This window comes from Delphinapterus leucas, chromosome 15 (genome assembly GCF_059928025.1).
Source record: "Delphinapterus leucas isolate spDelLeu-1000000601 "Yukka" chromosome 15, BTC_Dleu_Yukka2, whole genome shotgun sequence".
Taxonomy (NCBI): domain Eukaryota; kingdom Metazoa; phylum Chordata; class Mammalia; order Artiodactyla; family Monodontidae; genus Delphinapterus; species Delphinapterus leucas.
In genome coordinates, this window is record NC_143143.1 from 29,033,239 (window position 1) to 29,577,839 (window position 544,601).

Sequence of the window (544,601 nt, forward strand, 5' to 3'; positions counted from 1 at the left end):
ACTTCCTCACCTGCCAAATGGAGAAAATAGGGCACCATTCAGCAGCATGGTGAGGATCAAGAGGGAGGTTCAATTGTTTTGCTTTACCATCAGTTAAATTACTTTATCAAAAATTGTAATAAATACACATAACATAAAAGTCATCATTTTAAAGTGTGCAGTTTAGTGGCATTTAGTACATTCCCAAAGCTATACAACCATCATCTCCATTTAGTTCCAGAACATTTTCATCAGCCCCAAATAGAACCCTGTACCCATTAGCATTCATTCAACACACCCCCCTGCTCCCAGCCCCTGGCAACCACTAACCTACTTCCCTCTGTGGATTTGCCTATTCTGGACGTTTCATACGAATAGAATCATACAGTCTGTGGCCTTTCGTGTCTGGCTTCTTTCACTTAGCATGGTGATTCCCAGGTTCATCCATGTTGTAGCAGGTGTCCGTACTTCTTTCCTAGAATCCATCAATTATTTTTTAAAAATGATTTTCAAAAGTGTTTATTGGGGTAAAACACACAATCATAGTGTGTGCTCATACAAAGTGTCCAACTTGATATATTTTGACATAGGTGGATGCCTGTGGAACTACCACCTGGCTTAAGATACAGGACATTTCCGGTACCCAAGAAGGTTTCCTCAGACCACCCTGACCCTCCTCCCCGCAGACGTAGTTACTGGTTCTGGTTTCTGCCACCGCTGATGAATTTTGCCTTCAGATAAGTGGAATTATATGGTGTGTGAGGTTTTACGTCGGACTTCTTTCACTCAACACTGTGTCCGTGACCTCCATCCATGCTGTTACATAAGGTGGGAGTTTGTTCTTTTTCTTCACCAAGCAGTGTTCCGTCCGATGGCTGCATCACACTGTTTATCCACTGTCCTGCTGGGGGACACGTGGGCTGTCTCCAGGGACATTCCCTGAGTGATGCTGCTGTGTGAACATCTGTGCATCTGCCTGTGGGGGAGGGCCCCTGGGGTCTCGGGGTTAACCCCCAGGAGTGGGATTGCTAGGGCCCGGGGGCTGTGCAGGTTTTCTGGGGTGGGGGGCGGTTAGTGACTTCCATTTCCCAGCAGTGGGCCTGAGAGTGCCTGGGGGTCTGCATCCCCTGCAGCCCTCGGTGTGGTCAGCCTTGCTGATTTTAGTCCTTCGGTTAGGGGTTGTCATCACTCCTTTAGATTAGATAAATACAATGATGAGAGAAAACGACAGGATAAAATTCTGCACCTCTACTGAAGCAAATAGACAATTGTTTCCAGAGTGAGGTTTGAAACTGAGGCGCTGGCAATAACAGCAGTTAACGCCTTCCATGGTTCCCACACCCCGGGCCCCGGGCCCAGCACTTTCTAGGTAGCAACCCTGGAATCCTCGCAACCATCCTATGAGGCCCGGGTATTATTCCCATCTCACTGATGTGCAAACCGAAGCACAGGAGGGGTTACGTGGGCCACCGAGGTTACACAGTCAGCAAGAGGGAGCTTAGTCTCAAGTCGAAGAACCCCAGTCCCCAGGCCCCCCGACTCTGCCCCGAGACTAGGGCATGGCACGTGTGGTTTGGGGGTGTCTCAAAGAGCTCCTCTGGAGCTTGATTTCAGAAGGGTGGAGTGCCCAACCCTCACCTCACAGCCCCACTCACACCCTCCGCACGGCCCCACACACCACACACACTCACACACACACCCTGGCACAAGTACATTCACACCCACCCACACACCACACACATACACATCTGACACCACACACTCCACACACTCACAAAAGACACACACACTATACACTCTTACACAAACGCCACACACCATACATGCTCACACACTCTTACACACACACACGAATACGCTCACACACACCACACACCCTGACACACATACTCACACACCATCACACATGTCACATACCCATACACACCACATATACCCTCACGTGCACGCACGCGCACACACACACACAGGCTTTAGAGAGCAGAGCCTTGTCCGGGACACCTGCATACAAAAGGCGGGTGATAGGTGACACGTTGCTGCAAAGCAAAGCTGGCCCCCCTTCCCAGACCCTCCTGTCCTCAAGTCTGACCTGGGTCCTCTGGGAACAATCCGCTGGGGCAGCACGGGTAACTTCCTGACAGCCCCCAGGCCTGCAGGGCTCACTGACCCCAGGCCAGGCTCTGGGCCCGGAGATTTCCCTGGGTTGTTTCTCTTGACCCTCACGTGAGTCTGTGAGGTGGGATGTTATCCCCCTTTTCAGAGGAGGAGGCCAAGGCCCAGAGCAGGAAGCCACCTGGGCGGCTGTCTCCTGCCCGGGGTGGCACTTAGAGACAGGTGTCAGGCACTGGTCTGCTTGCTCTCGGAGCCATTCCCGCTCACCTCTGTGTGGCGAGAACTGACACTCCCAGGCTGCCTTGGCCCTGGTTTCAGCTGGGTTCCGCCAGCAGGAGACTGGAGGGTGGACGAGGGGAGAAGCGGGGGGTGGGGGTCTCCCTCTGCATCAGGTGGCATCTTTGGCAGGAGCGGGGACTTGTCTGTGGCACCAGCTCCCGTGGGAAAGTCCTCCCCCTGAGCAGTTCCACGGCCACTCCTCCACCCACGGGTGGCCCGGCTCCTGGGCTCTGGAAAACCGTCTCTCCGTCTCCCTCCCATCTCGCGAGTGCTCAGGGTGCCGTCCTATTGGTGCTCATCATACCCTGATTTGCCCCATCATTCAGGTAACCATTTTCCTTTGCTAGAAACACCTGGTGTGGTTTCTGTTTTCCTGACATATGTCAGGGCGGGGATTTAAACCCAGAACACCTGACTCCTGAGACGGCCGGTTTCACCGTCAGGCAGCACTGCTTCTTAGTGGAGCCTTCCTTGGAAGTGGGTCTCCTGTGTAAGCTGCTCTCACCTCCCTGTGGTCTGAGCTGAGCTGCAATACCACCCACCACCAGTAGGGGAGAAATCACCCAGGGATGGGGACTCCCACCTACTCCCCAGCAGAGTGCTTAGACAGAATCCCACGTTTGGAGAGCTTTCTTCCCACTAAAGGAAGTAATATCTTCATTTGTTTGTTAATCAAAGGGGTTACTAACTGCTAGAAAAAACCTCTGACCCGTCAAGGTTCTCAATGAACAGAATTCCTGGCAATAATAGAGAGCTTACACAGTCTTCCCTGACTAAACCACACTGGCAGAGAGAATAAACACACAATTTCCATGGGGTTATTGCCAAAAATAGCTCCCAAAGGTCCCAGGCTTGGAACTTCTAATCTAACCCAGTGTGTTCTTCAGGTCTAGGAATTCCACATGGTTAAGACTGAAAGTTTGCTACAGTGACTTGCTTCTCTCCTTCAGCAGACAGCCCTGTGACCACATAAGAGGGTGGGTCTGGAGTCAGACAGACCCAGGTTAGCATCTCAGCTCTTTGAGTCATCTGCTGTGCGGTTTTAGGCAAGTTGCCAAATCTCTCTGAGCTTCAGTCTCCCAATCTGTAAAATGAGGATGATAATACCTGCCCTGAAGGATTGTTAGGAAGATGAAATGAGCTAAGGTGTGTGTTAAGTGCTTGGCACAAATAAAAAATACCCACCCATACCCTTTATTCCAGTTTTCTACGGTTAATTTCTGCTCCATGAAGTCTAAGGCCTCAGCTGGGGGTGACTCAATGTCTGGAGGCTTCTTCTTCACTCTCATGAGTGGCATCTTCGCTGGCATGACTCAAAGGCTGGGTATCCCTGGGACTGTTAATTCATGTGCCAACATGTGGCCTCTTCATGTATCTTGGGCCTTCTTACAGCTTGGCAGCCTCACACGGTGGTTCAGGGCTCCAAAGGCAAGCATTCCAGCAAACAAGGTGGGAACTGCATGGCCTTTCATGAACCAGCCTCGGATGTCACATAGCATCATCGCTTCTGCAATACTCCCTTGGTTAAGTTCATCAAAAGCACTTGGTGGGCTTTTTTCTTTTTTCTTCATCAGAAATTTTATGACTACATTTTCAAAGCACCACACCCTTTGACTTAGCCATTCCATCCCTGAGTATTATTCCTCCAAATATACTGGAAATAATTCCTGTACAGAAACAGTCATTGCAGCCCTGAGTGTAACAGCAAAAAATCAGGAACAACCGCAACAGAGACCTCAATACAGGACTGGGTAAATATTGGGTTGACCAAAAAGCTCGTTCGGGAAAACCCGAATAAATAAATAAATAAATCATGGGGCACCCACGTGCAATACCACGCATTTAAAAAGATGAGGTCACTCTATGTGTATTGATATGGAACTATTCTGAAGACCACTGCTCAGTGAAAAAAAGGAAGGTGCAGAACAATATGTGTGGCAGGCAGCCTCCAGGTGAACCACAATAATTCTTGCCTCCCATTATTCACGCCCTTGTGTGGTCCTCTCCCACATTAACCAGGGCTGACCTGTGTAATCAATAGGATATGGCAGAAATGTGTGTCTTTCGAGCCTAGGTCATAAAAGAGAATGCAGCTTCCACCTTGTCCCCTTTGGACCACTCACCCGGGGGAAGCCAGCTGCCATGTTGTGAGGACACTCAAGTATCCGTGTGGTGGGAACTGAGGCCTCCTGCCAACAGCCACATGAGTGATCCATCTTGGAAGTGGGTCCTTCAGTCCCCGTTGAGCCCTCAGATAATTACAGCTCCAGCCGACAACTTGACTGCAACCTCATGTGAGACTCTGAGCCAGAACTTCCCAGCTGAGTTGCTCCCAAATTCCTGACCCTCAGAAACTGTGAGGTAATAAAGATTTATTGATATCTTAAGCTGCTAAGTATGGGAGTAACTTGTTACGCAGCAATAGATAACTAATACAGTATGTACAGTATACTAGGATTGGGGTGAATGCATTAACTATCTCACCAATGAAACTTAAGAAACTTGCATCAGAGAGGGTGGCTGAGGGACAGAGGGGTGGCGATGGGAACCTCTTTGTCCCTTTGGCATTTTGAACCATCTTTTCAAAAAGATCACCTGAATGGCAAATAAGTAAATAAAAACGTAGGCAGCCCTCAGAGAGTAGCAGCTATGATTATTCATTCCATGGATATTTCTCAAGCTGCCAGAAGCCCCCCTTGAGTATGCATGGCTGAATCTACAACATGGGTTTATGAAGAATACAAAGGCCGGGGATTGAGAGTCGCATAGGAGTCCCACCATGTACTAGCTGTGTGCCTTGGGGTAGGTTGCTTAACCTCTCTGAGCTTCAGTTTCCTTATCTTAAAAATGGGGATCATCAGTACAACGACAAGGGGCCTAATGTTCAGCCAAAGACCAGGCATGGGGTAAACACTTAATAGATTTGGTTGTTATTGATAATAAGCTTCCAGGATCCTGACCTGGGCCAGGAGACTGGAGACCCCACTGAGTCCCTTACCCCCAGCTCTGGAGGCAGGCTAGGGTAGGTGGCCTACAGGGGACAGCCGAGCCAGCCTTCCAGGGTAGGAGCTGGGTGAGAGGGCTTTGAAGGCCAGGAGAGACCAGAGGGAGAGAGAGACCCCACTCCAGGATCACCTGCCCACCCAGCCCCCCATCCTCCCTGTGCATGTTCTGGCCTTGCCCCAGGACTCACAGCTGGGAGCGGCAGAGCAGAGGCCCACCAACCACAAGGCATCACTTGGAGGAGTGGGAGGGTCTAGGGGTGCAGGGAGGGGCTGAGGGGTCCTGAGGTCAGGGTGCCCTGGGCTTCAGTCCACCCAGAGCTGGACTCTCTCCCTGTCCTGTGCTGGGAAGGGCGTTCGGATGACTGGTACCCACATGCCACATGACTCTACAGGGTGCCGGCTCAGGGGGCGGGGAGGGGCCCTGGGGAATTCGTATGTGGGAAACCGGAGCATCAGCTTGGTCGAGCAGAAAGGTGTCAGGAAGCTGGCTGAGGCTCTGTGTCACCGTGTGAGCCCGGTGAGTCCTGAGGCCCAGCCACCCCACCTGCTGATGGGTACGTCCTCTGGGCCCAGTGGGGTCTGTGGGCTGCCTGGGATCAAGGCAGAGATAGGAGGAGGGGTCCCCATATCCGTCCTGATCTGAGGATGACAGGGAGGCTGAGTCCCTTTGGGGCAAGTGCCTGGGAGGCACTGCCTGCCCTGGCCCCGGGGAGGGGGAGGGCGGGGGCCTGACTGAGTTGCTTTGCTCATGACTCACGCTTTCTGGGACCAGCCCTGTCCCCGGGAGGCACTTTCCAGGAAGGCTCCCTTTGGCCCCCTCTGCCCTGTGCAGATGTCCGGGGCTCAGCTGTGCCCGCCCGTCCAGGCCAGGAAAAGGCTATTCAGCCCCCGCTGGGAGGGGAGCCTCACTGGGTTGGGGCACCTTTTTTTCTGGATGGTGAACTGCCCAGTGCACTTCTGGCAACGTGACCAATATAGCAACTTGTCCACAAGGAAACCTGCACCCCTGCCCTTCCTCCAGCCGGGGCTCCCAGTCCAGTGTGCCCTGTCTCAGGACGGCCGCCCTCGTAGCCTGGACTCAACGTCTCCCCTCCTCTCAGCCCCCAGATCTGATCAGCGACTGTCCTCAGTGTGGGTTCCCTGGAAGCAGACCCGAGGTGAGGGTCCAGCTGTGTTCCCAGGAAAGACATGGGTGGGGGGAAGCTCGGCAAGGGGGCGGACCCCGCGGGGGCCTCACGCTGGAGCAGTGAGGGCCACCCCGCAGGGGACCTGATCAGGCCAGCGAGGTGGAGATTTTTTACCTCCACCTCCCGGGGCTGGTAGGGGCAAACCCCTTGCGGGAATGGATGCCCAGGCTGTTCGGCTCTCTTGGGTGCAGGCAAAGCTGGTGCTGCCAGTGAATGGTGTCTGACAGAAGGGCAGGTGCTGACTGCTGCAAAGGAAGTTCCTTGAGAGGAGGCAGGAGGCGGTGAGGGGCTGGGGGGCGTGGACGGGGCACCCACGGCATCTGCGGCCGCCGCTGAATACTCCTGATTTGCCTCCTGTTTCTGGAAAATGTTTGCTTCTCTCTATCCCCACAGCTACCTTCATGTCTCGTGGGGATGCCCAGGGGCCTCCTGACGGGAGTTGTGGCCTCCCTCCGGCCCCGCTGTCCACACAGAGCTGGTAGATAACACCCTCCTCTCAGGTGGCCCCCAGCCCTCGGAGGTTGCAAACTCAGCTGCCTCTAGGTGCAGGGAAGTGACATAAATGAATGAACCAAGAGTGGCCTGTACCAGCCCACCGCCCTCCCCAGATACCCCGTTTGATGGAGACCAAGGATGAGAAATGCACCTCATGTCTAAGAAGACGATAAAACAAGTGCCATGATAGATCAGGGGGTGGAGGCATGGGGAGCAGAGGGCCCAGGCTGCCCAAGGGGAGAGCCCCTGCTTGACTTCAACTAACCAGTCCCACAGGGCCGAGGGACCAGCATGTGTGAAGGAGGCAGGGGGGTCACAAGGATTCAGAGGTGCAGACAGGGAAGGCAGGTGGGGTAGGAGCATGGAGAGGGGTGGGCGGGGAGCCCCACGCAGGGGTCCTCCACCTGGCCTTGCAGGCCCGGGCCTGGACCTCGTCCTGACAGCAGGCAAAGCAGGATGGCAAGTGGAACAGTGGAAGAGGGGGGTTCAGGAGACCAGGCTGTTGCCACGAGCAGTCCAGGTGAGAGAGGGGGCGCCTGGACCAGGGTGGTGGCTACAGGGATGGAGAGGGGTGTACACACATGGCCAGGAGCCCTTGCTGAAGGGCTGGGTGTGGGATGGGGAATAGCCACCGCTAAGTCTCAGGTAGGAGGCTTAGAGTCAAGACCGCCCATCCCAGAATGCCCCTTCCCATTGCTTCCAGGAACCCCCAGGGTGCTCAGGCAAGGAGGACTCCTGGTGGATCTAAGAGGCGTTCCAGAGTCCCAAAGCTCCCTGGGGTGGGTGGGAGGGAATCAGGCTTGGTCCAGTCTGAGGTCAGGCATGTCCCACACAGGTTCTGTGGTGCAGCAGGCGGGGAAGAGGAAGAGGTAAAAGGTCCAGAAAGCCCTTCAATATCCAAGAAGTGATGGAGTCCCTAACAGCTCCCAGTGTCCGCATCCAGGTCCTACCCTGGGTTTGCTCATTCCCCGGCAAGGTGGTGCAAGGTGGAGAGGGGGTCCCCCATTGTCCAGGTAAGGCTCAGAGAAAGCAGGGGGGGCATGCCCAAGACCACCCCGGTCTAGCTTCCCCCGAGCAGCAGAGTGAGTTTTCTAAAACACAGATCTGATCAGCACACCTCCAGTTAAAGCAGTCATTTGGTCCGTACTGCCTGCAAGACAGCATCCACGCTTCCTCTTGTCCTGGCATTCGGGGCTGTCTTGGATCTGACCCCCGACATCTCCTACCTCATCCTCCACCTTGAACCCCACATTCCAAACCCAGATGAGCCGTCACCCCTAACACTCCCTATATGTCCCTGAAGCCTGACCTTGACCCTGGTCAGCTGTTCCTGCACGCGAATGCACTTCCTGTCCTTCCAGAAACACTGACTCCTCCTTCAAGTTGACTCCAGTGGTGCCCTGTCTCCCCAGGGCAGAATCCAACAGAATCCAACCGTGGCTCATTTAAACAGAAGAAGAACATACTGAACAGATATTGGGGAGCTCACCGAAGGCCTAGGAGGGCAGGCAGCCCACATGAAGAAGCCCAACTCCAATGCTGCCACAGAGCCAGCCTGGCGATGCCCACATTCCTTCACAGCTGCCCCAGGAACTCCATGCTGCCCAGGCTTCCTCCAAAAAGACTTTCCAGACCCTTCCTTTGCATGGCCAGCTCCTAGTGCTAACTCCAGAGCAGGTGCCTCTGATTGGCTGAGCCCAGGTCACATGGTCACAGCAAGGGACGATGGGAAAGTAGGTGTGGCCTATTTGTGCTCCTCCAATGGGAGGCGGCTCTGTCCTGCCCCAAGGCCCATGGTAGGCAGGACAGCGAGATTCCTAATGTGGGAAGGGGGATCGGACGGTGGAAGGCTCTAAGGTGACCAAAGTTTCAGTGTCTTCCTGACCCCCAGCATTCTGGCAAAGGAACAGTGCAATATCCTGTCACTCCTTCCTTGACACCTCCCTCTACCTCCCACCATGTCCAATCCTTCATCAAACCTGTAGGCTATCTCCCTGCCTTCTCTATGCCAGCTCCTCAAGGAGCCCCCAGGTCAGGGGAGGAGACGGGAGCTAAAGGGGCCATGACAGCCCAGCATGACACATGCGGTGATGGAGGGACATGCAGAGTTGGGGGAGCCCAGAGGAGGCACCTGGTCCTGCTGGGGGTATCTGGAAGGCTACCTGGAGGTGGCAGTGCTGTCTTAAAGGATGTATAGGAGTTAGAGAAGCAATGGTGGAGGAAATGCCATCCCAGGAAGAGACGACAGATTGAGCAAAGCTACGGAGGCTCAAGAGGGACGTCGGAGGAGTTCTGGAAGCCTCCAGGGTATGCATGAGGCAGGGGTGCTGAGAGATGAGGCCACACAGAGTGGAGGGGCCTGATGATGGGCCATCTGTGGGGCCCGGCTTCGAACGAGGACTTGATGCCAGGGTGGAGGAGTGAAATGGTCAGATGTGAGCTTGAGAAGGACCCCTTAGACAGCCTGACTGGTGCGGGGTCGGGGGGCAGCCAGGGGTATGGCAAGAATCCCAGCTAGCCAGGTTTGGGCTGGCCCACTAGGCTGGTGAGGCAGCAGAAACCAGAAGACGGATTCAGAGGCCCAGTAGGCTTCTGGTGGCAACCAGAGGTTTGCCACGGTGCTGGGATGTGTCCAGGTGAGTGAGAGGGGAAGAGATCTGGGCAAGTTCCCAGACCACCCTGGGGTCCTCAGTTTCCTCATTTGTAAAGAGGGAATTGGCTGTGGCCGTCTCTGGGACAGGGACCAACAGCCAATGAGGCCACCTCTGCTTCCTGCTCCCCCGCTTCCCACGAGCTGAGGACACAGTGCTGAGATGTGGAAGCTGCCGCCCGGCTCTCCCGGAAGGCTGGGCCAGGTGGGTTGTGGCCACGTGATTAATCCGCCCAGGTCCGAGCTGAAGATGCTTTCCCAGCAGGGCAGCAGCCCAGCACACAGCTCTGGCTCCTGCATCAAGAGCTGCGCCAGGAGAGAAAGGGGTCTTAGCCATTTACACCCTCCCCCTCCCGTGGGGGCCCCACTGGGGCCAGGTTTCTCAGGACAATCAATGCCATCATTCCGGGAAGCCTGCTCCAGGAGAGGCCCTGATCACCCCCTATTTGCATAGCCACAGTAACAGGAAACAGGACTCACATTGCCTCATCGGCAGGGGCTGGGCCCCGGCAAAGCCAGCTCAGGGCTCAGCTGGGATGACCTAGCTGGGGCTGCCCACCCCAGCTCCCCGCTCCCCAGACAGCTGGCAGAAGCCCCAGCTGAGTGCCCTGTCCAGCAGTCAGACAAGCGGCCAGACATGTGGCCGGATAGGCACCCCTGGATTTCAGACTCCAAGCAGGCCAGCTGTGCCGTCAACAGTGACCGCTGGGTGCTCCTCTGGGGTCAAAGTGCACCATGCTATTGCTGAGCCACTCTGTTTCCCAGAAGTGACGGGCAGACTTTCTTCCAGCAGGAAGTACGCCTGCCTGCTACCTGACCGGCTCCACATCCCTTCCCAATTCCCCCAGCTCCTTTCCCAAAAGCAAACTGGACTTTGAGCTGGAAGCCGATTTCTCAGATGCCTCTCAGCAGGCGCTGGACGGGGCTCCGTGACTCCACGTACTGAGCCAGACTCAGAAGCCAGGAGTTCAGGGACCATGCCAGGGCTTATCCTCATCGGAGCCAGGTAGCCTTGGAGCCCTGGATGGCCCCCACCCCAGGGCCTTAATCTCCCCATCTGTACAATGGGGATATACGTGCCTACCTCTCATGGTTGGCAAAGAGGAGAACTGAGGGAGGGCACCACAGACATGTGAGTTACTGCAAGTCTAGAGCTCACATCTGACCTAGGCTGCTATGCTTTGGGCCTCTTCATGGCAGCTATAGAACGAGAAACCAGATTCTAACATTTTCTGAAGGTGTAGCATGGCGAAGGAAGGTTAACCCCCTGAGACACCCTGCAGACACAGCCCGACCCAGGTTTGGATCCTGGCTCTGCCACTTGCTGGTTGTGTGACCCAGGGAGAGTTACTTAGTTTCCTTGAGGCTCGGCTTCTGCATCTATAAAATGGGAATGAACAGTGGTATCCGCCCCTTAGGATGGTGGTGAGAACTGCATGAGATGAGGCATGAAAAGGGCCTGGTGGGAGGAGAAGTGCAATTCCAGGTGGCCATGAGCCCACCAAGCTCCACTCTGCAGAAGCCCCATGGGAGGGGCTGAGATTACAGAAATGAACCCTACATGGCTGCGTCCATGGCTCTCAGAGAGGTCAGGGTTGAGGGGAGGAGGCTGGAAGCACCAAGTCTCATATGAGAAGTCCAGAGAAGGGCTAAGTGGGGATATCCAGGGAGGCTTCCTGGAGGAGGGGATAGCTAAGCTGGCCTCAAAGACTGACAGGTTTGACAATGAGGATGGAAGAGGAGATAGCCCAGGCACAGGAGTCAGCCTGGGCACCAATGTGCCTCCCCCAAGCCCCTCCCACCCCACCCACAGGGCCCCTGAGCCTCCCCACCTGGACACTGCCACTCTCTCCCTTGCTCTGGGGTCCTCAGACACCCATTAAAGGGGATGTCCCCTTTCCCAAGACATGGGAGCTCTTGTCACAGATAAGGCAGAACAGCTTGGTGGCACCATGCCTGGTGGGCTGCGCCCCACCCTTCCCCGTGGGACCGCTCTCTCCCTCCTTCAGGGTCACTGCTGCCAGCATTGTAACATACAACTGTTTTCTGCTTGTTTTTCTATGCAAACACTTTCTAAATGAACGAAAACAGAGTTGTAGTTTTCAAACTCTTGCAACTTGCTTTTTCCTTTAATGAAAGACCATGGGCATTTTCTCAGAGCAAACAGATTTTCCAAATCATCATTTTAATGTGGAGAGTCCATGGTATGGACAGACTGTAATAAACTTAACCAGGTCTGTAATTTCAGCAAACATTTCTGGAGGCAGCTGAGGTGTGTGGGCCAAAAGAACAAGGGCCCAGAATCCTTTGGTTCTGTGTTTTGATCCTGGCTCCACCTTCCAGAGCTGTGCAACTCTGGACAAGTTACTCAGCCTCTCTGGTTGTCCTTGGCTTCTTGGAAGATGGGGAAAGAGCAGCCTCTGCTTATTATGCTTTATGGTGGGACTTCTGGAGACCCTGTGTAGGGGGTACTTAATTAAGCACAGTGCCCTGTAGACAGAGGATGCCCCATCCACGGGGTAAGGGGCCTGAGTTCACAATCTGGGGGGTGAAGGGTTCCCTTGTGACCACATTTCGAAGCAGAAGGAGAAACTCTTCAGGGCTGCTTCCTCCCCTCCCCACCCCCTTTCACGGAAAGCATCTGCAGCTCCTTGAGGTTGGCCGGATTCCAATTCCCAGAACCATCTGGGGCTGGTTGGCCCACAGACCGATTACATGGGTGCCATCTGCCCAGAGGGTTACCGAGTTCTAGAAAGGCCTCCCCATCCTCCCTGCCCACAGAGGAAGCCGGACTCAAGTCTGCCTGAAGCACCATCATCACCAGCCCCTTCCTTTGGGTTGGCATTCCCCTCTGCCTTGGTCCCCTTTTCTTAGGCAAATTAATGCCCCAGGGAGGCACCGTAGACTGCTTCAGTGAGGGTCACCCCTGGGGTGGGGATGGAGGCACAAGCACCCCACTCCCCAAGGGGCCCCAGAGGAAGGGCCAGAAAGCCCCAGCCTAAGACTCCAACTGCTCAAATCCCCAGCACCAAATTCCCCTGCGGGGATCGCCAGGGGCAGCCTTCCATCCCCTGAGTCAACACCCAGGCCTCCTTATTCCTGCCCCTCCTCCCCAAGCGCTCCCGAGGGTCTCCCCCCCTCCCATCCCCCTCTCCAGGCTGCTAGGCTACCCTGAGCCTCAGTTTTCTGCAAAATGGGGCTATCGAGACCACTAGATGAAGGACACCCAGGACTGTCGTTTCTAAAATCAGTGGCCCGTCGGCTGTGCCCTGGGGCTCCATCATTTCCACCCTTCCCCGCCACCCCATAGGTAAGAGAACTGGATGAAGAAATGAGCGGCAGCCCTTGGCCCCGTGCCTGGCTCCATAAACCTTTCATTGCCATTACTATTATTTCTTGTGGTGGGCAGGGCTGACTGAGAGGTGTGACCTCAGCACCCAGAGGCTCATCCCAGAGCAGAGGGGCGCAGGCGGACCACGCGGTCCCACCCCAGGGACCTCCAAGCTCTGCAGCCATGGGAAGGGGTCCCCTACTCCAGGGAGGGGCCAGCCTCTGACCTGCTGGGACACTCTTTGCTGAGTCTGGATTTTCACCCCTCCCCACCCCTCAAAAGCCCCGATTCAGTGTCTGCCTGGCCTGGGGTTGGGGGCGTGGGGGTTAGTTGAGTTGCAGGCCTGGAGGCCTGGCCTGCAGGAAAGGTGATTCAGGGGGATCCCGCTAAGGCCCTTGGCATGTTACCACGGGGGAGTGATTAAGTGGGGTGTCATGGGTGTGTGCCCTGCGCTGTGGGGAGCCATCATCTGACCTCTGGCCAGGTTCTAACTCAGGGCTGGCATCTCCTCCCCTCCCCGGGGCTAAGATCCCCTCTCGGCAGGCAAGTACCTAACTTTTCATTCATTGATTCATTTCTCTCATCTGCCCATTCATTGCATCAGATCGATCAGGGTGGCTCATTTGGGTGACTCATTTTCATTCATTAATAATAAGCCCAGCCATCCTTCTGCAGGCCTGGGCTCCCAGCAGCTTCCCGGGCAAGTGCATTATCTTTTACAATCCTCCCAGGGCCCCGGAGGAGGGCTGTTATTACCCCCATTACACAGAGAGGAAAACTGAGGCACATGAAAACTCAGCACCATTGTGTGGAGTCAAATTTGAATCCAGGCCTGCCACCGTCTCTAGAAAAAAATGTCACTGTACCTCTCAAGCCGTGCCTCCGCCACTGGGTTGGGGACCCCTCCTCTGTTCTCCTGTACCAGCCCCAGGGCACCCCACACAGCTTGAGTCGTCTGCCTCGCTCTGGGACTGTGACGGCAGGGACCTGGTTGACCCCTTGGGTTTCTGCTCCGATCACGGGCATCTTCACACTCATGGAGATTCACAAGCTCCCCCATCCTGCATTCAGCCCCTGCGGGAGGCCCCGCAGCTGTCTCCAGTTCTCTGAGGACTTCTAGAGGCTTCAGTGCCTGTGGTCTCCGCACTGCACACTGCACCTGGGCTCTCTCTGTCTTCACTTCGTGTACCCAGGGGAGACAGCTCCTCCCGCACCCCGGAATTCCTCAACATGAACCCCAGGCTCCCACGAGGAACTGGCGAGAAGCGTGGTTTCCCATGTTTGGGAGTGTAGACAGGCAGGGGGTTAGGGCAGGGGATGGCAGAGCTGCTGACTGCTCGACGGGTAAAGACTGCCCAGGTGAGGCTCCTCCCACCAGGTGGGATTCCTCTGGTGGTTTCTAAGGTTCACTGTGAGCTCATCTTCAGTGGGAGGATCTTGAGCTTGCTTGTGCCTGTGAGGGCGGGCGTCCCACCTGCCTCAAGATGAGAGGCTTCCCCAGAGGCCTGTTGAGGCTGCTCTGCTGATGCTGCAGGGCGCTCGCCAGCTGGAGACAGGTCTTCATAGGATGCTCTGGTTTGAGACTGTAGTGACCCAGGGCAGCATCAGTCCGGATCCCAGACCCACCTGCCCCACTCCCACCCTCCCAGTCTCAGACTTTGAAGTTCTCACCAGATGCTTCAGCCCCCTTGTCTTCAGCTGCATCCCTGGGTGGGTGGGCAGAGTGCAGCCCCCTTTCTTGGAGGGGCGGCCTCACAGGGTCCTGCGTCATGCTGGTTCTCCACCCCTGGCCCCCTCCAGGCTCCGTTCCAAGATCCCGTCTGCCAGCCCCAGGTGGGCAGGAAGTTCCAGCGTCCACCTTAGGTCATGTGCAGCCTACCTTGAATTCCCTCTTTATTGCTGGCCCCGGGGATTTGCTTTTCTTTCTTCTCAGCCTATCAATATGTATTTTAAAATTTGTTCTATTTATTACATTTTATCCCCCTGAAAACTCCACCGGGGCTTCCCATGGGCTCATGACGAAGTCCAGGCTCCTTGAAGCAGCCCCGCCAGTCTACACATGATTTCACTGAATTTGCACAATCCCAGGAAGAAAGTATTACCGTCTCCGTGAATCAGATGAGAAAACCGAGGCACAGGGAGGGGAGGAGGAGGCCTGCCTGGTGCAGGGGTGGAGGGGGAAGGGGACCTCCGAGTCAGAGCCTCCTGCTTTTCCCACCTCCTGGGTGCCAACGGGAGGGCGGATTCACAGGAGCCCTGCCCGAGGCGCCCTGACTGCTGGCTCTCTCCCCTTCGGGACACGTGACAGGGCCCGCCTGGCCACGGGCACCTGGTGCCAGCAGGTAAACGCTGGGTGAGGCCCTTCCTTCTAGGAACAGGCTGCCTGAAGGTTTCCTTCAAAGGTGTCCTGCCCATCATGGCCATCCCCATGCTGAGCCATTCTGTGCCGGGGCTGTACGGGCAGAGAGCACTGGCCATCCTCGTCTTGGTGGTGACCATTCGCTCGGTCGGAGGGTGAGAGCCTAGGCCGAAGCTGGACGTGTGGCCGAGTGAGACCTCACCCTGGCTGCATTCAGCCACTTGTTTCTCGGCAGACCCAGGCCGAGACCTGAGCCAGGTGGACACACAAACCCTCGAGCCTCTAGCTGGATTCCGGAATCCTTAAGACCTGGGCGCGTGGGAACTTCTGGAGTTTCTGCAGTCCCTTCACAGGTTGAGGACACCGGGGTGGGCACAGTCTCAGGCCCTCCCTCGGCTTGTGTGTGTGTCGCAGCCACGTCAACCTAGATGCCACCCACATTCAGCTGTGCCCCCTCCGTCCTCTCGGGGTTTACACAGTCCCACACCCATCCTCCTGGGCTGAGCCAGAGCTGGTCTCCCTTTTTTCACCTGGTAACAACAAATCTGATCTCTGTTTCTATGAGTTCATTTGTTTGTTTAGATTCCACATATAAATGTGATAGGCCGGTATTTGTCTTTCTCTGACTTATTTTATTTAGCATAATGCTCTCAAGGTCCATCCATGCTGTCTCATGTTGTGGCAGGATTTCCTTCTTTTTTTGTGGCTGAATAACATTCTATTGTGAACATATACACATCTTCTTTATCCATTCATCCATTGACAAGACACTTAGGTTGTTTCCGTGTCTTGACTATTGTGACTAATGCTGCAAGGGGCCGCGGGCGTGCAGAAATCCCTTTGACACAGCGCCTTCATTTCCTTCAGATATATACCCAGGAGTGGAACTGCTGGATCGTATGGTAGTCCTAGTTTTAATTTTTTTTGAGGAACCTCCATACTGTTCTCCATAGTGGCTGCACAAATTTACATTCCCAGCAACAGTGCACAAGGGTTCCCTTTTCTCCACACCCTCTCCAGCGTTTCTTATCTTTTTGATGACGGCCATTCTAACAGGTGTGAGGTGATAGCTCACTATGGTTAACAAATTTATTTTAAAAGCTAATTTTAATCAAAAAGGACATTTCACAATATCACCACAAGAGAAACACCAGTCCAACTTGCCATAAGTAGAGGGTAACTGTAAACAAGCACAATGAAAATAAAACAGTTCTGGCTCCAGAGGTTGCCAGTTGAAGACTGGGGGTGGCAGGAGGGGGGTTCTTTCTTTTGCAAAAAGGGGAAATCAGGAAATGTTCAAAAGGCTGTCAAAGATAGACAAGCACCCAATGGAGGTTTTCTCTTTGCCTCCACCTGAAGGACCAGAAGGGAATAAGAAAAGGGGAATCACTTTCTCTCCTGTGATCTGAGGTTATTTGAGACCCCAAGGCATCTCTCTCACTTGGGGGGACCCAGTGGAGACATCAAGAGCCACTGGGGGAACTTGAGGGGGGTGGAGGGTGGTTTCAGAGGGTCCCTGGAGGCTGCGGTGGAGGGGAGTATGCTCCGTGGTTGGTAACACTGTCCCCAGCCTCACAGGCTGCCCCCCTCTCACCAGCCCCCCATGGACGCAGTGTGGGGAGAGGACTTGGGTTTGAATCCTGCGCTTACTACCTGAGTAAGTCTGCCTCTCCCCACCTCAGTTGCCCCCTCTGGGAAGCAGGGCCGATCCTCCCTGACCCAGGGAAAGGGAAAGCCCTGAGGGAGAGGCAGGGCATCAGTGCAGACGTGGACGAGGTACAGCGACCCCAGCAAGGGCAGGGCCTGTGTACAAAGCCTGCCAACAGGGCCCGGGCCACGACTGGGGCTTCCCCACTGGACTGGGGTCAAGGTCAGGGCACTCAAGCAGGCCTATGATCGTGGAAATCAATCCCAGCTCTGTCCCCCAGACCTGTGACTTTGGGCAAGTCTTGTAATCTGTCTGTGCCTCCGTTTGGAAAATGGGGAGATCATAGCGCCCACCTCGCAAGGTTATTGAGAGGATTAAATGAGATGGAGCGTAACAATGTGCTCGGCACAGGGCCTGATGCAGAGGTGACGCTCTGTAAAGGCTGGTGAAGGCGATAACGAGGGTGAGGATTTTGACGACGACGAAGATGAGGACGAAGAAGATGGTGATGAAGGTGAGGATGAATGTGAAGAAGATAAAAAAGATGAGAATGAAGAAGAGGATGCTGAGGGTGAGGACGAGGATGAAGGTGGTGAAGGTGAAGATAAAGACGACGAGGATTATGATACATGTTTGTGGAGTAACGCAGGGCAGGAAAGTGTGGGTTCGACCTTCGGAACGTGCTTCCACGTGTGTTTCTCACGGTTACCTTCTCACAATTTAGAAGCATCCAAGGTGGATCTGTGAGCCTGGAGGGGCCCGGACCCTTGGCTGGACCCTGTGGTGGGCTGTTCATGGGGATGCCTCCCCAGAGGCTGGGCACTCCCTAAGGGCAGAGGTGGTCCCTTGCAGCTCCCTGCCCAGCCTGGGACAATCCTGACCAGAGGCACCTTCCGGCAGCCACTCCCTGGAGTCAGAAGCCAGGGTAACCAGTTCATTCACCATCCACGGCACGTCAAGGAGAAAGGGTCATTGTGTGGGTGCCGCTGGGGGCCACCCACTCGCCATCCCTCCTCTCGGCAAACTGCAAATTTGCCCATTGGTACTTTGGGAAGAAGGTGTCTGAACTTCCATCTTCCAGGAGGGGAAACTGAGGCTCAGAGATGGGAAGATGCTTGCTCTTGGTCACAAAGAAAGTTGGTTGTGGAGTCAGGGGTGGAGCCTGCGTCTGTGTGGTCCCAAGGTCTATGGGTGTGTGTATGCACATGCACATGTGTGGACATGTGCACATTTACATGTAAGCGTGTGTACACGTAGCCCTAGGGGCAAAGCTACAGGGCCTCGTCAGATTGGTGAGCTGGATTTTTGCCAATTGCCTCCATTCTTACCCTGATCCAGAATTTTCTCCAAGAAGCAGTCTGGGTGACCCTGTTAAAACCTAGGTCATGACATCGTCCTCCTCTCTGACTCACAGTCCTCCCAGGGCTCCCCATCTGCCTCAGAGAAAAGTCCAAGGGCCCCCGTGGCCTCCCAGGACCCCCAGTCCATCCCATTATCGCTACTCATCTCAGGTTTCACCCTCCTTGAGTCCTCCCCAGCCACACCAGTGCTCACAGTTCCTCCAATGTGCCCCAGGGCCTTTGCACTGGCTGTTCCCTCTGGCTGGGATACTTTAACCCCAGATGTCTGTCCCTCCCTCACTTCCTTCCATCTTTGTTCACATGTCCTTTCTCAGCACAACCTTCCCTGATTTCCCTGATTAAGTTGCAGCAGCCCCTTTCTTCTTCTCACCAGTTGGCCTGAGACCCCTACCTCAGCTCTATTTGTATCTTCTCACGCACTCAGTACTTTCTAGACACTACGGAATTTCTATACTTTTTTTTTGTTGTTGCTGGCCTCCCCCTCCTGGGAGGTCTGCTCCAGGGGCACGGATTTCTGTCTGACTTGTTCACTGCCGCCTCCCCAGTGCCTGGTACACAGTAGGTGCTCAATCAATGTTTGTTGAATAAATGTTCAAACGATGGGGGAAGTGAAACCTTTCCTCCTTGGCCACCGGGGCCTCCCAGGGAGGGGCCAGAGGGAGGTGGGGCTTTGAGTCACCTCTTCTCAGTGACAGATGCCACCAAGGCCAGGCAGACGGTGCAGTTTCCAAGGTATTTGGCAGTGGGTGCCCCAAAAGGGCTGTTCCTGCCCAGGTGGATTGGCAGGAAAGCCAAGTCAATAAAGTGCAGGAGATAAGCAGGTTCAAGAGAAGATGCGGAGATAGGGCAGGATCCAAGCAGTTCCTGTGAATTCGCTGGAGTTGGCAAGGGGCCTGCTTGGCCTGGCCCCTCGCACGTGGTGTGGTGGTTCCTGGCTTTGCTCTCTGAGAGGCGAGAGACGTGACTGGAAGCCTAACAGACTCCGGCTTGAGGCTCCACCACTCCTGAGCTGGGTGACCTTGGGTCTCGGGTTCCTCATTTGTAAAATGGGGATAATAATTGTGCCGGTCGGGTAGGGTTGTTGAGGTACATGAGATCAGGCATGTACCTCGCTTAGCTGGGCTTGGCCTGAAGAAAGTGTCCGTTAAGCAGGAGTTGTTGCTATTCGAGCCCCTGCAATACCACTTAGCAGCTGTGCAACCTTGGATAAATCACTTGGCCTCTCTGGGCTGCGTCTCAGTTCCTCCTCTGTAAAAGAGCGTAATGCTGACCTCATAGGCTGTTGGGGAAGCTTCTTTGCATCTTACAGCGGCTCAAAATGTGCTGGCTAGTTGGGGCCAGGAAGCTGGGTGGGTGGGGGACTCATCTGCCTGATGCCTGGGAATATCAGACCAAAGTCAACCACAGCTGGGATGGACTCGGGGCAAGTGGAGGGAGGGGAGCGACTGGCCTCGGAAAGTGGAGGATGGAGAGGAAAAATCCCAGGAGGCTTTGCAGAGGAGGTGAGCTTTGAGCTGGGCTGTAAGAATGGGGAGGATTTAAAAATTGGCAACACGCAGGCAGAGGAAGCTGTGGTGAAATGGCACATGGCTGGTGGGAGTGTTGATGGGCCGACCTTTTCTGAAAGCCACTTGGCAGTTTACAGCCAGAGCCTTAAAGCGATTTATGTTTCTATGACCTATGCTCGGAACTTCTTCTAGGGATTGATAATATAAAACATGGACAAAGGTTTATGTGTAAAGGTGTTCATTGCAGGGTAATTTAAAATAATGAAAGTGGAAGCAACTTTAAGGTCCACCCCTGGGCAACAGCTAACCCGAGGGACACGTCCCCCCACATTTTATACTCTTTGGAAATGGAGCTTCCAGTAACATGGGAAATGCTGACACCAGGGGGCTAAGTGTCAAAAGCAGGACATGAAATCACACCCACGGTATTATGTCAATTGCTAAAATGCATAGAAAAAAGACTGGAAGGAAGTCTGCCAGCGTGCCGACAGGAGCTGTCCCTTCATGGGGGAATTGTGGAAAATACTATTTTTCTGTGCTTTGCCAAATTGTCATCAGGGTTCTGCAATCCTTTGGCAATCAGTGGAAGCAACAGAGTAGAAGAGAAGCAAACACATCAAAGAAGAAAGGAGTGGAGAGAGGAGGTGACAGCTGGCTGTTTGGGGGACACTGAGCTCTCTCCCCTGTGGCCAGTCCAGCAAACCTGTCGGTCTTACCTCCTAAATATGCCTCGGGCCACCCACTTCCCTAGCGACCCCTCCGCACTGCGATGGGCCTCTCCTGACTGTCCTTCACCTGCAGACCCAGCGATCTCTTGCAACACGCATCAGATTACATCACTTTTTGGCTTTTAAACCCCCACTGCATCCACTGCTCTCAGCACGGAGGCTAAAGCTCCTGGAACAGCTTCAGGGGCCTCGAGTGGCCGCCCAGGCAGGTGCCTTGGGCTGAGGCTCACATTCAGTATGCCCTCCTGCCTTTCTTTCCATCTTATTCACCATCATTTATCTATGCAGAGCCCAGCCCGGCACAGAAGCCATTGCAAATCAGGGGCCTCGGCACGGATACACAGATTGAATGAACTAGGGAGATGGTTTCAGGTGGCAGTGACATTCAGGTGTTGAGCCTGGTGTGTCCAGGTGGGCACCTGCTACTGTTCTGGGGGGAAACCAGGCTGGGTTGGATGGCTGTGGCCCAGGAGGAGGACTGGCAGGGCCAGAGGAGGCTGAGCTGGGGGAGTGTGGAGTAGAGGTTCTGGTGGGGGGTTTGCGGGGAGGCCTTGCATGGCCCCATCTGTACTCTAGTAAGTTCCTAGGAAGCCCCCGCCTGTTCCCGGTTTGGTGATTCAAGCCTATCTTCCTTTGGAGAAAAGCACTTCAGATGTTGAGGGTTTTTTTCCCACTGCCCTTAAGGGCCGTGAGGAGGCAGGACAGCAGGGGGAGGGGTTTCCAGCCGGCGGCCAGCTGGGAAGTGGTCATCCTGTGCGGGATGCAAGGTCACTCACAGGCAGAACACTGCCCGCCAGCCCTCACCTGCCTTTCCACTTTCTAGGTACCGTCAGAGGAGGCTCGGCTAGGCCTGACGGGCACCTCCCCCAGGGCAGAGCCCCAGGGGAACACTGGGCCACTTCCAGTTGGAGGGCACACGTGGCCTGGGGGCTCCTCAGCCTGCCTTACAGACAAAGAACTGGAGACTAGGAGAGGCAGTGACCGGCCCAAGGCCACCAAACAGGCCACGTGCCGTTCCCAGGAAGAGGGTGGTGGAAGCTGCCACTGAGGGTCTCACACCAAGAGCCCGGGGCCCCCAGGCCGCCTGCCCTGAGTCGAGCACTAAGCCTGTGAGGCTCTCCCCATCCGAGCCACCCACGGGTCAGCCTGTTTCTGTCCCTGCTTTGCAGACAGGAAACCCAAGCATGCGGGGGTGACCTGGCTCCAGACTCTGCCTCCTGAAGAGAGGCCAGCATTTCCCTAAGAGCCGGGAGGCCCTCTGTGCCACGCTGTGCAAGGGTCTCCTGCCGGACACCATCTCGGCTCTCACTGACCCCGTCTGGGGCGGCACGTGGTTCAAGATGGTGGACAAGTGTTCCAGATGATTCCGACAGCCATTCACGTCCCAGAATTGCTGCTTGCCTCCTTCCTGTAAACAGCCTGGGATGCTCGGCCCAGCAGCCTGGGGGTAGCACAAAGCGCAGGCTGGCTGTGCTCCAGGGCCGGTGCGTGGGAAGGTTGCAGAGCCCTGCTGGGCTTGTTTCCTCACCTGTGCGAGGGCAGGGCTGTGTTGCAGGAGAGCGCCTGCCCGGCTCCTCGCCCCGCTCCCCTGACCTGTCGCCCCCTCCTCCCACCAACCCCGAGGCCTGGCCCTCAGCTGACCCAGCGAGGCTCTGAGGCACTCTGGAGGGAGCCCTGGGGCAGGAGGGAGCCGAACCCCCAACAGCTGCTGTCCCTGGTTCTACCCGTCCTGAGGCCGGTCTTCCACCTTTTCCCTGGGCATCCTTCCAGCGAGTGCCTTTTTCTAGACCAAAGTCGTCATGACACGAGTGTCCACGTGCCTGCGAGGCTGCAGGCCGGTCCCGGCCCAGCACCGGGCACCCAGCAGGCCCCTGGTGCAGAGCGGGGTCCAACCTCAGCTGCAGGCCTCATGGGCAGATTTCAGAGGAACTTACCGGGGCTGAACCCCTGCTGGCGGCCAGTGCGAGCCTGGACGCAGAGCAGCGGCCCACACTTTCCACCGACATCACCTCAACCCTCGGCACGAGTGGGGTGCCCCATTCATGCCTTGCACTCAACTCAGGTTTTACCTCAAGGCCCAGAAGGTCCGGCTGTTTCTGGGCCAGGCTTGAGGTGGAGAGTCAGAAGTTTCTGGAAGAACCGTGATCCCATCTCCAGGGATTTCCAGAGCTCATGCTGGTGCACGTCGGTGTGCTCAGGAAAGTTGCCCGCCTCAGCACGACTTCACCTGACTGTCCTCAGCGGGGAGCCCTTCTCGCTTCCCCTGGCGTGGCAGCGACATCGCACAGGCTCCCCACGCCCTGGTGCGCCGGGCTGTGCTTGGCCTGTGAGACAGGAATGTAAGGAGCCCGCCCTCCAGGCGTGGAACCTGAGGCTCATTGGAGCCCAACAGCTGAGGGATGGAGACATGGACCAGGCTCACGGCACCTGCCTGAAGCTGGGGCCCTTTCTGAAGGGAGCACCTGAGGCGTTCTCCCAGCCCTGGGTAGGAGCTACGCCACCTCCCTTTAAGGAAGTGGGGATCCCGGGGCCCAGCTGCTGCCCCTCGCCAAGCAGCTGCAGGCGGCCAAGGACCTTCCCCTTTGCCTGGCCGTGGCCTTCCCGCCACAGAGCCATGAAGCAGCAGCCACACTCTTGGTAACTTTTTTTCTTTTATTGCCAAGTTCAGATTTACAAGGAAGTTCCAGTTTTCATTTCCACTCTCGTGTTCAGTACCCACGAAACATGAGTCATGCTTGCGAGAGCAGGTACTTCCCTGGAACAGTCCCGTAGCCCAGAAGCATGAGGTTTCCCAACCCCGCTCCTCCTTGGGACAAGAATTATTTACATATTTTCAACTCAGAGGAACTTAAGGAACCCTTACAGTTTATGCCCAATATCATCATGACTACATTAAATATTTCTTATTTATTGCGTCTAGAAAAGATGAGAATTGGTTCACCCTGTGCCTTTTTGAACAGTGCATCTTGAGACCTTAGAGAAATCTTGGTGTATGCCTGTTAAGAGGTGCATTTCCTCGCTCACCCCCAGGTCACAGTGCAGGTGCTTGGGTGGGAGCTGCCTTCTGCAGAGAGCAGCAAGCAGGGCAGGCTTGATGGGGGGAAGGGCAGCACAGAGGGCCTGCCACCCAGGAGGACAATCCCTCCCACCCGCCCCCCCGGGGTGGGGGGCACGTACCTGTCTGACTTTGAGAGGCGTCCTCGCTGGCTCAAAGTCCCAAACTGGAAAGGACATGTGCTTCTCCCCAGCAACTTTCAAAGCTGACGTTTGGGGGTTCATGTGGCCAGCCCTGCCCCTGACTTGGCAAACCCAGTGGGCCCGATGTGGACTTGGGGAGGGTCTCTGCGGGGACATGGAGATAGCGGGCTGGATGGGCCTGCTGAGGCCGATCCCAGAGATCCGAATCTGGTACTCACATGTCACAGGCCATGGCCCCTGCCCCGGGCTCGCCAAGGATTCCTGGCTCTACCTCTCTGCCCCAGAGTCCCAGCACCTGCTGTCTGGACGGGCCCCTCTGGAGGTGCCCCCACTGTTAGATTTTCTGGGGGCTCCTGAAGACATAGCTGTGCCACTGCTGCCAAGACAGTGGAGACCTGGCTGCCAGCCGGCTGTGGGCTGCCCACAACCAACCCCTTGAGCCCACCCGGGGAGAGGCCTGCCCTTGGGCCAGACGTGGGGCGGAAGCTTGGTCTGATCGCACCTGCTATTCAAGAGCCCATGGAGACTGGGCTGTGTTCAGCTCTCCTGCCTGGGTGATACTGCTGCGGGTCCTCCTGGGCATGCTGTCCCCCGGCCGAGACTTTCCTCCCGTAGAGCTTGAAGCCACCTGGAGCCACTGGATTTCAGACAGCAGGCTGGTGGTCCCAGGGCAGGGTCCACATGCCTCAGCTTGTTCCTCATGATAATGCCACCGGCTGGGAGGTCACTGGCCTCTCATTTCTGCTGCTCCAGAATCGTTTCAAAACCGGCAGTGAGTGGCTCTGGGGCTGGCCTGCCGCTGCATCCTGGCAGAATAACCAGGGGGCCCCTGTCCCTGACAACATGGACTTTCTCCCTCTTTCCGTTCCCCCTGCCTGTCCTTTCCAGGGGACTCTCCTGAAAGTCATGGCTTGTCCCTCCTTGCCAGGGCCCCTGGAATTTCTGCCTAAATGGCTGCCTTTCTGAGCTGGGTCTTTCCCCTGTTGGTGCTGGCTGGGCTCACCTGCCCAGAGGGCTTCTTAAGGCTGGAGAGATCTGTCCCGCAGGCGCCACTCCCCTTCCTCAGGGGACCAGTGTGTTCTTCAGGAGGCTGAAGTCTGGCCTGGGCAGGCCCTGCCTGACAGCAGATTGGGGGAGGTACTGGGGAGCGGGTCCTCTAAGAGGTAAGCGTGCGGAGCATTTCCTGAGGCCACCTGATAACCCGGACCGGCTGACACTGACACCATGGGTGCTGGCACTCCTGGGGGACACGTGGAGGCAAGTTTTGGAAGGTCTGAGCATCAACCAGAGAGGTGAGGGTCGATTGGCCTTGCCTGGCTGAGTAGAAAGAACATTTTGGGAGCTTTATCGGATATAGCGGAGACCTGGCCTGCACACACCCAGCCCAAATGGAGAAGGAACTGGGGGTTTCCATTTTAAAAACGAGCTTGCATCTTTACAGCAGCAGCTGAGAGGAAGAGGGACAAACCCCGAGCTCCTAGGATGGCCCTATGAGCTCGGACGTCACGTCCTTGCAGCTGGGCGGGGGCTGGCTCTCGGGATGTCCCTGCATGCAGGCACCCACACCACTGAGCAGCAGGCAACGGACTCAGAGGATGGTTTCCATGGCCCTTCCTTTCCATCACGGCCACAGGGGCTCGAGTGTCTGCAGTCCCAAATCGTTCTTTCTTAGACAAATAGAGAGATGGGGACAACCGAAGGTGATGCCGGAAAACCGTCCTGTTTGGTTTCAGTCCGGAGAGACGAGGAATGGTCCTGAGCGGGGAGCTGACCGCACTATCCCCCTTTCATGGAAAGATCTTCTGGGTAACGCAAGGCCCCTGGGCTGCCACGGCAGAGAAACTTTCGGTCCTCCCAGCTCTGTGTGTACCTGAGAATATGAGTCTCTCCCTTATTTTTGCTTAAAAAATACTCTAACCTTTCCAGGAAGGGACTTTTATCATTCCACAGGCTTGCAGAGTTAGTGAGTAATAAAGAAATGGAATCCCTTAAGACAATGGAGAAAGCCAGACTGAGAACTCTAAACCCAAAACGCTGGGAAGTTCAAGGCAAAATGAAAATGAAATCTCAACAGTAATATTACACTTCTAACATGACATCAAACCTCAGGGTGGAGGATTTTTTTTGAACTTTTAAAATAGATGTTTTTCATCTGCTGCCAGAAGCAGGAATAAATATCCAAAGGAGATGTTTATCGAAGTTTGCTTTTCTACAAATTTCTACACAAAGTGACCACGTCCGCTTCTTCTGTGCTCACTGGGGACGGTGGCAGAGGACCTTCGAGACTGGGGAGGGGCTGGCTGATGAAGGGAGTGTTGTCGGTGGGTCCTGCTGCCCTGGGGCCGTGGGCTCTGCCACCAGCCCAACCTCCTCTGCCTCAGTCATCTGGGTTCGCTGGGGTGTCGCCACTGGTCCCAGCCTGCTCTCAAAGAGGTGTGAAGTAAAAGGGGAATTCAAATGGAGCAAAGGACTGCAAGGATGGTTCGAGGCGGTTACTGGGGCCGAGGAGAACTTCAGACGCTCCCGAGGTGTCTGTCGTGTCAGCTGCTCCGGGTCCCTGCCAGCGGGGCCGCACGCACGAAGGGAGGTCAACTCAGTGCTCAGCGGGGCCCGCTGGCTCTGGCTGCGCAGCCCCCTCGCCCGGGGTCCCTGTGCCCACCGCGGCTGGTGTGGGTGGTGGGGGGATGCCGGTGAGGGTGCGGAGGCTATGGGGGTCGACGGGCGGGACGAGGGTCAGTGACTCCACGCTCAGCGTGTCGGCAGTGTCCTCGCAGAGCAGGGAGATGGTGGGCTGCTGGGCGGGGATGAGGCTGGGGCACAGGCTGACTGTCTCCACGTCCGTGCTCCTCGCCAGGCTCTTGCTGGGCCTGGCCTCTGCTTCTGTTTCACTGATGATCACCAACTGGTCGGGAAGGTTAGGCTGAGGCTGTTCCATAGTCATGGAGTCATCTGGGTGGGGGGTGGGGGCGGGAGAAAAAACAAAGGTATGCTCAGCTCTGAGATGCTCTGCTCACGCAGGCACCCTCTGTTCCCCTGCTGAACAAAGGCCCAGGGAGGTCTGGTTGGGGGATGATGTGCTGGGGGAATAGCTTGTCTCCACTTCCTCCTGGGGACACAGAAGCTGGTAAATCCAGCCCTACCTAGGCCTGGGGGAAACCTGTCAGGGCCCATGGTTACTCTGACTTGTGATGCAAGGGACACATTAGGGGCTTGTGCAGAACCAATGAGTGGGTTCCAGAAGCCCAGTTCCTGGTGCCAGGAAACAGCCCAGACAGGCTCTGTGTGTGAACCACCTCCCTGATGATAAATATGCATTTAGGTAGAGAACAGGCTTGGGTGTGCTTATCACCTCAGGCCATTCCCAGAGTCTATATTTGGTAACATTTCCCCAAGAGGGAACTCACTGCAGTATTAAAAAAAAAAAAAAAAAAAAAAAAGGAATTCTATACAATTTTTCAGCTTTGCAAAGCTGAAACAAAACCTCGGACTGTGGTTTTGTCGCCTGGTCCTCCTCTAAGTGCTGAGTTAGCACCCAGAAAGGGGCTGTGATCGCTCAGGCCATTCTTATCCCGAGGGTCTCCCCCAGGGGCCACGGAGAGAAACCACGTCACAAGGGAGGAGTGGCCCAATGCAGTTATTTTAGGAGCAGCAATTTCATTTTTTGGTGCTTTTCAAAATCCGTGATTAGATTACAGACAAGTGGCCTATTTGCTTTCCAAAGACGAGCTGGCTTGGACAGAGATACCAGCTGCCACTGGGGTTCCTCGTGGGAAACATCTTCCAGGACTTTATGTGCCAGTGATTTGAAAACATGGGTACGAAGGCCGTGGGCATCTCGCTTGGAAAGCAAATCTCCTCTGTTACAGATCTTGGGGCCAAAAAGGCGCTGAGGACACTGTGTGGACAATGAATCTGAAAGCACTCTGGGCCCTGGGACGATGGCAGACATTTTTTGGTTCAATGTGATTCCACTTAAATCAGTTGTATTTTTTTTGTTTTTTCTTAAGTTAAGCCAAAACAAAACAGAACCGCAAATCGAACACAGAGCAAAAGAATGGAAAAACCAAGAGCAAAATAAAACCGAAGGGCATACAGAATGGGAGGAAGGAGAGGAAGAGGATCCCCAGCATGGAGAGGAAACTCAAGCAACAGATCAAGTCTCCCAAAGGACACGTCGTAGCTTCCCACAGGACTCCCGGGCACGGTGAGCTCAGAAAGGCCCCAGGTCACTTCTTCACAAGGCCTTTTTTCTTCTTTTTGTTCTTTCTTTCTTTTTTTTTAGAGAGAAATAAGGCCCAGAGAAAACCACTGCATGGGGCTTTGGGTCTGTCCTCGCTCTGAGAGGGTGGCAGTGGGACATGGATGAGCACTAGTGGAAAAAATGATTTGAGGTGTGATCTCAGCCCACAAATGCTGAGTAAACACCCCACACACTTTCTGGTTTCTCTGAATTTCAATGAATTTGCTCCACTCAGGACGCCTTGTGGTGACAGGCTGGTTTCAAGGCATGGGCTCAGGTTGTGACCCATCGCAATCTGAACGTGGGGCTCTGAGTACAGGCTCACCTTGCTTCAAACAAGCGTGTCCAGGAACTTACGTACATAAGGACCCACGTGTCAACTTAGCTGCTGACGAGGCAGTTTAGAAATGACTGATTCTCCAAGGGCACTTTTGTGCCACCTGGAGACAGAGCTTCAGAGCATTTCTTTCACGTTTTCTCCAGACTTCTCTGTGAGAATTCCCTCTTTGCTCAGGTCTGCATTTGCACGCAGATACTCAAAAGGGCCGACAAACCTCTTTCCCTGATCCCTAATGGGGTTTCTGGTGATAAGAATGATCAAGTGTGTGGGAAAGTTGCTATCAAATATATTAGAAAACAAATAAACCAGCGAACGATGCCACACACACAAAACTGGTTCCTTCTTTAGGAAAAGAACCAACAATTTTATTAAAAGGGTTGGTTTTTCCCCTGAAAAACAGACTCTTCCTATTTTTTTTTTAATAGGAAAAATAACCTCCTCTTACACTGTTCTTTCTACCTATTTATCTATCTACCTACCTACCTATTAAAATTTTTTTATTTTTGGCTGTGTTGGGTCATCGTTACTGCGCGGGGGCTTTCTCTAGTTGTGGCGAGCAGCGTCTACTCTTCGTTGCAGTGTGCAGACTTCTCATCACGGTGTTGTCTCCTATTGCGGAGCACGGGCTCTAGAGCGCAGGCTCAGTAGTTGTGGTGCACGGGCTTAGCTGCTCCGCGGCATGTGGGATCTTCCTGGACCAGGGCTGGAACCCGTGTCCCCTGCATTGGCAGGCGGATTCTTAACCACTGCGCCACCAGGGAAGCCCCCTACCTACCTATTTTTAAACCAAGAACTGCTTCCTGAATGTTAGCTACAAATTTATGCATTCAAGAGGCAGAAAAAAACCAAGAACTCTGCCAAGTTCCCACGGGGGGAAAATTACCTAGCGAGGACACAGTTTATGGTCAGTGTATGGTCAACCCACAGCGGCCACCGCTGACCCTCTGGCCTCGCTCACCTGCTGGTGTTTCCGAGCTCTGAGGGCACAGGTTGGGGCCTGACCCAGGAAACGAGTGGAGGCTGGAGCGGGAAAGCCCGACGTCCAGGTTCCCGTGAGGGATGCTCGGCCTCCCCATGGTGCTGCCTCAAGTTGACACCAAGGCAGCGGGTCCCCTGAGTCCCTGGCTGGCACCCTCGGAAGCTGATCTGTGGCTCTAGGGCAGGGGCTCAGCTGACCCCTGGCGAGTGAGTGACAGTTTCCAATAAAAATGAGGATTGGATGTACTCAGGCCAGGGGAGGTGGGACTGAGAGACATGGGGAAGAAAAGGACAGTGCAGCACAGCAAGTTGGAGGGCAAAGCTCAGAGGAAGCAGCTTTTAAACACAAGAGAAGGCAAAGGCTCCTGCCTGGCAAGTGCAGCTGCCCAGCGGGAGGGCACAGGTGGGAAACCTTACGAGAAGCATCGCGGGAGGGTGGCAGTGACCACGGCCCACCCGCGGCCACTATTTGGAGCTCTAAACGCAAGAAGGGGAGATGATGGAGTCACATCTGCCAGTGCGCTTACAAGTGAAATGACTTGGCCTCTGGCTGGAACGTGATGGAATCTACCACTTAGCTTCGAGCAAGGCTGGGGAATAAAGGGAAAAGGAAAAGAAAAAAAGCAACTAGTTGACTTCTTTGTGGCTTTTTGCAAATTCCACTGCCCAACCCTTGTGGCCTAAACTGGGGGGGGCCCTGTGGGGATGGGGCTGGAGAACCCCCCTAGCTCAGGGCCTGCACCGAGCCTGGTGCGGAGGACAGCGTTTCCAGGCTGCCCAGGGCTGCCTCGGAGGAGCTGACACAGGGGTGAAGGGCCGGGGCTTTGGTCCTCAGGCGGGATGAGGCCAGAAAGGGACTGGAGCTGAGGAAATGGCTCGGGTTGGTGGCCCGGGCTCCCCGTGCCCTCGCCTGGCATCCTGGGAGCCTGCTGGTGTGGAAATGCAGCGTGCAGGGGCGTCGCGGGCCGAGGAGGCTACCGGAGGAGACCTGCCTGCAGTGACCGTGCCAGAGGTGCCGTGACAGCTGCCGATCGAAGCACTAAACCCAGTGGCCGCCGTGACTGTCGGCCTCCGACAGGCTGAACACTCGCCGGCGTCCTTTCCTGCCACTCCTGACTAGAGGGAAACACAGCGACAGATCATAGAAAGCCTTTAACAACGGGACGGAGAAGGTGACGTGGAGAGGGGACACAGAGCAGCGATGGACGCGAAGCATCGACGAGAGCGTGAGGCAGGGGGGCCTGACCCAGCGGGTGCTGGTGACGCTGCCCCCATGCAGGTAGGACACCCCCATTCCGCCCCCCACGATGAGGCGGTGTTGGGGCAGCTAAGAACCAGATCATCCGCTCGTGGGACTCAAAGACGGGTAAAGACGGCGGAGGTCAGTCCTGTCGGGAAGGAAATTCTTGGGGTCATCGGCGACACTTGGTCTCGGTGAGCACCCTCGGGGGCGGAGGAACAGAACTGCCTGTCGGTGAAGATGAAAACCCTGCATCCACGGGCCAGTCTGAGGAGGGAAGGGTGTGTGGTTGGGGGATCGGAGCCAGAGCAGTTATAGGGAAACAAGCAGATTTCTGACCCCAACTGATGAGGCCGAGGGCTCTCAGTGGCAGCCACCGAAGCCACCAGTGTGGCTCTGGGAGAGCCTCCCGTGACCCCCTCCCTAGTCAACCCCTCCCCAGCCACGAGGTGACACTCTCCCGGCCACACTCTGGTGATCCGCACCTTTGAAACCAAGACTGAACCACAGCAGCAAGATCTGAGGGCAGATGCCAAGCGGCTGCAACAAAAACGTTAGGAGCATCTCCCTGGGGAGGAACCACCACCTCTGAGACACAATCGGGATTACAGCAGAGCTTAAGATGAGTGCCACGGAGCACAGCAAGGCGAATGGACTGAACTGTAGGCTGAAAAATGGTTAAAATGGCACATTTGATGTTACGTGTATTTTACCGCAATAAAAAAAATTAACGTCATGGATAAAACTGGGGAGAAAAGAGAACACGTTTGGCTTGGGGTTTTGTCCTTAAAAGTCCCACCTGACCACGGTGCCCGGGTTCAGTAACACGCAGGTCGGTCCTGGGCTGTCTGGTGCTCAGTTGGCCCAAATGGGATGGTGCTCTGGGGTGAAGGTCATACTTTCAGACAACCGTCTCAGGGAGCAGGTGAGGATGGGGGAGGGAAGGCCCGTGTCAGGCTCCCAGGACAGGACAGGGGCCACCAGGAACCAAGCTCTTCCTTCTTTCTATAAACCCTTAGGGGAGAGTCAGAGTGGCCCCAGCTCAGAACTCCCTGGGTCTGAAAATGGATGCTGGAAAGAGCAGCCTGGCCTTTAGTCTGACTTTTTTTTTTTTTTTTTTTTTTGTGGTAGGCGGGCCTCTCACTGCTGTGGCCTCTCCCGTTGCGGAGCACAGGCTCCGGACGCGCAGGCTCAGTGGCCATGGCTCACGAGCCCAGCCGCTCCGCGGCATGTGGGATCTTCCCGGACCGGGGCACGAACCCGCGTCCCCTGCATCGGCAGGCAGACTCTCAACCACTGCGCCACCAGGGAAGCCTATGACTTCATTTTTTAACAAACAATTTTCTGTCATCCTCCTCAAAGTGGCTCACCCAGAACACCTGTGAAACGCAACAGATTGGAGATTGGAGGCAGAGTGGCTGTTTGAGGAACTTGGTGTAGGTCACGGAGCTCTTAGCTGAGGAGACGGCTTTCTTACTAGAATCCCAGGCTGTGTGTGCGTGTGTGTGTGCGCGCACGCGTGTGTGTGTGCGCGTGTACAGGCATAACCCAGAAGATGTTTCTAAAGTATTCCTACTGATCCCACATTTGGTTCTAAAATTGGATCTATTTTCTCTTTCCCGCCATATGTTTTCTGCAATTTCAGCTTCTCAAAACCATAAAATGTTTAAGGAAAGAAAAATGCCGATTCCAACCCCGTAATTTTCTACCTGGGGAACAAGCCGAGGCCCACGAGGCTGGCTATGCCGGATGAGCAGGCAAGAGGTTCCTGGACTTTTCCACAGTGTGGGGCGCCCAGCCCTCCCCGGAAAGACTAGAGGATTTCAGGGCACTGTCTTTAAAGGACAATGGGAACAGGTGGGCTCATGCATCAGGTGTTAAAACCAGACGGTAAACCCTGTTGGGCACAGCTTTAACAGGTAAATAATCGACAATGAAAATAAAATCCCCTTGCCCCCAACTCTTTCTGGTTGGTTCCTTTGGTTACCACAGAATTCAGTTTTGACCTTTCTGTCTGGGGTGTCTCTTGGCCCCGATTTGAGGGCCTGTACTTGCTGAGAAGCCACTCACAAGGGTCTACCATGTGCCTTTGGTGTGTGAAGGAGACTCAGAAGCAGCGCAGAGGGTGTCTCTGGGCGACTGGCAAAGTGGTGACGCCTCTAGGCGGTGTCCCTTCCCCCTTCTGGTGATGGTCCCTCTGCCTGCGCTGGGTCTGCAGCCACCACTTGGGCCTCGGCCCTGATGGGCATAGGGGCTGTTTCTCAAACACAGACCGCCCCCTGGGTCTGTATGTGGAAGAGTGGAATTGATAGGTAAATCCCAGTAAGATAGGGAAAAGGAATCAACTTGTCACCAGGCAGTTTCCGGGCTGGGCCTTGGTGGATTGTATGACACCCAAAGGCCACCTTCTTCAGGGAGCCCTGGCTCAGTCACCCCCTCATCCTCGGGCTTTCACCTCCAGTGACACCTTCTCTGGGAGTCTCTGGCCCCGCCCGCAGCCTCCAGTTCACAGCTTATAACTGGACACTTATCTGTGTGGTCCTCCCCTGCCAGCCTGTGCCTTCCATGCTTTGCTACCCTCTGTGCCTAGGACATGTGCATAGTAGCGGGTGGCGTGGGGTACCAAGGCCGAGGTAGTAAGAGGCAGAGAGAAGAGCTTCTTAGGTGGGGTGTCGGGGCTGGCAGGTGGAGGGCCACGCTCAGAGGGACGCTTCTGAGATCAGGCCTGAGGCGCTCAGACTAGAGGCCCCATGGGAAGCTGAGGAAATCTGTATTAGGGATAAGCGTGGGCCTCTTTCAACCCCAGGCAGGGAGCGCTAAGGCCCCCTGGGCTGGACAGAGGGCGGAGGCGGGAAACACAGCCGAGCATCAGAACAGCTTCACACCCTCATCGGGGGGTGAACCCATCTGGGCAGGCAGAGGCGGCTGTCTGGGGTCCATTTTGCTGCTGATTTGGGGACCACTGGGCTTCCCCCCACCTGGAGCTGCATAGCCCTGCTTTCGCCGGCTGGGGCTGCACAGCCACCTGGGCCTCTGCGAATGGGCTGAGGCTCTTCATCTGGCTCTAGAGCAACCGTCGTGTGGGGAGGAGAGATGCGCGCCCTTCATAGGCGGCCCCCAACCGCGATCGGAACCCGGGGCCCAGGTCTCAGGGACGCCCCATGGAGGCACCTGGGACAGACTTAGGAACCGAAGCGATGCTCCGCTGGGCTGTCTCAGGAGGCGGAGTAGGGCTCTGGGTTGCCAAGGCTGGGTCCCTATCTGGGCCCCCCTGCTACCAGCTGCAGCGCATGGCCAAGCTGTGTGGCCTCTCCGAGCCCCCGTGTTTTCAACAGCACAGTGTGAGGCGGGAGGGCGGTAGGACACAACAAGGGGGTGTCTGTAACGTATTTGTGAGCACCGTGCCTGACACGTGGGTTTTGGGAGCAGTGCCTACCGGGACGCCCCGTGGTGGGTGCACACCCAGAGGGCTGGGCGGGGTGGGAGGGGGGCAGGCCACATCAATGGCTGAGAGTGCGAGGGTTGCCCCTGGCTTTTACGGGTATCCCTGCGCGATTCCAGGTTTCGACCCAATGGAGCAGAGACATGGAAAACTGGGCCTGTCTCATGCCCTGGTAGATGGTATCTCTCAGGTGCTTTCCTGACCAAACCCTGACGTGCAAAGTGTGGCTTCAAGAGCAAAGAAGCCCCTGGAGTTTGCTAATTCCGGCTGCAAAGGGCCTGGTGGCTGCTCTCCACTCTAAGAACTTCCTGGACTCCGGGAAGCTCTGGAAACACAGGGTCAGGAATGCTTCTGATTCTGCACTGTGTCCTCCAAAACCACTTTGAGGACAAGTGGCTCCGTGGCTGGGCTGCAGCTGTTTGCCATCCAGGCTGGGTGGGCTGTGGAGGAGAGGTCCTGGCCCATCCTGCGGCCCCGGCTGGCCCTCCAAGGATGCTGCCTCTGGCAGGTGGTGGCCAGGCCCTGCGGTGGAAAGTCTGGTGGCTTCCAAATCAGACGCCTGAACACTGGGCCACCACCCTGGGCTGACGTCAACCAGGGAACGGGCAGAAGGGCACCTGTCCCAACAAAAACCTGCCTCTCTTCTTCCATCCAGCATGGCTCGGTAGGACACCAGGCAGATGCTGGAACCATCTGGGTAGACCTGCCCTACAGGGAACATGGAAACCCCACGTGGTGTTCTCTGGATGCACCCGGTGGCTGAAGGCCGGCCTGCAAGTTTGGCATTGAGAGGAAGCGACTGGTGGTCCTCCTGAGATCTGCCGCCCTAGCCCGTGGGCACCAATGCTCTCTCCTTCCAGGGATCAACAGCTGGCTCCTCAGTGGAGAGGGAAGCACCAGCCGCCCAACAGGACGGCCCTGCATCAGGAGGTGAGTTATTTCAGTGTCTACGGAGATTTGGACAGGCAGGCTGGGCCCCAGGCTTTTACTGTCAGGCAGCATAAAAAATGGGGCCTTGCACGCTTGCCTCCGCAGGCCTGCCAGGGACACACCGATCGGGAGCAGACACCCGGGGGCCTGACCATCACTTATCGACCTGACAGCCAGGCTAACAGCTCCTGCATTTCTGAGTTGAGAAGACATGTCGTTGGCACCGAGCAGGGGATGGTGGGGGTAGAGACAGAGGGGCTGAGGGAGGCCAAGAACAAAGAAACTAGTGTAAGGTGCAAGGTGAGCAAGGTGCAGAGCCCCAGGGCCCACAGTCAGGTGGACAGCTGCACACCCAGGCACGATTTTGATAATGTGGGTCTTTGCTGGCTTCAGTTTTAGGCAAAGAAGTGTATGGCTCATTGGTTCGCTTAGCTGTTGGCTGTGCCTCCTTAAAAATGAAAAAAGGCATACACAGCGGCACCAGGAAGAGACCTTTCACCCAAAATGCATTTGTAAGTATGTGTGTGTGTTTGGGTCCACACAACAGAGACACAGAACTCCGTGCACATGCAGGCAGGACGCGGGTACAAACGTGAGCACATAAACACACAACCCTGCACTCTGGTTCCCAGAGCCAGCATGAGACCAGGCTTCAGGGGGAGGCAGAGGGCTGATCTTGGCTTCTGAGGAAGCTCTGTCTGAACTTCCCAGCTACGAGCCTGGGAACAGCAACAGCAACTGCTTGGATACACAGCCAACCTTAAGTCGGGCTCAGAAATAGCTCAGACAGGGCATTCATCTTCCCTGGGCTGGGGCAGGGAGGGGAGCAGGTGCCGAGTGGACGGGGGTCTATGGGAGGTGGCTTGAGGGTCACCTTGCTGCCGGGGCCCCATGAATGTCAGTCGGAGATGGAGGTAATGGATGCTTGTGGGAGGAGGAGGGAGGGGCTGCAGGCAAGAGGTGCCCTGAGCCACAGGCACAGAGACCAGGCGGGGTTAACCCTTTGCTGAGAAAAGTGGAAGCTGAAAACTCTGCAGAGAGGTGCGGGAGCCCAAGGGGATCTCTGTCTCTGGTGCCGAGTGGACGGTGGCCAGGGGCCCCCAATTTCCTGGTGCCGTGGTGGCTGCCGCCCTGGAGCACCGCTTTTGTCAAGACCCATCGATCCATCACTTAACAAGAGTTTGCACAGGTGTCCCTGAAATATGATGGGTGAGGGCTCTGGATGGGACCCTGCAGGAACAGCAAAGGACACTGAGGGTTCCCAAATGGGGGCGCAGACCAGAGTTATGGGGTGATCTCTCAAATCAGAGATGTCCGGGGCCCTCCAGAACCACGGGTCCCCCGCCGGGGTGCAAAGCGTCATGTGCTCTCAAGGCCCTGCTCCTCTGGCTGCATTTTGGGGCCGCGTTGCTCAGGAAATAAGCCGGCATCTGCACTCCCGGGATCTCAGGCACTGCGGCGAGGGGCTCACGGCAGCTCAGAGCACAGGGTGACCACGCACACATCTCACTCCAGGCTCCCTGCTCATGGGGTCTCTCCGTGCCACATCTACATTTGTGACAGTTACAGGAGGGCAGGATGTGACTCTAGCCCACCCTGACAGACTCTCAAAAGGGCGGCAAGATGCACCCCCTCGTCACAGACAAGTGGACTGCACCAAACATTTAAAGAAGAAACTGGTGTGTTATGGAGGAGAAAAAAAAATTAGCAGAGACACGGTTCTTTCGCCAGAGTTCAAACAATCACGTCTGGGAGACCCCTCCTCGTGACACCTAAGACTCCGGAGGTGATAATGGGGAGAATTTAGGCTCAGCTACCTGCCGCCGGGGAGGCCTTCCAGTGGGCCAGCCTGCAAAGGGAGTGATTCCTCCCCTGCGGGGAGCCGAGCCAGCCGCCTGCTGCCAACAGCCACGTCCCAGTGGATGCGGAACCCCGAGTGGCACTGTCCCCAGACACGGTGGTGAGGAGCAGCTGGGGGTCAGGGCTCTCAGGTGGAGGGGTCGCAGGGTTCCCTCAAGTCCCCCCATGGCACCGTGTCCGTGGCCAATACCTGCAGGGCTCTGGGCGGCCGAGAGGCTGGACGACGAGCGGGCGCCCCCCGAGTCGCAGTGACTGGCGCTCCCACTGCCGCTGGGGCTCCCGCTGGCAGACGGCGACGGCGAGGACAGGGAGGATGAGCTGTGCTGGTTCATGCACTGGGCCACGGCGAAGCCTGCAAGACAAGGCGGGGACGTGACCCGGCGGGACGGACAGGCGGCCTGGCGGGAGGGGTGCCACCTCCCCCGGGACGGCGCGTGTGGCCCCCTGGGAAAGCTCCCACCGCGAAGGCTGGGCTGGGGGCCTCCGCATGAGGGTGGCGCTAAGCGACACAAAGCGGGCTCCTTCGGAGTCTGGGTCTGCTCCCCGTTATCAGCTGAGCTCGCCGGGCCTGGGACTGACCTGGACACGCTGCGAAGCTGTTTCAAGGGAAAGGGTGCAGCCGCCATAGCCGGGGTGCGGGGGGCTTGGGGCGGGGCTGAGCCGTAAATCGGTGCTGATGCTGGCTCTGCACCGCGCCGGCTGCGCCCTTGAAGGGGACACACAGCCTCGGGGCTCAGAGGCGTCCTGGTGAAGTTCACAGAGGGACTTGGGACATCCTCACGGCCGAACCTCGGGACCTTGGCTCACACACTCAAGTTCTGCCAGGGGCTCTTAACGCCGCACTGGACGGGAGGGGAGACCCTGAAAACGCTCCCTGCCAGAGAATCTGCTCTGCCCTGGCAGGTCTGGTGGCGAGTTTGGTGGGAAGAAGGAAAGCTCTGGTGAAAAGCTAGCAATCACAGAGATTCACTTGGCCCTCAGAGCAACTCCAGGTTTGGAGACAGGGACCGCACATTTCTGGGGCCTGCAGCCTTTCCAGCCCGGGAAGAGCCCGGGGGAGTGGAGGAGCCTCACAATTTGGAGACCTGCAGACCTGGGCAAACCCTGCTTCACCAGCAGAAGCACTAGGACGCGTGCCCAGTGTCGTTTCCCAGCTGCCGGTGGGCCGTGTGTCACCGGCCTCTCCCCACCCCGCTGCAGCAGGGGTACAAGGGGAGAACAAGGGGGGTACAAGCAGGCCCATCCAGCCTGCTCGGCGCTTGGCACACGGTGGGAGCAGGCTGTTCTCTAAGATGGGAGGGGGCCCTTCTGACCGAGCCGCGCCGGAGCCCCTCCTCCGGTAGGCATGTGCCTTCCCAGACCGTGACTCCTGCCCTTGGTACAGCCTGCTTTTCTAAAGGGCCGCGGCTTCTGATTTCATCCACAGAACACGGGAAAGCTCCCAAGGAACAAACTCCTCGTCGACGCTCGCAGGAGCCTGTGCAGACTGTGCTGGTTCCCCAGGAACTCTGTGCTCTGTGCCCCAGCCTGTTCCTGCACCAAGTCAGGGCAGGGATGGGGGCAAGTCCTCCTCCCACCTGAGAGTGGGGACCCCAACCCTCCTGGCCAGTCACATCAAGCCTTGCCACCCCAAGCACACTCAGCCTGGCCCCAAACCTCATGCTCTCCATCTGCGCCGCCTGCACCTCACTCGGCCCAGAGCCCACTGACACTTCTTCCAGCAGGTTCTCCAGGCCTGACCACGCCTTTCTCAGAACTCAGGAAGGCAGCGGGGTGTCGAGTAGGGGTTGGAGAACTATGGCCCTCTGACTGGAGTTTTACTGGAACACAGCCATGCCCTTTGCTTACATTCTGCCTGCGGATGCTTTCAAGCTACAACGGCAGCACTGAGCCGTTGCAAGAGAGGCTGCAGGGCCCACAAAGCCTGAAATATTGGCCCTCGATGGAAACAGTGTGCACAGCCTGGAAGAGGATGGGGGCACTGGCTCTGGCACCAGGAAAGCCTGGGCTCCATACTGATCCGTTCGCTTACCAGCCGCGGGGTCCTGGGCAAGTCTCCCCACTTCCCTGAGCCTCCTTCCCTCCACCCACTGGTGGGCAGGCCTGGGGGGGCGGCGCATGCAAGGGGACCCGATGCTCTGTCCCCACCTCAGGACTTAGGGGAACCCACACCCAGCCACCGTGGAGAAGCTCTTTTGTACTAATGTTTGTGTAAGATTATTTTTGTCTAAGGATCAAAAGCTGGGTCTATTTATACCCCCAGCCAGGCCATCCCGGGTTCCAGGCGATGTGACTGCATGCAGATGCGAGGCCTGGAGGGAGCACGGTGGGTGAATTCCCCGCACCCACTTACGGCGGACGACAGCAAGATTACCGTGCTGGAGTTCTCAGGAAGAGGCATCATGTGATATACTGTGTGTGTGGTGGCAGGGCCTCTGATTAAGCACGGCAAGCATCAAGGCGAATCCAAACACCAGTCAGGAAGATTCCCAGGGGGCAGGCAGCCACAGCCCCACAGAACCAGCCTAATAGCTGCTTACTTCTTAATCACTTCAAGTGGTAAACCCCCAAGTTTACAAGCTGTTTACTTGCCTTGAAAATGAATCACTCCTTAACAAATCAAAATGTCAGGACAGTTTTCCCTGAGCTGCTTATTTATCAGAACCGTGAACAGAGGGGCCGGAGAGTGTGGTAAGGGAGTTGAGACTAAGCCGACCCTGTTACATTCCCGACAAACGCCCCAGACAGAACGAAGGAATGACGTGGCAGTCACCAAGGTGGTCACCCACCCCTTCTCTTAAGACACACATCTTGGGACTTCCCTCGTGGTGCAGTGGTTAAGAATCTGCCTGCTAATGCAGGGCACATGGGTTCGATCCCTGGTCCAGGAAGACCCCACGTGCCATGGAGCAACTAAGCCCGTGTGCCACAACTACTGAGCCCGCACTCTAGAGCCTGCGAGCCACAACTATTGAGCCTGTGTGCCACAACTACTGAGCCCGTGTGCCTAGAGCCTGTGCTCCGAAACAAAGAGAAGCCATTACAATGAGAAGCCTGCGCACCGCAACGAAGAGTAGCCCCCACTCGCTGCAACTAGAGAAAAGCCCACACGCAGCAAGCGAAGACCCAATGCAGCCCCCCCCCCGACAAAAAAAAAAGACACACATCTTCTCTCTCATGCACTTTAACGCCCTGGTTTATTACTGTAAGACATGTGGGGTGGAGTGCGTGGGGTAGCAGACGAGATGCTGAGACTGAGGTCAGGATACTCAAGTTCCTTCATTTGGAGAACGTATTAGGGGTCAAGCCATAGGTTGACAAAAAATATGGTGCACCTTCTGTAGGTGCTAAGAGTTAGAGAGAAAAAAAAAATCACCCACCGCTGATACCACCCATTTGAGGGTCTAGCTGAGCAGAGGCAACTGAATGCATCTTTCCCTTGTCTGCTGCTACTAAAAATCCACCTCCCTTCTTTCCATGGCATGGGGACACAGAAAGGCTCAGCGAAGTTTTTTGTTTGTTTTTTAGCTCGGTGCCCAGACTCCCCTTGCAATTTCATGGGGCTCCTCCCCAAATCGAGGTGGCAACACTTTGAGAGCCAGTTTGACATGTCAGGGGTCAGGAGGGCTCTGCAGAGAACTCAAGACAAGCACCTGGCCCCCTGCTCTTCTCCCGGGGAGGCAGTTCTCGATGAAGTAGCTTTGGCGGGGGTGCCGAGGGGTTTTCTGGGCGCGAGTCAAACACACACACAGGCTGCCAAGTACTTGCAAACGCACAGATGCGCCAGAGATCATGGGACAAGTGCACAGGCAAACAGGTCTCCCTGAGAGCTCCTCCAGCAGATAAAATTCTTGGCCGTCGCCGAGTATGTCTCAAGAACAGCCTGTGAGATGCGTATCAAAGGCCGTATGGGTTTTCACACTAGCCGGCTGATTTCCCATCTAGAACCTGACTGATGCTGCGGAAGGCGCCGTGGGTGGGTCCACAGATGTTCAAAGCACTGGTGTGTGTGACAGGGAGGTGGAGGCACTCGGAACATCCACCAATCAGGGAAAAGCCAAATCGAGTCTCCTACGCCGGGTTGACCAAATCCTCGGCCGCTGTTAGACATGCTGGCGTAAAAGCAGATGAAGTGGGGCTTCCCTGGTGGCGCAGTGGTTGGGAGTCCACCTGCCGATGCAGCGGACACGGGTTCGTGCCCCGGTCTGGGATGGTCCCACGTGCCGCGGAGCGGCTGGGCCCGTGAGCCATGGCCACTGAGCCTGCGCGTCCGGAGCCTGTGCTCCACAATGGGAGAGGCCACAACAGTGAGAGGCCCGCGTGCCGCAAAAAAAAAAAAAAAAAAAAAAAAAAAAGCAGATGAAGTGCTGAGGGAAACGCTCAAGACATAGTAAATAAAAAATGGTTAGAAAGAGCACGTCCCACCTGCTCCCACTGTTGTAAAAAAATAAAAGGTAAAAAAAAAACAAAAACAACAAAATTTAGGCTCTGCCTCCCTCCTTGTACAGGGAGCAAAGCAAATAGATTGGAGGGATTGAAGCAGAAGTCGCGGGAGAACCAGGTGGTTTGCTGTGGTGAGTTTGTTTAATTTTTTCAAGCTTGTCTGAATTTTCCAGGACTCCTACCACAAATAGTATCTTGAACCAGAAAAAGAATGGAGGATGAAGGAAGGCACACGAGCCGCCTGGGAGCTGGGCAGGCTGAAGCTGCTGGGTCCCTAACACAGCCCTGGGATCTGTTCTGGCCTCCAAAGCTCTCTCCCCTGGACCCACTAAGAACCTCCCCACAGCTGGGGCCAGACGCCAAGCTCCATAGCAGGCGGGCCAACGGTGAAATGCATCCCTCACTTTCCAGGAGCCCTGGGCTTCACAGGGTCAGGCTGGGGTCTTCCTGCTGCCCTTTGGCCCCATTCTGACAGTTATTCTGTGAAGGTGAACTCATGAGTAACTCCCCATTGTTTGTCAAGTACAAAAATACCACAAAAAGGTCAGCCTTCTATTTTAGGTCCACTGGTAGAGGGAGCACCCGGCTGGGAGTCAGAACCCCAAGTTCGAATTGAAGCTCTGCCCAAACGGCCTTGTGACCTTGGACAAGCCCCCTCTTCTCCACGAGTCTTCACGTCTTTATGCGAAACACAGTACCGTGAGTGAGGGTCTCCTGGCTTAAATGGCCAGTAGTTTTCTTTTCACCTATAAATCTGAATTTGACTTGAACCCCACAGCCTTTTTGGGACGTAGGCAAAGGAGAAGACGCTGAAAAGTGCACCCCAAATATACGTTGGGCACACCATTGTCTTTGGGTGGAACACCCACGAAGCTTTCCCCAGGAGAAGCAGGATGCCATGGCAGGCAGGGCCCAGTGCCGGCCAACTGCAGCCCAGAGGCTCGCAGATCTGTCTGGCTTTGCTCACATCGTGTTTGTGCTTGTCTGCTTGTTTTAGGCACCGCCATTCACACACTGGGAGACTGTACATACAAGTCTGGATTTCTGGCTTCTTTAAGAAAGATCTGGCATCGCTGGGCCCCATTTGCGTGTGGCAGCAACTGGAGGGAGGGGGTGAGCTGGCTCCTTCCCCTCCCCAACCTGACGCGCCTGGTGCTCGTCAGCATTTCAGTTATTAATCTCTTGCTCTGTATCCTTGGATTCTTGGTCAGATCCACAGGACTTAGGGACGTTCCAACCTCCAGCAACGTTTTGTCAGCTCCTTCCTCAAACCCTACCCTCACCCCGCCCCAATCAGTGGGGGTGAGGGGACGGCCAGTGGAGATGGGGCCGCCTGCCTCTAGCAGCTCAGACAGGTCTTATCTCAGACTGTGTGACAAGAACCACTTGCTCTTGGCCTCAGCTGGGCAGTTCCGTTGGTCTGGAATTCCCTCTTGCCTCTTTCCTGTCTTCACAGATCCCTTCCCTATCTTTTAAGGCTCACACAGCTCAGGGCCAGCTTGGGCAAGAGTTTCTGCAGCCAGTGGGGTTAACGGGTTCTTTCCCCTGTGCTCCCGAAGCCTGCCCTGTCCAGCCTTGGGGCCCCGTCAGCCCACGTAAGGCATACGCCAAAAGGGCATAAGAAACTTGACTGCAAAGATGCTTTGCTATTTTGGGAAACAACTGTCATTATTTTAACAGCTAGCACCTGGAATCCTCTGGGGTTCAGAGGGTTTTAGAAAGTGTTTCTGATATTGTGAGCTGTCTCCCAATACCCATTCTCCCCTCCATCTGCAATTACAGAATCTGGCAGCTAGGCACAACCCTGTGGCGAAGCTGTGGCCAATGAGATAGAAGTGATATGTTTGATTTCTAGGAAGGCTTCTTAAAAGGAAGGAGGTATGCTTTCCTCCATTCTGCTTCCTGAAACGTTAATGTGATGGCTGGAACTCCAGCAGCTGTCATGGCCCACGAGGATGAATCACATATTAGGGACAGCAAAGCACTGAGCAGGAAGGATCTTGGGTCCCTGATGCCTCTGTGGAGCCCCTGACCACCTTCATACAGGCTTCCTCTCTCTGAGAGGGAAATAAAACTCTTTGGGGTTTTTCTCTATTATGTAGTTGAACCTAATCTTAGCTGACAATTGGGAAAAAGCTTTGTTAAGGCAGGGATGTGAGCTGAGCTCTGTAGGGACAGGGACTAGCCAGCCCCCAGAGCTTCCAGTGTAGGGAAAGCTGCCCTGCACTTCCTGGGGGCAATCTGGGAGAGGTGGAGTGAGGAGAAAGAGGAGAAGGGGTAATTGAGATAGGGGAGGTGACCCCCACGACCCCCAACATCTTTAGGAAATGCTCCTTCAACTCTTTCCTTGTGTGGTGCAAGTGGACTTTTTTTGGTGGATACAGTGAAGGAACTGTGTTTCCATCTGGGTTCACACCAGGCCACACAGAGACTACACGTGAAGGCCAAGACCTGGAAACAGCCGGCACCACGTGAGAGTAAAGGGTGGGAAGGCTTGCACGTGTGCAGGCAAGGGAACTGGGGGTCTGAGCCAAAGGTTTCCTAAACCTCCAAGGAGCAGGGAGGCCTCAGCTGACCTCTTCGGTCTGTCCAGAGCTTGTGCTGCTTTGCACACTGTAACTAGATATAACAGATACTGGTTACGTGACTGAAATGCAACTATTTCAGGTTAAAAACTGGAAAGTGTGAAAACTACCTGAGCAGGTAGGGGATTCCACAGGGACCTTTTAGAGAGCTGAAGGGGAAGGAACCCCACCGGCTTAGACTTCATCTTGGGGACTGTGACCGCTGAACGGCACCAACCTCACCCCACAGCCTTGCCCCTACAGACGCTCCTACAGACCTCCCGCTTCCAGGAAGGATTTGAGGTGACTGGTATTTTAAAACCCAAACCCAAATGCCATGGCTATTAAATAATGAAAATACTAAATGCTGAAAGGCACGAAAACACAAACTAAACGGTGAGAGTCCAACAATAAAGGTGGGTGGAAAGTGAAAAGTTGTACCAGAACAACTTCCAGGGAGGGGAAGCTGAGGTTACCACCTGGCTCTCGCTTCCCGGGAGCCAAGACCTCTAGGAACACTGTCCCAAGTGACCGAGCTCTTGTGACATCCCAGTTCATGTGCAAGATTCCTGTCCCATTACACCCTCCTGGGCAAGGTCCCTGAGGGCAGCTTCTCGGAAGATCCAGCTGCCTGGCTGGAGATGGGGCCTCGTTCTGGAAAGATAACAGCACATCACAGCACTTTGCAAACTTTTTTTCTCGACAGTGAAATTCTAGTTTATATGCAAGATGAAAACAGAACTGCCCTGGCTGCACGGTGCCTGATCAAGGGTGGGCTTCCCGTCCCCTGTCTTTTCTAGAACCTCTGCAGAAGCTACCTTTGAAAATCACAGACATGTCAGGGGGGAACCTCAAAGCCTCGAGCCTACAGGCTGCAAACTCGAGCACCAAGGGCTGGACGGGTAACACTGGTGAAAGAGGAGAGGCCAGGGGTGAAAGGCAGACAGTCCCCCCACTCGCCATCTGTTTCCCCTTGTTGGATTGTGACATGGGCACTGACAAACCGTTCTCTTCTATCAGGAAAATAAACATGATACATGGGACATTCAGCCTGTGTCAGGGAGATGATAGGGACTGGTGGAGACTGGAGAAAACTGGAAACTGCAGCTCCGCAGCCTCTCCTGACTGCTGCTACCTGAGAACGTGGCCATGGCTCCCTGTTCTTCAAGAGAAGCTGGATATCTGGATTTTGGTGTAAAACCTCCTGATTTTTTAAATTGCCGACAACTCGCTTCACCTCCCTTTTTTAAAAAAAGAAGCAGGCAGCCCCAGGCAAGTCAAACCAAGCATGTCTCCTGTCCACGTGGGCCTCTGCTCCAGGCTGAGACCGGGGCCATCACAGCCGAGGCCACCCTGCCCAGCTCCTGAAGTGTGTGCCTTCTGAGTCTGAAGGACATGACCCCAAGCCATTTAAGGCTCACATGGATGTGCTTCAAAGAAGTCCACTTTTCAAGAGACATCTTTTAGGAAAAAGATCTAAGATTTGGAGGGGAGGGCTGTCCACCCTGACAAAACTCGGGCCCTGCGTTTCAAGTCTCGGCTGGAATGAGGACCGTGGGGTGGGGGTGTACCCCGGGTCAGCCTTTCATTAGAAAATTCATCCTGTGGCTGTGGTTCAGGTTGTGAGGATGCAGTGTTCGTATTTTTCTCACCACTCCTCAATGCTGGGAAACAGTAAAAAAATCAATTGGCCTCGTGACCTCGCGCACAAAGCCGAAGACGGCAAGCGCAGCCGTGGTCTTATTTCTCCCCTCGCTGGCTCCTTCCTCGGCTCTGCCCTTTCACCTCCCAGCACAGCCTGCCTGGGCCCTGGGGCCAGAGAGGAGGTACTGGGCTGGGACTGAGTGTGGGACTCAGCCTGCAGCCCACAGGGTCTACAGGCGACACAGAGCTTTCTCGTCCACGTTTCTGACTCGAGAGGCTGGCTCTAGAGCCCATCCCTGCCCCCCGGCAAGATGACAGCGATGCCCAGCGATGGGGGCTGGAAGCCATGGAGTTGGGGGCCACACCAGAAAAGCCAAAGTACCCTCAAATGTTCAAAGAACATGGGGGGCGTGGAAGCAGGGTTCAGAGTCAAGTCCGACAGCGGTGCACCCACTGGGCCAGGCGAGGCCAGGTGTTCACGCAGGCCTCCTCTGAGGAATTCGCACAAAAATAAAGGAATTCACCATGGGTCAGGGTTCAGAATGGCAGAGACCCTGCAGCCTGGCGGGACCCTGGGGACCCCCTGCAGTCCCCTTACTCCCTGCTAGGACGAGCCCGTGGCTCTCACATGTAAAGCGGGGGTGACAACAGCTCACCTCACAGGGCCCACGAGGACTGAACAAGTTGCTATGGTCTAAGTGTTCAGTTGGCGTTAGCTCTTCTGACTACTTAGCTGGCATGTATGGTACCTGGAATTTGGGCCCAATGAGGCAAGAACTGGGGATTTTCATTTTTATGAGGGTCTCTACACATGGGGTATGTGACAGAAGAAACGGCTCAGCTCGCTAGAGAAAACAACACAACACAGAGCAGAATCGTTCCTCGTGTTAGCTGTTAGGAATGAAGGTTTTAGGAGTTAACAGAGACAGGGCTTTCTTTCTTTTATTTATTTTTGGCTACGTTGGGTCTTCGTTGCTGCACGCGGGCTTCCTCTAACTTGCGGCACGCGGGCTTCCTCTAACTTGCGGTGCACGGGCTTCTTATTGCGGTGGCTTCTCTTGTTGCAGAGCACGGGCTCTAGGCACGTGGGCTTCAGTAGTTGTGGCTCGCAGGCTCTAGAGCTCAGGCTCAGTAGTTGTGGCACACAGTCTTAGTTGCTCCGCGGCATGTGGGATCTTTCCGGACTAGGGCTCAAACCCATGTCCCCTGCGTCGGCAGGTGGATTCTTAACCACTGCGCCACCAGGGAAGTCCCAAGACAGGACTTTTCTAAAGGAACTTTAAATATCTGAGTTTAAAGGATTTATATGAAAACAGTATATGAGAAAATGGGGTTCCTGTTACTTTCACCTAGATTCTTAAAATCTCATCTGTTATGTTTGGGTTCAAGACACACAAGACAGTGTTCTGTTTGTTAGTATTTCTTCACTGGAGAGTTGAGTGCGTTGTGGAACCATATGAAATTGCCCCTATTTCAACCAACATGACCAATAAAATCAGAAATTTCCTATGGTTCAACCTAATATGAATTCGTCCCTCTTAAAGACCTCCACTGGAGTGATTCCTGGAGGAAGGGGAGGGGAACACAGTCGGCTGGGTACTGTGTAGTCAAACAAGTGGCTTTCCCTAGCTCTCCCTTCTCAGTTGCCATTACAGCTGTGTGTGTGTGTGTGTGTGTCTGTGCTCACATGTGTGTGGCCCTTTCTCCAGCTCAGATTCATCTTTTCATTTCCAAAAGGCAGTGGCTTTAACAAAATGTTCGGCAATGATGTTGGGGCTTAAGGAGAGGTGTGTGTCTTCTTGATGGAAGACGTCTGAAAAGGAGGCTTACAGGGGCTTGGAGAGGCTTCTCAGGTGGGTTCCTGTTTTCCCCTTGTGCTTTTCCTTTGTGCTTCCTTGCAAATGCTAAGCTAACGTGTTCGTTACAATCATCCCGGCTGTTCTTCATTTGTAGTTCTGACTTATTTTTTTTAATATTATTAATATTTCATCATAAAAGTATTGATTTCCTTTAACCAAGAGACTTTAAAGTTTGCTGCATCCTTAAGCATGATTTTATTATGTCTTGGGGCCAAATGTTTTTTGCCTCCCCCCAAAGGAATGCTTTTCCTTTTATGTAATGTGTGTCAAGCAGAAAAAAGGAATTGATTCACAGAATTCTGCATCATAGGCAACTTTTAAGGAACGTATCCAGAAGGGGGTACTTGGACAGACATTTCCTAAACATGACCACAGTGTCTCACTGTTAAGCCAGAAATAAGAACCAAAGCACAAAATTTACGTTAAAATACAAGACAGCTCCAAGAGAAGCTAGTATGGGAAAATTAAAGACAACTCGAGACATGACCCCAAAGCTTAAAAACTCCTTTCGAGCACCTGAAGAGTTATAAAAACCTCAGTCTCCACACTTTCATCTCTCTTCCCGCCCTTCAGAAAGCCAGCAGAAAACAGGCAGAAATACTGCCGGTTTGGGGTTGCCTAGAGAAGGCTCCGTTTCCCTCTCTCTCTAAATCACCAGCATCAGATGCCAGTTGTAGAGTTAGGGAAAGGATGCTCGGCTTTACAGACCCGTCCAGGAAATGTGTGGAGGGCAGTGACTGGCAAACCAAGCGAGGCGCTCCGCAATGTTTAAATATTGAGCATCGGGCTTCCCTGGTGGCGCGGTGCTTGAGAGTCCGCCTGCAGACGCAGGGGACGCGGGTTCGTGCCCCGGTCCAGGAGGATCCCACATGCCGCGGAGCGGCTGGGCCCGTGAGCCATGGCCGCTGAGCCTGCGCGTCCGGAGCCTGTGCTCCGCAATGGGCGAGGCCACAACAGTGAGAGGCCCGCGTACCGCAAAAAAAAAAAAAATTGAGCATCCTTTTTCCTCCCTCCACATTTATTATTAACTTGGACCCACATCACCGTTTACATTGACTTCATTTCTTCCCAAGAATCTGAGACACAATGGACAATGAGTGGGGGTGGGGCTGAGATTTGGGTTTCTTTCTTTCATATCCTCCCTGGATATTCTTTACGGTCAGCCCCACGTCTTTAGAGCCACGAATTCCTGGAAATGTCTCAGCCTCTCAGTGACCCCTGGCGCCGGAATGCAGATCATTAGTGCCCCAAATATTGACAGACTGGACTCTCTTCCCCTTCCAAACAAGGGAGCAGTGTCAGAGTGAGGCTGCATGAAAGATGCTGTTGCCACCGGGCGAGCGAGGTCGCGGAAACATCATTCAGACAGGTGCTCTATTGCTTGGGACGAACCGCGGTTCCCTCAGCTTGGCCCAGGTAGAAGCGATGCCTGTGATGCCACGTGAATGTCAGAGGTGTCCAGTTTAAAAAAAACAAAACCTGTCTATGGCCACCAGAAGTCCTTTGCTCAGTGACGGGACAACCGGGACGGGGGCTGGCGGTGGCCCTGCTCTGACACACGAGCCACGTCGGATGTCAGCAGCCTGGCCAGCAGCAGAGCAAACTCGGCGCCTGGGCCTTGCGTCACTCATTGTGAGGATGAACATCTGGGACTGGAAACAGAAACCTCAAATCTTGCCAGAAAGCAAAGCAGCACCTTTTCTTGGGAACGAGCAAGGGGGGTTGGGGGTGGACCATCCATCATGCCCCTGCGGAAACCAGCTGCCTTCCTGTCAAAAGAAGATCCTCTGGATCTGCCAGTAGGAATAAGCCAGATACAAGTGTTCCTTTTTCCTGGGCTTTTATCTGTTCAAGAGAAATTGTCCCAAATGACCGGCCTGCAGCTTCCACTTTCTTTTAAAAGACAGTACTACATTTGAGATCGATGTTTTCCCCTGAAACGCCGGCTAAATTTATCCTTCCCTGCATCCTGCTCTCTGGTCTCTGCACTCAGCTGGCCCTCGTCTTGCTAAGTGAAGCGTCTGCCTTCAGACTCCCACCTCGCTGGTGGTACTCAAGCACCTGGCCCTGTCCTGCTGTGCATCAGGCATACAACCCCCCTGCCCCCAATTTCCTCCAAGAGTCCTCTGCTGCCTCGTTCCCTCAAGTCCCTGTGTATTAAACCCCAACTACCCGAGGTCTTCACCCGGCTCCAGCTCTCAAAAATCTACCCCAAAAAGCCTTCAGGTTGGCTGGCTTCGAACGGCTCATGAGCACCCCCTCCCCGGCCAGTCCCGCACCCCAAAGTGGCTGAGTGCTTGTTATCTGACTGCTGTTAGAGGGAGTGAGGTGATGTAGACTGCCAAGGGCCTTATGGACTGAACTGACCAGAGAACTTACTTCTCTCTCCTGGTCTCTCTTGGCAAGCTGTCCTGTGAGTGAAATTTCACTGACTGATTTCATGCCTGATGCCCAGAGAGCCCAGTATTTCTGAAACCTTTATTCGTATACATGGTTGCAAGAGAATGTGCCCTAAACAGACATTTGGAGCTATGGTTTCCAGTTTGCTGTTAACCTGTGGACTCTCTCTCTTTTTGGCAGGAATAAGAAACAAAATAAAATCCTTGCTAGAAAGGACGCACGGGCCCATGCTGGAAGCACGTGCACACATGCTGTGGAAAGGATTTTGACCTGAAGTGCTGAGCAGGCTGGCAGCTCTGGAGAGCCCGGGGGATGAACATACGGGGTCCAGGTGTGGCCAGATGGGCATCCCCCACTCTGCTTTCTGGAAAGCAACCTAGCAAGGGGCTATCAAGAGCCTTAAACATGGGCATTCTCACTGATCCTAAGGAATGCTTTCTAAAGAAATCACTGGAAACCCGGACAAGGATTTCTGTGTAAGGAGGTTCATCACAGGGTGGCCCATGACGCAACAGAAACAACGTAAGTAGCCAAATACGGGGCCTGGCTAAGTAAATATCTGCTAAACTCCAGACTCCTCAGGTTGGATTATGTGTCCTCCATATTCTTATGTTGATGTCCTAACCCCAACTACCTCAGAACGTGACCTTATTTGGAAAGAAGGTCATTCCACAGATGTAATTAGTTGAGATTAGGGTGAGCCCTAATCCAATGTGAGTGGTGTCCTAATGAAATGGGGGACATTTGGACACAGGCATGTGCAGGGAGAACACCACGTGAAAGCAGAGATCGGGCTGATGTGTGTAGCAGCCAAGGAACAACAAGATCGCCAGCAAACCACCAGAAGCCAGCAGAGAGGCCTGATTCCTCCTCATGGCCTTCAAAAGGAACCAACCCTGCTGATGCTTTGATCTCAGACTTCCACCCTTCAGAACTGCGAGACAATACATTTCTGTTGTTTTAAGCCACCCAGTTTGTGGTACTGTATTATAGCAGCTGTAAGAAATGAATACTCAGACCCAGACTATACGTAGCCATGAAAAATGAAGTATTAGGAAGAGGTATTTGACAGCACAGGGAAATGCTTCTGGCATGATAGCAACATTGTTAAAAACAAAACCCTTACACAACAAGGAGTTACTGTAGAGCACAGGGAACTACATTCAATATCTCATAATAACCTATCATGGAAAAGAATCTGAAGCTGTATGCCTGAAACTAACACAATATTATAAATTAACTATAGTTAAATTTTAAAAAAGGAACCCTCTGTTGTATAGGGAATAGCAGGTGTGTGGGGACAGGGAGAAGGGAAAAACAAACAAACAAAACAAAAAACACCCCATGACCCAGCAGTTCTGATCTTAGGCTGCACACGCGTCCAAGGGTGCCCACAGCAACACTGTCTGGGGTGGCAAAAACCAGGAAACACCTAAAACGCCCAGCCAAAGGAATACGTGGATCCACACTATGGAATATTACACAACCCTGAAAAGGAATGCGTGCCATCTATACACATTAACACAGGAAGATCTGTGATTCACAGTGGTGTCTGAAAAGCAAGCTGCAGAAGGGTATGCAGAACGATGATTCTGTTTAGGTTAAAAAAAAAAAAAAAAAAAGAGCAGCCCAAATCATAAGACAACCATAGATCCATAAGCCCTTATCCTAAACCTTTGAGGCTGGATGTGTTCTAGACTTTAGACCCTCAGCTGGGTCTTAGGCAGCTAAAAACTAAACCTATTAAATTTCTGCAGGAAAAAACAAAGTCAATTCACAATAAATGGTATCTGCAAGTCTTTTTTTTTTTTTTAGTATTTATTTATTTTTCGGCTGCTTCGGGTCTTAGTTGCGGCACGGGGGATCTTTCACTGTGGCACTCGGGCTTCTCTCTAGCCGTGGTTTGCAGGCTTAGTTGCCCCACAGCATTGGGATCTTAGTTCCCTAAGTAGGGAGCAAACCGGCATCCCCTGCATTGCAAGACTGATTCTTAACCACTGGACTACCAGGGAAGTCCCTGCAAGTCTTATACATAGCCTATAAATAGTTCAGGGCAGGTTTTGCCACCAAGTGAGTTATAAAAACTCTTTTGGTGCTCAGTGCTGTGTGGATTTCAGAACTGCAGAGAAGGGCTGAGGCCCTGCGCTGCCCACTGGCTATGGGTGCACATATGGATGCAACTGCACAGAGAAGGTTCTGGAAGGAGATGAGCCAAACTGTGGACGTCCAGGGAGTGGGGGGAATGGGGAGTAGTCAAAGGGGACTTAGGTCCCGTTTGTAACATTTTATTTATTTTTTTAATAAAGAGTCAACTCATGCATTTCTTGGGTAATTAAAGATTAGGGAAAAAAGAGAAAATAAAAAACAGAGAAAACACAGATAAGAAGTAAACTGAAATACTAGTGATGGTTTTTTCCTGGGGTGGAGGGACCATGGTGATTTCTTCTTCTTGTAGCCTTACAGTTTCCACTGACAATTTTCTACATGCATGCGTTAATGCCACAAATGCATACAAGGGGCCTGCAGCAACAGCTGACACATGACTGGTTCCATCCATTCCTGTCATTGCCAGCTCATCCCCAGGGCCCTGGTGACCTTACAGGGCTGAGTCCCACTCTCTCTGACTCACTGCCACCACCACCCCCTTTCGCTTGTGCTCCGCTCGGCTGCCACACCTCCATCACCATGAAATACGGCCCCTTCCCGGGGCGCTACTCACATACTTGCCACTTTGATTCATCATCTCTCTTACTCTCTCCATCCTTTATTTTTCTTTGGCCTTTGACTGCTTTTTGGGAGTTTATCATATTGAACTTTTATCCCTTTCCAGGAAACCCTATTCTTTTTTCTTCCCTTTCACAATTAATAAATAATCGTAAGAGCACTTCTTTGGACAGAAGCACATCCTGCCTCCTAAACAGAACTGCTGGAGCGTCTCTTTTGGGGACCCTCCAGGCCTGTGAAGGGCACATCACCTGTCACCAGAAGGAGAGCATTTTGGTCCCTCACTGCCATGCATGGGGGGAGGGTGCCAACAGTGTTTTCAGTATCTGAGCTGCTCTCCATCCTACAAGACTGCTGCGCTTTCACAGCTATCCTCAGAGAAGGGACGGGCTGGCGGGTCTAAGTGCCAGGGTATGGACAGGGAAACAGAGGTAAGGCGAGTGCGAGTGTGGGCTTTGGAAACAGACATGTTCAAGTCCCAGCCCTGGGATGCTGACCTCCTGTGGAGCCTTGAGCCTTGGATTCCCTGAGTACAATATGGAGGAAAATAATCCCTACCTCATGCATTGTTGTGAGGATTAAATGAGAAGAATACATACAACCGTGCTTGGCATAGGGGCTGATATATAGTAACTGCTCAATTAATAGGAGTTGGCATTATTAAGTCATAGCACTAGGCATGGCTCTGAGCCAGGGCTCCAGACCCCCTCGCCAGTTTCAACCACACAAAAAGAGGAGCACAACTAGCCCTAAGCATCTCCCAGAAATAACGTGGGGCATTTAGGATCAAATTTTAAAAGTCACTGGAGTGAGCTGGAAAGAGTGGCTGACATGTCATCTACCAACAGCAGGAAGTGACCTGCAGAGCGACTAGCAGGTAGTATTCACCTGTTTTCTGTCTCAGATCTACAACGCAAATGAACCCTTGCTACTTCAGAGGTTTTCAACAAATGCTTGCAGCAGTGATTCTAATACCTACTTTCTTTCCCAGAAGTCATGATTCTGAGGTCAGACCACAATCAACAGAGATTTCTGGAAAGGTATGAAATGCAAACTTATCTCATAATTTACAGGAAAGGGAACAGGAGGCTATTTTACCAGCAAGAACAGAGTCATTTCTTCAAAGTCAAAAAGAAATGGAGAAAAGGCAAATTTTAGGGAAGAGGAAGGGTGCCAGGTGAGACTGGATTGCATGAAGGTTTCCAAATTATTCCAGAATGTTTTGCGGGTTCCAATTTCTTTTTTCACAGTTGGATTGCTTGAAGGAAAATGTTGCATAAATCGGACTGTTTTATAATTAAATGGGACACAAATGAGATAACCTGGTCGTCAGAAAAAGATGACAAAAACTTGTGAGTCCTACTAGTTTAGAACTCGTTTTAAAAATACAACACCTTTATTGAGGTATAACTCACATAACTGTATAATCTATACATTTAAAGGTATAATCCAATGATTTTTAGTCCATTCAGAGTTATGCAGCCATCACTACAATCAATTTTAGAACATTTTCATCCCCTGTGTAACTAGTTGTGAATTAACTTGGGGGTTACAAACACATGTATCCCCGACTATGCTGAATGAGCCCATCACCTGACCTTTTCAAGAAACTCCCACTCCAGATTCTGCCATCTGTTCTGTGAGTATTATAAAATGTTTCATTCTTCACATCAGGTTCGGCGCCAAGAACTATCCCTTCCAACAGAATTCATCAGAAAAATGTCCTAGGTCCAGTTTCTCCTTCCTCTTCACTAACGAGGGGAGGAGCTGTTTCTGGGGGCCTGGGGCTAAACACCTTCCTGGGAAGCAGGACCAAGGTCTTGGGCCCCACTTATGTGGCCACGGTGGAAACTGATCACAAAGGGGAATTGTGTGTCCAGCCAAACTGGCAGCAGGTGTCACATAGACAGTAATGTTTTTATTCCTTGAGGATCTGGGCAGCCTGTGGGACCAGGCATCAACAGCTCTCCCATCTGTGTGGGCTCCTGTCTGGGATGGATTCCTACCCTCAGGAATCCTGTCCAGGTCAGATCCCTCTGTTGCACACTGTCCCAGCTCTTGGCCGGTCCCTTCAGGGCCCCGATCACGGTCAGTGTTCTGGACTATCTACGGCATCCACATGGCCTGGGAGCTCCAAAAGGACGGATCTGTTTTGCTCACCCCTGAGTCCACAGCGAACAATGTCTAGCATGTAAAGGGGTACTGGAGACTTGTTGGCTCCATCCATCCATCGATCCATCGATCCATCCATCAATCCATGCACCCATCCATGCATCCATCCATCCACCCAATGCTTTCTAAGCAACACCTATATACCTCCCGGTACATCTCCAGGAGAGCTGGGCATTTAGCAGTAAACAAAACAGTGTCTGCTGTCTTGGAGCTTCCAGTTCAATAATGGGATGGGGCAGGATTGGGGGTGGGGGGCAGACAATGAAGAAACAGAAACTGTTGGGAGGGAATGAATGTGACGAAGAGAGTTAAGCAAGGCAGGGGGCGTCTGGAGGGCTGGGAGTGGGGCACAGGATGGTCAGGGAAGACCCCTCGGAGATAGCGAGGTCTGAGGAATGAGACAGAGGACAGAGCCAGGCAGGTACCTGGGAAGACAGTGCTCTAAGCAGAGGCCAACCCAGTGCAGGTGCTGCAAGGCAGAGGCATCTGGCACAGTGGAGGCTCAGCTGAGGCCCCTGCGGCTGCCTTGGAGTGGCCAGGGGACAGTGGGAAGAGGCAAGGTCAGTCTTAGGAGCAGCAGAGGGAGCAGACTGTGTGGGACCTCGGGAGCCACTGTGAGGAATTTGGCTTTCGTCCTGAGTAAAATGGGAGACAGTGACGGATTTAAGCAGAGGACACACATGATCTGACTTACACCTGAAAAGGATCTCTCTAGTTACGGTGCTGAGAATACCAAATTGGCCATGGAGAGAAGCAGCACGACGGATTTTGAAGGCCAAGGTCAGGAGGCAGCAAACAACCTCCGGAAGGCCAAATCCCCAAATCAGGCAATGGGCCTGGTTTTATAAGTGAAGGCCCCGCCTGCTCATTTGCATATTGTCCTGCGAGGCTGCAGGTGGAGCCTCCTTCTGACAGACATCACACGCCCCTTTAGGAAAAGTCAGTGAACCCCTGGCCTAGGATATGGGGTGCAGTGGTGAGAGGGGACTGGATTGGGGCTGCACTTCCCGGACAGTGCTTGGGGCTGGGTGAGCTCTGGCCCTGGAATGGAGAAGTGGTTTGGTCTCCAGCTGCTCTACGTGAAGACATGTTTTTGGTTGCATCTTCCTTCCAGCTAAGTGTGGGTCGTGGGATCCCGTGGGCAGCCCAGCCTGGGGCCGGCCCCTGGGGCCGGCTATTTGTGGTCATTTAGTGGGCAGCCTTTAGCCCCCCTGCTTGAAGCCCATCAGTGCTTCCCTGGGTCCTCCGAGGAAGTCCAGGACAGTCGACAGGCACAGGGGGTCATGCCTGCGTGGGCCTCATCTCCTGCCGCCTCCTGCCTGCATGGCTCAGGCTGCTTGCAGGACGCACATGCACACCATGGTTTTTACAGCCTGGGTACTGCCGCCTGCCCGGGACGCCCCACATTTAACCTAGCCCATCCGTCAAGACCTCCCTCAGGAGCCCTCCTTGCCCTCCAGTTCTGGGAGGGCCGGTGCCCCTGTCCTGGGCTCCCACACCATCATGCATGACCAGACTACATAGCAAGAGTGGGTAAGGCGTCATCTTCCTCAGGACACTGTGAACTCCCTGAGGGCAGGGTCTGTCTAGAACCTTCCACTCCCCAGTCTTGGCAGAGCGTGGCGCAGGGCAGTGCTCATAAGGTTTCCCGAAAGTGGGACAAGTTTGAAGAATTGGCCTCTCCTGAAACAGGGCCCAGGGTATCGAATACATCCTGCTCCTATACCAGACCCCCTGGTTCCCCCAAACTCGCTAAGCAGCGGCTGCTCTGATGGAGGAGAGCTCCTGACTAAGCACCCCGCAGCCTCAAGCTGTCAATCCATCTCTAGGCGACCACCGAGGCTGCTGGCCCATGGAGAAGGGATCTCGGTCATGCTGGGCCCCGTGTCGTGCAAGCCCGTGGTAGATGCTCAGTGAGCATTTGAGGGTTAAAGGAATGACAATCAGGACACAGCATTTGACCCCAGTGGTCACCGAGAACCCTCTTGTAAAGCCACCTAAGAGGACTTTGTCTCCGATTGTGTTCTCAAGACTGGGTGGACATTTGAACAAGTCCGGGTGAGTCACCGAACACAGTGATCCTCGCCTCACTGTTTTAACTGGGCTGCACTGGGCATGGACACTGGGGCTTCTCAAATGCTCTCCAAGGCGATTCTAGAAACACGCAGCCAAGATGGAGGGCACAGGGGTAGGCTGGCTTGGGCCAGGGCCTCAGGCGGGAGAAGATCTTGCCTGGGCTGCGACTCCATGCTTCCACAAGGGCTATGCCTCTTCCCCGGGCACCGTGGGGGCAGTGCCTGTGTGCCTCTCCAGCTGAGTGTAGGGGTTCTAATCAACTGACTTCCTGATCACCTAGTTGGCCACCCCATGGAAGGTGCGGAGGTACAGGACCGTGGAAGGACAAGCCCATGTGTCTGGAGGACCAAGGAGCTGAGCCGAAGGCTGTGCTGAGCTGAGGAGGCCCCATGACCCCAGTGCCGGTGGGAGAATGAGGCCACTCTCTAGCCTGAGGCTGGAGGGATGCCCTGGGATGCTGGACAGTGCACTCGGCCCCCTTGGCTCCTCAGGCACGGCACCGCTGCCCCTCGTTTGGATGTGCTTCCTGACGGAGATTCAGGGACGTGCTTACTCTAAGATGGATGAAGTGAGGTGCAGAGTCAATCAACTGAGTGGTTTGCTGAGAAAGTGCCACATGCTGGGGACAGGAGACACTTTCAAGGCACAGATTTGAGCTTCCGGCTGTTTGCAGATTTGAGGTCAATAACTTAGAAGGAATTCTCCTCCAGTGGGCTTGTTAGTTATGGGGCTCTGAGCCTTCTGGCAGGCCCCTGAGCCATGTCAGTAATAACAAAGATAGGGAATAAGAGTAAAAACGAGAACACAGAAAGTGAGGCTATGAGCTGGAGTCAGAGTCAGGCAGAGGTAGGATGGACACCTGTGTGGCTGACTTGCTGTGCAGGTCCAGGTAAGTTACTTACCCACCCTGAGCCTCAGAAAACCTCAAATGCAAACTGAACACGTGCCTACCTCTCCCCAGGAGGTTCTGAAGGTGAGATAATGAATCCGTGAACATGCGTGGAACAGACCTTGAAGCACAGGAGGTGGACCATTGATGGGGAGCCAGTGGAGCCTGCCCCCCTCACTCTGTGGCTCAGTCCCTTCCTGACTCGGGGCCCCCGCACATGCTGTTCCTGCCTGGAACACCCTCTTACTTCCCCATCCAGTTTATCCAATGAAACCTTCCACTGTCAACACGCACCACCTACTCAGGGAAGGCTTCCCCGATCCCCATTAGAGAAGGCCAGGTTCCCCATCATCAACCAGTTATTTACTGGTAGGATTCTATGAAAAATGCCTACTATTCTTATAAGATTGCAAGCTCCATGTGGCAGGGCCATACATGTCTTGTTTGCTCATGGCTGTCACCTCAAACCCAAGCACAGCGCCTGGCACACGGTGGATGCTCGATAAATGTTTATAGAACAAAAGAATGAACGAAAAGGTGAACTCCACTGCTTTCCCCAAAACCCACCCATCTTTGTGGCTTCACGAAGGCAAAGAGCTAAAGAAGTCCCCAGACTCACATCGCTGCAGGGCTTGACTATATTCTGCCAGCCCCAGAACTTTCCAGAAGGTTTCTAAATGTATCCTTGACCAGCAGACCTTAAATTTCTACTGCAGAGGCTTCTGTGCTTGGCTGGTGCACCAGCATTTTCCATTGCAGGTCGGCACCTTACTATATACTTTCTAAAGAGTTCTGGCTGAGAGAGCCAGCCCGTGCCACAAAAAGTAGGAGAAAAAGCTGTTGATACATCACACCTATTGGGCAAATGTCAATTGGCTTGAGGAGACCTAGACAACCACTTAGTGCTGCCAGCCAAACACAGGCATCTCAGGCCTGATTTATCAGCAAGCTCTGACAGGTGTGCTCAGAAAACCCTTCTTGGCCTAGTAGTGGAAACTGGAGCTCAGGAACCACGTGTGAGGGGACATCACGTGTGAGTTGAGATCACGGTGTCTCAGCTTCCAACTGTGACTCCTCCAGGGTGAGGCCAAGAATTTCTTCAGGTCCCCAAGCCCTGAGCAGACTGTGGGGTGAGATGGCCTTGGAGTGACTGACAACACCACGTAGTCACTGTGTGACTTAACCTCTGGGCCTCAGCTGCCTCACCTGTTAGGTGGGGATGGTACAGGGCCTTCCCCTGCAGGCTGCTGTGACCCCTGAGTATGGAGACACCTAGCCTGAGGCTAGCAACGTGGCAAGCCTCAAGAAACCCTCTTCAGTGCTGCCCGAGCCGCTGAGACATTTCAACCTCAGAACGGCTCAGCGGGGCAGAGATCCAAGCACATTACTGCTTCTTGGAGGTGCGAGCTGGCTGGTCACCTCGCCTCTCCAGCCTCAGTTTCTCCATCTCCCCCCTCCTCGTGGTGTTGCTGAGATCACGAGTGGGAAATGCTCTGCCAACCCTGAGGTGCTAGATGACGTGCGGGGAGAGCACCATCCTCAGGGGAAGATCTGTCACAACCTGGCAAGCTGTACCCAAACCCATCACCGACCATGCCAACTAAGGGTGTACCCCCGCCCGCCTGGCTCCCGGCTCCTGGGTGGACCCCAACGGCCCCCGCACCGCTGTCTCCAATCCACTCCCCACCCAGCTGCCACACAAGCTCAGACAGACATGAATCAGGCGCAGCCCTCCCCTGAGTGCTCAGTATGAAATCCACACGCCCTCCCCAGGCCGGCCCCCTCCCACCTTGGCCACCTGCTCCCCTACCCCCGCACCTTACTTCCTGCATTCCAGTGCATGGGTCTTGTAGGCAACACCCCTGTGGTGACTGCCCCCATGATCTCTAGCACAGTGGTCACCCCATTTCTATGTGTGCCTCCCAACGTGGCCGTCAGCTGCAGGAGGTGCTGGAAGAGTGCACGCCGCCTACGGGGGCTCCTTCTTTGGTGGCTCTATCAGGGAAGCTGCCCAGAGGTGCCCTTGCCTGGCAGAGCCTGAGGGCATTGGGGAGATTACATGCAAGCTCCCTGTGGAGTGGCCTGGAGGAGCTGGGCCAGCTGCCCTGCGAGGGGAGGGGGGGCGGGCTGCTCGAGCCCTCTGGCTCCCCCCCAGCCCCTCAACAAGCAGCTGTTCAGATACTGGGACAGCGTGAAGCACCCACAGGGCTGAGCTGCCCCAGTGAGGCAGGTTCTATCATCAGCCCCATTTGACAGAAGAGGAGACTGAGGCTCAGAGGCCTTACGGAACTTCCTGACATCACACAGCTGTTGATGGGCAGGTACCGAGTTAAACCCAGATGGGCCGACTCCAGGACGTGTGCCCCTGACTTCCTTGTGGCAAGGGCTCCCTGGCAAGGACGTGGCAGGTTTGAACAGCATGGTGGCACACACTGGTGCCCAAATGCTGGTATCCTTTAAGTGGCTTGAGGCCAGGAGCTTCCTGTGGGTGTCCCAGCTGGCATGGAGGGCCCCTCTGCTGACAGTGGGGCCAGGAGTCAGTACAGGGTGGTTTCTGCATTTGCTCTCTGCTCAGGGTGGAGTGAAGAGATCAGAGAGGGGACGATGAGTGGGCCACAGCCTCCCCCAGGCCCGGGCACTATTACAGGGTGCTGGGATGCTGCTCTGAGTGGGTGGGCATCTCCCTTGGGCATCGGGCAGGAAATCTGGCACACACACACACAAAACGTTTTTCCAAAACACCTAAGATTTTATAAATGTCAACTATTTCAGAACATTCTCCAGTTTACTAAGAGTGAGGGGGCAGGGGGAGGTTTAGGGGAGGCTCCATCACATTGACAGGGACCTGCTAGATTCAAGAAGCTGGAGGGTGCATGGGACCCAGCATCTGAGGCCCAACTGTAGCTCATGAAGTCGACACGCTCAGAAAGCCACAACAAAGGGCAGCTTTACCCCAGAAGCACCACGGAGGCTTCATGTCAACTTAGCAGGAAAGGAAAGAACACTGAGCAGGAGATAATCTCTTTCTCAGGAAGCAGGTAGAAGCATTAGAAAGAGCAGGAATCTGAAACCAGGCTCAGTCTCTCTGGGATATGGGGCAAGTGACTCTGCTTTTGACTTCTGCTTGCCCATCTGCAAAAGTGGGATTAGTCACAAGACAGTTTTCACATATTTACCTCCTGATTTTCTGTAAAGCAACTGGCCTAGTGCCTAGCACATAGCTGGCATTCAATAAAAGGGACTTTTATCCTGGGGCCTTAAAAAAAACCTGTGACGCTAGAAGTACGTACCACACACACCACGCACCTGAATTTTTATCAACTCACAAATATTTTGGGGGGAGTCACTGCAAAGCACAGTCTGAACTTAGTATTTCACACAGTTAAAGTGTCTACTCTCAAATCATGTTGTAAGGATGCAGCTTTCAAGGACTTGAGTTCACAGCAGGCAGAGACGGGGACAGAGTAAAACAATTCATCAGCCCCAATTTGATGGGCTTTGGAATGTTTTTGTGATTACTCTGGGGCTTAAAGGAAGCAGGCTGCTTAAGTGTGAAAGATGTCACAAAGCAGCCATTCCTGTTATGCTGGGATAATATTGACTTCTGGTCCTTTGGGGATTTGAGATGTTAAAAAAAAAATACTGTGTGTGTGTGTTTTTGGAGAAAAGCACACTTATACAAAATGCCATGGCTGGACAGCCACAAATAAAGGAAGCTGTATTTCAGTCATGGGATGCTGGCTACAGACAGAAAAGTATCCCAGAGAGCCGGACCCTCAGCAGGGGTGCCAGGAGGTAGGGGCAGACCCCACTGGTGGCTCCGTCCTGCCACCACACTCTGTCTGTGACAACAAGCCATGGGTGCGCCGTCCCTTGGAGACCCCTGCCAGCCCCTGGGAACTTTTCCAATCATCACAGCTCCTGAAGGCCTCCTGGACAGAAAAACATCCACAAGTAATGAGGATTTTCCTGGGTCAGAAGTTGGGATCATCAAAATGCCCTTGTTAAATACACAGAGAACATTCCGAGAGAAACTGAGGCTCCTTGATATTCTGCCTGAAACTAGCCCTGTGGCCGTCCACCCACCCACTTCACTGGTCACCAAATCCTGTCAGTTCCACGGCCTAGCTATTTCTTCTGGACTTGCTTCATGTTTCTTACCCCAGGGAAACCCTTGTGCAAAGGGCCAGGGAGGCGCTCCTATTTGTTAAAGACAAAAAATTGGCCACAAACTAAACATCCATCAATGGGAGATTGGCTAAATGAACAACAGTTTGCCCGCATGACAGACCGCTCCGCAGCAGTCAAAAATGAATGAGGGCGCTCTTATGAACTCACGTAAAACAAAGGCAAGACATACTGCTGAGTGAAAATAGCATCCATTTAGGTTAAAAAAAAAAAAGACAATACTATAGTACAAGTATAGTATGTAAATGCCCTGAAAAGGTATCGAAGGATATATACCAAGCTGAGGAAGAGGGTACCTCTGTGGAGACTTGTTCTCATCCATAAGACGGGCACAGCCTCAAACTGCACCGGTGGTGAGCGCCAAGGGAGGGGCTGAGTGCGCGTCGCCCCTTTCTGGCACCCCCGTGTCCCCTGCCCTTCTGACTCCGGTCAATCAAACCCCAAGCCTCCCGGCTCAAAACTCCTCTTCCTTAGTCCCTTCCCTATTGCTTCCAGGGTAAAAGTACAACCCTTCGGCAGGCCCGGAAGCCCTTCACCATCTGACCCCGCCTAGCTTTCCAGGCTGTGCCTAATCACGTCTCACGGCTGTGACATCAAATGTTACCTGCTCCCTCAAGCCTTTGCACGTGTTAGCCCCACCATGCCCGCCTCTTTGCTCTGCACGACCTGTTAATAAGTCCTACTCCCTGATCTGGTCCTCTTTATATGTAGCTCTGCACAGCATTTATTTACTTCACGAGAGACATCAGAAAGATCCTCCCTTTCCTGACCCTAGTTAGTGTATGCATCATGTAACTTCCTTGGAATTTTTAAAGTCCTTAAAAAAAAAAAATGCCAGTTCTTCCCTCACCTGCCCCCCGCCCCCAATTCCTTCTCTCCTGGTGGTCTCCTACCCTGGCCCCTAGGAGCTGCCGTGCTTTGAGGGGGCCGTCTAGGGCACAGAGGAGAGAACATGTGGAAGACCCAATGACTTAGGCCTCTGTGAACCTGTGAGTGCTATTATTGTGTCCCGTCCCCACCTGTTTTGGTTCTTCTCCTGCTTTGCAGGTCCTCGTGAATTAACAACTCTCCTTCCAGCCGTCTGTACGCTAAGCAATGCCGCTTACTTGGCATCTCATCCTCTTAGATCTCAAGGTGGGCACTATGACTGATTCTTGGGAAGTGGTAAAGTGGTTCTCAAACCCGGTTCCAGGGGGAACCCTGGGGTTCCTCAAGCTAGTTGGGAGACATTTTAAGGCCAAAAAAAAAAAAAAATCAAATCAAATCAAAGTGGTCTAGAATTCAAAGGGCTAGAATTTTCTCAGTTTCTGAGTTTTATCCCACAAACGAGCCTTCGATCCTTAGCATTTGTAATCACTTATCTGCTAATGATAACTTGCAGTTAATAAAACAAATGACTCAGCAGAAAAAAACATCAATGGGAAAGAGCTTGGAAAGTTTCTTCAAATAACTTTATGGACTTTCCCTTTAGACGTGGAGACTTGCATCCACAGAACACTGTCACATTCTCTGCTGGTTTCTGTGCTCCTGGAACGGGAGACAGCGATGGTTCCCAGGGTTCCTGAAGCACACCTGATCCTCAGGGGTTCTGCCACCGGATAATCTTCAGGACTGAAGACACAGGGGTTTGTGGAGTCGGAAGCCGACGGGCCAGGTGCTCCCCTTCTCCAAGCTCCGGTTTCCTGGTCAGCACACTGAGGAAAGGCGCCAGCCCCCCAGGGCTGTTGCGAGGCTCAGTGGGAACTGCCCGGCTCAGGCAGGCGTGGAGTCAATGATGGCAGCCAGTATCGGGTGCACGGATATGTGCTGGGGCCGGGGCTGCAGGGGACATGTCTCTGTTTGTCTCTGGCCCTGGCTCTGCCTCTAGAGCTGTGGGACCTCAGGCAAATCATGTGACCAGAAATCTCATGGCCCTTCTGCAGGGGAAAGGAAACTCTGCCCTGGTGTTTTATCAGCACCTGATAAAAGCCTTTCTGAAATGAGCAAATCTGTACAACTGCGGGGTTTTTTTTTGGTTATTTACAGCAGGAGGGGCCCCTGGATTATTAACTTTGTGCAAACTGATTTAACGTGTAGAAAGGGAACTTATCATTTGGGGTCCCAAGGGTCAGCCTTGACTAATAACAACGACCATAAAAAATACTGAGATAACCTTTACAGCACCCTGCACATGGGGAGGCAATCGTTCCAGGCACTTATGTGAATTAACTCATTTTATGCTCACGGGAGCTTAATGAGGTAGGTGACATTTCCATCCTCACTTTTTTTTCCTTTTTAATTGTGGTAAAATACACATAACATAAAATGTACCACCTTAAATATTATTTAGCACGCAGTTCAGTCATGTTAAGTACATTCACACTGCTGTGTATCATCCCCATTTTTTATATGAATAAACAGGCCCAGAGGGGTGACTAACTGTCCCAAGGCCACGTAACGAGGATGAGGTGGAGCCAGGACTTGAACCTGACTGTCTGTTCCAGGGCTGTGCTAAGCTGCCTCCTTCGCTGACTCTCACCTGGGCAAGCACTGCTGCTGAGAAAAGAAACCCCACAAAGGATGAACAGAAAGAACAATGGGGCAGGACACCGGACAGTCTATCCTTTCTATCTTTCCTTGGTACTTTTCCATCCTTCCAATTGTTCTGCAATAAACGTACTTCACTTATACTAAGAAGTCCGGAGTCAAGAAGTGACAGGAGCTGCGTTCTGGGTGCGGGGACAGGCATGCACACGAGTAGCTGTGCTGCTTGCTCTGGAACACGCCTGCTTGTCCTGTGCTACCAGCGAGGCTGCCCCGTGTGGGCCTGCCTGAGCCCACAGAACAATCCAAGGTGTAGCCAAGGTCAAATGGCAGCATGAAGCTGGGGTTTTGGTCTCTTCCCACACCCCACTGCCTAGGCTCCCAAGCTTTTCTCTGCTGGCAACACGCTCCCTGATGCACTGTTATTGCCAGAAGGCTCCAGGGCACCCAGCTGCTTCATCATCTGAGGTGGGTAATGACCTCAAGAAGTGAAGCAACACTCAATTCTTCGGAACTCCTTTCTCCTTCCAGCCTCCGCGCCGCCCGGAAAAGCCTGTCTGGAGCACGATGGCTGGCTCTGCCTACTGAGTGCTCATTTCACAAGAGGGCTCCTCAGACAAGTGCTGGTGTGTCTATTGGGAAAGTGTCTGTGGGGGGTGCACATTCCAGGGGGAAACACTGTGGGCCCTGGTTTGGGAACGTGGTTCCTTCCGAGGCCTGTGTGCTCCCAGCCTGGCAGTATCCTCAGGCTCTCTCTTCACAGCTGCCCTGGGGACACCGAGAAGCAGTCTGGCAAGCAGGAACCCCATGGACTCAGCTCAGCCACTTGAACACTGATCTCTTAGACACAATTGCCAGACAGCTTTGAAAGAAGCACAAATCCTGCTACTTTTGCTCAGGCAGGATTCTGAAATCTCGTTTCTGCTTTTTGTTCGTGAAAGATCAGGAACAAATTTCTACGAGGATGGCCTTTGAGTGACCCTGACCCCTAGCCTGGTTTGGAAGCGGTGGCTCTGGGAGAAGAGTGTCTTTCTGCATCACAGTTTTGCAGGTTTGTCCCTGATCCAGTGGAGGCGGGCTTGGAGTGTGAGGACTCGGGAGCAGGTGTGTCACACAGAAGACAGGGATGCGGAGCGGTCTGCCTGGGCCAGGGCCACCCAAGAGTCCCCTCCCTCCTGAGGCTCTGTCCTGCCAACCTCTCACGTGGCAGAGCCGTCAGGTGGAGCTCCTCAGCCATCACCAAGCCAGCCTTGAAGCAAGTGGTCTTCAGAGGCAGGAAGTGGAGGTAGGGATCTCGGCCACCCGTGGGAGCTCTGTGGGCTTGGTCTGAGCCTGTTTCCTATCTGTAGAGCAGAGCAAGTGCTACTTGCTTCCAGAGCTGTGCAGAGGATAGAATTAATGTATACAAAGTGCCTGGCACAGTTAATTCTTCCAGTCAAACTGTACCCCACACTTCCAGAAATAGATGACTTTTCTGTCTGAAACATGCTGAGGGCTGGAGCCAGCAGTGTGATTCTGCCCGATACCACTGAGGCCTCAGGTGGGGAGAAGTCACTTCGGGAGCATCAAAACTGAGTCAGGAATGAAAGGGACTGGTGGTGGTGGCAGTGGGGGCTCAGGGTGTGATCTGGGCAGGCCTGTGTTCAAAGCCTTGCTGTGGATGGGTATCGGGCGTGTGTGACCTTGGGTGGGTGGCTTCCTCGTATGTAGAAGAGGAAAATGGTAAAAACTTCCTCTGAGGCAGATCAAATGAGAACCCTGCATAAAGTGCTTAGCAGCTCTATATATTTTGCTTTAAATAAAAAAAAACAAAGGCCTCTTGGGGTCAGATTCAAGTTTCTGTAACTCACCAACCCAGTGGCCCGAGGCTCTGACCAGGGAGCTGGTGGCTGGGAGGGGTTGACATGGGGCTAGGGAGACTGGAGGGGGGAGGGGAGGGCTCTCCTTCCCATGTGACTCCAGAAAGGGTATTTCTTCCCCTTGGTCAAGCTGGTAGGAGAGAGCTGGCTCCAGTTTTATAATTAGAAACAAGAAAAATAACAGGCCTAAATAATTAGTTTCTGGAGAACACTGCCATGAGATGACATTAGCACCTAGTATGTTCTCCCCAGGGGAGAGTCAGAACTGAGGTCTATGAATTAAACATTGATTCTTTTTCTCCCTTTCTTTTCCTTTTTTTTTCTTCCGGATGTCAGTCGAGGCTTTGTGGTCAGCTGGGCTGGCACTGTAATCTTGCATCCTTCCTCAGTTCCTCAGCTGCCAAAGGCTGGCTCTGGAACCGCACTGCCTTTCCACAGAACTATGTAGTATTCTGGGTCAGTGACTGATAAGGCCGCTGTGTTTGCCTTTGACAAAGATCACACCCACGGAAAGCACAGCGCTTGACAAAGATCACACCTACGGAAAGCACAGCGCTCGCCCTCGTGCTCAGTGATTCCGACGTTTGCCCAGAGAGAGATGGCGCCCTGAATCCAGTGGGATAAGAAGTGAGGGAAGCTGACTCTCCCACTGGCACCCCGAGCCCCTACCGACTGGGGCCGGAGCCAGACCCAGGTGCGAGCGAGGCAAGTAAGTCACAGTCTGCTGGGAACAATTCACCCGTCCGAGCCTCGAGCTACCAATCCACGTCCCCACCCGCCTTCACCTTCGACAGTCACTGAGCACCTGCTCGCTCATGAAGTGTCAGCCATCGAGGGCAGGACGAACAGGGCCCCAGAACCTTCTATCCTAGCGCAGGGCAGTGATGCAGACGAGAAGACAAGTGGGCAACTTCAGTGAAAGGTGAGGGCTCTGAAGACTGTGGGAAAGCAGCTCCTCAAAAAGTTAAATTCCTATTCGACCCAGCAATTCCACTCCTAGGTAGATGGCCTAAAAGGCTGAACACTGGTGTTCAAACAAAAACTCATACACACACACTCGTAGCAGCACTATTCACATTGGCTAAAAGGTGGAGACAACCCCATGGCCGCCAACAGGTGTAAGAAGGATAAATCAAAGGAGGTCTATCCACACAATGGGCTGTTATTCGGCCATGAAAAGGGATGAAGCTCTGACATATGCCACAATGTGGATGAACCTCCAAAACATCATGCTAAGTTAAAGAAGCCAGAAACAAAAGGTCACACATTGTAGGGTTTGTATGAAATATCCAGAAGAGATAAATCCAGAGACAGAGTGGATGAGTGAGTGCCAGAAGCCTGGGGGGAGAGGGGATGGGGAGTGACGGCTTAGTGGGTACAGGGTTGACTGGGGCTGAGGAAAATGTTTTGGAACTAGTAGAGGGGATGGTGGCACAAGACTGTTAAGGTACTAAATGCCACTGAGTTGTATACTGTCAAATGGTTAATTTCACGCTGTATGAATTTCACCTCAATTGAAAAACTAAGACCCAGCTGCTGCACAGAGGGGGACTGGGGTGGGTGGGGCCCCTGGGGAGGCCTCCGAAGAGGAATGTGAGCAGAGCGCTGAACGCTGAGAAGGCACCAGCCTCACAGAGGGTTTCAGGCTCCAGCCACAGGGCAGCGCGAGGACAGAGGTCCTGAATAGGACGCGCCTGGCCCTCGCTAGGTGCAGACAGAAAGCCAATGGGGCTGAAATGCTGGGTTGTTTTATTATCTGCAAAGAGAGCCCAGGACAGAGAAGAGAGAGGAGCTGATTGTGGAAAGGGGGCAGGGGCCAGATTGCAACAGGACTGTCCTGAACAGGGTAGAGGGCAGTGAAAGAGGCAGACCGTCCTTTCCCTGGAGCTAAAAGGCTGGTGGGGGGCAGCTGACTGTCCTCAGCTGGGGAAGGGTCACTTTTTTAAACATGTCACTGAGCCCTCGTCAGTAAGGGCCAGTGGGTGTCAACCTGCTTGGCTGTCCCACTCCAATCCCCGTAACACGCTGGGTTCTAAGAGCCCTTCTGTTTGGGTAAGAATTAGGAAGGGCCTGGGTAGGACCTGAGCCAGAGGGACGGTGGTGTTCTGTCACCAGCCCTCCCACCCCCAGGTGAACGCCTGTGAGCAGCCTCTGGGCCACAAGGAGCCCAGAAGGGGTCAGGAAGGCCAGAGCCCCGGCCCGTGGACTGGAGCCCACTGCCCCCTGATGCCCAGGCTTACTTCCGGGAATAGCCTCTGCTCTGGGGTCTGCTGGTCCACGGGTGTTCATGGGAAGACTGCACCCCGCCCTGCCTTGGCAGATTCTGGCAATCAGCTGTCACTGTGCGTCGGTGGAACGAATCCTCGAGGGCACCAGCCATGGAGCACCGCACCTCAAAGCCGGACTCTAGAGCTGGCCGCGCCTGCCCGCCAGACACGCCGGTCACTGCTGACCCCTCCCTCCCCGGCCATGCGCACACCAGCCTCTGCCCTCGTGGAGCTGAACATTCTATGGGGGCGAGAGCCATAAACATAAAGCCGGCCAATAAACAGAATTTGTGGTTTCTTTCCAAGCCAAATGGAAGAAGAAAAATATACCAAAGTGGCTACTCGCCTATTAGTCCTGATTTATATTCTACTTTAATATCTCTTCCAAGGAAATGAAAGGTATATTTTCATCAAATATAATCATGTATAGCTTGGAAAGGGGGAGACAAATGGCTCTGTGACAATTACTTGGACCTGCAGATAAAATTGGAAGATGTGTCACAGTAGAGCTGCCTCTTCCCGCAATCTCCCAGAGGCAGGTGGTCAGCACTGTTTCTTCCCCTGTGAACTGTTCCCAGGCAGGAGCAAGGATCCCACCCGGCCTGGGATGTTGCAACAGTGTGGCCTATGGCAAGGGGCACAGAGCAATACCCAGATGGCAGCTATGGGTGCCATAGCATTGGAGGCCAATCTGGGCCGGGCTTCCGATGACCCCTCCAGCAAACTCTGAGTAAGGTGAGCGCGGTGAAACTGATGTGCAACCAACCCAAGTCTTATCACCCGGGTGCCCGGGACGCACATCTCACTCACTTTGTGACAGGAGTTAAGCCGAGGAATGCTGCTGAAGATCTGGGGGCCGCCGTTCCCTCGTGTTCCCTTGTCAAAGTGCCTCAGCCTAAACCACCCAACGTCTGGGGCCCCTGTGGGAATTGCTCGTCTCCCTGGTGTCCGCACAGGGAGAAGGCATCTGGCGGGATCTGCTCTGAGGCTGTGCGGAGAATAAGAACAAAGCCTCAGTCCTTATGCAGTGAAGACTGAATGAAGGTACCGTGCTAGGCGCTGCGGTACAGCGGTGAAGGGGACACTCCAGGTCCCCGTGGAAGTGACCCTCTCCATGGGGGAGGAAGGTACACAAATACGTCAATTAGGTATGGAGCCCCAGGGCCACGGAGAACATAAACCAGGCTAATGTGATGCGGGGGGGCTGGGGGTGAGGGTGGGGATCAGGAAAGGCCTCTCTGAGCAGGTGGCACGCAGACTGAAGCCTGAGTGATTGGCAGGAAGTAGCCACACACAGATGTAAGGAAGAACATTCAATGCAAAGGCCCTGGGGCAGGAGAGAGCACAGTGAGTTAGGGTAGTGGTTCTCAAAGCATGGTCTGGGGAACCCTGGGGGGCGTCCCAGGGTCAGAACTTTCATAAAAATAATGTTGGCATTTTCCTTTTACACTCATTCTCCCAGGAGTACACAAAGGAGTTTTCCAGAGCCCACGCTCTCACAACAGGTTGAAAGCAGAAGCAGATACGAGAATTCAGCTGTCTTCTATTAAGCCAGATATTAAAGAGACTTGCAAAAATATAAACTTTTTTTGTTTTGGAAAACAGTTATTGTTCATAAAGAACTATGTTATTTATTTTTACATAGGATGGCTCATTATTATTTTTTAAACGAATAAGTAAATACTTAAAGTATTTCTCAGTTTTCCAATACCTGAAATATCAATAAACATAATCCATACAAACTGAAGCTCTGTGAATTCCTCAATACCTTTCAAAGAGTATGAAGGGTCCTGGGACTTCCCTGGCGGTCCAGTGGTTAGGACTCCGAGCTTCCATTGCAGGGGGCGTGGGTTCGATCCCTGGTGGGGGAATTAAGATCCCACATGCCGTGCGGCCAAAAAAAAAAACAAAAGAAGAAGGAATCCTGAGGCCAAAACCTTGAGAAGTGCTGACTTGGAGGAGCAGCAGGGGTGGTACAGCCGGGGCAGGGACAGCACGAAGGCGGGGGGGGCTGCGTCTGAGAGGCCGGCTGGGGCCCATCCCACAACGATCACACAAGGTCAGAGCGAGAGATCTGGATTTTGTTTCGGGCGCAACGAGAAGCTTACTGGAGAGCTACAGGCAGAGGCATGATATGATCTGACTTATGTTCTAGAAAGATGCCTCTGGCTGCATGGAAGGGAGGGAACGAGGCTGGAAAACAGGGAATGCTGCTGATGCTGCTGCCACAATCTAGGAAGAGATGCTGGTGGCGGGGGAAGATGGTGGGGTGTGTTCTGGAGGCAGAGCAGCTCTGTGGGTGTGGGAGAGCAAAGGGAAAACGAAGGATGACCTCAAGATGCTGGGCATCTGCGGGGCCAAATCTGAGCTAGCAGGTGGTGAGGAGCGGGGCGGGTGGGTTCCTTTCCCTCTCTCGAGTCACGCTAAGGCTCACTCTTCAGGTCACATCTCTGGCCCAGGCGAGGACAGGGGGGCAGCGAGCCCTCTTCACCCAAGGCCCCAGAGCAGCTGCCCTCTGGGACACAGCTGAGAGAATGTCCCCACCACCAGGGGCTGTCGGGGGGGAGACACTGCCAAGGGGTGGATGGCTGCGTTCAGGCGCCACCTTTGACTTCCACAGTCCCAACTGGCCCAGCGTCACGTATCCCGACCCTGGGACCAGCAAGAAGACACTGGGCATTCCAGCTGTGCCCCCCTGCCCACTCCCCAACCCGTGAGGCAGCAGGCCCGGGCCACTGTCGGCAGGGCAACACCCCCAGCACTGGATAACCTCACTCTTCCCCTGGAGCCCAGGCAGGATGGGAGAAGTAAGTAATTGCAAAGCCTTCTGCAAACAGAGGGGTGGCTATGCAGAGGCCGAAGAACGTGACATTCGGCTCTGTTTATTAATTTACACTTGCCTTGTTCCAAAGATGGGGGAGCGGAAACAAGGACCAAGCTTTTCTCCTTAACCCATTAGTTCCTGAGCTCAGAGAAGCCCTGATGACCCTAAAGAACTGATTTCTTAAGTAATATCATCTTAAATGTCAATTATATTTCAATTTAAAAAATTACGAAGCGGTGCTTATACAAATGTTATAATAAAATTACAACTGTGTGTTTATTGATTTTTTTTTTTTTTTTTTTGCAGTACACGGGCCTCTCACTGTTGTGGCCTCTCGCGTCGCGGAGCACAGGCTCCGGACACGCAGGTTCAGCGGCCATGGCTCACGGACCTAGCCGCTCCGCGGCATGTGGGATCTTCTCAGACCGGGGCACGAACCCATATCCCCTGCATCGGCAGGCAGACTCCCAACCACTGCGCCACCAGGGAAGCCCACAACTGTGTGTTTAAAAAAAAAAAAAAAGGAAGAAAGAAATGATTTCTTACCAGGCCAGTGTGTATTTAGTTAACCTAGACTCATGGTCATCATTTATATTTACTTAGCAACCATCTCTACAGGGCAGAAAGCAACCTGGATAATTTTTAACAAAGAAGCCTCCAGACCCCTGAGCAGGCAGAATCATCTCATATTGCATGGCTGAAAACAGAGGCAGGGCTACAATCAGTCTTGTAGCCTAAGACTGGATTTAAGAATGAAAGCAAGATTGCTTTGGCTATTTGGGGTCTTTTGTGTTTCCATACAAATTGTGAAATTTTTTGTTCTAGTTCTATGAAAAATGCCAGTGGTAGTTTGATAGGGATTGCATTGAATCTGCAGATTGCTTTGGGTAGTAGAGTCATTTTCACAATGTTGATTCTTCCAATCCAAGAACATGGTATATCTCTCCATCTATTTGTATCATCTTTAATTTCTTTCATCAGTGTCTTATAATTTTCTGCATACAGGTCTTTTGTCTCCTTAGGTAGGTTTATTCCTAGATATTTTATTCTTTTTGTTGCAATGGTAAATGGGAGTGTTTTCTTGATTTCACTTTCAGATTTTTCATCATTAGTGTATAGGAATGCAAGAGATTTCTGTGCATTAATTTTGTATCCTGCAACTTTACCAAATTCATTGACTAGCTCTAGTAGTTTTCTGGTAGCATCTTTAGGATTCTCTATGTATAGTATCATGTCATCTGCAAACAGTGACAGCTTTACTTCTTCTTTTCCGATTTGGATTCCTTTTATTTCCTTTTCTTCTCTGATTGCTGTGGCTAAAACTTCCAAAACTATGTTGAATAAGAGTGGTGAGAGTGGGCAAACGGAGCTGAAGGAATCAGGCTCCCTGACTTCAGACTATACTACAAAGCTATAGTAATCAAGACATTATGGTACTGGCACAAAAACAGAAAGATAGATCAATGGAACAGGATAGAAAGCCCAGAGGTAAACCCATGCACATATGGTCACCTTATCTTTGATAAAGGAGGCAGGAATGTACAGTGGAGAAAGGACAGCCTCTTCAATAAGTGGTGGTGGGAAAACTGGACAGGTACATGTAAAAGTATGAGATTAGATCACTCCCTAACACCATACACAAAAATAAGCTCAAAATGGATTAAAGACCTAAATGTAAGGCCAGAATCTATCAAACTCTTAGAGGAAAACATAGGCAGAACACTCTATGACATAAATCACAGCAAGATCCTTTTTGACCCACCTCCTAGAGAAATGGAAATAAAAACAAAAATAAACAAATGGGACCTAATGAAACTTCAAAGCTTTTGCACAGCAAAGGAAACCATAAACAAGACCAAAAGACAACCCTCAGAATGGGAGGAAATATTTGCAAATGAAGCAACTGACAAAGGATTAACCTCCAAAATATATAAGCAGCTCATGCAGCTCAATAACAAAAAAACAAACAACCCAATCCAAAAATGGGCAGAAGACCTAAATAGACATTTCTCCAAAGAAGATATACAGACTGCCAACAAACACATGAAAGAATGCTCAACATCATTAATCATTAGAGAAATGCAAGTCAAAACTACAATGAGATATCATCTCACACCAGTCAGAATGGCCATCATCAAAAAATCTAGAAACAATACATGCTGGAGAGGGTGTGGAGAAAAGGGAACCCTCCTGCACTGCTTGTGGGAATGTGAATTGGTACAGCCACTGTGGAGAACAGTATGGAGGTTCCTTAAAAAACTACAAATAGAACTACCATATGACCCAGCAATCCCACTCCTGGGCATATACCCTGAGAAAACCAAAATTCAAAAAGAGTCATGTACCAAAATGTTCATTGCAGCTCTATTTACAATAGCCCGGGGATGGAAACAACCTAAGTGCCCATCATCAGATGAATGGATAAAGAAGATGTGGCACATATATACAATGGAATATTACTCAGCCATAAAAAGAAACGAAATTGAGCTATTTGTAATGAGGTGGATAGACCTAGAGTCTGTCATACAGAGTGAAGTAAGTCAAAAATATAAAGACAAATACCGTATGCTAACACATATATATGGAATTTAAGAAAAAAAATGTCATGAAGAACCTAGGGGTAAGACAGGAATAAAGACACAGACCTACTGGAGAACGGACTTGAGGATATGGGGAGGGGGAAGGGTGAGCTGTGACAAAGCGCGAGAGAGGCACGGACATATATACACTACCAAACGTAAGGTAGATAGCTAGTGGGAAGCAGCCGTATAGCACAGGGATATCAGCTTGGTGCTTTGTGACCGCCTGGAGGGGTGGAATAGGGAGGGTGGGAGGGAGGGAGATGCAAGAGGGAAGAGATATGGGAACATATGTATATGTATAACTGATTCACTTTGTTATAAAGCAGAAACTAACACACCATTGTAAAGCAATTATACCCCAATAAAGATGTTAAAAAAAAAAAAAAAGAATGAAAGCAGTTGCAGGCAGTGGGTGGCAGCGTGAACTGGTGCACTTTTTCCAGAGTGCATGTTGGGACTACATATATTAAGATGAAAAAACCTCCCCTTTGACTCAGCAGATCCACCGCTGGGAATTTATCCCATAGACACGTGAGATTTGCACACTTACACAAAGATACCCCGAGGAGGTTCACTTTGACAATGGAAGAGCAAGACACTGGAAACGACTCAAATGTCCGTCAATACAAAATGTTATAAAAGACTCTTTTGTTCCGTCCATATGATAAAACACCACACAACAGTGAATGAGCGTTAGGTCGATTTACATGTGCTTACACGTAACACTGACTTGTCAATAAGTGAAAACAGCAAGATGTAGAATCACACATATGGTATAACCCTGGGTGTAAAAACAGACAAGCAAAACATTTCTGGAAGGAAATGCAAGAAACTGTTAACCATGGTCACTTCTGGGGCCAAGTAGTCTTATTTTTCATTTTATCATGTCCTGTTTGGGTTTAAAGAAATCATATGCTTATAGTATATACTATATTTCTGAAATGAATTAATCAAATCGAAGAATGAAATCAGAATGAATCGCGGGGTGGAGGGGAAACAGGGATCCTTGTTTGGGTCAGGTTCTTTTCACTAGATTTTGTTCTTAAATGTATAACTGCTTTTGAAAACATTTTGCCACATTTGCAATTGAGGTTCGAAGCCCTAACTGCGGAGAAGTGAAGTTGCAGGGGACAGCTTGGCCAGTTTTCTGAAGCTTTGTAACCAAGGGCAAGGTTGTCTTTCGAGGGGTTGGGATGCATATGGATTTACTTAAAGCAGACATGTCAGAACAGGAAGGGGGAGCCTGCCGGCCCTTCTGGAGAACCAGTACTTTCAGCTTCACCAGGCGACCTTGAACTTTCTATTCATGCTTCTCTTTTGGAGAGGCGGGGAGGAAAGTTAGAGATGCGCTTCGGGGAAAGTGGGAAGAGAGGCTCCCAGAAAGAAGAGAGTGGCAGCTGCCCCAGGGGCAGCGGGACCTTCTTCTGAAGTCTCACTTCTTCAGGGGCTTAAACAGGAACTGCACACACTAGCCCTTTCTAGTCATCCTACATGGAGGAAATGAGTCTCCCACAACCTCGTTACTAATAATCTAAAGTATTTCCAAGAAATTTCCAAGAAATTTTTAGCCTTAATTCTGAGAAGTTCTTCCACACCCTCAAACAAATCTCTGGAAAACCAAACCCCGGCGGCAGAACACCAAAGAGAAAGCCAAGATTTCTTTCTGGGGCTTGTGTTTAATCTTGTGTAGCACTTTGATAAGTTCTAAGAAACGGGGTTTCTGAGAGGGGAAGGAAAGCCTACACAGGCTCAAGACAGAGAGGGTCCTGGAACCACCCCTCTCCCGCTCCCCGGAAGGGACAGGAGGTGGCACAGGGTGGGGGCCGGCTTACCTGGCACCTTGTCCACCGACGCAAACACAGAGCGCTGTACTGTGGGGTCGCTGCTGCCCCGGCGGCACTGGTCGTAGAAGCGGAAAGGCAGGTGCTGGGTGGAGGACGAGCTGAGACCAAACCCCAGGACTTCAGTTGTCGGCTGGATCGGGAGGTCCAGGAGGGCTACGTTCAAACAAACCCGTGGTTCAAGCTCAGCACGTGCGTGGGATGGGAATGTAGGTGACAAGATTTTGGGTGGCACGGCTGTAGCAGGTGTGGCCACATCCCTGCCAGGCACATCCCTCGGACAATGCCAAGCAGGCAGCCAGCAGCCTCGAGCTGGGGAGACCAGCGTGACACCAAGGGTCCCGCCTGAGGCTCATAACACAAGCAGTGCCTACAGAGTGGTTCAGGGATGAATGCCAGGCCCATCTTCACCTCGGATTCTTGGCTTCCATACACTAAAGACCCTACCAAGGCTTAGCCCTGGGTACAGTTTCAGACCCCAAAGCAAACGGGGCCAATTCTGCTGTGAAAGTTCATAAATCTATGTGTGTGGGGAAGAGTGTGTGAGACAGAACTTACACGCACGTGTGCCTGTGTATTTATGAGTGTGTGTGTCTCTGTTGCTGTCCTCTCTTCCACGCAGAAATCTCACGATACAGCAATTTGGAGGGGCTTTTTAAAATCAATGTGAGAAATACCCAAGGCGTTAGTTCTAACAGCCACTTTACGGCATAATTCTCAATTTTCAAATGAAATATTTAGCCTTCATGCCAGCTGTGAGAAATTGCTTTACATTAAAAAAAAAAAACAACCCTCCGGAAATAAATCTTAAGAGAAAGGACTGAATGATTTAAGTCACTTTGCACATTACAAAATGCTTCTGTAATGATTTTGGAGGCCAAGTTTCAGCTAAGTGAGAAATAAGATGAGGACTATATGGGATGCAGGCCTGCACAAATCAACGGGGCACGTGCAGGAAATGACTGAGTTCGCGATATCCAGAAACCCTGCCCTCCAAGTGTTTCTTTTTAGGTGACCCCTCGAGAACGCTCCCCTTCTCTCCCAGTGGACTGGAAAGCCTCCCAGTGACCACAGCAGAACGACCACTGGTGCTTGAGCTGAAAGGCACTGGTTTCTTGTGAAAGGCTGTTCGTGATTTTAGGAGTTGACAGAACGCCTTTTCCCCGAGGAGGACGCTGTGCCTTCCACCCTGATGAAGGGAATGCCCTCATTTCAGTGCCTTCACTTCTAAGAAAGCTGGGGCCTTCCTGACACTGGGCGGTGTAGGGCCACCTCACAGATTCACCACAGTCCCGGTGCAATGTGCAACAACACTTCCGAATCAAGTGCTGGGTTACGGCCCCTCACCAGGCAGGGCTGCCTCTCATGAGAGCTGGGAACGGAGAGGAGGAAGGGATGGGCTTTAGTGTAGGAAGTTCTGTGTTTGGGTTCTGCCAACTAACTGCCTGCGTGGCTGTGGGCAAGTCACTGAGCCTCAGTTTACTCTTCTGTAAAATGGGCAGAACAGGCCCTACTCATCTCAAGGGTTGTTTTAAGGGTCAGAGGTGGCAGAGGAACGTCGAAGCGCTTTGCAGGCATACGCTAGAGAACGTCCGTGTGCGGGAGGGAGAACCGTCGTCCCACACTGACAGCTGCCTCTTGCCTGGGAGGGAGGGCTTGCCTCTTACAAGCAGCCCTAGACTTGTAGAAATCAAACACTCAAGGTTCTCCATTCTCTCACCAAAACACAACTCATTCCTGAACCATACGTTTCCTCTTCTAGAGGAGTCACAAGGGTTCTCAAGGTCAACGTGAGAGTCATGCTGATGGCCTGCGGCAGCTGCTGCCCCACTGCCGAGAGGACACCCGCCGGGGCTGCACTCACCAGCTATTCTCTGCATCTTCATGCGTCTCGCCTGGATGCGGCCCTTGGCCAGGCGCTGCTTGGCGATGATGCAGCGGATGTGGTCCGAGAAGACGAAGGTGGCCTGCAGGATGGGGAAGGGCTTGGAATGGGGGCTAGATGCAGGCTTGTGGATGGTGATATTCAGGGCGCGGCTGTCGTCCTCCACGCCAGTCACCTGCATGTCCTGCGGGGGGAGGAGGCCAAAGAAAGGGTGTCTGTTAGGTTCAGGGGGAAGGTAGCTGCTCGGAAGCTGTGGATTCACGTCTCATCTAGAATGAGGTCCCCCAGATTGAACTTTGCTTTTGCTCTGGAGGAGACCATCAGCCCCCCAAGTCTGAGAGAGTCAAGGATGGGCACAAACCAGGCCAGGCCTGGCGGGAAGTGAGGGGTGGGAAGCACAGACAGCTCAAGTGGCTGATGCTGGCCGTGGTGGCCGGTTCCATCCCCGCGAGAACTTGAGGCAGCTAGTAAACACACGGGACACCAGCCTCTACATGGGGCCTCAGGGAGCCCAACAGACTCCAACAATTCTTGCTTCGGAGAACTAGAGATAACAAACCCAAGTTCCTAGTCCTTTCCAGTGTGATCTGCTCCAGCGTAACAATTCCTTCCTTGCTTCTCTTAAGAAGGGGGCATCCTTAGCTCCCATTTGTATGTCTCTGACGAATTCCTGGTCCCTAAAGGAAATAGCTAACTCTGAGAAAGGAACAGGGGAGGACCACTTAGCAGACGTTTGAAGAAAGTTACACTTGAAAGGTAGAGGAGAACTCAGGTACAGCAAGTATCCTCGGGACAAATCCAATCTAAAACCTCAGATTGGATTCTGTGCAAAGAATCTGCTTCCCACTAAGTAAGGTTTGAGATAAAAGCAGGAGACAGGAGACAGACATGAAAGTCAGAAAGGTGGGGAAAATGTTGAAAAGGCTCATGAAGCAAGACAGATACTGTTCACAGGCATTCAATCTGGCACAAAATGTTGCAGTGGGAATTAGATGAGATAGTACGCTTTTAAGACGGAGAGAGAGGCTGGCATGTAATAATGGCCTGACAAATAGAAGCTACTGGAAGACAACTAAAAGAAAAGGTTTATGTGCCTTTCATTGTCTGAGGGACGACATGTATTAATCCTTTGAGGGATAAAAACACTTTCCTGACACTAAATTCTAAAGGAAATTGATCATAAACCTAGATAAAGAAGAAACACTAAGTCACCTAATGGACAGTCTCGTACGCGGAAGTCTTTTTCTAAATGAGAGGTTCTTCAGATAGCTGCTTCTCACACCACCTTCTGTAAAAGACCTTTTTTAAATGGAAAGATCTTGAAAAAGAGGAGGCTGGGAAATGGTTGCAACAGCATCCTCAAACACGTGGGTGGTCCTCTTGGGGAGTGGGTTGCCCTGGAGAGGTGGATGTGGGTCGCCCCAGCAAGGCCTTGCCAGCAACCAGGACTGCCCAGCAAGGAAACGGACTCAGCGCAGGGCAACTCAGGGCCCAGGGGTCTGACGGGGGTGATGGTTGGGGAGGGCGTGAGCTGGAGGCTGTTTTCAACTCATCTGGTTCCACGCTTCGTTCGACCAACTAGCTGGCATTAGTCACCCATCATTTAGACAAACATTAAGAAAACCCATGCTCCAGCTTGACGTTTGGCAGTTTAGAGCCCAGGCCTGCTGGAGAGGTGGAGGACACAGGAACGTCCATAAATCACCAGTGGCAACAATCATTCTAGAGAGGAAATAGGCACAGCCCAACTTCTTGGTATCTTCCCTAGGGAAACGTTGGCCCAAGTGCACAAGGAAGTCAGGACAATTCTGTTCACGGCAGCACTGTCTGTAAAGGTAAAGAGCTGGAAGCAGCCACAGGGTGCTGGCTAACTCTGCCTTGGCGTGTGGTCAGGAAGCAGTTAAAAGAACACCAGTAAGCCTGCAGAGACTAACACGGTCAGTTCTCCAAAACATTAGTTGAGTGAAAAAAGCAAAGTTTACAATACATTCAATGTGACAGGATAAAAAATACACACACACACACACCCCATTCCAACTATATGTTGTACAATTTTTAAAAACAGTACATGTAGTTATAGTCATACACATATTCGGCAAAGCACCGTATCTGATAACGGATGAGAGGAGTCAGAATTGGGTTTTGGTCAAAGGGGACTTGGCTCTTATCTGTGAGGTATTCTAACTTTTGTCAATGATAATCTGTTCACGTGGCCCTTATGTCATTAGAACTTGACCGTAAAGATGACACTTTTGTGGGTGTTTGTACAGCCAACCGAGAAGAGCTTCCGGAGCTCTCGGCCATCGTACCTGCAGAAGGCCTGCGAACTTGACCACTCCCCAGCCCAGCCTGGACACGTCAGGCTCCACCAAACTCATCTGGTAAATGTCGACAGCCAGGAACCGCTGGAGCATGCTGCCATCCTTGGTGATCACCGTGCATGCGATCAGGTCGCTGTTGTCTGTGGTAGAGGGGGACAGAGAGCATAGTGAGGTGCAGTCCGCTGCCCAGCTTGACGGACACACTCCAGCTGACTTGTGTTCTGCCGGGCAATGCAGCTTGGCACCAGAGCCTGGGCTGGAAGTCACACACACCTGGGTCTGAGTCCCTCCTCCAAGTCACGCTAGGCAACTTACTGTACCTCTCTGGGCTTCAGATTCCTCATCTGAAAAATGGGGATCATGCCCCTCCCACTCAAAGCACTGTTTGTGAGGACTAACTCAGATAAAGTACATAAAGCATCAGTACAATGTTAGCTGTGGATTAGGCACTGCACCTGTAGCTAAAAAAATAACCAACAAATCCGGAATCCCAGTAACATTTCAGTGCTTCCCTGCAGGCGTTGGTGGTTTACACCTGTGACGGTGTTCACCTAGATTAAGTGAAGACAGGAAAGGAAGAGCCCCTCGCTCGGTTATAGAATCACCAAGACCTCAGTTTGGTGTCTGACAACTTAGAGCCGAGCTCTACACTAGATGATGCGCCATCTGGGGCAAGGCACTTGGCCTCTCTAAACCACAGTTTCCCATCTGTAAAATGGGAATAATGTCCCCTACCTTGAGATGTCTGATGCCTTAAAATGAGAACAGGTAGGTAAAGCATTTAGCAGGGGGTCCTCAGCTTATGCTTGGTCCCTTCTCTTAGCTGGAAGTTACTCCCAGATTTGAGGTCTAATTAACTGCTTGTCCTTGATGGCTTTGAAATCACCAGAGTAACGCAGGGCCATTAAATCTACAGTCTGCTTTGAGTTCCCTCCAGTGAAACCCTCTGTAACATGTTGTTTTTTTTGTTTTTGTTTTTGTTTTTGTGGTATGTGGGTCTCTCACTGTTGTGGCCTCTCCCGTTGCGGAGCACAGGCTCCGGACGCGCAGGCTCAACGGCCATGGCTCACGGGCCCAGCCGCTCCGCTCCGTGGCATGTGGGATCTTCCCGGACCGGGGCACGAACCCGTGTCCCCTGCATCAGCAGGCGGACTCTCAACCACTGCGCCACCAGGGAAGCCCCTCTGTAACATGTTTTAAAAGAAACAGCTGAACTAGGAAACAACCTAAATGCCCCCAAATAGGGGAACCACTTGAGTATGATTTTTTCCCATCATATGGAAAATTATATACCCATTTAAAAATTATGTTTAACTAAACTGTGAACTGTGGTTACCTATGCGGAGGGAAGTGAGAACTGGGGTGGGTGGGAGAGAGTGTGTGTGTGTGTGTGTGTGTGTGTGTCTGTGGTATCAACAGGAGAACTTTAATTTTTGCCCTCTATACCACTGTATTGCTTGAAATTATTTTAAAATGAGAAAGTATTCAACATGTACTTTTGAAATACGTATTAAAGACCCAAGTAAAAAATCCTATTTACAAATAACTGCAATGGCATTGGAAAAGACATTACAATTTTAAATGAACAAGGTGATAAAAACTTTATAACTATGATGTTGATATGTTAAAAAAAAAAAAAGTATCCCTACAAAGAAATACAAGCACAGAGAAATATACTGAAACATTAAAAGACAGTCCTGAGGGCTTCCGTGGTGGCGCAGTGGTTGAGAGTCCACCTGCCGATGCAGGGGACACGGGTTCGTGCCCCGGTCCGGGAAGATCCCACATGCCGCAGAGCGGCTGGGCCCGTGAGCCATGGCTGCTGAGCCTGCGCGTCCGGAGCCTGTGCTCCACAACGGGAGCGGCCACAACAGCGAGAGGCTCACGTTCCGCAAAAAAAAAAAAACAAAAAAAACCCGACAGTCCTGATTAGAAGAATGGTAGGTGGGTTTTTTTTTTCGTAAACAGCTTTATTGAGGGATAATTTATATACCATAAAATTGTCCCATTTTAAGTGTACAGTTTGAGTTTTAGTAAATTTACAGCTGTGCACTGACTGTGACACTCCAGTTGTAGAACACTTTCATCACCCCAATACGTTCTGTGACCTAATATTTGGCTTCATTTTATTGGTGGCCGGTTGGGGGGAAAGGTAACACAGATAGTAACACTTCTGGCCCCAAGCACATGTGATAAAGTTGGGCTCAGGGGCTTCCCTGGTGGCGCAGTGGTTAAGAATTCACCTGTCAATGCAGGGGACACGGGTTTGAGCCCTGGTCCGGGAAGATCCCACATGCCGCGGAGCAACTGAGCCCGTGTGCCACAGCTACTGAGCCTGTGCTCTGGAGCCCACGAGCCACAACTACTGAGCCTGCGTGCCGCAACTACTGAAGCCCGCACGCCTGGAGTCCGTGCTTGGCAACAAGAGAAGCCACTGCAATGAGAAGCCCGCACACCGCAATGAAGAGTAGCCACTGCTCGCCGCAACTAGAAAAAGCCTGCATGCGGAAACGAAGGCCCAACGCAGCCAAAAATAAATAAATAAAATAAATAAATTTATAAACAAACAAACAAAACAACAACAAAAAACCCTTGGGCTCAGGTATTTTGCCAAGGTTTCGCCACACACCCCCTCTCCATTTTTACTTTTCATTTAGATCTAAGGGATGATAGGTACATTTCTCCTCTGCCATCTTCTTTTCCCCTCCCACCTCTTCCCCCTCCCCCCTCTTCCCCCTCCCCCCACCTCCCACACTACCTCAGTTTAACCCTCTGAGAGCATAATCCGTCTGAGATCCTGGCTTCATGGGATGCCTTCCGGTCTATCGTCTCAGCTTTGAAAGACCTTGTGTTTCTGTCTTTCCTCCCCAGCATATGACCACCCGGCACAGCCAGATACCCCATGGCAAACACCAGCACCAGACAGGCTCAACGGTCTGGATTGCACATTCTCTTATTGAGGGCAAGAAACTTCCTCCCTTTCCCGAGGGTCCAGCCAAGTATTTAAGAAGAGTTCTAAAAATGACTGTATCCAGGATTTCTAGTTCCACATGGAAGACACTAGTCTTCTGTATTATCAGAAATGGAAGTCCTCACACTCTTTCTTACAAACATTTTCTTTGTGGTAGGTAGAGTTTATTTTCTTTACTCAATACTTAAAACATGTTCCCCAATTAGAAACGTTTACTTTTTAAAAAGAGAAAACTAAACTCATAAAGGATGCCTTTTCTTTCCTTTTTCCTTTCTCTTTCTCTCCCCCTTCCCTTCCCCCCTCAACAGGACAACCTGGCTCTTCTTTCCCCACATTCACAGAAGAGGTTCATGTGCGGGTGAGAGCCGGGAAAGCGGGCACAGCCAGGGCGTTGGTGTCAGTGGGGTCTGTCGGCAGGCAACCCCCTTTACAAAGCCCAGGGGCCTTAGGGACTTCAGGGGGAAAAATAGACCTACCACCTCTGCCACAAAGAACAAAAAAGGAAGGACAAAACCCCAAAGTGGAACAACTTTCAGAAATGCAATTGAGACATCAAAGCCCCGTGAGAGATTTTGTAAGAAAACTAAGAGGCAACCGTCACCAGTGAGACAGGATGGCTCCAAGAGGGAGGGAGCCCTTGGCTTTTCAGCAGCTGTGGGGGCAGTTAAGGAGAAATGAAGCGGCTTCCGTGGACTAACAGAAGGGCATATGGGCACCCTGCAGAGAGATCAAGGGAGTCTGGCTGGGGTGACATCTGCGGGCCCCTGGGGCAGCATCTCAGGAAACGCCTTCACCGCCTGGGCTCTCCCCTCAGCTGCTCCACATGCTGGCTGTGAGCATTCCCGTCGGAGGAGGACCCAGGAGAGAGAGCTGTGGAACGGGGCCCAGCTCTGCCCACGGTCCAAGTCCTTCACCTGCTGCCTGCGAGCAGGCGCCCGTGGATTTCACTCTGAGCCGGCGGGAGGCGTGCCGGGTACCCAGGTAGCGGAAGGGAGGGATGCAGGCTTGTGGGGAGGACTCAGAAGCGGGCGGCTATGTCGGGGTGCGTGGCGGCCTCTCAGGATTGGCCTGTGGTCGGGGGAGGCCCGTGCAGGTGACGGGCCACCCCTACACTGGCACTGCTCAAATCTCTCGGCCCACCTGGGTCTCCCGCGTCCTTCCCCCACCAACTTCACTTCAAAAGGGGTGGGGCCGAGGGCTTTAGTTTTTAAACTGACAGAAATTTATCAGACTATCCATATGACCTTAGGGAAGGATTTCTCTAAAAAAGAAATGAGGATCCATACATATGAATAAATAAGTGTAAGGTTGATAAACTGACTACCTCAAAATTAAAATTTACCTCATGGGTAACAAACGAGCCCATAGACAGACTAGGGGAAATATTTGCAAAATACCTTTAAAAGGCAAAAGATGAATAAAGGAGAAAATATGAAGAACTCCACAGGCCATTCACAGACAAGAGAATGAACACACACACAGGTGCTCCCCCTTGTGCTAAATCAGAAGACAAATGAGAACTGGATCCCACCGCACTGGCAAAAATAAAAATGTCTGATAACATCAGGTACTGGGGAGGCCACAGAAAAACTGACGTTCTCAAACGCTGCTTGTAGAATTAATTAACATAGCCATTTTGAAGGGCAAATCATTATTTATTAAAACTGAAAGTTTCATACTTTATGACCCGGCAATTGGTATGTTCCCAGGAAGACATACGCGTGGGCTGAGAGACAGGAACAAGGATGTTGACAGCTGGATTTGGGTCTGTAATGACCCAGATGTCCGGTGAGAAGAGAAAGCTTTTTTAAAAAATGTATGTTTATTCGGTGTAAAAACATATGACAGTAACAAGGAAGGAATGAGATCTCTAGATGTTTCAACAAGGTTTAGTCTCAAGAACGTGCTGCTGAGTGGAAAATGTTGCAGCATGACACATGCAGTATGACACAATTTGTATAAAATCAAACCACACAAAATGACACTGTATATTTTCTATGGACTCAAGTATGTGTGTGTAAAAGAAAAGTTTAAGAAAATGTCTGGCAGGGTGCAGAGTGATTACCTCTTTGGAGGGGAGGAGGTGGGACTGTGGGTGAGGGGTCAAGGTCGTTTTAATTTATATGCAGTGTTCTGAATTTTCCAAGAGGTATGTTGTTTGTGTACTTAAATAAAAAAAAAAGTGACTCTCCTACGCAAAGGGCCTCAGGTCCTTCTGGGGCCCAGCCAGGGTTGGGAAGCAGCACCAGGTCCAGCTGTCGGCCGGCCAGCTCTCCCTGATCCCGAAGTGCAGTGACCATCATTGAGACCAGGGCAACGGCAAGAAACCGGCAGCGCCTCTGGGCACACAGGTGTGCACGTTTCCAAACTGGCCAGATGTGTGAGCTGAAGAGCTCTGGCGTCCAGTTCAACAAACGTGTGGGTGTTAGATCCTGTAATAGGGAACCAGACCGTGAAGAATGAGGCTTGGCACTGCCGCAAGAGGCTTGGGGGCCGGCAGGGATGCTGGGTCTCGGGACCACAAACCATAATGGAGACCAAGTCTCCATGTGGGGAGGGACCGGGCCCTAGGGGCAGAGCAGGTGGGATGACAGACGTCTCCACTGCACCCCAGGACCAGAAGGAACCTCCCTCCAGGGAGGGGTGATGTGTTCCTCCTACCTTTAGGCACTGCCTTTCGGTTCATTTATTTGAAAGGGGGAAAGATCTGTCACTTTATTCTATTTGAAGACATTAAGCTTATCGATCTCTTTGAATAGATAACACATTAGCATGTTCCTATTTTAAAAGGTGTGGAATTTTTTCTTTGCTTCTGGGCAGGGGACTCTGGTCTTAGAATTTAGATATAACTGAATTGTAGATGGCAAAACAAAAGAAAACGAAACAAAAACCCAAAACTGATGTTGTGTCATCGAAAGGGATCAATTTTCAAAAAAAAAAAAAAAAGATGTGGAATTTTTTATAGTGGATGGTAGATCTCCCCAGTCCTCTTCTGCAGAGGCAACCACTACTGATGTCTTGTCATCTGTCCACTCTGCATTTCCAAGTGTACATGTAGCTGTACCCCCCACCCCCTGCCTTGTCTTTCACAGATGCCACATACACCCTTTGCTTTTACCAATGAAGCCCGCGTTTTGGTGATACATCAGCACCCAGGGGCGCGCCTCACTATTTTTCATAGCTGCATTCTCTCCCACTGCGGTCGTGACTCCTAATGATTTCACAGCTCCCCAGCTGATGGCCATTCAGGTTGTTTATAAACTTTTGCTACAACAGACAAAGGAACCTCCTATTCATATGCTCATGTGAGAGTAAATCTAGAGCAGCAAAGTAGAACTTGTCCTTAATTTTTCTCTTGAAAGCACTCATGTTTTACCAAAATAAATTTATTTTAAAAGTTAACTTCCTATCATTACAATGAATGGAAAAGCGGAATTACTTACAATAAATAAGGTGATCATGAAAATAGATTGAAAAGATCTTTTTATTAAATTATAGCCTAAAGCCTGCTCTTTCGATAAAAAGGGAGTCCCAGGAGTTAGAGAAGTTCTAAGACAAACGAGTACCAATCTGAGACCTTCTCCTTGATGCAACAGAAAGGACCCGAGGGGCACTGAAACGTATTTTCTTGTGGACTATACTTTCTATAGTTGGCCACAGCAATAGCTCCCCCACTATGTGCTCTTCTTACAGTGTGACCTTGACCCTCCTCCCATCAGGTGGTAGTGTCTGTGTCCCTTCTCCTTGAACCTGGGTGGGCCTCTGTGATTGCCTAGACCAACAGAGTACAGTGGAGGCGATCCTGTATGATTTCTAAGCAAGGTCATGAAAATGCTCTTGGAACCTATCCGCCATGCTGTGAGGAAGCCCAAGCAGCCATGGAGATACTGACTGAGAGAAACCAAGGCCCTGGACCCACAGCCCCCAGCTGATCCTCTAGTCCCCAGCTGGTACCATGTGTAGCAGAGATGAGCTATTCCCACTGAGCCCTGGGCAAATTATAGATCTGTGAGCAAAGTGAATGACGGTAGTTGTTTTAAGCCACTGAATTTTAAGGTGGTTTGTTACTCAGCAATAGAGAATTGCAACTGTGATTTAGTGTAATTTAGTACTGTATCCAGGCACACTTAAAATTCTAAAATTCTTCCAGCACCACCAAGGGGCTGCACACCACACCATGGAGAACCAGCCTGGAGAAACAGCCCAGGGCTGATGTGGGTGCACGAAAGGTCCTGCAAGTGTTTAGCAGCATGAAGGGAAAGGAGTGCAGCCATTTTCCAACAGAAGTTTAAGATGCTGGGAGAGAGGAGGAGAAGAGGAAAAAGCTTGAAAGAGCCAGCTTGCCATTAAGTGCAGAATCAGGGCAACTTGTCTGGATAAGAACGGCTTGGGTTTTGGAGCTGTAGAGACCTGGGTTTAAATCCCAGCTCTGCCATTAAAAAGCTGTGTGGCCCTGGACAAGCCACCTCCCTCTCTGCATCTCAGGTTACTTATAACCCTGGCAGGACCATCAAGATATCTGAGGGAGGCCTGGGGCCGCACCCAGCACAGCAGTGGTTGTTGCCTGGAAGTGCCCTGACTTTTTCTGGAGCCCTGACTCACTGGTCAGAACCCCTCTGCCTGAGGTAAAGTCACACTTGCTGGATGCAGGCTCTAGACTAAGGCTCTTCAGAGGGAGAAACTAAATCATGGCTTTTGGCTGTTTCTCAGAACTCCTGTGGGTGATGGGCCCAGCCACCCCTTCACTCTCCACCACATCTACCCACCTTAGCCCCCTGCTGGTCCCTAACGCCTGCCAGCCTCCAAGGGTCCCGTTTACTCCTTCCTCCCTGGTTGGGGCCTGCTCCCTATCTGGACAGAAGCCCCAGGAAGGCAGGGCCTGACCTGTCTCACTCACTGTTGTACCCACAGGAGTGGGGCTGTGCAGTGGCAGGCGATGAAGAAGTATTTGTCACTGGATGCAGAGATGGTAACATCTTCTGGTCCTCCCCTACTGAAGGCAAAGGACTTTGCAACGGCTGTCCTCTTAGCCCCCCTGGGCTGAAGCCTTCTTCCTCCACAGCTCCCTCTGACAGGCCATAGCTCATTACTGAGCAATAAATGGGGCTGATGGACTTTTGCTATATTTAAATGATCCCTTCATAATAAAATATGGATGCCAATACCGTAATTTAATTCTTGGCTTGGTGGCTCCAGATACATTTAGAATCGAGGTCTTTATCCTTACAGTGGGATTTCTAGGCCAGCTGAATTCCAGCGCTTTGAAATCCAATACCCTGGGCTTTAGGGCCAATTCTTGGAACACCACCACAGCTGGAGTTTAGATTACCAACTCTGTAAACACTACCAAGTCTTTCAGGTGCCTTCTGTTAATCAGAGGTCAGGAAGGGCTGGGAACAAGGTACAGATTCCTTGAGAAAGGCAGGCTTACCCTGGGATTCTAAGATAACAGGCCCACAGGGACCTTTCACAGCTAATAGGAGACCAGGATTTCCTTTGTGAGCAGAAAAGCATCTGAGTCCTTTTGCAAGGAATGTGTGGTCCTGGCCTCTCTCTGGATCCAAGAGCAGACTGGGTTTCTCTTCCAGACCTGCAGGTGTGCCAGGGATTAGTGAGGAAGAAACTGCAGGGGACTGTGGGCCCTCGCAGGGAGAGCTAAGACATGGAGATGCCTGACTTCCCTGGGAGCTGGTGGCCGCGTCCGGTGGGGATGCCGGGCCATTCGGGCCTGTGGTTCTCAAAAACCACATGCTGAAAGACTGTCAGGGCTGAGTCTCTGGACAGGGGCCCCCTCCCCTGCCCCCAGCAGTTCTGTGCTGACACCACAACCAGTGCTTCTGTGGGCCAGGCACTGAGCTCCAACTTGACAAGTTCCTGGGATCCTATGAGGGGGGTTCACTGATTCCCAAGGACACAAACTGCAGGATGTCAAGTAACATCCCCAATGGCACATGACTGACACAATGTGATGAGCTATGAAGCCAGAGTGAACATGCAGCCTTCACAGCATCCTGAACAAGCGGATTGTGACCTGGGGTTTTAGTCTTCAGGATGGGGCCAGAGAGAGGAGTGACCCCCGTTTCCCTCAGAGAAGGGGGCACCCCTGATCCCGGCTAGATCTGAAGGGTGAAGGATGCTGGTTGGGTCCAGCAGGGGGACAGTCAAATGACCAGAGCTCTCTGCAGGCAGGTCCCAGGGGTTTGATCTCATGGTGGCTGATGGCGTGAACCTGATGTGTGCTCCTGGGCAAGGTCCCCCTTCACCAGGCACCTGGCGGCCCCTTCTAGTGGCAGCCCTGGGACCTCCTCTTTCTGACACGCTGGGTACCTGCCGCCCTGGGGCTCCATTCAGGTGCAGGGATACAGTGCGAGCAGGATGGGCCGAGCCCCTGCCCTCATGAAGCCTTCAGACTGGTGGGCAGATGGCAGCCCTCTGAGACAGAGAAGGTACCCTGTGGCACTGAATACAGCTTTGACAGCCACTCCAGGGAAAACCAGCCTGGCGTGGCTCTCTGATGACAGGATGCAGCTGAGGGGAGAGGCCGTAACTGACCAGTACTGCAGGGCTGGGAAACAGTTGATGAATCGTCGGGCCCCATCAGGCTCTCTGGGGGAGGTGTGGGAGGAGAGGGAGGCACAGGCGGTACACGGCAGTCCATCAGATGCCCGCTGGGAAACTGCAATCCATCTCCCAGATGTCACCGCTCCATCAACATCTGCTACAAAACTGAAAACGACAGCCGCTCTGGGGCATGAGAAAGTCACTGCATTTCCCTGGGAGCTACTCCGAGCGCCAAGAAAAGGAAGTCCTGTGCTGATGCAAATGTAACCGGCAGAGCTGGGTGACACGGAACCGGGCCCTGGTGATTCTACAGACCCAGCAAAGGAGGAGAATGGTCCTGCACGGGTGACACCCAGACCTTCTGGAGCCTTCTGAGCACCAAGGGGAGACTCCACGCACGGCCCATGACATTCCGAAATCAAAAGGAGAAAGAGATGTGACGGTTCCCACTTAGGGTGTGAACCAGCACACACTCAATTAGGTTGGCTGCGTCTCCTGACGGTCCAATCAATCCTTTGAAGAAAATTAAGTAACTGTTTCTCCATCAACCCAGCAACAGGCTTGTGGGTTATTTGCTGCAAGTAGCAATCAATTACTGTGTCTTCTTTGAAGCTCCCTAAAGCCTTCCTTCCCAGCACAGCACAGGGCAGACGTAAAGTGTGATATTTCCTGGATGGAGAGCAGGTCTTGGCAATTTCTACTGCCAGGTATATGAGTCTTGTCCCTCCAAGAATAAAGGGGGAAAGGTATAGGTGTTCCTCGGGTTTGCAAGGGGGTGTAGCAATCAGGGATGCAGGTCTTAGGATATGTACTGAAACCCAACCACCCAGGGAAACTGTGACCTAGTGCTCGGCTCCAATATTTTATCCATGATCACCAGGCTACCCCAAACCCACACTGATGACCTGGCCTTCGGTGTCCTTGCCACCGGCCCCTCCCCCAGAGCTCCAAGAGACAATTGCCTGAAACACTCCCAATGCACCTAGCTCTGCTCCCCACCCCATAACTACAGCTCGTAAGGCAGGGATGGCTGCAGGGAACAGTCACGAGCCAGGCTGCCTGAGGTTGAGATGTGGCCCTGCCACTTTCTAGCTGTGTTGACCCTGAGCTCCTGACTGCTTTGGTTGCCTCATCTGTAGGCCAGGGTAATAAAAGGCCTGTATTGCTCTACTTTACCATATGTATGCTGATGTTTTTAGGGAGAAGGATACTGATGTCTGCAGCTGACTTTGCAAAAAAGAAAAATATAACAAGGAAAAAGAAAGAAAAGATGGGCTGATGGCTGGATACAAGAGTAGACATGTGATAAAAGTAGTACAGTTGATCCTTGAACAACAAGCGGGTTAGGGGTGTGGACCTCTTGTGCAGTTGAAAATCCACTTAGTGCTTTTTCTGCCTCAAAAACAAAGGAAGTGGGGCTTCCCTGGTGGCGCAGTGGTTAAGAATCCACCTGCCAATGCAGGGGACATGGGATTGAGTGCTGGTCTGGGAAGATCCCACATGCCGCAGAGTAACTAAGCCCATGCACCACAACTACTGAGCCTGCGCTCTAGAGGCCGTGAGCCACAACTCCCGAGCCCACGCACCACAACTACTGAAGCCTGTGCCCCTAGAGCTCGTGCTCTGCAACAAGAGAAGCCACCGCAATGAGAAGCCTGTGCACTGCAACGAAGAGTAGCCCCCGCTCGCTGCAACTAAAGCCCGTGCGCAGCAACAAAGACCCAATGCAGCCAAAGATAATTAAAAATGAAAAAAAAAAAAACCAAACAAAGAAAGTGATAAATGGCACCCAAGGACAGGAAGCTAGCTGAACACTGGATAGAATCAGGACTTAAACCCTAGTTCTTTTGATTCCACATACTGTGATCTCTAATCCAACACAAACTTTTCCCCACACTTAAAGATCTATAAAATGAAAATAGAGGTAGTACTTATTGAAAAAAAATCTATGTATAAGTGGACCCACCGCTGTTCAAGGGTCAACTGTACAGTACATTGTTAGTGGCAGAATGTGGATGATGGGTACAGGGTGTTCCGTATACAGTTCCATCATCTTGGTTGCATGCTTGAAATTTTTTAAAAGAAAATGTTGGGGGAAAAACTGACCACCTAGGGTTGTTGTGAAAGGTGCAGAAGTACACAGCAGCGTGCGTAACACACTCAGGCTGGGCAATCAAAGGTTATTATTAATTCTCGCCGTGAAGATCTATTTGGTTCCCAAGTTTGAATTTAACAGGAAGAGTTGGGGCCTGAGGGGTACCTGTAGTGTTCTTTGTAGCATTTCTTAACCTTGTAGAATCTTAACATCACCCAGTGGATTCCAGGGCCACCGAGGATATTACATCAACACTCACTTTGTTGATATGGGTGGATAAGTCTGCCATTTGTTCATTCAGCAATTATTCAAGCAGTTACCGTGTGATGGGTTGGTGCCTTGGTGACTATTAAGTGACCCAGGAGCAAGAAGTAGCTGGCGGGAGGGCCTGCTGCCATTTTCAGACAAGGAGCTGAAGGCCTCGGGAGGCCAGCCGCACAGGCTGGGGACAGAGCTGGGCTCGGGCTCAGTTCTACCTGCTTCCCGAGGACGAGTTTTCCATGGCTGCTTCCTCACTCTTGGTTGGAAAGCACATGTCATGTTTAGTAAAATAATGTGACTGATTTTCACAAAGTGGCCAAGAAAACCCATCCCCTGTCTGTCTTCACCATTCCCCTTGGAAAATTTCAAGAGACTCTCTTCTCGGGAGAACAAAGGGCAAGAATTTTACTTTTCTTGTTCCACACGTCTGGACGTGTGTGGGGCAGCTCCCTCTGACTGTTCTGAGCCTACATGAGGATGCGCCACTTGCAAGTGCTTTATTCCTTGTTCCTTCTTTGCACTCAACAAAGTTCACAGACAGACGACTCGGTGGAAATGTAATTACCAGAATCTGAATCCAAGTGAGCGGCAATTCCAGGTAGAGCATGGCATATCCCCTTATCAAGTGACACACAGCCTGCCACCAGAGGCACAGCGATCTGATCTTTATAACACATTGGCAACCACACTTATCTTGACACTCACTCTCCAGATGCCACATTTGCATAGGACATTGCATAATTTCCTCTCAGAAAATGGCCCTGTTTAGCATGAGTAAATAAAGTTAACCTAACTCTGAGGCAGCCGAATGGAATACTTGAGATTTCCAAGAAAAGATTTGAATACCTAAGCTCTTCCCCATGCGTTGCAAGACAGACTTGAGATAGACAGAATCGACTTTGGGTGGGGCTCCCTCCTTCCTGCTACTCAGAAGCCCAGCAGCCAATGAAGGAGGGTACCCTGGGCTTCAGAAGCCCAGGTGCCCCCCACCCCCAAGATTTCTCTGCTCTGGGCCCCTCCCCAGGATATAAAGGCTCCGCCTTTCCCTTCCTTCTTTTATTCTTCCACCAGTCTCTCTACCTGGCATTTGCCTGGCGGCCACTGGGTGCCAGGCGCTTGGCTACAGAGATGACGGAGGTCCCTGCTCTGGGTGACCTTTCTGAGCCTCAGTTTCCTTATCTGAAAAATGGATATACCACTTACTTCACAGGGATTCTGTGAGGAGCAGATGAGATGAGGTACAGAGAAGGCCTGTGATTTTCTCTGCTTGGGTCATGTGGGCACATCTCCTTTTTCCCTCTGGACAGAAGGTTCTTGAAGATAGGGCCGAATCTTCTCTTTCCCTCAGATTTCCTCTTTATGATACTTCATCAGAAAAGTACACAGGGTATTCTAGAGAGCAGATCTGGCCCAGGGGATTTTCCCTCCTTGGGCAGGGGTGGGAGGAAGGGGGTTCCTTCTGGCAGAGGACATGGGCTAGAGTGTTTCCCCAAAGTGTTAAAACTGCCAGGATTTATACTATTAACATCACTAGAGAAGACATATTTGGGCGTCACACAGGCATCTGTGGGGGATCTGTGCACCCACAGATGCTGGCTGGACTTCAGGGGGCTCTTCTGGTCAATGGCTCTGAGCTTGACCTTCAAGGCCCTTCTTGGGTGGGGAATGTTCTGTCTTGCTAATATCCAACCAGGACCCTCCTCTCTCAAGACAGGACGGTGGTAGAAGGAAATGGCTTTGTAGATAGAACCATTCATATCCTCTTTCCCCTTCACTGTCTCACACTTTTCATTCCAACATTTCTGAAGCACTTTCCTCCAGGCTGGACCCTGTGCTTGGCAAAGACGTCCACAGAGATGGGCAAGACTCACCCCTCAGGGGCTCCTGTGTTCCATGGGGGAGACCAAACAAGTGACCATTACATTACAACGTGACAAAGGCCGTGGCAGGGAAAGGCCAGCGGCTGCAGGAGGCCAGAAGAAGCCCACCGACACAGGTCGGAGTCAAGGAAGGCTTCCTGCAGGAGGTGAAGTTTTAACCGAATCCCGAAAGAAGCCCAGAAATTGACCAAGCAGGGGAAGAGAGCAGTGCTTCAGGCCAAATCAAGCCATTATCCCTCTCCAGAGGGCTCGCGGGTTCCTCTTTGATACGGTTTTGCATCTGGCCTTTCATGGCCTAGCACTAGCCTCCCACTTTTCACCTGTCCCTTGGGGTTTCAAGCTCTTTGCCTGACTTTGGTCAGAATGTCTGGAGGGGCATCCACACGCATTCCCTGGCCCATCACTTGGGTCCTGCCTCTATACCTGTCTTTCTCTGGGTCTTAGCCTCCTGGGACAGCATAGTCTGGTGGTGAAGAGCATGGGGAAGGGGCCAGACTGCCTGGTGTGGGTCCTCAGCACGCTGCTGTCCACCCTCTGGACCTCAGGTATCTCATCCATCAAATGGGGTGATAACAGTACTACAGTATTGCTGCTGTGGAGACTCAGTGATATTTGTCAAGTGCTAGAATAGTGCCTGTTACCTAGGAATAATAGAATTAGCATTCTAAACTCCTCGGCAAGAGCATGAAGGGTTTGGTGAGAATAGTGAGCTGAGAGCGAGAAGAGGCCTGGGTCTGAATCCCAGCTGGGCACGTACGAGGCTGTGTGGCCTCAGTTAGGGCAAGTGACCTTTCCGGGCAGGCCTCAGTTTCCTTCTCCCTGAAATGAAGAGGTTGGGACTAAACCACACACCTCTTTTCTGATGGGAAAGAACATCTAAATTTCCTACCAGGGGACACATTTACGGCCGTTTGGCAGAAATCAGTTCCCAGAGTGAATGCTTACTGGCACAGCAGCCTGATTTGTAATTAGCTGGTGGGAATTCAGTGCACTTCAAACATTAACAGTAAAATATGGGAGACCTCTGGTGGAGACAAGCCACACCTTTGGGCTTAAACAAACGCTGTATCCTTCACACACCAAACTGTCTGCTTTCTGTTTTTAATCGCTAGTGCTCAAATTGAGTATCGATAGACGTTTTGGCACTGGAACAACACTTCCAAAGCGTATGATTTGAAGTGATGCAGTTAGGCAGAAATAGAGACACAGATGTAGAGAACAAACGTACGGACACCAAAGGGGGAAAGGTGGTGGTGGGGTGATGGTGGTGGGATGAATTGGGAGATTCAGATTAACATATATAAACTAATATGTATAAAATAGATAACTAACAAGAACCTGCTGTATAAAAAATAAAGAAAAAAGAAAAAAAATAAAGTGATGCAGTTAATATGAAACTAAATCTTATCAGCTAACTCTTTATAATCCTAGGCACCCAATCAGATGGCCTTCTTTTAAATTACTAAACTGCGTTTCAAACAAGATAAGAATCAAGAATCTCAACTATTTTTCCCCTCTGAGCTTTTTCTTCTTTTGAAAGTAAACTTGAACATGAACCACTCTATGAAATTCATGAAGAGCAAAATAAGGAAAGCAATTCATTCTTCATTCATTCCTTTTACTTTAGTTTTTCAAGGGGGGTGGGTCCTCACAGACTTTTGAAGGATATGTTGCAGTTGGCAGGCGGAAGTGTGTGAGCCGTGGGTCAGAGACATATGAGAACATGAGGAGTCTGGGAGACTGCTGTCCTTCACTGGGGCTGGAGTACGTGGAACAAGGCAGCAAGGGCTGGTGGAGGGCGGGGCTGCAGGACCTGGGGAACCTGTCAGTAACGGCTGTTTATTAAAGCCATACCAAGGAGTGTAACCAGATGCCCAGAACTGGGGACTCAGGGAAGATTGCCATGGCAACTAAAGGTTTTGCCTGTGGTTATTTGCTGAAACTTAATTCAGGAATTTCATTGGAAGTTTCTAATTAAGACCCAGTTTGGAACTTATAATATACATGAAAAAAGGGGCTTACTAAGGATATGAAAAAAAATTAATAAGATTTCCCAATCGGTCCTTTATTTATCAATTTAGCAAATATTTACTGTGTATTTGCTACAGCTCCAAGTACTAAGGATGCAGGAGTGAAGAAGAATGTCTCCGTCTTCACACAGCTCACAGTCTGGTGGATGCAGACAGACCATAAACAAATAACTTGAATAAACCTATTAGTATAAAGTATGCTTACACAATGCGAAGGCAACGCTTACCCTGCTTGTAAAGAGACTCTTCAAAAGCTAATTTGCAAATCCTGCAAACAGACTATTCAGAAGTTTCACTTGCAAAAAAGGGAACCCTCCTACACTGTTGGTGGGGATGTAAATTGGTACAGCCACTATGGAAAACAGTATGGAGGTGGCTTAAAAAACTAAAAACAGAGTTACCACATGATCCAGCAATCCCACTCCTGGGCATATATCTGGAGGAAACTCTAATTTGAAAAGATACATGCACCCCAATGTTCACAGCAGCACTATTCACAACAGTCAAGACACGGAAGCAACCTAAGTGTCCATCGACAGATGAATGGATAACGATGTGGTATACACACACACACACACACACACACACACGCGCACACAAAATGGAATATTACTCAGCCATAAAGATGAAATAATACCTTTGCAGCAACATGGATGGACCTAGAGATTATCATACTAAGTGAAATCAGACAAAGACAAATATCACATGATATAACTTATATGTGTAATCTAAGAAAAATGACACAGATGAACTTATTTGTAAAACAGAGACAGACTCATAGACATAGAAAACAAACTTATGGTTACCGAAGGCGAAGGGGTGGGGAGGGAAAAATTAGGAGTTTGGGATCAGCAGAAACACACTACTACATATAAAATAAACAAGGTCCTACTGTATAGCACAGGGAACTATATTCAATGTCTTATAATAACCCATAAGAGAAAGGAATCTGAAAAAAAATATATATGTATAACTGAATCACTTTGCTGTACACTAGAAACTAACCCAACATTGTAAATCAACTATACTCCAATTTAAAAAAAAAAGTGCCACTTGCAAATGCATATCTATGCTAATTTCAAAAATTAACAGTTGCAGTTTATTGAGTATTTTAATAAGCGCCTGGCTCTGTGCTTCAAAACAATCCAACGAAGAAGGTACTATTACCTACAGGTCACAGATGAGAAAACAGACCTCACCAGAGTTATCCACTTGCCCGAGGCTGTGCCGCTGTGATTTTCAGTACGGTCAATTCCCAGGACCCCAGGCAGGAAACACCCACGGTGAGCCAGACCCAAGTGCCTCCACACACTTGAAACCACTTAAAACCAAACCCCAATCCTGTAAGAAGACTCCGTGGGTCACACTCTATGCTAAGTTGGATGAATCTGGACCAGCCGGGGAAACGACGTTTGACCACCTGTGCTCAGACACGGCTGCTTTTAGAGCAAGGGCCGAGTGGCTCCGTTTTGGCTGGGCTACATGAACGTCACTGCCTTTGGCTGCTTTGCTGATTTCTTAGCAGAGGAAATCCACCAACAGGGAAAGAAAGGGAAAGGTTAAGAGAGACAGAGATTTGGGCGGGATGGTAGAAGGGAGCAACAGATGGCAAGGAAGCACAGAATCCGGGGAGCTGAGAGCCCCGCACACCCACCTCCTTGCGACAGCACAGCCGGCGCTGAAAACCCCTTGCCTTCCTGAGCCTGATGCAGAGAGCACGTCTGCAGAGCTAGGATGCCATGGATTCAAATTTATCAGGCAAAAGGAAGGCAAAGAAAAGGCGGGCGGTGCCTTTTCTGCTCTCTATGTGGGAGCTAGTCAGGCTGTCCACCAGGAGATAAATAATAAGGCACGGGCCGAGGAAAAGAGGAGACGGCCAGGCTGCGGAGGTCTGCCTGGACGCTGGGTAGTGGGCGGAGACACCTCCAGCAGCCATGCCTCTAACCCCCACGTGCAGCTCTGGCTGGACAAGGCTTGCAAGCCTCACCGTTTCTGCTTCCTGCCATGTGCTGGGGGCTTACAAGCAGGGCAGGCTCTGGGCCTCCACTTTCCCAACTGTAAAGAGGGGCGATAAGAGCACTTAGCTCCCAGGCACTGGAGACTAAACAAGCAGGGGATCAGTGCCCAGTAACCACTGTTTCTGTAATCATCACTGCCTCACCTGCCCTCCAGGCCACAGATGAGGGCACTTGAGGCTCAGCAGGGTGAAAAACACAGAGCCGGGGTTCTGAAAGACCCCAAGACCTGTGCTTTCCCTGTTTCCTGACTTTATCCCCCCAACTGGCCTAAAAGGACTCTCTGCGTTGATGGAAATGCCCTTCATCTGTGCTGTCAAGATGGGAGCCACCCGCACGTGTGGCTATTTAAATGAAAATAAAGTGAAAATTTTCATTCTCTGTCGTGCCAGCCACATGTGGCTACTGAGTACCTGAAACGTGGCTTGTGTGACTGAGGGACAGAATCTTTAGCCTTACTTAATGTTATTTTCATTAATTGAAATTTAGATCGCCATGCGCGGTTCGTGGCTAGAGGGACCCAAAGAGAAAGCAGGGATCTGACCATGGGAAGTGGTCATGGCCTGTGGGATCTGGCCTGTGGGAAGTGGCCCCTCTTCACTTCTGGCAGGAGCTCCGACTGAGAATGACTTCTCAGGAAACCTTGGTGACACCAGGCAGCGTGAGCCAGGGTCTGGGAGCTCCCTGACCTGGAAGGAGTCGGGTGCCCCGGCCACCTGTACTCTTGGCTCCCGGCTCACTCAGTGTGGGAGCCTAGTGCCCATGAGTCACCTCAGGTCCCTGCAGATCCACAGCGGACATGCCCACACAGCGCTCTGCAGCACTAGGGACTCACCGAGGGCAACAGGCTCTGCATCTCCATCTTGCACTGGGTGGGGAGTCCTCGTGGGCCTCCTGCTTCTCTGCAGCCAGGCATCCAAGGACAGGCAGGGTCTGGCGTCCACTGCCAGGCTTTCTCGACGTCCTGGCCCCCACGTATAGGGGGCAGGAAAGCCTCGTGGAACGAATGGGCTGGAAAGTTACTGCTACGCATCTAATACTTAGAAGGGAAGGTTCAAACACCTGAAGAGGCTGCAGCTCAGACACATCACCTTGGGAGTGGGCCAGGGCATCTCACAGTGAGGGCCACTGATGGCCGGGGCACCGGTGGTCAGTGCAGAGCTCAGGACTCTGGACTTAGCGGGTGGAGCCCGGGAGGGTCTCTGGACACGTGATTGGAGACCTGTGAGGGCCCAAATAGCTGTACCGGTGGTTACACGGAGGATCAGCGCTTATGACAGTGAAGTAGCCACAGCCAGGCCGGTTCTCCTTACTGAGAAGCCTGGCAGTTCTCCCAGGAGGGGACGTAGAGCTACCAGGTGGCAATTTAGAACAAGAGGCTGAGAGCTCCTCGGGCCTGCCGTCTGCGTCACGCAGACATCCTCTCCAGCACGCAGGCTCACCCGGCCCTCCCGCAGAGAGGGGCTGAGCAGGACTGACTTCTGGTGCTCCAACTTCCCCCCAAACCAGTTTTTTTGAGGGGTGGGCACAGAGCACCCTTCTGTTAGTCAGCAGGCTAGAGCCTGCCACAGAGGCCTAATTAAACCTTACAGCAGTGGCACCCAAACTCTGTTGCACGTGGAATCACTCAGGGATCTTTAAAATCGCTCATGCGGCTCCCACCCCTGCACATCTGATTTCACGAGTACAGGGTGTGACCCGGGCACTGGGAGTCTCCAGGCGACTCTGCTTTGCAGCAAAGTCCGCAGACCACGGCCTTACAGCATCGCCTGAGGAGGCAGATGCCCCCTCCTTGTCCCCCTGGTCCAGCTGAGGAGACAGACTTGGCCAAGACCACACCCTGACCAACAGTGAACCAGGCCTTGATGAAGAAAGAGGCTTACAATCCTGCTATTAAAACGCAAGGAACTTGCAGCCCATCAATTAATCCAAAACAAAACAAATCACAAAATCCTTTCCCTCATCTTACTCTAAGACACTGGGGCAAGATGTTTTCAGGCCATTCACAAAACAGATGTTCAGCAGGGCCGGAAAGCTGGTGGGGGTCTCACGCACAGGGGAGGGTATGTTGAAAAACACCAGTAAATACATGGGGCTGTAACGCTATCCCGGGTCTGATGGATTGCTTACGGCATCTTCCGGAGTTAATTAGAATAGCCCTGAACTCAGTCTTGTATGTCAGCACTCTTTGCCATTAATGATTCAGGTAAAGAAAGACGTAAAATAATACGGCAGGGAATGAAGTTAATTGAACTAAGCCTTTTAAAAATATTTCTGATACATCAAATTCTAATTAAAGATTAACACACACAATGGAAATATTAAAAGGCACTTACACAGGCCCCCAGAACACAGGGAGAGAGAATGAAATCTGTCAAGGCTGAGGGCACTGATTAAATCGTTCAGATAAAGGAGTTGGTAAGTGATGAGAGGCATTTACTTACAGCTGTGATTTAAATGAGGAAAACCATACTGGTACAGCCTTCCTGGAGGGAAACTTGGCAATAAGGAAGGAAATCTTCCAACTGAGCTTGAACCTGCAAGCCTACTTCTAGAACTGTAAGGTACGGCGAGAGAGAGAGAGAGAGAGAGAGAGAGAGAGAGAGAGTGTGTGTGTGTGTGTTATATAGGCAGTCTTAAAAAATGCTGTTAAAACAGTGTTTCCTAAACCTCAGTCATTTCTTTACCACCCTAGGGATTTTTCCATGGTTGTACCACCATCTGTACCATTTATCTGATATTTTCCTTAAGTTCTGTCCCTCCCTTTTAACTTTATTTTAAAAGGAAACTTTGTATCATTTACAGAAGTGCAAAATTAGCATCATCTGTCAACAGAAGACAGCCATTTAAATGCACAAAATATTCATCCATGCACCACCCCAAACCGTCTCAGGCACCCCCTCTTGAAAAGCACACTGAGAAGAGTGGCTGATATGAGGAAAGGCGTGCCCGTGGGGCCTGATGTGAAAAATGAAGGTGACCAAACAGCACGCACCGAAAGACGTCGTTTTTTGTAAAACAAACTCATGGTTATCTTCGGGTTACGGTACGGTTATAAGTGATTTTTAAAATGCTTCTCTGTATTTTCTAAATTTTCCACAATGAACCGATAAGACTTTTATAATAAATATTTTTATCAAAATTTCAGTGGTCCTGTATTTCTCCTATAGGTCCCCATGTACTTCTTGGGAGGTAGGTCTGGAAGGACACAAGGCCTGACTTATAATCTGTTATCCCTGGGGAAGTCGGAGAGATGTGGCAGGGAGGGAGAGGGGCAGGAGTTACTTAGTTTTGTTTTCTTATGAGGACAGCATATTTGTACGGTATTTATGTAATTAGAAGTTAATGAAAAACATTAACTCCCAAAGCAAAGGCCCCGTTTGGTGGCAATCTTACGCCGCTACCACACCTTGACCATCCAGAGGCGTGTGGCCAATTGCCCGGCCATGTGGCTGGCTCGTTCCCCGTGAGACGGAGCTGGCTGTGGGGAGAAGCCAGGTGCCAGCAAGGTGAAGATGGGTGGCAGGGAGAGCCCCGGACCCAGGGTGAGAACACACTGTGGCCAGGCTGGGATCAGGGCTCACACAGCCTACATCCCTCACGGGGTTTTTTTTCTTACCCTTTCTTGTTCATTCTCCACTCTCCTTTCGGCTACTTGTTCCCCTTCCTGTCTCTCTTCTCTCTGGTTTTTGCTCTTAAAGCACAGCCTAGAAAAGGCAGGCCACGTTCCATAACATTACCGCCCACTTTTTCCTGCTATTTACATCAAAGACCCCAAGCTCACACATTTGAAACTGAATGTCATATAAAAGATTACCAACTTAAAAAAAAAGATTATCAACTATTCAAAGAAGAAACAAGTCACGGAAAATCTGACTTTCATTCTGGTTCTGCTTGATCACACCTCCCAAGAAGACAGTAGAAACTTCAAAGGCATCCCGGGTACTGAGGAAGCCCAGCGGCTGAGAAAGGTTACTTGCTTTTTCGTGGCTGATCCACTGGGGGACAACTTTTTCCATCCCTGACAAGGAGGGGTATGTTTAAAGGTCCACGGCCCTTTTAAAGGGGCCCCCACTTCTTCACAATAAGGATAACTGCATTCATTCTACAGACTTATTGGTTTAAATATGATTCAAGTAAAATTCATGCAAAGCTGATTTTTCATATTTGAGTTATGTTATAAACTCCATGGCAGAGGCAATAGGGAAATGAGAGCAGGCATATTTGGGCAGTGGTGAGGGCCCAGGCAGGCATGCAGGGCCCCAAAAGAAAAAAGGGAAAGATTCTTTCTAAAGAACTCAGATGCAGACAGGACACATGAGGTCAGTTCTCAAGAAAGGAAACGCCGGGTGAACCAGGCAGCTGTGATAAATGGGCCTGGGGGTTGGGCGGGGGAGGCAGAGCCTGCAAAGGCCTCAAACTTCAGAGGGCAGGTCTCCTGCGGGGCTCAGCTGCCCCTGGCCTGAGCAGCTGTGCCTAGAGGGCCCGTTAAGCCACAAGTTAAGCCACAAGTGAGCACTGTCTGCCTCCTCCCACCAACCTCACACCTGTAGGTGAAGGCTGGCCTTCGTGGAGGGCAGGGGCCTCCAGACCGTTTACTGTAATCACCCGTTAGGGCTGGAAACTTCTCCGGCACGGCCTGACTGGGACTGGCGCTCGGAGCTTCTGGGTCAAGCCTATGGAACCCCTGACTCACATCACCTTTCAGTTTCCCTTTGAGCCCCCAGAAGCCACATCTTCTGTCACCAAAAGGTGACACAGCAGCAGGGCCTATTACAACGCAGTTCCTTAGGACACCGGCTGGGAAGGGCCCTGCAGGGCCAGCAAATACCCCGGAGAAGAGGTTGAGACCTGGGCATCACTTAGAAGATTGGGGTCAGTCCTGCTTCCTAACAGCACCGTTATAAAGGAAGGCAGAGCTAAACCACTGTGGCACGGTGTGGCCACAGAGACCTGCCTGACTAACCAAGGGCGCTCGCCCCACGCCCACCCTCTCCAACAGGGCACGAGACCAAAGGACCCTCTCTACCCATTGGGCCCTTGGCCCCATCCCCACGGGCCGCCTTGGTTCGTGCCATCATCCTCTCGCTCCAGATCCAGCAAGAGGCCCCTTCCACCAGCTGCCCACCTAAGGTCTTGCTGCCTCACCACTGCCCATGACCATGGTGCGGCAGGACCTTTCTGGAGCGCACATCCCAGTTTGTCACACCTGTGCTCAAAGCACAGCGTTTCCTTCCTTGTGAGCGGCCCCCTCGACCCTGCCATATTCTCTGTGCGCTCTGCTCTCCCCTCTCCCCTCCCTGCTCTTCGGTCAGTCCTGTGCACAGCCTGCCCTTCTCCACCCATCTGTGCCCTCTGCCTGGTGGGTTTCCACCCTCCCCTGAAGGCCTGGCTGATGCTTACTTCTTCAAAAATGAGTTTACTTTACTCCAAGAGGCAGGTATTTGGTGGCTACCCACTGCCAGGAAGCACAGAGAGAAAGCTGCCCTCCTTCCACCAAGGGGAGCAGAGCAGAAAGAGAAAACCAAGTCTGGGCAAAACCACCCAAGTGCCCGTCAGGGCGTGCTCTACGGCCCTTGCCACCGGGAGCCTGCTGTTCCTTTGGCTGAGCACCACAGGCTGTGTCGGCTGGTCTTTAGGAGACCGCGATGCACTCCAAACACACGTTTTTGAGATGTGGACTCATACTGGCTAAGGGACAGCTGCTTCTTTTCTCCAGAGGCCCTGGCTTCAGGGCCCAGGCTCTGTGTGAGGGATGACAAGAATGAGCCACTATATGCGGCCTTTCCCTCTCTTTGCTTTGCTGAGCAGGTCTAGTTGAGCTCACGTGAGATAAAGGTCACTTTTATGCACTGCTCCCAAAGCTCCATAGGGTTGGAGGGTGTGGGGACTCCGGAGACCGAGAATCCAGGGATGGGTCCTGAGGGAATGGTCCAGGCGAGGACGGTCCTCGCTGGTTCTGGCTCCCCACTGCTGCACGCAAAGCTCAGTACTCTGTGGAGGGAGGCTGCCTGCCTCCTGGCCTGTCTCCCACTGGGCTGGGGACAGTCGTGACAATGAGGACAATAATGACAGCTGACATGCACTGAGCATTATATTACAGGCCAGGTGCTGGCAGGCACTTTCTGGTGTATTAAGTAATTTAATTCTCACCTGTTTTCCAGATGAGGAAGTTGGGGTCCTCCGAGTTTAATGAACTTGTCCAAGGTCATGTAGTTAATAGACAACACAGCTGGTACTCAAACCCTGATACATTCTGACATGGGAGCCCCTACTCTTACCGCTGGGCCCAGAACAAAAGAAGGGAAGAAAAAAGAGAGAAAGCAAACCAAAAGTTTTTGGGGTGAGAACTGGAATCAATTACGTTTGAATTTGTATTTGCAAATCCACTTTCAAGGAAACGCTGGGAGTGCCTGTGAGCCAGGGGCTGGTTTCAGTGTGTTTTTAAAGAGCTTCCTTCCAATCACATACGCAGGGCTCCTGCATATCAGGCCCAAGTGGACCCTGCAGTGGACACGGGCTGGCTGGTGGGGAACCATCCTGACCAAGCAAACCCCTGGCAGTTGTGGGTAACATTGCTCAGAACTGCCCACAGGGGTTCAGAGCACCCTTGTTCAGGACATGCCTTCCCTGCAAAGAGAAGTGGGGTGCTTTAGAAGGGAAAGCTCCGGCCCTGCCTGGGCTGGAGCTTAGTTACCAGAAGCCTAGCAGGTCATCTTGCAGCCTCAGTGGTAACTCTCTGGTTCACATTTCTTAGAAGCCTGCTGTGTTTCAGGCACTGTGCTCAGGGCCTTCCTGACAATTCTCCTCATTTTCCGGATGAAGGGAAGCTCAGGCTACTGTTCAGTGTCTCTGCAAAGTCACCCAGCTGACCAGCGGCAGGGCAGGCTGGAGGGCTGGGGGGTAGGCATTTGGGGTGCACCGCTCCCTCCTTACCTCTCCCTGCCGCTGGGCCAGGGCCCCTCCCTCTGTGGTGCCTGCACCTCCTGACAGCCCTGCAGAGGTGGGTGGGAAGCTCTGAGCCCCGGGGTTGGGTGGGGGGAGGGGGGGCAGGAGCTGCCCAGGGCGCACAGCTCTGCCACCCCAAGTGGCCGGGCCAGAATTCCAGCCTCCAAAGGCCCTACTCTCTCAGACCCCGGAGCACCCCTACAAAGCGAGCCTTCTTCATCGAGTGGCTGACACTGAATAAGCTGAATAAGCCAGTGAGCTTTTACTGAAAGCCACATACAACTTCCCTTTCACCCTTCAGAATAAGTGATACCTTTATGCCAGTTATCAATCTCCTGTGTCTTTTTTTTTTTTTTTTTTTGCGGTACGCGGCCCTCTCACTGTTGCGGCCTCTCCCGCTGCGGAGCACAGGCTCTGGACGCGCAGGCTCAGCGGCCATGGCCCACGGGCCCAGCCGCTCCACGGCACGTGGGATCCTCCCAGACCGGGGCACGAACCCGCGTCCCCTGCATCGGCAGGCGGACCCCCAACCACTGCGCCACCAGGGAAGCCCTCCTGTGTCTTTTAATAGAAGCAGTTCATGGTGTGAGTCAGGGCAGATATAAACATAGGACGGAAAACTGTTTACCTCAGGACTTTACTGAGAAAGGAGGTTGGTAGCTTTTAAAAGCGATGTCTATGGGAGCCTCTGAAGACACGGGGCTGCCGATTCCATGCTGGGGGGCCAGGGTGGGCAGGTGGCTGGGGAGTTAGTGGAAGAGACGGAGAAATAAAACGGTCCGCTGTGGGGACGCAGAGGCTCCATGGCACTATTTGAGATGCCCTCAGACATCATCCTCTGCTCCCTTATCCGTCGTGTAAGAATTCCAGTTCGAGTCCCCCATGGTCCCTTTCCTGACCAGCCCCTAAGAATCATTCAGTGAATCCACAAACATGGGAAAAGGATGAAACATTCTGAAGGCTCTTCTTCAAGCCACATGAATGTTGATGGGTCACCCGTGGGACTGATGAAGCTTTAGTCCTATGAGGCAGGTCCCCTTCTGTGGTTCTTCTGAGGAACCAGAATTCATACAGGGGATGTATTATTTTATGAGATGGAGGCTTGGCAGAGAATCAAATAACTAAGCAAGCATATTTCTGGTACTATGTTAAAATAAACAACTGCCAAGCAGGGGGTTGGGAACATCTAAACAGATACTTGAGTGTGAAGGATGGTGGAGGTTTGAGAGGACACAGCTGCGCGCCCCCTAGTGCACACGGAGGAGGCAGGCTTGCCAAGGGCTGGAAGTCTCTTCTGGCGCCTCTCCGAGGAGCAAAGCGGGGGATGGGAAAAACGGAGCAGAGCACGGGGTTGACTGGTCTGGGTGGCGCCTCAAGGTGCTGGGTGGGCTGAACCAAAGCCGGGAGCTGAGCCTGGGCTCCTCAGTGAGCACCCAGGCTGCCTGGGGTCTGGAAGGCGGAGCTCCTGCAGGCCCCTCTGCCTACTTAACCAGGCTGACGGTGCCTAGCAAATGGCTGTGCTCTTGCCCATCACACTGGCACAAATGAAGAAGGCTGACAGTGGTCACTGAGGGCGAGGGGTGAGGAAATGGGCCCTCCCTATGCTGTCAGCAAGAGGCCTGATGGGTACAGCAGCTTCCGTGGAGGGCAACTTGATAGAAGCTGTCGTACATGGCGAGATACCTAACTCTACCCCAGCGGCTTCACAGCGAAGCAGAGCTGCTCTCCAGGCCCAACACTCCTGGGTTGTTGGGACACTGAACAGCGGGGAGCTGGCCAAACGCCCATCAACGGGAGTGGCTGCCCGAGGACAGCACTTCGGGCCCTTCCATTCAACGCATAATGTGCAAACAAGCTCCATCCGTGTGTCCTGACAAAGGAAAGCCCCACTGTTAATTGCAAAAAGCAAGCTGCAGACCAAGATATGCGTGATCCCATCTGTGTAAAAACGACAGCGATGGTCATGCATTCAACAAGTATTTATCACGTGCCTACTAAGTGCCAGGCCCGTGCCTGGACCGGGGTGACGGTGAAAATGAGGCAGAGTTTGTGCCTACGAGTATGAACTTATGTGCACTAGTGCAGAGAACAAGGTCTGGGAGGAGACATGCCCAGCCCGAGCTGGGAGTTACTGCTGTAGAGGCTGGAGGGTTAGGGAACGGCCGCAGGACGCTGGGAGGGGTGAAAGGGTACTTTCACTTTTTACTCTACACACTGTATTACCTGATCTTTTAATTTAAACAACATGAATGTGTTTCTGTATTATTTGGTGACCTTTAAACAGCAAAGAAAAACATGGAATTACTGACTCAATGGCGGGATCCCAACCTGACTATTCCCATGATGGGCGACCACTCTAGGGGTGGGTGAGGGGCAGAGATGGCGTTAAGTATGAGGCCATTTTCCAACCAGAGCTGAGGTTGTGATTCTGCATCATTTCCAGGCTCTTTGGGAAAAAAAGGTTTGCAGAGCACTGACTCCAGCTGCCCATCCATCTCCTCTGGAGATGCTCTTGGCCATGACTGGGGTCACGGGCACACACTCAAGACTGAGGCTGTGCATCAGACAGCCTCAGCGCTGACAGCGCTGCGCTTCCTCGGCCTGCCCAGCTCGGGATCACTGCGGGCCTTCTATCAGCAGCTCTCTCTCTTTTCTAGGCCCCATCAAGGCCCTTACCCACACCCAGCCAAAAAGTGGTACACGGAGGACAGCCCATGAACATCAGCCCTCCTGGCTAAGGACAGCCTGACTCTGCCTAGGCCGTGAAGAAGAAAGCAAGGAGTCTTGGGGGCCAGGCAGCCAGGGTCCCCAGACTGGTTCTGCTGTGTCTTAGCTGTGTTAAACTTAGGCCAATCACGTGACCTTTGGGAGCCTCAGTCCTCAAAGATGTAAAATGAAGATGTTACCTCTTCAGAGGTGCAGAAAGATTCCACAAGAACCCCCTCCCCACTCCGTGAAGCCATGTAAGGGGACCACTGAAACCAGGTGTGGCCTCCAACGCCCTGGGGAACTTGGTAACAAATGCAGATTCCAGACTAGTTTATCAGCATTTTAAATATATATCCCTGGTGACTGTGATACATAATTTGTTTGTGTATGTTCCCTGATTCCCTGGAAGAAGTGTTGAGACAGGAATAGAACTTTCTTCCCTGGGACGAAAAGAAATCTGGGATCGAAACCCCCTGTATTACGCCAGCTCAGCCTTCTAAACCCACGCTCCACCAAGCAAAATCTGTCTCATTTAATATCTATAGGTGGCCGTAAAAAAATAAGAAGTAGTTTGGGTTTATTTCGTAAATTAAAAATAACAGTACTGAATATTAAATGTGGCTGTACAACTGCCTTACCACCCCACCGCTGTAAGATAAAAATCACAGCCAAGCCCAAGGGAGGGGGTACTACTTCCTGGACGCCCTGGGAACCAGACGGGGCTCTGCAGGCCGGTGGGGTCCTGGAGATGACTAAAAGCACACCTTACGCACAGACCCCGGGGGGGGACGTGAGGTGGCTTTAGAAGGCACACGTGTGAATGGTTACTTTTACTTTGGTCATTCTATATTTATGTTCATGTGTAGTGAGAAAACTATACACTTATTACTATGGATCCCAAGATTTCTGGTAAAAGTTAGGATTAGCTTAACCTAGCCCACCTGGCCCTGCGAGGGAGTTATTGTGAACAGACTCAAAGAAAAAGATTAAATGAATGATAATACACTTGGTTCTTTTACGTGGCAAACACCTCCGAGGTGGTACTTGAATACTTCCCGCATGGGGAACACTGGTACCCGGGTGCCTCTGCTGAGAGGAGTGGACGTGAATTGAACGGAAGAGACAGGGTAGCACTGATTTAAAAGATGACACCAGGCTCCTGGAAGGCAAGCACCGGGGCCGTGTCCAGGCACTCAGGCCTTCACGCCGTCTCTGGGGCAGTGGTATAAAGTGACTCGGCAACTGCCACTACCTGAGGGCCACACGTCTCGGCTAAGTCTTTAACAGGGAAAGTAGCTACCCCTGAGTTACTGTCCCAAGTATTTATTATGGCAAAGCACTGTGAAAACAACATGGATTCTCTCACAGAATCCTCGTTATACCCCCTAGAAGGGGGAAATGGTTACTATCCCCATATCATGGGTGAGATGAAGTCACCTGCCCACGGCACAGAGGTAGCAAGTGGGGACCTGAGCTGGGGGGACGGGCCCAGCCCAGGCTCCTAACCACGACATCCAGGGCCGCCACCTGTCAGGCCAGGGCATGAGCCCAGGGACCCCCACCTGAGCCTCATCCTTGGCTCTGGTGCTTGTGTGCATACCCCAGAAACCAAAGAAGTTTCTCAGGCAAAATCTTCTTCAAAAACAAGCACATCACCAACAACAGCAATAATAGTAACAGTGCACTGCCAGCAAACAGTGGCTCTGTGCTTTACACACGTTATCTTGTTCCATCCTCATGACATCCTGGTTGAGTACCCATGATTTATTATTCTCCCTACATCACAGAGGAGGCAACAGAGGGCTCGAGAGGTGAGGTCACTTCCCATGGCACACAACCACCAACTGGCAGAGCTGCAAGTGGGGCCCGGGCCAGCCAGGCCCCAAACCTCATGTCCACAGCCCCTTCCGGCCCTTCCGCCTCCCAGGCTTCAGCCTTGCCACCCGTGTCATTATCTCCCTCAGTCCACACACTGCTGAAGCCCTGCAGGGGCAGCCGACCAAGATGGTCAAGTGGTGTCCATGCTCTGCCGGCCTCCCTCTTCTCTGGTGGCAGTGCTGGGGGGGGACCCAAGGGCAGTTCTGGAGCTTCCTCTGGTGCCGGATGGTCAGCCAGCAAGAGTGATGGTTTAGGGACATGACCATTTGCAAATGAACCCTGCTCCCTGAGTGGGCCTGCCCCATCTCAGCCCGGCCCAGAACTTGCTAACATCTTGAAATCAGTCAAGGCCTTTTTGCTGAGATTTTCCCTTTGCCTTTCAGCTTTGGTCTTTGCTTCTCCCTCATGGTCAGTCCCTCAGATTTCTTCCTGGCTGAGTAGGGGGTGGGCCCGGGTCCTGCAACTGGTCCCGCAACTGCCAGCTGTCGAACTAAGAGGCTACCAGGGATTAAGCAGGGGATGTGTATTCACCAGCACGGGCAGAGACATTCACTGTACCAAACAGGCACGCCCTCCCATCTCCCCACCCTCCACTGTCTCTCCACCCTCTGACAGTTTGGTGAGGCCACAGAGACAGTGAGCAAAAAGCTCGCCCTTCTGGCTGAAGCAGCTCTGTCGCTTTTCCCTGACCTTCACTGTGAGAAGGGGTGTGCCAGGCGGTGCAGCTATGGGACGGTGGAGCCTCCGTCACCCCAGCCTTGGAGCAATGTGAGGAGCAGGGCACCCCGCTGACCCACGTGGGACAAGCAGCGTGAGCAGGAAACAAATCTTCACCATGTTCGGGAACGGAGTTTCATTGTTCCCGCAGCGTAGCCCGGCCTGACCTGGAGAAAGCGGCACCCGGCACTCGGGGCCACAGACCACGAGATGAAGCCACTTACGAGTAAGCTGCGAGGTTGGTCTTGGGTCTGGCAAGCCAAGACCACAGCACGCAGTGACTGCCTGTAACGCACAGGCGCTGTGCTAAATGGTCTTTAATGCATTTTCTCACCAAATCTTCTTTGCAGTCGTATATTATGTTTTTGGGCCTCCTTATCCTTATTTTGCAGATGGAAAAACAGACACTTGTAAAGATGAAGAGAGAGATCGAGGCCTCGTGGTGACTGACAGAGCTGGGACTTGGCCTGAGCCCGGCTGTGATTGCCAGTCTGCTGCCTCCCAGCAGCTCCCTCCCTGGGGACTCAATCTGAGGTGATAGTTCTCTCTCCTTCTGTAAAATCGCCACACCGTTTGTCTTTTATAAGCCACGGATGTGCCCTCTGACCATCCAACTAAGGCTTGTGGCATGAAAATGGGCCTGTCATGTTCTGCTCTGACAACCAGGCTGAAAGCTCCTTCCCACGATCCCACCAGGGACAAGGATATGGGCTTCTCAGCCCCGTCTGTGAACGAGTCCAGAGCTTGGCCCCAGTTGGGAACAGGTGTCGAAGAGGTGCCTTTCAACCCCTCAGACAACAACGACGAAAGGCTCCCAGGAAGAGGGGTTCTGGAGCTGGCTCCCTTCCCCCACCCCTGCAAAGCCATCTGTTTGCTATCGGCAGAAGAACCGCTGATTTATACGTGAGGCCAGGAGGGGCCTCCCCAAACCAGGGCCCACAACCGCCCTGAGTTATTCCAGCCAATGCACAGCCATCTGGCCACGGGCCCTTTCTGCCTCTGGAATTGATGGCACAGTATTAATTTTCCTCGAGGTAGTCACCATCTGTGCCTGGGCTGCTTCTCCCTAAGCAGTGTCTTTCAGAGCAGCTGCACAAGGGCAGGCATTTCAAGGGACTGGAAGCAGCACCAGGTAGAGAGCGGTGTGATTTACTACACATTTGGACGCATCGATTGACCTGTAGAGTTTCAGATTGCCTCCCTCCACAATGGAGATGACTCATACAGCTGGGCACGCTCAGAAGACGAATGCTGGACCGTCAAATCCAGTCCTGATCTCATTCTAACTCCCAGTGAGCAAAGAGACCAACCCAAAGCCCGGGAGAATGTCAGATGCTGTCAGAACGGAGAGGCCCCCAAGTATGCCCCTGGCCCCTGGAATCACTGTCTGTTTTTTGAAAACAAAGTCAGTGCCCCCATTTGCAGGCTGGACCCTAAGCCACTCTCTTGTTTCCATTCATTCACCTGCGGCAAATCTTCACCCAAGGACCCGTTACGCTGTCAGTCCTAGGATTCAACGGTGAACAAAAGAGTCAGGGTTCCTGCCCCAAGCAGCTTGGTGCCCACATGAATCAAATAGCAGCACGAAAATAGAAAATTACACACAGTGGCCAACGCAATGAAGAGAGAGATCTGGTGGCCAGATAAGGTTCTGCTGGGAAGTGAGCTGTCAGCAGAGATCTGAAGGATGTCAGGGAGTGAGCCAAGCAAAGGGGCCCTGGTGGCAGGAGAGAGCGTCCCAAGGAGAGGGGCCTGGCCTGTGCGAGGGTGAGAAGCACGGTCAGGGAAACTAAAGACGACGATGCAGCCAGGACCCAGGGTGGGTGGTGCAGCTGGAGAGCAGGCTAAGGGCCCGACTGTGCAGGCATGGTGGCCCTGGAGGGCTCAGGCCTTGAACTCTGCTGGTCAACAGCGACAGCAGCAAGGGAAAGCTGAGCTTAGATGTGCTGCTGACAGAGGACAGGGGCCTGTGGTCCCCGCACTCTCTCCCTGACCAGGCCAAAAGCCCACCACTGGTTTCCATCCTGGTAGGTTATCACAGGCAAAGGCAGCTCAGGGCCATCCTTCCCTCTCCCGAGGCAAACTCTACGACAGGTTCCCCTCAGACGGCCTGCCTGGCCCTCCCAGCCGACAGAGCAGCTCGACAGGCTGGGGGAGGTTGGCAGGAGAGGGTCCCCAGGTCAGGAGAGAGGGCTGGGACCCTGGACCAGGGCCTCGTGTTTATTCTGGTCTCCAGGCTCCACCATCGGCCAAAACCAGCACTGGAGAAACTGGAAATGTTATTACCTGTGCTGAGGAGGAATAAGGCTTTAGGGCTGAAGAGCTGGGTGACACAGGATGGGGGAGGTGGTGGTGGGGTTTGGTGGGTGGGAGCCTGGGCACTGGAGGAGAACGGGCCTGGGGTCAGGTGCTAGCTGGGCCCCTCCAGGCTGTGGGGTGAGGCGTCTGCAATAAACCCTCAGACAGTGCCTGGTGTCTGATGAGCTGCCAATGAGGGGCAGCTCCTACCACCCCTACCTGCTCAGTGGCTTTGGGTCTGCAGGATGTCTCAGAGCCCTTGACCAGGCTCTCCAGGGGTCACAGCCAGGAGGATAAGCCGGAGGACTTGCTGGAGGAGGAGCTGCACCCTTAGACCCTGATGGGGAGCTCTCACTCTCTCCCTGATGAGGCAGGGAAGCCATCCATCTGACTCTCCACCTCCCACAATTTTCTGAGTTAAATACAATTTCACACCCACACACAACCAAACAGCAAAACCAGCATATAGATTCACCAAACATGGATATTTTAAAACTTTAGATTCTGGGTGGGAAGGACCTGCTACCCTGGACCCGGCTGCACGTGAGTCTGGCCTTAGGAAGAGTGTGTGTCTTTCTTTTCAAGAGAAGAGGGAAAGCTGTAGAAAGGGACTGAAGAGGCAGGGCCCCCCTGTCTCTATTCCCAGTGACCAGCCTGGGCCCAGCTGGCACGTAGCAGGGCCTCAGTAAATGGCTGCGGAGCCAATGCAGAGTCATCCCTTTGGCCATCTGGACACACAACTCATTCCCAACTCACCCGTAAACCCATCAGGATTTAAGCCTTGTCCAGTCTCACTTTTAATTCCCAACTTTTCACCCAAATGAGTTCCTGTCTTGGTGTCACCCGGTGTCATTTAGGGCATGGGGTGGGGGCTGTCGGTTGTTTTCAGGAGAAACGCTGTCTTCCCAGCAGGAGGAAGTGAAAGCTGGACCTGCGTGTAGGGGTGGGGCAGCCTGGGTGGGGAAGTGGCACCACCCATGAGCACAGGTCCCTGGCCCTGAGGGGAGAGTGACTGTAAATCAGTGGATGTGGATTCCATAAAGCAAGCCACTGTGCTTTCCTGTTACGTACACACAGGTGCTCGCACGCACACATATACACCTAAACACACACGCGTGCACACACGCAGTATCTAAGGTTATGGTGGGTTTTGTGTTGTTTTGTTCTGTTTTTTTTAAACAAGAGCTATCAAAATCGAGGGAGGTGTCTGCACAATTTTGCAAAACCTCAATTCTCATACATATACTTAAGGCCTGAATCAGAATGTTTTTCCATCATGGTCAACAATGTTCTCATTTCTTGAGAAAAACAAAAAAAACAACAACCCCAAAACACATTTATTTTATTTCATTTTTACATCCAGCTAGTTTAGTCAAGGACTAACATTCTGCCACAGACCATTTAATGACCAGAACCCTCTAATCCTTTCCTGGAAAAAGGTCCTTCTCAAAACCTAATAGGGGCTTTTGATTAAAATTCCTCCTGGCCAAAACCGGCTAGAGAGAACCCGCACTCTTAGCACGGCTGTCCTAGGCTAATGGCACGGGGGATGGAACCATAAGGACCCCTGTGGTTTAAGGACCCGAGGGAGTGGTGGGGCGTGTGTGTGTGTGTGTGTGTGTGTGTGTGTGCTGGTCCAGGACTGGGGGGGTCACATGGCCATGGAAGGTGACATTGGAGCCTTTTAGGTCAAAAGGAGAGCTTTGGGGAGAAGGGAGACTGAGCTGCCTGGGAGAACACCAACCACAGGAAGAGCCTCGGCATCAGGAACCCAGAGGACAGAAAGACCGGCAGGAAAGACAGGAAGTGGCAGGGTGCTGGAACCGGGGGGAGGCGACCTGGGGAATGTCAGTGGGCAGAGACCAGGGACCACCTGCGGATGGTGGCAGGAAGTGGGGAGGCATGGAGAGAAGAGTTTTAACCTGTACCACCAGAGTGGGGCCCTGTCGGGCATGCCTCAGCCCTACACGGGGCTGAAGGTTCTGGAAGATGTGGTGGGAGGTGGGGTCTGGTCACATAACCCAGGAGCACCCGAGGGGTAGCTGTCCCTAGCCGGTGCATCTGCTGTTGGTTCTCAGGGACTCCTTAACTGCAGGGTGTCACGCAGGGCCTCCGCCCCATCTGCTGCCAGTTTCCACATCCCACCCGTGGTAGGCAGCATAATGGCCTCCAAGGATGTCCATACTTGAGTCCCTGGAACTTGTGAAGGTTTCTTACAAAAGGGATATCACAGATGTGATTAAATTAATGGCTCTGAGATGGGGAGATGATCCTGGATTATCTGGGTGAGCCCTGTCTAATCAGAAGAGGTCCTTAAAAGTAGAAGGGGGAGGCAGACAAGGAGGTGAGAGTGATGGGATATCAGAATGGTCCAACCCACCGCAGCTGGTTTGAAGATGAAGGACGGGGCCAGGAGCCAAGAATGCAGGCAGCTAGAGGCTGGAAAAGGCAAGGAAACGATTCTGCCCTGGAGCTTCCAGAAAGGAAAGCAGGCCAGTGATTTTAGCCCAGTGAGACTTCTGACCTACAGAACTGTGACATAATAAATGTATGTATCATTTTAAGTCATTAAGTTTGTAGAAATTTGTTATAGCAGCCACAGAAAACAAACACATCACTCAACATTCTAGACACAGGGTATGACCAGGTTGCCATACCACCCACGTCGTCTTCACTTAGGATACCCCCTGCTTGGAACGTTCTTGCCCAGCTTGTCTGCCTTCTGAACACCCACTCAGAACAACACTTAGCTCAATGGCTGGGGCTCTCAGAAGCAATTCCTGTCCCTATTCACCCCCACCCCCAGCCAAGGCCCAACTGCCCCCTGTTCTCCCCACTGCACCCTGCAGTTCCCATCAAAGCACCCATTGTCTATCTGCTGCTGTAATTCCTGCCAGAACGCCGCCAGCTGCCTGCAGGGAGGGCTGTGTCTTATTCTTCTTCCTTCACATTTCTAGCGCCCTGGCAGTGCTTACCACTCTGTAAACGATGGACACGTTAGTGGGTAAGTGAATGGATGGAGGGGTTGTAGCCCAGAGTCAAGTGTTCAAGTTCTGCGGTCTGAATCCTGTGTGTGTGTCCTGGCTCCCTCACCTCCTGACAGAGTGTGACCCTGGGCAGGTTATTTTTACCTCTCTGTGCTTTGGCTTCCTCGTCCATAAGATGGGGATACTAACAAGACCTACTTGGCCAGGTTGTGAGGGTTAAATTAGTTAACCCATGTCAAATACTTACAACAGTGCCTGGCCCAAGGAAATGGACCAATAGGTGGCACCTATTATCATTCCTGTGGGATCCAGCAAAGGATGCTGAGCACGAAGGGAAGAGCTAAAGCCAGGGGCCAGGGAGACCTCAGGGAGTGGCATCAGGCTGCATAAATCTAGTCTAGAACCTTCAGGAGACACTGCCTGGCCCTCATGTTTCTACCTCCAGCTTCCTCTGTATGAGTCTGGTGCTGGGGCTCATCAGGCTGAAGGGAGCAAAGGGAAGGGGGCCCAGCGGGGAACAGAGAAAGCGGTAGATTTTCATCAATTTTGCTGCTCTGGAGAACGCAAGCCATCACTGGGAGGGAGGCACATTTTATGAGGCACCAGTTACAGGCTAAAGGTTAACTGGAGTTATTTAAACGACATGCCTATTTCCTGGCTTTGCACAGCTCTGGAAAACCCCAACTGCACTTAGAAAAATGTAAAGCATATTATAAAATTCAAAGGCCTGGGTACGGGTGATGAAACAGATGAATGCAAAAGATAACCTGGATGTGCCAAACTGAAAACCAGGAAGCTGCACGGGGCTTTTCTGCACAAGGATTTGGCAGGGAGAGGAAAGGTCTACTTCACCTTGAACCTGGTATAAAAAAATGGCGGCCCTGAGCAGACCAAGGGAGGAAGGAAGGGAAGATGGGATGAGGACGTTTAGCTCTCAATTATAAGCAAAACAATTTAAACAGTGGGGAGACCTGGAAAGGCAGGCTCAGTCCATGGCTCCTGAGCCTCCTGGTCTGGCTGTCTGCTCCCAAGGCATTTTTACAACTGTGCCTGAAGCAGAGCAGGCTGTTTCCAGGTCTGGCGCTGGTCCAGGACACCTGGAGAGTTAGGAATGGGCTGGGGCTTCAGTGCTGCAGAGACTGCTGGGTCAGCAAGGGCGGTTCTCGCCCAGCCCGCATGCATCGGATGGAGCAGCAGGGCTGGGCTGGGGTGGCGGTCTAGGAGGCCCAGCCGGTCACTAGGCGCTTCGTTTCTCAAAAAAGGTGCCCCAGGCTGGAGAGGTGACGTGATCTGCCTTCAACTAAGGCAGAAGCACACTGCGTGCACAGTTAACTTACACAAACTCATGCATTCAGGAAGGGAGTGGGGAGAGAAATGTAAGTTTAGATCTTGTGGCTGCTCTGGCCGCCACCCCACTGAAGGAGCACAGCCTGAGGGGCAGGTGAGACTCGGTGCCTCCCTCGAGCGTCCTCAGGCTCTCCTGCCTCTACCCTAGGGGCCCCTCCCAGTGCCCAGCAAGACGCTCCCAGGTAAAGACTTGCGCGCTCACACAGGAAGCCAACCTCCTCTTCCTCTGGTGCTCAGGACAGGTCAATTTCAGCCCTGGAGTGAAGACCAGCTGTGTTGGCTCACTGAGGGACGTGACTCTCCTACGCTTCACCTTCCCAAGGGATCTGTAAGGGTAATCTGCACGGCACAAGCTTTCCACCTGACAAGTGGACTTCAGAACCTAGAGAGAGATGTGGCCGCTGCATCATGCCACAAAGCCAGCCTCCCTGGTGACATCTGGTTGATTAGGAGGTGGACAAGGAGAGCTCCGAGAGGGAACTGGAATTCATGAAGATCAGCAAAGCAGAGACCAAGTGTTAAGTTCCAGAAACTTCCTCATTCTGTCTAACCCAAAGTTTTGCAACACTGGCTATACGATGGAATCCTCTAGGGAGCACTTACAACTAGAGAGGCCAGGGCCCATCCCCAGAACAAGTGAATCAGAACCTTCTGGAGTGGGGTCTGGGCACAGATAGTTTTTGAAACTCCTAAAGTGATTCTGAGGCACATGGTGGGTTCTGATACAGGGAGCCCTGGACCAGAGACTGCCCGCTCCGTCCCCACCCTGGCCTGCAGAGTTAGGGGCAAGCGAGCCACCCCCAGGGCAGTTCCTCTGATATGCAGCCACAGGCAGGGCAGCATGGCAAACCAATTTTCGCTTCTATTTCCAGGCAGGTCAAAGTGGAAATGACAATTTAAGCATTTCAATGTCCCAAGATCAGTACTCCATACATTTCTCGAAAGCTCAGCAGAGCAAACTACATTTGACATTCATTGGAAAAATCAGTGCAGACGGCTTGCTGTGCTGGGAAGAGGGCGGTCCTCCTCATGGGACTCCTTCAGTCTTTAATCAGGACATTCTCTTAAGGCAGATTCAACGGTCTAGTCTGTGTTATTCCAGTTGCTTCCCATGCCTTGACTTCAAAACATACTTAGGACTCTAGGTGTCAACCTTCCTAGTATTTCTGCCTCATCTGAATGCAACACATCTCCCTCCTCAGCAAGAGGTGGAGGAAGGTGCTGGTCCCTTTCCCCCCATTCCTGGTCTTTAATGGGGGACGGGGGTGGGCTTGAGGCTGAGGATTGGCTGAAAGCAGAGCAGGGTTGGCAGCAGGACAGGTGCTGGAGACGGTGGCACTGGTGTCCTGGGCCGAGGGAGATGGCAGGCTCAGGGCAGGCGCCTGCGCCTGTCACAGACCTTTGGTAAAGGTCGCGCTGTCTGTCGCTGCTTCAGTCTCCCCAGAGATTTGTTTTGGGGGTTCTGTGGTTAATCAGAGAGCAGGGCCAGAGGCCAACACTCCGCTCCAAGGCCTGAGCAGTCACTGGATCCCGTACGGTCCCTGGCGGCAAGGCAGGGCGGTGGAGGTGAGCAGGAACTGGCGGCTTCGGGGTGGGGAGGCCTGTGTAGGCAGAGCCCCAGACAGTCTCGCCGAGCGGGCTGGAGTGAGGGATGTCTTGAAACTCAGTGTTAACCCTCAACCTCACTACCCCACGAATTTCTGTTTCCTGTGGCAGCTCACTGCCACCGCTGTGCCATCAGCTAGAGTAAAGAAGTGATCACAGAGGCTGGCTTCAGTGCCCAGGGCAGGACTCACCTGTGAGCCTTGTGACTGGAGGAGCACAGGAGGGAGAGAAGGGGAGGAGGGCGGGGGCCTCTTCATGAAGGCTCTGAAGAGCCCAGGCAGGACTCTGGAGGGAACACTTTACGAAGGAGAGGGGAGAATGGGCAGTGGAGGAAGATGCACGTCAGTCACAGGGCGGCTTCCAGAGTTCAGATCAGGGTGGAGGTGCTGAAGCTCTAAGCAGGAGTGAGATTCTGGATCTATCTGACGCCTGAACTGGCAGAATTGGCAGAGCTTGGTTGAAGGGATGAGAGGAGGTAGGATTCTCCAAGGCTTTTGGCCCGAGTGACTACAAGGACCAAACTTCCGTCTGCTGACAGGGAAAGATGGTCAAGTACGAGGGGCTACTCTGCTGGCCTCTGCTGGCTGGGCCCCATAAAGTCGCCGAGCACTGTGCTCAGCGCGGCAGGCAGCATCTCTCCCGTGAGGTACAGACAGAGATCTGAGGTTAGGGGGACATGGTCATGTCTGACACAGAGTGTGACAGTGCTAAAGCTGGGACCCCACCACTACCTGGACGCCCATCCACTCTCCCGGCTGCCCTGAGATGCGGCCGCAACCACTTCCTAAGGGCGTGACATGCCTCAGAAGATGTTCCTTTAGCAAATCTAAGCCACAGGTCCCCTGTGATCAGAGAAATCAAAACTGTGGCCCCGTTTTCAAATGCCTGGGAAGGACTGGGGTTTGGAAAAAAAATACTTAAATTGTAGAGTGCCTTCAGCAGAAACGATCATTTTAACAGGCAAAGAAGGAGAAAGCTCAGAACCCAGTCTCTACACTCATACAGCTCATCTCCCCAATGCACAGAACGGAATCTAGAAATTCTGCTTTGTAGAGGGAAAAAATAATAATTTTTGTCTTCTTCAGAACTGTCTAGGACTACTTTAATACATAACCAACAACAGAGGGCACAGCCATTAGGTGACCTTGTGATTTCAGCAGAACATGTCTCTCTAATGTAGCTCAATTATGACTGTAAGTTTATAAAACAGGGAAAGATTACAGGAATATACATTAAACCACATCAATGAGTGCTACTGAGGAAAAAAAAAGGTCCAGCAGACAGGTACCAATCAAATAATCAATACGTAGGAAATGGCTACATCACTCTGCTTTAAAAGAAACAAATAATGCTGCAACTGGATTTACTTTAAAATTTTCCACTTGAACAAAACTGACAGCTATATTATAATCACATTTCCAGTCACTTTATAAGATACAAATTTCATTTCTCCATATTTCTACTTCATTTCTGAAAAGGGGCCAGCAACATTATTCATCAAGCACACGGAGAAGCAGCCTAATTCATGGGGGGGGGGGCGGGAAACGCTGTTAATTCCATGTTTTCCGTTTCCTTAGAGAATTGGTGGTTTAATTCAAACGTGACTTTTTCTGATCAGTCTAGTTCAGGGTTCTAGTTTCAAAGAAGGACAGGGAAAAAAAGAGCAGCATGTTATCCCTTAGGTAAAATGAATTGGAATAGCTCAACTGTTGAAATTAGGACAATCTACATTTTTAGAGAATACCAAGGTGGGTTTAAGATTCTTGGTATATTTCAACAGGGGGGGAAAAGCCTGCATTGGGAACCTGACTATTCAAATGTTATGGTAACGATGAACAAACATCAGGCTTTCAACTCACAATCCAACTGCCTCAAATTACTCAAGACAACCTTTAGAAATGCCACTTTCATGTTAATGAAAGTGCCTTATGTGTGTATGCATAATTTAAGAGAGTGCTAAAGCTTTAATCAGTTCAATCCAACAAGCCTTCTTTGAGTGCCTACTATGTGCCAGGCCCTGTGCCAGGTACTAGGGATAGAAAAACAAAGTGCTAAGTGCATGTTTGAGGTGTGCCTGGGGAAGGTGGAGGAGGAGGGCTACCCAACCCAGCACTGAGGAGGAGGGAGGCTGGGAGCGGGGCTGGGAGGGCAAGCCTGGCAGAGGGGCCACCTGGGCAAAGGCCCAGCAGAGGGGAAAGGCAGGAAGGCTGTGTCTAGGAACCTGCAAGCAGCACCACAGGCAGGTGGGCTCAGACGCAGGGAGACATAAGGCAGAGGTGGAAGGCCAGGGGCTCTGAAATCTACAAGTGAGGAAAGTGACGTGTTAAATCTACAAGTGTGGGCTAGATTTGCCTTTCAGACACAGCAGCAGGGTAGATGGACCAATGTGGAGCAAGACCATGGGCTGGGATCCCACATGGAAGACACTGGGCACAGAGAGTCTGGGCTGGGGAGGGGGCAGAGCTGCAGAGGTGGGATGGCTGCTGACCCCCTGGCCCTGGGGTTGGAGCAGGGTCAGCAGTGGTTCCAAGTCAGCAGGTGGGGATGTGAAGAGACCCAGCTTGGACCGTATTCCCTTTAAAGACAAAACACTGTGGGGGAGTGCAGGCCGAAGAGCCACAAAACCCCACTTGCCTGAGATGGGACTTCAAATGCCACATCCAGACTTGCCTCTTGGGTTTCAGGCTAACAACATTAGTCCTCTTCAGCGTTAGCACAAAACAAACCAGTTCTCCGGAGCCCCAGGCCTGAATGCTTGAACTAAGCTGTCCCTGAGGAGCCATCTGGGTCTGAATCAAGCCTCCCCCTACAGGTTTCAGTTCTTCTCCAGTTAGCGGGCACCCACTTTCCTGAAAGTCATCTCTCCAAGAAATTTATCTAATTCACAAGCTTGTGTGACCTCCTCCACTTCTCAGTGCATCCCCTGGATGGAAACAGTCATGAGGCTTTGCTTTCTCAGAACTCCTAAAGAGCACCTGCTAGTTCAGAAGACTCATTCCGTGCCCAGTGTGCCGTCCAAACAAAGAATGCTAATGACTGTTTCCACTAGGAAAGCCTTCGCACACTGAGGATGATGCTGAGCATTTTTTGATGGATTCACTCTTTATCAACAGAACAATTCTGAAGCAGGCAGTATCATCTCCCCACTTTCACAGATGAGGAAAAGGCTCAGGGAGATTAACTAGTTTGCTCAAGGCCACACAGTGGGGATTCAAACCCAGGTTTTTCTGAATCCAGAGCCCCAAATCCTAAACGTTACACTCCTTGTTAATTAAATGTCGGACTTTTCAAGGACTTGATTTCTCTCTTTCCACTTCATTAAGCTTTTATTTTGAAAAATTTCAAACTTTCAAAAAAATTTAAAGAACAGTACAATAAACACACATATGCTCTTAACCTAGATTCATCAATGGTTAACATTTAGCGGCATTTGCTTCCTCCCTCACTATACCCACACACTCACACATTTTTATCTTGTGAATCATTCCAAAGTTGTAAGCAGCATGGCACTTTACTCCTAAACTCTTCAGCCTGTATTTCCTAAGAACGAGGACATTCTCCCACAGAACCACAATGCCATCAACATCCCCAAGAAAGGTAATACTGATCTCGATTATGTTATCCAATCGCAATCTATGTGCAAATTTTTCCAATTTCACAAAAAAAGCCCTCTAAAGCCACTTTGTTTTTATTCCTCAATCCAAGATCCAATCTCAGGCGACAGTTGTCATGTCTCTTCCATTTCAGTAATCTAGAACAGTACCCTGGCCCTCTCCATTCCGTTTGCTCTTCCCTGACACTCCCATTTGTGAAAAGTTGTCTAAATGTCCCGCATTCTGGGTTTGTCTTCAGAGTCTTTATTATTTATGCTCTTTTCTCATTTTTGCCAAGATGAGGCACATGACAGTGACTGGGCCATCACCAAAATAAGGCAACATAGAGGATTTTGCAGAACTGACAGGACCACAAAACTAGCCTTGGCCTTGCAAGAGAAGCAAATCAACGAGCTCACATTTTCACGGACTTACAATCAACAACCACATAACTTGCTTAGGGAGCTTCACAATACTCCTGCTGGAAACGACTCTTTAGGCATTCAGATGAGCACAGCCAGAGATGTCCACTTTGTCTAAAAGCTCTCGCCTGCAAGGGCGTTAGGACGAAGCACACAGAGTGCTGGAAACTGGGGAAACGGAATATATAACATTCACATTCACATTCATTAACAAGAGGATAATAAAGAGAGTGGGGCTTGGTCCAGAATTCAAACGTAGATGGAGAATTTGGAGTACGATTGCCACATGTGGGTGTCGTGGGCCTTGTACGTGCCCATAGCTGTGCTCGTTCTGGGGCACGAGCAGTCTGCAGGCGGCGGCGGGGGTGGACACAGCCAGAGCAGAGGCCCATGGTGGGAACATGCCTGGTGTGTCTGAAGAACAGCAAGGACGCAGAGAGAGCCAGGTGGTATCGGGTGATGCCCAGCCTCATAGGCCCCTGTAAACATCTCTCCTCTTCGTCAGAGTGGGATGGAGGCCACTTTGAGCAAAGGAAGGACGTGCTCTGACTTAACGTGTTCAGAGGATGACACTGCACACAGTGTCAAGAATAAACTGTAGGGGACCAGGCAGAAGCCAGTGACCAGTTAAGAGGCTGCTGCCAACAGTGCAGGCGAGAGATCATCGATGGCAAGCCAGGCACTGAGGGGTCGAGCTGGGAGAGACGGTCAGATCCCGGATATATCTGGAGGGAAGCGCGACCTAGGTGTGCTGACCAACAGGAAGTTGAGTTTGAGAGAAGGAGGGGAGACAAGGAAGAGCCCCAGGTGTTTGCCCCCAGGATGGAGCGGCCTGCTCCCACGTGGCAGGGGGGAAGGCTGCGTCCCCACGCCTCATTCCCCACTGCCACTGGCCCTATCACAACCTCTTAACTGGCCTCCCTATGACTGTGCCAGGCGCACCACATACCCTGACTCACTGACTCCTCCCAACAGCTCTGATTTACATGCGACGAAACCGAAGTGCCAAGAGATTAAGTTACTCGTTGAAGGTCATACGGTGGCAGGTGGCAAGGGGCCGAGCTGGGATTTCTCCTGGCACAGCGTAGCTCCCGAGCCCACACTCATAACCACTAGGTTACATGGCCTCTCCAGACGCTTGACATGGCTCATAGGCCTCTGCTGGCACCGTCTGACCCAGCAGTTCCGGTTCTAGAAGTGAACATTCAGGATGGCTGTCCCCGTGGACGCCCTTTGATGGCTTCCCACTGCACTGGAGTTGAGATCCTGCTCATCGCAGCCGCTCTCTCCTCTGCTCCTTTCCTGCCAGCCGCATGGGCCTCCTCCAGGATTCTGGGAGGCCGTAGCAAGCTCACGCTCGCCTTCGCCTCCCACTCTGACATCTTCTCGAACTCCCAGGCCTCATCGCTGCATTTTCTCATGCAATCTGCTGGTCCCTCCTTGCCTGTGCCTCTCCAGAGAGGCTTCCCTCGCCAGCCTGTGAGCCCTCTTCTCCTAGTTATTCTCTAGCCCTGGACCCTGTTCATCACCTCCACAGAACCACCTCAATCAACCTGTGATTGTGCCTTTAGTATTTACTTCCTCACCTGTTTATGGTCCCTTCCCCTTGCCCCCAACTGTAAGCACCACAGAGCAAGTCTGACTTCAGTTCACTATGACATCCTAGATCCTAGCACTGTGCCTGGCATACAGCAGGTGCTCAGTAAGCTGAATTAATGGATGGGTTTCGCTGAATGGATTTAAAGAACCAGAATACAAGATTAGGTGCGTGCCGCAAATGGCATGGTTACAACTATGTGAATGTCAAGTGCCCACGTGGATGCTTCCTGAGGATGCCTGGTGGCTGCCGGGCATCTCTTTTGGGCGTTTGGGTAAGGGGGGAATTTCCCATACTGTCACTGCCCATGTTATCTGGACTCAGGCAGACGGGCAGGAACCTGGCTTCTCCTCTGCTTGTCCTCAGAACACTACTGGGCTGTCGGTCAGTAGGCCCAGCGGTGACTGTGCAGCAGTGCCCCGCCCTCCTGGATGCCTGGATGCAGTACAGCGCCCTTCATCTGGGCCCATGCAGCCAGAGCCATCTTTATTACCCCCCAAAACGGCACCATCATACAAGTGATGAACTGATGTACATATTTCAGGATGCGCTCCTCAAAACGTTGTCAAAGCAGAAAATGCCAACCCCTCAGCATCCCGCAGTATGAGTTCTCTCTCGCTGATCCAGCAGCTGCTGAGGCGACGCCAGCTCTCACTCACCGAGCACCTGCTACGCACCAAGCTGGGCGCCGTGTGCTTCACGAACGTGATCTCTTTTGATCTTCAACAGCCCTCCTCGCAAGGTCTTTTAGAACCATTTTAAAGGCAAGGCCACTGAGCCTCATGAGCATTAAGACCCTGAGCAAGGTCACAAAGCTGCTTGCTTCCAACTACAGCAGGGGCTGCAAAACCAAACGTCAATGGGGCCAGGTGGCTGGAACACAGGAGAGCGCGCCCCGTCTCCGGGCTCTACCCAGAGCAGCGTCGGGGCTGGGGAAGCTCACCATCTGCAACGGTGGCAACCAATTCAATCAAGGAGAGAAACCCAAACTCCTTAACTGTTAGAGAGAAGTATTTATAGACGCAGTAACACGATGTCTTCCCTTTGCTTTAACACACTGGGGGCGGCGGGGAGCAGGGGTGGTTAAAAGAGAAACGGTGGAGCCAAGGAAATGAGGCTTAGCACAAGGCACAAACTACTGAAGCTGAAGCCTGCGTGTACAGAGACTCTATGTTCCCTCTAAAATCGAATCGACTTTACCTAGTCAAGTCTACTCTAGTCTTCCCTTCCCCTCTCCCTTCCCTCCCTCCCTACCTCGCCTTCCCCTCCTTCCTTTATGGCTGCCAGTCCTGACCTCCTCCCCACACCACACTTTTTTCCAGTGAAAACGAAACAGGCTTTCAGCACAGTTCACATTTTTTCCGAAGGGGTGATGGCCTCTTTGATGCTCTTCTTTGGAAGCCACCTTGACAGAGCTCACCTGCCATACCTGGCCCCCCAGCTGGCTGCTGGACATGTGGGATGGCTTCTGAGTGCTCTTATGCTGTGGTTTCTTATCAAAGTGTGACAAGTTTAGCAAATACAGTTAAAGTCTCTTCCTGCTGCAGAGCTGGCATTCCTTTAAGCAGACCCTATCACCTTAGATAAAAGTTGACCAACCCCCAAACACTTCTCCCTGAGTCAGCTTCCTCAAGCTTCAGGGAGACAAAACACGGCCTCATAAGAAGCAAGCCCAGCTTCCAACATTCAGCAACTATGAATGCCTTCACCTACATTAGGAGGTTTCCTACCTTTAGTATACACAGGAAGGCATTTTGTGAAGTGCAAAGCATGTTAATTTTTCCCCAGTGGAAGGTGAGAAGCTCCAGCATTTAAGAATAAACACCAAAAAGAAAAGTCAACACGTGCGTATCTTACTCTAGTACCATATGCTCATAAAATCCATAATTCATAGTATTTTCTGGACGGCACCCTCTTTAGCAAAGACATAATTTGCAATCAGGTTGGGTAAAGACAGACAGCCATTACTTTCTTTTTTGTTTGTTTGTTTGTTTTTGCGGTACGCGGGCCTCTCACTGTTGTGGCCTCTCCTGTTGCGGAGCACAGGCTCCGGACGCGCAGGCTCAGTGGTCATGGCTCACGGGCCCAGCCGCTCCGCGGCATGTGGGATCTTCCCGGACCGGGGCACGAACCCGCGTCCCCTGCATCAGCAGGCGGACTCTCAACCACTGCGCCACCAGGGAAGCCCCAGCCATTACTTTCTTAATGGCCAACTACCCAAAAAGGCTCAGTTAAGTGATCTCAACTAGCAATCTAATCAATTAAAATTGATAAGTGAAATACTTTTAACCTTTGTTTCAGCAGGCCATTCCTAGCGGGCAGAGGGAGGGAATACGAATTCCCAGCATAAAATTTAATTCCATTTCAGGGATGCAAACATTCTTGCTGCCTTGATGGAGTGGCCCCCTTTAAAGCACACTGTTTCTCTCTCTTTCCTTGAATCCAATCAGAGAAAGATGGGTTTATGGGTCTCTCCAGCCAATTCCATCAATTTAAACCTTTACAGAAACCCCTGTGACCATTTCTCAAGGGGGAAAAGGGCCAAAGAAGATGGGCATAGAGCACAGAGGGAACGTAGCTTCCTTGTTCTTCTGAGAGAGAAGGAAAAAAGAGCATAAACCAAGAGGAGGCAAGAAAAAGGAGTCGGACAATCAGGTAAAACCCATAATAATCATTTACCGAGAACCTTCTGTGTGTCAGGCAGCGTGCCCTGCTCTTCACAGGCACCACCGCATTTGATTATTGGGTAATGCTCCGGTAATTATTGGGTAATGCTCCGGTCTCCTGAGCATATGCGAGGCACTATGCTCGGTCATATTCTATTTCATATTACAGTTCACTCAAGTCTCAAAACAGCCCCGTAATGTAAGGAAGATCATCCTGATTTTACAGGTGAGGAAACAGAAGCTGTGGTGGTTTCAATCATTTGCTCGAGGGAATACAGAGCAGGGCAGGGGTACCTGGCTCAAAAGCCAGCCCTCGATGGTCTATATCATAATCGCTGGTCACACAACTGAATGAGTTTTGTTAAAACTCATTCAGTTGTACACTAAAACTTGGTGAATTTTATTGGATGTAAACTATATTTCAATAACGCTGATTTAAAACAAGGGCCCTCTCATCACTGCACACTACAGAGTGGCCATCTGCTGCTCCTGCCTCTCCAGCTCCCATCTCTTCTTTGTGATTTTCCTTTGAGGGCCCCCTCCTTCCTCATCCCCAGGTGATGGGGTTCAAAAGGAACAGGTCCCACCTCCCAGCACCACAGCTGAGCATGTGACCTTGGCCTAGCCAACTTCTAAAAAGTTATAGGGAAAGAGAAGCTCTGTTTTTGTCAGCACTGCTTAGCCAGTTCAGCAGATCTTGGCCATCTTGTCACTACTTGGTGAGAGCCCTCTGGAGGATGAAGCCAGAACAAAGGAAAGCAGAGCTGAGAGATGGAGGGTGGCAGCTTCCTGATGACACTGCTTGAGTCCCTAGATCTAGCCATGCCTGAAGGCAGAACTACTTCTGGTTTTACAGTGGTTATCAGCGAATTCCCCTTTCTTTTTCCTTAGGCTAGTCTAAGTTGGGTTTTCTATCTCTTATAACCAAAGAGTCCTAAAATATCATAATGTCTTTAAGAAACAAAAAACTATCTTGCCCATCAGTGTGCACGTGCCCCACAGCAAACAGAGGAAAAAGAGAGTTATATGAATATGAGAAGGGTTACGGGAACATGACCAGGCTTTATACCCACTGTCTCCTTTAAATCTCAGCCTCACACTGCAGGGTAGAGCACTGAGGCACTGCGTGGTTAAATAAGAAGCCCAGGCTTGCAGGCTAAGCACATGGTTCTCTGGCTTCCAAAGCCATCATCTTTACCTAAATGCTGGTGATTTGCATTTTTGAAAGTTTTCTTTGTTTTAGCAGCAGAATCCTTTAGAATCCTCATTAAAATCATACAACCTTTAATACACAAAACCAATCAGACTGGTGCTGCTATGACTATACGGAGGGTAGGGACCCTGGAGCTGTGCCCACCCCCGCTTGAGACCCCAATCACTGTGCACAGATCTTTCAGCAAAACCCCCGCACAGCGCCCACTGGTCTCCAGAAAGCAGGGCCCACAGACTGACTTCAAGGTGCCCAGAATCTAGGGCCCTTTCTACGAAAGTTTCGTGTGACAAGCACACTCTGTTAGCTCACGGTCACGAATCAATCCCAGTACAACATGCAGGTCGCACATGACCCTCCGAGCGACGCGTGAGCCAGCCTGGTGGTGCCCCCCCCACCCCCGCTGTGACTTGGGGTGACCAACTCACTCAGATCAAGGACGTCATCCGTTTTGATCAGGTCTTCCTCCCGCGTCAGCGGCAGCTGGGTCTCGGGCTGCCCTCGCAGTTGCAGTGACAGGGAACGGAGCATGAAGAACACCCGGATGGCCTGGACCAACAGTTCGGAGAGCAGAGAAGATGGAAACTGAAGTCATTTTGGTGAGATGCTCCATATGGAGAAATCACACAGTGACTCTTGATTTACAACAAACAAAATAAAGCCCCCCTCTCTCAGTATCATGGTTCTGGTGCTTTCAGAGCCAAGATAAAAAACAATCAAGGATGCGCCCTGTTTTCAATTATCCACAGGTTCAGGTTAGGGCCACTTCACCTCACTGAGCACCTGTCACTTGCCAAGACCTTTCCTCTAGTGTCATGTGACCTTCATGGCACCCCTGCTCAGCAGGCAGCCCCGCTTCGCAGATGAGGCACTGAGACCCAAGGAGGCCAAGTGACCTGCCCCCTGCTCACATCTACGGAGGGCAAGAACCAGGCCTCTTCCAACTAAACCAGCACGGAATTTGGAAATCCAAATCATGAGTGTTTCAAGGACCCACCTACTGAATGTGGGGGTGAGGGAGACAGAAGGTGAGATGCTGGTGGGGTTCAGGGATGGCCAGACCCGGCAGCCCTTCACCCAGGAGCCTTGGCCCCTTGGCCTTACAACAGGGGCTGTGCCACTGACAGGGCAGAGGATCTGCCACCTGGCAAGTGTGCAGTGATGTCAGTGCCCCGAGAGCCCCTCAGACTTCCCCAGCCAGCTTTCTGGGGACAGAGGTGGCCCCCATCAGCACAGGGATTCCTGGCCCATCGAGGAGTCTTGGCAGACTCCAGTGTGAGCAGGCATTTCCAGAGAGCAGAAACAAAGCAGAATCCCAGGCCTTGGAAGCCAGACAAGTTTGTGCAGAAAGCAGCCTTCACCCTGGGGTTAGCCTGCTCTGGAGGTACCCTCCGCTTGAGTCCTAGATTGGGGCTGACTTGCCCACCACCAAGAGGCCAGGAGGGGGAGGGGCAGCCACAGGGGAGGTGGCCTCTGGGCTACTTTCCCTGACTCGTAGCTGGTGGGCCTGCCCGAGGCAAACGGCTCCTGAGTCAGACATACAGGTCCGCATTGGACTCTCAGCTCCACCACGCTGGGCAAGGCCCCTGACCCCCACGAGCTTCCATTCCCTCCTGCGTGAAACGGGGGCGGGAGTCTCTACTGCACGGGGCTGCTGGGAGATTGAGATGACCCTGGCGGGGCAGCAGCCAGCACAGGGTCCGTAAAGGGGCAGCCACCCTTTACTCCCGCCACTCAACATCTGGGCACAGGGTGGCGATGGGGACAAACCACTGTCGCCACTGGTGAGCCATGCAGCCGCTTTTGGGTCCTCTTTTGTTTCCAAGTTCTGAGGCTGTAGGCCTGGGTCAATGAGACGGGAGGCTGCCCTTTATAAGACAAAGTGCCTCCCAAAGCAAGAGGCAGGGGGGACAGATGACTGCTCGCAAAGAGCCAGGCTTGCACTGGCTCCTGATGACCCAGACAACCAGGGTGCCCGTGGGCACCTCTAAACCCTAATCCTGCCTTGGCTCAGAACTGGCAGGAGACCTTGGGCCAATTACTTAATTTCCTTATGCAGAAAACTGGAAGAACAGTCCTATCTCCTGGACCTATTGTGAGGTCAGGTATTCCCCTGTCAACCAGAAGCACTAGAGAAAAGATAAGCTTTTATACGATAATGATGGTGGTGGTGGTGGCACTGGTCAGATTGTTTTTAATGTTTGAAAGTGCAGTCTTCATAAAGACACCTGTAACAATCAGAAGAAAAAGAGTTGTAGTTTCACTATAAACCCAGCAACACAGGTTTTCTATATGAAGCACCAATTGCGTGCCAGGCACCATAGGCACCTTATTGCAATGTAAAGATTTTAAGCAGGAAGGAATGGAGCTGAGAGGGGCAGGGTGATCAAGTTCACACTTGAGAGAGGTGAGGTGGGGACTGAAACCAGGAATGTTTGATACTTGTGTCACTTAGGCATATACACAAGGGAATTCAAACCCAGCCCAAGTGCAGAAAGCCCAAGATGTGGGTGGTCACTTAAACTACTTGGCTGTTTGAGCTCTCAAGTAAGGAGTCCTGACCTCAGAGATGAGGGGAAATAAAACAGAAAACAGAAATAAAACAGAAGAAGGGTTTTTCTGTGTCAAAAAAACCATTCCTCTCGGAGTTCTGAAGGCAAAGAAATCAAGCAGGAACAAAGCTGGGGGATGAGAAAGGAGAAACGTGTGTGGCTTTCTACAGCCCGATCACTCTGAAAACCAGAAACCTTCCAACATTAAAGGAGCCTGGAATTTGGCTCCTAAGGTAGACCTTTTTGATAAAACATCTGCTTTTGCTCTTCAAGTAACAAAATGGAAGATATTTCCAGGAATACAAATTAATAACAATAATAAAGTAATTAAAAATATAAAACAAAATAAACACCCCCAATAATACTTTTCCTGCGTCCTGCCCCAACCCCTAAGAGAAGGAAGAGCATGTGAGAAGCCCACAGCCATGAATGTGAGGGCATGTTCCCACAGGGCCAAGTACTCCACTTAGGCGAAAGTGGGGCTCCCATGGGCGTCTATGGGGTTTGGCAGGCATGGTGACCAGCCCCACAACTCCGAGAATCCACAAAAGAAAGGTGAGATAGCAGGATAAGGGTCATCAGGTCATCCCACTGTCCTCTAAAACAATAACGGCTCCCTCTGTTTACCCATGGCCTGCCAGGTACAGGTGAGGGCTGTACTGTGTCACCTCGTTCGAGCCTTTTAACAACCCTGCATGGTTCCCATTTTATAGACAGGAAACCAAAGCCTAGAAACGTTAGGCAGCCTGCCCAAGGTGATTCAACTAATAACCAGACTCCAAAGTCTGTGTTCTTCCAACCACATGCCTTTGCCTTCAAAAGACTGAAGGATTAGGGCCCAGGCTTTTATTGAGTGTTTTTCTTGACTTTTCTAAATAAATGTGCAAGTTTAAAAGTATTACTGAAAAGGAAAAAGGCATTCTTATTCTTTGAGATGCTATCACAGAACGATACAAAGGCTGATTCTGGAAGAAGAGATTAGATTTGGAAAGGCGTGATGGCTGACCAAGCTCAAATATAAAGAAGAGACTTTTCCGGCTTGCTTCCATGCAGCTGGGAGTAAGCCCTGGCAAGGAGAGCCCCGTGAGTGGGGTGGGGGATGGCTTCCGAGTCAGACAGACCTTGGTTCATACTGGAGTCAGGTGAGTCACATGGATCCCCCGAGCCTGGGCTGGAGCTCTGGAAATGGAGTGCCCACCACCCCGATCACAGGGTGGGAGATAGTGGAGGGGACACCTTGAGCCCCGGAGCAATGCTTGGTCCGAGCCCTCTCTCCCGCTGCCCTTGCCGGGTGTACAAGCTGATGAGTTCAGGCGACAGTCACTCAAGTTAGGAGCCCACCAAGGCCGTGGAAGTCAGTCATTCTTAAAAGAGTGCTGAAGCAGTTTAAAGTGGGCACAGCCCTTTGGGAAAGCAATTTGGCAATATGTAGAGTCACACAAAAAAATATTCATAGCCTTTGAACCAGAAATTCCACTTCTGGGAACTTACCCTAAAGAAATAAGCCAAAAGAAAGGAAACACTGTATTTGTGAAGCTGCTCATTAGAGTTTAGTTGAAAATAATGTAATACTGGGAGCAACCAAAATGTCCACCAGCAGGAAAACGCCTGAGTCAATTATGGCAAAAGTCACCAGATGAACTTTTTATGCAGCAGTAAGAAATTAGGCTTACTAAAACTGTATCACAGTACGAGAAACTTCTTGCTCTACAATGGAGAGAGAAAAGCAGCAAGGATGAATGCAAGTCCATGGGTCCATACCCACGCAACCATGAAAAGATGTGTTTGCAAACAAAAATGGGAGAAGACACACAAAATGTACTGTTTGTTTAGGGTGATGAAATCACAGGAAATTCTTTCCCCCTACTTTTGAAACTTCATGAGATGTTATTGTATTTTCTTTAATGTGTGATATACATCCAAAGAGTAAAAGAAAAATAGCCTATTTCCTCAATGTCAATAGCGATAAACACAAAAACTGTTTGTGGTTTTACGAGGGAACAGGGACACAGAACGTACGGAGGGACAAATAAAACTTCATGCAAATATCTTTATTTCATGATGGCTTCCATGGTTACTCCATAAAGATGGCTACCTAGTGTAAAAGTGATAGCTAGTGGGAAGCAGCTGCATAGCACAGGGAGATCAGCTCGGTGCTTTGTGACCACCTAGAAGGGTGGGATAGGGAGGGTGGGAGGGAGGCGCAAGAGGGAGGGGATATGGGGATATATGTATATGTATAGCTGATTCCCTTTGTTATACAGAAAAAACTAACACACCATTGCAAAGCAAATATACTCCAATAAAGATGTTAAAAAAAAAAAAGATGGCTAGCGGCTTAAATTCAGTTTTGGGTTTCACCAGAAAGTCCTCTCCCTAACTCTCTTTTCTCTAGCATTAAGCTTCAGTAGGTTTAGATCATTAAAAGACTCTGTTTCTTTCCCACTCAAGATGCTAGAATGCTCTACCACTCTTCAGGCACCTCACAGCTGCTCTCTCCCATTTACTCTGGGCAAGACCTGACAGGCAGGACACATGAGGAACCTGAGGCTCAGGGAGGTTAAGTAACTTGCTCAAGGTCACACAGCTGAAGTTGGGATTGAACCTTGGTTGGTCTGTGAGCCTGTGTTCTTTCTTAACCTCTTCTCTCAACTGCCCTTCCATGTGGGGTGGGTCCAGCTCAAGTCCAAGGTTCTGCATGCATGTCCTCATCAGATGCCAGTAGTTCCTGTGACCTCATTTCAACATGAATTTCCCTTCTTAGCTGGGATGGCTCAGTGGCACTCTTGCTATTTTGGTCTTATTTTGTATTGTTTGTTTTCTGTCTATTCTTGCATCTAGCACAGTGCCTAGAAAATGCTTGATAAATAGGATGATAGGATAAATGGTGTAACTTGCAAAAGGCAAGAGGGAAAACATGACTTTATTGCCAGATGTCTCCCCGCGGTCTGCAAGGCTCTGACCCTCCTCTCCTAACCCCTTCCCTCGCTCCGCTCCGCTCCAGTCACCCTGCTCCCTGGACATGCCTTACTCTTCTGCATCTCGCAGCCTTTGCACTTACTGCTCCCTCTGTCTGGAAAGTGCCTCCTTTACATCTTTGCCTGGCTGGCTCCTTCTCACTCTCTAGGTCTCTGCTCGGACGTCACCTTGGCCGAGCAGCTTCCCCTGATCACTCTCTCCAAAGCGGTGCCCCCTCTTTCCTTCAGAGCCCTCACTGCAGCCTGGTATCACACTTGTTCATAAACTTCGCCTCTCTCCATGCAATGAGAGGCCCCGAGTGGGGCCGCATGCCCTACTCACTCCTGCACCCTCAGGAGTCCAGCGGCTCTTTGACGAACGTACGAAGGAATGATTTACCAGTAAGGGTGGTTTGAACTACTTTGACAAGTCCTTAAGGAAAATAAAGGGTGGGATTTCTGAAAAGGGTCAGCCTCCTAAAAGTTAGAAAAGCCTATACTCGGCAGAAGGAAAAAAGAAAGGGAAGGAAAACCTTTGAATCCAACAGGACGAAATGGAATGTTCTCTGGATACAAGCAAAGAACATGAAACAAACCACATAAGCCCTCAATTGCTTGCTAAACCATACACTTCCTTTAGCTCAAATTCAAAGCACACTGCTGTGTTCTGATGCTTGAAATGGGCCGAGGAGCTAAGCTTCTGGAGGATTCCAGACAGCTGCCTTGCATCAGGAACTGGACTGGGGCGAAGGGTCAAAATTCCCCTTCAGAAATGGATCCTGGAAGTCACAAACGGAAGCTTCTCTCAGGTGGATGGCTCTGCCTTGAGATGGCCAGCCCCCTTTTATCTCATCCTGCCACCTTCTCCCTGGCTCTAAACCCACTGATGCTGGGACTTGAGAGTTGCTTTTATAAACTCACCGGACAGACGAAGGCCAAACAAGCGACCTCAGGGAAGTCCAGACATCCCAGGGGCTCTGCCTGTGCTTCAGTTAGCAGTTTGGGCCATGCAGCCCATCTGGGGCAAGGGAGGCGTGCAGCACAGTCCTGGGAACTTGAACTAAGAGAGATGTGAGGGCAAGGGAGGAAGAACCCCAGCCTCAGGCACCTACTGGCCTTTGTGTTTCTGCCTTACTGCTGAGTCCTCCTGAGGACGCTGGCAGGGCAGGCACTGCTGCTTTCTGGGTGAGGAGACAGTGGCTCAGAAGGGAGCAGGAACCCCAAAGCCCAAGCAACCTTCCCTCTGCCATACGCCTCACCCCTGAATTTCTCCTGTGGATCAAGATCGTTTGCCCCAAACCAGCAGGACATGATGCCAGGAACCAGCCAACAAGGCCAAGGTCCTCGCTGGGCTCCAAGGCCTCTGGGAACTGCCTCCTTCAGCTCCTCCCAGCCCCATCACTTCCCACGTAGCCTCCCTCACGGTGGGCTCCGGCCACAGTCCCCTCTTTGTCGGCAGTGCTGGAATGTGCCACGTCTTTCTGGGCCTTTGCCTCCCCCAGCTGCCCAGCCCTTCCCCACAGTCTTGGCTCAAGGACCAGCCCTCTGTGCTGCTCCACCTCCTTCCCCGGGTAGGATTAGGGACCTGACCCCATGTTCCTTTAGAAACGGCCTTGGCCCATGTACTGGCACTGCCTCTTCCCACCTCGCCCTCTAGACTCTGATTCCTTGAGGAGTGGGGCTAATAAACACAATGAAGGCGGCAGTGGCAGGCAGCGGGTCAGAATGGCCACGCTGCCTAGGTTGAATTCTGGCTCTGCTACTTATTAGCTGGGGGACCTTGAGCAAATCACTTGACCTCTTCGTGCCTCAGTTTATCCCTCTGCAAGATGGGGATAATACTAGCGCCAACCTTCTAGGGTGGTTGTAGAATTACGTGAGGAAATTCATATAAAGAACTGATATGAATGATCTGCTTTATCACACAGGCTATGAGCTCATATGACTGTTAAGGAAACGTGATGGACTGTGGACTGAAAAGAAGGCAGGATGCAACCCAGAGCAGCAGCTCTCAACGTTCACAATCTTCTGGACCTTCTGGCTCAGGGTCCAAGGAGGACCTGGGGACGGGGTCCTCTCTGGTCTGGGGATACAATAGCTTGACTGGGTGTGTTGCCATTACCCTGCTCGGGAGCATCTCCTAGGCCAACCAAAGGTTAAGGGTGAGCGTGTCCACTCCATGAAGGAGTGCAGACATGACATGCATTTGTCAGAACCAATCCCCCCGTAAAAGCCGATGCCAAGGATGCCCAGTGCAAACACTGCCACCCGCAAACAATCGTGTGCCCGGCCATGGGGCCCATAGCCCTGGCTGGCAGCACAAGGAAGGAAGGTGTCACTGGCCCGGAGAGAGGGTGGGTCCTGCGGTGAGGGCTGTGGGTTTGGTCAGACAGCAGGGAATGTGGATTGACTGCAGACACGGGTCCAACTTCCTCTGTGACCCACCCCCACCCGGCCAGGAATCTGAGGCAAAATCATCAGCAGGAAGGCCATGGAATCCTCTTGCTTTAGGCGGATCCAGCAAGTTAATCCCGCTCCTCAAAATCTAAAGGTTAAAACACTTCTGCCACTCTGGTTACACTTGGATTAACTCAGAGGAAGATGCGGCCTGATAACGGGAGCTGAGTGCAATGAATTCCTCTAATTTATCCACTAACCGCCACATCTCCAGGGAACGATTTTCTAGGAAAAGGTTATGGTGCTTTCTAAGAAAGAAACTGATCTTACCAGGGAGATAAAATACCCTGAACAGCCCTGGGAGATTGCTTCAGAAAAAAAGTGCTGATAACGGAAGCGCACACTGCAGCTGGGTTCTGAGAACTAATCTCTTCACACACCTCTCCTGCAGGCCAGCGAGAATCACAATTGCATTTGCGTGTGCCTCATCCCCAAGATCCCTCAGATACCTTAACACCACGCCATCTCTGGGGGACCCGGCCTCACGGGGCTGATTTCACAGCAGCCTCACCTGCACTATGTCGACTGCTCACCCCCCATGCTCCTTCGCAGAAGCCTGGCCCCGCTTCCTCTTTCAGAGCTCTGGGGTTGGGGCCAGCTCCGCGCCAGCGAAGGCAGCCTGCCTGCCACCAACACCGACATCCGGCATCCGTGGCCAGATATGATGGAATTTCAATCTCTGCTTTAACAAAGGGCAGCGCGCCTGGGGAAGTTAGGCCTGGTGGCGGGGTGCGAGGGAGGAGCTCTGGCTCTTCTGAAGGCGTGTTGGAAGGCAGGTCTGGATGTGGTCGGGAACCCTCCGCCCCCCGCTCCGGAGGTGCCCCTGGAGGGCAGCAGCCCAGGAGAGGCTGAGTCCAGCGCCCACTCACCCGCCGGGTCTTCTCCACGTCACCACACGGCAGCCGCTTCACAAAGTCAATGCCCGTCAGCGGCGTGCCCGTGGGGGGTAGCAGGATGGAGGCGTCCATCATGAGATATTCCACATTCATGGGCTTCATCTAGAAGACAGACATCGAAGGGAAGCTCACTGAAGGGAGGAAGGTGCTGGGGCAGGTGACACTGGCCTCTCACCTCCATCTGCACATATTAAAGAGCACATCAACCGAGATTCAGACTGAGTGAAGCCTCGAGGCAGCCAGATGTGAGAGATGTGCCTTGTTGCTTTTGAAGTTGCAGATGTCCCCTCATCTGCAGTGACAGCTCAGACACTCTGGAGAAGCTGCCTCCCTGCTGTGAAAAGCTCTTCTTTCTCACCCTCTTGTTCCCTTCCCCGCAGCAGGGAGAGGGGCCTCAGTAAGGAGGCCAGCCCTTTACGGTGGTCCCTTTAGGGTGGTCTGCCCTGTGTGCGGAAGCCTGACTGCTGCCCGCCTCCTTCACTGGCACTTCCAATACGATGACAGCAGATGTAGCGACGTGGCCCCCGTTTAAGGGGACCTGACTGTGGGGCAGGCAGAGAACTAGCGGCTTTGCGCGTAGGCCCTGTCCAAGCCTCCCAACAACCCCAGCAGGGAGGCTGCTGAACTTACCGAGAAAACGGAGGCTTGGGGAAGCCGAGGAATGGATGTGGGCGCACTCAGCTGGCTGGTGGCAGAACCATGACACGGACCCAGGCCTGCCCGGCTCCAGACCCACTATGATTTCCACAACACAACCCGCATTCCCCCTTCCTTCCTTGCCCCCCTGGCTTCTTACCTGGGGTAAGAAGCACCTACTACTCGCCAGGCCCCTGCAGGGCTCACCTCCTACTGGGCGGGTGCCGGGGCTGTCCCATACTACAGAGGGGATCGCTGAGCTCGGAGGGAGGGCACGTGCCCACAGCCACTGGGCCAGAGGGGCAGAGCTGTCTGCCTCCTTCCACACCACCTCCAGGAAGCCTTCTCCGATTACCAAGACACATGCTAACATCACCTCCCCTCCTGGAACTTTGTTGCGTCAGTACTGACCCCTTAATTGCACATGTTGTTGGACACTGACACTTCATTTACCATCATAAAGGAATGACATTTCACAAAGGTAAATATTCTATAGAATTAATTTTACTCCTTTAAGCATCGTGAGCTTTTTCGTGTCTCTTTTAGAAAGTGGGCTTCAATCATATCACACTTTTTTCCCTCCTGTAACATAAAGCTGACTAAACAAGGCAGAGCTGTGGAGAGGGTCCGGCCGTCCAGAGACCTGGTGAACAGGGAGCCCCTTCGCACGTGCTGCCTACCTTCTTATTTTGGACCCGTGAAGCCTTCCTCCAAAGGCCTGAGGTCTACCGTCGCTATTCCTTTACGCCAGAGTGGGGGTGGCAGAGCCCTGTCTCCGGGGCACCTGGGGTTCCAGCCTTCCTGCAGGGCCTTCCCGGCCTGCCTTCGGCTCCCTCGCAGCTCCCTCCTCTCCACCCCTCCGCTCTCAACCACCTCCGACAAGCCCCCTCTAGGACTCCTGCCCATTATGCCTCTGCATGAAGCAAGAGGTGACAGGAGAAACAGTGAAGGGTCAGAAGTGAAGGCCTGGCTTTGGCAGCACCCGAGAGGCTGTCCCAACTTCGCTTAGTGCTGATTTCCTTAAGTCTGAGCTAACAACTCAGATACGGGTGCTGGGTATACGTCAGCTGTTCCTTCCCTAGAGTGCCAGGCTTTGTGCAAAACATGCAATAAATGTGTCACTGAGACAAACAAACAAAACCCAGGAAGCTCCCTAGGGCAGGAGGGAGGGGAACCGAATATCCGTGGTGCTGAACCTCTATAGGAGGCAGCCCTTAGGTATTTCACAACCAGCCTGGAAAGCTGTGTGGTCTGGGCCCTATTTTACAGATGGAAAAATCCAGGCTCAGAAGTAAGCAACCTGCTCAGGGTTCCAGTTAGTAAGTAGCAAAAGCAGAAACTGTGCAGGGGTTTAGGAGCCCAAGCTTTACTGTGTTGTCAAGTGACACACGAGCCTTACGTTTCCAAACAAGAAGCCAAACTTCTGGAGAATTACGTTGTGGAAGGGGACGTCATGGGCATAACATAAGACAGCAGCTGACCACTGACTCCACTCCACTCCAATTCGTGGTCCAAAGAGTAGAAGACTGAGACACTCTTTGGGGGGGGTCGAGGGGATAATGGGGTGTGGCCATCAAAGGTGTGAGGCGCACACGGGCGGCTCACATAGCACCGAGAGGAGGCCTGGTCACTGCTGGGGCATTTCTGGAGGTGAATTATACCAATTTACACTTTTCCCTTGAAAAGGCTCCGCGAGGCCTCAGATGTGCTGTGAGCGAGGATGTGGTGAGGGCCCAGCCATCCAGACGCCCAGAGACGGGCCAGGGAGCCACACAGCACACGCTGTCTTTTTCTTTTTGACATTTTAAACCCTTGGGTTTATTGTAAAGTTCCCGAATCACTTCACTCTTTTGTCCGTGAAAAGGGCGATTTATCATCTAGTTACTGAGTGTCAACTAAGGGGCAGGTGCTGGGGACGCAGAGGCGAATGAACAAAACAGAGCAACCTGCAATCTTCTGCAAGACAGGGGAGACCCCGGGCTGGCACTGCAGGTTCAAGGAAAAGCCAGGTGTGGGGCATTCTGGTGGCACAGAGAAGAAGACAGGGGAGACCCCGGGCTGGCACTGCAGGTTCAAGGAAAAGCCAGGTGCTGGGCATTCTGGTGGCACAGAGAACAAGACAGGGGAGACCCCGGGCTGGCACTGCAGGTTCAAGGAAAAGCCAGGTGCGGGGCATTCTGGTGGCACAGAGAACAAGACGGGGGAGACCCCGGGCTGGCACTGCAGGTTCAAGGAAAAGCCAGGTGCGGGGCATTCTGGTGGCACAGAGAACAAGACGGGGGAGACCCCGGGCTGGCACTGCAGGTTCAAGGAAAAGCCAGGTGCTGGGCATTCTGGTGGCACAGAGAACAAGACAGGGGAGACCCCGGGCTGGCACTGCAGGTTCAAGGAAAAGCCAGGTGCGGGGCATTCTGGTGGCACAGAGAACAAGACGGGGGAGACCCCGGGCTGGCACTGCAGGTTCAAGGAAAAGCCAGGTGCTGGGCATTCTGGTGGCACAGAGAACAAGACAGGGGAGACCCCGGGCTGGCACTGCAGGTTCAAGGAAAAGCCAGGTGCGGGGCATTCTGGTGGCACAGAGAACAAGACGGGGGAGACCCCGGGCTGGCACTGCAGGTTCAAGGAAAAGCCAGGTGCGGGGCATTCTGGTGGCACAGAGAACAAGACGGGGGAGACCCCGGGCTGGCACTGCAGGTTCAAGGAAAAGCCAGGTGCGGGGCATTCTGGTGGCACAGAGAAGAAGGAGGCAGCACAATATGCAGAGCAGGGCAGGACACTGAGAGGTGACGGCTCTGCTCCTCGATGACTGGGCACATGTGGGCACCTCCCTCAAGCTCTCTGACTCTTATTTCCTTATCGGCAAAAGCAGGATAATGATAGCAGTGACTCCCATCAGGCTGACGTGGAGATTAAGAGATTTCACATGTACGACATGCTGTACACACCTGACACGGACTCACCTGACACGGACTAAGTCCTCAATCAAATACTATTCATGTCAAAGTGAATCTTTCTGAACCATCTTATGACTCACCCCAACTTAGGGGGAGTGAATGTCATCTGAAGTTTCACTGGTGGGGATCAAAAGGCACTGTTTTCAGTGCACTTCCCCACCGGTCTCTGTCATTCGGATGGAAAGCTCCGAATGAGACGAGTTCTCCCCTGGTTCGGCAGGACAAGCTTTGCATACCCACAAGCCCGTCTGGCCCCTCACTCACCGTCATGCTCCTGTACTCATCTTCAAACATGTCCAAAAAGATTTCTTCTCCCTAAAAAGAAAGGAAGGAAAGAGAAGGTTATGCACATTTTTTCCCCATAAACAACAAAGTATTATAAACTCCAGTTTGAGGCTTTTGGGGCCATCTGTTTCTTATTAGCGGGTTCTGGTAAATCACCAGGAAGTGAAATACACACGTGAATAAGAACACACACACCCAAAAGAAAGCCCAAGTATCAAATGGAACCTCAACGCTTTTCTCCTTTTTTTCAAGCATGTGTAGTTAGATTTCTAGTGTCAAGGCAGTTAATTAAAAACAACAAAAATAACTTCATATATAATTAAAAATATAAAAAGGGTTAACGTTTCAAGTATTTAAGGCCATCTGCTTGCTGAGAATGGTTGGAGAAAATAAGAATCTCGGTTAAGTTGTCATGTTAAAGCTATGAGGCTCCACACCTCTGAAAGGAAGAGTATGATTAAATATGCTTAACTCTAAAATTATACGGCTTGTTCCATTTGTTTTTGAGGTGCGCCTTTGGGGTTTTGGAGTTCCTGCAGCCCTGATGACTCTGCCCCGGAGGTCCCTCCCAGAACAGGGTGGCGGGGAGGAACTGGCTGTGAGACACATAGACCAGGGGCCAATCTCAGCCGTACCTCTTGGAGCCTCTCTTTGTTTCACTGCAAGACTGGGATGAGAGCCCAGGTCTATGCAATAGGAAGACAAAATGAGTTGATGCACACAAGTCATTATGACCACCCTGGATAGGCCTGCAGCGGGGGAGGGCAGGGGAGACTTGGCTGAGCGTGTCAGGGCTGTTAGACCTGGCCTGTCTCCTAAGCGCCCTCCCCGCCCCCCCACCCCACACACAGTTGGGGGTGGGAAAAGCAATAGGTCCTCTCTATGTTTTTCCAGTGATCAGAACCACAGGTAAACTTGAAAGTTCTTGTGTGGTGTGAGAACCATGCAATAACCACAGAAATAGCAACCCTTGAGAATATCCATAAGCTTGTGAGATACTGTACTTAGGGTGCAAACCTTTTAGGATACAAGAGAGAAAAATCTGGGTTGGGAGAAGGGAGCTGCAATTCAAATACAGTTCTCCTTTTGTCAGTGAGAAGGAAAAATCCTCTGGGAAGATGCCTACCTATATGTCTTCCTGTTTTTGCAATCCAGAAGCTTTTGGGGGGCCAGGGTGGGGGTGGGGGGCAGGGGAATAAACTAAGAGCAGTTATACCGGAAAGAGCTTCAAAGATGCCTCTGCCGAGGACTCGTACCCTCACTTCAAGGCCAAGTGTGGTTTGGGCCGGTCTAAGGGGAGACTGGGATTTCTGCCCCGGTGCGTGGGGCCCACGGTGGTGCCACCCTCGTCTGGGCATGTCCACCGTACTGCAGCTGCGTGGCGTCATCTGATCGCGGCAAGGTACACTTCCAGATTACATGACCTGGTTTTATCTCAATGAACACTGACAATAACGGGCGGTGGCTTAAAAAGCTTCTTACAAAGAAAAACATTCCCGTTCATATGTGTATCTAGTTCACAGCTAAACTGCTGTGCGTACAAACAATGAATAACAGCGCAAGTCAATGAGAAAAGGGCGGGGCCGACGCCTTTCCTCCTCCAGGGAGGATCTCTTCATCAGCCAGAGTACAAGGGGAAACCACCACTCACTGGATCTGGAGAGATCTGATGTGGAGGCCAAAGAGTCAGAAACTAAGACTGCTTGGCATATGGATTCATCCACTGTTGCTGACAAATGATGAGCCTTGCCTAAGGCTATATTATGCCTTAAGAAAAGAGGTAAACAAAACCATCACAATGCAGTATCTTAAAACGAATCATCTGGAAACTGAAGACAGATCTACAAGTTTTCCAAATACTGAAAGTTATGATGGTCCTTTACCAGCTCTCACTACATTCATGATAAACGTTTAGAGCCTGTATGTGCAAACAGGCACACTTCATTTTATTGCACTTTGCTTTACTGCTTCACAGATACTGAATTTTTTTTACAAATTGAAAGTCCATGGCAACCCTGTGTTGTCAGATGATAGGTAGCATGTTTTAGCAATAAAGTATTTTTAATTAAGGTATGTACTCTTTTTTTAGACACCATGCTATCACACACTTAGCAGACCACAGTACAGTGTAAGCATAACTTTGATTAGCGCTGGGAAACCAAAACGTTTGCGTGACTCTCTTTATTGTGACATTTGCTCTATTGTGGTGATCTGGAACCAAACCCACAGTATCTCTGAGGTCTGCCTGTACATGTATATAAATAATACACATGCATATAATTTATAAACTCATATGTAATTCAGTAATTTTGTATGTATAAGCATATGTAATTCATGAACACATAAGTTCATATGTATTATTTAGTCATATGACTCTCTGTATATAATTCATCATTTACATGTAAATTCATCAATAAACAGATTCATATATAATTGATAAATAAACAGTCCCATACTAGGGGTGAGTCCTCAAAAGTTGTACTGATACAAGAGCATGGACAGAAAAGTGCAGAGCCCACTGCTCCGGAGGAGATGAAATTGAACATTTTTACTCAGGACCCATAGGGTGTAAGAAATAACTGAAGACACTACAGTCTTGACTTATACGACACACACACACACACACACACACACACACTGCTGTACCCCTGAGTTCCGGCAGTTTACCTTATAGAAATGCCGCACCAGGTGGACACTTTCTTCTCGGGCTCCCTGTTAAAAGAGAGGGAGGGTGTGAGGGGGCAGGTCTCATGGAGGCAAGTGAGTTGGGTAAATCACAAATTCTAAAGTCTGAGTCTATATAAGACAGACGCTGGGCTAATAATCTTAATCTATAAAGTGGTTCTTCGTAAGGGGGTGGGGGAGAAGGAGCTCAAAATAAAAATGGGCAAAGGACAGACGATTCAATGTGATGACATGGAAAGCTGTTGATACACAGTTACATGAGAGAAACGGGTTCTACAACATGGCCTTGATAACTCTGTTTTTATAAAAAGAAAAATTCACTTGTAAACGTGTGTGTGAGTGTATGTGGTATCTGGAAAGACACACACCGAAGTGTCAACTATCATTACCTTTTACCTCTCTGTAGTTTCTAAACTTTCTAAAATAAACATGGAAAATAAGAGGGAAGACAATGAAAGCTATTTAAAACAATGAATGAACATAGTAGCACGATAAACCATAAATAAATAAATGTGTATCTGTACACGTATAAAACTTTCATAATATAAAAAGAAAAAAATCCCGGAGACAAATACAGAGCCAAATACAAGAGAACTACTAAAACTCACTAGTAAGTGGGCTTCTCGGGCCCATCTCAGTGGAAGGGCAGGTCTGTGGGAGAAAGTGGGTACAGGGGGCAGCAGGGGTCTGGGGCCCAGCTTCCTCGCAGTGGTGCTGCGGACCGGGCTGCGGTCTGGATGCAGCAGCTTCCCTCGACCTCCTCCTACCCTCCCCCGGGGCACGGGTGCTGGAGGAAGGGGGCCTCACCTCCAGGCAGGCCAGGTGTACGTCCTTTATGATACAGCCCGTGCTGGTCACGACTTGCTGCTTTAGGAGCAGGCAGCTCAGCTCCAGCGTCGCCAACCGGATCTTGCCATCTGCAGAGCACACCGGGGTCAGCCGCGCATACCCCGGGCTGCATGCCCTCACAGGCAGTCTCTTGCCTTCCTGACTTGGAGGTCAGCTGACAGGTCCCCCGACATCCAGTGGGGGTACAGAGGGAGCCCCCATGTGCCAACCTCCTTCCCAATCAATTACAATTGAATGTTCTCATCAAAACCGCCTGTACCAAATGCTACCCAAAGTCCCCTTATGGGGGGAGAGGAGGCAGGAAAAATGGGTAACTACTTATTATTGAAGGCCTAGAAAGTGGCCATCTGCAGTCACTTTGCTTGTCCAGCATTCCTTCCCTTTCTTCAGGGACAAGCACCCCCAGTTTCCCTTGGAGATCCACCAGCCCTGCTCTCGGTCATGTGATTTGGGTGGAGCTGGTCCTGCTTCCCCTGTCCCAAGGGTGGGCACATCCCCCAGGCTGGTCAGGGCCATCCAGCCCCCTGGTCACAGTGACTGGGTAGGGGGCGAGCAAGGGAGCCAGTCACAGTCAGTAAGGCTCAGTTCCACAACTTACTGGAACCACCGGGCTCAAGACCCTCTCCTCGTGCTGGGCTGCGGAGAGGACAGGGACAGCGGTGGGGCCCTGATGGCCCAAGCACTATAGTCCGCAGTGGTCACCTCACCAGCGTGTTCTACAAACTGAGCCCTGAGTCCTCCCTTCCACCAGGCTGCCCAGCGTCTCTGCTACATCAAGTCTAGAGCCCGACAGAGACAGGTGGCGGGAGCTGCAGGCAGTCATCTGGCCAAGGCAGAAGGCCACAGAGCCCAAAGACAGGCTTGAAAACATTGTTTGAGCCCCGGATTCAGCCGTGCCTCAAGCCAGCGCCCAACAGACTTGAAGTCATGCAAGCCAACAGTCTTGTTTGTTTGTTTGTATTGTCTCAGCGAGTCTCAGTTGGGTTTCTGTCAACTGCAACCAAGTTCTGACTAACACAACCTGCTGTCCTGCCGTGAGCCGGGCATGGTCTGGGTGCTTTAGAGATGCTCCCTCAAGGAGTCTCTCTAAAACCCCACTGCAATGGGTTCTCTAAAGGCTGAGGTTTAGAAAAGTGAAGTGGCTTGTCCCAAGTCTCACCCTGGGCTGTGGTGGACTCCAGGTGCACTGAATGCCAAAACCCACATCTGGCATCGTCCCTAGAAAGCACCCGTGACCGCCTGACTGAAGGGCATTCTGCTCTTAGCAAACTCCCCCTGAATCTTTAATCTCATTTCTGGGGAGAGGCCTCCACGTGGAAGGAGGGGCCAGGAGAGGGGGGAGTTTCTAGGCCACATCTCCGAGGTCTTGGAAACAACAGGGACCAGGATGGACCACTGCGGAAAAACTCAAGGCAGACACACCGCTGCACACCTCCCTGGCTGGCCTTTAACGCTGCGCGCATGCGTGTGTGTGTGTGTGTGTGTGTGTGTGTGTGTGTGTGTGTGTGTGTTAGGGCAGGGGTGGGGGTAGGGCAGCAAACAGGTGAGAAGAGGGAATCTGTTTGCCCAAAAATGAACTGGTTACATACGAGCAAAACCAGGCCTTCCTAAGCACGACACAACTCCAGGGGCCACCCGGGCAGAGGCTGGTTAGTCTCAGCTCGGCCGTTCTCCCCGTCCCAGCCCCACCACCACTTCTGCACCGCGGCCCAGGCCCGGCAGTGCCCCCCTCCCCCGCCCCCCGCCCTCCTCCAAGCTCAGAAGTTCTCCGGAGCACAGTCTCACTCCCGCCTGCCCCTCCACGGAGCTGCGCTGTGGGCCAGGTCAGAAACGCCCCTCCTGCTGCCTCCAGGCAAGCGGATGGTGATTTTCCACCAAGACCCTTCTTCCTTTGCAAGTTCCTGCCAAGTTGCTGACTATTCCTCCTGCTGGTCCATCTCTCCAGGGGAACAGAGGGAGCAGCAAACTCCTGAGGCCTCATCGAAGCTTCCAGATTGTCCCTCTGAGCTGCCCCAACCTCTTCTCTTCAGAAATACACCGTCCTCAGGGGGCCTGCCGATCCTCCCCACCGTGGACGCTCCTCCCCAGCACCCAGGCCATGCTCCACCTTCCCCATCACCGAGGCCCGTCCAGCTACACAGCTCCTGCCAACCGGTCTGGGGCCACCATCCTCAGAAACGTGCTCCGCCTCCCCCAACTAGACCTCCCGTGGAAACTGACTCCACCGAGCGCCCCTTGGTCCTGAGCCACCCAAATCTTTCTTGCCACCCAGGACACCTTCCTCCTGGCCCTCCCCCTCCCACGTGGGGCCTGGCCCAGGCTCTGGAGCTGGCTCCCCCTCTATATCACCTTCAGAGATCAGTAGTGGCCCAGAGCTCAGTCCTGCACACGCCTCTCTCCTCTCCTGTGACTTTAAAAACCATCTGTGAGGGCTTCCCTGGTGGCGCAGTGGTTGAGAGTCCGCCTGCCGATGCAGGGGACACGGGTTCGTGCCCCGGTCCGGGAAGATCCCACATGCCGCAGAGGGGCTGGGCCCGTGAGCCATGGCCACTGAGCCTGCGCATCCGGAGCCTGTGCTCCGCAACGTGAGAGGCCATAACAGTGAGAGGCCCGCATACCGCAAAAAAAACAAAACAACAAAAAAACCCCATCTGTGAGCCCCACAGTGTTAGTTCTGGCCCTGACCCCACACTGAGGTCTAGATTCCATAGACCCCCAGCCGTGGCTCCTGGAGTACAGGATCCACGTCTGTCCCCTACTTCCTATACCCTCGTCCCTCGCATACAGAGGCTGGCATGCAGGAGGCACTCAATAAACATTTGTTGAGTTTACTGATACCCTTTAGGCCCTGGACCCGGTTCTCCAAGCCCCTGCACTCACTCCGCAGCGGTCACACTGTGCTTCTGGCCACCTCCCCCCTTGACTCTGAGGTCCTTATCTGCAGTCCCAACCCTGGACGCCTGCCCTTCTCCTGAGCCTGACTGGGGCCACCCCCTGGACTGCTCCTGATCACTCAGCCCAGCGGTTCTCTCTCCACCAGGCTGCATCTCCGTCCGGCCCTTCCCTGTGCACTCACTTACGCCCCGATGGCCTCTCTCCCTGCCTTGCAATTAGGGTTTCTCAGCCTCAGCACCACTGACATTTGGGGCCAGATAATCCTTTGCTGTGGGGGCCTGTCCTGTGCACTGTAGGATGTTTAGCAGCATCCTGGCCTCTGCTTACCAGATGCCAGTAGCAACCCCTCCCCAAGTTGTGACCACCAAAAATGTCCCTGGACATTGGCAGATGTCCCCTGGGGACAAAGCTGCCCCCAGCTGAGAACCACTGTGCTAGTTCATTCCACTTGCTCTTTCTAGCCCCTAATGTGGCTGCAGGTCGGTGCTGGCCAAGACCTCAGAACTAGGCTGACACGTGCCAGACACTGGGCACATCTCATATTATCAACCTTCCCCCTCACTCATACTCTCAGCCTAGTTCATGCTCAAATGTGGCCTTGGGCCACCCCAAGAGGAGGGTTGCAGACACAGGCAAAACTGACCAAAGCAGGGTTGAGTATGGAAGGAGAAGAAAGAGAGGGTCTGGCACAAACACCATGGGGGAAGGAAAGAGGAGGAGACCTCGAGACGAAGACACAGCCGGACGGGAGGGGTCCGGGTGGCCCAGGACATGGGGGTATGTGGCAGGGGAATGGCTGAGGTCTGCCTGGATTCCCAGCAGGGCCAGATCTAGAAGCCAGGGCTCCTGGTGCCAGTGTGGGGCCTGGTCCCCGTAACTCTACCAACCCTGGGAACCGCCTGCACGCCCGGGCACCTGGCTGGGCTGCGTTGTTCATGATCCTGATGAGTCTTTCCGCCAGTAGGTGGTTGTAGGTCGTCTTCTCGGCCGCAGTGGGCACCGGCAGCTGGATCCGCTCGAGTTTCTCAGGATCCATGCCTGGAACGGAGGGAAGGGGCCGGCTGTAAGCGCAGCTGCCATACCGAGTACCCTCCGTGTCCTGAAAGGCCCCTTCGAGCGGGTCTTCCTCAACCTCGGCCGTCCACGGTCCGTCTTTGTGATTCCTGCCATGACCGGGTGCTGCCTGTACTATGACTCATCTCAGAGTTTTCTGTAACTGGAACTTAAGTAAATATATTAAAACATATATTTTCTTTTCTTTTCTTTTTTTTTTTTTTTTGGGCCACGCCGCTCAGCTTGAGGGACCTTAGTTCCCGACCAGAGATCGAACCCAGGCCCTCGGCAGTGAAAGCGCCAAGTCCTAACCACTGGACCACCAGGGAATTCCCTAAAACATACATTTTCTAACACTACTTGCAAACGGGAAATCAGCATGGCTGCAACACCAACAGCAACAAGGTTTTTACGTTTCAGCCGAAGACTGTTGACTGGCTACTCACTGTGGCCCGAGGCCTGCTCTGAATTAGAAAGGGCGATCGGCAGGTACGTGAAAGGTGCTGAGGTTACACTAGCCCAACTGTGACATGCTCCTGGGCACAGTCAGAGGAGCGGGAAGGGGGTGGGAAAAGGAGAAACTCTGGCACTGTGGGGTTTGCTGCCGTTTCGGGGCTGGTCTGCCCACCCCCCGAGGGCACCCCTGTGTGAGACCCGTCCCACAATGGGGGAAACAGACCAGACAGAAGGGAACCTACAATCGTGCCCACCAATTGCATCTCCTGCTCTTAACACCAAACTGGAGAGCTGGGCCCCCGCGTGGGAGACACAGAGGCGGCAGCCCCGTGCTGGGCTCACAGAAAGGCGCAAGAGCGGACCTATGGGGCTACGTTTAAGGGGCAGAGGAATCACTTTTCCTCCAGGGAAATCTAACAGCATTTCAATGACAAAGATGAGATGGGGGTGGGGGTGGGATGGGGGAGGGGGAGGGTGGGGTGGGGGGCTTGGGAAAGGAGAGAGGGCGCACTCAGAGTCTAAGTGAACCGAGCATCACTTTTCCTAAAGCAGGACCTGGGGGCTAGGGCGACAGGACGACCCCGCTGGGGTCACTTCGCCAGGCCAGGTGTGAGATGGGCAGTGCTCCAAATCCCTCTCCTCTCGCCGAGCCCAGCTCTGGAAAACTAGGCTTGCAGAAAAGCTCGCAGAAACAAACATTTCACTTGCTCCACGCCTGGGGAGCTGGAAGGATTGTTTGTGCCTGAAGCACGTCTTTTCCTGTTATTCTACAAAAGGGGGGATGGTGGCACTTCTGGGAACTCTTGAAATACGGCCGCTTGAGTACTAGATGATGCTTCATTTAGAACCCTGACAAAATACTGGAGGATAGCAGTGAGGAGCTGATTGTCTGGATTCTAAGTAACTCCCACACTCACACGTTGACGTAATAAAGCATAACAATATATCTTGCGCTACTGAATTCCTTCCAACTCCGAACCGGAGGCTAAGTCATGCCAAGGAGATGACACGGGTGGAGGCAGCCCGAGGGCTGGAGGTAAGCAGGTCCCCCTCTCACACCGCACCGATGTGGCTTCATCCAAAAATTTGATTGTGATGAAAATCTGATTTGTGGATTCTGTATCTCGTTTTGATGCTAAATGTCTAACTCTGAAGCACTCTGGTTTATTAAATGGCAAGAAGGACATCAACTGAATCTTTCTACCATTTGCTTTTTTCCAGAAATGTCAACACCGTGTGAATCTCTCTCTACCCTTTCGTTCTTGGCCCTCTGGGAACTGTCAGCAGCAGTTTTGGGGAAAACAATGGCTCCCCGGCCTGCCCGGCACATCACCCACTTCCATGACCCCCAACCCGTCGTTCCACTTCAAAGAAGACGGAGCCAGCTTTTGGCTCCCCCGGGAACGCAGCGGCAGCCGTGAGGGCCTGGGAGGCAGACTCGGAGCAGCTCTTGAATTTCCACGGCGAGTTCCCTTTTTTGTCTCTTGCCTATTATTGCCCTGACTCCCTTAGAGTTTGTCAAAAATGAGGAAATCTGTGGCAAAATCTTCTCTCAACAGGAAGAAAAACCTGCCAAGGTTATCCTGACCTTCCTCGGCTGGTAGCTCCATCCTCCGTGAAGCGGGGGAACCAGGGGGACTGAAAAACCTCAAGACATCACAGGACCAGATTCCAATGCAACCTCTTCCTTTAGTGAGGAAATTAAGGCCCAGAGATGTTAAGTCACGTCCCCAAGGTCACAGACCACGTTAGAGGCACAGTTAGAACTAGGTTGATTCCGGAGACGGACAGGATCCAGCTGGGGAGGGGGTGGCACCCCCTGTGTGGTGAGCTGACCACAGCAACAGTTTGAGAGGGGACTGCCCTCTGGTCTGACAAAAGCAACCGCCCGCCCCGCAAGGCCTCCTCGTGCCCTTGGGCCCGTTCTCTCCCAGGGTTCTTGCTGCTCTGTGGCCGGGATGGAAGGGGAAAGAGCCAGGTGCCAGGTGCTGGAAGAATTTTGTTTTGATACTTACCTCTTGGACTCTCAGCCTCCTGACATGTTCAATGGGAATAATTACAGAAACTGCCCGTCCCAGGGTTGCTGTCAGGACGCAGTAAGAAGCAGCACTTGGTCACGTTCAATAGTTACCTGTCGTTACCTTGCACTGATGGGAATTTTTACTTTGAACGTGGCTTAATGTAGTTCTATATCAGCTGTGTTATAAGAGGAAAGAAAGAATGAAAGAACAGAAGGACAGAAAGGAAAACAAGCTAACCAAAGCTAACGTCAAACTATTCTAGAAGGTCCAAAGAAGGCATGCTGAACTGTCTGTGGGGAGTGCAGGGGACAAGCAGCTAGGTTGGATTCTGAAGGATGAGCTGCTCAGGGACGACCGGGACTTGCCAGGCCAAGGGGCAGGGCAGGGAGTATGGTAGAGCTCGGGGAGAGTGGGATCGGGGCTTTGGGTGGAAGTGATGAGGCAGAAGCTAGGGGAGGGACAGACATGGCTTGGATGCCAGGACCCCTGGAGGGCAGCTAGCAGGTGACATGATCTGGTTGTCATGGCCAACTCTAGAGCAGCCTCCATCCCCCTGGCCACTCAAGGTGATCTCCCTGCTTCCAGCACTTTCCCAAAACAGACTCCATGTTGCAATGCATCCTATGTGCAGTAGATTTTACCACCAACCAAGGGGAGGCAGAGAGCAGGGTCCATTCCACACAACACATGGCAAAACTTTGTAAAGAACCCCTCTGGGCATCTCTGCTCTTTCCCCAAAGTTCCTGCTCGGCCAGGTGCCTCATTCCCTCCCCGTCTCTCTCTTTTTCCCACCACTGTCTCTAAGACATTCTTCTGCGTCCAAACAAAACAGTGGCTCACAGCTGTGAATGAACAAGGTCAGTGTGACAATATGACAATGATATGCATGTGAAAGGGAAACGGCACATGTGCAGGTGGACGGATGGACAGGCAGACAGACAGACATAGACACACACACACACACAGGTTTCTAGTCACTGAGATGCAGGTTTTGTTGCAAACCCGATCGAGTTCCTTCGCCAGCCATTTCCCTCTGACTGAAATAAACACTGTAGATAATATACTGTCCTAGTTGCTTCAACCCCCTAAGTGCCGAGTGACAAATTCCAGAGAAACCCAGATGCACTTCACATGGCCCGGGAAGCCGCGCTCGCATGTCCAGATTCCAGCAGACCACACGCTTCCTCGTTCCCTCCCCACCGGGGTCAGATCCCGCTCTGCCCCAGTGAGTCAGAACGGGTTTCCCTTGTCATCACTCCCACCCTACAAGCACTGGGCTGCGGACTGGTGGGGGCCAAACTCCCAGCTAACTAATTCAAAGAATCCCAAATAGAAGGGAAGCGTGTGGCTCCGTGATGTCAGTAACCAGCTCCTAAGCTTCCCCTCTGGGTTCTAGATTCTTCCTCCTTAGTGGAAACCCTCATTCAGGACAAGGGTAGAACAGACCCAGACCAAAGCTACATAAAAAGAAGTAGACAGACAAACCTGCATAAAGAGACCACAATAGTGCCAGGTAAAAATAATAGTCAAAAATTTTTTTTCTTGGACTTCCCTGGTGGTGCAGGTTAAGAATCCTCCTGCCAATGCAGGGGACATGGGTTTGAGCCCTGGTCCGGGAAGATCCTACATGCCGCGGAGCAACTAAGCCTGTGTGCCACAACTACTGAGTCTGTGCTCTAGGGCCTGCGAGCCACAACTACTGAGCCCATGTGCCACAAGAACTGAAGCCCGCGTGCCTAGAGCCCATGCTCCACAACCAGAAGCCCGCACACTGCAACGAAGAGTGGCCCCCGCTCACCGCAACTAGAGAAAGCCTGCACGCAGCAATGAAGATCCAATGCAGCCAAAAATAAATAAATTAATTAAAAAAAAATTTTTTTTTCTTTCTTTTGGTCTCCTTTGCTGGAATCACACAAGCATTGCCAGCTTTGGAAGACTATAGACCAACTATTTCGAAAGCTAACCAGATGTTGGGCCAATTTCCAATGTACTTCCAGTTCTGATTATGTGTCAGTCGAGATCCAAAATGATATTTTGCCAACTCTCCGCATAGCAAAAGCCTCCCTTTATTATCCTGTTACCTTTCAACCTTTCCCATACCTCTCATCCATGTTCCAGTAACTTCTCAGCAAAACAAAAAAAGCAAAAAGCCCAAGATTCCTCTTGTGTAAACAATGATAAATGGAGGGGGCAGGGAGTAGAAGGGTTAGTGGGTGGAGCAGGGGAACCTTTAGGAAGACAAAGCTGCAAAACTCACCCCCCTTCCCCTTCCCCTGGGCCAGGGCCCTGCAGACTTGACAAAGGAGAGAGGGCTGCATCTGCTATTACAGATAGGAACCAGCCTTCATCACAGGGCCGGACTGAATCACAGCGAGAGCCTTCCTCCAACCGGTCAACCCTTTCCACTGTGCGATATTCATTTCGGTGCAGCATCTAATCTATTATGATTTACTGGAAAGCCTGAGCTAACATTTGGTTTTTATTAACATTGCTTTTATGTTAAAATTGTCTTATGATGGAAAATCTATCGGAAAGAGACCATTTCATTAGGGGCCCTGCTTAGAGGGCACGGATCTGGAAAAGAGAGGCTGAAGGTTAAGTGCAGCTAACTGCCTGCTGCCTAACCAAAACAGCAACCACCCACCCACCCACCGCCGCCGCCACCACCACCACCAAATGGCCCCCACCAAATGCAGACCTGTGCTTGCAGGCCAGGCTGGAGCATAAACCAAGCGGCAGCTCCCCCTGCTAGGCAGTTTCCCCTGGGGGTACCCCAGGCACCTGGGCCTCAGGGTGCTGAACTTGAACTCTCCAGCTTCCTCTCCAAACCTGCTTCATAGCCCACACTTGCTGGTTCTGGAAATGGCACCACCAGTCACACAGTGGCAGGAGGCAGGGCCCTGGGCATCACACAGACTCCTCCCGTGGTGCCCACTCCCACCCAAATCAAGCAGAAATCTCTGCCCCCGGCCCCACTCCTGCCCTTGTCTCCCTGTCTTCATAAATGGCCACACACAGCTGCCCCAGTGTCCCTTTCACTCACCCCCCACATCCAGTCCATCAGCTCGTCCTGGCTGTAGCTCCAAAGTGTATCGTAAAACTTTCCAATTTTTCTCCATCTCCGTGGCCAATAGGCCATAATTCAGTCTACGTCACCCCTGCCTGGACTACTGCAACAGCTTCCTCACAAGCCTCCCAGTTTTCTGCCCTGCAACGCACTCCCCCACCCCCATTAACCTACTTTCCATCCAGCAGCCAGAGTAATCTTCCAAAAATTTCCATCTGACCATGTCACTCTTCTACTTAAAAATTCTTTAGGTGTTTCCCACTGCACCTGGGATAAAATCTAAATTCCTTTTTGTGGCCTTCAAGGCCCTTCACGATCTGGTCCCTGCCCACCTGGTCAGCCTCACCTTGACCCGCTTTCTGCTCCTCAAACCTGTAAGGTCTTTTGCACCTCAGGGCCTTTGCACAGGCTGTTCCCTTTGCCTGGAGCACTCCTGCCTCAGATCTTTGCAGAGCCGACTCTTTCCCATTCTTCAGGCCTCAGCTCTGATGTCTGTTCTTCAGAGAAGCCTTCCCTGACCACCCAAGCTAGTGACCCCTGCACCACCACCCCTGGCTTCCTCCACAATCACAGATCACACCCGTCACGCTGCCTTCTCCTCTACCACTGTCGCCTTGCTCCCTCCGCAGCAGCCACACTCACCACCAGGAGAATCTCTGTTTGGTTCACTGCTGTGTTCTCAATATTAACCACAGTGCCTGGCATCTAAGAAGGGCTTCAGAAATATTTGTCAGAAGGGTGAATGAATAAATAAATGAAAAGCATTAGCAGGAAGTGGAAGAAGGAATTAAATTCCCTCGAATACACAGTCCCACTCTTTTAGGAAGAGAGGTGGGCTCCCCAGCAGGATCTCGGCAGGGTCGTCTCTCTGGCCACATCATGGACGAAGGAGCGTGGCGTGCCAGCCACCACTTCTCCACTCCCCAGCACACGGCGGGGCTCCTGGAAGGAAGCCCGCTCAGAAAGCCAGCCCCCCGGAAGACGAAGTGTTCACCCACGTGACCCCTGGCCCTCTGGAGCTGGGCATCCCCACCGCCCCCAACAGCACCCTCCCTGCGGAGGCCCTGAGCACTGAGCACCAGCTGCCAGAAAGAGAGCAGCGCTGGGGAGCTGCCACTCGGCTGAGAGGCAATCAGTCAGCAAGCTTTGGCTGAGCGCTGACCGGGTGTCGGGCGCCGAGCTGAGTACTGCAGGAGGCCGTTGAGAGCGACACGGTCTCTGCCTTCAGAGGCCCAGCGGTCCAGAGTGGGAGAGAAAACACGCAGAGCAAAAGCATAAAAAAGTGCCATGGGAACTTCATGGAAATTAAAAGCGTCTGCTTTTCCAAAGGTATTATTAAGAAAATGAAAAGGCTAGCCACAGACTGGGAGGAAATCTTTGTAAAACACATCTGATAAAGGACTTGTATACAGAATATAAAGAACTCTCAAAACTCAACAATAAGAAAATGGACAATCCATTAAAACACAGGCAAAGGAAATGAGAAGACGGCAGACTAAGCACTGAAAAAGCTGTTCAACGTCATTAGTCGTTAGGGAAACGCAAATTAAAATCACAATGCGACACCACTATGTACCCATTAAAATGACTGAAATAAAAAAGGTGGTCGTGCCACCCACTGGTGAGGCTGTCAGAACACCAGAACCCTCGTGCACTGGCGGTGGGATGTAAGAGCACGCGTTCGCTTTGCAAGATAGTTTGACAGTTTCTTAAGAACAAACACACACACACCTGTCATATGGTTCAGTCATCCCATTCCTCAGCGTTTGTCCAAGAACAATGGAAATACATGGCCGTACAAAGACTCATCTACAAGTGTTCACGGCAGCTTTGTTTGTAATGGCCAAGAGCTGGAAACAACCCAAACGTCCGCTCACAGGTGAACGGGTAAACAAATTGTGGTACATTTACACATGGAATACTACTCAAACATAAGAAGAAAGGAACCACAGATACACACAACAACATGGACGAATCTCAAAATAATTATGCAGATTGAAAGAAGCCATACAAAAAAAGAGTATTTATCGCATGATTTTATTTACATAAAAGTCTAGAAAGTGCAAACCAAGCTATAGTGGCAGGGAGCAGTTCAGAGTTGCCTAGGGAGAGGGGTGGGAGAAGAGAGGGACGGAGGGGTGACAAAGGGCAGGAGAAAACTTTTGGAGTGATGGATACGTACACTGACTTGACTGTGGTGATAGTTTCATGGGTGTATAAATGTGTCAAAACTTATCAAATTGTACACTTGAAATATGTGCAGTTCACTGTTTATCAATTATACCTTGATAAAACTTTCTTTTTTAAATGCTACAGCTTCCAGCCAAGAAAGGCAAACCATCTAAAACAATGGTTATGAGACACTGGACAAGACAACAGGCATCATAGGAGGGTGATCCTGAGAGAGAAGAAACTAAGGCAGTGTGCCCAGTGATTGCTCCAGGTCACCGTCTGGAAAGTTTCCAGGCCTCACCACAGACTGAGAAAACCCAAACAAAGCTCACGGTCTCTCTGAGGTGAGAAGGCAGAGTCTGCAGTTCAGAGAGGCCAAGTGGCTGGAATTGATATAAGACAGTAGCAGAGACGGGGGAACTGCACAGATCGGCAAGAGGGTTCCTTCTTAGGCTCCCGCTGTGTTCTGCCCTGTGCATGCAGGTGAGGAAAGGGAAAGGCCTGCTGGGAGGAGGCAGGTGGAACAACCCCAGGAGCTCACACGGGGCTGAGAAGAGCTCACATTCCCAGCGGCCAGCGTGGAAGGACTACCTAATCATGGCTCATCCAGTAGAGCCCTTGGAAGGGGGACGGCCTCTGTACTGGGGTCAAGTGAGCCAGAGGCTAAAGGGTGTTCTGGACTAGCACCAATCAAGCTTAAAAGCAAGCGCCTAAGAAGACCTAAACGACTCCTAGTAACTTCACCTTGTCCCAGGACAAAGCCCAAAAATCTTGAAAGGAAGCAAGAATTCAGCATCCAACAACATAAAATTCATAGTAACTGTCAACCAATCAAAAAATATCTGGGGGCTTCCCTGGTGGCGCAGTGGTTGAGAGTCCGCCTGCCGATGCAGGGGACATGGGTTTGTGCCCCAGTCCGGGAAGATCCCACATGCCGCGGGGCGGCTAGGCCCGTGAGCCATGGCCGCTGAGCCTGCGCGTCCGGAGCCTGTGCTCTGCAACGGGAGAGGCCACAACAGTGAGAGGCCCGCGTACCGCCAAAAAAAATAAATAAATAAATCTGGCATGCCAAAAAAAAAAAAGGGAAAATATAACAAATATAACCTAAAATCAAACCAGAAGAAAAATCAATAATAGAAATATAGCTAGAAATTACACAGATGATAGAATAGACAAAAAGAAATCAGAAGGGAAATTATAAAATATTTTAAACTGAATAAAAATTAAACCACATATATCAAAATTTACTGCAGGCAGCTAAAGCAGTGCTTAGAGGAAAATGTACAGCATTAAACTCATATTTTATAAAAGAAGAAAAGTTTAAAAATCAATGACTGGTATGGACAGGGTATGACTGAAAAGGAAGAGCATGAGGGAATTTTTTGGTTGATAGAACTACAACGTAACACCTGATTATAGCAGTGTTCACACAAATCCATAAATATGCTAAAATTAATGGAACTACACACAAAATGAGTCAATTTTATTGTATGTTAATTTTCAAAAGTAAAATAAAATAAACTGAGTAGCATAAAAAAAAAATCAATGATTTAAGCTTCCATCTTAACAAAAAGAAGAGTAAATTAAAATTGAAGTAAGCAGCTAAAGGTAAGAAATAAAGAACAGAAATCAATGAAATATAAAACAGAAAAACAACAGAGAAAAAAAATCAATGAAACCAGAAGAAAGTTCTTTGAGAGGACCAATAAAATTAATATAAAATTGATAAATTTCTAGCCAAACTGATCAGGAAAAAAAAAATGAAGACCTCAACTATCGATACCATGAATTAGAAAGGGGGCACTACTATAGATCCTACAGACATTAAGGGGCTAATAAAAGGGGAATTCCCTGGTAGTCCAGTGGTTAGGACTCTGTGCTTTCACTGCAGGGGGCACAGGTTCGATCCCTGGTCGGGGAACTTAGATCCCACATGCTGCACAGCACGACCGAAAAAAAAGGAAAAATGAAAAATAAAAAAAGGAGGATAATAAAGGAATATAGTAAAAAAGTTTATGCCAATAAATTCAACAGTTTAGATGAAATGACAAATTCCTTGAAAGACACAAGCTACCAAAACTTGAACAGAAGAAACAGATAAGCTTTAATAGCCCAATATCTACTATAGAAATTGAATACTTTGAAACCTTTTCTCAAAGAAAACTCCAGGCCCAGATGGCTTCACTGGTGAATTCTACCAAATAGTAAAATAAAGGAAGAAATAATACCAGTTCTACCAAAACTCCTCCAAGAAATTCAGGAGGAGGGAATACTTTCCAATTAATTTCATAAGGTAAGCATAACTTGAGAGCAAACAAAACAAGAGAATTACAGGGAGACCACAGACTAATAACACTCAGGAACACAGATGCAAAAATCCCTAACAAAGTTTTAGCAAATCAAATCCAGCAAAGTATAAAATGTGCCTGCCACACTAGGCGGTACTAACCCAGAGTGAGTATCACCTGAAGGGATCAGAGAAAATTCCAGGAGAAGGTGAGTTCTCAGCAGACCCTTGACAGTTGAGCAGAATTTCAATAGGTGGTGATGTTACGGCAGAGAAAACGGCAGGAAAAAACAGATGGGTACAAGAAGGTGGCAGATCAGCCAAGAACAGGTAGGTGTGTTGGCTCTGACTGGGGTGGCTGCCAGCCTTCTAAAGAAGCTCCCTTCTCTGGGAGCAGTTCCAGACACAGAGCTGCAACCCCTGGAGCCAGCTCTGTGCTATGTGACCCTGACTCTCACCCACGCCACCCCCAGCCATAACGGACTGTTCCGGAGTTAGACATATCACCAACCTGGAACAATGAGATCTCTTGCCCAACAGTTTGAAACCTGAACGGAGACAGACTCCCTGCCTGGGATTTGATGGGCCCACAACACGATCTACCTTAAGGGAAGTCCCCAGAGCTGGTCCTGCCCTTCCCTTGGCTTTTCGGCAACTTCTTGGATCCCATGAGCTGCCCCAGGGGCCTTCCTATAAGACTCTCTCTCTTCGTTAAGTTAATGTGAGGTGGTTTCTGCGCCTTGCAACCAAAAGAATATTAAAGAGTTCAGTGAGTACCATGGCAGCCACTGCAAGTTTATCTCCATGCAAGAGTTCAATCACTGCGTAGTAAAGTTTGACTCCCTGGGCCGGAGCCAAGGGTCTATGACAGGGAAGTTGGTGGAATCAGGTCAAGTTAGAATGGTGGGTGCGATCCAGATACTCAAAATGGCAGGTACAGGAGACTGGAGTTCAAGGGAGAGAAGAAAGCACCAAAGGTTTCTGAACAGGGGAAGGACACGGTCAACACAGTCTTACAGAGAATCACCCGGCAGTGCTGTGGAGGATGGATTATAAAATGGCCGTGTGTTTGACCCCTCGGGGAGGCTGTGATGATGGCCACTGGGATGACGTGCTCAATATCTCTCTTGCTCTCATGCCTTTGGTTCTCGCCTCCAGCACCTAACTTAGAGCCAGGCACTGAGTTGTGCTCAGTTAAATTCTGCTGATCAGATAGGCTGAAGAGGGAGAAATGACAACACCTGATGACTAAATGCTGGGATCAAAAGAGGGAAAGAGCTAAAGGTCGTGGCAGTTTCAACCTTGGCTGGCAATTTCAACTGAACCAGAAATGGCAGGAAGCGTGATGAGGTCAGGGTATATTTTGGGGGGATGAGTGTGGTGTAGACAGACTGTTTCAAAGTGTTGCTCAATCACCTAGGTAGAAGTCTCCAGCGTGCAAGGGTCAGGAGTTCAGACTGCAGGGCTGGAGTGAGGCGGGCATGGAAGGTGAGGGTCGGGGGAACGGCAGGCAATCCATGGGTGGGACCGACTCCCATCGGTCAGGCTTGGAGTTCTGTTTACTCCCACTAACTGAGGGCTCCCGCGTGCCAGTCACCAAGGCAGGAGCTGGAGGGAGTCGCAGAAGCCATGGGAGTGAACGAGACTGTGGAGGGAGGATTCGGAGCTTGCTATGCATCTTTTAGAGAAGTCTCGGGCTAGATCTACACCCTTGCACGTGAGCACAATGACTTATACAGGAGAAGAGCCATCATGGCCAGTCCTGTCTCTAGTGGGAAAACCCTGGAAATGGACTCAGTGTCATTCAGTAAGGGGATGGCGGAATAAATGATGGCACAGACACAGGATTAAAAAGCACGAGGCAGCTCTATAGGGATGGGAAGTGACGTGTTGATACATGATGATGTGAGAAAAACAAGGCACAAAACAGACAATAAAGAATGAACCTCCATGTCGGGCAGGGAGTGGGGAACCCACATAAATAAAATAATATACACTTGTACTTGGGTTTGCATGGATATCTTTAAAAAGACACACAAGAAACTGTTAACGTGAACTGCCTGTGAAGAAGAGAACTGGAGGACAAACGAGAGAGGAGGCCTCTTTCACTATATTTCCTTTTGCCACTAATCAACTTATCATGATTAATGATTTAAGAGTAAGTACATACTTTATGTTGAGTGCTTTCTAAATGACTCCAGGCATAGGCTGTCTTAGTAAAACCCACCTCCAACTACCTCCCAATAAGCTCATGAAAAACCTACTAAAACAACACTTGATGCAAAGTCTCATCTATGCCAAGCCCAGCACTTGGCAGGGGCCAGAGGAATATTCTTGACTTCTTCTTCAAAGAGATTCTGATGTGGTGCTTTGAGAACTTGCCCGTGTCAAGCCAGGTGGCACACACACCAGCGACCGTTCTCAGAGAGGAAGTAAATGAATGGATTCTAATCAAATCTGTCAGCTCCGCGGGAGTCTGATCCTGACCACTCGGCCCCAACGAGGGAAGCCAGAGAACCACACCTTTCTTCAGAAAGGAAACCTACGCTTCCACACAATCCACTCAGAGTCTATTTTAGCTCTGAATCCAGAACAGCACATCAACTTTTATAAATAGCAAAACCAAGATTACAATTTGACTGATTTCTGTTCTGATGTTAGGAAAGAGGTAGGAAGCCTAAGTCAGTTGTAAACCAAGGGGTGGAAAGCAAAGCACAGTGCAAACAGTCATGCTGGGTTGGACGGTCAACACTTGAAACTCCCCCTCTGCCTGCCCCAGCCCCGTGCTGCTTGAGTAACCGATTCCCGCAGCTTTAGTCTGTAGAAAAGCACCTGAAAAATTCTAACGAGGTTGAAGAGAAGTTCGGTGGGAGTCTGCCAAAACCAGAAAGCAAATTCTTCAAGGAAAGCAGCTTTCCTTTTCCCTGAAGGCGGACAAGCTGAGCAGCTTACCTTTGTTATGAGACATCGCGTACAAGAGGCAGAGCACGAAGAGCGCGTGGTAATCGTCATCTGGGCTGTCCAGGGCGTGGTACACCATATCCAGGAAGGGTCTGGAAAAGAGGGGCACGCATGAGCCTCGTGGCACGCACGAGCCTCACCTGCACACGGGAAGCAGCTGCCTTAGCCCTTTACAGCCCCACCGCCAGCAAGCAGTGCATCCGCCGTGCGCCCAGTCCAGCACCAGGCCTGGAGGACACAAAGGGGACTGAGAGGCAGGCCCCGCCCGTGCGAAGCTGTCGTCTCCAGGGTAAACCGACTAAGGAACGAACCAACCACTTAATCACTCAGCATCGTTCACCCGCTGTCCCAGACACTGGGGATAAATGATACCAAGTCTCTGGTCTTGTGGCACTTCCATGCCAGTGGGCAGACAGAGAATGGACACGCCACATCATCACTTCGAAGAGTGACAAGAGAATGAAGAAAACGGGGCAATGTAATAGACTCACACTAGCAGACAAGGTACCAACAAGTCTGACCAATTTTAGAATGTGGACCCTGGAGCAAGAACTGCCTGGGTTCGACTTCTGATTCTGCCTCTACTTAGCTGCAAACCCTTGGGTACATTACCTAAAACTTTCCCCCATCTGCAAGGTGGGGATTAAACCCTTCGGGGACACAGTGAGGATTCAAGCAAAATGAAAACAGAGAGGCATTTAACACAGGCCCAGGCACAGGGTGGAAAGTGCTCATACATGAGAGCTGCTGTTGGATTTCTATTTTGAGTATTCCAAGGGCACTTCTCCACGATCTCACTTTGGCAGGTCCTGGTCCAGTGATTTCTTGGGCTGACCTTCCTGGACTGGAAGGGATCGATAGGAAGTCTCTCGCCTGATGCTTTGTGGGTGAGATCTATAGAGTGGCTGCAAATATCACAAACCGCACACCCTAAATGCTGCCCTTCCAGGTGAAGGGCCTGGCCCGGAAAGACTCTTCAACACAAGGATAATAGAATATGCACAGATCTGGCCTGTAGGCAGGAGGCTCTGATCCCATGACTGTCTGCGGCTGCCCCCGGATGCCAGGTTGAAGCCAAGAGAACACAGCAACTCAATGAGTGACCAAGGGCACACTTTACCCCTGGAAGGACACAAGCTACTGTCAACACTGCTGACTGGGCGGGGAGGTGGGGGGGGCGAGATGGTGCAGCAGAGAAACAGGGAGACTATTCACTGCAAAACATTTTATACTTTTTTGAATTTTGATACTCCACAAATGTATCACCGATTCAAAATATTATATTGAAAAATGCAGAAGCAGTGAAACGCACTTGTCATAACATTTCAAACAAACACGTGACACACAGAAATTAAAGGAAGAAACTTTTAAGGAACATTTACGTTCAGGCTCTATTTCTCTGGAGCCCCCGATCTGTCATCACCATTCAAATGCGCGAATAGTTTTGCCATGTGTGGATCTGTTTTTTTCTAAGCCCCTAGCCGTAACACTTCCAAACGTAAGAGCAGGATAAAGTATAAAACACTTTCTTGTAAGCCAGCTGCTTGGAATTTGGACTGTATTTTCCTTTGGGAATAATAAGAATAACCAAATGCCCAGTAGCAGAGGGAGGGCTCAGTGGATATACCATCTTGCATGAGACGAAGTATTATGAAGCCATTAGAATTTTGTTTACTAAGAGTACAATAAAGTGAAAAAGATGCTTGGGGTTTGATATTAGAGAAAACCAAGAATAAAAAGTAATATACGTGGCTATTGGGGGTATAAGCTATTGCGGAGAAGAAGGGCAGAATTCCCACTATATTGGCATTGAAAACTGGCAGGAAATCACCAAAATGCTAATAACAGCTGCCTTTGAATTATGGAGAGTTTTTTTCCCTTCTTTATACTTTTCAAGCTTTTTTACATTTTCTGAATGTGTATTACTTTTTAAATTTTAAAAGGATTTTTTTTTTTTTTTAAAGAAAACAGAGAATGTTGTGAATGGTTTCTGGTTTCTTACGCCTATATTTAACCATGAATGCAGATACAGCCCACAGTGTATGGCAAATATAAGGACAGTTCCACTTTGTACTATGCTGTTTCTTTGGACAAACAGACCAATGTCAAGATCCAATTCATGTCAAGGACAAACTGTCCCCTCCCTCACCCTCAGTGCCCTCCTCCTGGCTCAGTGCAGGTGAGAGGACAGAAGTCCGTGGCGGTGTCTCTGACAGCCAACAACTCAATACCTTTGCAAAGGTATTGGCAACTCTCCACCAGGGACAGTCTCTCCCTAGCACCTGGTCTCAGAGCAGAGCGCAGCTCCTGCCCAGAGTCCCTGGGGGTCACAAATCTGCACGTGGCCCAACTTAAGACACAGGATCAGCTTCCATTATGAACCACGTGGTAGAAGATGACAAAGTCACCGAAAGTTAAGAAACAATCTCAATCAACTCTAAGAAAACCCCTCTCTTCATTAAAATTCAGGAAAAAAAGAAGTCTCAACTCCAACACTCCAACGTAACTTTCTGGTCGGTTGACTTTTTGTTTTTGACAATACATGGGTATTCTTCCTCCTTTAGGAAAGCTACAGTATTACCATACTATGCAAAATACATGCTGTTTCCATTTATTAGATCCTAAGAAACTGAACACATCATGACAGTATTCATGGAAAAGCAGCCGCTAATATTCTGTTAAGCAGATGTGCCTACATTAGCCTAAGCATCCCCCACGACATGTCAGTTTTGGTTTTTCAATGATTCATATTCAAATTAAAGCCGTGCAAGCACCTAAAGGTTGCTTCCCCCTCCCTTTCTGTGTTTAGAATGATTTTCTTAATTTTCAGAGCTTCAGGTGTCACATTTTGTTGTCACAACACAAAATCAGAAAGGTCCTTGTCAGTACAACTGACGGCCCACATTGTGCTGCAATGACTTTTATTTAACCAAAACTAAAAGCGGCTCCCCTGTGCAACTGATAAAAATTGATCCTGTCTGTTAGATAACTGAAACACATGCCAAGAAAGAGATAAACAAGACGCAGAGGAAAAAATTAGCCTGCTTCGAGTCTTTAAGTTGCATTAATAAATAGGATGTGTGTGTGTGTGTGTGTGTGTGTGTGTGTGTGTGTGTGTGTTTCATCCACCCCACCGTGAGAGTTCAGGAAGTGAATGCCTTGCAGGCTGACAGAGAAACCATGTTGCTGTGCATTTATTACCACTAATATGGGATTAGGAGGTTATTGCAGGCATCTGCGCAGTAGGGCCATCTGATAAGGATGAAGAAGCCCTCCTAACAGTTTGCTGCAACTTCAGGAGCAGCCCTCCACCCAATTCCTTCTGGAAGGGGTGGTGCTACAGCAAGGCTGCAGGCAATGTGGCATCTGGAAGCTTTCAGAGGGTGTAGTTTGGGCAGCCATCACTGAAATGAACAATCAGGCAAGAAGCTGAAGGTGGACAGCAGCGTTAAATCCAGCATTAAATCGTGCCGGCTGAGTCACGAGGTCAGGCCCTACCGACGGTGGTGCACGTGGCGGCAGCAAATGAATGAAGTCCAAACGCTTCCCCCAAGGGGATCCTTTGTGGGAACAGCAGAGTATGGCCAGGAGCAGCTGGTACAAGGCCACACTCGTTAGGACGCGGCCCAGCACCGAAGTGCTTGGGGTGGTAGTGCCATGCCTCGGTCATTCATTCCAAGGGGCGAATACCACGGCCTTGAGGGCCAGCTCTGTCCCTGTGGCCTCTCGAGAGGAGCCGTGTCTCTGGTGGAGAAGCAGAACGGCTTGGCCGGGAGGCAGAAGAGGCCATCGGCAGGGGCCGGGGGCAGGAAGAGGCCTGGCTTATCCTCTGTGGGCACCCGGCCAAGGCACCTCCTTCCACAACATCCCAGAGACTGAGCAGCGGTGCCCTACCCCCAGCCCCCGATGGCTGGCTCGGGGGCAGCCCTCCCGCAGTCCCGGCGACTACCTGCTCCACTGGACGCTGTCCAGGCCAGTGGCGGCGCTCTTCTCCTCGTCCGTGGTGTTTTGCTCCTGCACCGAGGTGCTGGGTGCCAGCTCCGGGAGCTTGCTGCGCTCCATGATTACCATCTCTATCTCTGGAAGCAAACACAGACACCAGGATGAGCCCACACGGCCCCAGACCGAGCTTTACAGATACTCTTGTGCTCAAGAAGGAGCCTGGCAGACTGCTCCGCACGCGTCCAGCAAACGCTCGACGGCGGTGGTGGGGCCCCTGCAATACGCACGCTGGGGGGCCTGAACCTCTCTCTCCTTTCATCTTGGTAGCGTTGAGAAATGGGGCCTGATTTTGACAAGAAAGCACAGATCGCAATGATTTATTTCAAGATTTTTTTCTTCAACAGTTATTTATTCTACTTTATTGATACCATGCTTCCTTCCCAGAGGAGTTGAGGAGCGTGGAAGAAACGACACGTGGTTAATAAAACATAACCAAATTCACTGAAAATATTCTGAAACTGTTTACACTGTAGAAAGGCTCTGACATGACTGAAGCGTTTGTTTTCCCTTCCCACTTAACAACTTCCAGAAAGCAGAGAGGGGGAGGGACCCCGTTTTATTTTTCCCAATTAAGTAGGGGCAACTTTTGTAGCACCTGACTCGAGCACGGTGTACACTTTCATTTTGAGAAAAAGGTCTGAACCAACAAAGGGAAACATCCTGAGTTAGAGGTGGACGGTTGTTGTGCCGTGAGGTGTGCTGTTACAGAGTTCCTTGATGCACAGGTGTGGACCTTCAAATACTTAGTTCTTAGAACCCAGAGTTCAGGTAATGCCCCCCATCTTCGGGAGACATGATGAGGGGAAACAGAGGATGAAATGTGAATCTGCATCTCTGTTCAGGAATGATGGGCCGCGGACCTGGGCTCTGCCACGGCCTTGTCATCGTCTTCCCCTGGACTCGTGCCTCCCACGTGGCCTCTGCTTCTCTTCTCGCCCCCTTAGTTTGTGGTCCACACCGAACCAAGTGATTTTAAGTGGAAATTAGCCCAGGTCCCCTTCTGCCTTCCCATCACACTCAGGATGGAATCCAAATGCCATTCATGGTATCAAGGCCTCGCACGGCCTGGCCCCCGTCCACCTCTGACCTCACCTCGGGGCCCTCCCCGCCCCGCCAGCTGTGCTGAGCTTCCTTCCCACTTGTCTTTGACCGGAGTGAGTTTGTTTCGGCCCCAGGATCTTTACAGAGCTGTCTGCTCTGCCTGGAACGCTCTCACCCCAGTCCTCCCTACCCAGGCACAACTCAATCACATTATTCGGGGCTCAGTTCAAACATCACCATCTCAGAGACGTCTTCTCAGACACCCTCCCCACTGGTTTTTCCTTTACCTCTTTTAGTTATCATGAACTAAACTCCATACTTCATTCAGACTTCCTTAGTTTCTCCCTAATATCCTTTTTCTATTCTAGGATCCCATCCTGGATATCACGTTATACCCAGCTGTCATATCTCCTTAGGCTCCTCTTGGTTGTGACGGTTTCTCAGACCTTCCTTCCTTACAGTTTGAGGAGACTGGTCCTCATTCTGTAGCATGCCCCTCAATCTGGGGCATTCTGACTGACGTTTTTCTGATAATTAGACTGGGGTTATGGGTTTCTGGGAGGAAGACCGCAGAGGGGAAGTGCTCCTCTCATCACATCCTATCAAGGGCACAGGCTATTGACATGACTTATGGCTGTGGATGTTCATCTGAATCATTTGGCCACGAGAATGTTGGTCAAGTTTCTCCACTGGAAAGTGACTTTTCCTCCTCCTTGCATCCCACACCCTTTGGAAGCAAGTCATTAAGCACAGCCCACACTTAAGGATTAAGGAGCTCTGTTCTGTCTCCCTGAGGGAGGAACAGCTACATAAATTACTGGGAATTCTCCTGTATAGATCTGTCCCCTCCCCCCATCTTGATTTTACTTTATAGCATGTATAACTACAGGTATCCCCACCTTTTCGAAAAGTTTGCTTTAGGCCACTTCGCTTTTATGAAAGACCTACGTTAGTACCTCTTTTTCTAACCAAAAGAAACCTGAAAAGGATTTTCCCTTTTACAAAAATAGGCAAAAAGCAGAAAAAGCATTGAGCGTTGGTGTTGCAGCAACCGTTATAGAGGCGGCAGGCACCCCATGCAGCGGGAGCGGCCCCGCCAAGCTCCTTCCCGGGAACCCCACTCAGCACCTCAGCGTCAAGCTGCCGTAGCTCTGAACTGTGTCTGGGAGCATTGGTGCTTTACCTCCATTTATTTTGTGAATCTGTTACCAAGATGTGTCCTAAGGTAATTGCGTCTTGGCTTTACGCCATCTTGTCCTACAAAAGGTTTCATAGGACCGCTCTACTTTTGGATCCCGTGGGGGGGAAACCTGCACCTGGATTTTCTGTTTTCTATTTACTGGTTTGCTTGTTTCTTGTCTGCCTTCCCCAACTAGGATGTGGGCTTCCTGAGAGTAGCTGCCTTATCTGTCTTGTTCTCCACCAGAACTCGTGTCTAGTCCAGGGCCTGGCACACGGCAAGTGCTCACTACACATCTCTGGAGTGGAGCAATGGATGACAGGCCAGCGGGGGTGGTTTTGGCAGCAGGCAGGGCTGGCAATGATGCACAGCAGCTGTGGCGTGCAGGGCGCCCCACTCAGCCTGCGATCAGTGTGTGCACAGTGCCTTCACCGGGGGATGTCGCATCCTCGCCACCTTTCTGGGACTCTATTAGGCGTGACCGTGCTTGCAACTATCCTCTGGCTTGAGGACTGCATCCCCACATGCCCACGTGGGCCCGGACCCGGAGGAGGGGGCTTGCCTGCACCAGGCCCTTCCCTCCCAATGTGGTCTGGAGTCAGACGCCGCAGATCAGAGTCTCCCACAGGGCCGACCCTCTCACACAGGTGGGGGCTGATCCCGCAGCCGACCCTCTCACACAGGTGGGGGCTGATCCCGCAGCCGACCCTCACACAGGTGGGGGCTGACACGTGATTTTTAAGTGGAATGTGCCTGCATAGTTTTGTATTTATTTTAATGTGCATTAGAAGAAAATTCTAGCTGCACAGAAAACCTGTTCTTTTGTGGATGTTACTGCTTAGGATGAAGCTAAATTTAAGAAAAAACAAGTGAATCAATTCACCAAGAGCTACGGAGTAAACAGCAGTCCACGCAGCCTGCGGCCACGGCAAAGGGCGGGAGGCGCTGCAGACTGCTGTCTGAGAAGCACCATTCTCTCTCGTACTCGCATCCTCCCCTCCACCAGCCTCCTTCAGATGCCTCCCAACTACCCCCGTCTTCTCCAAAGTGGGGTGCAGACACACTTCAGTGGGTATGCCAGATGATTCGCCAGGCAGTACCTCTTTTATTTTTAATTATCATCTTTTAAAAATCTACTTTGTGTTATGATGTACGTAACATTTGTACATTAATACAGATATGTATAGTTTACAATAAATGTATATCTATTGGGGAGATGCATGTTCAATTATGTATTTATTTCTGTTTACTACTAGGGCGTGCCATCAAAGACATCTGAAGACTACCAAGTGAGATGATGGTGCCAGTCTCCGGCTTCTGCCCTGTGACCTTTGACCTGCTTCCCATAGTGCTGCGAGGCCCCCTTCCTCCTTGACTGCCTGGCTGACACAGCAGGAACTCAGCTCCAAGGACTCCCCAAGGTTCCGGGGCCAAGCCCTAGTGCCTCCACCTGCTGTGACATGGTTGTCCCTTTTTGGCTTTTTCATCTCCCTAGACTCTGAGAATTCCGGAATAGAGGAGAGGTTAAAGACAATCCAGTCTAGCGCTCACCAAACTTTGCTCAGCAGGTGCATATTAATTCTAAATGACAATTTCCCAGGGCACCACCATGGTAAGAGGTGAGAGCAGAGCTGCTCCAGGTACAGAGTGGGTGGGCGGGTGCCCGAACATCTCCAACCACGGGTTCCCTCATGGCCTCCACAGAGGCCCCTAAAGCTCCTTTCTGGAATTCTGGAGCTTCCCACACAATGGCCTGAAAACCACTAGTTTGGTCCTGAATACTGAATCTGAAGAAACAGAAACCCAGAAGTATGACTCAACACAGCTAGAAAAGCAGCAGCAGAAGCCAAGCCTGCTCCCCCTCGCACCTCCTAGGTCATGTCCTGGTGCAGAACCAGGCCCACAAGGGAATCTCCATGCACAACGAGGTTTCTGAACCTCGGCTGTGTCACCCTGGTTCTCACAGCTGCGCCCCTGTTCCCCCCGACATACTCCTCCTCCAGCTGGCATGGTTGTGGGATGAGCTGCTCCACTTAGCTTTCTAGGTAAAATACACAACGCTTCTTTCAAAGCCAAACAGGTTTTTCCCCTTCTTTTAAACAATTTTATCCAAACAACTCTTAAAAGTAGCGATGCTTACCTAGCTCTGCCAGCTCCCTGCAATTGTATGCAAAATGCTATGTGGGCATGAGAGGAGTGGGTAATAGGTTTTTGAGGAGAGGGTCTCGCCAGATTCTCACCGTTTCAAAATGGATTCTACAGCCATCTTCAAAAGTGGCTGCCGAAGAGCATCTGGCCTGTCTTGGTGATCGAGGGTCAAAGGGCACCCCTCTTTATGCCACACCAGGAGGTCCGGCATGGTTCTGCACCGCCTTGTGGGCCCCCACTGCCACACCTCTCTGCTGACACTACGCCCGCCTCAGAGAGGCCTAGCTCCCCTCCCAAGGTGCATTCGTCACGCTGCCGCCACCAGGGAAAGCAGAACAGTGGGCTCACGCGGACACAGGTTTCCGCCGATGGGCCTGAGGCCAGGACCCAGGTGCTGATGATGAATTCCCAGGCGGCTCCATCTGACCCTCAGTTATTAGCTTCGTTACCATGAGCTCCCACCCCACCAGGTTTCTGTTTTGGAGTCTGAAGGGACTGCAGCAACACTCTAGCCCAGTTTTGCTCAAACTTCAGTCATTTGCCTGCCTTTACAATTCCTGCCATGTCTGTGTGTTGCTTGCACTATTTGTTATTAATCATTTTATTTGAACTCCCACTTTTTTTTTTTTTTTTTTACTTAAATACATTTTCAACGAAAACTTTAAATCACTCCTATATCCTTCAATTGAGCAATCCCACTCGCAGGAATTTATCTGGAAGATACACCTCCAACGATATAAAAATGCACACTTACAAGGGTATTCAGTGCACTATTACTTGTAATTGCAAAATACTGGAAACTACCTAAATGTCTGAGCATAAAGATTGGTTGAATCAACTATGGTATGCACAGTGCAGCTGGGAAAGGAATGAGGAAGATCGCTGGTGAACTGATACGGAGTGATTTCCGGAGATAGTGCTAAGTGAAGAGAGCCAAGTGCCAAAGAGCATACACCGTGGGCTATACCCTGCATGTAAGAAAGGAGGGAAAATAAGGAAGCATACCTACCTCTGCTGCTTTTTACACAAAGAAACGCAGGAAGGATATTCCAGAGAACAATAAGTTAGTTATCTACAAGAGGGAGGGGAACAGGATGGAAAGAATGTGGGAGGAAGGACACTTCTTTGTACAAACCCTTTTGCAAAAGTTTTGAGTTTGTTAACATTCCAAATTATTTAAAAAAAAAAAGAAATTAAATCAATACGAATGAGAAGGGAGAACCCTAAACTAAAACAAACAAACAAACAACAACAAAAAAGACCAAAATATATTTCAAATGAATACCATACCTATCCTGAAGGGGGAAAAGAAAGGAAAGGCAGACAGATCCAAGTAGTTCATGACACAATACTTGACTCTATACCCTCAATTTGTGGACTGGGGATACATGAAGTATTTGGTGGTGGTGGGGAGCAGGGAACTGCAAACAACCCTGAACTCTTTATTTATCGAACAATGAACAGTTCTGGAACTTTTAAAAGATGTATTATAGGATTGAGCAAATCGTAAATGTTTTGATGTCACTGGGAGCCAGGGCTCTCGCTGTAAAAGAAGAGACATCTAAATCTGGAGTGGGAGAAGGCAAGAAAGGACCCTCTGGGAATTGACTGGAATTGGAGGAATCGGTAATGTGTATTTTGTATACATACATGCATATATTTCCTAGCTCTGTGCACTGAAAGGGCCAAAAAGCAAGACACCCCATGTAGTCATGAGCACATCTGGTGCCCAGATCTTGGCCTCTAACACCATCGCCCATTGAAAGGAACCAGGGCTTTTCAGAGAAATTAACCCTGAGGAAGGGCACAGTAGGTGGGAAATGAACCTTGAATACCTTGTTATGACAGAAAGTGTCAGGACTGATTGAAAAAAAATGATGGCGGCAGATCACAAAGACATAGGAGCCAGCTTGAAAGGATTCTCAAGGGCCAAATCTGGGATGATTTGAGTATCAAATTAATTAAACACAGTAATGAAATAGAAACCACTAAAAAACTGGAATCCATGAGTCTGTGCCAAGAAGAGATAGATAAATAAATAAATGAATGGGAAGAAGGGAGGAATCTTGCTTACAATGGAATACCGAGTGCTGACACTGGAAAACCAACATTGTACCACCATCCTGGTAAAGACTGGGTCAGCAAGAATCATCAATGAATGCCATATCTAAGGGGGAGTTTTTTTTAACTTAAGTATGGTTGACTTACAATATTGTGTTAGTTTCAGGTGTACAGCAAAGTACACACACATATATATATTCTTGAACATATATATATTCTTTTTCAGATTCTTTTTCATTATAGGTTATTACAAGATATTGAATATATAGTTCCCCGTGCTATACAGTAAGTCCCGTTGCGTATATCTATTGATCTCATACTCTTAATTTATCCCTCCCCACCACTTACCCTTTTGTAACCATAAGTTTGTTTTCTATGTCTGTGAGTCTGTTTTGTAAATAAGTTCAATTGCATTTTTTAGATTCCATGTATAAGGGATATATGATATTTGTCTTTCCCTGTCTGACTTACTTCACTTAGTATGATAATCTCTAGGTCCATCTGTGTTGCTGCAAGTGGCATTATTTCATTCTTTTTTATGGCTGAGTAATATTCCATTGCACATATACACCACATCTTTATCCATTCATCTGCTAATGAACACTTAGGTTGCTTCCATGTCTTGGGTATTGTAAATGGTGCTGCTATGAACATTGGGGTGTGTGTATCTTTTCCAATTAGGATTTTTGTTCTTTCTGGATATATGCCCAGGAGTGGGATTGCTGGTTCATACAGTAAAACTATTTTTAGTTTTTAAAGGAATATCCATACTGTTTTCCACAGTGGCTGCACCCAGTTTATTGGGTTGGCCAAAAGGCTCCTTCGGTTTTTAAAGTAAAAATAAAAGACACATTTTTCATTTTCACCAAGAACTTTATTGAACAACATATTTACCATTTTGTTCCCCACCTTCTGCCATTTTTCAGGCAGCTTCATAATTCCATCTTCCCAAAACTTTTTATCTTTTTGAGCAAAGAACTGTTCCAGGTGCCTTTTACAGTCTCCAGGGAATTGAAAATTTTTCCATGAGGAGAATTTTGTAAAGACCGAAATAAATGGAAATCTGAAGGTGCAATGTCTGGTGAATATTGCAGATGAATTGGAACTTACCAGCCAAGATATAACAGTTTTTGCCTGGTCATCGAAGAAACATGCAGTCTTGCATTATCCTGATGGAAGATTATGCGTTTTCTGTTGACTAATTCTCGATGCTTTTTTGCTGCTTTCAGTTGGCCTAAATGGGAGTAGTATTTGTTGGAATTAATTGTTTGGTTTTCTGGAAAAAGGTCATAGAGGACTCCCTTCCAATCGCACCATATACACGACATCACCTTCTTTGGATGAAGACCAGCCTTTGGTGTGGCGGGTGGTGGTTCATTTTGCTTGCCCCACGGTCTCTTCCGTTCCCCATTATTGTACGGCATCCACTTTTCACTGCCTGTCACAATTTGCTTTAAAAACAGAACGCTTTCCTTACGTTTAAGTAGAGAATTGCATGAGGAAATACGGTCAAGAAGGTTTTTTTCCGCTTAACTTATGTGGAACCCAAACACAAAAGCGATTAACGTAACCAAGCTGGTGCAAATGATTTTCGACGCTTGATTTGGTTATTTTGAGTAGGTCGGCTATCTCCCGTGTGGTATAACGTTGACTGTTCTCAATTAATGTCTCGATTTGATCTCTGTCAACTTCAACTGGTCTACCCAACCCTGGAGCATCATCCAGCGAGACATCTCCAGCACTAAACTTCACAAACCACTTTTGATATGTTCGATCAGTCACAGCACCTTCTCCATATACTGCACAAATCTTTTTTTGCGTTTCAGTTGTGTTTTTACCTTTCTTGAAATAATAAAGCATAATATGCCGAAAATGTTGCTTTTTTCTTCCATCTTCAATATTAAAATGTCTACAGAAAAATTCACCAATTTTGATGTGTTTTTTTTTTTTAAATGCACACTGATATGACAGCTATCACAATACAATCTAACAAAATTGTTTCAAATGAAGTTAAAGACAACTAAGCACTACTGGAGCCATCTTATGGAAAAAACCAAATGAAATTTTTGGCCAACCCAATACATCCCCGCCAACAGTGCAGGAGGGTTCTAAGGGGGAATTTTAATGAGGCACAGGATATCTGCATTATCTCCAAGTGTTTCCCCATGGATTGCTAATTAGTTGCTAAGAAAAGGGAAAGTAACGATACAGTGCAGAAACTAGGCCTTACCTTAACCAGGTGGCCAAAATTAACATCACCTACGAAGGACAGACAGAAGGGCATCATGTGCCTCCAGATGTAAACAGGTGTTCTTTATACTATTTTTGCTTTTTTTCACTTTTCATAAGTTTGAAATTATTTTCAAATAAAATATTTTTAGCAATTGCTACAATCAGCATAAAACCAGTATAAACAGAAAGCAACGGTGGAAATATACACACGATGAATAAACAAAACAGTGCTGAGGCCTGTTGTGCACATGGAAAGGGGAGATGAGGGAAAGTGAGGGGGTGTCAGACACATACACCCACCACGAGGCTCCCCTGAAGCTGAGCTCTCGGCAAAAATCCTCACACTATGGTCTTCAAGGCCCTCGCTGTCCCACCCAAAGCCATCTCCATGTCCACAGTTGGGGCAATGCTGATCTAGCGGAATCTCGGCAGCTTACGGAAGGGAAACTGAGGCGCAGAGGGATCAGGAGGTGGGCTCTGCCCCTGGCTGCTGTAGGCGCCTCTTCCAGCTCTGCACGTCAGCTGTGTCATGTAAAGGAGCATCTGTGCAATATCAGCTCCTGTGCCAGGCACCGTGGCCCATGATCGTGAAGGCTCCAGCACCCGAGCCTGCTGGTGGGGGGACCCCTCACACCACTGAGTTTTGAGCCTCTGGGAGTGGAGGGACATGCTTGTGAAGCTGCCAGGCTGGGAGCAAGAACCCAAATGTCCAGCTCCTCTGGCTTCAGCAGGCCCTGACTGGGCCCTCCTTGGCCTCTATTGTTTCCACAATAACCTCCAAAAGCAAAAGAGGATCTGCACATCCATATTCACAGCAGCATTATTCACAGTAGCCAAAAGGTGGAAGCAACCCAGGTGTCCACCAATGCATGGAAGGATAAGCAAAATGTAATATATCCAAAAAATGAAATATCGTTCAGATTTAAAAAGGAAGAAAATCCTGCCACATGTTACAACATGGATGAAGCTTGTGGACATGATGCTCAGTGAAATAAGCCAGTCATAAAAAGACAAACACTGCATTGATTCCACTTATATGAGGCACCCGGACTAGTCAAATTCATAGAGCCAGGAAGCAGAGTAATGGCTGCCAGGGGCAGGAGGGAGGGAAAATGTTTTGTGGGTACAGTTACAGTTTGGGATAATGAAGCATTCTGGCGCTGGAAGGTGGTGATGGTTGCACCACGATGCAAATGTGCAGGAGAGGCCTGAGGACTCTCAGGACCCAAGGACGTCAACCTCCGTCCCTTGATATGACAACTCTGGCCCAACCTGTGAGCTTCCCCAGTACCCTGACACACTTGATTTTTTTAAATAACAGCCATAATTCATCAACTTCCCAGGATGATGGGCATTCTAATCTGATTAGTATTTGGTAAACGAAGTGCTTTTCAGGGAAATGACAGGCATGACCTCCCAACAGTCTTTGACTTCCCAAGTTCAAGGATTTTCTCAGTTGTCCTCTGTGGTCAACATTCCAGCAATCATGGTGAGGCCAGACAATAAAAAGAGGGGAAGGGGATGATAAGAAAGCCTTCAGAAGAAGGTTAAGGGAAAGAGGAGAAAGATGCCCTTGCTGGTTACCTAGGAAATATGGGAAGGACCACATGCTACTGGCTGGCTTTGGAGCAGAACTGCAAGAGGCCAACAAAGCCTGGCAATGACAGCGTGTGTATGTGCTGGGTGTCTGGGGGTACCCCTTCCTTTGCTTTTATTACCATTTACTGGACAGCACGAGATTGAATTCAGAATGTTTTTTCTGGGAAGTTGCTTTTCAGAGGATTTGTCTAAACTGACCTCCAATCCTTCTCCTTATACTAGTTAAGCCCATTGGAAAAGCTGGTGCTCCCACACCTCTCTACCCCAGCGGCCCATGCCCCACCACAACTCAGCCACCTCACTATTCGTTACAAAAATGAACAGAGAAACAGGCCCCGCAGAAACTCGCCGGGGTGACCAGCCAGGCTCAAGTCCCCCTTCCAGGCTCCTCACTCTGCTCTTCATCTTGCCACGGCTCCTATTCAGTGCTCATGTGTCACAGGCTAAACGCTGAGGCACCGATGTTCTCATCGCTGACAACCTGAGGGCTGGGCATCGTGCAGCCCCCTCTATCGGTAAAGAAGCACAGAAAGGGTGATGACTTGCCCAGGGTCACACAGCTCCTCAGGGGCTGAGCCACAGGTGTCTGGGATGCAGACCCCGACCTCCTGATAGCTAGTCCCTGGCTCGCCCCAATCAGAAAACTGCCGGGCCTGGGGCTGGCTCTGGCTTTGCAGAAATGAGGCCAGGTTCCATTTCATTTCAGTAGAAACTTCAAAGAAAAGAAAAAAAAAAGCCAAGATGGGGCTCTAAACTCCTAGGCACCCCCAACGCCCAGCTGACTTGGCAGGTTCAAAGTCAGTGCCATTCCCTTCCCTCCATGCCCACGTGGGGATTCAAGATAGGAGCAAGCTTTGAAGGTCAGGCTGTGAAACTGATGCCTACACTTTTTCCATAAGCAAAAAACCTATTTTTCCACAGGCCAAACCCTATTTTTCAAACAAGAAGTTCAAACGATTCATTCTCTTGTCCTAGGCCCATTTATTAAGTTACTGCTCTAACTGAATCCAAAAAGAGATGACGGTTCTTCCAGACTGAAGAGGAGACTGACATGGAAGTGCATCTGGGTGGACTTGCCTCTGGCCAGAGGGACCAGGGCACCCTGGTCTTCCTTTCAGCACTCAACTTCTGAAAAGTGAGGGGGCCTGTGATTTTTTTTTTGGTTTCAGAATGAGTTGCCCATCACTTGGGACCCGAGGCAGAGCACATTTCTTTGCAAACTGGGGGTGAGAGTGGAGGGTCCAGGGGTGCATATTCATTTCACACAACTCTTGTCAGGGCTTAAATGTGGAGGAGGTGTGAATTCTGGGTGCTGCATTTGTAGGAAAAAAACAAGTCAATGCCACATACAAATCAGGTCATGGCAGAACTGTGACTCGTGACATGTCTTTTGACTCCTGTGCTTTACGCCACCTTTCTAAGTAAAGATTTCACCACTGAAATGGATGAAAATGGCAGGGTATGCAGGGGGGAACTGGCGCCAGCATCTCTTTACTCAGAGTCAAGGCTGTCATCAAGCCCCTAGATCCAGGGACAATGCAAGAAAGCACGCTAGAGAAGAAATGACTTGGAGGAGAAAACAGCCACATGTCCACCTCAAAACAGGAAGGGAATGGAAAAGAAAAATGAAATACAGGAAGGGAGAAGAGGCCTGAGGAAAATGGCAGAGTACACAGAAATAGTGTGGCTTTCTAAGGGAACACCTGCTGTTTCTGCTGGCCTGGCACCCATGCCCCCTTCTTCCGATAAATGCGCCTCATTTCTTTCTGAGGCAGTCACCTTAGGGTAGAAACACAGGGCCTGGCCACTCAGCACAGAACATCCCTCTACAGGGTGGGCAAGCCAGGTCCGTCAGCACCAACGAGCATCGGCTCCCAGACTCCAGCTGCAGCCCGTGGGAAGGAGCAGCTCCCTTTCCACTCGGTGGTAGGCTGGCAGGATGCGAGCCTCACACGGCCAATGGTTGTCTGTGCACCCAGTCCAGCCCCGCCCAGGCCTCCCAGTCGCATGAACAATAACTGCCTTTTTTGCTTGAGCTAGTCTGAGTTGAATGTCTAAATCTTACAAGAATCCTAACATAGCCTCATTTAAAAAAAAAAAAGTCATTACATTTCCTACGGTCACAATTTCCAGATAGGGAAAATGAGGTCCAGAGCTTGAGGAGGCCATCCAAGGCACACAATAGGTCTAGCTGGTGAGACAGGACCGTAGGTCCCATCTCCCATCTCCTAGGCACCTCCCCCATCTACACTGTCCTCTGGCTTGAAAATGTGCCTGACACCCTTCCAAGTCACAGGAATTAACAGCTGTGTGGTTTCACCCAAACACAGATACAGTCTAAGGAGAGAACACCTTCAAACAGGAGACTATCTAAGAGATCAAATAAACAATTCAAAAAGCCCCGGAGTACAGCTGCTGCTGCCCAGTTAGGTGTCTCTTTGCTGGACAGGCCTGTGAAAGTTGTATTTATTTACAGTGAGCTGGGTGGGAAGACAAATATGCATTCGAGAAAGCAGGAGGGCACTACAAAGGCAAGGAGTCGCGGAGGGCCTCGCTCCACCGGGCTCTGAAGTCTACATCAGTCGTCCAAGTAAAGTCTCTGGGGAAATTCCTGGGCCCTGCCTGGCACAACCTGGCTGAGTAACCGCCCAGAAAACAGTGTTTTGGAGGCTGGTGAACATTTCTCCCCGTGCCCCCTGCACAGGGCAGGTGGGCCCAGCCTGCAGGGGGTCCTTCCCCCGACCCCAACCTGGGAGCTGGGACGGCAGCCTTGCTGAACCTCTGAAGCCCCTGTGCGCCAGGACTGGGCCGCCTGGCTGAGTCATTTGATTGTGTGTTTGAGGCCAAGCCTGCCCTTGTCCACACCACGGTTAGTCACGGCCCCGGCCTGGTTAGACAGCAGCCCTTAAAAGGACTGGAACAAAAGAGGTAGCATCTTTCCAAAACAAAATTGACGAGAACACAGGGTGCAAAATGGGGTGAAGTCGTCCGTTTTCCCCCCCATATGGCTACAGGACAGCTAAACCCAGGGGTTTAAGCAGACAGTTTTCTCCCAAGTTAGAAAAAAAGTCAAAACGGTCTAAATAAGCAAACATGTATGGCTTACCTTGTGTCTGCCCCTCACCTCCCCACCAAAGTGACATTTGTTGGCAAAGGCTTCCCAAGCCAAAAAGGAATTCCTAAACCAAGATGCTTACGTGCACACTTTGAACAGAAATAAAAGCGTACTAGAGATCTCAGCCTTAAAAAGAGGGCTGGTGGCACTGGGGAGACACTCTAGTTATACTTATCGAAATGTGATCGTGGCATTCGCTGAGAACTGCCAAGAAAATCAGAATGGGGCCAGCAGGGTCGGATGGGGTGGGGTTTGGCTGCCCAATTGCAGCAAACTCCCCAAAACAAATGTGTTCTCAGTCACTGATTTACTGAGCTGCTCTGTTCTCCAGCTTCAGAGGCCCTGGACGCACACAGTCCGGGCTGATGGGCTGGGGAGCTGACTGCAGAGCAGCCACTGCTAGCCCAGGACCCAGGAGGATGGCTCGTAGGAAATGCTCCCCACACCCCCAGCAGAACACAGCTGGGAGCTGAGGAGAGCCCGTGTCTGTCCCAAGAGGTGTGGTGGGAGCTCCCCTCTGGCGAGCAGAGTCCCTACCCCACTTGATCCCATCACCTCCTCCACCCTGAGTGCCTGGGGCCGTGGCCAGAGACCCCATCTGTGTGGCTGTGAGCCCGGCCCATGACACAAGCAGCTGGACAGTTCAAGCTTGCTTCATCCCAGAGCAGACAACGCTCTCCAGATGGAGAAGGTGTTAGCATCTAAACGAGAGGGAGGTGAAAAATAAACCAGAATCATTCCTGACAACGGCAGAAAAGAGGACAAAACGATTCTGTTTATTGAGCACATAGGCACCAAACACAAGTGTACCTCACTCTAAACAGATGAGGGCTTGAAAAAAATCTTAATGTAAGAATCTAGGGGATTATATTTGATCATTTGATGCCAAAAAACCATAATCTTATTAAAAGCACCTAATTTCATTAAACATGGGCTATTTTTCTCCCTGCAGTGCACTGGAAATAATGACTTCTGTCAAAAATCATAATCCCGGGTTATCGGGAGTAATAAGAACAGCAGTAATGATAAAGATGACAATAATAACAGTAGTAACAGTAGCAGGAGATACTTATGACATGTGCCAGGCACTGCTCTGAGCATGTTACTTGTATTAATCTGTTTAATTCTCTTAATAACAAAGTAAATACTATTTGTTAGCCTCTTTTGACAGATGGGGAAACGGAGGCACGGGGCTAAAAGGAAAGGGCCTTGCTCCAAGCCACCCATCCGACAAGGGCAGGCCTTGAACCAGATCTGCCCACAGCTGCTTCCCAGTGGCTGGCTGTGTAGAATGAGGTACACCGGTGCCTGGAATGACAGCTGCACCCACTGACACATAAGGGGGACCAGACACAGAGGACAGCCTGGCTGTCAGGTCGGCGTTCACGGGCGCAACTCACCTTCACTCTCCCCACTCGTCTTGGTGCCTTTTGAACCACCCTCTGTACCTTTAGCCTTCTCGGCGTCTTCTTGGGCATCCTCGGCGGGCCCTTTCTCCTCATCTTCTTCCTCCCCAACGTTTTTGTAGTTGGGTCTCTTTTGCACCCGCCTCTTGCCCTTGTGCTTGTTCATCTCAAGGGACCGCTCTAGCGTCTCCGTGGGTTTAATGAAGCACCGAATGCTGGGCTTGGCCTGGAAAGTCAAACCAAGGTAACAGACGGATTTGAACGTTGCAATCTCACTGGCTCCTATCAAGCTTCCTGAGAGTTTCTGCCCCAAGAAATTCCTTTCAATACAACAAATTCTACCTCCTCGTTGATTATTATGACTATTATTAACATCATCACTATTAAATAATCTAAACCACAGCACCAGCTACCATTTATTGCCCACAGTCCTAAGTCACTCTGCACTTAACCCACACCAGCTCCCTGCTTCCCAAAGGTCAGAAACACACTTTGAAAGTGGTACTTTTATGTACTTTCTATGTGCCCGATGCTGTTCTAAGGGCTCTGACTATATTATCTCACTTAAAGTTTACAAAAACCCCACAAAATAGTACTGTTGCTATGCCCATGTTATGCTCAGATGAGAAAACTGAGGTTCAGAAATGTTACGTGACCGCCCAAGGCCACACAGCCAGGAGGTGGCAAAGCTGGGATTCAAAACCACTTACCATCTGCACAATTTATGTCTTAACCACAGCACACTATTAACTTCTAATTTAAATATATTTATTTTAAAAGGAACTGTATATCACAACAGAAATGGAACACCAGTGCACCTTGCTAATATAACAATAAAAAATAGAAAAGGAAAAGCAACGTGTATTGGATGTAACCAAATGCTGGCTCTCTTTAGAAGGGGAGCCTGGCAAGTATGAGTAATAAGTTAAAGCTCGTCCCCAAAGGAAGCTTGCCCCCAAGGAAGACGTTTTCCCCTGAAAAGTCGGAAGGCTTCTAAGAGAAATGAAAAAGACCTGTGTGTCACCATGGTTCATATCCTCCGTTGTGGAAAACATGGCTGTATCTCAGTCCTTATAGCAACCATGAGATGTAGGGATTATCAGTCCCATTTTACAGATGAGAAATGAGGCTCAGAAGGGTTAAGTGACTTGCCCAATGTCACACAGCTACTGAGCTGCAGAGTCAGAATTTGAAGCTTGCCCAATCCCAAAGCCCACGCTCTTTCTAAAATAATAGTGCTTCACCAGGAGCTCAAACTCAGTTCCATGTTTAGTGCTCTTTAAAAAGTATTTACATGCAAATGAACCAGGTCTAGAAAGTAGCAAAGACCACACACACACAAAAATTGTCCCTGATTTGTTTGGGGCAGGATTCTGATTGAAGTGTTTTTCTCCAGGGTCTGGATGATATTCCGACACCATCTTGTCATTGAAAAACAGAAAAGTTTTAAAGTAAACTTTTCCATTATCTTGATATGGTCTATCCATCTTATGAATTTACCCCAAACAACCACCAATTGTGTTCTGGGGGCCACCGTACCTTGCCAATAAGTGGAATGTGCTCCAAGAACACAGATTAATTTCAATAACACTCAAAACAAAACCTAATTGAAAGTTAAATTAGCATCTAAATCCAGACATTAATTTTTATTTACCTACTTTGGATTATTCATCCACAAAAATGACAGATAAATTGAGACATGATTCTACTGTCCAAGAAACCCAGATAGTGAATTACAGATGCCAATAACCAAGAGCCCAGAGAAGGGAGCGTTCCGGGCGCGCACCACTTGACAGACAGCATCAATCAGAGCCCACTTAGGACGCTGTGCGATTGAACGCAGCCCCGGATGCCCCCCTCATCCTCTCCTAAAGGACCCAAACCCGCTAAGTTAGGGCCCCAAGACGAAGTGACTGTTTCCTCTGATTACCACTTACTCCCAGTGAATTTTAGAGCATACCATACTCAAAGCTTTTCAGAAACAGAAAACTGAGACCAAACGCAGAGCAAAACACCACTCAGTTAGAAGCTGAGAGCAGAAATTCACATGGATAGATGCAGAAACCTCTCCCTGAGCTCTGCATAGACTTAGATGTACAGAACAACTGGCAGCACTAAGGGAAGCGGAGCAGTGCACGAGTTCCAGGGCTGGTCAGAGCGGTGTGAACCCCAGCTGAATCCTACATGAGTGGTGGGGCCTCTCTGAGCTTCTGGCTACTTGTCTAAAACATGGAGCAATTCTGGCTTCCTAGAACTAAAGGAAATCAGGGATAGAAAGTTCCTTCAGAGCCTGGCAATGCACTAAGCAAACAACAGTTACCTTCCTTTCCCTGACTATACTAAAAAAAAAAAAAAAAAAGTCAACTGTGAAAATGAATTCAAAAACTTTCCAAGGGGTCTGCTTTTCTCCATGATCAGGTGTTGGGGAGGGAGAGGGGAAGGATGCTTACCAGGGACATTTCAAACCTTTAAAATGCAACCTACCCAGTAAATAGCTGGAAATAACCTAAATGCCCCTCAACAGGGGAGTGATTAGGTAATTATGGTCTGTCCATAAAGTGGGAATCCACGTAGATGTTAAAACGACTGAGGACTTTTTATATCTAGATAATGCGGATGCGGAAACAGCATCAGGATAAAAAAGCAAGAACAAGAAACAAAGCAGAGTCCCTCTGGGCAAAGCTTTATGATGGTACAGACACAACTCTTCCTGGAAAGCTGCACAGGAATATAATAGCAGTTCATGTTTGGGGAAAGCAAGAAGGCAGGTGGTACTGGGTGTGCACACCCACAGAAGTGCACTTAAGAGTTTTTCATTTCTATACCTTTCTGTTTGGTTTGAAATTTCTAATCATGTATGCATGCTAACTTCTAAAAAAATTCAACAGGGATCCTTTGGACACTGGAGTTCTAGACTTTATTTCCCCCCCCTTTCCTTCTATATTTAAAAAGCCTGATTTTTGTTGTTGTTGTTAATACTAACATCATCAAGATCCCATAGTTATCATGAAGAAGCCGATATGGCGTGGCTGGGAAATGTGGGCAGGCATTCCTGACATTTCTGCCGCTTCTCATCAAGAGCCTTCTGGCTGCTAGCCCCCCAGGAATCTCTGTGTTACACTGGACAACCTCAGATGTTCCAGACGAAAAGCCCCCAGGAGAAGGGCCATCTCGCACCCCGCTGTGCTCTCCCACTAAACCAGGAACCTGGAGCAGGGCAAGCCTTGACAGGCTGCTGAATGGTGGCCTGTACCATAACACATCCAACGTGATGGAGAGAACAAGAAGAAAAGGGAGGGGCGATGAAGAAAGGAGCCTAACACCTCAGGAGGTGTGCTTAGTAGAAGAGCCAGCACAGTGGAATCAACCAGAAGAAATGGGAAAGCTCACTTCAGAGTCAAAAAACAGAAGGCCTTTGGGTTTATCTTCTCATAAAGAAAGCACACCACGCATGCCTCAGAGAAAAGCCTTCTGCAAATAAGGTCTAGGTTTCCCAAAGGCCGCAGGCTCGGGTTTCACCAAGAGCTCACCTCCCAGGGCCCTGGAGCCTGAGCTGCAGGAGGCATGGAGACTCGGGGCGCTCCTTGCTGACTCCAGAGATCCTGCCGGGTACCCGAGTGGGGGATGCAGGAGGGGAGCCTTGGGCTCTGTGGCTGGGACATTCAGGCTGGCTTCTGGGGTCAGAGGCAGCTGAAGGCCAGCAACGCTTTCCGCCAGCCTTCATGCCTCCGACCTTTGGTCCTTGCTTCAAAGTTAAATATCGAAAATGTGACTCCCCAGGGGTCAGCGATAACTAAGGCCTTTCAGGGGCTGTGGGATCTGAGAACAGGTTCTGCAAGGACAGTGAGAGGGGTCGGGGCAAGGGGTCAGGAGGAAGGACGGAAACATGCAAGGCCCGGGCATCTGAGTGGAAACGGAGAGGCAGTATCACCAATGCCACAGACATCAAACGGAATGTCCTCCACTAGTTCTTGGTGCAGCCCTTTGAAAGACCCTGACGCAGACCGGACCAAGTTGCAATCAATCAGTTGAGGATTCCGTTCACAGTTAAAAAACAAAACTATCGACTTAAAACATGTACGTGTACACCATGTTTTCCTGTGTTGATAGATATTTGCATGACAGTACACAGAGCAAGGTCTGGAAGGATACACAAACTGAAAACAGTGGTTCCTTTTGAGGAAGATACTGAGGTTGGGGGAACTTTCACTTTCTACTCTAGTCACTTCTGTATCATTCAGTTGTTTTACCCCAAGAAAGTATTACCAGTGCCATTAAAATGTAAAGAATACCTTTAAAGAATGTACCTAATGCCACTGAATTGTATACTTAAAAATGGTTAATCCATTGTAAACATTACTTGTTATAGGTATTTCACCACAATTAAAAAAAAAACTTTAAAAAAGGCACCTCTGAAAGTCAGAGTGGTGATTAGCTGGTGGGAGTGGGGTGGGGTGCTGGTTACAGACTGAGAAGGAGCTGCATGGGATGCCAGAGATGTTTTCTATCTTGACCTGAATTACAAGCTTCCCCCGCAATCTGAAAGTAGAGCATTCCCATGAAACCTTCCGTAAGCCGGGACGGTGCAAAGCAAGAAGCAACTGCCTTAGGACACATCTTGCTAACAGATATGCAAAATAAATGGTGATAAAGCAGATGCTCACAGACACAGTACAAAGCTACGGGGGTGTGACGCCGAGGTGCTGAGTGTGGTTCCCAGGAAGAAGCTTGGTGAGGCCGCTCCCGCTGCTTGGGGTGCGCACTGCCTCTGTTAACGGCTGCTGCAAAACCAACACTGTACCTTATTTTCACTTTTCACCTGTTTTCGTAAAAGTGAAAATCCTCTTTAGATTTCTTTCAGTCTTTTGCAAAGTGGTCTTTGGTAACAGAGCAGCAGCCTCAAGCAAACTTTTGAAAAGTGGGAGACGCCTGCACACATTAATGTAATCATAGGTACAAAGCCATCAAGCAGTACAGCGAAGATTACTGCACTTTTATGCACTTGACTCATGTTATCCCTCGATTTTAAAAAATGTTTGCTAGAGGATTTCCAATAAATTCAGATCGTCATTATGCCCTAAATATAAGCTAGGAGCAAATCAGACAACTCGAGAAGCTGGCTTCGCGGCAGTAGCCAGGGGGCTGAGCCCCGACTAAACACCAGGCGCTGGGCTAGGAGCTCACAGTCCAGCCAGGAGCTGCGATGTGCTGCTGTGCGTCCCACATGGACACTAGGAGACAGAGGACACTGTGGGCACAGAGGAAGGAGCGGGGAACTGTGCTAGGACAGGGGTGGGTGGGTGGGGGAGCTTTGGAAGCCTTTGTGGCAAAGGAAATGACTGGTCTGAGTCTTGAGTGTCAGCAGGTCACTGGAATACATGGGAGTAGAGGAGAATGGTTTGAAGGCCAGCTCAGAGCTCTGGACAGTCACCTTTATTTCTGTCAAGGCCAGGACCACCTGGAGCTGGTGCACGTGGTGACAGCGGTGGTGTCCTGGGACACAGTGTGTTTGGCCAGCTCCCAGGTAGCAGCAGGGGGTGGTGCTGAGCCAGTCAGGTGGCCTCTCCAGCCAGTTGTTCAAGAAGGAGTTCGTGAAGCTCATGGCCTGGGAAAAGATGTCTGTGGCCCCTGCCTTGGCACATACAACCTGTTGAGTGGGTTTCCTGGTGCCACTCAGTGCTGCAGAGGGGAGGGGAGAAGGCAGCAGGGGGACAAGAGGCAGACCACCCAGGGCAGAATCCTGACTGAGAAGAAAAGGAGGGAGAAAGAGACTGGTGGCTGGAAGGGGCAGGTAAGGGAAAGGACAGGTGACATGGCCCGGAATTCTGTCCGGATTTGTGGGAGCTGTCACAATGGTCAAGCTAAGAGAGCTCACCTTCCAGGCTTTCCCAGGCCCTAGCCTGCTCACCTTCTGAGGAAGCAACTAGAATCTTTTTGCTCAAACAGCTTTCTAAGGGACTTGAGAACTAGGAGACAGGTTTTCCTCTACGGAAGAAGGCAGGTCATGATGCTAACAAAAACATGTGCAGCATACGAGCAGACCTGAGCCCAGATCTCTGACCCACTTGCTGGCCAAGTGAGCAGCGAACCTGACCAAATGAGCCTCAGTTCCCCCATCTGAAAAACAGGGACAACAGCAGCTCCATCACACGCTGCCAAGGGGCTGAAGTAAGATGCTGAACGCAAAACTGCTGGCACGGCGCCTGCCACAAAGAGGCGCTCGAGAAATATTTATTCACCTTCGAATATTGCCCTCCCACCCCCGCCCCGGCAAATAGATCACTAGGCTGGAAGAGATGGCAGGGGAGGGGGGCTAACTTTTAAAATCCAATCAAACTAGCAACTTACCATTCGCTGGCTTTCTGGTTTGTGAGTGCGTGAGACTCACCTCCCCAAAGTGCTCCTGGGCCCCTGGTCTCCCTCCCTGACCTCCAGCCTCTGGGCCTGCAGGGTGTACGGTGCAAAGGAAGGGTGGGATCCACGGGGCGCTGGAGCAGTCGGAGTCCGGCTCACTGTCCCACGCACCCTGCTTGCTGCTTTCTCCTCTACGGGCCTCAGTTTCCATGTGTATCAAATGGGCCTCACGTTGGCACTTCCCCGCAGGGCTCCTGTGAGGTGCCCAGAGGTAGTAACGCGCTTTCTTGTTATTTTTTTCAGGTAATGATAACAACCATGGCTAACACCCAGTGAGCATGTGCAATGTGCCCAGCGCTGCTCTGGGCACTTGACATATATTGACTCACTTTATCCTGCAAACAACAGAAGCGGGAGGGAGTTGCCAAGGGCGAGGGACTCGCCCTAGGTCACTGCTCATGAGAAGCAGTGGTTTGAACCTGGGAAGCGTAGCTTCAGCGCTCCCCACGTGCTCAACCATTCTGCTGCCCCACTCAAGCGTTCACTCCCTCCCACAAGCACCTGCCGAGCCTCCCCATGTGAGCCCAGTCCCCTGAAGGGTGGATGTAAAGGCCCTGCCATACCGGGGTCACACTGCCCGGAGGAGCAGGTAGCCCTGCTTGGGGACAGTCCACACATCACATCACTCACTGGGTGGCCCTCTGACCTGACAGGCATTATGGACGAGCACAGTGTGTAATTATTTCCCATTTTTGTCTCACATGCACAGAGCTCCAAATGTCACGGGGGTCACAGTGACCCAGGTTTACGCCAACCGTAACCAATGGCACCGCAGCACAAGCTTGGCAACTGGCTTCGCAGGGAAGCAGGGCCACTAATTGCTGCCAAGCGAGCCTATGCTCATTCCAGAATGAGGTGATCAGCAAGCAAACATCAGACGGAATAAACTCCTGGGTGATGTATGGGTGCGTGTGCTACATGCCAAACCCTGAGTGACATGGGGCTGCTGAGCCAAAGCCCACACACGTGTCCAGAATTCACAACTGCAGCCACATCAGCGAGGTGACTGGGCAACACAGCTGAGCTTAATGGCGAAAATAAAACCCGTGGCGGGGGAAACATGAAGAGGTAACAGGCCACTTCCATTAACAAGAGGAGCGTGGCTTTCTTCCCCACGATCGGCCAATTATCAGGGAGTGTTGTGGCGGCCAAGGCATAACCCAAAGCAGTGTGCATTTATCTGGAATCGGAGCCCTCTCTGAGCTCAGACGCCTTGCGCTGCACACAGACGGTGCTCAGACTCTGTGGGGACCCACAGGTCACGTCAAGATGGTGTTGGGACTTCTTAGAAAGCAGCCTCGGGGTGCTGCTGGGTCTGTAGGAGACCAGCCTCATCCCCTGTCCTTCCCCATCCCTGGTCATCTTCTCTGTCCCTCTCAACGTTGAGCATTGCCTAGTCTGTCCCTCTGACGCTGCATCTGGCACTCCATCAAGAACTAATGAATGCTTGTAGGATGAATTAATCCCAAGATATTTATGATTGAAGAGGCATGTTCAATGCTCATGCAAAATAAAATACCCTGTGCTCTGATTAAACAGTGACAAACCAAGCACTTAGTTGGTATTTCTTTAGAAGGAGTATTTTACATCTTGTCCTCCAAGAAAACATAATGAACTATGAAATAGTGGTGACTCTCAGTGACCTGAAATGCTCGGTCCAGAACCCCACATCTCACGCTAACCTGGAGACCATCATTGGGGATGGTGGCAGAAGAGCACGAAGCAGAAACAGCCTGGGGACTTGGGGTTGGAAGCGTGCAGTCCCGCACAACTGGGGGATGACAGAATGACCCCTTAACCCCTGTTACGTTAGCGTCGGCTTCCTCATGCGGAAATGTGATGGTGACACTACCTCACTCCGTGGGCTATTAGGAGCCTAAAATGAGCTGGTAAAGGAGGCGAATGAGCGCGCTCCTCGTCTGTAAAGTTTACACGTCCCCCTCCCCCGCTGACCCAGCACGCTGCTTGCCTTCTGGCCCCTCTTCCGATCCCAGCCAGCCAGTTCATAACCAGCAAGGTCTCTGGCCCACCCTTTTCCGTGCCTTGACCATCCCAACCCTCACCACCACCCCACTCTCATCAAGGTGAGCTCCTCATCCTTCGTCCTCAGATCCGGTGTCACCTCACCTCCCTCACCGTCATCTCCCAAAGCTGTTTTCCATGTCTTCCCAGACGCAAACCTTAAATCTGTGTTGACATGCTTGTTTACCGTCTGTTTTCCCACCAGGATGTCAGGACAGGGACCTCATCTGTCCATCTTGCTTGTCCTGCAGCCCCTGAGGGCAGCACCGCGCCAGCCTGGAATGGGTGCGTGCTCCTGAAATACCGTGGCGGGAGGTGGGGGAGGAGGGAGAGCAAGCACACCAACCAGTCTGGCATGCGGTCAGTGCCTGACAGAAGGGTGCTGCTCCTGCTAGGGACGGACCACCCACAGTCCAAGTTTCACCCAGAATAATACCGATGGCCCGAATAAAGCCCTTTCAGGTTTCTTTTTTTTCTTTGCTCATGAAGCTTTCAAGAATCTGCCCCCATACCTGGCTAGAGGTTCCCGGGGCGGGGGGGTCCCCTGAGGTTATGAGCATCGCAGCAAGGGGTCAGCGGGCAGTCAATCTCAGGCCAGCCAGGACTCAGAGCGCACGGGGGCAACCACACTATCCGTCCTCCAGGATGAGAGTTACACCCACCCGCCATGCTGACTTGTCCTAGGTTGGGCAGTGAGTGACCGGAGTGGCCCTATTCTACCCATGTGCGGCCCCCCAGCCTCCTGTCAGGTGAAGCACCCCCCCCAACCCCCGAGCAAAACCCAGTTTCCTGGATGGAGGACTTTGGCCCTGACCAGGACGGGATTTCCTTGCTCCTTAAGAGATAAGGTGCTTGCTGTCCCTGTTGAGATTCATTATTTCAAGACAACTGAAGTTGTCTTGCATGACAAACACTGTGGACCCTGAGGTTAGGATGTTCCCACTTCCCCCAGCATAAACTCCTGAGTCCTCCAATGGCCTGAAAGGCGCCACCTGCTTCGGACTCTCATTACCCCCACCCCGCCCCGCCCCGTCTCATCTCCCGCCACGCCTCATCCCCCACCACACTCTGCCTCACCACGCTGCTCTTTGCCGGTCCTGACACACCAGGCACACCCGCCTCAGGGCCTTTGCACTGGCTGTTCTTTCTGGCCCAAATGCTCTTCCCCCCAGATTTCTACATGACTTGCTCCCTCAATTCCTTAAAATCTACGCTCTAATGTCACTTTCCCCGTGAGGCCACCCTATGGAGAAGTGCACCCCTCCCAAGCCTCCTAGCACAGCCCCCCTCCCTCCTCTGCTTCACTATAGATGCTCTTCCAGAGCTCGTCTCACATCAGAACATGCTCTGCTGTTCATTAATAGTTTTATGGTTCCTGTCTCTCTTCCCACTACGAGAGAAGCTCCCGGAAGTCAGGGGGTCTTTGTTTTGTTCATGGTGTCTCTCTAGTCCTAGAACACTGCCTGGTACACACCCAGTAATTATGTATCGAACAGATGAATAAATAATGCTGTCCCAACTTCAAGGAACCCAAAGTCTAGTTAAAAAACTCAAATGCTGGGCTTCCCTGGTGGCGCGGTGGTTGAGAGTCCGCCTGCCGATGCAGGGGACACGGGTTCGTGCCCCGGTCTGGGAGGATCCCACATGCCGCGGAGCGGCTGGGCCCCTGAGCCATGGCCGCTGGGCCTGCGCATCCGGAGCCTGTGCTCCGCAACGGGAGAGGCCACAACAGTGAGAGGCCTGCGTACGCAAAAACAAAAAAACAAAAAAACACCTCAAATGCCCAAAGGGGCCTGGCCACTGATAAAAACTCACAAAGCCCCAGGGCACAGACAGCAGAAGTGGTGGGTGCCTCCTTTTCCTGTCCCCACCCTTGATTTTCCTGATTTCAGGCGAGACCTGGAAGAAGCCACCAATGGCTCAATGCAGACTAGGGGAGGTCCCCATTCAGTGACACTGCCTCGCCCCTCCGAGCCACCTCTGAGCGGTCTCTAGCCTGGTGGCTGCCCCAGTCCGTTCTGTGTCATGCTGCTGGGCAGACAGAAAAGCCAGCTCAGGCCTGAGTCACAGAACCTTCTCCGTGCCCACCCCCGCATTACCCACTGTGTTTTGCCCTGTCAGCTCCTCCAGGCTGTAGCCACCCCGAGAATCCCTGGCCCTCCTGTTCCCTGGACCAGGACCAGCCCCTCAACCCCGCAGGTCAGTCACCGGTGGCCCTGGCTACAGGCCATGCCTCTGTGAGCCTCCACACCGCAGGGCTTCCATCAGCTGTGCAGCCCCCCGCTTCCACACAGGAGGAAGGGAGAGGCGACGGTTCCTACGTGGAACGTGCTGCACCCTGGATTCTCTCTGATTCTGTCAAACCCCCATGGCCTACGAGCCAGCACTGCCACACACGGGGCTCTGCAGGCAGCGGGGGCGCCTGGGAGCTATAACCCCATTGAGGGATGATGGGCTAGACCACAATGGCCCCGCAAAAAGGGAGAATACACACAAGTTCTAGTTCTTTGTGGGAATGCTTGCAACTGTGCCAGCTAAGGCCCTTGATTTATACAAGTCTATTTTTTCCCTTTGGTGTTCCCGATCAACCCCCTCCCAGAAGCCGATTACGACTTTCAGGAAGAAGAACATGTGTGCTCTGGAACCAGCATTGGTTACCCTGGGGGTCACAGGTAAGGTCAGGGGCACCGAAAGATATGGGGGATCTCTAATCCCAGCCGCAGAGGGCTATTCTGCCCGATGCATTCAATTCTCGGGGGCCTCTGCTGCCGTCTGATTCAAGCCTGGTTTGGAAAGCCTGCCATGCACTGGCAACCCGGGGACCCAAGCCAATGATGAACTCTCTGCTTCTGCAAACACACAAGCCAGAGAAGCCAGGCTGCTACTTTCTTAGCTGCCAGATCCACACACCACGCCCCAGCAGAATCTTCTGCCAACAGAGGGTCCAGCTCCCAGGAAGGACAGGTGTCACGTGGAGAACTGGTGGCTAACATTTTGAGCATGCGCTCACCCTTCTGGATCCCCCAAGAATCACCTGGAGACCATCCCAACTGGCTGAACTGGTGCCTATAGAGAGACAGCAGATGTTCTCATTTTGGGACAAACAAGCCTATTCTGCCCCAGAATTCTGTCCCCACTCTGAATTCAGAGCCGGCCAACCACGTAAATGCATGCTGCCTGGCTAAGAATTTGCACTTTCCAGAGTAGAATCTGGGGCCAGCTGAGGTGGAGGCCCAGCTGCACACAGAGGCTCAGCTGCTGGCACTACACGGCAACGTTCACAACTGGTGCCGTCACCGCTGTCGTCATGGTAGTCGTCATGGCTGCTACACTTGACCCTCTGTGCCCTTGTGTCTGGTCACAGGACTCCTCTTTTGGGGCACACTAAGTGTGCCTCTGTGTTAACCATCCCAAGAAGGGAGGTCCCAAGTAGGGGATGCAGGGTTGTTCCAAAGCCTCAGAAACTAAGACCTTTCTTTTTTTTTGCTTTCTTTTTTTTATTCTTACATCTTTATTGGAGTATAATTGCTTTACAATGGTGTGTTAATTTCTGCTTTATAACAAAGTGAATCAGTTATACATATACATATGTTCCCATATCTCTTCCCTCTCGCGTCTCCCTCCCTCCCACCCTCCTGGCGCACTGAGCTGATCTCCCTGTGCTATGTGAGCTGATCTCCCTGTGCCATGCGGCTGCTTCCCACTAGCTATCTGTTTTACGTTTGGTAGTGTATATATGTCCATGCCTCTCTCTCGCTTTGTCACAGCTCACCCTTCCCCCTCCCCATAGCCTCAAGTCCGTTCTCTAGTAGGTCTGTGTCTTTATTCCTGTCTTACCCCTAGGTTCTTCATGACATTTTTTTTTCTTAAATTCCGTATATATGTGTTAGCATACGGTATTTGTCTTTCTCTTTCTGACTTACTTCACTCTAAGACCTTTCTGAAGCTGACAGCTGCTACTTAGGCCGTGATGTCTGCCAGACTTCGGAATAAACACATCACGCTGCTGCATTTAATCCTCTCCGAAAACCCACTGTTGTTATTCTAACTGGAGAGGTGAGACGCTGAGGCCCGGAGAGGTGGCCTAGCCCGCCCGGGGACACACCTGGTAAGACGAGGAGCCAGGCAGCCTGGCTGCAGGGTCCACTGCACGAGACAGAATGTGCAACAGCACCAAAAGCAACCCCTCCGCCACTCCCTCCCCACTGTGCCTCGGAGCAAAGAGAAGGTGGCATGTGAGGGTCAGGTTCTAAGAGTCATGAAGGACATCACAAGAGCCCTTGTGACCCCACCGCCAGTTCACCCACTGAGCCATTCGTGCCTGCTGTGAGCCCCCGAGCATCCCCAGCCAGTCCCGGGACAGCACAGGCGATGCAGACGTCTCTAAGACACCGTCTCCTGTCCTCTAGGGGGGCTGGGAATCCCAGTGAGGGCAGGGGTCGTGTCTTGCCTGGGCACCAGTGCATCTCCACTCAGGGAATGGATGAATGAATGCAAAAACCAAGGAAGCGATTCCACAGAAACCCAGGATGAAAAAAGTCCCTTCAAAAACAAAAAAGTACCTACAGGTAATGATGCATATCCCATAATCTAATCTGTATGTTCATTTTGCAAAAATAATGAGATGTCAGCAGTTTCAGAATGAGTGTCCTCTTACTCTGCTTCCCCCGACAAGAAACACGATCTGCTCTGCATTAAAATTATAGCAAGAATTACCCCTCAGCGGGAACCACACGAGTTGAATGCACAGATGAATTTCAGTTAGACATTTATCTAACCACGCTGATGTGTTTTCAATTTAACCCTAAATTACAGACTTTTCAAATAACTCTACTCTCCCCTCTGCTTCTCTCTCTTCAATTTTGGTTTGGTTTTGTGAAATGTCTGCTGGTAAAATGAAGCAATACCAGTAACTTATCTACAAATTACGGGAAGGAGAAAGTAGGTTAAAAAAGACCAAGAAACTTAAAACAAGCATGATCAAACCACATCCGAGTTAGGCAGGAAACAATAGGAGACAGTTCTTGCTCAGAGGGAAGGAAGGTAAATCTTACCAGGACTATTGTCAAACAAGTCATAGATGAGATAAACTCTTCCCGAATTTCAACTGCAGTCATCAGAATACACAAACTTCGACTTCGCACCCAGGGAAAGGCAATAACCGGAAGTAGAAGGCTGACACTTTCACTTGGGCTGGCAATTCCTTCCACACTCAAAAGAATCTCCTTTTCAGTTCAGGTGTCCACCACACGAGCGCCATGCATCTATCACAGCGGAGGCAGGAATTCATCCCAAGGGGAGGCCATTGGGAAAAAGAACAGATCTCCTAGACAATCCCGCCAATTAGAGGGTTCAACTAAAGTGGGTATCCTAAGCTGAGAGGTCACCAGTAACTTCCTGCAATTTGCTTTTGCTCTAATTGCAAATCCTCCATGTATCAATGTCAATATCCTGCTTGTGACACTGTACCAGTGTTTTGCAAGATGTCACCACTGGGGGAAAACTAGGGAAAGGGTAAGGGATCTCTCTGTATTATTTCCTGCAACTGCACATCAATGAATTGCAATGAAAAAACCCTGCAAACCCAAGCACCCCAACAATCTCTGGGTCCACCTCTTGGAACACCAAGTCTAACTTCGGCAGCGAGGGTCTTATAGACATTCTGCAATGAGCTATTAGCAGCTATCTTGGGCTCTGGAAATCATGTGACAAAACAAAGTCCAAAGGAACCCACTCCATTCCGGTCTGTTATTAACATAAATGTAGTATGAGTTAGCAGCAGGCTGGGTGGGGGCAGACTGGGCAAATCTGACAGCAGACACATGCCTCATCTGATGCGGGCGGCTTCTGAGAAGCTTCCTGCAGGAACATATGCACAACCGGGACCAGATCTTCTGACTGTTCAAGACCATCCTGAAATCTGGACGTTCATGTGAAACTTCCCAAATGTTAAAGTTGGCGATTCATAAAATTTTCTTTCAAACACTGTGAAGACCAAACCAAGCAGCTCTGAGGGCCAGACTGCAGCCTGTCAAGCACTTGATGGGCACTTTAAATCTATCTTCTCCCCATCCTCACCATGGCCCTCCCGAGTGGGACCTACACTCGCTGTTTTCTAAATGGAGTAAAACGACTTGCCCAGGGTGACCCACTGGCTGGAGGGGTCCTCAGCAGCCCTGACTGGAGGCCCTGCTGATTCTTCTGACTCAACGTTCCATTGCTTGCATTCATTCAGCAAAAGCGAGTTTAGGAAAGTTGCAAACAAATATCTCCAGCTGCATCAACACTAAGCCAACTCCACATTCTCTAGCCCATGTGTTGTCACAACATGGACCACTAGGGGAGTCCTTCCTATTCATCACTCGTCACCCCATCACTTCCAGGTTAAATCCTCTCACCAAACACTACTCCTTCCTTTTAGAGCACATATAAGACTTGAGATAGTACACTTGTTTGTAAGCTTAATCAAAATCTGTCTCTCCTGCTGGACTGTAAAGCTCCAGCGTGACAGGGGCTATCTAGGTTTTGTATATCCCCAGAGACAGCATGATGCCTGAGCCAAAGAAGGAGCTTAATAAATACTTCTTGAATGAAGCAAAGAAGGGATAGGCCAGACAAGAACCATGACAAGGCCCTATTCAATTCCGCTGAACTAACGCCACCACCAATGAGGACAGAAGGTTTCTGGAAACCTTTTCAGAGGCTCTAATGAGCCTTAAAAAGCACAGTGGCCCGGCCAAGACACTGTACATGGGAAAACCCAGAAGGGCAGGGGCCTCTTGTAATTGTACTCCATGCAGTGCTGGCCCTTCACGCTCCGGGATCACTCTCCAGGATCACTCTCCACCCACTCGCTCAGATATGACCACAGAGTCAACTGCCCAAGGGTAAGCCCAGCCCCTTCACCTGCGTGCCGACTGAGAACCGGGCTGCAGAGACAGAGCTCTCATGAAACGGCCTTTGTGTAAACACCTCTCATTTCAGACGTGTATGTGGCGCCTACGCTGCAGCAGATCCAATGACAGACAAGACGCCTGCTCAGAGCAGGTAAGACCTTTAATGAGAAGGAACCAGGAGCAAGGGCCTTCCAGGCAGTGGGTAGGGTTAAGGGCACAGGTGTGGAGGGAAGAAAGCACAGAGCACGCTGGGGAAAAAGCAAGCAGGGCCAGGACTGAGGTAGCCTGGAGCTCAGTGTGTGTGTGAACAGGATGGGAGGAGGGAAGGCAGGCAAGACACAGGGCCAAGCAGGGAAAGCCTCGGGAGAAGTCATCACCCTGGTGATCAGGGTTTCCCTTTAGCGGAGCACAAACATGCACAAACCACAAACATGCTGTTTAGGCCACAGTTGGTGATAATTTAAAACTTGGGAGTATCTGCCTAAAAATGAAGCTTTCCAGTGTCTCTAGAAACATGAGAAAACCTGGCAATACAGCATCCACGTTCCTGCAGAACAACTGGAGGCTGGGGTGAGCAACGGCTGCTCACAAAGGACATACACACCCTCCAATTTGTCACAGTCCCCACTGCTCCCTACTACCCTCTCATGGGGCCCGTGTCATTCACAGATGCTCCCTGCCCATCCTCTGTAGATGCTGGTGCCTCGGACAAAGTATTCTCTCATTCGGACCCAGTAACAGTGTCTCACAGATACACAACCGAGGCCCCAGAACAGGACAATTCCATGTTCAATAACACACGCTCAGTCACATCCACTCTTAGTACCCGACCCCAGATTCTCCTGGGTATGCGTGTCAAGGCTGATTAGGTTCCCTGAATCCCAGACCAGCTTATGCATCACCAGTGCTGTAATGAGCAGGATGTTGGTTTCTGGTTTTAAAGAAACACACATTAACAAAATGAGCAATGGCTTTTTATCAGGGTCTCAAAACAGTCCCCCACTAATGACTTACACAGCTTCTCTGAACATCCTGTTCAGGCTTAGCGTACGTCTCAGACAGATCGCCGTTCAGAATGACTTCAGCTAATGAGTTCACCAGGGGTGCGTGATGTATAATTAGGAAGACCTGGTGAGGGGGAAAAAAATGGGATGCACATTAAAGTGTGCAGACTTTCAACCTCTTCCTTCCTTGATCTGAAACAACAAGGCTGGGCTACATGAGTCTCAGCAGCAATCCTGGTGGTGCAAAACCCAAAGAATGGGTCACATTGGGGAGAAACCAGTTATACTCTTCTCCTTCTAGGGTTGGGCCCTCCTTCTTTCAGACTGTTACCTATTTGGCTGGCTGTTCTTCGGCAGAAGGAAGTGCATTAAAGCGAGACTGTCCCTCAGGCCAGCTGCAGCCAAATCTGGCTGAAGTGGAGCAATGTGAGAAGGGAGTGCCAAACCCACACCCTCCTTCCTCTCCACAGGCATTTCAGTGTCAAATCCAATTAGGATAAGACTAGGAGGCACCGGCCCAGCACTTCGGTTACATGGAAGAAGGGGCTGGCGAGCCCTGCTCCAATCAAGGACTTGGCAGAGGATGTCTATGCGGAGATCCCATCCTGGAATGAGCTCTGACCCTTGCGGTGGGTTTGAGCGCACCAGAATTCCAGGGCAGCACTGGGAGGTGTGGAAGCCATGGGGAGGAAAAGCCGCACAAGCCAGAGACAGACCGAGTTGTGCCAGGAGGCAACATCAGAAGGTGCTGGGCGGTCTGGGATGGCCCGGCCACCCCACCCTGCTGCCCAGCGTTCAGAGGAATGGCTTGAGTAATCAGGGTACCAAAACCGCCTTGCAAAGCTGGCTCAGACACACCTGCTGGTTTCTTTTAAAATGTAAAGGCAACACGGTACCACAGTGCAGTGTGGGGTGTACCGACCATCTGTATATCAGAGGGTGTGTGCGCCCATTTGTATTTGCTTATATATACAGGGAACAGGGTCTCGAATCCTCGGCACTACTGTCAGGCGATACATCTTTGCTGTGGGGGGCTGTCCTGTGCACTGGAGGATATTTGGCAGCATCTCTGGCCTCTACCCACTAGGTGCCAGCTGCAGCCCCTCCCCCAGGCGTGACAACCAGAAATATCTTCAGACACTGCCAGACGTCCCCCAGGGTGGGGCGAAATCGCCACCAGTTGAGAATCCCTGGCAGAGTTCTCCCCGTCTCTGGAAGGACCCGGGAAGACCCTGTAACTATAGCTGTCTCTGGGGAGAGAAATCAGGAGACTGAACAAAAGTAGAAAGGCAGCTTGGTTTTCACCTGCTTGAACTTTATAACTTAAAAAAAAATTATTTAAAAAAATATTGTAAAAAAAAAAAAGGAAAGGCATAAACTAAAACACTGGCTGCCTCTGGGGAGCGGGACTGGATGTGTGGGGGACAGAGGTAAGAGGGAGATTTTTCCCTACATGTTATTTTGTACTGTTTGAGTAGGGTGAATACATTGTTCAAAAAAATAAATACAATTCAGATTAAAGGTACAGGCAGAATAGACAAATGTGATACCTACCTAAAAACAACAAAAAAAGCACACCTGTTTTTAAAACACCAAAGAAACGCTACCATAGACAATATGACCAAATGGGTTAGCCCATGTCCAGGGCTGTGGCAGGCATTCAAGCATGGGTGACTATGATGATGACGAAGGAATTCAGTCCACAAACATTCAGCAAGCACCTGCTAGGCCGGTGTGGACACACATGGTGCTCGTTCCCTCCTGGGCTCTGGACAGAGAAAAGCCTGGGGAGGGCCGGTCACTGCAAGGTACGTGAAGCGTGTGTGGGCCAGACTCGAAAGGCTGGGCCAGCCTGTCCGAGTCACGCTCTTGTCCCCAGTGGTGGTTTAGTTTCAGCTGGACAGCATCCTCGTCACACCAAATGAACATCGTTAATGTGTATTTTCTTGGTTTAGTAGCGATGTTTGTAAAATAATTTGTAAGGATGTTCTGATATAGAGTTTAATTAAGGACCGGGATTTATACCCAATTCGAGGTTTTCACACATTCGGGCAACGTGATGATAAAGCTCCATGGAAATGCAGGGGAGCGAGAGCCCTTTACTCAGGCTGAGGAACGCCAATGACAATGCTTTTTGTGAGAGACTGAAACAAGTAATTAGGTGCCTGAGCTGCTGGTCCTTCACGAGGAAAGCAGGAGAAAACGGGTTCTCGGAGAAAAAGTGTGTCCTGACCCCCGTGCTCCTCGGGGTGCCCCAGTAGCTGAAGGGTCCTGGGGGCACTTGCCATGGGATTCCTGTGGCTCAGCATCTGGCCTGCTCGGGTCCTGCCAGACTCCCAGAATCCCAAGCAGGAGGAGCTGGCGGATTTGTAATGAGGCGGCGGAAATCGCTGCCAGGAGGGGCTGGGGCTTGCTCGGAGCTCCACCGCACAGAGGGGCATTCAGGAGGCAGCGTGCAGCTCTGAGCAAACAGCCCCCAGAACGAGACTCCGGGAGCAACGTGAGCCGGCCACATGCGGATCCTGGTTGGCCCGGCCACTGAGAAGAGGCCGGGTCTGCATCTCTCTTCTCAGGCCAACAGGAGACAGAGCCGCCTCAAACTCAAAGCGGCCCAGGGACCAAGTGAAAAGGACATGCTCTCAGCAAAGCAAATAAATACCTGGGCCACTGCAAAAGTGGGAACAGAGCTCTGGTCAAACGTCTGGCTACTTGACAGTCTAATGAGATGGCCTGAGAGTCTGGACTGCTTGTAATAAAAATATTTTTAAAGTTATGTAACTGGGTCACCATGGAGTTTTTCCCTTCTTGTAAATATTATATAATTACGAGAAGGAAACACACTTGTTTAAGAGGGGGAGGCAGACAAATTGGCTCAAGACACAAATCTGGGTGCTAAGCCTGCTACAAGACACTTTCCATAAGGTAATCTGGGAACTAGAACCATGACAAAAGCCTTTAAAAACAGCCTCATTAGTAGAAGTTTGTTAAGCCACGGTTGCTGTGTGTGTACACACACTGGGTCCTGCAGTTTGGGGCTTATTTCAACATGGCTGAGAACAGGGGCCACCCAGCCCACATTTCCAGGGTATTTAGAATACTCCTTGCTTGTTTTGGAAACCTCAGGCCCCATAGTAGAAACCAACTACATATTTGTCAGGTTTGATTTATTTCTCCTTAAATTTCCAAGTACTACCACGAAGAAGATACATAGCACCTCTACTCAGTGTTGTTACTTTACTTCAAGATGGGGGACACAGAGAGAGAAGATGGGGCAATGTGGCCTGGGAAATTTCTGAAAGGCAGCAGCACTCCAAGGACCCCCAGTGTGCTGGGGACACAGGTGAATGATCAGACGTACCTGGGACAGAAGGTAGAGAGAAACCGGCAGGCTGATTTTCGGTCGTTCTCCTCCCTGGTGAAGGTTGGGGGAAAGAGACAGAGAAACCTGGGTTACACATGTGAGCAGCACAAAATCCATGAAGCCAGAAGCCATCTGTCTGAAGGAGCAGCGCCCAGCACCCCGACTTCCTCCAAGACCCTAAGATTCTTCTTTCCTGGTGGCAAAGTCCACCCTGCAAAATAAGCTCACAACCTAATCCTATCCGATACCATTTGCAAGGCCGCTATTCTTCCACCTGAGAAATCTTTCACCATGAGTCACGGATTAGAGGCTGGACCCGAGAGAAGAACTAGCTCCTTAAATTACCAAGAATGTTAATTTCCCCCAGCTTGGGCAGCGAGAGCCCGAAGCCCGGCAGGAGAGGCCCCAGAGGGCCTGTTCTCAGGAGAGGGGCAGGGAGAAGTTGGGGCACTCTGGTCTCCGAGAAGCCCCTCATTTGTACTGGGCTTCAACAAGCTCCATCTCCTACCAACCCCGTGAGGATCTTCAAGACCCCCGTTTTGCTCAGGCAGGTTGACTGCCTCATCCAATGTTGCAGAATGAGGAAAGGGAAGAGGCAGAGTTTAAACCCACGTCTGAAAACTCCAATTCCCATGCTTTCTCTCTGCCTCCCAGAGCTGCAGCTGGCAGATCTCGTTAGGGTTGCAATTTTCTTTTATTCACTTATTTTTAACAAGAAGCACCATGTTCCATCTCCAAAAAGAAAGCTATACCTCCTTGGGACACATCTGCAGAGGCCGAAGCCCCTGCAGAGTAACCAGTTGGCTCTGTCCCGCCTCCTGCCAAGGCCTCTGCTCCTTAACTCTTAGAGGTACTGGCCGAAGGTCTCCCCTCCTTGAAGTGGCATTTCTCACGGGGGCACCAAGAGCCACCAGCTCAGAATCACTTGCGGGGCAGGTTCCCGGTCCACTCCAGACCCACTGAGCCAGCATCCCTGAGAGGAGTGAGAGGGCATCCGAGGATGTGCACTTGAACAGGCTCTATCCCCACAAGGGCTTCGAGCCGTAACTGTGGACAATCACTGCCCCGGGATCTTTTCCTAGGTGCGCTCCATCCCCTCCTGTCCGTTCTGTGCAAGTGTTGTGGCTGGCTGGATCTTCTCCAAATCAATTACCTCTGGCAACTATCCGAAAAAGTTACCAGGGGTGAGAACACCTCAAGAGAAGGATGCATAGAAACCAAAAGCCTGAATCTGTAGAGGGTTCCTGTTTCCTTCTGATGTCAGTAATCTTTTCTCATTCATTTACAGTCCACACACACACACGCACACACATATACTCTGTCTCTCTCTCCCTCTCCTTCCACCCCCTCTCAGGAAATAAGAGGAAAGGAAAGGGAAGCCAGCGTGCTTTGAAAAGAATCTCCCTCAGCCTCAAAGGCTTGGTCCCTTGCAAAGCCCCGTCCTATTGGGGTGACTGCTCTTCCCCTCCTACAGACGACCCTCAGCCCGGCCCACCTTGTCCTGGTTCTCCAGCGAGTACACGTAGAGCGGCAGGAAGAGCCTGTTGAGCAGGTGGTCCGTGAGCACGTCGTTGAGGAACTCGCAGTTAATGATCAGGATGTCATTGAGATAGTGCAGGTGGTCCAGATGCTCAGCCACCAGGTCACTCAGCTTCCCCCGATTCCGATGCCTGCCGGGAGAAACGCCCATCTCAGCCCGGACGCCAAAGCTCAGAGCCTAGAACCAATGGCCTGAGACTGAGGTCGCAGGTGGCACTTCATTCACAAACGAATACCTGAGCCAGTCCCGAGAGACACCCATCCTGGCCCGACCAGTGGATTTCAGAAAGAGAGGACGGACAGGTCTGCTTCATTCGATCTTAGGGGACTCATGGGGTCCCCCCACTTTCTGGGGGCCTCAGTACAACTCACCCCATCATCACCACAACAGCCCAAAACAAAAAGGGTAAACAAAGCAAAACCCAGTGAAGCTCTTAGCAAGCCATTTCAAACAAGAGCAGCCACTAGTCCAAGTGGCAAGATCCCTTGGCTCCCAAGATAAGCAGCATCAATGGAACTATAAATCCTCGATAATTAAAATGCTCCAGAGGAGTTCTGAAGAGAGAAGCAAGCCTCAGCAGCCGCGTCTGACCCAGAGGCCCCGTCTGTATGGGGGGCACAGCGCAAGGACGTGACACCCCACCCCAAGCCCCAGGAGGCCCTGCCTGCTTCCAGTGAAGAGTTGATCGGTCTCTGCCAAGGACGAAGCCTTGAAACAGCCAATGGGGCACTTTCACCTCCCCCAAAGTGTTATCGGTTGCAAAGAGCAATCTAGCTACCATAAGACCTTTTATTTTTATTATGACTATTATTCAAGTAATAGATGGTCATTGTAGAAGACAGACGAAGAAAATAAAAGCAAAAAGAAATCAAAGTCTCCTAGTCCCACCACTAACAGATAATATTACGTTATTTCCATGTCCCTATAGTCACATCTAAAAGGCAGGTGTTACATGTCTATCCATCTAATCACATATGCTTTAAAAAAAAAATTTGCTTCTTTTACATAATTTTGGATAATTATTCCTTATTATGCTTTAATAAGATATTTAGTAAATATTTATAGCAAATACACATTGTAAAGCCTAATACTATAATGAGCACCCATGAATCTACCTCCCATGAGACCCAGAACATTTATTTATACACAATGTTTTGCAACCCCTCCCCCGCACTTAATAAGATACTGTCTTCATTTTCCTCCAGCAGGATCATTAATGCACTTCACTTTTTAAACCTTTAGTTTAAAAAATATCTAAGTAATACATGCAGATGGATTTAAAAATCGAATAGTACTGATGAGCTGATAATAAAACACAGCAGCTCCTGGCCTCGCCTCCCCAACCCCTGCCCACTCTCCAGAGGAAGCGGTTTTCAACTCCTTTAGGTGTTTCTGTGGATAGTTCCTCCTGTATTTCTATAAAATCTACAAGGACCTCTATTTTGCGGTTGAGCCATTTTAGATGTTACATAATGACCTCCTTTTATTGTGTTCCCTCCACCCGTCCCCCCCAGCAGTCATCAGCAACTGGTGTTGACATTATAATCATTCACTGCAGAGCCCCAGGGAGGACCAGGAGTTCACTTCCTTCCTCGTATAACTTTCTGTTCTTTCTGGAGTTGTGTCTCGTTATGCCTCATATCCATGACTATCCATATCTATATGGGTCCTTATCCTCCCAAATGCCCCATCAGATCTGCCATCCACCTCGCCTTGCTTCTTTCCCAATATGGAAGCTAATATTTTCTCTCTCTCTAGCCCTCTGCCCCTAGGAGACCTCCTTCCTGAGTCCCTTCATCGTCCTGACCCCATTTAGGTGTGCTTCTTACCAGATCTGTGCGAAGCTGTCACCCTGGGGCAGTGGTTCTCAACTGATACAATTTTTCCTTAAGGGAGACATCTGGCAGTGTCTGGAAACATTTTTGGTCTTCACAATTGGAAAGGGGGTGCTACTGGCATCTAGTGGGTGGAGGCCAGGGATGCTGCTAAACACCCTACAATGCATAGGACAGCCCCACACAAAGAATTACCTAGTTCGAAAGATCAATAGTGCAGAGTTTGAGAAATCCTGTTCTGGAACTTCTATTCATCACCAGCTTACTTTTTTTTTTTAACAGATTTACTGAAATATAATTCACATACCAAAAACTTCACCCAAAGTACACAATTTAATGTGTTTTAGTATATTCATTTCCCCCACACACCCCTCCTCCAGCCCTAGGAAACTACTAATCTACTGTTTCTATGGATTTGCCTATTCTGGGCATTTCATATAAGTGGAATGATACACTAGGTTGTCCCTTGCATCCTTTCACTGAGCATAATGCTTTCAAGGTTCATCCATGGTATATGTGTCAGTACTTCATTCCTTTTTATCGCCAAACACTATTCCACTGCATGCAAATACCATATTTTGTTTATCCATTTACCAGTGGCAGATCATCTTTTTACCAGCTGCCTAGCACCCCATCTATGGATGTACTGGATTCACTTACCCTATTCTCCTCTGGGAGGTATCTGAGTTGTTTCCAACTTCCTACTGTTATGAAAAGTGGAAAGATGGGCAGAACCTTTCAGAGTATGGAAGTCCATATTCCGCGAACACATAGGTGGGTAAATTTTGTTCTAGTGTTTATTTTTTCTCTACAAAAACGGAATTCTCCCCTAAGCACCCTGTCTACCTAACAGGCACCCTGGGGGATCACTTACTCCTCATCCGTCTGCACACAGTTGTCAAGTTCGATCACATGGCTCCCGATGAACCACACCAAATTGGAGAAGTAAGGTACAGCAGTTTTATCTCTGATATAGTGCAGCATGGCCTGGTTATCCACTGAGAAATTCCACAAAAGAAGAGGGGAAAAAAAAAAGTCAAGCTACCAAATATAACTTGGGGGATATTAACAACAACAACAAAACCACAATAAAAAGCCCTCTACTATAATCTGAATCTTTTCTGTCTTTCCTGGAAATACTTTAAAATGGTTACCTTATGCAGAAAACTATACTCATCAAGGTAGTTCTTATGTTATTTTTATAATTAATAAAATCAATTAATAAAGGTAGACATTAATAGTGCTTTAGGGGCTTCCCTGGTGGCGCAGTGGTTGAGAGTCCGCCTGCCGATGCAGGGGACACAGGTTCGTGCCCCGGTCCGGGAAGATCCCATATGCCGCAGAGCGGCTGGGCCCGTGAGCCATGGCCGCTGAGCCTGCGCGTCTGGAGCCTGTGCTCCGCAGCGGGAGAGGCCACAACAGTGAGAGGCCCGCGTACCGCAAAAAAAAAAAAGAAAAAAAATAGTGCTTTAGGAAGCCTACTTATCAGCAGTGCATTTAGCTAGACTACAATGAAAACTACACCATCCTCAAGCAAGTTTCCTGTATTTGCATGTAAGGATAAGTTAAGAAAGCAGAAAACCAGAAGTTATTAACTTACATGACACTGGAATAAGGAACACGGGAATCGTCATTGAAGGAAAGGCAAAAAACAGACAACAGTTAACAGGGTTAGGAACTGGGAGGGTGAGACAGCTGCTCAGAGGGGCAGAGAGCTAGGGCAGGAGGCGTCTAGACAGAAAGACGCAGGTTAGAAGAGAACAGAGAGAGCAGAGAGCAGGAGGCGGCCAGACTGGGGGTCAGACCAGGTCGCAAACTCAGAAGCCCACAGGCTGGCCAACAATAACTTGGTGAGCGAAGCCAGCCGGCCCAGTGGGTGAATGGGGCAGCACAGGCCTTGACCCCAAAGGGGGCAGCTGCTTCTCCGCGTCAGCTCACCACTGCCCTGCAGGACTGTAGGCCCAAACAGCCACATCTACATTTTCAAGTCAGAAATCCAGACTGTTACCCAAGCTCTCCCAAGTTTTAAATATTGACAACTATATTTTTTTTTCAAAAAATATCTAAGCCAATGAAAACCTGTCTGAGAGCTGGATTTGGCCCTCAGGTCCTCAGTTTGCGACCCCCGGATGGGCCCCTCTGGGCTCTTCAAAGGCTCTCCAATTTAAGGCAACCCCAGCACCAGGCTGGAGTGAGTCCCCGAGGAGCTCCCGCCCCCTCCCAATTAGGAGTCATCTCAATTAATAACATCATAACTCATGAAGGTCAAAACATTGGTCCCTGAGAAAATGGGGTCCCAGCTCTAGGGTGGTGACTACATGGGAAATAACCCCTGTGTTAGGCAGAGAGGCCGTAGCCTTGGAGGGCAATTCCAGGTCGGGAAACTCGTGTCCAGCCAGCCTTTGTGCTAGTGCAGGCGGGGAGCCACGGAAGGGCTTTCTCCTGGAGGCAATGATTTGGGCATTAAGTACTTCTTGGGAGAAAGGAGGAATTTGTTGTTGGGCTTTGTAGCCGGTTGAGAATGCAATACTGCCCCCTGCTGTTTGCGACAAGAAATGCTCTCATACATTATTTAAAGATAACATACCCCCTGGCTATACTGAAGTATATTTTACAGGCCAAAGGCAAGAATTTAACTCTCACATTTCAAAGACAGCTTTGCCTTACCTAATTATCACATGGCCGATCCAAGTCCCACATGTGCCTCTCTTAGGACATGCATGACTTCTGTGTATCAGCAATGAGTTGGGCTTTAAAATGCGGAAGGTGGTGGCACACAAATTTATGTAAGGGGGTAGCTAAATGTTCAGTGATGACAACCTTTCATGAGACAGGCAGCCCCAGCTACAATAAATGAGCTCTGTTACCACCAGAGAATTGTTTGTATGGACTCAGGAGAGCAAGCACTAGCAGTCAAGTTAGAAACCTGATGAGGCATGAGCTCATAAGGAACCTTACCTTTGTAGACGTTTAAAGTTATAGTTCTTACAGCAATTCTAACCATACTTTCGGGGTGATTGAAAAATTTGATGGCTTCTGTGTACAGGGCGAAGTCATTAGTGTGCTAAAACACAAGAAGTACCGAAAATGAGTTACAGACCCATAAGACAGGCTGGCCCCTATCCCAGCTTTCTGAATCCTATCAGAGACTTCAGTAAAATACCAAAAAAAAAAAAAAGTACCCACGTGAACCTTAAGCCAGTGGTTCACTCCCAATGGGGAATGTGGGGAGGGTTGGGAAGGTGAGACCGTGGAAGAAACAGAAGCGGGTCCAGGAAATGCCAAGCCTGGGTTCATGATCTTTCCTACCACTTCTTAGCTGTGTGATGTAATATTTCTAAGCCTCCGATTCTTCATCTATAAAATGAGGATAATAATTCCCACTTTATGGTTGCTGGGATTAAATGAGACTATTTCAGGTACAGTGATTATCCTGGCACCTGATACCTAATGAGCACTCGGTAGTAATGCTAGTTGTTATTATTAGATGCTGCTTCTACTAATAAAAGGCAAATGCAAAGTCTGACTACATTCAGAATCTATAATATATATTTCCCTATTTGGAAACACTAAAAGTGTAAACATTATCATGGAAAAGGAGGGTCTCGGGAATCTTCTACCATTAAAAAGGGGTCATCAGAACAGATCAAAACAGTTCAGAACCAAAGAACTCCACTGATGGAGCCCTAAGGAAAAGGCACACAGGATCCGGGCTACAGCACGCTGCGGCGCACTCTGCTGCCCTCTTCTGGCCAGTCTTCCACATGGCTCCGGATCAGACTGGAGGGCAGCCCCCAGGCAGTGAGGGGCGGGGAAGAGGGAACCCATGACCTTCAGCGAGGTGACACCTGTCTAATGAAGGCAATGCCACTTTGAGCACTAGAAGCAGATGTGCACGTAACAGGTGGTAGCTACTGCACTGGTCCACAGAAAAGGAAACTAAGTCCACCTCAAAAATCGGCCTCCTACCACTCCTCGCAGGATACTCTTCCAGAAGCATCACTCGGGCCCCAGAATCCCCACATTCTGCCCTCCCCACCAGGTGCACAGAAGCCCAGCTGCACCCGAGTGGGGGAACAATCTGGCTCCCTCTCTGGTCTGAACTTTGCAGGTGGGTTTTCTTCCGCCCGGGAGAGCCTCTGGGAGAACGCGAACAGCATGCCTCTGGTCTCTGGACACGTTTAGTGAGCACCAACTGTGTGCCAGGCACTGGGCCGCACAATGTCCATCTTCCAAAGTGCCCCACACTTTGTGACTGGCAGCTAGTACTTCTCCCCTTTGAGGCCAGCTCTTGCCACTACAAATCTAGACAAAGAAAGTCAAGGTGCAGGCTGCTGTTGCCACATCCCGTGGAGACAGCTAGATGAATTTTGCCCAAACTCAGAGGAAATGTTTGGGACTATGGTCTGACTTCAAATACAGGCTGTGCAGCATGTGTTACCACCGATCAGAAGACACCTGCCATGCAGACAGCACGTGGCCTCCAAGATGGCCCAATGACCCTCTCCTCCTGAAGTCACAACTTGTGCGTCCTCTCACGCTAAGTCAGGGCTGGCCTGTGCGGCCTAAAGATACAGTGGAAGTGATGGCATGTGGCTTCCGAGGCCGAGTCCTGAAAGGCATTACAGTTTGCCTTGGTCTCTTAGGATCGTTTGTTCTACGGGAAGCCAGCTGCCGTGCTGTGAGGACACTCAAGCAGACCCTGGAGGAGCCTGTGTAACCAAGGCCGGCCGCCGATGGCCAGCACCAAATGGTCAGCAATGTGAGCAAGCCACCTTGGAAGCAGATCCCCCGACCCTAGCCCAGCCTTCAGATGACTGCAGCCTCGGAGAGACTGAGCCAGAACTGCCCTGCCAGCCCACTCCCCAACGTCAGACACACTGTGAGAGAAATGTGGCAGAACTCTGACCTGCAAGACAGGAAAGGAAGTCTGCTGGGAGGCTTCTGGGAAAGAAGTTTTTTGGAAAGTTAGAAGGGGGCACAAGAAGGGATGTGATCTCATCAGGCTTCTCGGCAGTGGCATGTAAGTATGTGATGTTTGGAGCTCCTGCAGCCATTCTGAGACCATGAGGGGTTGAGCCTCAAGACAGATGCCAACTGTATGGTCAGCAGAGTAGGAAGATGGAAAAGCTTGGGTCACTGATGAAGTGGTCGAGCCACAGGATGAGCCAGCCCCAGGACAGCCAGCATCTGTACCTTTTGGAATGTGAGATAAATTGACCTGATTGTTCAAGCTCCTCTTCATTGTGAGAACAACAGTTATTTATTTATTTAAATTGTTAGTGATTCTCTCAAGGAATACCAGGGATTTTAGCTTATAAGGAATGGCAATGGGTACAGTTTTAGGGAGCCAGGTACATACTAGTTGCTTTGAAGACATCAGCTTATTTAATTCAACCCCTGGAAAACCCTCCGAGGTAGAAACTAACATCCCCATTTCTCAGATGAGGAAACTGAGGTTCAGAGGACTGGGACTTCTCTAAGGTCACACAGCAGGGAAGTGGCAAAGCTGGGCCTGACTGGAGTTCCTGTTTTGCCAACAGAGGAACACGACCCCAAGTTAATTTCTGGGCACTTCTCCCTACCAAGAGTATCATGCTCTCAGGTAGTGCAAATTGCATTTTACATTAAAAATGGAAAAGGTAGCTTGTTAAATAAAAAAAAAATTTAAAGCATGCCAAGGTCAAACAGTGTTGCTATGAAAATGAGGAAACAGTGAATGCATAAGTGCTTTGTAAACAGAGGCCACCCAGACCAAAGGGGCTGCTCTGACTGGCTAGCTTTCCACCCAAATGTGCCCCTCTGCAATTACTTACCTCATTGTAAAAGAAATGGACCGTGTGGTTGTTGAGTTTTAACGAAAGCGTTTTCAGGAACGATATATAATATGCCATAATCTCCTCATCAGAAAAGTCAAACTTATGGACAATGATAGAATTTACATAGTTATTAGAGAGCAAATAATCTAGAGGGAGAAAAAAAAAAAACACAAAAGAAAACAGGTTAGTTAATTCATGCTGGAGGGAAGGCAAGCAGAGAAAGTCCAGGAACACGCAGATGACCATGAGAATGTATCAGTACTTGAACCAGTCAAGCTAATAGGGAGCAGCTTAACCTTTAACCAGCAAAGAAATCAGCCACCAGGTGTAGTCACTAGAAAGTTCAAGAGCAATGCCAGAGAAAAGTCGGGTCACCCTGCCTCCCACACCACAGAAAAGAACACTTGAGCATTTTCTTTCGTTGCTGGCAGAGTTCAACAAGAGAGCCGGGGGGTGGGGCAGACGAGCTGGTATTTGGGTATTTTCACAAACCACCCACGGATGAGGGTAAGCTGCACTGTATCTTATAAAAGCTGGCCCCATTTTGCCATCAAAAGTCACACTGTCACCCTCGAATGCCACAAAGGGCTCCGCGTGGCTTTTTCCGTCCCATAAGGCAGGCTGACTGCTTTACATTACCATTCACCGTCACGACGCTGCTGCAGAGAGGGCCTTGTTTTCCTCATTTTGCAGATGAGTAAAAACTAAGGCTAATTACCTGCCCGAGGACACAGAGACAGTAAGTCAGAGACGGAATTCAAACTCAGGTCCGACGTCCTGTGTTAATACCACGCACTAATGGGGGCCAAGGATGAAAACTGGATGACGAGGCCCTGTGGGCACTGCAGCCACAGGAGAGCGGCTACCCCTGCTAAGCTCCCAGGGCCCAGCCCCTGCAGAAGTGCAGGCCCAGCGTGGTGAGAGCTTCCAACTGTGCAAAGGAAGCTGGAAAACACAAATCATAATGCTGTATCTTGGATGTTGAAATGTCAGCCACTAGATCAACTCATTCTGAAAGCTGTGCTGGCCAGTGAAAATGGGTCTACAGGCCCACTGCGACCCATGGGCCCACTGTCTGCAATCTTGGTCTTGGGCCCTGGCCAGACACGTTATCCTCTGAGTCCTTACCAGACACCCTGCGAAGCCAGTGCCGCCATGCCCACTGTCTGCCTTTCGGGCTGCCAGCCTGTGAGCTCTGCACCATCCCAGCTGCCTCCCCACTGACAGGGAAAGGCAGGACGTGACCCACACATGTACCACGGGCAGACGCGGTGGAGCAGGGGAGCAGGGTGGGGCACAGCCTCGTTACTCAAAGTCTGGTCGTGGGACCGGCAGCACACGAGCTTGTCAGCCGTGGGGAGGCTTGGGCCCCAGCCCTGGCCTCCCACTCAGATCTCTGGGAGGGCCCAGCACTCCGTGTGTTAAGAAGCCCTGCAGGGCTTCCTGTCATGCTCATATCTCATAGGCACTGGGTTCAAAGGTAAACTTTGACCCACACTGCCTCTGTCACTCCCTAGCTGGGTGACCTTGGGCAAGACACTTACCTGCCCCACTCCCCAGCTTCCCTGTCTGAAAACAGGAACAAGAAGACCTTCCTCGTGGGGCAGGGCATTGTGAGGATTAAAGGAGATAATGCACAAAAAGCACTGAGGGCAGGGAGGAGCACAGAGGGAGCACCCAATCACATGAGCTGCCGCCCCTCATCTTCTCACTAAAGCTTGGAGATTCCTAACCTCCACCACCAGTCCTCCGGTTACCATGACTGTTGTCCTTGGGGGGAACAGAAATAAACCGTTAAGTTTTATTTGGTGCCAAAGAGGTACCTAACTTAGGCCAATCACAGTATACTGAAAAGGCTAGAATCACCAAACACAACACTAAGAGCCATCCAGGAGTACGGGTCATGAGAGGGGCCGCAGCGTGGGCTGGGTGCTCCTCAGAATACAGTCTCAGAGCAGGCTTTGCAGGTAGGACGTCATGTCTGTAGTTTTCAAAATCTCCTAATTATAACAATTCCTGAGGTCAATCTTGGGGCCCACGTTAAGAGAGGAGGCAGTAGATCTGAAGTGGGGTCCTAAGAATTTTAATATGTTTAAAAATGAGGTTACACACACTATACAAAATCTATGGGATGCAGCAAAAGCAGTCCTAAGAAGGAAGCTCATAGCGATACAGCCCTTCCTCAAAAAACAAGAAAAATCTAAAACAAACAAACAAACAAAACCAACGTAACCTACCACCTAAAAGAAAAAGAAGAAAAAACAAAACCTAAAGTCAGCAGAAGGAAGGAAATAATAAAGATCAGAGAGGAAATAAATAAAAGAGAGATAAAGAAAACAATAGGAAAAAAATATCTATAAAACCAAGAGCTAGTTTTTTGAAAGGATAAACAAAATCAACAAACCTCTGACTAGGCTCACCAAGAAGAAAAGAGAGCGAACCCAAATAAGCAAAATAAGAAATGAAAGAAGAGAAATAACAACCGATACTGCAGAAAAACAAAAAAAACATGAGAGAATACTGTGAAGAGTTATATGCCAACAAAATGGACAACCTAGAAGAAATGGACAAGTTTCTAGAAACATACAGCCCACCAAAACTGAATCAAGAAGAAATAGATAGGGCTTCCCTGGTGGCACAGTGGTTGAGAGTCCGCCTGCTGATGCAGGGGACACGGGTTCGTGCCCCGGTCCGGGAAGATCCCATATGCCGTGGAGCGGCTGGGCCCGTGAGCCATGGCCGCTGAGCCTGCGCGTCCAGAGCCTGTGCTCCACAACGGGAGAGGCCACAACAGTGAGAGGCCCGTGCACCGCAAAAAAAAAAAAAAAGAAGAAATAGATAATTTGAACAGACCAATCACTAGAAGTGAAATAAAATCTGTAATTAAAAAAACAACCAAACAAACAAAAAAGACTCCCTGCAAACAAAGGTCCAGGACCAGATGGCTTCACTGGGGAATTCTACCAAACATCAAAAGGAGAACTTACAATGATCCTCCTCAAACTCTTCCAAAAGACTGTAGAGAAGGGAACATTCCCAAAGTCATTCTATGATGCCACCATGACCCTGATACCAAAATCAGACAAAGACACTAACAAAAAATAAAATTACAGGCCAGTGTCTTTGATGAATATAGATGCAAAAATCCTCAACAAACTGAATCCAACAACATATAAAAAAGATCATACACCACGATCAAGTTGGATTCATCCCAGGGTCACAAGGATGATTCAACACATGCAAATCAATCACTGTGATATACCACATCAACGAAAGAAAAGACAAAAGCCACGTAATCATCTCAGATGATAGATGATTAGATGTGGAAAAAGCGTTTGATCAAATTCAACATCCATTCATGATAAAAACTCTCACCAAGGTGGGTACAGAGGGAACATATCTCAACATAATTAAAACCACTTATGACAAACCCACAGCCAACATGATACTCAATGGTGAAAAGCTGAAAGCCTTCCCACTAAATTCTAGAACAAGACAAGGATGCCCACTCTCACCACTTCTATTCAACATAGTATTGGAAGTCTTAGCCACAACAATCAGACAAGAAAAAGAAATAAAAGGCATCCAAATTGGAAAGGAAGAGGTAAAACTGTCATTATATGCAGATGACATGATACTCTCTAAAGAAAACCGTGAAGACTCCATACAAAAACTATTAGAACTGATAAATGAACTCAGCAAGGTAGCAGGATACAAGATTAATATACAGAACTCTGTTGCATGTCTTTACACTAAAATGAAATATCAGAAGGAGAAAGTTAAAAAAAAAAAAAGACAATCCCTTTTAAAATCATGTCAAAAAAAATAATAAAATACCTAGGAATAAACATGACCAAGGAGATGAAAGACTTATACGCTGAGAACTATAAAACATTGAGAAAGGAAACTGAAGATGCTTTAAAGAAATGGAAAGATATCCCATGCTCTTGGACTGGAAGAATTAGTATTGTTGAAATGGCCATACTACCCAAAGCAATCTATAGATTTAATGCGATCCCTATCAAATTACCCATGACATCTTTCACAGAACTAAAACAAATAATCCTAAAATTTATATGGAACCACAAAAGATCCAGAATTGCCAAAGTAATCCTGAGGGAAAAGAACAAAGCTGGAGGCATAACCCTCCCAGACTTCAGACAATACTACAAAGCTACAGTAATCAAAACAGTGTGGTATTGGCATAAAAACAGACATATGGATCAATGGAACAGAATAGAGATCCCAGAAATAAACTCACACACCTACAGTCAATTAACCTTCAACAAAGGAGGCAAGAAATACAATGGAGAAAAGACAGTCTCTTCAGTAAGTGGTGTTGAGAAAGCTGAACAGCCGCATGTAAATCAGTGAAGTTAGAACATACCCTCTCACCATATACAAAAATAAACTCAAAATGGCTTAAACACTTAAATATAAGACATGACACCATAAAACTCCTAGAAGAAATCATAGGCAAAACATTCTCTGACATAAATCATACCAGTGTTTTCTTAGGTCAGTCTCCCAAAGCAATAGAAATAAAAGCAAAAACAAACAAATGGGACCTAACCAAACTCATAAGCTTTTGCACAGCAGAAGAAACCATAAACAAAACGAAAAGACAACCTATGGAATGGGAGAAAACATTTGCAAACAGTGTGACCAACAAGGGCTTAACTTCCAAAATATACAAACAGCTCACACAGCTCAATATCAAAAAAAAAACAACCGAATCAAAAATTGGGCAGAAGACATATAGATGGCCAACAGCCACATGAAAAGATGCTCAACGTTGTTAATTAGAGAAATGCAAATCAAAACTACAACGAGGTATCACCTCACTCCAGTCAGAATGTCAATCATCAAAAAGTCTACAAATAACAAATCCTGGAGAAGGTGTGGAGAAAAGGGAACCCTCCTACACTGTTGGTGGGAATGTATATTGGTGCAGACACTATGGAGGACAGTATGGAGGTTCTTTAACAAACTAAAAATAGAACTAGCATATGACCCAGCAATTCCACTCCTGTGCAGCATATATCTGGAAAAGATGAAAACTCTAATTCAAAAAGACACATGCACCCCAATGTTCACAGCAGCACTATTTACAAAAGCCAAGACATGGAAGCAACCTAAGTGTCCATCAACAGGTGAATGGATAAAGATGATGTGAGATAGATACATACATACACACACACACACACACACACACACTGGAATATTACTCAGCCATAAGAAAGAATGAAATACTGCCATTTGTAGCAACAAGGATGGACCTAGAAATTTTCATACTGAGTGAATTAAGTCACACAGAGAAAGACAAATATCCTATAATATCACTTATATGTGGAATCTAAAAAAATGATACAAATGAACTTATTTACAAAATAGAAACAGACTCACAGACACAGAAAACAAACTTATGGTTACCAAAGGGGAAAGGGGGGTGGGGGAGGGATAAATTAGGAGCTTGAGATTAACAGATACACACGACTATATATAAAATAAATAACAAAGACCTACTGTATAGCACAAGGAACTATATTTAATATCTTGTAAAAAAAAATGAAGTTACATATATCACAAATCTAAGTGTGTAGCTTGATATATGTGAAAATGTACATATATATGAATCTTAAGTACTCGTACCTGTGTGTGTGTGTGTGTGTATATATACATATATATATGTATATACACACACACGCACACATCTCACAAACCTTAGGTGTCCAGCTTGATGAATTTTTGCAAATAAATACACCACCCAGATCAGGCAGTGCATTTCCAGCTCCCCGAAAGGTCCCTCACATCCCTGCCCCGTCAATACTCTCTTCCCAAAGCCAGCCCCTAGCCTAACTTCCAGCACCACAGAATCGCTTTGCCTGATCTTGAACTTCATATACATAGACTCATACAGGAAGCTCCCTCTGGTGTCTGGCCTCTTTCACTAATCACCACATCTCAGTTATCCATGTTGCTGCATGTGTGCTAGCAGTGCATTCCTTTTTCTTCCTTCCTGCTATATAGTATCCTGTTCCTTGAACAGTCCACAATCTACCCACCCAGAATCCACACCTGTAACAACCAGCCAGGTGATGCTGATGCCTCGAGCACTTCTTTTCATGCTGTCTTGCCAGCTGTGGTTGGCTGGGGATGAATGGGCTTGCCGGAGAAGGAATGTTAGCCCCACTGTGACTGGTTAGTGGCTGCCGGGCCACCAGGGGCACAGACGCCTATGCTGGCAGCTTGAGATGTGCAACCTCGGGCTTCTCGGCTGCAGTCTTGAAGTGGAAGAGCCACACGCTCCCATCCTTCCCCAGCAGGGACTTTTCCAGGGCCTCCACGACATGACTCTGTGGTTGGTGAGGCCACCACGGGGGTGGCAGAGGTGCCTCTATTAATCGACTGGGATTTTTCTACTACCCCCTTACTGTGTGGCCAGCTTTCTGTGGTCTCTTTTTATAATAAACCCAGGAGTCTATAAGTAATCTCAGGCTCTCAAGCCTTCTGTCACTTAGGTCACCAAACCCAACAGGCACCAGGTGCACTCGTTAAATGACTGCTTGTAATAATGAAAATCCGGAAACCACCTAAACGCCCATGGTCACGTTAAATAAGTTATGGCCCAGCAAGACGCAGCTCTTAAACCAAACAAGGTAGGGATGCATGAACGGACAATATGAAAAATCTAAGATACGCTAGTAAGTTGGGAAAAATAAAACAAACAGCAAAATCGTATGTGTCCACTAAACTTTTAGGGTGAGAGTCTATAGAACTTTTGCTTTCTACAGTTTTTTAATGTTTGATTTTTGTTGTTGTTTTATAATGAGGACATTTTCTCTCTATAATTAGAAAATAAAAAAAAGCAAAACTCACCCATCCTTCTCACCCCCATACATCCAAGTTCTGTAAACTGTGAGCAATTTCTGCTGCTTTGGCAGGCCTTACGAAAGCACTCTGATGGACTCCCCTGTATGGCCAGCAGCATCTGCCTGGGTTTTCTTATAGCACAGCACCCTCTTTAGTCCTAGTACAAGGAAGGCCACACGATCCAGAAAGCCCAGAATTTTCAACCCCCTCTTCAATCCAGTAGCCCTGGGGTTAGCTGGGTTATGAGAAAACAGTCATTTGGGGGAATGCTGGATTTCATGATAAAACCAACTCTAAGTGGACACCTCCACCTGCCAGACCCGATCCTACACTCTGCACGCCCACTGTCACACTCAATCCTCAAACCACTCTAATCACCAGGTACTAGCATTATCTCTCCTTCACAGATGCAGAAACTGCAGCTTGGAGGGTTCACTCCCCAGAATACACCTGGGGTGTTTGCGGCAGAACCAGGGCTCAGAACTGCTTGGGTCTGAGTCCATGGCCCGTACCAGCGAGCTGGGTCTTCCCCTCTCGGAGTTTTCAGAAACCACACGCAATTGATATCCAGGGTAACAAAAGCTGTTGGGAAACCACTCAGGGAGAGTGAGTCAACTCACATTTGGCAACTCACAGACATGGGGAAGCGCGTAAGGAGAGTCTCCTGGGACAGCAGCACCATCTAGTGGCTGCTTCCTGGGACAGCAGTACCATCTAGTGGCCATCAGTCTGCAGCTCTTTCCTATCCCTCCCCCCTCCCTCCTCCCTCCTCCCTCCTCAGGAGGAATGCCACCATCTCTACCTCTCTCCACCCATCAGAAACTTTTTAAAACCTGTCTTGGGGACCTAGGGCCTGCCTGTGGCATAGACATTCCATCACTTGTCTTCTCTTCCCTGCTTCCTGCAGGCAGGGCCTGGGGCTTGGTGCAGTCATCTTGGAAAATAAAGCTCGTGATCAAGCCCGGATGATTAGGAGGTAAACCAGGGTTTCTAACCCTCGGCACTGTTGACATTTTGGGCTAACTAATCCTTTATTGTTGGGGGCTGTCCTGTGTGTTGTAGGATGTTTAACAGCATCCCTGGTCTCTACCCACTAGATGCCAGCAGCACCCGCCCCCCAGGAATGTCTCCAGACACTGACAAATGTCCACTGGGAGCACAGTCACCCCCAGCTGAGGACCACTGAGCTAGTTCACCTGGGCTGAAACCCATTCTCAATTCCTGCCTTGCTACAGCTGTCACCTGGGGCCAGTGACTCAAACTCTCTAGGTGTTAAATGAGGGCACTGACAGCACCTGCCTCGCAGGTTGGTTGTTTCAGACAAGATCGAGGGCCGGGAAGAGGCTCTGAGTCACACCCTTGTCAGTCGGGCAGTGGGACTGAAGCAGGCAGGTCAGGGGCCAAAGCCACACCCTTGCATGCTCCTTGGCCACGTTCTCCCTCACCTTGCTGCTTCCAATGCTTATTCTGTTGGCCGATTATTCAGCAACCGAAACTCTTTAATAACAGGTTATAAAGAAGAAATGCAAACACCCCCAGAACCACTCAGCAGAGGGGAGCCCTCTCTTAGCTCTTCACAGCACCCTACCTTGCAGGGGGGGAAAAATGGCATTAGGGAGTGAACTCTGTGCCCCCAAAATTCATATGCTGAAACCCTAACCCTCATGGTGACTGTATTTGGAGATGCAGCCTTTCAGGAGGTAATTAAGGTTAAATGAGGTCATAGGGTGGGGCCCTGATCCGAGAAGACTGGTGTCCTTCTAAGAAAAGGAAGAGACACCAGAACTCTCCCTCTCTCTATGTGCACAGAGGAAAGAACACATGAGGACACAAAGAGAATGTGGCCATTTGCAAACCAGGAAGAGAGGCCTCACCAGAAACCCTGATGGCACCATGATCTTGGACTTCCAGCCTACAGAACTATGAGAAAATAAGTTTCTGTCGTCTAAGCTGCCCAGCCTGGGTATTTTGCTATGGCAGCCCAAGCACACCAAGACACACAGTAAGCACAGACATTCAAACAGCAACATGAACGCCACGGCAAACGACACGCAGCTGACACTCAGAGGTGCAGAGGCAAGTGTCAGGACTGTCCTTACAAAGTGAGGTCTCGTGACTGATATTCTCGAAGAGGATGTTCAAGGTCTGCAGCAGCTGAACGCACACGTAGCGGCCTGACTTCTGCCGCAGGATGTTCAAGAAGAAGACGAACATGTTCTTCTCCAGGAAGAAGCTGGGGAGAGAATGGGAAGGTGTCAGTGGTCTGCTTCTACACGTGGAAATGCATGTCATCCTCTGGTTGCACACCCAGCACACGTGTGTGCACCCCAACAAAGGCATCTGCAGAGCAGCCAGATCACACCACCCGTGTGGCCTCGGCTTCTGAGATACCCAGCTCCCACGATGCTGTCCTCCATCAAGAAAAACGTGACCTTTCAGACTCTCTTCCCGGAACGTGAGAACAGTGCTGATTCTGGGAAGCAGTGATTTCTGACAGAGTGGGAAAGATCTTTCCCGGCTAAATGATTACACAGTGACCTACCTACACTTATAAACCCAACAAGCAGCATTTTCCATCCAATATTTTATAAGCTCAGTTTTCCTCACTAAGCCTCCTTCCTTTGCTTTCATAGCTTTGAGTGCTCACCAACAACCTGGGAACCAGAGTAATTCCCTACAAAGGGGTAAGATCATGCTGAATATTAAGAGTTTGGGTTTCTCAATTAACAAGTTTGTCGTTTCCACATTGAGGGTATGAGAACTGGAAGGAAAGAGAAGGTGCTCATGTGGTCATGGGACCGGACCCCAGCTGGTCCCCAAGTCTGCTTTGCCTTTCTTGTCCTGGATGGGACATTTGTCTACATGCAGCCTGGGGGCACTGACTTTGGGAGGCACACATTGGCTCTTTTAGTCTTGAAATGCTGACCCCCTAATGCCTGTCTTTAAAGGAAGAAAATGACGTTTCTAGTTTGGTGTTCTCTGTATTCACGCTAAGACCAGATAATCTCTCATCTGGGATACTCAGAACAATTCCCGGCAGTCCCGTGGGTCTGTTGGTTGACTCAGTGTTGGGTCTCCCTCTTCCCTCTGCTGTCAAGTGGCAGGAACATGGGCCTGGCACTTGCTCAGTGCTGCAGATCTTCTGTTTGAATCCATGAAAGGGTAAATGAATAAATAAATATGACCTTAAAGAGACCTCTAAATTATTTTCCAACTCTGATTCTGGGAGCCCGTGTGCCTACAAATGCCATCCATGTTGATCCCCAGAATATTTCATTCATTGGACCTATCGTGTCTTCCTTTGCGGCGGGTTGTACAAAGCACTGACTCCCAAGTATCACCCAACAAGCTCACTGCAGCCCAAGACCGACTTGGGAACTTGTTAAAATGCTTGTACCTACATCTTGCCCAGGGGTAGATTCCGTAGGTCTAGTGTGAAATCCAGGAGCCTGGATTTTTAAAACTCCCTAGGGTAGTAAGGGGCTCCTTGGAAAAGTGGCTAATTCTAGGGCTGGGGCAGATAAAATGCAAGATGAGCCTGGAGCACCTCAGAGTACCAGAAAGTAAGGAAGTGCTCCAAAAACCAAAAGGATGGGGCTGAGGCAAAGGGACACAGGAAGCAGCCTGAAAGAGCTCCTAGTGCCTGAAGCTGGAACAATGCCAGCAAAAAAATAAATAATGTAGTATTGGATTATAATCCAGAGGATAAAATAAATATCCATGAGTCCATATTGATATACATGTGCCTTGCAGATACTGTGTTTTTTTTACAAATTGAAGGTTTGTGGTGACCTTGTGTTGAGCAAGTCTATTGGCGCCATTTTCCCAACAGCATTATTTTTTTTTTTTTTTTTTTTTTTTTTTGCGGTACGCGGGCCTCTCACTGCTGTGGCCCCTCCCGCCGCGGAGCACAGGCGCCGGACGCACAGGCTCAGCAGCCATGGCCCACGGGCCCAATCGCCCCGCGGCATGCGGGATCCTCCCGGACCGGGGCACGAACCCGTGTCCCCTGCATCGGCAGGCGGACTCCCAACCACTGCGCCACCAGGGAAGCCCCCAACAGCATTATTTTTTAACTGAGGTACGTACATTGTTTCTCAGACACAATGCTATTGGACACTTAACAGACTACAGTACAGTGTAAACGTAACTTTTATATACAGTGGGACACCAAAAAATTCGTGTAACTCGCTTGACTGCAATATTCGCCTGATGGCGGTGGCCTGGAACCAAACCTGCAAGATCTTCAAGGGAGGCATATAAATAAATGATTGAATAGATAAATAAATGAGGAGAAGAGACAAATCTTCCACGAAGAAGAATTTCAAACAGTGTATGTAGATACTCCCCCCTTTAAGAAGGTGGAGCTTAATTCCCACGCCCCCAAGGTCCAGGTGGGCTGAACTTAGCAACTCACTTTCGGAGACTACTGTAGGGGAGGGGGAAAGAGTAACTTTAAAGTAAAAAAGCCTGGCAGCCACCACCTGAGCCAAGTGATCCGGTTAACCTCTCCAGGAATCATGTGGATATCAGGAACGGTGACATTCTGGGATGGGAAGGACACTTCCCCTCTGTGACACTCTTCCCCAAAATTCCCAGGCTAATTGGGAGAGAAACCCAGATTGGGGGACGTTCTACAGGACAGCTGGTCAGTACTTCTCAAAACTATCAAGGTCATAAAAAACAAGAGAAGACTAAAAAACTGTCACAGAACACAGGACACTGGGGAGACGCGACAACTAAAATGACTGTGGGTGCCTGGATTGGGATCCTGGAGCAGAAAGAGGATGTTAATGGAAAAACTGGTAAATTCCAAATCAAGTCTGGAGTTGACGTAACGGTGATGTTTTAAGAAATGCACTCTAGTCATATAAGATATTAACAGGGAAACGGCATGAGGGGTAAATGGGAACTTTCCGTACAATCTAAATCTAAAATTATCCCCAAACTTAAAAATGGATTAAAAACAAGCTCTCTTGGGGCCTCTGTGGGGCAGTGATTTAAGAATAACTGGGCCTCTAAGAGCTCGGTAGTTTTTCTAAGACGACGGATGGACTCGGCCATTCTAGTAAAGGTGACGTGGTTTCTAATCTTTAACCCAAGGGTCTTTCTCATTTCCATAAACAGATACCAAGCAACCAACAAATAGTAAATTCCCCATGGATCCTGAAAGGCAACTAGTCCCGTTTATGAGCAACACCTATTTATTACTCATGTTTTCCCTTGGGGAACTCAGCCAGTGTCACAGGTCTGCATTTTAAACAATTTACATTTTCCGCAAGTAGCTCCATATTAGCTAACCTCACTGACGAAAATATAGAGCTATCCAGAAAATCAAAATATCTAATAAGAAGCCAGGTTGGAAATGGAACACCTGTATTTGTTTTAAATGTGTGATTTGTTTTGTTTTGTTTTTTGCGGTACGCGGGCCTCTCACTGTTGTGGCCTCTCCCGGTGCGGAGCACAGGCTCCGGATGCGCAGGCTCAGCGGCCACGGCTCACGGGCCCAGCCGCTCCGCGGCATGTGGGATCTTCCCAGACCGGGGCACGAACCCACGTCCCCTGCATCGGCAGGCGGACTCTCAACCACTGCGCCACCAGGGAAGCCCTAAATGTGTTTTTTAAGTGGCCTCAACACTTATAATTGAGATTATTTTATATAAAAATAAAATCTGTGTTTGGTGGTTGTCATAACCCTAATCCTTCTGCACTCAGATGCTGGGACAGGTCTGTTGAGGAAGGTAGTTCATGGGTTACGGTCTTTGCTTTTTAACTGTCCAATAGGGATACCCTTTTTTTTTTTTTATAAATTTATTTAGTTATTTATATTTTATTTTTGGCTGCACTGGGTCTTCATTGCGGCGCGCTGGCCTTCTCTAGTTGCGGCAAGCGGGGGCTACTCTTCGTTGTGGTGCATGGGCTCTAGGCACATGGGCTTCAGTAGTTGTGGCATACAGGCTCAGTAGTTGTGGCGCACGGGCTTAGTTGCTCCGTGGCATGTGGTATCTTCCCGGACCAGGGCTCAAACCTGTGTCCCCTGCATTGGCAGGCGATTCTTAACCACTGTGCCACCAGGGAAGTCCCAATAGGGACACCTTTTAAAATGATCATTTGCTAACATTTCTTGAGTGCCTAACTCTGTAACAGGCACTGGGCAGGGAACTTGCTCTCTCTCACTTAAAGATGAGCAAACTGAGGCGGGCCTGAGACTCTTCACCTAGGAAGTATGAGAGTGAGGAGAAATCCGTCCATGGGCTCTAGGTGTGAGCCGTTTGACCTTGAGCATAAAAAGGGGTGGGGATGAGGATAAGGATGGGCATGGGGATGAAGATGGGGAAGGGGATGGGGATGGTGATGGTCCTCTACCCTCGGGTAGTTGGGAGACTTAGAAGGATTATCTCATCAAGAGCTCAGCACTGTGGCCACCCATCAGTAAACACAATCAATGTTAGCCCTTAGTGTCTCCACCTGGGGAAGGGTCTTTTCAGTTCACCTAGAATCTAACTACTCAAGACATTTTCTCCTTCCTTTGGGGGAGATAATCAGACATTACTTGGAAAATTATCCATGATATTTTCAAATTTTTCTAGGGACACTGTTTTCCATAACTTTCCCATTTTCAGCAGGCATTTTTACAGTGTTTCAAGGACATTTTAGAGAGACAGAGAGAGAGACAGAGAGGGAGAGAGACAGATATCTGTGCAGGACCAAATTGGCATCAAATCCTGACATCATCAGGAATGACTCATGGTACACATTTAGAAAATTATTCAAAGGAAGAAGAAGAATCAAAAAACAAAAAACCAGAAACCCTTACTCAAATACAGAGCTGTCATTCTGATCCCCCCAGATCAGAATCTCGGTGATGGATCGGATGGTCTCCACCAGCAGGTTCCTGTTCTGTTCTGTGACGGTGGTGTTTTTGGTCAAAACGTGGTACAGATATCTGAGAGAAAGGAAAAGAAAAGAGAACTAAAGGTTACCAGTTGAAATGTAAGCCAAGCTCAGTGACCATTAGCAACATTTTAGGGACAATTTGGCTGTGCTTTTTACAGACACAGTTGTTAGCACAATTCCCATTTAGAGGAGACATAACTCACCACCTGAGAAAAATGGCAGACAATGCTTCGAAGTGTTCAATAACCAGGGACACACCAACCCAAACTGAGGCAAGACTGTCAAGCTTTTGAAGACAACCATCCTCAAACTCCAGTGTGTGCAAGAGAATGACCTGGAGAGCTGGACAAAGAGGGGCCACTGAGCCCACCGGAGACTCAGATTTAGCGGCAGTGAGGGAAGACCAGGCATCGGCCTTTTTCACTCTCCTGGGTGATTCTGATGCTGGCGGAGCAAGTGGAGGCACACGGCTCAGTGCCAAAAGCCTAAGACCCGCTGCCTGGCTGATGCAGAGATCAGACGTGGAGTCACACAGCAGGGAGGGTGGTCCCAGAGCCAGTGGCTGGGGCACAAATCAGGTGCCATCATGATCACCCTTGGAATGCCCTTAATCCCCCATGAAGCACAGAACTGATGGCTCAGATGAAGCAGGTGGCTTGCAGTTCAAGGGCACAGCTCTTATTTGCTGTGTACAGAGTAAAGTGAAGTGGGTTTGAGAGGCGATGACCATGTATTCAATACTTCACCCACCTGAATGTGCAGGGACAGGCGGGCCCGGCCTAGTCCTGAAGGCCCTCTGCCGCTTGTGAGGGCAAAAGCCAAAGAATCGCAGAGGCCACTCCTGAGCAGTGTGGGGACTAGCAGCCTGGCCGATGCCCTGGGAGCGCCACCTGGCACGGTTTTAAGAGTGTCTCCAGGGCCGGCAGACTGAGGCAACTTCAGCTGTCACGGCTTGGGAAGGAAAAGGGGGCAGCAAGAGGGAGTGACTCAGGAGTATTCACTTCCCGACTTCTTTTCTGGCCACCTTCAGTTTGGGGGTGGGGGACTGGCGAGAGAAAGGCAGGGAAAGGCTAGATAGGTCATACCATTGAAGATCTCTAAAAATGGGTAGGATGTAAAGAGGTAGAATCTTGCAAATGGAACCACAGGGGCCATCTGCTGCTTTAGGGGGTTTTAGTTATTAGTGCTTGTGCTGTTTGTCTAAAGACATACTATAATCATTTTTTTAATCATTTAGTTAATCTAATTAATTAAAACTATATGCAACTTTTAACATGCAGTAACTGGCATAGCTCTCCCAAAACAGAACTCTCCAGCACCTGTGCCCAAATCCACCGGCAGGGCCGTGTGTGGGGGGGTGAGGCCAGTGGTCCCCTGTGATTAGGTGACTCCACAGCACTGACCCACCCTGGGATGAATGCAGGGGACCCACTTAGGAATCTACGTCTCCATCTTGCCTCGAGTGCCTCTTCCTCAAAAGGCTCAAAGAGCAGAGTGTTTCAGATTGCGGCTCACAGGCCTCCTACATCAGAACCACCTGCTTAAGTTGCACATTCTGGCTTCCGACCCCGGACTCCCAGAATCTGAGCCCTGGGTGCAGGGCCCCAAATCTGCATTTTGAAGGAGCTCCCACTCTTGTTTCAGAGCCACGGCATCACTCACGTCATGGCCGTCAGTGACACTGCCCATGTAGTGAACAGTACGCCCCCCACCTGCTGTGACAGGCGTTGTTGGCAACATGGGGAGAGGCGGATTCTCCCCTCTCTGGTGTTTCCTTCTGCGTAGAGGACAACATGCATTATCACCTCACTATCACACTCCTGGCCCAGGAGGCAGCAGCCTGGGTAAGTGGGTCTGCTCTGAAGACCCCCAATAGGGATAGGAGAGGTTAAAATCTTGACGATCAGCCCTGACTTCTATTCACTGTGCTTTCTGCCTGAAACACCCTTGCTGCCCTGACCAACCAGCAAACGCTTACTCACATGTCAAAACCCAGCTCAGGCACCTCTTGGTGAAGCCTTCTCTCTGGCACCTCTGCACCCATACGCATTTGCTGCTGCACAGGCCACCCTGATCGGCAATGATCTGCCTCCTTTACTAGACCTGAGCTCCTCAAGGTCAGGAACATCATCTCATTGATCTTGGTGACCTCAAAAGACTCCAGAATGTCTGGAACACAGCAGGTGCTAAATAAATGCTGAATGGGGGAAGGGTAGGGGACCATCTCCATGAATATGAGGTAGACCAGAGCATACAAGACCAAACATAGTCAAGGGGCCAAATGCCAAACACAGCAAGTAGTGGAACAGAGCGGTAGTGAAGAGTTCAAACATTTGGAGTCCAGTAGACAGACCTGGGCTTGATTCCTGGCCCTGTCTCTTCCTATAAGTGGCCTTGGACAAGGCACTTCACCTCTCTGGGCGTCAGCTTCTACAACCAACAAGGCCTCCTTGCTGGACTGTTCCAGAGATTTGATGTGATACCACATAGAAAGAGCTGAGCATGGTGCCTGGCACACAGTAAGCGCTCAACGGATGCAGGGCTAGCTGCTGCTACTATTATTATAAGGTGGTTGTTATGAGGGGGGCTGTTATTAAAATCATTATTACATTATACAAAGAATATTCCAAGAAGGTAGGAAGGAGAGATCAGGCTGGATCCAAACAGTCATGAAAAGAGGACTTCACTGCAGGAGTTATGGGAAGGTCCAGAGAAACCAGAGCAGGAAGTGGAACGTTTGGTATTAGCTGGGTGATGTCAAGCAAGTTACTGAACCTCTGTACCTCAGTTATCTCACCTGTAAAATAGGAGAGGCAATAGCACCTAAATACTTTAGTACCTACCTACCATGGTGTCGTTAGGAACAAACAAGTAAAAAGGTAGATAACTAACCTGGCAGTTCCCATGGATGACACAAGTGCCAGCTATTACTGTTATCATTGCCTTCACTAAATAACCCCTCAGAAAAATTCTAGTAACTATGAGGAGGCCCTTACAGACAAACCCAGGGGAAGGGCAGGGTGTTAAGTCTTGAAAAGAAGATTCTAGGCGCTCCCATGTGCGGTGCATGGCCTACATGCCTGGCCCTGTGTGCGGGCCTTCCTGTGACCCTCATACTCGCAGTAACCTGGGGCTGTGCACATCACTAGCACGGCACAGGCCAGGACAGGAACTGAGGGACGCTCGCTCAGCAGCTCATCTGCAGCCAAAGGGCAGAGGCTGGCTCAGAGGGCTCCAGCCAATCCCCCACCTCGGCAGGGCTTGCTGCGCTCTGCCTTTCTCAGTGGCGCCATCTGCTGGCACGTGGTGATGCCGCGCCAGGGTTTCACCGCATGACCACGCATGAAGTTGGGTGTCTTTTCACATGTTCACAGCCATTTAAATATCTACTTTTGTGAGGTGTCTGTGAAAGTTTTTTGCCCATTTTTTCTAGGTAGAGAACCTTTTTCTTATTAATTTGATGGAGTTTATGCATTCTGAATACAAATCCTTTACTAGATATACCTATGGCAAACATTTTCTCTGAATGTGGCTTGCCTTTTCACTCTCTTTACAGTGGTCTTTCGATGAGCAAAAGTTCCTAATTTTAATGCGGTCCAGTTTATCAATCTTTCCCTTGGACAGTGTTTTTTGTATCAACCTTAAGACATCCTTACCTACCCCAACGTCATGAAGAAATGCTGTTTTCTTCTTTTAAAAAGTTACTATTTTACCTTTCACATTTTGACTTAGAGTACATTTGAAAGTCATTTTTGTGTATGGTGTAAGATACTGGCCAAAATTCATTTCTTCCATATGGCTATCTAGTTGATTCAGCATCATCTACTGAAAAGGTCCTCATTTCTCCAAAGCACACCGATGTCACTGTTGCCATTAATCAGGTGACCACGCATGGGACTCTTTCTGGATGCTCTAGTTCCACTGATCTATTTGTTTACCTTTGTGCCAACACCATGCTGTCTGATCACTGTAGCTTTATAATAAATCTTGCAATGTGATCATGTAAGTCTTCCAACTTCTTTCCTTCTGTTTTTCTTTTATTATTATATTGGCTATTCTTGGCCCTTTGAATTTCCATATATATATTTTAAAATCACCTTCTCAATTTCCACAAAAATACCTGCTAAGATTTCCTTTAAGACTGCCCTAAACCTATAGCTAAATACAGAGAGAACTGACATCTTTTGGAGAGTGTAACATGATGACATTTACATTTCCTTCAAGGTTTGCTGGATAGGGGGCTTGCACATCTTTTTGTGAGATTTATTCCTAGGTATTTGATGGGTTTTTTGATGCTGTTGTAAATGGGAGTGTTTTAAAATACTCATTTTCTAAATGTTTGTTGTTGGTAGATGGAAACACCCGCTAGATCTCAAGCTCTAAATTCCCACCGCACTGGCTCATCTTTTTGCCCTCACGATGCCCTAGCACACTGTTTTAGGTAATCTTTTTGGAAGAGACCCTCAATATATGTTTGCTTAAATGTAGTGGGGGGAGAAAAGAAAGAAAGCTGAATGGATTAAAGATGAATATTTTAATGCTGCATCTAATTCCAGGACTTTGGAAGATCAAGTAATTCAACTACCTCAGAGATACTAATATAGTTTAATAACTTTCTGGTCTTAAACGTAACACTCATTTTAGAAAGGCTGGAAACCTCAACAACAACAAAAAGAGAAACGGCAATTGTCAATCATGCCACTGCCCAGAGATGACCACTGCTGGAGTTGCAATCTATTTCCTTGGGTCTTTTTCTTTGCTATGGATATTAACATAGTTGAGCTCATGCTGTATGTCCATTACCATGCCCATCTTTCTTCCCACCTCTGGCTAAAATAAAAGCATTTTTGTTATTGGCAACTGTTCTCAAGCATCAGTAGTGACTACGTAGTACACCGCTGAAAGGACAGCACAGCAGCTCCTGGGCATTAGATTCCTAATCGTTCAGATGATCAACAAGCTAACAACAGCCATCTCTATGTGCAAAGCTGTGTTCCCATCTAGATAAGATTCCAAGGACAGTGACAGATTTTTCTCTTACAATGATAGTAACTGCTACAATGATAACATTTTCTCTCAAACGCTATGTATGTATATTTTTACCGTCATCATCATAAAAACAGTTGCAGCCTCCTGGGCTTCCCTGGTGGTGCAGTGGTTGGGAGCCCGCCTGCCAATGGAGGGGACACGGGTTCAAGCCCTGGTCCGGGAAGATCCTACATGCCGCAGAGCAACTAAGCCTGTGCGCCACAACTACTAAGCCTGCGCTCTAGAGCCTAAAGCAAGCCTACAGCCCATGCTCCACAACAAAGAGAGGTCACTGCAATGAGAAGCCCGCGCACAGCGAAGAGTGGCCCTCGCTTGTTGCAACTAGAGAAAGCCTGCGTGTAGCAATGAAAACCCAGCGCAGCCAAAAATAATTAATTAAAAAAAATAAATAAATATAAAAACAGTTGCAGTCTCCTATTGCCAGGCCCTGTTCTGAATGCTACAGATGTGTTCACTCATTAAACCCTTACAACAATCCTGCAGGGCTGATGATCTGGGGAGCTGAGGCTCTGGGAGGCTAGGACACACCCAGAGTCCCAACACAAGGACAGGGCACCCAGGCAGTGACCCCTTGCTTGTAACCATTATAGTACAGAAGATGCAAACAATGAGTTAAACGCTTTTATTAGCCAAGCATTTCCATGAAGTTATGAATGCCTAGCACACAAGACAACCAAATAAACAAACTGAAAATGCATGACAACACGTATCAGATCTCAAGATAAGTGCTTATCACTGACCCTTATTCCACTTTATTGGAAGAGAGCCGGCATTATCATATCTCCAGAGGAAGTTCTGCAGAATGTAGAATCCCAATTTCAGACTCTTGCACATGAGCAAACTTTACTTTGAGAGACAAGCTTAGGAGTTTGAAGCGCCTGGAGACAGAAAAACTGCAGCCTGTTACCAACGTGCAACCAATACATTAGAGGCTCATCACCAAGGACCACGGACGGTAAACAAATCCTTCCTCCACACACTCTGCTTTCTCAAGAGACTCACTTATTTCACAAGTTAAACCATTACAGTTAATAATAATTATGTCCACTTCAGAGACAGACATACTAAATTCAAATTCATACAAGTTTTATGACTTGTATCATGTCTCTTAGGATGCTCCCATTGGAAGATACTGAAACATGCGCAAGCTAGAGTGTGAGGAAGGATAGGGCCTAGGGGGACTGGAAATCCATTCCCCCAAAGCACACCTCCCAAATAACAACGTCTGGGGTGAGGGGACACGGAGCCTGTGTCTGTGTGGCCTCCTCAGCACCAGGGAAGACACCTCCCAGGGGGTCCTACTCTGTGTCCTGAAAACCTCCATTTGGTCAGGATCCAGCCCTCTGGCCAGCAGGACAAGGAGAAGCTCCCGGCAGGGTGGAAGCGGACTAGAAGACGAGCAAAAGGTGTTAAAGGCGGTGCTTCTCCTGATGAATCACCCCTGAAAGATGTCAAACTGGGCCAGCGAGTGAGGCCGGGACTGAGATGCTGAGGTGCCGGGGAGCCGGCAATCACAGCGAGATTGCCGTAGCAGGGCTTTCAGCCCTAGAAAAAGTCACAGCTCTGGCACAGGCGCGGTGCCCAAACTGGCAAGAGCAAAGTGCTGTTAGGAAAAGTCAGGCCAGAACTCGCCTCTTTCATTTATCCTATGACGAATTCTTGTTGATCTTTTACTGCGTGCTAGGCCCTGTACTGGCATCTGACAATTTCCACGTGAACAAGCCACCCAGGCCTCTGTCCTCACAAAGCTTACGTTCAAATCTGGGAGAAGGAAACAAACATATATTCAAGTAAGACCATTTCTGATAGCGAAAGGTCATGCCTGAGGAACCCTGGCCAGCTTCCTGGGGATCTAACTCACAGGTGGGATAAAGCTTGAAGAGCCCAGAGCACCCACCAGCTGGTCTAACTCTTTGGCGGTGAGAAGACCTTATGATAACATGTTGAGTGAGACGGTGGGAGCAAGAACAGGAGAAGCTGCAGATGACGGTAAAACTTCTTGTTGGCTTAAGTCACCAGGGCAATTTTTATGAAAGAATTGTTTAGGTTTGTTTTGTTTTGTTCTGTTTTTTGTGGCCATGCCACGCAGCTTGTGGGATCTTAGTTCCCGGACCAGAGATTGAACCCAGGCCACCGCAGTGAAAGTGCTGAGTCCTAACCACTGGACTGCCAGGGAATTCCCAAGAATTGGTATTTTAAGGATACAGTTCAGCATCTGGAGACAGCACAGATGCAGACAGGTGAGGTGTGTGCAACAGTGAGTGAGAGAAGGACCATCAACGTGAAATGGCACAAGAAACACTCCTGGGTTACTGCAGGCACTGCCCTCACGTACTATAAGACAGAAGCAGCCCCTGAGGGGACGCTCCTCCAATCCATTCTCCAAACTTCGGCCAGACCACAGCACACGGCTCCCCACTGTTCTCAGCCTAGTGTCCAAATTCCTCAACAGAATTTACAAGGCCCGGAGGGACCTAGGCTCTGTGACCTCTCCCGCCTCATGGCTCTGCTCTCAGGCCCTACACACCCCCTTGCCCTGTGTCTCTCTCCTGCAGGCTTCTCAAACGCTGTTTCCTCTGCCTGCAGCATCCCCCCTTCCAGCCTGCCCCTACTGCCTGTAACAACCACTCATCCTTTATGTCTCCATGTAAATGGGTGTCTGCCTACCAAGGATGCTCCTGGCTCCCCAGCTGGGGTTAGAGGGTCTTCATCTGTGCTCCCAAGCTTAGATGGGTGGGAACAGTCTGGAGTGCTCTGATGGCCTGGGGGAACTTTAGACTTGACATAATGGATGCCTCGGACTCACTACGAGTGATACGATGAATATGATACTCTAAGAAAATGAATCTGGTGATATTGTACCCCAAGCTCTAAAAATAATCAGTGCTATCTTAGGCAAAAGTTGAATATACCAAGAGTAGGTGAACGTCTGCCTGCTGGGTATACATTCCTCTTCTCCCTAATTTTCCTACGCCGAACCATCCCTTTCTCTCATTCTCTGTCCACTAGCTTGGAAGGAGCTGATGCCACCCTGACTCCAGGGAAGGGCCACTTAAGAGTACCCCATGCCCCCCTGTCACAGTGACTAGCTCAGGGGCGGGCGTGAGACCCCAGGCTGGTTCAATGGTGCTTATTTCTGGACTTCTGCTGGCAATAGTAAGAAAAGAAGCTCTCTTTTTCCCAGGGGTTGCTAGGCTGATATGACGTAAGCCTGGGGCATGCTGAGAATGACACCGACCCAGAAGAAAGCGGAGACAAGAACTGGAAAGAAGCACATACAGACAGCTTCGTCTGAACACTGAGACTCAGCCATGGCTTAGCTAGGACAGCCTGTTCAGTGGCAAGAGCCAATCAGTTCCATTTGGGGCTTACGGCAATTCCAGCTGGGCTTCTGTCACTTAAAACCAAGAATCTTGACCCATACACAAAGGCGATTAGAATTAAGGCAACAACACAACCCAACACCAAGAAAGTTCTAGCAGTTTGTGGACTCGCAGTCCCTAGTTAAGGGGATGCTTCAGTAGCAATCAGGCAATTCCATCAGTCAAGGTTTCCGCTTGTCAATGTCACAGCCTTGCCACTAGTCTGGGCAATAAACCACCCATGATGTGTAGCAAATGACCTCTTGCTATTTCAATCTGCCGCAACTAAATCACTAACTCCATTCAGTAGACAGAGACCACAGTACACAGCTTTCCATTAATTAGCAAAAGTAAAACCCTGTCTTACAGCAAGATTCCTTTACAGTTTGAAAGCCGGGAATGTTATGAATAATGTGGTTCAAAAAGGGTTTCCGGCTGTCCATACTATCTTCTCAGTTGTTCTGTAAATCTCAAACTGTTCTTAACAGTAAAGTCTATTTAGAAAAAAAAAAAAAAGGAAGAGGGTTCTCAGATGCTTTGCGTGCCCCCCTCCCCAAACTGTCAATTCTAAATTCGTTTAAATATCTTAATCTCTCCTCTCTACCCACACTGCCCTAGGTCAGGGCAACAGTGTATTAGGAACTGTCACTTGTCACTGGTAGAGTGACCAATTAGTACTGGCTGCCCAGGACTTTCCCAGTTTTAGCACTGAAAGTCCCACGTCCGGGGAAACCCTTTAGTCCCAGGTGCCCCGCAACGGTTGGTGGCCCTCTGTATCAGAGGAGGCCCAAGCCCTGTTCCACCTCCAGCCTTGTGTCCCATAACCACAGCCCCACCTTGACACTCCACAGACCTCAGGGCCGTGTCCACACGGTGGCTCCTGCTCATCCTTGACAACTCTGCTCTGGTTGCCTCCCCCAGAGGGCTTCCAAGAAGGGTTCCCACAAAGCCCTGAACCTACGGTGATCCCAGCACTTGTCATACCACAGTCACTGGCTCTATGGCTATCTCCCCCACCAGCCGGCGAGCTCCCTCAGGGAACGGGCTGTTCTGTGCCCAAGCATTGGGGTGGGCACTAGCTGTTTATGGCACTCTTTCCCAAGTCGCTTTGGGATCTTCTAAGCCCCCCTGCAACACACAAATCGCCAGGTTCTTCAGGCTACAGTATGGATTCAGCTGATCCACCAGATCCAGGGCAGGCAGCTCTGGTTTCCAAAAAGCACCCAACAGCCGTGTGACCTAAACAATGAACCTGGGCAGTTCCCAGGATACTTCAAAGGAACCTGAGAACCTTTACCATTCCCTGGCTGGGCAGAGGGCGAAGATGGCCATTGGGCAGTGAGACTCAGCCAAGTTGAAAGTCTTTCCAAACTGACTTTTAGGAAGTTTTACTCAAAAAGACAGTGTAATGAGTGCAAACACTGAAGTCAAATCCTGGCTTTGACACTTTACAGCTGTTGTCACCTTGGGCAAGTGACTGAACCTCTTTGGACCTTAATTTCCAGTCTAAAAAATGGAAACAATAATATTTCTGACAACTCCTAAGACTTATGAGGACTAAAGGAAATAACACACAGGAATTCCTTAACAAGCACCTGGCACCGAAAATACATTCAATAATTACTAAAGTAATTTAAAAGGGTTAGAGTCAGGCAGAGTTAGGTGAGAGCTTGCAGGTACCTGGATGCTGGCAGCAGGCCCAACCTCCTTTAGATATCCCTCCTCCCCTTCTCGGCCTCATCCACCCACTCTCTAAATTCCTGAAATCTCTAAGCCTCTCCCTTTCCCGTCCAGCTGCCCTCCCATTTAAGATTCCTGCTTCCCTACACAGCCCCGTGCTTGCCCTAGGCCTCTCTCCTCCCCACATCCTCTCTCATCACCACTCCCAAAAACCATTCCTTATTACATAATGATCCCTCCTGCCGCCCACTCTTTGAGACCCACAAACATTTATTAAACACCTGCTCCATGCTAGAAAGGACACAGCTGAGAATTACAGCACCCTACCCCCAGCCAAATGAGAAGCCCCCATCTTCCCTCCCACCAACACTTTCCAGGGGCCCCTGTCTTCCTGCAACTGTTCCCTGCCCGCCCTCTCCATCCTTCTTTCCCGTTAGTAATCCTGAGAGCTCCTTCTGGAAATCAGCCAATTTCTCACCACCAAAGGTTTGCTTACTCCCCCACTCTCTCCCCCCACCCCTCAACACTGTATTTTCTTCCCTGAAGTCATTCCCTCTTCAAGGGTCTCTATTTTCCTTCACCTCCACCCCGCCCACCCCGCTAAAATATCCTAGGCTCTGCCTGCATGCTCTGCACCTCTCCCCGATTAATTTTTTTCATTCTTTAAGTATCTATTGAGCTCCTACTGTGTGAGAGGCTCAGAGCTAGATGCTGGGAATACAGCTTTGAGCAAAACAAGCCATCTCTGCCCTCCGGGAAGTACCAGTTTAGTAGCAAACAGAAAAGCAGTAAAAAAACAAAACAAAACAAAACAAAAACCCACACAGGATAATTGCAGACAGTGGAGATTAATCAAATGAATGAAATCTAACAGAAAGGAATTGAGGCAGGGGAGGCACTTTAGGTAGGGTGGTCTGGGAAGGCCTTGCCCAGCTGATAAACACTGTTACCATTATTGGCCACCAACTGTATAACAGACACTGGATCGATCTCTTTCCACGCACAATATTACTGAATCCTTGCACAATGTTCACCATCCCCATTTGCAGACGAGGAATCAGAGGCTCAGAGAGGTGAAACAATTTGTCCAAGGTCACAAAGCCATTAAATGGTGGAATCAGGATTTGAATGCCAGTCTAACTGCAAAGCCACTCTGTGTACTCCTGCTTCCCAGGACCACCTTTGCCACCTGCCTCCCTCGGAGCTCTACTTCTGACGCTTTAGACTCCCCTAAGAAACTACTTTGTTTTTTTGTTTGTTTGTTTGTTTTTTACGGTACACGGGCCTCTCACTGTTGTGGCCTCTCCCGTTGCGGAGCACAGGCTCCGGACGCTCAGGCTCAGCGGCCATGGCTCACGGGCCCAGCCGCTCCGCGGCATGTGGGATCCTCCCGGACCGGGGCACGAACCCGTGTCCCCTGCATCGGCAGGCGGACTCTCAACCACTGCGCCACCAGGGAAGCCCACTAGTTTGTTTTTTAATTATTGTTCTTTATTGAGCACTTGTAGAAGCTTCCAGCTTTACGTACATTCTCTGACCCTACCCTCAAAACAATCGTAGAAAGCAGGTGCTCTCACTATATCCATTTTACAACTGAGGAAACTGAGGCCTAAATTCATCCACTTAAGTTCAAACCCACATCTGTCTGACTCCAGGATCCAGACCTCTGACCCGTAAGCTGTCCAGTCTAAGAAGTACCACCCCGGGGAAGCTTGGTGCCCATCGTCCGGCCCCAGCAAGACCGAAGTCTGCATCCGTAAACCGAAATCTCATCCCCTTACTTTACAGATGGGGATACTGAGACTCTGAGAAGCGGAGCGACTTGCCCAAGGTCACACAGAGAGGAGCTACGGGGTCAGGGTTCGAACTCAGGCGCCCTAAGTCCAGAGCCCTAGCGCTTAACCGCCGCACAGCCTTTCCCGAGCGCCTCTCTCGGCCCTCCGCCTCCGCTCTCACACTTCCCAGCGCCCCCGGCCAGGGGCTATGCGCCTCCATCCCCAAGTCCAGCCCCGCGGCCTCCCCCTTCTGCCCCCAGTACACTCACTTGAGGTGGTCCAAGGAGTGGATATTGCGGGAAGACTTGCCATGGCCCCCGCCCACCCAGCTCCGCGAGCGGCCAAACATGTCGGCGGCCCTAGCCAGTCGCTTGCCTCACGGTCTCATGCCCGAGCGGCCGAGCGGCCGGGCGCCCGCGGCGGCGGCACAAGCAGAGGAAGCAGCGGTTGAGGTGCTGGAGCGACTGCCAACCACCTTCCCCCCCGGCCCACAGTCCAGCACTGACATTCAGCCGGAACCGGCCCTTCGACCGCCGCGCTTTACGGCGCCGTCACGAGGAACGCTGGGAAACGCAGTTCGCCCGCGAGGCCTCCGCTGACAAGACTCTCCGAAGGAACTACAAGGCCCGGAGTGCATCACGCAACTTCAGGCCGGCGACCTTGGAAAAGAGGCGGATCGAGAGGAGGACAGTCCGCAGTATCTTAGGGATAGGCGGGAATGGGAAACCTATGGGCGGAGCCCTGAGAAATGAATCCGTGAAGATTGGGGAATAAAAGTTACCACAATATTAACAATTATTACCTTTATGATAAGAATAAGAATAGCTGTTGCTTGGCGTATGCCGCGTGCCACTGCCCTAAGCGCTTTACATATATTGTTATTTAATTCTCACAACATCCCTGTGAGGTGGGTACTGCTATTATCCCCATTTTACCCAGGAGGAAACTGAATTACAGAGGGATTGACTTGCCCAAGGTCATACAGTTAATAAGCGGCAGACCCAAGGTTCAAACCCAGGCACCCTTATTTTTATGCCCCAACAAACGAAACTTCACAAAACCGGTAACGTCCTGGTTTGTCCTCACAGACTTTTTCTTTTTCTACTTCAATTAAAAAATAAATATTGAAAGGCCTTCAAGCAACAATGTACCAAAACTGAATGTCCTGTGCTTTCAGAGGATTTCTCTGGTCTTCGCCGAAAATCCATGCCATTTCCAAAACAACCACACTTATAAAAATAAGGAAACACACAGCTTCCTACACCAGCCAAGAAGATGTATCTAAATTTCTCTCCTGGATCGGGAGTGGGAAGCTCCATGGAGGCGATACTGCCCTGTTCACCATTCATTCATCCATTCATTCATTTCTACACCTCACAGTTATCTAAGGTCTACTGTGTCCCATTAACTGTGCCCAGGACAGAATTGGGCTAAGGGTCAATATTCTCCCCAGTGCCTAGCACAAGGTTTGGCATATAATAAATGTTCAACAAATATTGTCAGAGTGAATAAATGAATGAATGAAGATTTTCACCTTCAGCAGTTGGAGGGTTAATGGTTTGCTGTGTAATTCACCTAAAGGGGCAAAAGACAGTCATGGAAAAAAAAGGGCAGGTTCTGGCCTCCAAACACACACAGGCCCAGCAGCTTCCAGGGTCCTCCTGTTTCTCTGGGCCTCAGTTTCCTCATCTGCAAAAATGAGTAACATACACTTCCCCATCTGGCTCCAATTAAGCAATGCCTGGAGAGCACCCAGCTCAACGTGGCCTGAGATTTAAAGGTCTGTGGACTCCTTTGGGAGCCACCTTGGGCAAAATCAGTCTCCTGAAGGACGTACAAGGGTTACTGCTGGGGAGGGGAATCAGCGAGTGGAAGAGACTCACTTTTCTGTGTACTTCTTGGTTGTTTGAATGTTTAACCACGTGCACTACTAATGTTTTAAAACGTGTTTTACAAAGTAAAAACAAGAAGCAACCCTAGTGCTGCAGGTCTGACCTGCCGGGAGTTTCTTTACTCAGGTGTCACGGAACCCTATTAGGCAGATTTCCACCTACCAAAATGCCCGGCCCGCCCCGCCGAGGGGGCAGACCTTCCAGCAGCCAGAATTTGGAGAGATGAAGGCGGCACTGATTGATCTTCCCCACCGTGGAAAATTGCCACTTTAGGAAAGGCCAAAATTTTCAAGGTAAGGTTCACCGCCCCTGCCCCCCCCGCCCCCTTTTTCAGCAGGTAAACTGAGTCCCAAAAAGGCGTGACGCCAGTACTCAAGTCCAGCCGGGTGCTGATGAAGCTCGCGGTTACCTTCAGCTTTTGTAGCCTTAGGATACGTCTAGGTTTGAATTGCGTTCTGACTCTTTCCCCTCCCCCTACTCTGTCGCGGATTCCCAGAGCGAATTGGATTCCAGATCGGCCCTGAATCCGGAACTAGTAAGCAACTCAGAAGCCAGCGGCTCTAGGGGCGGAGCGAGGCGGTACCCGCCCCCGGACGGCTCGGGCCAGTGAGCTCGGACGTTGGGCGAGCCAATGAGCGAGGGCAGGGGGCGGTGGGCCAATGAGCGCGGGGCTGCTCCGGAGGCGGTGCTCGGAACGCTACCAGGAGGGCGACGCGGCGGTCGCAGCAATGGGTGCTGGGCCTTCGGGGGTGCGCATGGGGCTCGGGGAACGGCCGGGAGCGGCTGAAGAGACCGTCGCCAGGACTGGCCCTTGACGCTGAACTGCGGTGGGGTCCCCGCAGGCGCTGCGAGGGCCCTTGAGCGGGAGCGGGGAGCATCGGAGGAGCCGGGCCGCTGCCGGCCACTTTAGGGGCCCGCCTGACCGTTGGGTGGATCGACAGTGCCGTGTGGGCACCTCTGGGGGTGGGGTGACCCTCCTGGCACGTTTCGGGGGCCGGGGCGCCTCCGCAGGGGCCGACGCACATCCCAGGGGTGGCACCGCCGGGGCCCAGCGCTGCCTCGGCCAGCCCCCGGGCGCCCCTGGATGGCTGAGCTGCCCTCTCGCCGGCCGCCCGGGCGCCGCAGCGGCTGAGCTCGCTGGGATCGCCGGGCCGCCGCCGCCCTCGCCGCCCCCTGCATGCCCGGCGCCCGGGTCGCGGCCCACCTGGACGCGCTGGGCCCCTTGGTCCCTTCCGTGCCGCCGCCCCTGCTGCCCTCTATGTTCTACGTGGGCCTGTTCTTCGTCAATGTGCTGATCCTGTACTACGCCTTCCTCATGGAGTACATCGTCCTCAACGTGGGCCTCGTATTCCTGCCCGAGGACATGGACCAGGCGCTCGTGGACCTCGGCGTGCTCTCCGACCCCGGCTCGGGCCTCTACGATGCCGACTCGGAGCTCGACGTCTTCGATGGTTACTTGGAGTAGGCCTGGCCGCTGTCCCCCGCTCTCCCCACGACCCGCGACCCTCGGCCCGGACCGGCGCACGAACCATGCCGCCGCTGCTGTTTGAGGGCACCGTCTGGCCAGGGATGGGACTCCCAGGACGAGGCCCTCTTCGGCCTCCGAGGCCTGTAAGTGCCCTCTGCTCAGGATGAGGGCGGGTTGGGGCACTGGCGAGGAAGAGGGAGGCATCCCAAGCCGGACACACACCCCTCCCCCAGGCTTCTGATTTCTCCATCCACCTCTTCCAGGTCTGTTTGGATGCCAGGAATGGCTGGACTCTTCTTAGGACCTTAGTTAGGGCAGGAAAGCTTCCCCTTAGTGAAGGTGACAGCTATTGAAGAAGGGAAGGGAGGCAGGACCTAAGTCGCTTCTTGGTTAGCTGTAGTACCAACTGTCACAGCCTTTGCACCCAGATACATTTGAGACAGGCCTGTCAACTCCTCCCCCCATCCTTAACCTGTCTTGATGGTGACCTTGGCTTTTGGGGGATTCTCATTAGTCCTGGAAGGATAAAGACTTGCAGTGTTAAAAGAGGTTGGAAGCCAGGCACTGATCACCTTTGTCCTGTGGCCCCTTGGGGACTGGGTGGGGACTGAGAGCAAGGACTCCAGGCTGATGCTGTGAGAGGAGAAGCCTCCTTCAGCACAGAACCCTGTACTTCCTTTGGCATTGGCTTGGCTGCCGTTTTGGAGTCAGATTTCAGAGTGCCAGCAGCTCCAATCTTCAGGGGCTGCCAGTTTCGCAGGCTGCTTTCACAGACCAGGCCAGCGAGGGGGTTGGTGCTTGGGTGGCTTTGCCTGCAGTGTTTGCAAGGCAAACTCAAGGGGCTCTTGGGCCAGTGGAAGAAGGGACCACAGGATCATTGCACTGAGCTGTTAAAGTCCTGCCTCTGAGCTGCCACCAGGAAGCTGTATCCAGCCTCACCTTGTGTGTTTCTGGGAGGGAAATGAAGATCCAGAAAGGAGGAAGATTTGGCCAAAGTCACAGCAAGGAAGAGAGGCAGCTGGACTAGAGGAGAGAGGGCCTGGTGAGGGTTCATGGGACAGGAAGGAATTCCTCGGCTCAGCCCCTCAGCTGGACGGTGCTAGGCACAGGTCCTGAGTGGCAGTGGTGGGGGGATACTGAGGTGGTGGGCAAGGGCTCCTTTTACCCTTTTTTGGCGGCCCAGCATGTGGGATGTGGGATCTTAGCTCCCTGACCAGGGATCGAACCCGTGACCCCTGCAGTGGAAGCATGGAGTCTTAACCACTGGACCACCAGGGAAGTCAAAAGGGCTCCTTTTGGAAAATGGACACTAATGTCACTCACCCCAAGCATGCTACGTTTACCCCCCTCTTCTTGCCTATCTTAGCCAAGATGACCATAGTCAGAGGGTGATGCAAGGCGGGCAGGACCCACTAGCAGTGTCAACCTGAGGGGCTGACAGTGAGATTTCTTTGAAGAAAGCTTCATTTGAGCTCAGGGAGACCTTAGCCAGGGCCAAGTGCCAGGTGGAGCATGTGTCAGCTGCTCTGCATACCTAACCAGTTGGCCTGCCTGCCTGCCATCCATCCATCAATTTGTTCTTTTATTAAACAGATATTTGCTGAGTACCTAATGTGCTTGGTGGGTGAACACAGTGAACAAGACAGACTCAGCACCAGCCCTCCTGGCACTTTGTGAGAAAGATAAGCAGGTTCCCAAACAAGGCAGTGAGATTTTTTGAGAGCTCTGAAGGCATGTAAGAAGGCATGGCATCCTCTATTGTGTTCATTACTATTTCCTTGGCACTTAGAACAGCACCTGGCATCTAGTAGGTGCTCAATAAATGCCTCGGTAAGTGAAACAGAAGACTAGAGATAGGCTGCTTCAGACAGGGGCTTCACAGAAGGCCTCTCTGAGGAAATGACACCTTTGAGCTGAGCCCTAAATTGATGGAAGGAGCCACATGTAAAGATGTGGAGAAGGGCTTCCCTGGTGGCAGAGTGGTTGAGAGTCCGCCTGCCGATGCAGGGGACACGGGTTCGTGCCCCGGTCCGGGAAGATCCCACATGCCGCGGAGCAGCTGGGCCTGTGAGCCATGGCCGCTGAGCCTGCACGTCCGGAGCCTGTGCTCCACAACGGGAGAGGCCACAACAGTGAGAGGCCCGTGTACTGCAAAAAAAAAAAAAAAAAAGTTGTGGAGAAAAGCTATCCAGGCAGAGGGACCCGCAGTGCCAAGTACGTGGAGGGGGACAGGCAGGGGAGAGAGTTGGTTCTTCCAGCAACTGAAAGGAGGCCAGTGTGACAGGAGAGCAGCCCCAGGAGAAGTCAGTGAGGTGGGCAAGGCCAGATCATGCAGGACCTGAGAGGCCCGGCCACGAGCGATGGGAAGCCATCAGAAGGTTTTAGGCAGGGGATGAGACAATTCCAGTCCACATTTTGCAAAGAGGACTGGCGGTTGTGGGCAAGATGAGCCGTAGGGGCAAGTGCGGAAATAGGGAAGCCAGTTAGGAGCTGGTTAGTTGCTCAGGCCAGAGGTGATGCAGGCTTGGATGAGGCAAAGTTAGTGAAGGTGGAGAAACACACAGAGACCAAGAACACCTTTTGGAGGTAGAACCTATGGGGTCTGTTCAGAACCTGTACTGAGTATTGATCATATACCACACCTGGTTCTAGACCTTTTGCATATTCACTCATTGGGTCATTCAACAAACGTTAGCCCTGCTCTTCTGCCAGGCCCTGGGGATTCTAAGATGAATCCCTGCCCCCAAGCCAAGCTCTTGACTTTCAGTCAGTGTAACTTGGTGAAGAATGTCTTATTTTATCTCTTCACATCAACAGAAACACTTCCCCTTCCAAATGAAAACATTGGCATACTCTGAAACAAAAACTGAAGCCCAAATGCTTTGGCATACTTTGCAGCAAACGCTGTTTGAGCAGAAACACCAGGAAGTGTGTCTCAGGGACAATCTTGCAAAGCTCTCAAAGTGACAGGGCCTGACTCTGGCAGGTGGGGAGGCCTGGGGCTGTGGGAAATACTCGTCCCTCCTTGCTCAGTCCCAGGTCCAAGCCACCAGATTCGGGTGGGGGAGGGGTGGCTAGCAGCAGGAAAAGCCTGTGGGAAAGATTAAAGATGATCTGACTGCACCTCCTCTCCCGGCCCCTTTGCATAAGCAGAGGAACACTGGTAGTCAAATCTCGCTCCTTCTCGCTCTTTCTCACGTAGGCACTATCTGATGTTACACACAGGCCGATCCAGGAAACACTGAATAAGGGCGTGGGCACGCCAGGCACTGGGGACTGGGGTGATCTCAAGATGAAAGCTGCACTCATTTCACTCCCTCTCGTTCTCTTTTTCTCTTTTTTCCACATAATTCAGTTCCTCAAACCTTTGTTGAGCACCTATTTAAGGAGGCAGTATTAGGGTCATGATCAGGAGCAAAGTCCCTAGATTCAGATGACCTAGGTTCAAATCCCAATCCTTGTGACCTTGGGCATGCTACGTATCTCCCCATGTGTCAGATTCCTCTTCTATAAAGCTGGGATAATAAAGATCTACCTCGTTCTGAGGATTGAATGAGATAGATGTAAAGCTCTTAGACCGTCCCGTGTATGTAAGTAATATATTAAAATTAACCACTATTATTGTTAACAGTCAGACATAATGGAAGGTGCGTACACTTAGTCCCTTGTGAATGTATAAACCGGCACGTACACTCATGAATGAATATTTATATGCCACAATGAGCAAAAGAGGACTAGCTGCCTGAGTGCTGGGTGGGTCCCGGTCTGGACGACCAGGACAGGCTTCCCACTCTGCCTTGCTGGCCTGGGATGCTCAAGAGACCTTTCCCACTGCCCTGTGGTCTCTAAAGGCCACTAGGCCTGGAGCCCAGGAAAGCTGCGGCTCTGTGGTCTTCCTAGAGTGTTCATCGTTGCCCAGGAGCAGGGAGTGGGGATCAGGAGCTCCCACCTTCTCCGGGGAAAGGACCACTGGCCCAGGAACTGGGAAGAGTCCTCACTTCCCAGTGGTTCCAGTGTGGAGGCAGCTCAGCTGGATTGATTTGTCCTGGTTCCTGATGAAAGCAGGTGGTGCCTGCCAGCCCTCTCTTGCCACGGACGGAGGGCTTTGGGAGAGGAGCCTCTCTGTGCTGGAAATGGAGAGACTGGAAAGCGTTGCTGCCACAGTCAGCGTCGCCTGGTGGAGGCCAGATTTGGAGCTAAGGGTAACCAGACTAGTCTACTTATTACAGGGTTTCCCTGGTGTCAGTGTCCCGACTGGGCGCTACAGCTGCTCCTTCCTGATCTGCCTGCCCTGGTCCCTTGGTGCCAATCTGTGGCCTGTGCCATCAGCCGAACACCCAGGTTCGGCATATGGCTTCCCTGCTCAGAAACCCAAACCTCCCTTGGGGACAGTGGAGCTCCGGGGGGGTGGGGTCAGGGGAGCCAGGTGGGAGGCTGTGGCTGTTGTCCAGGTGAGAGACAGGGTGGTAACGAGGGGAGGCATGTGCACCCCCTGTCCCAGCCGACTCTCCACCTCTGTCCTGATGTGAGGCTGCCTTGGAAGTGTGCTGGCTGCCCCTTTGGACAGGAGGAGACCCCAATCTGTGTCTCAAGACAACTGAGATGCCAGGGCTCCTGCTCCCTTGTGCCTGAGTTATGCGAACTGGAGACTTCATCCAAGGCAAACCCTCACAGCCCTTGCATCTGTTTTATTGAACGAAGAAATTAAGGGCTCCTATCAACCTGACCGTTTGTATCTGCTGTTGTCCGCACACACACCCCCCGCCCTGCCCCGGGACTCCTGAAAGCATAGTTTGCTTTTGGGAAACCAAGATCACAATAAAAGGGACAGGAATCCTCATCCCCATCTCTCAAATAAAGGAACTGAGGCTCAGAACGGGACAGTGAGGGTCCAGGGGTACAAAGTGAGTAAGACAGCGGAGCCTTCTGACCCAGTGCTGACGGAGGGTGCAGGGGGCCTCCAGAGAGGGACTCCCAACCTCCATCCTTGGAACACCACTCACCTGGCTCTACCAGGCCTGCCTCATATGTACTCTCACTCCTTTTTCTGAGGTTTTTTTTAAACTTTATTTTGAGATAATTTCATAATTACACAAAAGTTGCAAAGAATTCCCTTATACACTTCACAAAAAATGCACCAATTGCATCAATTCACATTTGCCACGTTCGCTCATGTATGCAAAATGCTCACTCTGTACGCACATGTATATATATTTTTCTGAACCATTTTTGAAAATGGATTGCAGACATTGTGTTCCTTTTCTCCTAAATATTTCAGTGTGTATTTCCTTAGAACAAGGACATTCACTTACATAATCACAATACAACTGTCAAAATCGGCAAATGTAACATTGATACAATCGTATGACCAATCTAAGCTATGACCATTCAGATTGCATCAATTGTCCCAATAGTGGCCTTTCACAGTAAAAAGGGGTGGGTGGGGGCGGGGGGCAGTTGAGGTCCAGGATCCAACCCCAGATCACGCTTTGTATCACTTGTCACGTCTCTTGTGCCATCTTCAGTCTGAACAGTCCCTCAGTCTGTGTATCTTTCATGACTGACATTTTTGAAGAGTACAAGTCTGGTGTTTTTTTTATTCTTTTTGTTTATTTTTTGGGTGTGCTGCGCGGCATGTGGGATCTTAGTTCCCCGACCAGGGATCGAACCTGTGCCCCCTGCAGTGGAAGCTCGGAGTCTTAACCACTGGACTGCCAGGGAAGTCCAAGAGTACAAGTCTGGTATTTTGTAGATTTTCTCTCAGTTTGGGTTTGTCTGATGTTTACTCTTGAGATTAGATTCGGATGGTGCATTTTTGGCAGGAATACCGCAGAGATGTGAGTGTGTGTCCTGAGTGCATCGTATTGGGGGACACGTGATGTCTGTCATCACTCATTACTGGTGATGTTAATGCTGACCACTTGGCTAAGGTCTTGTCTGCCAGCTCTCTCCACTGCAAAGTTACTGTTCTTCCCTTTATAGTTTAAGTACACTCGTTTTAGTGCTTCCTTTTTTAAAAATCTACTTTTTGTGTGTGAATTTATTTTTAAAAGAATGTTTATGTCACTGAAAAGAGAAAACCAGCATCGCTTGGCATGGATAAAAATACTAAGTGCCAAAGTCATTAACTTCTGGCCAATTACTGAAGCCAGCTAAAGGCGCAGGGCCCCTGGTTCTTTGTTAAAAAGTCAGGTTAGCAACTGTCACATGATAAACTCCGGCACCAAAGTGAAACTTTCTTGTCCAAGTAATCATAAAGATTGGCTAAGAACCGAAGAAAAGCCAATCACTAGCTCACTGGGTGTGTCTCAGTGTTATCTCAGGCCATCTCCATGTACCCCCTAAGACTGGTGCTTCGAGCCTTTGAAGTCAGACAGACTTGGGTTTAAATCCCAGCTCCACCAACACCTTGGACGAGTGACTTCACCTCCCCAAGCCTCAGTTTCCTTCTCTGTAAAATGGGGAGGATAGTAGTTAGTACCTGCTGAAGGGCTCATGCACATTAGATGAGATGCTGATGGTCGTGTAGTTGGTTCTTAATGATGCCATCAGTGTTGGTGGCGTGTCACACCCAGAGGAGGCTTGGCCCGGGAAACCTTCCCCTTTCTCAGGCCCCCTTCCTCTGTGTGAGGGCCAGTTACCAAGGAGGGTGTGTCTGTGTGGGCAGCCTTTGAAGGAGCCCGAGGGCCGTGATAACTGGTGCCTGGGAGCCCAGGTGATGCTGGTGCCCTCATAGTTGTCAGACCCTGCCCCAAGCCTGGGGGTGGCTGGGAGCAGGTTCCAGTTTCAGTCACCCCCAAAGGGGCAGGCTCCATTCCTGGGAATCCTTCCTGACAGGGGACTTAGCTTCCCCTGAGCGTCACCCCACAAAGCAGGCAGCACAGCGCTCATTAGCTCCATTAGACAGGGCCGAAAACTGAGGCTAGGGGAGGTTCAGGGCCTTGCCCTAGATACCAGGCTGTGAGGTGGACAAGCGGGGCCTCCTGGCCACATTCCCAGTGCTTCCCTCAGTGAGGTCCTCAGGCGTCCTCAGGTCACAGGCATCCCCGGGAGGCAGTGAATACACCAAAGCCTAGTGTGACCCACCTGTCGGTGTCCTGCCCCCTCTTGGGCACTTGCTACCTTTCCCTTTTGAGCAGAGAAACCAGGCCCAGGCTCCCTTTTTGCAGGCCAGGGGTATCTGGCTAGAGTTAATGGTTTCATTTTCATCATTTATTTTTAGTGTTGCTTTCTGTTTATGATAAATGATACTGTTTTTTATTCATGATAGTGACATAAAGATTCCTTTGAGAATTTTGGAGTTTGAGGAAAAAAGTGCCGTGACTTAAAATACTAAATAAATAGGAGTCCAGGTGGTTCTTGGCTGTGACAGGACTCAGGAAGGTGTTGGGCAGATGCTGCCCTTCAGAAGGCCTCACTGAGTCTGGGGTGCAGGCCAGCTGGAGACACGTACTGGACCAAGAATCTTCACAGAACCCACGGCTGAGGAACATCAACAGCTGACATATAATCCAGAAACTCTGGAGAAACTGGCCCGGACAGTGGCTTCCATCAGGAACCTGGACCCAGGCAGACAGGCAGGATCTCCTTTCCCACCCCTTCAGGCCACGCGCTCGTCAACCGGACAAGGCAGAGGCCTTCCTGTTGCGTGGCCCGGCGCTGAGACGGCAGTGGAGACCGTGGGCAAATCATATCTGGGTGACATCTGTCTTTAGCCACTTTAATTGGCTGGTTGGTACGTTGAGAAAGAGGAATAGCCATGGGCGTCCAGCAGGCAAGGTCTTTGGAGGAGGAAAGGGCTGCCCCTTTCAGAAGGCCCCCTGCACTGAGGACAACCCCCGCCCCTGCCCTGTGTGTTTTCTAGCTGGGAACAGGTGGGGACACGGAGGGGAGGGGCCGTGTGTACTGGGTATTGCAGGCATTCCACCAACACAATTTCATATAATCCTCGTAACAAACAGCCAGATGAGGTAGGCATTGTTTCAGATGGGGACACAGCTCCAGGGAGACTAGGTGACTTGCCTGAGGTCACACAGCTAGGAAGGGGCAGAGCCAGAATGACTCGAGATGGGCCAATTCCAGACCTTGCCCTGGCTACCCCATGGGAGCAGGACAGTGGGACGGCCCAACTGCAAAAAGAATCCTCTTCCAGCAGGTCCAGAGCATCATCCCACCAGCACCTTTAAGACACAAGGTCATTTTCTCCCTTAAGCCAAATCAAACTAGGCAGCATCTCCACAGGGGTATCCAGCTGAGACATTGCTTCTTAAAATGGATCGAGTGCCCAGCTGTCATTCTGATGACAAACCAGTCAGCCAGCCAGCCACTCCTTCTGTCCAGCTCTGGGGAGTGGCCTAGAATGAAAGGTTACAGTTTCAGAAAGAAAGAAAAACAGCCAAAGCCAATAGCTGGTGAGTCATGCTCTAAGGATGTTAGGAGGTTGGAGAACCCAGTGCCTGGACTCTTAAGCTGCAGCCTCAGGACACTTCTCAGCCCGGGGCTTCTGATGCCCAAGGAAAGAGATGAACTAGATGCTGAGAGGAACTGAGATAGACGTTGCGTCAGACCACAGAGGTTCGAACCCTGGCTCTGCCATTTATGAGCTGTGTGACATTGCTCAGTCACAAGCGTAACCTCTCTGAGCCCCATCTGAAATTCAGGGATGATGGTCCTCCTTGGCCCCGCCTCCTAGGGTTGATTTGAGGAATAAATGAGCTAAGCCTTGAGTTAAAGCAGATAGTACAAGGTAAGCACAAGTACTTGATAAATGTCAGCTGGTTTGCTATGAGACCAGACCTGTAATCAAAGGAGCAAAGGGAATGGTGTGTGGCACAGAGGAAAGGACCCAGGACATCCTCCAGCCACAGATACAGAGGCCTGGGGCCACATCTCTGTCCTCAGTGTGCTGTGTGGCTTAGGGCAGGTCACCGCCCTCTCTGGGCCCCTTCATTCTCTGTAGAGTGAGCAGCTCAGATCAGGGTCTCCCAAACCTCATATGACACCATCAACAATTTCTGCTCTATCTGCTCGTTGCCTGAACAGTTAACTTATGCAGTTATTGTCTTTAAACCGGAGGCTTTTTTTAAAGTGAAATTAATGTTGTGGAAAAAGAGGAACTTTATAGTATTACTATCGGAAATGGAAAACTGGCATCATTCGCCATAAATAGAAGGTGACCCTACAGATAAACAATGAGAACGAGAGGGCGTTAGTGAATTCCAGCTGGAGCCGGCACCTGCAAGGCTCTGCACCTGTTCCCATCGGAGGTTAGCACGTGTGACAGAGTCGCGTCAGCCAGACTGACGCTTGCCTGGGACTCAGTGCTGTTTGCTATCACGAGCATTGGGGGGGGGGAGTGAGTCCCTGTTCCAAGGGGTGGTCCCACGTTCTCTAACAGCCCTTTCGCCCAAGTCTGAGATGAGCTCAAGTAACATCCCCTGCCTTGGAGAGTGCGCAGTGAGCCCTGGTAATGCTGTATCGGAATAAACAGTTCAGCTCCATTTTCCTGGATGCCAGTGCTCTCGGCAGCACCACTGCTGACCCCAACAGGGAACCCCAGAGTCTCCTTGGAGGAGGGAGGTCAGCCAAAGGTGGGCTCCTGGCAGGACAGGAGGGGCACCCACGAACACCCTTCTGGAGGGCCGAGCTCTCTGATGCTCTGGTTTAGCCCCGGCTTCCCCTCCTGCCTACCAGGTCCAGTGGGGAGACCGGATGGGGCCCAGGGATGAGAGGACTTGCATGTGTCATCAGTGGGAGCCGAGGAAGATCTCTGAGTAGTGGAAGGGCATGTTCCTAGCTGACACTAGGAGATGAATCTGGCAGAGGACACAAGAAACTTGGCCGATTTGGCCCCTGCTCACCTCTCCAGCCATGTCTCCCCCATGGCCAGCCTTCAACCCCTTACTCTCCACCCCAAACCAAACTACAGGAGGTTCCAGGACCTGATCACCAGCCCTCCCTCTACCTGGCGTGTCCTTCGTGCACAGCCTTCCCCAGACTCTGGGCTCCATCCGTCTCCTGTGCTGCTTTCCAGCGTCAGTGTGTTAACTTGGGCTAAAATTGCTCACTAGATTGTGTGTCAAAGGCAGAGGCTGCACTCATCTTAGGGTCCCCAGTGCTCAGCTCAGGACATGGCACACAGGAGGTATGAGATTATGTAGTGTTTAAGCTCTCCAGTAGGACAAAGCCCTGGAGAGCTGAGCATCCTTAGACAAGTTTCTTACCCTCTCTGAACCTTAGTGTCTTCATCTGTAAAATGGAATCATTATAGTACCTAACTCCTGGAGTGTTGGGAGGGTTGAACGAAATGGCCTTTGTAATGCTCCATCTCAGGCATGCTCTCCGGGGAGCAGACCCTGGGACGAGGGTTCAAGTGAAAATTGTTTACTTGGGAGGTGATCCCAGGAACTACTGGTGGGGAGGGGGGCAGTGAGACAGGGAAGGGATGTGTCATCTAGCAGGTTACCACCGCAGCCCTGGGCTCAGTCCTGCTCAGGAGCTCTGGGAACCAGTGTAGATGGAGAATATGCCTCAGAGTCATCCCAGCTGCTGGGTGAGAGAGCTGGGGTATTGATCCACCAGCTTTCTGGCCGTTACTGGTTGGAAGGCAGCTGTGGGAAGCTCTGCCTGCCCTTGCAGCCTGGGGCCCAAGCAGGCTCTCGAGGTGGAGAGGCCTCAGGCAAGGAGGGGTGTCCCTGCAGGTGGAAGCTGCCAGGTCAGTCTGCCTCGGGAGGGTGAGTGGAAGAAATGGGGTGAGGCACCCATGCTCTGCCTAGGGCTCGTGGCACACAGTAGAAGCTCAGGAAGTGGTAGCTGCCCTGACTGTGATTGTTTGCATCGCCGTCACTCGTCCACTGCCAGCCCTGCTTGTCACAGTTATGCAGCTTTGGCTTCTCTGAACCTCTGTTTCTTAGCCTATAAAATGGGGAGATTCATGGTTCTCAGTGGAAGCAGTTCTGCCCCATTGGGTGGCCCCTGGAAATGGGGTGAGGGGGCATTTTTAGTTGTCGCAGGGACTGGGAATGCTACTGGCACTTAGCAGTCAGCGACCAGGGATGCTGCTAAGCCTCCTGCAGTGCCCAGAACGGGTCCTCCCCCGCCCCCACCTCATCAGAGGATTGTCCTGCCGCAAAGAGCAGTGCCTGATGAACAATAATACACGTTGTGTTTAACGTGTACGTTTTATCTGATGCTCAATGACATTTGCGGAAGTAGGCTGAGCCGGCAGAGGTGAGGCTCAGAACTGGGGCGGGACTTGTGGAGGCTGTAGGGAGGGTGGGCGTGGGAATACGAGATGCTGCAAACATATTAGCACCCGGCTGGACCTAGAGAGAGAAGGGAACAGTAAGTGAGGACCTGCGGGGAGCCAGGCGCTGGGGATGATGCTGTGTCCTGGGAGAGCGAGCCAAGTGGGGCTGCTGAGTAGCTTGGCTGTGGCCACAGCCTTCCTGTAGGCTGCGAAGCATCTTCCGGGCAAGGTGGGAGCTGCCGCCAAGCCCTGCCCACTCCCCAGAGCTGACTCAGCTGCCCTAGAGCTCAAGTAAGCCAGCAGACCCCGGGTGACCCTGGAGCTGGCTGCCCTCCTTCGTCAGGTCCCAGGATACCCCCTCCCGGGGATTACCTCCCAAGATAGTGACAGTCCTTCCTCTCCCAGGTGAAATTGCACCGCTTCTCCAGCCTAGGGTCCTTAGAAATCGGACACACTCATGAAAATTTTTTAATAAAAAATTATAGGACCTCACCCCCAGCCTGAGGTTTCTGGTGGTTCCTCAAATTCGAGCCTCCAGTTGGGTGGTGGGGCGGTGCTTCTGTGCTGGTAACGCCCCTCTGTCCCTCTTGTTAGGCCTGCTCCCCTCGAAAGCCCTGTGCCAACAGAGAGGTGCCCGTCCAGACCCAGGATGGTGGGACAGAGAGATTGAGACTGGGTGCCGAGGTCCGGAAGGCACGTGCCCCTGCCCAAAGGGTAAGGCAGGGGCGCCCAGAGACCTTGCCCGCCTGCAGCGTCGCGCAAACGGCCTTGCCTTGGCTTCCGAGCTTTCGCCGTTGCAATGGATGTTTACAGGAACCCAGCCAGAGTCTGCCTCCCTGCTCTTCACCCCCGGCTGCATCTGCTTCTCCCACTTAATCTTCGGAGCGGACACTTCACACACAAAAGCGACTCCCAGCTCTGTTTGATGCCAGTGGAGCTCTAAGCCCAACGGGGTTTGGCCTGAGGCTGGGCTTAGATGCAGCCATTGTTTCAGAGAGTGACTCAGAGGAAAAGAAGAACACCTGGGGGACCGAGGGTGGGGTTTTGACTCATTCATTTCAAATTGTTTGCTCTCCATCAAGTTGCCAGAACTGATACATTGCACCGGGGACAGTGCTCCTCCAGCCAGAAATATTTTTCGAAAATGTGAGTGGTATGAATACTTGACCTCGATAAGCCTGTAAAAGCAATACTTAGGAGGCTAACTTCTTTCAATTAAAAAAATGTATGCAACTCCAACCCCTGGGGCCCTGCGGGGGTGGGGGGTGTTTGTTTTGTTCTTTTCCTTTGAGATTCAGGAAAGGAGTCCTTACGGAGAACCTCATGGTTGAGAAAGGGCAGAAGGGTCAGGGCCTCCCCAGTTGGAGATCCAGTGGGGTTTGGAGAGTCTGTCCAAGCTGCATTGGTGTCCGAGTCCCAACCCGGCCCCCTCCTGGCTTCCGCGAGCCTGACAAGCAAGGGCCCACCTTGGTTGTGGAGGGAAAGGCCTGGTGGCCAAGCTGAAAATCAGGCCTGAATCCCAGAGCAGTCGGAGGTGGGGATCCCCTGTGCTGGGCACATGGTAGATCTCCCCTAAAGATGAGGGGAGTGGGCGGGTAAGGGAAGGAGCAAACGAACGACTGAAGTTGGGTCCACGTGCAGTAATTCTCCCCGTTTGCAGAAGAGCTGATGCTTTTCAAAGTACCTTCACGTATATACTGTGTTGAACAAGGAATGGGTGGTCAGCTCCATTCTACAGGTGAGGAGACCAAGGTGTGGGAGAGGAAAGGTCCAGCAGAACTCGAGAAGGCAGTTACATACCACCTGTCTTCATGTGATTCTAAGAAGGGTTGCTAAGAAATGTGAACTGGAAGACATTCAAGACAAAGGGGAGCAGGAGAAGGGAGACATTTCTTTGGGAGAGAGGCGTGAGGGGAAAGGCAAGGGTTTAAAAGGTGCATGGCCTTGAAGTCCACTGAACGTGGAATCATGCCGTCAATGGACAGTGTGACTCCAGACGTCAGCTGCCTTGATTCCTCTGGGCATCACTTCTCCCACCCAGCAAATGGGGAGCAATTCCAGCATTTGCCTGCAATTCCGGTGCCTATGCCTGCAGAGTGACCCTCCAGAGAAGTCAGAAATGGAGTTTGTATCTTGACTCCCTCTTTTACAGGAGTGTGACCTTAGGCAAGTCACATCTGTGAAGTGGGGACAGTCATTTACCCACCTCATAAGATGAGTTTGTGTTAATGACAAAGGTGCCCCTCTGGGCAGACACTGCTCCACACCAGGACTCACAGCTTGGCAAGCAGAGCCCAGACTGGATTGCAGACCCCATTTGCTCCCATGTCCAGGCGCCTTGTGCAGTGCACAGACTGCCCAACCACACCCGACAGCCCTGCCCAGGGAGCTTTTTAAACTTACTAAAATACAAGATTTAGCAGAGCAGGGACCTTGAGCATTTTATTGAGTACACCACGATGTCACTATATATTTGTGGCATGAATACAGCAAATAAAGAAAGCAAAGTTGTGGTGAGAATTATTCGTTCATTCCACAAACATTTATTGAGCCCTTACTATGTGCAGGCCCCTTGCTGGGTGCACAGGGTGCCTCCGCACAGCAGTGAACAAACAGGTTACCTGCACTCTTGGAGCTCACATCCTAGGACTAGAGCAGACAACAAAACAAATAAGTGTGAAAAAGATAAACTAGTGACGGGATAGGCCGGGGGAGGGGTGTCTGCATTTACTACCGTCCTGAGGAGCTGTCCTTTAAACTGAGTCCTGCAGGCCATGTGAAGAGCTGGGAAAACATTCCAGGCAGAGGTGAGAATGAAACACACGGATGTGTGTAATAATGACAGCCCACACGTAGGGAACTGGATGCCAGGCTCTTGTTCTCAGCATTTTTGCTCATTGAATCTCCATGTAACCCCATGAAGAAGGTACTGTGATTATGCCCATTTTACACATGAGGAGACTGAGGCACAGAGAAGTAATTTGCACAAGTGAGTGGTGAGCTGGACACTGAGCCCAAGCAGTCTAGCTCTAGAGTCTGAGATGCTTGACCCTACACCGTGGTCCCTCTTGGTAGGGGGAAGGGGCTCAGCACTTTGGCACAAAGTAATAATACGTGCTAATATTTATTGAGCACTTACTGTGTCCCTTGTGCTGTGATAAGCACTTTACGTGTATCAACTCATTTAATAAGTGGTAGCTATCATTTAAAGTCGTTACTATGAATAATTACAGCCTCTGACCTCATTGTATCACCTCTGAACAGACCAAAAGCAGTGGGGACAGTTGTGCCCACCCCGCCTGGCTGAAGGGTGCCGTAGATGCCTGGATCAGAAGGAGACTGTCTTCCTGTGGCTGCACAAGTGGGAGTTCCGTGGACTCTACAAGGTCCACAAATGCAGGCACACCCTGAGGGGTGATGGCCCAGCTACAAGGCCTGATGCCCTTAGCCACTGGACCAAGGCGGAAGGCACTACCTTTCTGCGAGGGTTGCCAGCGGGGCAGCGGGGTCAGAATCCCTCTGACCCTCCCAACCCCCAACACCCACTTACTGGGAAGAGTAGGAGAGTTTGAGGAACCAGGCATCAGGGCTGGTGCACTGGAGCACAGACAGCTCCCACAGCCACCAGCAGAGGGCCAAGTTGTCCCAAATCAGGGCTTCTGACCGAGCCAGCCGTGCCCCAGTGAAAAACAACGGCGACCTGGCAGCTCTCAGTGTAGACAGCAAAGCGGCCAAGTCCCTTCCAGGCTTGCCGTGGCCAGGGCCGGATTCCAGCTCAGCTAAGAAACGACTCCCAGGGTAGAGCAGAGGATCAGAGACAGAGGAAAACACTCTGCAAGGCTCACGGTGCTTCAGCCTTGCTGACCCCCAAATAATGAATTTTCCAATGAATGGTAGGAAGCCATAGAGAAAATCCTTTCCCGAAAGACAGGACTTGAGCCGAAGCGGACTCTGCTGTGTGTGTCGGGCTGAGGGGGGTGGGGAGGGCAAGAGAGCAAGGGCCTCCGTCAACTCGCCGGAGAATATGGCAGAAGTGATGCTGTGTGACAGCTTCTAAGGCTGGGTTACAGAAAGGGCAGGGCTGTTCCCCATGGTCTCGGTCTCCTCTGCCCCCGCAACCTCTCTTCCTCTTGGGGTGATCACCCTTCAACGCAGCCACCATGCTGTGAGGAAGCCCAAACTCGCCCACAGGGAGAGTCCCCCTGCCACTTCCTTAGAGGAACCAAGGCCCCCAGCCGCTGGGCAGCATCGGGTGCCAGACATATGCGTGACTGAGCCTCCAGACAACCTCAGCTGACGCTGAGTGGGGCAGAGACGAGCTGTCCCCGCCAAGCCCTGCCCAAAGACAGGTGTGTGAGCAGAATAAACGTGTGTGCTGTTGTAAGCCACTGCGTTTTGGGGCGGTTTGTGACGCATTAGCTAGCCGGAAGAGTGGGCATCCAAAATGGTAAGCACGGTATAAACTCAAACACAGGACCTGCCTGTGGGATTAAATGAGCCATTTATCATGTAGTGAAAAAAGACACAGGAAATGAAGGCAAAAAGGTAGACGTGGTTCCAGTCCATCGCCCCTCCCCTCCTCTGTTAGTGTACCATCAGCTCTTTTCCTGCTAAGGTCCAGTGTGTCTGGCCAGGCCTAGATTTGGCCTCGGCAAACAAAGTTAGTGCAAACCTGTGAGTCCCAGAGACAGAAGGCAGTTGCTGTAGAATCCCAGCCGGTCATGGTTTGGGAAGTCAGCAGGCAGGGGATGGTCGCTGGTATCCTCAGATCTTGCCCTTTAGGAGAGCAGCGTGGAGCAGTGCTTTCTCCCCAGGCTGGCAGGGACCTGGGCAGGTGGGGATGTGGCCGCTTCATCCCTCTCTCTGGCCTGGCCACAGCTGTCTGCAGTGTCCTGCAGGGAATGCCTCAGGGCTCTTGGGTGCCCAGCAGCTGCCACCAGGCACTGGCCCATCTGCCAGGGCTGCAGTGGCTGAGCAGGGCTGACATCAGCCTGCTCTCCGAAGGAGCCTAGGGCCGGGCCTGGGTCTGTTCACAGAACAGGCCATGGGTCCTTTCCACAGCTGGGCAGGGGCCGACTCTGAGCCACCAGGGCTGGGCACCAGGACGCCGAGGCTCACGGGAAACAGCCCAAGAAGAGCTGTGTCCACAAATAACCAGGTCAGGGTCCAGCATGGTCAGTGTCCTCGGAGAACATGCTGTGAGAGGTCAGGATGGGTGGAGATCAGGAAGCTTTAGGACAGGGCAGTTTAACACATGGATAAAGTGCGGTCGAGATTGGGGGTGGGAGGGATGGGAGGAATGGACGAGGGGGATGTCCCAGGTCGGGGGAGCATGGAAGTGAGGGGACAGTCATCCTCACAGAGAGGGGCAGGAAACTGGTAGAGCAAATTCCTATGAAAACAATGCCGGGCATCGGGGCAGCCGACAGGTTGAAACAGCAGCCAGCCGGGATGGCTGGGGAGTCCTCGAAGGCAGACCTTCCCAATGCTGAGGGCTGTGGGACGTGCACGGCTGACCCACCTGTCCTTCCCCGGGTCCCACGCCTGCCCATAGGGAGGATCCTCAGAGCCCAAGTCCTCAAAGCCTTTAGAAGACACCGCACCGAGCCCAGCACAGGGGGATACGGGGTGGGCCCAGATGGCACATGGTCCAGGAGTTGTCACCCAGCTCCCACCTGCTGCCCCGCCCACCTTTTATGGATTCTGACTTCACAGGACACTGTCCCCAGGGACCCCCGTGGTTCTCCCCTTCAAAGCTCACCTCAGTTACCTTGTCCCAGGCACAGCCTGGATCATCTCAGGATGATCCTTGAGTCCAGCTGCTGCAGGTGTTCCTGGACGCCAAAAGGGATGGTGGGCGTCCACATCCTGTGATGGGGGCATGGCACACAGAGGTTAGAGGAGACGGGGTGGTCCCAACGCAAGCTGCCCCCAAATCCCTCCTCCCACCTAGCCTAGTGTGGGGTCATGGGGACACCAGAGGCCTAGGAGCCCCAAGACCCCTTTTTAAAAACTGATTCTGCCACTGACTTGCTGTGTGATCTCAAAAAGTTTAGTTAACCTATCTGTGCCTTATTCTCCTCATCTGCAAAATGGGTCTTACAAGAGCCACCCTATCCCTCCTAGAAGATATGAGTGATTAGGTAGACAATAAAGTACAGTACTGGACAGTAGACATCATAGTGATGTAATAATAAATAAGTTTCAACCATATGAAATGGCCAGGTGTGTAGGTCAAAAATGGTTGAATATAAGCGATTTCATATTGTTCAGCCTAGTATATAGAACATTTTTGTGTACCAGACACTCTTCTGAGTATATTGACAAATTTAAAACCCACAATTTAAATATAAATATTTAAATAGGGGGTAAATATTATTGTCACTCCCATTTTACAGACGAAGAAACTGAGGCCAGGGACTTCCCTGCGGTCCAGTGGTTAGGACTTGGCGCTCTCACTGCTGAGGGCCCAGGTTCAATCCCTGGTCCGGGAACTAAGATACCGCAAGCCATGCAGCGTTGCCAAAAGTAAAAAAAAAAAAAAAAAAGAAGAAAAGAAACTAGGTTCAGAGGGTTGATGTGTCTGCTTGCCCAAGGTTGAACGCTGGTGAGGGACAGAGCGGGATGTGAGCTCAGGGCTCACAAGGTGAACCTCACGCTGAGCCTCCCTCCGCCACTGTTGAGACTTACGCCAGCTTCTCCACGTGAGGGCACTTTCTCAGGCTGGCAGTGAGCTGCTGGGCCCCGGCAGCTGTGAACTTGTTGTACTGGACACTGGGAAGAGAAACCCATTGTGGATCCTGGCCCTGGGGACCAATAAGCCCCAGACCAAGGTCATCACCACGCTCTCGACAACCAGACCTCAGCCCAGCCCTTCCCATGATGCCAGCAGGAGACCCTGGTCCTCCCAAGTCCTGGCCCCACCCCCACTGCCCAGGTTCCCACACTCACTCCAGCACCCGGAGGGACACCATGTCTGGAAGCACGTGTGCCAGGCTCTCAGCTCCCACATCGCAGATGCAGTTATTGTACAAGCTGCCGGAGAAAGAGGTCAGGGCAGGGGCCGGGGGTGCTGGGGGGTCAGGGCTCAGGGAGAGCCACACCCAGCCAGAATTACTGCCCCATTTAACAGAGGGGGAAACTGAGGCCCAGAGAGTTGAGGCTGCTTCTCTGTGGTCACTCAGTGGGTTCAGGGAAGCAGCAGGACTAAGTGGAGGTAGCTTCCCATCTGAAACAGCCCAAGTTCAAATCCCAGCTCTGTGGCTTGCTGCCTGTCTGATCTTTGGCGAGTTACTCAGCTCCCCTGTGACTCAGTTTGCTCCTCCATAAAATGGGCATGATAGAGTAATTGTGGGGAGGGGTAAATGAGTTAATGTTGGTAAAACACCCAGAACAGGGCCTGACATGTGGAATGAACTACATGTTAACTATGGTTATTATACCTCCCAAGGGGGTTTGTGACGGTTATACAAGTTACTGTGGGGGGTGGGGCAGCATCGGGAATAGCAGGAGAGAGAGAAGCCCAGAGTCACTGGGCAGGCTCGGGTTTCTATAATATATTCAGTCACCATCAGCAGTGTCAGAAATAGCACGACACCTTCACTGGTGCCAACTTAAGCTGTATATTCATTAACGAGCGTCCTTTTAACAAGTCAGGTGCAGCCACGGTTCTAATTTCAAGGCCGTGACTTTGCCTTGACTCAGCCTCAGAGCAACACTGCAGGGCTGCATGTAAAAGCAGCAAGTCTACACTGCAGCAAAGTGGATTCAAGCTAAACTCCAGGAACCCCTGATGTCACGGGTCGGCCGGTACCAGGGCAGGAACCAGGTAGGGGTTTTACAATCCCTTCCTGGGATGGATCTTAGAACCAGGAGGCCCTTCCTCACCCACAGGAAGAGGATTCTTCCCATATTTCATTGATGCCAAGATGTACATGTTCACATTTGAAAATCATTGCGATCAGGATGTGTCTGATAATCAATGGATGTCATTTAATTAGCAGAATTTTGTCCCCTTAATGGTGTCTTACAAATGGATGGCATCTTACAGTCCATAAAATATGAGGTTCCTTTGTTTTTTGGCCATGCTGCGCAGTTTGCAGGATCTCAGTTCCCCGACCAGGGACTGAACCCAGGCCACAGCAGTGAAAGCGCGGAATCCTAACCACTAGGCCACCAGGCAACTCCCAATATGAGGTTTCTTAAAGTGTCAGTCAGATCACATATCACCTCCACATGCCCCACCTGCTTCTCCATTCACAATGGAAAAACCCCCAACCACTCTCCCGGCCTGCAAGGGTCTCCCTGCATGATCTGGCCTTCCCTGACCTCTCCCGCCTTATCTCCCACCCTCTGTCCCTCATTCCCTATAGCCAGACACAGAGGCCCCCCTTCTGGCCCTCAAAGACCCAACCTCATTCCCACCTCAGGGCCTTTGCCTCTACTGTTCCCTCTCCCTGGAATGCTTTTCCCTGAGAGCATCCCACAGAAGGGGGAGGGTCACCTCCTCAGGGGTCTCCTGACCTCCCTGGTGAATTCAGTACTCCCTATTGTACCCTCTGGGGCCTTTGTTAGTTTCCTCATTCCCAGCATGAATCAGCATTTTAAACATTTTGTTTATGCACGTGCTTACTTATTTATTATGCAAGGAACTTGAAAGCAAGACCCACCCTGGTTTTGTTCATAGCTGTATCTCTAGTTTCTAGCACAGGTTCTGGCCCATGGTTGATATTAGAGAATATTAGATACCCTCACAGCTCTAGGGCGTGCCAATCACATGGACTACAAACTGCACAGCACACAACCTATACAGCTGCACTCAGGGACCCTGGCTGGAAGGATAATGGGCTGGAAGGACCCATTAGTCCGAGGGAACCGCCAGGCACCAGGCTGGAAGTAAGCAAAAGCAAGAATGTGCTATTCCAAGGCCCGCCAGAAGGTGACAGTGTAGGCACGGAGTGATGTGTGCATGACAAGAGCCAGCCAAGGCTACCTGTGCATAGTCAGCATTCTAGAAACCACCCCGGACTCCAGAAAAGGCCCAGTCCTGCCATGCCCTGGGGAAAGAGGACCAAGATTTATTAAGCACCAGAGCCAGGCATTGCACCAAGCGCTTTCCATAGGCTATTGGGATGGTACCCATTTTCCAGATGAGGAAACAGAGGCTCGAGATGAGTAAGTGATTTGCCCAGAGTGCCAGATGCCCTTCCCCAGGGGCTGCTAATCTCGTTCAGGGCGGTGGCATCACCCAACTCCAGGGGTGTGTGTTCATGTTGGATTTTAGGTCGGCGCCCCCCACTCCCTACCCCCACCAAGTTGTGCAACACTGATGTGTAGTGATTGCTTTCAGGGTCCCAGTGTTGGACCTTACAGCTGCCACCAAGGGGCTTCTCCGCCCGCCCTCCAGCCCACCAGCTCAGCACCTGACCAATAGAGGGCCCCACTCACCTCAGCCTGAGGAGGGACGCAGCCAGCAAGGGCAGGGCCTCCGCCAGCTTGCAGGCACCCAAGTCAGTGATATTGTTCTGGGACAAACTGCGGGAGTACAACAAGGGGAGGGCTCAGGGCCAAACCTGAATGCCCCTCCCCATCAGTGTCCATCACCCCAGGCTCCGGCAGGGCTGGGAACCCCTGCTTCCTCACAGGGCATCCCAGGGCAGCAAGCACAGGACATTCTACCTGGATGAGAGTCGTGGGTGCTGAACTGTGTGAGGGCGCTATGGGTAGACTTGGGCTAAATCAGTAAAATGATGCAGTCACACCCTGAGGCTGAGTGGAATGATGGGGGTGAGGATGCAGATGTAGCATCCATTCTTTTCCCTTTGGACCACTTTTCAGCACTGTCATTACATAAGGGTTTACATTATTTGTTTAATGACGTGGACTCCACGAGGTGAGGGGTCGAGTCTGTTCATTACTCTATCCCTGTGCCTACAGCCATGCCAAGCACATAGTAGGTGCTCAGAAAATATTTAAGTGGGGTAAAAAAGGAAGGAAGGAAAGGTGGGAGAGAGAGGGAAATGGAGGGAGGGAGGGAGGATGTAAGGAAGGACGAAGGGAGGGAAATCTAGCTTACTCACTCTGTTTCCTTAAACACTATAAATTACTTAATAAGTCTCAGTGTCCTACCATCAAGGAAATCCCTAAGTGAATTCTGGTCCCTAAGTGAATTCTGGTGAGTTCTGTGGCTGCCCTGATCATGGTTGTGGAGTAGAGTGCGGGTAGATTTTGATGATCCCTCTAGGTTCAGTAAAAAATCATGTTGACCCTCCTGCATCATATCCATCTGCTATTTCCCAAACCCAGAACAGTTTTTTTTTTAATAGAAATTCACTATTTTGATAATAATGTGTTACTGATAAATCCTAATCTATCTCTCCTGTCTCACCTCCCCAGTCTTTCTCTCACTAAACATTGCTCACAGTCATTACTGTACACTTCATAATTATGGATGCTTGTTTGCTTGTTTACTGCGTCTCCTCCCTAGAGGATCCCTGAGGTCAGGGGCTTTGCTTTGTTTAAAGCTGGTTCTCCAGGGCCTTGAATGGTGTCTGTACACAGTAATGCTTCTTACGCATTTGTTGATTAAATGAATAAATGATTGGTTGAATGGCTGATTAAAGAAATGATTGAATGAATGAATGGGTGGATGATTAAACGAATGCACGATTGAATGGATGAGTGAATGAAAGAATAAAAAAGCTGGACTTTGGGGACAAATGCAGCAGGAAGGGCCAGCCCAGCGCACTCACTTGAGCGTCTCCAGGGCCTTCAGCTGAGGGAAGATGGCCGAGAGCTGGGCAACACCCTCATCCCCGATCTTGTTCTCACTCAGCGAGTCCAGGCTGCAGATGGAATCAGATTGGGGCCATCAGCCAGCACCCTGGAGGCCACCCGATTCTTCCCCACCCTCCAACCCAGCAGTGGCTTCCTCCCATGCTCCCACCCCTGGACACACCATGGCCAGATGCAGCTGCAACTCCGAGCATTTGAGAGCAAATCTTCATCACCTGGGACTGCCAGGCCAACAAGTGGACAGGGCCCTAACTACCCATGGACCCGAATCACTGTTTTCCTTCCTGGCAGCCCCATGAGCTGGAGCAACTTCCTTAACCTCTAGAGACCTCAGGTGTACAATGGGATCATGTTCCCCGACCCTGCCTCCCCGTGGGATTGCTGGGAGCAGCACATGAGGGGAAAAGAGTTTCGAAGATCTTGAAAGGATTCAACCTATTTTTATTGTTGGGGATTTCCTTCTGCCATCGCTTCCCTGCAGTGGGGGCATCTGGTCACTCACACCAGCCACACTGAGGAAGCAGCAGGACACAGAGAGAGAGAGAGAAAGGGACAAACAAGGCCAGGGTTTGGGGTTGTCAAAGCCCAGTGTCTCCAGGAGGGATTCCGGGGTCTATACTCACTCCAGATGCTGAAGGGAAGAAAAGGCCTCAAGGATCTTCACCAGTTTGGGAAAAGCCTGAGGGCCCAAGATGGGGCCCAGCCTAGAAGGCAAAGAGCAGAGTTAAGACCCTGAAGCAGTCATGGCCCCTCTACTGGACCCCACAGAAGGCAGGCCCATCTGAGGCCTTAACTACCCCCAGCTCCACCTGGTGGGACCCCAATCCCTTCTGCTTCAGGCACATTTCACAAAGCCCACTCAAGAGGCCATCTGGGCTCCCAGCTGGGGGCTCCCCATCTTTCATCTCTGAGTGGGGAGCCAGTTCTTACTCCTGCTGACATCCACATGCACCCTTCTCCCACCCTGGCCTGGGGAAGTGGTTCCCAAATGCTGGCCTGAGGACCACCACCAGTGATGAGAAAGATGGTTTACTTATTTGCCATTGCTTTTTAACAACAAATAGAACCATTTCTTGAGCACTTTTTATGTGCCAGGAACACACTGGACCCATCACTCAGATCAGACCTCATTTAATCCTCACAATGACTCTGAGCTAAGAGCACTTCATATCCCCATTTTACAGATGGGGAAACTGAGGCACAGAGAGGTTAATGAACTCATACAAGGTCACACAGCCTGGATGGACATTTAGGCCAGATTTTAAGAGAATGAGAAAAATAAAGACAACAGAGGGCTATTTTTTTTTTCTTTTCTTTGTTCCTTTTTTTTTTTTTTTTTTCTTAATTTTTGGCCATGCCACGCAGCATGTGAGATTTTAGTTCCCCGACCAGGGATCGAACCCACAGCCCCTGCCTTGGAAGTACAGAGTCTTAACCACTGGACCGCCAGGGAAGTCCCTGTTTTTAAAATATGGTTAAGTGTACTCAGTGTAAAGAAGAGTCTTTTATTCTGAAATTATATCCTTTGAACTTTTTTGACATTAAAATGTTCATTTTTAATAAAATTATGGTGTCAGCAGCAGTTATTTCACTTGTTTGAATGAACATACTTGATACAAATTAAAAGATGGTAACTGCACATAGTCACTGAAATTCACTCTGAAATATTCTCAGTCTTTGAAACCCCAAAGTCTGGGAACTACTAGCCTCAATGAAAGGTCACAGGATGGGAATCCGTAATCTGATTTGAATCTGGGCTCTACCACTTAGCTTCTGTGGGGCTTTTTGGGCAAATCCCTTAACCTCTGAGTCTCAATCTTCTCAAATTTAGCCCCAATCTTAGGAGGTTTTTGGAAAGATTAAGGAATTCATTTATCAAATATTGATTGCTTGCCTACTGTGTGCCAGGCCCAGCAAGCCCGTCACGCAGACAGCCATGAACAAAACAGACAAAAATCATTGCCCTCGTGGAGCTGACATTCCAGGGGGCAAGACAGATAATCAAAGAAATTGGTAAACTGTCTGGTGTGGGAGATAATTGATATAGAGAAAAGCACAGCGTGAGCAGGGCAGAACTGTACTTTTAAATACAGGAGTCAGAAAAGGCCTCTCTCACTGAAAACTAGAAGAAAGTGAGGGCGTGGGCCATGCTGATACCTGGGGAAGAGTGTCCTGGGTGGAAGGCACAGCCAGTGCAAAGGCCCAGGGGTCGGACCATGCCTAGTGAGGTTGAAAACCATTAAGAGGACCCACGTGGCTGGAAAGAGTGCAGGAGGCGAGGGTGAAGAGGTAAATGGGGGCTGAATCAGGGGAGAATCGTCCACCAGCAGAGCCCCTGCAGGGTTCTGAGCGGCTGAGGGGCCTAATCTACATGCACATGAGATCTACAGGGTGCCCGGCATGGTGGCTGCCAGTCTCACGCCCAAAATAGTCCTTTCCTTCCTTCCTTCTTTCCTCAGAACTTTCTCAGGGCTTCTGGCCTGCAGGTGGCTACTCTCCAGGTTCTGGGCTGTTCTACCCCACGGCTGCTGTTCCCCAGAGCACAGTTCCGACCTTGAATTAGGGGCTTTTTAAGCTAAAAATAATTCAAAGCCAGAAGGGGCCCTTGGTGATTGTTTTCATACAGTTCCTCTTTTCAGCAATATTTTTCACCTCTGCACAAATTTGGCCTCTTGTCGCTGTTCAAAAGAAGAAACGCTTGGCTTTTTCTGGGGCACAGGGGGAGCTGTGATCAGGAAGAGCAGACAGCTTGTGGGTGACCAGCTGGGGACCTTGGACAAGTTACTTAACCTCACTAGACCTCAGTTTCCTCATCTGTAAAATGGGGATGATAATGACTATCTCCCAGAGTGGCTCTTGAAATTAATAAGATTATGGCACTGAGTACACTGTAGTTGTTTAATAATTCCTTCTTAATCGTTGGATGATTTTAGATCCCTAACAAGGACCTACCATGAATTTAACTTTTTTGTTTGTTGGAGCAAGAGCCAGGCTGACCTGACATTTGTGACTTTGGACAAACAATTTACACTCTCAAGGCCTCAGTGTCTGCTTCTGTGCAGTGGGGAGATAATATCTCCACCCAGCATGGTCCATTCCTATTTCTTTGTCAAGCTTCAGTGCTTCAGTCTCCTCTTCCAGGAAGTCATCTTGACCTCCCCTAAGTCTTCACGCTCACAGCCCTTGAGTTTCTGGCCACTAATCACAGCAGGTGGTAATTGTCTATTTACACTGGACAGCAAGCTCATTGAGAACAGTGGCCTCGGTCATATGAGTAGGTCTGTCGAATGAGTGGATGCGAATGAGTATGTTCACCAGCAAATGGGCAAGTTAGCTTCACCCCCGAGAACCTCCAGGACTAGCCCAGACCGGCCATGCCCCAGCTGCTGGAAGCTGGTTTCCAGAGTGGTGGGGCAAGAGAGTAAGAATGATCCTGAGGACCCATCTCCATTCTGGTGGCACAAGCCCAGCTAATGCCAGAGGAGAAACCTCGTGGGGACCCGAGACAATTTACCCCTTTGCTTACGCAAACTCCAGCTTCTTTAAGTCTCGGATGGCAGGGAGTTCCCCAGGCGTGTCTTCAGAGGAACTTCTTGTCCTGGAGAGAACGGGCAATGTTAGGGAAGAGCTGGCTCCTCACCTGTCATGGAGTCCCCTCCTAGGGGGGACGCCTGCCCCAGTGCCCAAAATTCCCCAGAAGGACTGCCTTCCTTGGGCTACTGTTGTCCCCTTGTTAAAAAGAAAAACCTCAGGACAGGATATTATTAAGGCATTACTGTGTGTTTCACGGAAAAGAGCCTTAGAGGAGGCATTACCCACACCCATCCCAGACAGCGCATAGTAGGTGCTCAAACAATGTATGATGAAGGAATGAGGGAAAGACAGTTGCTCTGTGGTCACGTTTCCTCTGCCCTTTGAACCTTAGACCTCTGCCATCTAGAAAATGGGAATGATACTGGTCCTGGCTGCCTCGAAAGGTGGCCATAGGTGTCATTTGTGTTACTAGATACAGAAGGCAGCTTATGAACTCTTAGCAGGAGAGAATATCTCCTTGGCTTTAGCTGAGAAAGAATTGGGTACATGATGGCAAGTTCTGAAGTGGACAGAGTGATAAATCTTAGGGACTCTGCCTGGGTGGTGACTGCAGTGAGAGATTTTGGATGGTCATTGGCTGGCGGGGAGCAGGGGAGGTCCCCCCAAAAGAGGAAGAATTGTTAATAGCAAACTTAATATTAGGTCCTGCATGGTCTGGACCAACTCCCATGCCCTTTCCCTCTCACCTCTGGATCTGCACGAGGTTGCCCAGGTCTTCCACATCCTTCATGGATTCAGCCTTGAAAGGCTCAATGGTGAACTTCTCCTTCACTGCTCGGAGTAACTTGGCCTCCCCATGCTGCTGTAGGGACTCCCACAGCTCCACTGTGTCACTCAAGGCAGCCCTGTGGAGGAAGGGCTTCAGACCCAGTCATGGTGACTGAGCTAGACCATAATGTGGGGGGTGGGGGGGTGGCGGCTCCATGAAGGGACCTCCTACCTATTCAGATATTTTCCTTCCTCAACTTAACCCCTGCTTCCTCTAGAAAGTTTTCCGTGACCACTCAAGCCCTTATCAATTCCTCCTTTTTCTCAACTCTCCCAGTGGTTTTATTTCCCTTTTTGCTTTGGCTACCAGGAAGCTCAGTGCTAAATTCTCAGTTGAACCACTACAATGGTGTAGACCTTACAGCTTGGGTGCAGTATGCTTAGGGGGAAGGTGGCAGAGATTCTCTGGAGATTAGGCTTAAATGATCAAACAGATCACTGAAGGATTTAGATTCCTTAATTTAAATTAAGGAACATTGACTTCATCCTGAGGGAGGTGGGGTGCCTCTGAAAGATTGTAAGGAAGGATGGAATATGATCAGATGCAATTTCTAGGGAGATGTGTGCTGATGGTTGAATATAAAGTGGCGTGGAAGAGGAGAATGGAGGCAGGGAGGTCAGGGGAGGCTATGGCTTTAATCTAACCATGACAAAACGGTGGCTTGATCAGGGGATGGAGAAAAGAAAACAAATTCAAACCCAGGTCAGTCTTAGATTCTAGACGTGGCCCAGCGCCTGTCATAAGGCCAGCCTTCTAATAATGGTTGAAAGAATGATGCTGGCTGTGTGACCTTGGGCAAGCTACCGTACCCCTCTGAGCCTTGGCTTCCTCATCTTAAAAAAGGATAGAATCACTTCTGCCCCCATCTGGCTGCCATTCATGCTAAATGAGACCCCACAGAGTCAGCACTGGGCACAGCACCAAGACCGCTGTAGGTGCCCAAGGCAAAGAAGCCCACTCTCCTGCCCCCGGCCCCCACCTGAAATGGGTGACACAGCTGAGTCCCACGAGGCTCCCCAGCCCAGAGGGGTCAACGCCAGTGCTGCGGAGGTCCAGGGAGAAGTCTCGGCCCGCCGCCTCCAAGGCGCTGCCCAGCACGTGGGTGTCGGGAGGTGTGAGCCGGGTGCCCAGGAACGAGAGGTGGGCCGGGAGCCCCTGCAGCACATGCTGCCAAAGCCCAGCATCCAGCGCCTCGTGGGCGCAGTGCAGCAGCTCCAGCAGCCGCCCCGCCTTCAGCGTCCCAGGCTGCAGCCGCTTCAGGTACCTGGTGAGCACCTTCTGCTTCCTGTCCGCTGCGGTGGAGCCCGCCAGCCCTGCCAGGGCTCCCAGGCAGCAGGCACGAGGCTGGAAGACCAGCCCGACCAGAAAGCGCGGCACGCCCTCCAGCCAGTTGTCATAGGGCCTCTTCTTCCTCGGGGTCAATGCCAAATACTGCGGCAGCTCCTTGTCCTTGATTTCGCTGCTCAGAGCCAACCACACGGCCCCCAGGAAGCATTGCAGGAGGAAGCTGGAGAAGGCCAGCTTGGTCTCCGGGGCCCCCGGGGTGGGCTGCACCAAGCCTTGGGCCACAGCCCAGACCCTCACCTCGGCCGATGGGAACTGGCCCTCCCGCAGGCTGCTCTGGTGACCGCGGCCCAGCTCCCAGGCCAGCCTGGCCAGTCCCACCAGGGCCCCTGGGGGGCTGTCACGGGCTCCTGGGCCTAGTAAGCCAACATAGAGGCCCGTGAGCGTGGAAGGCAGCTGGGCCTCATCACCTAGCTCCAGGAGGGCCTCCAAGAGCTGGCACACGGCCCGGCACACAGTGGGGCTATGGCTGTGACTCAGGAGAAATGGCTGGGACTGGAGGAGCGCCAGGGCTCTCTTTTGGTGCTCGGTGGTCCCCGAACACTCAAAGTAGCGCATCACATAGGTCTCGGCCTGCTGGGCGGAGAAGCCGGCCACTTCGAACAGAACGTCGGCCTTGCTCAGGCTCTGGGCCAGGCGGCCCCGGGGCCGGGCTGCAAGCAGCAGGGTGCAGCCGCTCAGCAGCTTGCGCTGGAAGAGGCCTGCCAGCAGCCCCCGGAGGGAGCGGGCTTCTGCTGAAATGGGTCCGCCCGTGCTGTGCAGGAAGCCGTCTTGGGCTTCGAGCTCCTCGAAGGCATCCAGGATGAGCAGAATGCGGTCGGGCCTCCTCAAGATGTAACTGAAGACCTCGTCGTCCACTGACAGTGGCTGTGAACCCAGGGAGAAGAGCAGATCCTGCAGGCGGTAGGTGTCCCCCGGACGGTCCAAACAGTGGCAGGGGATGCAGAAGATAAAGTCGTACTGTGGCAGCTGGCCGCAGGCCCAGGCCCAGCTCACGGCCTGGACCCAGTGACTCTTCCCCTGTCCTGCTTTGCCCAGCACGGCGATCACCTGCGTCTCACGTGGCCGCCGGTGGTTGCTAGAGGCCAGCAGCACCTCGCCCAGACTTCCTCGGGCCGGCTGCCGCTCTGCCCAGTCCAGGGTGGTCAGCTCTCTGTCCTGGCTTTTGCCGCCGCTCCTCTCCAGCCTTACCCTCACCAGGTCCACCTCCACCAGGATGCCTTCCGGGCCTGCGGGCTTAGCCTGGTACTTGTTCCGTAGCGAGCAGTAGAATTGTTCCACACTCTCTGCACATGTCAAAGGGTGGGGGGTGGGGGAGGGGAGGATGCTAGTGGCAGGACTGGCCACTGTGAGGGCAGCAGAGTGGCCAGCCCGGCCACCGTCAGTAGCTTGTTCACGCATTCGTCAAAGTCTTCCCCGACTGCCTTCTTGATTAGCTGCCTCCTTCAATTACCCAGACACTCATTCATTCATTCCTACACCCATTCATTCACTCATCTTCTCACTTGATTATCTGTCCACTCTTTCATTTACTCACTAACCTTCTTCTTTTGTTCACTGACCACAGGGAGGTCATGGTGGGGTTGGTGGTGTTAAGAGTTAGGATAGTGGAATCCAGGTTTCTGGTTCAAGTTCCAGCTCCACCACTTATTACTGTTACGTTGAGCATGTGATATACCCCACTAGCCCTCAGTTTCCTCATCTGTAAAATGGGGATCATACTGGGGTTGTTTATGACTTTGTTTGTTTGTTTTGGCCACAAACAATCCCGGGAGGCATGCGGGATCTTAGTTCCCTGAGCAGTGATTAAACCCGCACCCCCTGCAATGGAAGCGCAGAGTCTTAACCACCGGACCACCAGGGAAGTCCCTGTTTACAACTTTAGTGATTGACTACATCTCATGTGCCTGGAAGTGTACCTGGAACAGAGTCAGACTCAGTCGTCTGGCCGTTCTCTCAGCTGCCCTTTCATTCCCACCTTCCATCTCTCCCACACCCATCATCCACTCCTGCCTTCACCCACTCTCCCAATCACCCACCCTTCCCTGTTTCATTCTCTCAGCCTCACAAACAAGACGTCAACACCTAGCATGGGCTTACGAGGGGCAGGTCCTCAGTAAATGTTGCTCTAAGTGTAGGTATAACTGGCAGAATGAATGCTGAGATGGCGGGATCAAATGAGCAAGTGAATGAATGAATGAGCCAACAAGTGAGGGATTGAATAAGTGTTGGGTGAATGAGTGACAGGAAGCCTCCAGCACCCAGGCAGAGGGACCCTGCCACCACTCACCAGGCCACTTGGGAAGCTTGCTGGATGCCTCGTGAGCTGCTGGGCATTGGGTGGTGGACATCTCATCCTCTGGAGGGGAAGAAGCCAGTGTCAGAGTTAGGGTGAGGGGCGCCCCAGGGACCTCCCTCCCTCTGGGGCATCAGTCCTCTGAGTATCGCAAGGTCAGAGCTGACGTGGGCTGAGTCTCCGCAAGACGGAGGTTACCAGGTGGTGACCCGAGGCTGTATCCTGCTCAAAGATGTCTTTTTTTGGCCAGCTGTACTTTTAAAATTTTCACCAGTGTTTTAAAAATCACAATATCTATGTTAAAATCAAGATCTCCAGGGCTTCCTTGGTGGTGCAGTGGTTGAGAGTCCGCCTGCCGTTGCAGGGGACACGGGTTCGTGCCCCGGTCCGGGAGGATCCCACATGCAGCGGAGCGGCTGGGCCCGTGAGCCATGGCCGCTGGGCCTGCGCGTCCGGAGCCTGTGCTCCGCAACAGGAGAGGCCGCGACAGTGAGAGGCCCGCGTACCGCAAAAAAAAAAAAAATCAAGATCTCCAGATTCTGCTGACAATTCAGAAGATCTGGCTGCATTGAGCCTGTTTTCCTGCCATGTAACAAGATGGTGAAGGCTGGTGGCCCTGTTTAGGTTTGGCATGGATTCTCCAATTGTTCCCCTCACCAACCCTCCCATGTATCCCCCCTCCCTGGAGACCCTCCCTGCCCTGTTTTACACAAAAACACAACTTGCCCGTGTCTGCAGGCAGCTCTGTTTGTGGACCTCATTGTCTGAGGCAATCCCTTCCCCCAGGGCCTCAGTTCTGCTTCCAGTAACTCTCACAGGTCCTGCTGATTCTTACCTGTTAGGTTTGTACGGGAGGTCAGGGCTGGTTCAGGCATGCTGGGGAGGTCAGCTGCCGATGGGGCAAAGGGGCTGGTGGAGCCGGGCCGGTCTGGGGACTTCGGGAGGCTGTGGACAGCTGTGCTGCTGGAGGCGGGTGTTTGGCTGGCCTGGGGCATCTCACCTACATGGGGAGGGCAAGGAGTTCAGAAACAACACGGAGCCCAATTGGGTCACCCCCTTCCCAAATCAGGCTGTAGGGCTGGGGGTCTGGGGAAAGGTGAGGGGAACTTCCAGAGGAAGAAATTTCAGGCCGAAGTTGAGGAAAGAGCTCTGGAGTTACAACTAGGCTCCCAGAGCCTTGGTTTTCCCATCTGTGAAATGGACACAATCAGCTCATAGGGAGCTTAGGGCAAGTGCTATACAGCACTTTTCCCACTCTGTGGTCAGTACTCATTTTCCTGGATGCCCAGAACACCCTCTTGCTCCTGGGGCACCAATGCATTATACAAAAACTGGCATGCAACCTTCAAAAGATGCTCTTGAATTGAGTGGAAGTATCCCCCTTAGCCTCATTCTCTCTCCCATCCCTTAGAGACCAACATGCCTTCCCTTGGACAATTCACAACCTTTCAATGTGGCAGGTCAGCAGGGACCATTTTACTGACCTGGAAACAAGGCAATTCAGAGAAAGCTATGCAAGGATGCATACCAAACTGTTCACAACGGTATACTAAAAGAGTGGGGGAGAGACTCAGTAACTCTTGTAAGTACCTCTTATTGCTTGGTTTGTTAATGAGCATGCACTGATGTTGTCCTTTTATTTTAGGTTTTCTTTTTTGATGTGGACCATTTTTAAAGTCTTTATTGAATTTGTTACAGTATTGCTTCTGGTTTTGTTTTGGTTGTTTGGCCATGAGGCATGTGGGATATTAGCTCTGAGACCAGGGATCGAACACACACCCCCTGCACTGGAAGGCAAAGTCTTAACCACTGGACTGCCAGGAAAGTCCCGATGCTGTGATTTTAAAATATAATAAAGTTTAATTTTTTTTGATAAAAAAGGAGAAACTAAGGCTTACTCGGGGAAAGTGACCCAAAAAATGCCACTTAGCCACTTGGTGTATCACTCACCCAGACCATGTTGGGGAGCTCTGCTCCTCCGCTTTGATTTTTGGGAAATGGGGACAGAGATGGGTGTTCTGGGGAAGGAGGATCATGAGAAGGTGCTAGGCTAAAACTGCCAAATATCTGGGACAGGGGTGGGGTGGAGGGGGGATGGGATCAGGGAGTAGTCAGGTCACAGGCAGAGGGGGTGGGGAGCCCGGCCTCGCATACTCACCTTGGTAGATGAGTATACTGGAGACCCCTGTCCCAGCCCCTGAGATTTGCCAGAGCCCCTGGGGCAGAGTGGAGAGAGTGGGGATGATCTGGATGGGTCCAGCAGGGAGACTCAGGCAGCTCAACAAGGAACTGGAAGGGGGCACTGCAAGAGACAAAGGCGGTGAGGTGGGATTCTCCATTAACATCTTAATTAACAGCTGACTCCCTTCTAAAGGGCTCCAGTCTTCCAGAGAGCCGCAGCTGTGTCTGCTTGCCTGTGGTGGTGTTGCTGGCACAGAGAGGGTGCTCAGTTCCCGGTTGATGAAAGCATAGGGCTGGCGGGTGAATTCCCTAATTGGCGGGGATTCCCTGCTGTGTCTCCTAGGAATGTGTTTCCTTCCAGGGCATGTTTTCTGGCACAGACTGGGTTGATGGGGACATTGAGGATGGCATTGGCTGGGACAGAAGTGGGGGACACTAGTAGGGGGAGGAATTCCTGTCCCTGGTGGCTCCTGCCTCTGGGGAGTGGGGAAGCCCACCCTCTCCAAGCCCCCTAACATACCGGTGTCCTTCAGCTGGGTCTGGCTGGATGCTGGCTCCTTGTTGAACAGAGCAGGTGGTGACGGGCAGGGCTGAGCTGAAGAGTCACTCACTAGCCCCACCAGGAAAGCACCAGTCACCACGGGCATGGCTAGGGGCTCAGCTGTGAGGAAGGGCCAATGTTAGAGGCTGGGTGAGATCTGGGTGGGTGCTTGCAGGGGCCTTCCCAGGGTAGGGAGCGCTCTGGGAGCAGATCTCTACTGGCAGTGGAAGGAAACTCCTGTCCTCTTCTCTGCCCTGGGTGAAGCTGGTTTTATCAGCGACTGCTCTGTGTCAGGCAGCCCTCTACCCCCAGCCTCCTCTTTGTGACTGGGCCCTGAGAGCTTCCTGCCATGGAGAGCTACGGGTGGGACAGACCTATGAATAGGCTGTTAGCCCAGGCCCCTACCAGCTTCTACAGCCAGTCACTGATCCCCCGGCCCCCTAAGAGGCCCCAAGCACTGCCCATCAGACTGGGGCAGGAGTTTATCTCCTCCATTTAATTGGGAGCCCTAGGAGGGTGGAGACTTGCCTCCCCCATCAGATTGGGAGCTCCCTGAAGACAGAGACTATTTCTCCATCATCCTGGGGTCTTCGTGGACAGGGTCCCTGTCTTCTCCATGAGATTAGAACTTTCTGAGGGCAGGGACCAGGCTTCCTCCATCGGACTATGAGGATTTCATTCCTCAGTCTGTCCCCGCAGAGGGGCTGGTTGCCCAACCTTTGCGATAACAACTGAGTGGGAGGGGAGCGGGACTGATGTGTATGGGGGAAGAGGCTCACTGAGGCATGGGGGCTCTACGGAGGGTGGGAGGGCGCTGGGTCACTAGCTGATCCGAGGTGACTCTGCACTCTGAAAGGAGACATGTGGCCTGGAGGGGCAGTGGAACTAGGTGGTGGTGGTAGGGTGGGGTCTCAGTTCTGACTCAGAGTTAAGAGGAGGGAGGTGTTAGGGGAGAGGCTTTGTAGGAGGAGCTGAATCTCCCAGCAGTCCCTGAACTTCAGAGCACGGGCTATGGAATCGTGATCTTGGTTTGAATCTCAAATCCACCTCTCACTTGCTGTGTGATCTCAGAGAAATGGCTTCACCTCTCTGAGCCCCGGCTTTCAAATGCCAGTTTACATGCGGGCCTGAGGAGGCCCTGGCTTTCCTGCCCATCAGTCTCCCAGGACCCACCCGCCTTGCTCACCTAGCTTCCTGTGCTTCAGATCCACAGGCAGCTCCTCTGGGAAGGCTGCAGAGAGAACACTATGGTCATCAGCCCCAGGGAAGGGGTATTCCAAGCCAGGAGGGGCTTGTGGACCCCAGCAGGCCCTATAGAATTGCCTTAAATGGCTGGGAAGTGGCCTTGGGGGTCCCTTTCCCTCCCCAGCCCCCAACAATTTCTGCCCCTACTCATTTGCTTGAGCCCAAACTCCATCTTGAAGCACCCAGGACAGTGAGGCACTGGGAGAGGCAGAGCCACAGAGGGGACACAAGATGAGTTTGAGTTTTAAAAAATAATACTAAAAATTAAAAAAACCCTGCTTTTGGTCCCTTCCTAGCTGTGTGTCTCTGCAACACAGCCTCTCTGAGCCTTTGATCTCTCATCTGTGAAATGGGGGCAGTGATTCCCACTTCGCAGGAATGCATTGGAAATCAGTTGAGTGAATATCAAGCATGTAACACATTGAGAAAACCCCTATGTGTCCCTTAGCAAGAGGCTGATGAACCAAATTATGGTTGATTATGTGAAATACCACACAGCCCTAAAAATAACAAGGATGCTGAAGGACATATGGGGCAGTACTGGTGTCTGCAATTTACCTTGAAGTGTTCTAAAAATAAAATGGTTGGATGGGTGGATGAATAGAGGGATGGCTAGAGATGTGTTAAGACCACTATAGCCAAACACTGATGGTAGAATGGAAGTGATGGGTATATGGTTGTTTGTAGTACAACTCTTTCATCTTTGCTGTATGTTGAAATTTTTCATAATAAAATATTAGGGAAAATGTTTATGAAACGAAAAGAAAGGAAGAAAGAAGGAAGGGAAGGAGGGAGGAAGGAGAGGAGGAAGAAGAATAAAAGAGAAAGAGAGGAAGAGAAAGAAAGAAAGAAAGAGAGAGAGAGAGAGAAAGAGAGAAAGAAAGGAAGGAAGGAAGAAAGGAAGGAAAAAAATAGAAAGAAAGGGAAATTCCTGGAGGCAGGACCATGTGTTTTCCATTAGTGCTAAGAAAATAACCTCCCAGACATGTTAAAAGAAGAAAGAGTGTAGGTAAAATGTGGTCATTTGTGTGAAAAAAAATTTTTTTTTAAGAGCTGGCTTTTAGACAAATAGAATATTCCTAACAAGACTAAAAGGGCACTGGCAACATAGTTTGTCTTCAGGGAGGGATAATGAGGGACTGGGGGAAAAGGATGGGAGGAAGATTTTTTTTCACTGAATATTTTTTACACATTTTGAATTTTTATGCCATGCACCTGTTTACCTGTTCAAATTAAATAACTAGGTACAGGGTTTACACATGGTCTGGCACATAGTAAGCTTTTGATTAACTGTTAGGCCCATTTTATGGAAATTTTCATTCAGTGGATATTTATTGAGGTGCTCCTGCATGCCAGCCATGTGCCAGGTGCTGGGGGTGTAGTAATAAGAAAGACAAGGTCCCTGTCCTCACAGTGGGGGAACTAAGCAAAAGGCAATAAATAAAATAAGTCCAAATTGTGACAAGTGCAACAGTGAAGGAGAGACACAAACAAGGTGAAAATAAGTGAGGTAATTTATATGGAAAAAGTTGGTCTAGGAAAGCCTTCAGGAGGAGGTGACATGCTGGCCAAGACCTAACAGATTCCCAAGCCCACCATGGGAAGGGGGAGCACATTCCAGATAGAGAGAACAGCAAGTACAAAGGCCCTGAGGCTGAAAAGGATACATGGGTTACAGGAATGGAAAGAAGCCAGTATGGCTGGAGCATGGTGGGTCATAGTGAGTTAGGAGAGGTGGGAAGGGCCAGATCAAACAGCCCTTGTGTTATGTATTTTGTAGCCATTGGAGGGTTAGCAGGGCAGCAAAATGATCTGATTTGCATTTAAAAGTCCACATTGGCTGCCGGGTAAAGACAGATTAAGGAGGCAGGGAGACTGACCAGGAGGCTCAGAGAGATGCAGGTACTTGCCCAAGTTCATATAGACTATAAACAGCAGATCCAGGATTCAAACCCAGATCTTGCTGGGAAAAAACTGTGCTTGAAGAGACCTCCCTTAAATACAGGGGTGACAACTAAGGATGGAAGAGAAGCCAGAGCCCAGAGGTCCTTTCGGAAATGGCAATCAAAACAGCCAGAGGTAGAGACCCATCAGGAGAGGGGCCATTTGATCCTGGGCCGTCTGCTTCCTCCCTGGGTCACCAGGGAGCAGTGGTGAGGGAAGAGGTGGGTGGGACACACAAGCCTGGCAGAGCAGACAGAACTTAACGAGGGAAGCAACTGGGAGCCATAACAGGTTTTAGAGCCAAGGCATGACTGGGAGTCAAGCAAGGCTAGACAGGATCAGGGAGGGGCTCACTCACGTCTTTTCTGACTTTTCTGTCCTGCTTCCTCCAGCACCTCCACACTCTCGCTGATCATTTCTTCCAGTCCTATGTGCTCGACTTCGGGGAAAAACCAAAGACACCAAAACACACAGTCAGTGGACGTCCAAGGTGAGCTCCCATTGTCCCTGTGCTGGGGATGATCTGACCATCCATCAAAGGTGGTCGTCAGGTATTACAGCACTCTCCAAGGAACAAGGAAGGAAATGCAGGCTAAGCCAAGACCCCCCCAACTTACTGAAAATGTCTTTGCTCAGGCCCTCCAGCTGGGAATCCTGGAAGACATACTGGTCCAGTTCCGCTGCCCAGACAAGAAAAAGTGCAGTCAATCAACTAGTTCTCACCGAATGCTGGGCAATGCTTATTGCCCAGCCTGGCCTTGGGCTGGGCATCGGGGAACCGTGACCCTCCAGACCTAGCGCACATTGGGGCTCAATAAATGTTTGCTGAATGAATGATCAAATTAATGAAGGAACACTGAAACTTCATGGGCTCTTAATCTAATTGAAGGGGTGATGTGTATGCATACAAATTTATCTATTGCTATAAAGTAGTGCAACACAGCGTAGTAGAGTTGTCTTGAGTTTGAGTTTAAATTCCAGTTCTACTCCCCAATTGCCCTACAAGCTGTACAATCTTGGGTCAGTTACTTAACCTCTGGGCCCCCATTTCCTCATCTGTGTAATGAGAATAAATAACACCTATGACCCAGGGATGGATGGTGAGGGTTAGAGGCTCTGTATTTAAAGCAATCAACACAGTAGCTAGTACACAGTAGACAATCAATGGTGCTTAATTATATGAAGTGGAACATGGCTTGGAGCCAAAGGGAAGACAGTTATCATGGCAAGAGGAGAGAGTGTATATAGTGGGATGGGGCAATCAGGGAGGGCTTCCCAGAGGAAGGGGTCCTGAAGCCAGACCTTGAAAGATGGGGGTGGGGGTAGATTCTGAGAGGTGAAAAGTGTAGGGCTTTCTGGGTAGTGGGGACAGAGTGAGGAGAGGTGTTTGGGAAACTCTTAGAAATAGGTGTCTTCAGTAAAAGTTTCATGTTGGGGAAAGTTAGGACTGGATTTTATAGGCCATGGGGAGCCATAAAAGGCTTCTGAGTGAGGAATGGAGTGAGGGCATAAATGGTGATAATGATGATGGTGATGATAAATATAATGATGATGGTGTTGATGGTAGTGGTGGGGTGGTACCTAACACTCGCTGAATGCTTACTCTTCTCAAATTCCTGCTCTAAACGCTTTATGCACAGAAACTTATTCAATCCTCACAGTGATCCCATGAGGCAGGTGTGATTATTATTCCCATTTTATGGGAATGGAAGCCAATGTAATACTTTGGGGTGCCTCAGATGACTGCATGCCCAGGACCAGAGACTTCAGGAACAGACTCGGGTGAAGCTGCCTCCTCCACTTGCTCCCACTTCCTGTGTAGATGCCCCTAAGGGGAAAAAGCCCCCAAATCCTAAGTGATTTGGGAAAAAGCCCAACTCATTCATTGCTGCCTCCAGTTGTGAGGAAATGTGAATACCCTCAGCCCTAAACATTTCTGCTTCTCCCAAGTAAATTCCCAGGAAGGAAAGGAAGCAGGCAGGTTCTCAGTTCTGTAATCTTTGAGACACATACAGTTACTGCTCCTCTCCATTTTCTGCCCTTGTATGATGCTGGATTAACTATGTGTTGGGGAATGTCTAGCCATGTTCATGCCAGACCTCCTAAGTGATGTGATTCTTGGGATGCCAGGGATGTGATTCTTGGGATGCCAGGAAAAGGGCCACTAAGAACATCTGTGCAGGTATGCCCAGTGTCTGGGCACTGTACAGGATGCCCAGGCAAAAGGGCAAATGGGGGCAGGAATCCAGCCTTCACTTTGATAGCCAAGCTGTTACATCTTAATGGGGGCTGCATCCTCTAGAAGAAGGGGCATCTTTTTCTAATTCAACAAAGCCTCTGTATGAGACAGTGGTGAACCTGGTAAGGAGGGATCCTTCACCCCCCACAAAAAACAACAGAAACACCTCTCCCCAGAGAGTCCCAAAGAGTTCTGCCCTTGTCTGAAAACTGTAGGTCTTTTTCAAGCTGCAAACCAGCCTCTCAGCTTGAGCCTTACCAAACCTCCCCACTCTAGATACTTTCCCTCTTGTGGTGAAAAATAAGGACTTTGAATTTCAGACCTACCCATTACTATCTCTAATGCAGCCTTGGGTAGATTCTTTATCTCTCTAAACCTCAATTTCCTCATCTGTAAAATGAAGATACTAATAGTATCTACTTCCTTTGTTTTTGTAAGGCTTCAATATGATAACACATGCACAGTGGTTTGCAGGCCACAAGTGCCCCCCAAAGGTAGTTATTACAAATACTAGAGTAGTTTAGCTTAGGAGCTGAGGAGAAAGGGAGGGAGGGAGGGGCATATGATATGGGCTTTGTGGGAAGGAAAGAAGAGCAACAAATAGAAAAATGTATAGAAATGGAGACAGAAGATGGAAAAGTGAGATTTGTTTGCCTGGTGCTCATTAGTGAAGGGCTCTATTTCCCTACCTTTCTCCATCTCCCTTCTTTCCCCGATTCTCTGTCCTTTTAGCCCTCGCTCCCCATCCCCCCCTTGCCCCGATTTCTGAGGGAGGGCCTGGAGGCTCCTGGTGAATGGGTGAGATTAACAAAACAGATAAAAGAATCTTTTCCCTCAATTGTCCTTTTTCTGGGTTCATAATGCTTCCTCACCGATATTGGCATAAGCCTCCCTGGTCTCTTCATCACCTTCCATATCACACAACAGCCTGCTGAACTGTTCGCAGTTGATGGTGTCCGTATCAGGTTCTGGGGGGAAAAGCCACTTGGATGAAGCAGGAAAGATCTGGGAAGAGGGCTGGTGGGGACGGAGGGAGAGGCAGGGCGGGCTGGGAGATATTTCCATTAGGAGCCAGCGTGGCAGGGAGTTGGAGCTGTTCGTGGTGCTGACCGGAATTCCACAGCCAGGACTTCCCCTTGTTGCCATCTCTACTGCAGGCAGAGGGGTGGGGAGGGACTTGGAAGGGGCCAGAGGGAGGAGAGCCCACCTGAGCAGAGCTCTAGCTCTTCTTCTCCAGCCAGGTCCATCCGGTCATAGAGGTGGTAGAGATGCAAAGGGTCAGCATTGCTGTTGAGAAGCTCCAGGTACCCACCTTCTAGAGGCCCCAACTCCATGGTTGTGTGCTGTCCACTGCCTGGAAGGGAGATGCACTCAGTTAGCTCATGGGGTGTTGGAAAGATGCAGGGAATTAATACCTATCACAGTCTCCAGCTGGGTCTCTTGGTGAAGGCCAGGGTTGGCAGAAGCCAAAGAAAGTGAGCAAAGGTTCTCATTCAGCACCTCTTATGTGCTCAGGGCAGTGGGGAGAAGAAGCCCTATGTCCTTCCTCCACAGAACCTACAGTCACACTGGGAAGATGCCCATGACATAGAAAAGAGAACTGGAGAAGTGTAGATTCAAGACCTCTCATACCTGGGAGCCAGGAGACCTAAGTTCTGCTGCTGGCACTACCATGAATGATAACAGCTAAGATGTACAGAGCACCTACTATGTGCCAGACACATGGTCTAGCACATTTAATCCTCACATCAACAACCGTATGAGGTAGGTACTATTACTAACCTCATTTTACACATGAGTAAACTGAGGCTCGTAGAGGTGAAGTGACCTACATAAGGTAACCCAAGTCCAACCAAGATTTAGTTCTGGGCAGTCTGATTCATGGACCTGCATTTAAGTGTTATGCTCTCCTGCCTTGGATGACCTCAAGCAAGTCTGTGCTCCTCTCCATGCTTCAGTTTCCTAATCTGTAAATTGAAAGAGTTGGGGCATATTTCCTCTAATATCTTTCATTATTAATTGTTGGAGGACATATCAGATGCCTTAGGTTCTACTTCATTTAATCTTCAAAACAACCCTGGCTGTGTCCACACAAAAACTTGTATACAAATGTGCATAAAAACATACTTCATAATAGCCAAAAAATGGAAACAATTCAATGGCCATCAATGGATAAATGGATAAACAAAATGTGGTATATCCGTACAGTGGAATAGTACTCAGACATAAAAAGGAAGAAAGTACTGATACATGCTTCAACATGGATGAAATTTGAAAACATCCTGATAAGTGAAAGAAGCCAGACACAAAGGCACATCTTGTATGATTCCATTTATATGAAATATAGAGAACAGACAAATCTTTGGAGATAGAAAGTAAATTCGTAGTTGGCTACAGTGGAGGGAGAATTGTGGAGGGAAATGGGGAACAATTGCTAGTGGGTATGAGGTTTCTTCTGGGGGAATGATGAAGTGTTCTAAAGTTGGCTGAGGGTTGGTTGCACAGCTGTGTGAATATACCAAAAAGGCCATTGAATTGTACACTTTAAATGGGTGAATTGTCTGACATTTGAATTATATCCCAATAAAGCTGTTAAAACAAAACAAAACACTGGCACTGGGAGGTAGGCATCATGGTCTCCCTTTTGCAGGTGAGCAGCGCGAGGCTCAGAGAGGATAAGCAGCCCCCTGATGTGCAGCTCTTGCTGGCTAAAGCCAGTGTGAAGCGTCACCTGCGTGGCTCCAATGACCCCGCCCTACTCTCTAGTGCAGGGAGTCTGTGATTCCATGGTCTGTTCATTTCTTATTGCTACTGCAACAAAGTACCACAAGCCTAGTAGCTTGAAGCAACTGAGTCTTATTCCCTCACAGTTCTGGAGGCCAGAAGTCTAAAATCAAGGTGCAGGCAGGGCCATGGTCCCTCTGGAGGCTCCAGGGGAGAATCCTTCCTTGCTTCTTCCATCTTTGGGAATTGATGGCATTCCTTGACTTGTGGCCCATCACTCCATTCTCTGCCTTAGTGGTTACATCACCTCCTACTCTTCTGCCTTTCTCTTAAATGGACATTGATTTAGGGCCCACCCAGATAATCCAGGATATTAGTTCAAGATCCTTAACTTAATTACATCTGCAAAGACCTTTTTTTCCCCACATAAGGTAGCATTCAAGGTTCCAGGGATTTGATGTGGACATATCTTTGGTGGGGGGGGCACTATTCAACCCGCTATACTTGGGATGCAGATATATGCTGGAAAGAATCAAAAGAAGCTTCTTGGAGAAGGTGAGAAGAGAGCTGGCCAGAGGATCTAAGACAGCCTTCTGAGTGCCCAGCCTGGGCCAGAATAAAATGAAACTGAAGCAGGGAAAGGTTGTGAGAAAACACACACGCACAACTTACCACCACCTCCCCAGGTGTTTCTTCTCCTTTCACTCATCAACAACTCTTACTAGCTCTGGAGGGTCTCGACACAGACCCACATATCACAGAGAATGAACTTTCCAGTCCAACGAGAGGCCCTGGCCGGGGCGGACTGTTTATAATGGGTTGGGTGGGGGCTACAGGAACACAAACATAGCAGGCTTGCGTTAAAGGCCCAGCCAACCATGACTGGAGGAAGCAGAACTGAAAGATGGGGCCACCACCTCCCGTTTCTTGGAGGGGGGCCAAGGCCGGGAGGTGCGGGGAGGGTTCCACTTCTTCCAACAAGTTGTCCTGGGAGCCAAAGAAGCAATCTACTGTTCTGTCCAGGGTGGTGAGAGAAGACCTCCCTGTCCCAAATCTTGCCTGCTGCCTGCCTCCCATTTTTCAGTCTGTGGTCTTTATTGCGAGCCTACATTGTAGCCATCTGCCTTTCTCCAGACTGTGGCATCTGGGGACAAGAGCTCAGGACGAACCCCAGCAATTCCATGAACGAAATGTGTGACTTTAGTCAAGTCACTCAAATTCTCAGTTTTCCCACAAGGTCAGCCAGGGACCTTCAAGCTCAATCTCCTTCATCCTACAGAGGAGAAGATGAGACCCTGAGAGGGGACATACCTTGCACGAGGCCCAAGAGTCTGCCGGTGGTGGAGCCTGCACCTGATCCCCTAGCACAAGACTCCCAGTCCACGCTCTTTCCTGCCAATCAGAATATATCCAGTCAAATAAGCACCCCCATTTATCTAGGCTCAGAAATAGAGACTGGGTCCCATCACAGATGGGCAATGGAGGGAGGTACAGTGGGGAAGAGCCTGAAGAAGTCTAACTTACTGACAAACTCAGCTTCAAACATTGGACAGCACCACCAAATGTGATCAAATACCAGGGCAATACACTGACAGTAGAGAAAGAAGGTAACTCCTTTGAGCTTTTGGAGTCAAACCGCCTGACTCTGAAACCACTCCTATCTACCAATTCACCACAACCTGGGAATTTCATTTTTTAAATCTCTTGAAGCCTCAGTTTCCTCATCTTTATTTTTATTTTTTGGCCACGTGCACAGCTTGCAGGATCTTAGTTCCCTGACCAGGGATTGAACCCAGGCCCCCTGCAGTGGAAGCGCAGAGTCTTAACCACTGGACCGCCAGGGAATTCCCTCAGTTTCCTCATCTGTAAAATGGGAATAATAATACTTGGTGGCTCATAGGGCTTAGGTGAGTTAATTCATGTAGAGCCCTTAGGGAGGTGACCGTCACTTAGTAAGTGCTTAATGAATGGGAGCATAGGACAGCACCCAGCACACACTTGACGAGCACAACGTGGGTGATGGTCATTATTATTATTATTAATTCACCTCTTACCTCTGTGAGATTGATAAAGGGATCCTTTCTCTTCCATTCCTGCGTTACCACATTGTGAAGCCAAGCTTTCTGTTCTTTTGCAATAAGGAGACCCTGCAACCTCCATAGGAACAAGCAAGCCCCAGAGGCAGCAGTGCAACCTGGCAAGTCTGCTCTCAGACACCCCCAACATACACCTCAGCACCTTCCTGCATCTCCAAGACAAAGCCTGCATCTTACACATTTCCTCTTGACCAGACAAAGATTTGCAGCTCACAACAGACTTCTGCCTCCAGCCCCCAATCTGAGCTCACAAAGAGCCCTAGGGAGAAGGCATGTGGAGTATTATGCCTATTTGACCAAGGAGGATACTCAGACACCTCGCTGAAATGGCCTGTCCAAGGTCACCTGGTTGGAGAACTTGAGTTTGAATCCTGGCTGGGAGACCTTAGGCAAGTGACTTAACCTCTCTGAGTATCAGCTTTCCCACCACTAGATTGGGATAATGATACTTACCTTGTGGGACCATCAAAATGCCAAGAAGGGCTCTGCGTTGTGTGCCAGGCACACAGGAGGCCCACGGTCAAAGGAAGTCCATTATATTGGGAGCCTGAGAATCTAGGCTTGCAGTTTAGAGCTCCCCAAAGTGCCATATCGCCTCCCATTCATATCAAAATCAACTTGGCCTGGGACCTCCCAGGGTTCCCACAACCATGTTTCCTGTGTCTCTAGATGCTTAGGAAGTGCTTTAGAGCCTCCTAACTGGACTCTTTCCTCCTCCTGCAATTCCAGAGCAGGCTGGAGGCAGAGAGCCCTGACCGCCTCACTGCAGAGGAGCGAGTCCCTGTCAGCTGCCCCAGCACAGGACAGATCCAACAGCCGAGGAGCCCTTGAGTGCAAGAACCCTTCCTCTAGCTCACCTACCCCCGGGCTCCAGCCTGTGGCAGTCTCTCTCCATCAGTAGGACTGATGGTGCCTAGCTAGAATTCATAGGTGCCCTCTGAGTGCCAGGTACCAAACGGCATGATTTATAGACATTATACCGTTTAGCTGAACTCACACATTAGCTATTTGTATTTCCATTTCTCAGATGAAGAAACAGGCTCAAAGAGAAGAGTAATGAGCTGGGATATGAAGCAGCTGCCTGGCACCAAGGCTCAGCTTCTTCCAGGCTCTGGCCCCCTGGCCACCCTGGGGAGGTGCCTTCACCCGGAGCGAGGAGGCATGGGTGGCAAGACGAGTTCTCCTTTTGAGGAGCTGTCTGGGGTGCAGCAGAGGAGTGGGCTGTGCCTTTCTGGTAAGTGGGCAGTATTTTTAGAAGGTTCTCTTTGGACCCGCCCTTCCCCCTAGGCCACCACCTTCCACATCCAACTTGAGAAAAAGTTCTTAATCCTTTTGCCACCAAAAGTCCCTTTTGGGGTTTGTTTCCATCCCCATTTCACACTACACTGCAGCTTTTGAAAGCACATACACACCAAAATCGTTTTTGAAATAAAGGTTCATTCCTCTCTCCCCTGAGGGAAATCAAGCATTACCAGAATGTTCTAGCTCAGACCTTGATATTCAGTTTCTGCAGCCTTTCTGTGCTCCATCTCTGCTGGGGAGAGTCTTTTGTGTCTGGGGTTGCGCTGGATGCTCTCTATTTACTATCTTGTTTCAATTGTCGCAATAGTCCTGGGAGATGGCATTATTGCACACATCGTACAGATGACGACAGTGAGGCTAGGCTCAGTTATCAGCTACCTTCTTCCCAGGGAGCGGGGTGTATCCTTGAAGGTCTGAGGAGGCACTCAGAGGGAGAAGGGGACTCCTTTGCTACCCCAAAGCCTTCAGCACTGCTATGCACTGTGATGAAAGAGCATGAGAAGAAATACTTCCCTACTTGTTGACTGGGATCTTCTCCTGAGGAAGGAATGGAAAATCTCTGAACCATGTGTCTAGAGACATGGGTTTGAGTTCCAGCTCTGCCTTTGATCTTGAATACCATTCTCTACCCTTACGAGCTTTAGTTTCACCAACTGGGTGTGGGAGCCCACTCAGATGAGGCATTTGGGGATTCTAGATTCCTCATTGCCTATCGGCTTTCCCCCCTGCCTTTCCCCAAAGGCCCCCTAACACCACTCTGCTCCCCAACTTCATGACAAGCTGCTTCTGCAGGCCACATGGTGGCCAGAAGCCAGGAGCCCAGGGTTACTTATCTACCACAACCAGCCCCCAGTCAGCATCTCTGTGGATCAAACAAGTTCCTCTTTGCTTCTTGCACCCTGTAGCCCTCCAGATAAACTCAACAAGACACCTTGCACTTTTTTTCTCTCCAAACCTATAAAACAATGATTTACTGAGCATCCCCTGTAAGAAAGTCACTGCGCTCAGTTCTCCGGGGACCCTAGAGAGGTTTAAAACATAGCCCCTGACAAGAAGCTTGCAGTGTAGACCCAGATGATATTTTAGAAAAGAGACAAAATGTGTTGATAATGGTACAGTGGTTAAGAGTGTGTTGGGGGACTTCCCTGGTGGCACAGTGGTTGGGAGTCCGCCTGCCGATGCAGGGGACACGGGTTCGTGCCCCGGTCCGGGAAGATCCCACATGCCGCGGAGCGGCTGGGCCCGTGAGCCATGGTCACTGAGCCTGCGCGTCCGGAGCCTGTGCTCCGCAGCGGGAGAGGCCGCAACAGTGAGAGGCCCGCGTATGCAAAAAAAAAAAAAAGAAAGAAAAAAAAAGAGTGTGAGCTCTGGGTTCAAATTACAGTTCCACACTAACTGTTAGACCTCAGATAAGTTATTCAGCCTCTCTGAGTTGTGGAATCTATTGCCTTTAGGTGGCATAGCGTCAATCTCAGTAGGTTGCTATGACTTGCTTAAAGCGACATAGCCAAGAAGTGCTACTAAGATGTAAGTTCCAGAACGAAAGCAGCAAGGTGTCACTTGCCACCGTACAACTGGCAAAGATTAGAAAGCTGGGCAACGCCAAGGGGTTGGTGGGAGTGGACGTTTGTGGCCACCTACAGAACAACCTGGCACCACTTAGAATACCTAAGGATGCAGAGATCCTACAACCCAGTGATTCAATTCTTGGGTATATACATACCAAAGAAATGCTCCCACAGCTCCACAAGGACACCCATCCGAAGCTGCTCACCTCTGTGCTATTTGTGGTGACCAGGAGTTGGAGGCCACCTGGGTGTCTATTGCCAGGGGAAGGACAGTACAAAGTAGCTGCTGCCATCTGTAGAGGGCGATGCAATAGTTAGAAGCAACAGACCAAGTGAACATGGAGGTGGATCTTAATAACATAGTACAGGGACTTCCCCGGCAGTCCAGTGGTTAGGACTCTGCCTTCCGGTGCAGGGGGTGTGGATACGATCCCTGGTTGGGGAGCTGGGATCCCACATGCCTCGTGGCCAAAAAACCAAAACATAAAACAGAAGCGATATTGTAACAAATTCAATAAAGATGTTAAAAATGCCACATCAAAAACAAATCTTAAAAAAATATATAACATAGTACAGAGTGAAAAAGTAAGAAGCAGAATGAGCTCCGATAGCCCAATTCTAGATGTGCAGAGTGACATACAGGCACATAAAAAAAGCAACACGTATTTAAGAAGAACACATGCAAACAAAAGGATACACCCTGAGTGCATTCGAATGGGTGCCCAGAAAGAGGAAAGAGAATGGGGGAAAGGGAAATTAACTTAGAGAGATGCCTCATGTGGACCAAAGATCATAGTGTACTGCGAATTGAGATATGAAGTTAACCGAAGATTGAAAGGCTCCTGAAGTTAAAAAGAAACAAAACAAAACAAAACCAAAAATGATGGAAGCCTCGTGGGGCTTCTGTGTTTCTGTGGCTCACCAAAAAAGGCCTGACACATGTAGATGCTCAAAAAGGAAGAAAACTGCACTCTTGCCACCCAGTAGGCTGTCCAGGGATGGGGGGATTTGGGCCCAGGAGCCCCCAGTCCTGGGGGAGGAGATGAGAACGTGCAGGACTTGGAGATGAACAGGGAAAGGTGGGCACCATCTGTAGAGGAGGAAGCCCTAGCGCTCTGGCCCCCGTTGCTGGTCCCGTAGGGGCAACCCAGGAAAATGAGGCAGAGAGGACTTCCGGAAACTGCTGGTCTCACTGAAGACTTTCACTTCCTGGAGAGGCTTGTGGAGGTCACAAGAGACAGAGTGGAAACTAAGGTATTTGGCAATGCTGAGGGGTAACGGGGCTGGAAGGCAGCTGGAGGTTCTAGTCACTTCTCCTCCAGGCGGGGAGATTGGAAGGTGTGTGTATATGTGTGTGTGTGTGTGTGTGTGTCTCCTATTACATCTTCCAATGTAATAGGAGCCAGCAGAGGTCTTGAAATATTGTAATTGGGTGGCTTTGGTGCCTGACTCTGACCGTAGGCTCCTCCTCTGCACCAAAGGGGGCTTGGCTTGGAGTATGGATTCAAAATGAAGAGTGACTCAGGCCTATAGGCCTAGGTGTTTTGTTTCCCAAGACAATTTGTGTGTGTATATGTGTGTGTTAATTACCATCGCAATGTCTCCATATAGAATATACAATTAATTGTTGCCAAAGACCCCACTGCTCCCTATTGCATTCTGCTGGGTCCCATTGGGCACAGTTACGGCCCCTTAGGCATTTGGGTTTGCAACTGTTGGCCTGCAGGCCTTCTAAGGTCACGTCTATCTCTGATCTGCTGGAAATGGGATGGATGGGTGATTGGGGAAGGGAAAGGCAGGGCTGAATTCTGTCCTGCCCCATGGTGGGATTGGGACGCACATGAGGGTGTCTTCCAACAGAAAGGCTTGGAGGGGACTGGCCCTGAGTGCCCAAACTGGCCAGTTCCACAAAGGAAGGAGCAGGAAGCATGGGAGTTGTGGTATCTGGGGTGCTGGGTGTGTTTCCCCAGCTCTGGCACCAGCTCAGACTGAAAAGGGATTAGGAAATAAGCTGTCTGGGAACCACAGGGCACAAAGAGTTATTCCCCATTGGACCTAGCCTGCTGCTTCACCTCGCCCTCCTCAGTTCCAGCCCCCTCAAGGATCTTGGCATTTCCATCATAGCTCTCCAGCCTCTCTGGGCTGAGACTAGCCTGTGCCCGGATAAAGGGGCCTCAGAGCAGGAAAGCTGGAAATGGAAGCAAGATGGGCTCCACTCCTCTCCACAGAGCTTCTCAGCAGTTGGAGTGAGGGCAGAGGAAATGGACTGATGCAGCTATGGATCGCTGAGTTTACAACAGACTGGTGAGACAGGCTCCACACAGGGAGTCATGAGACCTGAGATCTGCGCCCTGCTCTGCACCTGACAGGCTATGTGACCCTGGGCAAGCCCCTTTCCCTCTCTGGTCCCCAGTGGCCTCATCCGTTAAATAAGAATGTCATGCTAGAACAGCGGCTTTCAAATGAAATTGTACAAGGAGCCCAAATCCCAGAACAGGTGATAATGGAGCTATTCAATTAAAGGGGATGGGGGTGAGGTGGGGGTGGGAAGCAGAACCCACCCCTCCCCAAAAGGGGCTGCACAGAAGACAGTAAAAAAGACAACTCCAGATGACAGTTTAAGCCTTGGCCACCAGATGCTGTCTGATTTGACAATTTCAAAAAAAAAAATGTAGTAGATTCTGTGGTGTGCTACAGTCCCTTAAGGACCAACTGCTAGAGGGCAACGGGCTCACAGGTCACAGCTCAACCTCTCTGGGGGGATTTCCCTGGTGGTCCAGTGGTTAAGACTCCATGCTTGCACTGCAGGGGGTGTGGGTTCGATCCCTGGTGGGGTCGCTAAGATTCTGCATGCCACGCTGTGTGGCCGAAAAAACAAACAAACAAACAAACAAGAACAACTCAACCTCTCTGGGAATAGCCCAAAGTCACACCCTTTTCCAATCACTGTGCCCACGTGCAGTGATAGCTGCCTGTAGGCGTGCAAAGGTCTGGTCTGGGAGTCTCAATCTGGGATAACCCTGGCCGTCCCAGCTTCAGCCCTCCCCACGGGATCGGCTGAGACCTCTCTTGTGACTGTATTGCAGCCCAACTCCTCACTCTGCCCAATGCTGCTTCTTCCCTTTCCCCCAGGGGCCCTCTCCCCAACCTGGAGACCTCTCCCCAATAAACGTCCCATGTGCAAATCTCCATCTCTAAGTCTGCTTCCCAGGGAACCCCACCTGAGACAACTTGGTTCTGTTTTTCCTCAGGTAGGGCCTGGAAATCATACGGAAGCCCACAAAAGACCCCACAGAGACCACCTCTGAGCCCTTGGGCAAGCCACCTATCCTCTCTGGACTCCCTGGAGGACATCCACCTCATCACAACTTGGAAAATCTTGGAACTCAGACAAGACAAGCTCGGCTGTTGAGTGTAGTGCCTGTAAACGGTACAGTTACTGGGGCTGAGGAGCCCGACGGTCCTGGGGGGAGGGGGAGGGGAGGAGGGCGGAGACAGCTGGAAGAGCTGCAGCCAGGGGAGGAGGGGGCCCCAGTGCCTGACCAGAACGCAAGCCTCCCCGACCTCCGCGTGGCCTTCCCTCTGCAAGCCCCAACCTTCCCAGCTGCAGTCGGTGAGCCGAAAAGGAGTCCAACAAGTTTTTCCTGGAAGAAAACCAGAGCTGGGTGCTGGAGTGGGGAATGAGGGGCTTGTGGCTGCAGTTAGCAAAGCCAGGCTCCCAAATCCAGTCCTAACCCCCAGCTTGGCCTAACACGGCACCTAAGCCTGCGGCAGGCCCTTCGCTCCGTGCTGGAGACTCCGAGGTAAATAAATCACGTCCTAGCCCTGCCTGCCAGCATCTGGTGACAGTTAGCAAGCTTGGCTGTGAATCAAAATTGCCTGAAGTGGGTGCTAAACACACGGCAGCTGGACCTCACCCCCTGAGGCTCTGACCGTAAGTCTGGGGTGGGGTCCAGAAATCTGTATTTTTACATGAGCATCGCCCTTGGGCACCCCCTCCTCCAACACACTCACATACACACACTTGCCTTGTGGTGACTGAGAACTTAGATAGGTTTTATTTCCAAGGCAGCCTGAGTGTCCACTTGCCGAGAAGACATTGCCTCTCAGTTTGCATGGCTCTACGGCTTTTCCTTCCTCCAAGGGAACCTTCCAGATCCTGCATTGCTACCACCTTTCTACTTCTCCCCAGCTGGAAACCCCAAGACTCTGCGCTTAGGTTAGGTTGGTCCCCAATTCCCATATTTTTCCTTCCAAAAGTCCCTCAGCAGCCATCCCCTTGACCTAGTAGCCCCATCCCCCGAGCCTAGATTGTTACAAGAGCTACTAGGTCTTTCCGCTAATCCAGAGTCTTCCAAACTTCAGACATTCGCCTACCTCCTTTACAGTTTTTTTGGTCATATCTGCATACCACCTTGGGTAAATTGTATAATTTACCCAAGCATTTTCCTTAAATTAACTTGAAAAAAACCCAAACATATTTATTTTAAAAGAAAATTTTCTAGAATTAAAAGCAGGGATGCAAATACATACTTGTCCACAAATGTTTGTAGCAGCACTATTCACAAAAGACAAAAGATGGAAACAACCCAAGTGTCCGCTGACAGATGAATGGATAGAGAAAATGTACTCCAGCCACACAATGGAATATTATTCAGCCATGAAAAGGAACGAAGTTTTGACACATGGTTGAACCTTGAAGATGTTATGCCAAGTGAAAAAAGCCAGACACAAAAGAACAAATGTTGTATAATTCCACTTATGTGAGTCACCTAGAGTGATCAAACTCATAGAAACAGAAAGTGGAAGGGTGGTTGCCAGGGCCCGGGGGCAAGGGGAGAATGGGGAGTTAGTGCTTAATGGGGACAGAGTTTCAGCTTGGACCATGAAAAAGTTTAGGAGATGGATGGTGGTGACGGCTGTACAACATCGTGAATGTACTTAATGCCGTTGAATTGTACACTTAAAAATGATTACCTTGCTAAATTTTATGTTTAAAAAAGATGAAAACTTTCTTTCACTACCTTGCATGAAAAAAAAAAACCCCAAACAAAAACTGCAGTCTCACTTGCCATTGAAAGCAAAACAACGTTATCAAATTAATATCAGCTGCCCTCCCACTTTGTTAAAAAGAAACATTAGTATTAGTGCTGCCATCATGCCCACTCACAAAAGAAGGAGGATTAAAAGAGAATCAGAAAAGCCCAATGTCCTCCCTCTGAGGACCAGTGTCAATCAAGGCTTCTCTGAGAATTGTCCTTGGACCATGGATCACGTATGTGCTACAGTCTTTGGAAACACAACGGACGTGTGCCCAATGACAACCTCTCAGATCTTTCTAAACGATCCCTCTAGAATCTATAAGGGTTACACCAGGCACATGTGTATTCTTTGGTGGTTTTTGCAAAGTGCTTCTGTGCAGGTCAGGAAATCATCAAGAAAGCACTTGTGTCTTATCTTATAGATGCCCCTCGGGAGGGGAAGTCAGTTACTCAGGGTGACTGATGCCACGTCTGAAAGCCAAGTACATAAGCTTTACCCTCTCCCTCAGGCCACTTCCCTGATTGCCCAAGACTGACCCCAGGCCTTGGAGCAGGGTCCCTGTGTTAATTTTCTGATTCTACCCTCCACAAGGTACTAGATGCCAGGTCCCTGCCATCAGACAGACTTTGCTGTATCAACAAGTCTCCCTCTGACTATCCAGGACCTGCCCTGTATTTGTGGAGGCTCACACCTCCGCCCAGGTACTGGATGGGCTCTCAGTGGACCTGGTTTCAAATCCTGGTTCCGCTAATAACTTGGCTATGTGGACTTTGACAAAACCTCCCAGGAAGTCCCCAGAGGTTTTGTAACATGGAGTAGGTACTGCGGTTGGACCTCAGTGCCTTTCAATGTATGTATGACCTCTGGACCTCTGAGATAGGAATCACACACACACACACACACACACACACACACACACACACACACACACACACACACACACACACACATCCCATAGCCAGTTAACCTGCCATTGGAAGCGCCACCCCAGGCCCAGTCAATGGGATCTGGGGGTGGGGGCTGGGAACCCGCACTCTAAACAGCCTTCTGGGTGATTCCCACATGTGGGAAGCCTGGGACCCCCTGGCTCAGTCGTCTCTGAGGACCCTTCCACTCCATATTCTGGGACCTTGGAGACCAGGTCCTTGCCTAAGGCAGGCTGGGATTTGGAAAGTGATGATTTGCTGGGGTCTCATCTTCTCCATTTTCAGCTCCACCAGCCCCTAGAGCAAGAAGCACTAATTTCCTTAACTTCCTGATTGGCTGGGAATGGTATTTCTTTTGGGGGGGGGTGGGGTGGAGTGGCACATAGATGGAGGACTTCCTGTCAAATTTAGGAACTCCTGGCCGCAACTGGAGGTGGGGCACTTATGTCCCCTCCCATGTGTCACCTAGGGTGGAGAGAGATGCTGTGGGACTCAAGCGAGAACTGCGGTTTTAAGGGTCCCAGACAGAGCTAGACATGGTGGCTCCAATTCTGATATTCTGGGACCCCGGACAGCCCCACCCCAATCCCTTTCCGGAGGCCCTTAGTTTCTCTCCTTAGAGGATGTGGCTCAGGACCCCAACTTGCGGTAGAGATGCGGACTGTCAAACACAGTCCAGGAAAGACCCTGCCCCCCAAGATGGTAAAAGAGAAGTGAGGATTTCTCCAATCCGGCGTTTAAATGTCTCCCCATAGCCCTCCCTGCGCTGGGGACCCCACCAAGAGGGCCGGGTACCCAGACTCCAGAGTCAGAGCGGGAACGTGATTCAAGAGGGAAGCTGAGGCTCAGAGAAGGGCAGCCCCGGTCCTAGGTCCCCCATAGAAGAAAAGCCTGTGTCTCCCTCCACGCGGCCCTAGGCGCTTCTTCAGATTCTAGGACCCGCAGGGAGACTGTCTACTGATCGTTTGGCCACACCGCCTCCCTTCTCTGCGTGCTCCTTCTGTGTCCCAATCTCTCTGCAGACGCTGCCGCTCCCACCGGCTCTCCCCGCCGCCTCCCCTGGGCCCCGGTGCTCTGGGCAAAGCAGCCCAGCTCCGGGTTCCCCGCTCCCAGTTCCTGCGTGGAATCCTTCCAGGGATGCTGGAAACGAGGAGCTTCTAGGGTGTGCACTCCGCACATTACCTTCCTTCTCTTCCCAGCCTTGCTGTGTGGTCTCAGGCAGGTAGCTACCAGTCTCTGAACCTCTATTCCCAGCCCCACTTCAGGGGCTGCTAAGGGGACTTTGGTTACCTGCCGCTGTTCCCTGGACTTCCGCGCGCTGCCAGTGGCTTCTCCCTCCCGCCAGCTCTGGGGCTGCGGTGAGCGAGCGAGCGAGCTTGGGGAGAGCAGTCGCCTGGCCACCCCAGCTCCACCCACTGTGGCTGCCCTTTTTCTCTTTCACTTTCTCTCTGCAGCAAGGGGCTTGGGCCAGCCCAAGCTGGGGAGTAAGCAGGCACCCGAGCCTCCTCCTGCTGCGCCTGCCATGTGCTTTCTTAGAAGCGCCTAGTCCACCCCCCACACTCCCTGGAGCGTCTAATCAGCTCCTAAAAATGGCCAGTGCCCAGCTTTGGAGGAGGCAGCCTGCCCGTAGGCATATGATATACAAGCCCTGGTTTGCAGGGAGCTCATCCACACCCCTGTCTGGCCCTCAATTTCCCTCCACCTCAGCCCCACCTTGAAGCTGGCAAACCACCCCTGCAGGGCACAGGGGCTTGCTCGCTGAGCCATTCACTCCTGGGAAGCCGGATGCCCTTGGGAGGAAGAGAAAATTCCTCAAGGAACTTCCCTGGCTGGAAATTCAGCCCTGGCAACCCTGAGTTCCCATCACCACTCACCTCCTAGCTGCTTTCCTCTCACCCTTCCTCTTCCAGAGGTCCTGGACCCCTGCTCCATCCACCCTGAGACCTTGGGGAGGTCACCTCCCTTCCCAGGCTTGGATTTCCTCATCTGGTATTGAGGGAGGGGTGGGTCAAGGTGACTTCTGACCTCTCTCTCCCCCTGGAAAACTCCCCCAACAAGCTCTGGCTGCAACCAACAGAGCTGGCAAACTTATCATCAATCTGCAGGTTCAGAGGAAGCCTCACATTTTAGCAGCATCTGAGAAGAGGAGTCCTACAGTCTCAACCACACTAATAACGGGCTCCTATGTGTGTCTTCAGATCCTACAATGCACCAGGCACTGTGCTAGACCCTTTGATTCCTCACCTTTGTCTTGTAATAAGAGTTTCCCCCTAATCGCATTTAACAGCCCAGGAAAACAGACTCAGAGTAGGTTGGGGACTTGTTCAGTGTCACTTCACACCCAGGCAACAGTGCAGCTGCGATTCAAACCTGCCGCGCTGCCTTCAGAGCTGGTACCAGATGTCTGTGCTCTGCTGTCTCTCATCATCTGTCCCCTGTCCCCCACTTTTCCCCCCAAACACCGTTTGGAAACTGGGGAGAGGGCAGCATCGGTCCAGGCGACTGTATTGCTCACCAGCTGGGGCTCAACATCTAGACCAAGGGGCTGACTCTGGCTTTGGTTTCCCTGCTTCCCGGAGATGGGATGGATCTGGCAGGGGTTCCACCCTTCAAGGGCGAGCTCCTCAGTGTTTACCTAGCAGAGAGAGGACCTTGTGGCTGGCCTAGCCGGGTCATGAATGCTGAGAGCTAACAACACGCCCCATGAAAGTCAGCCCTTTAGTACCCTTCAGGCTGATAAAGCCCTCTTACATTCCAGGCATCTGGGCAGACCGAATGTCCCTCAGTGGAAGGAAATGGCAAACCACCTCACTTCTTCCAAAAGCCCCAGCAGGACAAAGACCCCTCTCGCCACCCTCACACCCCAGTTCAGAGCAATGTCTCTGACAATTTGGGACGGCGGGATGAGCTGAGACCTCACCCTAAATCAAGAAGCGTTCTCAGCCCCAACGTCTTGCACCCGCCTTTTTACCTTGGGGCTCTGGCAGGTAGGACCCGGCTGGGCGCGTAGCCAGGCAACGCGTGGTGTGAGAAACAGAGTGAGGCAGCAGCTCCCGGACTCTGGCAGCCCCTCCTGTTGCCCTCAGCCCGCCCAACGATGCCTTCGGATGCCCAGCTCAGAAGCAGGCAGCCTCATCTCTGACCAGTCTCCCTACAAAAGTCTGGAGCCCGCCAAGCCTAAGTAAACATGCAAAGGAAGCAAGTAAGGGACCAGCAGAAAATTCTCACCCTACCAGGTGGTCTGTGCTGTCAGATTTCTCGCATCTAGACATGCTCTAATTTGCCCATGCTCCCTTAAACACGGACTTGCACCTGATGTTAATTTCAGTTCCTTGTTTTGGACCAAATCCGGTGACCGACCTCAGAAGGTTATGAGTTGTCTATTGGAGGGTCTTCAGCACGCTGACATTCTGAAACAACGGCAACCACAGTGGAGCCACGCTGGTGCCAGTTGCCAATATCTGCCATCCTCTGCAGGATGGGGCCGTGGTCAGAGCCCCACAAATGCCTCAAGACAAGCTGAACTAGCTTCCAGCAAACTCCCGGGATTCCACTCCCATCCACCATCCCACCCCCACACCAAATTGCCCTGAATTTCCTTGGAGAACACGAGTGGTCCACTCATCATTTTTATTCTAAGAACATTGGACTAAAACATAAATTACACATAAAAAGGTCTTACCCCCAAATATGGTATACTTATAGCCGCGTGGTTTGGGGGTACCACCTAGATGTGGCGGAGAGACTGTCAGTCTCACGCAGGGAGAAAGTTAGCGCCTTTTTAACTCTCTGCCCAGGCTCCTGGAAACCTTGAGAAGAAAGTCTCAGTTTGGGGCTAAGGAGCTTTTAACACCTCTTCTAATGCGTGATCCACCCATTTCACAGAGAGCAGCCCCCAGCTGCAAGCCTTCCGCAGACATCAGTGTCTGGCTAGAATGGAATAACGTTATTCCTCTCTCCTGTTTCATAGTTACCTTCTATGTGTGGCATTCTTTTTCATTTATGGTGGACATAAACTTTCCTTGGGAAATAAAGTTGAAAAAAAAATGTGAGTAGTTTGGAAAAAAAAACAACAACTGTCCAGCTAAGAATAGCGTAGGTGGTGAAAAGAAATCATGAGGGTGGTACCAAAATGAATGACGATTGGGAAACAATGACTTCATTTTTACAGAAAGAACACTGGATTGGGAGTCTGAAGTGCTATGGTCCAGCCCCTGTGGTTATTAGCGGATGGGTGACCTTGGACCCCTCACTTCCTTTGTGTGGGCCTCAGTTTCTCCATGTGTGAAATGGGGATAATGATGCTTATATTTGTATGGTGATTATTTTTGAAGCAGTTGCTGCTGTCAGAAGTCCCAGGGGGTAAGTAGGCAGACAAATAAGAAAGCTGAGAGTCAATTTGAAACAGTCTTGCTTAGTTAGGCTAACAAAACAGACATGATGAATATGAGAAGTCCCAAGAAGTCTCATCTTCCTCTGACCTGATGTGCCCGGGGAGAGGCACACCTGGCCATTCAGTGAGGCCAACTTCCTGTCCTCAGAGGGAGCCAGCTCTGATGGCCATGGCCGAGGCAGCTCTGAATCAGCTTCGTGGCAGGGCCGAGCTTGGAATGAGAGTCCCCTGGGCCTGGGGTGCACCTGCTTGGCTGCTCTCATCTCTCACCTGGACCACAACAGCAGTCTGCTACCTGGTCTCCCCATGTCCTCCTTCACCTGCCCCCGCCCCAGACCCACACTCCACAAGACCTGAATCTGGTCATGCTGGCATTTCTGAGCAGGGTGACCGCGTGCTAGCCTGTGTTTTAACTGATGGTAGAGGCCGTAAATCGGCACCAGGAGGGCCTTGTATATGTAGACCAGGGAAGAGAGCCATGGTGCCCTGCCAGGAGCCGATGGGGGTCTGAATTCCAGCAGAGGCAGTGGAGGTGAGGAGAGGGGTTGCTGAGTTGGAGTGACAGGCCTCCAGGACTGAGTGGGGGCAGAGGGGTTAAGCCAACCCCAGGGTATCTTCCTATTAAAGCATCCTGCGTGCCTGCTGAGGCTCCTCTTCAAAACTCCCCTAGAGGTGGTGACCATTCTCCAGAGCCCAGGATAAAGCCAATTCCCTTCTGACGGAGGGCCCCTCTCAGCACTGTTGAGGCCAGCCTTGCCCTGGGCACCCAAATTTCTTTGTCTCAAGTCAGGATCCAGCATGACAAAGCTGCAGTCAGAAGCGTTGTTAAAGTTACCAGTCTGGGGTCCCCTGCCAAGTACCAGGGAGAGGAGATGGGGGAACTTGGTCTTACAAGTAGGATTCCTGAAAGCTTGCCACCCCTTTCTGCAGCTGGGCCCTACCTATGTACTTCTGCTCAAGCAGAGGGTCCCCCATCCTCCCCCCAACCCCAGGACCACCCTCCTGCCTCCTCCCATTGGGCTGTATTTAGCCATCCTTCAATGCCCAAGTTCCCACTTTCATCACCTTTCCAGCTAACAACAACCTCCTGCCCTACTCATTTTTAGCAAACTTGCTGCCGCGTATTTGGCAACACATGGTGAACTTCCTATTTCATGAGTATCCCCCCTGCTGCCTCTGATTAGGTCACAAGGTCCTTAATGTCTGTCTTACTGTGTTTGATTTTCTTATTTAAAAGACACAGGACTCCAAGATTGGTTGAGCGAATGGATGGCGTTTGGATTTGAATGATCAAGGCAGACAAGCTCCACATGGATGGAGAGTCCTACCTTACTGAGTTTTAAGTGTCTTTTCTTATGTTTGTTTGTGACCACCCCCCTCATTTCTGACAGATGCTAAGTAAATGCTTAAGGAGGAGAGAAGAAAGGAGGTGAGAAAGAAAGGAAAAGAGATCGGTGGAGAGGTGGGTGAGTAGATAGAAAAAAACTGGTATGTAGGCAAATTAGGCAGGTAGGAAGGTATCTGAGAATGTAGGCCTGTCCGTGGGCAAAGGTACAAGTGGATTAGTAGGTAAGAAGGCAGGTAAGTAAGCTGGTACATAAATATACAGGCAGTCAGATAAATGAAAGATTGATAAATTGATAAGTAGATAGAAGTAGATAGTAGATGTAAGTTGTTGAATTGGTAAGTAGATATTAGTAGGTGGTTAAGTAGACCAGGTAGTTTCAGGGTAGGCAGGTAGGTGGATGGGCAGGTAGGTGGAGAGACCAATAAATGGTAAGTAAGGACACAGGTGAGCTGCTCAAGGTAACAACAAAGAACAGAAACAGTCCCTGGTTGAGTCAGGTGCCAGACTTGGAGCCAAGCTGAGTATAGAACAGGCCACTGGTCAGCCTGGGAAAACCCATGGGGACGCGCCCACTTCCAATGCAGGTGCTTCTACTTCTGCGGCTCCTGCGGGTGAAGGTGAAGTAGGTCTGACCAGATGGGAAGCTACTCAAGGTGAAAAAACAAGTGGTCCTTGCCAACACATCTCCTTCCAGGAGTCCACAGAGGCTCCCTGATCAGGGATCAGAGCAGGAACAGGTTTGGGGAAAGGAAGGTGTCAGACAAAGGGAGGGCGCTGCCCCCCTCCCCTCTGAGTCCTGGCTCTGGGGACTCTCATCCTAAGAGGCAAATGGGGAAGGAAGTGGGAGGAAGAGCTTAGCAGCCTGGGGTGTGTCCCTCCCTTTCCAATAAATCAGGCAACATCCTAGAAGGAGTCTTTGTTCTGTGGTTCCTAGAACAGAGTCTTCACAGGCAAAAGTACCACATCGTGAAGACACAGAGCGACAAACCAGCAAAGGAAAGCCGAGAAAAACAATAATATATAAAACCATAGCAGGGGCGTCCTACAGCCTCTGAGAAAGCTCACCCCAGGAGCACCGCTGTGCCTCCATTCGCAAGCCTGAGGTCGGCTGGGTCTGACCTTGCCACAGTCATCCTTCTGTGCGCCTTGGGTCTGTGGTTACCCCAAATGCCACCCTCGAGGCTGACGAGTCAGAACGAGCTTTCCTCTTGCCAGGAATGCAAGTGCCTTATTCTGGATGATGTCACTGAATTCTCAGAATAGCCACTCTGGATGCTAGTATCACCTCCATTTTACAGATGCGGAAACTGAGGCCCAGAGGGGTCCCAGGAAGGGCTCACTTCCATAGCCCTTGGAATCAGGGAGTCACAGCTGGCATGGAGGCCACAGCCCATGTGCTTAACTAATGTGCCAACTTGAGGGTGGGGGGCACATTGGCCCATTTCTCAGATGCACAGAGCACCAAGCCCTCAGCACTGGAGTAGCTGTCTAGATATGACATGGGGGCCCCAATGAGACTGCAGATTCAAACCCCTGGTATATCTTCCCCCTGTCCAATATTCCTGGAGTTATCTGCCAAGAACCGCCTTGGATGGTTTACCAGTTACCATCTCATTTAACCCTCACTATAACCTTGGGAGGTTTATATCACCACTCCCATTTTAGAGATGAAGAAACCGAGGGTCAGAGTGGTTCAGGCATGTGGCCAAGGTTACACAGTTGGTAAGCAGCAGCAGAGCATGGCCTCGGAACCAGAGCTGTCCAGCTTCCCGCCTGGTTCTTTTTCCATCACTGCCATCTAAAATCTCTCTTCTCTGGCATCTGATTGTCCTCCAGGTGTTGTCAGCCACTGTCAGCCAAAGACTGCCTGAGTGTTTGCTTTGATTCCCCAATCAGGCTGCTGAGCTCTGTCAGGACTCTTGGGCCTGCCCCGAGCTTGCCTATGGGCAGGATGCACATGTGCTGCTCTGTGCAGTAGAGTCAATCCCCAAGGTCACGTCCCCAGAAGTGGGCTTCCTACACAATTGCAACTGAAGCATTATAATATCTAAAGGTGACTTCTGAATCATCGGGCTGGTTTCAGTTTGAAGGTGGTCAGCCTGTTTGGGGTAGACTTACGGTATCCCTTTAGGTTATGCAGAAGAGGCAGCCAAGCAGAAAGTGCAGCGAGAGATCCAGACTCATGAGATCCAATATCTCATAGCCCCCCACTCCTAGGCCATGAGCGAGGCAAATCACTTAACCTCCCTGTGCCTCAGTGTACTTACCTGTAAAGTGAGAGTAATGGGACTACACAAGCCACCATGCACCCACCCACCTATCACCCATCCACCTACCCACCTACCCATCAACCATTTCCCTGTCCCCCCACCCAGCCATTCCCCGTCCAATCATCGCCCAGCCACCTACCCACCCACACCCCCATCACCCATCCACCTAACCATCTACCCACCTATCCATCACCCATCCACCTATTCACCACCCATCAACCATTCACCTATCCACCCACGCACCTATCCACTCATCACCCACCCATCCATCCATCCATCTACCATCCCTCAGTCTAACATTTAACAAACACATATCGCACACTTATCCTTTGCCAGGCACTGTGTTAAGCGTTTGGGATGCATCCGTGATGAAAGCATAGATCCCTGCCCACAGGGAGCTTATTTTCTGGTGAGGGAGTCAGACAATAAAAAACAAACATAGGGAATTCCCTGGCAGTCTAGTGGTTAGGACTCCGCACTCTCATTGCTGAGGGCTCGAGTTCAATCCCTGGTCGGGGAACTAAGAAACCACAAGCCTCGTGGTGCAGCCAAAAACCAACCAACAAACAAACAACAAATGTCATACAAAAGAAAAGTATATAGAAGGTGAATGTGTCAATGGGGGAGGGGGCCACTTCTCAGAGTGTGAAGGGGGAGTTGCAATTCTAAATGGAATGATCAGGATAGGTATCCCTGAGAAGGTGACATCTGAGCAAAGATCTGAAGGATTCAAGGATGTTGGCCAAGAGGATATCTGGAGAAAAGAGTGGTTCAGATGGAGGGAATGGCACATGCAGAGGTCCTGTGGCAGAGAGCGCGCCTGTCCTGTCCCAGGGACAGTGAGGGTGCCAGCACGTCTGGAGAAGATGAGAAGGCAGGAGTACAGGATGGGAGCAGAGCAGTGATGAAAGCCAGATCATGAAGGGCCTTGTGGGAATCGTCCAGATTTAGCTTTCCTCTGAGTGACACGGGAAGTCGGCGCAGAGTTTAGAGCGGCGGAGGGTGAAGATCCTGATAGGGTTGTAGAGAGAGTGACAGAAACTTCACACACTGATTTCCTTTTCTGAACCCCTGTTGAAACTAAAGTCGGTGCCCTTTATTTACAAACCCCACAATTCTCTTCCCCGGTTCCCCTTCTCCCCCTCTGAAGGCTGCTTCTTCTCCCTGCCCCAAAGCAGCACACCTGCCCGTAGTCCTTACAGTTGAGTCTTTCATGCCTGGGGGTAGCTGGCCTGGAAGAGGGGGAGGTAAGCAACGGGGAAAGGAAGCGATTTATCCTTCCTTGTCTCCCAGCCTCTGAAGCCCACAGTGCCCTGAGCCCAGTTCCATTTCTAGAGTCACGTGGGATCAGAAATAAAAATATTACGTCCCCAGGGAGGAAATGGAGTTTAATAACAGGAACCAGCCCTCGCAGAGAGAGGAGGGCAGGGCAGAGGTGTTGGGTAGCCTGCGGTATGAAGGAGCCTGCAGTTTGCAGGGGGCGAGTCAAGGAGGGAGGAAGGCTTTGACATCCCCGGAAGTTGGCATTTGCACCCGCATCAAGACCGCATAGGTTGTTTGTGTCGTCTTCCATTTCTTTTCATTAGTGTCTTATAGTTTTCGGAGTATAGGTTTTTGCCTCCTTAGGTAGATTTATTCCTAGGTATTTTATTCTTTTTGATGTGATGGTAAATGGGACTGTTTCTTTAATTTCTCTTTCTGATCTTTCATTGTTAGTGTATAGAAATGCGATAGATTTTTGTGTACTAATTTTGTAACCTGCAACTTTACCGAATTCATTGATGAGCTCTGGTGGTTTTCTGGTATCATCTTTAGGACTGACATGTACACACTGCTGTATTTAAAACAGATAAGCAACAAGGGCCTACTGTATAGCACAGAGATCTCTGCTCAATATTATGTAACAACCTAAATGGGAAAAGAATTTGAAAAAGAATAGATACATGTATATGTATAACTGAGCCACTTTGCTGTGCACCTGAAACTAACACAACATTGTTAATCAACTATACTCCAATATAAAATAAAAAGTTAAAAAAAAAAAAAACGACCACATAGGCCTCTTGCATTCCCATTAAGAAGTCAGGGAGATCGTTCAGCTGGTAAAGATGCCCCAGCCCCCCAGGGGTATGTTAGGAGGGGGAGAGTAAAAGATGTGTCCGAGGAATAGATAGAGACCATCTGAGTGAGAGTTCATCCAGGAGGACAGCCAACCCTATGTAAACTTGTATCTTGGCAGAAGAGTTGGAGAAATACCTTCAAAGCCCTTGTGCCCATTGCAAAATCATCAAGGGGCTTTTTTACCCCTCAAGGTCAGATTGAGGCTAAAAGCTTGTCTGCCTTCAAATCCAGCCTCCACCATTTCCCAGCTGGGGACTGGGGTTGGTCACTTCTGGGCAGCCTCTGTTTTTTCTTTCTGCATAAAATACGGTTGGAGATCATCAAAGCATTTAGGGTGGATGTGAGAACTACCTGCTGGCTTAGGCTGAGCCTGGCACACAGTAAATACTCAATAAATGTGAATCATTGTGATTATCTTGTTTCACGTTACTCCAGAGCCATGAAAGGACCAAGAAGGACTAGAGTTTATGACACCAGCTCATAAAATTGGAAAAGCTCAGATCTACGCAGAGGAGACTGAAAGATGTGTGTCTTTAGGAAGACTGTTGTTTGCATTGAAGTGAGAACCTCTTTGGAACTGGGAAGGAAGACCTAAAATGTTTGGGGAGCCAAGGGTGTGAGTGGAAACGGTATGGTATAGGCTTGTTTTCCTGATTTAAGATGCATCAATTGCTATCAGTACTTTTAAAAAATAAGACACTCTCTCTCTGCAGTCTGGTTCCTCTTCTGTCTCTCTCTCTTTCCCCCACCATCTCCCTCTTTCTCTTCCTCTTTCCATCTCTTCTTTCTTCCCATCCTCCCATCCTCCCTCCCTTCTTCCCTCCTTCTCTCCATCTCCATTTCTGTCTCTTTCTCTCCTGTCTCTCCCTCCCTTTCTCTCTCTCCCTGTCTGTCTTTCAGTTTCTGTCTCTCTCCATGACCCAGATGCACACACACACATGTGCACACATACACACACACGCACAAACAAGTACATACACATGCAAGCATATGCCCACACATACGTGCACCTGCACACACATGCACTCTTGCACGCATGCACGCATACGCACACACGCACATGGCAATCTCTGCTCCCCGGCTCTTCGGCCCTTCCTCTCCGTGGCAACCTACTTTTCCACACACTGATTGTGCCTGCACCTGTCTTCCCCACTTGCAGGCCATAGCTGATTTGTCCATCTGTGCCCCTCACCGGTGCCTTGCATCATGCCTAAGGTATCAAGGTGGCTCAGAGAGTGACCCAAGTGGGCATTTGGCCGCGTGGACAGTTTACTTTTAAGTAGAGTGGGGAGCACACTGTTTCTCCAGTGCCCTCAGCATCACAGCCTGAGCTCTCCAAGCACTTGTTGCTCCTGCCAGCTCAACCAGGGACCTTGATTCCTGTCCAAGTCTGCCTTTCCAACTTGGGACCCGGATGATCACATTGACTTCCTTTTCAGAGAGTAGAGGGAAAATCCCTGAGCTGCCTACAGCCAGGCGTTGCTCCATGAGAAAAGGGGATGGCACTTACCCCCAGGGTCCTTGTAGCCGGAGTCCCTCTCGGCTGCCGGGGCCTGCAGCCCACTCCAGATCCACCCCAAGGGGGCCAAGTCTGGGTCTCCTTTCTCCATCAGGGTCAAGGAGATCTTCCTGGCCAGAGCCTCACCGTCAGGCTCATGGAGCAGGGCGTAGTGGTACTCCCTGGAGAGAAGATCCTCTGCCAGCAGGTTGTCCAGAAGCACCTGCACTTGGCTCGGCCGATGGCTGGAGAGCAGCATCCGGACCTGACTCAGGATGGTCTGGAAGTGATTCATGGTAGCTCTCGGATGCAGGGCTGCCCGGGACAACGCCTGGGACCTCTGCTCAGCCGGCTTGCAGCATCCAAAACTTGAAGTGAGAAACAGGATGAGGGAACCTCTGCAGTTTATTGCAGTTTATTCCTGCTTAGGAGGATTTCCTCATTTGCACGTTAGGCTGGGGTTGCCTGACGAATTAATGGAAGTGGGTTCTGGGGCTGATTTACACCCCATAGATATTCGCTGGTACCACTCATGCGCATGTACCAGAGAAGCTCACAGCTTTGTGGACTCCTTTAGATCCAATCCAGTGTTTATTATACTAAGAGGAAGGGGGCTTGCCTCTTTGAGGACCTATGAGGTGATAAGCCTTTTTAGATGTTGTATCATAACAAGAAGGCATTGGGGCGTAGAGGTTAAGCAGTTGGGTTTGGAGCCAATCTGCCTGTGTTCAAATCCCAGATTACTTGATATTGGGCACGTTACTTAGCCTCTTCTTGCCCCCATTTCTCCATCTGAAAAGATGTAGTGATAATAATAGTACTTACGTCTTAGAGTTGTAGGGAGGATTAAATAAGATAATGCATGTAGAGTACCTAGCACATTATCTACAACTTGATAATAGCTCAATACACCTGAGTTCAATAAATATGAGCCATTATTATTATTGATTAATCATGCAAACAGCTGTGTCACCTTGGGCTCAACCTCACTAAACCTCAGACTCCTCCTCTGAAAAATCTCCCGATAAAAGTAATTCGGGCTTCCCTGGTGGCGCAGTGGTTGAGAGTCCGCCTGCCGATGCAGGGGACACGGGTTCGTGCCCCGGTCCGGGAAGATCCCACATGTCACGGAGCGGCTGGTCCCGTGAGCCATGGCCGCTGAGCCTGCGCGTCCGGAGCCTGTGCTCTGCAATGGGAGAGGCCACAACAATGAAAGGCAAAAAAAAAAAAAAAAAAAAAAAAAAAAAGTAATTCAATCTCATCAAGTTGTCTTGAGGATTAAAAGAGATAATGCCTTTGAAGTGCTTAGTACTGGCCGTAGTAAGCACTTCATGAACATTGACTCTATACTAATATTATCCCCAATTTACTAACACACAAAACAGAGGCTTTGCATAGGAGCCAGTCTGTTGTAGGATTCTACCCTGAAAAACCCCAACCCCCACCTTTTCTTTAAAATCATAGTTGATTGCTCTTCCAGAAACACACTGTGACCTGGTTTCCTCTCCCGGCCTCAGCTTTACCATCCCTCAGATGGGACCATTTGCATTGTTCATTTCAATGAGACAAATAGGGATTTCCACTTCCAGTATGGGTGAGAGCTCCTATCTGACTAACTCTACCATAAATGACAACTATAAACTCTGGTGGGGCAGGGGGGAGGTTATAAAAAATGACTACCTGAAGGCCCTGGGGAGTGACTAGAGCAGGCAGACCCTGGAAGGGAATCCATATGTGGAAGACAAGAATATCACTGGTGAATTCCCAGCTCATTAGCTTAGCTCAAAGAGGTCTCAATTAGTGCTGTGCGGGGCAACTAAAATTCTGTAAAAAATGAAAAGTTTTACTGCCCTGAATAACCAGAGGACAGAATTTGGGATAACAATCGTAGCTGGAAAGTGAGAGTAGAAATTCCAGGAAGGAGAAAGACAGAAGTTGCTCCAAATTCTGTGTATAAACTGCCCAAGTATCTGGCTCACCTCTGAACCTTGAATTCATGGCTCATTCATATTCTTGCTCATTCATGCATTCATGCGCAGACTCCAAACAACTCAACTAAGGCTAAAGGAGCTGGGCTGAGACTTGAGTTGCAACCTACTATGGGGGTGGGGTGGGGTAGGAGACTATGCACTTGATTCCAGCCAAGATATGAGCCTGCCAAAACAACAACAGCAACAAAATTAACCCTGTTCGGATTATAACATAATCCAGAGTTTTACAATATATCATTCGTGATGGGCAGTGCACATCCAAAATTACCTGACTATAAAGAGATAAGAAATAGGGACCCACTCTCAAGAGAAAAGAACAATCAGTGGAAATTGACCCCAAGATGACCCAGATGTTGAAATTAGCAGGCAAGGATTTTTTTTTAAAGCAGTGACTCTAACCATGAATGAAAAAGACATAAAGGATGTCAAGGAAAATATGCTCATGAAAATAAAAAGACAGGAACTTTCAGCAGAAAAACAGAAAATATTAAAAATTACCAAATGGAAATTATAAAAGTGAAAATTACGATATATGAAAATTTAAAAGTAATTGAATGGGATTAATAGTAAAATGGGGATGACAAAAGAAACTTTAAGATACAGCAGTAGAAATTACTTGATCTGAAGAACAGAGAGAAAAAGATTGAAAAAAAATGAGCTTCAAGGATATGTGGGACAATGTCAAAAGGTCCAACTTATACATACTTAGAGTCACAGAAGGAAAAGAGAGAGAATGGGGTAGAAAAAAGATTTGAAGAAATAAGCTTCTCAAATTTGGTGAAAAGAAAACAGCATGAAAACCATGAAACTCAGCAGGACAAATACAAGGGAATCCACACCTAGGCACATCGTAATCAAACTGCTGAAAACCATAGATGAGGAGAAACTCATGAAAGCAGCCAGATCAAAAGAACACATTACATTCAGTGGGGCATGTGAATAATCACCGGCTTCTCATTACAAATCATGGAGGCCAGAAGACAGTGGAACAGTATCTTGGAAAAACTGAGAAGAAGAAAAAAATGTCAACCCAGATTTCTAAATACAGTGAAAATATCCCTCCAGAATGCAGGAAAAATAGATATTTTCAGATTTAAAAGACTACAAGAATGTGTTGCAACAGACCTGCATTGTAAGAAATGCTAAAATAAGTTCTTTAGGTGGAAGGAAAATGATATCAGTTAGAAACTCAGCTCTACAGGACGGACTGAGGAGCATCAGGAATAGTAATCTCTGGGTAAGTATAAAAGATTGCTTCTTTTCCTCTTCATTTATTTAAAAACATAACTGCTTAAAGCAAAAGGTATGGTACTATCTTGTGATTTTAAATATATGTAGATATGATACATATGAAGTCTATACCATAAAGGGTGGTATAGCATACAGGGTGGTTATTGGACCCATATGGTAGCAAGGTTTCTATATATGAAGTGGTACAATATTACCTCTATGTAGGTTGGGAGAATGGAAGATGTATATTAAAAACTCTTGGACAACCACTAAAACATCATGCAAAAAGGTATAGCTAAGCAGCAATTTGAAATTAATACAGAATTTTAAATGAGACGGATTCAACTCTTGGCTTGAATAAGCAGTCCAACAAGATCATGACATTATAAATTTTATGTATAAAGGCAGAAGGCAGAGAAGTAGAAGATAGAAATTCTAAAGCTTTTCTCACCTAATAAAGTACTTATACTTTTAAGCAAACAGAGATGTAGATGTAAATATTATCCTCCTGGCAACAAATTATCAATTAAGATAATCAAAATTGCACACTTTTTAGGCATTAAAGTCATAATTCACAGGGAAAATTACCAATTTTGCAGGCTGGGTATCTTGTACTTCTTTATGCAAATAATACTTTTTTTTTTTAATGTTGAGCCTTCATTTAATTAATTTATTTTTTTTAATTTTTGGCCGTGTTGGGTCTTCGTTTCTGTGCAAGGGCTTTCTCTAGTTGTGGCAAGCGGGGGCCACTCTTCATCGCGGTGCGCGGGCCTCTCACTGTCGTGGCCTCTCTTGTTGCGGAGCGCAGGCTCAGTAGTTGTGGCTCACGGGCCTAGTTGCTCCGCGGCACGTGGGATCTTCCCAGACCAGGGCGCGAACCCGTGTCCCCTGCATTAGCAGGCAGATTCTCAACCACTGCGCCACCAGGGAAGCCTGCAAATAATACTTTTAAGAATAGTTCTACAATCACAAAACAAAGTTTTACATCTTCACACAGGTCTTCCCCCATGACAAAAGAATGAGGTAGATACCTGTGCAAATGTTCTCAGTTTCATCAGAACTAACTCTGTGATGCACAAAAGTGTGCGCTTTACTGCAGCTAGAGAGGAAGAGGAAACTTTTACCCCCACTTCCCCTTTCTTCCTGGGATTTCTTTCCCCAGCAGTTGGAAGACCACACAGTTTCTTGGACAAGGTGGTAATGCCCATCAATTATCCCTGAGAGAAAAAGAGGAGATTTGAGAGCTTAAAACTCATTAGGTAGGAAAGAAGGGGGCCAAAAGAGAATTTTAACAGAAGGAATAGATGGCATCTTCAGCCATAGTTGTGGAGAAGATGGCAGGTGGGTCAGTTGCTGAGAGGAATAAGGAAACCATGTTCTAAAGTACCTCACCTCCGAGGCACTTGAGAGAGAGGACCAGGCCTGAGAATCCATCCCCCAGCATCCAAGGAGGAGATGATGGATAATGAAACAGCAAACACTGGGTGCACGGAACCAGGGACTAGGGTAGCTTTTCCTAGCCATTTCCAAGGCTACCTTCCTCTTTCCTATCAATCCAGTCCACTACCAGTTCACATGCTTAGTCAGAAAAATCTGAATGTCAGCTTCTACTTGGTCACTGACTCACTGTGCCACCACAAGCAATACATTTCCTCTCTCTGGCCCACTATTTCATCACATGTGAAATAGTAGGTCAGATTACACGATCCCTAGAATTTCTTTCAGTTCTGAAATGCTGCTGTTTATAGGGAGGTGTTACCTTGCTGCAGAACCCACTGGTCCCAGAGCTCCACAATATTCCCTTGTGATTAGTCATGAGCGCAGCATTTCCTCTGCCTACAGTCATTCAAATCTCCCTGTAAGACTTTTTTCTTATAATCACATGCAATGTGTGCTATTATTTACCTGATACTTTACTTTAATCTGGGTTATTTCTTTAATATATCATAAAAGGAAATTTCATATTCCTATCACAGTTGGAAAGTCTTATCACTTGCCCAAGAATAGTGATAAACGGATGGAAAGTAAAATGATGTTTATATTCTGCTGCTTGTTGAAGTTTCTGATCCTGAGGTCCAATGTCTCTTTGTGACAAAAGGTGGTTAGCAAGTGTTACACAGGGGTTAAAGGTAGACCAGCACCTAGCTGAAGCTGTCTGCATCAGAAAACTAGTAAAAATTTTAAAAGCTACCACTAAGGATGTAGAAAAACAAGAACTCTCCTACTCGGCTGGAGGGCACTTAGAACAGTGTGATCATCCAGGGTAACCCTTTGGCAACACCTATTGAAATGGGAGAAGCACATACCCAGTATTTCCACTCCTCACCATATAACCCAAGAAAATTCTTACACATGGGCAGGACACACCAAGCGGCATTATTTGTGATGGCAAAAAATAAGAAATAACAATCAACATGGAATGCAGATGAATGTCTTTTATAAGCATTCTGGGACACATGCGGATTTAATGAATTGCACATAATGGACCCAATCAGAGTGAAGGAATGTAATGGCTGTTAAAAATGGAGTCAGTCAAATCAATTACTTTGAGATATAGTGCAAGTTTTAAAGGGTTAATGGTTGCGTCTTTACAATTTCATATCCTTCTGTCTCATGATAGTATGGTGTTACACACAAAGGTGAATCCAAAAGCTGCTAAATCCATGAGGGTGTTATATTTCTCAGAAGAGAACCTTAAAACAGGTTACCAAGGGCTCTGAATTCTGATATAGGCATTCCAGAATCTTCTCACGAGCTCAGCTGACAGTATAATCTCTATCCCTTTTGTGGCATTGGTCATTATGATTGCCTACCTGTAATTCCTTCCAGAATCGTCACATGTGTGACGATTGTGTCAAGAAGGCTATCTGACTGTACTTCCACGGAAAACTGATAATTTTAAAGAGAAGTGCCGTCCATCTTTATGTGTATTGAAGGATGATGTCTTTAAATGGCTTCTGTCTGACAATCCCACAGTGGTAAAATGACCACATTAAACTTGCCTCGTGGAAGGTAGCTATTTGGAGTATAGCAAGAGGTTGGAGAGTCTGAGTTCCATTCCCAATTCTGGTTGTATTCTAGGTTTTTTAAGATTATATGATTATTGTTACAAAGTGGGATGCTTTTTATGCTAATGGAAAATTTCTATATATTGTGTCTAAGGCTTAAGAATGTCTATCTCAGAGAGAAAGGCATTATAAAATTTATGAACAGCGACAAATACACTGTGCATATGTGTCATTTCATCCTTGAGTGTTTGTGACTTGATTAGGTCTGTCCTGTGTGATGTAACCGAGCGTAGAGTCAATGAGTCCTTATGATGTTTTGTGTGGCTGAAGACTTTGGAGACATGAAAATGATACGTGAAGCAAGGTTTTATGATTATAGAATCAAAGCTATTGGATTTTATTATTAAAAGTTGAAACTTAACATGTATAAACGAAAACCAATGAAAGAAGGTAGTCATTTCATTGACCCATAAAAAATCACCCTAAGAACCTAGAAACAACCTAAATATGTTTCCAAAGAAGACTGGGTAAACAATATGCAATACATTGTTTACAATACATTGCAATATATTGCTACATATACACTAATATGTATAAAATAGATAACTAATAAGAACCTGCTGCATAAAAAAATAAATAAATAAAATTCAAAAAAGATATATTGCTACAATGGAATCTCACACAGTAGCTAAAATACATGAACCAGGGCTACATACGTTAACATACCAAGCTCAACGACATAACAAGCGTAAAACCAATTGCAGTCTGCAAAGTACTGTCTAGGGATGCGGTACATACAAGGGGAGGATGTGCATGAAAATGATCAACTGTCAATTCAGGAGACTGGTTATTTCTAGAGTGAAGGGGCGTGGCCGTGAGAGGGAAGAAGGGGAGCAGCATCGCGGAGGGATTCAAGGGGACTTAGATAAAACTTTAATGTTTTATTTCATTAGCAGAATGGCGATTACATACCTATTCCTATTCTTATTCGTTATAACTTCTTGTGTGTCTAAAATATCCGATTAGGCTGAGGCATATGACGTTGCTGACATCTGTCTGTTTTAAACTACAAAATAGCCACATCATATGGTGTGACCAGTATAATGATGATGGCGATGATGACGAAGAATTGAAAGGTAGCTCTCTTGCCATGGGATTCACTGTCATTTAAAGCCTGTAGGTGAACCCCTCCTCTCCGGTTATCTGGTTACCAGCAGGGCGGTACAGGAGCCACGCTTGGGAAACTGATTTAGTGAATGTTTTCATGGTTTTGTCATAAATCGAGACCTGTGGTCTGGCCTTGGGGATGAGAAACCTGTGGTCTGAGACTAGAAGTGGTGAAAGAGAGGGTGCTCTAGGGTCTGCAGAGAGGAGGCAGTGCAGCTGGGTCACATGCAAGATGCTCAGGCCCTAGGCTCAGGGCTCAGGTAGTCCTTGAGGTCACCTACCTGCTGAGTGAGAGACAATTGCCTTCTTACTGTATCCTGTTCCTCTGACTTGGAGATATACGATGATAATGGTGATGTATTAAAATATTCAGATACCATATCTTGAGTGAAAGTAGTGGGGAGCCGGACACTCTCTGGACATGGCCTCATCATCGCCAAAGGCACCGCAAGGTGTGCATAATCATCTCATTTTACAGATGGGGCTCAGAGACGTGAAGTCGCAGAACCTAGCAGGAACCTGCGGAGGAATCCCGGCTCTGGGCTTGCAAAAGGAAGAGAGATCCTGGCTACTTCCTCCTGAGGGGCCAGGAGAGCAGCTTCCTGCATCCACAGGTCCTGTAAGCATGGCAGGACTGGGCCCTGTGGCTGCCGTTTGTCTGCCCACAGACCAGGGCAATGAGCCGCTGCGTTGCAGCCTGAGTCACCTTAACCACCACTCAGGGGTGTGGACGGTTGCTTTTGCTTCTTGGGTTTTCTCCTGGCTTGTGACTGCAGTCGTAGTGGGGAGAGTGGGTGGGGACTGACATGTAGTTTACAGGATGATGTCATGACCTGCCTAGGCTCATGGGGGCCAGAGTTGGAGTCAGGAGACCTGGGCCCAGTGGGGTGCTGGAGTCAGCTTCACCATCTCCCCCTCCACCACTGCCAGTAATCACCACCACCATTTCCTTCTCCAGCATCACTACCTTTATCTCCCTTCATCTCCTACCTCCGTCGTTCCCACCACTACTTCCATTATCACAAGCACCACCATCTCTACCACCTCTATCATCACCACTACCACTGATACCACCTCCATCATTTCTATCATCTCCACCACTTCTACTACATCTATCATTTTCACCACCACCTCCATCATCCCCCCCTCCATCACCACCATCATCTCCCCCTCTGCCACCTCCATCATTTCCACCACCACCATCGCCTTCCCCATCATCACCAGTACCATCTGCCTCTCCACTTCCATTACCGCCACCATCATTTCCCTCTCCACCACCTCCATCGTTCCTGCCATTACTTCCATGATCACCATCACCTCCATCATCTTCTTCCCACCACCTTTATCGTTTCCACCATCCCTACCACCACTTTCACCACTTTTCACCTCCATCGTTCATGATCACCATCACCTTCACCAGCTCCAAACCTCCATCATCATGAAGACTGTTCCCACCACAACATGATTACCGCCTCTGGCACCATACGTCATCTTCTTCAACTCAGAAATTTCTACACCAGCCTATAAGGTGAGTTTTCTTATTATCACCATTGTACGAGGAAACTTGAAGAAGATTCAAAAGCAGGCCCATGTGATTCCTCTTGATATTCTTAACAAGGGGGTATTGGGACAATTTGTTAACATGGAATTTGACCCGATGTGGAAATGCTCTCTCTTTCTCTCAGTGGGTCAGTTCTAGGGATGCAGAGAAGATCAAACTGTTTTCTATAAGTTCTCTACACTTATGAAAGGAATTTGGGTACCACAGGGACCTGAGACACAGAGACATTGTGTCTTGCTCAAGGTCATATAGTCATAACCGCCAGGATTTAATCAGAGGGTGTCCACTGTCAAAGACTACAGGATCACAAACTTAACCACTGCCTTAGTCATGGAGCTGAGGTGATGTGAGTCCTTCGTGAACTATCGAGGTTTTGGCAGCCCTGGAGATGTGCCACTTGACTCTCCTCAAGAGAGAACCTGCCACAGACTGTGCAGTCAGCTGACAGCTTCCAGCCCTGGGTGCCTCGGGACTCTGCCTCTGCTTGTAGGTTCATGCTAGCTGCTTCCCAGGCAGTCTCTGGCCAATGACTGAGCATGGCAGTGATACAAGGCCATTTCTGGGCAGTGTGGGGCTCTTCTATGGGCATCCTAAGTACCCAGGCTCCCTGTTGACCTGTCTGAGGCTTCTCAGAGCTGCACCACATCTGAAGCTCTTTCTACATAATCCTCCTTTCTTTTCAAACATGTCAGATCTGCTCACCTAGTCCTGTTCTCTCTCCCCTTTATCTTTTGGAGGCATTATCCCCTACCAGTCTCTTGAATTCCAGTTCTGTCTTGGTGTCTGCTTCCTGGAGGACCTCAAATGACACAAAGGTAGAAGTCTGTACCATCATAGCAGAGGGAATTGTTTTCCTTCTTTAAGATATGACTTTAGACACTCATACTCTTTAGCCTGTGGAATGAGTGTGTACTACGTAACCGTTCCCTGTAGCAAGTAAAAAATTCATATAAATCTACTGCAGTGTCATAAAACTGCACTGATGTACATCTGGCCCATGCTAACTGAAAGGAAGCCAGGGAGTGTGAGGGAATGGCTGGTTTTGTTGTTAGTATAGGTGGATTTGAATCCCTATTCTACCAGATACAAGTTTGAACATGCCCTTTTACTTCTCTGTGCCTTACTGCCTTAATTTCCTCATCTTTGAAATGGTGTTAATTATCCCAGCCGTCCAGGGAGGTTTTGAGGACATAATTATTTTTATTTTTATTTATTTATATATTTTTTTGTGGTACGCGGGCCTCTCACTGCTGTGGCCTCTCCCGTTGTGGAGCACAGGCTCCGGACGCGCAGGCTCAGCGGCCATGGCTCACGGGCCCAGCCGCTCCGCGGCATGTGGGATCATCCCGGACTGGGGCACGAACCCGCGTCCCCTGCATCGGCAGGCGGACTCTCAACCACTGCGCCACCAGGGAAGCCCTTGAGGACATAATTCTTCATTTAAGTTATCAGAAAACATGTATACATGTCCTGACACATAGTAGGCATCCAACAAATTATTTCATTTACTGAGTGCCTAACCCAAGTGTGGTACTATGTTTACTAGGCATTGGGAATATAGCAGTGAATGAAAAAGACAAAAATTCCTTTTCTCATGGAAATTAGTCTTATCGGTTAAAGCTAAATCTGAAATATCTTGAATATCCGAACAGCTGTTGAAACCAAGTAAGATAAGCCTCTCCTTTGAGAAGGGAAAAACTTGAGAGCAGAACTAGAATTGTTATATCTTCTTGTTGAATTGAACTTGTTATCATTATGCGATGACTCTCTTGTCCTCTGATAATGCTTTTACCTTAAAGTCTATTTGTCTTATACTAATATAGTGACACTGACTTTATTTTAATTATATTTATCTGGCATATCTTTTCCCCATATCATTTGACTTTTTATCTTATTTATTTATTTATTTGGCCACGCTACATGGCTTTTGGGATCTTAGTTCCCCAACCAGGGATTGGACCCGGGCCATGGCAGTGTAAGCGCAGAGTTCTAACCACTGGACGGCCAGGGAATTCCTCATTTGACTTTTAATCTCTCTAGAGCTCTTAAACTTTAAATATACCTCTTATACATAATATATCCATTCTAAAAATCATTGTCTTTTGACTAGAGAGTTTGATCCATTTACATTTCTACTCATGGTGCTATACTTCCTTTCCTCTGCGTGGGATTTTTTTTTTTTTTTTTGCGGTACGTGGGCCTCTCACTGCTGTGGCCTCTCCCACTGCGGAGCACAGGCTCCGGGCACGCAGGCTCAGCGGCCATGGCTCGCTCCGCGGCATGTGGGATCTTCCCGGACCGGGGAACGAACCCGTGTCCCCTGCATCGGCAGGCGGACTCTCAACCACTGTGCCACCAGGGAAGCACTGCGTGGGATTTTTTTTACCTGTGAGCTATTTGTTTCTTTAGAAATTTATTGTAGGTGTTGTTTGAGTTGTGTTGTAAAGTTAAGTTCCATTAGTGAGTAGTCATCTTCACTTCTGCTAATCCCTGGGGACCCTACTTTCAACTTGTGACATCTTTAAATTACATTATTTGCTTGAGGGTTTTTTAAAAAAAAAATTTTTATTTGCTACTTACGTAGCATGAATTCAGGTCACAAGCCTGAGTGAAGACCCCCTTGTGATGACAGATTCTCAGGTGAAATTTTTTTTCTCCTACACTCGCCCCCATGATTGAGACAGACAAGTTTTGTAGCTATCTCTTCTGTCTGGCAGGGTATGTTTCTCACACATCCTCCAAGAGAGGGTGTAATTATCTGTGGCTCTGCTCTATTACACGATCTACTGTTAAATTCTCAGTTGGGGGTTCCCTAGACTGTGTTCTGCCCTTATACCTACTGCATCCTTTAAAGGTGAAGCTCAAATTATCCAGAGTTTGAAAGAAACACTCAGGAAAAAACTGGCTTTGATGGATGCTCACCACCCAGTATCCCTGGCTTTATGTCTTTGGGGACTCCGTGGATTCCTTACCTTTGTGCTAGATCAGCAAAGTGTTTAAAAGATGTATTCAAGTATTTTAGGCAGCATTTTAGTTGTTTCAGTGGGTGGAGTATTAGGGTTCTAATCCTCCATAGAGCTAGAATTAGGAGTCTCTCTATTACTTCTAATATAAATGACTTCAGGGTGTGTGACATTTCCTAGAATTTTGTTTAGTCCTCTCCCTTCTTGAACAAACTATGTTTTTCTTCGGACTATAAAAGTTTGGCATAATTTCTAGTGGTGGAGATAGCTACCATGGTTTCTCTAGTTCTTTATAGAACTATTTATGACAAACTTGCCTTAAATAAAAACATTCCTGACACAAAGATAAAATTTCCTAACTATGATAGGTCATCTCATCTTTCTACGCATGCTCAAAGCCAAACCTACTGACTCTGAACTCAAAACCTGCTCCTCTTTCTTTGTTTCCTGAATCAGTGAATGACGTTCCCTCTACCCGGGCAGCCAGGTCAAAGACCTGAAGTCCATCTTCCGCCTGAACCACATCCTTCCCCTACCTGCAGTTTGTTCCTGGGTCATTTGATTATATGGCCAATGCATATCCGGAGTTTCTAATCCACCTTCATCTCTACCAAGCCTAAATTATAATCCTTAATATAACCTTCCCCATCATGTCTCATCTAGCCTCCAATGTGGTCCTTATCTAATAGCAGAATTTCTGACAGTTAATCTTCCTGAAAATCCTACGACGGGTATACTGTTACTATTCCCATTATACAGATGAAGAAGCTGAGGCTTGTAAAGGTTAAGGGAGTGTCCCAGGGCTAGTCAGTGGTGGAGCCTGACTCCACACAGTGGTCTAATCTAGAGCCTATATCTTAGCCACCACTCTCTAAATGTGTTTTCCTGGTCCAGTGGTTAGGACTCCTTGCTTTCACTGCTGAGGACCAGGTTCAATCCCTGGTCGGGGGAACTAAGATCCCACAAGCCCTGCGGCACGGCCAAAAAAAAAAAAAAAATTTGTTTTCCTACCTTCACCCTCACCTCCTCTAATTCACAGCCGCAGCAGCTAGGGGAATGTTTCTAAACTGCAACAATGGTCATGTCCTGCCTCAGCTCAACACCCTCTGCTCAAAACCCTTTATCCCCACTGCCTTGGGATAAAGCATCAGCTCTTCAATGAGGTCTCATATGCACAGCCTCTGTGCCTTCACCTCCTACTACAAAAAACACCCCTTACCCCATCCCAGTCTACTGCAGCTACATCGTGACCCACTCACAGTATCTGAAGGGAAGCTGTGCTCTTCCATCCTCCTGTGACTTCAACTCACACCATTCTCTTACTGTATACATTTTCTCCTCTTCTTCACTTGGTGAACTCCTACACATTCTTCAATACCCAGCCCAAATGTTACTTAGGGGAAGACTCTCGTGACCCCGTCCAGGAAGAATTAGTCATTGTGTCTTTTGCCCTTTAATACCTTGTCAGGAAATTCTTGATCTTTGAGGATCATTTGTACCAAAAAAAGTAAAGTAAAAGCAAATCCAGTTAGAATGGAACTAAAATGTCATAGTAAATGTCAAGAGGAAAAAAAGGATTTGATTGAGACTCTACCTTTAAAAGTGAAACTAAATGAAACTAAAATTTACAGGCATTATTCTATCTTTAGCTAACAAAAGTACAATTGCAATTCTGTACTAGTTCTTAGAGTAAGCAGGTGATGAAGCCAGGGCCGATATTTCTTTTTCTCTTTGACATAACTTCCTGACAAAAATTTGTTTGAAAGCTATGATATGACATCCTTTTCTACAAGTTTCACACCACGATCATACAGAGAGTCATGCTTGTAAAAATATTATAAGATGCTGTCAGTTTCCCAGAAGGCGTTTCTTAGTCTTTTCATAATGAAATTGTCCTTTTTTAAGCATCTGTCATGTCTTCTTCTCCTCATTTTCCTCTTCTTTAGTTGTGTCTTGGTCTAAGAATCACCTAGGCCGGATGCTCATTTGTCAATATCTTTGGGTGTGTTTGAATGGTTCTCCAATATCACTTACATCAACTTCAGGAAATTCTGTCACTTTGCAAGAATGGCAATTTTATTTTGCAAATGGTGGCAAACATTCAGACAAACTGACCAACACCCAAGAAAGAGGGTGATGGACAGAGCCAGATGCTGCATTCAATAGGGAAGGTTCGACAGGTCTGTAGTCTGGTTAATTTTATTGGGCCAATGTCAGTTTCCTGGGTCTGCTAATGCACTGTAGTTATGTGAGATGTTGCCATTGGGGGAAGCTGGGTGAGGGACATACCACACTGCTTGATACTATTTTTGCAACAGCTTATGAGTCTATAATTATTTCTCAATAAAAAGTTACAAATATAAAAACAGTTCACAGCCAATAGGAGCCTAAGGAAATATGGAGACTAAACGCATGAGAAATAAACTTATAAATTAAACTTATAAAGGACCAGACACATCATTAAAATTTTCTTGTGATGATTGCTTTTGTCTTCCTAGGCATCCAGGTGGGGAGTAGGGGTTTTCACTAAATACTTGGGTTTTCACTAACTCCTCTCATGAAATTATAATTATTTACTTAACTGCCTACCTTCTCGCATTGGACTGTGTGCTCCTTAAAGGCAGAGAATGGATCTCATTCATCTTTCTATTTCCAGGGTCCATCATAAGGTCTGCCATAGATAAAGCCTTTGATAAAAACTTAATGAGTGAATAAATGAATGAAGACGTGAACAAAGGCACTAGAAGATTGGGTTTCTAATATGGTCCTGGCATAGCTAAGCCCTGGGAAGGGCAGTGCCAAGCCGATTTCTTCTAGAGGTGGTTTGGTTGGAGTTTTGGATGTAACCATAGTTGCCACAGGTGATGGGAAGCCTGCCCGTAGGATTTACTCCACTTGCTCTTAGCAGATGCAAGCGTATGGTGTTTTGCCCACATACCTCTCCTGGCCCCCCGTAATCAGTGAGGAGGGCTTGGGGAATTTCAGAAGTGGTATGTTCAGGAAAGCCCATTTTGGGTGAAACCAACTTCATTGCCCCCTGGAAAGTGCCCCGTAGCTAAGAATCCACTCTTCCCCACACAGCTCAACCTCAGGCTCAGTAAGGGGGGTTAGAAAGTTGGTTTTGCCTCCTGGGAAATAACAACTCCATCTGCAAAGTGGAGGATCAATTCCTACACTGGCTTTGCCTCCTTTCTTCTCCCTGAAACTGATAAAAAATAAATCCTGCTAGCCATACTTGTCCTTGTCCTTTCTAACATCCTACTACACATACTGCTATGCAGCTAGATCTTCAAATATTTCATTTAATGTATTTTGGACATCATTCTATATCCATGCATGTAAATCTCTTTCCTTCTTTTTGACAGTGCGACAATATTGTATGGAATGGATATATCATTGTTTACCTAGCCAATTCCTCTTAAGAATGGGCACTGATGTTACTTTGGTTTCTTTTTTACAGACAACACTGCAATGATCACACACCTCGAAATGCCTAGAGGTTGCTGGCTAGTACCAATCTGTCCTCCCGAAGGTTGAGCCTGTGGTCACTCTCTCAGCTACAGCGTAGAACCATCAAGCCAAGTCTTTGGAAAGAAGGAGATCCTGTTATATATGATGACGACACTTCCCGTACCAGAGAAGAATGAACCTCACTTTACCAGGAGGTCTCTTGGCTATTTTTGTTCTACTTTCAGTCTCCTAACAACCTTGTGGGGACAATGGGACTGGCGACTGGCATTGCTATTATAATCATTATTTATTTTACAAACCTTTAGTGCCAAGCCCCAGTTGGTTGCCAAGCGGCGGGTGGGGCAGGGAGATAACAATGGCCAGGAAGAGAGGTAGGTCCTCTGAGGTGCCTCTCTCTGCTGCACAGCTCCTCCAGCCCCAGCTCCACTTCTCAGCTCTTTTTATTTTTCATTTTTTCCCCAACTTTATTATATCATTGACATATAACATTGTGTAAATTTAAGGGGTACGGCCTGTTGATTTGATACACTTGTATATTGCCACACAATTACCACTGCCGTGTTAGTTAACACCTCCATCATGTCACATAATTAACACTTCTTTTCGCGGTGAGAACATTTAACATCTACTCTCGGGCAACTTTCAAGTGCATAGTGCAGTATGGTTATCTACATTTGCAGCGCTGTGCATCCCTTCCCCAGAGCTTATTCATCTTCTAACTGGAACCAGCATCTCCCCGTTTCCCCCGCCCCCAGCCCCTGGTAACCACCACTCTACTCTGTTTCTTTGAGTTCGGCTTTTTAAGATTCCACATACAGGGGAGGTCATACAGTATTTGTCTTTCTCTGTTTGACCTTATGTCACTTAGCATAACGTCGTCAAGGATCATCCATGTTGCTACAAACGGTGGGATTTCATTCTTTCTCATAGTTGAATAACATTCTACTGTATATGTGTACCACATCTTTATCCACTCATCTGCTGACACACACTTAGCTTGCTTCCATGTCTTGGCTATTGTGAATAGTGCTGCAATGTACATGGGAGTGCAGGATCGTGAAGAAATCCTGGCTTCATTTCCTTAGGATAAATTCCCAGGAGTGGGATTGCTGGATCACACGATAGTTCTGTTTGTAAGTTTTTGAGGAATGTACATACTGTTTTCCATAGTGTCTGCACCAAGTTACATTCCCACCAACAGTGCACAAGTGTGGTCTTTTCTCTACATCCTCGCCGACATGTTATCTCTTGTGTTTTTATGAAAGCCATTCGAGAAGGGGTGGGGTGATATCTCTCTCAGCTCCCTTTAAAGCCAAACTCCTTGAAAGCACTACCTATATTCCTTGTCTTGAATTCTTGTCCTCCCATTCTCTCTCTCTTTGCTTCCGTTTATTTAAAAATGTTGTTTCCTTCCAGTTTTACTGAGATGTACTTGACATACAGCACTGTGAGTTTAAGGTGTACAGCATAATGATTTGACTTAAATACCTCATGAAATGATTACCACAAGTTTAGTGAGCATCACCATTTCATATAGATACAAAATTAACGAAATAGGAAAACAACTTCTTTCCTTGTGATGAGAACTCTTAGGATTTACCCTTTTAACAACCTTCACTTATAGCAAGCAGCAGTATTAATTATATTTATCATGTTGTACGTTACATCCCTAGTACTTATTTATCTTTTTTTTTAATTGAAGTGTAGCTGATTTACAATATTGTGTTAGTTTCAGGTGTACAGCAAAGTGATTTGGTTATCCATATATATCTATATTCTTTTTTTCTCTTCTTTTCCATTAGAGTTTATTACAAGGCATTGAATACAGTTCCCTGTGCTATATAGTAAATCTTTGTTGTTTGTACTTATTTATCTTGTAACTGGAAGTTTGTACCTTTTGACTGCCCTCATCCAATCCTCCCAACCTCCCTCCACCCAGGCTTTCTCTCCTGCTATCCACCGAAATTGCTCTTGTCAAGGTTACTCTTGCCGCCATGCTGTTAAAACCAACATGTAACTTGAACAACCTGTACTGCATGACACAGTCCATCACTCTCTTTCTGCAATACTTTCCCCACTTGGGGTTGCTTCTCCTCCTATATCTTGCCTTGGTTGCCCCCCTCTCTCAAAGTTAGAGCACTCCAAGGCTCTGTCCTCACACCTCTTCTCTTCTTCAGCCACACTCACCCCCCTGGGTGATCACATCCAGCCCCATGGTTTTAAGTGCCATCCGTACGCTCTTTTTTTTTTTCTTTTTTTGTGATACGCGGGCCTGTCACTGTTGTGGCCTCTCCCGTTGCGGAGCACAGGGTCCGGACGCGCAGGCTCAGCGGCCATGGCTCACGGGCCCAGCCGCTCCACGGCATGTGGGATCTTCCCGGACCGGGGCACAAACCCGTGTCCCCTGCATCGGCAGGCGGACTCTCAACCACTGCGCCACCGGGGAAGCCCCCGTACGCTCTTGACTCCAATATTTATGTCACCCTCCGAGGCCTCTGCCACGAACTCTAGGCCTCCATGTCCATCTGTCTGTGCCTCCTCTGTCTGTGCTCTATCTGGATGTCCAGCAGACATCTCCAGTGTAACACACTCACACAGGAACAGATGCTCAACATCGTCAGTCGTCAGGGAAATGCAAACCAAAACCACTCCTCACTCACTGGGACGGCAAAAAAGATGAACGATAGTAAGTGTTGGCAAAAACGTGGAGAAACTGGAGCCCTCATACGTTGTTGGGAATGTGAAATGGTGCAGCCACTTTGGAAAACAGTTTGGCAATTCCTCAGAAAGTTACACAGGGTTATCACGTGACCCAGCAATTCCACTCTTAGGCATATACCCAAGAGAAGTAAAAACATGTCCACACAAAGAATTGTACACGAATACTCATAGCAGCGTTACTCAAAACAGCCCCAAAGTAGAGACAACCCAAACATCCATCAGTGGAGGAGTGGATAAACAAAATGTGATATATCCCCACGAAGGAATATTTTTCATTCATAAAAAATGAAGTCAGTACATCGTCCGTAGTCATGCTGCAACTTGGATGAATCTTCAAGACATTATGCTGAGTGAGAGAAACAAAACACAAGAGGCTGTAAAGTACACGATTCCATTTGTATGAAATGTCCTGGATTGGCAAATCCATAGAGACAGAAAGTGGATAAGTGGTTGCCAGGGGCTGGAGGAGAAGGAATGGGGCGTGACTGCTAATGGGGTTTCTTTTGGGGGTGATGAAAATGTTCTCGAGTTAGATAGTGATGATGGTTGCACAACTGAATATGCTAATCGCTGCATTTTATATTATGTCAATTTATTTCAATTTAGAAAAGAAGTTAAAGTCCCTTTCAGATGAAAAAAATGTAACAAACACAATTTCCTTCTTCACACCCACCCAGCCACCACCTTCTTTATCTCTGTCGAGGATGATGACATCCTTCTGGTTCCTCACACCAGTGAGGAACCAAGCCACCAATGAAGCCTATTGGCTTTACCTTTGGAATTACTACCCTGAACTGGACCTCTTCTTACCACTTCCACTGCCACCATCCATGTCTGAGCCACTAGCCTGTCACCTACTTTCCCCCGTAGCCACTCAGTACATTCTCCACCTAGCAGCTAGATGCTCTTCCACAGAATCAACTCACTCCTCTGCTTGCCCGAAGCTCCGAGGGCTCCCATCTTACTCAGAGGAAAATCCGGCTCCTCCCTGTGCCTGTAAGACCCTGACATTCCCACCCCCCTCTACCTCTCTGACCTCACCTCCTCCCAGCCTCCCCCTGCCCATTCTGTTCCAGCTCTGTTGACCTCCCTGCTGTTCCTCAAGTATGGCGCACCTGATCCAGCCCAGGGCCTTTGCACTTGCTGCTCTCTTTGCCTGGAATGTTCTTCTTCTCAGTTATCCACATGGCTCTCTCCTTCCCTACCCTCTTGGTCTGCTTTATTTTTCTCCATAGCATGTGTTTCTCACCTGAATGGGAGCTAACCAGGGACAGTGATGTTTTCTGTCTTGTCCACTCTTGAATCCCCAGGGCCTGGCACCTGCTGGGTGCTCAGTAAACGCTTGTAGAATGCATGAAGGAATGAAATGTACACAGGGCGCGCTCAGGGGCGCCCCCAAGAGAATGGGGACCAGGAAGCCACAAGTATGTTTCTGGGCTTACAAGAGTTGGACACCTATTCTTTCAAATAATCCTCACAACAGCCCTGAGAGATAGGCAACTATTTAACCTCTTTTCAGATAAGAAAACTGATGTTTAGAGCTAAGTGTTAGAGTACCCAGTACAGAGCAAGCCTTCAATTAATACTAACACAGTTGTGGTTATAACACAATTATAATTTCCTCCCATTTACCTTTTTAACCCCACTCAGTTCATCTCAGCCTTCTCGCCAGTACCCTCCAATGAGAGACAATCTGCTTTCCCACCGGTGCACAGAGCTTGCTAATTCCCCCCTCCCTGCCTTTGCCCCGTCAATCCACCCACCTGGAATTCCCTCACCCATCTCTCTATTTGTCAATAGGCCTAATCTTCTTCAAGGCCTGACCACATCTGTTTCCTCCATCAAGGCTTCTCAGATTTACCCACCCACTACTCACCACTTCTGTATTCTCCCCACCTCCACTCCCTGTCCCCTTGCAATCACTGACAACATTGTAGCTTTGTTTGAAGCTTGACATCTTATAAGCATTTTCACAGATCGACTAGCCCACATTTGAGAGCCTGGTAAACCTCTCCCAAGCTGTGTGACTCTGGGCAAGTTAATTGACTTCTCTGAGCTTCATCCGTGAAATGGAAGTAGAAATTAGTCCCTACCCCTTGGAGCTGCCATGGGGCTAAAATGAGGAATGGTGAACGAAACACCTGAGCCCAGCACAGAGTAAGGGTCCACTGCAGGTTAGTATTGATTATTATGATCTCAAAATGGCTCCAAAAGTTAAATACTTTGATCTCCATCTTACAGAAGAGGAGCCCAAGGAGCACGAGGGTGGACAATTTGTGTAGCTCACAGTAATGAACTGAAATCCAACTTCTTGCTTTTCTGCTCTACTTCACCACATCTTTTTAGGGACTTTGTTTCTGATATTTCACTGGCATGCGTCTCATTCTGATTTTGAGTTTCCCCCAACTGTGATGACAATGCCCATACTTCCCAGGCCTTCATGACTTTTGAAAGCACACTCATCTAGGTTTTCACACTTGAGTCACCTGGCAACCCTACAAGGTGGGTGAGGCTCATCCTCATTCTGAGGACAGGAAAACTGAGGCTCAGAGAGGCAAAGCCGCTTGCTTGTGATCTCACAGCAAAAAAGTAAAAATGTCATCATTAGAACTAACTCAGCACGCACCCTTCACAAAACACATACCTTCTCATTTCTCCTCTCCCCTACCACCAAAAGGTTCTGCATTCATCAGGCACTCAATTAGTGTTTCTCTGAAGCTGCCACATCTAGAGTGGGTGTTAAGAAACGTGCGTGATGACCAGCTACAGAGACACTGAGAAGGCGGGTGAGTGTGAGGTGCTGCCTTAGACTCACTCAACCCAAAATTCCTCATCCCCAAGCCAGATCTGGCCGGGTTCCTCCAGGCATCATCGGGAAGGAGGGCGGTAATTCTAAGTATCCAACGTATTTTGGGAGAAAGTGCTTCAAAAACAAGTTTTGTTTTGTTTTGTTTTCATGGAACTTCCTCCCAAGACGGAGAAACCACAGGGGTGAGTTCTCCTTTCCAAATAAATGCATGAATCTACTTCTCCAAACCTGGACAGTACAGGGAACAAAGATCACCCCAATTCCAGCAAAGTCTGGGTTTCTCCCATCTAGGAAGAAATGCCCACCGTTCTTCAGTCAACAAATATGCTGCAGCAAAGCCTGCAAACAGGCAGGGGGTGAAAGCGATTGGCATGCGAAATGAATTTGTTTTCTAATGTGAAAGGGAATATTCTCATGGAGAATGTTGTGTGCTGAATTGGGCCCCCTCCCCAAATTCATATATTGAAGCCTTGACCCTCAGTACCTCAGAATGTGACTACATTGGAGATGGGGTCTTTAAAGAGGTAATTAGGTTAACATGAGGTCATTGGGGTGGGGCCCTAATCCAATGTGATTGGGGGCCCTATAAGAATGTACAGAGTGAAGACACAGGGAGAAGGCAGCCATCTACAAGCCGAGGAGAGAGGACTCAGGAGAAACTAATCCTGCTGACACCCTGATCTCAGACTTCTAACCCTGGCATTGTGAGAAAATCATTTTTTGCTATTTAAGCCGCCCAGTCTATAGTACTTTGTTATGGCAGCTGTAGCAAACTAATACAGGGGCAATGTCCTTCTTAGTTAGACACAATCTCCACCACTCCCTGATGCATGACACCCACATGCTTTACTCATTTACGTTGCCTCTTTTCTCCTGGTGGTGTCTGAGTTATACCTACTAAAAGGCTACTTGTGGAAAGTAAAAAAAAAGTAGCTACTTTTGTTCCCCCCAATTTTTTTATTGTGGTAAAATACACACAACATAAAACTTACCATCTTTACCATTTTTAAGTATACCGTTCAGTGGTATTAAATGCATTCATAATCTTGTGCCACCACCACCACCAAGCATCTCAGAACACTTTTCGCCTTGTAAACCTAAAACTCTACACACATTAAACAATAACCCCCCGCCTTCCACTTACCCCCAGCCCCTGGCAACCACCGTTCTACTTTCCATCTCTATGAATTTGACTATTCTAAGTACTTTACATAAGTGGAGTCATACAGTATTTGTCTTAGAATAATATCCTCAGGGTTCATCTGTATTGTAACAAGGGTCAGAATTTCCTTCCTCTTTAAGACTGAATAATATTCTGCTGTAGGTATGTATCACATTTTGCTCATTTACTCATTCGTTGATGGACACAGGTTGCTTCCATGTTTTAGCTACTGTGAATAATGCTGCTGTGAATATGGGTGCACAGATGTCTTTGAGACCTTACTTTCAGTTCTTTTGGATGTATAACCGGAAGTGGAATTGCTGGATCATGTGGTGGTTCTATTTTTAATTTTTTGCGGAACTGCCATACTGTTTTCCACAGTGTTTGTACCATTTTACATTCTCATCAACAATTCATAAGGGTTTTAATTTCTCCACATCATCAGCAACAGTTTTTTTTTTTAATAGTAGCCGTCCAGTGGGTGTGAGTTGATATCTCATTGTAGTCTTGATTTGCACTTCCTTAATGGTTAATAATGTTGAATTCCTTTTCATGTGTTTATTGGTCATTTGCATATACTCTTTGGAAAAATGGCTAAGTTCTTTGCCCATTTTGGATTGGGTTGTTGAGTTTTAGGAATTTTCAATATAATCTGCATATTAATTCCTTATCAGAAACATGATTTGCAAATAATCTGGATATTAATCCCTTAACAGATACACGATTTGCAAATTTTTTTCCATTCTGTGGGTTGCTTTTTACTCTGTTGACAGTGCCTTTTTTTTTTTTTTTTTTTTGGTGGTACGCGGGCCTCCCACTGCTGTGGCCTCTCCCGTTGCGGAGCACAGGGTCCGGACGCGCAGGTTCAGCGGCCATGGCTCACGGGCCCAGCCGCTCCGCGGCATGTGGGATCTTCCCGGACCGGGGCACAAACCCATGTCCCCTGCATCGGCAGGCAGACTCTCAACCACTGCGCCACCAGGGAAGCCCGACAGTGCCTTTTGATGTACAATTTAAACTTTTTTCATGAAGTTCAATTTGTCTATTTTTTGGTTGTTGTTGCCTGTGCCTTTGTGTCATATCCAAGAAATCATTGCCAAATGCAGGGTTGTGAAGCTTTTGCCCTATGTTTTCTTCCGAGAGTTAAAACTTGTTTCAGGTCCTTGACACATTTTGAGTTAATTTTTCTATATGGTGTTAGGTAAGGGTCCAACTTCATTATTTGGCATGTGGATATTCACTTTTTCCAGCACCATTTGTTGTAAAGACTCTCTTTTCCCCATTGAATGATCTTGGCACCCTTGTCAAAATTATTTGACCATATATATGAGCGTGTATTTCTAGGTGCTTTATTCTTTTCTATTGATCTATATATCTGTCTTTATGCTAGTACCACACTTTTGATTTCTGTAGCTTTGTAGGAAGTTTTGGAATCAAGAAGTGCGAGTCCTCCAGCTTTGTTCTTTTTCAAGATTGTCGTGGCTATTTGGGATCCCTTGAGATTCCATATGAATTTTAGTATGGACTTTTCTATTTCTACAAAAAAGACCATTGGGATTTTGATAGGGGTTGCATTGATCCGTAGATTGATTTGGGTAATATTGACAGCTTCACAATATTGTCTTCCAGTCTATGAACATGGGTTGTATTTCCATTTATTTACGTTCTGATTTCTTTCAGCAATGTTTTGAAGTTTTGATTGTACGAGTCGTTCACCTCCCTGGTCAAATTAATTCCTAAGTATTTTATTCATTTTGATGCTATGTATTCTTAATTTCCTTTCTGGGTCAGTCATTGTTAGTATATGGAAATGCAACTGACTTCTGTGTATTGGTTTCTTAATCTGCTACTTTGCTGAATTCATTTATTAATTCTAACAAATTTTTTGGTGTGGACTCTTTAGGGTTTTCTACACATCAGATCATATCATCCATGAACAGAGATAATTTTACTTCTTCCTTCTCCAACCAGGGATGGAACCCGCGTCCCTTGCATTGGAAGGTGAATTCTTGGGACTTCCCTGGTGGTGTAGTGGTTAAGAATCACTGATTTGAGTTCAGTGGGTCTGGGGTGGGGCCTGAGATTCTGCATTTCCATCAAGCTCCCAGGTGATGCTGAGGAGGGCATTGGAGACCATTCCTAAGAGCTGGGGCCTAAAGGGGGTCACTGGGATCTCCTTGAATGCTGGAGAGATGTTTCTAAATCCTTTCTCTGCCCTTTGCAATGTAAATCTACCATCAAAAACCGTTTTCTCCAGGACCTGGGTATCTTCTCTTTGAAAAGCAAACATTCAGGTACAGAGGGATCCTCCCTCGGCCCCCCTCCCCAGGTTAGAGCAAGGCCTTCTCTGTTCTTCAGAGTAAGAAGAGCCAGGCACGCTTCAAGAAGGAGGCAGGTTGCCTCACCTCTGCTCACATTTTTTTCCTTTTCCATTGCCAAATACTGCTTTTATTTGTTTGCACTGAAGAGCACAGTTTCTTTTTTCAAAAAATTTAATTAATTAATTAATTTATTTATTTTGGCTGTGCTGGGTCTTCGTTGCAGCGCACAGTCTTCTCTAGTTGTGGTGCACGGGCTTAGCTGCAGTATAGGGATCTAGTTCCCTGACCAGGAATCGAACCCTGGCCCCTTGCATTAGGAGCACAGAGTCTGAACCGCTGGACCTCCAGGGAAGTCCCAAGAGTACGGTTTCTGAGCCAAAAAGCATACACACTCTGCTCCTCACAAAACACACTTTCTCTCCTAGTCCCTATGGGAGGATGAGGACCTCACTTTGTGGGCACCTCACTTCACTCTGCACCACTGCCTCCTGTCGTAAAGGTAGCAGAAGCTTTTTTCCTCCAGACAAAAGTCAGTTAACAAAGCCAGGTGACATAATCCGATGGACAAACCCCCTTCCCACCCTGCAGTGCCCTTCTATTAGCAGACCCAGCCTTTAAAAGTCTCCATCCTTTTATTTCAGGGAAGTTGAGTCCCATTCACACTGGTCTCTCTTCTTATTACAGGAGTATCACTGAATAAAACCCGTCCTCGCCACTTTAACTCGTGTCCAGGTTTGTTGATCTTTGACGGAGTCTCCCCTACATTCTGACCTCCTGTCGGGGTCCCCCATTGGCCACTGGAAGCTGGAGGGCTCGGGAGCCTGCCTGTTCATGTGTTGCTTAAGGGTCAGAGCCCTGTGCAGAGAGCAAGCGTGGCGGGTGATAAAGGCGGGAGGGTCCATCCAGAGGGCGACAGAAGGGCCCACGCTGCGACATCTGGGGTCCTCTCACTGCAGCCTAACAGCAGCCGTGTCATGGCTTTACTTCAGCACAGGCCCTGCCGCCACCCCCGCTCCCCGGGAGATTGTGCTCCGGATACCAGATCCCCCTCCCAACCGCTGTGTGTCTGGGCCAGGCTAAGATGTCTGGGCTCTCCGGGGGACTTCTGATGTCAAACAGATGAAGATGCTCAGGCCACATGCGTTATGACTTTGAAGTTACTGTGTCTGGCCTGAGCCCTAATCTCAGACAAGAGAAGTCACAGCTCAGACCAACCCCAGCTTTCGGTTTCAGGCTGAGTGTCGGAGCTCGAGGCCAAGCCAAGATCAAGAAAAATGTCTCTCGGCCCTGTAACTTCGGGAAAGCCCCTAAAACTCCCAGCAGGCTGTCGCCGGGGAGGCACGGGGGCTGCATGAAGGCCCATAGACCCCATTGCCAGCCTCCCTGGCTCCATATTTGGGAGTGTGTTTCCCTCCTGGCATGTTCCCAGCCTGAAGTCACCCAGCCTCCTGGGCCTTCCTGCCTCTTCTTGCGAGACAAGGAAACAGAAAAAAGGGTTCCTGAGAGGTGAGGCAATCTGCTTCCTTCTTGAAGCTTGCCAAGCTCTTCCCACTCTGGTGAACAGAGAAGGCATTGCTCTGACTTGGTGGGAGGCGGAAGGATTCCTCTGTACCTGGAGGGTTGAGGGTCCCCCATGCTGGAAGGGGACACGGAGTCCTGGTTATGAACATGGGCTGCCAACCCTCCCCAGGGTGGAGAATATTTTAAATCCAGAAAGGAACATGAACTTGTGCTATTACAGGGAAAAACAATGGTTCCCCTTGGGGAGGGGACTGGAGGGCTGGAAGCATCCTGCTCCTTGATTTCTGGGAGCTGGTGACATGGGACTGCTCAGTTTGTGAAAACACATTAAGTTGCACATTTACGATTTTGCACTTGTCTGTATATATGTTATGTTCTGCTTCCATTAATTTTTTTTTTAATTCAATAAAGCTTTGGAGAACAGTCTGGCAGTTCCTCAAAAGATATATAGACCTAGCAATCCCACTCCTAGGTATATCCACAGCAAAAGAATTGAGAAAAAATCTATCCATACAAAAATTTATACAGGAATGTTCATAGTAGCTTATTCAGAATAGTCAAAAAGTGAAAACAACCCAAATGTCCATCCAGGGATAAATGGATAAATCAGGTGTGACCTACCCATACAATGGAATATTATTCAGCCTTAAAAAGGAGTGAAGCACTGACACATGCTACAACATGGATGAACCTTGAAAGTATCATACTGAGTGAAAGAAGCCAGACACAAAGGACCACATATTGTATGATTCCATTTATATGAAATGTCCAAATAGGCAAATCCATAGAGACAGTAAAATAGATTACTGGGTGCCTAGGGCTGGGGAGGATGAAGGTTTGGGGAAATAGCGTATTAGATGTACAAGGTATCTTGGACCAATGAAAATGTCCTAAACTTGACTGTAGTGATGGTTAGACATCTAGTTCATATACTAAAAGCTATCGAATTGTGTACTTTAAATGAATAAATTGTATAGTATGGGAATTACACCTCAATAAAGCTGGTCTAACCATTCAGTGGGGCATCAGCATTAGAAAGGGTACCAGACCATCAGAATGAACACTAGCCAGGCGCACCTGCAGGGCTACAATGGTGCCTACCAGGTGGCCCCAGTCATTGGGCAAACAGGGGTGGTCTGTTGGTGTCTCAGGCCCAGGAAGACTGAGATCACAAACTGGGGCTGAATATCTTGAATGCAGGAAGTGGAAACAAAATGGGGCCCAGCCAGTACACTCCTCAGAAAGGGATCCTGAGAAAAGGATGTGGATGGAAATCGTTCATTTGGGAAGGGATCCCAGGAAGGAAGGGAAGTCCCACCTCATGGCGAGGGAGCTGGGGCATTAATCCTCCATTGCAGGGCTGCTCCTGGGGCAGGAGGAATTCAGGAATGGCCTGGTTGTTCCCAGCTGACACAATTATCAAACTCTTACATGCCTTTATTCATGCAACCTCTGTTGACTGAGCACCTACTATGTGCCAGGCCCTAGTAGGGAACACTGAGGAGGAAGCAAACCAAGCCTGATCCCAAAAGCCTCTCACAATGAGTCTGCAGTGCCCACAAACCACATGGGAGAATCCTTCTGTTAGAATCTAACAGAAAATTCTTCTGTTAGAATCGTGCCTGCCTCGGGGGGTGGGGGGCTGGCTATCCGTCATCAGCACCAGCCGCCTGAGTTCCAGGCCCCCGTCCCACCCCAACCCCTCACTGTCCAGCTGCGGCCCTGTCCCTCTTTTCTGACGTTCACGTGGTTAGAGCAGGCACCCATGGGCGCCTGCTCTAGATAGTAGGGATTCCTTCTTCTAAAAGCGGCTAGGATGGGATGTGGCTGGCTGGGTGGAATATCGTTCACAAGGCTTGAGGAACGCTTATACCAACTCATCCTGATTGGCTGTGTTGGTCGTGGCTTTAGCACTGCAAGTCCTACATCCCTGGAACTCCCTCAGTCCAGGCAAACTGGGTTGGTGGTTCCCTCTAGAACTCTGACCCTAGCTTGTTCCCCACTCCCACCCCCACTCCCCATCTAAACCAATGCTTCCCAGCCTTGGCTCCCCTTTGGCATCACCTGGGGGATTTTTAAAAAAGTGCTGCTGCCTGGGTCCCACCTTGGACCAGTTCATTCAGAATCTCAGGAATGGAGCTGGGCCTGGGGCTTGTGAAAAAATCTCTAGGGGATTCTAATGTGCCACCAGGTTGAGAGCTCCAGGACTATACAGAATGAGGCCAAGGTTAGTTGGGGCTGGATATTTGTCTTCTAGATCAGGTGGGAGCTGAGGAGCGGACAAGGACTGCTAGACAGGGGTCCATTGGCTCATTCATTCATTAATCAGTTCTGTACAGAGGACCTATCATGGGTCGGGTGCAGTCCTGGGGCTGAGATACAGGGTGGGGCAAAGAGGACAGTTAGGACCTGCTTTCATTCTAGAGAGGGACACAGACAGCAAACAGGTCGCCTGTATACTTTCTGATGAAGATGTTCAACTGAGTGATGTGTTGAGTGAACTGGGGTGCAGAGCTACTTAGATATTGCCTTATTTTCCTGGAGCTGCCATAACAGATTACCACCAGCTGGGTGGCTTAAAACAACAGGAATGTATTCTCTCAGTTCTGGAGGCCAGGAGTCCAAGATCAAGGCGTTTGGAGAATTGGTTCCCTCTGGAGGGTCTAAGAATTGAAAATTCCTCTCCTCGTCTTCTAAGGACACCAGTTCCTGGATTTAGGGCCCACCTGGGTAATCCAGGATGACCTTATTTCTAGATCCTTAATTACATCTGCAAATATGCCTTTTCCAAATAAGGTCACATTCTCAGGTTCTAAGGGTTCGGATGTGGACATATTTTTCTGGGGCTACAAGTCAACCTCCTACAGGTACGGTGGGCAGGGAAGGCCTCTGAGGATGTGTCTTGGTGTGAATCACTCCAGAAGCCAACCCCAAGGCCAGGTTGTAGGGGGTGGCAGGAAGCACTGCTGGGAAGCAGAGAAGAGAGACCTTGAGCATCAGGTACCTGGGGCTCTGTTCCGCTGGGGACCTCCAGGATGCCGCTCAGAACCGGAGCCTCAGAGCTACCCACCCACCCAAAGGGCAAGGGCACTGGGGCATTTAGACACCAACTCTTGAAAGTCACTGGTGTGGGGAGCCCTTGAGTGTTTACCACCCCACCGCTGGGCCTGGCAACCTCTGGATGACAGAGAAAGCCTCCAGCAAAGAATGGAATATGTTTTCAAGCATGGGAACCAAGAGATGCCGGTGAGTCACCAACTGTGGCTGTTCCAGGAAGTGACATTTGAGGAACCACCTGAAGGATGTGACAGAGTTAGTCTGTGATGGGCATGTCAGGACATGTGGTGGGCATGCTAGGCACAGGAGAAGCAAGAGAAAACCCCCTGAGGCAGGGGCAAGCTCCCTGCACTCTGAGAGCAGCAAGGATGGCGGTGTGGCTGCCGTAGGCCTGGGAGGGGAGGTGGCAGGAGCTTGGTGGGGATCTCCTGGGTGCAGCACGCAGAGCCCAGAGCTGAGATCTGATTTATGCGGACAATGGGAAGCCTTCGGAGAGTTTGAAGCAGGAGTCCAACAAGATCCAGTTACTGTTTGACAACAGTCTCACCTTGAGTGAAGTCCAGAGGGTGGGCTGCAGGAAGGGGGGCAAGAAGAGTAAAGCGGAGGAGCTGAGTTATGCAGGGCCCGGCTCTGTCTCACCCAGCGGCGTGGCCCCAGGCCAACACCTTCTCTTTCCTGGGCGTGAGCTTCCCATCAGAAAAGTGAGGGCGACAAGCTGGGTCTCGTCTGCTCCAGAGGGATGTTTGGTGACTCCACTGAGGTCCTGGGAGCAGAAGTACCCTGAGCACAGCTGGGTGAGGGCCTCCTGCCTGTGTTGAAAGCAGAAGCAGGGGTCTTGACACATCCCCTCAGGCAGGAGTGGTCATGCCTGGAACAATCAAGTTCAGGGTGGGTCCTTTCTCAAAGTCTCTGCTGGGTGGCTGAGATTTTCCAAAAGCAAACTGAGTTAACATTATGAATTAAGAATGCTGTGTCCTGGAGGCACAGAGACCAAGTGAGTCTGAGAAATGAAGACTTAGTCTTCGAGGTAACCTGGCCACGTCCAATCAACCCTGGGGTTGGCTGGTCACCTCGTTCAGGGCTCTGGAAGGCAGGAGCTAAGGCTGATTATTCCCTGGAACCGGCAACATGGCGCTTACTCAGTGTTCACACCTGAATGTGGAGAGTGTCGAACTGAATTCTGAGAAAGCTGCGTAACTGTAGACGCTTGGGTTTCCCCGGATGGAGTCCAAGTGTTGTTGGTCGTGTTTTAGTTAATGTCCCAAATCTCAATATGCCTGACCCCTCCTGCCTAGCAGGAGGTCCAGTCTTCCCCAAAATATCCAAGAACCCCAAGGGTGGCTACAGGTATCTGGTAATGCTGGATGCCCATTTATCAAGGGTTAACCACGCGCCAGGCACAGTGCTAAGCACTTTATGTGAGGAAGGACCGTCGTTCCCATTTTACAGTCAAGAAGATGGGACCCCAGAGACATTAACTCACCTTGGAGAAGATGCTATAGATATCCAATGAAAGCTGTCTTCTCCATCCTCTATAAAAGTAGAATTGTAGTCAAGCACACAACTGGACCACATTTCCCAGCCTCCCTTGCATTTAGGTGTGGTCATGTGACCAATTCACTCCGGTGGCATCTCTGCCTCTTCTGGGTCCTTTAAGAGAGCGAATCTACCTCCCTCCCCCATGTCCTCTTTTCCCCTTCCACTTTCTGGGTATGGAAGACAACAAGGTCCTAGGGCATAGCAGCCATGGGATAGAAAGAGCCTGGATTCGCCCAAGTGGAGAACTGCCCTGCCAGCCTGAACAACCACTCAGGGCCATTAAGTGAGCAGGAGACCAATTTCTATTATGTTAAGGCTCAGAAAATGTAAGGTCTATTTGTTAGAGCAACCTAGCCCGGGCTAAGTTGTGGCAGAGCTGGGACTGGAACCAGATTGTCAGACTCCAGGGGTGTCAGCTCTGACTTGCAGTGGTGTATGGCCATGAGGTTTGTTCCACAAGCACTGATGCCACTGGCACGTCCAGCTTCAGTTCATTCTCCCACATCTGCTGGCCTCGACCACCCTCAGCTGCTAGTGGGTTTAGAGTCAGGGGTACAGAGGGTGGGGTCCAGGCCAGTTCACCACTGCCACCATGAATCCATGGAGCTGGACAGTGCACAGATATCCCTGCTGGTTCTGCTGGCCAAGCTGGCACTTCTAGCTCAAACCTTGATGTTCTCGCAGGTCAAGGCTGCCATACGCCACCGGGGTACCAGATCCCCCCTGGGCACGATGTCTGTGCGCATCTCCCAGACAGCACTGCTGCCTCCTTCTTTGCGTTATGCTCCCAGCAGGTGATCCAAAGCAATCTGCCTGGACCCCCCAGGCACACTGCACACAAGCACTTAAGTGCCCAGGTGGCTGGAGTGGGGACAAATCTTGTCACCTTTTCACGTGCACCTGGAGCACCACTCCTCTCTGACTCCTGCCTGCAGTGCTGAGTCAAATTCACCACTCTAGCACCCCCATTTCCTCACTGTTATCCTCATTTCTGGCACCCCTTCCCGCCTACAGATGCTGCATTTCATGAGCTGTGGTTTCAGAGCTGGGGGTCCCATTTCTCCCAGGGCTCCTCAGCCCCTCTGTAGGTGAGGCTGGCAGGTATGAGGGCTCTGCACACCTCCACCTGCCGACAATCCTTAAGTGCCAGTGAGGTCAGGGTACCCATGGATTGGGGGTTGGTGCATGTGGTCCACACCTGCCCCAGCAGCTCCAGTCCAGCTAAATGTGGACTGTATGTAGATAAAGGAAGGCATGGAGGTGCCAATCTACCGCAAGCAAGTGGGTGGCAGATGTGGGCTGAAGGTTCTTCTTTCAGTGCATCTGACAGGTGGTGGGCACAGCAGGTGCCCATGTCCCTCAGATCCCCTTCCCACCTTCATGCCCACCAGCCTCCTTCGAGCTTTCACTCCCAACAGCACCACCTGCTCCTCCTTGCTGGAGGACAGCCCTCATGCTGCTGGAACCTGCTTTGCCTGTGTGTGCCCCGAGTCAGAAGTGCCTGGGAATTCCTGTCCCTGCTGGGGGCAGGCCTGAACCGATAGCTGATGCATGGGGGAGTATAAATACTTCCACTCCCTCCCCCAAGTGGAGATTGTGAGTGAGCCACAGTTACCTTCTATTATGGGCTGCATTGTTTCCCCCCCCACCCCCCCCACCCCCCCGTCCCCAAATTCATATGTTAAAGTCCTAACCCCCAGTACCTCAGAATGTGACCTTATTTGGAAATAAAGTCGTGGCCGATGTAAATATTTAAGATGAGGTCATACCCCAGTATGAAGGGTGGGCCTTCAATCCAACATGACTGATATCCCTATAAAAAAGGGATGGGCAGAGACCCGCTGCCTGGCACATTCCTCAGGATCATTCATCTCTTCATTCACTTACTCACCAGACACTGGTCGAATGTCCAGAGTGTGCCCAGCACTGTGCTAGGGGGACAGAAGGGGCACCTGCTCTCATGGAGATAATATTCTAGTGGGGAGATGGGAAGGAGAAAGTTTGCTTAACTAATAAGAAACAAGATAATTAAACATCATGGAAAGAGTTAGAAACAGGACAAAACATGTCTAGATCCCAGACCCTAGAAAAAGATTGAGTGGAACATGAGCTGGGGCTCAGGGAAGGCCTCTTGGAGAGAGATCTCATATTTTCAGTCCTAAGAAAACCTGGAGGGGTAGGGCACTCCTGGCAGGGGAAACAGCAGGTGCAAAGGCCCTGAGGCAGGAAGGGGGATGGTGTTGCTGGAAATCTTAGAGTCTGGCCAGTGTTACCATGATGAGTGGTGGAGAGTGAGGTGGGAAAAATCAATAGGTCCCCACCAAGCAGGGCCCACTGTGGACATCTTCTCTAGTGCGGGAGGATCCAAACTGGACCTCCAGCTGCTGGGGGAGAGACCAGCCTTATGATCTCCCCTGGGCCTGTGGGAGGGACCTGCCAAGCTCCCACTGCTCCAAGAGGAGGCCAGAGCTCAAGATGGGTAACAACTTCCACCCGCTCTCCCTGAAATAGCCCTGCCATGAACCTGACATTTCTGCCCTTGTCCCAGCCCTTGAGTGATAAGAGGTCTTCTCTGGCCTGTTTGCCGACTCCTCTACAGCCTGGCGAGATGTCAGATGGCTTGAGAGGCCAGGCCGGACGCATCAAAGCTTGGCTGTCCCTTTTGTCCCCTGGTCTGTAATTTCCCTTCTTGGGGGAGTGGCCGGCCAGCCTTTTTTTTTTTTAGAGAAAAACTTCCTTCCGAGGGACCCTTAGGACCCCCGTCAGAATCACTACTTCATCCTGATGGCCTCTTCACTACACTTGCTGGAGGGTGTCTTTGATCTGTCACTCTACACAGGGTCAGGGATCCCTGAGTTGGGGGGCGGAGTGGAGTCCCTCCTCAGCCCCATCCCTGAAGAAGGTGGCTTCCCCTGGGGAGGGGCTGTTTTCACAGTCCATGCACTGCACAAATGACACAAGTGACTGGCCTTCATCGGTGGAAATGTGCGTCTACATCCACACACACGTACGTGTGTGTGCACACACGCCTGTGTGGAGGGGCCTGTGAGTGTGGGGTTGGCACTGTCCACAGACACATGTGTCTGCACATAAGGCTGCATGCTCCCGGGTCTAGATATTAGTGTGCATCTGCGTCTCTGTGTGGGCCTGTGTTTGCACTGGGGTCAGAGCGTGTGGCTTCGCTAGGCCAGCTCCCCACAGCCCGCCCCCCAAGGAAGGGCAGACCAGAGCAAGGAGCAAGCTTCCGGCACAGAGAGGCAGCATCACAGGACTTTGGAGAAGGAGGCCTCAGCAAAAATGGGTGGCCAGCGGGGGTCGCATGAGGGGATGCAGATTGGCAGCTGCAGGAAGGACGGTGACTGTCCAGCTCCTCTGTGCCAGGCACTCAACCTGGATCAATCTGTTAATTGATCCACACCACCCTACCAGGGAGGGGCCCATATCATGTGGGCACTGCCTTTGGGGAAACAGAGTCACACAGCGGATAAGTCACTTGCAGATCATGCCGGGCTCTAAGCCATGCAGACTTTCTGCTCTTCATCCTGACGGTCAAGGGCGGCTAGCACAGAGGGGTACATAGTGAGTAGGGTTAGGGTGTGTGTGATCAGACCTGGGCCTGGGAAAGACCCTGAGCTGCCCCTGATCCCCCATCAGGCAGGGGGGAAGCAGCAGCCCCCAGGCCTGTCATTCCCGGGCCAGCAGCCGCTTCTCACCCTCAGCCTGGCCTTCCCACTGGTGCCTAAGGTCTGTCTGCCTGGCGCCTGGCAGTGGTCCTGCCCAAGTCGGGCTGCCAGATCTAGCAAGTAAAAATAAGGGAGCCCGGTGAAAGTGAACTTGACGTAAACCACTTTTTAGTATAAGTATATCCCATGCACTATTTGGGACATAGTTATACTAAAACATTATCAGTTGTTTATCTCAACTTCAGGTTTGCCTGGTGTCCTCTACTGCATCTGGCAAACCTATGCTTCCAGCCCAGGGTGCATCCAGGCCCACAAACCTGCCCAGCTGCCCCTGTGCCTCTCACCTTCCTGCTTCCCCCGCAGAAGCTGCGCTCACTTCACAGGGTTCCTCCCACCTGAACTGGGCCCTGTCCTTCTCCATGCTGGCAGCCACGGCAGGTGCCCAGGAAGGCAGAACAGATGGCCAAGGGGGAAAAGTGGGTCCCTCCTGTGGGCTGCCCGTGCAGCACCCATCCACCTTCCCAAGGGCAGGTGGTGCACAGGGTGAGCCCTCGATTTCTATCCAGACAGACCTCAGCTGTGCCTGGGCCTCTATTTCCCCATCTGTGAGATGGGCAGAGAATCGCTGCCCTGCACACTCCTGGGTCCTTCACTCACCTGCTCATCCATCTCCTCTGTGCTCAAATCTAGACACAGGGCCCCACCCTCACGGAGCTAAGATTCTAGTTCAGAGAATACGAATAGCCAAACACAGCAAGCAAAAGGAAAGGGTCAGGAGGGACATGCAAGGCCTCTCAAGAACTCAAAACAGAGAGAGCAAAGGCGTAGAGATAGTGGTTGGGTGGGACAGTAGGCAGGAGATCAGGAAGGGTGGCTTGGAGCCTCTATGTTATCAGCCCTGTGAAAAATCAGCGTGTGTGCTGGGAAGAATTGATGCAGGAGAAACAGCACGTGCGAAGGCCCCGAGGAAGGAAAGACCCATGTGGGTGTTCTGATGACAGAGGGGGTCTGGCCAGCGTACAGTAGCAGAGTGAGTCTCTGAGCCAGCTGGCAGAGGGTAGCTGGTTCGGCCCTGCAAAGCCTTATGAGCCAGGGTGGGAGTTTGGGGTCCACCTGATGGGAGGGGGAAGGTGGAAGCCTCTCAGCTGAGGATGAAGACCCAGGTTTCCTGCTCCCACCTCTGCACGGGGCAGGATACAGCTCTGGCAGCAGAGGTGGGAGAGGTGGAGCGCCCTGTGAAATCTGTGCTAAGTGGAAAGATAAGAGGACCCAGGAAAAGTCCTGTTCGTTGGGGAAGTCCTGGTCTCTCTGACAATGTTCTTGTAGCAGTTTGCAGGTAAGGCCTAGCCCTTGCTATTTACCTGGAACCCAGGCTCTGTCCCAGCCCCTACCTTGCAGCAATATTTCTTTGTCAAGTCAGCTGCCATAGGGGTGGGCTGAGGTGGAGTGCCCTATTTAACAGGCTGAGAAGGTGGGGTTCCCTACCCCAGGGAGGCAATAGAACACAGACTGCGGGAAGATGCAGAAGACAAACAGTCTGGGTCCTTCACAGACACAGATTGCAAGAGAAGAGCTAGGGAGAGGAACCTTCTGGTTTTGAGAGATTTATCTGTGTGTTAATCACTGCAGGGTGTGGCCCTGGTTGGTATGTGACTGGAACAAACCATGGGAAATAAAAATATCTATGAAACACTTGGGAAATGAACCCTGACGGGATTTTGGATAAGATCTCTAACACTAGGGGTTATTATTCATTGTGTTAGGCATGGTGATGAGATTGCAACTTTTAAAAATGGGCATATAATTCAAATACCATAAAATTCACCCTTTTAAAGTGTAACATGTGGTGACTTTTAGGATATTCCCAAAGCTGTGCAATCGTCACCACTATCTAATTCCAGAACACTTTCATCACCCGCAAAAGAAATTTAGTACTAATTAGCAGTCATCCCCTAACCCCTGGCAACCATTAATCTACTTTCTGTCTCTAGGGATTTGCCAATTCTGGACATTTCGTATAAATGGAATCAGGCAATATGTGCATACGGCTTCTTTCACTGAGCATAATGTTTGCAAGGTTCATCCAGGTGTAGCAGGTATGGGCACTTCATTCCTTTTTATTGTGGAGATTATTCATTGTGTGGATAGGGTACATTTTGTTTATTTCGTCATCAGCTGACAGGCATTTGGACTGTTTCTATCTTTGGGCTGCTATGAATTATGTTGCTATGAACATTCCTGTACGAGGTTTTTTTGTGAACATGTTTTCAGTTCTCTTGGGGAAGTACCTAGGAGTGGAATTGTTGTGGCTTTGTTTTTTTCAAGAGTCCATTCTTAGAGCTATGTACCAAAATATTACAGTGAAATGATAAGATGCTGGGGTTTGCTTCAAAATCATACAGAAGGAAAGAGGGAATGGATCAATGCAAAAAGATGGGCTGTATGAGTTGAGAATTTTGAATCAGGACAAGCGCATGAGGGTTTATTATGCTATTTACTTTATATTTGTTTCAATTTGGGCATAAAAATTCTTTTTAATATCAAGGCTCAGTTCAGAGTGGCTTTCCTGTCCTCCTTCTGAATTCCCAGCCCATCACTCTCTAGATAGAAATGTAATGCGAGCCACACGCATCATAGTAAACGTGCTGGTAGCCACATTTAAAAAAGTAAAAACAGGGCAAGTTGATTTTAATTGTACTTTAACCCAATAGAGCCAAAACAGGATGATTGAAACATGTGAGCAACTTTAAAATTATATTTTACATCCTTTTTTCCTGCTAAGTCTTCAAACCTCGCTGTGTATTTTATGCTGACAGAACACCGCCATTGGTCTCGCCCCCTTTCAAAGGCTCCATAGTGACTCCTGGCTCCCAGATTGGACAGGGCAGCTTTGTTTGGGGCACTTAATGCACTTTTCAAAAAGCTCTTGTGACTTTTTTTTTAACTTGGTTGTTTTTATCCATCTACAACTGGGATGTCGGCCCAAAGAGGCCAAGCACCTTATATGTCTCACCAAGTGCTGTGTCCCTGTGTCTAGACTAGCATATCAAGCACAGAGCAGGTGAGGGCTGAGTGAGTGAAGGACCCGGGAGTGTTCAGGGCAGTGAATCTCTACCCATTTCACAGATGGGGAATCAGAGGCCCAGGCACAGCTGAGGTCCATCTGGGTAGAAATCCAGGGCTCACCACGTGCACTGCCTCCCCCCCTGGCAAGGTGGATGAGGATCCCGAGGGCAGCCCCTACACACCCTCCTCCTACTTACTACTTCATCTGTGCTAGCTGCCCTTGTCCTGCAGGATAAAGAGCAGAAAGTCTGCGTGCAGAAAGCCAGCATGGTCCAGCCAGGCTGACTCCTCCCGCCCCCCCAGCCATGCTCCGGGCTCCCGTGTTCAGCCATGTTAGTCCAGTCCAAGTCTCTGGCTTCTGGTTCAGGGCTCCTGGGGTCCTGTCTGGGGGAGGGGGCCATGCACGGTCCTCTATTCCAGCTGCCTTTAGTGCCGGGTACACACAGATGGGAAATGGCCAACAGAACTGAATGAGCAGCTCCTGTTCCCCCAAGAAGGTGGATGTCCCTCAGCAGAAGGAATGACTGTGGCCTGAGGCTCAGGTCCTGTGTGCTGCCCAGCCCACAGGGGTTCCTTGGGCCTCGAGCCCCTCTGCTGATGACCACAGCCAGTGTCACCAGGGCCACTATTTCTGAGCCCCTACTCTGAGGCAAGCTTTTCACATGTGTTTTCTCTAATCCTTACATCATCCTTGCCAGGTGAGGGGAGGTGCAGTCCCATTTTACAGGTGTGGAGACGAGACCAGAGAGGTGAAGCCCCCTGCCCAAGGCCATCCAGCCAGGGAATGGTGGAGCCACATTCGCAGCTGGGGCTGCCTGACTCCAGAGTTGACCTCCGAGGGCCGTCTAGAGGCCAGTGGCTGCCTGAGCCTGGAGACCCTGCCCTTGGGTTGTTCTGGCTTCAGGGCTGGAAGCCACACTGCAGGGATCAGAGATGGGGCTGCTTCTCAAAGCTCTGTTCCCCAAGCCCTTCCTGGGCCAAGACGAGCAGAGGTGACTCAAGGCAGGTTTCAGTGGCCATGTTCAGTGGCACCAGTGTGAGGGGAGAAGGTCAGTGTTTCCTGGAAGTCTCTGAACCCAAGGATTCCCCAGGGCCCTTATTAAAAGCAGATGCCCAGGCCTGGCCCTGGAGCTTCAGAAGGCCCAGAGTGGGGCCCTGGAATATGCATTTAACCAGCAGCCCCAGGTGAAACCACTGCAGCTGGTTTCGAAGCCAATGATGAATTCCCTGCAGAATCCTCGGGTGCTCTGGCCACTCTCACATTCCACAGGCTGACCCCACAGAGGCTCATCCAGGTGTATGGGGGAGGGAGGGCGCTTTCCCCTGGAGGCCCCGCTTTAGGCCCCAACATTTGCTCCCTCAGCCTGTGCCCCCCTGAGTACAGCTCAGGAGCATGTGACCTCCACATGGTGGGAGCTGAGGCTCTTCTGAAGGTACCCCCAACCCCATGACTGAGAATGACAGTTTGTCCCCAAATGGGGCTTCCAAGGGGGCTTTCCTACCTCCTCTCCCCCTTGGGGACTCTCTAAGCCCCAACTTGCCAGATACCAACAGTTGGTGATTCTCAGAGAGGAAAAGCCCCTAAATGTTCTGTAACGGCTTCTCATCTCCACCTGCCCTCTGCTGTGGCCCTTTTTCATCCCTCCCCTATTACCCCTCGCGGGCAGCTGGGGCCCAGAGGGGGAGGGGAGCTTGGGCACCCCAGTCTCTCAGTGTGACACTCTTTTGTGCCTGGAGCCGACTTTGAGCTGCAAGAGCCAATAGGCTTTTCTAGAAAGCCAGGCTTTGGTGGTTTAGATCCTTACAGTTCAAAGGGAGGTCCAGAGGTCTGCGCCATCAGCATCACCTGAGCACTTGTTAGAGCTGCAGCCTCTCAGGCTCCTCCCAGATCCCCTGACTCCTGAAGATGGCGTTCCCAGGAGAAAATACTTTCCCTCCACAAAACCTGGCAGACCCTTCATGGGTTCAGGTTAGGGCATTGAGTGGGGTGCCTGACCAGGGCTCAGAGCTTAGGTATATTCTTGCAGCTCTGCTCCCTACCTCTCCTCCAGGGCACCCTACCCCAGGCGGCCACCCCTGTGGGGACCAGCAGTGGGTTAACTGTTTCAGGAGCTTGTGGACCACTAGTCCTTTTCTGGGTCACCAGGGATGGGGGAACAGGTACCTATTGTCTGTGGCAGGAGGGCAAAGGGCAGGAGTAGGGGCCTTGGCATCTAGACTCTAGGCCCTCTGTCCCTGGGTAAGTGGCCAGGAGGACGAGAGGGCAGAAAGGAGAGGAGTGAACTTGTCCTGGGCCAGGAAAAAGTTTCAGGTGGCAAGCCTTCTTTCCTGGGAAGGCCTTTACATCCAGAAACACTACTATTACTGCTAACAAAAATTATTTTGGGGGCTTCCCTGGTGGTGCAGTGGTTGAGAGTCCGCCTGCCGATGCAGGGGACATGGGTTCGTGCCCCGGTCCGGGAAGATCCCACATGCCGCGGAGCAGCTGGGCCCATGAGCCATGGCCGCTGAGCCCGCGCGTCTGGAGCCTCTGCTCCGCAGCGGGAGAGGCCACAACTGTGAGAGGCCCACGTACTGCAAAAAAAAAAAAAAAGAAAATTATTTTGTGCACAATATGTGTCTGGCACCACGATGCATGCAGATGTCAACTGTGGGCAGCAGTGGTACCCAAGCTGTGGCTGCAGCAGATTCGCCTGTTAAAAGGCAGAATCCCAGGCTCCACTCCAGGCCTTATGAATCTGAAGGGTTGGGCCTGGGAAACTGCTTTTAATAATGGCCCTAGGGAATTCTTGGGATCCGAGAGTTTTGGGAAACACTGACTTTCTCCAAACCCTGAAAGAGGCTGCCCAACACTGACATTCATTCATTCACCCTCTCACTCGCTCATTCGACACCTATGGACCATCCACCTCATTCACTGACCCACCCGCTCTATTCCTCCCTGGTCTCGGTTCCCAAGTCCTCCTCTGAGCCCGTATCGTCCCCTCCCTGCCTCCGCTCTGTCTTCGCCCTCCATCCTTCCACTGGGCGCCAGCTCTTTCTTTCCTAGGCGCTGTCCCCAGCGAGTCCGGGACCGAGGGACCCTCCCAAGCCCCGCCCCCGCCCGGGCAGCAGAGCCCACCTCCCCAGCCCGCGACTGCGCTCTGGGCCCCGCGCGCCCCGCCCCCACCGGAGACCTGAGCGGAGGCTGCACCGAGGGCCTCAGGTTCCGACCCCACCGCGCCTCTAGCCGCAGCTCCCCGCCGGGCATCCCAGCCCTTCCGCAGCGAGAGGTGGAGCCGGAGGCTGGGTTGTGGGCTCCAGGTGGGCTCTGGGAGGGATGAAGCAGGTAGGGCCGCGGGGATCTGGGGATGGGAGGGTGGTGGCGAGGACGCCAGGAGCCTGCGGGAGCGCTGGGAGAAGCGGGGAGGAGGAGGAGGGATGCGGGAGCCGGGGCTTGGGCCTGCTCTGGACCCCAAATGGGCCGAAGGTGGAGAAGGGGAGGGGTCCCGCCAGCAGAGAGGGTTGGGGCCAAAGGACCTGTGAACCGCGTAAGGGTCTTTCACCCGCCTTTGGTGTTCCCCAGGCCCTAGTGGACGATACTGAGGATGTGTCCCTGGATTTTGGCAACGAAGAGGAGCTGGCGTTTCGGAAAGCCAAGATCAGGTATGCTGGGACTGGGCACTGGGCAAGCATCCCCAGAGCTGCAAATGCATTCATTCACATTCATTCATTCATTCATTCAGAATGTATTGAGCACCTGGTGTGTGCCAGGCATGGGGCAAGGGACACACCCTGGACAGATCAGACAAGGTCCTGCCCTCCTGGAGCCTGCAGTCTTGGGGGGAGGGGACTAACATTGACCGGGCAAACAAAGATATTAACAAGATAATTAGTGTGAGAAGAGTTGGGAAGAAAATCAACCAGATGATGAAAGAGAAAGTAATTGGGGGAGGCCAGTTGCCTTAGTGCAGGCAGGGAGGGCCTCTCTGAGGAGGTGATGTTTCGGCTGGGACCTGAATGATGAGAGGCAGCCAGCCATGCATGGGAGACTCTGCAGGAAGCCTTCCATGTAGAAGGAACAGCAGGTTCAAGGGCCCCAGGCTGTGTTTGGAAGGTCAGAGAAAAGCCACTGTGTCTGGAGGGTAGTGGGGGAGAAGACAGGGGTTGGCAGGAGGCTGGAGAGGTGGACAAGGGCTTGAATTTTTATTCTTATCCCTGCTTCAGCTCCAGCCAGCCAGACATAGTGTTGGCTTAAAACAACAGAGATTTATTCTCTCACAGTTCTGGAGGCTAGAAGTCCAAAATCAGTTTCACTAGGCTGAGACCAAAGTGTCTGCAGGACAACACTCCTTCTGGAGGTTCTTGGGGAAAATCTGTTCTTTGCCTTTTCCAGCTTCTGGTGGCCCCTTCCTCTGCCCCTCAAGGCCAGCAGTGTAGCATCTTCCAGTCTTTCTCTGTTCCATTTCATATCGCCTTTTCCTCTGTGTGAAATCTCCTTCTGCCTTCCTCTTACAGGGTTACTTGTGATTGCATTTACAGCCCACCTGGATAATCCAGGGTAATCTCCCCATTTGAAGAGCCTTAATTTAATCACACCTGCAAAGCCCTTTTTCAGTATGTGGTAACATTCACAGCTTCCAGGGATCAGGACCCTGGATTGAGGGGCCATTATTGAGCTTATCATAATGGCCAATGATTGTTTTTAAGAAAAGACACAATAAGAGAACTGGAATGCTGGGGAATCTTCTAGAACATCTAAATGCATTATATGTTCAGTCTTTATTGAGCTCCTTCTGTATGCCCACCTGGGCTGGTGGCTGGGGATATACAGTATACAGGACACACCCCCTGCCTCTGTGGAGTCGCCTGGTCTAGAGCAGGGATGGTCACCCTTAACACTGCTGACATTTGGGGCCAGATACCTCTTTGCTGTAGGGGCTGTCCTGTGCATTGTAGGATATTTAGCAGTAAAGCCATGGCCTTTACTGACCAGATGCCCAGTAGTATCCCACCAGTAGAGTCTGCAGACACTGCCAAACATTCCCTGGGAGGCAGACTCGCCCCGGGTTGCAAACTGTCGGTGTGGGGATGTAGGGTGTAAGCATGCCCACGGCTGTTATGATTCAGTGGGGTTTTTTTGTGTTTTTTTTGCGGTACGCGGGCCTCTCACTGTTGCGGCCTCTCCCGTTGCGGAGCACAGGCTCCGGACACGCAGGCTCAGCGGCCATGGCTCATGGGCCCAGCCCCTCTGCGGCATGTGGGATCATCCCGGACCGGGGCACGAACCCGTGTCCCCTGCATTGGCAGGCGGACTCAACCACTGCGCCACCAGGGAAGCCCTGATTCAGTGTTTTAAATGCTGTGATTGGCAAAAGCTTGGGCACTTATGCTGGTCAGGGGAGGAAGTGACAGCTAAGCTGAGACCTGAAGGATGGGTAGGAGTTAACTAAGCGGGGGAGGAGCGAGGGGGGGACACATGCAAAGGCTTAGAGGTGAGGTCATGAGTTTAGGGAGCTGAGACTGCTTTAGTGGAGAGTAGTCTGAGCAGACGCTGGGGCCACACTGGAAGGGCTTACAAGGGAAGTTCTGGAGTTGCACTGTCCACTAGAACATATGGGAATGTACTACGTCTGTGCTCTCTGGTGTGGTAGCCACCAGCCACTGTGGCTGGTGAACACTTGATATGTGGCTAGTGTGACTGAGGGACAGACATTTGGATATTTAATTTTAATAGCCACATGTGGCTACTATACTGGACAGTGCAAATCTAGAGTTGGAATTTTCACAATGCAGTGACATGATCAGAATTACACAATAGACAGTGGATTGTAAGAGCAGAAGGAATCGCGAAGCAGAAGCTGGGAGGGAGCTTGGGCCAGGGTGCGGGCAGGGGTGATGGAGGGAAGTGGAGGGGCCCAGAGGCACAGAAGAGGCAGAATCAGCCTCGGTGATGATCAGGATGTGGGCTGCGGGTGGGAATAGTCAAGGGTGATGCCCAGGCCTCTGGCCTAGTGACCCAGGTGAAGGAGCACTTATGGGGGAAAGACGTTGAGCCCAGAGCCATCTTCGTTGGGTTGTGGTAGAATGTTCTAATGGCCAGGTGTGATGGGCAGCAGGGAAGAGAGGCTGGGAGCTCTGGGGGCATCATGTGGGCTGCATGCAGAGATCGGGGAGGCAGCAGCTCATGGCTGTGTGTGTGTTTGAGAGCTGCCCATCCCAGAATCGTCTGTGCCTAATGCAGATTTCTGGTCCAGGCCTGGACCTGCGTAACCAGATTCACAGGGGATGGGCATCTCTAGTTGATTCTGATGCTCAAGAAGAATATAGGGATGGCTCTAAATCCTGAGCATAAATGAAGTCACCCAGATAGCAGGATGGAAAGGAGGTTCTTAACTGGGGTCTATATATGGGCTTAACAGGGTTCAGGAACCCTGTGTAAACTATTATCTAAGTTTCACATGTGTGCTGCTTTAGGAAAAGGACTCAAACTTCAATTACATTGTCAAATGGGTCCATGATCCAAACAAGAATCACTAGTATCAGGTGAGAATTGTTATTTGTCAATTCCATGTTGAAATGGATTCCAGGTTGACTTTGAAGGGAGGTGAAGTGATGGAAGGGGCCCTATAACAGGAGTCTGGGATTTCAGGGCCACTTCTTCCTTTACCACTTGCTGGCTTTGTGATTTTGGACAGTGTTCACCTTGCCTTGTTGAGCCTTGACCCATCTGTATAATGGGGGTGCTTGTACCATCCTGACCTCCCCGCGTGGTGACTATACAATTTGTTCAGTACATATTTACCCAGCATCTGTGTACAGGTGCTAGCTAAGCCCTGGGGATAGAGACCTGGTCCCTTCCCTTCCTGTTCCTGGTTCCAGGTCAATGAAGTGCAGTGTGGTGGGGAGAGCACCTTGCAGAATCAGTGAAGGATGTGAGTCCATAGCAGGTAGAGGAAATGTTAGGTATGCTGCCTGTGTTTTTCCCCAGTGCGCTACTTTTTTTTTTCTTTTTTACCTTTTCTTATCATGGAAAAAAAATCCCCACAACATAAAGTTTGTCATTTTAACCATTTTTTTAAGTGTTCAGTAGTGTTAAATATATTCATGTTGTTGTAAAACAGATCTCCAGAACTTTTTCATCTTGCAAATCTGAACCTCTGTCCCCATTAAACACCACCTCTCCATCCCCCCTCCCCTCAGCCCCTGGCAACCATCATTCTTCTTTCTGTCTCTCTAAACTTGACAACTTTAGATACTTCATGTAAATGGAATCTTAGAGAATATGTCTTTTTGTGACTGGCTTTTTTCACTTAACATAATATTCTCAAGGTTCATCATGTTGTATCACGTATCAGAATTTTCTTCCTTTTAAAGACTGAAAAATATTCCATTGTGTGTATAGACCACATTTTGTTCATCGATTCGTCTGTTAATGGACACTTGGGTTGCTTCCACGTTTTAGCCCTTGCAAATAGTACTGCAATGAATATAGATATGCAATGATCTCTTAAAGACCCTGCTTTCAATTCTTGATATATACCCAGAAGTGGAACTGTTGGGTCATATGATAATTCTAGTTCTAATTTTTTTTTCTTTCTTTCTTTCTTTCTTTTTTTTTTACTTTTTGACTGCACCACGCGGCATGTGGGATCCTCGTTCCCTGACCAGGGACTGAACCCACACCCCCTGCAGTGGGAGCACAGAGTCTTTGACCACCAGGGAAGTCCCTAGTTTTAATTTTTTGAGGAACTTTCATACTATTTTCCATAACAATTGAACCATTTTACAATCCCAAAAGCAATGCACAGGGTTCCAATTTCTCTACATCCTCACCAACAATTGTTACTTTCTGTTTTTTTCAGAGTATCCATCTTGATGGATGTGAGGTGGTATCTCATTGTGGACTTGATTGCATTTCCCGAGTGATTAGTGATGTTGAGCATCTTTTCATGTGCATGTTTGCCATTTGTGTATCATCTTAGGAGAAATGTCTATCCAAAGTCCTTTGCCTAGTTTTTAATCAGGTTATTGGATTTTTTGTTGTTGTTCAGTTGTAGAAGTTCTTTATATATTCTGGATATTAAGCCCTTATGAAATGTATGATTTGCAAGTATTTTCTCCCATTTCATGGGTTGCCTTTCCACTCTGTTGATGGTGTCCTTTGATGCACAAAAGTTTTTAAATTTTATATAGCTCCATTTCTCTATTTTTACTTTTGTTGTCTTTGCTTTTGGTGTCATATTGTATGTGTGAGTGTATGTTTTTACTGAAATATATTCAAATATCATAAATTCACACTTTAAAATATACAATTCAGTGTGGTTTTTAGTCTGTTCACAAGGCTGTGCAATCACCATCACTGTCTAGTTCCAGAATTTTTGATCACCCCAGATGGAAGCCCTGCACCCATTAAGCTGTCATTTCCCATTTCTCCCATTTCTCTTCCAAGCCTCTGGAAACCACTAATCTACTTTCTGTTCCTTTGAATTGGCCTATTCTGGACATTTCATGTAAATGGGATCATACAGTATGTGGCCTTTCATCTGGCTTTTTTCACTGAGCATAATGTTTTCAAGGTTCATCCATGTTTTGGCATGTACTTCATTACTTATTATTGCTGAATAATATTTCATTGTATGGATAGAGTACATTTTTCTTATCCTTCGTAAGTTGATGGGCATTTGAGTTGTTTCTGCTTTTTGGTTCTTGTGAATAACGGTGCTGTGAACATCCATGTACAAGTTTATGTATGAACATATGTTTTCAGTTCTCTTGGGCATCAACCTAGAATCAAAACTGCTTGGCCAAATGGTAACTCTGTGTTTTAGCCATGCTGTGTTACAGACCAACTTTTAGTGAGTACTCTGGGCTTCCAGCTGCCTTGAGGAGCAGGAGAAGCCTGGACTCGAGGTCAGACAGACCCAGGTTTGGATCTTGGTTCCGCCATTCCCCAGCCAACTAACGGCGGTTGTGGGTTAGATTGGCAGACAGCCTCACCAGACACAAACAGGCTTTCATATACACCTGTTTACTTGGGTCTCTAGAAGGTTACGAGGCAGAGACACAGCATCTTCATCTCATCGAGGGACTCAGCTGCTACCCACACACACAGCTGCTTGTGCTCTGTCACTACGGGGGCTCTGTTGGGCTATCAGGGACAAGAGCCAGAGACTGTGGGTCACCTTGAGGCATAAAAGCTTCAGTTCTGTTTCCTGCCAACCTTTTCTAGGATTCTGTTCACTGAGGTCCAAGGCCTGCTTGCCAGCTCACAGATCCTCCAACCCAGGGGCAGTTCCACGCCACGAGCAGGCACATAGGACACTGTCATGGGAGTCCCAGATCATTCCCAGGCGGGCAGTCCTGATGTTAACCCTTCACTCACAGTGACCTTGAACAAGTCAGGGCACCTCCGGATCCCCCATTTTCTCATCTGTAAAATGTGAATGATGTCAGCTCCGTCATAGGGTCGTGTAAAGAGGACTCAGTTGGGTGACGAATGTATGTAACGAATCCAGCGGGACCCCTGACACCTTGTATGTCCTTCATAAATGGTACTTGCTATCATAAGTGTACTTCAGTGTCTTGACTGTGTGGGCAGGGCTGGGGCAGAGGCATGTCCTCAGCTGCAACAGGACATCACACTGGGGTTGTCCCTGGAGCTGGAGACTGTCCCTCATATGGAAAGATTGGTTTATGCTTTCAAGGCACTGTCTTCACAAAATTCATTTGGACCCAAAGGTCGTGGTTTCCAATGGATTCCCACCCAAGGTAGGATGATGTCCTCTTGCCCCAGGCAGAGTTATTGGATCCGATTTTGGTCTCAGTTGTCAGGGCTGGTTTATTGGCAGGGTTTGGTCAGTGTTCCATGGTTGGTCCTCATTCAGCACAGTGGGCATTAAATTGAGGGGAATCCCACTGTCTGGTGTCAGGTGCCACTGGGAGTCACATAATAGTGGGGCCAGGACCCAAGGCAGAAATCACGTAGAATCAGAACTGCCCCTGCAAATCCCCATCTAGCCTGTCAAGTAGAATAACATTTTGTCTTTCAGGAAGTCACCCACCATCCATTCATCTTCCCATGTTGGATACCGGAGCTGTTCCTCAAAATGAGCTGCAGGTGAAATTGTTGGCTGCTTTTTAGGGGAAGTTAGATTGAATGGAAAACAATAGCAAACACTTACTCACCTAGCACTTACTATATGCAGGCACTGTTCTCGGTGTTTTACTCATAAAATTCATTTAAGCTGTATTACAAACCTATGAAGTCGATACTATGATTTTTATCAATTTCAGGATGAAAGAAATTGAGGGAAAGAGTTGAGGGATTGGCCCGACATCACACAGCTGTGAAATTGTGGGGTGAGGATTTGAACCCTTAGATCTGGCTCTGGAGTTGCATCTTAGGTTATGCCGTGCTTAGGGGCACAGATGCTCACGCAGGGAGGGATGCTCGGGGACAGGCTCTGCCCTGAGAACGGCATTCTCAGGCCTTCCATCGTGTGCTTCCTCTGAGGAGTACTTTATATTTTCCTTGTGTACGTGAGAATGTGGAATTGCCCACTCTTTAGATCAGGCTTTCTCAACCCTCGGCACTGTGATACATGGGGCTGGGTGATTCTTTGTGGGGGCTGTCCTGTGTATTGTAGGACTTCAGCGGCATCCCTGGACTTCACCTACTAGGTGCCAGTGACACTGCCTTCTACAGTCGTGAGAACCAAAGAAGACTCCAGACATTGCCAGTGAAGTCCCCTAGGGGCAAAATTGCCCCCGGTTGAGAACCCTGATTTGGATTATTCTCTTGCTCTCTCTGGGGTTTGGATTTGGAGAAATTAAATTTGCATTTGAGGGAACTCAGAGGTCTGAAACCTCTGTGTTTGACCCAAGAGAAGCTGGTGGGGCAGGGGCCAAGGAAGGAGGGGGGCAGGTGATGGTACAGATGCACCTTGGTGACCGTCCATTATTCCCAGAAATCAACACAGGCACATCTCTAATTGCTACACACACACACACACACACACACACACACACACACACACACGCACGCACATATATACACATTGTGCTACAACACACAGATAAGAATAATTTTGGTTTTTCTTTGTTGTTAGGAAGTCTGATTGCCTTGATAAGTCTGATTGCCTCTGGACCCGTCGCCCAGACCCCTGTCCCCGGTGACTTTGGGCAACAAGTCATGCTGCCCCTCTTCCCACTCTAAAATCTATTTTTAAAATATAGAAATAATGACACATAAGCAGGTCTCACCAATGGCTGATGGTTTAAATTTAAGGAAGGTTCATGATTACCAAGGAAAATAATCCGCAGAATCAAGGAACTAGACAGATTTCAGTTCTCTCTTTTTTTTTTTTTAACATCTTTATTGGGGTATAATCGCTTTACAATGGTGTGTTAGTTTCTGCTTTATAACAAAGTGAATCAGTTATACATATGTTCCCATATCTCTTCCCTCTTTTCAGTTCTCTTTGATTAGGGTGAGGGATTACATGTTTTGAAATTAACCCCTTACATCTCCAGCTGCTTTACTTCCCCTTATTTATATTTCTTGTTAACATGATATTGATTGCATAAGCAGTGCCAGCAATAAAGTCACCAAAGGGAGATTTCTTCTAAACTATGACCCACACAGTTGCGGAAGGCATTTGGGACCAGAAGGAGACTTTGGTCAGAAGTTGGTTCCTTGATGTTCAGTATTGGAGAACAGCTGGACTGTGTGGACCTGGAGTGTTTAACTCACTCAATCATTTATTCCAGGGTTGATGCTACTGACATTTGGGGCTGGACATTCTTTGCTGTGGAGGCCTGTCCTGTGCACTGTAGGATGTTTAGCAGCATCCTGGCCTCTACCCACTAGATGCCAGTAGCAGCCCCCTAGTTGTGACAACCAAAAATGTTTCCAGACATTGCTGGTGGGGAACCCTGAATCACTTCCGTTTGAGAAGCACTGATTTATTCTTTCACTCATTCATTTATTCATTAAGTCAACAAAACCTTTCAGAGACCTTTGCGTGCCAAACACTGTTCTAAGGGCCACAGAGAAAACCAGACAGGCCTGGTCCTTGCCTTCATGGAGCTGACTTTCTCCCGTCACGGAGAGACAGTGAACACATAAGCAAATATCTAAACAAAGTGACATCAGAGAGTGGTAAGTGCCATGAAAAAGGGGGCCAGGGCTGAGGGCCCCTTTAGATTCTAGGGGAGGGTCAGAGGAGACCTGAGGAGGTGCATTATTTGGTCTGAGACCCAAATATGGAGGAGGAGCCAGGCACGGGAAGATGCACAGGAAGAGACTTCTGGCAGAGGAAACAGCAAGTGCAAAGGCCCTGAGGTGGGAGCATATTCTAGGGATTGTTGGAACCAGGCTAGGGTGTAGAAAGTGGGATAGTAGGAGGAGGAGACATTTGGAGATTTGTTAGGGAAAGGATGTGGGGACTTTGAAAATTCTGATGGGAATTTGGAATTTTGTCTGCTTTGATGGGCAATCTTTGGAGAGATTTGAGCAGGGGAGAGGTATGATCTGATTGACATTTGAGAAAGCTGCCCATGACTGCCAGGTGGCCTGTAGGGGAAGAACAGCAGCAGGGAGATCTTTTACGGGCTGGTGGAGGGGTCAGGGTGAAAGATGCTGGTGGCCTGGACTGGCTGGACTCCAGGGACACACATGGGAACTTGGCTCAAATTGGTCTTTGTCCAAATTCTGCCAGCTGCTGGGACTTCTGAGATTGGATAGAGATGGTTGAAGGCAGTGGGTTCCAGATGCAGGTTGTGGGACATGCATTCCCAGGAGATGTCAACTTCATCAGCATCCCTCAGGAACTCAGCAAACAAAGGGCCAAAACTTCAGGGTCTCCATCCCTGAAGATTTGACTCAGTAGGTGTTGAGATGGGTGTGAAAGGGTCCTGCAACGTGATTCTGCTCTGCTCCGAGTGACTTGGCGAATTCTTCTAGGTTGTCTATTTCTGGATTAAGTAGGGAGTGTGTGTGTGTGTGTGTGTGTGTGTGTGTGTGTGTGTGTGCGTGTGTGTGTTCACCTTCATTGGAGTGGGGTTTGGTGTTGATACAAGGCTCAGCTATATATCCTGGCAAGTGATGCCAATGACGTTTCCTCAGTAAAGACCAGCTCAATAAATTCGGGTTGGAATCCAAGGGGAAAGGCCTGGGTCTGGCCCTACTCCAGCCCTAAGGAAATTCTCTTCACACAGGGGCTCAGCCTTGGGTGTTCCACGACCAATGACTCACTCCTGACTCATTACAGGAGTAAGGAGGCTTCCAGAATGACTCAGAAGCAGCCAGAGATCGTGTTAATGGATCCTTATTTTTTCTGGCATTACAGTACAGATGTATCTCCCCCGCAGATCGTAAAATACTTTAGAATAGGAAGTGCAAAGGGACAGTCAGCCGACTGACTCCAAGCCTCCAAGCCTCAGACATACTCTTTTGGGCCATGGAGGTATTTTAAGTGACTGTGAATTTATATTTAAATATTGGAACAGGTCACATTAGCAATCTGACTTTCTCAGAGTAGATGAGCCACAGAGACAGAAGGCAGATTGGTGGTTGCCAGGGGCTGTGGAGAGGAAAAAATGGGGAGAAACTGCCCAATTGGTATGGGGTTTTACTTTGGAATGATGGAAATGTTTTGGAACAACGGTGTGAAGTATTAAATGCCACTGAATTCTTCACTTTAAAATGGTTAATTTTATGTGATGTGAATTTCACCTCGATACATTTTTTGTTATTTTTAAATATTACATTTAAATATTTAACATATTAAATTAAAATATTTAAATATTTTTAAATATTTTAAAGTATTAAAAAAATACTTTAGACCTTATTTTTTTGGAACAGTTTTAAGTTCACAGCAAAATTAAGGGGAAGGTACAGAGATTTCTCATATACCCCCCTCCCCGCCTCCCACAAATAGCTTCCCTCATTATCAACATCCCCTGCCAGAGGAAACATTTGCTACAATTGATGAACCTACATTGACACGTCCCCATCACCCAAAGTCCATAGTTTACATTAGGGTTCACTCTTGGTGTACCTTCTATAGGTTTGGACAAATATAATAACATGTATCCACCATCACAGTATCATACAGAATAGTTTCACTGCCCCCCAAAAACCTGTTCACTCCCTCCATCCACCCTAATCCATGATCTTTTTACTGCCACCATAGTTTTGCCTTTTCTAGAATGGCATATAGTTGGAATCATACAGTATGCAGCTTTTTCAGAGTGGCTTCTTTCACTTAGTAATATGCAATTAAATCTTTTTTTTTAACTTTACTCTGGATTGCTGACTTCTTGTGAATGGCTGTTAGATTTGGAAGGGTGGACCTGTCCCTTCAGGGTGAGCCCCAGCTCTCACCCAACGAGCTGACTTTTTTCCTACCCCAGCTCAGCCCTCTAAGTACCTGAGTTTGCAGCACCCCCATCACCACCCATCAAGGACAATGGGGAAGAAACAACAATACTCCAACAATAGCATTTCTACTAGGCTTTCCAGAGGTGCAAGAAGCTTTGAGTTGGAATTTCTAATACTGTAGTTTTCTCCGCAAACCTCTTGAAGTTGATTGAGGGGCCTGTTTGCAGTAGCCCGGCCTTGGGGGTCAGGCTGTACATGGCCATCCTAGCCCACTTACCCTGAGCCCCCGTGTTCCTGCTCATGCCCTGGCCTTTTATATGCTTCACTCTCTGCTCCCTAAATTTGTCCTTTAGATCTTAAAATATTTTGTGTGTGTGTCCAAATCCCTATTATCTTTTTAAAAAATTAAAAAAAAATTTTATTGAAGTATAGTTGGTTTACAATGTTGTGTTAGTTTCAGGTGTAAAGCAAAGTGATTCAGTTATACTATATATATGTGTGTGTGTATATGTGTGTGTGTATATATATACGTATATTCTTTTTCAGATTCTTTTCCCTTATAGGTTATTACAAAATATTGAGTAGAGTTCCCTGTGCTATACAGTAGGTCCTTATTAGTTATCTATTTTATATATAGTAGTGTGTATATGTTAATCCCAAACTCCTAATTTAACCTGATCTTAAAATATTTTTTAAAAATTCATTTATTTTTAATTGAGATATAATTCATATACCATAGCATTTACCCCTTTAAAGGCTACAATTCAGTGGCCTTTGGTATATTCCAAAGGTTGTGCAACCATCATTACTGTCTAATTCCAGAATGTTTTCATCACCTGCAAAAGAAACCCCATGTCCTTTAGATCTTCATCCTCATCACTAAGAACCATCCCCTACTCTGAGCTAGGTGCCCTTCCTGTCAGCCCCAAGTGCCCCCAGCCTGGTGGCCAGCTGTTGTGTCCACCTCTTGGGTTTGCTAAAATGTCACGAAATAGCCAAGAGCCTTGTGGATACCCTGCCCTCATAACTAAAGGATTAGCACCTGGAATAGCAGGGGCAGCTGGGGGCACCCTGCACCACTGCCCATTCTGACAGGATAGTGGCCATGCCATGTTGAATATTTTGATCGTGACTCTGCTTACCCCATTAATGACACCTTTCAGACTGAGTTGAAATTGCCCATTTGCACATATATACAATGGAATATTTTACTCAGCCATAAAAAGAAACGAAATTGAGTTATTTGTAGTGAGGTGGATAGACCTAGAGTCTGTCATACAGAGTGAAGTAAGTCAGAAAGAGAAAAACAAATACCGTATGCTAACACATATATGGAATCTAAAAAAAAAAGGAAAAAGGTTCTGATGAACCTAGGGGCAGGACAGGAATAAAGACGCAGACGTAGAGAATGGACTTGACACGGGGAGGGGGAAGGGTAAGCTGGGATGAAGTGAGAGAGTGGCATGGACATATATACGCTACCAAATGTAAAATTGATAGCTAGTGGGAAGCAGCCACATAGCACAGGGAGATCAGCTCGGTGCTCTGTGGCCACCTAGAGGGGTGGGATAAGGAGGGTGGAAACGCAAGAGGGAGGGGATATGGGGATATATGTATATGTATAGCTGATTCACTTTGTGATACATCAGAAACTAACACACCATTGTAAAGCCATTATACTCCAGTAAAGATGTTGGGAAAAAAAAAAGAAATTTCCCATTTGCTTCTTTGCTTCCCTCCCCCGCATGCCCCCCACCCCAGTGATGTTCATGAGGGCAGGACTTGGTGCATTTGGTTCACTGTACTTCGCTTGGATCTGGCATGGTGCTTGGTAAATAATAGGTGTTCAATAAACGTGGCGCCGTTGCTCTAGGCCCAATTTCTCAAACTGCCTTATTTCTTAAGCAATTTTGAAAATCAGTTTAAAGCATCTATAATTAAGTTGACTATGAACTTAATTTTATGTTGTTGGACAATTTAAACTGCAATTTCCATTTTAGTCATCATTTTGTTTTGTTTTTTTTGTTTTGTTTTGTTTTTTGTTTTTGCGGTACGCGGGCCTCTCACTGTGGTGGCCTCTCCCGTTGTGGAGCACAGGCTCCGGACGCACAGGCTCAGTGGCCATGGCTCACAGGCCCAGCCGCTCCGTGGCACGTGGGATCTTCCCAGACCGGGGCACAAACCCGTGTCCCCTGCATCGACAGGCAGACTCTCAACCACTGCGCCACCAGGGAAGCCCTTAGTCATCATTTTAAATATCGAATTATCCTGCAAACGATAAACACACATGCACGGCAATTACAAAACTTACTGCTTTCAGGGTGATGGGGAAATTTAGTGGTTGATGAGACCCCAGATGAAAGAATTGTAAAATATAGCAACAAAATATGTTAAATTGGAAAATAATGTTTGGAAGCAATGTCCTTAAAACGACTTAAAAAACTTTTTACTTTGAAATAATATCAAACTTACAGGAAAGTAGCAAGAATAGTACAAAGAACTGAGACGTGTCCTTTACCTTGATTCAGCTATTGTTAACACTTTGCTGTGTGTGTGTTTATTTTATGAAGTGTTTAAGAGTAAAATGAACATATAATGCTCACTTCCTCCTGAATCCTTCAATGTGTATTCTACGAACAGGATATTCTCTTACATAAACAGAGGACAGTGATTCAAAATGAGACACTTACCTAATCTTCAGTCCGTATTCCCATGTCTTTTATTGTAATTTTTTTTTTTCCCAGTTCAAGATCCAATTGGGATCACCCATTGCATTTAGTTACTCTTTTTTTTTGGCCACACTGCATGGCATGTGTTATCTTAGTTCACTGACCAGGGATTGAACCCACGCGCCCTGAAGTGGAAGCGTGGTGTCTTAACCACTGGACTGCCAGAGAAGTCCCAGTTAGTTATTCTTGAGCTTTTCTCTGCCTTTTTCTGTCTTTCGTGACATGGACAGTTTTGAGGAGTAAAGGTTTGCTATTTTGAGGAATGTACCTGAACTTGGGTCTGTCTTATATTATTCATGACTAGATCCAGGTCATGATTTTTGAACTATGAATATAGTTCCCTGTGCTATACAGTAGGACCTTATTGTTTATCTATTCTATGTATAATAGTTTGCATAAGATGCTATCATTTGAAGGTACACTGGTTCAGTTATAGCTCTTGAGGGTGGGGAGTAAATACCATATTAATATTTGCATCCTTTAGTGGATGCATCCTGATTCCAGACACATTAAAATGGTCAAAAAAGGGACTTCCCTGGTGGTCCAATGGTAAAGAATCCGCCTTCTAATTCAGGGGACGCGGGTTTGATCCCTGGTCAGGGAAGCAAGATCCCACATGCCGCTGGGCAACTAAGCCCGTATGCCACAACTATTGAGTTCATGCACCTCAACGAGAGAGCCTGTGTGCTGCAAACTACAGAGCCCACGTGCTCTGGAGCCCACGCGCCACAACTACAGAGCCTACGTGCCCTGGAGCCCGGCGCCTCAACGAAGATCTCATGTGCTGCAACTAAGAACTGACACAGCCAAAAAAATAAGGAAAATAAATAAATTTTTTTTTAATTTAAAATGGCCAAAAATAAAAATGCAGGAAAGACAGGATTCTATTTAGCAGATGAGGAAACCAGTGCTCCCAAGAGCCAGATTACAGACCCAACCTCACTTAAGGGTATTTGATGACTTCAGATCCTGCCCACTGTTGAGCAGAATCTGGTAGCTAAAGCACATTAAATAGGTGAATTCTACTCTCTGCAAAAAAAAAAAAAAAAAAAAAAAAAAAAGCACCTCACTCACAGTGAGGGTGACGACAAACAGGAATACAGGTTTCTTACCTCCTTCAACCTCCCTGAGGTACCACCTGCTCTAAGTGCCTTCCTGCTGGCTGACTTCTGCTCTGACCTTCTGGAAAAATCAGTCCTTGGCCTCTCTGCTTTTTTTCTCGCCCTCAGTTAATAACTCTGAGTCTCCTGTTTAAAAGAGGTGAGCGTAACTGCAGCTGCCCTCGTGATCTCCCCCCACCACCAGCTGTCTTCAAGTAAGACTGCAACTCTTCATTTTATCACCCGGATTCTTGGAGGAAGCTGACTCTCGTTGCCCTTTCTGCCCTTTGAAACCACCGGACAAAACATAATGTGGATTATACAGAGTTTAAACTCTTCAACATTAGAGCCTGTATGTGTTAGCTACTGCTGTATAACAAGTTACCCCAAACTTAGCAGCTTCAGACAACAAACATTTATGATCTCACACTGTGCCTGAAGCTCAGGAAACTGGGGCAGCTTAGCTGGGTAGTTCTGTCTCAGGGTCTCATGAGGCTGCTGTCATATTAAGGCCTGACTGGGGCAGGAGGAGCTGCTTCCAAGAGGGCTCCCTCATGTGGCTGTTGGCTGGAGGCCTCAGTTTCTTAGACACGTGGACCTCTCCATAGGGCTGCTCCCAACGTGGCAGCTGGTTTCCCCCAGGGAGAGCAAGGGAGACAGCAAAAGAGAGTGTCCAAGACAGAAGCCACAGTGTCTTTTATGACCTAATATCAGGTATGATAAACAATTACTTCTAATGTGTACTATCAGTCATGCAGACCAGCCCCAGTGATTCATTGTTGGAGGGGACTGTACAAGGGTATAAATGCCAGGAGGTCGGGATCATGGGGGCCAATTCAGAGGCTGGCTACTTACAGATCCCAGCCCAAAAAAGGAACAAATGCATGTGTGCCTACAGAGTGCCCACTGTACTCCAGGCCCTGATGTTAAGTAGGTGTGATTATCCCCATTTTACAGGTGAGGAAACTGAACAAGAAAGGTTGAGTCACTGGTCTAAGGTCACACAGTAAATGACAGAACTGGAATTTGAAAGGCAGTAGTCTGCTTCCTTAAAAAAATATTATTAAAGAGTTCCAAATGTATACCAAATAGAATAATATAAATGAGCCCCATGTGGCCATCACACAGCTTCAGAAATGATCAACTCCTGAACAATCTTCTTTCATTTATACCCTGCCTCTCCCCCTCCCCCTGATTATTTTGAAACAAACCCCAGACATTACATCACTCCAAACATAAATATTGTGATGTTATCTCTAAAAGACAAGAATTGGTTTTTAAAAGCAAAACCACAATAGCATTTTCTCACTTTAAAAATGGTTAACAATTCCCATGATATTTCAATCAAGAAATACCCAGGGTCCAAATTCCCTTGATTGTCTCATAACTTTATTATTTGTTGGAACCACAATTGAATATCTTCCACATTTTGCAATTGGTGGCTGGATATCTTAGGTCCCTTTTCATCTGTAGATTTCCCAGTCCTCTCCTTGCTCTCTCTCATTTTTTTCCCCCTTTGCAATTGATTTGTTGTTCTGTTGAGCTTCTCACAGTCTGGAAAATTGCTGATTGCAACCCTGATGTGTCCTTTGTTGCCTATGTTTCTTGAGCTTGGTGAGATTCAGGTGTGATATTTTGGGGGCACAGCTGACTTCAAAGGAGGGGGTGAGTTCTTCCATCAGGGGCTCCCAATGCCTGGTTGTCCTCAGCTGCTTCTCTTGAATGCATTAGGGGCTTCAGCATGGTGTCATTCTAACGCTATCATTCTGTCTCCGTTTGTAAGCCGAAGGAATCCAGAACGAGAAACTCCCCCTCTTCAAATATTTAGTCATTGCAAGATACACTTTACAGAGAAAAGACATAATAAACGTTTGATGCTTGCTCTTCATTTTTCCGCTTTCAAGTGATGAGTTTGTTCCCCAGCATCCCTCATAAGTGACCACTGAGGGTTTTGATTAAGTATCACATGACTCACGGGCTACAACATTCTTATTGCTGCTCAAGTTGTTCCATCTTTGGCCGGTGGGAGGCTCTACCCATTGGCCGCTGAGTCTCTTGACCTGGCTCTCATGGTCTTTGACAGCTTCCTTGCAACCTGGGATGTTCCGATGTCCCAGCCTCATCAAGCTGGGATGGCCTGGAATCGCCATTTCTCCAAGCAGCCCTGGCTCCTTTGGAGAATGGAGTTTAGAAGCCACAGTCTGGTTTCCTCTCCTGTGCCAGCTGTCTGGCTCTGTGGCTAGGAAGTGCATCAAGCAGGGCTGACAGCATCTCTTAGTGGACGTATTTTGGGGATTCACTGTTGTCACCAGGCACGGGTCCCTTTCAGTTGACCTGCAGTTCCTCGGGGCAGCCAACAGGAGGGGCAGCTATGAAACTCCGGCCTGAGATTCAGTGTGGCTGATTCTGCCACTCGGAGCAGCTGCTAGCCCATAATGCGCCTCCTCCGTGCAAATCAGAAAAGATGCTCCTTCCATGGGCAGGCAGTTCCCTCCAGGGCCTGCAGCTGGAGAGCAGAGCATGCACCTGATTCCAGCAGCGCATCACCTGGGCAATTGCTTCTTTGCTCTGACCCTGGGGCAGTTCACTTCACCTCCCTGAGCTCCCGACTCGTCTGCAGAATGGCTCTCTGTCCCTTTCCAACCTCGCTTATTTTCTTTGGGCTCATTTGTCCCCAGGCGGGTGTTATGGGTTGACTTGTATCCTCCCCAAAAGAGATATACGGACGTCCTAACCTGCAGTACCTCAAAACGTGACTTCGTTTGGAAATAGGGGTTTTGCAGATGTAATTAGTTAAGATGAGGTCATCCTGGAGTAGGGTGGGCCCCTAGTCCTATATGACTGGTGTCGTTTAAAAAGATGGCCATGTGAAGACAAACACTTGGAGAAGGCCATGAGACAACACAGGCAGAGGTTGGAGTGATGCAGCTACAAGCCAAGGAAGGCCAAGGGTGCCAGTTGTCATCAGAAGGTAGGAGAGAGTCCTGGGATAGATTATCCCCCAGAAGGAACCAATCCTGCAGACAGAGATTTTGGTGTTTGTTTTGTTTTGCTTTGTTTTTTTGAGCACAGCGAAAAAGGCAGGTTTTAAGACAACGTGATTTTGGTGTTTTAAGTTGCCCAGTTTGGTGTGCATTGTTACAACAGCCCTGGGAAATGGATACAGCAGTGACTGCTTTCCCCTGTTCCCTGCTACTCTGAGGGTGGTCCATGGACCTGCAACATCAGCATCACCTGGGTGCTCATTAAAATGCATCTCAGGCCCCATCCCAGACCTCCTGAATCAGCGTCTGCATTTAACAAGAGAGCCGGGTGGTTTGTATGTGGAGAAGCACTGCATTATATAACAGGAAGGTGGCGGAATGATTAGCCCCCAGGGCAAACGCACAATTATTTCTGTTCATAGTTGGTATTGAACTCTCACTGCCCACCAGGCAGTATCCCAAGCCCTTTATGTACATTATGATTCTCATGTAATCTTCCCGGCAGCTCCGTGCACTCGGTACTTCCCAATGTGTGCACTGCACTACTCCAGGGAACACGATTCACACTGACTATGATTGAATGATGCCCCCTGGTGTTGTGCAACTCAGCATCCCTGACTCTTATTATCCCATTTTATAGATGAGGAAACTGACACACAGCGAGGTTAAGTCACTTGCTCAAGGTCACACAGGTCCTCAGTGGTGGAGCTGGGATTTGAATCTGCTAATTTGTCTCTGAACTTGTACCCAGGACCTTTTACTCACCGCCCAACCCCTCTCTCTAAAGGAGAGCCAGTGAAGGCCGCGTCTTTTCTCCCGCCATTTCTTCTCTCTTTTAAATTGTAAAATACACATAGCGTCAAAGTGACGTTTTTAACCATTTTATTTTATGTATTCATTTTTTTGGCTGCGTCGCGTGGCTTGTGAGATCCTAGTTCCCTAACCAGGGATCAAACCTGGGCCCTTGGCAGTGAAAGTGCTGAGTCCTAAACACCGGTCCGCTGGGAAGTCCCTTAACCATTTTAGAGTGAACGATTCAATGGCATTTAGGACATTCACAGTGTTATACAACCATCATCGCTATTCCATTCCAGAGTATTTTTATCACCCCAAAAGGAAACCCCATAGCTATTAACAGTTGCTCCCTGTTCCCACAAGCCCCCGGCAACCAGTAATCTGCTTTCTGCCTCTGTGAACTGGCCTATTCTGGACATTTCAAGAATGGAATCCTACAATATGGGACCTTTTATGTCTGGCTTCTTTCACTTAGTATGTTTTCAAGGTTCCTCCATGTTGTCGCATGCATCAGTACTCCAATAATTCTTTTCATGGTTTTTTTTTTTTTAGTTGTGGTTAAATATACATAGGAAAAAAATCTACCATTTTCAACTCAGTGGCAACAAGTCCATTCACGCTGTTGTGTCACCGTCACCACCATCCATCTCTAGAACCGCTTCGTCACCCTAAACTGAGAGCTTGTGTCCATGGAGCAATCACTCCCCATTTCCTCCTCCCACCAGCCCCCAGTAGCCTCTATTCTACTTTCTGTCTCTATGAATTTGCCTTTTCTGGGTAGCTTAGGTTAAGTGGAATCATACAGTATCTGTGCTTTCGTGTCTGGCTTCTTTCCCTGAGCCTAAGGTTTTCAAGGTTCGCCCACATTGTAGCAGGTATCTGTGCTTCATTCCTTTTTATGGCTGAGTGACACCCCATTGCGTGGACAGGCCACGTTTTGCTCATCTGCCTGTCCGCTGATGGACATTTGGGTGGTTTCCACCTTTCGGTGATGGTGAATGTTGCTGCCGTGGACATGCGTGTACACGCTTTTGTTTGAAGGCTTGTTTTCAGCTCTTTTGTTTTCCCATTTCTTCTGAAAACTCTGAGTCTTTAAGGAATTTGGCCCGTGGTTCCAGCAGCAGCAGCAGGGGGCAGTGAGCAGTAGCTGGGGTGGAGGTAGGGGAGTTGGCCTGGGTGCCCCCAGGGGAGAGGTGAGGGTGCTTGCACAGGGCCCATCCAGGGCCGAGCGGCCAGGGGCCCGCTGACATTTTGCCGGCGTTTTGCTGCCACGCACACCCAGCCAATAAAGTTGGGGTGTCTCTCTAAAAAGAAAGAAAGAACAGAAACTAGAGGGAAGACTTAGTGACCAGAGGGAAGTCTGTTCTTTTATTCGCTTCCACACTCAAACCTCTATTGTGCTGACCTTTGAATCAAAGCTATGAGGACTTAGCAATCAGCACCTGCTCAGACATCCCCACAGCCTTAAACCTGCCCGTCCCGGGCCCAGATGTCGGGGGAGGAGGAGGATGTGCTGTCATTTGAAGCAAGAAGTTGGAGTCTGAAGGATGACGGAGCTATTGTTGCATCTGGAGCATTCTAGAGAAGAACAGTCCAGCCCCCATGGTGCACGCCCTGGGTTAGCCAGGCCCACACGGTTTCTGAAGGGCTCATAGGGTCCTCTGCTTTTTTGGGTGTGGTTTCCTTCCTTCCTGCTTTGTTCCCCGAACTGAGTTTATCTTGAAAATGGAACAAAGGAGGGCTCCTGGATGGCAGTGAGCATACAGATCACCTGGGGTCTTGTTAAAATGAAGATTCGGGCTCAGGGGGCCTGGGGTGGGGCTGCTGATCCTGCATTTCTAACAAGCTCCGGGGCACGTGGGAAGCAGGTGGATGGGCCGAGGGCTGGGCAGATGTGGTCTTAGCTGTCTCTCCGTCACACCTCGGAGTCCCCTTCCTCCCACGTCTTCCTGGTGTTACGCTGCTGTTAGCAGAAGAGCCACCTGACTCTAAGTGGGTGTCGGGGCTGAAGAAATAAATAGCAGCATCCTACTTCTTTTCAACAACAGGGAAAAACATCTAACGGAAGACATCCAAAAAGATCATCACCTGCCGAGGCTTTTTCTCACTTTCTCCTGTTCTCAAAAATCTCGACCATGAATGACTCAAACAATAAATAGAGTGATATTAACCACAGCGACCTGAGGCCCCCTCTGGTCTGGCATCGTAGGTATTTTTCATCTCAGGAGCCTTGGACATCTGCGGTTAAATGTAACTCTCCCATTTTATAGATGAGTAAACTGAGGCTCTGAGTGGTTTAGTGCCCTGTCCAGGACCATGTATGCAGCAAGGATGGAGCATGAATGTGGATCAGGGTTCTCTGGCTTTCACTGTACCCACTGTCCAGGTAGGGGCCAGAGTGGGCATTTTTACTCCACAGAGAGTGGTGGCCCTTTTTTTTGCATAGGGACTGGTAAGCCCAGACGAAAGGACCTGCTTTCTGGAATTTTCTCACACATTCAACTGTAATGGCCAATTACTCAACTGGGGATTTTTAGGTCTGAATTTATTTTTATTTGGACCACAGATGGCCCCCAGAATATCAATGGGCTTGTTTTTTTCTGAAACGTGTCTTGCCTCAATGCAAAGCTGAGGCTGCCTCTGATCATTTCTTTGTTTTTCTATTTTTTAATTCAAATTTACATAAAAGTACAGAGAACAATGACCCTGGTATTCCCTTTGCCCTGCTCAGTCATGATCAGCACGTGACCAGCCTGTTTCGTCTTCACCCCCATCCACTCCCCACCCCCGGATTATCTTGAAACAAATTCTAGACATCATCTCAGATGCTATTTTCATAGCAAAGTGAAGCAAGGAGAAAAGATACCATCTTTCCTCAGACCTTTGCCACAGTGAAAAGCATAAGGCTTTGCAGAGTGTCTGAAAGAGAATTTAAAATAGGACGTCTGATGAGGAAGTTAGTCTTCAAAGTATTTGAAACCAATAAAGGGCAACTTTTAAAGAGACTATTAGATCACTGATGAATTGAGGATTAAATCAACCTTCCCCCACCCGGCCCCAAATCAAACGCGCTTTAGAAGTTTGTGGGAAGGGGGATGCGTATGGTGCCTGTGGGATGCAGTCCTCCCCACGCCCACCACCGACTTTACTCTGTCTAGACAGGGCACCGCCCCCAAACTGTGTCCATTTTTTGTACAGAGAATTCCCATAAGCCCCTCCCCACCGCAAAGTTCCCCCTATTATTAACATCTTGCATTAGTGTCATCCATTTGTTATGATGAACCAGTACATTATTATTAACTAAAGTCCATAGTTTCCATCAGGGTTCACTCTTGGTACTGTACCTTCCACAGGCTTTGACAAATGTATAATACAGTATCGTGCAGACTAGTTTCACTGCCCTAAACATCCCCTGGGCTCCAATTATTCATCCTCCCTCTCCCCTAACCCCTGGCAACCACTGACCTTTTTACTATCTCTATAGCTAAGTCTTTTCCAAAATGTCATAGAGTTAGAATCATACAGTATGTAGTCTTTTCAGCCTGGCTTCTTTTACTGTGTAATATGCATTAAGGTTCCTCCATGTCTTTTCATGGCTTGGGAGCTCATTACTTTTTCGCGCTGAATAATGTTCCATTGTGTGGATGTACTATGATGTATCCATTCACCTATTGAAGGACATCTTAGTCGGTTCCAGTCTGGGGCAATTATGACTAAAGGTGCTAGAAACATCTGTGTGCTGGCTTTTGTGCGGATGTAAGTTTTCAACTCATTTGGGTAAATAGGAGTGCAGTTGCTGGGCTGTAGCTCATGTAGAAATTTTAGGGTGACTTGCAGAGATTCTTTGGTCAATGGCTTCAATCAGAATTTTTATTGAGGTGTAGCATACATACAGTAAAGTGCACTAATCCCAAATGTACAGTTGGATGAATTTTTATACACATGCCCACACAGGTCAAGATGCGGAGCATCTCCAGCATTGGGAGCCCCCTTGTGCGCCTTCCCAGTTGCTGGCCCTCTACCATCCCCAGAGATAACACTGCTCTGACCTCTAGCACAATCCATTGTTTATGCCAGTCAGGCAGCTCCCACCCTGCAGCTTTGGAAAGGGGATTTTTTGGGGGTGCGGGTGGAGAGAAGAGGCCGTTAGTGATAGTTTGCTTCATTTTGGTTTGTTTTGAATGGAGCCTAATTTTATCACCAAATTCTTCTTGCCCATCCAGAGCAGGGATTGGCACAAGTTCTGGGTAAATATTTTCGGCTTTGCCAGCGATTGAGTGAGCATGGCTGTGTTCTAATAAAACTTTATTTACAGAAATAGGAAGTGGGCCAGATTTGGCCCTTGGGCTGGAGTTTGTGAATCCAGGGTAGAACAGTGCTTTTCCTTTGCAAAGTTCATGTCCAGGCCCCACTCCAAATCTGAATCTGCATGTCCCGGGTCCAGGGCAGTGTTGCGTGCATTTTAAGGCCTCCTCGGGTAACTTTCAAGCACATTCCATGAGAACCTACTGGGTTTCCCTCCAAGGTGGGGGACAAGGCATGTCCTGGGCCCAGAACTGTGAAAGTGGATTTAAATTTAAACAGAAGCCCAGCTAGACCCTCCCCACCTTGACTTAGGTGATCTCATTTCTCCTTTCTCCATCAGTCATTCTCTCCTCTTCCTCTTGAGATAACAGGCTTCTGCCTGGCGGGTGGAGGGCGCGAGATGGATACCAGAAAGTACTCCCGTTGAGGATAAGGAAGTTTCCTTGGTGAAAGTGGAGGGGCTGGGGGAATATGGGGAGATCAGGAGTCTCGGGGAATCCCTGCACAGTTGAAAAGTCAGCCCCTGGGGAGTGAGAGAGGGAAGGTTGTGGTCAGAGGGGGAATTTTACAGTTTGGCTCCTTGGACCAGTTTTGAGTGACAGTGAGACTGTCAGCTGTTCACAACGACTGAGCATGGTGTGTGTTTCAGGCATTACGTACCTGCTACCTTCACTTGATCTTTTTAATCGAATACCCTCGGCAGTGGCTCCCGTGGGCATTCCCATTTTACGGAAGTGGAGACTGAGGCGGTGAGAGGTTCCGTAGCTTAGGGACAGCCGGGGAGCTACTCAGAGGTTGGAGCCGGGATTTGGACCCTGGCAGTCAGGCACCTCTGTACTGTTTGCCTCTCAAGGGGGTGACCAGGTGGATGCCTGGGAGGGGGGAGTTGGAAGCCGGTGGCATTGAGAGGTGGAGGCGACTGTCGGCGCATGTGTGCTCCATGGCTGCGGAAGTGGCAGGAGAAAAGGCTGGGGGGGACGGAGGACCCCATGTCAGGGAAGGGTGGGCAGGCTCAAGCCATGGCCTTCAAAACTCTCCAAACTAGAAAGCTGATCTGAGACCACATCCATGTTAGCGGTGGGGCACAGGCTGGGCAAACTGCAGAGGTGGACAGAGTGAGGGCTTGGAGGGTTGCCCAGAGAACAACCCGCGTAAAACAGGATCAAAACAATGTTTGGAAGTGCAACGGGCATCCTTTTCTACTTGCTTTGGATAATTATAACAACAGCAAAAACAACAATAATAATACCTTCCATTCAAGTTACGGAAACAGTCAACCAGGACTCAACAAAATAAACAGAACCTTCCAACAGGTGGAATTTTTCCTGCATTTTATTTCAGGAAACCACAGTCAAAAATAGAAAACCAGTGGGTGGGCAGGGGATTTATTTGAATGCATAACTTCCAGGTTTCACCCTGGATCAGTGCACACTTGGGTCTCTTGTAAACCTTTTAAGTCTGTATTGTTCTACAACAGAGGTCCCCAACCCCCAGGCCACAGACCGGTACCAGTCCGTGGCCTGTTAGGAACCAGGCCGCACAGCCACAGGGGAGCGAGCGAGGCTTCATCTGCCGCTCGCGCCCCATCGCTCGCATTACCGCCCGAACCATTCTCCCACCCAGCACACCCCACCCCCACCTCGTCCACGGAAACATTGTCTTCCATGAAATCTGTCCCTGGTGCCAAAAAGGTTGGGGACTGCTGTTCTACAAAAAGGACAGATGTCCCCAGTGAGCCTGAAGGGACTGGATTATGAGGAAGGTTCAACACAACAAATATTTGCCGAGAATCCTAATGCCAGGTGCTCTGGGGGATATAAAACTATTGAAAACATGGTCTCTGCCCTCGAAGGATGTTCAGTTATTGGAAGAGGACTCATTTATCTTGGAGTGAAGGGGGCAAAATTGTACTTAGACAATTAGTTGAAAGATCCTCAATAAGGTTTAAGGTGAAAAGGGTATAAGAGACTCCCAAGAGTCTTAACTTCTGGAACATTCCAGGTTTGGAAGTGCTACGTGATCATGTCTAATTCTTAAATGCCAGGTACGGTCACCAGGAGAGCTCAGCATCTGAAAGGCACAGGTGAGAACGTTCTGGAGGACAGCTGGGGTTCTGGCACAGCCCCTTCTTCCTTTAGAACATGAGGAGTAAATGCAGATGTCATTACACATCCTGCCTCTGAATCTTAGCTGACGCTCCCTTGGGTGTCAGAAACCCACGGTTCTATAGGAGCCTCCTGGGTGCTTACCCTGACCACCTTCCTTCTTGGAAGGTCAAGCAGGCTTGTCCCCCACAGGCCTGCTGGCTACCTTTGCTCCCCCCGATGTGGCAAGCCTGCGGCTCACAGGCCAGTGTGCAACACAGCCTGTGGCCTTTTGTTAACATAATTAGTGACCTTTGTGTAAAAATCTGATTTCCCATGAAAAGTCTGGGTTTCTGGCTTCCCGTCAAGATATCGGATCTGGCACTACTAGGTGAGGTTTGCTGAGTAGAGTCACCTGCCCTCCCCGCCCAGCAATGTATTGCCACCCGTCATGGGGCTCGCACGGTTGCTTTTCATTTTTTTAAAGATAGTTTCTTTTTAATTGTATAGAAGTTTTTTAAAAAAATTTTTATTATAGTTGATTTACAATGTTGTTAATTACTGCTGTACAGCAGAGTGACTCAGTTATACATATATAAACATTTTAAATAATGATTTTAAAAAATTCTTATTATTTTATTTTTATTTTTTGGCTGCATCGGGTCTTAGCTGCGGTGCTCGGGCTCTTCGTTGTGGTGCGCGGGCTTCTCTCTAGTTGAGGTGCAAGGGCTCAGTAGTTCGGCACACGGGCTTAGTTGCCCCGTGGCATGTGGGATCTTAGTTCCCCAACCAGGGATGGAACCAGTGTCCTCTGCGTTGGAAGGCAGATTCTTAACCACTGGACCACCAGGGAAGTCCCTATATACATTCTTTTTCATATTGGTTTTCCATTATTGTTTATTACAGGATATTGAATATAGTTCCCTGTGCTATACAGTAGGACTTGTTGATCCATCCTATATATAATAGTTTGCATCTGCTAATCCCCAACTCCCAGCCCATCCCTCCCCCACCCCCTCCTCCTTGCGCACAGCTGCTTTCTGGCTCCAGCGTTGAAATGCAGCTCATCACAAGTGGCCAGGGGTTGGCGCCGACTTGTGCATGTCGTGCTCGCTTCCCTCCATCAGGAACACGAGGCCCCCGCTGATGTGAGGCTTCTGCACCCGTGGGCTGCACATGGCCGCGCTGTTCAGTCACTGGCGGAATAACCCAGCATTTCCCTTTGGGGAATTGGTCACTGTCGCTGCTAGGCAGGAAGGTGGTGATCAATGTCACCGACACAGTTCACGTCAAAGGTGACCCATTTGCAAACAGGGCAAGTGATATTTGGAGTCAAATTAGGGGAAAGTACTGGATTCTTTAAGAGGGTGGGGAAAAAATGCTGGTGCGATGAGGATTGTTTCGAGCCTTCTAGGTTAGCGCTGCAGCCTGAATGAGTTTGGGTTTAAATGTATGCGGAACATGTGGGACATGGAAACCACAGAGTGAGTTCAGCCACTGCCCTTTGGGCCCTGGAGTGAGGGGGCTCTGGGTTCTTTCCTAGGCACCCGGTGGCCACGTTTTTCCACCTGTTTTTCCGAGTAAGTGCCATCATCACCTACGTGGGCTGTGACTGGTTCAGCAGAAGCTTCGTGGGCTGTTTTGTCACCGTGCTTCTCCTCCTGTCCTTCGACTTCTGGTCTGTGAAGGTAAGGCCCCCTCACCTGTGACAGCCTCGCTCCTGAAACACGTGGCTGCGTTTCCAGATGCTCACAGTTCTGATGCATGTGGCTGATTTGGGCTCAGAGGCACTTTGGTTTAAACTGCTGATGTGTACTTAAGAATACTAAGCCGAATACTGTCACTTAAAATTAGAGAAAAAAATACATTGCTTAGTTGAATAAATGGCTTCTGTCATGCTTGCAAACATGTAGTGTATGAGGGTGACAACTCCATAGGGCTTTGGATTTTTTGTAAATTTTACATATGACATAATATTATAAATAATATATTTTAAAATTCCATATAATATGAATATATGTGCGTGTGCGTGTGTGTGTGTCTGGGGAGTCCTTTTTTCATGAATGAAACTTTGTTTTTAAAATTTTTATTGGAGTATAGTTGATTTACAATGTTGTGTTACTTTTCTGCTGTACAGCAAAGTGAGTCAGTTATACAGTTATACATATACATATATCCACTCTTTTTTAGATTCTTTTCCCATATAGGTCATTACAGAATATTGAGTAGAGTTCCATATGCTATACAGTAGGTCCTTATTAATTATCTATTTTAGATATAGTAGTGTGTATATGTCAATCCCAATCTCCCAATTTATCCCTCCCTCCCCTTCCCCACTGGTAACCATAAGATTCTTTTCTACATCTGTGACTATTTCTGTTTCATTAATAAGTTCATTTGTACCACATTTTTAGATTCCACATATAAGCAATATCACAGGATATTTGTCCTTCTCTTTCTGACTTACTTCACTCAGTATGACAATCCCTAGGTCCATCCACGTTGCTGCAAATGGCGTTATTTCATTCTTTTTTATGGCTAATATTCCATTTTATATATGTACCGCATCTTCTTTGTCCATTCTTCTGTCGATGGACATTTAGGTTGCTTTTTAAGGTAAGCTTAGTTAAGAATTAGAGGCCTCAAAACTGATTTTGAGAAAGCCCCACAGTTCAGTTCCCCTCTCCTCCTTCTCACGGTGCAAGCTTGGCATGAAATGGTGACTTTTATTCATCAGTGAATGACCCGTGGCCTGCTTGGAGACATTCTGTTCATTTTCCTCAGAATGTAACCGGACGACTCATGGTGGGCCTTCGCTGGTGGAACCAGATCGACGAAGATGGGAAAAGCCACTGGATTTTTGAAGCCAGAAAGGTATTCTCCAATACGTGTCAAGCTAGAACAGGAAAATGGCCGTGGAAGGTTCCCATGGGTTCCTTTTGAGCTTTGTGGGATCTGATCCCCGCCATACACAAAGCCCACTGATGCTGGCACTCCGTTCAAAGTCACATGTGGCAGAAGCACGTGTGACGTGAACAAAAATCACGACACACTCCTTTGCAGCCATTTTTGCGAGTATTGAAACCGAATCACTTTCCCGCCACAGGTCTCTCCAAACACCGTGGCGGCCACAGAGGCGGAAGCGCGGGTCTTCTGGCTCGGCCTCATCGTCAGCCCCATGATTTGGATCGTGTTCTGTTTCAGCTCCTTATTTTCCTTGAAGCTCAAGTGGCTGGTAAGGCAACGTCGGCTTGAAACACCTGTATAGAACCGGTGGTTGCAGGAGTGGGTTTTTGCTATTGATCGACCGATCAATCGAAACAACTTTGAGATAGAATTCACGTACCAGGCCGTGCACCCATTAGTGTGTACAATTCAGGGGCTTCTAGTCTATTCACAGGGTTGTGCAACCATCACCACAATCAGTTTTAGGGTATTTTCATCACCCCAGAAGGAAACCTTGAGCCCTTCAGCGATCACCCTCCCCATATACCTGTCCCCCCCCCCCCGCCCCTGCCACCCACTGATTTCTCTGTTTCTATAGATTTGGCTATTCTGGACATTTTCTGTAAAAGAATCATATAATATGCAGTCTTGTGTGACTGAGCCCTTTCACTTAATATTGTTTTCAGGGTTCATCTCTGTTGTAGCTGGTGTCAGTGCTGCTTTCTTTCTTATGGATGAATACTATTCCACGGTATTAGACCACATTTTGTTTATCCATTTATCCATCAGTGAGATAATCAATGGTTATTTGTTTCCAGCTTTTGGCTCTGAATAATGCTGCTGAGAGAGGAGTTTTTAGAAAAAGTGCATGACGTCCTACCTTGGATAGGGAACCCTTCCTCAGTAGGAATAAGCTAGCCTCAGGGTTCTGCAGTTTTATTTCAGAGTTATCATATTGCATTGCCATGATCTGAGTCATTCAATGAGGAAACAAAATATCTATGGACAGTCTGAGCAACAGCATAAAAAAGTGTGGGCTGGGCTTCCCTGGTGGCGCAGTGATTGAGAGTCCGCCTGCCGATGCAGGGTACACGGGTTCGTGCCCCGGTCCGGGAAGATCTCACATGCAGCAGAGCGGCTGGGCCCGTGAGCCATGGCCGCTGAGCCCGCGCGTCCGGAGCCTGTGCTCTGCAACGGGAGAGGCCACAACAGTGAGAGGCCCGCATACCGCAAAAAAAAAAAAAAAAAAGTGTGGGCTCTGGAGTCTGGATCACGGCTCAGCCTCGCTCCAGCTCTGCGACCTCAGGCAACTTTAGCTTCCCTGAGCTTCCATGTTCTCCCTGTAAAATGGGATAATAACGGTCCCAACCTCTCGGGTTCCTGGTGATTAAAAGTGGTCCATGAGTATTTGTAAGCACTCCGTAGAGGTTGGCTATTACTAGCAGGTGTGGGCCAGAGCCACTCCTACTTGCTTTGGGAGCAATATTTCAATACGTGCTCTTAGGAGAATTACATTTGCTTTGTCTGAGCGCAGGCCCTCGTGATAGCTGGGATTTCTCTCCAAGCCGCTAACCTGTACGGCTACGTCCTTTGTAAGATGGGAGGCGAGAGTGACATCAGCAAAGTCACAGCCAGTTTTCTGTCCCAGACGGTGTTCCAGACGGTGAGTTACTGAAGTCTGATTCCTGGACCCCTGATCTCCAGACACTTAAAAGTCAAGGAGGCCTGTTGGCAATGGCAGGTTTTGATGTTTTCCATATTAGCCAGGCCTCCGTGGTTAGTTGCTTTTTTGTGTGTGTGGTTAAAATTTACCCTTTTAACCATTTTTAAGTGTACAGTTCAGGGCTTCCCTGGTGGCGCAGTGGTTAAGAATCCGCCTGCCAATGCAGGGGACACGGGTTCGAGCCCTGGTCCAGGAAGATCCCACATGCCGCGGAGCAACTAAGCCCGTGCGCCACAACTACTGAGCCTGCACTCTAGAGCCCGCGAGCCACAACTACTGAAGCCCGTGTGCCTAGAGCTTGTGCTTTGCAACATGAGAAGCCACCGCAATGAGAAGCCTACGTGCCGCAATGAAGAGTAGCCCCCACTCGCCGCAACTAGAGAAAACCTGTGCGCAGCAACGAAGACCCAACGCAGCCAAAAAAAAAAAAAAAAAGGCAGAGTTCTTTAAAAAAAAAAGTGCACAGTTCAGTATATCCACATCCTCATATCACAACTCTGATCTTCACAAACCGAAACTCTGTACCCACTGAATGTTTAACTCCCCATTCCCCCCCTCCCCCCCCACCAAGCTCCAGGTAACCACCTACTTCCTGTCCCCATGCATCTGACGACTCTAGGGACCTCACCTAAGTGGAATCATACAGCGCTTGTCTTTTTGTGACTGCCGTTGTCGGTTTTGAGTGATTTCTTTAAACGACAGAATTAAGAACCATAACGTATTTTTTTTTTAAACCTAGCCTTAGTTCTAGGAGAGAAATAGATCTTCTAAATTTGACCAGGCTCTTCCTGAAATGGTCTGAACCATCTTAACTGTGAACAGTGCAGCTTCACACCAAGACCTTGAGCAACCAGCCCTACAGGCTTTCAGTTCACTGTGGGTTTGCTCTGGCCTTGAATCAGCAGGATCGGGCCACACACATGTGAGACAGAAAGCCAGGGCAGCCTCTTCCCCTTGCAGGCCTGTCCAAGAGACTTCCAGAAGCCTGGCCTTGAGGGGCTGGAGATTCACAAGTATTAGGTAAGAGGTGGGATCGAGGTGGTGGCCTGGACGGTGCAGGGCCGGGGGCTCCCGTGGAAGCACAGCTCCCCTGGGTTCAGCTGGGCCTGCGGTCTGGGTGGGCCCTTTAGAGGGGTCCCACCTTCCTCACCTTGAACAGGTGGATTTGACCCTATGTAGGCAAGCGGGGTGGGCGACGAGAGAAGGGGAGGGCAAGGCATTTGTCCGCCTTCCACTCCATGCCTGGAATAAGATGGGAACTGGGAATTTACTCTTCCCTCAGCTGCTCTCAGTTCCTGTGTGTCTTTCAGAGTGAGCGTCTCATGGCAATGAGGATCTTCTTGGAGTCTGCATCTCTCTTTTTATGTAATGTTAAAAAACCCTGTAAGTTGTCTGACACTGGAAATTGCTGGATATAGTGAACACACATTCCTATACAGGGTGTCGACACTGACCCCCAAATCTGTTCTCATGTGGGTGATTCGATGGTTTTTTGACTGTGCCCAGCCATGTGGTGTGCACTGACCTCAGAACAAGCCCCAGCAGGAGGATCTATCACTGCTTTAATTTTTTCTCCACCTGAGGAACAGCGTTTGCACTATGCTGTCTGCAACTGTGACTGTATATCTGCAGCGAAGCCACACATTCACCCCTTTGTCCCTCTGGTTCTTTTTCAGGCTGACTTTCCGAGGCAGCGAAGGCTCAAGTGAGAGGTTCTGTAATGGAACAGCTTCCAACAGAGAAGAAAATTCCATGACCCACAAGCCGCTGGTTTTTTACATGAAGCAGGCCTTGGGGCAGAGGTTTGAGATGTTTTTATTTTTAAAGCGGCACATCTGTAAAGAATGCCCTTTACATATGTACTAAAGAAAAGTGTACAAATGTTAGATGATTAAAGTGTCTCTGAACAAGTGACTTCACACCATGCCTGGGGCTGGTCCCTCTCTGTCTGTGACCCCTGCTCTGTCACCCAGCTGGTCAGGTGTGATGGGACGTGCTGCTTGTGTTCCTAACGTCCTCCTGTTTCAGGAGCCGACGAGGTTCTCCCCTTTTGGCTGATGCAGACTACAGAACTCCTGGATTCCTGGAAAACAAGACAGCAGGCAAGGAAGCAGTGGCGGCTCTTGGTGGCCCTGCCCTTTGCTGGCGAGGCTGCGTCTAGATGGGGTGGAGTCCCCAGGTGGCTTAATTCTCCCAATAGTCCCATTTCGGCTTATGCCCTGAATCTCTGAAAGTGAGCCCAATACTGCCCACTGCCCATCTGTGGTTATAACCACAACTGGAGGCCTCACGCTGGCCCATTCTACAGATCAAGAATCCTGGAAATGATGTGATTTACCCTCAACACCATTTCACTAGGTCAAAAGGACTCAGCCGCAAACCGGGAGCCTAAAGCTTTAACTGCTGACGACACCTGTGCCTTAGATTCAGTGCCCCTGATGGCTGCCTGTCGTTGACTGAATCAGGCCTGCACATGGGTTGGGTCTGGCTCACTGTGCTGCTTTTTTCTTCTTCATTTCTTTTTATAGCTTTATTGAGGTGTACTTCCTACACCATAAACTTCACCATGTTTTTTAAACTATGACTTAGTTCACAACACTGATGTACCGGAAGATTTTTCAAGACTCCTGGCTTCTCGGGCTGATGGGGTCATCCCAGACCTCACTACCCCAGTGTCCCCACCAAAGCTGTGTGGCCACTTATGGCTGCAGTGACCACTTATGGTCCTGAACGGGGCCTTCTCACACCCAGCCCACTCTGCTCATTTACGTCACTTCCTGGCCCCGTGCCGTCTGGATTCACAAGACTCACTTCAACACTTACTCTGAATTATACTTCTGTAGGCTAAGGTGGCTGGTGAATCCGGTGCTTCAACCAAAAAAGACTGTCCTTTGTCGCAACTCTTACCTTAAAGAAACAAAGGAAAGAAAATCCATGAAGAAAGCACAGTGGTGATGTGAACCTGGGGCTCTTTCTGTGCCCGTGACACTGAAGATCGAGCCCACCTCACTTGAAATGAAGATCAAAGCTGAGATGGAATGTCGGGGTCTCGAGGACCTCACCTTCCCCCCCTCCATCCAGCAGGGACCCTGGCTAGCGTTTCCTCGCAGCTCTGACCTGTACCTGGCTGATGGTGTTTAGTGTGTGTGCCTGCGAGTCATCTGGGTCATGTGCAGCAAATGCAGGTTCCAGGGCCCCCATTGTGATCAGATACAGCAGCTCCTAGGCAGGCCCAGGAACCTGCATTTAAAAGACCCATTCACTCTTTCAGTAAAAAGATAATGAAGGCACACAGTAAGTGTATGGAATACAAAAGGTTATACCATGAAGAATGAGTTCAAAGGAGGCTACCAGTGTTTCAAGTATCCTTCTAGAAATATATGCATATATATACATATACACACTCATGTATTTAAAAAAAATGCTTGGGAGTGTATGACACACATATTCTGCCCGTTGCTTTCTCCATGTGTAATTTTATCTTGAAGGTCACTCCAGGTTGGCATCAATCCATCTGCTCTGTGTACTGCAGTGCCGCCTTGGGACACACAGGTGGTCTCGCATCCAGGTGAGCACGGGGCGGGACCTTGGGCAGGCGGCGTGCTCCCCTCCCGTCTGGTCCTGGGTAGACCCCGCTGCCAGCTCCTCTGCCCCCGCCCCCCCTGCTGGAGAAGCAGGATCAGTGGTTCCACGACCCACAGCTGCTCCCCAGCCTCCTGGGGGGATCCTGGCCAGGCCAACCGTGGAGCAGTCGTCACCTCAGCTCCCCAGCATGTTGCCCGGTGGGACAGGGACACCCGAGACGGGGGGCAGAGTGGGCCCCCATGTGGCCCGGGCACTGTGAACTGTGGCGGAAGCAGCTAGGGAAGCCTCCGAGTTCACGGTCGCTGGACTGGGTCTGGGAAGTCACAGGCCCCACAGCAGGCTCGTGGGGCCACTTCCTTCTGATTTTCATCCAGCGTCCTCTCACTCCTCGTCCTCCCTTCCCCAGAGGACACGTCTGTCCCCTTATAAATGCGCTCTGGTCAGTCCCCCATCTCCACAAACCTCCCCCTCTCCTGCCTGTCGCCTGCAGGCGGCACCCTTTGGGCACTGCCCTGTCCAAGGCTCCCCTCGTGGCCCTCCTTCCATCTGTGCAGCCCCTGGCAGTGGCTCCATCACCGTGCCCACCTTGCAGGTGCGGCCTGAGGTTCAGCGCCTGGCAAGGACCCGCCGGAGCCCGCAGCCAGCGCTGGGGCAGCGCAGATCTAGGCCAGGGCGCCCAGCCCCAGACGTGCTTCCACGTGACCCTCAGGTGTGCGGGGCTGGGGAGGCCGAGGATCACGTTGCCAGAGCCCGGCCGCTCCTCTGCTACACGTTCCCACAGGGGCTGAGCGCGTCCTTCGCGGCCTCTTGTCTGTTCCTGGTAACGTGGCTGTTCCCTCACCGGACAGAAGCGGCTCCAGAGGGTCACAGCGACCTCACTTGGCCCTGCCTGCCTCGCCGCAGCGCGTCACGGCATTAACAGCCTGTCCTTTCCGACGCCGGCCCAGCTCTCTGCAGCTACAACCAGAGGTGAGGTCTGGGGACATGAACCTTGTCCCGCTAGACGGCACTGAATCCGAGGCTGCACCAGGCCACCTCTCCTGTAAGCTGCTCTAAGGACTACGGCGGCAGCATGGCCTGGAGCGGATGGCGGTGACAGGCTGCCACCACGCACTGTCCCACACAAGTTCATGTGCGCCACCCGCCTCTGGAGGCCTTTGAGGGGAGGTACCTGCTCCTACGGCCCAGAGGGAAGCTCTGGTCAATGCGAAGACAGTTTACAGCAGTGGGGAAGGCTGGAAAAGCAGCCGAGTTCTCTGTTTCTTGGGGAAACCACATACCAGAAGTGCTGCTGGGAGTGGAAACAAGCGAGGTGCGATCTCCGGAGCTGCCCCCCGGGTCCCCCGGGCTTCTTGGGGGCTCTTCCCGTCCACCTCCTCAAGGCAGGCCTCCTCCAAGCTGCGCTCTCGGCCCCTCCTCTCTGCACCTCCCACCCCCCGTCGCGGGCACGTCCCCCTCCACTCCTGACCTCTCTCCCCAGCCCGCTGACCAAGCCAAGGCCTCGCCCACCTCCACACAGCACCACGAGGGAGCCAGCCGGTTCTCGGTGCTGTCCCCGTCTCCTCGGTGGCTCACACTGGGCAGCACGGACGTCTGTGACACCTCTCAAATCCTGGCACTTTCCGTCTCTGTGTACCCCCCTCCCTGGCAACGCCCAGGCCCCAGTCCAGCCCTAACCTCCTCCCCGTTCTCCTGCAGCACAGCCGCCACGGCCTCGGCCTCTAGGTGCACACGGTGCCCACGCTCCCAAGGCTCTCACTTCCTAACAACTGGGGCCCGAGCGCCGTCGGTCTCTGTCAGCTTCCCTCAGGCCCGGGCACCTCTGCGTAACCTAACTGTCCCACTTCCTCATGGGGGGGCTCACGCCTAACTTCAGCAAGGTCAACTCCTGCTACTGTGGGGAAACAAATCTGGCGGTGGGTGTCCTCACGACTCCACTCAGTGAGCCGACGCCCCGGAGTGAGTGTGGGGTGGAGGTGGGGTCCCCGGAGGACTGTGGCACTCAGAGAGGAGCATGACCCCCAGAGGCAGGCCAGCGACTTCCCCTCACGCTCACCGAGAGAAGCCGGGTACAAGGAGGGCTGCGGCGGGCTTCCCTGTACACTGGACATGCGGGGCACCTTCCTCGGGAGTCTTCAAGGCTAATTCTGTACCCGGCTTTGAGTCTGAACCTAATTCCTGTGTAAGAGAAGACTCGAAGGCACGCCCCTTGCCGCCTCCCCAGGTCACCCCCGGCCTGGCCCCTCCCCTTAGTGACTTCCTTTCCTCCTGCCCTCCTGCACTGGGCGTCTCCCTGACCAGTCTCTCCTCTCCTCTCCTCTCCTCTGCAGGCCCCTCCCGCCGCCCCGAAGTTCTCCTGCTCCCTCGGCTACGCGCCACGCGTCTCACTGCTCCTCTCAGCTGGAGGGCACGCAGCCTCCACCGGGGACTCACCCACCTATGCGCGGATCCAGAGGCACTTTGCCGAGAAGCGGGACCTTCAGGTCATGGCACATGACCTCCGCACCCCCAGTCGTCGGCGGGAATATCTGAGTCTCCTTCTGGGAGGCAAATTAAAGGGGGAGGAATCCTGATTTTGTTTCAGAATCATACGAATGGACCACATTTTACAGCAACTTTAAAAAATGGCTATTTTGAATGTGAAAAGAATTTTCATTAAATCAGCAACAGAGGGTTTTAACTGATTCCACTTCCCGAAATGATGGGGAAAACAGAAACGGTTTCCCAGAGATCCAGCGCTACGATTTCCTCAGGCATGGAGGACGGGACCTGGTTGGACGTACTCTCACCTGGCACTTGGGGCAGATGAAGCCGCTCATGTTCTCCACCACCCCGATGACGGGCAGCTTCACCTTGTGGCAGAAGCTGATCTCTTTCCGGACGTCCTGGAGCGACACCTCCTGTCAAGGTTCAAGAAGTCCAGTTATGTCAAAGTCAAAGCATAAAAAGAGAACATCCGCGTGGTGGAGGGATGGCTGCAGGGCCGTGGCATCGCCACCGTGAAGCGTTAGAGACCGTGCCCCGTGTTCCGTATTTGTTTCGTGCCGACCACGTGTGAGCCCTGGTCCAGGTGCTACTTACTTCCCACAAACCTCAAAGGATAAACCTGAACAGGCAAATGTCCAATGTACAACGAATCTACAGGAAAGTGACCCTTTAACACACCTCCATGTTCCACGTTGCCGTCAATGTACTAGGCTGATCCCGAGTAGGCACAGCTTTCCAGGTCAGGGGCAGCCTGTGGGCTCGTGTGGCTGCCTATTTTCATAAATAAAGTTCTTCTGGAACACAGCCCGGCCCACTCTTCTGCATAGTATCTCGGGCCGCTTTCGCCCCACAATGGTACAGCTAAAGGGCCGCGACAGAGACCATGTGACCCAAAAAGCCTGAAACAGTTACTCTCCAGTCCTTCACAGAAAAAGTACATCAACCTCTGATCCTGGTTATCATGAACCCAAGCAACTTTATGCACAAAAAGAAAATAAGGACTATTACCAGGTTTGGATCCCTTCAAATTCACTTCTGGACTCTCAATGTGTATCTTACAGCGTGAGGACTGTGGATAATCAGGGCTTAGTACCCGCCCCAGTACCCCATTTAATTTTACTGCAGACACGTGTCCAAGTGTCGTGTGCTGTCAAATACGGCTACTCCTTAACATCTGTGGCTTTAATGGTCACAGGCCTTCAAAGGGTCCTGGCTTTGAGTCCTCTATTCTCCTGAGGCCCACGTTTGGCCCTCGCGCCCTTTGAGGCTGGGGTACAGACGGAGGGGCATTTAGCTAGAAAGTAAACTGGCTGTTACTAAGCGTCTCACCGCAGTGCAGCTGTGGTTCTCTCCCTGGTATCCTCTACAAGCCCTGCTTTGTCAAAAATGACCCCACAGAAACTAACACACCACTGTAAAGCAATTATACTCCAATAAAGATGTTAAAATTAATTAATTAATTTTTAAAAATGCAGTTCTCACAAAAAAATAAAAATGACCCCTAAAGAAAGCCAGCTGCTGGACGTGCAGGGCTCCGAGAAAGTGGGCGTCCCCAGCCTGAAGTCACATTTTCTAGAGAAGTTACATACAGAAGTGCACAAACATGGGGCGTTCCCCCCAGGCTTCCTGGAGAAGGGCCGGCATCTGCTCGGTCTGCTCCCCTCCTCCTGAACCCAAGGGGACTCTCTTTCCTTTCACAGTAAATATGGTATCAGAGAGGCCATCCTTGTGTCAACTCGATTGTTGCTGTTGCTTTAGACTTGACTTTTAGAGCGGTTTTAGGTTCACAGAAAGCACAGAGTTCCCATGTGCCCCTGCCCCACGTGGAAAGCCCTGCCCACTGTCAGCACCCGCATCAGAGCGGACGTCCCCACTCCACTGTTCTCACAGGTCATTTCTTTGGGACCTACTCTTGAGAGCACTGCTGGTCTAAGGGTGGGCCCCAGCCTCTCTTTAAAAATTCAGTAGGAAACATTCCTAACGACAAATTCGTCTTCTCTCCAGCGCCATCCTCAGGCCAGGCGCCCTTGGCCCCCACCCCTGCCCCAGCCACCTAACGCCTCCCTGTCCGCTGACAGTGGCTGGACCGAAGATAAACGTAAGGTTTCTGCGGATCCCAGTCAGGGCATGCTGCAGAGCCCAGGGTCTCGGGCTGTGGGAGAAAGAGACCCTCCGGGGTGGGGGGCCCTGGCTCACCTGCGGCGTGGTGATGATCACCGCCCCATCGATGTGCGCTGCGGCCAGGTACTGCACGGCCGAGAGGTGTTCGTCCGACGTCCCGGGTGGGGTGTCCACAATGAGGTAGTCCACCTCGCCCCAGTCCACGTCTCGGAGGAACTGCTTGATCATGCCTGCAAGGAGAAGCCGCGGGAATGCCTCCTCTCTCCCGTCCTTCTGACTCTTTACAGAAGCACAGCTCGTGACCTTTACGTACGGATCACCTGTGCTCTCAATCAGTGGTGTTTGGCAACGTCTGGGGACACGTCTGCTTGTCAATGACTAGGGTGGGAGTTCTACTCGCCTCTGGAGCACAGAGGCCAGGGTACTGCTAAGCCCCTGTGACGTGGAGGACAGCCCGCCCTCCCCAAACAAGGAATTATCTGACTCAGTACGCCAACAGCACCGAGGCTGAGAAACCTTGCCCAGATAGGCACTTTCGCATCATTACCTGCAGCCTCAACCTGCTACTGATTTCACCTCACATACTTCCCTCTTTGACACAAATAAGAACACAAACCACCTTAGGAATAATTTCAGGGTTAGGGAGATTTTCAGGAGAGAAAAACCCCTAATAGATTTTAAAAATTATAACATTTTATTAAATAAAACTGGTATTTCTGTTGGCTCTCTTCAACCAGTGAAGAGGCAACCAGATGCATAAAAATAATCCTCTATGAAGCCCAGCAGGATGAGCCTGAGGCCATTCTGACAGGATGGGATGCAATTCTGCCCTTGGAAGGACGTGATAAGAGACAGAAAGCAGAGTGGCAAACCATTTTTCTTTGGTCCCCTCCAGATAACGGCATCATCGGGGCTGCTGAGCAAGAAACCCACCGACATCACCCCCAAGTTGTCTTCCAGGAACTAGAAAGGATGACGCAAGAAACATTTTACTTAAAACCACAGTGCAAGGCACTTCCCTATGTCTTTTGTCTGAGCTCTGGCTGAAGAAATTGGGGGGACAAAATTACTGTGTGATCTGTGAGTATATTCACTCTTTGAACCCTTAAATCTTTTTTTCGAAAAAAATCATTAAAGAAAAAGGTTACCATATTGGGGGGATTGAAAGAGTCACCATACGGCCTTATGCGGCAATGACAGTGAACTCAGCTGAAATAAACAAACCTCGTCTCCTTTACTATCTTAACCTGGGTTGGCAAACTATGGCCCCACTTCTGGTTTTGTATAAAGTTTTATTGGAAAACGGCCACGGTCATTCATTTGCTTATCACTACTTTCCAGCTATGACGGTAGCAACTGTATGGCCCACAAACTGGAAATATTTACTCTCTGAGCCTTTACAGAAATAGTGTGCCAATCCCAGGTTGGAACTGGATTCCCTGTGCCTAGGAAAGCGCCTCAATAAATATCTGTTGACGATAAACAGTTACAACCCTTTATGTTCACATACGACAAGAGATCCTGAAGAAAAGGGGGTCAGCACTCACCACCGGAGACCAGCCTGAGCCACTCTGGTGAACCTGCAGGAACAGAAGCCCATGCTTATTTGTGAGAAATTATACGCCCTGGTCACGCTTCTCTCACAGACAAAGTTTACGCAGTAAGAAGGCAGTTTTATAAATTACAATTCATTGTCTTAAATGCTACCACTAAATTCTTAATAGGGAGTGAACAGAGGGGGGTCAGGGGCTGGGTTATGGATTATAGAATTCATTTGCTTTTTCCCTCCCAGGTTGGGTTATTTGGAAACTGCTTAGATGTCTGGTCAGGGGACCGATGTTACCGGAGTCCAAATATAATTTGGGATATTTTAAAAGTGTGACAGAAATCAGTTGGGGGGTTGCTGAGAAGATGCAGGTAACTGTGGATCAGCGAGGCAGTCTCTGTACAAGTCCAGGAGTGGAGGGATGACCTTTAGTGAAACAGTAGACACAGAACCCTCCCATCAGTGGTGTGAACTTCAGGGCTGAGCTGCTGCCCCCAGGGGACAACAACTGGGGAAGTGGTGTCGGCGGGAAGCTTGGGCTACTGCAAGACCCAGACCCTCTCCTCACCGTAGGCGTTCACTAACTGCCCGGGTTCAAGTCCGTATCAACGCTTTACTATGAAACAGGAACTTACGCAACTTCCAACCACACATCAATCTTAGATTTACAGTTCAAGTAACGCTGGACCCAGAACAGAAAGCCCATTTTTCCTGATGAATTCTTACTTTTTTAAACAGTCTTTTGAGATATAATTCACATACCACACAACTCACCCATTTAAACTGTACAATTAAATGGCTTCAGGATATTCACAGAATTGTACATCCATCGCCACAATCAACGTTAGAACACGATACCCTGCACCCCTTAAGTGTCACCCCCGGTCCCCACACTTCCCCCCAGTCCTAGGTGACCACGGATCTACTGTGTCTACAGGTGTGCCTGCTGCTGACATTTCACAGAATTGCAGTCGGATAACATGGGGTCCTTTGTCACTGGCTTTGAAGTCATACTTAAAAAAGAAAAACCCATTGATTCCTATTAATACTAATTCTCTAAGTCACTGGTTTTGAAAGAGGGGTAAACACGATGATCCAATAGCACAGGAGGAGAAAATAGTAGAACTTCTGTTTTATCTCACCATTTAAAATTTTCAATTTTTATAACTACTTGTGTCCTGGCCCAGTGAGTAGTACATGCACGTGACTGACGGGAACGGACCCCCGTGCTGGGGGGCATGTGCTCCAGAGCTTGCTGCTCACCGGGACGTGCTCAGAACTGTGATTCCTGCTGCTTCGCAGCAGGGCAGAAGCAAGTCCCAAGCCCTGAGCAGAGTCCCCAAGGACTGGCTCCATCTGCCTCTGGCTACTCTCTGCCACCCCGTCCCTCTGCCCCGTCCCCGTGGGCCACTTTGCTGAGGACATGAGGACACTCCTGCATGTGCTCCCCATCCCAGCGCACCCTTCTCTGGGTTCTCTGAGCAGGGTGCCCTTGACCACCCCCTCCCAAAGAGCAGCTCCCCTGGCCGCCCTGCCCTGCCGAGTCTGTCCCCTTACCCTTAGTGTCCTATTATCACCTGCCCCTCCCACAAGGGTAGGGTCTTTATCTGCCTTGTTCTCCTCTGAACCTCAGCACCCAGCGCTTCAGTAAAGAATGTATGGATCCCAACACCCCAGGAAAAGCCTAGTCCTCCAGCCCGGCTTCAGTGCACCCCCCAGGGGAGCCTTTCTTGGATGGCTCTGTGCCACCTAGAAGGGAGGGAACAGCACGTGCTGCTCCACCCCCGCCCGCATTCTTCGCTTGCCTCGCAGTCTCACTTCCCCTCTGGTGACCACAGGAGCAGAGATATTTCCTTGCTTCCAGAGTACAGAACCCTAGCCAGCCCTGGTCTAGCTTTCCCAGCCAGGGCTAAGTTTCTGTGTCTGACTTCTGCATTTGACGTATTGTTTCCCTTCCCCTCTAAGAAGGCATTGAAACTAACAATTCTCAGAAGGTTTGAATGGAACTTAAATATAATCCACACCGCCCCCAAACTCACGGCTGTTGTTAAAAGGAGACAGGCGGTCTAGTGAACATTTACCTGATCTCGTCACGTCCAGGTAAAAAGGCATGGGCTCCGCTGACCCCCTGGCTTAGGGTTAGCGGCTTGGCGCTACAGGTTACCGTAAGAAAATGCTTCCCTGCATTTTGTCTTGCCACTATTACCTGTTCTCCTTCCAATCCCATGATCTTGGGAATTGACGGCCCACATATATCAATGTCTAGAAGAGCCACCTGGGGAAAAGAGGAGACGTGATATAAGCAGGTGTACAATCCTCCAGATGTGCACAACCGGGAGGGGACGGGGTTCCAGGAAAAGGAGGGAGGGGAGAAGGTGAAGAAAAACTGGGTTGAACTTGGACCGAGCGGAATCTCATGAGGGAGAGTTACAACATTTATCTTCCGGGCCACAGAGACACAGACGAAACTCCTAACAAGAACCTGCAAAGTACGCCAACACCCCCGGCGCTCTGCCCATGGCCCTGCTGCACCCCAGCCACCCTCAGTATGGCCTATTTTCAGGCTGAGCTTATGGTCCAGGGTATCAGGTCGCTTGACGATTCAGGCCCAGCCACTGTTTACGTAGCCCTTACCATGTATTGGGGTGTGTGTGTGTGTGTGTTTGCGCACGCGCCTGTGTGTTCGGGATCATTATCTCTGCTTTACAGAAGAGGAAACTGAGGTTCAGAGAGGCCCAGAGACTTGTTCAACGAGCAAGAAGCAGAGCTGGGACATGAACTGAGGTCTCTGGACTCCAACGCCAGGGCTCTTTCCCATTACCCTGGGGGCCTGGCAAGGAGGGCCAGAGTGGACCCTCTAGCTGAGCTCTGACCAAGCCCTGTTTTCCTGTGATGCTGAAGGTTAATGATGGCTTAGGCTCAACTTCTAAAAAAGAAAGTGAAAATAAGGAAATCTACAGAAGTTCTTTGCTAGTGATACGTGCAGCCTTGGATGACTCCTTCTACCCCAAACGCCCTGCTTTCCCCATCTGATTCGTGAAAAGGTCTGAGACAGCCTTCAGAAACCTTCTAAAGAGCAGGGCCGTGTTCATCTTGAAAGCTCTCACATCTTAGATCCAAAGTAGAGCACCTCTGGGTAACTTTTTAACTTGCCCCAAATTAGTTTCTTGCTTTCCTCTTCAATCCTCTGGACAACCTCCTATGATCCTCACATGACTTCACACCAGGTCAGGAAAGCGGTTCCTTCATACACTGGATAGTCGTTTGCCTCAAGCGCCCTCTGCTGGACCTCAAGAAGAATGCAACAGAACAACGCTCACCCTGAAAACCCATCAGGGTGAAGACCTCATCCTGAAGACCTGACTTCCGTGGCCTTCTTGATGCTTCAGGCTGATGTGTGGTTAATGATCCAGACGTTTTACATCAGCGCCTCACAACTTGGGAAATTATACCATCGCTACGACCCTAACGGAGACTTTCGTCAATAATCTCGAGTTTCTAGCCACTTGGTCTAGAAAATCTCGCTCTCTTTTGGGAACAGTTTAATCAGTTTCCTTTTGAGGAATTACACCCCCTCTTCCCCACAACCAAGTGGGTATCTTGAGTGAAATGATACAAGAAAGAGATCACATGCACTCACTCTGCGGTGGAGCCCGAAAAGGCTGTGGCACATTCCTGCTACCCAGCTCTCCAGTGGCCGTGTCTTGTCCCCTTCAGACATTCTGCTGATCCTGCCGCTACCCCCATACCCATCCAATTAATTCCCTTTCTGCCCCAGTTACACCAGAGAACCCCAGCTGGAAGAAACATGCCTGCAATAATCCTCACAGGGTCTGTGGAAGGTGCTAGAAGACTGATGGGAAGAGGAGGCTTTGCCACACCTCTCCCAGCTAGAAAGTGGTGGAGTGGGTGCTGCAGGGCTGTCAGGATCCACAGCGTTCCCTACCTAGCGCCCCATACTTCCACTTAAGAAGAGGTCACGGGAAGCGGGCTCAGCACTAACTCCTGGCACTCTGAGGCCGTGTCGCCTCGCACAAGCTGCTTCTCCTCCCCGATCTGTCTGAGCTTCTGATCTGCGAAACTAGTGTTTCGGGAGATCATTAGGCTCCTTCCAGCCCTCGAGTCTACAAGCCCCCGAGAGGGCCCTCAGACACTATAGCCTGGACCTTTTAATGACACAGCTTGCCTTTCAGCTCACAGGGCAGGATGATAAGCTGGGAACTGACGGGAGCTGCTGACTCTTGCGGTGGGAAGAAGGCACGTGATTCTTGGATGTCTCGCAGCTCAGGTCTGCGCCATAGAGGCTCCTCCTCCTGCCTTCGCTCCAACCTGCACATTCCCCGGCCCACCTGTGATTAGTCAGGGGCTACCCTGCGATTCAAGGCCCTCTGCAAACCATCAGACACCTGCCTGACCAAGTGCTATCATGGAACAGCCTTGCTTGCAGTCAGTAATGAGCTGCCACCAGGCGGCAGGCAGAAAAGGACGGGGCAGTCCTCCCCATCCTGCTGAATTTAGGGCAGGGAGGGGTGTGAGCTGCTTGACTTTAGTCAACAAGACACTCGGTGTGTACTCTGTGCCCACGCCAGGCACCCTTTGGAGACAGTGATGTTTTCTGTCACCAGTAGGTCTGCCTGAGGGGAGACAGACTTTCTTAAGTGCTGACTTTTTTTTTTTAAGCACCACTGCAAGAAAAAAATCCAGCTCATCTAGCCATGTTTCCACACAGCTGGTGAGCTTCCCTTCAGTTTACTGCAAAGTTTCAACGTGTGCGCAGTGGGACTTCAGAACGTAACAACACGGAAGCGTGATTCTATGTAAACAGCTGTCTATTTACAAGTGGTTCCTTGTAGCTGGCCTGGTTAAAGTACATCTCCAGACAGCTGTTTAAGAAAATGCCTGACAGCTTCTGAAAGCAAAGATTATTCTGGGTAACATGGGTCATCGCAGAAAACAGATTTCTTGGCTGGCCAACTGGCCAATACAAACTTGACCCTCAGACGGCAAAAGATTGTTGACTAACAGAAAAACAGATGGGCAAGTATATGTGAACCCGCTTGGCACTGGACTCTGGGTGGGCTACAAACTCATTATCACCAAAGCAGAAACAGTCTTCACCCCTCCATATTCTATCAGGGATATTTATTGAGCACTTCCTATGCATCAGGCATCGTGCTAAGCATTTTACTGTTACGTGCATCATCTCACTCGGTCCTGAGGCCCATTTTACAGATGAGAAAACTGAGGCAGAGATAGTCTGATCGCCTGCCCAAGGTCACAGCAGTGGTATCAGCGGCACTGCGATGTGATCGTGGGCAGACCGACTCCAGAGCCTGTGTCCTTGGCCACCACGCTAGTCTGCACCCACCTCCTGCCCCAAACGCTCAGCTAGACTTCTGACCCTCCTTCTTCTCCAAGAGTTGGAGGCCCTGCTGCTCCATTTGTTCCTGTCGTTGGTTCTAGCACTGCCCTGGTTGTGTCCTCGTGGCCTCTCATGGAGACAAGAGCAACACCTCCTGCTGGTTTACCGTCACCCTCTGACGACACTCGATCACACACTCAGCTGCTGCTATAGCAACCCTCAAACCATGGCTCTTTCCCGCTGGAACATCTTCCCAGGGCGTTAAAGCCTCCCAGGTCTGGCTCAGGCTGAGCCTCGCCCTCGGCCCTCTGCTGCAGCAGCAGCAGCCCTGCCTGCCCAGCCTGTCTGCCCCGGCAGTCCCAGCTCTGCGCCTCTGCCTCCACCTCCTCCTGCCACATCCCATCAGCCGCCATCAGAGTCCAAGGCCGCCTTCTCCCACGAGCCTGCCCAGCTGTCCCCTGCCAGTCACTTCTCCCTTTCCCCAGATGCCTAGAGCACATCTTGGGTAACAGATACCAGATTCCAGAGAAGCATACGGCAGTCATGTAAGCCAACAAAAGCAGCTCCACACGTCATAAAATGATCCAAAGAGAAATGAGTTATAAGCAGGATTCAGAGCCCTAGTAAGAGAAACACCAAGCTTTACAGGTCCCCTAGTCCAGCCTCTGCACTGTCCCAAGAAGGCCACGGCCTCCCCAAGGTTTCAATCCTCCCCCAAAGAAGTTCTTCCCCAGCCAGCACTAGTGCTTCTGGAGCTACAAACCAAACCAGGGGCCGGCGAACTACAACCCAGGGGCCAAACCCAGAATGCCACCTGTTTCTGTACAGCCCATAGCTAAGAATGGCTATTACGTTTTTAGAGTTGGGGGGGAAAAAATCAAAAGAATACATTTATTTCACGACAGGGTGAAAATTATGAAATTCAAATTATATGAAATTCAAAGTTTTATTACAACGCAGCCACACTCATTTGTTCATAGGTTGTCTATGGCTGCTTTCATGTTCAAGGGAAGAACTGAACAGTTGCTACAGAAACTGTATAGCCTACGAAGCCTAAAATATTTACCGTCTGGCTCTTTATATAAAAAGTCTGCTGACCCCTGAAGTAAACTCTACTTTCTTAACCCAACGATTTAAAAAAATATATTCCTGGAGCCTTCGGTGAGGTATCTGAGAGGCCACTGTTTATCTGTGTGTGTGTGTGTGTGTGTGTGTGCGTGCACACACGCACACGCTCAAGCATATTGAGGGCAGGTCAGAATGGTGGGCTTGATCCCCCTGCCCAAGGTAGCTACATTTACTGGGTTTTTTGTGGAGGAAATAAAGCCTTTATTTTATTAAGAATTTAGGGCGCTATTTCATACTGGAATAGAATGGTTTATCTCACACAAGTAGAAAGTATGCAGTTTATCCAGTTATTAGAGTTAAAAAAAAAATAACTGGCAATATGTGGCAGTTTTGAAATGTAAATATTAAATTAAACATACCTTTACACTCCCCACTAGCACTATCTTAAAAAAAAAAAAGCCAAACAAAAGTGAAAGGTCATTTGCCAGTTATAAAATAAATGTGAAGTGAAAGTTAGTTAGCCCTTATTTATATAAAAATAAATTTCAACATTCAAAATGCACAAAAACAAAACTAATTTTCAAAAATATATCAGTGTATGGAAAGAAGGCACGCACCAAGACCAAGGAAAGAACTGGAATGGCTGTTTCAATGTGTGTTCAATGTTTCAACATGAACACAATAAAATTGTTTCCATGTTACAAGGAACTACTCTGCAGGCCCCAAACAGCACTCTGACGGGAAAACAGCAGAGTTGGTGATCCACACAGAGTGTGGTGGGCTCTCTCACCCAGTGCACACACAGCACCAACACACAAGTCCTCACCACGGCTCGTATTTCAGGGCTCAACGTGTTGAGCAGTGGCGTCTAAGAGACACCGATGCTTTTCTAGCAGTTCTGGTACGTATATATATATTTTTCAATTAGAATTTTGAACATAATTTCATTTTGGCAAAACCAAATGGTGGAACGTGTTCTGTGTTAAAAAAACAAAAAAACCCTGCAGCATTCATGGTTTCATCAGGTATAAAACTGTAATCAAAGTGAATATTGGGATCATTTCCTAAGATCAGTGCAAAACCATCATGAGTCCCAATGAATAACCTGTATTTTTTAAATCACAGGTACTGCAAATTTCCATTTGATCTTTTTGGTAAAAGTAATTTTTTTCTTCCTCACCCTACCACACCTTTTATTAAAGCTGAAATCCCGAGAGCAGTCCTGGGGAATTTGAGTTTTCGAGCTCCTCTGTGTACGTGGGTGTAAGTGAATAGCCTAGTGCAGGGGTTGGCAAGCGTTTTCTTCAAGGGCCAAACGGAAAGTGTTATAGGCTTTGTGGGCAAAATCAAGGATTAAGAAGTACTAATGTAACGCTGTAAAAGCAACCATTTATAAATGTAAAAACCATTCATAGCTCACAGGCCATAAAAAGACAGGAGATGGGCTGGATTTGACCACAGGCTATCGTTGGTAGACCCCTGACCCAGAAGAAGGCAGAAGGGGTTCATTAAGAGAAAGAAGCCTGAACTTAACATAATAAATAATCAGCAAGCCAAGAGAAATGTACACCTGCCAGCCATGTTCATGGCTAGAGAATCCAATGAAATATTCATTTCATTGCTCGACTGCCTTGCACTTCCTCGTTCTCTCTGCAGGGATCTAGATTCCAAAGAGGCCAGATAAACTGACACTAACGAATCAGCTCCCTATGAGCCATCATGAGCCCTAAGACACAAGCCTCTCCCAGTTTTTCCTTAAGGGCCCACCTGTGTGTTTTCATCTTCCGCTAGGCCGTGGGCCAGGTGGGCACTGAATGTGCTTTTCCCAACGCCGCCTTTCCCAGACAACACCAAGATCTTGTGTTTCACGGTCTTCATTTTTTCTTTGATTTCCTCTATGGCTGCAAAGAAAGCAATTCAGATGACCAAGCCCCTGACTCAATCTTTTTTTATTTTTTTAAAATTTTTATTGGAGTAGAGTTGATTTACAATGTTGTGTTAGTTTCAGGTGTACAGCAAAGTGAATCAGTTATACATATTTCCACTCTTTTTTAGCTTCTTTTCCCACATAGGCCATTACAGAGTATTGAGTAGAGTTCTCTGTGCTATACAGTAGGTCCTTATTAGTAATCTATTTTATATATAGTAGTGTGTATATGTCAATCCCAATCTCCCAATTTATCCCTCCCCTTCCTTTCCCCCATTGTAACCATAAGTTTGTTTTCTCTATTTCTCATTTGTGACTCTATTTCTGTTTTGTAAATAACTTCATTTGTACCATTTTTTTAGATTCTACATATAAGCGATATCACATGATATTTGTGTCTCTCTGAATGTCACTTTTCCCATGGGCTGGAAGAAGCTAAATCCTTGGGCTATTTCAAGGGATCATGAGTGAAACAGCACCTCATCAATGGTAGTAATAAGTGCTACCAAAAAACCTCAAACCAAAACCAAACAAAACAAAACCCAAGGCTATGAGTACATCTGACATTTCCTTATTTATCGGTTTACTTGCTTGTCTCCCCTACTAGAATATAAAGTCCATGAAGGGGGGGGCTCTGAAGTGTTCACGCTATATTCCCAGTTCCAGAACAGAACTTTCAATGCAGCAATGATTCCCAGTCTGCGGGCAAACCCCACCAGGGCACATCTGGCAATGTCTCGGGGTATTTTTGGTTGTCACAGGAAGGAGTGTTGCTGGCATGTAGTGGGTAGAGGCCAGGGATGCTGCTAAATGTTCTGGGCAGAGAAACAGGGCAGACATCCCCACCACAAAGAATTATCCAACCCTGAGGGTCAGTAGTGCCAAGAGTGAGAAACTGACACATTGCAGACACTTAGTTACCTGTCACTGATAACTATCACTATTACACATTTACTATGCTTTCAATATTTCATCCTAGTTCAAATCCCTAAAACAACACTGTAACTATTTTCCCCCCATTTTTGAAGAGGAAATGGAGGCTCAGAGAGATTAAGGCTTTTTAATCACCTCATCTGTCTCATTCATAGCTGTATCCCCAGCACAGAGCACTGTGCCTGCAAGTGATCAATAGATACTTCTGTTGAATTAATGGGAGAATCGCTCCTCAAAAGGAAGGAAATTTTGTCCAAAGAAAACAGCTGACGGAGCTAGGATTTAAGCCTAAGTTCCCTGACTTCAAACTTTATACCCTATTCCCTCTGGTGCCGGCCTCCTCCCAACCACTTCCAGTTACTGTCACTCAAACCGCTGGTCCCACCCCTCACCTCTCACGACTTTCTCCCATACCCCGCCCCTCCTGAGACCCCTTTCGACTCCACGCCAGTCACGGGTTCAGGCTCCGCCCCCACCCCGCCAATTTTCTCCTCTCCTAGCCTTTTAAAAGCCCTGACCCTCTGGGCCCCGCTCCTGTCACTCATCCCTCAAGCCCCGCCCCTTACCCTGAAGACGACTCCACGACCCGCCTCCTCTGGGCCCCTGCCCCTCATCCGTAAGGCCCCTATCCCAACACCATCCACACCCCGCCCACGTCCCGCCTCTTCCAGGACAGCGCTTCCCACTTCCCGTTGAAGCCTTGCCCCTTCCTCACCCGGGTCCGGAGCGGCACCAGCTCCAGAAGCGCAGAGCCCCTGGTTGGGGCACCCCTGACATGAGGCCCCTCGACCTGCTTGGGCGCTGCCGACCCCGGGACAGTCTGCGCGAAGACAAGATCACAGTTAGAGTGGCTTCTGTCCTTTCAGGCCCGCCCCCCACGCCCCCTCCGCGCGCTCACCGTGAGGCACCTCCTCCATCCCGCTGCCTTGGACGCGTACGCGGTCACCGGAAACCGCCGTTACGTATTTCCGCCTCGTGGCGCCCAATCTGACCCTCCAGCTGCGCGAAATTGTGTCTCGAAAGAGGGTTGTGCGCACGCGCGAGCCTTGTGATGGGCGTTTGGGGCTGTTCACTTTGTGTTCCTTTTAAAATTGAGTTGCAGATACCTATCATAAATACTTCGGCATGTATCTCCTAGGATCAAAGACTTTGTCCTACGTGACTTCAATACCATTTTCATATCCGAGATTTAACATTAATGCAAAACTGTTAGCTAATATTCACTTTGTATTCAGATTAAGGAAGAGCCCCCTGCTCCCCCAACCCCCCTTGATTAGATTTAAGGATTTTTAAAAAATTAATTTTATTTTGGGCTCCTTTGGGTCTTCGTTGCTGTGCACGGGCTTTCTCTAGTTGCGGTGAGCAGGGGCTACTCTTCGTTGCGGTGCACGGGCTTCTCATTGCAGTGGCTTCTCTTGTTGCAGAGCCTGGGCTCTAGGTGCGCGGGCTTCAGTAGTTGTGGCACATGGGCTTAGTTGCTCCGTGCCTAAGCCCTGGTGTTCCCGGGCTTCGGACCAGGGCTCGAACCCGTGTCCCCTGCAGTGGAAGGCAGATTCTTAACCACTGCATCACCAGGGAAGCCCCCAGGTTAAAGTTTTAAGCAGAATGCACTTACAGTTGTGTCACAGCAGGAAGCACGTAATGCCAGTTGGTTCCATTATTGGTGATGTGAGGGCCTGATCACTTGATAAAGATGGTGTGTGTCCTGTTTCTCCAGGGAATGGCACCATTTTCCATTTGTAATTAATACAGACTCTCTGGGGAGACACATTGAGATCATATGAATATCCTGTTCTCGATCAGCCTTCACTCAGTGGTTTTAACATCCTTGCCTGGATCAGTTGCATAGGTGTTTGCAAAATTGTGCTTTTTCCCAGTCCTTATCCTTATCTCAATTAATTGGCATTCCTCAGTAAATAAGTTTACCTCCCGCCCTTTTTTTGAGAATCACTATGGACTCATGGGTTTTTTAAAAATTCTGTATTTAATAAATTATCATTATTCTTTATGGTCAATTTTTCCCCAAAATGTGGCCAGTGAAGCCTCATCAAGCTTCTGTGTCTTGGACATTAATCAAACCCCTTTGAGCACTTTCTTGCTTTCTGACAATAGGATGTTCCAGGCTCTCCTATTTTCTTTGCTACAGCTATTTCTCCAAGGACCCCTGGTTGCTTTTCCTGGAGAATTGTCTTTAGAAACCATCCAAGATGTGGATGCTATTTGCTCATTGCTACTGGAGTATCATTGCTTACAGGTTTGGGACAAATTTTAATGAGTGAACAAACTTTCCCCAGCCTCAGGCACTAAGGATATAGAAACTCATTAAAAATAATGTATCAGTTGCCTATCCCTGCCACCGATTATAGCTAGCATTTGTGGAATGCTTACTATTCGCCAGCTATTACCTGGTGCTTTTATGTGAATTACCTAATTTATGCTCTTCATCAATCCTGTCCTCTAGGTCCTACTATCTCTATTTTTGGATGAGAAAACTGCCTTTCACAATGATTAAACAACTTTCCTAAGGTCACACAGATAATAGCGAGGGAGCCAGACTGATGAACTTCGGCTGTCTGGCCCCGGAGCCTGAACTCTCTCATCCATAACATATGGCGCTAGCGATACCAAACTGATCTAGTTCCTGTCTTCCTGGAGCCCAACTCGGTTGGGACAACAGATACTGAAGAACATAATTGCGATGTGATAAGTGCTACGACAGAAGAGGATCAGAGTGATAGGAAAGAATTCCTGAGTAGGAGACACCCAGATTGGGGCAGGGTAGGGTGGAGGCAAGTAGCGTTTCAAACTGAGCAAACAGCCTGAGCAAAGCCTGGTGGTCAGAGGAGTTCCCTTATGAGGCAGGGAGTATTGTGATTTCTGTTTTGCAGGTCAGAAGACTGGGTCACAGAGAATGACTTGCCCAGGGTCTTAGGGCCAGTAAGTGGCAGAGCTGGGACTCCAACAAAGTCTGGTATAGGGCCTGGGCTTTTAACCACTCTGCTGTACACTGGGAGGCAGGATGCAAGTTATGCTCCTTTCACTGAGACTCAGAGAGCCTTGCCCAGGGCCTCATAGCCAGCAGGCTCCACTGAATTCTTCTGAGCACAGGCTCTTTTTCTCCCAGTCACACTGCAGAAGCCTCAGGCCAGCCCACTTCAGGTGTTCCTTCCTGATGTCCCCTAAGACATTTCCTGCACGTTCCCCCTAGCTGTTTTCAGCGGCAGGGCCACTTCAGAGCTCTTTTGTCCCTAATTGCACAGGGCTCTCCCACTCAGCACTCAGTGGGTCTTTGCTCAGTGGCAGGGAGGAAAAAGTCTACTGTCCTTCAACCTTCCCCTCTCTACTCGCTCCTCTCCACAAGGCTGTAAGAATGATGGTGAAATCAAACAAACCTCTCAACTTTGCTCCAGGTCTCTCTCCTGCTCTCCCAGCCAAATTCCTGTCTCACCTGGGATGGAACTTTCCACCTGTTGTATTTGGGAGCAGAAGGGTGGGAGCCAGGTGGCAAAGCAGATTTCCAGGCCCATCCCTGACCTCCTGACTCAGAACCTGGAGGGCTGGGCCAGGGAATCTGTATCTTCACATTCTCACAGGATAGTAATTACATCCACTAAAGTTTGAGAACCACTTCTTACAATGAGCACTCCTCAAGACTGTTCTTGGCCCACTTTTAGTCACACTTGCCACATCCTCCCCACCATGAGCAGCTTTATGTCCACGGCATCCTCCGATATTCCATATGAAACATTCCCCAGTCTCCAGCTCCTATTTCTCCCTAGGTTCAGACACATGTATCTCAGTCGATGCTTATTGGATTTTACTGCACTGCTGTCCTATGAACATAAAACTCATGTCCACAACTTTCTCCTCAAACCAGTTCCTGTCTCTGGAGTTCTCATCTCAGAGACTGACACCGCCACTGCCGAAGAACTCAAGTCATCAATCTGAGCACCAGCCTTGCTTAGTTGTTTCCATCTCCCCTGTATCAGTTATCAATTGCTGTGTAACAAATTACCCCAATACCTAGTAGTTAAGACAACAATGGTTTATTATTTCTCATGACTCCTCTGGTTTTATCCAGGATCACTCATGTGGCTTCATTCAGGCAGGAGTTGACTAGAAAATCTAAGATTCTCATTTGTGTCTGCCTGGATTTCCCTCCACATGACCTCTCCCCACCATGTGGCCTCTCGTCATTCAGTGGTCCAGCCTGAGCATCTTTCCATTGCAGCTGGGCACGGCTGAGAACTGGCACAGGGTCACTCTCTCACATTCTGTTGGTCAGAGCAAGTCACAAGAGCAGCCCAGGTTCAAGGGGTGGGGAAACCGACACCATGTCTTGATGGGTGGAGTGGCGGGCGGGTACAGAGATGGGGGTAAGTGTTGGCGGCCACCGTGGTATCTCCCTTTACAGCCAATCATCATGTCCTGTAGCTTCCCCAGTGGGGGCTGTGGTGGCCTGGCTGCACAAGTGGCTTGATTCTTCGCCCCCCTCTTTATCTGTGCCCTTTGCTATCTAGCTTTGCAGTACATTCTGTTCTACCCTTGACTCTGGGCTCAGGCATGTGACTTACTTTGCTAATGAGATGTTAGCAAATGGGATCTAAGAAAAACCTCATAAAAGCCCTTCCCTGTTTTCACTTCCCTCTCCTGCCCCTCTGCCATGGCTGTGAGGATATCTCTGGCCTAGCCTGATAAAGGTAAGACATGGAGATGAGCCGAGCACCCCCTCCCCAGTGGTCCCAGCCAAGGCCATCCCAAACCACTGACCCTGAGACACACAGGACCAAGAGCTGCAGACCCACAGATGACAACAGACGTATGAGTGAGTCCAGCCGAGTCCACAAGAGCCACCCAGCCAACCCAAAGATTCATGAGCTAAATAAACACTGCTTTAAACCACTGTGTTTGGGGTGGCGATATACAAGTCCCAGGCCACAACTTCCATCATTCCTACTGCCTTGGCTCAGGCCTTTGTCCTCCTGGGCCTGCAATAGTTTCTGTATCAGGCCAGGCTATGCTGTCAGACAAACATCCCCCAGGCTGCACAGGCTCAAGGCAGCAAGGTTTATTTTTCGCCCCTGTTCATATACAGCTTCGTCGGCAGAGGCCCCTGCTCACTGTAGCTCAGGGATACAGGCAGAGGCACTGTCATCTTACGTTGCAGCCATCTGAACACAAGGCTTCAAAGGTGGAGAGTGTGAATTGTACGCTGCTGCTTAAATGCGTCCCCCCAGATGTGACACCTATTTGCTCACTTTCCCCTGGCAAGATTGAGTTCCATGGTCATACCCAGAGAGGCATAGGGAGTGGGCCCTGGACTGTCCCCTGTAGTTCCTCACAGGGTTTCTCTGCTCCTGACCTTTCCCCATGCAGATCACATGGTGTCACTCTGCTGCTCTTAAACCTTCAATGGCTCCCTATGGCCCACAGGCTAACATCCAATCTTCGCATGGTTTTCAGTGGCCTTGGTGACCATCTGACCACTCCAGGCTCATTTCTTTCTTTTCTTTTTTTTTTTCTTAAACATCTTTATTGGAGTATAATTGATTTACAACAGTGTGCTAGTTCCTGCTGTATAACAAAGGGAATCAGCTATACATAAACATATATCCCCGTCCAGGCTCATTTCTTGCCCTGGGACAGTGTGAAGGCTGGGCCCTAACCACTGAACAGCTGGCACTTCCCCGGGGACCCCAGCCCATTACTCTGTTGCTCACAGAGGTCATTCTGCCAGGAATGTCCCCGTTGCCCACCCCTCCCCCAGCCCTTGCCTGTCCGGCCATTACCCAGTCCCCCGGCCATTACCCAGTCCCCCGTGAGAGACATCTGAGCACCATCTTCTCACAGATGCTGTTCCTGGCCTGTGGAAGCAACTGGTTCTCCTTCCTCGAGTACAGCGTGTTCCAAAAGTCTGAGCCCAGTTTTCTCCTTTAGGAACTTTTGAAGCATGAACAAACTTACAAAAACCGGCATTTGAAAGTTTACATTTCCCTTACATTCATTTCGCTTCCTGAGTTTGAAACAATACACTTTAAATTTTTTATTTCAGTCCCTCTTATGGTAGATGGCCATGATGACTAAAACAACAAAATGAAAATTTAGGGAGTTCCCTGGTGGCCGAGTAGTTAGGATTCTGGGCTCTCACTGCCAGGACCTGGGTTCAATCCCTGTTCGGGGAACTGAGTTCCTGCAAGCTGTGTGGCACGGCCAAAAAGAAACAACAAAATTAAAGTTGAAAAACGTGTTGTTGTAGATTCAAATAGCTAAAATTTTAAATGATTAAAAAAATAAGTTTGTGGGGGCTTCCCTGGTGACGCAGTGGTTGAGAGTCCACCTGCCGATGCAGGGGACACTGGTTCGTGCCCCGGTACGGGAAGATCCCACATGCCGCGGAGCGGCTGGGCCCGTGAGCCATGGCCGCTGAGCCTGCACGTCCAGAGCCTGTGCTCCGCAACGGGAGAGGCCACAACAGCGAGAGGCCTGCGTACCGCAAAAAAAAAAAAAAAAAAAAAAAGTTTGTAAAACCAGAGACAGTGAAAAGATTACTGATTGCCAGGATTTGGGGGAGGGGTTAGGAGTGGGAGGGATGAAAAGCACAGGGGACTTCAGGGCAGTAGAACTATTCTGTGGGATACTGTAATGGTGGCCACAGGACATTACATTATGCATTTATCAAATATCATAGAAGGTACAACATTAAGAGTGAACCCTAACTTAAACTATGGACTTTAGTTAATAATAATGTATCAATATTGGTTCACCAATGACAACAAATATACCACACCAGTGCAAGATGTTAATAATAATGGGGGCAACGGGGTGGGGGCAATATATCAGAACTCTCTGAACTTTCTGAAAGCTTTTTTTCTGTACACCTAAAACTGCTCTAGAAACAAAATTTGTTTATACTTCTGAAATTATTAGAGCTTAAATCTGCACTGAGACTGGTGGGACACTGGGTATATTCTTTCGACAGCAGGGTTTCTCAACCTGGCTACACATTATAATCACCTGGGGTATTTTATGTGCTGGTTCTCCTCCTCCACGTCAATTAAATCAGAAACTCGTGCGTGGGGCCTGGGCCTATAAAGAGGTTCTGAACCCAGTTTCCAATGTGGGTAGGAGGTGTGTGTGTGGGGTTCCCCATGCCAACGAAAAATGCCCTGGACACCAGATGGGTGTCCTACAATTCAACAATTTTGATGCTATTGGAGTTAGCATCAGATTCCACAGGTTAAGGGCTCAATCTTACAAGACTGCCCTCCTCCCCACGATGCCAGTTGCAAGCCCAGGTTGTTACCTGTGCTTCTGACTGACTGACTATAAGTCAGGGGTACCCATGACCTCCTCCCGCTTTGGATTCAATTAATTTGCTAGAGTAGCTCACAGAAATCAGAGAAATATTTTACTTACTAGATACCGGTTTATCCTAAAAGAATATAACTCAGGAACAGCCAGATGGAAGAGATGCACAGGGTAAGGCATGAGGAAAGAGCTCAGAGAGTCCAAGCCCTCTCCAGGGGCACCTCTCTCCCCAAATCTCCAAGTTTTCACCAAAACCTTTCCTTTTAATGGAGGCTTCATTACCCCGTCACGATTAAGTCATCAGCGATTGGTTCAGCCCCAAGCTGGGGAGGTGGGACTGAAAGTTCCAACCTTCCAATCGCTAGGTTGGTTCCCCTGGCAACAAGCCCCCATTCTTAAGTGAGATCAATTAACATAACAAGAGACACCTTTATTGCTCTCCGCCCTTAGGAAATTCCAAGGATTTTAGGAGCTCTGTGCCAGACATGGGAAAAAAGACCAAATATATGTTTCTTATTATAAATCATAGTATCACAGCATGTTTAAAAAACTCCTCAGGGTTTCTAGCGATGGCACTACAGACTTCCATGGTTGGGATGGGTGAGATGGGTGAGGGCAGATGACACAGGAGTTTACAGCTCGTGTTCTGAAGTCAGATGACATGTGTTTAAATCCTGACTCTAATGAGCTGAATAACACTGGGCACGTCCCTTCTGGTCTCCAGCCTCAGCCTGTTCATCTGTAAAATGGAGATAATAAGAGCAATTTCCGCACCTGGAATTCCCTGACGGTCCAGTGGTTAGGACACGGCACTTTCAATGCCGTGGCCCAGGTTCGATCCCTGGTCAGGGAACTAAGAGCCCACAAGTCGCGAGGCACGGCCAAAAAAAAAAAAAAAAAAAGAGCAATTGTCCAATGATGTTGCTGTGGGGATAAAATAATTTCATTCATGCAAAGCACCAAGTACAGAGCAAAGGTCCAATACACAGTTGTGTTTAAGTAAACTTGGGGTTTGTAGGTGAGAGTTGCAGAGGTGAGATCCTGCACCCTTGTTTACAGATGAGGGAACTGAGTCCTAGAGAGAGAAAATTGTCCCTAATCACAGAGCAGGTTAGTGAATGAAACAAGACTAGCACCTGGGTCAAACAGGTTAAGAATTTAGATGGTGATCTAGCAGGACTGGAGCATCTTAAACACACTACTGGTGGTGAAAACGCTACCCTGTGAAATGCACAGGAGATGCATGCAGTTCCACAATGTGCCACCAGGTGGCACCCCTACCCCATCTATGACCAAAGTCAGGACGTGGAAAAAAATTTAAGTTCTGGAGTAGAGAATTTCCACCTCTTCCCTTGGATCCAGCAAAAATATCTAACGAAGATATTAGATATCTAATATCAGTTATATATCAAGCGCCTGCAGTGTATACAGGCACTTGATATATAACTGAGTCGAATACACTGCAGGCGCTTGATATATAACTGAGTCGAAAAGTAAGGTTCAGATCCATTATATATGGAGAAGTTGACTGGTTTGCTGGTTAAGAACGTGGATTTTTGAATGCTAGCCGTCTGCGTTCAAATTCCAGCTCCCCATTTACCAGCTTTCAAATCTTTTCTTCATGCCTTAGTTTCCTCCCCTGTAAAATGGCAACGATAATATCGACTCCCTCAGAGGATTATTGTTGGAAGGATTAAATAAGTTAATATGAGTAAAACAAGTTTTTTGAAAATTCCTCACACATTTGTGCAGTATATAGGTGTTAGCAATAGTTAATTTCTTAAATAAACAGCTTTATTGATGGACAACTGATAAACAGACTGCACATATTTAAAGCGTACTGTTGATAAGTTTTGACTTATATATACTGTACCTGTGAAACCATCACCGCAATCAAGATAGTGAACACACAGATCATCCCCCAAAGTTTCCTCACGACCTTTGCAAACCTGCCCCTGATCCCTGCCGGCAGTCACTGCCCTGTTTCCTGCCTCCATAGATGAGTGTGGATTTTCTAGAATTTTTATCAGTGGAATCGTATGGTGTGTGCTCCTTTTCAGCGGGCTTCTTTCAGCATGTTTATTTCAGGTTCATCCACGTTGTTGAGTGCGTGAAGTTCATTTCTTCTGGCTTCGGTGAAGTATTTCAGAGTACACCACAGCTTGTTAATCCATTTACCTGTAGATGGACATTTGGATTGCTTCCAGCCTGCGGGTGTTACAAATAAAGCTGCTGTGAGCATTGTTGTATAAGACTTCATAATGACACACACTGTCATTTGTCTGGAGTAAACGCCTAGGAGTGGGATGGTAGGAAACTGGTGAAGTGTTCTCCAGAGTGGCTGTCCATCCCCACCTGCAGTGTCTGAGCATTTTAGTTGCCCCATATTCTTGTCAACAGCGAGTGTAACCCGTCTTTTGGGTTTTTGGCATTCTAATAGGTGTATAGTGGCATCTTATTGCGGTTTTAATTTGCATTTCCCTAGTGAGAAATTATGTTGCCATCTTTTCAGGTGTTCATTTGCCATCGGCATATCTTCTTTGCCAAAGTGTTCAAATTTTAAGCCCGTTTAAAAAGATTTTGGTCGCTTAAGTATTGCGTTTTGAGAATACTGTATATGTTCTGGATACAGGTTCCTTATCAGTTATATGTCTGGCAAATATTTCTCCTAGTCTGTGGCTTGAGATAGAAAATTCCCTTACGAATGTCTTTTGAAGAGCTGTTCTTAATTTTGATGAGGTCCAGTTTATCAAATTTTTTCTTTTACGTATTGTGTTTTAGAAAACATACCTAAGAAATCTGCCTTACACAAGGTCACAAATATTTTCTACCATGTTTCTTTCTAGAATTTTTATAGTTTTAGACCTTAAATTTAGGTCTATGACTCATTTGGAGTTCATTTTTTTGTATGTAATTTTTGTATATAGTGCAAGGTATGGGTTGAGATATATAGATATAGATATAGATATGTGTATATATATATATATATATATCTCCAATTGTTCTGGCATCTTTTGTTGAAAATACTATTTTTTCTCCACACAATTAACTTTGTACCTTTGCTGAAAGTCAACTGAGCATGAATATGTGGATATATTTCTGAATTCTTTATTCAGAATAAGATCTTTGTCTGTCTTTGTGCCAATACCATACTGTAGCTTTATAGTAAGTCTTGAAGTCAGAGACCTCAAATCCTCCAACTTTGTTTTTCTTTTCAAAGTTGTTTTGGCTATTTAGGTCCTTTGAATTTCCATTTGAATTTTAGAATCAGTTAAATAATTTCTACCCCAAAAAGCCTGCTGGGATTTTGGTTGGATTTGCATTGAATCTAACCTTAAGTTTGGGAAGAACTGACCTCTTAACAATATTGAGTCTCCTAGTCCACACACATGATTTATCTCTCTATTTAGGTCCTTCTAGATTTCTCTCAGCACTATTCTATAGTTCTGTTTCTCGGTCTTTTTTTTTTTCTCTGTTTCATTTTGGGTAGTCTCTGTTGCTCTCTCTTCAACTTCACTAATCTTTTCTTCTGCAGTATTTAATCTGCCTTATTATAGACTGAATGTTTGTGTTGCCCCACTCTGCACACCCCAATTCATATGTTGAAGCCCTAACCCCCAATGTGATGGTATTGGAAGGTGGACCTTTGGGAGGTGATGAGGTCATGGAGAGGAGAGGGAGTCCTCATGATGGGATTAGTCTTTATAAGAGGAGACACTTAGCTTGCTCTCTCTCCACACAAGGAGAGGCCGTGTGGGAACACAGTGAGTGAGAAGGCGGCTGTCTTAAGCCAACTATAGAGACCTCACCAGAACCCGACCGTGCTGGCCCCAATCTTGGACTTTCAGCTTCCAGAACTGTGAGACATAAATTTCTGGTACTTATTTTGTGTCAGTTTATGGTATTTTGTATGGCAGCCTTGGTCGACTAAAACATACCTTTAATCTCATCTTGCACATTTTTCATCTCAGACATTGTGCTTTTCCTCTCCAGAAGTTCAATTCAGGTATTTTGTTTTGTTTTTTAATATCCTCCAAGTCTCCACTTAATGTGGCCAATTTTTCCTCTGTCTTCTTGAACACGCTGATGTAGTTGTCATAAATTTTTCAATGTTCTTGTCTGCTAATTCTATTATCTGTATCACTTCTGGCTTGGGTTCATTAGATTGATCCACCCCCACCCCCACCCCCCATTATGGGTCTTAGTTTCCTCCTTCTTTGCAGTTTTTTCAATTGCGATCCAATTTTTTATTGGATGCCAGATATTGTGAATTTTACCCTACTGAGTGCTGAAAATGTTTGTATTTTTACAAATATTCTCGATTTCTTTCTGGGACACCAGCAAACGGACTGAAAACAATTTAGTCTTTGGGGTTCTGCTTTTAAGCTTTATTAGGCAGGACCAGAGAGGTAATGAGTCTGGGACTAATTTTGCCCTAATACTTAGGCGAATTTGACTTGATGCTGCATGGATGATGAAATCTACTGTGGTTGGTGGGATGGGGAACTATTCCCAGCCTGGGGGAGCTCTGGGATTGTTCCCTCTGATGCTTTGGGGTGGTTCTTCCCCAGCCCGGGGTCATTTCCTCACAGGTGTGCACTGATCCTTCTCTGCTGGACACCAAGGGAACCATCTGCAAGTCTACAGAGCTCTCTCTGGGCAGCTCCCTCCTCCTTCGAGCTCTGTCCTTCAGGGTCTAGACGCATTGGTGTCCCACCTGCCTGGCTTCCTTAACTGGAGACAGTCCCCCTCCCTGCACCATGGCCTGGAAACTCTGTCCAGGCAGTGAGCTGTGGTGGTTGGAGGACTCACCTCATTTGTTTCCCATCTCACAGGGAGGACTGTCCTTCATGCCTGATGTCCAGTGTCTTGAAAATCATCATTTCATATATTTTGAGTAGTTTCAGATGGGAGGGTACAGCTAATCCCTATTACCCAAACTTGGCGGGAAGTAGATGTCCTATTAGGTTATATATGTGAATATATTACATATATAGTATGCTACTTATACTATATATATTGCATATATTACATATATACTAAGAAAAATTACAGTTGACCCTTGAACAACATGGGTTTGAACTGCACATGTCCACTTATACCTGGATTTTTTCAATAATAAATATAACATTTCTACACAATCTACAGTTGGTTGAGATGTGGAATGGTGGATAAGGAGGGCCGACTATAAATTATACTCAGATTTTCGGCCGTGTTGAGGGTTGGCGCCCCTGCCCCCCACGTTGTTCCAGGGTCGACTGTGTATATATAGCAGTATGGAAGGCTTAATCAAAAAATAAAAGTCTCCCCCTGTGCCTCTGTTCCACTCCTGTCCTTGTCCAAAGGTAATCACTCAGGCACTGGTTCCTGTGTATCTTTCCAGAAGTGTTTGTTCATATACAATTACCTACATATCTGCTCAGGTGGTACCATAGGGTATATACTCTTCTATATCTTGCTTTCTTCACTTACATTGATATCTCAGAAATCTTTTCATATCGGCAAATACAGGCCTAACTTATTTTTATGCTGCAGAGCTCTCCATAGAATAGGTGTCGTATATTTTATTTAGCCATCCTGTACTGAGGGCCATTTGGTTAGCTGCACATTTTCCCTGCTACAATCAATGCAGCAGTGAGCACATATACGTGTGTTTTAGCACACATGTATGTGTGTATCCGCAGGTAGATTTCCAGAAAGATTGCTGAGTCGTTGGACACCAGCCAGGGCCAGTGCTCTAAGCACCAAAAAGATATCTTCCGAAATACAAAGTGAAAAAAAAAACCTATATTGTAGAATATAACTTCAGTTTTTGAATGATACAAACTGACACGGATGTTGAATTGAAAGCAGCTTCTTCCTGGATTTTTTTCTCTCTTTCCTGTGTGTGACCCTATTTTTCCAGTTTTCTAAGCACTGCTTTGGAGTCACCTCCAGTCACAGATTTTGGCTACGGGGAAGGACAAGTGACAGATTCCTATATACCTGCAGGGGGCGCCCAAGGAACGCTTGCTGACTTGTTGAGGTGATCGCTGCAGAAAGTTCTATCACTGGACAGCGCTGCTCCAGCCTTCACCTAAGACAGTCTCTCCAGGCCTTTCTTCTGCAGGCGGATGGATTTCACATTAAATTCACAGACGTGGAGCTGTCCCTTCACAGCCTGTGAAAGTCAGGCAGCCACACAACTACTGAGCCTGCGCGTCTGGAGCCTGTGCTCCGCCAACAAGAGAGGCTGCGATAGTGAGAGGCCCCCGCACCGCGATGAAGACTGGTCCCCCGCTGGCTGCAACTAGAGAAAGCCCTCTCACAGAAATGAAGACCCAACACAGAAAAAATTAATTAATTAATTAATAAACTCCTACCCCCAACTTCTAAAAAAAGTCAGGCAGCCATCTCAATGCTGCAGCTGCAGGCAGAGATGGCAATGAAATAGAGTTAGTAAGGGCTTCCCTGGTGGCGCAGTGGTTGAGAGTCCGCCTGCTGATACGGGGGACACGGGTTCGTGCCCCGGTCCGGGAAGATCCCACATGCCGCGGAGCGGCTGGGCCTGTGAGCCATGGCCGCTGAGCCTGCGCGTCCGGAGCCTGTGCTCCGCAACGGGAGAGGCCACAACAGTGAGAGGCCTGCGTACCGCAAAAACAAAAAAAAATAGAGTTAATGCAATGCTGGGCCAGGGGTCCCCAATGATCGGGAGGCGGAGCTGGGGTGGAGGATTGCGAACCCCATTCCTGGGGTCAGTCGGGTCCCCTCTCCCCCATCTCCCCAGCCTCTCCTAGTCCACTTCCCGTAGGGATTTCAGAAATTGAATGAGTTTTCCATCGGCCGGAAAGAGATTGAAAGAATCTCTTTTACAAGAGATTGAAAAAAACATCTTTTAGTGGTGGATGAGGGATCTCTAACCAGTGACGTGTGTAGTATATTCAACACCCAGAGTAGACAATTTTTTTTAACACCTTCTTCCTCTATACAATAATATTCCCAGTAATAATTATATTCCTGGTTACTTTCTTAGTTTTGATACAGTTGACAGATACAAAGATTACATTTCAATTTTAAAGATACTGAGTTCAGTAAAAGATTTCATGCATGAACTAAAACGTCCACGTTCCAAACAAAAATATTACACCTTGCAGGTCACACTCCGTTTCACTGCTTTACATCCTAGACACAAATAAAAACTCCCAGTGTCACATAGAATGACAGAATGGAAGCAGTCCGTGTTCCGGTTTCATTTTCCCATCACGGCTAACCTTGTGTGTGCTAAGTCTACTGTCTGGATGCAGGGGTGCAAAGCACCCCAAGGGCTTGGAGACACTAACTGAGCCCAAAGAGAGAGTCAACAATTCCCAGGTGTTAGGAACTTACTGTCCAACCAAACACGTGTGGCCCAGCCTGTGTGTGTGGTGGCTGACTGTGTAGTTGAGAGTTCCTTGAATCAAATTCTATGGATAATACAATATTTATTTTAAAACTAAGTAATAAAATGTGCTGATTTACATTTTATTAAAACTCAACAGTAATCAAAACAGAATTACCATAGGGCCCAGCAATTCCACTCTTTGGTAACTATTCAAGAAAATTGAAAACTTATGTCCACACAAAAACTTGTACAGAAACGTTCACAGCAATATTATTCATAATAGCCAAAAAGTGGAAACAACCCAAATGTTCATCAACGGATGAATGGCTAAACGAAATGTGGTCTAGACATGTGATTGGGATAGTATTCAGCCATGAAAGGGAATGAAGTACGGACACCTGCTTCACCATGGATGAACCCTAAAAACTCCACTGCCCCATGCTTTGGAAGTCACTGCTCAGGAGTTCCCTAACAGTCACACACAAAGTATTTGAGTATTTTCACTTTCTAAACTTTTAGAAGGTGATTCCTTGAGTCTTTTGGACTGAGCTGTCAGGTTTTACTATTCCTTTTTGCTGAGTTTTGGTTGAACCATGGCCAACTGTTTTGAATTTACCTTTCTCATTTAATGGCATCTGAAATTCTGTCACTTCATCTATCCATCCATCCATCCATCTACGCACCTAGCCATACACCCATCTACCTATCCATCTATCCATCCATTTTTTTATTCATTTAACAAACCCAAATTGTGCACCTACTATACTCCAGGTATTATTCTAAGTGCTGTGGATACAAATATGAGCAAAAGCAAATAAGGTCCTTTCCCTCATAGGACTTGTTTCAGGGCCCCACTACCCCAGGTGTGGTCTGTGGACCAGCCTCACCTGGGAGCTTGTAGGAAATGCAGCACCTCCAGCCCTGCCCCCAGCTCTACTCAATCAGAATATGCATTTTAACCCAATCCTCAGGTGAGTAGACACATTCACGTGTGAGAGGAGCAGATTGAAAGGACTAGATGGGGACTAGAGTCCAGGTGAGACACACACAGTATTGTTTTTAGAACTTAAAACAAATGCATCATAAATAAACAAGACCTTGGGAAAAGCAATGGTTCAGGAGATGCTCTGATTCACCCCCTTAACCCTGGGCCTTCACATTTGGACAATCCACAGCATGGTACTTTTGTTTGCCTTTCTTATCACCCGGTATTCTTTTACATTGCTCACTGTGGTGGACAGAATAATAGCCCCCCCCCCCACCCAGACGTCCGTATTCTAATGCCAGGAACCTGTGGATATGTTACCTTACATGGTAAAGGGGCCTTTGCAGGTGTGACTAAGTTAAGGATCTCCAATGGGGAGATTACCATGGATTATCTGGGTGGGTCTGATGTGATTAGAAGGGTCCTGTAAGAAGGAAGCAGGAGGGTTGGGGGAGGGGGAGAGAAGATGCTAGCTGCTGGCTTTGAAGATGCGGGGAGAGGTCACAAGCCAAAGGATGCAGGCAGCTTCTGGAAGCTGGAAAGGGCAAGGAATCGGATTCTTTCCGGAACCTCCAGAAGGAACCAGCCCCCCTCACACCTTGATTTGAGCCCCTTGAGGCTCATTTTGGAATTCTGACCTCGAGAGCTGTAAGAGAATACATCTGTGTAGTGTCAAGTCGTTAACTTTGTGGTGATTTGTGACAGCAGCCATAGGAAACCAATACACCACACTCACCTACGGCATGATTCCAGTTTCTTTTTTCTGAGGAAACATTGGTATATAACGTTATATTAGTTTCAGGTGTACAACCTAATAATTCAATATTTGTCTGCATTACAAAGTGATCACAGTAAGTCTAGTTACATGATTCCAAATTTAACAGAACGCTTTTTGATGATCATAACAATCATAGCGTTTCTCTAGGTAATTAGTGTGACTTTAGAAAACGTGGACATGGAGTCTGGCTTTTCCACTTCCTGGTAGGTAACCTTCGTGCCTCTTCTCTTGTGAAATGGGGAGGGGGGTGGGCTGAATCACGGTCTTCCCACTGTGCTCTGTGGAGTCCTAAGGACTTGGGGGAAGGGACCCCCCCCCACCTCTGGCTCCCTCCAGCCAGAGCACCTTAGGGCTCTGTGTCACGTGCCCTGCTTCTGTGCAAGAGTTTATTTGAAGACAACCTTCCATATTAGAGTGTTTTAAAACCACTGCATTTAAAAAAACTTTATAATAAAATGTTGGCAGAAAAATAGAAACTCGACTTCACTGAGATGTTCTCTGAGCTCCCTGCCAGCCCCACTGCAAAGCACATCTACGGCTTTTATCTGGCTCTCCTTATCCTCAGGGGAAGTGGCACTACCTGAGTCATTTCCCAAGACTAGCTGTGTGCCCTTGGGCAAACAAATGCACCTTTCTGAGCCTCAGTTTGCCCCCCTGTAAAATGAGGGCTCAAATAACGCCACCTCCAGGCGTGAGCAAAAGGATTACATGAAATGATGTGGCAAAGTGTAGTCTAATAATAATAGTAACACCAATAACAACTGTTGATCACCCACTAGGTGCTAAGTACCTTGTTCTGCGTTTACTTGATTCTCACAGCGTCCGAGGGAGGCACAATCCTGGGCATTTTCCAGGCTGGGAGAGGGGACGGAGCTGGGATTCCACTCGAGGGAAAGGCCTCTTCTGCCCGGAGAACACTGAGCAGATTTCCTCACATGCAACCTTCCTGGCCATGGGAGCCCCTCAACCGCTGTCACTGACTCAGAGACTGACATTTCGTAAGCGGGTTGGAGTGGAGGCCAAGGCAGTGATCTGCAGATCTGATCAAGCCTCTCCCCTACTCTCCACACCTGTTAGCACAAGTTTGTGTGCCCCATGCACAGTGAGGCCAAACAAACCGAAACGCTGGAGTTTGGAGCAGAGAACGGTTTATTGCAGGGCCATGCAAGGAGACAGGTGGCTCAGGCCCCCCAAAAAACCCCGAGCTCTCCGAAAATTTTTGGCAAAGAATTTTTTCTTTTTGCGGTACGCGGGCCTCTCACTGCCGCGGCCCCTCCCTCCACGGAGTACAGGCTCCGGACGCGCAGGCTCAGCGGCCATGGCTCATGGGCCCAGCCGCTCCGCAGCATGTGGGATTCTCCCGGACCGGGACACGAACCCGTGTCCCCTGCATGGGCAGGCGGACTCTCAACCACTGCGCCACCAGGGAAGCACTGGTCTGTGTTTTGATTGTGATGCTATGGCCCCAGCTGGGGCAAGTGAGCAGGGGTCCCAGTGAGGCCCCACCCCCCCAGGCTTTATGACAACAGTGTCGAGTCATAGAGGTTCTGCCCATCCCTCAGAGAAGCCCCTTCCCCTTCCTGTGGTGCCTTGGCCCCCTTAGGCACAGTTTTGCCCTAGCGGAGCTGATGGTGGAAGATGGAGTTTCTTGGAACCACTCAGACTGCCAGTTACTGTGGCCCCAAGAAAGCCTGTGGCATCAGCACGCTGCCCCCGGTTGCGCCAGCCCCGGTGAGCCAGGGGTGTTACCAGCCCTGTTACCTGCCTGGATACCGCTACCTGAACTCATGGAGACCCAGCCTCTTCTACAAGGTCTCCAACACCCAGACCTGCCTGGACGAGGGAGCCACGTGCCGCAGCGCCCTGCGGCCGCCCACCACCCTGCCGGCCGTCCGCTCAGCGCTCTTCTGTCGCTACAGGCCCCATGACTGGGACCAGTCCAACCAGCTGCAGATACACACGGCCGAGGCCTCGCGGCTGTGGGCCAGCCAACTGATGGGCGACTCCATGCGGCTCATGCAGAACAAGGACCAGCTGACGCGCCAGATGCAGGAGGGGACCTGCCGGAACCTGGGCCAGAGGCTGTCGGACATCGGCTTCTGGAAGTCGGAGCTGAGCTATGAGCTGGAGAGGCTTCTGAACGAGAACCACAGCCTGGATGAAGTCAAGAGGCGGCTGGAGTGCGCGGCCGAGGAACTGAACTGTCCACTGCAGGTGGGTGTGGGGTGCGGAGGGGGGGCCTGACGGCCGCTGGGATACCACGCCTGCAATGCAGCCCCCCACACTCTCCTTGAGTGAAGATCAAGGTGATGGGTGCCGTGCAGCTCAGTTTGAGCTGCATCATCATCTATAATCAGCTTTAAGCTAAAATTATATAATATATATAACTTTTATTATATATTATATAATTTTATATAATTATATAATTTTTTATAATTATATAATTTTATTATATATTATATAAATTATATATATATATATAAAACTTAGTCAATTGACAATAATCCCAGTCCAATCAGGGTTCCTCAGACTGAATGGAATTTCCTTTTCTCCTTGGGGTTACATCAAAATCACAGGGATTTCATAAAGGCATCACAAGCCTGTGTGTTAGTGTATGTGATGGTCTTTAGAAGATGTGTTTCAAATAACTGCTCTATTTTTCTCTGTAGCCCTTAAGACCTGCTAACATACTGTACAATGTACTTCTTGTTTTGCTCTACACACTAGAATATAGGCACCATGAGGGCAGGGATTTGTCCGCTTTTTCACCAAGGACTGCTGTTCAGCTGTGGGGGACCAGTATGTCTATGCTGGTCCTCAATGAGCCGTGTCTGTGCTGACTGCCTGTCATCTAGACCAATGTTCTGAATGTCTTCCCATCCTGGCACTGTGTGTGGCACACAGCAGGCACTCAAGAAGTATTTGTTGAATAAATAACTGAATGTGGACATCCTCCACACTTTGGTTTCCCAGTCTCCAGCCATATCCTGGAGCAGTTAGGATAGCTTTAGGCTGCATGTAAACAGCTATCTGAGTACAGCAGCTCAGCCAAATAGGAATTTCATTTTCTGTTATGAGAATTCCAGAGGAAAAGAGAGGAGGATGCTGCACCCTCCACGTGATACCAGAAGGGACCCAGCCTCCTATCTGCTTGGCCATCCTTAACACGGGGCTTTTGTCCTACTACTTTCAAGGACGTTTCAGATCTCATATTGCAAACTCCCGCTTGCCAGGAGCATTTGGAAATTCTCAGTTAGAGGCAGGAGGATGGGGTAGGGAAGGGGCAAAATGCCAACTGTGTCTGTCCCTTTTTATCAGGGAATATCAATTTTCCAGAAGGTCCATTATGTGAGTCCATTTTTAGCCCATTTGCCAGAACTCACATGGGCTCCCTGGGTGCAAAGGAGTCTGGGTAAGTGAGCATTTTTCACTGGGTCCTGGAGTGGACACTGGGTGAGGAACTGGTATTATCTGCCTTTGCTGTGGGAGATCATTGTAGCCACACGAGATGATGTTCTGCTGCTCCCTGGAGTGTGTGCGAATGCAGAACCCCTGCCTGCAAACCTCCTGCAGCCGCGCCTGCTCTGTGTCTGGCGTGGGGGCTTCTGTAGGAGAGGCCCTACCTCCATGTTTCCCCTGGAGACAAGGCACAGGTTCTGACCACTATGGGATGGGGGTCCCTACTGTTTCCCTATGCCCCCATGTTCCCCCCTGGAAGGACAGTGGGCAGGGCTGCTGCTCAGAGACCCAAAGCAGAATCTGAAATCTAGCGCTCCTCCCCTCTCCCCGACTCTCTCCTCACTCCCCCAGCCTGTCTGGAAAGCCCAGCTCTGCCCCATCACGTGGCCCCCTGTGACAGCCATAAGGGGGCACAGGGACCAGAGGCATCTCACTTCCATCCACTTGTCTCCAACTCCAAGGTTACCATCTCATTCCAGGTGCCTCTCAATGGACAATGGTGACGGCCTCCTTCCTGGCCTCCTGACCTCTAGCCCCTCCAACGCATTTTCCAGACAGCAGCCAGAGGGATGGTTTTAAATATTAAACTAGATCTCTGCACCTCTCTGCTAAAACCCCCTCAATGGCTTCCTAATGCATCCTAGTTAACATCTGAGTTCCTTGTCACAGGCCCAATGGCTTCCTGTCTGCTGCTCCTCCTACCCCAGGGCCTTTGCACTGGCTGTTCCCTCTTCCTGGTGCATTATTCCCATTCATTTCTGCTGCTTCTCATAATTCAGGTCTCGGTCTGCCACCTCCTTAGAGAAGTCCTCCCTGACCACCCTGCTGGTTATTCCCCACCCACCCACAACTCCCTATTTTCATCACAGCCCTTATCACAGTCAGAAACGATTGAGTTTCTTTCTATGTTCATTTGTGTGTGTTCTCTCTCTTCTGTTAGAACTCCATAAGAGCAGGGACTGTTTAGTTCACTGCAGTGTCCCCAGTGTGACACAGAGAAGGGGGCAGTAAATTCTTGTGGCATCAAGTGCTCGCCCTCCTTTCTGAGTTCCCAGATACATTTGCATCCCAACACCGGATGCCGTGCTCCCCTGCCTCCTTCTCACTGCCGCTGCTCTTCGTGACATCACAGGCCAGTGACCCATCACAGTTCTTTGACAGTCTGCTGCTGCAGGAGCTCCACCGAGCAGCCACTCCCCTGGCTTCTGTTCTGCTCTGTTCATGTCCCCATGACGGTTATAAGGTCCATGTGGCAGGGTTGCCTGGGTCTCACTTGGCCTATGTCACTTTCCAAAGCTCTTCCCCCATTTAGAGATCTCCAAAAAGGGTGTTCATATATATTCATAGGTAATTCTTATTGACAGTATTCTAAGCGCTTTACATTTGTCAAACTGACTTAACCAGCACGGCCAGCTTGAGATGTGCACCGATTTTGCACCCATCTACCATCTCAGCATCCCACAGCCCTCACTGATGGAGAAGGGGATGCAAAAACCCACCCAAACGCACAGTGATGGGGCCACATGAAGCATCCAGGTTTCCCAGGAATGAAACAGACCACGGCAAAGGTAGATGTGAGTCAATTCTGCTCACGGTCTACATACAGCTGCAGGGAGAATACATGATTCCCTTCACCCCCTACAGGTGGCCCTGGAGTGTCTGTACCAGCGAGAGAAAAGGATCGGGATTGACTTGGTCCATGACAATGTGGAGAAAAATCTTATCCGGGTAAGATGCCCCCTGGGTCTGGCCAGCCCCCTGAGGGAGGAGGGAAGGCCAGCTGGTCAGAGAGGTTTCTGAGCTGCCTGTCAGGAGCAGAAGACACATGTGCCACCCCATGCAAAATTAGGGCTCAGAAAGCGTGGATGGGGGCCTAGGTTGCAATTTAGAAACAGTGAGAAAGGAGGTCATTTGACCCTCAGTCTTTTCCTCTCCAAAATGGGCATCATAATAGTAATACCAATAAATAACAAAAGTAACAGCCAGTGTTTGTTGAGCACCTGTTATATGCCACACACTGTATCACTTCATATGTATTATTTAATTCAATGATAAAATATGAATGTATCATATTTTATGATAAATAAAGGGTCTATGAATGAACCCTTGGTGCATAGTAGGTGCTGCATTTTCTTTTACTCTGGAAGTATATAAAAAGAAAGGACGGTAGGGCAAAGAATGTGCAGCTTCCACAGTCGACCCTCAGGTGCCTGGCCCGGGGATCATGCTGGTGGAGGCAGGAAATGGACCCCCACCCTGACATTTCACCTTGTGGGATGGAGGGTGGGCAGTGAGAGGTGAGGGGTGGAACACTGGCCTGGGAGGCAGGAGGCTGTGAGTTTCTAAGGGGCCTCACTCTTTCTGACATCTTTCATTGCAGGAAGTAGATTTGCTAAAATGTTGCCAAGAACAGATGAGAAAACTAGCTCAGAGGATTGACATCCAGATGCGGTAAGAGCTGCTTACTCTCCCTTTTCTTGGAGTTTTGTTTTGGGTCTCCCAGGTTTCAGGGGTCCCGCGTCTCCAGGTGGTTCTTTCAATCAGTGGTGTGCTGGTAAGCTTTTAACAACCAGCTCTCCAGGAAAAGAAAAAAGTCCTGGTCTGTCGCATTTGTCAGTTTCAGCGAGGTAAGTGCTACCACCATGGCTGATCTCAGTCTATCAATATGATGTTACTGAGATGCGCACTTGATTTTCATGAGTCAGCACAGCATTGGTGGTTCTTGTTTGCAGTGAGAGCCTTGGCAAAAGAAATTGGCCTCACTGAGGCTCCTCTTAGCCTGTGGCTTCCCCATGCGAGTCCTGAACTTTGGGACATGGCAGAGAGGGGGTGGCATTGGGCATCAAGGTGAGGGGCCCGGGCCTCTCCAGAGGGGAGCTGGTGGACACCTTGAGCCACTGTTCCTTTTAGTCTTCAAAGGAATCAGCTTTTTGTTCTTGGAAGATTATGTAACTGGTATCATGACAAGGCAGGAGGCTCCCCCATAATTAAAGGGAGGCTTGAGTTTTACCGGGCTTGGGACCCATAGATGAGCCCTTGGCACCCAGCTTGCCCGGAGGCAGCAGCCTTCCCGCCTGGCCCTTGAGCTGGGCACTTGTCTTTAACACTTGCAGGCAGGCTGCTCTGCTGGTTTCTCCTTCTTGTTTACTCAGATATAGCTAACAAGACAGGCTGGCAACCTGGCCAGGGCTGCCCCTTCCCGCTGTGTGGAGGACGTAGGCAGCTTGCACGGGATGCTAAGGGGTAAGGAAGCTTGCAGATAGGCTCCGGGAGCTTGGTGCCCTGGTTTGTTCTTCCCCAGAAACAGCAGTCGCCCCTACCACACACACACACACACACACACACACACAGAGCAGCCCCTCAACTCCACTGAGGCTGTAAGAATGGGTGGCAGAGGTAGGAGAGAATTATCCTGTAAAAAGAAAATAAAGAGCATCCAGGACAGTGTTGAAAAGCTGCCTGCAGATCTAAGGGTGTGGTCAGGGGCAGATGAGTTGGGAAAACCCAGGGAGACATCAGAGGTGGAGAAAAGTGGAAATGAGATGCAAATGCAGCAGTGACTGAGGTGACAGTTGAATGGATGAAAGCACGGTTGAGTTCCATCATTACGTGCCTCTGTCTTGACTTCTGACATTCCGACCTACCACTTGGACTATGTTTGCCTAATATTCGTCTATACATTAATCCACTTAAAAAAACCCTTCGATACTTGCACTTAAACAGGAACGTTTTAACAAAGGGAGCTCTTTGGGCAAGCAAATGCCTTTATTGTATTTTTCTTGCCCTATGTTTACAGTCACCTATTTTTTGGCAAAAGAGCATGGTTTTCCATCTGTGGTTGATGTGGGGCTGTGACAAAACTTGGTGTTAGAGTGACGGGAGGGCTGAGGTTTGGGAAATGGGACAGTTTGAGCCGGAAGAGTGAACAAAAGCCCACACTTGAAATTGGGGAGCTGGACCCCAGAAGGGAAATCTTGAAACTGGGGTGGGTGGAGTGCTGCTTGTGCAGGAAAAGTAGAAAGATCAAGATGGCCTCATCAATTGGGAGACACAGAATGAGAGACACAGTGAACTCTGATGTCAGAGGGAAAAAGAGACAGAAAGAGAAAGACCCGAAGCCATAAACAGAGAGAGATAAGTAGAGAGACAGAGGGACAGAGAGTTTCACAGACATGCCAGACAGAGAGAGAAATCAAGAGGTGAGAGAGATGAAGAGATGGAAAGGGACAGACACAGAGAAAGAGGAAAAGAGAGGAGGAGAGGCTGGGAGGAAAGCAGTGGAGGCAGTGTGGGTGGGGAGGGGATGAGAGTGGGTGGAAGGGACTCTCTTTGCCAGGACCAGAGGCCCAGTCACCCTGGAGAGAGGCCCTTTGACCTTGGGCGGCGGCCCCTTTTCAGAGGACACCTGTCATCTTGCAGGGAGGAAGCTCTTGCTGCGGGGGCAGCCTAATTAACCTGGAAGTGGCCAGAACCTCATCAACAGGGCAGAACTCAGTGTGACCTTGCCCTTGGGGAAGCTCTGCCGATGACCTGCTAGGGTGGCCGCCCTGGCCCCGGACAGGGGATGGGCTGTTGACTCATGGTTTTCTAGGTGAGGCCTGAGGCCTGCATCTGCTCAGAGCTGTGTCCTCACCTCACCAGGTGCCCCAGCAAAGCAGAAAAGGCTTTCCTGACTGGGCAGGAGCCAGGCTCAGGCTTTTCCTTGTGGGCTGACAGCAGGGCGAGTCTTGGCACTGGCCAGGCTCTCCATCTGGGGGAGATGGGGCCGTCGTCTCCCTCCCCAGGCCTCATTAGCCAGGGCCAGGAGGCTGGACCAGCTGACCTGGGATTCTGAGGCCCCAGGTTCCCCTCTGATGCTCTGGCACGTTTCTCTTCTACATTCTGGTCTTTCTTCACACTCCACCTCATGAGGCAGGATGGGGTCCCATTTCCCCATGGCTCTGCCAATTCCAAAGGCCATAAGGGCCCCAGGATGGCTCTCCTTGCTCCAACATGACGCTCTGTGCATCCTGATGGGTGCAGACCCAGCATGAGGATTTAATTTCTTTGTTCCTAGCCTGTTTGAAACCTCTCACCAGCTTTCAGTATCCCTAGCAGAAAAAGAACGTGGCAGAAAGATAGAGACAGGCAGGGGAGAGGTAGAGAGAGACATACACTGAGGCCCCGAGACAGAGAGAAACCAAGCAAGAGGAGGCAGAAGGAGATAAAGATGAGAGAGACAGAGGGACAGAGACAGGGAGAGGAAGGGAGATGCCAATGCAAGGGACACGGATTCGAGCCCTGGTCCGGGAAGATCCCACGTGCCGCAGAACAACTAAGCCCAAGCACCACAACTACTGAGCCTGTGTGCCACAACTATGGAAACCCTGCGCCTATAGCCCATGCTCTGCAACAAGAGAAGCCCCTGCAATGAGAAGCCTGCACACCGCAACGAAGAGTAGCCCCCACTTGCCGCAACTAGAGAAAGCTCGTGCATAACAATGAAGACCCAATGCAGCCAAAAATAAAATAAATTTAAAAATTTTTAAATTTTATAAAAAGAAAGTAAGAGAAAAACCAGAGCCTAATAAAAATAAATAAATAAATAAATGGTACAAATGAACTTATTTACAAAACAGAAATAGAGTCACAGATGAAAAACAAACTTATGGTTACCAGGGGGGAAACGGAAGGAGGGATAAATTGGGAGATTGGGACTGACATATACACAGTGCTATATATAAACTAGATAACTAGTAAAGACCTACTGTATAGCACAGGGAACTCTTCTCAATACTCTGTAATGACCTATATGGGAAAGGAATTTTAAAAAGAGTGGATATATCTATATGTGTAACTGATTCACTTTGCTGTATAGCAGAAACTAATACAACATTGTAAATCATCTACACTCCAATAAAAAATTTTTTAAAATAATAAATTAAAAAAAAAAGACATCAAGGCAAAACTCCCAATCAATGCTTATGCGTCTTTAATTTCCTTTTTTCAACCAAAAAAGAAACAGAAAAAGTTTCAGGCTTAGAACCTACTGGAGACAACAGATTCTAGCTAGCATTCTGTTAGTGTTTACTTTGCATTTAGGTTTGGAAACAGTTACTGGTTTTCTTTTAAAGACAGTGATGTAGATTTTTCCTTTTGAAATACATTTATTTATTTATTTTTTAAACATCTTTATTGGAGTGTAATTGCTTTACAATGGTGTGTTAGTTTCTTCTTTATAACAAAGTGAATCAGCCATACATATACATATATCCCCATATCTCCTCCCTCTTGCATCTCCCTCCCTCCCACCCTCCCTATCTCACCCCTCTAGGTGGTCACAAAGCACTGAGCTGATCTCCCTGTGCTATGTGGCTGCTTCCCACTAGCTATTTTACATTTGGTAGTGTATATATGTCCATACCACTCTCTCACTTCGTCCCAGCTTACCCTTCCCCCTCCCCATGTCCTCAAGTCCATTCTCTACGTCTGTGTCTTTATTCCTGTCTTGTCCCTAGGTTCTTCAGAACCATTTTTTTTTAGATTCCATATATATGTGTTAGCATACGGTATTTGTTTTTCTCTTTCTGACTTGCTTCACTCTGTATGACAGACTCTAGGTCCATCTACCTCACTACAAATAACTCAATTTTGTTTCTTTTTATGTCTGAGTAATATTCCATTGTATATATGTGCCATATCTTCTTTATCCATTCATCTGTCAATGGACACTTAGGTTGCTTCCATGTCCTGATTATTGTAAATAGAGCTGCAATGAGCATTGTAGTACATGACTCTTTTTGAATTAGAAATACATTTATTTATGTATTTTATTTATTTATGATTGAAAAAAGAAAATTAGCAGGTAAATAATAGTACAGGTACTTTGGGAATATGGCAAGAATCATGAAAGTGGGTCTCCAATGTCTGGAGTCTTGGCACACAGTGACATTTAAGTCTAAACTTCTCAGCCAAGATACCAGTCCTTCAGGCTCAAGTCCTGGCCCCACCCCACTGTGTTCTCCTCACCTGGCTCAGTCCCAGACTCCACCCACTCCCTGACTCCGCCCACTCCTTGACCCTGCCCAGGCCATGACTCTGCCCAGTCCCTGAATCTACCCAATTCCTGACCCTGCCCAGTCCATGACTCCATCCACTCCCTGACTCCACCCAATCCTTGACCCTGCCCAGTCCATGACTCCACCCACTCCCGGACTCCACCCAGTCCCTGATTCTGCCAGCCTTTTGAGCTGCTATGGGTCCCTAAATACCTGGATGTCTCTAGCTTCTCTGCTTTTGCACATGTGGTATCCTCAGCTTGGAATTCTCATCCCCCCAACCCAACTTTGTCCATAATATCTGCTACTATTGTTATGAAAACCCAGCTCAGACACTTTCTGGGGAAGCCTTCCCTGACCACCCCTCACCCAGAGTTAATGGCTTCCTCCTCTGTGTTACTGTGTATCCTTTATGAACCTGCGCTGTTGCTCTTTACATTCTTTCTTTATTTTTTACTGTATTTATTTACACAAATCCGTGAGCAACTTGAAGGTAGTGACTGAGGCTTATTTATGTCTTTTCCCTCTGTGCCTGGCATAGCATCAGACACAAGGATTTGTGAACCAATTTAAATTGAAACCTGGCTTTGCCCAAAGTGTGAATTCGTATCTTCTATATTAGGTCAGCAAACTACAACTGGAGAGCCAAATCTGGCCCACCATCTGTTTTTGTAAATAAAGTTTTATTGGAACACAGCCACAACTATTCATTTACACATTATCTATGCCTGTTTTCCTACGTAGTTGAGTAGTTGCAAGAGAGACCATATGACCCGCAAAACCTAAAATATGTAGTATTTGACCCTTTATAGTAAATGTTTTCTAAGTGACAACAGGTCTGCTTGGATTAGGGGGAGGGTGGGGTAGTGCAGGGAGGCCCTGGGTGTGCGGGGGGGCATCAGGGTGGGAAGAGGGCTGGAAGCCACTGGGGGTGGACAGAGCACCCTCCTGGGGGTCCAGAGACTTGGCTTCCAGCAGTGGCTCTGCACCGACCTCCCCTGTGACCTTGGGTGAGGGACGCTGGGTGAGTGCACAATTTGGGGACATGTCCTTGCCCCCACAGGGATAACCGGGATGCTCAGCATGTCCTGGAGAGGGACCGCGAGGACAAAAACTCAGCCGAGTTCATCGATGAGAAGTGCCTTAACCTACGGAACACATCAGACTGCATCAGCTTCTTCCACGGCGTGGAGAAAATTGATGGCACGTAAGTACCGGGCTGTCAGTCTTCACCTGGCCGTGCCCGAGGACAGCAGGGGTTTCTGGGTCTGATCCTGCTAAGGAAACATAAAGGGGCATCGTGCACCAGTCAAGTGTGAGGCTGTGTGGTTAAGCGGGGATCCTGAGCTACAAGCTACAGAATCCGTTTCTGGCTAACTTAAGATGGAATTTACTGGAAGGCTGTTGGGCAGCCACTGGCTCCAGGGGAAGGCTGGAGGGGAGGTTCTGGCAGCCTGAAGGAGCCAGTGAGAGAGAGCTAATCGGCCTTGTTGTTGGAGCATCACTGTCTTTCCACGTTTGCCCCACTTCACCCAAGATCCCAATTCCAGCAAGAGAGGGCAAGATATTGGCTCGTGAGGGTCACACAGCTGCTGCTGCTGACGCACCTGGACTGGCAAGTCCACCAAACAAATTCCAAGAGGAATTTCCAGAAGGAGGAGGAATTCAAGTTTGGCTGGGAGAGCCAACTGATGCCTGCCCATGCTGGCAGTGGCTTAAGAGCGGATTCTGGAGCCAGGCTGTCTGGCTTCAAATCCAGCCTCCACATTAACCCTCGGGACAAAGGATTTAATTTCTCTGGGCCCCGTTTCATCACCTCTACCACTGGGATAAAAATAGCACCCACCTCCCAGAGTTGCTGTGAGTGTGGAAAGGTGGGCGTGTGAAGTGCTAGGCACAGAGCCTCGTGTCAGGGAATGACGACAGCTAACATTTATTGAGTGCTTGCTGTGTGACCTCATTTTCTCGTCACAACAGCTATGAGGGTGGCGCCTCCTGTCTGCCTGGCACTGCCACGGGCACATCCTAGCATCACGGGATTGCGTGCAGAACAAAGGCATGCTTTCCCCATCGGCAGTCCGAGGTCTGGGATGATGAGGGCTGGAGAGAGATGCTCTGGGTACATGCAGAGGGTGGGGTCTATCTGGGTCCCTTTAAAAAAAAAATCTCTAGCACATAGAATTGTGCTTGGTACATAGTAGGTGTGCAATAAATATTTGTTGAATGAATGAATGAATGAAAGGGGGAAGGGAGGGAGAGGAGAGAAGGAAAGGGAAGGTCTTCTTGGCCCACACCAGGGTCACTTTCTGGATCGTAGTAAATATGCAGGTGTTGAAAGGACCCTTTGGGGTTTCCTGAGATGACAGCTCCTGGGGACCCTTCTCCTCCTCCTGACAAGGTTGACTGCCCACGGCGCTGGCAAAGTGAACAAGACCTCCAGGGGGCCTAGTCCTCTCAGCCACGGCTGCCCACCTGGACAGGGAGTCTGGCAGTTTCCCTTCCCAAACAGATGCCTCCCTGAAAGCTGGGCAGCCAGGCTGGCTGGCAGAGACTCCGATTTCCGTGCCCAGGAGGGGTCTGCTGTTTAAAGTCCTCCATCCAGCGACTCCAGCTGGAAAGCCAGAGCTGCCATTTGTGACTAATTGCTCCCCAGATGTACTAGCTCAGGGCTTTGTATGTGAGGTTTTCTTAAAGTGGGGCCATGTCTGGGCAGGCAACAGGACGCTTGGAGGCTCTGTGTTGCCGTATCTCTGTTCACCGAAGGTCTCATTGCCACGGATTAACCACTGATGATGAAGATGAAGGTGAGAGCTGATGCCTTTTACCTGCTGTTTGCTATAGGTTGGGCCCTGTGCTGAGCGCTTCCACGGTCTCGTGAATAATAAATTTATCAAGTGCTTCCTATTGTCAGGTGCCGTGATAGGGGTTTCACAGTTGGTCAAAAACCCTGGGGGTAGGTACCATTTTTATCCCCATTTTACAGAGGAGACTAAGACTCAGAGAGGTGCAGTGACTGGTCCAAGCTCACACAGCGAGTGGCAGAGCCACGGTCTGAGCCCACGCTGGACACTGGGCCTTTGTTTTACCATAGCACCTTCCTGCCTCCCCAGCAAAGCCTGCTGGGTCCTATGTTTTTAGAGGACACAGGTTCCAGAAAGCACATTCCCCCTACTGAAGCACATCACCCATGAGGAGACAGGCTGCCTCGGCAAATTCCCCCAGGGAGAGTGTGATTAAGCGGGTTGTTTTCCCTAGGGAGCTCAGCTGTCTGCTCCAGGGGAGGGCTTAGCGGCTGCTGCCCTTGACACTGACAGTGTCCCATTGAGCAGTGGGAGGTACCCTCAGAATAAATCCTCTCTGCTGTCCTTGGTGCCTCCTCATTCCTCTATTGATGGTGAGTAGCTGTGTGACCTTGGAAAAGAAGACGCTTCACCTCCCTGAGCCTCAGGTCTTCGTTGGATGAAAGCTCTGGATCAGACTCAGTGCCCTCTCACATCTTTAGAAGCCCAAGGCCTCTCCAGAGGCTTGATTTTAACTCCTGCAAAAGCCAGACAAAACAACCACATTTTGTATGTTTTAAAAAATATTTCTATTCACTATGTAATCTAAGTGTGCTTTCAAATGTCCTGAAAGAGAGTTCTATTCCAGATGATTGAATCTCTTTTTTTCCTACTGCCTGAGAATAAAAATCTGCTTTATTTTAAGAACTGGAGACTTCCCGGCTAGAAAAGACCTTGAAAAGTTATCTAATCTGGTTTATCCCGAGACTGAAGTCAGCTCAAAGAAGCATGTGTCTCTGTTTCTCAAAGGGTTCCCAGAGGAGAAAACTCCTGTACAATAGTTGATTGCTTATTGCCTGAATTTACATACTCGGCCAGGAAGGACTTTCTGTTCCCTAAACTGAATCCCTTATGTGTCACTGCCTCCAAGAAGCCTTCCCAGTCTGCCCTTTCCCTAGTTTGCCCTTTCCAATATAGCCTGAGCTCCATTTGTCCTCCCAGATCCATTCTCTAGCTGCCTTGTTGTGAGTCCTATAGAGGAGCCTGCCCTCTACAAACTGCCTCTCCTGGGTCTTTGCCATCTGGTTCCCAGTTGGGTTCAGCCAATAAGAGGGTCACCAACATGAGATGGAGGAGAAAGATGTTGGGGATTTATTCTACATGGCTCCCTCTCTTGCCTTTCACACCTGGGGTGGTGACAACTTCGTGCATTGCTAGTCTATGAGCACCTCAGGACTATCTGAGAATAAATTCCATTTATTTCCTTTTATGGCCCTGACTGACGCGTAATGACCCACTCCATTTGTCTCTCTTCCATCATCCTGCTTCTAAATTCTTTCATAGAACATAACACAATGTGTGAACATCTTCTTTATTTATTGTCTATCTCCCCCGCCTCCCCCGGAAATTTATCACTATGAGGACAGGGATGTTGCCCACTCTATCCCAAGTGCCTAGAACAAGGCTTGGCGTGTGGCAGGTGTTCAAAGAACATTTGTTGAATGAATAAGTCAGTGCAAGTAGCATGGCCACAGGCTCATCCCTGAATTGAAGGAGCCCTGCAGCCAGCATCATGCCCGATGCCCGCTTCTTGGCCTGTCTCTGTGTTTTTGGTGATGGTGGAGGGAGTGTTAGAGAAAAAAGCTCTTTTGGGGAATCTCTCCTCTCCTACAACTCACCAAGTGCCCTTTCGGGAAACCAGCTAGTCTGCAGTTGCCTCATCTGTAAATGAGGTGTTTGGGTCAGCTCAGTGGCTCTCAACTGGGGGCAATCGTGCCCCCTCCCCCAAGGGACATTTGGTAATATCTAGAGACTTTTTTGATTGTCACAACTGGCGAAGCGTTACTACCGGCATCTAGTGGGTAGAGGCCAGGGATGCTGTTAAACATCCTACAGTGCACAGGACAGCCCCCTCCAACAGAGAACTATTCTGACCCAAATGTCAGAAGTGCCAAGGTTGGGAAACCCCGGTTTCAACGATCTCCAAGCCTGCTGGAGACCCCCTACTCCTCGCCTGGTAAGTTCGCTCTCGTGCCTCTTGCAGGATCTCCGTGCCCGAGACATGGGCCAAGTTCAGTAACGACAATATCAGGCACTCACAGAACATGCAAGCCAACTCCATCCAGCTGCGGGAGGAGGCCCAGAACCTCTTCGATGTGCTGTTGGATCAGATGTGGAAGCAGTTTGCCAGCACCAATCTGGCCTTCAATGCCCGCATCGCCGAGGTGACCGATGTGAAGAACAAGCTGCAGATGGAGCTGGCTAAGGTAAGCGAGGTGCCTGTGCGGACCAGCGTCCATGATGCCAGGCCCCCGGCCCTCGCCCTTGGGTCTCAGCAGCTTCTGGTCGAGCTGCCCGCCCCGCTGCTGCTGCTGAAATGGTCCCAGCAACCCACGGTCTATGAGCCTGTCCACCCAAAAGGGGGCAGAGGCTGTGAGCTTCCTTTGGGGGATTCCAGCATCTTGGGGGTGAATCTTCCTTGCTCACTGGATGATGGAGCTTGGAGCTTGGCCTGGCTGTCACAGCAACACCCAAAGGTGTTGCCGATGGCCCCCAGGTCTCTTTTCTCCATCTGAGCGCATGTGGCCAAGCGTAACCAACGAGGGTGGGTGCCAATATCAGAGCCCCAGGAAACGGATCTGAGCAGGTCTTTTGCGCCCACATCAGCATCTTTGGAAGTGTAACCTCTTGACCTTCAAAGGCTTCAAGAGCATCAGGAGGGGTGGGGTGCTTTTTGAATTTGAGGAGCGGGAAGGACAGCCTAATCCCGCCACCATCTCCTGCTGTTCCCACACTGACATGCCCTTTTCCTGCTCCTGTATTTGAACACGTCATGCTGTTTCCCACCCCGGGGGAGTCCTCTCTGCATGGAATTTATACTCTGCTCAATTTAGAGCACCTACTGGGTGCCAGATGCTGTGCTAGGGACTGGAATGAAAAGAGGAGTCACACAAACAGTCCCCTGGTGCCTGTCCTCAGGGGATTTATATTCTGGTCGGGGAGCAGTGGTGGCTGCACAATTTGTACACAGGAAGGACTTAGGGATGACAATCTGGTGGGAAGGGGGTGGGGAGACAGGGGACTAGTCTTGAACCTGAACTTGCAAAACAGTACCCCTTTTTACTGTATATATATTTGGGGAGGTTTAGTGGGCTGCAGGCAGGGTTTAATGGAAATTACAGGGGCAGTCTAAACCCACCCACATAGGCCAACCATTGGCCTGGGGTATGGAGAGACAGATAAGACAGAAGTTTCTCTAAAATAATTGCAAGGCTGTGATAAGTGTTAATGAGAGAGGAAGCAAGGAGATTCGCCAGAGATTCTCCTGGAGTTCTTACACCAGGTAAATCAGACAGGCAGGTGACATTGACATTAAGAGCAGAGGATAAGGAGTTAGGCAGCCAAAGGATGGGGTGGGGCAAGTGCTCCCAAGAGGATGAATGTGGGATGAGGCTGGAGGAAGGAGCAGGCACAGGGACCTCCTGCGGATTCTTTCTTTCTTTCTTCCGTCCTTCTTTCCTTCCTTCCTTCCTTTCTTTCTCTCTCTCTCTCTCCCTCCCCCCTTCCTTCCTTCCTTTCCTTCCTTCCATCCTTTCCTCCCTTCCCTTCCCTCCTTCCCTTTCCTTCCTTCTTTCTTTCTTCCTTTCCTTGAAAAATCATTCTATTATTGTGATAAAATATACATAACAAAACATTTGCCATTTCTTACTCTGTTTGCGCTGCTATAACAAAAATACCATAGACTGGGTGACTTATAAACAACAGAAATTTATTTCTCACACTTCTGAGGACTGGGAAGTCCAGGATCGAGGTACTGGGAGATGTGGTGTCTGGTGAGAACCCGCTTCTTGGTTCATGGATGCTGTCCTCCCACTGTGTCCTCACATGGCAGAGAGGTGCGGGAGCTCTCTGAGGTCTCTTTCATAAGGGCACTAATCCCATTGATGAGCTGATGACCTAATCACCTCCCATAGACCCCCACCTCCTAATACTGTCACAATGGGGATTGGGTGTCAGTATCTGAATTTGCGGGGACACAGACATTCAGTCCATAGCAACCATTATTAAGTGTAGAGTTCTGTGTTATGTATCTTCACATGTGGCGCAGATGTCAACACCATCCATCTCTAGAACAATTTTTCATCTTCCCAAAGTGAAAAGAACCCTGTGTTTAAACTTTGTACTCATTAAACAATGACTACCCATTCCCCTCTCCCCTGGCAACCACCAGTTCTACTTTCTGTCTCTATGAATTGACTAGATACCTCATATAAGTGGAACCATACAGTATTTGTCCTTTTGTGTCTGGCTTATTTTACTTAGCACAATGTCTTTAAGGTTCATCCATGTGGTAGATTGCATCAGAATGTCCTTCCTTTGTAAAGATGAACGATATTCCATGGATGTATATGCCGTGTATCCATTCATTCCTCCATGGACGCTTGGATTGCTTTCGCCTTTTGGCTGTTGTGCAAGTGTTTTCTTTTAATGAGGCATTTCCTATAGTGGATCAAATACAGTTCATTGTCAAGTTTTACCACATGAGTCTGAGGCCTGGAGGTGACTTGGGAACTCCTTTGCAAGTCCTTTGGTGGGACTTGGTGGCTGGTTTCTCATCTGTGAAACAAGGAGTAAGAATTCCTACTTGGTGATGATAGTGTAAGGATTAGTGAGTTGATCTCTGCGGAGCTGTTAGTGCTTCGCACACAGTAAACACTCAGTAAAAGGTAACTGTAAGTATTAATATTATTGATGGAGAGAACACGGATCTTCTGGGTGGGGTGGGGTGCATACCCTTTTCCCTATTCACATTTCTCCATGGAAGTTTTGAATTATTACTAGCAGCTTCATCCCTGCTGATCACAGAGTTTTTGCTACCACGTGGATTTTTATTAATAGTCATTATTTAATAACCAGCTGCTTTGCAAGTAAGTGAGCACCCATTTGAAATACACCAGACCCCAACATGACACGACTGACATTTCACTTGTCTTCTGGTTGGTGACCATCTCACATAGTGTTTTTCTAAGATAGTAAAGGAAAGAGTTGATATAATGAAAATAAATATATAGCAACCATTTCACCTTTCAACAGTTTGCGTTAGCTGGAGGATTTGAAATGCTCTCTTTAAAATTTCAACTGTTAATTGTTGAGCTTGGCCTGATTCCCCTTGGCAAGAGGCATTTCTGGAAAATTCTAGGCCCCCATCCCTACCTGTGCTGCAAAGCAATTATTGCCCTGGTGGTCATAGGAATCCACTTTGGAAGGCCAGGTCTCCACAGTTCCCCATGCAGACTTTGAATGCCCCAGTGGTTTAGGGCTGCGTAGACAGCCTTGTCTGTCTTGGTCATGTTCACCATGATCCTGGGGTTCTATCCCCAAGGCCATACCCCAAGCCTTGTAACTTGTCCTGGGTCCTCACACATTGGGGCCTTGGGGTATCAACCAGTCATACTGGCCACTGCTTAAAGAAGGGCTGGTGACCTCTTTGGGCTGAAACAGTTGATAGCCACAGAGTGGGTGGCTCCTGAGAACCAGGGACCCAGTGCTGGGTGGGAGGTGGGGGAGGGGCGTGTCTCCAGATAAGCATAAGTACCCTGCATCCAATTGCCCAGTCCAAGGTGCCTTTTAGTGGAAGACTCAATGTGGAGGGCAAGGTGCAAGGACCTGGGGGGAGGGGGCATGGGGGCAGGGACGCTGCTACAGCATAGCGCTTATTCTACACTTGTGGGAACGAGGCCCCAGCAGGGGAAATGCCGGTAGGTGTGTTACACGGACGCAGCGTTAATATCACCGAATCACACAGTGAGAAAGTTATTCCTTCTTTAGTCCTTTTTCAATCCTTGTGATGCTCTCAAGAGGAGAGTCTTGATCGGATACTAGACGGCCTTCCTCACCTCTTTAACCCCGTCTGATCTCCCTTTTAAACAGAGAGCGCCGGCCTCAGGCTGAGAGCTTTGGGCAGGCAGCTGTATCCAGCCAGAGTTTCAGTCACATGGTTTTACTTTCATCTTGTTCGTGCATTTTTATGGTTATTTCCATTATGGCAAATGATGCTGATTTTCCACTGATAATAGTGATATGAAGTTTTATTTTTAAACAAATGCATTTAAGGTTTGTTTTTTTGTTTTTTAAAAAGCCAATTGACTTGAAAAGATTGTTAATCATGTCACAAGTGGTGTGAGGGGATATGGCCATAATGGTAAGGATGGTAGGTGAAAACCTGACTGTTGGAGAAGAGGAAAGTAGACCTGTGCATCTCAAGTATTACTTTGTGTGCAGTAATCACCCATGTTACCTGGAGATTGCATCGAAATGCAGATTCTGATTGAGCAGGTCTGGGGTTGGGCCTGAGCGTATGCATGTTGAACAGCCTCAGGAAGTTGCCAATACCACCGGTGGGAGGTAAGGCAGAGTGCAGGTTGTAAAGCGAGTTGGCTTTGACAAAGAAGCTGTCTCCTTCTCTTCTTTCCCTCCTTCTTCCTGCCTCTCTCTCCCAAACTCAAAATATTGGGGGAACCAAATCCTTCCAAAAGGCAAGCCACAGTCATCCAATTCTAACCAGATTTTCTCTAATTGCATTTTGCTTCCAAGCTTCCCAGCCAAGCCCAGCCATTCCTCCCTCGAGGGATCAGGCCCGCTCGGCCCATCCCATAGATCTTCCCCGCCCGACTTTGCAGATGCAAACACCCCTCTGGGATTTCTGCCGCCCCTCCCAGATGCATGCCCTTGAATCAAAATCTCATTTTTCCATCTTGGTTATTAATGTGGTCGGGGCAACTGACCTTAGGAGCTGGGGAGGATAAGCCAGAAGCGCGGCCTCGACTGGGTTGTCGGAGAGATGTGTCGGATTTCTCTGCTTCCTCTCAACAGCACACCGCCCCCTGCAAGCTGTAGGCTTTCTTGTAGCAAACAGGAGCCAACCTTCACCCTACTGCCTCCTCCACCTGGAGCTCCAACCATCTCAGTTGGTGGCTCTCACTTCCAGATGCTTCCAGAAGCTTCCAGGGGCTCAATCCCCAATTCTGGAGTCCACTTAGATGCTCCTCTCTCTCTACCACCTCACATCCCCTCCACCAGCAAATCCTGTTGGTTCTACTTTCAGAATCTCCTCACTCCCCATTCCCTCCTCTGCTTCCGCCCTGCCCCAGGCCTCTACCATCTCTTGTCTGGACAATTGCTGTGTTCTCCTAATGGCTCTGTTTGCTTTTTTTTTTTTTTTTTTTTTCGGTACGCGGGCCTCTCAGTGTTGTGGCCTCTCCCGTTGCGGACGCACAGGCTCAGCGACCATGGCTCACGGGCCTAGCCACTCGTGGCATGTGGGATCTTCCCGGACTGGGGCATGAACCCGTGTCCCCTGCATCGGCAGGTGGACTCTCAACCACTGCGCCACCAGGGAAGCCCTCTGTTTGCTTTTGATACAGCCAACTGTTTAGCTGGAGGCTTGTTGAGAGGGCATTCGATACTTGAATAGGCCGACTAGACTGGCAGAGGGAAAAAGTTCAATTGCTTTAGATTTTTCAGAAAACCTTGAGAGTTTAGCTGGAGAATGCAGGTGACAGGCTCTCTCTGCTGGTGTCCCTGGGTCACCATCTTCACCGTGGCCAGGCCTGTCTGCACCACTGCTGTCATGAGAATTTCTCAGCACCCCTCACCTTTGCAATGGCAGCGCCTCCCAAAATGCATGGAGCTCAGTGAAGTCTAAGGTAATGCAGACGGACTAGTTTTTAAATCAGGGGATAAACACCTGTAGTCCAGGGGTTAAACTTGACCCACCTATTATTTGGCCTCTCACATTTTTCTTATAACAGCTCTGTTTTTACTTGACACATAATTAACTGTACATATTTCAAGTGTAGAATCTGAGAAGCTTTAACACATATATGTCATGAAGCCACCACCTCAATCAAGGTAGTGAACATATGAAAAGGTTTCCTTATGTCTTTTGTCATCTCTCCCTCCCTCATTTCCAACACAACCACTGATCTGCTGTCATTGCAGAGTAATTTGCATTTTCTACAATAATTACATAAAGGGCACCATACCCTATCCATTCTTTTTTCATTAGTCTTCTTTCACTCAGCGTAGTCGAGATTCCTAGTTTGTCCCTTCTTATTCCTGTGTCTTGTATGTCTTGTATGGATACCGTATTGTATGTATACACCCCTGGTATGTATCGTATCCATATACCACAATTTGTTTATCCATTCACTTGTCGATGGACATTAGGGTTGTTTCCAGTTTGAGGCTGTTACCAATAAAGCTACTATGAACATTCACATACATACCTTTCTAAGCATTCTCAGGTTTTGTTTTTTTTAATATCTTGGTAAAAAATGGAGATTTTATGTAGAAGTTCAGATTTCTAGAATCTCTGGAAAAATGGGTGGCTCTAGCAACTCCGAGCCCACTTTCCTACAGGGGAGCAACAAACAGGAGTTGAATGGCCACAGCCCCTCGTTGGACAGGGCCCGGGCTCTCCGATTGGCTCAGTCCCCACGGTCTTCCCTCACGGCCCCCTTTGCGCATTTGCATCACCTGCCTGATTCCAGCAGACTTGTACCTTGGCACGTTCTGCTCTGTGCATCGGAGGAAATGCAAGAAAGCAGCCAGGCCTGGAAAGGATTGTAGAGAACCCAGATGGGCTCTGAGTTTTCCCCTTCAAAGGTTTTGCTTTTACTCTGAAGTTTCTTTGGGGTTTCGACTTCCAATTGGTCATTAACACCAGCAGAACCTCTCCTGCCCCAGGAGGAAATGCCAGGGCAGGAAGACACGTGTCTGTGCGGTGAGGGCCCGCAGTCGCCATCTGAGGGCCCCAGAGCCTGCCGCCAGCCCCTCTGTTTGTCCAACGAGGCCTGGAACCCGTGGTGGAGTGGGAAAAGCTTTTGTGCTTTGCAAGCAGTCGGATCCCTTCCAGCACCAGTGCCCGCAGACAAGCTCCTGACGGCTCGTTTCTAAAACCAGCCCAGCCCAGGGGATGTGCAGCCGGCCCGCCTGCCTGTGGTGAGGAGGGGCCGGGCCAGGCCTTAAACACCATTGCATCCTAGTGAGAAAGTTCTTGTTTCAAGTTCCCTCCATCAATCTTCCCAATAGTGTCGAGGAACAAGGCTTGATGTGACGCTAATCTGTCTTTGCCATCGCTCTTTTGTTTGGGAATCCCCCTTTCCAGCCAGGACTCAAGCCTCAAGCTGGCACTGAACCTTTGAAAGACAACAGAGCTTAGAATCAAGGTCTTTCTTTCCATCTTCTCTACTGTGATAGTACTTTCTATCAATGGCAAGAGATAACCATAATCATTTTCCATGTGTGGCAATGATATAAAGATACCATTTCAAATACATTTGTTCAAGGCTGAAAAAGGAGTTGATTTGAAGAAGTAGACTAAATAATTGTTCAGACATGCTTGGGTGTGTGGGTATGTAGAGGGTTCCCAAGGTAAGCCTCAGGAGAGGCCTCGGGGCTGTGTTCAGTAGGTCTCTCTGCCTGATGCTCACCTTAGTACCAAGAGGAATCAAAGGCTCCCTGGTGTCATGTAGGCTCAGGTCTCATCACTGTACTTGGGAGGTATGGTCCTGGGGACACCCGGTTGAGGGGTCCACGAGAGCTCATATACGGGCAGTTCTGAGGGCTGTGAAATGGTGGGATGATGGGGCGGGGGTGCTGGGTCACCGCTGTCTGTCCACGGTGACACTGTGCCAAGTGAGAGAGGAACGGCTGGGATCAGGGAAACAGGGCCAAGGTCCAGAGCTCGGAAGGCAGCCAACAAATGCAGGATGCTGGAGGGACCAGACAGCAGAGGGGGCCGAAAATGAGCGTGGGTCAGCATGGCCCGGGTAGGAGCTGAGGACCGTGCAAATGAGGTAGTTTTGAGTTCACTTTGTGGACCACTGATACTCAAGGAAGCTATTACTGCCCTCTGCAGTTGGTGTTAGCCAATCGTATGCTTTGACTGGAAGCCCTGGGTGGGGCAATCACTGGGATTGGTTGCTGCTGAGACAAGAAGAATATAAGATGCAAGCCTGGGGGAGGCAGAGGGTTGCCTTGGCACCTCCTGGGTATGGGTGTGTCCCAGCAGTCTCCTCGTTTCTTCCAATTTGTGACTTGTTCAGTTTTGGGTCCTCAGCTCCTTGCCTACTCAGGACCTGCTGCCCAGCCTCACCTATACTCCTGGCTTTCACATATGCTTGCCTCATCCTGGTCCAGATTCCTCTTCCATCTTGACACTCTTCTCCCACGTGTGAGCCCCATAGTGCAGTGCAGATGGCTGGGTTCAGTTCTGGCTCTAGCATTTCCTGGCCATGTGACGAAGATCAGATTGTCCCACCTCTCTGTACCTCAGTTTCTCCCTCTGTCAAATGGGAGCAATAATGGTTGGCAAATATTTGCTCTAAGAATAAGAGCATCCACACTGGACTGGTCATCTTGTAAGTGCTCAGTGACTATTAACTATAAAAATGGTAAAAAAAAACAAACAAAAACCCAACAACAACCCCCAAAACAAAACTGTGGTCTGATTTATAACCTGTTGATGGGGAGGGACAAGCAAAGTGACTGAAAGAATATGGCCTCTGGAATCAAAAGACCAGGGCTGGATTTGGTAAAGTAACTCCTCTGATTCTCGATTTCCTAATTTCTGAGAGAGGAATAATCCTGAAAATGTACAGCTAAGCAGTTCTCAACCCTCGCACATTGGAATCACCCTGATCTCTAGGGATTCTGATTTAATTGGTTGGGGTATGGCCTGGGCATCCAACCTTTTAAACTCCCCAGCCAAGGTTGAGAGCTAAAGGTTCAGAGTTCAGACCAGTGGTTCTCCAGGTGTGGTCCCCGGACCAGCATCACCAGCATCCCCTGGGAACTTGTTAGAAGTGCACATTCTTGGGCCCCATCCTGGACCTTCTGAATCAGAAACTCTGGGGTCCAGCCATCAGAGTTTTAACCAGTTCTCCAGATGTGCCTCCCAGGCATAGACGTGCAACAAATGTTTTCTAATCTCCTCTCTCCTCCCTCCCTCCCTGAGAGGTATTTACTAAGCACATCCTGTGTGCTAGACTCTGAATTAGGAGCTGGGGGTACAATGATCCCTGCTCTCAGTGGGGCTTATGTTCTAGTGGGAGAGACCAATTTAAAAAAAAATAAGTAAATACATGATTAATTAAAAATTGTGATAAGCATTAAGAAGAAGAGCCTCGGGGGCCTGAGCTAGTAGATTTCCATGAATTTTCACAGAATCATACAAGTGTCCTCTCCAGCAGGGAGCCCCCACCCCTCCAGGACTTTCAGGACCCCTGACCCCAGACGGCCTCTGAGCAGCTGTACTTGTATTGGCCTGGCATTGTCTGAAGGCAGCCGGCTGCCTCTGGACAGAAACAACTGCGAGCAGGGTTGACTCAACATCTCTCCTCCAGAGTCGTAATCCTCGCCCGGGCTGAATTTACTCCCTGGTGGCATTTGCCGATGTCTGGAGACATTTTGTTTGTTACAACTTGCGGGGGGCAGCGTGCTGCTACTAGATAGATAGTGGGTAGAGCCCAGGGAGGCTGCTAAACACTGCAACGCACGAGACAGCTTCCCGCAACAAAGAAGTTGTGGCCCCAAATGTCAGGAGTGCCGAGTTCGACTATTAACTATAAAAATGGTAAAAAAAAAAAAAAAAAAAATGCTCTGGCACTCTCACGCCCTGCATTTCTGGCCAAGTCCCTCTGGAGCCCTCCTCAACTAGTTCTTGCCCCTGGGCTTGGCCGCGCTTGAAAATCTTCCACCGTTTGACCAAAAAAAAGGATTCCAAGCTGCCTTCCTAAGCTGGGGAGCCGCACTGAGCCAGGCATCTCCTTGGAAACCCCTTGGCTTCATGCAATTTGGAAAACAATGAATTTGCAAGGTTGCACAAAGCACCCAGAAGCCGGCTGGAACTGCTAAATCTGTTTTTTCCCTCCACATCAAAAATAATTTCCCGGCCCTAGAGACAGCCTAGAAGCTTTCTCTACTGTCACAAGACAAGATGCAGGCAGATTTTACACGGCCAACGACTCTGCCAAACACATTCCCCCTTTCAAAGGCTTTGGGTGGATTTCTACTCCAGCCAGGAATATCAGCGCCCTTTTCCACTGAGCCGAGGTTGGTTTCGTCCGAGGCAGACCTGGCAAGTGCTTTTCACACCCCATTCAAGACCAGAGACCATTTCCAGCTCAGACCTCACCCTTTCCCCACGCTGGGGACCCCAACAAGGTCTGAGAGTGGACGATCACGGTCTAGTTTGCCATCTGATTACAAGTAGCAGGAGAGAGAAAAAAAATTCACCATCACCACAAAAGACATATTAACCTTACTCTGTGCAGGCAGAGTTCTAAGTGCTTTTCTAACATTAACTCATCTTCCCTCCTACAACCCCATGAAGAAGGGATTACTATTAGCCCCATTTTACAGATGAGGAAACTGAAGACAAGTATTTTCCTAAAGCCCCCCACCCCACCCACCGCAGCAAGTAAATGGCAGAGCCAGGATTTGAATCTAGGTGTTCTGCTCTAGAGTTCATTCTTTAAGTTAATGTGAACATCTCCCCCACTCCCACCACCACCGCCTAACAACAACAACAATAATAATAACCACTAGATCGGTGGCCTTCCAACGGACAGTTCTATACCCCAAGGACATCTGATAACGTCTACAGACATTTTTGGTTATTACAACTTGGTAGGGGGTGCTACTGGCATCTAGTGGGTAGAGGCCGGGGATGCAGCTAAACATCCTACAGTGCATAGGACAGCCCCACAGTAGAGAATAACCCAGCCCCAAATGTCAATAGTGCCAGGACTGAGAAGCCTTGGTCTCCTGGCATTAAGGTTTGACTTAAAAAAAAAAAAAAAAAAGAAAGGATAAAATGTAGAAGATAGGTAGGTGGATGGATACATGGATGGATACATGGATACATGGATGGATGGATGGGTATATAGATGGATACATGGATGGATGGATGGATAGATGGATGGATAGAAAGTGCTGAGGTCTATAGAGTGCCTGTTAGGTGCCAGCCAGTGTGCTAAACATGGGGTACCTAAATCAATCCTTGCAGTCACCCTCTGAGGTAGATACTGTTATTATCTCCATTATACAGGTGGGGAAACTGAGGCTCAGAGAGGCTTGGCACTTTGCCAAGGCCACGTGCTCAGTCCTATGTTGCTGGCATTTGAACACAGGCTGGAGGCCCCTCCTGATTTTAGGGGCTGCCCCTCCTCCCTTGGCACACCCCAGCCATTACCAGTGCTCCCCATTTGTATACTCTTGTGAACTCATTCCTTCTGTGTCTCTCCATCCTGCCTTGGTGTGGGCCCTCCTGCCTCTCAGTTCCTCACTGGCCATCTTCTTCCCTCCTTTGTCCCTTCTGTCCACCCTCCAAATGGCAGCCGGAGAGATTTGCCTCAAACTACAAACATGACCATGTCCTGCTTTAAAACATTAATGTACCTGTGATCACCTGAGCGTTTTGTTAAAATGCACAGTACCTTCGTAGGTCTGGGGTAGGGCCTGAGAGTCTGCATTTCTGCCAAGCGCTCAGAATCCAGTGATACTGGTCTACAGACCACACCTTGAGTAGCAAGGAGCTAGAGAAATTGTTCTCTCTGAACGTGGGAAACCTCGGAGGCACAGCAGCCTTGTGTGCGCTGGGCTGCTTAGAGGGACCAGGACTTCCTCTGTGAGGGACTACAGCGGGGACCTCACACTACCAGCCCCAGGGCCAAATCTGCACCCCGCCTCCGCCTGTTTCCGTAAATAAAGTTTTACTGGAACACAGATCCCCCCATACATTTACGTATTGTCCGGGGCTACTTCTGCACTGCAGTGGCCAAGTTGAGCAGTTGTGACAGAAACCATATGGCTCCTAAAGCCTAAAATATCTACCACCCAGACCTTTACAGAAAAACGTGTCCCCTGTCTACAGCATCTTCAAAAGGCTCCAGAAGGCTGCGTGTTGGGGACTCCCAGCCATCTGAGGGGGGTTGACTTGAAGACTTAAAATCACACACACACACACACACACACACACACACACACACACACACACACACACACACACACACACACACAGAGACAGCCATACCTGCGGGTAACAGCTCTCAGGCCGGATCTCAGAGGCAGTGGCTCCGGGCACGCGGGGCTGATGGGTGATGGGTTAGAGCATGTACATGGTCCGGAAGCACTTGCAGTGCTCTAGCCAGTGAGGAAGACAGGCCTCGAGTCCTCATTCACTGGATGAGGAAGTTGGGCCTCTCCCCACAGCCCAGGGCTCTGAGTGGGGTGTGAGCGCCACAGCTGGTTTGCATTGGGGCTTAGACAGGACCCTAGTCTCCTGACTTCCCGCCCAGGGCTCTTACCTCCAAGAGCCTGCATGGAGGCCGCTGTGGCTGGGAATCTGCCTGGAGCGGAGCGGGTAGGGGTTGTTAACAGAAAGACCTTTGGTTCCCCAAGCCGGTGGGGGATGGGGGTATGTGGCCCACCTTCTGCCTTGAGCTGACTCCCCTCTGAGCCACATTCCAGAGGCTGAGAAAGAGGACGCTCCTCGATTACGCAGGTGACCCCTGCCTTGACCCCTTACGCCCAAAGAAGTGGGTTGATGGAGGTTGACCCTGAGCCCTGGACTGGAGGTCGACCCTGAGCCCTGGACTGGAGGTCTGAGGGAACTGAAGCTGCCTGCAAAGACAAATTCTGTCAAACGAATCTGAGTTTCTTCAGATTGCCTGACATTAAAAAGAAAAAAAAGACCAATGATCAAAGAGGAAAAATCTCCTAACAGACTGAACGTTGCAGGATGGGAGTTGGGGGCAGGGTGGGGAGGCAGGATGGCCCATGGCATATGCCAGCACTGGACTAAAAACTTCCTACACGTTACTTCATTTAATCTGCACAGCAACCTGGTGGGTGAGTTGTTATTGTCGTACTGGCTTTACAGACAAGAGAACAAGCGCCCTGCACAGTGTCTGGCCCCATAGAAGGGGCTACTGAGTGAAGGGCTCAGTAGATATTGAATGCATGATTGCATGAGGCACAGAGAGGTTAAGTGACCCATTGAAGGTCACACAGCGGGGAAAAGCAGGAGCTGGAATTTGAACCTAGGTCTGTGTGATCACGGAGGGACTCAGTGAGCTGAAGTGACCTGCCCTCCCCGCGCCCCCATGCACGGTATGTGGGAGGCTTAGAATAGTCTCGCAACCTTGACTGGCAGGCAGCCTGCAGCACAGGGCCCAGAGCTAGGGCCTGGGGAGGGGAGTGAGGTGACCCTTCCACTCCCACTCCCTCCTTCCCAACTGAGTTCCAGCTTCCGGCCAAGGCTGCTGAGACTCCTCCCATGGGGTGACCCCCTGGGCCAATCCCACAGCGGCTCGCCCAGCTGCTCCGGTGAGCCAGCCTGCGCCCTGCCCCAGGAGCAGCTTTCCCCCTACTTTCTTGGTTTTGTGGGAGCAGAAAGGCTAACATCCCTGGGGACTCTGGGAGAGGGGGCTTCTGGGGCTCAGGGCAGCCCTTCCCCAGCTTAGGGACTGGGGAGACAGGAAGAGAGGGAAGGAGAGAAAGAGATCTCCAGCTGGCCAAGGAAAGATGGGAGAAGGGGCAGGATGACTTCCTCGTGGCACTTTCCAGGGTGTGTTTGTGGGAGAAACACACACACACAGGTACACACTTGCTTTGGGAAGAGCAGGACTTGGTACTAATGCTTTTCAAGTTACTGCCAATGAGTGGGAGTGTCGTCAGTTTTGTGTGCCCGCAGTGAAGGGGTTTGTACACTTGCTAAGGTTTCCAAGAGCTCCTTCTCCCAGGCCTGGCAGTAATGGCCTCACCTCTACTCTATGGAGTGGGAATGACTATGATCCCCATTTTACTAGAAAGGCTCAGAGAGCCTAGGACACTTGCCTAAGGACACCCAGCTTGGATGTGCTGGGGCTGGGATTTGGAGAGACTCAGGCCGTCTAGTGCCAACGTCTGTGCTCTGTTCTTAACCAAACACCGCATGGTGTGTACTGGTCCACCCAGGGAGGAAGTGTTCATTAAGCACCTACTAATTGGTCGATATACACAAAGCCCTTAGCAAAATGCCTGGCACACAGTAAACACTATTTTAAGTGTAAGATGATGTTGTTGTTATTATTATTATTATTACTGTGTCCCAGGCATTGATAGGTTTAGGCACTGGGGATTCAGCAGTGAGTAAAACAAAAACCCCTCCCCACGTGGAGCTTACTCTGTGGTGGGGGATGATGAACAATATGAATGAGTGAAGCTCAGTATGACAGAAGGTGTAAGGACTATAAAGAAAATAAAGCAGGGTTTGGACAATTGGGAGTGCTGGCCGGCTTGGGGGTTGTAATTTTAGGGTTTTCTTTGGCTGCGCCACAATGCTTGTGGGATCTTACTTCCCCGACCAGGGATTAATCCCGGGCCTTTGGCAGTGAAAGCGTGGAGTCCTAACTACTAGACCACCAGGGCATTCCTGGGGGTTATAATTTTAAAGGAAATGATCAGGGAAGGCCTTCTGAGCATTTTAGCCACAACCAGAAGGGAGTGAGGGAATGAGCCATGTCGATATCTGGGGAAGGCAGAGGGAATAGTCCATGCAAAGGCCCTGTGGTGGGAGTATGCTGGGTTTGACGTGGATGTGTGAGATACACCAGCTCTGGGGGCAGGTAGGTGGGTGAGTGTCTCAAACACCTCCACCTCCCTCCCCCTGCAGAGGGAGGTGGAGGTTTGAGACACTCATTGTGTGTGTGTGTGTGTGTGTGTGTGTGTGTGTGCACGTGTGCACATGCACATAACAGGCACCTGGGTCTGAGGGATTCTGAGTTGCAGAGCATGTGCAAACTTGCCCAGGCCTTCCCACCTTGGAAGGCTGCCTGTGCCCTGAGCTTCCTGCCTGCCTGGGCAGGGGTCTGGATTGCCTGGGCAGCCATGGTGGGACAAGGGCTCAGCTCTGGGACTGGGGGTTGGAGCACCACGGTTTCAAATTGCTGACATCGGACTTCCCCCAGAAACCTGAAAACCCTGTGATGAGGCAGCGACCCCTTCCCTAGACCCCTTCCTGGAAACCCAAGCCCATAGCGAACAGATCACCCACATGTATATCTCCAAAAATATCTTCTACCTAGGGATGAAATTACTCCCTTGACCCCATTTGGGGTTTCCTGCCAAGACAGACAGCTTTGATTTGCTACTTCAAGTCCCTAACTGTGGTCCGTAATCCATCTCCTTTCCTCTGAGACTTTGTAACGTTTGCACGTCTCTGTTTCACCTGCACCAATGGTTCTTGACTCTGGCTACACCTGTAGGGAGCTCCTAAAACATCCTGATACCCAGGCTGCACCCCAGACCAATGAAATCTGAACCTCTTGCAGGGGGCAGGCATCCACAATTTAAAATACTCTCAAGGTAATGCTAATGCGCAAACCAATTTAAGAATTAATACCCTTTACTATTAGATAGTATTTTGTCCTTAATTGAATTTCTCCCTTAAAAAAAACTAAAAAAGTTATTTTAAAAGGAAACCTTAGATCAGGTAGGATTGTGGGGATTTTTTTCCCTTTTGACCCTGTTGAAGAGAGGTGAGTTTATCATATTCCTTGTTCCTTGCACATATGTTTGTACAAAGCCCCTCGTTTCTTTATTCCCTTTTATCCCCACTCTTTGTGGTCACTCCCTTTCTCCCATAGATGACTTTCCATAGATGACCATTGTAATGAATGAATGAGTGAATATGACCTCTTTAATTGAGTGAATATGGACTGTTGATTTAAATGTGTTCTCACAAAATGTGGATGACCGTTGTATGTGCACGGATTTTTAGTTTTCTCAAAAGGGATTGTATAAAATAGCTCATTGTTTCCTGGCTTTCTCACCTTACATCCTTTTAAAGACCCACCGTTGTTCCTATGTGAGGTTAATGCTCTCCACCTATTGGCTGCCGAAATCCTCCATCTGCTCATTTACCATTTTTTAATGTCTGTCTCGATGGTCATGGGCACCCAGATGCTGCCAGCTCACTGAACCTTCTTGACATGTGTATTCCTTAGTGGTCCTGAGCTCCTACAGTATATACCAGGAGTAGACATGCTGAGGTGTGTGCGTCACCCTCTTAGACTTCAGGCTCTTCTCCTAGGGGCTCTCATGGAATTTGGGATCTAGGGACCAGGCTGTCCTGGAGCTCAGAGCTCGGTGTTGGCACTCTGACTCCCTCCTGAGCATGAAGGTCAAGGCTATTCTGCCTCCAGCCCCTGCCTCTGGTCAGCCCATGTGGTCTGTCTCCTGGCCCTTGGGGGTCACACTCCTCAAACTCCTGGAGGCTGAGTCACTGACCCCAGGGCTTTTGGAGGTTCACAGGCTGGCAGGACTGGGGTGGGCATCAGGGGCTGCCCCCATGACGGAGTGTGTGTGTGTGTGTGCGTGTGCGTGTGCGTGTGCGTGTGTGTGTGTGTCTTTTTTCTCCCTTCCAATGAAGAGGACCCTGACAGTGAGTGACAGAGGCTGGACAGGAGGTTCCGGAGAACCTTTATGTCAGAGTATAGACCCACCTGGGCAGATTTGCTTTGGCTGTGAGTCATCAGTGGGTTCTAGAGCAGCCAATTCTGGAAAACCCCTACTGTTGTGGAAAATCCCCAGGCAGGCCCGCTCAAGAAATGCCAGTGGGGACAGCTGGTGGTGAAGAAAAACCAAGAGTTGGTTCCAGCCACCCCGCCTCCCCCAGCACCTCCAGAAGCCAGCCCCGAGGAGGAGATTGGGGGCAGGGGGCTGCACAGTGGCCCTTGCCCCTTACCACCCTCCTTCCACCATCACCGCCCCCAAGCTCTGCAGCTCCCTCTCAATTCTCTCACCTGCTGTATCTAGGTACCCAGGGGGGACACACAGTATGATACAGGGTTTTCCAAATTCAGTCACGCCTGGGCGGCCTTCACGATTTTACCCCCATGCCACCTGGGCTGTTGTTTACTTTATACTTCTGTTTCAATCAAGTCGTTTAAAATGTATATTACTGGAGCCTGTGCTCCGCAACGAAAGAGGCCACAACAGTGAGGCCCGCGTACGGCAAAAAAAAAAAAAAAAAAAATGTATATTACTTCTACAGCTGGAAAACGGACAGCACTTGCCAGAAGTAGAGAGTAGCTAGAAAGATACATATAACAAGGCAGAGCAGGCTTGTTAAAATGTAGCTGGAGTCTGTTGCCTGCAGAAGTCTCTGGATTTCCCAGCTGCTTTTTGTCAATCAAGGGGGATGAGCAAGTGTTAGGAGGCGGTGCTCACCCTCCTGCAGGTGGTCAGCAGGTTTGAAAAAATAATTAGTAGGTTTTAGTTCTCCAGGAGCTCCCGTTTGTTGTGTTGCTGTGTCCCTGTCCCTCTGCTGTGCTCACACGAGAGTTCCTGGAACACTGAAATGTATTGGATGCCTCTTAGGTGATGGCACCTCCCACCAATGTCCTGCACACTAAAGGCATCCAATATGTGTTTTTAACAGACAGGAAGGAACTTGAACTTCTGTGATGGTAAAGATGGTTGCAGTTGTACAATAGTAACGGCTTGTGGGTGCTGAATAAATGTTGCGTACAGGAGCAAAGGAATGGGTGAATAATCCACTGGCCTGTAACTCTGTGAAGATGGGTCTTTCTGCCTGTTCTGTGCACTGCTGTGCCCACTGCCTAGAACAGTGCTTAGCACCCAGTGGGTGCCGAGTCAGCAGTTAAGTCAACAAGCGAACCAATGAATCTGTAAATTAATGAGTGAATGAAGAAATGATTGAACACGTGAATGAATGTCAGCCCTTTTTTTAGACTCAAGAGATAGGCCTTTTCATCATTAAAAAGTCTACAAGTAATACATGCTGGAGAGGGTGTGGAGAAAAGGGAACCCTCCTGCCCTGTTGGTGGGAATGTGAATTGGTTCAGCCACTATGGAGAACAGTATGGAGGTTCCTTAAAAAACTAAAAACGGAGTTACCATATGATCCAGCAATCCCACTCCTGGGCATATACCCAGAGAAAACTCTAATTCAAAAAGATACATGCACCCCTATGTTCATAGCAGCACTATTCACAATAGTCAAGACAGGGAAACAACCTAAATGTCCATCAACGGATGAATGGATAAAGGAGATGTGGTATATATATACAATGGAATATTACTCAGCCATAAAAACGAATGAAATAATGCCATTTGCAGCAACATGGATGGACCTAGAGATTCTCATACTAAGTGAAGTAGGCCAGACAGAGAAAGACAAATACCATGTGATATCACTTATATGTGGAACGTAAAAGAAATGATACAAATGAACTTATTTACGAAAGAGAAACCGACTCATAGGCATAGAAAACAAACTTATGGTTACCAAAGGGGAAAGGGAGTGGGGGAGGGATAAATAAGGAGTTTGGGATTAGCAGATACACACTACTATATGTAAAATAGATAAACAACAAGGTCCCACTGTATAGCACAGGACACTATATTCAATATCCTGTAATAAACCATAATGGAAAAGAATATACTTAACTACATCGCTTTGCTGCAGACCTGAAACTAACACAACATTGTAAATCAACTGTACTACAATAAAATTTTTTTTAAAAACAGAGCGATAGGCCTTTTGTAACATTTCAGGCCCCAAGCTGGGGGCCAGAGGGGCAGGAGAGGGAAAAAGAGGAGAAGCCAAGGTAGGCACAGCCACAGGCCGCTGGCTTTGGTTCCACCAGCAGCAGCCTTCTGGCGAGAGAGAAGCATCCCGGGCTGGGCACCACCAGCAGCCCAAACCTCAGTAATGTCCCCCTCACTGCACGCCAGCAGTAGGTACCCCCCAATAGGGCCATCTAGGTAGTAGGTCGGGGGGCTGTTTCCACGCGGGGCAGTGTGGTGCCGAGAAGCATTTCTCCTATTTAGAAGGCTCAATTTTCTTCCACAGGACGCTGGGGTGGTGTTTTCTGAGCTCTGCATACCCAAAGGGCAGGTTTCTGAGGGAAATCCCCAGGGCTTCTAGGAGAGGTGTTCCCCCCACTTACTGGAGTGTTTACCTTCCCATGTGTTGGGCACAGAACATTCTCATGGGATAATGTTTAACCAGCGTGTGGTTGGCGTCGCTCCGGTCTGGGTGGCTCACTGAGGACCAGGTGAGGGGTCAGTCTTCCTCCTCGGTGGGCTTTGAAAGAGGCAGTGCCGCCCCCTGCCCTCAGACGACTCTGCCTCCATCTCATCCCCAGGAGGAAAAGGACATCCTTTTGTTCTCTTGAAGTAGAGAAATGCTCTCCTTGTAGGCTTTTTTTCTTAAGGTAGTAGGGAAGCCAGGACTTTAAGCAGTTTCTTGTTGCCCATAGAATATGGGCCCAACCCAGCTAAAAAAGTCATCTCAGTACCTGTTATGATTTGTGAATATTTCATAGCTCATGGCAAAGGGAAAAACAACATGATGGTAAAGTCCCTGAAGGTGAGACGGGGTCTTAGACTTGCAGTCCCCACTGCATTCAGGAGTGCTGGCATACTCACGTGCAAGTACTGCTCCCCACATTAAAATCTGAGATGGACAGGACCAGATAAATTTCAGGGCACACTGTTCCCAAACTTCAGTGTGCATAAGGACCATTGGGGAGCTAGCTAAAAATCTACACTCCTGGATCCCACTGTGATTCATTCACTCATTCATTCATTCATTCAAGGAATATTTATTGAGCTCCTACTATGAGTTGCCAGATTTAGCAAATAAAAATGCAGGATGTCCAGTTAAACTTGAATTTCAAAATCAACGACAAGTGGTTTTTTAGTGTAACTATGTCTCATGCAGTAGTTGAGACATATGATAAAAAATGCTTTGTCGTGAGTCTGAAATTCACGTTTAACTGGGTGTCCTGTATTTTATCTGATAGCCCTCACTCTACACCAAGCTCTGTTCCTGGCAATGGGGGATACAGCAATGGACGAGGCAAAGCCCCTGACCTCTGGGAGCTTACATGCTAGTGAGGGAAACAGACAGCAAACGAATAGATTAGCCAAAGGAAGGATGTTGGGGGGCACCATGACAGGGTACAGCTTCTAGGCGTGTCAGGAACAGAGCACACGTCACCTCGCCATTGGGACCTGCTGAGTCTGAGAGGGGTGTTAGCACAGCCCACCCACCAAGGGCCTTCTCGCAGGGGAGGGGCACCATGAAAACTAGAACTGCTCGCAGATCTAGGGCATCCGGTGACGATAAGGAGGAGAATGCATGTTTCACCCACAGTGAGGTGACATCTGTTGAGAGCACTCGGTTCTGGGGGTACTCATGGCTGGCTAAGTTCAAGATCGGGTTCCTTCTGATACCGCAAGCGCTCTCTGCAGACGCTGCAGGAGGTCTTCCAGACGGAGAACACCATCATGCTGCTGGAAAGGTCCATCATGGCCAAGGAGAGCCCGCTGAAGGTGGCGCAGACAAGGCTGGAGTGCCGGACCCAGCGGCCCAGTGTGGAGCTGTGCAGGGACATGCCGCAGTTCAAGTGAGTGGTGGAGGCCCAGGGGGAGGGGTGGGTCTCTGGAGCTGCCGGGAAGCCTGGGTCTGGAAAACGGACCCTCCACCAATCAGGACGTCCAGGCCCACAACTCCACAGGGCACTTGGTGGGGGCCTGGGGCTCTGGGGTGCCCTTGATGGCCTCCCCACCGCGGAGACCGCCCCCCTGCACTGCAGCCCTCTCATCTAAGTGAGGATGGCTTCGTAGCTCTGTTCTGCTCCGGGAACCCTCCAGCTGTCCCCTAAAAGCCAACAAGAGGGAGCCACCCAGCCCAGAGATGTGGCCCTTGCCCTTGCGGGCGTCACCCTCTCTCTCTCCAGGCTCCCATGAAAGAGGCGCCCAGCCCACACCTCAGTCATCCTCCACCGCCCTTTCTGTGAAGTTCTCAGCTGAGAGCCCTTGGAATAGCCTAACCCTGCCTGTGCTGCTTAGCTAAGGAGGGCTGCTTCTGTTGACAAAGGGCCTCCTCACAGGAGAGGGGCAAGACACTCACGCAGCCCCAGAGACAGGATTTGTGAGTCTGGGGGAGGGGTTTGGAATGGGATGATGACCAGGCAAGGAAGGAAGTGGTCATTGGACATGGGGGATTAGTTTCCCACGAACATGCTGTGTGACTTGGGGCTGGTCACTTGGCTGCTCTGTGCCCTCCATGCTAGGGGCACTGTCTTCGTTCTCTATTGCTGCATAACAAATGCCCCCACGACTCAGTGGCTTGTCTTCCTTCCGAGCTGAGATGTGGAGAAGAGCGCTGGAGAAGTAAGGAGGAGGGAAGGATTTGGAGAGAAAACGCCAGGTGGTTCCATGCGCTGAGGTTTGCACGGCCTCGGTTACTGCCTGAGATAATCTTGTGGGACACAGAAAAGTTGGCTGTGTCGGGGGTGGGGTGCAAAGCGACACCTGGCTTTGAGCTTGAAGGCCTGGCTACCTGCTCCTCAGCCCGCTGCTGGCCTGGAAAGTCTTCACCCCAGAAGCGGGTGCCGTGTGGCCAGGGTCCTGCCCTACCTGGGCTGGGTGGGGTCCAGGTCCTGGGTGAGGGGTTGGGGAAGCTCTCCTGGCCCCTCCTCCACCTGCCCCTGCATCTTAGATGCTCAGGTTGGGCTCCAGCAGCCCTGGTGCAGAGGCTCTGATCACCCATTTATCCACCCCAGGGAGGCTTACACACAACCGAGCTTTAAGGGGAGGGACCAGATGTTGTCCCGGGGGACTTACTGCTCTGGGACACACTCCCTGCCTCCCCGTCCACCAACTGTGCCACCAAGGGGTGTAGACAGAGAACATGGATGAGGCGTGTTTGGCTCAAGAGTCCTGGGCAATGTATGTGTATGTGTGTGTGTGTGTGCATGTGTGTGTACTATGTGTGTGTACTATGTGTGTGTATGTGTGCACGTGTGTTGGGAACTGAGCGGACAACAGCACTCAAGCTGTCTGCCTTCTGCAGCAGCTGAATTGCCCCGTCCACGCATTACGTTTTTTGTCCCTCCATCCCCTCCCTCCTCTGGGTCTTTCTCCTCTACCTCCCACAGGTGGCCCCTCTTCTCCTGACCCTCTCTGAGCATGCAGGTCCCTTCCATGTCCATTCCTCCATTCCTCAGAATGAAAGTCCCTTTAGATTTGCATTTAAATTAGTTAAAATGAAATAAAATTTAAAATTCAGGTCCTGATTCACACAAACTGCATATCAAGTGGTCAGGAGCCACGTGTGGCTGGGGGCACGGAACAGAATATTTCCATCGCTGGACAGCACTGCTCAAGAAAGCCCCCAGGAAAGAAGGGTCTCCAGGCTGCTTCTGTCGCCTCTCTCTAGCTCAGGCTTGTCATGGGGATGCTCATCCTTGGAATATCAACCCAAGTCCTCCCAGCAGCGTGTCCTCCAGTCCTGAGCACAGTTTCACTGTCCCTCCCCACCACCCCCAAGGTGGGTCCTAGGGCACAGCCCCAAAACCAACCCACCGTCACAGCTCACCAGGTATATTCCTGTCTTAGGGCTGCTGTGACCAATTACCAGAAACTGGGTGGCTTACAACAACAGAAATTTATTCTTTCAAACTTGCGGAGGCCAAGCATCTGAAATCAAGGGATCAACAGAGTTGGTTCTCTCTGGGGCCTCTAAGACAGCATCCTTTCCCGGCCCCTCTCCTGGCTTCTGGTGGTGGCTGGCGGTCCTTGGCTTGTAGCTGCATCACTGCATCTGCCTCCGTCTTCACATGGCCTTCTTCCCTGTGTGTCTCTGCGTCTCAAATCTCCCCCTCCTTTCTCTTACAAGACAAATCGTTGGATTTAGGGCCCATCCTAAATCGAGGATGATTTCTTCTCAAGATCCTTAACTCAATTACATCTACAAAAACCCCTTCTTCCAAAGAGCATCACATTCACAGGTACTGGGGTTCAGACTTGGACATATCTTTTGGGGGACACTATTCAACCCACTCAATCTGGATATTGAAATAACCCTAATCTCTCTCCCACCTCCACTCTTATCCCTGTCCAATCTAATCTTTACCCAGCAGCCTGGAGGTTATCCCAAATCTGAATCAGCACATCATTCCCCATTTCAGCGCCCACCGCCTCACCAGCGCCTTCCCATTGCCCTGAGAACAAATCCAGACCAATCGATTTTGCATGTGCTCCTCTCTGTAGAACCACACTGTCCAATTCAGTAGCCACCAGCTGGGTGTGGCTCTTCCATTTACATTTAAATGATTTAAAATGAAAAACGATGAAAAATCCAGCTCCTCAGTTGATCTTGCTGCACTGCAATTACTCATGAGCTCCGCATGGCTAGTGGCCGCTGGATCCAGCAGTGCGGATATAGAACATTACCAGCATCGCACAGAGTTCTCTAGATCAGCGGCTGTAGAGTGCTTCCCTCTTGATCTTTACACAGCCAGCTCATTCGCTCAAACGTTCCCTCCTCAGAAAGGCTTTTCCTGGTGCCTTGGGAAGGTCCCACAGAAGCAGAGCTTCAGGATAGGGGAGCCCCGCTTCAGCCTGATCCCACGGGGAACTCTGGAGAGTGAATTACACCACGGAGCTGGTTCCACCCTGAGGCAGGGGATGGCCTTTTGTACCCACTGCCCTTGGTGAGCCATTGGCTTCCCTGGAGACGTGTGGACCTAGGAGCCATCAACAGCCAACACTCCCGGCAGCTGGGGCACAGGTGGGACCTGAGATGGATGCCAAGAGCAGACATCACACCTGACCGTCTTAGTTACACGAGGCTGACCCTGTTATCTGGGTTTTTTAAAAAACTGTGATAAAATACGTACAACATAAAGTAACATACTGTTAGTGACACCTAGTACATTTACAATGTGCAGCTAGCTCCAGAACATTCTCATTCATTTGACCCAAAAGGAAGTCCTATCCTCATTAGCAGTCACTCCCTATCCCTCTCCCTTCAGCCCCTGGCAACCCCTAATCTACTACCTCTTTTTATGGATTTGCCTATTCTGATCATTTCATATAAATGGGATCGGACAATATATAAGCTTTGGTGTCGGTATCTTTCACTCAGCATCATGTCTTCAAGGTCCATCCATGTTGTAGCACGTACCGCTGCTCCATTCCTTTTCATTACATCTCAACAATATCCTAGCGTGGGGATAGACCATATTTTGTGTATCCATTCATCTGTTGATGGACATTTGGGCTGTGTCTACCTGTTGACTCTTGTTATTAGTGCCCCACGAGTATTTGTGCAAGTATTTGAGTGTCTGTTTTTAGTTCTTGTGGGTGCATACCCAGGAGTGGAATTGCTGGGTCCTTTGGCGAGTCTATGTTTAACTGAGGAACAGCCAGATTGTTTTTCTGAACATCCCATCTACTTCTCCCTCTGCACTCATCGCCCTCAGCAGCTCTGCTGTGTGTTCACCTGTCTGCTTGCTCCCTCTCTGTCTTCTCTGCCAGCCGAGCCCCTCCCACCTGGCTCCTGGCACAAGGGAGACCTCTGCTGCCCGGCTGGCTGAACCGTACCGTCCCCTCTGCTCTCTCCCCAGGCTCGTGAACGAGGTGTTCACCATCAACGACACCGTGCAGACCCTCAAGCTGAGGCTGCGGGAGACGCAGGACATACAGCAGCTGCTGGTCATGACCAAGTGCCGACTGGAGCATGAGCTGGCCATGAAGGCCAGCACCCTGTGCATTGACAAGAAGTGCATGGGCATGAGGAAGACCTTCCCCAGCACCCCCTGCCTGGGGATCTGCCCCTGAGCCGCCGCCGCCCCTGGCTCCCCTGGTGCCCTGCTCCATGCACGTTCCTTACACAGCATAGAATTTGCAAAGTCAGAAAAACAAAATAAAAGTGTCATTTTCTTCCTTTCCTCCTATCACGGGAAAAAATATATATATATATACATATATATATATATATATATATATATATATATATATATATATATATAAAGAGCTAAAATAAATGCGCCATACCAGAGATCCTGGAGCTCGTTCCTTGCTGCAGAACCAGCTTTCTGGCTGATCCCAGGAGGAGACAGACTGTGACCCCCCTCTCGGTGATGGAGCATTGTAAGGTTGTCAGCCTTGCCAGGAATGGAAGAGGCCACCCTTTCTAAACCTGTTTGTCCATTTAGGAGCACAATATAGACCATGGTGTCCGAAGATTGGACATCGGAGCTGAGAGTCCAGAGACCAGCTGTCACTCAGGAGCCGAGTGGCCTTGAACAAGCTCCCATACTGAGCCTGTTCTATAAAACGAGGTCAGTCTGAGGTGGAAGTAACTGTCAGCCATGGAGGGCAGTGCAAAAAAAATAGGATTTGGAGTCAAAAGTCCTGGGTTTGGATCCTGGCCTTGCTAGACATTTTTAGAAATTGCAGTGGGAGAAGGGGGCAGCAAAATTCATTCCGTGTTGGGGCAGGAGGAAGCAGGTCAGAGTTGAGGGAAAGCTCTGTGAAGAAGGGACATTGCTTCAGAAAGTTAAACACCATACGACCCAGCAATTCTACTCCTGGTTATACAACCAAGAGCATTGAAAACAGATAAATACTTGTCCATGAAAGTTCATAGCAACTCTAATCACAATAGTTACAAGGTAGAAACAACCCAAATGTCCATCAGTGGGTTCACAGATAAAATGTGGTCTACCCACACAATAGAATATTATTCAGACATTAAAAATGAACAAAGCACTGATACCTGCTACAACCCGGATAAACCCTGAAGACATCATACTCAGTGAAAGAAACCAGACACAAAAGGCCACGTATTGTATGATTCCATTGATATGAAATGCCCAGAATACGCACCTCCATAGAAATAGCAGATGGATGGTTGCCAGGGAGAGGGGATCGAAGTGACTGCTTAGCGGGTACAGAGTTTTATTTTGAGGTGGCGAGAACGTTTGGGACTAGGTAGACGTGGCTGGACAACATTGTCAATGGGCTAAATGCCATAGAATGGTTCACTTTAGGTGGTTAACTTTATGTTACGTGAAATTCATCTCAAACAACAGAAAAAAGAACTTACTATTGGAGCTGAGTCCTGAATGATGAGAAGGTTGAGGCAGAAAAGGGCAGTATTTCTGGTGAGAGGAATGGCATGGGTTAAGGCAGAAAGTTGCGCCCTGGATGGAGAGGCCCTTGGAGAGGCTGTGAATCATCTAGAAGGACTGGATGAGGCCAGGTCGTGAAGGACAAATAGCTTTGACTTTTTCCTTGTTCATTATTCACATCGGTTTTTCCCAACCCTTTAAAAGCATGTGCGGATCACCTGGCGATCCTGTTAAAATGCAGATTCTGAGTCAGTAGGTCTCGGGTGGAGCCTGAGATTCTGAACTTCTAACAAGCTCCCTGACGATGCTGATAGTCTAGGGACCAGACTCTGAGTAGCAAATAACACCTCCACAATTTTTGCCATGACCAAGTACAGGCATCTCTTGTTTTATTACACTTTGCTTTACTGTGGTTCGCCGATAATACATTTTTTATAAATTGAGGGTTTGTGGCCACCCTGCATCGAGCAAGTCTCTTGGTGCCATTTTTCCAATAACATTTGCTCACTTTGCGTCTCTGTGTCACACTGTAGTAATTCTCACAATACTTCAAACTTGTTCATCATTATTATATTTGTTACGGTGACCTGTGATCGGTGATCTTTGACGTTACTACTACGACTTGCCGAAGGCTTAGATGATGGTCAGCATTTTTTAGCAATAAGGTGTTTTTAAAATAAGGTATATACTTTTTAAAAGACATAGCACTCACACACTTAATAAACTACAGTATAATGTGAACATAACTTTGATATGCACTGGGAAACCAAAAAACTTCATATGACTCGCTTTATTGCGATATTGGCTTTATTGCAATCGTCTGGAACTGAACCCATGGCATCTCTGAGGTATGTCTGTAACCATCTTTACTATTATTCACTCAATCTTTTAGATTGTTGCACTTTAAAAAAAAGACACATTTATTTTAAAAGGCAGATTTATAGCATGACTGCAAACAGGAAACCTGCTTTGCCAGGAGTTGAAAAAACAAAATACTGCTAATGGTGTCTGTTTAGGTAATATTGTCTGCCCAAGGTAATATTGTCTGAAGTATTCTTTGGTTCAAAAGGAAGATCAGAGAGTCTTAAAGAGGTGTTAAAGGCTACTTAGCATCCAATAGAAACTCTGTGCTTGAGGAAATTTCGCTTGAAAGAGGATAGAAGAGTCAGTTTTCCTACAAATGAGTGGCAATGCTATTGGGTGACTTGACTGCATTGCACACAAGGAGTCATGCCGATGGGCAGTAGGGAGCCCATAGGAACTTTAAAGTGGGGATGTGAAAATTACCAGGTTAGTGTTTCAGAAATAATTCCTCATGAGGAGCAGAGGGATGCTGGAGGGAGGTGGGGAGACCAAGCTGTTAGAATTTCAGGCACAAGAGGCAGAGGTTCTGGATCAGGACAGGTGCGTGAGGAGCACTCATGTGGTTGAGGCCCAAATCCTTAGAGTATGGACTGAAAAGGGCAAGTGGGAGACTGGGATGGGGCAGAGATGGCTGGCTTGAGTGGCTGAAGCTTGGGGATGCTGTGCCCTTGAGCAGTGGAGTGAGTGGGGTGATGGATAGAGGCAGAGAAAATGTAGACAACTTCCCTTTCATGCGTGGAGTTTGAATCATCGCCTAAGGGATGTCCTGGTGTAACGATGTGAAAGGAGAGTGGAAATGTAAACTTAGAGCTCAAGAGAGAGGCTAGTGAGGCTGTGCCTGGGGATGCACGAGATATCCGAAGCCTCAGGGATAGATGGACTGGTGCAGGAGATGCTGAAGCATGAAAGAGGTTCACTGCAGGAATGTGATGCTGGAGTGAACAGAGGACCAAGGAGGGAACAGAGAGAGCACAGAGAGAGGCAAACAGCCCAGAAGAAGCAACGTCAAGGGGACTGCAGAAAGAGGTGCAAGAGTGAGGGTATTCAGATGAAGAATAAGGAAAGCCCTTTGGAAGCAGGCATCCTAAACACACCATGGACCTGGGTACCCATGGGTGTACACTTTTGGAAAGCAAGTTGGCAGTAAGTGTCAAGAGCCTTAAAAATACCCACACCCTTCAACTTATAAATGTCTTCCTTAAGACTCTATCATTAGAGAACTATCCCAGATGCAGACTCAGATTAAGCACTAAAGAGTTAGTTATCACAGGAAACCTCTGAAAGTTATGTCCAACAGCAGAGAGAGCAGCTAAGTAAAATACAGCGCAACCAAGTCATGGAATATTAAGTAGCTACCAAAATGAAGCTCGCCGAATGCTTGAGTGCTGAAGGAATATGCTTGTAAGGCTAAAAGTGCAGAGTACATCAGGCATAAAAGAGAACGAAATAATACCATTTGCAGCAACATGGATGGAAGTAGAGATTATCATACTATGTGAAGTAAGTCAGAAAGAGAAAGACAAATACCATGTGATATCACTTATATGTGGAATCTAAAATATGGCACAAATGAACTTATCTACAAAACAGAAACAGACTCACAAAGAGAACAGACCTGTGGTTGTCAAGGGGTAGGGGGATGGAGGAGGGATGGAGTGGGAATTTGGGGTTAGCAGATGCAAACTAGTATATATAGAATGGATAAACAGCAAGGTCCTACTGTATATTCCATATCCTGTGATAAACCATAATGGAAAAGAATATTAAAAAGAATGTACATACATGTATAACTGAATCACTTTGTTGTACAACAGAAATTAGCACCACATTGTAAATCAACTATACTTCAATTTAAAAAAAAAGTGCAGAGAACAAAATTGTGCACAGGAAAAAAGATTGCATTGAAATACACTGGAATGTTAACAGAGTTGATGGTAAGTAACTGCTGGTTTCTTATTTGTTTATATTATGAATTATCTACAGTGAACCTGTGTTCCTTTTTAATCAGGAGGAAATACTTTTTTAAATAGACTTTTTATTGTGCAATAGGTTTAGATTCACAGAAAAGTTGCAAAGACATCACGGAGAGTTCCCATGTACACTTCACCCACCTCCCCCTAATGTTAACATCTTATATAACTGTTTGTTATGGTGCATTTGTCAAAACTAAGAAATTAACATTTGTGCATTACTATTAACTAAACTCCAGAATTTGTTTTTCCTGTTTACCTTTATCTGTTCTAAGGTCCAATCCAGGGTACCACGCTGCACTTAGTTATCAGCCTCCTCCGTCTATGACCATTTCTCCATATTTCCCTGTTTTTCATGACCTTTACAGTTTTGAAGAGTCCCTGTATTTGTTGGTGTTTGTTAAACGTCCCTGAACTTGGGTTTGTCTGATGTTTTTCTCATGACTAGTCTGGGGTTACAGTTTTGGCAGGGAAGACCGGAGGTGCAGTACCCTTCTCGTCCCTTCCTATGAGGGCATTCATGATGTCTGCATGACATCCTTGCTGATGTAAAACTGATCACGTGGTTAAGGTGGCATCTGCCAGGCTTCTCCCCTGTACAGTTATTGCTCTTCCCTTTCCATACTTCATTCTTTAGAAGTGAGTCATTAGTCCAGCCCACACTCAAGGATGGGGGGATTAAGCTCCACCTCTTAGAAAGGGAGTATTTTGTAATTCTTCTCTAAGAAAAATACTACATTATTTCTTGTGTTGCTCAAATTGTTCCAGCTTTGGGCATTGGGAGCTCTTTTGGGTTGGTTCCTGTGTCTCTTTGACACCCGCATCCTTTTGTTTTTTGAGTACTTCCTTACTTTCTGGCCCTATAAGATGCCAGATAAAATTCAAGCCTCATCTTGAACTTTTTTCTGCTCCAGCCTTAGAATCAGCCATTTCTCCAAGGAGCCCTGTTTCCTTTTATTGGAGAATGGTATTTAGAAACTGAAGTCTGGGTGCTGGGGGTGCTCATTAATAAGATTTTTTTTCCAGTTTTTCTTAGTGTGGTAAAATCCACGTAATGTAAAATTTATCATCTTAACCGTTTTTAGGTGTACAGTTCATTGGTAACAAACACATTCATAATGGTGTGCAGCCATCACCACCATCCATCACCATAATTCTTTTCATCTTATAAAACGAAAAGTCTGTATCCATTAAACAATAACCTCCCATATTTCCACATGCCAACTCCATTCTACTTTCCGTCTCTATGATTTTTGAGTATTCTAAGTACCTCATATAAGTGGAATCACACAGTATTTGCCTCTTCTCTTTGTGATTGGCTTATTTCACTTAGCATGATGTCCTCAAGGCTCATCCATGTTGTAGTATATTGCAAAACTCTTTCCCTTTTTTTAAAGCTGAATAATATTCCATTGTACTGCTTTGCTTATCCATTCACCTATCAGTGGGCACCCAGTTTGCTTCCACATTTTAGCTATTATGAATAATGCTACAGGCATACAAATATCTCTGAGACCCTACTTTCAAATATTTTGAGCATATACCCAGAAGAGGAATTACTAGATAATACGATAATTGTGTTTGTAAATTTTTGAGGAACCACCATACTATTCCCACCAAAAAGGGGTCCTATTTCTTTATATGCTTGTCAAAACTTGTTATTTTCTGTTTTTTCTTTTTTATAGTAGCCATCCTAATGGGTGTGAGATGGTGTCTGTGAGATGGTAGTTTTGATTTGCATTTCCCTAATGATATTGGATGTGCTCATTGTTAAGAAAAAATTTTAGTAAGTAAAACAGATTATTGGGTTTAGTCCCCAGGAGGCTTTGGATGAACTGTAAGAATAGGTTTTGGCAGAGTGATGGGGGAGGAAAGCAAAGTGGAGGGAATGGGGATGCCCTGAGATTTTAGTCAGCTCTGTACCCTCAGTCCCTGTACACAGTGGGTGTCCCATAAACACTTTATTGGGCACATAGTAAATAGGCAAACAAGTATATACAAATGCATGTATATCCATCTTGGACAGGAGGGATGATTTCTGAGTTTTAGGAGGAAAAGGGTGTAGTTGCATTATGATGTGGGGAAGGTAAGCCTCCTATCTGCTGTTTACAACTGAGGGACCAGTGTGTGATTCCCACTGTGGCTCTCAGAAGCTGGCACGCTGACCACAGCCTTACAGGATGTCTCCCCTGCTGCAGCCCAGGCAGGAAATCCTAGAGACAACCCCAAGTGCTGGTTCCCTGCCAGGCCTGAGAACTAATTGGGAGAAGTTGGAGGATCTCCCAGTTGACTTGCTTTCCCTGTGGGCTCACGAGGGATGCTGTCCAGCTGGCTCCAGGGAACACACCACTCCCTAAGCAGGGTGTGCATGTGTGTGTGTGTGTGCGCGTGCATGCAAGCATGTGCTCACACTTGTATCCTTTCCTGCCTCCATGGCCTCACCCAGCATTTTAGCATTTCTCAGAAGACCAGGCCTGTGCTAGAAATCCAGCAGGCTTTGGAGACAAAGTGAGAAACCACAAGAAAGAAGATAGAGTTGAAAATGTAAGGCTGATGGGCATGGACCTGAGTCTTGATTAGTAGGAAGCCTTCAAAAATGTATTGAATTGAATTAATTGCTGACAACTAAATAATACATTCTGCGCACGCACGCACACACACACACACACACATTTGGCTTCTCTTAAAGATGGGATTATCTGGCTACCCTGCGTGCACATTCCCCCTATAGCTGTTATACTGAGCTTGCAGCATTCATTTTGCCACAGTCCCCACCACTCCCTATCATCACACACTAGTCCTGCTTCATTCACAAATAATGCCTGCTGACCATTTAGGCAGCTGATTTTGTCACTCTGCCTTGTTGAGGCTCCTGAAAGACCCTCTAGGAGATCCAGCCTAGAAAATTGAGGCCCAGGGGTTGCGGAGGAGAAGGGGTCACATTTCAAGTGGGGTCACATGACTACAGAGCAGGCAGATTTGGGGTGGGGACCAGTTTGCTTGACTCCTCTCTGGTTGACTTCCTATGACCCCAGGCTTCTCCTTGTGTGAATTGTTCAGAATTTATTATCATGCCTAACACCAAAAGTGACTCTCTGACCTTGCTGTCAGTCTACTCCCCAGTAGGGGTGCACTAAAACAAGGGGCAAAAACAAAAATTTAAAAAATTTAAAAATAAAAGAAGGGGCATAGGGTCTGAGACATAAAGGCTGGAGCCATTGGGGGCCAGGACACTTATTAATTTGAATGCTATTGTATTCTCTTTCCCAATTCCATTTCACTAATTCAGCAAAACTGAGTCCAGGAAAAGTATAGTAAAACCTCAACAGCAATGCTCTAGGACTGCGAAAGCATTGGGGATTTTTAACTTTCTGGTTAACAAGGGTGATCTGGAGGTCCTTTTTTTTTTTTTTTTATGGTTTTAACCTTTAGAATCACAGGATGTTTCTTGAGTGAATGGATGAAGGAATAGATGGAGCTCATGAGGGCCTCAGGAGGTGATACTTTCAACCCCCCATTTTTTCAGAAGAGAAGGCCCAGAGAGGCACAGTGACTTGCTCACAGTCACACAGCAAGTTAGAGGTGGAGCCGGTACCCTGTTCTCTTCAGAACTTCCAGACCTGTTGCAGGAAACCCTCAGCCCACTTTCTCCCTGGTTAAGGAGAGCTGAGGGGTCACACTGAGCCTGTCTTTGCTGTCGATGACTTTGCAGGGCCGAGAGTTGTACCATCTGGTCTGGGAATGAAGGTGGCTATGGATTAGGACACACAGGCCTGGCACCGAGCACCTGGCATGTGCCAACACCTGTGCTGGGCACTGTGGCCCCAGCAGGGATTCCGCCTGACTGAGCCCTGCCTTCACAGAACTCACAGCCACAGCTGTCTGTCAAACAAGCCAGGGAAAACAGTTCTGTTTCACTGAGGAGTCAAATGAGATTTTTAAAAATGAGCTTCAAATGTACACTCATCTCTCGAAAAGGTGAATTTGCAAGGTCTTCTTTTACTCAACAGCTGGATCAGAAGGGGCACCGGGGTCTGAATTCCCTGAAGCTGAGCTCCGCCTGCTCCACCAGGACCCCTCCACCCTCCTCTCTGCCTGAGCGGCATCCCCAGGCCCTGCTGCAACCCAGGCTTCTGCCCCAGGTCTGTTCACTGAACCACATCATGTCCCCTCACCGCTGAAATCCACTAGCGGCTTCCCACGCAATCTTCCCCAGCTTCATTGACATGTAAACGACATATTTAAGAAGTACAGTATGATCAGTTTAACATTTGTGTCCACCCAAGAAACCACAACCACTAATCAAGATAGTGAATGAATCCATCACCCCCAAAATTTCCTTGCCCCCTTGGTCATCTGTCCCTCAACCAAGCAAACACTGATTAGTTCGTGGTTTCTAGAATTTCATGTAAATGGAATCATACACCGTGAGCTCCTTTTTTGTCTTGCTTCTTACACTCGGCATATTTGTCCTGAGACTCGTCCATGCTGTCGCGTGCATCAGTAGTTGGTTCCTTTTTATTGTTGAGCAGTCCACTGTCTTTCCCACTGTGAGCTGAATAAAAGTCAGGCCTCTGACTGTCGTTCCACAAGCCTGCACCGTCTGCCCTCTGCTCCCCTCCACAGCCTCAGCTCCTCCTCATTTCTCCACTCACTACGTGCTGACCGTCCTCTATTTTTCTCAACACACCAAGTTCTGCCTGCCCCAGGGCCTTTGCACTCACTGTCCCCACTTCCTGGAATACTCTGTGTGTGTGTGGCTCCAGCTTGTCGTTCAGGTCTGAACCCAAATACCACCTCCTCCGTGAAGCCTGCCGTGACTATTCTACCTCACCTCCCATCTCTGTGACTGTCCCGTTACCTTGCTTTACATACTTCACAGAACTTATCACCACCTGAAATCCACAAGAGCAGGATGAATGAATGAATGAAACTATAAACAACCCATTTCTGTCATGATGCTTAGGTGTAGGTTAAAAACTCCAGACAAAGACGAAATTATCCATCAACTACAGAGTTTGAAGAAACCTGAGAACATCTACTTAGATGTCCAGGCTTGAGTCAGGTAGTGCATTTAATTCCCACTTCAGGAAGCAATAACTAAAGAGCAGAACCCTCCTCAGACTCAAACCTACCTCTAGGGTTTTATTCACTCCCACTGCTAGCCATCTTATACTCAAAAGGCCTGGCTTCATTCCATTGAGATGATCCCAGAAATGTGACCGTTGTGCCCCCAGGATCCGTTTCCTTGGACCCTCACCCCCGCAACTCTCCCTCAGTTGTAGACTTGATGATGCCCACCTCGTGGCCCACACAGGTGTCAATCAACGTGAAAAGACTCACTTCCCACTCTGGGGGCCGAAGCCAACCACTTGGGGAACAGGGGCCCCAGATATTTAGAGTCTGTTCAGACACTTTGCCAGCTCTGACAGCAGCAGGCCCTGGGGCTGCTGTCTCCTCCCTCTTATGCACCTTTTCTGTGGCAGTCTCACCTACATCCCTCCTTTAATTCCATTCACCCCCTACTGACCCCCAGGTTCTTGTCTCCCAACCCCAGACTCCTGTGTCCCTGCCTGACAACATCTCCAGGTTCATTTGTCCAGAAATAGTGCCACCACCGGTCCTTCTCTAAGTAAGCCACCCCCACTCACTGCCCCCAACCTGGGGGTCATCTTTGGCCCCTCCTCTCTCACACCCTACATTTAATCCATCAGCAAGTCCCCCCCCTCAGGGTAGTCTAAAGGAACAGAGGACCCCATAGCCTTACTCACCAAGCAGCTGACCTGGGGGGACAGCATTTCTCTGTTCTCTGCTAACAAAAAGCAATAATAATAATAATAATAACAGGAGATAACATCTTGAAAGCTTGTGAGATGCCAAGTGCTTTACCCTTTTTCTCAGGTGATCCCACACTCCTCCTCTGAAGTAGCTGCTGTGCCTATCCCCATTTTACAGATGAGGAAACTGAGGCACGGGGAGGCTTAGGAGGTTGTCCGAGGTTACAGAGATGGTGGAACCAGGATTCACACCCAGGCAGTAGGCTCAGAGTTCATACTTCCAACCACATTGTTACGGAGGGTCCACAGTGGCACAGCTAGGATGAGCTGGCATTGACCCCCAGGTGGCTCCCCCCCATCCCCCCCTCTCCCCCAGCCAGTGTCAGGCCACAAGGCGCTGGGAGGGAGGCGGCTGCATTTTTTGCCTTGCCCAGAAATGTCAGTGCGTCACCATCACACAAAGTCCTGGCTGTTTGCTCCTGTGGTTCCCCGGGCGCTCTTGACAAGTGTCCCCTCACACAGGCTGAGGGGGGCGGGGCAGGAATGGGAGGCAGGTTCAAGGCATACAATTCAAATTCCTAAGGAACTATGAAGAGTCCTTCTATTCCTCCCCTGAAAACACAAAAATCATTCTTGGTCTCTATATTGGGCTGGGGGCTGGGCTTTGAGCCTTTTGCTGCACCTTCTTGGGTCCCTTGTGACTGCAGACAGGCTCCGTGGAGGAATTCTCTGTGTCCCAGAGACAGCTGGTCCTTCCCTCCTCCCCGCCCAACTATGCTGCTTGGGATTCCTGGCGCTCCTCCGCGGGCAGGCCCGGGTGTGGGCACCCGTGGGGAGTAGAGCCCAGGATAGCCTGGGTTGGTGGTGTCCGAGAGGCTGCTGGCATGGCCCCTCCCCTGCCACATGCTTAGTGGGTTTGAGCCTGGCAGTGTGTGTGTGTGTGTGTGTGTGTGTGTGTGTGTCTTGGGAGGGGGTCTCTGCAGCGCCCACAGCTCAGCCCCAGGCTGTTGGTGGTCTCAGAAGATGAGGGAGACCCATCAGCGGAGGATGTGAGTCAGAGAACTGGCCTTTCCAAGGGGTGTCTGGCCTCCTGTCCTGATAAGGGGCCATCCTGATAGGGAACCGCAAGCAGGCCAGTGAGCTCTCATGCCCTAGCAGGACGGGGCTACAAGGAGGTATACCCGCTCAGGTTCACCTTACTTTTTAAGGGTCCGGGGGGAGGAGGGAAGGGGAGTGAGTGAGTGCTTAATGGGTATATGTTCTCCTTTTTGAAACTAGAAAAGTGATGCTACACAACATTGTAAATGTACTAAACACCACTGAATTGTACACCTTTAAATGGTTAATTTTATGTTAGGTGAATTTCACCTCAATTTAAAAAAGGAAAAGAAAAGAAAAGAAAAAGTAAATCAGCTACAACTGGCATGGCCCAACCCATTCCCTCCTTCTTCCAACCTTATTCTCGTACCTAAGTAAATATCTGTGTGGACTCTGGAACGTTTCCTTTATATACAAGAAAACATATTAATTGAAAAATTGGAAAATATCTTGAAATCTTACAGAATAACTCAATACACAGGCATGTAAGGGGGCCCTCCCACTCAGGTGCCTGCAAGTACAAGGCCCACACTCCCAGGGGCCCAAGGGCTTCCTCATGTTTGCTCCTCGCTTGCCTTACCTGTCCTGGTCCCACCCCCAGTCACTTCCTGAGGTGCTCTGGGCTTCTGTCTCCTGTCACCACTTTTCCCTTTGGGTACAGGTGAGGAGGACAACTTTCACCTTCTTTGTGGGTCAGCCTGAGGGTTAAAATCACCCATTGTGAGGGGTCTGAAGCCCCTCTGCAGGGGTTTAAATCCAGGCACTGCAACTCACTCTCTAGGTGACTGTGGACAACTCACTTAACTGTTCTGAGCCTCGGTTTCCTCATCTGTAAAATGGGAACAACAATAATAGTTTCTACTTATGGGGGGCTTAGTGAGTTATCTGGGGTAACGTCTATGAAATGCAGGCCACAGAGACTGGAGCACAGCAGGGACACCTAGCTGGTGGGGATTGTTAAGGGGGTCCTGCTTGCCCAGTATCTGTTAGGGACCTCAGCCAGGCAGAGAGCTGCAGGCCAGGGAGACCCTTCAGAGGCCTGGCTAGCCTAGGACTCGCTGATCCACACGCCGAGTTAGTAAATCGTGAAGTGAGCTGGGTGACTGGGGTCCCCACGCTGCCCCAGAACAAAGGAGGGGGAGAGAGTTTGAGGCACCCAGGAGGGAAATGAAGGAGATGCATCACCCTTGGAATGGAAGGATGCAGAAAAGCCTGGTTCAGCCTCACCCCACCTCTCCATCCTGGTTTCTCATAAACCCCAGTGGGCTCAATTTTCCCCAGAAGTCTTCCCAGGAGCATTTTCATCAGTTTGAAGGATGTGAGTCTTTTCTCCCCTCCACCCTCCCTGAATTCCAGGAACTGGTCCAGGAACTTTAAATCCAGTCAAAGAGGAGATAAAGACACTGGGTGGGTGGGTGACAGTGTCCCCCAGGTTATGGGGGCAGTGGGCTTGGCCACTGTGGAGGTGGGGAGATGGCATCAAGAATTATGCCAGCTGCCTTGCCCCACCCCTCATGGCTGTATACAAATAAGGCCCAGTTTGTAGCCCCACCCCATGAGCCGTGCCCCGACCCCCAAGCCCCGGAGGTGATGTCAGGGCACCAGGCCAACTCTGTGCCAAGCGTGATTGGCAGCTCAACCCCTGTGGGCACTGCCTACCTTCTCCCACTGCCTTTTACCCACAACCTCTGTGGACTGAAGAGAGGCTGAGAACCCTCCTCTCCTCCTCTGCCAGCCAGACTTCAGGGCGTGTGGGTGGCGGGAGAACGGCTCACTCAGGTGCTGGCGAGGGGAGGAGAGTCCCCTGAGGGCCTGAATGTCTGCTCTTCGGCACTCTCTTGCTCCCATCTGTTAGCACCTTGGCAGGTGACCCCAGAGGGCAGAGGAGGTGGGTGGAATGGTGGGCAGGGGGGAAGAATTGGTCCTGGTACCGCATTCTGAGGGGCAAGGAAGCCAGAGGTGGATCTTGGCAGTGGAACTGGAAAACAGCTTCCCTCCCTCCAGAGCTGCCCCTGGCTGCTGGGCCCTAGGGGATGCAGAGGTGGGCACAGCTCGTGAGAGCAGAAACCAAGTCCAGGGCCTCCTGTCTGCCGAGGTGGGCCTCCAGGCTACCTGTGTCCCTCTCCTCCCTCTGCCAGGGCCCCAGGAAGGAGGCAGCTGGGTGAGAAACCTCATTCTGCCAGGAGCTGGATGGACCTGTAAGGCTCAGTGTGTGTATCTGAAGAATGAAAAATCTTTTCAAAGCAGCAGTCATGACAGCCCCTCTTGCACAAAACCCTTCCAGGGCTCCCCAGGGCCCTGGCTCCTAGGGCAGCCTCCACCCCGATTTAAACTCTGACCCACCTCTCCAGCTCCCTTCTCTCCTGCGCTCCAGCCACACTGGACTTTCACTTCCCGCTGCAGGACCGCTGCACGTGCTGTTCTTGTCCCAGGAACATGAGTCCCTCGTGCTCCCAGTTAACAGCCTTGTGCTTCAGTTCACAGCTCTCAGTCAGTTCCCTAGGAAGGCCTTACCTGATCTCTCAGAAGGATCCTATCAGCTTCCTTTCCTTCTCGGCTCTGGGTATAAATCCTATTACTTAGGGCAATGTTTCCAAACTCCCTTGATAATAAGAACCATGTGAAGTTCTTTTTAAAAATGCAGGTTCCTGGGCATTTCCCAGCCTTAGAGTCAGAAACGCCAGGAGAGGGGGCTGGGCGCTGTTTAATGAGCCCCTCGGGTGATTCTTCCCTCACTATGGGCGGGTGGGTGGCTGATAGATGTGCACCCACCCCTGCTCGGCTCCGAGTGCCTGGAAGTGGGCACCATCCTCTTTACTCTTGCAACTCTACCCCCAGCACGGCATCTGGCGCATGATAGGCCTCAAGAAATATTTTTTAAATGAATGGATGACTATAGAATGAATAGAATTAGTTTCAGTGACTAACTTTAATTCAATTCCAAGTGTATTTACTTCCCTGCCTACACAAGACCAGCATGCTAGGAGAATCCCAAGATGGATTGACATGTCCCTGAACTGAGTGAACAGGATAAGAATAAACCCAAGCTGGGGACCCTGCCTGTGCTGTGAGCCCCAAGCAGAGGACAGAAGTGTCCTGGAGACCATCCTAAGGCAGCTAAACCCACCCGCTTCTCTGGGAAGACAACGTCCCCACAATACAGGTGGAGGCAGAGACACTGTGTACACCTGTGGGGAACTGAGGCCCCAGGGAGAGGACAGGGTGACAACAAGAACAGCAGCAATAATAATAATAATAAGCAAGACACGCATGTTTGGCATCCCTGTAACGCTAGCCCTGCTCTGAGATTACACAAGTTAGCTCATGCAATCTGGTAGCTGTTTGGGCAGAGGTAGTACCTTGATTTCCCACCCTGCACCCTCTTCCTCTCCCTTTCCTCCCCCTCAACTCCCACCAAGTGTTAAGCTCTGAATTGGAAGAGATCCATCGTCCCTCCTTCCACCCTGCTGGGTCCTGGATTTCAAACAGCCCCCTCCCCCACCCCCATCTTTCCATGCAAGCATGACTGCCTCTTACACCATGCTCTTGCTTTTGGGTTCTGAAAACATCGCCACCGCCCTAGAGTCGGGGTGTGGGTCGTGGTGGGGAGAGATGCAAGAGTGGACAGTGTAGGGGTTAGGGGAGGAGGGATTGGGTGCCGCAGAGGGAGCCAGCCTCACCCCAGCTCTTCCCATCCCGAAGCCGGGCACCCACGAGGCAGCGGCTTTCATTTCAAGATTTTGAGTTTGGCAGGACTCCTGCGAGGTTCATTTCTGAGGGGGCAGGAAATGGAAAGAGAGGGTAGGAGGAGCCAGAGGCTTTCCCCAGGCCCTGCCCAAGCTGGGATGGGCAGGATCTTTGAGATGAAGAACCAGCTGGCCTGCACCCAGGTCTGCGGGGAGTCCCTCCCCCTTGATGAAGGAGAGGATGGATGGGTATGTAAAATAGGGGTGGGAGGTGGCGGGTACCCTCCAGTCCCTGGGCCCTGAGGGGTTACTATCAGGCCCCACCCCCAGAAGACAGAAAGACGTGTTTCAGAGCTAGGTGGGCTGCACTGACACTGAAGGCTTGTTTGCCTGCTGCCCACACTGGCTGGGAATCGCCTGCATGACTGGGCACCCCGGGGCTGCCACTTACGCGCTGCCTGTGCCAGTGGCTCCCCCTCCCCTGCCCTGCCTGTACCCCTGCATCTCTGGGGGCAGCTTCAAGTGCCCCAAAGGGCAAGGGCCTCTGGGTGGTGACCCTGGGGGCAGGATAGGCAAGGACAAGAGTGAGCTGGAGCCCATGGACTTTACCAGGCCTGGTAAACAGAGCCCCTGAGAGGCAAAAATCTCCGAAGTCTCCACCAGCCTCACCCCCCTGGAGAGGGCAGGGGGCTGTGCATGTCCAGCTGGGCGACTGGGGGGTGGGGAGTGCGTGGACAGGCCAGGACTTGTTCCTTCCCAGGACTCCCTGGAGCAGACGTCCCCCTGAAACCAGGAACACTCAGCCCACCCCTGAGCAAGCCTTCCCAGAATCAGTATTAGCTCCCCAATCCCCCTTCCCAAACCTGGGCCCCAGCTCTGCTCCAGTGGGTCTAGGAAGGAGGACCCTTAAGAATCCTGGGTTTAGGATTTCAAAAGAAAGCATGCAGCAAAGTGTTTCTTTGGCAAGGAGCACATCTGGGCCAGGGTTCCATCGGTCTGGAGGAGTGAGGTATGCTCACAGCCAGGAGGTCACAGTGTTTCTGACCTGTCAGGTGGAGCAGACTGGGGCAGGGGAGGGGGAGGGGGAGGGGCGGCATGGTTGGCCTCCTGGATTCTGACCTAGCCCTCTCGGTCTGTGGATCTTCTGCAGAGCCAGCTTCATGGGCATGAGGCCTGTGCGGTCACACAGAAGTGCCCTGCCTTTGATTTAATGCTCTGCCAGGACCTACTTGGAGTTCTTCAATATTTTGAATAGGGGGTCCTGCACTTTCATTTTGCACTGGACCTTAAAAATTATGTAGGCGATCTTGGCTTAAAACTCAAGGAAAAAGTGGTGGTTCTGGAGTTTCTATTTAGGGGAAGCTTGGAAGTGAAAAGCTGGTTGGTAGTGAGAGCTGAGCAACTTGTCCTGAAGCTACAATTGATAATAATAACAACAACAAAAACAGCATGCTCTCATAGTGCTTACTGTGTGCCAGTCACCATTCTAAATGCTTTATATGAATTAGCTCATTGAATTCTCACAACACCTCTACACAATCATAACTAATACTGTCCCCATTTTACAGAAGAAAAAACTGAGTCTCAGCAAGGTTAAAGCAGCAGCCCAATCAATCCTGGGCAGTTTGGCTCCACAGCCTTTCACTTTCTGCTAGAGCTCCCACTCGTTCATATTTAAAGTGGGTTTCTCGTAGACATGTGGTTGAATCTTGTTTTTTCAATCTACTCTGACAGTCTCTGTTTTTTCATTGGTGTATTTATACCTTTCACATTTAATATAATGGTACAGTTGCATTGATATCTACCATGTTTATCACTGTATTCAGCATACTTGTTCCTTTTTTAAAAAAATCTTCCCCTCTCTTTATGCCTTCTGCTTTTAAATGTTTTATATGATTCTATTTCTTCTCCTCTATTAGTCGATCAATTATATTTTTAAAAAATTTAGTGGTTGCCCTTGAGGCTTTACAGTATCCATCACAGCTAGTCTAAGTCCACTTTCAAATAGCACTACACTACTTCAGAGGGTATTCCCAATTTCTCCCTCCTCTCCTTTACAATGTGGCTGCCACGCATTTCCCTGATCCACGTGCTACAATCACCGAACACGTTGCTGCAGTTATTGGGCATTTATTGCAGTTGTTTCTTGAATCCTCATAATGACTTTGTAAGGTGTGGTGAGGAGTGTCCTCAGCCACATTATACAGAGGTGTTGACAAAGGCATAGATGTTTATAGTTGCCCAGGTCACAGCCAGTGAGCGGCAGAGCTGAGCTTTGAACACAGCCATCCTCGCTGTATGTGGCAAGCAGCCTGCTTTCCTTTAGTTATTCTATTCCATGTCAAACAATGGAGCCAAGTTTTCTAAAGAGACATTTATTCTTATTTGCTATGGAGTTTTCATTTACTATTGCTCTGGTCAGTGTATTATTATTATGGGTGGTTTTGGAAGGACTGATGGAGATGGGGAGCCACCAAAAGAGAACTGGGGTTCAGGCCTCATCCGTTGACTCCACCACAAATCTCACCCCGCTCCCCGCAGGCTTAGAGCGAGAGGGAGGGGCTTGCAGTGCTGCCTTGTGGCGTGAGGTGCGAGGGCTGGGGCACCTTACGTAGAAACATGGGCATCAGCTCCCCAAGGTCAATATTCTGGTTTGTGTTGCAAAACCTCTTCACAGAAGATCCTAGTCTCTGGATTCTCAGACTGTTCCCTGGTGGCCTTCAGAGGGAGGCCAGAAGAGGCATTTTGGGGACCCTCCCTGCAGGAGCTCCATTGTCCGAGCCAGCCCAGATAGCCCCATTCTCAGGGGCGGGCAGGAAGGAGCATTTTCTGTTTGTAAACAGCAGCTACGCCCTGCGGGCATCCTTCCTTCCTCCTCCAACCCCACCCCCCCAGCTCTCCCTCCTTTGGCAGGGAGGTGAAATCTGGCCAAGGGTCCTGGGGTAGCAGTGGGCAGGACAGTCCTCCCCAACCTTGCTGGGCTGATTTTCCAGGCCACCTGGAATCCCCCTACAGGGGCACCTGGAGTCAGATCTGAATTCCTGGGGCAGACACAACCCTAGCTGGTCTTTTGAGGGGGAAGCAGGCTAGAACAGAGGGGATTGAGGACCCCTCTTCCCAAATGCCTACAGAGCTGGAGCTGTGGGTCCCCCAGGGACAGGCTAGGAGGGTATACACTATGGTAGGCAACTGTTTGTCTGACTAGCATTCCAATTTCCCTTTGAGGAAACACCCTCCCCACTTTCTCAAGTGACCGTACCCCTCTCTTCCAGAAGGAGACAAGTGGGTCAGCCCTGGCCAGTCAGCATACCCCCTGCTGCCATGTTGGTTCAAGCTGTCCACTGAGAGTCAGCCCTGGGGTTTTCCTGGGACAGGTGGAGAAGAGGAGACCCCTATTTACTGAGCTTCTTTTTTTTTTTAATTTTTAAATTTTATTTATTTTTTTATACATCAGATTCTTATTAGTCATCAATTTTATACACATCAGTGTATACATGTCAATCCCAATCGCCCAATACTGAGCTTCTTGAGCTGGGCAGATGTAAGTTTGGACCTGCTGGTGGCTGAGTTGCCAGCCAACAGAGGGAAAACAGAGCCTGAAGATGATTTTTTAAATGGCATTTCAAAGTGGTGCGGAAAGAATGAATTGTTCACTAGATGGGACAATTGGCTACACGTTTCGGGGAAAATTAAATCAGATCCTTTCCGCATATCACAGACAGAAAACAGATGCCAGTTGGATGAAATAAGAAGGTATTAAAAAGTGAACGTAGTGGAAGAAAATGCAAGATAATGCTTTTTCAGACATTTGGGAGTGGGCAAAATCTTCCTTAGCGTGACACAAAATCCAGAAACCCCAAAAGGAAACCGTTTGTGGATTGGCTGCCTGAAAACAGAGCCTGTATAGTCAAAGATACAACAGAAAAAGTTGAAAGACTGACAATGACGGAGAGAAAATATTTGCAACATTGCAACAAATATATATAAATACCTCTAATTGCAAAGAGGTCTGACAGTGGGACAAAAGGAAAAACCACTCAAACCCAAACCGGGCAGAGGACACAAGCAAGCAAATCACAGAAGAACAGTCAGCCAGACAGTGTTCACTCCTAGAAGCACTGATCAAAAGGAGCACCTCCCGGAAGGGGTTAGAAGTGACGTCATGCGCGAACGGCTGAAGGCAGGGAGAGTATTCAGCCCAGAAGGAAATAGGTGAGAGTGGCACAGTCCAATAAAATACAATGCCAGCTGCATATGAAATTTAAAATTTTCGATAGCCACTTTTAAAAAAGCAAAAAGAAACAGGTGACATTATTTTAATAATGTATTTTACTTAACCAAAATAGTGTCATTTCAACATGTAATCAAGATAAAAATTATTTATTGATTTTTGGTACTAAGTCTTAGAAATCTGGTATGTATTTTACACTTATAGGCATACCTCATTTTATTGTGCTTTGCAGTTATTTTGTGTGTGTGTGTGTGTGTGTGTGTGTGTTTAACAGATTGAAGGTTTGGGGCCACCCTGCGGTAAGCAAATTTGGTGCCACTTTTCCAACAGCATTTGCTCACTTTTTGTCTCTTTGTCACATTTTAGTAATTCTTACAATGCTTCAAACTTTTTCATTACAATTTTATTTGTTGCGGTGATCTGTGATGGATGATCGGTGATGTCACTCCCACAATTCACTGAAGGCTCAGATGATGGTTAACATTTTTTTTAGCAATAAAATGTGTTTTAAACTAAGGTATTAAATTGCTTTTTTAGGCATGTGCCATTACACACTTCATAGAGTACAGTGTTGTGTAAATATAATTTTTACATGCACTAGGAGACCAAAAATTTGTGTGACTCGCTTTATTGTGATGGTCTAGAACTGAACCTGCCACATCTCTGAGGGATGCTTGTGTAGTGCACCTCTGCTCCAGCCAGCCACATTTCAAGTGCTCAATAGTTACAAATGGTTGGCAGCTACCATATTGAACAGCACAGTGTTAGAGGCTGAGAGAATGGGCCGCAGGCTTCAGGCCACGTCCTGGTTTTCTCATTTGCTAGCTGTGTGAACTTTTTGAGCTCCCCTGTCTTCATTTGAAGAATGGCACTACGGGCTGTGTGGGTTTTAAAAGGAATCCACATAAGGCATTCGGCTCACTGGCTGGTACAGAGTTAAGAGCATAACAAAGTTGTTTATTTGTAGTTACTAATTATTTTTTTTCTTTTTTTTAACATCTCTATTGGAGTATAATTGCTTTATAACATAGTGAATCAGCTATACATTTATATATATCCCCATTATCTCCTCCCTCTTGCGGCTCCCTTGTAGTTACTAATTTTTTTTTTTTTTTTTTTTTTACATTTATTTTTTTATTTTTTATTTTTTTTGTGGTACGCGGGCCTCTCACCGCTGCAGCCTCTCCCGTGCGGAGCACAGCCTCCGGACGCGCAGGCTCAGCGGCCATGGCTCACGGGCCTAGCCGCTCCGCGGCATGTGGGATCTTCCCGGACCGGGGCACGAACCCGTGTACCCTGCATCTGCAGGCAGACTCCCAACCACTGCGCCACCAGGGAAGCCCGTAGTTACTAATTATTAATCAATAGCTGGTAAGTCTGTAAGCACGGTGGACATAACAAAAGCCAATGTGTAAAAATGGCAGGGTGGGGACTTCCCTGGTGGCGCAGTGGTTAAGAATCCGCCTGCCAAGGCAGGGGACACTGGTTCGAGCCCTGGTCTGGGAAGTCCCCACATGTCTCGGAGCAACTAAGCCCGTGCGCCACAACTACCGACCCTGCGCTCTAGAGCCCGCAAGCCACAACTACTGAAGCCCACGGGCCTAGTGCCCATGCCCCGCAAAAAGAGAAGCCACCGTAATGAGAAGCCCGCGCACCGCAACGAAGACCCAACGCAGACAAAAATAAATAAATAAATAAAATAGTAATAAATAAATAAGTAAATAAATAAATGGCAGGGTGTTGGATTTGAATTCAGCATAAGAAAAAACTCCAGGGTTGAGAGCTGCACTGTCTAATCCTACAGCCACTAGCCCCATGTGGACATGGAGCATGGAAGTAGCTAGTCCGACCGAGAAATGGTGAAGTGTAAAATACACACTGGATTTCCAGGACTTAGTGCAAAAAAAAAAAAAAACATAAAAATCTCACTAAATTGTTTAATGTTGATTACATGCTGATATCATATTTGGATGTATTGAGTTAAAGGAAATATATGATTAAAATTATTATTATTTTTGCTTTTTAAAATAATATGAATGTGCTCATGTTATATTTCTGTTGGATAGCACTGATTTAGAACTTTGCAACAGTGGGATACAATGCTTAGTCGAGTAGTGAGTTTCCCGTCCTGAGAGAGATTCAAGCTGAGGATGGGTGATGGGGAAGTAGGGGCGGCACACCATAACTTCAGAGTTGGGGACTTGAGGGTTTCTGCAGCCTGAGTCTCCTAGTCACTGAGGGGCTTCTGGGGCTGCAGCTTGGCGCCTGGCTGGCAGGCAGCCGACCGTCTGTTTGGAGGTGGTCTGGAAAGCAGCCGTCACTCCCACACTGCAGGGCTCAGCTCTTGCAAACAGGAGGCCAGCAGGACACTCTGTTGGCTCAGGGGCAGCCACTGGCTGGAGGAAGGACTGGGCCCTGCCTGCCTTCTGCATCCTTGTGGCTTGGACCAGCTCAAGGTCAGCCCATGAGGTCCCCTTTTCTCCCTGCTCCCAGACACTGTCTAGAGGGAGGCCCCCTCAGGCTCTCAGCTCAGCCCCAGATCCTGGGCAAAGCTCCCATGTGAGCGGGAGCTCTTGGTTCCTGGATGCATGGAGAGTCCCTTGGAGTAAGTATCTTAGCAGATGCGAAGCTGGGAGCAGCTATTTCCTTTGCCCCAGTGGCCAGACAACTTCCTCCTCAAGGCCTGTGTCTCATCGGGGAAGGGTCAACCCTGTAGCCCAGAGTGGGCTTGCCTGATGCAAGCCCGGCAACCAAGAACTGGTGTGAATTTTGCTTAATAATTGAAACCTACAACCAGCAGGACAGTATAGCCTGGAGGCTCTGTTCTAGTCATGATGTTTTCCCATTAACATGAGACCTTAGGCAAGTTCCTTCTCTCTTTGGGGTTTCCTTATTCATCAAACAAGGGAGGGGGACACCAAGTGGCCTTTCCAGATGTTTAAATTCAGGGATCCTTTGCTTCTCCCTGGCTGTGGCATCCTCCTGTCTCTCACTGCTAAGTCCTGTCTGTCCCAACTGGATGACGATGGTGATAGCAACAATAAACAAGCTAGCATTTGTCGATTTCTGCTTCACATGCATTTAACTTCTTCAGTCTTCCCAACTACTTATGAGGTAGGGACCATTATTATCTCCATTTTATGAAGGCAGAAGCAGAACTATAAGCCCCTTGTATTAGTCCGTTGGAGCTGCCGCAACAAAGTATCACAGGCTGGGAGGCTTAAACAAGAGAAATTGATCTTCTCAAGTTCTGGAGGCTGGAAGTGCAAGATCAAGGGGTCGTCAGGGTTGGTTTCTTCTGAGGCCTCTCTCCTTGACTTGCAGGTGGCTGTCTTCTCCCTGTGTCTTCACATGGTCTTCCCTCTGTATGTGTCTGTGTCCTAACTTCCTCTTCTCATAAAGACACTAGTCATATTGGAATTAGGACCCACCCACATGACCTCATTTGAACTTAATCACCTCTTCAAAGATCTCATCTCCAAATACAGTCACATTTTGAGGTACTGGGGGTTAGGAATTTGGGGGGCCACAATTCAGCTCATAACACCACTCAAAGGCAGGAAGAGCCTCTTTCCCCCGTACCTCTCACAGGCTTGGCGCACAACAGAGATTCTCAGATAACCTTTGGTAAAGGGTGATGACTGGGGAGTAGAGGATGGAAGATGCCCCTCAGGGCCCTCCAGGTCCACCCTGACATTACCCCATGTAGTGCTGATGGCCTAGATGGGGGAAATGGCCATGTGAACAGAAACTGTCTTCTCATCATAGAAGAGTGCTGACCTCACTGGGGAGGGTCAGGAAGGCTTCCTGGAGGAGGCATGGTAAGGAGGACAAGAATCCTAGCCAGGTGGAGAGGTTGGGGAAGAGCTTTCCAAGCAGAGAGAACAGGAGGTGCAAGCTGGTGGGCATCATGAAATGGGGTGTCTTGTGATGGGGGCTATAAGTGTCAAGTTCAAAGCCAGGGGATAGAAGTGGCAAGAGAAAGGAGATAGCAGTCCAGGAAGGTCCTGAATGCTAAGGAATGTGGACTTAACCTGAGTGCTCCAGGAGTTATTGAATGATGTCAAGCAATGGAGTGGAAGGATGATTTTACCATATTCACCACAACGGCCAGTGGGCTCCAGGCCAAGCCCACTCTCTGGTCCCTGCCATGCCTCTAACTCACTCACAGTCCTTTCTTCGCTTCCTCTAGGAAGCCAGGGGCCCTCTCATCTATTGTTTAGCCTAAACCACTCTGAACAGTTCAACCTCCCAATCATTAGTCTTGAACAATCGCTTTGCAAACACAACTTTTGGGCACAGGGTCTGGGAAGGCTGTGTCCTGACCACACTGAAAGCTGGATGTAATCTCTATCTTTACAAGGACCGCACATGCCTTGCTGGGCTCCCCACAAATGCTACTGTGGCCGTGGGTCAGGAAGAAGGGTCTCCTCTGGCTAAGCTTCCAGGCGGGGGTGGGTGGGTGGGTGGGTGGAGGAAAACCCATGGGTAAGGGAATTGTCCCATTCACCCTTGGACAAAACACACTGCGTTTACAACAAGGAATCAAATTGGGCATGTGACCCAAGGGATCGCGTACTGCCAACTCCCTGAGAGGTCGGGCAGGGCTCTCACACACAGTGTGCTCCCTAAAGGTCCAAATCAGCCCTCGGCATCAAGGTCCCGGCATGCGATCACCACGCGTCACCAAGAGAAAAGCCTCTGTGGATGAGGAGGTGCTCTCCCGGGCATGTGTTTTGGCCACCAGCTGCGAAGGAGAATGACGATGTCATAGGGCCACCTCTCCTTATGGCTTCTCTTGCTCTGGCTGCTCTGCATTATCAAGCATAAATCCCACCACAAATAAACTACATTTGTTCTGCTCTTTAGTGCTCAATACCCAAGTTTCACCTAATCCTAATGCCCACGTAAACATCCTGAGATAGTGCAATTAACCTCATCTCACGACCAGGAGTGGAGGCTCAGAGCTCATCAGAGGCCCCGCAGGGGGTGGCGCTGGATCTTTAATTAACAGAATGAAGACTCTTTTATGTCTCAGTGAGACTTATTCTCCTCCTGGACACCCAGAAGTGGTCAAACCACCCTGTATGTCTCAGCAGGTGTGAGTAACTTTGAACTTAACAAGATGGTAGCTGCACTGGCCAATACAGGGCTACAGGCCACAGGTGGCCACTGAGCACCTGAAGTGTGGCTGATGCAAATTGAGGTGGGCTCTAAGTGTAAAATACACACCAGGTTGTTTTTTATTTATTTTTTAAAATTATGGTATAGTTGTTTTACAATGTTATGTTAGTTTCTACTGTACAGTGAAGTGCAGTTCCCTGTACTATAGCCTGCCATAACAAGTTACCACAATCTGGGTGGCTTAAAGCTACAGCAATTTATTGTCCCGTAAGAGGAGAATAAAGGTGGAAGTCAGGAATCAAGGTGTCTGCAGGGGCGGTTTCCTTTGAGGCTCTGAGGGAGAATCTGTTCCCAGCCTCTGGGGGTGGCCAGCTTCCTTGGCATTCCTCAGCTTGCAGCTGCACCGCTCCAATCTGCTTTCATCATCACATGGCCTTCCCCCTTCTGTGTGCGTGTCCAAACTTTCCCTTTTCTTATGAGGACACCAGCCATTGGATTGGGGCTCACCTTACTTCAGAGTGACCTCGTCTTAAATACTAACTACTTACAGCTGCAAAGACCCTATTTCCTAATAAGATTACATTCTGAGGTTCCAGGTAGACCTGAATTGGAGGTGTGGGTGCTGTTCATTCCAGTACAGGGACCTACTCGATTGGGCAAAAGGGGTCTTCTTCAAGGTGACCTGTTTTGATGACTAAAGTAGGCAAAAGGGTGGGCAAATGAAGAGGCATCATGGGCACAGCCCCTGATGTGGGTTTGTATCAGTTCTTTGAGTGACCAATAGGTTAATCTCGGGATGCTAGGGAAGCCAGCCCTGCCCCAGAGTGGCTGGGCGGGGGCAGCTCCCCACGAGTGGGAAGTTGGGAGACATTAGTTCTGGGACTGCAAGGCAGTGGGTTCTGAGACCTGCCCCCACCAATCCCCCAACGGCTGAGCTTGCTGACCCGAGGAAGTGACCCAGGGCATGGGAACCATAGCTAGGACTGGCTGTGTCACTAACTAGCTGGGAGCCAGGGATCCCAGGTCTACTCCAGTACTACTAGTCAGCTGTCTCAGGGGCTGGGGACATGCCCCTGGGTCAGGAGCCTCCATGCCACCCAACTTCCATCAAACTCCCCACGGGGACAGGGGTTGCTCCCGGCTGCAGGAGTCCCAGTGCCCCTGTGGTAGACCTGTCATATTTCAATGCTGGACTCAGAGTGGGACCCTGGGGCATGTGGGTCAGACATCCAGGTTTTATCTCTGGGAGGTGAGTGTAGCTCAGAATGACCCTGGAAACTGGTGTGTTTCTTGGGTTTCTGAAGGGAAAAGGAAGGCTCGGGCTGGGGAAACCAGCTCGCCTGTGAGGGAGGTGTGCTTGGGGACACAGGTATAGAACGCTGTCCCCAAACCATGGAGCTGGACACCCCAGATACAAGGAAGACACTCAAGTTGCTGGGCTGGCTTCCTCTGGATTTCCCATCAAGGCTGCAGGGGTATTTAAACCTCACAGCAACCATGTGAGGTAGCTGTTAATATTACCACATGAACTTATTAAAGGTCTTGGTTGCATAAAACAGAATCTACTCTGGCTAACGTAACTAGAAAATCTTTTTCTTAAAAAAATATTAGGTAGATAAACAACAAGGACCTACTGTATAGCACAGGGAACTATACTCAATATTTTGTAATAACCTGTAAGGAAAAAGAATATATATATGTATAACTGAATCACTGTGCTGTACACCTGAAACTAACACATTGTAAATCAACTATACTTCAATAAAATGTACAGAATCTGTATGGTTAAATCAATGAAGTGTTGACAAAAAATATATATATTAGGTTGTTCTCTATATTCAGGGTGGGAAACAAAACCAGGTTTGTACGGTAGATGGCTACAGATAACACATACTATGGAGGGAGGGATGCTTTAACAAACACACAACTGTCTTGATACCAGAACTCCTGCAGACACACGAGCCCTGCCATTGCATCTCCAAAGATCCAGTTGCCATTGCCACCATGAGCATCGAAAGCAGACAGTGCCCTGGTTGAACACCCCCATTCACATGGAAATCTTACATGGCTGCATCTGGTTTACGATCCAGGGCTTGGGTCCTAGATACAAGGGGCTGCAAAACTGAGTTTTTCAGGGGTTTTGTTTGTTTGTTTGCAAAACTGAGTTCTATTCCTACATTAACGAGTATAGCTCATACTATGTGTACTTCTCCAAAGACAAGGTAATTGGAAGATGATGGGCAACCACAAATGTGAAAAATGCCCCCAATACTCCACTTTACAGATGAGAAAACAGAGGCACAGAGAAGTTGAGTGACTCCCCCAAGGTAACACAGCTAAGAAATTGTAGAGGTCCGGTTCAAATCCAAGCTGTCTAACTACAGGGCTGAGCTCTCATACGGACAGGGAGGGTTTGGACAGGTGAAGATGGGAGGTGGGAGAGGTCAGGTCCGGTGCAGAGACCTGTGTGATCACAGGCACAGAGGAGAGGGTTGCTCCTTGGAGGAGGACCCGTCGTTCCTCATATCCTGCTGAAAAGGGCAACGAGAGAGGGGCTGGGAGTCTAGGTAGAGAGCTCCGAGGACCCACGGAACTCCCGCTGCCTGACACCTATCAAGTTACTCGATTCCAGGGCCCAGAGTGGCCACATGCCTGTGTTGGGGTCTCCAACACAGGGGACTGTGAAGAGGGCCTGGGGCTCCATGTGTGGCCTGCTCCCATCACTCAGCCCCATGTCCCCCGCCCCATCCCCGCCCCCCTCCCCTCCCCTAGAGCCAGCAGGCCTCTCAGAGCTGGATGTTCTCAGAGCCAGGTTGACATTGATGGTAAACAGAGACATTCCAAACCTGGAGGAATCGTAACAATGTGTCACCAGCGGCTGAGAGCAGGGAGGTGACAGGAACCGGGCAGGGTTCCATCCAGGCCCAGCTGCAGTGGCCTTCGCAAATACTCCAAGTGCCTACTGTGTGCAAGACCTGGGGGTACCGGCATTCCTGAGCTCCCTGCCCAGAAACCGTGGCAGCCGGCCCGCTGGTGCAGGGTCAGCCTCCTCTTGAAGGAGTGTGGAGAGTTTCGATCTGGCCTCTCCTCTGCCTCTCCGGCTCCTGGAGAGCTCAGAGAGGGGCAGGGTGGGGCTGTTGGAGATGCCATCTCCTCGGAGGCTGGGCCGGGAATGCATCTCCTGCCACCCCACCCTGGCAGCAGAGCCTGCCGCTTGCGGACCGGAGCCAGCTGTCCCTCGGCCCTATCGTTACTGCGCATTCCTCTCTGGCTAGAATCTGAGCTAGAAGGTATAAAACGAATATCTCGAGAGAAGTGTAAGGACCCCAGACCAAGGTGATGTGGTGATGACAAGTGCAGAGCTGGGCAAAACTGTTCTCTTCCCCTGCAGGAAGTTCCCCTGAATTGTGGGAGGGCCCAGGAGATAGATTCTGGCCTGGGGGAGCCCTCCCCACCCCTGCCCTCCTTGCTGCTGAGGTTTTCTCCTGGTTCCCACCCCAGCTCTCTTCTGTCGGGAACCCAGACTGCGCATGCTAGGGTCTCACTGGCTGGCCCCCCATCACCCTAACACCCAGTCCCTGGTGGGTCTCCGGGGCCTTAGAACAGCCACCAGCCACCCACCCATCCCACTCTGAGCTATGCAGCTCAGAGTGTGGTCCAAAAAGTGTTCCCACCGCCCTTGAAGAGCTGAGCCCGACAGGGGGACTGAGGGCTTAGAAATCTTTCCAGACACTGCTGCAATCTGCAGACACGTGATGATTACTGTCTCATGTTATGGAAGTATTGGTCCACGATGGGTCTGCAATCCAGAATAAGCCATCAAACTGGTCCCTCGCCGCAAATTTGACAAGCACCCAGTTCCGGGAACTGCAGAGCAGGAGAAAGCCTCCCTGGGAGCCAGCCGGACCAGGAGCGTCACGCTCCTTCCCTTCGTCTCTCTGAGCTCAGATCCCTGAGAGTATCGGGACCATCAGAGCTTCCCCCATGGGGCAGGGAGTGGGCAGGGCTCGGCTAAAGTCTGGGGGACCCAGGCTGAGCTCTGGGGGCCTGGGGCAGGATGCAGAGGGGACGTCCAGGAAGGCAGTTAGCTATGGGGTCTCCCCTTTACCAGTAACCCCTTCCCCTCCCTCTGGAGCCTCATGGGGGCTCTCCCTGTAACGCCATCATTCAGTCCCACAGCCTTGCCCCAGGAGCTGCATCAGGCACCAGATTGATAAGGCCCCAGCCCTCACAGCTGCGGGAGGTGCTGGTGGCACCAACAGTGAACAAACCAGTAGATAAACCAGGCAATTTCAGGTGGAAATAAAACAGGGCGATGTGATAGGGAGTGGATGGGGTGAGCTTGGGGCCGGAGCAGTATATTAAATGGGAGAACAATACATCACCCACAGGTGGTGGGATTGTAGACAGCTTAACCAAGCCTCCCTGACAAGGAGTCATCCTAGAAACCCTCAAGGAAAGAGAGAAGGACAGAAGGGAGGAGCTGAGTGCTGGGGGCTTTGCCCTGCCCAAGTTCAAGGTCAGCCTGGCCTCTCTGCTTGCTCACAGGCTGGAGGGGCCCAGCCGCCTCTGTCAGGAGGGCTGCAGGCAGGGCAAGGAAGCATCCCCTCTACCCGCTCCCACCTTCGAAGTGCAAGAGGAGGCGATGTCCTGCCCGAAGGGGGTTACATTTCCAGGGTCCCCAGATCTCTCCAAGGCCTTGGGGGGGTTCTATGGAATGGTATCAATCTGCCCCAAACCCCACGCCATGCCCTCCTACCTGCAGATCACGGCCTTCCTGAGCGCATGCCCACATGAGTTCTGAGATGCGCTGAACCGGGGATGGGCCGGCAGGGCCGTGCTCCCTGCCCACCTGTTGCACCATTTCCCTGGCTGCTCTGTCTGCCTGGCCTCTTGGGCAACAGGCCTCCAGCCTCATCCTCACTCTCCTCTTGGAGTTCCCCGTGTTCCCGGTGCTTTGGGGGAAGCCTGGTTGGGAGGGTCAGGACTCAGCCAGTGCTGAGAAGCACAGAATTGGAAACTTTCTAAAGTGGAGGTTCTCAACCCTGGTGACACATTAGGATCCCCAGTGCCCAGGCCCCAACCCAGAGCCTAACTGGATCGGTTGGAGGCGGGGTCCTGGCAACTGCATCTTTTAAAATCTCCCCAGGGGTTGCCAAGTGCAGGCATGTGACTGTAATTTCCAACATCCTGTCTTCTCTCCCTTTACACTGGATGGGATGGAGGCGAGAAAACCCCAGAATGAAGGTGGAATGAGGGACAGGGAGGGGAAACCTGCATTCTGGGTCAGCCCCGAAGACCCCTCCTTGGGATCGTGATTTCCTCCTGAGCCCCCTTCACAGGATTGAGGGTTAAAAAGCCATCATGTCCCTGGTTGCTGAGCGCAGTTGCTCCAAAAATGGCAATAATGAAAACTCCTGGGGGCTCCATGGGGCCAGGCGGAGCAGGTGCCTGACCAAATCAGACCTCCTCCGCCCCGGGAAGGCCTCCCGATTCCTCTGCCACTGAAATCTCAGCCCTTGTGCTCTCAGCTCAGCCCTGGAAGCAGGCCCCAACCCTATTTTCAGGGTGGCCACTGCCTCATTCTGCACCATTTCCTTCTAAACAAATGGCTTCCCCTTCGCAGAGGTCATCAGGGCACGTCCAGGGTGGGCAGGGCCGGATTTCTGCCCTGGGCACTCCCTGGAGGTGGGAAGGACCAGAGTATGCGGCCCTTGCAGGGCTGACTGGCCCTGGGCTGATTCAGGACCAGAGTTCCAGGCAGGGCTGCTGTAGGTCTAGCTGTCTGCTCAGGGCACCTGGGATGTAGGGAGTTCTCTTTCAGTCTTGGAATAACGCAGCCTTGTAAATAAGGACAAGGCTGCTGGCCGGTGAGCTGTGCTCTTCGATGGTGGCTGCCCAGGTACCTGTCTAAATGCTCTGCAGGGACCTCAGGATGGGTCCCTCAACAAAAGCCTCACAACTGGTCTCTCCCCTTCCAACCTGGCCCCTGCAATTTACCTTCCTCGCAGGGGCTAGAAGATCTTTGGAAAACATGGGTGGGGTCCATCATTCTCCTGCTGAAACTTTTCATGGGTTTCCTGTTGCCCCGAAGAGCAAATTCAAACTCCTACCATGTCCTGTGAGAGCTGATCAGTGTGGTCCCTGCCTCTCTGATTCCGCTCCCCCACCCCCTCCCCGCTCATTCCGGTTTCAACAGCCTCTCCTTTACTCAGACACACTCAGCTTTTTCCTCCCCGGGACCTTTGCACTTGCTCTTTATTCCCGTGGCTCGTTGTTCTTCTCTTCTACCTGTTACCCTTCAGACAGACCTTCCCAGATCACCCTGCCTAAAACGGCCCTCCCATCACTGTCTCTGTCACTCTGTTTTATTTCTTCCCAACATATATCACTATTAAAAGTGTCTTCTTTACTGAGTTGGTTTTTTTCTTCATGGTCTATCTCTGCCCCCAGAAAGTAAGTTCCTCAAGGACAGGGACCTTGTCTGGTCTGTTTGCTGGAGTTCCTGGGCCTGGCGAATGCTCAGTAAGTGTTGGCTGAACGAATGAACGAAAGAAATTGACAAAGAGTTTCAAAGCACATAGTGGTTTAGAAATGAATACATCACCATCCCAAATGGAATACATGCCAAGGATTGTTCTACATGCTTTACGTATATGAACTCACTTATCTTTCAACAACTCTATGAGGTATGTAGTAGAAGTGTTATTCACATTTTACAGATGAGAAAATGAAGGCACAGAGATGTTAAGTGATGTGCCCAAGGTCACACACCTGGTCAAACCCAGGCACATAGCCAGCTCTCTATGCCTTACCATCTATGGGGTAGCATTAGTTGTGACGCAGATTGCTTAGATGGGTTGCACAAGACAGAGAAAATCCATTTCGCTACGTGTGGCCACCCCCACGTGTGTGTAATCAGGCTGCAGCGGGCAGGGGGCAGGGGGCAGGGGAATGAGGGATTCCCTAAAAGAAGCAGAAGAATCCTATAGTGGGATAAATCAGAAGTCCCAATGCTTCCTGCCGCCCCAGACTCAGTTTCCCCATTGCCAAAGTGCAAAGAGGATGGGACAGGCGGGGGAGATGACAGTGAGTGGGGCTCAGGAGGCAGGGACAAGCATGAGGATCTAGGTCAGAACCTGGGAGGTGGAGTGCAGTGCACGCCTGCAGTTTCTGCTTGCACGGTGTCCAGGCCCCCTTCCTCTGCTAGCAGCACCCATTCTCTTTTGGGAACCTCGCCCTGGCCCGGGGGAGGGGGCTGTCCAACAAGGTGCCTGGTCTTCTCCTGGCCATGGGGTGGGCATGTGATGCAACTGAAGCCAATCAAAACCCGTCTCCAAACTGGGGAGTCCCAGCTCAGGGAAGCAGGAGGGAAGGAGGAAGGCGATGCCCATTCCAGGCTCTGCCCAAAGCGTGCACATCCGCTGTGGCTGGGGAGCCCCTGCCACACTCATATTCCTCGGAAACCCCTGCCTGTCCATCTGACCTCATTTCCTACCACTTCCTCAACACTTGCCACATTCCTGCGACACCATCACTTTTCTATTCCCCAGACAAGGCAAACTCCTTCTCACCCCAGGACATTTGCACTTGCTGTTCCCTCTGCTTGGAACATTCAGCTCCAGACCTTCCTTTGCACGATTGGCTTCTTTTCATCATTTCAGCCTCCATCAGAAGTGTCCTCAGAGAGGCCTTCCAAGAACACCTGGCTGAACCCTGACCCACACAGCTGGTCAGTGTCTACCACATCCTCCTGTTGTGTTTTCTTCTTGACGCGCATCATCACGGCTCAGGTTATTTTGCTGAGTTACTTGTTGGCTTATTTCTCTCTGCCTCCCCTTACTTGACAGAAGCCCCAAGAGAGCCCTTCTCTGAGTGTCTCACCTCCCCCCTGGCAGAGCCCCAGGCACTTGGTTGGTGCTCAATAAATAACATTTAAATGAATGAATGGGACAGTGGATTAAGTCTAACCCCAGGGAATACTCACAGGGAATAATACTTCAAGGGAAGAGACAGTGAGGGAATTCTTTGTCCTATTTTCAAAGGGGAAAACTGGGGCACAGGAGAAGAGGTGGCCACATCAGAACTCACTCAACTTGTTCTTACTTCCCTGTGGGAGCAGAATTTCTCCACCTCCATCCTTGGGCTTTGAGGTCACTTCCCACAATTACAAGCAGAGTCACCCGAGGGCAGGGAATCCCCATGTGGCCCAAGGAACATTTGAACACCTGGACTGGAGGCACCTGGGAGATGGGAGGATGGGAGGGCAGGAGGCGGACAGGCTGGGTCCTGCCCTGTGCCCGTCCTAACTCATCGGCTGGCATGTGGGCCTTGTGGTCTGACTGGTTGGGCGAGGGTAGCGTGTGGGCTGGTGAGGGTGCCAGCCAGTAAACTGGAGATTGGCAGGCACTCTAGGGGGACAGCTCGTCTCCCAGTCTCTCCAGCACCACGTCAGCACTGACTCAGTTTGGGACTCTCAACTCAAGAAGCCTCAAGATTCCTTGGCATCCTTCCAGGAGCCAGGGAGGTGCTGGGCCAAGGGCTATTACACTGTCATCTGTAGGGTACCAGAATTTGCCCCCATAAAATATGTCTCTTTGGCATATTAATTATTTTAAGCTGGTTATTTTCGGTGAAAACGCAAACATGGGGGAAACTCTGAAAAATAAGTGTTACCCTTTTGCAAGAAACGTTTATATTTGTAAGGGGAATTTTCGTTTGTAAGGGTGTCTCCCTCTCTGCATCTTGAAGAGGATGACCAAATCTCTAGAAACTCTTATCAGTGGAGAAAGCAATGACTTGAATTTGCATAACAACCGTACTCTTGTCTGCTGTGCTTTTCCTGGTCAACTCCCAGCACTGACTCTCCCTACCTTAAACATCTTCTTTTGTCTTTAGCTGAAAACAGTATTTAAAGTGAGGGCTTTGGCCATTTTGGGGAGTAACAAGGTTTTTCTGGGTCTCTCCCATGTATACATGTTATTAAGCATTTGTTTGATTTTTTTCCTGTTAATCTGTCTCATGTCAGTTTAATTCTTAGACCGGCAAAAAGAATGTAGAAGGATAGAGCAAAATTTCCTCTTCCCTGACGCATTCACGCAACAGATAATTGTTGAATCTTTCCTTGTGGGGCCTACTTGGTGCCAACTATTGTTCTAAGCATTTCATGTGCACTAATTTGTTCAACTTTCTCTATAGCCTATAAGGTGGGTACCATCATCCTCTTTTATAGGCAAACTGAGGTACAGAGAGGTTGAGAAATTTGTGAAAATTCCACAACTAGCTAAATTGTATTCCCCCCCAAATTCATATAGGTTAGGTTGAAGTCTTAACCCCCAGTACCTCAGAATGTGACTATTTGGAGATGGGGTCTTAAGAGGGGTAATTAAAGTAAAAATGAGGTCTTTCGGGTTTCTTAGAAGAAGAGATTAGGACACACATACAGAGGGAAGATGGTATGAGGACACAGGGAGAAGATGTCCATCTAAAAGCCAAGGAGAAAAGCCTCACAAGAGACTAACACTGCCGACACCTTGATCTTGGAATTCCAGCTTCCAGAATTGTGAGACAGTCAATTTCTGTTGTGTAAGCTGCCCGTCTGTGTTCCTTTGTTACGACAGCCTGAGCAGACTAACACAGAGGTGCACAGCCTGGATGTGGTTCCAGGCAGCCTGGAATGCCTATCTATCACCAAGCTCCATCCAGAGGTGCTGAAGGCATCCTAGCACCCACACGAGCCTTTCTCCCTGTGCTCGTCAGAGAGACTGAATGGGACTTGGAAAGAGAAGAGCGTTCTTAATCCATGATTTAGTGTTACTAATTACATGCCCATGTATCCCCTGAAACCATCTCCAGGACTGCCAGGGTGTATGTCCCTCACTTTGGGAAGTATAAACTGGACCAGTTAGGACCAGCCTGGGTCCCAGACAACCCATAGGCCCTAGTTGCCCCACGGTCAGCTCTCCCAGACCTTTGCAGGATAGCTGAACATCTTAAGATTCTCCAGGCCAGCAATTAGCTCTACTGCTCTGTGTGGACTTGACCACCGTTAATTCGTCTTCTGGGAGCCCAACATGTGGACAGACCCCTATGCGGCCTCATGGTGTAGGGCAAGGCTTCTCAGTTTAATGTCCATGTGCACCTTCTGGGGATCCTGTTAAAATGCAGATTCTGATTCAGTAGGTCTGGGCTGGGCCTAAGATGCTGTATTTCTAACAAGCTCCCAGGTGATGCTGACGCTGTTGGCAGGGAGGGAGGGTGACTCAGGAGCTGGGCTCAGGGGAAGACTTCGACAGACGCTGTGGTCCCCGCCATGCATAGGAAGCCAGTGGCTGGAGAGGTGGTTAGTTTTCTTCACAGCAGGGATGTTCAGAGCCCATTTCAGGAAAAAACAAAATATCCCCCTACTTAATCTTTAGCCAAAGGCTCATTTGCTGGTTTTCTGGCCTCCAAATCTGGGATCTAGATGTCAACTCACACGTGCCTAGGGTGTCAGGAAATCCAGTGTGAAATTAGGTGTTCAATGACTGTGATCGCGTTTGGTTAAAGGACTAATGCAGTGTTTCTCAAAATGTGGTCCACACACCACCAGCATCAGAAACACTTGGCAGTTGGGGGCTGGGGAAAGAGCTTGTTAACCATGCAGATTCCTAGAAAAATGGTACAGATGAACTTATTTGCAAAGCAGAAATAGAGTCACACATGTAGAGAACAAACTTATGGTTACCAAGGGGGGAAGGGGGGTAGGATGTGTTGGGAGATTGGGATTGACATATATACACTGCTGTGTATAAAACAGATAACTAATGAGAACCTACTGTACAGCACAGGGAACTCCATTCAATGCTCTGTGGTGACCTAAATGGGAGGGAAGTCTAAAAACGAGAGGATATATGTATATGTATAATTGATTCACTTTGCTGCACAGCGGAAACTAACCCAACATTAGTTGGGTTACTAATGTTGGAGTAGAGCAACTCTACTCCAATAAAAATTAATTTAAAAATTAAAAAAATAAAAATAAATAAAATACTTGAAAAAACATGCAGATTCTTGGGTTCCACCCCAGACCTACTTTTCTAGCACTTCTAGAAGGGGTGGCCCAGGAATTTGCATGGCTCATGGGTTCTCCCAGGTGATTCATATGGGAATCACTTTCAAAATCTCTGGGCTCATATATTTGCTTCCTTGTCAGTCTGTGTAGTTTTTGTTTCCTTTTGTGTCAGCTCTATTGTGTGCATGTCTTTGATGGTCAGCTGCCTTAAATCCCTTTGGAAGTCAGATAGTAAAGTAAATACATGAGGCTTCAAATGTTACTGGGTGTCCTAAGGAACCACACTGCCCCTTTGATGCTCTTCTTGTCAATGAATCCACCATCAAAGCGCAGCTCACACAGAAGCTGCCCAATGACCCTTCCTTAATACCTGAATTGAGCCAACTGGTCCTTGTATCTTTAGGAAACCTCCCCAGCTCTTCAGGAAACATTGGCACCCTCGGACACTCCAATGGACCAAATCAAGCCCTTCACACTGGGTCAAGAGAAGTGTCCATTACAAGTGAGCCCCAGAGCCCTCAGACCTCTGTATAAGGTTACTTCCTTTACATGTCTCCCTGAAGGGACTTCTGAGTCTCCTTTGGGTTATTCTTCTCCCAGACCCAGCATCATTCTAAAGTGTGAGTAGAACCTTGGATTCCAAGTTACTATTATTTCTCACCTGCTAATTTCTCTGCCTGAGCCCACTCTCACCCTCCCCAACCTTCCCACATGACAGTCTATCAGACCATGTCACAATGGCCTTAAAACTTCAACTGTGCTCCATCATTCTTGGAATGAAGTCCCCAACCTAACTGCCTTCCCCAACTTCATCCTCACGCTCCCCTTCCCAGCCACACTGGCTTCTTTCAGACTTTCTTACCCACCACGTTCCCACCCACAGGGCTGCTTCCACCCTCCCCTTTTGCCAAGCCAACTCTTAGCTATCCTTTAGCACCACCTCCTCAGGGAAGCCCTCCCTGATGTCTCTGCCTGGGTCAAATCCCATTACTGCAGGCTCAAATAGCACCGGCTTCCTTGTCCTTCATAGCACGCTTGTCACATTTGGCTGAATGATTACTTAATTCATTAATTCACTATTGTTAGGGTGCTTGTGCACCCCAGTTTCCCTGGGACAGTTCCTATTTATGATTATTTTCCCACTGCAATTTTTAATAGCACCCCTTTCACTCTTAAAAATGTCTTACTTTGGGTGATAAATTATATGGCCATCCGCCTGATAACCCACCCCACCAGACTGTAAACTCCAGGAGGACACTGCTCATCTTTGCATTCCTAACAGCTGGCTCCAGAGAACGAGGCTGATCCTGCATGGCTATTGATGACCTACCCTTGAAAGTGACATAGCATCACTTCCACCATTTTCTGCTGGTCGACTGGACACCAGTCGATGAGTGCAAGCTCTCAGTGGGCTGAGTATCGAAGAATTTGCAGACATGTCTTAAAAACACCACATATCCTCAAAGACTTGAATTTCATTCGTTAATTCATTCATCAAATATTTATTGATTCCTGTGCTCCTGCCTCTTGTCACACAGTTTGGGCACAAGAGTTCCTAGCTGAGAGGTAAGGGGTGACATCCAGCCATACGCCTGGCTTGGGGTTGTGTCTGCTTGGAGGAAGGGGCATTTTTTTTCCTTTGCAGGAAGGTGCCATCTTTATACCAAGCTGTATGCACTAAAAGGTTGCCTTTTTTCTGAATGACAAGTTCGGAAGGGGTATTTTTTTCTAATTTTCATAAAGGCGCCCTAAAGACTAACAGAAGCCCTGACTGATCACCTGCTATGGCTCAGACATGGATGAAAAAGCCCCGGCAAGACAGAGGCGGCCTCTGCTCTTGGGGACCTTGTGTTCTAGTGGGGAGTGAAGACAATGAGTGAGAAAGCACACACATAAAAACTTAACACATATAATTACAGATTGTAAATAACATGATGGGAGAAAAGGCCTGCCTCTGAGCACCTCCTCTGTGCTGCTCGCTGGAGGCTGAGGCTGCCTTATGCAGGGCTACCACCTCTCAGGGGCTGTGGTGCAGGGGAGCAAACAGAAATGGGCTCTGTCCAAAAGGATTCTAATCCCATATAAGGAGGGAGTTCCAGACTGTTCAGGTATAAGGACTTTAAGATCAAGAAGTGCCCAGAATGGTTTAAATACCTTCTTGCCCGGAAGCACAGAACAGACAGGAATTTCTGGGTCTCCTCCTGCCCTATCACTGTTTGAATTTTAAACGGCGAGACCATGAGTGTAGTGTGTGTGTGTGTGTGTGTGTGTGTGTGTGTGTGTGTGTGTATCTTTCATTGGAAATAGCAGACATCCGTATTTCCCTATACCCAAAGATTCTAAGGGTTTGTGAGTCTGGCCTGAGTCCTGAGGCTGGGGTTGCCTGGCCTGAGAGTTTACTCAGCTTAGGGGGTTGCTTCCATGGTTTTATAGCCTAAGAGACAACCCACATACACAAACATATCCAGGAATCTTAGAAAGCAAAGCAAAACAAAACCTGTATCAGTATCAAGCAGGATAACGAGTAGAACTGACCAGTGGTGGTTGGTATGTTCCAGAGAGCAAAGGTTTTTTGAACGAGTTCGTTCACTGCTCTTTTCCCAGTGCCTTGCACCCAGAAGAGTCACAGTAAGTACACTTTAAGTGAAAGATTGGAAAATTATTATTTCCCTGAGCAATTGTTTGGCAGAAAGGAAGGAAGGAAAGGATATTTCTTTGAAAAATTTAAAATATTTAGAAAAGTACAAAGGATGCTCTCATAGACTGAAGGAATAATATTTATGATTGTACTTAAGATCCCAGGAAAACAAGAGCACACCCTGGGACACTATTAACAACAGGAATTTTTTCTTCTCCTTCTGCTCCTCGGTGCCAAATTGTACTCCATCATTTCAGAAGATGGGCCAAGAGAACTGGCCTCTACCCACCTTGCGTGCTGGGAGACACCTGGGGACTTTCTTCTGTGACTTGCCAAGAATATCCCATGGGCCATTCTGGGCGCCAGACGTTTGGGTGGTAATGACATTGGTGGTAGGAGCGAACTTGCCCACTTCCTGTTACTCTTTCTGACTGTATTTCAGGGAGATTCAAATCTGGGAGTGCTCTGAAGCTCTGTCCCTATGGTGCCAAAACTCCTGATGCAAACTGAGAACTGCAGTCAAGCAGCCAGATGTTTTGGGTCTCAATGCCAAACATTTCTATAATGGGCAAAACCCAGACTCACCCCTCAGGTTCTGCTCGCAGTACACTTGTGTTCATTACCTGGCTGGGGCGGGGGAGAAGTGAAAGCCCCAAACAGCATGGGCATGGCTGGAATCTCCAGAGGTTTGGAAATTCTGTGGCTGTTGTCTTTGGTGATCAGTCATAAGTCAAATGGACAATATTTGTGTTGTGAGTTCTTCTTGCACTGGGCAGGAAATTTTATGACAAAGAGAAGCGGTGAGACCCAGAGCTCCAAGCATTAAGTGGGAGGACACGAGGGCTTGTTTCTCTGCTGGAAAGCATTGTCTCCATCCTGCCCCTGACCCCATCTGTGGAGGTGGGCGACAGGGAGGAAATGGTCTCAAGAGAGCATATTTCTCAGATCCCACTCTGGGAATTCAGATTTCTTGACTCTCCATACAGCAGGCGCTAAGGGCTTTCCCAGATGTCTCTCGATGGCAAGATGGGAAACCAGCTAAGCCCCGTCTAGAAGTGCTGATGGCAGGGCCTTTGGTTTGGAGGATCCTGCTCCATATCTGGAAGAGTAGCCAAGAGAAAATGGTGCTTGCAGGCCTTTAGATGTGCTTGCTACATTCCTACACCTAGAAGCACTTAGCACTGTAAGCTAAATGCAAAGATAGTGTTGGACCCTGAGAGGTGAAGTGACTTGCCAGGATAACATGGCTAGTGGGAGATTTTTTTGCTGCTTGGCTACATGACTTGCTTTGCCAATGAAATGTGAGCATGCAGAAGCTTTTTATAGCCAGTGAGTGGTTCATCATCTTATCTTCCTAATTCCCTGAGACCAGCAATGGTCCATATAGAGGCTGCTCCACTAGCCTGCCTCCAGAAGTAAAGATGATATGGACCCATGGTCAAAATCAACCCATAATGGACATATATTGTGAGCAAGATATATCAATACTTGTGTTGCAAGCCACAAAGATCGTGGGATCATTTGTTATCATGCCATAACCTAGCCTATCCTGACTGATACAAAGTCTACAATAGAACCCAACCCCACCCCCCTCAGATTTAGCAGCTTAAAGCAACACACATTTAACACAGATTTTGTGGGTCAGGAAGCTGGGCATGGCTTAACTGGGCCCTCTGCTTCAGTGCCATCAAGGTGTCGGCCACAGCTGGGGAAGGATCAACTGGGGAAGGATCTGCTTCCAAGTTCACATGGTTGTTGGCAGCATTCTGGTCCTTGGGGGCTGTTGGACTGAAGGTCTCTGTACCTGGCCAGCTGTTGGCCAGAATTTCCCTTGGTCCTTTGCCACGTGGGTCTCTCTAACATGGTAGTGTACTTCACGAAAGCATGCAAGCCTAGAGGGCCACAGAATGTGCTGGTGACGCAGAAGTCATAGTTTTTATAACCTAACCATGGAAGTGACATCCCATCATTTTTTCATTTTATTCTGGTCATGAAAAGTCATTACGTCCCACCCACTCTTAAGGGGAGGAGAGTACACAAGACTGTGAACACCAGGAGGCAGATCACACGGGGCCATCTTATCTACCAGTTTGTTTTCAAAGGAAATGGTTATTAAATGCAAGTTAGTAAGACCCTTATCATCTGTGAAACTGACCCACCAACCAAAAGCAGTTTTCACTGGTTGAATCACATTCACATTTGATCCATTCCCATCATGACGCTATGAATTTAGGTCACATTTTCTTTTAGATCTCCATCCTTTTTGACCAGAGCCCACATATTCTTCTCCATCAGCTCTTCTGCTACAACTCCAAGTTCTACTGGGCTGCCTTGAGGTTGGGGATCAGATTTGCCCGCAGGCATGGACATCCCAAGTCATTCCTTGTGAGAACAGAAAAGAGTCAACAGGAATAGGCCACAAGAAGCTGGCAGAACCTTAAAACATTCAAGCCAGAAAGGACATACAGGAGACCACTGAGTTCTCAACCAACTTCTCTTTCCAACCCTGAACGAACGCCCCAGCCTTCTCCATGGCCTCCCATGCCTTCAGATGCCTTCCTTACAGTTCTCTCTCCCCATATGAGATGATCCTTTTATCAACCAGCTACAGCTGTGAAACAGACAACCGTGATGCCTCAATGACGTGCAAGAATAGACATCATTTCTCATTCATGTGTCTGCAGCTTGGCTGGAGCAGTCTGAGCCCCATATGGAAGTTCCGTGGGTCATGTAGGGAAGCTCCGCTCCCATGTCTCATTTTTCTGGGGCCAATGGACTACTGGAGGTTTATTCTGCTTATACAAATGGCAAAAGCACAAGAGGGCAAGCCCTACCGCTCAAGCACATTCCCAGCCTTTGCATGTGTCACATCTGCTAATATCTCATTGGCCAAAACCAGTCACGTGGCTTAACTCAAGGCCAAGGGGGTAAGTATGCTCTCCTAGCCGGGAGATTATAGTTGCAGTGTGGATATACACTACTATATAGCGGGGCGAAGAATTGGGACCCAGAACTCTTACTTTTCCCCCACACCATGTTGAGGATTCAAACTTATTACTGAAACACCAGGAGTGGGGATACAGTGGGTATAAGGCAGGTTTCTGCCTCCAATCTTCCTGGAGAGACAGGTGTATATTTGAAGAGGGAAAACTAAGAGGTGCAAGTAGCAGGTGAATTGCACAGGTAGGTGGGGCTCCGGAGAAGGTTTGGAAACAAATGAGAGATGCAATCAATCATTCCTTTCTCTGGGTCCTAGAGAGGCATCTTGGTGTCTGGCCAGGTTCTTCCTCGTGTGGGGCATGCCCCACCAGAAGGCAAATGGGAGGTGATTTTTGGAGGAGGAGGCATTGCCCAGCCTTGAATCATGGACTGGGAACGTAATTCCCTTTTCCAGTGATCTTGCAATAGTTCTGATTAGAAGGAGAAAGTCTCCTTCTGTGCTTACCGTGAGTCTAACATCCATCTTACTCTTGTTGATCTCCCTTTTTAATAGATCCTAAACCTCAGGTTCACGGACTCTCTCAAGCAACAGTATCTGGTTAGAATGTACTCACACTGTTTTCTCTGGGTAGTGTTTATATTTGTAAGTTTGTCTTCTATTTTTGGTGGTTGGAATTGGTTTCCTGTTTACCGTGATGATATAGGGCTTCCTTTTTAAAAATAAATATAGTTAAATAAATAGAGTTGACTTAAAGAAAAATATTAAGTGAATACTTGTTCAGGTGGCTAGTGGGTATGGTAGAAATTATGGCTTGACCCTGGTGAGCATTTTGTAAATAGGGATATAGTGGGAGGAGGAGAGCGGGGTTTGCCACAGTCAGTCTGACTTCGAATCCACACTCGATCCCTTGAATAGGGCCTTTGGGCGAGTTACTTAGGTAGCCTCTCTGAACCTTAGTTCCTTCATGGACTGTTGTGTTATACTGATGACAGTATTTGTAAAGTAACTGGTACAGAGTGAGGGCTCAGCAAACGGCAGAAATCCACCTGCTGCAGCCTCTACCTGGACTGTCCATTCTGGGAGAGACTTTTGGGTTTTCTCTGTCCTCCAGGTGGCCATGGGACAGGCAGGCATCACTGTCCCTGCGGGTGGGTGGGCCCTGCATGGCCCTCCTCTGCAGCAGCCAGACCCCACTCTCCTCCCCTTTTATGTGGGGTCTCAGTTCAAATGAACACCTTCCTACCCCCTCTCCAGCCCTACAGAGAATCTCTTGCTTGGGAGATGAAAGTCTTGATTAGCCATAGAATTTCAAAATTAAAAGAGATGTGGCAGGTCAGACACTAGGCCAGCTGGGGAACCTCAAGATGGGGTGTGGGGTGGCCCTTTGGAAGGGGCCTCAAATCGCCTAAGGATTTCTAATTTAGACCCAAGGAGGCTCTCGCCTTGCAGACTTCGCCGACAGGATTGAAAAAAGACGCATCAGAAAGTTTAAGCATGGCGTCCCAGCCAGACCAGCTACTGCCTAATAAGTTAGCATTTCTTAAAAGGGTTTCTAATTCTTTTGTTAGTGGCACAAGTCCATTGCCTTATATTTTGGGGTGTGTGCAAATAACATCACTGTGTCCAATTAAAAGCTTAAAATATACTGTAATATGCTGTGGTCCTGTTTTGGAATTGCTTCCGTGTCTCAATACAGTAAATCCTCCCGCCCTACTCCACAGCCCCACAGATGGGGCTCAGGCCCCTCTGGTCTTTTCGCCCATCCCATAAGAACCTCCAGGGCAGATCAGCCCTCTCAGTTCCCAGATGGGGAAACTGAGGCTGGAGAGAAAGACATTTCCTTGCCTTTTGATGTCATTGCCGGGACAGTAAATTCCAGGACTGCGGGGTCAAAAGATATGGGTGGTGGTTTGTGTGAGTCAGACCCTGGAGGAGTCCTAAGACTGCGTCCCTGGTTGCCCTGCCACCTCCCACCAAGGCCAGGGACTCTATGTCGGAAAATAAAAATAACCATAGCTAAGATTAACTGAGCACTTACTATGTACCAGGCACCGCGCAGGTATGACACTTTCAGGCCTTACAACAACCCAAGGAAAGAGGTCCTATTGTGACTTCCATTTCCAGAAGGGGATACTGAGGCAGGCAAAATTAAGGAGATCACTAAGTTAAGAAAAGTGCCAGGGAAGGGGTTCTAAAGTAGGGAGTCGGATTCCAGAATACTCGTCCTTAACCCTTACCGGAAGGGAAGAGAAGAACGCGGGAGAAGAAGGGCAGGAGAGGAGGGGCAGCTGGAAACCCGTAAGGCCGAGCGCAGCGCGGAATGCCTTCCAGCTGCGAGGAAGCTCGGATTTCTCCCTCTTTCCCCAGAACTGCGCTACCAGCTCTGCCCTAAACTTGGCCCAAGTAGCGCAGGGAGGCGGCCTGGGGCTGGGGGCGCTCCCCAGGCTCCGGCCTTTCTCTCCAGTGTCCCCCACCCGCTTCCCGCGGTCCCTCCCACTCTGCTCTCCGGGCTCCTGACATCACGACCCGGGAGGCGGGGTCGGGGAAGGAGGGGGGACGTGGGGAGGCGGCTCGGCGCCACGGAGAGGGAGGAGGGAGGGCGCGCAGTCCCAGCCCAGAGCTTCAAAACAGTCCGGCGGCCTCGCCTCGCGCCCCAGCCCGACTATCTGTCCAGCCGCCAGCGTCCGGTGAGTCGGGGTCTCGCCCGGGAGCCGCGCGCAGGTAGCGGGGGGCTCCGGGCTGCGAGCGACGGGGCAGCGGGGTCGCCAGCCACTGCACTTACCGGACCCAGAGAGGTCCCTGCAATTGGTGGGGGACAGGGAGGGGCCGAGGCCCCTCCCTGCCGAAAATCCACTGTTCCTCTGCCAGATTGCGAGGGCGCGGACTTCCCGCCTGCGCCGAGCTCGCTCGGGACCCCGAATTCCACCTCCCCACCCCCGGACTGCTTCCTTCGCCTTTTGCGTCGAGGCGGGCGGGAAAAGTTTGGGGAGGAGTCAGGGCGACTCCCCTCGCCCCCGCCAACTCCACTCCCAGGGTTCTCGGAGTCCCGGGTAGCCCCCTTCTCGTCGTGTGAAGTCCCCCGGCGCCTTGGCACACGGTCCCCCGCCTCACGGAGCGCGCCGGACCCGCTGCGCCCTGGCTGGGTCATTGGGTCCCCTCTCGGCCCCGGCGGCGGCTCCGTTGCGCCCCCCAGCGGCAGGGAGCAACTGCCTTAGGTTGGACGAGCGGAGGAGCTGGAGGCACTGCTTGGATGACGCCTGTCCCCTCTCCACTCCGGTTGGGCCTGGGGGGCTACGAGGGCCCCACCCATGGGTCCGGAGAAGGGGGAGCCTAGAGCTCGTATACAGGAGGACTATACACTCTCCCCAAACCCAGGGTCCTAAATATACCCCAGGGAGGCCCTAATTTGGGACTGACATGGGAACCTCATAAATGGGGATTAGTTGGGGGCACCTGTGCCTGAGGGAGACTACAGAGAGCAAAGCCCTCCCTCCGGACTACAGGACCCACCTCTTACTTTGGAACAAGAATGACAGCCCAGTTTCAGGTTTGGGAAAAGGGGCAGTGCCCCCTCCCGAGCTGCAAAGATGTGTATGTGGGGTGAGGTGGGGTGATCTTCTAACTTAGTTGTGTCTAAAATGCAGAGGCCAGGCTAAAAAGTGACAGGCAGAGTGAGGAGTAAGGTAATGGGCTTGGAGAGGGTCTTAAGCAGCTGGTAGCCCCCATATTGTATGATTTCACTGACAGGAAGCACTTAGAATAGGCAAATTCAGAGGGTCAGAAAGTGGAGCAGAGGTACCTGGGGCTGGCAGAGAGGGATGGGGAGTTATTGCTAGTGGGTACAGAGCTGGGGAGGATGAAAACATTTTGGGTATAGGGAGTGGTGATGGTTCCACGACATTGTAAGTGTATTTAATGCCACTGGATTCTACACTTAAAAGTGGTTAAAGTGCTCAATATTCTGTGATGTATATTTTACCACAATTAAACAGAGAGTCTGCAGCCACCTCTGTGCTTCAGTTTGATTCAGTTAGAAATTCCAGAATCCGCTCACGGTTGCTGGCCACCTCTCCCCAGAATTTGGCCTCAGTAAGGAAGTGGACGGCGGGTGAGGAAGGGACACGAGCCAGGTTTCCCCAGGAGCCTGGAAGGGACAAGGAAGGGGACAGAAGCTGATGGAGCCTCTGATGGAGCTGCTACAGCTGATGGAGCTGCCACAGGGGTCTGTGGCCACTAACTGTAAATACAGGGCACAACCATCCAGCCCTCCCCGCCACTCCCCTGCACACACAAGTAGTGTCTAAGGCCCTTTGTTTCTGGAATGGAAGTGAGTGTTTCACCTAGATTTCCTTTCTCTGCCATGCGCATGATATCTTCAGGGCAGGAACTGAAACCACGAGTGTGTGCGCACAGACTCTCCATTTTCCAGCAACAGGTGATTCACAGGGAGGCTCAACTGGCCAATTTCTCTTCCCAGGCCCATGATGACTCTCCATCAGCCTCTGATGGAGCGCGCTGCCCCGTGCCCTCCAGCGTTCCTGGAAGCCTCCCCCTGCGCCGGCCCATCCCCACTCCTGGGCTGCAGGTGGGGAAAGCCAGGTCAGAGACCTTAAGTCAGTTTCTCAAGGTCCCTGAGCGAGTGAAGTGCCAAGAGCCAGGCTTTGAACCTCCATCCGCTTCCCCACAAGCCCTCCCCATTTTTCCACCCGGAGATGCCCTGGTGGGTTTTGAAGAGTCAGGGGGAGACCCTCCTGGGGAAATCAGGGCCCAGACACCCACGGGGCCCTTGGCAGATACCAAGGCCACAGCAGAGGGAGGGGCGTGGGGATGGCAGGAGGGTGCGGAACCTGTTTTCCTACTGAGGGTTTTTGGATCAGCTGCCTCCAGCCCCGCCGGGAATTGGGGAGGGGGAGGCCGGGCGTGGGCCACATAGCCTGTAGCCGCCTCTGTCCCTCCAGTGGGGAAACTGAGATTCACCCGAAATCTGGGGACAGGTGTTCGTGTTGGAAGCCGCAGAGGTGTCCCACGGTGGGGGGGGCGGTGAGGGCAGGGCCAGCCGGGTGGGGCTGACACTGCACTGCCCCACCCAGAGGGGAGGGCCCGAGCCCTCTTCTGGCTTCCCGGCCCCAGTTTAGGGCACAGCTCTTGAGGGGCTGAGGGGTCTGTGGCCACTAATTGTAAATACAGGCCACAACCATCCAGCCCTCCCTGCCACTCCCCTGCACACACAAGTAATGTCTAAGGCCCTTTGTTTCTGGAATGGAAGTGAGTGTTTCACCTAGATTTCCTTTCTCTGCCTTGTGCATAATATCTGCAGGGCAGGAGCTGAAACCATGAGTGTGTGCGCACGGACTCTCCATTTTCCAGCAACAGGTGATTCACGGACAGGCTCAACAGGCTAATTTCTCACCCCAGGCGCGTGCTGACTCTCCTGCCCTCTGCGGCCTTCCTGGTTGAAGGGGGCACAGCTGAGGCCGCCTCTGTGTCATAGTAAACTCTGCCAGACATGACCAGGAAGGGAAGTCTGTGGAGACAAAAATACATGAATGCCTTTCCAGGCCAGATGGGGTGGCAGTAGATTGCTGGCTGCTTGGCGGGATTTGTCTGGAGGGCAGGAGTGCAGCCACTGTCCTGGGGAGGTGCACATAGTCGTGTGTGTGTGTGTGTGTGTGTGTGTGTGTGTGTTGCAACATGCGGCTGCTGCCCAGCTTTGTGGACAAGTGAGGCCTCTGACATGGGCTTCGGGGGCTAAGGCGGATGGGGGTGGGCTCCCCAGCTACGGGGTGGTGGCAGCCATCCCCCAAAGGTGGGGTGCGGTCCCAGGCATTGGGACTGCGGAGCAGAGTCCTTCCAGAAGAGGCAGTTAAAGGTCGGCGACAGGACTCCAGTGCAGGAGGATGGGCTCCAGGGACGTCTTACTGGGCTTAGGCAATTGGCAGCAGCAGCTGGAACAGGGAGCGAGGGCAGCTGGCACCTTAGACAGAGCTGGAGCCTGACGCTTGGATGTTGGCTTCATCTTGTCCAGGGAAGGCTGGGGGTAGGAATAGGGGTGGTGGGAAGAGGAGGCTCCCTTTCTCACCCCAGGAGCGATGGAGTCTGCTCCCTGCAGGAGTGACCCAAAAGTGCTGTTTTGGCAGGACTGACCCATGGGGCGAATTGTCAGATGTATCTGGCTCTTGTTAGGGACAGGCCGAGGGGGGGAGTCTAAAAATATCCGAGACAGAGCTGCTACCCAGGGAGAGTGCCGGCCTGGTAACCCAACACCCATGGCAGCACTAGCTCTGCTCCGCTCCAGCCACTGGGGCTCTTCCAGGCAGCCAAGCCTTGGGCAGAGGGTGGGAGGGGTGAGAGCACTCTGCATTCAGGGCAGCCATGGACTAAGATTTTCAGGGACAAAAGGGCCTTAGAAAGTCCCAGTTTGCCAGCTAAGGATGCTCGGAGAGGTGGAGTGACTCACCCGAGGTCACTCAGCAAGTTGGCGGCAGTACCTGGACGAGATATGGGTCTGGGGACTCACTGCTGAGGAGCTTGATGGCTGGGAGTGGTCAGTGGGTTTCCAGGCTAGGTCCCCAGGGTCAGGGACCCTTATGGCATGTGTCATCCATCTGGGATGCTGAGGGGAGAAAGGTGGGCCGGGAGCCATGCTCAGGCAGTGGGTCACTTCCCACTGGCATTGGGTCGCTCCCGGCCACAGTTGTCGGGCTCTGAGGATGTCGTCCATCCTGGGAGTGGGGGTGAGTAGGACGACGGAGGCTGGAGGAGGACCGTCTTCCCATCCGAAGACACTTGGTTTGTTCATGTGGTATCTCAAGGGTTTAACAAGGAGTTGTTGACCTGAATAGATGAATTTCCAGGGCTCTCACTTTCCTGGGGAGGCTGGGTTTCTGTTGATCCAAAAGGGAACAGAGGGTGAAGAGATTGCCCAGCTTCCTGCCCTCCTTAGACAGGTTGGATGACATCAGCTTCTAGAAGCTTCCTAGCACTCCTGGGTCTAGAGCCGAGGGAGCGGTCGCCGGTGTGATATTTGGCGTCAAGATTCTGAGAAATTTGGATGTGAAACATCTATCACCCTGCAGGATGCAGAGATGGACAAGTTAAGTCCCTCAGTGAAAATTGCTTGTAGCCTAAGACCAAGTAAGTTTGCCTGATAGAGAAATCGCTTTGAAGATTTCTCTTTCTGGCGCTTCTGATCACAAACTTCTCTGGAGGGCTCTCTTTCCTTAAAATGAAATTAGTTTAAAAATTTTGCAGTGAATAAATATGACCCAAAGTCTCATTCATCTTATTCTAATGAACGTTTCCCAAAGCGTGTTATCACTGGTGGTAACGAAGATCGTTTTAAAAAGTTCACAGCTGAACATGAAACGAAAAAGAGTAATTATGTCTTTTTCTCAGTTGGTAGTTGGGAAAAAAACACAAACAGCACACAGAACCATAGTTTCACTACTGTGTAGGGTGAAACTTAAGTTGATATTTTAAACTTTAAAGCATTTTTTTTAAATAATGGGAGGGTATAATTAATAAGCACAGGTGATCCTTGGATTTGGCACAAATCTTAGTGCAGGAGTGACTGACTGCCTTTTGGGAGATCGCGTAATTGGGGCTGAGATGTTCATCCTTTTGACAACATGACTAAACCTGAAATGTCTGTAAGCTCCCCACCCAAGCTCGTCTTCTGCAAAGAGGCCCCGAGGTTCAGCTTCAGACCAAACCCGCCACTCAGTTTCCAAGGGAGTCCTCCCCATCTTTGATGAGGGTCATCGTGCTGCCTGGATGACCTTGGACGGTTGTTCCAGGGATCGGAGGAGTCGATGTATTGATGTATTATACATGGAAGTGGCTTGAGATATTTGTGGTTTGCTTGAACCAAAGGAAAGCCGAGGGAGGGGCTGGCTTGCCCACTCTCATCTTGATGGCTGCTATTAAGTGACTGGGCAGTGAGCTGTGTAGGCAAAGAGGGATTTCCCTCTATTCAAAGCAGGTTACAGTCCAGCGAAGAGGATGGTGGGTCCAAGGATGTACGTGCCAGGACCGGGGTCACGAGATGGGGTTTCAGGGAAGCCCATGTCGTGGTGTTCAAGAGTTTCCTTAAGGCCGTAGGACTGGAGATGGACTCGGAAGAGTCCCTAGAATTTCCCTGGGCAGTGATGTTTCCGGGTTTGCAGAAGGGAGGGAAAGAAAAGGCCGAGGTTGCAGGCAGGAGCCCTGCTTGAGAAGCCTTGAGCGTCCAGTTAGCCTGCAGTGCAAGGTGCGGGAAGGGAGGGCAGGGCTGGGCGGTAGAGCTGGGAGGGCGAAGGCGAAGGGGGCTTCCCTCCACATCCCAATGAACCTGGCTAGGGAGGCAGGCATGATGATGTTCACACAGCAATGTTGGGATGAAAAAGAGAGAGAAAAAGGAAAAAAGTGGAAATAACCTAGAAGCAGCTAAATATGCGTCAGTCACGTTACAGGAGTTAGAAAGAACAAGGTGCAGCGTTGGTGGGAGGGGCAAAATAGGTGAAGGGGATTAAGAGGTACAAACCTCCAGTTATTAAGCCCTGGGATGTAATGTATTGAACTACTAGACTCGGGGAGATGATTTCAAAATGTGTGCAAATGTCAAATCACTATGTAGCACACCTGAAACTAACATATCGTATGTCAACTATATTTTCAATAAAAATTTTTTTAAAAATTTGGATCGCAGAGAAAAAGACCTCGAGGTTCATCTCTGTGTACCAATATAGACAAATCTATAAGACACTTGAACTAAAAAAAAAAGAGCAAGTAGCAAAACAATATATGAAGAAATAGGCTATTTATAAATGTCGCTGCATTCCTGTGGCCTCATACCTATTACATGTATGCAAGAAAAGTGGCTGGAAGGATACATCAGAATCGATCAGTGTGGCTGCCGTGGGGAGAGGGGAGAGGAAGGAATGGGCCACGGGACTCCAGTCTTGTTTGTAACAGAGAGAATATATTCTTGGGTTACATGTGTATATGAAGTTCAATAATAATGAAATAGTCTTCCCTGAATTCAGTAAGCAGTGTGAGTTTTGTAGGTTTTGGGGTGGGGAACTTTAGGAGATGGGAGGGCATGGTAGACAGACTAGGTGGCAGCAGTGCAGTAATTCAGGGGCAAGGTAACCGGGACGTGTGCCATCCAGCCCCCATGGAACATGCCTCTTGAAACATCCCTTTGTGGACCCCTCACGGGCGTGTTGGGTTTCCTGTCTGGGTGCTGTTAACAGACAAGGGGTGGTTTGGGGAGGGGGCAACGTGGTACATTTAAGGTGTGTTAATAGGGCCATTATGAGATCTCTGGAAAGGTATCGAGGAGACCATTGAGAATGGGAGTCTGGGCCTTTGAAGAAAATTCAGAGAAACACATAAAGACCTGGGTCAGGAACCGTGCTTTAATTTTTTTTTTTTTTTGCGGTACGCGGGCCTCTCACTGTTGTGGCCTCTCCCGCTGCAGAGCACAGGCTCCAGACGCGCAGGCTCAGCGGCCATGGCTCACGGGCCCAGCCACTCCGCGGCATGTGGGATTTTCCCGGACCGGGGCACGAACCCGTGTCCCCTGCATCGGCAGGCGGACTCCCAACCACTGTGCCACCAGGGAAGCCCAGGAACTGTGCTTTAGGTTGGTGTTTGAGAATAGGAGAAAATGACTTACATTTTGCCAGTCTTAATAGCAATAATTTACCATTGCTATTAGTATAGCATTTATAGGGTGCAGAGCAGCTTGGGCCATGTGCATTACATCCTCCATCTCATTTAAAATGAACAACAACCATATGAGGTAATGATTACCCCTGCCCTAGAGATGAAGAAATGGGGTCTTAAAAATTTGGGGTTAGGATTGAACCCAAGTCTCATGGACCCCACAGACCCTGCTCTATTGGATGGATATATCCCATCAACATCCCTCTTTTTCAATACAGATATATGCATCCTCTTGAAACAATCCTGCCCCTTTGGGCCAAGAAAGTGCCTTTGCTGCAGATGTGCCAGTGGGTGTCTTGGACGCCGGTGTTCTTCCTCCAAAGTCAGCTTTCTCAGTCCTAAGGGTGCTGGACCACATGAGGGTCCTTTGCCCTTAGCAGCCTGGTCACAGAGAACAGAACTCATGCCCACCCCTCCCCTGGGCAAAACCATCTTGATTCCTGTATTTCACATGTGTGTGGAATGGAGAAGGGTGTTCTGGGAACCCTGCTTTGGACAGGAACCCTCTGTCTAATCGGTAACCACTTCCATTACTTCTGATGGTCTTTGTTTGAGGGACCAGATCTGTTGAGTTCCCTGGCATCCAGCATCCAGCACAGAGCTAAGGGTGCCGTAGGTGCTCAATAAATCTGTTGCATGAATAGCTGAGAGAGGGTGTCCTCCCAGCTTCCTGCTTTTTAGCCCACCCCAGGGAGGGGTGGCAGAAGGGGGGCCCTCACACCTTGGGTGAGGAGCCAGCTGTAGGGTGCAGGGGTGGGGTGGGGGTGGGGTGGGGGAGGGGCTTGGGCAGCAGCTCCCTCCCCCTCCTGTAGTTGGTCCTGCCTGGAGGGCATCAGGCCCAAGTGGCACGGTCAGCGTCCCTTTATGTGAGCGTGACACGGGGTCACATCCTTCTAGGCCGGAGCCCAGAAGAGACTTAATCATCCTCCCGCCCAGAGTGTGGTCTGCACGCCCACGGGCATTTGGAGATGATTTCTGTAGCATACAGGCAAGGTTACGAACTGTAATACGCTCATATTTTTTTTTAAGTGTATTAGTAAAATGTCAGTCTCTTGGCAAGTGACACTGATTTCCCATTTATGGTATAATACACATTGAAAAATTAATCAAGTGAGTCTCGTGGTTTGTTTGGTTTTTTTTGGCCATGTTGGGTCTCCGTTGCTGCGTGTGGGCTTTCTCTAGTTGAGGCGAGCGGGGGCTGCTCTTCGTTGCGGTGCGCAGGCTTCTCATTGCGGTGGCTTCTCTTGTTGCGGAGCACGGGCTCCAGGCATTCGGGCTTCAGTAGTTGCAGCACGCAGGCTCTAGGGCGCACGGGCTTCAGTAGTTGTGGCACATGGGCTCAGCTGCTCCACGCATGGGATCTTCCCAGACCGGGGATCGAACCCATGTCCCCCGCATTGGCAGGCAGATTCTTAACCACTGTGCCACCAGGAAAGTCCGAGACTCGTGTTTTAAAGACAGTGTGGGTCATGAATAGTACAGGTGGGACACAGGGCAGAATGATGGTGGTAGTGTAGACACCATTGGTGACCCATCCAGGTCCCCTTTACTGGATGATGTGCCCACCCCCAGCTGCGGTGAGTATTGGCTGCTAAGGACTCACAGCTTCCCCTTCTCCCCAGGAATTTCGAGAAGTCTGGAGATGCCTGGGAAGTAATGCTCCCCATTCCCTGGGCTCATGGCCCCAGATGTGCCCCAGAGCCTGGCCTGAACCCCCCTCAACCTCACCTGTGTTGTCCCAGGTGCTTTTTCTGCAGTTTCCAGGCAGGGGATGAGGAACCTCGGAATATTCACGCTCCTGCACTCAGAGGTGAGCCGGAGGCCGTGAGAATGCCGAGGGACAGGAGGGTGCTGAGCCTTCATCACCAGTGAGGGCCCCTCACTGGACACTCTCCCGGTCGTCACCTCCTCGCTGCTCTGGGCCTTCCGGGTGAGGCCTGAGTCGGGAGGAGAGCACCTGACAGGTCACCATCCCTCGAGCCACCGTGTGCCAGGCACTGTCCTGGGCACTGGGGACACAGCAGGGACAAAACAGACATAAGCCCCTGCCTGCAGTCAAGAGGGACGAGACAGAACAAAAGAAGGGACTAGAGGTCAAGAAGAAAGAGCTGATGTGCAGTGATTTAAGGAAAATAAAACAGGGTCACTTATCTTGGATGGTCTGGGAAGGCTTCTCTGAGGAGGGGGCTTTGGAGTTGAGGCTGAGTGAAGGGAAGGAGCCATTCACCCCCAGATCTAAGAACTTTCTAGACAGGGAACGGCTCGTGCAAACATCCTGGTGCCCTGGGTGCGGGGGGGGGGGGGAAGCAAGCTCAGTCTTCTTCCCCCCCACCTTGGGGAAAGAAGGGCACAGCTTGGGGTCCTGACTCATCCCGCTGGCTCTTTGGGGCGCTCTGTGAGGGTCAGGACTGAGTGAGTGGTCCATGTGCTCATGTCCTCGAGTAGCACCTACTGTATGCTCGGGACGGCTGGGAAATGGGGTCACATGCTCCCCAACTCTTGGGGTGTCCTGGAAAGTGAGGGGCTGCATCAGTCTCAGCTAGGGGGTGGGTGGTCAGTTGTAGGTGTGGGATGGTCATCTTTGGGCGCCATGGTGGGTGGGGTGGGACTTCTCGCTCAGACCAACTCAAGGCCTGGGGTCCTGACCCATGGTTTCTACCCTCCGTCCCACCTCAGGGGCCACAGAGGGCTCTTAGGTGTCCTTGTGTCAGACCCAGGGGGTTGGGGGTGTTGAAATACCAGCCTCCAGTGAACTCAGAGCTCTCTCATTGTACTTTTTAAAATCTCTTTCTTAATGAGTTTTTGAAAGTACAGTTCAGTGTATATTAGTATATCCACAGATATGTGCAACCATCACCACGGTCAATTTTGGAACATTTCACCACGGCCAAAAGAACCCCCCCATACCCTTTAGAGATCACCCTCCTATTTTCCCATCCCCCTGAGCCCTAATTAACCACAGATCTGCCTTCTGTCTCTATTGATTTGCTATTCTGGACATTTTGTGTAAATGGAATCGTACTCTGTGTGATCTTTTGGGTCTGGTTTCTTCGACTTCACATAATGTCTTCAAGGTTCATCCATGTTGTGGAGTCTATCAGTACTTCATTTCTTTTTATGGCCTAATAATACTCTGTTGTGTGGATATAACACGTTTGGTTTATCCATTCAATTCATGGGTTGATGGACATTTGGGTGGTTTCCACCCTTTGGCTATTGTGAATAATGCTGCTGTAAACATTCCTGTATGTTTCTGTTGCTCATGTGTTTTCGTTTCTTTTTTTAAAAATTTTTATTGAAATATAGTTGATTTACAATGTTGTGTTAGTTTCAGGTGTAGAGCAAACTGATTCAGTTATTGTGTGTATATATATATATGTACATATATATATTATTATTATTATTATTATTTATTTATTTATTTCTTGCGGTATGTGGGCCTCTCACTGTTGTGGCCTCTCCCGTTGCGGAGCACAGGCTCCGGACGCGCAGGCTCAGCGGCCATGGCTCACGGGCCCAGCCGCTCCGCGGCATGTGGGATCTTCCTGGACCGGGGCACAAACCCGTGTCCCCTGCATTAGTAGGCGGACTCTCAACCACTGCGCCACCAGAGAAGCCCCTATGTATATTATTTTTTAGATTCTTTTCCATTATAGGTTATTACAAGATCGTGAGTATAGTTCTCTGTGCTAGTGTTTTCATTTCTCTTGGGTATTTACCCAGGAGTGGAATTGCTGACTCCTACGATAACTCTATGTTTAATCGTTTGAGGACCGGCCAGACTGTTTCACAAAGTGGGTGCGCCGTTTTACACTCCCAGCAGCAGTGGGTGAGGGCTCCAGTTTCTCTGCTTCCCCAGGTTTTAATTCACTGTCCAGTCGTGTCCTAGTTTCTGGCTCCTAAGAAACTTCCACTGGTGAAATTCCTGTAGATCTAGAGCAGGTTGCCAGGGGCCAGGGCCCCTGGGGCTAAGCGAGGCTCCTAGGTCTGGGACAGGTTGGGCTCACCTGAGTAGGCTGGGGGATGGTGGGAAGGACTGAAGGGCACATGGGGACCACCTGAGAGAGAATTGGAATCCGCGGAAGGCAGAGCCCTCCGTAAGGCTGTTTTCTGCATGATGCTAGAGTGATTTTAGGTGCTGCCGGATACGACATTAAATTACATTAAATCACTCAATGACAAAGTGGTTCCCTTTTCAATGTTCTCTCAGCTCTTGTGATTCCATCAAGGGGAAGATACCTCTTCGACTCTAGTTTTCCTTTTTCTTTTTTTTTTTAAAGCTATATTTTTTATAAGTCACAATGTCACAGGCAGTATGCACTCTTTGTGTCTGGCGTCTTTCACTCAGCATAAGGGTTTGTGAGTCATCCATGGTGTTGTACATGTAGTATGTTGTTCCTTTTCATTGCTGAGTAATATTCCATTTTATGGCTGTCACACTCTGTTGTTTTTGTTCTTTTTTTGGGGGGGTGGGGCGGGGGCACGCCACAAGGCTTGTGGGATCTTAGTTCCCTGACCAGGGATCGAACCCAGGTCCACGGCAGTGAAAGCACTGAGTCCTAACCACTGGCCGCCAGGGATTCCATCAAGGAGAAGACGTCTCTTCGACCTTACTTTTCCTTCTTTAACCAGACAGAGCAGGTCTTCACTCAGCCCTTTGGTGGACAACAGCATTGAACCAGAACTTGTGAACTTTTTTGCGGGGGGTGGCTATTAATTTTCATGATCAATCTCTGTGGCAGGTCATGCTGATTCTCCATTCCCAGGAGCAAAATATTTCTTCCTGAAATACATGTATTTCTGTTAGAGAGTGGGTTTATTTAATGACAAATATGAAGTAAAATCTCACGGTGGTACTCAGGAAGGAGGCAAGCCAGTGACTGAAGTTTGGAAAACCTTCTCCTAATGTTTAGGGCCCGATTATCAGGTGCCGTGTCAGGAAGTGGTGAGGTCTCCATTCCTGGGGCCCATACAAATGGAAACTGGTTCCTATAAAAATAATCCAGGCAGAGGCTGGGGCAGGGGTGGTTCTGCATGATCACACAGCGCCTTTCAGCTAAGACTGCATGAGTCTGCAATTCTCATTGTCTGGGGTCTGTTTCCCAATTCCACGGCTGGACTGTGTCATAGCTGCAGACACACGTCATCAGAGGTTCCCCAGTCGGAAGGGCAAGAGGTTTGGGGGCCTGCCTTTCTTTCCAGCAGGGCAACCTCACAGTCCCCCGGGTCATGCTGGTGGGGAAATGTTAGAGTGTCATTTCAAGTTCATGGGGATGGCTCCCTAGCTGGCTCAGCATCTGCCTGATCTTGGGTGTTTAACAGAGGACATCCCTTCCTGTTATTGCCCCCAAACCCCTAGTTAAAGGACATGACCTGCCAGCTCTCAGGTTAGTGAGTCTGTATGGGCTGGGTACCCCAATGGAGAGACGCTGTGTTAAGCAGGGTTCTCCCAGAAATAGAACCAATAGGATGTGTGTGTGTGTGTGTGTGTGTTTATAGAGAGAGAGAGAGGAGTTTATTTTAAGGAATTGGCTCGCGCAGTTATGAAGGCTAGCAAGTCCAAAATCAGCAGGGTAGGCTGGTAGGCTGGGGACCCAGGGAAGAGCTGATGTTGCAATTCAAGTCTGAAGGCTGCTCGGGGGTGAGGGGGATGTCAGTGTTTTGTTCTATTTGGACCTTCACCTGATCAGATGAGGCCCACCCACATTATGGAGGGCAATCTGCTTTACTCAAAGCCCACTGATTTAAATTGTCATCTCATCCAAAGACACCCTCACAGAAACTCTGTGACCCAGCCAAGTTGACACAGGAAATTAATGATCACAGATAATTCAGGTGGACTAGATACACAGCATTAAATAAGATAGAATCCCTTTTAAATCATTCTCTTTTAAATTCCCTCCCAACCCTCCAAGGAGAAAAATCTCAGTTTTGTGCTAACGTGTCTTTAATAAAACTTCCCAAACACACGTGACATCCTGCTTCAGCAAAGGGAAAGGAAGCTGGCCTTGGACTCAGAGTCTTGAGCAGCAACAGTTTCTAGCTGGAATTGAATAACATTGTTCTGTTTTCCTTGTATTTCTTTCTTCCCAGCACCCTCTATTTATGGCAGGCAACTGCTAACTTTCCATTTCGGTTGTGATATAAGGTTTCTTTTTATAAAAATGTAAGTTTAAAAAGTGAGTAGGGTACTAGTAACACAGGTGGTACACGGATATACCTGAGATTCTGCAGGTGGTGCAGGAATGGCTGACTGGGGGAACATTGACGCAAGCACAGTGAGGACGGTGCCTGAAATATCCCCTAACTGTCTACATGCCTTGAGCTGCCTGTTGTCTGTTTGCACTTCTTCCCCTCTGGAGACAGCTGGGTGATTTATTTCCACTTGATGACTGCCACCTGAAAGTGGCAGTGGACAAGGAGAGAACTCTGTGGGGAGGGGAAAGGTCTGGGGGTGGCAGTTCTAAGAAACTCCTTGACCGTGATGCTGGTCATGATCGGTGCATGTACAAAGCACTTGCTTTGTGCCAGATGCTGTTCTAAGCACTATCACTCTGTTATCTCCCAATGGTCCTAGGAGGTGGGCATACCATTGTCATCCCCATTGTACAGATGAGAAAACTGAGGCACTGAGCTGTTAGGCTGCTAGACTGCGGTCCAGTCTGGCTCTGTCTGTGCTCTTCTGTGTTTTGCACGTATTACTTCCTGCTGGTCTTCTCGCCTTTGTCCCCTTCATGGGTTAACTTACCTGGAGGTGGAGGCCTGGCTTCCTGGTCCTGGGGCTCCTTGGGTCTGGCTGAGTTGTAGGCAGTGATTCCCAGTACCTAACTTGCTGGCAAAATTCACCCGCAGAAATGACAGTTTAGGAAAGATGAAAAGTCTGCTAAAGTGAGTGCCTCTGATCTCCTGAGGGTTACTTGAAAGTCACTAATACGAGATGCTCTGTGAAGGGAAGAACATTCCTAACCAAATGGCTGTGAGGACGGCAAACCCCCTGAGTCTGACACCCGCCTCACCTCAGCCACCTAATCTAAATGACATGTTGAGTGCCTGCAGGTCCCAGCCTTCTCTGGGCCTGGGGTGTGGGTTTAGTGGGTGGCATAATTATAGGGAGCTCCTTGGATGACAGCAGCCAGCAGGGAGCTCTTTAATTGATGGGGTCAGACAGCAGTCATTGGCAGAATGGCGGTTATTAGCTCTTCCGCCAAAGCCGTGCAAACTAGCAGGCATTCACCAAGTGTTTGCTGAGTAACCTTGGGCACTGGGGATGAGTAAGACATGGTTTCTGTCTTTGAGGAACTCTGAATCTAACAACGCAGAGTTTCCCCTGTGTCAGTTAGCTCTTGCTGTGTAACAAACCATCCTGAAATGCACAGGCACATTTCATTTTATTGCCCCTTCTCTTGACTGCACTTTGCAGATACTGCGTTTTTGACAAATTAAAGGTTTGTGGCCACTCTGCTTTGAGCAAGGCTGCTGGCACCATTTTTCTGACAGCATTTGCTCACTTTGTGTCTGTCACATTTTGGTAATTCTCACAACATTTCAAACTTTTTCATTATTATTATATTTGTTATGTGATCTGTGGTCTTTGATGTTACTACTACAATTCGCTGAAGGCTCAGATGATGGTTAGCAATTTTTATAGTAAAGTATTTAAAAATTAAGGTATGTACATTGTTTATTTAGACATAATGCTATTGCACGCTTCATAGACTACAGTGTAGTGTAACCGTAACTTTTATATGCACTGGGAAACCAAAGAAGTCTCACGACTCATTTTATTGTGATATTTGCTTTACTGCGGTGGTCTGGAACTGAACCTGCAGTATCTCCGAGGCTGTAATGGCTTGAAAGAGAAAACATTTAGTTCATTCTGTAGGTGGGCAATATGGGCTGGGCTTAGCTGGTCTCTCTCACGTCTCTGTGGCCAGCAGGTGGGTCAGCTGGGGGCTGGCTGGTCTTAGGTGGCCCTTGCTGGAGAAAAGCTCATCTATGCTCCATGTAATCTCCTACCATCCAGCAGGCCAGGCTGGGCTCGTTTGCGTGGTAGCTGAGCAGACAGGAAGTGTGTGAGGCTTCCTGAGGCCTGGGCTCAGAATTGGAACTTTTGCTCCCTTCTATTGATAAAAGAAATCACAAGGGCAGCCAGGTCCAGTGGGTGGGGAAATAGATTCCACTTCTTCTAATAGGAGGATTCAATTTGCTGATAACACTTTGTTAAAACCTTTTGCATGTATGAATATAAGAAATACTGGTCTGTATTTTTCCTGTCTTTGGAATGCCGTGCCTGGCTTGGGGATCAGGGTGATGCAGGCCTCATAGGATGGGTTGGGAGCCATTCCCTCCTCTTCGATTTTCTGGAGGGGTGTGTGTAGAGTTGGTATTATTCTTCCTTAAATGTTTGGCAGGATTCACCAGTGAGGCCACCTGGGCCTGGAGTTCTCTCTTCGGGAAGGGACTCCAGAGCTTTGATAAATATTTCTTTCTTCTTGTATTGCCAAACTGGAAGGAAAAGTCTGGCTTCATTTCTTGACTCCTTTTTAATTTATTTTTCAACACTTAAAAAAAATGAAGTGTAGTTGATTTACAATGTTCGTTAACATTTCTTGACTTCTTTAGCACTTTAGCCCCTTGAAATCTGGCTCCTTTCCTCCATCCCTCCCTCCCTCCCTCCCTCCCTTCTTTGCTTCATGCATTCAGCACATTTGTTGAGCACCATCTATAAACTAGACACTGTCGTAAGTGCTGAGAATACCGACCTGCAGAACCTGCCAGGTCCCTGACACTGTGGCCAGGGGGGAAAGTTAACCCCCAAATGACAACTACAACGTAACATCGGGCCATGAGAGGTGCTAAGAGGAGAAAAATAAAGAAGGGCTTTAGTTTACTTCACTAAAATTGTTATTACCAAGTTGGCCAGTGAGCTAATTTTCCATCCTGATTCCTTTTTCCTACTCTGTCTCTCTCTCTCTCTCTCTCTCTCTCTCTCTCTCGGCTTTGGGGTCCCACCATCCGCTTTTGGTTTTCCCCCGACCCCCCCCTCTCTCCCAGCCCTTTCTCCCTGGTGCTGTTTCATAGTTACTAGGGGCTGTATCTCACATCCACATACCCACGACACAGGGATTTCTGTGCCCAGCTCCTGTCTCCTCCTGGGTGACAGTGCCGCCCATATTTCCAGTTGCCCGGGAGCATCTTCACCGTTGGTAACCAGACATTTCTAACGCCGGTGAACTGTTTCCCTCACCCTTCAAATGTGCTCTTCCTGCTCTAAGCCAAGCACGTTAGTGGAACCAGCGGCCACTGTGAGCCCCCAGAATCCTTTGCCAGACGCCCCACCCATCCCCGGGTCCTGCTGATTCTCCTTCTGAAGAGTCTCCATCCCTCCCTTCTGCTCACCTCCCAGTTTTTACCTTCATCTGGACCCTCTCCTTTTCTCACCAGGGCTTCTCTGACAGCTTCCCCCAATTCGTCTCCTTCTAATCCATCCTCCTGATTGTGGCATGTTTTTCTTCTACAGGCAGATCTTATTCCTTTCCTGCTTCAAAGCCTTCCCCCTCTCTGCACTGCCCCCAGGATAACACTCAAACGTCCAAGCCCCATCGAGCTTTTCACCTGGCCTAGAGTTCTGGCTCAGCCCCGGGCCCTGCCCAGCTCACCCCCTGCTGACACTGGTAATGCTTCTGTGCCTCGGAGCATCCCGTTCCCTTTGCCTGCAACACCCTGTCCCCACGGCTCTGCCTGGCAAACCACCCATCGCTTGAGACCTAGTCCAGATGTTGCTTCCTCCATGAAGCCTCTGATGCTGCCCTGACCCCAGCATGGGGCTAGTCACACTTTCCTTTACGTTCTCATAGCACGCATGTCATCACATCATGTTTATTTATTTATACGCCCTTGTTCTTTATGTACCTGGCAGCTCCCATGGGACGTGGAGCCTGCCTTACTCACCCGCGTGTCACCAGGGACTGGTAAGCGGTGGGCGCTCAATGAGTGCTTGTTGCCTGACATGTAGTGATGGCCAGCATCCAAAGCCACATGTGGCCCCAGGACTTTGGACCCATCTCCTGATCAGGCCGGAGGATGACAGGATCCCAAAAGGGAAGAGAAATTCAGATTTAAGGTGGGCAGCATGGTGGCTTCTCAGATGGCAGATTGTCTAACTTCAAATCCCAGCTCCAGCCTTTACTAGCTGTGTGGTCTTAGAGAAGTTGCTTAACCTCTCTGAGCCTTATTTTCTTTACCTATAAAATGAGGCTAATTATAGCACCTACAGCATAGTGTTTTTGTGAGGAATGCATAAGTTAGTACATGTGCCTGGCACATACTAGAAAATAAATGTTGGCTCTCATTATTGCTGATATAGTAGTTATTATTATTACAGTGGATTGAAAGACTCAGACAGAATCGTCCTCAGTGGCTTCTGCCCTGGAGCACTGCCAAATCCCAGTGTCCATTTCCGGACAGAGGCAAGCATTGGCTCTGTGCCTAGAAGCCCCAGACGCAGTGAGCACAAAGCTGGGCCACCCAGGGCGAAGGGCTTCCATCATCCCCAGGGCATCTTGGACGCCTGGCCATTCGGTCTGGTTGGTGTCCAGATACCAGGGCAGGAAGGAGGCTGAGCTGACCTCTGCCTTCCTGAAAACAGGCCAAAGCCACTGTCCCTTCTGAGTGCTGTGGGTGGTATGTGGTGGAGGTGTGGGGTCTCAGCCAGCCTGGGGCAGAACCGCCAGCTCTAGAGCGGGCCTTGGAGTCCCTCTAGCCGTGGGGCCCGGGAGACTGCTTACCAGCTGGCCTTCCCCAGGGCTTAGCGCCCAGAGCCTCCCTGGCCTTCTGAGCGGGGGCCTGTAGGTGGAGCCCTTCTGGGCTGGGGAAACCTCAGACACCAAACATCTCAGGTCTGTTTTGAAAGGTTCTAGACCTCAGGATTGTCCTTTTGCTTACAATTCCGGGAAAAGCCTCTGACTCAGCTGAGAATGGGCCGTGGTTTAGATTGCAGGGAGAACTCCCGAAGGCGGGGTTAGAATCAGGTGGTCGGGTGGTCATCCTAACAGCCGCGGGAAGCAGCTGGCTCACTCTCGCTCCCCTGCACATAATGGAACGTGGCCAAAGCAGCTTCCTTTCAGCAACAGCAGGCAGGGGCCGGGGCTCCCTGTGGTGGGGATTTGTGTTTTTCTGAAGGGAAGGAGAGGAGGGGACACTCACATCACCCGTGGGAAGGTCCCTTGGCCTTCTCTTCATGTGTAAGACCCTACTGGTGATGTCCCACCATCAACGACAGATCAAAAGTTGCTTCTGGGGGAGGGAGGGCCGGTGAGTCACCAGCAGGACTTTCTCCACACCCAGTGCTAGATGTGCAGCACACACACACACACACACACACACGCACGCACACACACACATTTCAAGCAAACATTGGACCAAGGTATAGTAGGACAGCACTGCTACTTAGGAGGCAGCGAGGAGATGCCGGTTCTTGGCATATCCTATTTGTCATCGGAGGTCTGGATGGACATTTCTGGGAGTACCATCCCTTATCCCAAACCATCAGCCTTTTTTTTTTTTTAAACCATCAGCCTTTAGAACTTGAAGTTCACTGAACCACGAAAACTGCATTCTGTGTGCAGAATTTCCATAGCCCCACCTACACCTCCCAGTGCCTCGCCCCCTCCTCCCCGCTCCCCTACTCGCTCCAGGTCTGATACCCAGAGGGTTCTTGCTTCTGCTCAAGGAAACCCATTTGCTGCTCCTTCTACTCCAGCTACTGATTCTTCTTCCTTAAAAAGAAATCTTAAGTTCTAATATTCTGTGTTCTCTATTATTTTACGGGATTATTTTTATGGGTATTTTATAGAATAGGGAGTATTTAGGCCTTCAGTCTGAAAATGCTTTACCACGATTCCTACAATGCACCTAAATCAGGGTGGCGAGATCCACCTGAGTTTCTGGGTGGAAAGGGGGTGCATTGTGATAAATTTAGAAAACAGAACTGAGTCCATTCTACTGTGTCTGAATAAATCCTTTTAGTGATCAAGGAAAAACTCTATCCAAAGTCCAAACCAATCTCAGAGTAGATCAATAAAGACAACACATGCTTCAGCTGGGCCGGTGAGCTAATAGGATTAGAAATGCAAGAAAATCTATTTTTAGTATAAATGATGACTAAAGCATAGATTTTAATGAAGTCCTCTCTTAATTAGCCCAGTCGTATCTCAACTTTAGCTGATGGCCAGGGCAGAGAGACGCTGCCTTCCCAAATCCCCCCTGCCTGGTGCAAAGCTTGAGGGAAATCCAGCCAAAGGTGAAGCATGACTTGATGCTGCCTGTGCCCTCTCGCCTGATTTTCATTAGGTTCTAAGCATGGGAGCAGGAAAGTGGGTAGTATAAAAATGTCCTGGATTTGGAGTTGGAACACCAGAGGTTGGTTAGAGTCCCAACTCGGCGAATCATGTGATGTCTCTGTGAGCCTCAGTTTTTCATCTGTAAAATGGGGATAATGATACCTTGCCCTGCCAGCTTCACAGGGTTGACATGAAGATCCAACACAAGATATGCTGTGTAAACTGCAACTCGACCTTTAATCATGAGGAGTCTCCTTTCTTGTGGGATGACCCCCTCTGAGCACACCCCCTCCCCAGGGATCTGCTTTGTCTCCTACCTGTCTCGAGGTTATGCTGGCATCCTGTGCCCTGGTCACAGTTAGGGGCAGATTTGCTGGTCTTGCCTGAAGAATATTTGTCTTGCTTGTCCTGTGACAGCAGCAGTTGCTGAGGCTGCGCCTGGCAGAGAGCAGGGGAGGGCAGAGTTAGAAGAGAGGAACTGTCTTGAGACAGTACACTGCAAAGGAGGAGTCTCATTACAGGCTTGCGACTGAAACTGTGCATTGCTTTGCATCTGGGGTTCTGCAGTAGAAGCCCTGGAGTGATAAGAAGTTCGGAAAGAACTGAAGAAATGGGGAAAATAGACAGAGCCACAGAGAGAGCAGAGAAAAGACAATTAGTAATGCTAGGGAAGAGGGGAGTTTTGAAGAAAAAAGTGCGATCATAGTACACTATTTGGCCCTGCAGTGTGCGACATTTGCATGGTCGTAGTGTAAATGAGAATTATCGATGTGTGATAAGACTATATTGGGACGGTGGGAGTAGGAAGATGGACAGTGATGATGGTGAAAGAAACTCTTCCTTAGGCAGGAAGTCAGTAATGTTTATAATAGATGAATCAGGAAAGAGAAATATATGAATATTGTTTGGACATGTGGAACTATGGGGAAAATAAACAGCTGAAAGTGTTAAAAGAGATCGCTTCCGGGGATCAGGACTGTAGGGCAGAGGCTGTGGTTTTCATCATATGTCTTTGATTCTATTACCTTCTTTTTTCTTTTTTTTTTTTTTTGTGGTACATGGGCCTCTCACTGTTGTGGCCTCTCCCGTTGCGGAGCACAGGCTCTGGACGCGCAGGCTCAGCGGCCATGGCTCACGGGCCCAGCCGCTCCGCGGCACGTGGGATCTTCCTGGACCCGGGCACGAACCCGTGTCCCCTGAATCGGCAGGCCGACTCTCAACCACTGCGCCACCAGGGAAGCCCAACCTTCTTTTTTCTTAATCATCATATGTATTATGTAGATCAAATCGTATTTTTAAAAGAGAAGTTCTGCAAATCATAAGACTTTGATTTCTAGACAGGAACTTTAAAGCTCATCTAGTACAGTCTCCCACCTTCAGACAGGGCAACACCCCAGCCCAGGTGGCCTATCAGAATGTCCTGCTCAGCCCCTGAAGAAATCACCAAAGGAAAAACAATGTGATTCGGACTGCTCGGTGAAAGTTGTGCTTGAAAGTGACAGAGGCTTTTGGGAAATGGTTGTTGAGTATTGAAAGATTGCTGTGCACCCTGTGAGGGGTCTCCCACTGAGGTCAAAAGGGCAATTGGAGTGGGGGCTGGGAGACCCCCTAGTCCTTCTCTTGCTCCTGCTTTGCTGTGGGATCTGAGCGTGTCATGGCCCTTTCTGGCCTCAGTTCCTGCCTCTGGACAATCAGGGCTTTGAGTTTTCCCAGAACCTTTATAGTTCTACATTCCTAGAACTAGAAATGACAGCAAATAGCTTTCTGTGCACCCAGCACAGCAGAGAAAGAGGGGGAATGGATAACAATCAAGTGAACAAATAAGATGCTTTCTGACAGTGAAAATCTTCCAAAGAAAATAAGCCAGGGGGATGGGACAGATACTGATGGGATACACAGTACCGGAAGGGCGTGGCTACTGGGTGATCAGGGCCGCTTCTCTGAGGAGGGGATGCTTGAGTTGAGACCTGGACAGCGCGAGAGAGCCAGCTGAGGGTGGAAGGGACAGGGTGCTCCCGGAAGCTCAGCTCCAAGGAACTGAGACCAGACCTGGCTGGCAGAGCGCTGAAGCCCACAAGGAAAAGGGGAGACAAAAGGGATCAGCATTCAGTATGACATTTTTGGAAGGGAAAATAAATTCCTGTGAATGGCAAAGATGAATTTGATGCCACCCTGGGTTTGGGCTTCATCCAACATCTATAGCCCAGGGAGCTGTCTGTTCTTCAGTATCTCCAGAGAGGGTCCACAGAGTCCCAGTGCAGGAGAAAACATGGGAAGGAGAGAGCACCGCTGGGAAGAGCCACGGGGATGACAGAGGCTAGTCTGTATAGGCCAGAATTATACTTCGGGGGAACTAAGGGATGTTATTAACTCAGAAAACATGACATCATCAAGGCTTGTCTACCTACCCAGTCCATACATAACAGTTGGTCCAGTACTTTATACCCTTTGCAAACCCTCTGAAGATCAAGGCTGGCACAGCACTAACAGTGTCCAGTTTATGCTTTGCAGTAAATTAAGTTTGAATTGAATTGAAAAATTAAAAGTAAAATAAATTAAATGTACTTATCCTTTGACCCAGCACCTCTACTTCTTGGAATCTGCCCCTCAGAAATACTAACACAAGCATGCAAAGAAATAAGTGCAAGGATGTTCACTGCAGTGTAGTTTGTAGTAGCAAAAAGTCTGGAAGCGCCCTAAATGGCCATCAGTGGGGAACTAGTGGAGTAGATCGTGGCATAGCCACCCAACCGAACACCAGGCAACCATTGCAAGAATGAGGTGGATCCATATGCTGGAAAAGAATGATCTCTAGAGATGCTGGAAAAGAATGATCTCTAGAGATGCTGGAAAAGAATGATCTCTAGAGATATTATCAAGTGAGAAAAGCTGGGTTGGAGGATGGGCTCTTAGCTCCACACCCCTGCCCCCCATGAGCCCCTGGACCCCTAAGCCAAGGGAAATTGGGGCTCTGGGGGACAGACACACCCACTCGCTGTCTAGGGAGGAGGTGTGGGGAAGGACAAAGAAAAAGCGCTGCAAGGTGGCCTCTCAGTGGGTTGAGCTCCACCAATCCAGAAAGTGGACACTGATGCACCCTCCAGTCAGGATCAAAGGAGTGAGTGAGGGGCGGGACCTGAGGCCAGGAGTGTTACTGTGGGGCAGCTCCCTCCACATGGAAACCTGGAGAGTGTGGAGTAAGTGTTCCCACCTAACAAATATTTCTGGAAAAACGCACAGGAAACTGGGAAGAGTGGGTCACTAAAGGAAAGGAACTTGAAGAGTGAGTCAGGGATAGTGATGAAGGGGAACTTCTTTCGGTATAGAGATGCAAGGGTAGAGGATCATTTTTAGTCTCTTAAAAGTTCATGGGGGGGCTTCCCTGGTGGCGCAGTGGTTGAGAGTCCGCCTGCTGATGCAGGGGACGCAGGTTCGTGCCCCGGTCCGGGAAGATCCCACATGCCGCGGAGCGGCTGGGCCCGTGAGCCATGGCCACTGAGCCTGCGCGTCGAGACCCTGTGCTCCGCAACCGGAGAGACCACAACAGTGAGGGGCCCACATACCTCAAAAACAAAACAAACAAAAAAAAAAGTTCATGGGGTCTTCTCTATTTGTGAATAATTGACTCCAAACCCTGTTGTGAGGTTACGAGCAATGCCTTAGGTCTGAAAGTTCTGTCGCTGATTTACCGCATTTTGTTTTTCACTGGGGATCTGAATTCCAGACACCAACATGGGAGAGTACTGAGTAGGTGACATGTCTGTTTTCCCTAATTTTCCTGGACTCCTAGTGGTTCAAATCAAGCCATAGCCACCCTTGTATGCCTCTAGACTTTTCTCTTACACTGAGCTCAAGACCTTACTTGACCTCTCGTAAAAGCTTACTCTTTTCTCTCCAGGGGTTTATTTCTAATGTCTGGAATTCCAACTGGAATCACTCCCAGGTGTGAAAGCAGTGTTTCATTCCAGCAGAATTCCAGCAGAGTTCCAACTGGAATCACAGACACTAGGCATCTGAGAACCACCGTCAGGATTTTTGCTGACATTGAAGACCACCTGCCCTTTTATTTACATAATATTTTTCTTAAATGACTTTTAAAACTTCAATAAAGTTGTTTTAAAAGGGGACTTTCTATCACTACTGTAAATGTTATTACTTCTTATAAAAAGAAAGAACCTCAAAAAGAAATATAATAAAATCTAAACAGCGTTGTTAAATTCTGGCTATGCACTGTGACCCATCCAGAGTTCTGCTTTTTCTTTTGGCTTGAAAGAAAATTGCTAAGTGTTAGAGACAGTCTAGCACCCCAGGGTCTTTTTCCTTGATGGACTTGGAAGGATTAGAATGGGGGCTTTCTTACTACGTGGTTCACTGTTCAGTGGTTCACTGTTATTTAATGCCATATCAACGCACCATCCAAAATCATGCATTATAACATTTGAATTCCACACTTTAGGAAGGAGTTAGTTAAAGCCTTTCTTTCCTTTTCTAGAAAGTTTTAGTTATGTGTCCTTACGAATCTGTGTCATCTGAGCTGGACAATACGTAAAGCTATTATCACCCTGTAGTTATTGGCACTGCCTGTGATGCTGGCACTTCGGCATTCCAGCTGATATTAAAGTAACGTGGCATTCAGTGTGGTAATGCACCTTTTATTTGTGAGGGTCAGAAACACATCTATTTGGAGGCAGCATGGCATGGCAGCTAAGAATGATGCAGGCCTAAACAAAGGGGAATTTGTCCTTTTTAAAAGAATTGGGAGAATCTGTGAGCTGATTCACTGGGTTCTTCCAAATGATGCGCAGAATTGCGGCTGGGACCGCCCAGGCTGAGTCACTCTGAGGCCACATGGCTCCTGGCTCATTGTTAATGAGTCCTGCGAGGGGCCCCTGTGTGAGCTCACGAGCCTTGTTCAGTCTCACGAGGGAATAATGCGTCCCACGAGTAGGAGTGAGCCTGGTCAGAGAAAGGGTGGAGGGTTTTGTGCAGTGCAGCTCTCTAAGTGGGAGAGTTGGTATCAGAAAAAGGCTATTTTATTCTTTTTAAAAAAAATTTATTGAAGTATAGTTGATTTACAGTGCTGCGTGAATTTCTGCTGTTACAGCAAAGTGATTCAGTTATACGTACATATATATATGTTCTTTTTCATTTTCTTTTCCATTATGGTTTATCACAGGACATTGAATATAGTTCCCTGTGCTATACAGCAGGACCTTGTTGTTTATCCATTCTATACATAATAGTTTGCATCTGCTAATCCCGTACTCCCAGTCCTACCGTTCCCCACCACGCCCCTTGGCAACCACAAGTCTGTTCTCTATATCTGTGAGTCTGTTTCTGTTTCGTAGATATGTTCATTTGTGTCGTATTTTGGATTCCACATATAAGTGGTATCATATGGTATTTGTCCAAAAAGTCGATTTTAAATTATTCTATTTCAGAAATACCAGTGGATGCTCCAACTATTGGGGTGACATTTTGATGAGAGATTAGATCTTTACATCATCTCAAAATATCTCCCTACATGTGCTGAACCTTGAAAACACTGCTGAATAAAAGAAGGCAGACACAAAAGGACAAATCTTGTGTCATTCCGTTTCTATGAAATGTCCAGAATACGCAAATCCATAGAAGGAAGGCAGATTAGTGGTTGCCAGGGGCCAGTGGAGGGAGGAATGGGGAGTGTCTGCTTAATGAGTACAAGGTTTCCTTTCAAGGTGAGGAAGCGTTCTGGAACTAGATAGTGGTGATGGATGTACAACATTGTGAATGTACTAATTGTCATTAATAGTACATTTTAAAATTATGTGCATTTTATCACACTAAAAAATACCTCCCCAGAGATTACTTTTTAATTACAAAGGAAAAATGCACAATGGAGAAATCTGGTGAACCTTAACCCCTTAATCAAAGTTAACATCACCAATAATGGACAACCTGACATCCTATGCCCCCTGGTGGGACACACTAAGGACACATGAGTATGGAGTATTCTTGCCAAGAAAGCATACCCTGAATCTAATCGTTAGGAAGCATTAAACAAATGGAGGGACTTTCTACAAAATAAATGGTCAGTACTCTTACATAATACCAATGCCAGGAAAGGCCAAGAAAGGCTAAGGAACCATTCTAGATTAGATTAGATTAGAATCTAATATGATGTGATAACAAAATGCAATGCATTATCTTGGATTTGTCCTGGACCAAAAACATAGCTAAGGCCGTTACTGAGATTATTGGAGAAATTTGAATATGGACTGTAGGTGAGATAAAATATTGTAAAATGTGAAATTTTTGTGATTATCATGCTGTGGTTACGTATGGGAATGTCCTTGTTTTTCAGAGATGCACACAGAAATATTTAGACGTAAATTATGGCTGAGGCAACTTACTCTCAAATGGTTCAGAAAAAATGTGTGTGGGGGGAGGAGTATTTGGAGGGAGAGAAAGAGACTGTTAACAAATAAAATCAATCCACTTAAAACTGGTGCTATAATGTTATCATAAATAGTGAAAACAAGGTCTGATTTGGTTTTTAAAAGTGAAACTAAAACTTAATTTTATGTTACACAAAATTATAGTAATAGTAACTGGTCACAAATTATTGGAATGAAAGAAGAATGAATCAAGTATTGATTTGGGGAGTTAGTAGCATTCACTCGTCCAACAGGATTTGTTGATGTGACTTTTGTTTTTTTCTTTTTTTGCGGTACGCGGGCCTCTCACTGCTGTGGCCTCTCCCGTTGCGGAGCACAGGCTCCGGACGCGCAGGCTCAGCGGCCATGGCTCACGGGCCCAGCCGCTCCGCGGCATGTGGGATCTTCCCGGACCCGGGCACGAACCCGTGTCCCCTGCATCGGCAGGTGGACTCTCAACCACTGCGCCACCAGGGAAGCCCCTGATGTGACATTTTTGCTTGACGTTTGCGTGTCGTTTGACCAAGACGATGGTCATTTTTGCAAAAATGTTCAAAGACTTCATCAGTTTTCCCAAGTGTCGCTGTTTATCCTTCGATATTCAAAGCATTCTTTTGAATGCTTGCTTTCTTTGCTTTCTTCCTCTTCTTCTCCTCCTCCTTCTTCTTCCACTCCTCCTTCTCCTTTTTCTTCTTCTTCTACATCATTCAAGTTTATTTTTTTCCTCTTTTATTGTTAACTAGTTCAGCTTGGACAAGTCTTCATGTGTTAACCCCTTCGGTGCCTTTTGACCGGTTCTTCAGTGTCACTTTCATCAACCTGATATAACCCTAGTTCTTTTGCAAGATTTCCAATGTCACTTTGTTATCGCTTTCTGTTTTCTATGATTAAGACTGTCCAACCATAGTAAAAAAAAGTTTACCCTGGAATCTCAGTGGTTTAACCTCCAAAGGCTTATTTCCCAATCACAATATCTGTCCAAAGTGTGAGGCTTCAACATATCACGGCTCCACCATCCCAACTACTCCATCAAGGAGACGGAGCATGGAGAACTCACACCTGCTCTTCAGCCCGGAACTGCTTCAGCCTGGAAATGACATAAGCCAATGTTGCTTACAGCCCATTGGCCAGAATTAGTCACAAGGCTCCGACCTAACTGCAGGCGAGGCTGAGAAATGCAGTCTTTTCATGTGCAGAGAGAGGAAAATGAAACTGCGGCTGTCGGCCACACATTGTGTTTGCCTTTTGTGGTTGGATGTTATTCAGATGGGGTTAGATATTGAGGGGTGTTTGAGTGGGGATTAATTTTTAATTGAAGTATAGTTGATTTACAGCGTTGCGCTAGTTTCTAGTGTACAGCAAAGTGATTCAGTTTTATATATATATATATACACACATATACATATATTTTCTTTTTCATATTCTTTTCCACTATGGTTTATTACAGGATAATGAATGTAGTTCCCTGTGCTATACCTTGTTGTTTATCTATTTTATATATAGTAGCTTGTATCTGCTAATCTCAAACTCCTAATTTATCCCTCCCCCACCCTCTTTCCCCTTTGGTAACCATAAGTTTGTTTTCTGTGTCTGTGAGTCTTTCTGTTTTGTAAATAAATTCATTTGTATCATATTTTAGATTCCACATTGATATCATATGATATTTGTCTTTGACTTACCTCACTCAGTATGATAATCTCTAGGTCCATCCATGTTGCTGCAAATGGCAGTATTTCATTCTTTTTTATGGCTGAGTAGTATTCCATTATGTATACATATATACCACAACTTCTTTATGTGTTCATCTGTCAATGGACATTTAGGTTGATTCTATGTCTTGGCTGTTGTGAATAGTGCTGCTATGAACATTGGGGTGCATGTATCTTTTCAAATTATACTTTTCTGTGGATATATGCCCAGGGCTGGGATTGCTGGGTCATATGGCAATTCCATTTTTAGTTTTTTCAGGAACCTCCATACTGTTTTCCATAGTGGCTGCACCAACTTACACTGGGATTAATTTTATAAATGGTCAGCTCATTAGGAAATATTTGATCACTTTTGCTTTGTTACGCAGCAGGGCAGCGGGGACTGTGATAATGAATACTCAGACAGTGAGCTTACTCTGGTGCTGTGAAATCCCCATGGCATTGCCTGGTGGGTGTGGGATCTGGAACAGCATTTTAGCACACACAGAGCTACTCTTTCCTGCCCTGGTGCCCGCGGTGTGCTGCTTCGAAGAATTGCAGTGCTTTTCTAAATTAGGGATTTTAATTGGTCCTCACCCCTCCTCCTCCACAAGGAATATCTGGTGTCCGGATGCAACAGAGAAGAGCTTCTCCTGCCAGACTTTGTCCAGTAAAGTCTCTAGGCAAAGGAAAGATGGGAAGAGCTGTTTAAGATTTTCTAAAACCCCATGAAAAGTTGCTTATTTTTCATTTTCCTAGTGCTTTGTCACTGACAAATTTGAATTTCTTTCACCCTCTTTAGCACATCTCCTCTGGGCTTTAAACGCTACTACTCCGTGCGCCACCGTGCCCCGTGAAAATGTTGGTGCTTCTGGCTTTCATCATCGTCTTCCACATCACGTCTGCGGCGTTGCTCTTCATTGCCACCATCGACAATGTAAGTTCCCTTTCCTTTTGACCGTCCCAGAACCTCTGGATCCTAAAGTCAGTAGAAGTAGGATTGAGAACATCCCCAAGGTGATTATAATTTGGAGTCATCCTCCCTACCAAGCACACCCATCTCCTCAGCCTGGGCCCGAGGACTCTTGGCCTAAGTGTGGTGGTTCGAAGCATCACATGTGTCTGGACGGGCAGGGACCTTGGTCCTCTCATCCCTGAGTCCCCCACAGAGCCTGGCAAGATGCCTTGGCTGTAGGAAGCCCTTTGAGGATGTGGCTTAAATTCAGCTCTCTGCAGGTCATTTTCTTAACCGTGGCACGGTTGTCATTTTGGGCTGGATCATTCTTTTTGTGGACGTTTAGCACATCGTAGGATGTTTAGCAGCATCCTTGGTCTCTGCCCACGTGATGCCAGCAGCACTCTAGCCCCTAGTTGTGATGCCCAAAAATGTCTTCAGATATTGCCAAGTGTCCCGTGGGAGGCAAAATCACCCTTGGTTGAGGACCATTGCCCTAGATCTCCCAGATGACCTATCCCAGGTGATCTTTGCCCCCTCCTGTCTCTGACATCTCCTTACTGACAGGATCCCTTGTTGCCAGCCCACCTGGCCATGCCCTTCCCGGCAGAGCTCATGCTTGGAACTTTCCCCATTCTGCCCATGAGCCCATGACAAATTTCGTTCTTTCCTTGAGTGTCCAGCTCACAGCCGTATAGCATTTGATAAATAACCTATGGGCATAGATTAACATCCCTCCTGGCAGGAAATGAAGCGTTTTACCAGAGATGCCCTATGGCCCACACCCTGATCCAAAGGCCTGGCTTCAATCCTGATAGTTTCAGACTGTGGAGACATTTAGAGTCAGAAAGTCTGCTCAGAAAGCCAAAAAGTGCACCTACAAGCAACCATCCAGTCTGGCTGCATATAGACTCCTGTCAATTAATCATCAAAATAACAGCAACACAGACCAGGACAACACCTGTCACTTAGGGAGTACTAACTCTGGCAGCGCGTATGCTCAGCCCTTTTATGTGCATCATCTCATCTAATCCTCCCTTCAGGTCTACAAGATAGGTCCTCTCCTGGCACTATTTTATGATGAGGAAACTGGGCCTCAGGGCATTTAGGGAGCCTGCTGGAGTTGACATGGCAGGAAAGTGGCAGAGCTGGGATTTGAAGCGTTCCAGAGGCTCCTGGCTCTACATCCTGTAAGGATCCTGTAAGGAGTGCAGTGATCGGGTCTGGGTTCCTGGAGGTTCTGGAAGAGCTGTCGTGAGTGGCCAGGGCAGGGACCACACTGATGCTGTGAGTTAAAGTCCTGGGAACCTACCGTTATCCAAAGGACCCACTCTCTGTGAACTAAGTGGTTGTGAATGTTCTTTTAGAATCTTTTTCTATTGCTTTCATCTAGTCCCTTGGGATCCTGAAAAGGTCCCAGACATAGTGAAAGGGATAGATTAACATTAAGGGCAGAAGAGCCATCAGCCACAGCAACAGCTAATCCTGTGGTGTTTCTGTTACCATGGCCCTTACTGAGAAGACACAGGTGGGCATTTTTGCCAGTCAGTGAGTCATGCGGTGAGTTAGGAATCGCGCTTGGCACTATCCTTAGGCGCGTAGTGGGAGCTCCGCGACCGACTGTTGCCTGGATGGGGGTGGGGGCAGGAGATTCCAGTCTTCGGGTGGACGGAAAGCAGAAGGAGGCCCATCTGGGGACAAAGAGCAGCAGGAGCACAGAGAGAAACACAAGCATTTGGATGGAAAGCAGGAGAGCCTTTTGTCTGATTATTTCATCTGTAACAGGCTCTCCCCGCTAGATCTCATCCTTTCCCTCCTCCCCTCCGGCATCGCCCCTGCAGTTCTGTTGGAATTCACCACCGGCTGCTCTTATCACCACCAGCCGAGCCCCACCTCCTCACCCACGTCCTGGGAGGGCCTGTACCTTCCCTTTCAGCAGACTGGTGGAGTGGGCATCACCTGGGAGCCTGTTAGAAATGCAGACTCTCAGGGCCCGCCCCAGACCCCTTGAGCCAGAATCCGCATTCTAACCAGATCCCCAGGTGACCTGCGTGCACACCGCAGGTTGAGAAGCACCGGTCCCGAATTCTCATCTACTCCTGTGCCTTACCTGATTAGGGGCCCGTGTTTTCATAACGAACGAACAGCCTTTCCCTGTGTTTCCATTTCGTGTTACAGGCCTGGTGGGTAGGAGAGGAGTTTTTTGCAGATATCTGGAGAGTATGCGTCAACAACACGAATTGTACAGAAATCGATGACTCCATTCAAGGTGGGTGTGAAGCTGCTGGGAAAGCACTGAGTGACAAAAGATCCCTCGGGAGAAAGGCTTCCCTGTTGTCTGACTCCTCACCCCTCCTTCATCACAGCCTGTGCAGAGAGGGGCCTGGCTGCTGCTCAGGGCATGCTGAGCAGGGGTCAGCATAAGCTGGGGACAGGAGGGGGGTGGGGAAGCCAGAGGCCAGAGGGCACCAACTCCAGGAATGCTGGGCCCCACCCTTCTCTTCTCTCTTTCTTGGCCAAGTAGAGCTTCCCTCCCTCACCCCTTCTCAGCTTCCGCCCTCATCTAGAATCTTCTCCCCACACCTCTAAATAGGCTCAGAGACATCTGTGTTACTTCCCTGCATCTGAGCAGCCTAATGGGCAGAAACCTGAGAGTCGGCTCCTTTAAGAGCTGTGTGACCTTACCTTGGGCAGGTCACGTGAGTGCTCAGACTCTCAATAGCCTCAGCTGTACATGCAGGTGACAGCAGTGCCTGCCCCTGCACAGGAGCCACAGTAGACAAAAGGGCTTTGCAAATACAGAAAATCGCACCTAAAAACATGCCAACCCCTCTCCACTGTGGAGTGAATGGGTTGGTTTTCCGTTGTAGAACTGATAGAAGAGGCATTTTGGCTCCCAGTGCCTGATAAAATACTGGATGCCCAGTTAAATTTTATATCTCACATAAACAACGAATAATTTAGTATAAGTATGTCCCAAATATTACATGGGACATACTATACTAAAAAAATTGTTTTTGTTTACCTGATATTCAAATTTAACGAGCATCCTGTTTTTATGTTTTTTTTTTCCTGGAATCCTATTTAGAGAGCAAAGGACCTTGATCACTGGGTCCTAAAGTCTCGCTATTCCAGCAATAACAATGTCAACATTCATAATAAAAGCAAAAATACCAATAGAAGGCATCATTTATTGAAGGTTTACTGGGAGGCATTGGGCTAAGTCCTTTACGTAAGTGATCTCCTGTCCCTGTCTGCAGGGACTGTTGGCCCTGTTTTAAGATGGGGAAACTGAGACACAGAGAAGAAACCCAAGTTCACAAAGTCAGGAGTAAAATGATGGAGTTAGGATTCCAGTCTAGACATGACCAACTCTGAAGCCTGCATTCTAAAACACATAATGCAATCCACGCCAGCTCCCCTCTGGGTCTGTTTCTCTGCTGTGCTAACCCTTGACCCTGGAAACAGCAATTCTTCCCTGTTGGAGCCCCACCGTTGCCAGGGTGCCTGGTCAGCTGGGAGCACTGGCTGTGCTCTGAGGCAATGTTTCCAAGCTTCTGTCGTTTGCATACAACATCCCCTGTGTGCATTTCTTACCGCTTATTTTTCTTTATTTTTTTAAATTGAAAAAAAATTATTTTTGGCTGTGCCATGCAGCTTGCAGAATCTTAGTTCCCTGACCAGGGGTCGAACCTGGGCCCCCTGCAGTGGAAGCGCGGAGTCCTAACCACTGGACCACCAGGGAATTCCCTTATTTTCCTTTAAAATAACTAGCTGGCAAACTACCAGCCAGATTCAGCCCAATGAGCTAAGAATGGTTTTTATATTTTTAAAGCATTGTAAAAAAAAAACAAGCAAAAAAACCCCAAAATAAGACAATGAACAAGGGACTGTATGGCCACAAAGCCTAGAATATTTACTGTCTGGCCTTTACAGAAAAACCATGCCAACACCTGCTTTAAAACAGTTCACTTTTTCCCTACATAAATTTATTTTAAAGGGAACTTTATCTGCCTATTGTGATACACTGGTATGACTTACCATAAAAGAAAGAAAACATTAAAAAGAAAACTACATTGAAAACCAAATGATGTTATTAAATTCTGAACAGATGCACTTGCCTTTTGATGGCTTTGAATCTGTTTCTGGTTCTTTCCTGGTTAAAAACCAAAACCACCACCAGCACCCAGATACTGGCAGGTGTTACAAAAGTGCGAAAGCACCAGGTGTAGAGCTCCTCCTCCTCCTTGGGGGTCCTTGGATGAATTTAAACACGAGCAAAGGGAACATTCCTCTCTTTAGGTGAGGTTTGGTTGTTCGGTGACCTGGTTGGGTTCCACCTACGTTCATCTCATCAGCCGACAGTGGTACATGCTGCACCCACCCCCCAGCTTTGAGAAACTCCGCTCTAAAAAAAATGAATCCATCTTTTTCTTTAAAGCCTTTGTCTTAGTCCATTCGGGCTGCTAAGACAATACCATAGATGGGGTGGCTTGAACAGCAGATACTTATTTCTCACAAGGTGCCAGCAGATCCAGTGTCTGGTGAGGCCTCCCTTCCTGGTTTGCACACAGCCACCTTCTTGTTGTGTCCTCACCATGCAGAGAGCAGAGAGCAAGACAAGTTATTGTGTCTCTTATAAGGGCACTCATCCCATTAATGAAGGCTCCACCCTCATGACCTAATCACCTCCCAAAGGCCCCCACCTCCTAATACCATCCCATTGGGGGTTAGGATTTCAACATATGAATTTTGGGGGGGATACAAACATTCAGTCTACAGCAGCAGCCATGTTTTCCATATTTGCCCCATCACCTGGGGTACTTGCTAAAAATACAGATTCCTGGTGCCCATCCCAGAACGACTGTATCATAATCTCAGAGGAAGAGGCCCAGGAATCTATTTTAAGAAGCCCCTAGGTGATTCCCGGGATCGGGCAAAGTTGGGAAGCTCTGCTCTAAGCCAGAGGGTCACAACCTTGGCCCCACGCTGGAATTCCCTGGGGGACTTTACATGCCCTGCCCCACTTCTTGTCTGATCCCAACACCAGAGATTCTGATTTATTTTACCTCAGGGTAGCCTGCAGGATTTTTATTTTTAATGGAGCTATAATTTACAAACAAGGAAATGCACACTTCTTAAGGGCTCAGTTCAAAGTTTTGACAATTATATACATATACCCATGTAACTATTGTCCAAAGCAAGATAGAGAACATTCCCATCACCTCAGAAAGTTTCCTTGAGCCCTTTTCCACTCACTTCCCACCACCCCCTGCCCCAAGGAGCAGGGTTTCTGACTTCTGTCACCATGGTTCTCTCTCTCCTGCTCTTGGGCTTCATATGAAATCATATGGTGTGTATGTGTGGGGGTGGGGGGGTGGGGCTCTGGTTTCTGTTCTCACCGTAGGGAATGGGGAGGGGGCTAGATGCTCTCTGAGAGATCCAGTGGACCAGGATCCATTGCTGTAAATGTTGGATTAAGTACTTACAAATCATGCTTCCCTCCAGTCAGTTTCAGGTAAAATTGAAAAAAAAAAAAAAAAAAAGAGGATTTGTCCTTAGGTTTTCCTCTGCGGCTTTGGGCACTGTTCCCTCACCTGTCTTAGCTGCATCCTGGTGATAACATCCAGCCCTTACACAGGTCTCCCTTTTTGCTAGCACCGCCCGAAATCCTTACATAGTTGAGTTCATTCCATGTTCCCCCACTGATGAGGTGGGAGCTATTACTATCCCCATTTTACAGGTGAGGAAACTGAGACCCACACAGGTGGCTCCAGTCCCTGCACTTGACCCCTTCATAGCCTCACCTGTGTCCTTCCCACACGCAGTGCCCTCCACCCAAGACCAGCTCCTTTATTCGCTGAAAATTCCCGGTGCTGAGCCCCAAGCTCTCATGCCCCACTCACTAAGTCTAATCTGAAAAAACCCTCACTTTCCCTTTTCCTAAATAACAATCACAAGGCTCACCCTCTTAGAGGGTATTTTGTGTCCACACAACACTTCCAGAAGGTCCCTCAGCCCTGTGAGCCCTGTATCTCCAAGAATCCCTTTGGAGGTCTTTATACGGTGCAGACCCCCAATCCTGACGCAACCCATCCCATTCCAGCCTCTTGATCCAGAATCTGCCAGGTTGGAACCTGAGGATTTGTACTTTAAATAAAAAACCTGACCATGAGCCAGGCACTCGGGGGCAACACCCAAACCAGGAAGACTGCAGAGTGGGTGGTTCTTGCTCCATTTTCCAGATAAGGTTGTTGGAGATCATCTGGTCAATTGCACAAAGGGACACTGGAGGGAGGGGGTGTCAGGAAGACTCCTTGGCTGCCCTTGTGCTCATTCTGTGCAGATGAAAGCCTGGTGCCCTTTTGCTTCCCATCATCCCTGCTCTGGAGCTGTCACTGTGCACCCCAGGGGCCCGGGTGGTCTGTGGTCCTCAGTCATGAGCTCTTGCCCCTTCCCCACAGAATTCTCCACGGTGCAGGCGGTCCAGGCCACCATGATCCTGTCCACCATTCTCTGCTGCATTGCCTTTCTGATCTTCGTGCTCCAGCTCTTCCGCCTCAAGCAGGGAGAGAGATTTGTTTTAACCTCCATCATCCAGCTCATGTCATGTAAGTAAAACGATGGACTTCTGGAGTAAACACTCTCTTCCCAGCCAGTCATGAGTAGAAGCTGGGAGGAGTGTGGCAGGTGAGGGCTTGGAAAGGAGAGGTTGGCAGCTGTGCCCTGGTGGGATGTTTTATACTTCAGACTTCAGATTTAGTTAGGGGGTCAAGAAAGGCGTCCTGAAGACACGAAGCCTGAGCTGGGATCTCTAGGGTAAGTAGGAGTTGCTGTCTTGGTACAGAGGAGAGAAGCATAGGTCCCCCACGGAAAATCTGGATACTTAACCTCATCCTACCACTAATATCTGTGAGTGTTGCTGATTCAGTGAGGATGCTTTTGGCTGCAAGTAAGAGAAAAATCCAATTAGCAATGACTTCGGCCACAAAAACCTTTACTTTTTTTTATATAACAAATCGCTTAAAGGTGGAAGGTGTCAGAGTTGGTTTGGCAGCTCAGCAGCATCGTCAAGAAGCCCCACTCCTTCCATCCTTCCATGCTGTCATCTTCAGAGTGTCAGTGATGACCTCATGACCCCCAAAAGGCTGCTGCAGCTCCAGACATTCATCCTGGCCTAGCAGTTTCTAAAACAGTAAGCAAGGGAAAATACAGCAACAAAAAAAATGCTTTCTCCTCCCACATCTCCCTCTTTTCAGGGTATTATATTTTTCACGGAAGGATTTTCTGTGGCCAGAACTGGGACACATGGAACCATAAACTATAGCAAGTAAACAGGAACAGGACTGCCAGGAGGGGTTGGCAGACTATGGCCCATGGGCCAAATCTGGCCCACTGCCTGTTTTTGCAAATAAAATGTTATTGGAACACAGCCCCGCCTACTCATTTATGTATCATCCATAGCTGCTTTCATGCTGCGACAGCAGAGTTGAGTAGCTGCAACAGAGACCGTACGTGGCCTGCGAAGCAGACTACTTCCTGCCTGGCTGACCGATGGCTTGGACCAATTATGACCCTTTGGGCTGGGTAGCTGGCTGCCCAAACAACATTGAGTTCAGCTAGCAAGAATGGGAAGCAACATGGCTACAGGGTAGGCAGCAATATTCTGCTCCAAAATATTAGTTGTAATCTTTCCAAGAGACTAAAATAAATACCTACTAATAACAAAAACTGAAGTTTGTCTTCAGCTCTGACCATAGTCCCCTCAGGTCCCTGGTGCATGCTGTGGTCTGTGATTTATTTGGACCCTGGCTTTCTTCCGACAGGCCTGTGTGTCATGATTGCAGCTTCCATTTATACAGACCGGCGCGAAGACATTCACAAGAACAACTCAAGACTGTACGCCCTGACCTCGGACGGCAGCTACGGCTACTCCTTCATCCTGGCCTGGGTGGCATTTGCCTTCACCTTCATCAGTGGCCTCATGTACCTGATACTGAGGAAGCGCAAATAGAGCCCAGGAGCTGGGTCGCTTTCGCTGCAGTACAGAATCCACGTTCAGATAACCGTTTTGTATATAATCAATTTTTTTTTGTGGTTTTTCTAGCAAACACATTGTTTCCTTTAAAAGCCAAAAGAAGAGAAGAATTTTTGCATTCTTGAGATCAGAGAATAGACTGTGAAGGCTGGAATTCAGAACTCCTGCCCATCCGAAAGACTCGACACAACAAAGCCAAAAATCCAGCAATGCTCAAATCCAAAAGTGTTCAGCAGGATCTTTCTTAACCATGGGGATGTAATGTGATGTGACAAGAGGCCAAGAAAGCCAGGTCTCGGGGGACATCTTCCCCTAGGTTTGGGCTACGCTGAGCCTCCCTCACCTCAGCTCTTCTTCCTGAATCTCTCTGTGTTAGTGGTAGAAGGTGGAGTGAGGGGGGTCCAGGTAAGGGAGGAAACCTCCTCAGATGTTTAGCCAGGTTCCACATGAGAAACAGGTATAGCCCCTGGTGTTCTGTCTACATCCAGACCAGAGCCCCGACCCTCCTGTAATGGGCTGGGTCCAGAAAGTGCCACCCAGATTTGCTGACAAAGTCACCTGCTTGCCTTAGGGAAGGTGAGCTTTAACCTGGATTTCAGATTTAGGCTCACCCTAATCTCAGCAGGTGACCCCTAGTAAAATGCAGGCTATCAGGGTCCCTCCCTAGACCTACAGAATCAGTCTTCAGGGATGGGGCCGGGGAACCTGCATTTCTAACAAGCTCCTTGGTGATGCTCAGGTGCCTTAAGATTGAGGACCACGGTCCCAGGGCCAGGTGAGCAGAGCTGCCTCACAAATGTTAAAGATCTCATCGTGTCGAGATAGGGAGGTGGGTCTAGACGCCACTGGAGGCCCAAACCTTGGCCTCCATCAGCTATTCATTCTTCACTGTCTCTTGCACAGCTGCTCACATCTGGACCACCCAAACTCCAGTCCCAGGCCTTGATCCCGATAGCCAGACACCCTGGGATGGGGGGCAGCCTCCTCCCTACCCGAATTCAGAAGGCCTTTTCCTTCTCTTCCTGGCCTGCCTTCAAGACTGCCTGGCCTCTACTAACCCCCATTTCTGGAGCCTCAGAGGACCATTCACCATTCCTTCGTTCATCCGTCAGCATAAATGATGGGATGCTTATGCCAGGCACAGGGGAAACCATGTCGAGACAGTCTCTCTCCTCGTGGGGCTCATTGTCTAGCAGAGGAGACAGATTAAAAACCAATTAGGAAAGTGAATTACAAAGAGCAGTGAAGGCTGCAGAGAATACAACCAAGGATTCAGAAGAGAGGCCCGAGGGTGGGCAGGAGGGAGCCTGCCCTATGCCTGCCTGTTAAAAGCATTTAGGATTTAGATCAGCCTGAATATCACCCCCCCTCAGCCCGAGCGAGGTGGCACTGATGGGGCGGTGCTGTGTGGTTACACCCGGAGAACACTTCCTTCCCTGGCGGGGCCCAGATCGCCATGGTTCTCAAACTTCAGTGGGTACAGCGTCTCTCAGGGGATGCTGCCTGCTGGGGTCTGGGTAAGTGCTGCCAGGGATTCAGAGAGTGTACTGAGGGGTAGGGCTCTGGGGAGCTGGTCCTCAGTGCTGTGAGGTGTGTGGCAATGCGGGGACCTCGGGAAGTGCCTACGGGAGAAGCTCTTTGCACCTCATTGTCTTTTCCCTTGTGTGTCATAAGCCTGCTGCTGGGAGGTGCGCCTGGGACCCATCTGCGCATGTCAGCACTGGCACCATGTAAATGACCTTCTGCTACGTGGGGCAATGGTTTGCCCTCAGTGCAATTCCAGTGGAGCTGGAGAAATGCCTGGTTTGAGTCGTTTATGGCCACCGTGGATACCTCTTTAGTGCAGGATTGGGTGTTCTCTCCATCTACCCATTCACTCATTCATTCATTCGGCTTCAACAGAATATTAAATGCTTACTGTGTTCCAAGCACTGTGCAAGGCTCTGAAAACACAGGGACAAGCAAATCCAGACATCTTGCCTGAGACAGGGCCCCTCCCACAGAGAGGCCACCAGCACAGTACAGGGGGACATGGGGCCAGAGGCAGGACAAATGGTCACTTCTTGCCTCAGTGGAAAACTGTCATTACTCCTGTTTTGGGTAGGAGTGCGGCTCACACCCCTGGAGTTGGCAGGATGCTACGTATACCTCGTGGAGGAAGGTGGTTCTAAGTGCCCCAAGCTTTCTGCTCAGGCGGCTTTTCTATAATTCCCTGGTAGTCACAATGGAAACAAACAAAACCCCTTAGAACCAGAAATCTGGAAAGCCTTATCCCCAAGCAGTGCATGAATTTCCATCCCCCAAAAACTTCAGGAGTGGGTATCTGAAATGACCCATGGAGTTTCCGGGCTGGTCTCCACTACTGTTTAGCATTCAGTGCCCACATCCATCTGTGATGCCGGGGCTTTTTGCGAAACAGGAGTGCTGCCTTTCCCCCTGTGGTGTGACGTGGCCTGGGGAGGTGGGAAAGGGGATGGCATGAGTGAGAAAATACCCAGCCTTCTTACCCGTCAGTAGGTTCAGCCCTCACTTGGTGCTTATGATCAGTTATTCACAGACAACGACAAAGTCGATTAGCTAAGGCATCCAAGAAGCGAATATCAGGACCAAATATATTACTGGTAACAACTGCATTGGAGGGAACTATAGTTTGCATATTTTAGGACATTTTTATAAAGTACTGTAATTCGTTCATTTGAGGGGCTATGGATGGAGACAGACTAACTCATTTTTGTTACTTGCATTAAAATTACTTCGGGTCTCTGTTCAAATGAGTTTGGAGAATGCTTGATTTGTTGCTCTGCGTGAATGTTGTTCATACCCGAATACAGGGAAATTGGAGACATCCCCCCACCCTGCCACACACTCTCTGCTATGGATTGTGTGCCTGTGCGTATCCCTGATCAGGCTGAAGTCATAGCATGCTCTATATTCACTGGTGATGAAGAAACCTAGACCCTCAAGCCCATACGTAAGCACACTAAACACGGTAGCTTGAATAGAAGCTGTAGCATCATTTAAAATCTGCCTGGGTGGGAATTACTAAACTTGCTAATAGTTCAAAGGTTACTTACAATACAGCAAGTTGGATAGTTTTGTATATTGGGGGGCAGTGGTGATGGGGAGATGCTAGGGAAAGGCGTAGAGGTTAAGTTTGAATCTTGGTCGGGGGACAAATGTGATTTTAGGGTAGTTAGATACTTTCTACTTAATGTGCCTTTAAAGTAGTCCATTTTCTATGTTTTGTATAATCTGAAACTGTACATTGAAAAATAAAGTTTAAAACCAAATTGCCCGGAGCAACAGACTCTAATGTTCCCAGCGGTGCCAGTATCTAGAGGAAGAAGCTGCTGTCTGGAGTGGCAAGGGGTCATTTGATTTCTCATCAAGATCATAACATGTGGCTTTTACAGTGAGCCAGGGATATCTGACAATTGGCCATAGGACAATTTCCCACTCCCTCTGCTGCTTTCATGGGCCAGCTTCCTGGACGAATGACTGGCAGTGGCACAGGAGCCAACACCTTGAAGGGCCCCATGCTTGGTTAATGATCTGCTAGCCCTGTCTTAAGACTCTTAATGATATTTGGACAAACAGCCCCACATTTGCATTTTGTGATGGTCTCCGCAAGTTATGTAGCCGGTCCTGTTCTCCAGTTTGTATCTAATAAGACTTTGGCTTTAAAGAGTTTGGTGATGATGAAAATGAGACTCTTGTAATAGCGCACTCTCCAGAAAAAAAAAAAGAGAGGAAGGAAGAAAAATTCAACCAGAGAGAGAGCTTTCATTTTAACCTAAGGAATGCCCAAAGTAGCAAAAGCTCTCTGTCTCGGGAACTCACACATTTCCTTGTCTCCACACAGGGGTTGCTGTCCATATTCTTCGTGTTTCTAGATTTTTTGTTTTTTTTCCATGTGGCAATTGGATAGTGATCACCCCAGAGCGCTCAATTTTATATTTCTTCCAGTCAGGAAATTAACCTATCATTCATTCACCAAATGTTTGTGGCGTAACATATGGTTTATCCAGGAGAATGTTCCATGTACACTCGAGAAGAAAGTGTATTCCACTGCTGTGGGATGGAATGTTCTATCAGGTCCATTTGCTCTAAAGTGTAGCTCAAATCCAATGTTTCCATATTGATTTTCTGTCTAGATGATCTATCCATTGTTGAAAGTGGGCTATGGAAGTCCCCTACTATTACTGTATTGCTGTCTAATTTCTCCCTTCACATCTGTTAATATTGGCTTTATACAGGTGCTCTGATGTTGGGTACATAAAGATTTATAATGATAAAGGGGTCAATTCATCACAAGGATTTTGTAAATATTTATTCTCCAAATATTTGTGTACAAATTATGGCATGACCACTGGGCTAGGTGTCAGGTACTTCGTGATAAACTTAGTCCCTGCTCTGATCTAGCCTATTTTAGTCCCAATTTCCCCCCCAAAAAAGTGACAAGAAAAATAGTAGTTGGTGACACATGAAAATTATATGCAATTGAAAATGTCAGTGTCCATAAAGAAGGTTTTGTTGGAACACAGGCACGCCTGTTTGTTTAGATACTGTGTATGGATGCCTTCACGCTATAGTGGCGGAGTTACCACCCAATTCACATGGTCTGCAAAGCCTTCGGTACTCTCTGGCTAGTAGAAAATGTTGCCATCCATCCCCTGGTTTAATCAGGTAAGAAGGAACTGTCTTTTTTCTAGTTGTTTTTTTAGGAACAAGAAGAGATTTCCCAGAAGCCCTTTAGCAAACTCTCCCTGGTGTCATTGGCTTGAGGATTCCAGGTTTCACGCTTAACCCAATCACTGGCAGAGGTAATTAAATTACCATGCTTAGCATTGACCTCCGAGCTGGGGGTCAGGTTCCTTCAGTGAGGGATAGACTTATGAACCACACTATTAGGAAAGAAAAGAGGGGATTGACTGTGAGCTGGGCAACCAAATGATCTGCTCAAGTCTGTCCCTTTGCTGTCTAGATCCATGCACAACTTTATAAGAAGTTTAAAAATTCTTATACATTCATGAAATGAACCAACCCCTTCCTGGGAGGTACACACCCTGAAGTCACAACCACTCCAGGGTCGCTTGGTGATGTGTTAATATCCTCTCATCAGGCCCAGTGTGTCTCCTCATGGCCCAGCAACCTATGAGTAAAAGTTGTTATATACTCCCAAAGGCACCCAGTATAGAATGGAGGAAAAGGAACAGGATTCCTACCATAAATGTTCCCCTTCGGAAAACGGATAAGCAGAATGAGCATCAATGCCCAGTGGCCCACATTTTGTGCTGGGTACCAACACCAAGAACTCCCTTCCCTGGTCGGGAGTAAGATCAGGGGTTGGTCAATGCAGGGCCCTTGGTTCCGCTCAGAGGGACGATCTCTCTAGTCCGCAGTCCTCCAGGGTTGTATCTAAGATGGGCGCTGGGGAGGAGGCCCTTCCCTCCTTCCTGTGGGCATGAAGCCTAGGGTCTCAGAAGTACCTCAGGGTTGGCTAGTCACAGGAGGTTCTCGGTTCCTTTAGCCATGGAAGGCCAAGCCAGCCAGAGCTCTTATCTGGACTTTTTTTTGGTTAAAACAACAAACATTTATTATCACACGAATTTTGACAGTCAGGAATCCAGTAGCAGTGTATTAGGGTGGTTTTGCTTTACAGTCTTATATGAATGAGGTGGACCTCATCTTTGAGCCTGAGAATTCCTGCCTCCCAGTCTTTTTTTTTTTTTAATTTATTTTATTGAAGTATAGTTGATTTACAATGTTGTGTTAATTCCTGCTGTACAGCAAATGATTTAGTTATACATAGATATACATTCCTTTTCATATTCTTTTCCATTATGATTTCTCACAGAGTATTGCATATAGCTCCATGTGCTACATGGTAGGACCTTGTTGTTTATCCATCCTACATATACTATTTGCATCTGCTAATCCCAAACTCCCAGTCCACCCCTCCCCCACCCACCCCTCTCCCTTGGTAACCACAAGTCTGTTCTCTCTTATGACTCTGTCTCTTCAAGCCCTCGATCCAAGCTATGTCCCCAGGCTGGTCCTTTGGTGAAGAATGCTTGAGGATTTGGTATATCTTTTCCTGTCATCCCATATGTCTTTGCTAAGCTTTTTGCCTCCACACCATGGATCCTTAGTCTAGAGCAGGGCTTAGCAAACTCCTGGCTTGCTAGCCAAAGCCCTGCCTTTTTTATGGCCCTCAAGCCAAGAATGCTTTTTCATTCTTTAAGAGTTATTTTTAAAAATGCAAAGAAGAATATGCAACAAAGACCTTATGTGGCCTGTAACAGTTAAAATATTTACTGCCTGGCCCTTTACAAATAAAGTTTACCAGCCCCTGCTTCAGAATTTGACTTGCTTATCCCTGCAAATCTCCAAATCATTGGATTCTCCACCAATTTAGATTGCAGGCTTCAGGCAGAAAGAGTCTCAATAAAGCCATGTTTTCTTCCATTTTTGTTGTTAAATGGACCATCTTTGACCCAAGATTGACTTTTTCTTGTAGGAACTTACTCAAGGCTCTAAGAAGCTGAACATGGCAACATCCTGATGTGTTTCTACAAGTTTTTCTGATGCTTACAACATCCATGGGTACATGGTTGGTGTAAAACAGGTGACAGTTTAAACCGGGGTTAAACCATGGACCAAGGGCCAAATCCAGCCCACCACCTGATTTTGTAAACAAAGTTTTATTGGCACACAGCCACAACCACTGATTTACATATCGTTCAAGGCTGCTTTCAAAGGCAGAGCTGAGTAGCAGCAGAAGAGACCATATGACCTAAGCGTGAAACATTTACTAGCTGGCCCTTTATAGAAAGTTTGCCAAACCTTGGTGTAAACCAAATGTTTTGCAATAGCAATGTCAGGGCCACTGCTTCCCAGCATGGGAAGCGGGTCACAGCTGCCCTCTGCTCTGCCACCTGTCTGTTGCTTGTAGCACCCACATTCTGTATAAATCAGCGTTCTTAGTTGCAAGCAACAGCGACTGGTCAATTTGAAAAGAAAAGGAATTCATTAAAAGGAAATCAGGTGCCATCCCCCCACAGAGCACAGTTTTATGAGGAAACCACTGCTGTCACCACAACATGACACCAAGTTCTTGCACCAAGAACTTGATCTTATGGAAAGCATCTGTGCTACCCCTACTTCTTTAGATTTGGAGCCGGGCATGGTGCATCTGATTGGTGAAGGCTGGTCACGTGACCATGGCTTTACTGCAAAGGAGGCCGGGAAATGATTAGCAAGCATCTTCAGTTTCTACAGTGGGAGGTAAGTTCTGCAGCCCACCGAGACTCAGGGAATGCCCCAAACGAAGGAAGGAAACTCAGATACTGGGCAAACAGAAAGGCCAATGCTTGCTAAATCCCATCAGAAGCCCAGTTCCCTACACAGCCAAGCTAGTGCTTCCCAAACGTTATTGATCCATATCCCATGCACATGCTCTTTGCTCATATGTACGTACATACTACACTATTATTCACTGAACATTTTTCCTTAAATCAACTCTTTTTATATAAATACATTTATTCAGAAGAAAACCTAAATTTATGATTTTTTGAAATTTCAGATTTCTGGAGTAAGTTGGAGATTAGCATCCGTTGTCATTAGTGACCCAGTTTAAAAATGAGATATGATTGGGCTTCCCTGGTGGCGCAGTGGTTGAGAGTCCGCCTGCCGGGAAGATCCCACATGCCGCGGAGCGGCTGGGCCCGTGAGCCATGGCCGCTGAGCCTGCGCGTCCGGAGCCTGTGCTCTGCAACGGGAGAGGCCGCAACAGTGAGAGGCCCGCGTACCGCAAAAAAAAAAAAAAAAAAAAAAAAAGAAGCAGCTGAGGTTTCTGACTCATTGCCCAGGGGGCAGGAGCTTTCATTTGCCTTTTTCTGTTCTGATGGATGCTTTTCTTGCCCCTACCCAAGGCCGTGACCCAGGACTTCTGCTACCGACCAAACCCTCCCTGGGAGGCAGCGTAAACCATAGTTCCAATCCAGCTCTGCAATTAGGAGCCAAGAGGCTTGAGTAAGCTACTTAGACTCTTTAAACCTCGTGTTCTAGTCTGCAAAACCAGGGTAATGCTTACTCCATTGGTCTCCCCTCCACCCAATGTTTGTTGAGCACCTACTATGTGCCACACATTGGGCTAGGCACCAGACAGAAGAGTCCCATGCGCTCACGGAGCTTACATTATAGTGGGGGAGAGGAGCAGACAATAGGCGAGAAAAAAGATAAATAAAATTACAAGTTGGGATATAATCTGTGAAGGAAATACTGTCATGTAAAGAGAGCAACATAAGCCATGTGGGACGGACTCATTGATGAAACGACATTTAAGCTAAGACCTGTATCAGGACGGCTGAGAGCAGCAAGGACTGGGCAGAAGGGCCAGTAAGGATACATGGCTGTAAGGATTAAATAAGGTAATGCATATACAGGATCTGGCACCATGTAGGGAACATCGTGCTTCCAGAGATACCCAAAATTCCAGTTTACAAAGCACCTTCATGTGAATTGTATCATTTAATTTGATTCTCATGACCACTCACCAAATAGGGCAGACACTGGTGTGCCCAGTTTATTGATGGGAAAGTGATGGGAAGAACAGTTAAGTAGAGCAAGGAGGCAAAGCCTTTCCCTTTGGTCTCTCGGATCCCCAAAAGTCACCTCCTTTGATTGACAGTGGATGCTTGCAAGACAGCAGCTGGTGAGTTAGCTACTGCTGGGTAACAAATAGCCACAATGCATGGTGGCATACAACAATCAGTGTTCATTGTTCACGTGTTTGGGATCAGCTGGAGTTTGGATGGGCAGCCCTGCTGACCTTGGCTGGATGTGCTCACAGGTCTGGGTGTTGGCTGATAATGCCCTTGGCTGAAGCAACTCAACCTTGTTCATATGTCTCCTGTCCTGTATCAGACTGACTCGGGTATAGTCTCATGTGATGGCAGAGACACAGGAGAGCAAGTGGAAACATAAGGCCTCTTAAGGGCTAGGCTTGCAATTAAGATACCATTACTTCTCTGCCTTCTACTGGCCAAGCAGTTTACAAATCTTACCCAGGTTCACAGGAGGGGAAATCAACTCCCTCCTTCAGTGAGAGGAACACAAGGAAGGGGATGGGGAGGTGAGGGTGGGAGCAGATTAGGGCCATTAATGTAATCTATTACTGCAGGCTTCCAATTAGGGCCATGCAATAGAGAATAGTGTATGTGTGTGTACATGTGTGTGTGAAACATTTGAAACATTTAGGGCACAGATGGAATACTTGTGAAAGTGCAGATTTTAAACCTGTTAAATCTCTAAGGGCATGACCCAGAATCTGAATTTTATAAGCCTTTCAGTTTATTCTGATGATCACAAAAGTTTGCAAACCATCATTTTAAGGGACCAGACCTATGTACAGATGGGTTTTCATTTTACATTTGGAGGTAAACACTGGAACAAGAAGTATATTATGTATGGACATGAATATGAATCTCTACTCCTCCCTCCAAAACATACGTGTCCAAAAATTATCCTGCTTCCAATGCATTTGCTTTACGGGCATCGAAAGGCCAAGTGGCCAGGGAGTGAAATAGAAGGTAATACAACCACCTCCTAGTGGAGGTGTGTGGCAACACAACAGAGCAATAAAGCACCGTAGCAAAGATTTTTTTCTTTCACATACAATTCAGCCAAATACAAGACAGCTGATAAGAGCTAATTTGAGTTATTCCTCACTGCTTTACAGTTTAATCTATTACTACCAGACATGGCTATGTAGCTATTTTCATTGAGCTCAATTTATTAATTTTCAGCTCAGTTTTAAAATTTGTACTCTTGTTTTCAGCTAGTAGAATATTACAACATTGAGAGGGATTTACAGTTTGCAGCTGGATGTCAGTGTAGAATTTACTATTCTTGCATGAGAAGAGGAATATATTTTAAGTGCAAAACCACTTTGAAGCCATTTTGAATAATTGTATTATGAAAAGTACTTGTGAACGTTTTTTCTCAAAATTTTTCCATGAAAGAGCTTCATATTATCTGTCAGGGTTTCTCGACGCTACCACAATCGATAGTTTGCAGCTGTGGGGGCCTGTCCTGTGCACTGTAGGATGTTTAGCAGCATCCTGGCCTCCACCCACTAGATGCCAACTGCACCCCTCGAGTGTGACAACCCAAAATGTCTCCAGACATTGCCAGATGTCCCCTGGGGAGGGGAGGCAAAATTGCCCCCAGCTGGGAACCTCCACTGGTAGGGCTTTATATACCAGGAAATACGGTGATTGGCAACCATGAGGAGGCCACCAGGGTCCACAGCAGGTCATGCCACTGGGAGAGGAAACAGGGAGAAGCCAGTGACAGCCCACCCCACCGTGGCCCCTGGCCCGTCTCTGAACAGCACAGGATGTGCCTGGTCCCAAAGCTTAAACTGCATATTAGCTCAATATTTGTCATCAACTAGAACAAACAGAGACCGGAGGAACCAGGAAAGACTTGCCTCTCCGTGTTTGTAGAAGGACAACAGTGTAATTTCACGGGGGACTTGGACACATGTGAGGAAAGAGAGGTATGACTTGACCTTGGCACAGGGTTCCCTTAAATAACAGCTATCTTCTTTTTTTTTTCTTTTTTGCCAGAAGGGGAAGTTAAATTGCCATGATGTGCTGCTGCCTCGTCCAGAGATGAACGCTGCTGGAGAGGAGAGCCTGGCCAGGAAAGCATCCACATCCCTAGTCTGACGCTGAGTTGGTGATGGGGAACGGGGTGTAACAAGGTGGTCGCCATGCCTCTGTCCTCTTAGTTGTGCTTAGCTTTGCATTTTCCTGAAGCCCGCTTTCTCTCTTTGTCACCCTCTGTCTCCTGGGGTCGATGGTCTTTTGTCCCGAGAAAAAGGACCCTGAAAGGTCCCCAGACGTTCTCAGAATAAGGTGTGATGTCTGGAAATATCTCACTAGGACCAATGAGACCAGCACGCCAGGGCTAACTCTTCCCGGTGAGCTGGCTGCCTGCCTTCAAACCAGGTCTCAGCATTTTCCTGCTGTATGACCTCAGGCAAGCTGCTTGATTTCTCTGTGCCTCTGCTGCCTGTAAAATGGGAACAGCTGTGACAGCAACAGCAGGGGACCTACACCCAGCGCTCAGTGGGGGCTATTCATCTTTTATTATCATCAAGTCACTGGGCCAAGCCCACCTACCAAGTAAGCGGCAGACTTGAGGATTAAAATTAGATTTTCTGACTCCAAATCTTGGGTTCTCAACCTTGCCACATGCTGAAATCACTTGGGAGGCTTCTAAAGGCTGGATCCTGCAGAGGTTGCCATCTCCTTGGTCTGGGGAGCAGCCAGGTGTGGAGATTGTTGAGGGTCTCCAGGTGATTCTAATGTGCCGCCTTATAACTCAGGTGAAGGACACTCAGGCTCAGGCAGAATCTGACCTCCCAGGGCTGGCTTATCTCACTGAGCATAATGTCCTCCAGGTTCATCCACGTTGTAGCGTGTGACAGGATTTCCTTCTTCTGCGTGCCTGAATAATATCCCATCCTATGTACATATCACATTTTCTTTCTCCACTCAATCAGCTGATACTGCTTACATGAGGTATTTAAAGTGGTCAAATTCATAGGAACAGAAAGTAGAAGGATGGTTGCCAGGGGCTTGAGGAGGGGGGATGGGGAGTTGCTGTTCAGTGGGTACAGCGTTTCAGTCCTGCAAGAGGGAAAGTTCTAGAGAGGCTGTGCAACACAGTCCTTATAAGTAACAGTATAGTTCCATACACTTAAACTTTGTTAAGAGGGTAATCTCATGCTCTGTTATGAAAAAAATAAATTTTTTTTTACCACAACTTAAAAAAAAAAGACAGGCTCAAACGGGTGGTTCAGGGAAGTGCTGAAGGCTCCAGGGTGGGCAGAGGCTGAAAACAGGGGGACTGAATCAGAAGGGCTTCCTGGATGAGGAGCCTCCAGGCTCTTCCAGGAAGAGGCGGAAAATGTGGACCCAACATGTGGGGCAGCTGCTGGAGCGGAAGGCTTTCCCAAGGGATTAATGGGAGAGATGGGCTGCTAGGAGTTCCAAGCCGGGATCTGGAGCCTTCAGTGTGAACTGCAGACAGCCAGCCTCGGAGAGTTGGAGAATTGCCTCCGCTTGTTAGCAAGGTGTGGCCTGCAGCCTCCCTGCCCCTGGCTGAGTTGACGCAGTAACCAGAGTGCTTATTTAAAGGATGGATGACTCAGCCTCCAGTTCCAGCCTCCGTCTTGCTTGGCTTGTTTTCTGGCAAAGGAGGCAGAGAGCCAGCGAGCAAAACGTGTGATTTGCCAGATTTTGCCAGCAGCTCAACTGATGTCAAATTCAGCCTAAATTTCTGTCTCCTTGTACGTGAAAAAGTCTTTATAATTTGCTGGTGGGGAAGGGGTGGGGTAGGGGGCTGATTCTTAAAGTCTAGTCCAAGGACTTGCTGCCTTGGAACTCCCTGGGGAGCATGTTGAGAATACAGATTCCTGGGTCACACCCCAAACTTGTGGAGTGGGACCCTCAAGGGGTGGGACCCTGGAATCGGCCATCTTACCGAGCTCTCCAGGTATTTGGACCAAACGATGTCGGTGGATCACAGCTAGGAGTATTTCATGGGATGCTTAACACTGAAAACCAGGCCAGACAGCCCAATTTAAGAGGTGGTCGTGGCCCATCCAACCTGAACTTCCTTTCTTCTCTGCTGGTTCTCTTCTTTGTCTCACTGAGCAGGATAAACATACCTCAGAGGTGGTTTGGAAATGCAGTGACCTGCAGTCCAATCAAAAATGATAAATTTTAAAAAGAAAGGAAATCTCACTTCATGGTCTACAGGTTTTCAAAATACCTGCGAATCATGTTGACACGGATTGCTTTCTTTCTGGTCACCTAATATGCAGTTCCCCTTGCTCTGGTAGCAACACCCCAAATTCCTTTTGGAATCCTCTCTCCCTCCCAGTGGGTGGGCAGGTCGATCCATCAGGGTGTCTGTTGGCACGTGACCCAAGCCAAGTCAATCAACATTTCTCTCCTAGGCTTGTGAGGGTGGAAAACCCAGCCCTCAAGCAGCTGCATCTTATTCTCTCCATTAGCTCCTGTTCCTTTGATTATTCTCTGTGCTCCTTTCTGAGCCTTCTTTAGCCTACAGCACAATTCTGTGGGCTACCCCAGGCCCCTCCCATAAACCCCTCTGCTGCTGAAATTCTGGTCCGCTAGACAACTCTGGGAACTAAGGTTCTCTCTCTTTTTTTTAAAACAGATGCTAATATTTTGCCTTCTTTTCTTTTTAAATTATTTTTGGCTGCATTGAGTCTTTGTTGCTGTGCACGGGCTTTCTCTAGTTGCAGCGAGCGGGGGCTACTCCTCGTTGTGGTGCGCAGGCTTCTCATTGCGGTGGTTTCTCTTGTTGCGGAGCACGGGCTCTAGGCGCGCGGGCTTCAGTAGTTGTGGCACGTGGGCTCAGTAGTTGTGGCTTGCGGGCTCTAGAGCGCAGGCTCAGTGGTTGTGGCTCACGGGCTTAGTTGCTCCGCGGCATGTGGGATCTTCCCAGACCAGGGCTCGAACCCACGTCCCCTGCATTGGCAGGTGGATTCTTAACCACTGCGCCACCAGGGAAGTCCCAGGCTCTCTCTTAATCTATGTCCGCATGCTGCTGCAGAGTTCTGGAAAGCTTTGTCCTGTTTTGACTTGTCATGGGGAGAGGGGAGGAGTGGAGATGGGGCGGTAATGTGAGTCGTTTTTATGCTATACATTTTGCCACTTTCAATCCAGTCCCTCAGAAAAGCTTTACATTTTCATCACAGACAACTAAGGGTAAGTTGCTTCCAGAGCCTCATTGAGATCTGAGTCTTTTTTGACTTGCATTGGATTTTCAGCTTAAACTAACTGCCTCTAATCTACATCAATTCCAATTTGATGAAATGAAGTGAGGATGATAAAATCCACCTGCAAGGGCTTTTGTTTCTAAATGGAACTGAAGCTCTGGAACGGAGAACACAGTCAAGGAAGAGCTTCTGACTCTAAGTTTAGAGAAGCAATTCCAGTTAAAAATTTTGACTCAAGACTCAAAATCAACTGAGAATCAATGTGGAGGTCTGGGAAGAAAGGACTGTGCTGTACCTAAATATTAGCCAAAGTCTTGCTACACTGGCACCATATTTCAAATATGTTGTTTGGTAGTTTTGTGACAATCGATTGTTTTCAACACCAAACATGACAAAAAGCAGGTTTATTTTCAGTTTCAGAAAGGTGGAGAAGGGGCATTACCGCCACCTGGTGGCCAATTTTCCAAACTGTTCGTTCAGGTCTTGTAGGGATGAAATTTGTGATGTTGAAGGCCGGCAGTAAACCGCAAACATTCCAAAGCCTCAACATTTGGCTACTGACCTGCATATTATACATTTCTATATTCAATTACAATCCCAATCATAAACCAAAACAATTTGGTTTGGTCTGGTCAGATTAAATTTCCCTTTTTTTTTTTTCTTTTTTTCAAATCGGATATTCCCAAAGAAGAGAAATCGTTACAGTGATTCCTTTTGTGGTCATTCTACATTTCCTTCTGCCATGTTATTTTTTTCCCGGAGGAAGAAGGGTATGCACATTTATTCTGGCTTCCTTAGTGGCATCGGGACAGAATAACTGGACCTTGGGGTCTGGGGCTGGTATGTGCATTGATGTTTCCCTGGAAAGGATTTGTTCTTCAGTTCCCCTTCCTCTGGACATCACTTCCACAAACCCAGTCCCAGCTGCTGTCGTGTCACCCTGACCATTGTGATGGACTTGTAATTTGTCATCCTGGTTCCCCCCTACCCATCGCCCCCACCCCAGCCCCCAGCCCATTTTCTATGTGGCAGCCAGAGTGACCACAGCCTCCACTCTGGTCCTGTCATCCATCGGGCCTGAAGACTTCAATGGCTCTCTGTTACTCCCAAGATGATGACCAAACTTCTTAACATGGACAACAGTCTCTAGCAGTGTCCCAGGTGCTGTTGTTGCCTCATAAACAAACCCCAAACTTAGTGGCTTAAAATAACTTTTTTTTTTTTTTTTTTTTTGAGGTACGTGGGCCTCTCACTGTTGTGGCCTCTGCCGTTGCGGAGCACAGGCTCCGGACGCGCAGGCTCAGCGGCCATGGCTCATGGGCCCAGCCGCTCCGCGGCATGTGGGATCTTCCCGGACCGGGGCACGAACCCATGTCCCCTGCATCGGCAGGCGGACTCTCAACCACTGTGCCACCAGGGAAGCCCAAGATAACTTATTTTGCCCACAGTTTTGTGGGTCCAGATCTGGATAGGACTCAGTTGGGCTATTCGTCTGCTCCACGTGGCTTCAGCTGGGGCATTTGCAATCCAGGATCTGCTCCAAAGATGGTTTCTTCACTCATGGGTCTGCCATCTCAGTGCTCCCTGGCCTGTCTCTTTCTTTCTCCCTCTCTCCATGTGGCATCTTGTCCTCCACGGTCTCATGGCCTGGGCTTCCCACAGCCTGGTAATCTCAGGGTGGTTGCACTTCTTATGTGGTGGCTGGTGTCCAAGAGGCAGGAAGTAGAAGCCGCCTGGCTGGCTCCCAGAGCTGGCCCAGCATTGCTTTCATTGTATTCTATTGGTCAAAGCAATCATAGATCTCCCCAGAGTCAAGGAGGTGGAGAGAGAGACTCCACCTCCAGGCAGGGGAGAGAGGCAAGTGGCCTGGGAGGTACTAGGAGGTCTAGCCTCCTCCCGCAGGTCCCAAACCAGACTGTCCAGAGCCACCTGCCTCTTGCAAATGTCCTTCCCTGTGCACTTAACCTGGTGAGTTCTACCCATTCTGCAGATTCCAGCTAAATCAGGATTTCTAGAGGGTAGTCTCACCTGACCCTATGTGGACTCTAAGAGTCCATGATCCATTGTTTTGTCCCCCCACTGCTTATTTTGAAAATTTTCAACCTGCAGAAGTGTTGCAAGAATAACATTACTTAGATTCACTGACTATGAACATTTTTGTCACATTTGCTTTTATCTTTCTCTTTGTATGTGTGTGTGTGTATAAATATTTTATGAGCCATTTGTGTGTCAGCTGCAGACATCAAGGCACTTTGCCTCCAAGGACGTTGGCAGTATCTCCTAAGAACAAGACTGTCCTCCCACGTAAGCCCAATACGATGATCACTTTCAGGTGATTTAACACTATTATCCATAGTCAGAGTTCACCAAGGTCCAAATAATATCCTCTAAATCCAGGATCCACTGTGGGTCATGCATTGCATTTCATTGTCCTGTGGGATCGCCTCTTACACCCAAATCCTTTTCCTTCAGAGGACTTTCCCCATGTGCGTTAAGCTCCTTGGTCAGGCACAAGCCCTTCCCCCAGGCATTCTCATGCCTTTCTCCTTATCATCCCTCAGCTTAAGTGCTTCCTCTTCCAGGAAGTTCTTCTTGACCAGCCTGTCTCACATAACCTCACTGCCCCCATCATGCCCCACCATATCTCCCTCCTTATTTTCATATGGACAACATCACATTGCTCTCTGAAAATCTCATGTGTGTACTTTCCATTTGTCTCCTGTGTCCCCCACTAGGTCAGCTCCAAGAGGGCAGGGACAGTGATAAGTCTTGTTCTCCATGTTAGCACCTGGCACGGTGTCTGGAATCTGGTAGATCCCTTGATGAATGAACACATGAATATTTCACTGTGAAATTTTAACCAATGGGTGAAAATAGAGTTTTGGGTTGCCAGGGCTGATGTCTTTACCAAACTTTTACCTTGTCGTAAACCTCTTAACACAGCTGCTAAGAATTTCTCCTGTGTCTTGGGCTACAATCCAGCCTACCTAAGCTTGGCCTCTGTTTCGCTCAGACGAATAACCCCTGCCCACAAATTTACGAAATTGCATTTATACAGAGCCTATGTGGCCTGAAACAGGGCCCTCAATCCTACTACTTAAACTACCCCAAATATCTCTGCTTGCTGCACATGGGTCCCAGTCTGTGAGCAAGACATGGGTGAGTATCCCCAGGCTAAGGGATAATATTTTTTCATGGAGAGAGAAGTGGTAGATAAGCACAATTAGCTCAAAAGGAACTGACCTCAAGCTGTGGAGGTGATGGGGGTAATTTGTGGGTAGTTCACACTCCCCATGATCCTTACCACCATGTGTGGTTTCCATGGTGGCAGAGTTTGCCACGGCCAGAATTGGCTGTTTGCTATCATTACAGAACCAGCTGTGCTGCATCTGTATCCTTCACAGGCACTCTGGACATCCATCCCACAGATTACTCAGATCTTTAGGAACCCCCCAAAACTCAATACCCTCTTTAATGTGAATAGTTAAAACTCTATATGGCAAAAATCAAATATGATCTGCCTTTTGTATTATCTTGGCCCAAATTCCATCCGAACCTGTCCAACTGCATTTACTATATTCCCCTACAGCCAAAATCCAGGGAAACATAATTGGGTTAGAAATCGTTTTAAATAAATCTTGAGTGTAGAAATATTTTCTTCATACATCAGACATCACTTCCCTCTATCAAAGTAAGGAAAAGAAACTTCAGGTGTCTTTGCCCCTGTGGTCAGTCATAGCATCTACAGATATGTTTTCTGATATCATCTTCATTGATCCAACTTACTGCAATCTTTAAGGTGTTTTATTTCACTGGCATTGACAAACAGTTGTCCATCTTGTTACTGAACTGAACTCGGGTTCACTTGCCAGACTCACGGAAAAGCCAATCTGCGGACTCCAGGTTGTGGTGCATTGCACAGTGCCAAG

General features: G+C 49.6%; 7 protein-coding genes and 1 non-coding gene across 29 annotated transcripts; 5 read left to right on the forward strand and 3 right to left on the reverse strand.

Moving 5' to 3' along the window:
* Positions 1-23,280: 23,280 nt before the first annotated feature.
* On the reverse strand, positions 23,281-234,733 carry CLEC16A (C-type lectin domain containing 16A). 5 transcript variants are annotated; one of them, XM_089896165.1, is made up of 24 exons: positions 234,485-234,733; positions 222,270-222,398; positions 217,552-217,685; positions 208,577-208,725; positions 205,719-205,824; positions 203,635-203,758; positions 200,881-201,055; positions 199,383-199,436; positions 196,035-196,148; positions 179,683-179,914; positions 164,854-164,983; positions 160,896-160,996; positions 147,803-147,925; positions 143,951-144,060; positions 143,126-143,170; positions 140,438-140,488; positions 136,557-136,685; positions 128,150-128,270; positions 79,920-80,071; positions 77,590-77,794; positions 75,717-75,881; positions 37,061-37,222; positions 30,391-30,510; positions 23,281-26,789 (listed from the first exon to the last, which is right to left on the reverse strand). In XM_089896165.1, exons 1-24 carry the CDS (start codon positions 234,562-234,564, stop codon positions 26,434-26,436), a joined length of 3,267 nt encoding a protein of 1,088 aa, XP_089752291.1. In that variant the 5' UTR covers positions 234,565-234,733; the 3' UTR covers positions 23,281-26,433. The 5 variants fall into 5 exon arrangements, with proteins under 5 accessions (XP_089752291.1, XP_022407935.1, XP_022407936.1 ...); XM_022552227.3 differs by lacking the exon at positions 30,391-30,510 and having other exon boundaries at positions 234,485-234,732; XM_022552228.2 differs by lacking the exon at positions 30,391-30,510 and having other exon boundaries at positions 179,731-179,914; positions 234,485-234,730.
* Positions 234,734-236,808: 2,075 nt separating this feature from the next.
* Positions 236,809-251,343, forward strand: DEXI (Dexi homolog). The gene is made up of 2 exons (XM_022552360.2): positions 236,809-237,718; positions 249,418-251,343. The coding sequence occupies exon 1, from the start codon at positions 237,285-237,287 to the stop codon at positions 237,570-237,572; it is 288 nt and encodes a 95-aa protein (XP_022408068.1). The 5' UTR covers positions 236,809-237,284; the 3' UTR covers positions 237,573-237,718; positions 249,418-251,343.
* A 1,964-nt stretch (positions 251,344-253,307) lies between these two features.
* CIITA (class II major histocompatibility complex transactivator) lies at positions 253,308-301,395 on the reverse strand. Of its 11 annotated transcripts, XM_022552354.3 has the most exons (21): positions 292,401-292,518; positions 279,806-279,886; positions 276,978-277,124; positions 276,643-276,738; positions 274,149-274,211; positions 273,890-273,970; positions 271,529-271,573; positions 270,322-270,462; positions 269,779-269,922; positions 268,456-268,620; positions 267,615-267,683; positions 264,960-266,610; positions 263,898-264,056; positions 263,144-263,215; positions 260,241-260,321; positions 259,575-259,667; positions 258,271-258,357; positions 255,775-255,858; positions 255,514-255,597; positions 254,585-254,691; positions 253,308-254,019 (listed from the first exon to the last, which is right to left on the reverse strand). In XM_022552354.3, the coding sequence occupies exons 3-20, from the start codon at positions 277,102-277,104 to the stop codon at positions 254,616-254,618; spliced, it is 3,318 nt and encodes a 1,105-aa protein (XP_022408062.2). In that variant the 5' UTR covers positions 277,105-277,124; positions 279,806-279,886; positions 292,401-292,518; the 3' UTR covers positions 253,308-254,019; positions 254,585-254,615. The 11 variants fall into 11 exon arrangements, with proteins under 11 accessions (XP_022408062.2, XP_022408057.2, XP_022408063.2 ...); XM_022552349.3 differs by lacking the exons at positions 279,806-279,886; positions 292,401-292,518 and adding an exon at positions 301,072-301,391; XM_022552355.3 differs by lacking the exon at positions 279,806-279,886 and having other exon boundaries at positions 292,401-292,534.
* Positions 301,396-341,632: 40,237 nt separating this feature from the next.
* On the forward strand, positions 341,633-372,380 carry TVP23A (trans-golgi network vesicle protein 23 homolog A). The gene is made up of 6 exons (XM_089896169.1): positions 341,633-341,974; positions 368,235-368,379; positions 369,476-369,565; positions 369,798-369,926; positions 371,172-371,300; positions 372,321-372,380. The coding sequence occupies exons 1-6, from the start codon at positions 341,649-341,651 to the stop codon at positions 372,378-372,380; spliced, it is 879 nt and encodes a 292-aa protein (XP_089752295.1). The 5' UTR covers positions 341,633-341,648.
* Positions 372,381-373,158: 778 nt separating this feature from the next.
* On the reverse strand, positions 373,159-391,348 carry NUBP1 (NUBP iron-sulfur cluster assembly factor 1, cytosolic). Of its 5 annotated transcripts, none has more exons than XM_089896166.1 (12): positions 391,288-391,348; positions 391,105-391,209; positions 389,297-389,430; positions 383,306-383,374; positions 381,101-381,133; positions 380,426-380,516; positions 379,629-379,783; positions 377,735-377,845; positions 377,383-377,482; positions 377,002-377,123; positions 374,184-374,267; positions 373,159-373,443 (listed from the first exon to the last, which is right to left on the reverse strand). In XM_089896166.1, exons 1-11 carry the CDS (start codon positions 391,304-391,306, stop codon positions 374,205-374,207), a joined length of 1,002 nt encoding a protein of 333 aa, XP_089752292.1. In that variant the 5' UTR covers positions 391,307-391,348; the 3' UTR covers positions 373,159-373,443; positions 374,184-374,204. The 5 variants fall into 5 exon arrangements, with proteins under 5 accessions (XP_089752292.1, XP_022407908.1, XP_089752293.1 ...); XM_022552200.2 differs by having other exon boundaries at positions 377,383-377,485; positions 391,288-391,346; XM_089896167.1 differs by lacking the exon at positions 377,002-377,123 and having other exon boundaries at positions 391,288-391,343.
* A 7,130-nt stretch (positions 391,349-398,478) lies between these two features.
* On the forward strand, positions 398,479-398,550 carry TRNAE-UUC (transfer RNA glutamic acid (anticodon UUC)). Its single transcript has one exon. It is a non-coding gene; the product is annotated as a tRNA-Glu (tRNA).
* Positions 398,551-407,924: 9,374 nt separating this feature from the next.
* TEKT5 (tektin 5) lies at positions 407,925-447,128 on the forward strand. The gene is made up of 7 exons (XM_022552329.3): positions 407,925-409,034; positions 411,924-412,007; positions 412,660-412,730; positions 418,380-418,523; positions 422,360-422,582; positions 442,648-442,802; positions 446,811-447,128. Exons 1-7 carry the CDS (start codon positions 408,459-408,461, stop codon positions 447,022-447,024), a joined length of 1,467 nt encoding a protein of 488 aa, XP_022408037.1. The 5' UTR covers positions 407,925-408,458; the 3' UTR covers positions 447,025-447,128.
* Positions 447,129-490,101: 42,973 nt separating this feature from the next.
* On the forward strand, positions 490,102-530,159 carry EMP2 (epithelial membrane protein 2). 4 transcript variants are annotated; one of them, XM_089896179.1, is made up of 6 exons: positions 490,102-490,388; positions 518,657-518,791; positions 520,988-521,078; positions 525,274-525,420; positions 525,839-526,004; positions 526,636-526,724. In XM_089896179.1, the coding sequence occupies exons 2-5, from the start codon at positions 518,714-518,716 to the stop codon at positions 525,988-525,990; spliced, it is 468 nt and encodes a 155-aa protein (XP_089752305.1). In that variant the 5' UTR covers positions 490,102-490,388; positions 518,657-518,713; the 3' UTR covers positions 525,991-526,004; positions 526,636-526,724. The 4 variants fall into 4 exon arrangements, with proteins under 4 accessions (XP_089752305.1, XP_089752302.1, XP_089752303.1 ...); XM_089896176.1 differs by lacking the exon at positions 525,839-526,004 and adding an exon at positions 499,032-499,219 and having other exon boundaries at positions 490,234-490,388; positions 526,636-530,159; XM_089896177.1 differs by lacking the exon at positions 525,839-526,004 and having other exon boundaries at positions 490,234-490,422; positions 526,636-530,159.
* Positions 530,160-544,601: the final 14,442 nt, after the last annotated feature.

Bases quoted from the DNA above. Each gene is read 5' to 3' on its own strand.
- CLEC16A (XM_089896165.1), bottom strand. From the start codon at position 234,564: ATGTTTGGCCGCTCGCGGAGCTGGGTGGGCGGGGGCCATGGCAAGTCT. The intron at 203,759-205,718 runs GTAAGGTTCCTT...GGAATTTCTCAG, and splicing joins AACTTTAAACGTCTACAAAG to TGGATAACCAGGCCATGCTG. The intron at 128,271-136,556 runs GTGAGTGGGCGC...CTGTTGGTCCAG, and splicing joins ACGTGGAGAAGACCCGGCGG to GCCATCCGGGTGTTCTTCAT.
- EMP2 (XM_089896177.1), top strand. From the start codon at position 518,714: ATGTTGGTGCTTCTGGCTTTCATCATCGTCTTCCACATCACGTCTGCG. The intron at 518,792-520,987 runs GTAAGTTCCCTT...TTCGTGTTACAG, and splicing joins TCATTGCCACCATCGACAAT to GCCTGGTGGGTAGGAGAGGA. The intron at 521,079-525,273 runs GTGGGTGTGAAG...CCTTCCCCACAG, and splicing joins AATCGATGACTCCATTCAAG to AATTCTCCACGGTGCAGGCG.
- DEXI (XM_022552360.2), top strand. From the start codon at position 237,285: ATGCCCGGCGCCCGGGTCGCGGCCCACCTGGACGCGCTGGGCCCCTTG.
- TEKT5 (XM_022552329.3), top strand. From the start codon at position 408,459: ATGGAGTTTCTTGGAACCACTCAGACTGCCAGTTACTGTGGCCCCAAG. The intron at 409,035-411,923 runs GTGGGTGTGGGG...CACCCCCTACAG, and splicing joins AACTGAACTGTCCACTGCAG to GTGGCCCTGGAGTGTCTGTA. The intron at 412,008-412,659 runs GTAAGATGCCCC...CTTTCATTGCAG, and splicing joins TGGAGAAAAATCTTATCCGG to GAAGTAGATTTGCTAAAATG.
- CIITA (XM_022552349.3), bottom strand. From the start codon at position 301,354: ATGAATCACTTCCAGACCATCCTGAGTCAGGTCCGGATGCTGCTCTCC. The intron at 255,859-258,270 runs GTGAGTGGGGCC...TTTCTCCGGCAG, and splicing joins GCGTCCCTCCTCAGGCTGAG to CTTGTACAATAACTGCATCT. The intron at 255,598-255,774 runs GTGAGTGTGGGA...TTCTCTTCCCAG, and splicing joins GTGTCCCTCCGGGTGCTGGA to TGTCCAGTACAACAAGTTCA.
- NUBP1 (XM_022552200.2), bottom strand. The intron at 381,134-383,305 runs GTAATAGTGGCA...CTGTTCCTGCAG, and splicing joins TGGGATTGGAAGGAGAACAG to GTTCACCAGAGTGGCTCAGG. The intron at 377,846-379,628 runs GTGAGCCAGGGC...GAACCTTGACAG, and splicing joins TGATCATCACCACGCCGCAG to GAGGTGTCGCTCCAGGACGT.
- TVP23A (XM_089896169.1), top strand. From the start codon at position 341,649: ATGAAGCAGGTAGGGCCGCGGGGATCTGGGGATGGGAGGGTGGTGGCG. The intron at 341,975-368,234 runs GTATGCTGGGAC...GTTCTTTCCTAG, and splicing joins TTTCGGAAAGCCAAGATCAG to GCACCCGGTGGCCACGTTTT. The intron at 371,301-372,320 runs GTGAGTTACTGA...TTCCCCTTGCAG, and splicing joins CCCAGACGGTGTTCCAGACG to GCCTGTCCAAGAGACTTCCA.